Raw genomic sequence first — 487,587 nt, forward strand, 5'->3', positions numbered from 1 at the left:
TAAGTGCCAGTTCCATTTCATAATTTTCGTACCTTCTCCACCGGACCCTGCAGTTTTTCTGGGTCTGATTTGCTAACGTAAGAAGGAAATTGCTAGCTTCACTTAAGCGGGTTAAATAGGGCATTGAGGCTGCCCATCATGCCCATTACTTAGTTCAGTTTTCTTGGTCCTAAGCACATTTAAGGGCCATTTTAGCAATCTCAGCTACAATAACACCAGGATTGGCAGAGTGATGAGTGGATGACTAGAGTGCAAAATGAATACCGCTGCTGCTCGGAGCTAAAGGGATGATCCATTAAAAGCTAAGGGGGAACTTCCTTTGCTTCCAGTCCAAATGGACACACAAGCCAAAAAAAAAAAGCAATTACCTCTGAATTTTACTAAATGTTCATTAAATTATTTTTGCATCAAAGATGGCGCGTTAATAAGGCCATTGCATTAAATATGCACAAGTACTTCAGCTCGGCGAATGCAGTAGAGCACTGAACCGCAACCCAAAGCGAGATGGGGGAAGGGCCTGCTCTCCCAGTTGTGCAGACCCTCTCTGCATCCCTGACGCGTAAGCCTGCAGACTCAGCCTTTTACTTTCGTCTTTTTGCGTTAGCTCGGTGAGGTATTTAGAACTTTCAGATACCAGGCCATTTGAAGCTTGCCTGTGGTTAGGGTTAAAAGTGCTTCCCCCTTACATTATTTTCTTTCAAGGATGTAATTTGAGGAACCTCTCACCCGATAATGTAGCTGAGGTCTGGAATTCACCATGTGGGAAGTCGCAGTGGTGGATGTGTGTGCCCCACTGTTCCCTGGCGCAGTATATCAGCACCCATTGCAGCTGATGGAAGCACTTCAAAGCTAATATGAGGCACACAACAGGGGCTTTGCAACGAGAAAAAGTGAGCTGAACGCACAGAGCAACATTCTTATTCTGTACTTACAATACTTTAAAAATTGGAACTTTTTTTTTACCGCCTTGTCTATTAATCATTTGGGTGATTTATTTTCTTGTAATCAAGATGAGGACATAGGACACCAGCACTTCTTTAATTTGCTCGAGGGTCTATATTCCGAGTACCTGCTGCTGATAGGGATGGGTGGAAAATCGCAGGCAGTGCACTGCGGTTGCAGGAACATAGAAGAATCACAGGGCGCGAACTTGCCAGCCCCGGGGAGGCGGGTATGGAGGCTGGACTGCCGGGAAAATGGCAGAATTTGGGGGCGGGTACCCAATCCGCCCCCAACCCGCCTCCGTGCCATCTTGCCAGGAGGTGGGTAGCCGTCCCGCGCCAGGTCCCATCTCCTTGGAGGCGGGAAGGGACTAAAGCCTATTAACTGCCTGTTAACAAGGTCAATCAAGGGAAAATAGTGTGGGTTGGCCAGAAGTTGTTGGAGGCGGGACTGAAACCCAACAAGTGGGAGTCCCGCCTCCAAAAGCTCCCCATTGGTAAAATCACCTCCATAGAATCATAGAAATGTACAGCACAGAAGGAGGCCATTTGGCCCATCTTGTCCGTGCCGGCCGACAAAGAGCTATCCAGCCTAATCCCACTTTCCAGCACTCGGTCCGTAGCCTTGTAGGTTACGGCACTTCAAGTGCATATATAGAATCAATAGAAATTTACAACACAGGATATGAGCAGCCAGTGGACAAGGCTCTGTGCCAGGGTCGGAAAATCAGCCCTCATGGTCAGGATCAAAGATTCCCAGGTCAGGAGTGGCATAGCCAGCTACAAGGTGAAGCTCCCTCTGCATTACCCCACAATTGACTTTGAAAATAGATAGGACATTACATACTCCTTACCGCATGGGTAAGACAGCGGGCTAGTTACATGTATCTCTGTACCCTGGAAACTGATACATACTGCAGGGGAATGGGAATATGCAGCTGCAAACACTTCAGCCCACTCATAGGTAAAATGAGAGCTATTCCACTTTTAGTTAATAAAAAAGATTTAATTGATAGATTGTTAGTAGGAGAATTACAGTATTAGTGATGTTCTAACTAACATATCCTCCCTATGGTACCCCTCCTATAACACAATTCATTGTGTTATATTACGTCCAACATTTCAGGACACTGCGTCGTATCGTAATGAAAGTGATCTTGCTGGAGTTATCATTGATTCTGTCAATCACGTTCTTGAGAACTGGTGTTACTGAATCTAAACCTGAGTGTCTTTATTAGTAACTGATAGTTTCGCAATGCAAACTCGTAAATGTAAATGGTTTTGGGGCTCAACATTAAGGTTTATTTAATTGCAAGACTGTAGTGTTTAGAAGTGATAAATGATCATTGGTTGTATGATCACTAAGTATTGAGCTCAACCTCTAAACAACTTTTGCCACAAGAATGTATACTTCCCTTTGCCCGTCCTCTAATATCCTCCCCTCTTACATAAGAACATAAGAAACAGGAGCAGGAGTAGGCCATACGGCCCTTCGAACCTGCAATAAAATCATGGCTGATCTTCGACCTCAACTCCACTTTCCCGCCCGATCCCCATATCCCTTGGTTCCATCTCCTGTAGGCTTTAACTCATGCTGGACTGCAGGTCCACAGGCAACAAACAGCAGCCCTCTGGTACCTCCCCCAAGCAGCCAATCTTCACATCTGAACACAGACAGTCTGTATTGGCAAGCTATTTGACTATGGAGGGGATCACACCTGAGTTCAGTCCTGTCCTTGTCCAATACCAACCCTATGGAATTCTTTGAAGAAGTAACAAAAAGAGTAGACAAGGGTAATATATTTGGATCTTCAAAAGGCCTTTGACAGTAGGCTCATGACTGAGGCCAGAGGATGTGGAGTCAGGGGTCAAGTGACAGAACGGATAGCAAGTTGGCTACAGAACAGAAAACCGAGAGTAGAGGTTAAAGATTGTTACTCAGACTGGCAAAAGGTGGGAAGTGGTGTTCCACAGGGATCGGTGCTGGGACCACTGTTGTTCACAATTTACATTAATGATTTGGACTCGGGAATCAGAAGTACAATTTCAAAATTTGCAGACGACACCAAATTGGGAGGTATAGTAAAAACTGAGGAAGAATGCGACAAATTACAAGATGACATTAATAAACTTGCAGAATGGGCATGTAATTGGCAAATGGATTTCAATATAGAAAAGTGTGAGGTAATACGTTTTGGCAAGAAGAATAAGGAGGCCACATACTGCTTGGATAATAAGAGTCAAAATGGGGTAGAGGAGCAAAGGGATCTAGGGGTACAGATGCACAAATCAATAAAAGCACTATAATGTGGATAAATGTGAGGTTATCTACTTTGGTGGCAAAAACAGGAAGGCAGATTATTATTTGAATGGCAATAGATTGAGAGAAGGGGAAGTGCAAAGAGACCTGGGTGTTATTGTGCACCAGTCGCTGAAGGTAAGCATGCAGGTGCAGCAGGTGGTTAAGAAGGCAAATGGTATGTTGGCCTTCGTAGCAAGAGGGTTCGAGTACAGGAACAAGGATGTCATGCTGCAGTTGTACAGGGCCTTGGTGAGACCGCACCTTGAGTATTGTGTGCAGTTTTGGTCACCTTACCTGAGGAAGGACGTTCTTGCCATGGAGGGAGCGCAGCGAAGATTCACCAGGCTGATACCTGGGATGGCAGGAATGACGTATGAGGAGAGATTGTGTCGATTGGGCTTATACTCACTGGAATTTAGAAGATTGAGAGGGGATCTCATCAAAACCTATAAAATTCTGGCAGGTCTGGACAGACTAGATGCAGGAAGGATGTTTCTGATGGCCGGGGAGTCCAGAACCAGGGGTCATAGTCTAAGGATAAGGGGTAAGCCATTTAGGACTGAAATGAGGAGGAATTTCTTCACCCAGAGAGTGGTGAACCTGTGGAATTCTCTGCCACAGAGGGCGGTGGAGGCCAGTTCATTAAATATATTCAAGAAAGAGTTGGATATATTTCTTGAGGCTAAAGGGATCAAGGGATATGGGGAGAAGGCAGGGACAGGGTACTGAAATTGGATGATCAGCCATGATCTCATTGAATGGCGGAGCAGGCTCGAAGGGCCGAATGGCCTACGCCTGCTCCTATCTTCTATGAAAAAAAAGTAGCGACACAGGTTAACAAGGCCATAAAAAAAGCAAACAAAGCACTGGGGTTTATTTCTATAGGGATAGAATTGAAAAGCAGAGAAGTTATGTTAAACTTGTATCAAACCTTGGTTAGACTACACTTCAGTACTGTGCACAGTTCTGGTCTCCATATTATATAGAGGCACTGGAGAAAGTGCCAAAAAGATTCACAAGGATGATACCAGATCCGAGATGATATACTTATCAGGAAAGGCTGAACAGACTCTTTTCCCTAGAAAAGAGAAGGCTGAGGGGTGACTTAATAGAGGCCTTATGAAAGGGTAGACCTAGAGAAGATGTTTCCACTTGTGGGCGAGCCCAAAACTAGGGGCCGTAAATATAAAATAGTCACCAATAAATCCAGTAGGGAATTCAGGAGAAACTTCTTTACCCAGAGAGTGGTTAGAATGTGGAATTTGCTACCACAGGGAGTAGTTGAGGCGAACAGCATTGATGCATTTAAGGGGAAGCTAGATAAGCACATGAGGGAGAAAGGAATAGATGGATATGTTGATCGGGTTAGATAAAGAGGGGTGGAAGGAGGCTTGTGTGGAGCATAATGCCAGCATAGACCAGTTGGACTCAATGGCCTGTTTCTGTGCTGTAGCCTCTATGTAATACCCACACAATAGATTTTCCAGTAGGGCTCTCTGGATAGCGGTCACGAAAGGGAACCCTAGCTGACTTTCTTTCCTCCCACTGTAGGTTATCATAGTTCCCTGACTCCACTTCACCTGACGAAGGAGCAGCGCTCCGAAAGCTTGTGATTTCAAATAAAGCTGTTGGACTATAACCTGGTGTTGTGTGACTTCTTACAGCAATCAGATAACGCAACTCAGACCAGGCATCAAAGCTGGATTGTGTGGCTCCATTCCATAGGAACAGGAGTAGGCCAGTCAGCCCCTCGAGCCTGTTCCGCCATTCAATTAGATCATGGATGATCTGTATCTTAACCCCATTTACCCGCCTTAGTTCCGTAACCCTTAATACCCTCACCTAACAAAAATCTATCAATCTCAGTTTTGAAATTTCCAATTGACCCCCAGCCTCAACAGCTTTTTGAAGGAGAGAGTCCCAAATTTCCACTGCCCTCTGTGTGAAGAAATCCTTCTTGGCCTCACTCCTGAACGGCCTTGCTATAATTTTCAGGTTATGCTCCTTGTTCTGGACTCCCGGACCAAAGGAAATAGTTTCTCTCTCTACCCTATCAAATCCTTTAATCATCTTAAACAGCTTAATTAGATCACCCCTTAATTTTCTATATTCGAGGGAATACAAACCTAGTCTATGCAACCTGTCCTCATAATTTAACCCAGTTAGCCCTGGTATCATTCTGGTGAATCTGCGCTGCCCCCCCCCTCCAAGGCCAATATGTCCTTTCTGAGATGTGGGGCCAGAACTGAGCACAGTGACTCCAGATAGGGTCTAACCAGAGCTTTATTTATTTAACTGTAACATAACTTCTACCCCTTTGAATTCCAGCCCCTTTGAGATAAAGGTTAACATGCCATTAAATATTTGAATTATTTTTTTGTACCTGGCCACAAGCTCCTCCACGGTTCCTAACATCTCGCCATTTTGAAAATGCTCTGATCTATGTTTCTTAAGCCCAAAGTGGATGACCCCACATTGAACTCCAGCTGCCACAGTTTTGCCCACTCACTTAATCGATCAACGTCCCTTTGCTAACTTTCTGCTCCCATCTACACTATTCACTGCGCCCCCTAACTAGGTATCGTCTGTAGATATGCGGCTCTCTCTATTCCTTCATCTAATTCCTTCATAAATAGAGTGTAGAGCTGAGGCCTCAGCACAGATCCCTAGGAGACACCACTCGTCACATCCTGCCAATTGGAATACAATCCACAGTGGGCAGCAAACTTACTAACTGGGCCATTTAGGGGCTCAAAGAATGCAGTTTCCTCACATCTGAGGTGTTTTCTCAGCTGCAGCATGTCTGCAAAACACACTTGATAAACAAGGGCCCCCACAGCTGATGCTGATGCCTGATATATATTTTTTTTACAATATGTGTGCATTACGCTGGATTTATTTTGGCAAAATCTGTATTTTTTTTAAGAGTTTGCAGGGTCTCTGAAGGAACTTACAAATTATTTCCTGTGCTTTCAGTACAGCTCGATATGTCTTATTTTGCAAAAATAGCAGTTCCACATGGTTTCCTGATCTGTTACGGTAGACTGCATGCAGCTGTAGTGCTGCTGATAAACATGGACTATAATTTGCTCAGTTGCTTTCCTTTTGAATGTGAAAAAAGTAAATATCTGAGACTGGGATTTAATGAACATCCCAACATGGGCTAACTCGTCACCTTATTCTCCTAACGGTGGAACTGATATTTGTGAAGTAAGTGAGCCATAAATACCATGTTTGAATTTGATTTGAAACAGTTATGTGCTATTTATCCATACAGTCACACAATAGAAGTAAGGCATCTTTCTGCATACAAAAATCCAGCTTATGATCACGGCTTTTGGTATATATTATTCCATCTTGGGTCTCGCCTCTGAAAGATTTATACTTCTGCTGCTCTTTTTTTTTGCAAAGTAGATTTGTGTTGCCAGCTTATTTTGTTATGCAGCAATGTGTGAATGCAATTCCCATGTGTATGTAACTTTGGTCAATATACCACATTGAATACAATGAATAAAATAGAATTAGCAGAGAGAGATTTAAAAAGGAACCTATGCACATTGGAGTTTAGAAGACTGAGAGGTGATCTTATTGAAACATGTAAGATACTGAGGGGGCTCGACAAGGTAGATGCAGGGAGGATGTTTCCCCTCGTGGGGAAATCTAGAACGCGGGGGCATAGTTTCAGAATAAAGGGTCGCCCTTTTAGAACTGAGAAGAGGAGGAATTTCTTCTGAGGGTTGTAAATCTGTGGAATTCTCTGCCCCAGAGAGCCATGGAGGCGGGGTCATTAAATACATTTAAGGTGGAGATAGACAGACTTTTACAAGATAAGGGAGTGAAGGGTTATGGGGAGCGGGCTGGGAAGTGGCTTTGAGCCCAAGATCAGCCATGATCTTATTAAATGGCGGAGCAGGCTCCTATTTCTTATGCTTTCTTATGTTCTTATGTTCTTAAAGTAATAATGTGCGTTGAATGTGACAAAGTAAGTGACAAAGTTACCAGAATGTTGCATGTATAACTGGAACTGTACAGCACATGTCAAAAGAGATGTTGTTACGGCCTTAGGAAGCACGGTGCCATCTGGAATGTTGCATTCCGTTGTGGTCACTATTGCTGCAAAAAGGACAAACATGCATTGGAAGAATGATCCCAAGTGTAAAGGGGAGGAGCTGTGAGGAATCTCCAGTTCAGCGATCTAGAGAGGAGACATTGGATTTTACAGACTCACAGTGCTGGCGGGGAGTTTCACATGCTGAGACAGTACATCAAGAACTTGGACACAGAGCTCAGCGGGCTCCATTCCACCAGCCTGAATTTGTAAAATCTACTCCTAAGAAGGGGGCGGCCTCATTCAGATAAATAAAATAAATGATGCAGCCCCCTTCTACTTATATTGTCCACGCTGACCACGGGTAGCCACCTATATCAGGCAAATAGCGCTAACCATTTGCCATTACCATAGCAGTCAATTACAAAAGCACCGCTTATATCGTATTAAGCATGCTGGCTATTCCGGGCATACTTTGTCGTGGAATCCTTCTTTTAACAGATTTAATAACGACAGGTTTTCATGTTCCGGCAGCTGCTTTCAGAGTTTGTTTTTCTTCTCTTGCTTTCCGCTCTCGCTGTGCCACTTCGGTACTCTCTCGCTCGGTTGGATAAAATGTCAGTGCTACAGTCTCACAAAGTAGCATGGCTGACCCCTGCCACTTGTTACAACTTCCACCGCTTATAGCGGGCAAATCGCGTTAAGACCAGCATGCCCGTTATAAGCGGTTGGGGCTGTGGAGATGAATTCAGATGAGAATATCTCTTCAAAGTAAGTCAGCATAGTGGAGGATTTAAATTTAAATTAGTGAAAAGTAAATTCTTTACTTACAAATTGCTAAGTGTTTGGGATAATTTGCCAGGTAAGGCAATAGAGACAAAAGTATTAGGGAAGTTCAAAATGCCAGGCTGGAAGAGCTGGGATAGACTACGATGGGCTGAATGGCCTTTTCTTGCCCATGGCTGCTCTTGGGTTTTAATGTTCCCCCCTGACCTTAGACTTCAGCCACATAAGGTGTTAATTATGAGTAAATCATTTGTATGGATCTAAAAGCAATCACTGGGATTTGGTCCACGAAAGTAAAAGTAATGAACATTTTTTTTTAAAACCTCCAAGCTTTTAAATCTCTAGTACCAGAAGACTAGCCAGCATCCTGAAACTGGCCAGAGCAGAAGTGAGTATTTTTGCACAGTCCTGTGATTCACTGGTCAAAAAATCAACAATTAAAACTGCAAATGTTCGAGTTTGTGGCACTGTCTCCCGTGTACAGGGTCAAATCGGCTTCTCTTTATTTTGCTGCAGCTTCACATTATGGTTAATCTCACATCGTTTGCAGAAAACCGAATTGATGCCTCACAATTAATTATCAAAAGAACGTCACAGGATAAAGAAAAGGAGCCAAGAATCCAACCCGTGACCTCTTGGGAACCAACCCTTACACCAGAAAACCTTAGAAGGGAATATACTGTGAGCACACACACATATGCATCTCACTTGTGTGTGTGTGGGCACCTCCTTGAGTTTCATTTTGAGATATTTTTTTCATAACGCTCGGTCACTTCTCTCTCTGATGGCTATTGAGTTGTGTCAGCTGTGGCTCTGTGGGTAGCACCCTCGCCTCTGAGTCAGAAGATTGTGAGTTCAAGTTCCACTCCAGAAACTTGAGCACAAAAATCTAGGCTGACACTCCAGTGCACTGTCAGAGGTGCCGTCTTTTGGATGAGACGTTAAACCGAGGCCTCGTCTGCTCTCTCAGGTAGATGTAAAAGATCCCATGGCACTATTTCGAAGAAGAGCAGGGGAGTTATCCCCGGTATCCTGGCCAATATTCATCCCTCAATCAACATCACTAAAAAAAAAACATTATCTGGTCATTATCACATTGCTGTTTGTGGGATCTTGCTGTGCGCAAATTGGCTGCCGCATTCCCCACATTACAACAGTGACTACACTTCAAAAATACTTCATTGGCTGTCCGGTGGTCGTGAAAGGTGCTATATAAATGCAAATCTTTCTTTTAAGTTTTTCTACTGATGCATCTATTCTGGAACAGCTCCTGGTCCAGTGTGTTGACTGCCATTGTTGAATATAAAGAAACTCAAAAAGAGAAAATCATAGGGAGTAGAAAGTTGCAGGACATATCAGATTTGATATATGGGTTTTCTTTCCTTCCTGCTACATTTCTTAATAAAGTTCTTTTATGAGTTCCGCTGCCTGTGCTAATGGAGGGAAAGTTGAGTCTAAAATGGAACAACTGGCAGCTTTCCTCACTTTGAGGTTTGATTGAGAAATGTTAAAGGCATGTGTGAGCTGCTGTGACATAGGATGTGGTAATGACCTCTCCAAGGTCAGGAAGCTAGAAATATGCCGGCCATGATGAGTTGTATTTGAGGGTGTCTGTTACAGAGGAATTCCTATTGCTTGAATACTAAGTACTTATGTGGTAAAAATTGTGCTGTGATATTAGCATGAAAATTAGTTACTGGGTTTTTATAAAATCCTCCTGGTGATTAACAAAGGCTTTAATCCATTTAGATAAAAATATTTGTGTGCTAATATTTACCGGCACAATTTCACCACCTTGCTCCTCCTTTCCTTCTATACCTGCCCCACGCGGTGTGTTAAAGGCATATACCACTGGTGTGTGCTCCATGTTCGATATAAACGTAATGCAACCAAAAATTTCTAATCAACTTTCTGAGAATCAGAAATCGTGTTTGACGTAATAAAACTCACTACACACTTGGTTTGAGTATAAAGCAAGGCTTTAATCAACTTGTTTCAGAACATGGAGATCTAGTTGTACTTCACTAGTTCCTTGTCTTACAAAATGTCCCTGGAAAGCTGGGCTCACGCCCGAGTATTTATACTCCTTGGATGGCACCACCAGCTGGCCGTCCAGCATTATTTCATGAGTAGTTTCTTGATGATGAGATTTATAACAGTGTTCTCTTGACTGGATGGAGGCAGCATAAAAAAATTGGAAAATAAAACTAATACTACTGTTCCGGACTCCCTCTTTTCCTGAAGGTACTGACCCATTCTGGGGTACGGACCCATGGGCATTAGCCACCCTGCTCATGCGCCCATTTCTAAGTTGTTTGAGCTCGGTGATCATTGGCAGACAGTTTGAACATGGAGGGCGTCACAGCCAAGCCTGGTCCTGTCTGTCCGCACCTCGTGTACACACATGGCCACCTTCCAGCAGAGGTCACTGGTCAGCGATTATGAATTGCTGAGTTTTGCCCCTTTTAGCCCAGAGCCACTGCTCTTGATTGTGGAATCATTATCGCCACCCTAAAGCTAGGTCACTTAGCCCAGAGTGCGGATCAATGTGGGGCCATCTGAGCCTATAAAGCTCAGTTCAATACAGAACAGTCCAAACTGAGTAATCAAAGGAACTTGCAAGCAATCAAATAAATATTCAAATCATTTTTACATCTGTTCTTTTTTCACTTATTGAGTAGTTTACACTTTACCTCATAGTGTACTAATACATGCCATTTTTACGTATTAAAATACAAATTACACTGTGTGTAAACACATCAGCAATCATGTACCCATTTAAAATTATGAATATAATAAGATAACTAACCTTCTGAGGACTGTAAGAATGGAATACCAAAGAAATGCTATACAAACAGAAATTAGCATAAAATATTCATGATTGGGCCAGGAGCCCTTTTTTGGCCATGTTAGTTCTGACTGTGCTATCACAAGCTTTATGGCCACTAATGCTGGAATATTAGTAAAATTCAGTAGTCAGTTAAATATTTAAGAGGTTAAAAAAATTGTTTTAAAGAAATGATTGACGGCCTAAAAATTACTGTTTGCAATATTAGTCTTAATTCATGTGTAGGTCAACCCTCTGTCTGCCATTTTAACAGAGCTGTTAACTCATTTATTTTAAATTGGTTAATGCTTCCAATAACGAAAGAACTTTCATTTATATAGCGCCTTTCACAACCTCATGACACCCCGAAGCAATTTACAGTACTTTTGAAGTGTAGTCGCTGTTGTAATGTAGGAAAAGCGGCAGCCAATTTGAACACAGCATCAAAGTAACAGACAAAGGACTGTTATATGCAAACAAAAGTAAAGAGGTAACACTAATCCAAAATAGATCATTGGTTAGGCCTCAGTTAGAACATTTGTCCCGTTTGGGACACCTTATTTTATGAAGCATCTCAAGGCCATGGAGATGGTTCAAAAGATAGTCACCAAGATGGTTATAAGGAATTAGAGGCTTTAGTAATGAAGAGGGACTTGAGAAACTGAGACTCTTTTCATTCGAACGTGGAAGGTTAAAATAGCTCTGATAGAAGTGTTCAGAGTTTACAAAAGGTTTTGATGAGGTAAGTAGGGTAACATCTGTTTCCACTGGTCAGTAATTTGAGGGCATAAAATCATCACCAAAAGAATGAAGAGAGAGATTAGGAGAATTTTTTATGCAGAGGGCTGTTAGGACATGGAAAGCCCTGCCAGAAACAGAAGCGGAATCCATAATAGCTTTAAAAAGGAATTGAATAAATATTTCCGAAAGAAAAATAAAATGAAAAGATGTGGGGAAAGGTGGGTGCTGTCTGAACTGCAGTCTGCTCAAACCTGAATGTAGGGTCGGGCCAGTGAAAGGGTTAATTCAGACCAGTCGGCAATGTCTCTATTATACACTAGCTAGGGGGGCCCAGCGTTGCTAGGGCAGTTTAGAGGGCCGCGCGGTTGACGGCCGGCTGCTGCCGCTCCCCCGCTCTGTGTCTCGGGCCGCGCGGTTGACAGCCGGCCGCTGCCGCTCCCCCGCTCTGTGTCTCGGGCCGAGCGGTTGTCAGGCCCGGCCCGAGTGACCCCATCGGCCCGAGTGACCCCAACTCACCTCCCGCTCCGGCGGGCCGCCGCAGCTGGTAAAAGCAGGGGAAAAAATGGCCGCAACGTTTTGGGAGGTTGCAGGGTTAGGTCCCGCCTGTGACGCACCGATTGGTCAACCATCAGGTCACTGAACTGTAGGATTGGTCAACCATCACGTCACTCAACGCTAATGAGCGGTAGGATTGGTCAACCGCTAATGAGCGGATTTTTGAACGTTTTTTGTATACTGTCTGAACAATTTTTGTCTGACCAAAAAGTAAATACACCTATGACACGCCCCTGATCATCAGCTTTCTTTTGATATAACATATGTGTAGGTACGCTCTATAACTTTTGAGTGTATAGCGGACAGACAGACAGACATACAGACAGATGGACAGACAGACGGACAGACACCACTATCCTTTTATATATATAAGATAGATAGATAGAAGATAGAAGATAGATAGATGGCTGTGCGCCATGCAGTGTGGCGAACAAGCAGGGGTTCGACTCACCCATGGGTGTGTTCAGATTGCCATTTACAGTGAGCAGCCCACTGTGACCACGACCCACGATATCGTGTCAGGGTGTTACACTAAACTCACTAATTGATTACCCACTGGCTGTTCAGGAAGCCACCAGAAAGTTAAGTTGCTAAAAAAATACGCGCTGGCAAGTTTGCAATTACGCTTTAGGGGATTATTTACCACACAGGGAGAAACCAAAGTCTGCTGATTTGGATATGGTGTGTAATGACGATCGAATTTGGACCTCAGTAGAAGCATTGCAAATTTTTCTTTTAAATTTTGTCGTTCTATCCATTTGGCTCTTAATGGCCCTTTTCTTCCTGTCTCCCTTCTTTCCTTCCTTCCTTTATTGATTAAATGCTGTAAGTAGTTAAAGTCACTCAACATCATTAAAATATGGAAGCAGTGTAGTAACAAATTTTCAGTGATGTCCATATAGACAGTTTAGGTCTGTATCATACTGAATCAAATTAGATTATGCTAATATTAAATTATTAAATTATAAAATTGACATGAATAAATCCATTTGTAAGAAACAAAAGCAGCTTTAGAAAAGTGCCATCCCCACTTAAAATCTCAATCTTTTACAAATAAAAAGATCAACTACAATTAGAGCAGTTTCCCCTAAGTAAAATTAACTAGATAATCAGATCATTTCTGCACTAGGGTTTTTTTCTAGAGGGATAGAATTGCAAAGTAGGGAAGTTATGCTAAACCTGCATCGAACCTTGGTTAGACCACACTTGAAGTACTGCGTACAGTTCTGGTCGCCATATTATAAAAAGGATATAGAGGCACTGGAGAGGGTGCAGAGAAGATTTACAAGGATGATAGCAGAAATGTGAGGGTATACATATCAGGAAAGGGTGAACAGGCTGGGTCTCTTTTCTCTTGGAAAAGAGAAGGCTGAGGGGTGACCTAATAGAGGTCTCCAAAATTATGAAAGGTTTTGATAGAGTGGATACAGAGAGAATGTTTCCACTTGTGGGGAAGAGCATAACTAGAGGCCATCAATACAAGATAGTCACCAAGAAATCCAATAGGGAATTCAGAAGAAACTTCTTTACCCAAAGAGTGGTGAGAATGTGGAACTCGCTACCACAGGGAGCGGTTGAAGCGAATAGTATAGATACATTTAAGGGGAGGCTAGACAAGCATATGAGGGAGAAGGGAATAGAGGGTTATGCTGATAGATTTAGATGAGGAAAGACGGGAAGAGGCTCGAGTGGAGCATAAACACCGGCATGGACTGGTTGGGCCAAATGGCTTGTTTTTGTGCCGTATATCCTATGTAATCCTATATAATATATATTTTGCCTGAGAACTGGTAAAACTGGCCTAACTGAAAAGGGAATATGTTGGAGTGATGGGCAGCCCGAGCGTCTCAAACCCCCAATAACTTCAGCCCTACTCTGCCTAAAGCAGTTGTTTTCCATTTTTTCCCCTGTAAATATTAACAGATAGCTGTGGATCCCCTGCAAAAGATTTACATACACAACTAGGGCCCCATGCAAAGACTGACAGACTGTGAAAGATCCCCAGCAAATAGTGGCGTGCCCTGTGACCCCTTTCCTTGCTTGCAAAAGACCACTGTCAGCTACCCAAAGAAAAACATTGAAAGACTTGCATTTATATAGCACCTTTCATGGCCTCAGGATGACCGAAAGTGCTTTACAGCCAATGAAGTACTTTTGAAGTGTAGTCACTGTTGTAATGTAGGAAACGCGGCATCCATTTTGCACACAGCAAGCTCTCACAAATGGCAATGTGATAAAGACCAGATTATCTGTTTTAGTGATGTTGATTGAGGGATAAATATTGGCCAGGACACCGGGGATAACTCCCCTGCTCTTCTTCGAAATAGTGCCATGGGATCTTTTACATCCACCCGAGAGAGCAGACGGGGCCTCAGTTTAACATCTACATCCAAAAGACAGCACCTCTGACAGTGCAGCACTTCCTCAGCACTGCACTGGAGTGGAGTGTCAGCCTAGCTTTATGTGCTCAAGTCTCTGGAGTGGGACTGTGAACCCACAACCTTCTGACTCAGAGGCGAGAGGTGCTATCCATTCAGCCACAGCTATCATTGCAGAAATTGCTTTATATTAGTATATACACAGAAACGAAAAAAAAATAGTGAATTAACAAATACAAAAATCTGATAACAAATCGACAGAAATCTGACGTCGCGTATACCCTGGGGTCATCTTACAAACCCCTTTGTGCCCAGGAAGCCCAGTTTGAAAACTTATGGGGGGAAAAATTGAGTTGCGCCCCATTTGGGGCGCTACTTCTAGCTCCCTGAAAAAATTAGCGCCCCCCCCGCGGCCGAAATTCATCAGTAACGCCCCAAGAGGAAAGCGGGGTGCTACTGGAAGCGCCCCGCCTCCCTCTTGGGGCGCTGCGAGGGAATATCGCGGTGCTACGTGCCGCAGTGCCATGCACTGCGGCATGTCGCATCGCGGTACTGCAGGCGTTCCTCCCCTTCTTAAAGGGGAGGGGCATTGCGCAGCGCGACCCAGGGCCCAGCTGGGCCACCAGGGATCGGAGTGCTGGCAAAAGAGCCCGGCACTCAAGAGAACTGCTGGGCTCACGGAGCGCAGCCGGCACTCCGCGGGGGGGGGGGCTGCTCAGGAGGCCGGGGACGGCAACGGGGGCAGGTGCTGGCAGGCGGCCAGCAACAAAAGTGTCCGCCCGACACCTCGCCTTGAATTAGCGCTGCCCCGGCCACAGGTAGGCCCCCCTGGCCCCGTCAGACATAGCATCCAGCGGTAAATTAGGGGGCGCTACCGAAGATCACGGCCGGGGTACAAGCAGGGCGCTGCGCACGGTGATGACGTCATCGCCGGCGGCACAGCACCACGGGGCGCTAATGGTTACCTCCGCTGCTAACCTCCCGCTGAATTTCACGGGAGGCGTTAGCAGCGCCGCGCCCGGGCTCTAGTTGCTTTGCGCCCCATTAGCGCCCTCTTAAGGTGCTAACGGGAGGCGCAAAGCAACCGAATTTTTCCCCCATGGTCTAACAAAATTCAGAATATTCTCATTAACAGATTATTCTCATTGCTGTTTGTGGGATCTTGTTGTGTGAAGAATGGCTGCTGTGTTTGTCCACGTGACAACATTCACTGCACTTCAGGTTAATTTGTGGCGTGGGTGAAGCACTCGGAACCATTTCTGAGAAAAGACACAATGCAAATAGAAATCCTACTTTTCTTTGTATGAACACACGGAAATGATGGACAGGAAACCATCAGCCGGCCCATCGAGCCTGCCCCACACAGTCGTGGATGCCTTAAGCATTGTGATTCACATCACACCCCCGCCCAACCCACTAGCAGCCATATGATCTCCTCGGACAGGCAAAAAAAATTAAAACCCAAGGCCAATATAGGAGGAAAAAAGTCTGTAAAATACCTCTCTGATCGCCTCCAAAATGGCCCAGGAGACCACATTGACCATGACTTATATTACTTAGTATTCCACCTACCTATTGTATGCTGTGATCTCCAGCCAGGAACTGGTTCCGCTTTCTTTTGAAAGTATGCAGCGGCAACTTCTTCCATAGGTTGACTATCCTCTGGGGTAAACTCTGCCGCTGAAGTGTGTCTAGGGAACTGCATGGCAAAACAGGGCTTCAGTTACCTCCTTAATGGAGTGGGGCATGACAAAGCGTCTGACTCCTGAAATGCTCCTGCGAATGCTGAAAGCACCCTGTGGCATAAAGGTCGAGGCAATGGTAGCCTTCACTGTTACTGACAACATAGTGAAAAGTGGTTGACCGTCCCCGCAAGTCCTTGGGGGGCACTGTTGTCACCAAATTGTGAGCACATCTCTCTCGAAATTCCCTTTTTGGGTCTCTTCAATTTGGTTTCTGTCCTGCCTGGATCATCGAGACTATACTAGCCAAAGTCATTCATGACTGTGACTGTGATCATGGCGCATTATCTCTCCTCAACCTCTCCCCTCTGTGATCACTCAATCCTCTCCGACCGTCTCTCCTCAGTGATCCACCTCCAGAGGAACTGCTCCCAGTTCCGTTCCTACTTGTTCTAACAGGGCCAGCGTATCTCCAGAAATGGTTTCTCCTCATGACCCCGCATGGTCATCTCCAGAGTACCGCATAGTTCCTTCTTTGGCCCCTCCTTTTCCTTACTTACATGCTGTCCCCTTAGAGACATAATCTGTAGGCCTGGGATCAGCTTTTATGTACATGCTGGTGACTTCCAGCTTTGCCTCTCCACCACCACCACCTCTGTATTCTCAGACTGCCTATTTGACGTTAAGTTGTGGATGAGCCTGAACTCTTTTCAATTGAACATTGCTAAAACCAAATCTATATTGTTTCTCTCTCCAGAAAACTCTACACCCTTGCCCCTGTCTATGTCCCCCTTCCCAGCTGCTTGCTTAAATTGAACCAGATTGTGCAGATCTTCTGCGTCCTGTTCAACCACGAGCTGAGCTACAAACCCCATGTCATGAATCTTACCATTCATGTAGAAATGACTCATGAGCTAACACTGGGCGGCCAGCTGGTGGCGCCGTCCAAGGAAAGTATAAATACTCAGGCGTGGGCCCAGCTCGCTCTCCACCTTTTAAAAACCTCCTCAGAACCCAACTTTTTGACCAGGCTTTCGGTCGCCCCTTCTAATCTTTCGTAATTAGCGATTCTGTTATCTACATTTATCTGTGAAACACCTTAGGATGTTTTTTTACATTAAAGGTGCTCTATAAGTTCAAGTTATTGTTGTTCAAAAGAACTTGCATTTATTTAGAGCCTTTCAGGACAACCAAAACATTTTGCACTAATACAAAAGCAAAATACTGCAGATGCTGGAAATCTGAAATAAAATCAGAAAATGCTGGAAATACTCAGCGGGTCAGGCAGCATCTGTGGAGAGAGAAACAGAGTTAACGTTTCAGGTCGATGACCCTTCGTCAGAACTAGAAAAAGCTGGAGATGGAACAGGTTTTAAGCAAGTGTAGGGGCAGGGAAAGGGGGGAGGGAGGAAAGAACAAAAGGGAAGGTCTGTGATAGGATGGAAGGCAGGAGAGATAGATTGAGGGTAGCCCGAGGCCGTGGAGGGATCTATCCATCTTCTAGAGTCATCTTTTGTTTCTTAACTTGTCCCATTACCACCTCCTTTTGCCTCGCACCATCATCTCTTTTGTCTCTTAACCCCTTTGTTCTTTCCTGCCCTCCCCCATTTCCCTGCCCCTACACTTGCTTAAAAATCTGTTCGATCTCCAGCTTTTTCCAGTTCTGACGAAGGGTCATCGACCTGAAACGTTAACTCTGTTTCTCTCTCCACAGATGCTGCCTGGCCTGCTGAGTATTTCCAGCATTTTCTGTTTTTATTTCATATAAAACATTTTGCAGCCAATTTTGAAATGTTGTAATGCAATAAATGCGGCAGCCAATTTACACACAGCAAGCTCCCACAATCAAGGAGAGAATGGCCAGTTTTAGTGATGTTAGTTGAGGGATAAATATTGGCCAGGACACCGGGGAAAAATCTCCCCTGCTCTTCTTCGAAATAGTGCCTTGGGATCTTGTAGGTCCACCTGAGAGGGCAGACGGGACCTCGGTTTAACGTCTCATCCGAAAGACGGCACCTCCAACAAAGCAGCACTCCCTCAGCATTGCACTGAGGTGTCGGCCGAGATTTTGTGCACCAGCCTGAACACACAGCCTTCTGATTCAGAGACGAGAGAGCTACCACTGAGCCACAGCTACGCCTTGTTTAGCTTAATTGTTTCTAGGAGCATTACATCACTCATTACTCATATCTGTTTTACAAGCATTATGGAAGAGAGGAAAGTGCGGCCCTTTCCGATTGGCGATATTTTAAATGGATTATTGTCAGTACTAGAATAATGCTGACTGGGAAATCTCGACTAATAAAAGACATTCCCATATATAACCACAAGGTGGCATTTTAAACTGCCTGAAAATATTCAGCTACACAAATGATAAGCATGTTAAAAAATGACGGTAGATAGAAATTGGTCAATTACACATTCAAAAGGCATCAGTGCCAAAAATGTTAATTTCTCAATAATAAAATATATATCTTGGTGTTCTAGAAATTCAAATTGTATAATTGGAAATTGTAAGGATGAAAATATTGGCCCGGAATTTGCGGTCAGCGGCGAAGCAAAGGCATTTGCCGCTGGCCCCGAATAAAGCTGCACAAGTTTGAACCCGCGGCCTTCAGACTCGGAGGCGAGAGCTACCACTGAGCCACTGCTGACACCTAAAGCGAGACGTTTGCCCTTTTTCGACGCTCAAGTGATTTCAGCACTTTATAGTGGGGAATCACTAGCGCGATCTGCTGTGACGTCAACAAGCTGTCTAAGTAGCCAATCGCATTGCAGAATTCTCGCAGGCAGGGAACCAGGAAATGAGAACCTGCTTTTATCCCGACTTTTTAAAAGTGTTACAGCGAGCAAAACAAAGATTGGGGCTCTCATAACAAAGATTGGGGCTCTCATAACAAAGATTGGGGCTCTCATAACAAAGATTGGGGCTCTCATAACAAAGATTGGGGCTCTCATATGGGAATAATATCATGAGCAAACTTTTAAAAAAATATTACTTTTTTTTTAAGTTTCTTAAAATTGTCATTTTTACCATAATGGAGAACTTTGACACGCCACAAAATTAAAATTCGTTTCTCAGGGCCATAACGTTTGTTCAGCTGTCAACACGCTGTTAAAACCCCAGTTACACCTAATCCAACAAGGCCTAACTTTTAATGGGGTATTTAACAGCAATATTACCGCGGAAAAGCCCAAGTTTTAATTAGTTTTACTAATTACACTGATTGCCAGCTATGGGGTGGCGCCACAGCCCAACCAGTGTCGGAGCAATGAATGACTGACTGCAACTTTAGGATTTCCACGTTTAGATGCGCCTGCGCTACATCCTGAAGTTGTGGTCAGTTTCAAAGGGGTAATAACGGCGAACGCTGTTATTACCCACTGCAAATTCCAGCCCATGATATAGGTTTTAGTGAGTTAAAAATTGAAATCTGAAAACTAAAAGTGTAAAAGCAAATTGCCAACATTCTTGTTAACCCATGTTGTCCAATTTCTTCTGAGAGGCCAGACCTTGGCCTATGACATGGGCGCGGTTTCAAACCCACTTTTTGGTTTTGGAACCTCACGTGATCCACTATATTGGGGTAATTTTCTGACTTTGCGCTTCCTATGGGGAACTTTGTTCATTGGAGCACACATCGGAAATTTGGGCTCATACTGTTCACGATTATCTGACTACTCAATTTTAATGGTCAGAAAATCGTGTGCAGCACTCGCCTGAATTTCCGATTTGGGCTGACCACAGGCAAGGCTCACTGTCAGTAGCACGGAGTTGGGAAGCTACCCCGTGTATGAGTACATTTAGTTATTCGTGCTATTGAACCACTGAATTATTCCCCTCAGGAACTGGTTGGGATTTCCATGTGGATGATACACTTAATGGGATCTAAAGCAGTGCGTGTGTTTGTGTCTTTGAAATACAACACAAACATGGTCAACAGTAATACATGTGAAGACATTTTGCTCTTAAACTGTTTCCATTGGCCTGATACAAATCTCAAATGTTACACCTTCTGATGCCAAGAGTTGGGAGATTTTGTTCTGATGTGTCACTAGAAGAAAAAGATCCCCATACCATTTGGTTTAGATTTTCTAAAGCACATCAGCTTGAAATCTACAGCTAATTTGAGAAATTGTAACTATAGTAAAACAATGGTGCAGTTAATGTTAGTGGTTTTGGGTGCGTTACATTGCAAACATGGCCATATTACTCACAAGACAACCATGTATACAGAAACCCTGAGGTGTTAGATCCCCTCTTGGAGGCCATCCCGCCTGTTTCAGTTTGCAGGGAGTGCAGTATATGGAACTCTCGCGATCCCTGGCCCCGAGCTCCACTTGCGATCCACTAGTCACTAGATCACTAGTCCAGTGAAGAAGCGTAGTCTTGATAGCAGAGAGGTCCAAGACTTTGTCCTCGACATGGGTGTCCTCAACTCTATCCCGCAGCATGCTACCCGCCACCATCTCAGTACAACCCCAGCCTAGCATAAGGTTGAAAAGGCCATCCGACAACTGAAAAACAACAAGGCCTCAGGAGCAGATGGAATCCCTGCCGAGGCACTAAAGCATGGTGGAGAAGCACTACTGGCACGAATTCATGAACTCATTTCTCTTATCTGGAAGGAGGAGAGCATGCCAGGGGATCTCAGAGATGCCGTAATTGTGACCATCTTCAAGAAAGGTGACAAGTCCGATTGCGGTAATTACAGAGGAGTTTCCCTGCTGTCTGCCACAGGGAAAGTCATCACAAGAATCCTCCTCAATCGTCTTCTCCCAGTGGCCAAACAGCTCCTCCCAGAGTCGCAATACGGATTCCACCCACTAAGGGGCACAATGGACATGATCTTCACCGCACGTCAATTACAAGAGAAATGCAGGGAACAGCACCAACCGCTGTACATGGCCTTCTTTGATCTCACAAAGGCCTTTGATATTGTCAACCGTGAGGGATTATGGAGTGTCCTCCTCAAATTCGGCTGCCCTCAAAAGTTTGTCACCATCCTCCGCCTGCTTCACGACGACATGCAAGCCGTGATCCTGACCAACGGTTCCACCACAGACCCAATTCACGTACGGACCGGGGTCAAGCAAGGCTGTGTCATTGCACCAATGCTCTTCTCGATCTTCCTTGTTGCAATGCTCCATCTCGCCCTCACTAAGCTCCCCGCTGGAGTGGAGCTAATTTACAGAACAAACGGGAAACTGTTCAACCTCCGTCGCCTCCAGTCCCGATCCAAGGTCGTTCTATCCTCTGTCATCGAATTACAATATGCAGATGATGCTTGCGTCTGCGCTCACTCGGAGGTTGAACTCCAAACCATCGTCAACACCTTCACCGAAGCGTACGAGAGCATGGGCCTTACACTAAACATCAGTAAGACAAAGGTCCTCTACCAACCTGCCCCCGCCACACATTACTGCCCCCCGATTATCAAAATCCACAACAAGGCCTTGGACAACGTGGACCACTTTCCATACCTCGAGAGTCTACTGTCAACAAGGGCAGACGTCGACGACGAAGTCCAACATCGCCTTCAGTGTGCTAGTGTAGCCTTCGGTCACCTGAGGAAGAGAGTGTTTGAAGACCAGGACCTCAAACCCAGCACTAAGCTCATGGTCTACAGAGCAGCAGTGATACCCGCCCTGTTGTATGCCTCAGAGACATGGACCATGTACAGCAGGCACCTCAAAGCACTGGAGAGGTACCACCAACGCTGCCTCAACAAGATCCTGCAAATCCATTGGCAGGATAGGCGCACCAATGTCAGTGTTCTCGCTTAGGCCAACGTCCCCAGCATCGAAGCTTTGACCATGCTCAATCAGCTCCGATGGACGGGTCACATTGTCCGCATGCCCGATACGAGACTCCCAAAACAAGCGCTCTACTCGGAGCTCCAACACGCACGAGAGCCCCAGGTGGGCAGAAGGAACGCTTCCAGGACACCCTCAAAGCCTCCTTGAAAAAGTGCAACATCCCCACCGACACCTGGGAATCCCTGGCCCAAGACTGCACAAAGTGGAGGAGAAGCATCCAGGAAGGTGCCGAACACCTCGAGTCTCTTCGCCGGGAGCAAGCGGAAGCCAAGCGGAAGCAGCGCAAGGAGCGCACGTCAACCCAAGCACCCCACCCACCTGCCATCTGCCCCACCTGTGACAGAGACTGTAGGTCCCGCATTGGACTCATCAGTCACCTGAGAACTATTTTTTAATGTGGAAGCAAGTCATCCTCGGTTCTGAGGGATTACCTAAGAAGATATGGAAGTCTAGCCTAAGGGGTGTCTGTGAGAAAGGTTGTGTCACACTAAAGATACAGAAGCCAATTAAACAAAGTGGTTTGTTTGACCCCCAGCTCGACCCCTGCCGGTGCCCTATTCTCCAACACATTGTGCAGGCGAGATTCCGTTATACTCTAATGATCTGAGCAGGGGCCAGGGTGCAGTTAATGGGCCCCTGAGTGTTCGAAAATTCTGGAATGCCAAATAGTTTCAGGTTAGCTTTGTGTTAATACTGGAGAATCCTAGGAAAGGAGATTACGTCACCTTGTCTATTAACCAGAGCACTGGGAGATACATTTTGACATTGATGACTGACTGATGCCTCAAGTGTTGCTGGAAATTCTGAAACAAACTATTGGCATAAGTAACGAGGACTGTGTTTACCTCAAGTGCCACCAGCATTGCAGAACTCCAAGTTGCCTGACATTCCAAATCCTCCTTAAACTCCTCACAAAAACATGAAATCAATTGTTTGCTTCAATGAAATCCAGTGAAGTGATTGTATCACTTAATAAAGAAAACTTAATGTGAGCTTGATAAACTATGTCTAGAGATCCTTAAAATTGTTTTTACCGATTTCCACTGATAATTTCCTGGATTTTTCTGGTTTGATAGGTCAGTAAAAAGTAATTTGTGACCATTTTTCACCTCCAACAACCAGCAGTTTCCCTGCTCCTAGTGACAGCGTCACACGTGTTGTGTGATGGCCTTTGCACACAATGTCCATGATGACACCACTAGCATGATGTGTGCATCACTCGGGATCCAACTGTCAGCAGGAAATTATGGAAGGGAAACAATCTGAGCTAAGGTATTTGGAGATGTTGCTCGTAGACTGTGTAGCCAGAGGAAGAAAAATTAAAATAATGCTCTAAAGCCTGAATAAATATGAATGCTTAGGTTTATCTCTCCACCTCCTGTATGCTTAGTGACTGTTTAAGGATTCAATTAATTTAACTGTGCCTTGTTAGTCTCTTGCTTGCTTTCTTGAGGTTTAATACTGTCCAAAATTTAAAAAAAATTATTTTTACCGGGTTTCTCTGAGCGTAACCTGTTTTTTTATTAGCTCTAATTGTTTCCCCTTTATAATCTTTCTGGCTTCAATTGTTAAAAATAAAAGCTGAAAAACACCCAAAGAAAAATCCATTCTTTTAAAAATCGATAATAAAAATAGATGTTAACAGTCCCTAACTAGACCTAAGTAACGTGGTTTTTTGCCTCTACAGTCATCTGCGTTTGTTAGTGGGTCTAGGGCCATCTGTATTTTTAATGTTGGTCCCACTATGGGAGCCCCAGAAATATGATTTAATATTCAATATTTGAAAAGACCTTGTTGTACTTTCCAATTGGATATTAAGTTGTACATACAGTGCAATTAATAGCAATAGTCTTGTTGCACTTAATATGTGCATTGCAGCAAGATCACAAACAAATAGTAACAGCACATAAAAAATAAAATGGGGAACACTTGCTGGAGACTGGAGATATATTTTGCATTCTAACATGGTGGGGGCAAAAAAAACTTTTGTGACTTTGCACAGAATGTAAAATATGATTTCAACTGCCTGCTCCACTGTGGGACTGGACCCTGAGAAGGTACACATTGACCAGCCGAGCCAAACAGGGCTGTCCCGGGATTGTGATGCTCCACCTAGTGGTCCAACTGCAATATAAATTTATTGGCCCAGAATTTGCAGGAGTGGGGCACCTTGCAGTGAGCGGCGTGAGTTGGACTTTTTTCCTCATCCTTCAGCTCGAATTATCTTTACGCTGCAAATTGCTGGAATTCCAAGTTGATAATGACGGTGAGGTCAACGGGGCGTCTGGGACCTTGGTGAATGATGGTACCAATGTCTATCTCCTTAACCAATGAAATTTAAGGATAAAGAAAGAAACAGCAAATGACAGAGAAGGAAACAGGAGGAATTCGAGTCAAATTAGATACAGAAAGCGAAATAGAGAGGGAAAGAAAGATTGAATTAAGAGATAAAAGAGACAGAAAGGAAAAGTAAGGGGAAAAAAATGTAATTTTAAAAAGCTCCAGGAACAATTTACTACCTGCGGGAGTGAGACTTCACAGTTTCAATTGTTCCTTTCCTGAGCCTCAAGGTTGAGTGGCATGTCAGGACCATTAATCACCCCATTAACAGGGTCCTTACACCGTGAAATAACAGCCCTAACTTTCTGCAGCAAGTTTAATTTGTGTATACGGCGCATATCTGGCAATTTCTTCAAACTCACGGGGGGGGTTGACGACGAGATCCCCACATTCATCAGCACGCTGGCAAACTCCAAAAGTAGCTGGGAAACCATGCCTTTCGTATATAAGACTAGCTGGGTATTGCTGAGTAATACAACTCTTCATCTTCAGTAGAGACACAAAATGGCCCAGTAACAAATATTTGCCAATTATTGAGGGAAACCTTACAGTTGAATGCCAACCAAATTCGCCCTTGGATATTCTTCCTTGTTTTCAGTGTTTATTCGCTGACAGTCTGGAATAGCACAGTTGAAGGATTCAGTTGTCCTTCAAAACAAGCCCATGCCTTTTGTCAGCTCAATCTGTTGCCTTTAATTCTTTCCCAGGAATCCATTATTTTGACAATTAGATTTTTTTTAAACGGTTTCAACTTCTTAGTTGATGCCTGACCTTTACATCTGCTGTGAGAAAAAAGAGCACAATTTCTGAGTGAAATTAGTGGGTGCGTAATCATTTGTTTTGTAAATTTATTTTTACAACTTATTTCCTACCCTGTATGTGTGCTTAGTTTGTTAATCCCCATGGATTTCAAAGGCAGGATGGAACCACTCCAGTTTGAGAAGCACTAATTATTGCCACTCACAATGAAATGGTCTCAGAAAATTTTTCCAATGTTCCAGAAGACTTGAACCAGTGTAGCTGTGAACCATACAGGCCAGGTTCAGTCCCCAGTCTGTGTTGGGTTAGCTGGACTCAGCTGTGGCTGGGGTACGGGGCACTACCATTGGCCTGTTACTACTTACTTAGGCTGTCCCTCGGAACCGAGGATGACTTGCTTCCACATTAAAAATGAGTTCTCAGGTGACTGATGAGCCCAATGTGGGACCTACAGTCTCTGTCACAGGTGGGGCAGACGGTGGTTGAAGGGACGGGTGGGTGGGGTGCTCGGGTTGATGTGCGCTCCTTGCGCTGCTTGCGCTTGGCTTCCGCTTGCTCCCGGCGAAGAGACTCGGTGTTTGGCGCCTTCCCGGATGCTTCTCCTCCACTTTGTGCATTCTTGGGCTAGGGATTCCCAGGTGTCAGTGGGGATGTTGCACTTTTTCAAGGCGGCTTTGAGGATGTCCTTGAAGCATTTCCTCTGCCCACCTGGGGCTCTCTTGCCGTGCCGGAGCTCCGAGTAGAGTGCTTGTTTTGGGAGTCTCGTATCAGGCATGCGGACGATGTGACCCATCCATCGGAGCTGATAGAGCGTGGTCAAAGCTTCGATGCTGGGGATGTTGGTCTGAGCGAGAACACTGACGTTGGTGCGTCTATCCTGCCAATGGATTTGCAGGATCTTGTTGAGGCAGCGTTGGTGGTACCTCTCCAGTGCTTTGAGATGCCTGCTGTACATGGTCCATGTCTCAGACATACAGCAGGGCGGGTATCACTGCTGCTCTGTAGACCATGAGCTTAGTGCTGGGTTTGAGGTCCTGGTCTTCAAACACTCTCTTCCTCAGGCGACCAAAGGCTGCACTAGCACACTGAAGGTGGTGTTGGACTTCGCCATCGATGTCTGCCCTTGTTGACAGTAGGCTCCCAAGGTATGGAAAGTGGTCCACATTGTCCAAGGCCTTGTCGTGGATTTTGATAATCAGGGGCAGTACTGTGTGGTGGGGGCAGGTTAGTAGAGGACCTTTGTCTTACGGATGCTTAGTGTAAGGCCCATGCTCTCGTACGATTCGGTGAAGGATAGGGAATGATGAGTACTAGGATAGGGAAGAGCAAAATTGACCATATGCTTTGCTAACCACTCTCTCAATATGTCCTGCCACCTTCAGGGACCTGTGCACTTTAACTCCCAGGTCCCTCTGTCCCTGCGCATTCTTTAAAACAGTGCCATTAAGTGTTAATTGCCTCTCCCTGTTCCTTCTGCCAAAATGCATAACCTCACACTTTTCTGTATTAAATGCCACCTGCCACTTGTCTTCCCATTCTGCTAGCCTTTCTATGTCCTGTTGCAGTCGATTGGTATCATCCTCACTGTTTGCCACATCCCCAAGTTTGGTGTCATTGGCAAATTTAGAAATTCTACTTTGTATTCCAATATCCAGATCATTTATATAAGCAGTGGCCCCAGCACTGACCCTTGGGGAACACCAATGTCTACCATCCTCCAGTCTGAAAAATAGCCATTTACCACAACTCGCTGTTTTCTATCCTTAAGCCAATTCCTTATCCAAGCTGCCACTGACCCACTTATTCCATGAGCCTCAATTTTGTTAACCAACCTTCTATGTGGTATTTTGTCAAACGCCTTCCTAAAATCCATGTAGACAACATCCATTGCATTCCCTTCATCGATCCTCCCTGTTACTTCATCAAAAAATTCAGTTAGATTAGTCAAACATGATCTGCCTTTTACAAATCTGTGCTGGCTCTCCTTAATTATCCTAAACCTCTCCAAGTGCCCGTTAATTTTTTCCTTGATTATTGTTTCTAAAACTTTACCCACCACTGTTGTTAAACTGATCGGCCTGTAGTTACTAGGATTGTCCTTACACCTTTTTCTTGAACAACGGTGTCACATTTGCCACTTTCCAATCTTCAGGCACCTCACCCGCATCTAGGGAAGATTGGTAAATGATGGCAAGCCCTTCCGCTATCTCCACCCCCAATTCCCTTAGCAACCTGGGATGCAAGCCATCTGGACCAGGCGACTTATCCACTCTAAGCATATCCAGCCTTTCTAGTACATCCTGTCTGTCAATTTTCACCCCTTCCATTGCTTCTACCTTCTCCACTTCTACCGATATTTTGTCAGCATCCACCTCCTTAGTAAACACTGATACAAAGTACTCATTGAGTATTCTAGCCTTGCCCTGCGCCTCTAAGCATATAACACCTTCTCTGTCTCTAATAGACCCCACCCCGCCTCTTACTACCCACTTACTGTTTACATGCCGGTAGAAGATTTTTATGTTAACCGCCATTCTACTCTCATATTCTCTTTTTGCCAATCTTATTTTTATCTTCACTTCCCCTCTCAATTTATTGTATTTGGTCTGGTTCTCCCTTGAAGAATTCACCTGACATGCATCATACACCCTCTTTTTTTGTTTCATCATCTTCTCTATCTCCCTTGTCATCCAAGGAGCCCTTGCTTTGGTTCCCTTGCTTTGGTTCCCTTACCCTTCCCTTTTGTTGGAATGTACCTAACCTGTACTTGGAACATCTCCTCCTGAAAGATCACCCATTGTTCCATTACAGTTTTTCCTGTGAGTCTTTGGTTCCATTTTACCCTGTCTAGATCCTTTCGCTTCCCATTGAAGTTAGCCCTATTCCAGTTTAGAAGTTCCACTATAGATTGCTCCTTGCTCCTCTCTGTTGCTAATCTAAATCTTATGATACGATGATCACTCGTACCCAAGTGTTCTCCCACAGACACTTGGTCGACCTGGCCCACCTCATTCCCCAGCATCAGATCCAGCAATGCCTCCTTCCTAGTTGGGCCAAGAATATACTGGTCAAGGAAATTCTCCTGAACACATTTCAGAAATTCCTCCCCCTCCTTTTCCTTTACCCTAGCATTATCCCAATCGATATTTGAGTAATTAAAGTCCCCCAATGTCACCACTCTATAGCTCTTGCATATCTCTGCAATTTCCCTGCAGATTTGCTCTTCTACCTCCCTCTCACTATTTGGAGGTCTATAGAATACCCCCAATAGCGCGTTCATACCCCTTTTGCTCCTCAACTCTCACCAAATGGATTCTGTCCTTGTCCCCTCAAGAACATCCTCCCTTTCCAACACTACAATGTCTTCCTTAATCAGCACTGCCACCCCACCTCCCTTTATTCCTTCCCTATCTTTTCTGAACACCTGTACCCTTGAATATTAAGTGCCCAGTCCTCACCGTTTTTAAGCCACGTTTCCGTTATTGCCACATCATATTGCCACACAACTAATTGTGCTTGTAGCTCACCAACCTTATTCACCACACTTTGTGCATTTACGTACATGCATTCTAAACCCATTTTTGAAATTTCATAGTCTTTCTTAGTCTGCTCCTATCTAATATGCTACTACTTCCGCCTCTAGTACTACTTTCTTCTCTAGTACTATCCAACACACTCACTCTTTTATGCAGAGTAGACATGTTCCCCAGGTAATGTGACCAATATTTATCCCTCAACCAACAGTCATTCATCTCATTGCTGTCTGTGGGACACTACTGTATGCAAATTGGCTGCTGTGTTTGCCTACATTACAACAGTGACTATACTTGAAAGTAATCCACTGGTTGTGAAGTGCTTGGGATACCCTGAGGGTGTGAAAGGTGATATATAAATAAAGGTTTGTGGCGGAACCACCAGAGGATTACGGACAATTGTATATAATTCCTTTTACAGCAATATAGTACAGCTGGGGGCTGCACCTTTAATCTGTTAACTGTACTAGGGCTTCTTTCCTGTACTCCGCGTGATGACGTCATGCCGTCCGTCACGTGATCTCTCAACGGCGGGAAGAACGTGATGACGTCATGACGTCAGAGCTCGGAACCTTCTAGCAGTAGAGCTCGGAACCTTCTAGCAGTTGAGCTCGGAACCTGCTAGCAGTTGAGCTCGGAACCTGCTAGCAGTTGAGCTCGGAACCTTCTAGCAGTTTCCAGAGAGGCTTTCAAGCAGACCAGACCTACAGTTTCCTGTACAGCTTCATTTGTTCATTAAATTTTATTGTTTTTGATTTTCTGAGTCGATCTCAATTCTTCGGCTAGGAACCCCAGTTCCTACATTGGTGACCCTGATTTCTTCGAACAATTTTCGTTGAAGTTACATCATGGACACGAACGCCGTCACCCTCAAACTGCCGCAATTTTGGGAGCAACAACCGGCCGCGTGGTTTTTCCAGGCGGAAGCCCAATTTGCAATCCGGGGAGTAGCAGCGGATTCAACCCGTTATTATTATGTGGTCTCCGCCCTCGACAACGCCACGGCCTCGCGGGTCGTCAGCCTCCTCGAGAGTCCACCAAACGATGGCAAGTACGAAGCTTTAAAAGCACATTTACTGCAGATTTTTGGTCTGTCCAAGTCGGAGCGCACTCGCAGACTTATCTCCATGCCCGGCCTCAGGGACTCAAAACCCTCAGAGCTCATGAGCCAAATGCTCACGCTTTTGGGCTCGGAATCGCAATGTTTTCTGTTCCGCGAGCTGTTTCTCTGTCAACTACCAGAGCCAGTACAGACGGCCTTGGCCAATTCCGCGATCACGGATTGTGCTGAACTCGCCGCGGAAGCGGATAAAATATTCATCGTCTCACAACAATCTTGTGCAGCCACGAGGTGCCCATCCCCCACAAGAGCGAATCTGACTCCTCCTCCTGCAGGCTGGTGTGCATACCACGCTCGTTTCGGCGCGAAGGCCAGAAATTGCCGTCCGCCCTGCAGTTTCTCACCAAGAAAAAAACCTACCTCAAACCAGGGGTTTCTGAGAAGATCAATAAGGCCTAAGGGACGCGCCGGAGTTGCGATGGCCGTCGGGTCCGCAGGGAAACTCCTATACATTACAGACTCCCTGTCGGGGTGACGTTTTCTCTGTGATACTGGCTCCCAGTGCAGTATCCTACCAGTGTCGAAGCTAGATCTTCAATCCGGCAGTCTGATGCGCTATCAATTACTCATAAAAGACTGAGAGTTAGAAGAGTAACCAAAGGCTTTTATTAACAACAGAATGGAGGTCTGCCTCGCGTGGTCGACCGGTCCATGATACTAAGGGCTGGGGAGCAGTCACCTTTATACTAGGACCTGTGGGAGGAGTCAGCCGAGGCATGTCCAGGCATGTACACAGTGGAATACAAACAGGACAAACAGGAATACAAACAGTGGTTTACCACATTCACCCCTTGTTTAAAATTGAGTCCGGCGGGGTGAAGTGTATTAAAAGTTAGTGTATTGGAGTCTCTCCGGAGGTCTTGTCTGCCGCTGTGATCTGCGTGGCGACGGCAGGGGTAGTGAAGTTTCCGGCGTCGAGTCCAGCGTAGGCTGTGGCACAGGCGTGTCGTCCTCGTAGATGTCGAGCGGGTCGCGGGGCCCAGGCCTGCCGTCTGCTGGGGCTGTATATCGGATCGTGGGGGGCGGTGGTAGTGGGTAGTGGGTTACTGCGGCCCCCGAGGGTGCAAGGTCTCTTATGGAGACTGTGTCCTCACGCCCGTCCGGGTATGCGATGTAAGCATACTGGGGGTTGGCGTGGAGGAGGTCGACCCTCTCGACCAGGGGGTCCGTTTTATGGGTCCTCACGTGTCTTCTCAGTAGGACCGGCCCTGGGGACGTCAGCCATGGCGGTAGCGATGTCCCCGATGTGGACTTCCTTGGGAAGACAAACATTTTCTCATGAGGGGTGGCGTTAGTGGCAGTGCAGAGCAGTGACCGAATAGAGTGGAGCGCATCGGGGAGCACACCCTGCCAGCGGGAGGTTGGAAGGCCCCTAGACTTTAAGGCTAGCAGGACGGCCTTCCAAACTGTCGCATTTTCTCTTTCCACCTGTCCGTTCCCCCGGGGGTTGTAACTGGTGGTCCTGCTTGTGGCAATACCCCTAGTTAGCAGGTACTGATGGAGTTCGTCGCTCATAAACGATGAGCCCCGGTCGCTATGGATATAGCTGGGGAAGCCGAACAGGGTGAAGAGGTTGTTCAGACATTTAATGACCGTGTCACTGGTCATGTCCGGGCAGGGGAAGGCGAACGGGAAACGGGAGTACTCATCAATAATATTGAGGAAGTACACATTGCGGTCGGAGGAGGGGAGAGGCCCTTTAAAATCGACGCTCAGGCGCTCGAAGGGGCGAGTGGCTTTTATCAGGTGGGCCCTGTCTGGTCTATAAAAGTGCGGTTTGCACTCAGCGCAGACTTGGCAGTTCCTGGTCATGGTCCTGACCTCCTCAATAGAGTAAGGCAGGTTGCGGGCCTTGATGAAGTGGAAGAACCTGGTGACCCCCGGGTGGCAGAGGTCATTGTGGAGGGCCCGCAGTCTATCGATCTGCGCGCTGGCGCAGGTGCCACGCGATAGCGCATCCGGGGGTTCATTTAGCTTCCCAGGCCGGTACAAGATCTCGTAGTTGTAGGTGGAAAGTTCGATTCTCCACCTCAAGATCTTGTCATTTTTGATTTTGCCCCTCTGCTTGTTGTTAAACATAAAAGCAACTGAACGCTGGTCAGTGAGCAGGGTAAATCGTTTTCCGGCCAGGTAGTGCCTCCAATGACGCACAGCCTCCACAATCGCCTGGGCCTCCTTCTCAACAGCGGAGTGTCTGGTCTCCGGGCCTTGGAGGGTTCGTGAAAAGAAGGCCACGGGTCTCCCCGCCTGATTGAGGGTAGCGGCCAGGGCAAAGTCAGACGCGTCGCTTTCCACCTGGAAGGGGATGGATTCGTCCACTGCGTGCATGGTGGCTTTGGCAATGTCCTCCTTGATACGGTGGAAGGCTAAGCGGGCCTCTGCCGTCAAGGGAAAAGAGGTGGACTTGATCAGCGGACGGGCCTTGTCCGCATAGTAGGGGACCCACTGGGCGTAATAGGAGAAAAACCCTAGGCACCTCTTCAGGGCCTTGAGGCAGTGGGGCAGTGGAAGTTCCATAAGGGGACGCATCCGGTCGGGGTCAGGGCCGATGACTCCGTGTTCCACAACACAGCCAAGGATGGCGAGGCGGTTTGTGCGGAATATGCACTTCTCCTTGTTATATGTCAGGTTTAGGAGTTGGGCGGTGCGGAGGAATTTTTCGAGGTTTGCGTCATGGTCCTGCAAGTCACGGCCGCAGATGGTCACATTGTCCAGATATGGGAAAGTGGCCTGCAACGCATTTTGATCTACCATCCGGTCCATCTCCCTTTGGAAGACGGAGTTGGTGACGCCAAAGGGAACCCTAAGGAAGTGATAGAGGCGGCCGTTTGCCTCAAAGGCAGTGTACTGGCGGTCCTCAGGGCGGATGGGGAGCTGGTGGTACGCTGATTTCAGGTCAATGGTCGAGAAGACGCGGTACTGCGCGATCTGGTTGACCATATCAGCTATACGGGGGAGTGGGTAGGCGTCCAGCAGGGTGTGGCGATTTATTGTCTGGCTGTAGTCGATGACCAGGCGCTGCTTCTCGCCGGTCTTAACGACCACAACCTGGGCTCGCCAGGGGCTGGTGCTGCCCTCAATAATCCCTTCTTTCAGGAGCCGCTCCACTTCGGTTTTAATGAAAACCCTGTCCCCGGCACTGTATCGCCTGCTCTTTGTGGCGATGGGCTTACAGTCGGGGGTGAGGTTAGCAAACAGTTGGGGGGGGGTGACTCTGAGTGTGGAGAGGTTGCACCTGGTGCGCGGCGGGCAGTTTGGAAGCTGCTGGCTGCGGACTGTGAGTGGGGGTAGGGGTCCACCGTACGCCATCGTAACACTTTTAAGGTGGCACTGAAAATCTAACCCCAGCAGGACGGCAGCGCAGAGGTCAGGCAGGACCAGATGTTTAAAATGATCGTACACGGTCCCGTCTACTACGAGTGTCACCACGCAGTAGCCGCCGATGTCCGCCGACTGGGACTCGGAGGTCATAGAAATCCGCTGTTGCGCAGGCAGGACTGGGAGAGAGCAACGCCGCACCGTGTCGGGGTGGATGAAGCTCTCCGTGCTCCCAGAGTCAAAAAGGCAGATTGTATCGTGACCATTTACCTTAATGTCCATTGTGGAACTGGCCAGTTGGTGCGGTCTCGCTTGGTCCAGTGTAACGGATGCCAGCGTAGGGGTCGGTGTGTCGCTGCGGGTATCAGATGAGGCGGTGTCGGGGGCCTGCTGCGTCCTGGCTGTCGTCCAAGATGGCGGCGTCCATGATCCCCATGTGGCTGGAGGCGTCCAAAATGGCTGCTGTACCGGTGATTCACACATGGCCGGGGAGGTCCAAGATGGCGGCCCGCATGGCCCACACGCGGCGCTGCTGGGGTTCGGGGTGGCTTTGGCCCTGCAGACGCTAGCGTAGTGTCCCTTCTTCCCGCAGCCCGAGCAGATCGCGTTTTTCGCCGGGCAGCGCGCTCTGGGGTGTTTTGCCTGGCCACAGAAGTAGCATTTCTGGCCTTGGGGCACTGCTGTCTGGCCTTGGGACACTGCTGCGGTAGTTGGGCCATTGTTGGGGTGTGGCTGGGGTGGCACGGCGCTATGAGGCGGTCCTACCGTGTCCCAGGCTGTCATTCCCCGCGGCGTCCACGGTGCAGAGGAGTAGGCATCCATGCCCTGGTAGGCTGCATCCAACGATAGTGCGAGTTCAGAGGCCTTGTTGAGGTCGAGGTTACTCTGCTCCAACAGTCGCTGTCGGGTGTAATTGGATCTGTGGCCCGCTACAAAAGCGTCCCGGATAAGTTCCTCTGTGTACACGGCGGCCTTTACATCCTTACAACCACAGGCCCGGCCAAGCACAGACAGTGCCTGAAGGTATTCCACGGTCGATTCCCCAGGTTGTTGTTTACGACTCCCCAGGAGGTGCCTGGCGTACACTTCGTTCACTGGGCGCGTGTACTGGTCCTTGAGGAGCTTGATAGCGTCCGCGTACGAGGTCGCGTCTTGGATGACCGAGTACACTCGGTGGTTCACTTTGGAGGTCAGGACATCCAGTTTGTCCTCGTCCGATTTGATTGCTTCGGAGGCGGTCAGGAATTTTTCGAAACACTTAAGCCAGTGAGTAAACTTGGTGGATGAGTCCGCCTCCCGATGATCTAAGTCCAGGCATGCTGGTGTGAGGATCTTCTCCATTATAAAAATGTTGTTAATAAAATTGATGCGCTATCAATTACTCATAAAAGACTGAGAGTTAGAAGAGTAACCAAAGGCTTTTATTAACAACAGAATGGAGGTCTGCCTCGCGTGGTCGACCGGTCCATGATACTAAGGGCTGGGGAGCAGTCACCTTTATACTAGGACCTGTGGGAGGAGTCAGCCGAGGCATGTCCAGGCATGTACACAGTGGAATACAAACAGGACAAACAGGAATACAAACAGTGGTTTACCACACAGTCAAGGTCCCCCCCTCGAGGCAGCCAATGGTGCGGCCATTCGCACGTTCGGAAAGCGTAGGGTCCAGTTGAGTTTTGGCGGCCAACGTTTTGTTTGGGAGTTCATCACGGCGAAAGACTCACAGGCCACCCTGGGGGCAGATTTCTTCTTCACTTTTCACTCGGTCCCCTGCCACCGAAGCACCGCGATGTCTTGGTCAGTTGCCTGTGCAGTCCCATCTCCAAATGAGTTCTCTCGTCTTCTCAGTGAGTTCCCTGAGCTCACCGGGCCCACATTTTCTTCTTCAGTCGCGAGGCACGGTGTGGCGCACCACATTACCACGACAGGATCCCCCGTTTATGCGAGAGCTTGAAGGCTGGAACCCGGTAAACTCGCGGCCGCCAAGGTGGAGTTCCATACAATGGAACACCTGGGTATTATTCGACGTTTGAATAGTCCTTGGTCCTCGCCATTACACATTGTTCCTAAGCCGGGCGGCGGATGGCGACCATGCGGCGACTACAGATGCCTGAATGAGGCTACCACACCGGATCGGTACCCAATTCCTCACATTCAGGATTTTTCGGCCCATCTGGTAGGGAATTCCATCTTTTCCAAAGTAGACCTCGTCCGAGGCTATCATCAAGTGCCCGTGCATCCTCAGGACATCCCCAAAACTGCCATCATCACACCTTTCGGGCGCTTTGAGTTCCTTCGTATGCCGTTTGGGCTGAAGAATGCAGCACAAGCCTTCCAACGTCTCATGGATTCCGTGATGCGCGATCTGCCGTTCATCTTCGTCTACCTAGACGACATCCTTATTGCCAGTAACAGCATGAAAGAGCACATTACGCACTTGCGTACCCTTTTTTCTCATCTCAGCCAACACGGCCTTATCAACCCGGCCAAGTGCCAGTTTGGGTTGCACAGCATTGATTTCCTGGGACACAGAATCACCTCAGAAGGCGCCGTCCCGCTGGCCACGAAGGTGGAAGCAGTCACCTCGTTCCCTCTTCCTCAGACCGTCAGGGCCCTCCAGGAATTTCTGGGAATGGTCAATTTTTATCATCGGTTCGTCCCCAAGGCGGCATTGTTGATGCAACCTTTGTACGAGGCCCTCAGAGGTAAATTGGGCAAAGACCCGATCGATTGGACACCCCAGATGGACCAGACTTTCCTCGACACTAAGAACGCTTTGGCTGCTGCGACCATGTTGGCACATCCCCTTCCGGGCGCAACCATTGCCCTTACCACCGACGCATCTGATTATGCCATCGATGCAGTACAGGAGCAGTGAGTCGACGGCACATGGCAACCACTGGCTTTCTTCAGCCGACAATTGCGGAAGAACGAACGCAAGTATAGTACTTTTGATAGGGAGTTGTTGGCATTGTTTCTGGCCATCTGCCATTTTCGCTTCCTACTGGAAGGACGCCCATTCACGGCTTTTGTAGACCACAAGCCACTTACTTTTGCGATGGCCAAGACAGCGGAACCATGGTCGGCACGGCAACAACGTCATCTTATGTACATATCTGAATTTACAACCGACATACAACATGTCTCAGGCAAAGACAACCTGGTGGCGGATTGTCTCTCCCGCGCCCAGCTCCACGCAGTACACCTGGGAGTCGACTATGTTGGTTTGGCAAAAGAACAGAAGGCAGACCCTGAAGTGCAGGCATACCGGACCGCACCTTCCAGCTTACAAGTGGCTGATGTCAGTTTCCAGGCCGCAGGGACCACACTCCTGTGTGACATCTCGATGGGCATCCCACGTCCAATCGTTCCAGTCAAATGGCGCAGGAGAATTTTCGACACTATCCACGGGTTGTCACACCCTGGCATGAGAGCGTCACAACGACTCAGGGCAAAGAAATTTGTCTGGAAGGGCATGCATCTCGACGTCCGTGACTGGACCAATACCTGCGTGAGTTGCCAGAAGTCCAAGATACAACGCCATGTTAAGGCCCCAGTCGCCACTTTTCCAGTTCCGGAGCATCGATTCGACCATGTGCACATGGACCTGGTTGGTCCTCTCCCTTCCTCTCGCGGGTACACTCACCTCCTCACCGTGGTAGACCGCACCACCAGGTGGCCAGAGGCAATTCCTTTGGTTGCCACCACAGCGGCAGACGTCTCCAGAGCCTTCATCTCATCGTGGGTAGCTCGGTTCGGGGTACCGGCTGACATCTCCTCCGACCGGGGGCCTCAATTTACCTCTGAGCTTTGGAACGCCGTAGCTCAAGGTTTGGGCACCAAGCTTCATTGTACCACCGCCTATCATCCGCAGGCGAACGGTCTGTGTGAAAGATTCCACAGGTCCCTTAAAGCCGCACTGCATGCTAGTCTCCGTGGGCCTAGTTGGGTGGACAGGCTCCCTTGGGTGCTGCTAGGTCTTCGCGCGGCGCCTAAGGACGATCTGCATTCTTCTTCAGCAGAGCTGGTTTACGGCCAACCACTCAGAGTGCCTGGTGATTTTCTTCCTCCTCACACGGAACCCTGGTCCCCAGCTCAGCAGCTCATCAGCCACCAGGATGCAGCTAGGAATTTCATCCCAGTGCCTACGTCGCATCATGACCTGCAGCGCTCCCATGTCCCGGTGGATCTTAAGAGCACAGAATACGTGTTCATTCGGCAGGATGCTCGCAAAAACCCGCTCAAACCGCCTTACACAGGTCCGTTCCGTGTCCTCTCGTCAGGTGACAAGTCCTTCACAGTCGACGTCGGCGGTAAGCCTGACCACATCTCCATCGACCGGTTGAAATCGGCGCATCTGGATCTGAGCGAACCAGTCGTCACCGCTCAGCTGCCTCATCGTGGTCGTCCACCATCGACTGCCGGTCCAGTACAGCCACAGTCATCCGCCGAGTCGGCAGTGCCCGCCTCACCGGGTCGACCACAGCCGGCCTCTTCTTCTCCTCCGCCTGCGGCATCATCCCAACCACAGCCAACGGCCAGTTCATCTTCTAGCGCTCCGTTCCAGCTGCCGGGGTATCGCAGTCGGTCGGACAGACTCGTCAGACCCCCTTCTCACCTTACCTTCTCTGTTAAAAGCAATTCTGGGGGGGCACATGTGGCGGAACCACCAGAGGATTACGGACAATTGTATATAATTCCTTTTACAGCAATGTAGTACAGCTGGGGGCTGCACCTTTAATGTATCTGTTAACTGTACTAGGGCTTCTTTCCTGTACTCCGCGTGATGACATCATGACGTCCGTCACGTGATATCTCAACGGCGGGAAGAACGTGATGACGTCATGATGTCAGAGCTCGGAACCTTCTAGCAGTAGAGCTCGGAAACTTCTAGCAGTTGAGCTCGGAACCTGCTAGCAGTTGAGCTCGGAAGCTGCTAGCGGTTGAGCTCGGAACCTTCTAGCAGTTTCCAGAGAGGCTTTCAAGCAGACCAGACCTATTTGCATTGTATCCTAGTTTCCTGTACAGCTTCGTTTGTTCATTAAATTTTATTGTTTTTGATTTTCTGAGTCGATCTCAATTCTTCGGCTAGGAACCCCAGTTCCTACAGGTTTGTTCTTTCTTTCATTACTGCGAGTCATGTGGCAAAATGATAGAATCATAGATTCATGCAGCACAGAAGGAGGTCATTCGGCCCATCCTGCCTGTGCCAGCTCTTTGAAAAAGCTATTCAATTAGTCCCACTCTTTTGCTCTTTTCCTTGCAATTTTTTTTACCCTTCAAGTATTTATCCAATTCCCTTTTGAAAGTTACTATTGAATCTGCTTCCATCTCCCTATCAGGTAGTGCTTTCCAGATCACAACAACTCGCTGCGTAAAAAGAATTCTCCTCATCTCCCCTCTGGTTCTTTTTCCAATTACCTTAAACCTGTGTATTCTGCCAGTGGAAACATTTTCTCTTCTATCAAAACCCCGCAGAATTTTGAACTCCTCGATTAAACCTCTCCTTAACCTTCTATGCTCTAAGGAGAACAATCCCAGCTTCTCTAGTCTCACCATATAACTGAATTATGTAAGTGATAGGCAGAAATAACCAATATTGGAGTGAGGGAAATGAGGGTACAGCGCCATTGGTCAGGACATGTCATCCAAATGGATAATGTATTGGTGAGACCACACCTGGAATACTGCATACAGTTTTGGTGTCCATACTTAAGAAAAGACATACTTGCTCTCGAGTCAGTACAAAGAAGGTTCACTCGATTAATCCCGGGGATGAGGGGGTTGACATATGAGTAGAGGTTGAGTAGATTGGGACTCTACTCATTGGAGTTCAGAAGAATGAGAGGCGACCTTATTGAAACATATAAGATTGTGAAGGGGCTTGATCGGGTGGATGCGGTGAGGATGTTCCCAATGATGGGTGAAACTAGAACTAGGGGGCATAATCTTAGAATAAGGGACTGCTCTTTCAAAACTGAGATGAGGAGAAACTTCTTCACTCAGAGGGTGGTAGGTCTGTGGAATTTGCTGCCCCAGAGAGCTGTGGAAGCTACATCATTAAATAAATTTAAAACAGAAATAGACAGTTTCCTAGAAGTAAGGGGAATTAGGGGTTACAGGGAGCAGGTAGGATATCGGACATGAGGCTAGGTTCGGATCGGTCATGGCCTTGTGGGTGGCAGAGCGGGCCCAGGGGCCGTGTAGCCTGGTCCTGCTCCTACTTCTTGTGTTCTAATTCTGTGTTAGATTTCAGGAGATGGTTCTATTCACAGGGATTAGTGGAGACCTCGGGAACAGGCTGCCAGCTAGGAGTCCTTCAAGAGTAAATTGGGCCTGTTCCTGGCTGGGGTGGAGATCACCTCTTACAGAAGGTAAGTATTGCAGGAAATACAGGGACAGAGTGATCTCCTGGACGAGTTTCGATCGCCTAGATGGGTCGGAGAGGAATTTCCCAGTTTTTTTCTCCCAAATTGGCCATTGGGTTTTTTATCTGGTTTTTCGCCTCTCCCGGGAGATCACATGGGTTCGGGTGGGATGGAGAGTGAAAGTAGATTTGAGGTTAGGATCAGATCAGCCATGATCTTATTGAATGGCGGAGCAGGCTCGAGGGGCCGATTGGCCTACTCCTGCTTCTTAAGTTCTTACAATATAAGGTTACCAACATGCATTTTCTATAATGAATGACATACTGTTGGTGTGTACAACCACCGCCGTCAATAAAAACACTGCAAAGAATGACATGAAAGTCCGCTAAAGATCAAGAGGCAAACGTGAAGAAGTAAAAACAGATCACCCAAGATGACAACTTCGAGACCAGTGAGAGCACAACACGTAAGATCAAGTGGATGGAATGAAAATGGTGACTGCTGGACCAGGGGTAGACTATTGCTGCATAGCCAAATGCAGCAGCATAGATGAACAATTTTGGTGTGATTTTTCACACGTGCTGAAATTCCAAGTGTTCACTGCATGAAACAAGCTTGTAATTAGTGCTACTCATGTGAAGGTCCTTGCTTTCATCTAAGCCTTTGTCACCTTAATTTCTTGCATTTGAATGTCACTAATAATAGTGTAATCACCAACAAAAGGGACAGCAACAATCTCACAGAGAGAGTCAAGCAGGAATATTAAATCGGGCTTTTCAGGCATCTCAAGGATAGTGCAAGTGCGCACATTATATAAAACTGCAGATGTCTGAGTGTCTTCTGAAGCTGATCAGAAAACTTAATGAACCACGTCAGTTTCACACTCACAATTAATGGCATCATCTGAACCCCGTGATTGTGTTATATCCTTGGAAACACATTTTCAGGCATCTGTTGTTCTATATGTAACACAGACGTGGTGACTGAATGATATCATAAACCATAATTAGCATAATTGTAAACCAGAGAATGAGTTACAGCTTCACAGTACATTCTGAGGCATCTTATTTTTTTTTAATTCAAAGGTTTTAAGGTAAATATTGCAAACAAATAGGAAATGATAGCACAGGGAGAGGCCAGGACGTTCTGCATAATACTTCCAGATCCCTAAACCTAATCAAGGGAAATTCCAGAATATCGCCCATCCAAAATATCTTCTGATTCCATCTTGCCACCTGCCCTCCCATATGACTCTCCACTCCTTACCCCTTGGTCTCTGCAACATAGGAACCATTAAACCACCATGTCTTGTAGAGTATTTCATTTTCTCAATCTATGCATATTAATGTACAAAATACATAATGGGCAGCACATGAAGATATAAGTATGCATTAATCATATTGGAATTACAAATACTGTCTTGGCACCAAATCTCTCCTATATAATAACCCAGTTAGTAAGGGTTATATTGCAACTCAGGGTGGTTGAAATCTCTCTCCTCTCCCCACCTATTCCCTGCTAACAAAAGAATTCTAAAAAAAAAGGTAAATGGGGAGACTATATGGACAGCGAGTTAACAGTGGGGCCTGGATTGTAATTTAATCCAGGCTGGCAAGATGAAATTATTTTCTTTTTGTCAGATCCAAGGGTCCAAAATAAGCTTGGTCAGTCTCCAAGATCCTAGTGAATACAGGCCCACAGTACAGTATAGTGAGTACAAGCCCACAGTACAGTATAGTGAGTACAAGCCCACAGTACAGAGCCCATAAAGATGGCTGGTGTGGGAAAAGGGAAATTTTGCACTGGTACAGTAGAGGGCGCTCTTCTTAGGTCAAAGGCTAAAAGTGTATTGTTGGGGCAAAAAGAAGAGAAAGCTTGGGGTCGACTTTCAGTGTGCCGTGAGGCGGGCTTTTAGGCGTGCGTGGGGGCAAAAATCCCGAATTCGGGGGTCCCGACACCATCCCACCCAAAACCCGCCTCCACGTAAGTTTCAGAGGAGGCGGGTACCCGCCCCGCACTGGGGCCTGCCGACCCGAGGCGGGAAGGGATTAGTGCCAATTAACTGCCTATTAACAGGTAGTTAACAGGCAGTTTTTAGCCTAATCCCTATTTTGAGGGGTGTCGTGTGGGTTTCCCGACGGCTCCAAACCACACCAGGTTAGAGCAGGCGGGCCGTCGGATTGAAGGGCTTGGAGGGGTCGCGATGTCAGTGTTCAGGTGAGTGATGGGTGCATGAGTGCAAAGGTAAGTGTGTTTGGTGCGTCTAAAGTGTGTAAAGAAGTTTAAATTACTTGTACTTACCTTAACAGCCTTTCTTCCTCTAGGTTTCGGGAGTCCATCACACAGCCGGCACTGAAAGCTGAATGGCTGCGATCTGTCAAAAGTGACAGCCTTCAGCTTTCATTGCCGGTGAGATTTCTAACTGAGTCTGTGGAGAAGGACTCAGGTTAGAAGTCAGACTGTCAGTGTTTCACAGCTTCAAACAGCTGTGAAACACTGATGTTTCATCTGTCAAGACCTCTTGACAGATGAAATTTCAGTCTGTGACGTCACCTGTTGCCGGGTGGCCCTTAATTGGCCTGCTGAGCCCGCTGGGCGGGCTCAACAAGGTCAATCAAGGGAAAATCGCATGGGTTGGCCGGACGTCAATGTAGGCGGGACTAAAACCCGAAAGTTGTAGCCCCGCCTCCTTCCCGACTGCTGAATGAAAACCGACCCCTTTATTTCTGCTTGTAATATGTGTCCATGGGCATGAGTGACAGTGGCCTAGGCATATGTGACACCAACATTGGATGGGTGACAAAATTCCCTGATTGACAGAGGCGCTCAAGCGGCCCCATTCATTGCTTGAAGAACATTAAAGGATCGTTGTGGGAGGCTCTTTGCATTGTTCCGACGGAAGGTCACCGACCTGAAATGTTAACTCTGTCTCTCTCTCCACAGATGCTGCCCTGGCCTGCTGAGTGTTTCCAGCATTTTCTGTTTTTATTTCAGATTTCCAGCATCCAGTTTTTAGCTTTTGTACTTTGTAACATAGAAACATAGAAACATAGAAGATAGGAGCAGGAGTAGGCCATTCGGCCCTTCGAGCCTGCTCCGCCATTCAATGTGATCATGGCTGATCATCCAAATTCAGTACCCTGTCCCTGCTTTTCCCCATATCCCTTGATCCCTTTAGCCTCAAGAAATATATCCAACTCTTTCTTGAATATATTTAATGAACTGGCCTCCACTGCCCTCTGTGGCAGAGAATTCCACAGGTTCACCACTCTCTGGGTGAAGAAATTCCTCCTCATTTCAGTCCTAAATGGCTTACCCCTTATCCTTAGACTATGACCCCTGGTTCTGGACTCCCCGGCCATCAGAAACATCCTTCCTGCATCTAGTCTGTCCAGACCTGACAGAATTTTATAGGTTTCGATGAGATCCCCTCTCATTCTTCTAAATTCCAGTGAGTATAAGCCCAATCGACCCAATCTCTCCTCATACGTCATTCCTGCCATCCCAGGTATCAGCCTGGTGAATCTTCGCTGCGCTCCCTCCATGGCAAGAACGTCCTTCCTCAGGTAAGGTGACCAAAACTGCACACAATACTCAAGGTGCGGTCTCACCAAGGCCCTGTACAACTGTAGCAAGACATCCTTGTTCCTGTACTCGAACCCTCTTGCTACGAAGGCCAACATACCATTTGCCTTCTTAACCACCTGCTGCACCTGCATGCTTACCTTCAGCGACTGGTGCACAAGAACACCCAGGTCTCGTTGCACTTCCCCTTCTCCCAATCTATTGCCATTCAAATAATAATCTGCCTTCCTGTTTTTGCCACCAAAGTGGATAACCTCACATTTATCCACATTATAGTGCATTTGCCATGTTTCTGCCCAATCACCCAACCTGTCCAAATCGTACTGGACTTTCCCGACATCCTCCTCGCAGCTTACCCTCCCACCCAGCTTTGTGTCGTCTGCAAATTTGGAGATATTACATCCAATTCCCTCGTCCAGATCATTAATATATATTGTGAACAGCTGGGGCCCTAGGACTGATCCTTGTGGTACCCCACTAGTCACTGCCTGCCACTCGGAAAACGACCCGTTTATTCCAACTCTTTGCTTTCTGTCCACCAACCAGTTCTCTATCCAAGTCAATACCTTGCCCCCAATCCCATGTGCCTTAATTTTGCACGCTAATCTCTTATGTGGGACCTTATCGAAAGCCTTCTGAAAGTCCAAATACACCACATCCACTAGTTCTCCCTTATCTATTTTACCAGTTACATCCTCAAAAAATTCCAGTAGATTAGTCAAGCATGATTTACCTTTTGTAAATCCATGTTGACTTTGTCCTATCCTGTCACTGTTTTCCAAGTGCTCTGCTATTACATCTTTTATAATAGACTCTAGCATTTTCCCCACTACCGATGTCAGGCTTACCGGTCTATAATTCCCCGCTTTTTCTCTACCACCTTTTTTGAATATTGACTGTTGGTTCAATCTCTGGTTGACTGCAATTTCCTGAGCCTAGTTTTTTTGGATTGACTCCTAGTTTTTCATGAGATTGAATTCTAGTGAAGCATGGGTTTTAAAGGTGCAATTTCATCAGCAGTTCATTAATTAAGATAATATTTATTTCTCGCATTTGTTTTTAATAGAGGAGTGTTGGGAGGCCCAGAATGAGAATCTGTGACCACTCTTTGATTTCCATACATCTTCCTCTCGCCTCTGCTCAGCCGGCTTTAATTAATTGCGTGGCAGCAGATTACACGGCTTAGTTACTCATACTGCACATCAGGAAGTGCCGGGTCTGAGTGAAACAGTCTTCTGATGGTTTAACTATCAATATTTTACTAAATTTGAAAGTTAAACGAACAAAACCAGATTAATTTTTTCCCATCTGCCCACTCAAATCCTGGCTTCCTGTGTGCTTGATCGCCTTGCCGCCTTCATTATGTCTTCAGAGTAAATTTGATAGGCTCAGGAAGTTGCAGTAGACCGGAGATTGAACCAACAGTCAATAAAAAGAACTCCAAGCTCCGAGAAAGATGCATCACATCTTCCCACGGGATTAGTACCATATTTCCACGCGTCGGCTCAACGCCATTTCTAATCTTTGCCTCTTGAAAATGTAGCACGAATTTAATCCTAATTTTCACTGTATGCAAATTCCCAGCTGTCTCTTTCTAAAGGGTCCTGTTATCTGCTATTTCTGGAAAGAGTTCGTTTTTTTTTTAATGCAGATGGGTAAATGTGGAGTGCTGGTCCTTTAGTGTATTTGTGGTGCGTGAGTCAGAAAGCTTTTTGCTGATTGGATGAGAGGAAACCACCCCAGGGATTGTCAGTCAATTACAGCAATCTACACTTCATTCACAGATTTATTAGCATGTGCAGAGAGAGAGAAAAAACTCATTCATAAAAGTTCATTCATAAAAATTCCAACAGCTCCCCATATCCTCTCCCTCCACGCTGTGACTCGGGCTTGTAACTTCGAGCCGAGGGTTCACTCTTGTGTGTCGCTGGCTGCAATCTGGAGGAACACGGTGCGGTTAGGGAACGTTGTCTAGGACATTAAGCCATTCGCCCGCATAGAAGTGTCAGCCTTTTTATTCCCTCCCCAAGGGGGGGATTTTTTGTAGTGCCATTGAAGAGGAGCATTTGGAAGACAAGTTTGCGGAATCCTCCACCGCCTGGCGTCCTGGGAAACATCTTTGAGGAGCAAGAGTGGGGGCGAGGTGCAGAACGCGTTCACCGCGTTAGTTGAAACCATTTTTCTGGGGGGCAGTCTAACGGCGCTTGGCAGTGCAAGCCTCTTTAAACCTATCTGCCTGTTTCAAGGTTATTGCCTCGCTAGCTCCCGGCTGGATTTAGGGGGACAATGGAAGCAACACTCAATCAGATTTAAAGCTGCCTCCGTTGCAAGCAGCTTTCGAAGACCGACGCCAATCGTTTCCTCCGAGTGCCCTCACATCTAAAGCACTGTGATGCAAACTTGCATCATTTGCAATTTGGTCTTTCTGTGGGCACAGGGGAACAGCCGGCGATGCATAAAACCAGCGTCTTCATTTTTAATTTACTGTGCCAACATTAGAAACAGGATATTCTCGACACGCCGCTGAAACCATCTCGATTTTGGCCCCATCCAGTATATTGGGTACTTTTTTGAATTCGAAGGGCTTGGAGCAGGATCCGGTTACAGCAGTAGGCTATGAGAGAACGTATTCGTTGTAGTTTCACAGGACGCACATCATATGTAGGAGGACTTTTCACACAGCCGGGCATGCTTCATCGGGCAAAGTACAGTCGTTTCAGAAACGATTCTTTAACATCATTAGATGAAGCTACGGCCAGGGTCAAAAATTCATCCACCTCCTCGTCTCCTTGCTCTGCGCTGACGCCCGGCTCTGCAACCGATGAACTTGCACCTGAAGCCGAGGAGACACTGTCCGCCTTTATACCCAAAATGGCAAATCTGAAACTCTCCAACCCAGCTAACTTGCTTGGCCTCAAAAGCTTTTCGCTGGGCGTAAGAGAAATCCCCAGAATGAAACTGACCAACACCTTCAGTGCTCAGAGTCTCCCCCCTTCCTCGGCCCTTGACTTAACCAGCTGCCTTTCTGCATCCTCTCACCCCAAACAGGACCTCGGGAAAGTGACCACAAGCACAATGCAGTACGGAGGGGGGCATCCCGTGAGCCAGGAGTGGGCCCGTGACATTCATTCGGCAAACAGACCGGTCAAAGGGTCGCTGCATCCCCGGGACGATGTTCTGGGCTCTGGCACACTTTACACTGTGAGAGTAAGTAAGTCTTTTTTTTAAAAATGTTAAGTTTTAATACTAATTGTTATCATTTTATTAGGGGAGGCTTTACCCAGCGAGAACAATTGGCTATAAAAACTAGTAACTCAAATTGGATTCCTTGTAATGGCAAACAGATTTAAGCTATCTTAAAGGTGTATATATGAGACCTTTGCACTCCCAGATATCTGCTTGCTCATCTCTGCATATATTACTTTAACCTGTGATTAGCAACTAAAGTTGCCTGATTTTTATATATGAATATTTTAAAACGACCAGTTGGCTGCAATCAGTGCAGTCAAGCAGTATGCTGAACTTTGAGTTGATTTTGTAATCTCACTCCAAAAGGCTTAAAAAAAACTGAAAAGCAAATATAATGCACAAATCATGCAATGTATTGCATTTATTTTCTCTCTGGAAACAGATATCTTGAGAGAATATTCCAAGCCGCAATATTGATTTGTTTTAGACTTTAGAAGCTGCATGTTGTTCATCCATATGTTTCCTGACAACAGTAGATGCTGGTGAGTTTCAGTAGATTGCGTGTGTGTAATTTAAGTATGGGATGAAAGAAGAGGTTTTTTTTTGTTATTTCTATATTCACGGAGTTATTTTTTTCCTTCAATGTATTCGTGTTGGAGCAGTGATGATTAATTGATAATTAGTGCCAAGGAGAGACAGTACAGTCGATCTGGTTTATCAGAACAACTCCCAATTGTCGAACAAAAGCAACAAAAACAATTTTGTTAATTAGCTGGGCATGTGTTTGCATTTCCTGACAGCCCGATCACACTTTGTATGCCACACTTCTGTGTCACACTTGTAGGCACATTTCATGCAATTGATTAGCTCGTTGCCAATTTCTTGCAACAACTTTTAAAACTCATGCGGCAGTCAGAATATCTGCCATCTGACTTTAAAAACAAAAACAGAAATAGAAAGGCGGGTCCAGATGTTTCTTCATAGATTATGAGCATAAAAGACAATTAAACTCTGATTGCCCTCGCCCTGCACACTTTATTCACCAAACAATTAAACTCTGATTGACCCGAGGCTTTATTTTCTTCGCAACAATTGGACATGGTGGTCTTAAGCGACATGAAATCTACCGTAACATTGTGCATTACATGGTCTAACACACCTGTTCTTACAAATCAGCATATCATCTGACTTTACATGAGCAATGCCATGGGAGTTCACTAGTGTACAGTCTACTCCAGATAATTCAAAGTTGTTTAATTGATGAATTAAGCAACATAAATAATGAAGGAAAGTAGGAATTTAGAGCTAAAAATGTTAATTATCAGATCCTTTTGAATTAAGTAACTTTGAATTAAGAGGAGTAGAGTGTACAGGTTCTACATCTAGTGCACATTTTGTCCATCATACTTTCTGTGACACAGTCTGGCATCACACTGTGTAACTCATGCACATTTTGTGCCACCTTTTGCATTTGATTCAGTGTTATGAATACGAAATTTCAGTCAATCCCAACTGAACCGGTAAAGAACATGCCAATCATAAGAAAGCAACACATGTACATGAGCTTCCAATGAATGATGATAATATCCGAGAAAGCAATAAACAATTGGCAGTCAACAAAATCTACTGCTTTAAAAATAAAAAGACAAGCCAATGAAATTGCTCCGAAATATTTTTTGATCCTTTCGGCTACGATTTTGGATGATCTCTAAATTTAGAAACTAGTTTGTACCATTTTAAAAATCTGAAAAGAACACGTCAAGCAATGCTTTCTGTTGGAGGCCTCTGTGCTTCCGAGATGGCTGAGCCCTCAGTTCGTGGGTTTCCCAGAGCTATCCCTATTGGCTGAAGACAAGGTAGTAGGCTACAATTCCCAGCATGCATATACATCTGCAACTTGAATTTTTTATGTTCACAGTATGTGGTAGGACCTGCTGTTTATAATCCCTTTCCTGAACAACACAAAGCTTTGAAGGCAAATACGTATTTATTTTGTTTTGTATAAACCATCAAAGCATTGTCAAGCTTGAACTTTTTGAGGTAATTTTTTTTAGCTGTAAGAATCATGTAAACAATGTGTTTACGTGGGGTTATTAATTTTTGCCATTTATGTTAGCTAAACACGAGACAGGTTCCTCCCACTCCACCAGCCACTCTCCTCATCCTCCTGTTTGGTTTTTACTCCCAGTGTGCAGACTTTGGTTTCGATGTCTGGGCCCCTGTGTCCCCTTGCATTCTCTCTCAATCTAATCAACAATTGAACATGTGGCCATTTTGCCTCTGTCACCTATAACTCTTGTTTTGGACAATAGAATTAAGCAGCCGTATAGTACTGAACCACCATTTTCCCTCTGAGTGCCAGTTTTCTTCATGCTACATACAGCGTTATTTATGTATTTACATAGCTATGATCTGTGAGGACTGGAGTAAAGCAGCTGAATGAATGCCGGCCAAGGGTAGAGCAGAACGAGCTGGGGACAAGAGGTAACTGAGTATCTGAGGAGCAGAGGGTGCATGAAACCAGTGGGAGTAACTAAGGTAAGGTGGGCTGAAGCCAGGGAGAGATTTGAAAGTGAGGGCCAGAATGTTCAAGTCAATTTGCTGCAGCGCGAGGAGTCGGTGGAGCTTGGACAAGGACAGGGTGATGGGAGTGTGGAGATGGCTTTCAAACCAGACGCCTCACCCTGACACACTTCCGGCACGAACACTTGCAATGGCAGAGAATGTAGGCCAACATTTCTCTGCCACTAAATCTGCATATATCAAGATCTTTGACTGTGTATTAAAAGTACAGCTAACTGATCCTCATTTAGTAATTATGAACCCATTGTCGCCCATTAAATGATACCTTTCAGCATTCAGTACATATTTAATCTATAGTTCAGTAAACAGATGTTACATTCTGGTCTTATTCCAGTGTCTGCGTCTAATGTGGGTTTAGAAAGTAAAATTTACCCTTGTCATTTGGAAGTATGATTCATTCTGAAGCTGTATGTACACACAGATATTTCTGGCATTGTGCCCAACCTGTCAGAAAAATCTACAAAGACTCATAGGAAGTAGATTAGCTCCAGTGAGTCACTACTTCTGCCACTTCATCCATCATTCATGATGCTGAATATATATTTAGCACTTTAGCCGTCCTTTCATGCTGACATGCAGTAGTTTCTTTTTCATTAGCATATTAAGAATGAGCTACTACAAGACACCTGTTTATTTTGAACACTATGGGCCACATTTTTGTCTTGTGTGTGCAGGGACTTGTACACCTTGCACAACGCTTGGGTACTGATTATGTGCACATGTACTTGTGTATTGCAGCATGTACAAAATACAATGAAGGATTATGTATATAGCTGGTCACGATGGAGGTGCATCACCCATGTTAATGGTATAGTAGTTATGGTCTGGGATCAATTTACGACCCATTAAGTACATGTGCCAGTGCAGCCAAGTGAAAATGTTGACTTGGGAATAGTAGGGAGCCAACTGGCTATAACCATTGTTTTGGACAATAGAATTAAGCAGCCGTATAGTACTGAACCACCATTTTCCCTCTGAGTGCCAGTTTTCTTCATGCTACATACAGCGTTATTTATGTATTTACATAGCTATGATATGTGAGGACTGGAGAAAAGCAGTTGAATGAATGCCCGCCAAGGGTACAGTAGAATTATTTTAATAGTCAGTCCTAAAAAAAAAAAAAAAAAAATCTTTTGGATCACAGTGACCTCTTGGTCCTGCCCAATCTCCAATCAGATTAGAAACTAGAAGGCACGATGCAAACCTGCTGCAAATGTCACCTTCTGGATGGACCAGACCAATGACCGCTGAAAATAGTAGAGTAGCTGACTCATTCTAGTAGACATCAATGAAGTCCCTTGCCTCTTGACTTGGCAGTGCACAGCAGAACTCCTAAGCAGGCAATGAATCTAAAGTTTATATGGGCACCTGGTGGGATAGAGAGAGCTTGGAAGTGAGTAGCACTCAAGAATATTAAAATGAAGGCCATTAGCTTTTGGTTTTCACAGAAAAATGGATAGATTACAAGAAGGTAATCCACGAAACACTGGTAAAAATCCAATATTATGAAAGTGAAATTTGACTTAATTTAAGAACATAAGAAATAGGAGCAGGAGTAGGCCATTTGGCTCTTCAAGCTCCACTATTCAGTAAGATCCTGGCTGATCTTCTACCTCATCTGCACTATCCCCATAACCTTTGATTCCCTTAATATTCAAAGATCTATCGATCTATCTTGAATATAATGACTGAGCCTCCACAGCCCTCTGGGATAGAGTATTCCAAAGATTCACATCATGAGTGAAGAAATTTCTCCTCATCTCAGTCCTAAATGGCTGACCCCTGGTTCTAGACTCCCCAGCCAGGGGAAACATCCTCCCTGCATCTACCCTGTCAAGCCCTGTAAGAATTTTGTATGTTTCAATGAGATCTCCTCTCATTCTTCTAAACTCAAATATAGGTCTAGTCTACTCAATCTCTCCTCATAGGACAATCCCTCCCCCATTCCAGGAACCAGTCTGGTGAACCTTTGTTGCACACCCTCTATGGCATGTATATCCATCCTTATGTTAGGAGACTTCTTCAGTTACTGTAAACCAATGGCACTGATTATAATGGTTATAATGCTTTAGAAACATTTTGAAAATATGTTGTTAACATGGCAGAGAAATTAAATAAATACTTTGTGTCTGTCTTCACAGAAGAAGACGCAAAAAACTTCCCATGAATAGTGAAGTTCCAAGGGTCTAGCGAGAATGAGAAACTGAAAGAAATTAGTATTAGTTTAAAAAGTAGTACTGGAGAAATTAATGGGACTGAAAGCTGATAAATCCCCTGGACCTGATGGCCTACATCCTAGGCTTTTGAAAGAGGTGGCTATCGAGATGGTGGATGCATTGGTTGTCATTTTCCAAAATTACATAGATTCTAGAATGGTTCCCGTGGATTGGAAGGTAGCAAATGTAACCCCACTATTTAAGAAAGGAGGGAGAGAGAAAACGGGGAACTACAGACCAGTTAGCCTGACATCAGTAGTAGGGTGTGGTGGCGCATCATAGGGAAAATGCTAGAATCTATTATTAAGGACGTGGTAACAGGGCACTTGGAAAATAATAGGATTGGGCAGTCAACACGGATTTATGAAATAGAAATCATGTTTGACAAATCTGTTCGAATTTTTTGAGGTTCTAACTAGCAGAATAGATGAGGGGAACCAGTGGATGTGGTGTGTTTGGATTTTCAGAAGGCATTCGATAAGGTGCCACACAAGAGGTTATTAAACAAAATTATGACTCGTGGGATTGGGGGTAATATACTAGCATGGATTGAGGATTGGTTAACTGACAGAAAACAGAGAGTAGGAATAAACGGGTCATTTTCGGGTTGGCAGGCTGTAACTAGTGGGGTACCGCAAGGATCAGTGCTTGGACCTCAGCTATTCACAATCTACATCAATGATTTGGATGAGGGGAACCAAATGTAATATACCCAAGTTTGCTGATGATACAAAGCTGGGTGGGAATGTAAGTTGTGAGGAGGATGCAAGGAGGCTTCAAGGGGATATAGACAGGCTAAGTGAGTGGGCAAGTACATGCAAATGGAATATAATGTTGAGAAATGTGAAGTTATCGACTTTAGTAGGAAAAATAAAAAAGCAGAGTATTTTTTAAATTGAGAGATTGGGAAATGTTGGTGTTCAGAGGGACCTGGGTGTCCTTGTACACGAATCACTGAAAGTTAACATGCAGGTACAGCAAGCAATTCGAAAATCAAATGGTATGTTGGCCTTTATTACAAGAGGATTTGAGTATAAGAGTAAAGACATCTTACTGCAATTATACAGGGCCCTGGTGAGACCACACCTGGAGTATTGTGTACAGTTTTGACCTCCTTACCTAAGAAAGGATATACTTGCCATAGAGGGAGTGCAACGAAGGTTCACCAGACTGGTTCCTGGGATGGGGGGGATTGTCCTATGAGGAGAGATTGAGTAGACTAAGCCTATATTCTCTGGAGTTTAGAAGAATGAGAGGTGATCCCATTGAAACAGACAAAATTCTTACAGGGCTTGACAGGGTAGATGCAGAGAGGATGTTTCCCCTGGCTGGGGAGTCTGGAACCAGGGGTCACAGTCTCAAAATAAGGGGCCGGCCATTTAGGACTGAGATGGGGTGAAATTTCTTCACTCCGAGGGTGGTGAATCTTTGGAATTCTCTACCCCAGAGGGCTGTGGATGCTCAGTCGTTGAGTATATTCAAGACAGAGATCGATAGGTTTTTGAATATTAAGGGAATCAAGGGATATGGGGATAGTGGAGATGAGGTAGAAGATCAGCCTTGATCTTACTGAATGGCGGAGCAGGCTCGAAGGACCAAATGCCCTACTCCTGCTCCTATTTCTTATGTTCTTTAGTTCAGCTCTACTCCTTGTTTATAAGGACATAACAGTTTTGAACCATTTTAAATTGAGGTTCATCTGCACATGAATGCCACCACTGTTTTTAAGTAGAAGAACAAATTATAGTTCTATAAATATTACCATTTTCTGAGTCATGCAAAGCTGACTATGCCTAAAGCCATAGCAACATTTTTATTAATAAATGACATGATCTCCTAGGAAGGCTTTGATCCCTGGCAATGTCAAGAGATGGGTTGCATCTGTAATCTTACTGGAGATCAGCCTGTAGCGTGTCTCCATCTGATTCCTGATGCACCAGTTTTTGATGCTTCACCTTTACAAATGGCCAAATTTGATGGTCTCTAAAGGCCAAAATGTACTAAATTGTTCATCACTAGCAATAAACTCTCACCCTTCCTAATATCTGGTGTCCAAAGGAACAAGCTGGAGACCGCAGATGTGTATGGTTGTATTCTATCATTCTGCAGGCCTTGATCCAACTCCCTTGATTACTATGTTTGAAATCTGCCTGTTACACTCTGAAGGCAAAGCAACAGTGTGCCCAGCTGGTATACAGGAAACTTATTTTTATCCGGGACCGACGTGGTGCCGGTTCATCAAAAATTCAGGATAACCGAAAGCTATAGTAAAAGATACGGAGAGCTGACAGCTCCGTATAAAGCAACAAACCCTGTTGCTTAGCAACAAGTGCAGAACAATGGCCACAAGTTCCAAGCGTCTCTGTAGCTTAGCAACAGCTGCAGCCACACCCTTGCACAGCAACAGATGGAGGAAGGCAAGTACAATATGAAGTAAAACCTACTCCTGAATTTTGCCGGTTAACCGAGATTTCCAGTTATTTAGGTGCCGGTAAATCGAAGTTTCCTGTACTGAAGAGTTGGTGGACATCGGTCAATGGGAGCTGATCGATTGGGAGCATAAAGGGTTGTACACGTGCAGCTGATTCCTTTGCCTACTTGCATTTTAGTATTAAAGTTCTTGTCCAACTGGTTTAAGCAATTGTAGTTATCTCAGTCAGAACCTAGGCTACCCCCACCCCGTGAATTTGCTGAAACACTTGCCTAGTTTCCCAAGTGTAGAGACCTATATCATCTGTAACGTTTACAAAAAAATAGCTCAGTCTTGTAAAAAATTTCAGTTACGGAACTGTGGCTTTTTCAAATTGGGTTAAGATGGATTAATCAGCATAAATCCTAATCCACAGCAATTTCTTGTTGAGAACAGTTTTGAGGCCGATTGAAATAACAGTGGTTTGGATGCTTTCAAAATAAGAAAGGATGCATAGGTACCTCCTGAACCAATCTCGAAATTAAAAAACAGGACTGCACTTTGCCATCATAAATTTTCCCCAGTTACATAAGAACATAAGAAATAGGAGCAGGATTAGGCCACTTGGCCCCTCGAGCCTGCTCCACCAAATAATATCATGGCTAATCTTGGGCTCAAAGCCACTTCCCAGCCTGCTCCCCATAACCCTTCACTCCCTTATCTTGCAAAAATCTGTCTATCTCCACCTTAAATGTATTTAATGACCCAGCCTCCACGGCTCTCTGGGGCAGAGAATTCCACAGATTTACGACCCTCAGAAGAAATTCCTCCTCATCTCAGTTCTAAACGGGCGACCCTTTATTCTAAAACTGTGCCCCCGAGTTCTAGATTCCCCCACAAGGGGAAACATCCTCTCTGCATCTACCTTGTCAAGCCCCCTCAGTATCTTTTTATATTTCAATAAGATCCCCTCTCATTCTTCTAAATTCCAATGAGTATAGGCCCAGCCTGCTCAACCTTTCCTCATAAGTCAACCCCCTCATCTCTGGAATTAACCTAGTGAATCGTCTCTGAACTGCCTCCAATGCAAGTATATCCTTCCTTTAAATAAGGAGACCAAAACTGTACGCAGTACTCAAGGTGTGGTCTCACCAATACCCTGTACAGTTGTAGCAGGACTTCCCTGTCTTAATACTCCAACCCCCTTGAAATAAAGGCCAACATTCCATTTGCCTTTTTGATTACTTGCTGTACCTGCATGCTAACTTTTTGTGTTTCATGCACAAAGACCCCCAGGTCCCTCTGAACTGTAGCATTTTGTAATCTCTCTCCATTTAAAAAATAATTTGCTTTATTTTTCCTGCCAAAGTGTATAACCTCACGCTTTCCCACATTATACTCCATCTGCCAAATGTTTGCCCACTCACTTAGCCTGTCTATATCCCTTTGCAGATTCTTTTGAGTCCTCTGCACAACTTGCTTTCCCACCCATCTTTGTATCATCTGCAAACTTGGCTACATTATACTCTGTCCCTTCATCCAAGTTATTAATGTAGATTGCAAATTGTTGAGGCCCCAGCACCGATCCCTGTGGCACCCCATTAGTTACCATTTGCCAACCGGAAAATGACCCATTTACCCCGACTCTCTGCTTTCTTTTAGTTAGCCAATTCTCTATCCATGCTAATATATTGCCCCCAATTCCGTGAGCTCTTATCTTATGCAGTAACCTTTTATGTGGCACCTTATCGAATACCTTCTGGAAATCCAAATACACCACATCTACTGGTTCACCTTTGTCCTCTGGGCTGGAGAGAAACTTGGAGGGGGAGGATCCAGTTGTCGTGGTCCATGTTCGTACCAATGACCTAGATAGGACAAGGAAAGAGGTTCTGCTGAGGGAGTATGAGCAGCTAGGGGCCAAATTAAAAAGCAGAACCACAAGGGTAATAATCTCTGGATTACTACCTGAGCCACGAGCAAATTTGGCTAGGGTAAATAAAATCAGAGAGTTAAATGCGTGGCTCAAAGACTGGTGTGGGAGAAATGGGTTTTGCTTCTTGGGACACTGGCACCAGTACTGGGATGGGAGAGAGCTGTTCCGTTGGGACGGCCTTCACTTGGCCAGTGCTGGGACTAGAATCCTGGTGAATCGAATAACTAGGGCTGTAGAGAGGGCTTTAAACTAATTAGTGGGGGGGAGGTTTCAAGAGAGCGAAAAATAAAAATGTCAGCAGAGAAGGCAATAGAGCAAGGTAGCAGTGGGGGAATTACAAACCAGAGCGTGTCAGGAAGGGACAGAAGGTATAAAGATAAAGGTAGAGTAGTAAAGGGGGGGTAAAAGCAGGAATAAATTGTCACAAAACATATTTAAAAGTTCTTTATCTGAATGCACGCAGCATTCGTAACAAAATAGACGAGTTGACGGTACAAATAACAACACATGAGTATAATCTGGTGGTCATTACAGAAACATGGCTGCAAGGTGACCATGACTGGGAACTAAACATCCAGGGGTATTTGACAATTAGGAAGGACAGACAGGAAGGAAAGGGAGGTGGGGTGGCTATGTTAATAAAGGATGGAATCACTGCAATAGTGAGAAATGATATTGGGTCATAGGATCAGGATAGTGAAACAGTTTGGGCGGAGATAAGGAATAATAAGGGGAAAAAGTCACTAGTGGGCGTAGTCTATAAGCCTCCTAACAGTTGCAACTCTGTTGGTCAGAGTATAAATCAGGAAATAGTTGGGGCTTGTCATAAGGGAACAGCTATAATCATGGGGGATTTTAACTTTCATATTGACTGGACAAATCAAATTGGGCAGGGCAGCCTTGAGGAAGAGTTCATAGAGTGCATTAGGGATGGGTTCCTTGAGCAGTATGTGACTGAACCAACCAGGGGGCAGGCAATCTTAGATCTGGTCCTGTGTAATGAGACAGGATTAATAAAAAATGTCCTAGTAAAGGATCCCCTTGGAATGAGTGACCATAACATGGTTGAATTCCAAATTCAGTTGGAGGGTGAGAGAGTTGGATCTCAAACCAGCATACTGAGCTTAAATAAAGGAGACTATGAAGGTATGAGAGCAGAGTTGACTAAAGTGGACTGGGAAAATAGATTAAAGTGTAAGACAGTACATGAACAGTGGTGTACATTCAAGGAGATATTTCACAACTTTCAAGAAAAATATATTCCAGTGAGGAAAAAGGGGCGTAAAAGAAAAGACAGCCATCTGTGGCTAAGTAAAGTAATAAAGGATAGTATCCGACTGAAAACAAGGGCATGTAAAGTAGCCAAATCTAGTGGGAGGATAGAAGATTGGGAAGCATTTAAAAGCCAGCAAAGAATAACTAAAAGATTAATTAAGAAAGGGAAGATAGATTATGAAAGTAAACTAGCAAAAAATATTAAAACAGATAGCAAGAGTTTCTACAGTTGTAGAAAAAGGGTGGCTAAAGTGAATGTTGGTCCCTTAGAGGACGAGACCGGGAAATTAGTGGCGGGGAACATGGAGATAGCAGAAACGCTGAACAAATATTTTGTATCAGTCTTTACAGTAGAGGACACTAAAAATATCCCAACACTGGACAAACGGGGCTATGGGGGGGGGGGAGGAGCTAAACACGATTAAAATCACTAAGGAGGTGGTACTCGGTAAGATAATGGGACTAAAGGCGAATAAATCCCCTGGACCTGATGGCTTACATCCTAGGGTCTTGAGAGAAGTAGCGGTAGGGATTGTGGATGCATTGGTGGTAATTTTCCAAAACTCCCTGGATTCAGGAAACGTCCCAGCAGATTGGAAAACTGCTAATGTAACGCCCTTATTTAAAAAGGGAGGCAGACAAAAGGCTGGAAACTATAGACCAGGTAGCCTAACATCTGTGGTTGGTAAAATGTTGGAGTCCATTATTAAGGAAGCAGTAACAGGACATTTGGATAAGCATAATTTAATCGGACAGAGTCAGCATGGTTTTACGAAGGGGAAGTCATGTTTGACAAATTTGCTCAAATTCTTTGAGGACGTAACAAACAGGGTGGATAAAGGGGAACCAGTGGATGTGGTGTATTTGGACTTCCAAAAGGCATTTGACAAGGTGCCACACAAAAGATTACTGCACAAGATAAAAAATCACGGGATTGGGGACAATATACTGGCATGGGTGGAAGATTGGCTATCTAACAGAAAACAGAGTTGGGATAAATGGTTCATTCTCGGGTTGGCAATCAGTAACTAGTGGTGTTCCGCAGGGGTCAGTGCTGGGGCCCCAACTCTTTACAATCTATATTAACGATTTGGAGGAAGGGACCGAGTGCAACGTATCCAAGTTTGCCGACGATACAAAGATGGGAGGGAAAGCAGTGAGTGAGGAGGACATAAAAAAACCTGCAAAAGGACATAGACAGGCTAAGTGAGTGGGCAAAAATTTGGCAGATGGAATATAATGTTGGAAAGTGTGAGGTTATGCACTTTGGCAGAAAAAATCAAAGAGCAAGTTATTATCTAAAATGGAGAGAAACTGCAAAGTGTTACAGTACAAAGGGATCTGGGGGTCCTGGTGCATGAAACACAGAAGGTTAGTATGCAGGTACAGCAGGTGATCAGGAAGGCCAATGGAATCTTGGCTTTTATTGCAAGGGGGATGGAGTATAAAAGCAGGGAAGTCTTGCTGCAGTTATACAGGGTACTGCTGAGGCCACACCTGGAATACTGTGTACAGTTTTGGTTTCCATATTTAAGAAAAGATATACTTGCTCTCGAGGCAGTTCAGAGAAGGTTCACTCAGTTGATTCCGGAGATGAGGGGGTTGACTTATGAGGAAAGGTTGGGTAGGTTGGGCCTCTACTCATTGGAATTCAGAAGAATGAGAGGCGATCTTATCGAAACATATAAGATTGTGAGGGGGCTTGATCGGGTGGATGCGGTGAAGATGTTTTCACTGATGGGTGAGACTAGAACTAGGGGGCATAATCTTAGAATAAGGGGCTGCCCTTTCAAAACTGAGATGAGGAGAAACTTCTTCACTCAGAGGGTAGTAAATCTATGGAATTTGCTACCTCCAGAGTTGTGGAAGCTGCGACATTAAATAAATTTAAAACGGAGATAGATAGTTTCCTAGCTGATAAGAGAATTAAGGGTTATGGGGAGCAGGCAGGGAAGTGGACATGAGTCTAGATTCGGATCAGCCATGATCCTATTGAATGGCGGAGCAGGCCTGAGGGGCTGTATGGCCTACTCCTGCTTCTACTTCTTATGTTTGTCCACCCTACTCATTACATCCTCAAAGAACTCCAGCAAATTTGTTAAACATGATTTCCCTTTCATAAAACCATGCTGACTCTGCCTGACTGCATTATGATTTTCCAAATGCCCTGCTACTGCTTCCTTAATGAAAGACTCCAGCATTTTCCCAATGACAGATGTCAGGCTAACTGGTCTATAGTTTCCTGCTTTCTGTCTCCCTCTTTTTAAATAGGGGTGTTACATTTGCAGTTTTCCAATCCGCTGGGACCTCTCCAGAGTCCAGGGAATTTTGGTATATTGCAACCAATGCACCCACTATCTCTGCAGTCACTTCTTTTAGGCAGTGAAATGCTAAAAAAGCAGAGAGACTTTTTGCTCACTGCCAATTAGGATGGAGGTGGCGTCCTGCTTTACTCGAGGGTTTTGTCATTGGCCATTTCCTCTTCCCGCAATTTCCTCCTGTTTTTTGTTTTCTTGGCCTGCAGTGAGCAATGTAAGGCATCAATTGTTAGAATTGAATTGGCGTTTTCAAAGTCAGACCGGCCAGTTTTATTAACTGTACATGCACTTACCACTGCACCAGCCCAAAGTCATTTCCTGAGCCTTTGTTGGTTTTATCTAATTTGTTCTCTAACTGGGCCAATTTTAATCACATTTCAAAGCAAGAGGAGGATTTCAACATTTTTATTACACCAGCAACTTGCATTTATATAGCGCCTTTAATGTAGATAAACATCTCCAGACGCATGATCAAAAATAATCTGATGCTGAGTCAAAGGAGGAGATATTATTAGGAGGAAATACCAAAAGCTTGGCCTTAAAGGGGGAGAGGCAGCTGGATTTAGGCAGATTATTTCAAAGCGTGCAACTGAAGACACAGTCACCAGTTGTGGGGTAAAGTTGCTTGGGTGAATGCACAAAAGGCCAGAGTCTGAGGAACAGAGTTTTGGAAATGGGGTGGGGTGGTATTTAGAGATGGGGAGGAGCAAGGCATGAAGGGATTTAATTGGGGGGGCCAATGTAGGTTAGTGAGCAGCGGAGTAATATTTGAGTGGGACTTGATGCGGGATTGGATACAGACAATAGAACTCGAACGAGCTGATGTTTCTGGAGGTGGGAAGCTGGCCAAGAGAGCTGGTACAGTTGAGTCTGGAGGTGACGAAAGCAGGGAAGGGAATTTCAGCAGCACATAGACTGAGGTGTAGGTGGGAGATGTTCTGGCTGTGGAAATAGGTACACTTTGTGATGGAGAGGATATGGGGTCGGAAGCTCAGCTTGGGGTCGAATGGGATGCCGAGATTGCAAACAATCTGGTTCATCCTGAGACACTGGCAGGGGAGGGAGCTGGAATCGATGGCAAGGGTACGGATTTGTGACCGGGGATGAAGATGGTGGCTTCAGTCTTTCCAATGTTCAACTGGATGAAATTGCATCTCATCCGAGACTGGATGTCCGACAGGAAACCTGACCGCACTGACTGATTGGATGGACAGGAGAGGGGTGGAGATATAGAGCTGGGTGTTACCAGCATACAAGTGGATGCTGATCACACATCTGTGGATAACATTGCCATGGGGCAACATGTAGACCTGGAATAGGAGGAAGCCAAGGATTGATCCATGTGGGACTCTGAAGGCAACGGTGCTGGGGCAGGAAGAAAAGGCATTGCTGGACATGCCTGGGTACGATCGGAGAGGTAAGAATGGAAGCAAATGTGGGCAATGTCACTGAGCTGGACAATAAAGGTTTTGGAAAAGGATCCAGAGAGGTTGAGGAGTGTTAATGCACCACATTTGGTTACAGAGAACGTCATTTGTAATATTGATCAGGGCTGTTTTGGTGTTGTGGCAGGAATGGAAACCTGATTGGAGAAACTTAAACATGGAGTTATGGAAGAGATGTGCACAGATTTGGAAAGTAACAACATTTTCAAGGACTTTGAAGAAGAAAGGGATGTTTAGTTTGCAAGGACAGGGTGGGTTTTCTGAGGAGATGATGTCAGTGGTTTTGAAAGGAAGGGGACAGTACCTGACGAGAGGGAACCATTTACAATGTCGGCTAGCCTAGGGGCCAGAATGGGAAGTTGGCTGGCCAGCAATTTAGTGAGAATGGAGTCAAGGGGGCAGGAGGTGAGGTGAGTTGAGACCCTATGATGGGACGATGTTGACTTGTAGATGGCGTGGAGTCAGCTTGTAACATCCACAAAGCAGCGTCCAGGTTTGGAGACAGTTGTGGAGAGGGGATGGACCCAGGAGCCTTTTAAGGGGCAGAATACCAGAGGGAACACTGCTGGAAGTTGTCCACTGGAATCTGAGGACCGAGGAGGAGTGGAGAGTTGGCGGTGAGCCAGCAGAGGTTGATCCAGGGGTCCAGCGTTTTGTATGTAGTGGCCTCAGATGTTCAAAGCCCGTATCAGCAGTTCCGGTGTACCAGCAGAGGAGCGAGGAATATTCATTTAAATTGTGCTTGTGTTCTTGCAGCTAAATAAGTGTGTTTTAAAACATTGTTTAATTTGGAAATAATATCATTTGGTGCAATCTCTCCAATTTTGAGTGTTTATGCTTTTTTTTAATGCTGAATCACGCAGGTACAGTATAATGGTAATATACCACAGCAACACATGGCAGTGCAGACAGATTGCAAATGGAGACTAACGATTTACTCTTTATAATCATTGCCTATTAGCTACATAAAGTGTTAAATGTAGGATTTATTTTAAAAGAAGCGTATTTGATGATTTTTTAAAAAGGAAAAAAATTTCCGAGCTTTTCAATTAAAATTAACCTTTAATAAAGTTTCAATTTTTTTTTTACATTAAGATGGTTACACTAAAATGAATAAAAGTTAATTCTGTACATGTAATACGGGTAATCCTATGCACAAAGTCTGCCATCTTGGGCTCTCTTCCAATTCTGTTGGGACACTTGGTGGAGACAATTGTTTAGTGCACGGAATGTTGAAAGACTCTCAGTATATTTTCTTTCCACAAATTGGCAAATCTCTTCAAGACAGCCGTAGACTTCTCCAAGTATTGGTGATGAGGCGGACAGTATTCATCCTCCTCGTTCTCTTCCACTTCAGTGTCAGTGTTGTGAGCGATCACAGATTGGCGAGTCTTGGCCTCAGTCACAAGTCCCATGCGGGTCATTCCCGTGGGCAACTGCACATTAGCTGCCAGACCAGCACTTTCTTTGTTAGGTACAGGTATTTAGACTAGCTCTTGCAAACTCATTCATTATTGTAGACAGTCAACCATCGGTATGTCAGTTTTATCAAGGAGAGTAATCTGTTCGGCCAGTTATGATCCTTTGCACTTCCATTGTCAATGGCATGTCATCTTCAGTCCACCATTCTACTCCAATAAAGCTGTTTCAAGTTTTGAATTACCTTGATGCACTTTCTGTGTGTGCTTTTTGAAGGCAGAAAAAATTAGCTTGATATTTTGAGAGATAAGATTTGACTGTGCCGTGCAGTTTTTTGTCGATGACTGACTGACTGCAGTTTTCAACACCCGTGTCTGTACTGATCGCTGGCTGAGAAGCTTCATCAGAAATTGGAGCTGAAGTCATCTGGAGCCTTGCCCTTCCCAGGTGGACACCCCAGGAAGAGATGGAACTGGCCAGATAACATCAGAAGACCTCCAGTTCTCTCTTCATACATCCCCACACTAAGTATACCTCCAATAATGCAGGCACACATAGCGTGCCAGGATCCGATCCGGGCAGAAGTGGGGGCCACAAGTGTCTGAAACGCTGGTCACCAAATGGAAAGTTTGAATTTGTCTGTTTCGAGGCATCTTTGGCCAACATAGCCCCCTTAATGTTGCACCAAGTTCTTGCTCCAACATTCTGTCTTCCTCACTGAGGTAGGTGCCTCAGTTGCACCAAAAATTGCAGGTTCCCCCCAACTGTTATGGAAATCCCAGATCCAGGGATTTGGGACTGGATTAGAGATGCCCCAAACGGGTGGCTGGAATCCCCGCCACACTCCTTGTGGCAGAGCGGAGCGCCACAAATTTCAACCCCACTGTTTCCAACAATCTCATTGATTTTTTTTTTCCAATTCTGTGACCTGGCCCACCTTCTGCAGTGGGACCACATGCACATTTGGTCAGGCTGGCCTTCAGCAGGGTTCAAACTGCAAATTACAAAGCTGTGCGATGAAGATCTTGCTCCTTCTTCACAGGGAGTCCAGATCAGGTTGGTTAGACCCTGACATTTTTGATGTTTTGTAGGCCTTTCGTAAATTGACCTCTTAAAACGGCACTTGAATAACCTCTCTGTTCGCATCCGGCCGGTACCTGCTACTTCACGAGATTGTTCCTTTCGGCAGTGTCGGCATCACTGTTCTTGAAGAATTTCAGGCACTAATCTAAAAATAACTGCTCTTGGAAGGACTTAATTTTATGAATATTTCTCTTTGATTGTAGAGATGACTCTTTAAATATTGAACATATGAATGAGTCATACCAAAGTATATTCTAAGTTTAGAAAATCAGCAGCAAAGGCAAAGTATTGAGAGGCTCTTGCTAATTCTCTTCAAATATCATCACGGGGAAGAAATTTCGGGGGCAATTGTAACCTAATTCACCAGGCAGGAAACCCATGGGATCGGGTGGAATATTGGTTTTACACCTTGCTCGATTTTACTCCCCATTGAAATCAATGAGTGATATTGAGCGGGGTGTAAAACCGCTGTTCCACCTGATCCTGCGGGTTTTCCGCCCACAGAATTAGGTTAAAATTACCCCATTTGAGTTAAATAGCGATTTTTTTTTCCTGAAGTATTCTAGGTACCTCCTAAGTAATGAACACAGTGCATCCAAGGCATACAATTTTGGCTACAGTTCTACCATGCTACCAGTCTGATAGCAGTAACTGGAAAGCGGGAAATGCAGTCAGCAAGGCCGGAGTTGCACTGTGTCCTCCAGGGAATACCTCAACAGAGATTGGCTCTCCCAGAGGCTATTTCTTTTTAAAGTTAGGCGAGAAGCATTTTTTTATCATAACCTTCAGAAGGGTCAATACTACGTTTTTGAAATGCTCAGGAGGATCAATAGACTTTTTTTTAAAAAACATCTAGCTTCACATCAGACTTGAGATTCCTCGGACTCCAAACGGTGTCCAGTATTCACAGCGCTTGCATGCTGCTTGGTGTTTGTGCATTGTTGAGTTGGCTTGTGACCTACATCTGGTTATATTACCCAAAACCACTTTGCATCAACAGAGTGGCAGTATAACGGCAGCCTGTGAGAGTGAATTCGACAGAGAAGTTCATTTCAAGCAGATATTTTATTTTATAGAGACTTCTAAACAATAGTATACTGGAAAATATAACCGCAAAAAGGAGAGGGGTAAATGCACCATTCCACGATGTTGACCCAAAAGATTTCCAAGCTGTTTCTATGTGACTTCAGAGAGGCACGGGTGCTGCCATTTCCTAACGCTTGGATCTTGCACACTTGACCGCAATCCCAATGTCAACTCGCTAAGACCAGGGGCTGGGAAGACCTGTTTGTTTTTAAACAATTTGATAGAGGTGTTTTAAAATCGTGAAATGTTTAGGTAGAGTAAACAAACTGTTTCCAATGGATGAAGGGTCGATAACCAGAGGGCACAGATTGAAGGTGTTTGGCAAAACAACCAGAGGCGACATGAGGAAAACTTTTTTTTACGCAGGGAGTGGTAGGATTTGGAATGCACTGCCTGGTAGGGTGGTGGATAATTAAGTAGCTTTCAAAAGGGAATAGGATAAATACTTGAAGGAGAAAAAAATGCAGGGATATGGGGAAAGAGCGGGGGGAGTGGGACTAACGGGATTGCTCTGTGAAAGAGCTGGCACCGACTCGATGGGCTGAATGGCCTCCTTCTGTGCTGTACTATTCAATGAGCTGTTTTCCTGGTAGCCAGTCTTGGTAAATACGAGTTCAGTGGTACCAGGACTGCTGCTCAGTAGGTGCTGAGCATGTCCAGCCCCAGAAGAACTGGCCTCCCACTAAAATGCAAGGTCGGTATTTGAATATTTTTTGCCACATTATGCAGGACACATGGAGGTTGGGTCATGCACCAATAGTTGGTGATAGCATCTCGGTGTCATCTCATTATTGGCCCCAATGTGTATATTTGTCAAAATAAACCACTCATGAAAATGAGCCCTAGATTTGAAAGTTCACATTTCTTTATCAAATTCTTGACATGATTTTTGACCTGTGTGTTTCCTCCAGTATAAACAATATGCAGATTTCAGTCTTGCTGTCCAAACTTTTCGCATACCTTTACTTTAATAATAGACACACTTTTTTAACCAAGTAATTTGAGTAACCGCTCCTCAAATTGAGAATAGAGCAGCAAATGCAGTACTGGGAATCAAAATGAATGTTTGCTGTGAATAGTCTCTCTAAGGGAGTCATGCAACCATGATTCTCCTTTCACAGAAGATAACAGAGGAGACAAATTTTACATATGTGGATATTCAATTCTGGTCCTACAGGCCTTGACTCTTTAGCCCTGTTTGGTGCTAAGATTCCTAAGTAAATAATTCACTGAACTCCAGTGTCGTACTTGAAATCTACCTCTCTGACCAAGCTTCTGGTCATTTGCCCTAATATCTCCTTACGTGGCTCGGTGTCAGATTTTGTTTTAGAACACTCCTGTGTAGCACCTTGGGACATTTTACTACGTTAAAGGTGCTATATAAATACAAGTTGTTGTTGGTCTTTAAACAGACAAAATCTGCATTTGAATCTGACATTCAAATCCTTCCCGGCTTTGGAAAGCTTCTTTGTTTTAACTTAACTGGTTTTTCTTAACTGATTAACATGGGAAAAATATGGCTGCTGTTTTCCCCAGCTGCTCCTATCCTCCCCTGCTGGCTCACAGCTGCACTGCGCTCTCCCACCCCACCCCCTGTACCTTGGCCACTGTACAAGAGTTGTCTGAAGAAATGTGGTTGAATTTTGTTTTGCATGTGCACCTGCACAAGTAGTGCTTCGCACAAGAGCTGTATTTTCCTCCTCCTTTCAAAATCGGCAGCACTGCCGGCTGGCTGGGAGGAGAGGGAAATGAACTTTTACTGTGAGTCAGCACTAAGTGAGAAAGTTCTGGAATCGACATCAGGCTCTGCTGACTCATCGTACATTATCTCCGATCACTCCAAACGTCAGTGAAGCAAAATGGGGGAAAGGCTGTAATTGTCTTGATACGTACAGTGGGCAATAAAATACTCGTGTATAGAATGACTGGTACACTTGCATGCTGTATTGTATTATCTGTCAAACAAGACTCGCGCACAAATTTTGAGTCAAGCAGTAGTGTTAATGCAGATCCGATTGTTCATTTAACATAATTTTATACGGCTGTAATTTCACCTATGAAAAGAGACGTAAATCAGCATAGTCTAGATAATTTTTTTCCTTCAGGATATGGGCGATGATTTATTGCCCAGCCCTTGCTGCCTCCGAGTAGCCATTCTTTTTACAACCATGTAGCTTTCCACTTCGAAGGGCATTAAGAGTTGCCTACGCCCCGTGGGACTGGAGTCATGTGTAGGTCATACTGGGCGGGGGTGGTATTTTTATGCATTTCTAGGATTCCTCCGAGAATATTCTTCTTTGAGTAATAAACCATCAGCATTTCCTACACAATGTAATTGACTTTCTTAAACTACACACTTCCATAGCACTGCTGTGGAAAAGTCATAATTGACTCATTTCTCACCTCTCCTCTCCTAAGTCCTGTTGAAGATCACCTGTCAAATTCTTCCAAGACTACACCAATTGTGGGGGGTTTTTCGCAACAATCCTTAGTCATTTTTTCCTCTGATGTCAAACTGCAAAATGACCACATTTTTTGAGTTCAATTTCAGAATTTGATGTATTTGGAATTGAACACTCAACCTCTGAATTGCTGGACCAGTATCATAATTACACCACTGTACCCCGGAGAGTGAGCTAGACTGCTTGCTATGAGTGTGTAGACACCTCCTAATGTCAGAAAGGTGCTTGATGTAAATATCCTCCCATTATACCACTGTGACCAGTATTTTTTTTTAATTTTTATTCATTGATGGGATGTGGGCGTCACTGGCTGGCTAGGCCTGCATTTAGTGCCCATCCCTAATTGCCCTTGAGAAGATGGTGGTGAGCCGCCTTCTTGAACTGCTGCAGTCCATATGGTGTAGGTACACCCACAATGCTGTTAGGAAGGGAGTTCCAGGATTTTGGCCCAGCGACAGTGAAGGAACGGCGATACAGGTCCAAGTCAGGATGGTGTGTGGCTTGGAGGGGAACTTTTAGGTGGTGATGTTCCCATGCGTCTGCTGCCCTTGTCCTTCTAAGTGGTAGAGGTCGCGGGTTTGGAAGGTGCTGTTGAAGGAGCTTTGGCGAGTTGCTGCAGTGCATCTTGTAGATGGTACACACTGCAGCCACAGTGCGCCGGTGGTGGAGGGAGTGAATGTTGAAGGTGGTGGATGGAGTGCCAATCAAGCGGGCTGCTTTATCCTGAATGGTGTCAAGCTTCTTGAGTGTTGTTGGAGCTGCACTCATCCAGGCAAGTGGAGAGTATTCCATCACACTCCTGACTTGTGCCTTGTAGATGGTGGAAAGGCTTTGGGGAGTCGGGAGGTGAGACACTCGCCGCAGAATTCCCAGCCTCTGGCCTGCTCTTGTAGCCACAGTATTTATATGGCTGGTCCAGTTCAGTTTCTGATCAATGGTAACCCCCAGGATGTTGATAGTGGGGGATTCAGCGATGGTAATGCCATTGAATGTCAAGGGGAGATGGTTAGAGTCTCGCTTGTTGGAGATGGTCATTGCCTGGCACTTGTGTGGTGCGAATGTTACTTGCCACTTGTCAGCCCAAGTCTGAATGTTGTCCAGGTCTTGCTGCATATGGACATGGACTGCGTCAGTATCTGATGAGTCTCGAATGGTACTAAACAGTGTGCAATCATCAGCGAACATCCCCACTTCTGACCTTATGATGGAGGGAAGGTCATTGATGAAACAGCTGAAGATGGTTGGGCCTAGGACACTGCCCTGAGGAACTCCTGCAGTGATGTCATGTGATTGAGATGAATGACCTCCAACAACCACAGCCAACTTCCTTTGTGCTAGGTATGATTCCAACCAATGGAGAGTTTTCCCCTTGATTCCCATTGACTTCAGTTTTGCTAGGGCTCCTTGATGCCACACTCGCTCAAATGCCGCCTTGATGTCAAGGGCAGTCACTCTTACCTCACCTCTTGAGTTCAGCTCTTTTGTCCATGTTTGGACCAAGGCTGCAATGAGGTCAGGAGCTGAGTGGCCCTGGCGGAACCCAAACTGGGCGTCAGTTAGCAGGTTATTGCTGAGTAAGTGCCGCTTGATAGCACTATCGACGACACCTTCCATCACTTTGATGATTGAGAGTAGACTGATGGGACGGTAATTGGCCGGGTCGGATTTGTCCTGCTTTTTGTAGACAGGACATACTTGGGCAATTTTCCACATTGCCGGGTAGATGCCAGTGTTGTAGCTGTACTGGAACAGCTTGGCTAGGGGCGCAGCTAGTTCTGGAGCACAAGTCTTCAGTACTATTGCCGGAATGTTGTCAGGGCCCGTAGCCTTTGCAGTATCCAGTGTCTTCAGCCGTTTCTTGACATCACGTGGAGTGAATTGAATGGGCTGAAGACTGGCATCTGTGATGCTGGGGACCTCAGGAGGAGGCCGAGATGGATCATCCACTCGGCACTTCTGGCTGAAGATAGTTGCAAATGCTTCAGCCTTGTCTTTTGCACTCACGTGCTGGGCTCCACCATCATTGAGGATGGGGATATTTTTGGAGCCTCCTCCTCCTCCTCCTGTTAACTGTTTAATTGTCCACCACCACTCACGACTGGATGTGACAGGACTGCAGAGCTTTGATTTGATCCGATGGTTGTGAGATCGCTTAGCTCTGTCTATCGCATGTTGCTTCCGTTGTTTGGCATGCAAGTAGTCCTGTGTTGTAGCCTCACCAGGTTGACACCTCATTTTTCGGTATGCCTGGTGCTGTTCCCGGCATGCTCTCCTGCATTCTTCGTTAAACCAGGGTTGATCTCCCGGCTTGATGGTAATGGTAGAGTGAGGGATATGCCGGGCCATGAGGTTACAGATTGTGGTTGAATACAATTCTGCTGCTGCTGATGGCCCACAGTGCCTCATGGATGCCCAGTTTTGAGTTGCCAGATCTGTTCGAAACCTGTCCCATTTAGCACGGTGGAGGGTATCCTCAACATGAAGACGGGACTTCGTCTCCACAAGGACTGTGCGGTGGTCACTTCCACCAACGCTGTCATGGACAGATGCATCTGCAACAGGTAGATTGGTGAGGACGAGATCAAGTAGGTTTTTCCCTCTTGTTGGTTCCCTCACCACCTGTCGCAGACCCAGTCTGGCAGCTATGTCCTTTAGGACTCGGCCAGCTCGGTCAGTTGTGGTGCTACCGAGCCACTCTTGGTGATGGATATTGAAGTCCCCCACCCAGAGGACATTTTGTGCCCTTGCTACTCTCAGTGCTTCTTCCAATTGGTGTTTAACATGAAGGAGTACTGATTCATCAGCTGAGGGAGGGCAGTAGGTGGTAATTAGCAGGAGGTTTCCTTGCCCATGTTTGACTTGATGCCATGAGACCTCATGGGGTCCTGAGTCAATGTTGAGGACTCCCAGGGCTACTCCCTCCTGACTGTATACCATGGTGCCACCACCTCTGGTGGGTCTGTCCTGCCGGTGGGACAGGACATACCCAGGGATGGTGATGGTGGTGCCTGGGACATTGGTTGTAAGGTATGATTCGGTAATTATGACTATGTCAGGCTGTTGCTTGACTAGTCTGTGGGACAGCTCTCCCAATTTTGGCACAAGCCCCCAGATGTTGGTAAGGAGGACTTTGCAGGGTCGACAGGGCTGGGTTTGCCGTTGTCATTGTCATTTCCGGTGCCGAGGTCGATGCCGGGTGGTCCGTCCGGTTTTATTCTTATTGTTTTTCGTAGTGGTTGTTTACAACTGAGTGGCTTGCTAGGCCATTTCAGAGGGCATTAAGCGTCAACCACATTACTGTGGGTCTGGAGTCACATGTAGGCCAGACCAGGTAAGGACGGCAGATTTCCTTCCCTAAAGGACATTAGTGAACCAGATGGGTTTTTGCAACAATCGACAATGGTATCATGGTCGCCGTTACTAATGGCTAACATTTAATTCCAGAATTAAATTGAATTGAATTTAAATTCCACCAGCTGCCGTGGTGGGATTTGAACCCATATCCTCAGAGCATTTGACTGAGCCTCTGGCTTACTAGTCTACTGACATAACCACTACGCCACCGCCTCCCCTGGGTCATGAGTCAGATGAGATCAATGTTCTTTCAGGATAATTTATTATCAAAACAATATATTGATTTTTTTTTTTTTAAAGCTTTTCTTTGGGTTGCCTCCTAGAATTAAAGCTCAAGAAACAAGGGTGGACTTACTCATCCTATAACTTTGGAAGAATGAGTCACCTACTGAATGTTTTATTCCTGCAAGGATGGAAAAGTAATAGTAATCAGTTTGTAGGACAGACCATGTTCTTCTGAGCCACTTTCAAGAATAGTTTGTTAGTAATGACCTTTTTAAAAATCTCAAGTTCATTCTTTACATGCAGAAATATCTTTCTTTGGAGTGTAACAACATTCTGCCAGTTTTTGAATAAATTCCACATCCTTTTGTTTTTAGTCTGCCACTAGGAGACTGTATGGTAGGAGGAAACCAAATAATTGAATGATCTGGACTGTTACTGTTGTGTTCAGATCGCTCACCGCAACTCACTCTGGGTGAACATGGAGTCTGGAAATGGCTCATCTGAAAGCTCCTACCATTTGCTGGTGTGTTGGTTCCTACGACTGGCCTGTACTCCATGCAACCCAAGAGAATGGGCTATTTTTAACATTAATGCAGGAATATTGTGTTAAACTCCTGTTATGTTATCAGGAGAATTTGGTGGTTGGTCTTCAATGGAACATGAGAGGTGAGAAATGACTCTCTTTCACAGTGCAGCTATGGAAATGTCTAGTTTAAGAGTCAATTACATTGCGTGTGTAATGCTTACAGAGAATATTTTCTGAAGAATCCTAGCATTGCATAAAATAATTTTCAATGCAGTATCAGAGAAGCAAGGCATGATCATGAGGGACTTGTTCTTTGGTGCTTTTTCTCATCTTAACTGAGATGATATAATCGGAGGCAAGTACAGTATGTGCAGTGATCAAATTTCCACCCTAATTGGCCCATGTTGCCATTAGAGATTGACAAACTAATGAATTCCCAGTGGACAATTCCTGTGGATCTCTTTTGATCTGTAAGTGAAGTGAATCTATTGTTTTGTAGCAGGTGCAGTCTCCGACCATACAATTCTCATGCGGCTCAGACCTTCCTGCAATTCAATCCAAAAATCCAGATTCAGCAGAAAATAGATTCCACCTCGAGGGTATGCCTAAATTGACACATGCCATGTTGTGTGCTTTTACTAACCCTTCCCATAAGGCCGCCACCTTTCCTAGAGGAAATTATGAATCACAAGTGCAACTCTTCCAAAACATTGCACTCTTAGCCATATTTTAAACATAAATTTGTTATTTTTTGCCAGAAAACTGATTCCAGAATCAAAAGCACTTTAATCTTCAAACAGCAGAATTCTGACCAGACTGTGTTCCAATTTCTGGATTGATGGTGACCACCTTTTCAGCCACTGATACCATTCCTTCTGCTAAATGTCTTGGCACCATAATTCACCCAAGTGTCGTCTTCACCAGCAGGTGATTAGTTGGGCCTGGCTGTAGAGAAAATTACACATGGTGGAACAAACACAGTGGAGCATTTGGAAGTTTACACCTTGGCAACCTCCCGCCTGTTGGTCATTGACTGTGACGGGGACAATGTCGCTAGAGTCAAGACCCGGTTGATGATGATGATTACCTAGGAAACTCTGGGGTAGAAATTGGTTATAGCCCATTTTCAGGACCAACGTGTGCCCCAACCAGGAGGCCCAAGGCTGGCCTGAAATTGCGCACTAGTTTAATTTCAATAATTTAGTCTCGCCGCCAAAGGCAGCTCACCTGTTTGAAGCAGATGAATTTTGGATCACTTGCCTCGCCAACACCGGCCCTCGGGTAAGTCGCAGGAGTAGGAGACAACAACGAGAGGGGGGCCGATTGTGGGTTGGCAGCATCTCGCATGGAGTGCTGAGGAGCCGGGAGGAGCACTCCTGCTTCGCCCGGCTCCACATCAACCTTAAAAAAAAAAAAAAAAAAAAAAAAAAAAAAAAAAAAAAAACTTTAAAAATTAATAATTTGCCACCCTTTTCCGGTGGTGACCACTTACTAGGCCGCATCCACTCCCGGAAAACCTAAGCACAGCATGCCTGCTACCTGCTCCACTCAGTGGGGTCCAATTTCTACCCCCTCTTGTCTCCAATATTCCTTTTATTCTTCTCAAAAAGAGTGAATCTCCTACTTTTTATGAAGGAGGGTGATTTCTGGAATTTGTCTCCAGTCCACCTGGCCTGGACCTAACTGACTTCATAAGGAACACATCCTTCAGCCTTTCAGATTATTGCATCTTCTCAAACCTACACAGAAGCTTCACAATTATTAGTTCCTCTGCTGTTGTGTCTAGACTCGATTAGAAGGAGTCAGTGAACGTCACAAGTAGCTGAGCACCTTATTCCATGAGGAATACTACCCTACCTTTGGTAAAAAGAAGAAAGAACGAACTTGCATTTATTTAACGCTTTTCATGATCTCAGGAGTCCCAAAGCACTTTGAAGTGTAGTCACTACTTTACCCAAATGTGTGCAATCATAGAAATTTATGGCACAGAAGGAGGCCATTCGGCCCATTGTGTCTGTGCCAGCCGAAAAAGAGCTATCCAGCCTAATCCAACTTTCCAGCTCTTGGTCCATAGCCTTGTAGGTTATGACACTTCATGTGCATATCCAAGTACTTTTTAAATGTGTTGAGTGTTTCTGCCTCCACCACCCTTTTCAGGCAGTGAGTTCCAGACCCCCACCACCCTCTGGGTGGAAAAAAAGTTCTCCTCAACTCCCCTCTAATCCTTCTACCAATTACTTTAAATCTATGCCCCCTGGTTATTGACCTCCCTGCTAATGGAAATAAGTTCTTCATACCCACTCTATCTAGGCACCTCCATAATTTTATACACCTCAATCAAGTCTCCCCTCAGCCTCCTCTGTTCCAAAGAAAACAACCTCAACCTATCCAATCTTTCCTGCTTTACAGTATTTTCTTCCCCATTTTAGGTCCTCTAGTATGTACTCCTCTTCAACTAAGAGGATAAACACCAACCTGCTCCTAATTTCCACATATGCTGCTTTTAAACCATCTGTCAGGGAGTGCACATAAGTGAATAGTTTCTTCCTTTCACTTTGTCTTTCCTCCTTTTTAGGAGAAGCATATTGCCTCAACCTGTGCCCTTCCCTGAGAGCTCCAGGAACTCCCTGGTCAGAAGTCCTGAGTCACTCATTGGTACAGCATGTGAGCACACTAACTTGCTGTGGTGCCTACCTCTAATAAATATTTCAGTGAATAAAATATACCAATTTACTAATTTAGTTTGCATAGTTTCCCTTTATATTTTAAAAAAAATTGTGCGCTCGTTATTTTGAGTTAATAATGTTGTACTTTTTGTTTCCTTGCTGATGTTTTCCATCTTTCTTGTTTCAGTATATGGGCTGTGTGGAAGTATTGCAGTCCATGAGGTCACTTGATTTCAGTACAAGAACCCAAGTCACAAGGTAAGCGTCAATGGAAACCTGTAATGCTGGAGAAAAGAGATCTGCATTGTTAAAATGTGTAGCTCCACTCTGAATATTGTCGTCTTTTCTTCTTCATTTTTGCATGTGTCATTCGAGTTTCAAAAATGTTCCTGGCCTTTTTATTGGAAGGCATGTAAAGTTGGATTAGATACTGGAAAAATGCTTGTAGTTCTATGTGCAGATTTACTTATTAGGTTGGGACAGTGAGGCGGTCCAGCCTACAGATTTCTGTATGGGCGTTACCGTGCCATTAACAAGCTAATATTATACCAGAATTTGTGTGGCAAGTGATTGTTATTGCAACGATCGGCTCAGAAATGTTGCCCTTTCATTGACGCTGGTAATTTTTTTTTAATGCAAAATTGTAGTACTTGGGCAGCAGATCATGCTGCATGCAGTAAGCAATGTGTAGATACACCACGGCAAATCACTTGCCCTGCGTGTCATAGCACTCGAGCAGCTCACAAAGGGAACTTTTTACACTTTGCTTTCCCCCCCTTCCACAAATGTCTCTGGTGGCATCACTCAGTAGTTCTCTAATTGCTTAGTCAGTAAAAGATCTGCACAGGATGGTGCTGCTCCATATGGTTCAGGAAGATCCCACATTCAGCCCCTTGGCTGAGCTGCTGTCAGTTGGGCTGATGGTATGAGTGTTATAATTGGCCGCACTCGCACGCACGCACGCACTCACGCACTCACCTCGCTCGCCTCACTCTTCTGGTTCCCATGGAATCATAGCACAGCACAAGAGGGAAGGGGAGAAAATTGAGGGCGAACAGCAAGGCCTTCAGTAAAGCTGCTGTTTAAATATTTTTTTTTTAGATAGCTTGGCAATTTTTCAGATGGCAGAAAAATGCAAGCATTCCAGCAACTTCTTAGAATTATTAACTTCACAATATATATAGATCAACAGTAGATCATTCCCACTAGATAAACTCAGGCTTTTAAATACTTTCTCTCCCATTGATTTATAGGATCCTAACAGTTCAGTTTTCCTAACTTGTTCTACTATTCCTATGGTGAAGTTAAAAGCTACCCATCAAAAAAAACAAACAGCTGTATATGTGAAATCTCTCTTCATTCCTTTGATGTTTTATCAATATAATACGCTGTCCAATGATGTCAGAATACGATACAGTTGCCTAAAATGGACTTTCCCCAAACAAAATGTTTCCATGGCAACCAGTGAATTTGCAGACAAATCATAACCATGATGCATATTAAAATACCATGATATTTTTACATTTTGCAAAGATGCTCTTTGCACATAATGCAGTGATAGAAGAACAATATATTTTATGATGTTGAATTTTAGCATTCAGCAATGCATACAAGAGATATTGGTTTATGAATCTAATATTTTCCAACCTGGTCAGACTTTGTTTAAGTTCCACCCAAAGGCTTTGGTTGCATTGGATGTTTTAGCCCTCTCCTCGTTAGATTAGATTGGATTCCTCCCTAACAATCTGCTGCATTGACAGATATCTGTAATGTGCAGAAAAGAGTTTCTGCCCACTTAAAATATAATGGACAGCCCAGACCAGCAGAATTCCATGTTGTATCTAAACTTCCTTCCTGGCACAAAATGAGCGTGGATTTTACCAGCATGTGGCAGGTTTCCCTCCTCCCCCATAACTTAAAATGTGCTTCTCAGGAAAGGGAGTAATTGACTTTGTCTTCGGTGAAAAATCATGTTGCTGGGAGATGTAAAACAAATTAACTGGCTTCCTTAATGTGACAGTGGATCAAACACTAATGTACAGTCACAATAATTCAGTGGAAATTGCATTTGGCCAATTTCCTGCTTAAAATTTTATACAGATCTTGACAGGACCCTGGTCGCTCAGATTTAATTTGTTGCCGAAGGAAGTTGGCAGTTACTGTCTTTGACATTTTTTGCAGTCATGTCATGCCACATTTTTTGACAAAAATATATTTGCTTGTATGACTGTAAAATCACTGTTAAATGTTTCATTTACACTGAAGTAAACTGCTATTGTGCGCACAAGCACAAATGTTGAAACTAGGTCAATTATTATCGGAATCAAACTTTTTGACTGTCATAGAAATATTTCTGGGAGGAAATCTCTCTGGGCTTTGCGAATAGAAGCTGTAAGTTAAACATTGCCACTTAAATCTTTGCATCCGAGGTTTTGCATGAATCTTATGTACAGGATTTAGCGATTAGTGTCAGACCGGACAGAACATCTCTCTCAAAATGTTTCTACGTGGACCAGAAACACAAATCATTAAAAGTGGCAGGGCAAGTTGATATGATGGTTAAAAAAGCATATGGGTTACTTGGGCTTATAAATAGAGGCATAGAATAGAAAAGCAAAGAGATCATACTCAAACTTTATAAATCACTGGTTAGGTCTCAGCTGGAGTTTTGTGGACAATTCTGGGCCCCACACTTCAGGAAAGATGTTGAGGCCTTAGAAAGGGGACAGAGGAGGTTTACCAGGATGTCGCCAGGGAGGAGGGACTTCCGTTAGGAGGAGAGGTTGGAAAATTAGGACTGTTCTCCTTGGAACAGAGAAGGTTAATAGGTGACCTAATAGAGGTTTTCAAGATGATGAGAGGTTTTGATAGTGGATGGAGAAAAACTATTCCCTCTGGCGCATGAGTCAATAACCAGAGGTCATAGATTTAAAATCATTGGCAAAAGATCTAGCGGGGAGAAGAGGAGAAATGTTTTCACTCCGAGAGTTGTCGGGATCTGGAACGCTCTACCTGAAAAGTTAGCTGATTCCATCAATAATTTTAAAAGGGAGTTGGATAGGTACTTGAGGATGAGGAACTTGGGGTTACAGACAAAAAGCAGGGATGTGGGACTATCTAAGCTCTTTCAAAGAGTTAGCACAGGCATGACTGGCCGAATGGACTCCTGTGCTGTACGTTTCTATGAAATGGTCATTACTGTTAGAAATTTGACATGGAGTCTGGGATCGTAATTATTCCAGAGAACATCTGTTTTCAGCATCAAGCACGTGCAGGTCAGGAGTACCTTGAATCAGATGCAGAGTAAAACTCCCTCCTGTCTGCTCCAACCTTATGCCTTCAGTGCAATCTCAGAAGAGTGCTCCTAGTACACCAGCCATCCTCTAGCCTTTTCTGAGTGACATTTGCTATACAGGAAACTTTTTTTTTATCCGACACTGACGGGACTGATGTGGTGCCGGTTCATCAAAAATTCCGGATAACCGAGAGCTATAGTAAAAGATACAGAGAGCTGAGAGCTCCGTATAAAGCAACAAACCCTGTTGCTTAGCAACAGGTGCAGAACAATGGCCACAAGTTCCAAGCGTCTCTGTAGCTTAGCAACAGCTGCAGCCACACCCAATTGCACAGCAACAGATCGAGGAAGGCAAGTAATATGAAGTAAAACTTACCTGAACCTACTCCTGAATTTTGCCGGTTAACTGAGATTTCCGGTTATTTAGGTGCCGGTAAATCGAAAGTTTCCTGTAAATGCCAATTGTTTCAAATCATGGGCAGTTATGTTTGGTGAGCTTACACCAGCTGGAAGCTGAATTGAGACCGAGGCGCATAATTAATGTAATAACACCTTACGGCCTGTGGTAAGGTATCACTCTGGACTGGGTTTAAATCCGGCCCCAGAGGTGGAAAGACCTGGTGCTAACTAGACTAATTAATAATGTTCAAAAAACACCGGTTTTAACAAGCAGATGGCGAATTGTAGCATTTGGTCGATGAAGGGAAGATGTTTCCACTTGCAGGGAGTTCATAAATATACAAAAGTCACTAATATAACCAATAGGGCATTGAGGAGCAACCTCTTTACCCAGAAAGTGGAACTCGTTACCACAAGGAGTAGTTCAAGCGAATAGCATAGATACATTTAAGGGGAAGCTAGATAAGCACATGAAGGAGAAAGGTCACGCTGATGGGATGGGAGGAAGCTCATGTGGAGCATAAACACTGGCACGGACCAGTTGGGCCGAATGGTCTGTTTCTGTGCTGTACAGGCTAGGTCCTTTGGCAGTAATCACCAGAACTTAATTAAGTATTCACGGTGATCTTCCACACGACTGACTGTGCACGAAGAATTTTTAAAATGCCATTTTTTTTTAAAATTTAATTTTCTTTCTATGTCTTGAAGTTGTACAGATTTATTTTTTGAGATGAGGTGAAATCCTATGAATCTCTCTGTACACCGCCTTTATGCACACCTATTAAGGAACTGCAAAAGCCCAAATGATAATTCATAAAATTTGTATGTTTTGTAAAATAACAGGCTGGCAAGTCTGTCAGTTTTAGCGAAAAATCACCAAAACCTGAAAATGAACTTATTTACTAACTTGTTTATTTTTCTGTTTTTTTTAGTCTATATCCCTATTCCCAACGTTGCAAAAATAATCATTATAAATTTAAAGTGCCACTTTTGATCACCAGTCTGTGCTAAGTTAACTAATCTAAGCCAAGGTGGTGGTAGGGTCAGCTTAATCAAGCACAGTACTCCTGGACTAAGGTGGGGGAAAATCAGCCAGGATTCTGGGTCACTATCCATAGATCCTGTCAGGTGAGCATTCGTGGAAAGGCTCTACAATTGTTGTCTAGGACATTTGAATGAGGTATTGGTGGCTGATGGCTCCAGTGAAGCCATACCAGAGCATGAAAAAGTAAGACTTTACGGTCTGTTTAGATATCTTTGTGATTATGGGGAGTGATTTCCTCTTGCGCTAAGTATAGCAAAATTGCAAATGTGTCTTGATAAACATATTTCCAATTTCATTACTGCTAGCACACTAAGGAAATCTTCCTCCTATTCGGTAGAAGTCTAAAATGTTGATCTATTTTTGAAATTGCATTTTTATAATGTGCATTGGAGAATAATATATCTGGTATTCATAAAATAATCTTTCACAAAAGTTTTTTTTTGTTACTATTGAGACAGTGGCCACGATTTTCCCTACCTTGGCGGGTCTGGTGCGGCCGGGGTCGATGGCGGATCGCGACCTCGCTGCTGTCTCCAGCCCACTGTCCAAAGTGATTTTACGTTCATTGGGCTCATTAAGCCCGCCTAGCGTGTTTGCCGGCCAATTAAAGGAAGTGGGTCTGATGACATCACTTGACGCGTCATCAGCCGATTTCCTTAAAGGGACCATGCGCAAATTGATTTGGACAGTTGTGCTGTCAGTGTTCTACAGCATTGAGGTGCTGCAAACGCTGACAAGCACTGCACAGCACCCAGGCTCTCCCATGACTCCCTCCAAATGCTTATGGAGGGAGGTTCTCTTCCCTTCCAGTGGGCGGAAGAGACCTCCCCAGGAGACCAACGCAACCTGGTTGCACATTGCACAGGAGGACACAAGCAGGGAAGTTGTCGGAAGGACCAGGCTGCAGTGGCACAAACCTTTCAATGATCTCAGTAGATCACGAAATGTTACAGCAAAGCCACATACAACCTCATCCTGTCAAACATTGAAATCTTTATTTTCAACACTTTGCGTTCTTGGACAGATTTGTGTGCACCTTTGGAAGTGGCTTAGTGAGTTGCAGTGAGTGGTGAGACATAACGGTACCCCACGCAATGGTGATGTGTGAAAGGAATGACTTGGGCTTTATGGTGTTTGTGTGGGGTGGTGCCAACCTGGCGCATCATGTGGTAGCCAGGGTGTAAAGCGCCAAGTGAAGTAAATCTGGCTATGGTAAATCCCTGGCGTCCCGGGCAGCAATGTAGTCTGGTGCTGATGTCCTGTGCAGCATCAGTTGATTGCGAAGAAGGTTGGTGGTGTTGGGGCTGATTGTGCTGGGATTCTGAGGACCAAGGTGAGAGAGTTTCAAGGGCACCAATGCTGATGTAATAGATGACAGGTGAAGTTGAGATGACAGAAGCGATCTGCCAATGGTGAGAGAGGTTGTTTCAATGAGGGGACACTGGATAGTGAGTTTACTCCAAACACTTGCAACCTGCATAAAGCTTAATCTGTCTTCCAAATGCAGTAAGCAACAGCTTCTGAGCTTGGAAAGTGAGCAGCTGTGAGATGGAAGCTTTTATACCACATTTGCAGCTATCAAGTAATGCGATCATTTATTTCATGATGACGTAACTCCTGACCTCCTTACCTGATGGGCGACCTCGTAAAATGTTATGGTGAGCTCAAAATTCACTTTTTTTAACAGGCTGTTAACACGCTCTTAATCACCTAAATTGCCTCCCCCACCGCTTGATGTCAGGTCTGTTCAGCGCTGACAGACCCAACATCTGGGAAACTAGCGTGGCAGCGGGTTCTCTACCCGCTGTCAAAAAAAATTTTCCCCATCCGACCCGCCATCAAACTGACCCGCTGACAACGCACCCCCCCATGAAAAATTCCCCCCAGTGACTCTCAAAAGTGTTGAAGATGCCTTTTAACTTTTCTGCAGCTTGGTGTAAAGGACTGAAAGGATTAGTTTTACAGCCTTTCATAGCAGGCAAACAATCCAGCACTTCATTACTGTACAATGATTTCATTGGATTAGATATAAGGAAATTACTGGAAACCGTGTCCAGAAAAAAGGGGAAGTCGGCAAAGGGTTTGTTGTGGAGATATGATTTCACAACAGGATTTGACTATAGCCTGTGCAGGCAAACAAAAGGGAGATTGTCTGTCGAATCCAGTGCTGGGCTACACTTGGCTTCAGTTTGAGATTCACATGGGTTCAGCCAGATGTGCTGTCCAATGTGTACTGGACAGGCCTGGGATATTTCCATCGCTATGTACAGTTAGCTAACTGACTAAAGTATATTCCTAAAAATGAAATTCTAGTCACAATGGAGTATGTTGTACGTGCTTCATTTCACGTCATAAAGAAAGACTTGCACTTATATAGCGCCTTTCATGCCCACCGGAAGTCTCCAAGCGTTTTTCGAGTGTAGTCACTGTTGTAATGTGGGAAACGCGGCAGCCAATTTGCACACAGCAAGCTCCCACAAAGAGCAATGTGATAATGACCAGATAATCTATTTTAGTGATGTTGATTGAGAGATAAATATTGGACAGGACACCAGGGATAACTCCCCTGCTCTTCTTCGAAATCATGCCATGGGATCTTTTACGTCCACCTGAGAGGGCAGTTTAACGTCTCATCCGGAAGACGGCACCTCCGACAATGCAGTGCTCCCTCAGCACTGTACTGGAGTGTTATACACTCGAGTCCCTGGAGTGGGACTTGCCTCCGAGTCAGAAGGTTGTGGGTTCAAGTGTGCTGCCCACTTAGCCACAGCTGACACTTGGCAGTATATAGTATCGGCTCATTTGAAGGGAGGGGACATTAGAAAAGAATTATGGAATATGATTAGAGGATGACCTACCTTCAAACCTGTCGTGCATCTAACTGAAGGAAATTCAATTTATATTGATACATGAATACAATTACATCTCATTATAATTAATGGAATAAGTCATTCTTAACCTTTTGAGCTGTTGAAAGTGTAGTCAGAAGAAAAGTACTTGCTATTTAATCCCCACTCTGAATATATCAATAAATTGTATTGTTTTGGCCTGTGGTTTGTATTCAAATCTGCTCCCTCCCTTTCAGTTGAGCCCAATGTGTTCACTGTGACTTCTGGCTCCCTAATCCTCGTGTGTATTGTGAGTCACCGTTTAAGTGGTTGTCACACCTGAAAAGTGCCCATATGCCAAAAAAGCTCATGAATGGTGGAAATACCATTGTCTAAGTTAATGATACTGATTAGTTTGCACTTTGTTAATGGGGACATTTAAATTAGTTTGCATTTTGTTAATAGTTATTTAATAGCCGTTTCCATTCACTTCCAATCAACAATGAGCTAGCCTGGAACCAGCAACTATCACACAATGAACCAACTGAATCACTCAAATAATTTCTTCACCTTGTGTTTTCAAGTCATTTCCAAATAGTTGCCGAGATCAGCAAATATAGCTAAAGGTAATGGGCCTGAATTTCTGCGGGGGATTCTCCCAATCTCCTGCCATAACTTCAGCCAGAAATTGGCTAAACCCCCCTGAGGAATGGCATGAATGGCTATTTACCCCTTTTTCCAGGGGTTTCACCAATCTCCCTCTGACCTTACAGTGGGGTTTTTGGGACAAACCCCACAAAAATTCAGGGCCAACATTTTATAACATTGGAAACTTTTTTTTTTTAAATTGCATAATTCTGGGGGGAAAAAAACTAAAGTTACCCAAAAAATTAGTTATTTACTACTATAAATGTTCCCTGCACTGGATTAACCTATTTCTCTGGGGGATGTCGGGTTTGAGTCTGCAGAATTGGAAATATCACTGGGACCTTGGATGTTGTAGATTTCCAGCTTCCATTGGTAGATTCTAAGTGTATGAGAGAAAAGGACACCTTGCTCCTGTCGAACTACATTACCCAGGATGCCCCATGGCACCCAGGCAAGAACATTAACAAATAACAACTGTGTGGCACAAGACATATCAAAAATGAAGGGATTCAATTATTTCAGTTTATATTTGGTGGCCGTGCCTTCTGTTGCCTGGGCCCTAAGCTCTGGAATTCCCTGCCTAAACCTCTCTGCCTCACTACCTCTCTTTCCTCCTTTAAGACGCTCCTTAACCTACCCCTCTGACCAAGCTTTTGGTCACCTGCCCTAATTTATCCTTATGTGGATTGGTGTCAAATTTGTTGTCTTAAAATACCCCTGTGCAGCCCCTTGGGGCGTTTTACTACGTTAAAGGTGCTATATAAATACAAGTTGTTGTTATATAGTTTGCGTGGTCAAATAAAGATTCTAAACTAATGGTGTTTTGGTAGCAGTGCTTTGTGTTACTGAAGGGGGGAATTGATGTTTTGAGCAGGGGCTAGAAGGAAATGTTTGAGAGACTTTTTTGCTGAACTTTGACTGACTGCAGTTGGAATGTCTGTCGGGCACAGAGCATCGTAAAAAGATTCAACAGTAGGAAAAGCCTTCCTGGTGCAGGGCTACTAACCACAGCTGACTGAGGAGAAATATTACCTTTTTTTAAATAATCCTACAACTAACCAAGGAAAAGAAGGAAGACATTGGGAGTGGAGGTGGTGGGGGGAGTGGAGGTGGTGGTGGTGGGGGGGGCGGTGGGGGGAGGCGAGAGAAGGGAAGAGGGAAACCAGCTAATTGCATCTTAAGCAAATGATAAAAGCCCACCTTGAGAACTGGAGCAGAAAAAGGTTATACCTGTAATGAGAATATGAGGTACATGTGGGAATGTGTGCTGGCCTCTTGAGAGTTTCTGTGAAGTGGTAGGAAAACATTATATACATGAGTCCTGTATCTTTCAATATTAGTAAGGTGTGTAATATTAAATAAAAAACAGAAAATGCTGGAAATACTCAGCTGGTCAGGCAGCATCTGTGAAGAGAGAGAAACAGAGTTAACGTTTCAGGTCGATGACCTTTCGTCACAACTGTTCTGACAGCGGATCATCGACCTGAAATGTTAACTTTGTTTCTCTCTCTACGGATGCTGCCTGACCTGCTGAGTATATCCAGCATTTTCTGTTTTTATTTCAGATTTCCAGTATCTGCAATATTTTGCTTTTGTGTAAGGTGTGTAATATTGTTGCTTTGTGTCACTCGTGATGTACTGCATCTAATTCTGCCCACTTGAGGATCCCTGATTATAATCGCTCAACCATTGGCGGCTGTGCCTTCTGTTGCCTAGGCCCTAAGCTCTGGAATTCCCTCCCTAAACCTCTCCGCCTCACTACCTCTCTTTCCTCTTTTAAGACGCTGCTTAAAACCTACACCTGCCCTAATATATCCTTATGTGGCTTGGTGTCAAATTTTTTGTCTTAAAATACTCCTATGCAGCACCATGGGACGTTTTACTACGTTAAAGGCGCTATATTAATACAAGTTGTTGTTGCTTAATTGCATTTGCTGTATATCGACAATGGGCAAACCACTGTAGTACTTGAGCTACAGTAGAACCGAGGTTAACAGCAGAAACCATGCTCCGGGTGCAGAACCACCCTCCCCGAACAATGCCAAAAGGAGATTTAATGCTAATGTATAATGGTGTCTCTCCTGTGGCATTGCTTGCATAAGAATTTTTTTTAAACCAAGTACATCCATCCTAAATAGATAAACCAGGACCCCTCAAAGCCCCTACTTATTTAAATAAATAAGTCTGTGCCCCTCATCCACCCCAGTTACAAGCTAGAAAAAGATAAATGAGGAATGCCACTGGGTCCGTTATTACCCATCTGTCCTCCATCACAGCATCCAGTTGTTAATTGATTCCAAGTTTTTGTCTCAACTACCCAAGCCATAAAGTCAATCCCACATGTTGAACACTTTTTGCATGAAGAATTTTCTGATATCGGTCCTAAATTCACCTTTTGCATGTTTGAACTAATGCACATGAACCAATTAATGGTTTAAATTTAAGTAGCATTCATACTTTATCTTTTCTATACCGTTTACTGTCTTCTAACTCTGAGTTTCCTGCTCAGTCACATCACTTCAAGGCTGATGAGCCCAAGCTTCTCCAATTTTTCCTGTTAACTTGGTCTCATGACTCCTTGAATGTTTCCTTTGTGCCTCAGTGACTGGAACTGGACAAAGTACTCGAGATGTGGTCTGAATAGAATACTGCACAGTTTAAGCATGACTTCCTTTTAACTTTTACTCTGTTGTATGGTTTTTCTATGCTAGTGAGAGGATTTGAGTACAGGAACAAGGATGTCTTGCTGCAGTTGTACAGGGCCTTGGTGAGACCACACCTTGAGTATTGTGTGCAGTTTTGGTCGCCTTATCTGAGGAAGGGTGTTCTTGCCATGGAGGGAGTGCAGCGAAGATTCACCAGACTGATACCTGGGATGGCAGGAATGACGTACGAGGAGAGATTGGGTTGATTGGGCTTGTACTCGCTGGAGTTTAGAAGAATGAGAGGGGATCTCATTGAAACTTATAAAATTCTAACAGGACTAGACAGACTAGATGCAGGAAGGATGTTCCCGATGGCGGGGGAGTCCAGAACCAGGGGTCACAGTCTAAGGATAAGGGGTAAGCCATTTAGGACAGAGATGAGGAGGAATTTCTTCACCCAGAGAGTGGTGAACCTGTGGAATTCTCTACCACAGAAGGCAGTTGAGGCCAATTCATTAAATATATTCAAGAAGGAGTTGGATCTATTTCTTAAGGCTAAAGGGATCAAGGGATATGGGGAGAAGGCAGGGACAGGGTACTGAATTTGGATGATCAGCCATGGTCTCATTGAATGGCGGAGCAGGCTCGAGGGGCCGAATGTATTACTCCTGCTCCTATCTTCTATGTTTCTATGTAAGCATTCTGCATGTCTTATTGGTTGCTGTCCCATAGTAATTGGGCATAGCTACCAAGTTGATTAATACCCCATGATCTCTTTAACTTCACTCTTGGCTATTTTGATACATAAGAACATAAGACGTAGGAGCAGGAGTAGATCATTTGGCCCCTCGAGCCCGCTCCGCCATTCAATAAGATCATGGCTGATCTGATCTTGGCCTCAACTCCACTTCCCTGCCCGCTCCCCATAACCCTCGACTCCCTTACCTTTCAAAAATCTGTCTATCTCCACCTTAAATATATTCAATGACCCAGCCTCAAGTTCTCTGGGGAAGAGAATTCCAAAGATTCACAACCTTGAGAGAAGAAATTCCTCATTTCCGTTTTAAATGGGTGCCCACTTATTCTGAAATTATGCCCCCTAGTTCTAGATTCCCCCACGAGGGGAAACATCCTTTCTGCATCTACCCTGTCAAGCCCCTTCAGAATCTTGTATGTTTCAATAAGATCCCCTCTCATTCATTCTTCTAAACTCCAGTGAGTATAGGCCCAACCTGCTCAACCTTTCTTCATAAGACAACCCCTTCATCTCCGGAATCAACCTCCTGAACCTTCCCTGAACTGCCGCCAATGCAAGTATATCCTTCCTTAAATAAGGAGACCAAAACTGTACATGGTACTCCAGGTGTGGTCTCACCAATGCCCTGTACAGTTGTAACAGGACTTCCCTACTTTTATACTCCATTCCCTTTGCAATAAAGGCCAACGTTTTATTTGCCTTCCTATTACTTGCTGTACCTGCATGCTAACTTTGTGATTCATGTACAAGGACCCCCAGATCCCTCTGTACCTCAACATTTTGTAATCTCTCCCCATTTAAATAATTTGCTTTTTTATTTTTCCTACCAAAGTGGATAACCTCGCATTTTCCCACATTATACTCCATTTGCCAGATTTTTGCCCACTCACTTAGCCTATCTATATCCCTTTGGAGATTCTTTGCGTCCTCCACACAATTTGCTTTTCCCACCTAATAAGAAGCGGGAGTAGGCCAATCGGCCCCTCGAGCCTGCTCCACCATTCAATAAGATCATGGCTGATCTGATCTTGGCCCCAACACCACTTTCCCGCTCTCTCCCCATACCCCTTGACGTTGTCTGTCAGTCTCCACCTTGAATATATTCAATGACTCGCCTCCACAGCTCTCTGGGGTAGAGAATTCCAAAGATTCACGACCCTCTGAGAAGAAATTCCTCCTCATCTCCATCTTAAATGGGCGACCCCTTATTCTGAGACTATGCCCCCTAGTTCTAGATACCCCCACGAGGGGAAACATCCTCTCAGCATCCACCCTGTCAATCCCCCTTTGTATCATCAGCAAATTTGGCTACATTACGCTGGGTCCCTTCATCCAAGTTATTAATATAGATTGTAAATAGTTGAGGCCCCAGCACTGATCCCTGCGGCACCCCGCTAGTTACAGTTTGCCAACCTGAAAATGACTCATTTATCCCGACTCTCTGTTTTCTGTTAGTTAGCCAATCCTCTATCCATGCTAATAAATTACCCCCAACCCCATGAGCTCTTATCTTGTGCAGTAACCTTTTATGTGGTACCATTCATAATGTAGGCATGTCTTCCATTTTTCCTTCCTATGTTCAATAATTTACCCTCGTCTATTACATTTTATCTGCCATTGTTTCATTTGGGTGCATATTTTATCTAACTCATTTTGTAGGTCCAAATTTGCCCCCTCAAATTGAACTAGCTTCCCCTTAGCGCTGTATGTACTGCTTACAAGCAAAACTGAAATAAATAAATGAGTCATTTACCCTTAGCTCTGTGGTAGCACTGTTGGCTCGGAGTCAGAAGGTTATGGGTACAAGCCCCACGCCAGAGACTTGAGTATCTAATCAATGCTGACATTTCAGTGAAGTATTAAAGGAGCGATGCACTATTGCTGTCTTTCGGATGAGACATTAAACGCAGGCCCTATCTGTCATCTCGGTGGATGTAAAATATCTCGAGGCACTTTTTGAAGAAGAGCAAATTTTCCTGGTGTCCTGGCCAATATTAATCCCTCAACCGACATCACTAAACTGGTTGGCTGGTCCTTTTACCTCGTCGTTGTTTGAGGGACCTCGCTGTGTGCAAAATGGCTATTGCCTTTCCCTACATTACAACTGTGACTGCCTCTCAAAATACTTCATTAGTTGTGAAGTGCTTTGGGACATCGTGAAGTCATGAAAAGCATTACATAAATGTGGGTTCTTTCTTTGCCAACTCCTACCTCTTTAAATATAATTCAAAATTTTTAAAATGAGCATCAGATACATGCATGATAGTATAGAAATATATTAGAAATATATTATGTAATTATAATTGGGAATATATCTCATTGTATAATTTTAATACATATGAATGTAAATATGCCAAATTATATATTTGTATGCAATTACATTAAATTATAAATATTTTATTAAATGTGAATATATATATTAGCTTATCCAAATGATTTATAATGTATCCAAATGATTTATAATGTATCCAAATTATATATAATCCAATTACTTAATACAATTTTAAAAGTTGCCACTTTAAATTTATTTTTCCTTCATCACAATATAATTTGTACTATTTTTTACACGTTAAGGCGGAGAAATTCGGTATCGCCCCGTTTCGGGCGCAATTATCGGCCGGGCGCAAAATTATCGCCTCCGACTGCAAACTTGGCTTCTATCACCGCTGAAGGTGATTTGGGCGCTAAATCAGGCGCTACACCCCTCATTCAAGGCGCTAACACTGAGGAGCAAGGCACTATCTCGGAGCGCTGGTGAAGCTCATGTAATGTCAGTTAGCAATGGAACACAGACACACTGGCGCCATCCAGTTCTTAAAGGGGAGGGTCGATCTTGCTCTCTAGCCACACCCTGCTCATTGCAGCCTTGAATCTCGGCCTGGAGAGACCTGTACATCAATTCTGCTGGAAAGAACAATGGAGAGGCCCAGGGAAAGAGCTGAGTGCAGCCCCCATAGTCTCTTCTAAAGCGATGCAAGGAAGGTCAAATCAAAATGAACCGGCAAAGTGCTGTTCCGTACCCAAAACTCCTTCACTCGGCATTGAATCTCACCAGAAGTCTCTCTCTCTTAGGGCGCTAATCAGCCGAATTCCACCCCCCCCCCCCCCCCCCCCCCCCCCCCCCGAGTGTTTTTAAATTGTGCCTTTTCTGTCTTTCTAAAGACAGTTCTGCTCAATCATATTTCGCTGCTCAGCAATTATATGAATTCAGCATTTGTTTTTTTTGTAAAAGCAGCCCATTCTCTAGTGTATGGAGTGAGGTTTTACACAAGCGAACCTTTACATCCAGTCTTTTAAATAGAGCCTTTGATCCTCCTCGGTGTACTGACTTATGTTTTTAAATATAGTGATTGCTTTGTCTTTGTGGTGAATTTTTATATGTGATTTTTAAAAAAAAATAATAAAAATCCGAGCATGTCATTTATATTTTACACCATATTTTCCACATGGACATCCTAGGAGGCTGATTCCATTTTCAATACATTTCCAGGCTAACGGAACAAATGCATTACTGAATCCGATCACTGGAAGTGTGCCAATGCCTCTTGTTACATGATTTGCACAAATTAAAGCAGATATTTCCAATCGTTATCTAATTTTTCTCTGTGAGCAATGCCAATACTACAATGCCCAGACTGGGTCACCTCACTCTGCTGAGTAATGTAAGAAAAGCTCATGGACACAGAAACCTCATTGTGCCATCTCTTGTTATACAATCTCCACAAATAAGTAGCGAGAGGTTCTTAACAATATGTTTAAAAAAAAAACCACAAGCCAAATGATAAGCATAAGTACAATATGTAACAAATAGGTTAGTTCTTTAAAATAATTGACCCACCAGTTCTTCCAGTGACTTTGGGAGTTCTTGGTTGGACCTGGAGCCTGGGACCACTTAAGACCGGCTTCAGGGCTGGGAGCATGTTCATGTGACCTGGGAGCTCCCTACTGGCATGTCACTTACCAGTGCAGAGGGGAGTAGAAAGAGCTGGCACAATTCGGGTTCTGTATGCAATGGCTTTTCTTGTGTTGCTCACCCGAGTGAGGTGGCCCAGTCTGGGCAACGTAGTATTTCAGTAGAGTTACCCTGAGGTTGAGGGTATCACGGGGCATCAGGCTGTGCAACCAAAAGTGATGAGAGATTAAGTTTGTAATCTCTTTCATGGGTTTTTTTTTTACAAGAATATATTTAAAAAATGTGTTTTTATGACATTTCTATTTTTAGGGATATATAATGGAGGAACTATCATCTGTATCAGTCTCTTACTGCACTGTGATTTGGGGAGTTTCTTGATCGAACCTTTTATGAAGAGAATTCTTGCAAAGGAAAGCTTTTACGCAGTCTGATTGGTGAGATAATAGTAGAAATTAGCCAACTACAAAGCAGGGAAATGCAGAGATTATGCACACCTAACCATTCAGCAGGAGATAATTGTCAGATTTGCAATGCATACTACACTCACCATGTTCACTACCGGCACTGAGGTTTGTTCTATAGACATACGCTCTGTGCATTGCATCCTTGTAACCTGCTGCAAAAAAAAAAGGTTATGGTGCTGCTGTTCTACAGTTCAAACAATTTCAGCAGCTTTGCACATCATCTTGGTGCTGTGCTCTCAACCCTTCCCTTTTATTGGGGTATCACCACTACAAAAACTATTGGACGTAAACCATAAAATCGTGTTTTAGGAATATTTGTTCAATTTCAAAATGTTATTTCAACCACTAATCCCAAGATTTTTTTTTTCCAAGTCATCCATTCGTGTCCGCTACGATGTTCATACTTTGCTGTAATGGCAAGACAGGCCTAGGGGACTGGGCTGTCAGTTTTAAAGTAGGCTATAAAGGTGTTTCATTTTAGCAAACAGCCCACTCTTTGATAAACTGATGATAGCTGGACTTTTATGTTAGAGCTATCTTTTTAAAGTTTTCACATTACAGCGATATTACACTTCAGAGCTGTGAATGCTACAATATATGGAGGCCATTTGGAAAGTGACAGTTTTATCTCTCCCTCGGCCAAAGTGAACAGTCAATGATTGGAGTTCAGAGTAAATTAAACTTGCCACTGCAGAACTCGAGCAATAGGTATTCTTGATCAGAGCTGGGGCCCTGGCTGCAATAACCTTTCATTTTGGTTTTTCTTAACATACTTCAATTTCTTTTTTTAATTGAGGAATACAAAATGTGCGCACTTTCTCAGTTCGTGGTAGTATGCAAGCTACATTGCATTATTCATAGAATGGCACCTAGAAATATTTTCAAAGATCTTAAACAGATCTGCATTTGGATGGCAATACTTGCTCACCTGAACGAGGTTGGGCAGCAGGATCAGTCGGGAGACTTGTTGGCCATTTGGTTGGATGGCCATCCCTGTGAATGTTTAAGGAGGTACAGCTGTAGTAAGATTCATTGTGAACTAATGTTAATATTGCAAACGTTTATGATTTTCTGTTGAACTCTACTTGCAATCTCTCTCTCGCTCTCATGATTGTTTGTGAGTTGAAGTTGGCCATGACTGCAGCTTGAGCTTGCATAGCAGCAATGGGAACATTGATGGAAGATGCTGCTAACGTGCCTATGGCCTGTATAACTGATGTCACCACTGCAGGTGCCATTGGTGTTGCCACATGCTTAATGCCAGACTGCAGTGAAGACCATTGCTTCACATCACTCATGTTGGAGATAGCAGTACTTATCTGGGTACTGGACTCCTCACACTACCCAGACCACCTTTCAATGTATTGTGTAAGAAGGCAAGTGACTCCTAAATATAGTTCCGATCCTATACTAGCTTCCATTTGAAAAGTAGGGCTGGGATTTTCTGGGGTGGTGGCAGGCGCGATGGGTGGCGGGTCGGGTGGGAAAGTTGTTATTTTTGACAGCAGGTCAGGAACCTGCTGTTATCTCGCTCCCACACGCCTTTCCCCCAGGCGCGTCTGTCATCGCGGAGCCGACCCGACCGGCAGCGGCGGGCGTCCCAATTGAAATGATTATCGGGTAGTTTACAGGCACTCGAGAGCCTTTTTTCACTTCCTTTATAAATTTCCCTGCATGGCCACAGGATTCGCGCAGCTCGGGAACCACGTCTATCAACATGAGGCGGGAGTTCCGTGGCCATTGCTCCAACTGATTACTCGACAGCATCAAATGTTCAGTAAAAGCTCCCACCTGACAGATGATCACTTTCCTCAGGCAGAAACTGTTGCTCAGTCCATTTCCAGCACAGATTCTGCAGGCTGCAAGTCTTTCCAGCAAAGTCTCCATCCAGTCTCACCTCATTGGAAGAACTCTCTCACCATTGACGGAATGCTTCTGTCATCTCTACTTCACCTGCCATCTATTCCATTAACATGGTTGTTTATACTGTTTCACCTTGGTGCTCAGAATCGGATCACGATCACCCCCCCCCATACCAGCAGCACCAGGCACACCAGCAACACCAACCTTCTCCGCCATCACCTGATGCTGCACAGGACAGAGGGCATCAGCATCCAAGCACATTGCTGCCCGGGAGGCCAGATTTAGTTAACTTTACGCTGTACACCCATATGGCTGCCACATGATGCACCAACTTGGGACCACCCCACACCAACACCAAAAAGTGTTCCTACAATGCCCAAGCCATTCCTTTCACACTCATTAACATTGCAGGGGGTACCGTTATGTCTCACCATTCACTGCAACTCACTAAGCCACTTCCAAAGGTGCACACAAATCTGTCTCCAACTGGAAAGTGTTGAAAATAAAGATTTTTTATGTTTGACACCACATTAACAGAAGCTTTACATAAAAAACATTGGATAAAACGTCCAAGTGCTACCCTTGTGTGTTGTTAGTTGATATGGTTGCATTAGTGTGAGGGGTGGCTAGTGAGATGGGGATGTGTTAATGTAGATAGATAGAGAGAGAGAGAGATGGATGTCGGTGCAAGGTATGTTGGTGTGAGTAAGGGTGTGTGTGAGTAAGGGTGTGCAGGAGTAGGGTAGGGAAGGCAGCGTGATGGGGATGTGATGAGAGACACAGCAGGATGAAGTTGAATGTGGCTTTGTACTCTCATTTCCTGATCGAATGAGATCATTGAAACATTTGTGGCACTTCACCAAGGTCCTCCTGACCACATCCCTGCTTGTAACCTCCTCTACAATCTGCAACCAGGCTGTGTCTGTCTCCTGGGGAGGTCTCTTCCGCCCATTGGAAGGGAAAAGGACACCTCTGCGTGCTCTGACTCCCTCCATAAGCATATGGTGGGAGTCCTCTGAGAGCCTGGGTGCAGCCCTCTGCCTCTGTGCAGTCATTGTCAGTGTTTGCAGCACTCCAATGCTGTAGTGTACTGACGGCACTATGTTAGAATAAACTTCAAATCTAATGTGGCCATGGTCCCGGCTGTAAACGCGTCATGAATGACGTCACCAGACCCGCTCCATCTCATTGGGCCGGATAAAGCGCCGGGCGTGCTTAATAGGCCCCATTAAGGCAAGTTAATTTTTGACAGCGGGATGGATCCAGCAGCGGGGTTGCGACACCCTCCCCACGGACACTGCCCGCACCAGACCCGGCCAGGTAGGCAAATTCCAGCCATGATCACTAAAGCATATATATCTCCAACTCTGGTGGTGGTTGAATGTCCCTTCTTTATTAGTAGTTGGTGATGCACCCTGGGCTCCCTCAACAACATCTCCTGCAATGTGTGTATCTGTGATGGTGCCTGCTTCAAGTGGAGTAGTGCTGGCTGGCACCCTGATGAATGGTGGTGTTCTTCAGGTTTGGCTGGAGTGCAATTGAGTTCTGCTTAATCTGTGAAGAGAGCGTATGCTGCATTAAGAATAAATAAGCGCATTTAACCATTGGCCTACTGTATTGCCATTGCATGAACTATTATCTGCTTGCGCCAAATTGGTGTGTGTGTGAACTATTGGTCTAACATCTCGTGCAAATCATAGAATATCAATGACACGGTGTACCACAGGTTCTGCATACATTTCCAATCCCTGCAGCCGTCTTAGCTGTCCCTCCTGAGAACACCTAAAGCATCTCTTGTTCATAAGGAGTCAGCTGTTTCATGTGGAGCACTTGTCCACACGGCTATCTCCAAGAGTATGCAAGTTTGCTTTTAAGCATAAGAGAAGAGGGCAATTTTGGTGCATGGAAATTTCCTCCACCTGTATTCTACCTTTTGCCGTTAAGGCATGTATAATGTAATTGGTTTAATCCAGTGATTTTTCACTTCTACCTTACATTCACTTTGTTACCTCTAGACTTGACTATTCCAACACACTCCTGGCTGGCCTCCCACACTCCACCCTACGTAAACTTGAGGTCATCCAAACCCTGCTGCCCGTGTCCTAACTTGCACCAAGTCCCGTTCGCCCATCTACCCTGTGCTCGCTGACCTACACTGGCTCCCGGTTAAGCAACACCTCGATTTCAAAATTCTCATCCTTGTTTTCAAATCCCTCCATGGCCTCGCCCCTTCCTATCTCTGTAATCTCCTCCGGTCCCACAAACGCCCCCCCACACGAGATATCTGCACTCCTCTAATTCTGCTCTCTCGAGCATCCCTGATTATAACCACAAAACCTTTGGTGGCCGTGCCTTCTGTTGCCTAGGCCCTCAGCTCTGGAATACCCTGCCTAAACCTCTCCGCCTCTCTACCTCTTTCCTCCTTTAAGACGCTTCTTAAAACCTACCTCTTTGACCAAGCTGTTGGTCACCTGCCCTAATTTATCATGTGGATCGGTGTCAAATTTGCTATCATAAAATACCCCTGTGCAGCGCCTTGGGGCGTTTTACTATGTTAAAGGTGCTATATAAATACAAGTTGTTATATCCTCATTGACCTTTCTTGCTAATGCAGTAGTGGCTTTAGCATCTATCATTTCCCTTCACGTCCATGTGCCCTAATGGTGGTGTTTTTCAGTCATACCTTTGGCTTTGCACTCTTCAATAACAAGAAAAACAACTTGCATTTATATAGCACCTTTTTAATATATTAAATCTCCTAAAGCGCTAGACAGGACCATTACCAAACAAAATTTGACACCAAGCCACACAAAGCTATTAGGACAGGTGACCTAAAGCTTGGTCAAAGAGGTAAGTTTTAAGGAGTGACTTAAAGGAGAAGAAAGAGGTGGAAGGGTTTAAGGAGGGAATTCCAGAGCTTGGGGCCTTGGCAGCTGAAGGCAGCACCTTTGGTCAGTTGTGCCACATTATGCGGCCCCTTCTGCTGGGGGCCCCCAGATGCTAAAGAGCCACTTTTTGTGACTCCACCCTCCAACCCTGCAAGCTTTGGTGGGGTCACCTGGCAGCCGTGGGTGGGCGTATGCCAGTATGTATGCCTGGATGTGCCCACCCACCCAATGCATCACTGGCCTTGACCTGGCTCTCTCTTGGTGCTTGTGATTCTTACCTTGTGATTTTATTTGCGCCAATAGAATTTTTCTTTCCCAGAAATTCAGGCTGTCTCCAGCACAAATGGACAGTTTCTTTAGAACAATGATCTCGTGCATTAAAAAATCAATTCATCAATTTTATACTTTTAAGGTATTATGGACTGAAATGATGCATAAATATGGTTAAACTATTTGAAGGGACACTTGCAAACAAATTTAAAATATATTAGTCACCATATTAATGCCTTGCAATACAACATGTACAGAAATGTTTTTAATGCCTGTGAAATTAGTGCGTTAGTATTTTGTGAAGAAAAACAATTGATATCCGTATTACATATCTCCAGAAGAAGCAACTGATGGAACCGGAACAGAGCACAATAGGCACATAGAGAATTATTTCCGTTACACAATAGACGCTCAGGGTCACGACTTGGTGGCTATTAGTTATGGCAGAGTTTCAAGAAGATTGAGAGGAGGCGTGGGAGTGCTGCAATCTACTTTCATCAGCTTCCATTAATGAGCTGTTGCTGGATCGGTAGCTATGACCCAGAGTGGCTGATGTACGGAAGAGAACTGAAGTAGGGAGGAAATTTGTTATTGATTTTTTGTCTTTTTTTGCTTCCAATTTACATGAAGGTATGATGGCCATCATGTAACTTAGTCAATTGAAGCCTTTTTATGATCACAAAAAGGTACCAAGGTCACCCTTTTGGTAATTTTAATTTACAGCTCAATATTTGATTCCTTTTTAAGAATTATTAGCAGTTGATGGAAAATGAGGGATGTCTAATAATAAATTGCATACTTCAATTGAAAAGCCTTGATCATGGAAAATTCATACATAATCTCTCTCTCTATCCAGACAAAACTAGCATGGATACAGGTATGCAGTGTAGATTACATTGGAGATGAATGATATCAGCTAGTACTGCATCACTAAAGGGGCTTCAGTTTTAATATTGTAGACACTTCACTTTTATTAGTAAATGTTTGTTTCCTCACTGTTCGTACTGCTTGACTGTTTCTCTGCTGCTCACGTGTTTAGCCCGTGAGTATACGCAAAGAAAGAAATTGAATAATATTTTATTTGATGTCATTGAAACCAAGGATTAAAATAAGTGAATCATTATTTGGACAATGAAATCTGATTTATTGATGTGCGTTCTTTTAAAATTTATTGAGCGATTTTTTTCAGTCAGTGTTAATGGCGCCAACCTGTGCAGAGTGGCCTAACTCCCAATCTGAAGGACAATCCATGACCAAATTACTGCAGGTAGAGACACACACAACTCCATGGTGGATAGACAAGTAGGGGCTGAAATCCCTGATTGCCCATTCCACTGCCAGAAGTGCAGCAGGGCAGGACCCCTGGCCGCAAATCCTGGGGGTGGGGGGGGGGGGGGGGGGTCATTCTGGCTGAAGACGGTCCGAAATTAAAAATAAAATAAAATGGATTTCAAACATCTTTAGGAAACTGACATTATGAGTCTTAATTGTTCAAGTCCGCCTGCATGATGCCCCTGTATCCATGCCCAACCCCCTATTGGGAGGATGGAGCGAAGACCCGGTGGAACCTGGCCCTGCCATGGTAGTGCTCTCCCAGGCCCAGGGTCCTCAGCATGCTATCTTCACTGTGAGGTCTGTTAGTGACTCTGTCGAGAAAGATTGATTGCAATGTTGCCCACACACCTCTGCTCTTTTTAAAAGCCTCAAACCCTCTTAGATTGTGGGTACACTATAACCTTGGTGGTGCTGTGAAACCGTTTCTGCTTTGCAGCAACTTCTAAGTGACAGCATAACTCTGGAGTTGAGTCCTGACTTGATTCCAGAGGGAGGCATTGTGAGATTCACTAGAAAGGATCATCTCGTACTGTGCCACTCTAATGAAGTGTCAAGACTAATTTAAAAGATGCTCCAGGATTTTACAGGGTCCTTGGGGACTTTAGTACCAAAACCCAGGTTTACTCTTTTTTTTAAGAATGTGCAGTTCTATCCAGTATACAAAAGAATAATGGCTTAGGATCATGATTTCAATCAGTGTGCAGAGTTTTTTGAGTTACTAGTTTGAATGAAACTGCATGTCAATTAGCCCTTGTATATAAAACCGGAAGAATTCAATGGCACTAAAATTGTTACTGACCATTTCAACAGTGACTACACTCCAATTGGCTGTAAAGCGCTTTGAGATGTCCGGTGGTCGTGAAAGGTGCTATATAAATGCCCATGAACAGTAGAGTCATAGTGGGTTAGTAATTGCCACGTAATCGTGGAATGTTTGCCATTTCACTGACTCTTTTATATATTCTACTTTTATGCCACAAAAGTGTTCTAACACTGGAGTCATTTTTTCGGGTGGATACTTGCCTGGAATTGTAGTTGAAAACGCCAGATGATTGTGCACTCATGTGTCAATACTCGTGTGTCAATTCTAGTCCCCCATGTACCCAATGAGTCAGTGTTCAGTAAAATGTTATTCATTCATTTGCTGGGTCATCTTCAAGGCACGAGTATCACGTGTTGTAAAGCGTGTTTCTTTATATGTCCTGTATATAGAATTAATTATATCTGAAGGATTTAATGTGTTGTAGGACTTCTTGTATATGCAGAATATCTTTGCCAAACATCAATTACTGCCTTTCATAAAATATTTGGCATATATTTACAGTATATGAATGCAGATGTATGCACTGACATCGGGTCAATTCCAGTTACTGTTACTTGTAATAAAGAGAGAAAATTCTGGGAATACTCAGCAGGTCAGGCAGCCTCTGTGGAGAGAGAAACAGAGTTGACGTTTCAGGTCGATGAGCTTTCATCAGAACTACAAGTCCGAATGTCCTTCAAGCGCCTTTGGAAGTGGAAGCAATGAAATAGAAGTGCAGTGGTAAAGGCACAAACAAGCCTATGAATATCCTCCATGGTGAACATACCAAGAGCAAGAATTTCCCCCTCTTCCCCCACCGCCACCGTCCTGCTGAGGGAAAAACTGTCTGGCTGAGAACCGCACCCAATGCAACTGCTGCCAACAGCAGACATCTGGTAACGTTTGCTGTGCTATTTGACCTGAGCAAGTAGGCGATCTTATAATAGGGCACCATTTGGGAAATGGTAACCACAATATAATTTAGATTCAAGAACAGAATGGAAAAAGACAGAGGACAAGGCAACTTGACTGGGGGGGGGCGGGGTGGGGGGGAAGCAAATTTTAATTAAATTTTAAAAAACTGCACAGCCCAGCATAATTAGAAGGAAAAATTGGCAAATAGAATCACAGATCAGCAATGGAAAATATTTAAACAGGAGTTTGTAAAATCAAGTCCATTCCAGTAAGCCAAAGGAGTGCCTTGAAAAAATGGAAAGACAAAATCATATTGCAAACTGTTAACGAGGCACGTGGGATTCTTGGCTTTATTAATTGAGGCATAGAGTACAAAAGCAAGGAAGTTATGCTCAACCTTTACGAAGCACTGGTTAGGCCTCAGCTGGAGTATTGTGTTCAATTCTGGGCACCACACTTTAAGAAGGATATCAAGGCCTTGGAGAGGGTGTGGAAGAGATTTACTAGAATGGTGCCAGGGATGAGGGACTTCAGTTATGTGGAGAAGCTGGGGTTGTTCTCCTTAGAACAGAGATGGTTAAGGGGAGATTTGATAGATGTGTTCAAAATCATGAACAGTTTTGCTAGAGTAAATAAGGAGAATCTGTTTCCAGTGGCAGAAAGGGTCGATAACCAGAGGGCACAGACTTAAGGTGATTGGCAAAAGAACCAGAGGCGACATGAGGCAATGTTTTTTACACAGTGAGTTGTTGTGATCTGGAATACACGGCCTGAAAGGGCTGCGGAAGAAAATTCCAGTAATAACTTTCAAAAGAGAATTGGATAAATACTTGATGGGGGAAAAAATTGCAGGGCTATGGAGAAAAAGTGGGGGAGTGGGATTAGTTGGATAGCTCTATCAAAGAGCTGGCACAGACACGATGGGGAGAATGACCTCCGTCTGTGTTGTATCATTCTATGAATCTATGATTAAAGGATATAGGGAGTGAACAGGAGAGTGGCATTAGACTAGGTGAGTTGTGGAGGAAAAATGCCAGGACAGACTTCATGGGCCCAACGCCCTGTTTCTGTGCTGTAACACTCTTATGATCTATTTTTGGTTATGTGAATCGTTTGTTAGAGCAGATCCCATTAATAGGTTTACTATGGTACAGGAACTATTCTCCTATTGATTGAAGACTAAGGACAATAGTGGGATTAATTGAAACTTAAAACAAATACTCCTTTTAAGTGTTTATAGAGCACTTTGTATTCATTAGAACTTGGGTATAAACCTAGCCCACAAAAATTATATGAAGATTACTTCTCCTCTAGGGATGATTTATGGGTTACAGGTGAAGTGAGACCTAACCGTGTTGAAGATCCAAGGGTCATGTGTCCACAGCAACCAAATCTCTCCACATTCAACACGAAGGGGATAGTCTCGGTCCACGGTCCAATAGGTCATAGGGATGGAGCTTGGTTTGGAAAGAGAAGTCCTCCATCAAAATTGTTAGAGTTGTATTGTTTTTGCCATTGTAGGGAATTTGTTGCTGCCAGGAAGCTTAAACTCGAAAACTTGTTATACATCATCCTCATCCTCTCTCCTTGAAGGAGCCCAAATACACAAATTAAATTGTTATTTTTTGGTTGAGAAACTAATGAAGGAGCAAGAACTACTGTGCAGGGCATCACCAACATTGCAAGGAAAGATGTTAATCAAGAACCTTTGATTGGATGATGCCAAGCTGATTGTTCAGATGTTTGAAATTCAGGCTTGACATTATCCAGTCAAGGATTCTTGATTGACCTCATTAGTCACCAGTATATGAATTATATTCCAGCGGTGCCTTGAGTTTTCTGTTGGTGTCCTAAAGTAACCGCCGTTATTCCTGTGACTTTACAGCCCTGAAAATCACCAGTAATTTTATTCTTGGGTGTTTTTTTTTAAGCCACTTGTCAATAATTGTAATAATTTCCATTCCACAGAGAAGCAATAAGCAGAGTGTGTGAGGCTGTACCAGGTGCAAAAGGGGCTATGAGGAGAAGAAAGGTAAATACAGTTTTAGCATGAGATATATATATATCCAATAGATACTTTTTAATCATGTTCTTTATAGAAATCAATGTTAAGTGTGACACACACAATCGTGGGCCAGTTTGTATATAGCTCTGTTAATTGATTTGTAATTAAACAAGCAATACAATATTTCATATGAATTCTAATCTAGAAAATCAATTGAGAAACCTATATAATTTTTCTAGAATTCATAATTTACTCTCTCCAAAAAATGTTTTTTTCCCTTTTTTTTCCCCCCAATGACTGGGTCAATTGTCGTCATTCGCTGTCCTCTCTGTTGTTCCGGTATGCAATCTTCTCCATCTCCGTTAGTAATACTGCTCCCTTATCTGCCAACAACATGTGTTGTTCTCTCTGAGGTTCGCTGCTCCATGTCAGCTTATCAGCCCCCAGGTTACAACGTCCAGGCTTCACAGGACGACTCTTTGAACAGTTTGGTCAAAAACTGGCGCAATTCTCCGAGCCAAAGCTGGAGTGTCCAAGTATCCTTGAACTGAAGCTCGCTTCTTTCTGATTCGGGGATGAGCACCAGCGCCTCTGGGCTAACGCATACAGTCTCTCTTTTTTTAATATCTGTATCATGGTCCACATTAAAAGAGTCTTTGTTTAAAACAAATGAATAAACTATGTGAAGGGCCAAAGTGTAGACCAGGATATGGTCAAAGTTGAAAAGAGAAGAGAATACTTTGTAAATCAAGAATAGTTGTTCAGAGAAACCAAGCTTAAACTGTTAAAAACCAATCGATTGTGGGAGAGAGGGAAAGCTGCAGGAAGTAAGGAATTTCACATTTGGAACCTGTATCTCTTTTTAAGAATATTTTTGTGTGAAATTAATATTGTATTATTCTGGTGGGTTATTTAAATAGTGCAGGTTTATTGAATATTTTTCAGTTTTGCTTTCCTTGGGTACCATTCCAGCTTGAGAGGCTTGGTGACCTTCCAGACTTTTACCATTGCCATTTGGAAACCCATCACTAGGAGGGGGCTGGGGTAATGCTCCTTATTCTCCCTCCCACCCTCTGAGAAAATAGTTAGCTCCACTCAGCATCTCCCCATGGTTGTAATGATATCAGCAAATAGTGATGGTATTTGCCTGTTTGATTACTTATGCCTGACCAGCAGAGGGCATGTGAGAGACAAGCAGTTTAGTTTTAGTTTCGTTTTAGATGGATCTCTAACATGGTGTCTCCTGTAATGCTGTTAACAGAGTTGAACAAACTTTAGATTAAAAGACATTCTCTTTCATAAATGAGTCGTCATTGAACCCACATACAAATCGATACAATGGTGACCTAGCCAAGATCAGGAATAAAAGCCCACGGGTGTGAACACACATCTTGCCACACCATTCATTGTGACACCGCTTACTTTTCTGCCTTTTAAGTCAAAGTTAAGAAGACTAATTGCTGTGGCTATGTTTGTACTTGCAGCCTCCCAGTAAAGGGCTGTCTACTATCTTGGGGAAGAGTAACCTCCAGTTTGCAGGAATGCACATAATAATGAACATCTCTACTAGCAGCCTCAGCTTGATGATCCCAGACTCCAAGCAGGTAAGAATTTGTGTTGAACTGAGATTGCCCCAATATTTTATGGGGGTAATTTTTAATATTTGGCGACGATGTAAACTGTGATATATCGGTTGTGTGACTTCAGCGGGGCAGCCTGCCCTGTCCCAAATCCCAGGAGTCACTTGCATAAAAGTGGTGACTGCCCACGCCATTTACAACGTTACTGGGGTGACTGCCCTGCAGCGGCACCGGAATGTCCGAGCTACACCCTACCGCTCTGTCGGGGTGTGGGCCAAAGTGTCCCAAGAGAAGGATTTTTGTCCTGATCTGCTCTGTTGATGACATGCTGCCTTCCTGATGGCAGTTGGTTTGTCTGAAACGGGTCAGCCCCAAATTCCTCCTTCCCTGGTTCAGATTGTGCCAGTCCAACGCCCCAAAATAGCCAGAACTCCTCGCGTATTAAATTTTACTCTGTTGCACTGTAACTTAAAACTCCCTTCACAAGCTTTCCATTATTTCTGTCTTTCACTCATGTAGGTCTATTTAAAGATGGTCTGTATGTGCCAAGCTAATTGGCACCAATTGGAAATATTGTGTACGGTTCCACAATTTTGTATTGATCCACTCAAATAGCAAAGAAAAAGGATACAGAACAGATGCACAATCATGTCTCATGTTTGTTACAGCCACTTGGCAAGGGGGGAAAAAAAGTAAAATATATCCGACATTACGACTTAATTAGCTGGCAATTGGTTTGCCTCTATCACTGGCATGAGGTAATGTCCGATCTATTGTTTAGTTAGAAATGAAACCCACCTTTTCCAGCAACACTACAAAATAAACAGCTTTTTCTTTGTTACAAACCCTTTTCTTTCTCTGTCTTTAAAATCAAGACAGCGAGCTTTAGACTTGTTTCTAGGCCTGTCCCAGTGCTGCATTTGAGCCTTGAATGTGTGGAGAGTAGCCCGTGCTAACTGTGGCTCTGACTGAGTACACCCCAAAGTCGCAGAATGGGATAAACCGCTCCCTTATACCGCACTGTAAACTGGAGGCGAAGGATGCAAGCTACGTTAGAACCATAACTGTGACTAAGATATAATTTTTGAAGTACAGAGCAAACTCCTTATTCCCCCATCAAAGAATGTAAAGAACATGAAGCAAGCTTTGGTTTCCTTGGTTGATTATGATGTATGAGGTGACGGTTATGCAAGACAAAACAGATGAGTCACCCTTCACTTTGTAATGCATTACGTGTGCCAGCATTCACGCTGGTTGTACATGTCAGACCGAATGCAAAATGCCAATTTGATCCTCAAAGAAAATGCGAAAGAAAAGAGCTTTTGTATATTGGGAGATAAAATCACAGAATTAGGTACAAGATGTCGAAGTTGTGGAGGGGGGTGAGAACTGTTGACCTATGAAATCTGATGAACTGATCACAATCTGACACTTTTTTTAGGAAAACAAGAATTTATAAATCTGTGGAAATTAGATGTAATTCTGAATTATTATAAATCAAGTTCAAATCTTTTGTAAAAGCAAATTTGTAAATAATGTTGCCAATTTAAAAAAAAAAATTAAAAAAAAATCCATATAAATCTTACACTGTTACTACTACCACTTTTCAGATGACACCTTTAGTCTTTAACTCTACCTCGCACCATTTCGTCTGAGTCAGAAATGATATCGAGATCTCTATTATAGTCTTGTTGCTTACCAACTGTAAATTACTGTGTAACAATACTGATGACACCTTTAATGTGTACAGGCATAATCACCAGTCTCTTATTCAGCTAAGAGTATATATAATTATAAGAGATATTAAATATGGAATCAAAATCCATGGGCTACAGTATGAAATGTTAACTGATCTCATTTATTGTCAGTCAGTTGATGGACTCCCTATGCCTTTTAATAAAAGCAAGTCTTTACTCAAATAAAGGGTTGGGAAGGCTGCCCCATTTTTAGGTTGACGAGGCAGCCTATAGTTGTAATGTTGAGCACGATGGAATGCCAGGCATTCTCTTTCACTCCACAACGTCTCTATCTGGCAAAATCAAGCATCTTATTGGGTGCAAAGCAGTCCAGTGGCTGTGCACAGATGGAGATGGGGGATTGTGGGGGGGGGTTGCTGTAGTTACATTCTTTCTTTCCCCTTATTAGCACATTCTAAATTCTGATTAAGGGTTACAGGAGCAAGGATGTCTTGCTGCAGTTGTACAGGGCCTTAGTGAGACCACACCTTGAGTATTGTGTGCAGTTTTGGTCGTCATATCTGAGGAAGGATGTTCTTGCCGTGGAGAGAGTGCAGCAAAGATTCACCAGACTGATACCTGGGAATGGCAGGAATGACGTATGAGGAGAGATTGGGTCAATTAGGCTTATATTCGCTAGAGTTTAGAAGAATGAGAGGGGATCTCATTGAAACTTATAAAATTCCAACAGGACTAGACAGACTAGATGCAGGAAGGATGTTCCCGATGGCGGGGGAGTCCAGAACCAGGGGTCACTGTCTAAGGATAAGGGGTAAGCCATTTAGGACTGAGATGAGGAGGAATTTCTTCACCCAGAGAGTGGTGAACCTGTGGAATTCTCTACCACACAAGGCAGTTGAGGCCAATTCATTAAATATATTCAAGAAGGAGTTAGATATATTTCTTAAGGTTAAAGGGATATGGGGAGAAAGCAGGGACAGGGTATTGAATTTGGATGATCAGCCATGATCTCATTAAATGGCGGAACAGGCTCAAGGGGCCGAATGGCCTACTCCTCCTATCTTCTGTGTTTCTATCTATATCTCATTAGCATCTGGTTTCATTCACCACGAGGTTAGCCTTCAGCTTACCGAGTTACTGGTAGAGACCAGATTTATATTATGCAGATGTATGAAAGTTGAAGACCAAATTCTTGGATTAGTGCAACACAATGATTGTTGCGATAGTCTTGGAATAAGTAACATGCAGAATCCAGGGAAAAGAAGTGGATGAGCTTCCTAACTTTACCAACTTAAAACATAAGCAAGTATTTCAGTAGGGTTACCCAAAGAGCAGGGGAAGAAACGATCGCTAAGTTCAATCACAGAATGGGCTAAATGACCTACAAGCTGCCCGAATAGTTAGATGATATAAAATGTCATCTTCGTAAGGCAAGCAAAAGACATTAAAAGAATGCTAATAGATAAGATGATAGGACTAGGAAAAAGGCAGGGAAATTAGGAAATTTGGAAAAATAACCTGCAGATGCAGGAGGTCTGAAATGAAAAGAGAAAATGCTTGAAACACACAATCCTGAGAGGAGAACAAAGAAATACAGGACAACACCCCAGGCACGGACCCAATCCCCAGTCCCTGATGTGTTCTGCTGAAGGGTCTCCACCTGAAACATTAACCCACTTCCCCACTCCACTGGCTCATTCCATACCCCCCCCCCTCCCCACTGCTGTAAAGAAAATGAGGGATAAAGCTAAAGTCTGAAGTTACTAAAGTCAAAGCGCAGATCAGAGGGCTGCAGAGTGCCCACGAGAACGAGATGCTGTTACTGGGTTGCAAGTTTCCTTGATTGCTACCCAACTTTGTTCCTCCCATGAAAGGATTATTACTAGTCCTAGCCCCTTTAGGGCTACCCTGGATCAGGCGTATTCTCCAGACGTTCACTTTCAATTAAAGTTAGAGGTAGCCAAATCCTAAAGACGCTTAATTGGGTCTAAAGGTCCAGACTATCTCTCCCTAAAGGAAAGGAACAACCTGATGATGTTACTGTCCTCCAGATAGCACTTTTAGTAAGTTTAGCTAGACTGTAACCTTCCAGATATTATGAGGGTCTGGAAAACTCCAACAGAATACTGCAACTCCTCACCAAGAGTGTACAGAGATTGAGTTCGCGAGTTGTGTGAGACAATTCTAAAAATATATATATTTATTAAAGAACCAACATGTAATTACAGTAGGTGTTTCAATCATGACATTAACAGTTCCAAATAAAAAAAGCTTTTACAATCTTATCAGAGATCCTTATTCTCAAATCTTAACTTCGTTACATTTCTTAGTCTTATTCCAGGATATCCACACAAATCAAATACAGTACCTTTTTGATCCCCGAGACTCAGTTGTAGACTTACAGAGCTTGCCTCTGAAGCCGAGAATCGCTTTGCCCCTTTACAGCGAATCTGTCTTCCCATTTGTGGTAAACCACTGTTTGTATTCCTGTTTGTATTCCACTGTGTACATGCCTGGACATGCCTCGGCTGACTCCTCCCACAGGTCCTAGTATAAAGGTGACTGCTCCCCAGCCCTTTGTATCCTGGACCGGTCGACCACGTGAGGCAGACCTCCATTCTGTTGTTAATAAAAGCCTTTAGTTACTCTTCTAACTCTCAGTCTTTCATGAGTAATTGATAGCGCATCAATTTTATTAACAACATTTTTATAATGGAGAAGATCCTCACACCAGCATGCCTGGACTTAGATCATCGGGAGGCGGACTCATCCACCAAGTTTACTCACTGGCTTAAGTGTTTTGAAAAATTCCTGACCGCCTCCGAAGCAATCAAATCGGACGAGGACAAACTGGATGTCCTGACCTCCAAAGTGAACCACCGAGTGTACTCGGTCATCCAAGACGCGACCTCGTACGCGGACGCTATCAAGCTCCTCAAGGACCAGTACACGCGCCCAGTGAACGAAGTGTACGCCAGGCACCTCCTGGGGAGTCGACCGTGGAATACCTTCAGGCACTGTCTGTGCTTGGCCGGGCCTGTGGTTGTAAGGATGTAAAGGCCGCCGTGTACACAGAGGAACTTATCCGGGACGCTTTTGTAGCGGGCCACAGATCCAATTACACCCGACAGCGACTGTTGGAGCAGAGTAACCTCGACCTCAACAAGGCCTCTGAACTCGCACTATCGTTGGATGCAGCCTACCAGGGCATGGATGCCTACTCCTCTGCACCGTGGACGCCGCGGGGAATGACAGCCTGGGACACGGTAGGACCGCCTCATAGCGCCGTGCCACCCCAGCCACACCCCAACAACGGCCCAACTACCGCAGCAGTGTCCCAAGGCCAGACAGCAGTGCCCCAAGGCCAGAAATGCTACTTCTGTGGCCAGGCAAAACACCCCAGAGCGCGCTGCCCGGCGAAAAACGCGATCTGCTCGGGCTGCGGGAAGAAGGGACACTACGCTAGCGTCTGCAGGGCCAAAGCCACCCCGAACCCCAGCAGCGCCGCGTGTGGGCCATGCGGGCCGCCATCTTGGACCTCCCCGGCCATGTGCGAATCACCGGTACAGCAGCCATTTTGGACGCCTCCAGCCACATGGGGATCATGGACGCCGCCATCTTGGACGACAGCCAGGACGCAGCAGGCCCCCGACACCGCCTCATCTGATACCCGCAGTGACACACCGACCCCTACGCTGGCATCCGTTACACTGGACCAAGCGAGACCGCACCAACTGGCCAGTTCCACAATGGACATTAAGGTAAATGGTCACGATACAATCTGCCTTTTTGACTCTGGGAGCACGGAGAGCTTCATCCACCCCGACACGGTGCGGCGTTGCTCTCTCCCAGTCCTGCCTGCGCAACAGCGGATTTCTATGGCCTCCGAGTCCCAGTCGGCGGACATCGGCGGCTACTGCGTGGTGACACTCTTAGTAGACTGGACCGTGTACGATCATTTTAAACTTCTGGTCCTGCCTGACCTCTGCGCTGCCGTCCTGCTGGGGTTAGATTTTCAGTGCCACCTTAAAAGTGTTACGATGGCGTACGGTGGACCCCTACCCCCACTCACAGTCCGCAGCCAGCAGCTTCCAAATTGCCCGCCGCGCACCAGGTGCAACCTCTCCACACTCAGAGTCACCCCCCCACCACTGTTTGCTAACCTCACCCCCGACTGTAAGCCCATCGCCACAAAGAGCAGGCGATACAGTGCCGGGGACAGGGTTTTCATTAAAACCGAAGTGGAGCGGCTCCTGAAAGAAGGGATCATTGAGGGCAGCACCAGCCCCTGGCGAGCCCAGGTTGTGGTCGTTAAGACCGGCGAGAAGCAGCGCCTGGTCATCGACTACAGCCAGACAATAAATCGCTACACCCTGCTGGACGCCTACCCACTCCCCCGTATAGCTGATATGGTCAACCAGATCGCGCAGTACCGCGTCTTCTCGACCATTGACCTGAAATCAGCGTACCACCAGCTCCCCATCCGCCCTGAGGACCGCCAGTACACTGCCTTTGAGGCAAACGGCCGCCTCTATCACTTCCTTAGGGTTCCCTTTGGCGTCACCAACGGGGTCTCTGTCTTCCAAAGGGAGATGGACCGGATGGTAGATCAAAATGCGTTGCAGGCCACTTTCCCATATCTGGACAATGTGACCATCTGCGGCCGTGACTTGCAGGACCATGACGCAAACCTCGAAAAATTCCTCCCCACCGCCCAACTCCTAAACCTGACATATAACAAGGAGAAGTGCATATTCCGCACAAACCGCCTCGCCATCCTTGGCTGTGTTGTGGAACACGGAGTCATCGGCCCCGACCCCGACCGGATGCGTCCCCTTATGGAACTTCCACTGCCCCACTGCCTCAAGGCCCTGAAGAGGTGCCTAGGGTTTTTCTCCTATTACGCCCAGTGGGTCCCCTACTATGCGGACAAGGCCCGTCCGCTGATCAAGTCCACCTCTTTTCCCTTGACGGCAGAGGCCCGCTTAGCCTTCCACCGTATCAAGGAGGACATTGCCAAAGCCACCATGCACGCAGTGGACGAATCCATCCCCTTCCAGGTGGAAAGCGACGCGTCCGACTTTGCCCTGGCCGCTACCCTCAATCAGGCGGGGAGACCCGTGGCCTTCTTTTCACGAACCCTCCAAGGCCCGGAGACCAGACACTCCGCTGTTGAGAAGGAGGCCCAGGCGATTGTGGAGGCTGTGCGTCATTGGAGGCACTACCTGGCCGGAAAACGATTTACCCTGCTCACTGACCAGCGTTCAGTTGCTTTTATGTTTAACAACAAGCAGAGGGGCAAAATCAAAAATGACAAGATCTTGAGGTGGAGAATCGAACTTTCCACCTACAACTACGAGATCTTGTACCGGCCCGGGAAGCTAAATGAACCCCCGGATGCGCTATCGCGTGGCACCTGCGCCAGCGCGCAGCTCGATAGACTGCGGGCCCTCCACAATGACCTCTGCCACCCGGGGGTCACCAGGTTCTTCCACCTCATCAAGGCCCGCAACCTGCCTTACTCTATTGAGGCGGTCAGGACCATGACCAGGAACTGCCAAGTCTGCGCTGAGTGCGAACCGCACTTTTATAGACCAGACAGGGCCCACCTGATAAAAGCCACTCGCCCCTTCGAGCGCCTGAGCGTTGATTTTAAAGGGCCTCTCCCCTCCTCCGACCGCAATGTGTACTTCCTCAATATTATTGATGAGTACTCCCGTTTCCCGTTCGCCTTCCCCTGCCCGGACATGACCAGTGACACAGTCATTAAATGTCTGAACAACCTCTTCACCCTGTTCGGCTTCCCCAGCTATATCCATAGCGACCGGGGCTCATCGTTTATGAGCGACGAACTCCGTCAGTACCTGCTAACTAGGGGTATTGCCACAAGCAGGACCACCAGTTACAACCCCCGGGGGAACGGACAGGTGGAAAGAGAAAATGCGACAGTTTGGAAGGCCGTCCTGCTAGCCTTAAAGTCTAGGGGCCTTCCAACCTCCCGCTGGCAGGATGTGCTCCCCGATGCGCTCCACTCTATTCGGTCACTGCTCTGCACTGCCACTAACGCCACCCCTCATGAGAAAATGTTTGTCTTCCCAAGGAAGTCCACATCGGGGACATCGCTACCGCCATGGCTGATGTCCCCAGGGCCGGTCCTACTGAGAAGACACGTGAGGACCCATAAAACGGACCCCCTGGTCGAGAGGGTCGACCTCCTCCACGCCAACCCCCAGTATGCTTACATCGCATACCCGGACGGGCGGGAGGACACAGTCTCCATAAGAGACCTTGCACCCTCGGGGGCCGCAGTAACCCACTACCACCCCCCCCCCCCCCCCCCACGATCCGATATCCAGCCCCAGCAGACGGCAGGCCTGGGCCCCGCGACCCGCTCGACATCTACGAGGACGACACGCCTGTGCCACAGCCTACGCTGGACTCGACGCCGGAAGCTTCACTACCCCTGCCGTCGCCACGCCGATCACAGCGGCAGACAAGACCTCCGGAGAGACTCCAATACATTAACTTATAATACACTTCACCCCGCCGGACTCAATTTTAAACAAGGGGTGAATGTGGTAAACCACTGTTTGTATTCCTGTTTGTCCTGTTTGTATTCCACTGTGTACATGCCTGGACATGCCTCGGCTGACTCCTCCCACAGGTCCTAGTATAAAGGTGACTGCTCCCCAGCCCTTTGTATCCTGGACCGGTCGACCACGCGAGGCAGACCTCCATTCTGTTGTTAATAAAAGCCTTTAGTTACTCTTCTAACTCTGTCTTTCATGAGTAATTGATAGCGCATCACCATTTGAAAGTCCAATTTTTATACCCTTTCTCAGTGGTATTTCCTTTGAAGTTTTCTGCTGATGTAAGCTAATTATCTCTAATCATTTTTCTGTTGACCCCTGCTATTTTTTACAGTTAGATCAGCTTGTAGCATTAAGAATTATGTCTCCTGTGTAGGTGTCTCAAGCTTAACACAAAAACAATGTGATGGCTGGTGCATCTATTTGATGTCATTCTTACCAAAGTCTTCTGTTCATATCTTTTTACGTGTAAATTAAAAACACCTCAACCGGATGCACCATTGTCTTCTTAGTTACCTCAACTGTTTGTAACACAGACTCGTGTCTCCGTGTTTAATTTGATATTTTTATGAAGGCATATGTTTCTTTTAATTTATGTGGTTCTTAAGTGTTGGTTTAAGACACTTTAACTGGGTATACCATTGTGTTCTTTCCAAGGCTTCAGACTTTCTGGAACCTCTAACCTTCTGCTTCAATAAGGCTATTGATTCAGTGTCAACAACTTATCTTATCTCAATATCCTGTATGCTGTTTACAGCTTTTCCATTGTTGAGGCTTTTAGATTTTTCAAGCCCAGTATGTCATGTTTTAATAAAGTCTAAATTCTTTCATAGAATGGCGTATCTTTCTGAATAGGTATACCCTGTATTGCTTATTCCTTCACACCCAAAGCTTGGTAATGATAAAACGTCAAGTGCCCCATTTACTCTCTCCCTACGGTTTTCCCCACCATTTTTCTAATTTGCCATCATTGTTACTTATTGACGGTGAAACTCCGGAAGCTTTTCCTCTATGCTGAAAGAACCATGCTTGCTGATATACTGACAAAGTGCTAGCCGGAAAAAAAAAAAAATCAAAATTCTTATTTCTGTCTCTCATTCTAGCTTGAATGTGCATGTTCGATTTAGGGGTCATTTAAAACTAGGAAAAAAATACAATTTCAGAAATCCAATTCTAGATTAGTAAGTGCTTTTTGTTTTACAGATCATTGCCAACCACCACATGCAGTCAATCTCATTTGCCTCTGGAGGAGATCCAGTGAGTACATCATCTCCTATCCGATTATAATGTTAATCATTACATTTGCAGAAGGAGCTGTGTGTCTTGAACTGGGCATTTTTGGTAGTGGAATGTTGCGATTAAACCACCACAAATTAATTCAAATTGAACTTGCTCTCTTGCAAGTAATTAGGGAGGTAAATGGAATGTTGGCCTTTATTGCAAAGGGAATGGAGTATAAAAGTAGGGAAGTCCTGTTACAACTGTACAGGGTGTTGGTGAGACCACACCTGGAGTACTGCATACAGTTTTAGTCTCCTTATTTAAGGAAGGATATACTTGCATTGGAGGCAGTTGAGAGAAGGTTCACGAGGTTGATTCCGGAGATGAAGGGGTTGTTTTATGAAGAAAAGTTGAGCAGGTTGGGCCTATACTCATTGGAGTTTAGAAGAATGAGAGGGGATCTTATTGAAACATATAAGATTCTGAAGGGGCTTGACAGGGTGGATGCAGAGAGGATGTTTCCCCTCGTGGGGGAATCTAGAACTAGGGGGCATAATTTCAGAATAAGGGGGCACCCATTTAAAACGGAAATGAGGAGTAATTTCTTCTCTCAAGGTCGTGAATCTTTGGAATTCTCTTCCCCAGAGAGCTGTGGAGGCTGGGTCATTGAATATATTTAAGGTGGAGATAGACAGATTTTTGAACGGTAAGGGAGTCAAGGGTTATGGGGAGCGGGCAGGGAAGTGGAGTTGAGGCCAAGATCAGATCAACCATGATCTTATTGAATGGCAGAGCAGGCTCGAGGGGCCAAATGACCTACTCCTGCTCCTACGTCTTATGTTCTTATGTCCTACCCTGTCATTTGATGGGCTGAGCAGACTACAGTTGCCTGTTGCTACCCGTTTTTCCACCCCCTCCACCTGCCTGACTCCTCTCGCTTGGACTACAATTTTTTTTTTTTTAATTTATTTGTTCTTGGGACGTGGGCGACACTAGTAAGGCAGCATTTATTGCCCATCCCTGTGGTACAGTAACAGTCGTGAGAGGCTCACTGTGTCATATCTATCACTGCAACTGAACTGTGGGCCAGACACAATCCATCGGATTACAGAATCAACTTTCAAATGTTTATTTTAAGAGTATTTTTTACAACCATGTACCCTCGTGATTGGGTTACATTAAAATATTTTCAAAAATATATATTTTTTAAAAAGCACAGTTTAGTCAGTCGGTGAACACAAAGTTGGCAGTTATCGGGTACAGCTAATTTTGCAGAACAACAGAATTGTTTCTGATATTTGGAAATGAGCACAAGATGTACAGGAATCCAGATTATGGTGGTGGTTTGGAATTCTGCTATTCACTCCATAAAAGAGCTGCTAATAAACACCAGTAGAGTAAAATGGCAGAATCATTACTGAACGTGTCTTTTCACAAAAAACACAAACTCTGTTTCCTTGCAATCACTTCATCAAAATAGATTTGTTTATTTTGTACATCAGAATTGTACTGTGTGTAAAATATAAATGGGACATGGTTACTGTAGTAACCTGGGAGGTTGAGTAACCTGATCCACCAGGTGGTGCTGTGGCAATTGGTCTCCTGAGTTAAGTCTGGTCTGTACTGGTTGTACTCTGTTTTTGCTGCCTCATGGCAGAAGCTTTTATGTGCAAGTGTTGATTAAACCATGTTACGGAGTTAACCTGTGTCCGTCTCCATCTATGGCCACCTCAAGATACCACATATGGCGACGAGAATAAAGGATGGAAAAGTTTTGGTGGATCAGTCATAGTTATGGAGTATTCGGAAGAGGTGCTCGGGTTGGTTAGCAAACTAGTCGGAAAAGCACGAGGCTAGGCCGCGGGAGTCGAAACGGAGTTTGATTTTTTGGCTGACGCGACCGGACTCCAAGGATGGCAGGAACGGTAGGCTCCGTGGCACCTTTTGACAGCAAGTTGCAGTCTTGGGAGGAGTATTGTGAAATACTGAGCCATTTCTTTATGGCAAACGAGGTGCTGAAAAGAAAAGGGCCATTTTACTGAGTTGTGTGGGAGCGCAAACCTATACACGGATGAGGAATCTGCTGAGCCCGGAGCGGCCAGGAGAAAAATCTTTTGACGAGTTGGTGAGTCTACTAAAGAATCATTTCAATCCGAAACCTAGTGAAATAGTACAGAGATGGAAATTCAATTCAAGGATTAGGAGGCCGGAAGAAAGCGTTACTGAGTATGTGGAGGAGCTTCGGAAGCTCGCACAGGACTGTAATTTTGGAAATACGCTCAGTCATGTTAAGGGACAGACTAGTATGCGGAGTTAACGACGACAGTATACAGCAAAGGTTGCTGTCAGAAGAAGAATTAACGTTTGAGACGGCACTTAAAAAAGCACAAGCCATGGAGACGGCTAACCAGGACATTAAGGACTTAAACCGTATGAGCAAGGAGAAATGGAGTAAACCAGTGGGAGGAGCTGTTTTCAAGATGGAAGCTGGCGCGAAAAGTCCACCAGTCGGGGTTGGGGATTGCTACCGATGTGGCGGGACGAGCCATTATGCAAAGGACTGCAGGTTTGCAAAGGCAAAGTGCCAAAATTGTGGAAAAATAGGGCACTTAAAGAAAGTCTGTAAAAGGGCAGTGAGTGAGAGAAGCAGTGCTAAAGGGGCAAAGCATGCTAAAGGGGGGAGGGAGAAGTACATAAAGCGGGCAAATTACATACAAGAGGAGGAAGAGTCTAGTGAGGAGGTTTTCACTATATACAGTATAGACACCAAGGCCCAACGTTACCCCCTCTCACTCAGTATTTGATAGTGAACGGAGGTCAAGTAAAGTTTGAGATTGACACCGGATGTAGTGTAACCATAATGTCGCAGACTGAGTACGCCAAGCAATGGGGGGAAGCAAAAGTACCAGAGCTAGGTACATGCCCCATTAGTCTCAACCTAAACAGGACAGAAGGTGGACATTTTGGGGGCGGCCGAAGTACAAGTGGAACACAAAGGAGTCACCAAAGAGCTTACGGTGGTAGTGGTAGCAGGGTCAGGGCCAAACCTGTTAGGGCGAGGGTGGATCAGTGAGTTGAGTGTGGACTGGCGGGCAATGAATAAAATGGAGGACAGTACAGAGGCACTGCAAGAAGTGCTGATGAAGCATGAGTTCGTGTTCAAGGACGAACTGGGCACCTTAAGGGGAGCCACAGCCAAGATTCATGTAGCCAGTGATGCCACGCCTCGTTTCTTTAAACCAAGGTCGGTACCTTTTGCAATGAAAACCAAGGTTGAGGCGGAACTAGATCGCCTGCTAAAGGACAAAGTAATAGAACCAGTGAAATTTTCAGACTGGGCAGCACCAATAATCCCGGTATTGAAGCCCGACGGTAACGTAAGGGTGTGTGGTGACTATAAGTTAACAGTGAACAGAGTATCATCACTGGAACAGTACCCCATTCCAAGAATGGAGGACATGTTAACATCGCTCGCTGGGGGAGAAAGATTCAGCAAACTGGACATGAGTCATGCATATCAGCAGATATTGCTAGATGAAGAATCAAAAAAGTTTGTCACGGTGAACACGCACAAGGGGCTGTTCACATATGCCAGGTTACCATTTGGTGTCAGTTCTAGCCCAGCAATATTCCAACGGACTATGGAGGGCATTCTGCAGGGCATTCCAAAGGTGGCCGTGTACTTAGATGATATTCTGCTAACAGGAAGTGACGATCAGGATCACGTAAAAACACTGGACAAAGTGCTACAGCGGCTGGAAGAGGCGGGGCTACGCCTGAAATGGAGTAAGTGTAGTTTCATGGAGAAGGAAGTTACATTCCTGGGACATCGGGTGGATGCCACAGGCCTCCATCCATTACCAGAGAGAGTGCGGGCAGTGCAGGATGCACCTGCACCCACCTCAGTGACTGAACTGAAAGCCTATCTAGGGCTCCTGAATTATTATAACCAGTTTCTTCCAAACTTATCGATGCTGCTGGCACCCCTGCACAAACTGCTGAGAAAGGAGGAGCCATGGCGTTGGGGGCCAGAGCAAGCGAATGCGTTTCAGCAGTCAAAGGAGCTACTTCAGTCCAGCAGGGTGTTAGTGCATTACGATGAGAAGGAGCTGATAATGTCCTGCGACACATCACCCTATGGAGTGGGGGCAGTGTTGGCCCACCGCATGCCAGATGGAGCGGAAAGGCCCATCGGGTTTGTTTCACGCACGCTCACCGCTGCGGAAAAGAACTATTCACAGCTTGATAAAGAGGGGTTAGCCATTATATTTGGAGTAAAGAAATTCCATAAGTACATATATGGGAGGAGGTTTGTAATCAGTACTGACCACAAGCCTCTTATCAGCTTACTGAATGAGATGAAAGCAGTGCCTCAAATGGCCTATGAATATGTGATCACGTACAGAGCCGACAAGGAAAACTGGAACGCTGATGCTCTCAGCCGCCTGCCCCTCTCAAAATCTCCTCGCAGTACTTCCCCTGAGGAGCACGTCCTGATGCTGGATCAGGAGATCAGTCCCCTGATGACTTCAGCGCAAATCCAGGGCTGGACAGCCAAGGACCCCGTTCTGTCAAGGGTCCGTGAGTATGTGTTGAAAGGCTGGCCAGATCACCGCGAGGGACCGGAGTTCGCGCCGTACAGACAGAGACAGCACGAGCTCAGTGTCCAAGATGGATGTGTGCTATGGGGAGCACGCATCATAGTCCCAGAGCGGGGACGCTCTACTTTGATGGAACAGTTGCATCAATCGCACCCAGGAATGACTAGAATGAAAGGACTGGCTAGGAGCTACCTGTGGTGGCCTAACTTGGATGCTGAAATTGAGTCAAAGGTAAAGTCATGCACTATATGTCAGGAACAGAGGAAAGCACCTGCCGGGGCACCACTCCATCCCTGGGAGTGGCCCAGCAAACCCTGGAGGAGAATTCACATAGACTATGCGGGACCTTTTATGGGCAAAATGTTTTTGGTGCTGGTAGATGCTCACTCAAAGTGGATCGACGTTTATCCAGTGAGCTCTGCAACAACTGATGCCACACTGGATTGTCTCAGGAACAGCTTCAGCACGCATGGTATTTCAGAAATGATTGTATCCGACAATGCACAGTGTTTTGTTAGTGAAGGGAGCAAAGAATTCATGGTAAGGAATGGAATCACACATGTCACCTCGGCTCCATATCACCCAGCCTCAAATGGGTTAGCCGAGCGAGCCGTGCAGACTTTTAAGGAGCTCATGAGGAAAAGCTCGGGTGACACCCTAGAGACCAAGCTCAATAGAGCCTTTTTTAGTTATCGTATAACACCCCAAGCTACCACTGGGCTTTCTCCGGCTGAGTTGATGATGGGGAGAAAGTTGTGGTGCACGTTAGACCTGATACATCCAGATCTCAAAAGCAAGGTTGAGACAAAACAAACAAACCAAAAAGCGTACCATGACAAACATACTAAAGCTCGCCATTTCGCCATAGGGGACTCTGTGTACACCCGGAACTTCGGCTATGGACCTAAATGGATACCAGGACTAAGCCAGGACATTACAGGACCTGTGTCATACTCCGTGTTACTAGGGGATGGTCGAGGGGTTTGTCGGCATGTGGATCAGCTTTTCAGCCGGCAGCAGGGGGAACTGCCTCAGATAATAATAATAATCAACTTTATTGTCATTGTTAGTGCACAAGTGCAGTACAACGAAATGTAGGCTTGCGGCTCCCGAGAGTGTATATTTTGATTAAGACATTTAACATTCATTTGACTTGTAACATGAACATAAACATAATAAAGTGCATTGGCAGATGTGCAGGCTTTAGAGTTTATTTGCAGAGTTCAATAGGATGACAGCCCTGGGAAAGAAGCTGTTCCTAAATCTGGTCGTTTGGGTGCGAATGCATCTGTAGCGTCTCCCAGATGGCAGGGGGGCGAACAAACTGTGGCTGGGGTGGGTAGGGTCTTTGATGATGGTCAGTGACCTCCGTAAACAGCGTTTCTGATAGATGTTCTCAATGGTCGGTAGCCGGGTGCCGGTAATGCGTTGGGCAGTTTTGACTACCCGCTGCAGGGCTTTCCGGTCATAGGAGCTACAGCTGCCATACCATACTGTGATACAGTTTGTCAGGATGCTCTCTATTGTGCAGCGGTAAAAGTTAGAGAGGATCAGGGGTGACAGGTTACATCCCTTCAGCCTCCTTAGGAAATATAGGCGCTGCTGGGCCGCCTTCACCAAAGAGGAGGTATTGAGGGACCAGGAGAGGTCTTCTGTGATGTGGACTCCAAGGAACTTAAAGCTGTCCACCCTTTCCACCACAGCCCCATGGATGTGGATGGGGGTGTGTCTTCTGCCTTTAGACTTCCTGAAGTCCACAATGATTTCCTTGGTTTTCTTGATTTTCAGGGCCAGGTTGTTATCAGCGCACCACTTCACGAGGTGCTGGACCTCCTCCCTGTAGGCTGACTCATCGTTGTTGGTGATCTGGCCTACCACCGTGGTATCATCCGCAAACTTGATGGTGTTGGAACCATGAACAGCCACACAGTCGTGGGTGAAGAGGGAGTAGAGGAGGGGGCTCAGCACACAACCTTGTGGGGCCCCCGTGTTCAGGGTCCGGGGGGGGGAGGTGTGGTTACCTAATTTGACAGACTGGGGTCTGTTAGTTAGGAAGTCCAGGGTCCAGTTGCAAAGGGAAGTGTTCAGGCCAAGAGTGTGGAGTTTGGTGGCCAGCTTGTTGGGGACGATAGTGTTGAATGCTGAGCTGTAGTCTATGAACAGCATTCTGATGTAGGTCTCTTTACCGTCTGTGTTTCAATGCAGAATGTAAAGCAGTTGTGATTGCATCCTCCGTTGATCTGTTTGCACGATAGGCAAACTGGTGTTGGTCAAGAGAGGCGGGAACACTGGCTTTGATGTGAGCCAGGACCAGTCTCTCGAAACAAAGGGCAGTAGAGGAGGCTGTTCCAGGACCCAGCACAGCTTATAAGGTGCCAGTGGACACTGGTACTGCCAGGCCACAGCGGGACAGAGTAAAACCAACATCAGAGACTACTCCAATCTCAAGTGCGAGTGAATCTGAGAATCCACCACAAGTGGAATTAAGACGTTCACAAAGGATTCGCAAGCAACCAGAAAGACTTATACAAACCTGTTAAATTAGTCAGGGGTTAACCATGGTTAGAGCATAATGGTTAATTAAAACGTAGTACCTAGTAAGGGTTATTGTTTAAGAATTGCATACGGCAATCTTAAGGGGGGAGGAGTGTAGTAACCTGGGAGGTTATGAGTAACCTGATCCACCAGGTGGTGCTGTGGCAATTGGTCTCCTGAGTTAAGTCTGGTCTGTACTGGTTGTACTCTGTTTTTGTTGCCTCATGGCAGAAGCTTTTATGTGCAAGTGTTGATTAAACCATGTTATGGAGTTAACCTGTGTCCATCTATGGCCACCTCAAGATACCACAGTTACAAAAAAAATATTATCCCTTTGTTCTGTGTTTTGGGACCTTGGACTAAGCAGGGGAGGACTTTATTGTGCTCAACCCTAAATGGATGGCTAGGACTCCATCCTAAATAACTATACTTGTACAATGATTTCCTGAGTGAGATTTTGAAGAACCTCCTAGTTATGATCTAGCTAGCGTTCTGCAGTTAAATTACCCAAATTTGAATTTTTTTTTACAATATTCATCAAGAGAATTTGAATGGTCCTATTATCGAGGACTGAAATGATGTACCATTGCCGCTCCATTTAGAAGCTGGTGAGGAGGTTGTTTCAGCCTCTGGATTAGCCTGCTTTGAAAATTCTCTTCTAAAAACCATCGTACTGACTGAGAGTGCATTTACACTGTGACAGGCTTCTTACCCCAGCACAAACTTTTCCAGTGCAGTTTTTAAGCTGCCTTTGTTATATTAAAAATGTAAAATCTATAAAAGTAATCGTGAATTGCGCTCTGACAATATCATTCTGTCTTCAGTTGCACCATTGAGCATACCTCTGGTAACCAAACTGCTGATGTACCCTCTACCACCCCTGTCTACTGCAACAACAGCTTGCATTTATATAGCATCTTTAACATAGTAAAACATCCCAAGGTGCCTTGCAGGAGTGTTATTAGATAAAATTATTAAATGATTTACATAGCACGTGCAAAAACATTCACAGTCTATTGAAATGTGTATTGGTGAAATTTGATCATAGCCTTTTTGGGGATAAATTTATGTTAAGTATATACTGGGGCATGATGGGCTCTAGAATTCTATTGAAAACACGGCAAAAGTGAAGAGAAGTGTTGGGCTCTCCGCTCAGACACCTGAGCTCAATCTCCAATAACATCCTCATCTCTGTGTCCCCAAGGGGTATGTCTGCTAGGTCCCAGCTGGGTCTGAGTGCAGGACGAAAAGCTAGCTGTGGAGGTGAACACTTCCTAAATCTTTTTTTAAAAATGCAACAGGATAAGCGGCAATAATCACTGGATCCATGGAAATGTCTGATGGACAGATTATCCCACGCTCCCAATAATTTAGATATTAATATAAATTTTGGATAATCCCAGGGAAAGTGTATGAGATGGGAATGAATTTGATGAAATAGAAATAACACTAAAGTGAATTTCTATTTCCAAAACTACTGTAATGAGTATAGTAATCATTAGTTAGTCTAATACAGGTATTTTGATTGCCAAATTAAAGATTTTATTAATGCAGTTTGTTCGAGCAAGTCAAGCTCACTTTTTAAAGAACATTTGCTCCAATATTTTTACCTCAACCTATTGGATTAACGCAAAAAAAGAGAAAGGAAATGAGGAAAGAAACTACTTCTACTGATTAAAGAGCTGTAAACATCAAACATCATCAGAAAGTGCCAGAACCGCATCTCGGATTTACTGAGGCATCACTTTCACAGTTCGGAACAAGCACTCCTGTCCCTAAGTGCCACTTCTGTCATGATTCATTGCTGATTTGTCAGTGATTATCTTTGCTTGCACTGCAGGCATGGATATTTTTCCTGTCAATTGATTAATATTACTTTGCTTGTTAGTCATTGTTTTTAATTGCAAATGGTTGCAATTAATTTTAGAAGCTTTCAGGAGCTGTGGCTTTGTGATTATCTGAAGGAAGCTTTGGTGATTTGTATTTACTTGGCAGTGGAGTCTTGTTTATTTTTAATTTTATTTCCTGGTTTTATATCGGCAGGATCTGCAGCTGTAAAGATGAAGATATACAAATTGTGGTCATTTATCAGCGCACAAGAATCCTTGAATAATGATGTAGTTTAACTTGTTTTTTAACTAAAACGTTTGCAGTGATCATTCTGTTACTGGATTTGTGCTTTAAAAAAAAAAAAAAATGGAAAATGCTGGAAATGCACAGCAGGTTAGTCAGCGTCTGAAAGAGAATTATGTTAATGTTTTGGGTAAGATCCTTCATCGGAATTGGCATGCTCTGACAGGAGAGCCCTTTTATAGGCCAGAGACTGTCCTACCAGACCATGCCAAGTCTGTTGGAGGTTCCCATGTGAAATGTGAAGCTAGCTTTCTCTTCCAGGCATTGGCAGACCTGCCGTCTATTCCCAATACTTTTCTTGATTTTATTTCAGATTCCCAGCAGATGTAGTCTTTTTATCTGTATGGGGTTTGTGTTGCTCTGCATATAGAGCCACCTCTGTTCACCTCTATGTCCAAACACTCTGCACTTTCACACTAGTTTCTAATGGAGTAGTCGGCTTCTGTATTTTCACATTAAGTTTCAGATGTATTATTGCAATGATGCTGAACTCATTTTTGGCACAAGTTATGAGTGTTAACTCTAAAACTCTCTATTTTAGGACACAACCGATTATGTTGCTTATGTTGCCAAAGATCCAGTGAATCAAAGAGGTGTGTAACGACTCTTTGGATTGTCAGCAAATTCATTTACACATTGCATTCCAACAATAAATATAATTCTCATTAAGGCTATAGCACTCTATTCCTGCCCTTGGCTGTCTAGTTCTGCAATTTTCAAACATGCTACATTTGTTTTTTTCCCCAATGCTTGTGAAAAAATACATCACTAGAATAATTAGAAAGGCAGACTATAAATTGAGTGATGCAGGCATGAGTTACCTACAGCACTGATCGTTGGGAATATGTATAGTTCTAATTTATTAATTTCTATATGCTAAATTCATGAAATGTTCACCAATTATCTTTTTAATACGAAATACAGAAATATTGAGCTAAATATTAATATTTGTATTCAGTACTAGATCATTAGTGTTAATGCTGTTTAGCAATAATAAAACAATATGAAATACTACAATAATTTCACTGTGATTAGTGTATAGCTTATTTAAAATGGAAAGTGTCAGAATTTATGTTAACTTCTACAAAGTCTGTTCAATGTACAATCATTTTGCAAGCAACATAAAAGAAATTTCTAACCCGTCTTGCATTCTTATTTTAGCGTGCCATATTTTGGAGTGCTCTGATGATTTGGCCCAAGATGTTATACACACCATAGGACAAGCATTTGAACTTCGCTTTAAACAATACTTGAAGAACCCACCTGTAGTTCTCACACCTAACGAGAGGTCAGTGCGCTCAAGTCCCAGTTACAACTTCAACAAAAATCACAAGACTTGAATATTTTTGTTAGGAATTTCCAAACCATTAATGAGCATAACAAACTGATAATTTGCAAAAAACCTTTTACGTTGGCCACTGTCAATTTCAGAAATGAGATGATAAGTGGTTTACAAATACTGTTCTAATGTTTTTGTTGCTATTCTCGTGCTGCAGAAGACCAGGCTTTGCAATATGGAACGTGGAGAGTGAAGAAGATCAGAACCATGGGTATTATAATGAAATCCCAGGTAAACTGGCACCTCCCGGAGGCTTGCAAAATGCAAGAGTAAAAGACGACTCTGCGGCCTACAGTGATAATAGCCAACTGAAAAAGGAGGGAGACTTTTCACAGGTTAGCGTATTAAAAATGTTTTTTTGCTAGTATTTTCAATGCCAGAAATAGCTGGAGTCTGAGATTCTCTAAATAAACATTCTCATTTCAAAAGGGTGATTTATCATTTTACAGGTGCATATAAACTACTGGAAATCATTTGAAAGATTTTGCATCTTACATATATTTATTTATATATTGGGGAAACCCAGCTGAAGGGCCAAGGTCCATAGTGTAAGACATAATCAATGTTAAACAGAGTAGAAGATAAAACAAAGGCTAGATGAGGCAAGCTTGGGCTTTTGTAGGAGGAACAGAAAACTGAGTTTGGTAAAGAGCAACATCGCCAGCACGGTCATTTCATTGACCATTTATTGATCTTGTATTATTGTTTGAAGCCGGTACTGTTCATGTGCAAACTGCAGCGAGCAAGACTAGTTCTAGTCCCGGGTTCACCTTCCAGCAGATAGGACTTCCATCTGCCCCTCTGACACCACTGAAACCTTGATCCATTTCCCTGGGTTGGGATAATTCCATATGTTGGGAGGATCACTGCCACCAAGAGGGGCCCACCCTGCAGAAGCGGGAAATTCTGTCAGTGGTGCAGCAAAACCATCGCTGCAGCATTAAATGGACTCGAGCATCTTGGAGGTGGGAGTAGATGTCCCACTGAAGGCCTCAGCCGAGACGGGGGCCTTTAGCAGGCAAGTGCTGGGGACAGAGCTGAAGGAGGGGAGGCCTTCCCTTCAAAACTCTCTTTAAAAACCCATCTCCTCAACTCTGGTTTCAGTCCACCCTTTTCTCCTTGCATTGAGTCTTTGCTTCACTCCTCATGAGACCTACTTGTCTGTGAGGGGCACTATAAAAGTGATGGTGTTTCTTCTGCCTGACTGAGGTATGGTTATATACAAGGTCGTTTTATATATTACACTTGTGTTGAAACGGTTTGCTGTTTCCTTAATGTTGAATACATTGCTTTACAGACTGCTAGCCCACCATCCGTCACCATTTATGAAAATTATTCAGATCCACACAAACAAACCTTCATTATGGCAGGTATGTAACATACCTCACAGATTTCAGTTCCATTAAAATTATAACATTTGGTATATAATGATTTCAGAAAGTTCTCCATGCTTTTTTAATTCATTACAAATTTTGTAACACCACTTTTGTACCACAAAAATTGATTTTTTGAGACTTTCTATAGATTGTATGAAAAATAACTTCAATTTGTAAATAACATTTCAATACTAGGACTACTGTTTATTCAGTTAAGTGTGTGTGTTTACTTATCAATGGCTTGTGTTTCAGCTTCCTGATTGGTTCAGTGTAGGCTCAAATCTGGGCTTTCCAATTGGTTTCTTTACCATCAAAAAAAACCACACTAGCGCTTTCGGATTGGTTCAGTGTTGCTACTGTTTTTGAATCGGATATTAGGGAAGAACATCGAAGCACCATTTAGTGGTCATTAATGGATCCCCATTCCCTGACCCCAGCTCCAAAGTCAACTGCCATGTTGTTGCCTCCTCTGGCCTTCCAGCACTCGTTGTTCCTGAGCCTCGATTCTGCTCCTCCCTCTCTGCTGAGGCTCTGCTTTCCCTGCTGCCCAGGACCTCCCACTCTCTGACCCTTGGCTTACCTCACTGTCCCTCTCTCGCCTGGAGCTCAGCCTTGCTCCTGAGCTTCCCCCTCTGTCACACCTGTGTTTCCCTGTCACTAAGCCTCATATTCTGACATACATTTAGTCTTTGCCTGCCATGCTCTACCCACTCTGCCTTCCCTCCCCTGCATCCTTCTCCTTCGCAGCACTTCGTCTCGCTCCTTTACCACCTCCTCTATTGAGCCTCTGCATTCGCTACCAACAGGAGCCTCCCACTCTCTAATAGAGCTTTGCCCTTTTCTGCTGTCCACTGCCTGCTTGCCTTCACCTCAATCTGACCTCCCAGAGCTCAGTCTCATTCCTACACCCCACCCTCCTTTGAACATCTGCTTTCCCTGTTACCTACTCCCTGCTAGACATTGGCCCTTCCCTTCTGCTCACTCCTCACCCGACCCCCCTCTCTCTCCCAGAGCTTCAGACATTTCTCCCTCTGTCCAGCCTTCACCTTCCTTGCTGCCTAGGATTTCCAGCACTCGGTCATGCCACACGCTGACCAGCGCCTGCCTTCAGTCCATCCGTCCCCTCAAACTTGAAACCTAAAATATATTACAAAGTATTTATAAAAGTTTTTAAAAGTGCCATGATTTCAAAGTTTAATTTGTCACACACACATATAGGGCTAGAAATTGGGTACCTTAGCACCTCCGGGAGGGCGCAAACGACTTTTCGCCCGAGTGTGGCGCTGCTTTCGACTCCCGCTAAATTCAGCGGGAGTTTAGCGGCGACAGTAACCGGTAGCGCCCTGCTCCACTGCACAGGCGACGACAACATCATCACTGTGCGCAGCACCCTGCTTTCGTCCTGCCTGTAAAATTGGCCCGCGCTCCCTGAATCTGCGCCGGGCGATGACAGCGACTGATTCAGGGTGCGGGAACGGAGCGTCAGGAGGCTTGCAGAGCACGAAGTAAAGGGGAGGTGGCGGGCAGGGAAAAAAAATCGTCCAACTTGTCTTTGAACATAGGGTCCGTGCTGCGATCTTGTGCGCCGGGCTGCTGGCACGGCACCCCGCTCCCCGGTGGTCCAGGTAGTCTCTCGGTGCGAGTGAGTGAGTGAGTGAGTCTCTCGGTGCGAGTGAGGGGAAAGAGCCCTTCCATGCGGCAGCGCTACGTGGCCCAGTGCGTAGCACTGCAGAACGCACCACCCCGATATTTGAGGTTCGCGCTCTAAGAAAGTGGAGCGCTTGAATTAGCGCTCCACCTCCCTCTTTGGGTGCTAAAACTGAATTTTGCAGTCGCCTGCACTAATTAGCACCCAAAATGGTCGATACCAAATTTTTCCCCCATAGTATGCTTCATTTGAATTTGGTAATTTTTCATTGTTAACCCTTGAAAGTTACCTTGGATAAAGTTCCAAAGTTCATGCTTTTTATACAAAAAGCACAATTCGAGTTCCCTCCACTTCTAATAATGGCTTCCCTAGAGATTTAATCCTGACTCTTGAACATTTCCATCGATGGGAAGAAGGCAGCAAATCCCAGCATGCTTTATGAATGGACTGTGTTGCTGTCGACCATAGACAAAATCCTGAGGCTATTAGTTTGATACTTTGCTGAGTCTCTTCAGCTGACCATGATCACTCTGGGAAGCACCATTAACTTGTATGCTAAGCTTCTGAGAGGCACAGACCGCAATGGAGAATGTCATTCGAGACATTTTAAACACACAATGCTACAGAGCAGCTCAAGTTAATCATTCCTTTTTGTACTTCTTTTGCCTTTATTATCTCCTCTTCTCCTTGCTATTGATGGTGGCTTGCCTACTGCCCTTTTTTTAATTTAAAACTTTTGCAATTGGTAGTTTTCATTTCTGTTGGCTACTTAATCATGGGTATGATCCTATCTCCTAAGTTGTGATTTATTGCTGTTTCACAAACGTGACATTTGAGGCAATCTCTGTGTGATGTCTGAGGTGTGATGGAGATAGGTACACATAAGACACACAACTTTAAAAAAAAAAGATGTACTGGTAGATCTCCTCTGGCATTGCTCATGCTCAGAGGTTTTATAGGAACAGAGATGTTATACAAAGTAGATTTATCAGGGACACTCATTTATCAGCATATAAATAGCTGTCTTAAACTCAGAATTACTTTAACCTTCTTGTTTAGAACTCAAAAATAGATTATCCAAGTTTACATTTTTGTCTAAGCATAACTTTAAAGATCCTACATAATTAATATTTTAGGCAATTCATGGACTAGATTTCCACAAATTAATGGAAACATTCTGCCAATCAAAGCCACCAGCAGATCTGATCTTTTTGACGATCCATCTTACATGAACACACACAATGTGGAGAATCCCACCTCTTCTACCAGGAATGGAGCATCAGGACAGATCTCTGCCAACATGCATAGAGATGTATATAACGCAAGTAAGTTTATTCAACAACAACTTGTATTTATATAGCGCCTTTTAATGTAGTAAAACATTCCAAGGTGCTTCACTGGACTGTTATAAGACAAAAAATTTGACACCGAGCCACATGGGAAATTAAGGCAGATGACCAAAAGCTTGGTCAAAGAGGTAGGTTATAAGGAGCGTCTGAAAGGAGGAAAGAGAGGTTTAGGGAGGGAATTCCAGAGCTTGGGGGCCTAGGCAATGGAAGGCACGGCCACCGATGGTTGAGCGATTTTTATAATCGGGGATGCTCAAGAGGGCAGAATTAGAGGAGCGCAGATATCTCCGGTGGGTGGGGGTTGTGGGACTGAATGAGATTAGAGGTCGGGAGGGGCGAGACCACGGAGGGATTTGAAAACAAAGACCGAGATTCTACATCCAAAATTGAAGTTCACTGTTACACTGCCACCGATACAAAACTTCAGAAGCCTCTGTAATTTTGTTATATCTTAAGGACAGGCTGTTAATTAAAATAGTTTTAGAGCTTAATACAAGAAAGCATAAAACAAATAAAGGACATTCAGCCCATTGAGCTCCTTCCCTCTACAAACCTTGTACAATTTATCTTATGGATTCCATTGGCCTCACTCAATCGCAAACAACCACAGGTGCAGTATCTGAGAAGTTGAGCCTTTATATAAAAAAAATTAAAAATTCCTTCCCGTCTCTTCCAATTGAGAGACTCAAATATTAATACAACCTACACTATTCATCTGTAACCAAACACATTCCAGTATATCCAATCTGACTGTGTGCAGCTGTATATATCACTAGTAAACGTTCCACTTTTCTATTTACAGATACTGACTCATTTCTTGTGTACTTCCAGCATTTTCTGCACTCGGGCAAAACTTTCAACTTCAGCGAGAGGCGTAGAACAGGCGCTGGTGGATTGGCCGCCCGTTCTACACCCCTGCCTGATGGAAAGGAAAATCAAGGCGGGTTGTATAACGGGCGCCAATCCACTACTGCCTGTTTTACACCCCAGGCAATGTTGAAAGTTTTGCCCTATACTTCAGATCTCCAACATTTGCAGTGTTTTCTCTTTTTTGGTTATTTGTAAAGGCTCTACTCATTTGTTAGTTTTGTAGATTGAAACTTCCCTGAAAAGACCATCCAATATTTTAGAACTTCTCAAATGATACAGTGTAGCTGTGGGAAGTATAGTGATGCTGCATGGTCGCTAAGGCTGGCGGGGTGGAAGTTTGATCCCTCACTCTATTGAAGTCCCACTCTCGGCCACACTGCTGTGGAGAGGCACTGAACAGAAGGCAAGCACCACCCCACAAGGGGCAGAGTTTTCACCAGGCTATTCTTGTGACCCATAATAGCTGACCAGGAATAGTACTCCTATCACCCTGGGAGTCAGCCATGGGATGTGCGAGGCTCAGTAGAGATGAGCAAAGGGAGGAAAATAGACCAATTTAACTCCATTTATGAAGAAACGTACCCTCAAGAAAAAGCCTCTGGCTTTGACGGTGGTAACAGACTCGGGGTTTCAACAATTCTTGAATCATGGACAGATCCTGGTTAGAAACATTTTGGTAGGGACACTCCCGGGAGAATACTTTGTATGGGATCCCACTGCAGTGTCAATGGGATAGGCCTAATGCGGATATCGGCTGATTTTTCCTGGGTTAACCTCATTTAAATAATTTGGTCTGGGATTGCCGCCTCCATTGGCCCTGGGGGTGGGAACTTGAAAATTGCTAGCATAGGCTTAGGGTGTCAGTGGAGTAGGGCAGCAGCCTCTAGGGCAGCTCAAGACAAAATAATCTTTTTATAGTCAATATAGTGTTTATTATAGTGATTATAGTCAATCGTACTGCAATCGATTATAATCTCTTGAGGGTCATTTTAAATTTAAAATCCTATCCATCCTCCACAGTAACTCTGCAATCCAGGAATGCACTGGTGTTCCTAGCGTCTATCGTTGCTATGGGGTTAATGATGAGAAATGCAATGTTTGACATTTTCCTCTCATTGATGCGTTATTTGAATAAGCATGCCCATATTTGCTTGGACGTATTCAACGCCTGCTGTTGTTTCTGGCAGAAAATTCCAGAAAAGGTGGCAAGCCATGGGGAACCAGCAGAACATCTCCCAGCCCGACCTTCTGCCCCCCGCCCCTTCTGCTCTGGATATGCCTAAAATCTGGTGGATTAGGAGCACAAGATTGGTCCTTTTATCACAATGTTGTAATTCGGTAGATACCAGACAGTAGTTGTGTGAAAATCTAGTCATTGTATTGTCTATACAAACCTAGACCACCCAAAAAGTCAGAACTAAAAATCAGCTGTCTAGTTGGATAGTTTCAATTTAAAAGGGAGGTTCTCCACTGCCCAGTTAATCTATCACAATATGTAGACAAGAATTGACCGCTACAGTATTTTCAGATAGCTGCAAAGCTCAACCACCCAGGATAAAATCCTAACGCACAACAGAGAGACACGTGGAATTGCAACATAACACTTGGGTTACAAATGTTACACTTAAGATAGGATATGAACTTTAAAGGAAGAATGATGCATTGTCCAGCTTACATTTTCACTGTCCTTCGGAGTGTGATTCATGAGCAGGGCTCTGTCCCGCACGGAGGGAGAAATGTGGCAGAAATGTTTAATCAGTATTTTTGTCCCAGTTGTTAGAGGAAGGTGAAAGTATAACTGTAGGAGTACCTGGGGAGGATGGTAGCCATCTATGTATCTTGACATTTTTCTGTCCTCTCCCATCTGAGTTCCTACTGCTGTCTCTGTGTCTCCTGGAACTCCTCTGTGTTCTCCATCTCACATCCCCCTGAGCCTTCTATTGTTTGTAAGATTCGTAACCCCCTCTGTCTCAAAAACCTCCATCAATATAGTTAAAATGTCTTGTCCACCTTCATGCCCCCATCCTATCCCTATACACCTGACTTCTCCCCTGCCCTCTTGTCACTTTCCTGAGATCGCGCTAAGGCAGCAGGGCTATGGCAGAATTCTGAATGCCAGATAAAGTAGTCTATTTCTTTCACTAATGCTCAGAATACTACAATAGAACCACCCCCGCACATTCGGTGTCTGATTGCAAGTATAAGGCAGATAGGGAGCAGCAGCATGGGTACTGGAAGGAAAGGTATGGATTGGTCATAAGTGGGAGGTGGAGGAAGCAGATTGAGTGTGTGTGAGAGAATTCTTGATATCTATATAACCCATAGCAATAAGTTGTTCATCTATGACCATAATGACTTACTATTAATAACTGTATCATAGATGTTCAATTAAGTATACTCAATTCTAATTTTCTACCTGGTGCACAAGCATCAGAAGATCATGAATTGGTGTCACATTTGCTGACTTCTTCACAGTATTTGAAAATCTATTGAATTTTACAATAAAAGGACTGCATCACGGTCACCGACTGAATGAACATTTCTAATGAAGGCGAATACAATATTGAAAATGCAGCAGTTTTGTTGCATAGTGGCTCATCTGCGGTTTGCTCTTGTAATGTGATGTATGGCTATCCCCACAGGAAGTGGCTATCACATTTCTAAAACTGTATGTTAATAGAACTCTTGCTCTGCAGGGTCCAGATGGAAATTAAGACATTAAATTAGATCATCTGCTCAGTGCAGATGAAGCGAGGGTTTGCTGAAACCTCCCGACTGGAAAGCAGCCATTCCTGATTTTTAAGCCATTAGCACTGCAGGGTTTTTGTTTTAGTTGCAAGAAAAAACACAAAAAGAGTGAAACAACCATTAAGACATCCTGAACCAGTGCTGTGCTGCACTGTGCAAACAAGCTTTGTGATCGCTATTTTTCTGAAAGATGGGCTTACCGGTCCTATGATTTTATGTCTATTGGTGCTCTGTTAATTTGCCACAAATTAACCTGACATATGGTTCTAACGGATGATCATTTTAGATATCTGTTCCTCCGCTATCAGCCCACTAATTTGACTTTGTGGTGAAATGCAACTCGAGACATGTAGTCTGTGGTGATCTACAAGTAAAATCAAAGAATAAGGAACACTTCCATTTAAGAAGCAGCAAAAGGACATATTAATAGCACTCTCCGGTGTCGCTCAGTACGAGTGGTCCTTGAAATCACAAAGGAAAAAGTCCCAAACTTAAAATTACAGCAACTTATTTTCTTATAGGCTTACTTTATAGTTCCTCTTGAAGCTTCCGTTTCTGATTTAGTACAGGTGACTAGACAACTGCCTTTTGAAGGGGGGAAAAAAGGTAATCAAATGTAATTAATGCATTCCTTAAGGGCAAAACCATAAAGGGCAAGCTACTTACAGTGGCTCTGAATTACTAAAGTAATAAGTAACATAACCCTCCAGTGACAGCTAAATGTGGTTCTGAACTCTTGTGTGGCAATAATTATCTGAACAGTCTTGAGGAAGAGACATCTGGTAGCAGTTTTTAAACACATTGTGTTGTAGTCACATTAAACATAAAAATGGGCTTTCTTGTGTTGAACAATGTTTTATCATCAAATTAACATCTCAAGATTCAGATGCTTAAAAACGGTACAATTCCTACACTATTAATTTTTGATTAAAAAATCTTTTGAGTGCTCTCCTGATGGCTCAATGGGTAACTGCACCACGTAGTGTGGTACTTGGTCATAAAGTCCAGAAAGGTCCCAAATTGCTGGTCTGTCCTGAGTTAGCTTAACACAGACGAGGCATTAGTGGAGGCACTTTAGTTGGTGTCGACCTCCTCGGGTTGGGGGAGGGAAAAATCCGCCATAGTTCTCATTCCTGATCACTGTCCAGTTACTTTCTCGTGTGAACACAATCGGACTTGGCCGTGATGTCCTCCCTCCTCCACCATTGCTAAAGATCCTACCAAATGTCACTGCCCAGGCTTGTACCTGGAAAATGGCCATAATAGTAGGGTTCCAGCGAGTTGAACATATCTGGAGAATTATGCGCCACCATGAGTCATCACCTTTTAGAAAAGGAGAGAAAATTGGAAAAGGAACATCAAAAAGTGCTGCGATGAAGAAATGCAATGTAATTCCAGATACAGGTAGACGATCCTTTATCCGCACTTCCGAAAACCGAAAATCTCTAAAAACCGAAAGTTTTTTTGTGGAGCGTAAGTCGTGCACACGACATGACCTGAGTGGCGCCAAACATGACAGGAGTGGTCCGGGAGCTCTGCCTTTCCCTGTGAGCAGGGCAGAGGGTCACAGAGTTCCCTCCTGGGTAGGAGATTGCAGGCCGAGCCGGGCAGTGTGAAGGAGGTACCGGGAGAGTGAACCCAACAATACAGCGGCCCGTCCGATAGCTGCAGCGGCCCGTCCGATAGTCTTTTCTACCCCCCCCCCTCCCCGACCTGATTTGCGGGCCAGCTTAGTGTAGGAGTCAGCCGGTATCCAGCTTTCCCACAACTGGCGGCGGCAGTCGAGTCCCAGACCCCCGCTAAGTCAAGGAATTCAGATACGGAGCAGGGGGAGCCGGAAACCTCGATCTAACAGCAGAAATCAGCAGCCATTTTGTTCGGGTTCTTTTCTTCCCCCTAGCATTTTTTTTCTTCCCCTAGCATTTTTTTTAAACAGTCAGGCTGTGGAAAGAGTCTCTGTAGCTTAGCAACAGCTTCAGAGGCTTCCAAGGCAGGGCCCGAGTGTTTACAAGCTGTTGCTAAGCAACAGTGTTTGTTGTCAGATACGGAGATGAAAACCTTCTGAAATCCGAAAAATTCCGAAAATCGAAACACAGCTGGTCTCAAGGTTTTCAGATAAAGGATAGTCTACCCGTACAGCTACTTTCCAAGAATAAAGTTTGGTTTGATGCACTGTACGTGCTGCTTGTTACTTGTCCTCTGCTTGTGTTTATTTTATATATCCAATCTTTTTTGTCGTCCTCAGTTTTTGTCTTTTGTAGTAAATAAGTGTGACTGCACAGTATAATTTTCCAAACTCTGACTATGTGACTGTAGAACACGCTGACGTTGCTCAGAACAGTGCAACGGCCAACAACCCGACAGCTGTCCCACTGCCCACTACCCTGTCTTCCATGAGAGAGCAGCTGCTGAAGGAAGTCTGGTACCGTGGAAGGATGAGCAGACAGGAAGCCGAGAGGCTGCTGATAAAGGATGGTGACTTTTTGGTGCGGGAAAGCATGACCACACCAGGACAATATGTACTGACTGGGCTACAGGGAGGACAAGCTAAGCACTTGCTACTGGTGGACCCTGAAGGCATGGTAAGATTTAAGGGTGCAGAAGCAACTTTTATTTTTTTTTAAATTCAAGATAATTAAAATATCTAAATGTCATACAGATCCATTTCATTTTGGCAAACTAACTACTGCAGTGGTTTTATTAAGTAAACAAATATTTGTCAAACCCTATTTTTTTTTTTAAAACACACTTTTCTATATTGTACGAAATGTGAAATATTTTGAATTTTAATAAATCCAAGTTAGCTTCTCATTGTGACTAAGCAAGAAATTCAAAATTTATTACAAATTTTAGATTCCTTCCAGAAGCTTAGAATTATGTTAGTATTAGAAATACTTATCCAGCATTGTTGGTGAGAAATCCCATTAACCACTTGCATTACAGCATCAAACAGACCATGGAGCAGGTACTGATGTGTGTTTTCAATACTAGGTTAAGTCCTGTTCCTGGAACTATGACAATCTCAATCCAAACTTTCTTACCTTTGATTTTTTTTTAACTTTTAATCAAAGTTTGCTTTTCTTTTCTTGCTACAGTTTTAACTGTTCTATATAAGTTGCTGACTATCTCTCTGTGTCTTCTTTTCATTGGCCTCAAAGAATAAACACAGCTGAATATTAATGCTGTAAAACTTAATGGCAGGGAGAAAAGTTCAGTCCCTAATTTGCTGTAGTTTAACATATGAATTAGGAGCAGGAGTAGGCCACTTGGCCCCTTGAGCCTGCTCCACCATTCAATAAGATCGTGGCTGATCTGATTACTCCACATTCCCACCTACCCCGATAACCTTTCACCCCCTTGCTTATCAAGAATCTATCTACCTCTGCCTTAAAAATATTCAAAGAATATGAACTAAGGTTTGCTATCATGCTAAAACCCTAGGATTCATGTATACTTAAAGCAGCTACAGCCGACAAGCTTTTAAAACCCCATCAAATCACCTGATTGACCACTACTTCTTGCTTTATCTTGATGGTTGCTGCATCTTCTTGGGGATGTCCTGCAGTAGAAGCCTTGAGCTTCACCTAGGTATCTCTATGAAATAAAAGGATAACATATATAAGTTTTGCTGTTCCTTTTCTTTCTTATCCTCTTGTACATTTCCCTCCCCTTCCACCATTCCCTGTTTGAAATAGAGCAGTTGACTTTGGGTAAATCTAAGGTGTGAGAATTTTAGTAATAAGGTAGCCATAAGTTCATTCATGTGACTGTATAAGAACTTGCTTTTAAAAAAACACATTGATTTATTCTCCATATATGTCCATCCTCTCCATATTAAGATTAATGGACTTGCCAGGTCTGTAAGCTGCTGGCAAGACTAGAATCACAGTTACCTCCATAAGTTGAATTGGGTTGGATCGGATCAGCATTGCCAGTGGGAGTCAGATTGAGTAGGAGCTGTCAGTGGGAGTTTGGTTGTAACTATTTATTATTCCATGTTCATCCATTCCTGTATAGGGTTTCCTCTTTTTTTTTGTTCCTGGGATCTGGGCAAGGCCAGCATTTATTGCCCATCCCTAGTTGCCCTTGAGAAGGTGGTGGTGAGCCGCCGCCTTGAACCACTGCAGTCCATGTGGTGAAGGTACTCCCACAGTGCTGTTAGGGAGGGAGTTCCAGGATTTTGACCCAGCGGCGATGAAGGATCGGCGATATACTTCTAAGTCAGGATGGTGTGTGACTTGGAGGGGAACTTGGAGGTAGTGGTGTTCCCATGCGCCTGCTGCTCCTGTCCTTCTAGGTGGTAGAGGTCGCGGGTTTGGGAGGTGCTGCCGAAGAAGCCTTGGCGAGTTGCTGTGGTGCATCTTGTAGATGGTACACACTGCAGCCACAGTGCGCTGGTTCTCTTTGTCATGGCTTTGGTTATTGATATAAAAAAAAATGCGTACTGGATTATAAAATAATATTTCACTTTTTTGTGTTTATTATCTAACTTACTCCTTTATCTCCTTTCACTGTTGTAAAAAATGTCCGTTTTGATTTTCCCTTTTGCCCATAAACTCAGCTTCCCTGACGGCTTATTGTGTAACTGCATTGGCCAATCCGCACTAAGTTATACAGACCAGAAGGTCCTAGATTTGGTCCCATGCCTGTGCTGAGTTAGCTGATCTTGGTTGGGGCTGCCATTGGGGCACTGCAATTGACCTCGACAGCCTGGCTCAAGAAGGAAAAATGTATCCAAGGTTCCCGCTCTTGATCGTTATGTGGTGACCCCCAGTGGAAAGTCTGTATGTGCCAAGATTGGGCGAGAACAGGTTCAGGCTAAGCTGTGGTACCCTCCATTGCCAACTAGCCTGCTGACATTCACTGGCAATAGTCCGAGTTGGCCAATTGGACAAGGTGCAAGCTGCTCATGCCCCTGGGACTCTACCCTAACATTAATCATTGCTTCGAAGGGAGAAAGTTGTAGGACAAAAAAAAGCAGTTTTTTTTTATTTCTTTAGTTCAATTTTGAACTACTTTCTTTCTTTTTATTCTAATTATGCATTCTTATAAGCGCACGACAAAGCTCAAGGCAAAATATTTAAGGTGGCATGAATTGTATTCTGCACTTTAGAAATGATTAAAGGCATCAGTGACTAGGTCAGATGCAGTGAGAAAATTATTATAGAATGAGACAGAAATGATTGCCAAATGCAGACAGAGATCATAGGGGCTGGATAAATGATTGCAGGCAGCAAAGAAATATCTCCAAGCACAGAGAAATAATTTAAGGCAACAGGAACTGAGGCACTTACTAAGCTCTCTCGCACCCTCCTGTGTGCATGCAGCAGGTGTGCAATAATAAAGGTTTCCTTCACAGATACTTCGCAAAAAGTCAGCTTCCAATTGTATTTTGTCATTGTACTGCTTATTGTATTGAATATAGCTCACAGTGACAGCTGTCAATTAGTCAGCTAGTGTGACTAGTTATCGTATGCCCCAGTCCAATGTTTACCAGCATAACGATCTAAACATAGAACGCTGCATTTTGCATCCGTTGCACTGCAGAATGTTATTTTAACAAACACTAAAATGTATCCTCCATGTAAAATTCATTTAGTAGTTTATTTGAAAGTGTGTTTGCCTCTTTTTTTCCTCCTGTAAAGGTGAGAACAAAGGACCACATATTTGACAGTGTCAGTCATTTGATCCGCTACCATGTGGACAACCAGCTGCCAATCGTCTCATCGGGAAATGAACTTTATCTTAAAAAAACTGTCTAAGACAAACAGTCGGAGAAGGAACTCCAGCCGAAAAGTGTTTGCTTTCCAGATATAGCCATTTGCACCTGCCAGGATGTTTCCGAAAGCCATCTTCTCAGAAAACCATGGACTGACTGCATTGTTTCTTTCAAGAAATAAAAATGTAAAAACATTGTAGGCTGCAACGGTCACAAAAATCACTTTGCACTTCTGACTTAAAAGTGTGTTGCTATAAGAAAAATAATAACTTTAATGTAGTGTGTCAGTGTATATAATAAATGATATTTTAGGAACATAAATCAAGAAATAGCAACAAAAGTGTAACCACATATACTGTGTGAATGTTTGTTTTCTTTTTTTCTAAGCACAACTGGCATTCAGAACATATAAAAAGCCAATCCTAATGACTGCAGACCATAAAAATGTGCCTTGATTCTATGAGATATTACAGCATATATACATGCTTTTTATGGAAAAACCCTTTTTTTTCCCCAAATGGTTTAATTTGCTGTATACAGGTCCGGTGTTTGTTTGAAACCTGTTTCACTGCCTTTTACACCAGAATTCTAGGAAGCAAAAATCTTTAGAAAATGGAATGGAGTTTAAAAATGCTTTGCTCTGTGCCAATACAGTTTGCATTTTGTGTACCAATTTCCCTTATTGCTTTGAAAAGCACTTTACTAATGCAGGGCTTTACTGCTTTTCTTTATTTTAAGGTGTTAAAAAGATTTATCACAAATATATATTATACACGTACATGTGCGTGTGTGTGTATATATATATATGCATATAAAACAAATCGAAGTCAAATATTTCTATAGGAAAGTTGATTTTTCACATTCAAGTTCTGTCATTTGCTACTGTAGTGTACTGAAGCTGATGGGAAAATAAAGCAAACTGCTTCAGAAACTGTACACGATCAGACGCAGCCTTTTGTAAATGATAAATATATATAGTGGATAATTTTGGATATGGCTTGTTAATTCTAGAAGTGTATCTACTTGCTGTATATCGTGATGGGTAACCGAGAGAAATAGAATGCCAGAAGCGGAATAATTATTTTTAATGTTTTTTGGGCTAGGTTTCAACACTGGAGTACTATATAAATATGACTCTTATTTTCATCCTTGTATCAAAGCATGGCATGATTATGAGATTTCTATTATTGCTCTTCTCCCATCTCTGCCACAGTTTGACTTAATGCCAGACTTCAAAGAACGGACACAAGATATTTCCGTTGCATGATAACTCCATCTAATTGAAACTGTTTATTAAAGAAAATCAGATAATAAAGTATTTTTAAATGCTGAAAACATTTTAAATGGTGCATGACTTCTATTGCAGTGTCATTTGTAAATACTACTTTGGTGCAGCTCTGCTGTGCACTTTTGTGAAGAATAAAAGGTTATTTTATTCACTGCTACCTAATAATGCTTGTGTTTTCTTTTTACAATGAGAGATATGCTAAACAGTATACAGCCTTTTATTATTCAAACACTTGTGCCTATTATATATTTTTTACTTTATAAAGTGAACCAGTTAAAACTTAATGTTGAAAAAATTACTTAAAGCAATGAATATATTGAAATACAGTTAAGTGCCTCCATATTTGAATTTTTATGATAGATTTCATGGTGTAATAAATTTGATGTTAAAACACTGACCAGAAATGCAATACTGCATTAAATAATCCCAGATGATGTCCATGAAAACAATTAATATAAAGTACTGCTTTGAGCCATTAATGGTTGATGTGAGTCACCGTTTGAAACTACAGAAAGCTATCTCCACACAGAAAAAGCTACACTTTATGGCGATCTTACCCCCCCCCCCCCCTTCTCAATGCCTCCCTCTAGTGAAAAATACAAATCATTGCAGCCTTCACTGCAGTATGTGTTGTACAACTAAAAACATGCTTTGTGTTGTACAGTACATCAACTCTGGAAGGATATACAACACTGTTGAGATTAATCAATTTGTGGATATTAGCTTATCTCTGGTCTTTCAAATAATCAGGATTGACGGCAAACCAATATGGTGGGAATATTGTGTTTAATCAGAGTTTAAGACAGAATATAACACAGTTCTCCGGCTCACTGCCTTTCTTCCTCTCGTCTAGAACCTCAGAGTGTTAACTTAGGTCCACATGTGTCCACTCCCGGAAGAGTGTTAAACCAGCCCCACTCTTGTATAGCTCTCCCCTCCACTGTCTGTGCTAAGGACTTTTCAGGTCTTTCTCTTGTACTTTTTTTTAGGGGTGGGCCTGATGTAAAATATGGACAGGACCATTTAACCTGTAAGGGCTCTTCCTAAACCAAGGTGCCCAATGGCACGTCGAGTTCTTTGTCTCAATTTCGAGATGAAGATCCTCCCTCCAGGAGGGATCTTCACAATCATTACACATGCTCTATTGTTTATACGTTTTGAAGGCCTACCCATTGGAATTTCTCTTATCCCCTTTGTCCCTATCCTCCCTAGTTTGGAGTCAGACATGCCATTCTCAGCCATCAGATGTCCGTAACTGCTTGTTATCAATTATTTATGTTCATACAGCTTTAGCTATGCAAAACTAACTCTTTCCATGGTACAATAGTCTGATAATGAATGAATCATTAAATTCCAAAGATATCTTCTATTCTCATACACTGGTTAACTTACGCATTTTAAAGCAGTTTTGTTAAACAAAGTCAAAATCCTCACTTAGCATTATAATATGATTATTAGCAGTACCAAAGGCGTTGGGCCTTGGTTGGTCAAATTAAAGATACATAAAACAACCTTCCTAGCACACAAACAGCTAGCCTGAAAACAAGGTCATATGTGACCGTCACTCTGTAAATTGTTATAACATCCACAGGGAACCAAAACATAAGCAAATTCTAAGCATCTATCCAGTTATTCTAACACCAGTCTGAAGAGACTTTTTGTCTCGAGTTCTAATAGTCATGTAAACACAATCTTATTCATGTCACAATTTCATTTGCATAACCCCATATATTTTGGATACCCTAATTTCTAACAATTTCCTACATTCTGTGCAAATGAGGTTTCAATAGAGGTTGATAATCAAGAAATTAACATTTCACCTTGACACAATGCAAACCGGATTTAAATCAATGCAAACCCATGTTCCTATTGGTTGACTGGCACTCATTATTTTGTGGGCAGTGCTGTATGCTCCATTCTTAAGTTTACAACTTTTGATCAGAATGCAATGAAAAGTGACAATGTTTCATTCCCCCTCCCCCCCCCCCCCCCCCCCCCCCCCCGTATCGGCTGGAGCACATTCTATTGCCATGAAGGGTGGTCTTGATGCACGCAGCACATTTAATAAAAAGGAATAAGCAGTTCAAAGCCATAACACAGATTAAAAGGACCTCCGACTATGTAGTAATGCTGTGGGTAAAGAAGCAGACAAGACAATAGTGATATGGAGATATCACCAAGAAACTTTCTGGCCATAATCAATTATTTTGAACTACTTTTCATAAGCTGACTCTTCAGATCTATGTGCATAATTTTCATGGATCTTATCATTCAGCGTTTCCCTATCCTTTACTAAAGCAATACAGGTAAATCCTCCAGCTATTGATCGGTTGCTAATGTGCATCTTTACTGACAAGCACTCAACTACCAGAGCAAACAACAAAGGTCTGTAGGATCTTCAATTCCGAGAGTTGTACTTGTATTACTTCAGTACTCCTCCTGCATCTCTAAGCAATTTATAAATGGGGAGAGGTGGACACAGCAATAAAGGAAGGAATTTTTGCAAGTCAGGGAGACTGAAAGCACATTTGATGAGAGAGGCCGTCAGGAGATTTTTGAAGTGATTTTAGGAACTGATTTCAGAGGGCAGGGGGTAGCGCCTGAAAGATCATCCTGCAATAGTGGAGTAAAAGGTGCAGGTAGCAAGCAGTAAACCAGAGTTGGGATTGGAGTGAGAGGGCTGAGGCGTGTCAAATTATGATGAGGGAAACCTGGACTCCAGCTTTGAAAGGAAGCAGATGAAATAGAAGCTTACAAAGGTGTACAATTTGCAATTATATAGCACTCTTCGTGTGGAGGAAGTAATCTCTGAGAATTTTACAATGAGAAGGAAAGGGATACAGCGGGTGCCAAGCATAGGGAAAGAGAAATGGAATGGACAGAGCGAAGGGGAGTGTTTTGAATGAAAGGAGAGAGGTAGTAAAGCAAAGGGAACTGGGTAGAAAATGCTAGAGGGCCGGAGATTAATGGTAGAACTAGCAGTCATTGATGGTGAAGTGGAGGGAGCAAAGGGGGTAGAGAAGTTCAGTATTAGAGCAAAGAACATGTGTAGGATGTAACTCAGGAGGAGAGCCCCAAGGTAGGATGAGGTAATGCCGTGGAGAGATTTGAAGCAAGAATGAGAATTTTGAAACCGACATGCTGTGGTACGGTGAGCTGGCGGAGCTTGGACAGGAAGTGCTGGGAATGTGGAACTCCGTGCATGTTAGGACGTGGGCTGCATTGTTTTGGATGGGTTGAAGGTTGTGGATGGTTGATGCAGGAATCGTAGCTAGAAGGGTATTGAGAAGTCAAGCTTTGAGGTGATAAAAGCATAACTAGGGTTTCAGCAACAGAAGGGAAAGAGAAGGTAAGCTCAGGATTGCACAAGACACCAAGGTTCTGCACATTTGCTCAATCCTTTTCTTTTTAAGGTGAAGAAAAAATACAATATCCCTGTTCATTGTATATTCTAAAATACCAGAAGATGTGGAAAATTAAAATGACAAAAAGAAACAATTTGTGTGGGTATGCTTCCAGAGCCTTTAACTAAGAAAATAAATCTTGCATCTTCAAAAGCTGTTCCCATTTAGGCTATTATGCACTTTATTTTCCTCTCCAATATAAAAATACAGCTTAAATTAGAAGCCCATGTTCCAATGTACATTCAGTGTAATTACTTGTTTTAATGTGTAATAAGTTTGTATTTAGGTCAACTTTTTGGGTTCACATCATAAAACAGGGAACTAAGTGAACTTAGTTCTCTTAAATGTTTTGGTGTCCTGTTTACCATTTAGGAACTTTTAATCAGTGCACTCAAAAGCTAACAGCACTGTGTAGTGGCTGGGTGTGGTAGTGCAATGGTTATGTTTCGGGGACTGATAATCCCAAGAATGTGAGTTCGAAATCCTACCGTGGCAGAATTAAATAAAATAGTATCAGTAAAAATGACCATGAAGCTGTGGGACTGTTGTAAATACTCAAGTGAGTTCACTAATGTGAACTTCAGGGAAGGAAATCTTCGTGCCTCCAGTTCCACAACAATGTGATTGCCCTCTGTGGCTTTACAAGCAGCTAGGTTGGCCATAACTGCTGGCTGTGCTAGCAACACCCACATTACAAGGGTGTCTTTGAAAAAGACTTGCATTTTTATAGCACCTTTCATGACCTCAGGATGTCCCAAAGTGCATTATAGCCAAATAAGTAGTTTTGAAGTGTAGTCACTGTTGTAGTATAGAAAACAGAGCAGCCAATTTGCACACAGCAAGCTCCCACAAACAAGTGTGATAATGACCAGATAATCTGTTTTAGTGATGTTGATTGGGGGATAAATATTGGCCAGGACACCGGGGATAACACCCCTGCTCTTTGTCCATAATAGTGCCATGGGATCTTTTGCATCCCCTCCAAGTCACATAGCATCCTGACTTGGAAATATATCGCTGTTCCTTCATCGTCACTGGGTCAAAATCCTGGAACTCCCTCCCTAACAGGGAGTACCTTCACCACACAGACTGCAGCGGTTCAAGAAGGCAGCTCACCACCACCTTCTCAAGGGCAACTAGGGATGGGCAATAAATGCTGGCTTTGCCAGATACCCACATCCCAGGAACAAATAAAAAAAACAGGCGGGGCCTCAGTTTAACGTCTCATCTGAAAGACAGCACCTCCGACAGTGCAGCACTGCACTGGGGTGTCAGCCTAGATTTTTGTGCTCAAGTCTCTGGACTGGGACTTGAACCCACGACCTTCTGACTCAGAGTGCTACCCACTGAGCAAAGTTGCAGTAGGAGGTGCTTTTGAGGTGTATAAAATTATGAGGGGCCTAGATAGAGTGGCTAGGAAGGACCTATTTCCCTTAGCAGAGGGGTCAACAACCAGGGGGCATAGATTTAAAGTAATTGGTAGGCGGTTTAGAGGGGAATTTTCTTCACCCAGAGGGTGGTAGGGGGCTGGAACTCGCTGCCTGAAAGGGTAGCCGAGGCAGAAACACTCACCGCATTTAAAATGTGCTTGGATGTGTACTTGAAGTGCGGTAACCTGCAAGGCTATGGACCAAGAGCTGGAAAGTGGGATTAGGCTGGATAGCCGTCTTTCACTCTGCTAGCGCATTTCACACTTCATTTAGAGCCATTGTCTGTTTCTTTACCTATCCTATTACTATCTCGTCTCACCTTGAATATCTCTTAATGTCTCTTCTTTCATCCCATTTCCCAGCCCCCAAACTGCCTTTTGTTTCATTTCCTGCCTTTTCTGTCAGTCCTGACGAAGGGTTTCGACCCGAAAGGTTGACTCTGTTTCTCTCTCCACGGATGTTGCCTGGCCCTGCTGAGTTTTTTTCCAGCATTTTCTGTTGTTATTTAGGCTGAATAGCTCTTCCTCCGCTGACTGCGGACACGATGGGCCGAAACGGCCTCCTTCAGTGCTGTATGATTTTTAAAAGAAACAGAATAACATCTACAGCTTGCAAAGCCGATGGTGGTGAAAGCTGCACAACATACTATAGGAATTAAACTACCTGCTGTGCAGGATATCTACCCCGAGAGGTGCCGGGGGAAGGCCCTGAGAATCATCAAAGACACGAGCCACCCCAGCCACAACCTCTTCGCCCTGCTCCCGTCCGGTAAGAGATACCGAAGCATACGGTCTCGTACCAGCAGGTTTCGAAACAGCTTCTACCCCCAGGCCATATGTAACCCCTTCACGGTTCTCTAGATATATGTGAGATGTGGTCTCTGTTGTAGACAGTATTCTATAGTCCAGTAAGGAGATCACTACTGCAATGGCTTAATTCTAATTATCTTACTTTATAGTTTTAACGTCAGACAGTATAAGAAGATTACGGGTCAATGACCTAAATTAGACATTTGCATACATTAGAATGAATCTAGACATAATAAACATACATTCTCCATTTATATGGATTCAAAGGAGAATCTGTCCCTGTGTCCAAATTCGAGTGCACTCTTTCGTTGGCGCGCTTAAGTTGGAGCTCATGGTATGTATAATGTCTGCAAGACTTACGACTCCGAACCCCTTCGTTGAATTCTCTTCACGATCACTGAATCCCACTTTGAGTTCTGGATGCAGAGCTACTAATACGAAGGGCGGCGGCCGAGTTTGGAAGCCCGGGACGGGATGCGGCAGCCATTTGCCTCCTGAGCCCTCTTTTCAGAGCTCCTGCCCTCTTTTCTTCCAGTCGCTCGCGTTTCCCGCTCGAAAAACCCGACTCCACCCCTTCCTCCTGGGGTTTCTGCCTGGAGACTGCGCAGCCTCATTGTCTGCAACAGTTGATACTGGTGCAGAATTATGGAAAGTCTGCTCTTAGTCACATTGTGTCCTTAAAAGTTCTTGCCGTACCTTCACATGGGCAACTTTAACCCAGGGATTTATAACAATGATAATACAGTGTCTAAGTTAAAGATTGATAAGCATACTTAGCGTACATAACATTTCCAGTGGGTATTACACGCCCCCCCCTACCAAATATAGGCATGTCCCCATGACTAATGAACTTTACACATAAGTGGTTGCATGCTTCCCAACCATGTATAAAGGGAGGTAACATATCGAACCGTAGGGGCTATCATTACACTTGGCACTCCTAGTGTACTGTATGTCAATCTTTCAGGAACCTTCTTAACTCGCTGTGAGCTCCTTATTTTGGATACCCGGTCTTCAGTTCCTTCAACTACGTTGGAGGCGTTGGTTCCTTTGTTATCATGCCTTTCAGTCTCTTTTATCTCCTTCTCGGAAGCATCTGGTTCTTCCCAGACCATGTCCAAGTCTGAGCTAAATGGTTCAGACAATTCTTCCAGATTCTGTCTTATGCGTCTTTCTGGGAGGCCGTACCATAGATCCCATTCTTCATCTTCCGACTCATCAGGTTCCTCATGATCCACACACTGTGTCATGGGTTTTCTGTCTTCTGGAACAAAGTTTTCCTGGTTTCTCGTTTTTTTCCTTCTTCTTCTCTGCAGGGTTCTCCTACTAGGTGTCGGCTCATTATCCGCTGGCGGATCCAGACGCACTTGCTGTCCCAATGGCAGGATATGATTCCGGTGCAGTATTTTTATGGGTCCATTCCCACCTGCAGGTTTTAGCCGAAACACAGGTAGTTGTGACATTTGACTTTCAACAATGTAAGGTGTAGAAGCCCAGCAGTCTGCTAACTTATGTTTCCCTTGAAGTCCTAGGTTCTGTATGATAACTCGGTCACCAGGCATGAGTTGGGAAAAACGGATCTTCTGGTCATACCTCTGCTTATTTCCTTTATTCTGTTTGGCAGAAACAGACTCAGCAAGTTCATAAGCAGCTTGCAATTCCTTTCTCATGTCAGATACATACTTGAGGTAAGTTCTCTGTGATGTGCCATCACTGGATACTCCGAAACACAAATCCACCGGCATCCTCACTTCACGTCCAAACATGAGGTAGTACGGTGAAAAACCAGTAGCGTCATTTCGGGTACAATTATAAGAATGAACAAGATGTCCAATGTGCCGACTCCACTTGTTCTTTCGCTTTGAATCCAGCGTTCCAAGCATGTCTAACAAAGTACGGTTAAACCGCTCAGGTTGAGGATCTCCCTGAGGATGGTATGGAGTTGTTCTTGACTTCTCAATCCCGAGCATGGACAACAACTCATGTATAAGTCTACTTTCAAAGTCTCTACCTTGATCACTGTGTATTCGCTTTGGCAGTCCATAGTGGATGAAGTATTTCTCCCACAACACTTTGGCAACGGTGGATGCTTTCTGATCCTTTGTGGGAAAAGCTTGGGCATAGCGAGTATAATGATCTGTAATGACCAAGACATTTGCGGTATTGCTGGAATCGGGTTCGATGGACAGAAAATCCATACAGACAAGGTCTAGAGGTCCATCACTTTGCATGTGAAACAGAGGAGCAACTCTTTTAGGTAAAGTCTTTCTCTGGACACAACGTGCACAGGACTTGCAGAACTCCTCAACCGCAGACTTCATACGCGGCCAACAGAATCTGTCCTTGACCAACCCATAGGTCTTATCTACTCCCAGATGACCTGCGTCATCATGCAAAGACTTCATCACTATTTCCCTGTACTTTTCAGGCAGGACCAACTGTGAATGACATGGTTTAGTGGGTGGGTGAGTGATTCTACACAACACTCCCTCTTTAATTTCCAAGTGGTCCCATTCTCTTAGTAGCAGACGACAGTCAGGATGTTTTGATTTGTCGATCTGTGTAATATCACCCAGACGGAGAGCTGAAAACACCTCATGAATACAGGGATCCTCCTGTTGTGCTTTGGATACTTCAGATGAACACAACATGGGTAAGTTTTGTACATCCAAACTGGAAAGGTTGCAAAATGCCTGGGGAACAGCATGCATTGACGCTCCCAAGTGGTCAATCTCTCGGGCATGAAATGAATTCTTTGGTCCAGATACCACGGACATCTGACACATTACTTTCACATCTGCTGAAGCAACATCTTTCCACTCTGGTTTCTGGTAGTGTGGGCGACGAGACAGAGCATCTGCGTCAATGTTCTGGTTCCCAGGTCTGTACCTGAGACTAAAGTCGTAAGCACATATTGCAGCAAGCCAGCGGTGGCCGGTGGCATCAAGTTTTGCCGAAGTCAACACATAGGTTAATGGATTATTGTCTGTCCTCACTTCAAACTTCGCTCTATACAGATAATCCTGCAGCTTATCCACCACCCCCCACTTCAACGCCAAGAATTCTAGCTTATGAGCTGGGTAGTTACGCTCTGATGGCGTAAGACTGCGACTGATGAACGCTACAGGTCTCAGCCCTGCTCCTTGGTCCTGATACAACACACCACCCAACCCTTCTTGACTGGCATCCACGTGTAGCACATATGGCAGCTGTGGGTTTGCAAAAGCCAACACGGGGGCTTGAGTAAGACTTTGCTTTAAGGTGTGGAAGGCCTCTTCGCATTTCTCATCCCATCTAACACCAAAAGGCTCAGAGGGGTTGAAGTAGTCCTTGTTCTCGTTACCTTTAGCCTTTTTCTTCCTCTCGGCTGGTGGGAGGTAACCAGCCAGCAGCTGATTCAGAGGATGGGCCACTTTGGAGTAATCCTGCACAAAGCGCCTGTAATATCCGCAGAACCCAAGAAATGACCGCAAGGCAGTCACTGTGTTCGGTTTGGGCCATGTGGTAACAGCTTCGATCTTGGATGGATCTGTGGCTACTCCATCCTGTGATACAATATGCCCCACATAGGACACGGATGTTTGGCAAAACTGACACTTGTCCAATGATAGCTTGAGACCTTCATCCTCCAGGCGACCAAGCACTTTCAGCAACCGAGCTTCGTGTTCTTCAATGGTTGCCCCAAACACAATGATATCATCCAAGTACACCAATACTTCGAGCAAGTTCATGTCCCCAACTGTTTGTTCCATTATTCTTTGAAAAGTTGCTGGAGTGCCTGAAACTCCCTGTGGCATCCTTTCAAATTGGTAGAACCCAACTGGACATATAAAGGCTGTCTTTTCTTTGTCCGATTCACTCATCGGTATTTGGTAGTATCCACTTCTGAGATCCAACACACTGAACCACTTGCTTCCATTAAGACAAGCCAGTGCATCCTCAATTCTTGGAATGGTGTATTGGTCGGGAATAGTACGTCTGTTAAGCGTCCTAAAGTCCACACACATCCGAATCTTTCCGTTCTTTTTCCTCACCACCACTATAGGAGATGCATAAGGACTCCTGGACTCGGTAATGATCTCAGCTTCTTTTAACTGCGACAGGTGCTGTCTCACTGCTTCGATGTCAGCTGGTGCCAGCCGTCGAGACCTCTCCCGAAAGGGTTTATCCTCGGTAATTCTGATAGAATGGCGAGTACTCTTACTACAACCAACATCAAACTCATGAGTAGAGAAAACTCCTCTCCGCTCCATCATCTTCCTGACTGATCGGTCCTTCCATTCTTTAGGAACGAATGAATCTCCAAAGTTGAAGGAGGAGGGTGTCAGATCTCCGGTTGAGTTAACTTTGGACTCTTCCTTCACATGTGACGACAGTACATTTACAGGAAACAGATGCGCAATCAGCATTCCTTTCCTCAATGTGATTCCTTTGCCTGACATATTCCTCACGGTCACTGTAACTCTCCTTGACCAGATTTAGGAACAGCTTCTTTCCCAGGGCTGTCATCCTACTGAACTCCACAAATAAACACTAAAGCCTGCACATCTGCCGATGCACTTTATTATGGTCATATTTATGCTAATATATATGTACAAATGTATGTTGAAATGTTTAAGTGTCCTAATCCAAATTGTACACTCTCGGGAGCCGCAAGCCTACATTTCGTTGTACTGCACTTGTGCACTAACAATGACAATAAAAGTTGATTTGATTTGATTTGAGCTGTCGGGGTCTGCAACTCTGGTCTCACCAGAAGCTCGTTTGGAAACCGTGACTCTTCTGCAGGATCATCAGGTGACTCTATCAGAATGGCTTCAGTACCTGGCGTTCCAGGGAATTTTGGTATCCCAAGGATTCTAGCCACTCCTCCAGGACGCAGGGTGATAGGTTTGGCTCGAACGTACCACACAGTTCCTCTTTTGCTATCATCTACGTCGGAAGAAAGTTCAGGCAGTTTCTCAAAAGCCTTTTTGAAAACAGGGTGAATGTGTCTGGTGCTCAAGAAGTTTTCACCTCCCTGCTCTTTGCAGCTTGTCAGGAGTCGTCTCACTATGGGTGTATTACTGCCAACCAGTATGGAAACCTCACCTTTCACCATGGGGTCCGGGCAAACCAACACAAGTGCATCAATGGTCTCAGTGGTCCCTACATCAGCTTCCAAGAACTCCAACCTCAGCGACAAATAGCCATCATATGGGTAATCAGCAGGACTAAGGCCCCAGGTCTGCAGAAGACTGATTGGGGTTAACGGCAAATGCGTCAGGTATCGGTCATAGAAGGATCTGTACAGTATGGTAACCTGAGAACCCGTGTCGAGGATAGCTTTAGTATAAATGCCTTCAATCTGTATTGATACAGCAGAACTCGGCCCTACTAAACCTTCAGGTATGATGTCTTTCATATCCCCTTGTCTATTATTGCACTTAGCGGAATGTGTCTTAACTACAGGGACAGCAGGCCGTTCCGTTACTGTGCCCCTTTGTAGTTTCCCGACTTCTTGGTAAGTTTTATGAGACGGTCATTTACTTTTTTTAGATTTTCCTCACCTCTACATTCTCGCTTGAAATGTCCATCCTTTCCACAGTTATAACAAAAGACTCCAGGTCTATCTCCTTCATGGGGATATCCTTTAGAGGAATCATTCATTTTGCTGTTAGACTTCGCAGGGTGTTCAACCTTTTGCACCCGTGCGTCATCCCTTTCTGTGTTGGGCTTAGACCGAAAATATGCCATCTCGGCTCTCATGACATTTATTTCCTTCTTCAGCTGTTCCATCTCAGGGTTGACATCACCCTTAGGAGTAGGAACTGTAACAGGAGTCACAAGCTTGGACATCACAGCACTCTTTGCTACATTCCGGGCCTGAAGCATATCCTCCTCCTCTCTGACTTCCCTTAGCAGCTCAGTGAAGGTAGGTGGATCTCGCAACTTATGGGTCATGCGTATGCGAAGAGCAGTCACGTCTTCGAGCAATGCACCTCGCACAACCTGTTCAATGCGGAACCGATTCATTTCAGGCAACTCAATCCCTCTTTTCCGTAACATACAATGCAGCAGTTTGTCTATTCTCAGCAGATAACTGGACAGCTTCTCTCCCTCACACTGGAATGTGCTTCTGAATCTGACCATCAAATCTGAAATGGTTTCAGTAGTTCCAAAGGCAGTTTCTAGAGCCTGCATGTAGTCAAAGGAAGTAGCAGAGGTGTTCTACACCTTTAAGAATCTTACAATGTCAGCAGCAGGACCCTTAAGGCTTTCTACTATTCTCTGCCTCTTCACATTGTCACTGCACTGCCATTCCTCTAGCAGAGGCAGGGTCTGCTCAGCCCAGGCGTCGTACTCCTCTTCCCCACTGGGAGTTGGTCTCACTCCTGAGAACATACGGAGCTTACGGTATCCCTGAGCCTCAAAGGGCAGATTGGTGCATTTATCCACCGGAGAACTAATGGCACTGACCAACTGAGTGTTCATATCCAGGGCCGAAGGACCTATCAGACCTTTGACATCAGCAACAGTCTTTCCTTCTTGTCTCAAGAATGACAACAACTTGGTCTGAAACCCTTCTTCTTCCTTAGTAGTAATAGGGACAAACTGAACTGGCCAGGGACCAGCCTCTTCAGAAAGCCCAACTGCCTCAGGTAAACCATGACCTCTCAGGTTCTCTGATGTCTGGATCAACACAAACTGCTTCTTGGTAGCTGTATCCAAGCAGCGCTCAACTATCCTAACCTTTCCAAAGGCTTTGACACAATTCAGAGCCCTTAGCAAGACATCATCAGGGTCATCGTTAGCAACACCATTCAGCACAATGGCATGGGTAGTAGCTACCTGCTTCCGTTTGCACCAAGCTTCAACCTCAATAACATCCATCTTTTATGCTCAAACAGCCCAGTAGAAACCACAAACCACTCTCTTAGCAATGAGCATTCAATACTGTTAGTTTACTGACATAAATAGACCACAATCCCGGACGAGCCCCCAAAATGTAACCCCTTCACGGTTCTCTAGATATATGTGAGATGTGGTCTCTGTTGTAGACAGTATTCTATAGTCCAGTAAGGAGATCACTACTACAATGGCTTAATTCTAATTATCTTACTTTATAGTTTTAACGTCAGGCAGTATAAGAAGATTACGGGTCAATGACCTAAATTAGACATTTGCATACATTAGAATGAATCTAGACATAATAAACATACATTCTCCATTTATATGGATTCAAAGGAGAATCTGTCCCTGTGTCCAAATTCGAGTGCACTCTTTCGTTGGCGCGCTTAAGTTGGAGCTCATGGTATGTATAATGTCTGCAAGACTTACGACTCCGAACCCCTTCGTTGAATTCTCTTCACGATCACTGAATCCCACTTTGAGTTCTGGATGCAGAGCTACTAATACGAAGGGCGGCGGCCGAGTTTGGAAGCCCGGGACGGGATGCGGCAGCCATTTGCCTCCTGAGCCCTCTTTTCAGAGCTCCTGCCCTCTTTTCTTCCAGTCGCTCGCGTTTCCTGCTCGAAAAACCCGACTCCACCCCTTCCTCCTGGGGTTTCTGCCTGGAGACTGCGCAGCCTCACTGTCTGCAACAGTTGATACTGGTGCAGAATTATGGAAAGTCTGCTCTTAGTCACATTGTGTCCTTAAAAGTTCTTGCCGTACCTTCACATGGGCAACTTTAACCCAGGGATTTATAACAATGATAATAGTGTCTAAGTTAAAGATTGATAACCATACTTAGCGTACATAACATTTCCAGTGGGTATTACACATAAAACTCATGAACGAATAAATTATTATTATTTATTACTGTTGTTTTATTTATTATTACTGTATTTCTATTAGTATTTTTATCATTGCTATGCCATATTTATTCCAATGTTGGGAGGACTCATAAAAATCAACATTTCATTGTACAGTACACACGTTTGCTGCATATATATAGGACAAATAAATTGAATTGAAGCCTCAGCTCCGGCTATTTGCTGGTGCACTGCCGAGCCCTTTCAAGCAGCCGCCTCCTGTCAATCATCCGTAGCGCCGGCCGGCGGTTGGCCAGTGACAGCACGCGGCAGGAATCAGGTGACGCCACTTCAGCCAATGGGCGGCCGCAGCTCTTCCCGCTCGGCTTCGCGGCGCTCGAGCGCCAGGTTTGTAAAAAAAACCATTTCCCGGGCCCCTGCGGCGCAACCCAACCCGCCGCCGGAGGTCCCGCCTTCTGCGCTCTGACTGGAGGGTCTCGTCATTCAAAAAATCCCGGTCCTGCCGCCTCAATGGCTGCCTTGGATGTCAATCAGAAAACGTCGCCCCCCCAGTGACGCCCAGCAGGTTCGGTTGAGCCGGCGGCGGCGGTTGTTGTTACTATGGCGGTCGCTGCTGGAGGAGTAATGGGACCAAAGAATAAGCTGCTGTCAGCGGAGGCCATTATACTTGCTGATATATAATCTGGTCACCTGGACACCCATTTAAATACCAGTATGAAAAGGTCGCAAGTTCCGGTGTTGACTTTAACATTTGGTAAGTTTCAGTTATTTTGTGTTTTTTTTTGATGCTGTCGGAAACGAAGCCGACGGCTGAGACCAGCTTCTCCAAACGATCCAACATCATCACGGTCCCCTCCTTATATCAGCTAAAAAGAAGTGGTTATTATTTGAAGCCGTGCTCATCATCAATCTGGTTGCCATTTCATTGCATAGAGATTCATTCTGTTTCATCTACTGATATTTAAAAAAAACTACTAATACATCTGATCAGGTTCCGAGTTGTTTGTTCACTTGGGTTCAAATTTATAAATATTCTGGTAATCAACCGTCATTTGATAGAAACATAGAAACATAGAAGATAGGAGCAGGAGTATGCCATTCGGCCCCTCGAGTCTGCTCCGCCATTCAATGAGATCATGGCTGATCATCCAAACTTAGTACCCTGTCCCTGCTTTCTCCCCAAATCCCTTGATCCCTTTAGTCTTAAGAAATATATCTAACTCCTTCTTGAATATATTTAATGAATCGGCCTCCACTGCCTTCTGTGGTAGAGAATTCCAGAGGTTCACCACTCTCTGGGTGAAGAAATTCCTCCTCATCTCTGTCCTAAATGGCTTACCCCTTATCTTTAGACTGTGACCCCTGGTTCTGGACTCCCCGACCATCGGGAACATCCTTCCTGCATCTAGTCTGTCCAGTCCTGTCAGAATTTTATAAGTTTCAATGAGATCCCCTCTCATTCTTCTAAACTCCAGCGAGTACAAGCCCAATCGACCCAATCTCTCCTCATATGTCATTCCTGCCATCCCAGGTATCAGTCTGGTGAATCTTCACTGCACTCCCTCCATGGCAAGAGCATCCTTCCTCAGATAAGTAACTGCACACAATACTCAAGGTGTGGTCTCACCAAGGCCCTGTACAACTGCAGCAAGACATCTTTGCTCCTGTACTCGAACCCTCTTGCTACGAAGGCCAACATACCATTTGCTTTCTTAACCGCCTGCTGCACCTGCATGCTTACCTTCAGCGACTGGTGCACAAGGACACCCAGGTCTCGTTGCACTTCCCCTTCTCCCAATCTATTGCCGTTCAGATAATCTGCCTTCCTGTTTTTGCCACCAAAGTGGATAACCTTGCATTTATCCACATTATACTGCATCTGCCATGCTTCTGCCCAATCACCCAACCTGTCCAAATCATACTGGAGTTTCTCTGCATCCTCCTCACAGCAGACACGCCCACCCAGCTTTGTGTCGTCTGCAAACTTGGAGATATTACATCTAGTTCCCTCGTCTAGATCATTTATATATATATTGTGAATAGCTGGGGTCCTAGGACCGATCCCTGCGGTACCCCACGAGTCGCTGCCTGCCACTCGGGGGAAAAAGACCCGTTTATTCCAACTCTTTGCTTCCTGTCTGCCAACCTGTCTGTCTCAAAACGATCCAACATCATCACGGTCCCCTCCTTATATCAGCTAAAAATAAGTGGTTATTATTTGAAGCCGTGCTCATCATCAATCTGGTTGCCATTTCATTGCATAGAGATTCATTCTGTTTCATCTACTGATATTTATTAGTTTTTTTAAAAATCTGATCAGGTTCCGAGTTGTTTGTTCACTTGGGTTCAAATTTATAAATATTCTGGTAGTCGACCGCCATTTGATGCACTTGCAGAGGCTAATGGCATAGCTGTGGGCACAGACCCAAGGTGTCATTCATTTGCAGCAGCTGTCTGTCATTATGGTTTTAAAATGTAAGCTATTTAGATGTATGTCTCTCTCTACTGAATTTTCAAGGATGACCATTGCTGGTGCAAGAACGATTCTATTGTGATCAAATTGTGGCCAGTGAGTGGAGTAGCATTGTCTGGTGTTATTTTGCTGGAACACCGTGGTGTCCCCTCAGGCAGGTGCTGTTCTGGCAGCAATGCACTATGCAGGTTATAGTCAGCTGTATGATTATGGTTTGCCATGATTTGAGTAGTTTAAGTAGTAAATGTTCAGAAAATTAAAGGGAAGGATGTGGATTCATGGGCATTATAACTCGGAGTGTCTCTGGAACAAGAGATGCATCAGCCTGCAGACCAAGCTCAGCTGCTGTTCTGATGGCCCTGCTTTATGCCTATGAAACTTGGATAACATATTCGCACCACATTAAAACATTGAATCACTGTCACCTAAGCTGCCTGAGACCTCCCGGTCATTTTCGTGGTGGCAGGCTGTATGTAACTAGTGGGGTACCGCACGGATCAGTGCTTGGGCCTCAGCTACTTGCAATCTAAATCAATAACTTAGATGAGAGGACTGAGTGTAATGTATCCACGTTTGCTGATGATACAAAGTTAGGTGGGAAAGTAAGCTGCGAGGAGGACACAGAGGGCTGCAAAGGGATATAGACAGGTTAAGTGAGTGGGCAAGAACATGGCAGATTGGGTACAAGGTGGAGAAGTGTGAAGTTAGCCACTTTGGTAGGAAAAATAAAAAAGCAGAATATTTTTTAAATGGTGAGAGAGTGGGAAATATTAGTATTCAGAGGGACCTGGGTGCCCTTGTACACGAATCCCAGAAAGTTAACATGCAGGTACAGCATGCAAATAGGAAAGCAAATTGTATGTTAACCTTTATTACAAAGGGATTGGATTATAAGAGTAAAGAAGTCTTAATATAATTATATACAGCCTTGGTGAGACCACATCTAGAGTACTGTGTACAGTTTTGATCTCCTTACCTAAGGAAGGATATACTTGCCTTAGAAGGGAGTGCAACAAAGGTTCACTAGACTGGTTCCTGGGATGAGGGGATTGTCCTATGAGGAGAGATTGAGTAGACTAGGCCTATATTCTGTAGAGTTTAGAAGAATAAGAGGTGATCTCATTGAAACATAGAACATTCTTAAGTAGTTTAACAGGGTAGATGCTGGGAGGATGTTTCCCCTAGCTGGGGAGTCTAGAACTAGGGGGTCACAGTCTCAGAATAAGGGGTCAGCCATTTAGGACTGAGATGAGGGGAAATTTCTTCACTCAAAAGGGTTGTGAATTTTTGAAATTCTCTACCCCAGAGAGCTGTGGCTGCTCAGTCGTTGAGTAAATTCAAGACAAAGATTGATAGATTTTTTTGGATGCTAAGGGAATCGAGGTATATGGGGATCGGGCAGGAAAGTGGAGTTAAGGTAGAAAATCAGCCATGATCTTATTGAATGGCGGAGCAGGCTTGCGAGACCGAATGGCCTACTCCTGCTCCTATTTCTTATGTTCTTATCAAATGGCAAGACAAAATCCCTGACACTGAAGTCCCTAAAGCTGTCATGCCAAGCATCGATGCTCTGATCATGGAGGTATGGCTGCAATGGTCAGGTCATGTGGTGTGAATGTCTGATGAACAAATCCTGAAGAAGATCTTTTATGGCGCATTGACACCTGGGAAGCTATTTTGTGGTGGTCAGCAAAAGAGATATAAAGACTTCTTAAAAGCTACTCTGAAACAGTGAAAAGTAGACATAGGAACAGGAGTAGGCTATTCAGCCCCTCGAGCCTGCTCCACCATTCAATGAGATCATGGCTGATCTGTGACCTAACTCCATATACCTGCCTTTGGCCCATATCCCTTAATACCTTTGGTTAACAGAAAGCTATCAATCTCCGATTGAAAATTAACAATTGATCTAGCATCAATTGCGGTTTGTGGACGAGAGTTCCAAACTTCTACCACCCTTTGTGTGTCGAAGTGTTTCCTAATTTCACTCCTGAAAGGTCTAACTCTAATTTTTAGACTATGCCCCCTAATCCTAGAATCCCCAAACAGCGGAAATAGTTTCTCTCTATCTACCCTATCCATTCCCCTTAATATCTTGAAAACTTCGATCAGATCACTCCTTAACCTTCTAAATTCTAGGAAATACAACCCTAATTTGTGTAATCTCTCCTCGTAGTTTAACCCTTGGAGTCCGGGTATCATTCTGGTAAACCTACGCTGCACCCCCTCCAAGGCCAGTCTATCCTTCCTAAGGTGTGGTGCCCAGAACTGCTCCCAGTACTCCAGGTGTGGTCTAACCATGGATTTGTATAGCTGCAGCATAACTTCTACTCCATTGTATTTTAGTCCTCTAGATTTCAAGGCCAGCACCCCATTAGCCTTTTTGATTATTTTTTGTACCTGTTCATGACATTTTAATGATCTATGCACCTGGACCCCCAAGTCTCTTTGGACCGCCGCTATTTTTAGCCTTTCGCCATTTAGAAAGTACCTTGTTCTATCCTTTTTAGGTCCAAAGTGGATAACCTCGCATTTTCCTACATTGAAATCCATTTGCCGCAGTTTTGCCCATTCACTTAATCTGTCGCCCTTTGTAATTTTATGCTTCCATCTACACTGCTTCCAGTTTCACCTATCTTTGTGTCATCAGCAAATTTGGATATATGACTTTCTATGTCATCTAAGTCGTTAATAAATACTGTGCATAGTTGAGGCCCCAACATCGATCCTTGCAGGACACCACTAGTCACCTCCTGCCAATTTGAGTACCTGCCCATTATCCCTACTGCCTGTCTCCTGCCGCTCAGCAATTTCCTAACCAGGTCAATAATTTGCCCTCCATTCCGTGGGCTTCTACCTTCGTTTAAAGTCCCACATAAGAGACTCTCTCCAAATGCCTTCTGGAAGTCCATATAAATAACATCCATAGACATTCCCCTGACCACTACTTTAGTCACCTCTAGACATCCATTTTAAACTCCTCTTGCAGTTCTGATGGTAATTATAAAAATTGTCAGGTATGATTTTTGAGCTACTTGATGAAATCATTACTTTGGTAACAATTATTTCTTAGAAATTTATGAAGAAATAATTTCATCTATTCAGCTTGAAACAATCTGATACTGTATCCTTCTGGCAGGGCAATAATAATGAGCGTTGACTAAAAAAGGCCTGCATATATTTGGCTAGGCTACAGGTGATTGTTCTATATTTGGCTGCTGATCACCGTGTTTAGCATTTTGGCACAAACCAAAGCCTTTGTACCCTGTTCATCTAAATAACAATTAATTGTCATGTTTTAAATCAAAAACTGTATTTACTTCGGTGGTTAAAAGATTTAAGCTTGGAATGATAGTTATACCTCTGGTGACAGAATCTATGTATGCAGTTACACTATAACTAAGACTGTAACTACCACATCAGTGTGACGTTGTTTGATTTTGCGGCAGTTGCGCTATAAATGCAGCTTGATTTCTGTGTCAGCGTGCAATCTGACACCAGTGTGAAGTGAAGCGAGACTCAATAACAATTATTTGGATTTATATAGCTGAGTCAGAGTAACAGAATGTGTTGATAGCGGTTCCAATGTTGGGGAAGGTTATAGAGATAGGGCGGTGAGGCCATAGAGAGATTTAAACTCGAGGATGAGAATTTTAAATTTGAGGCGTTGGTGGACCTGGAGCTAATGTAGGACAGTGAGAACAGGGTTAGACAACGAGTGGGGCTAGGTGCAGGATAGGATATGGGCAACAGAGTTTTAGATGAGCTGAGGTTTACGGAGGGTGGAGCATAGGAGGCTGGCCAGGAGAGCATTAGAGTGATCGTGTCTGGAGGTGACCAAAGCATGGATGAGGGATTCAGTGGCACATGGGCTGAGATAGGGCTGCAGGTGGGCAATGATAGAGGTGGAAGTAGGTAGTCTTTGTGATGGAGAGGCTATTGGGGCAGAAGCCCATTTCAAGGTCGAACAGGAAGCTGAGCTTGTGAGCAGTCTGGGTCAGCTTGAGATGGTGGTTCGGAATGGAGTCGGTAATGAGGGTACAGAATTTGTGTTTGGGGGCCAAAGATGATGGCTTCAGTCTTCCCAATGCTTAGCTGAAAGAAATTGCAGCTTATCCAAGACTGAATTTCAGACAATGTCTAACAGCACAGCGGACAGAAGCAGCGGAAGGGCTGAAAGGGGTGGTGGAGATCTAGATGTTGTCATGCTGACCTCGTGTCTGCAGATTATGTCGCCATGGAGAAGTATCTAGATGAGGAAGATTGGGTGGATGGCAATGATGGATTCTTTGGGAGACTGCTTCAGTGATGGTGTGACTGTAGGAAAAGCTATTGTGAAGATGCTCTGGTTACGATTGGATAGGCAAGAGTGGAACCAAGCGAGGGCCTATGAACAAACTGGACAATGGAGGAGAGGCTCTGGAGGAGGATAATGTTAACCATGTCAACTTCGGCAGTTGTGAAAGGGTTGGAAACCTGATTCGAGAGATTCAAATGGAGTTTCACTCCACTTCATTTTGAAGTCCACTTGGGTCTTAACACCTGGTTTACACTACATAAATATCATGAAGCCAAAACCACTTTGCACTGACAAATTTATGTTGTTTGCACCCTTTCTGCAAAGGAGTTCAGGGACACAATTGAAGCCCAAATATCTATATTCTGTATCAATATGCAGCATTTTACAATGTTAAAGTAATAATCAAATCAAAATGTTAATATTATCATAGTTTTAAAACTTGAAATTGTTTCATGGAAGTCTGTAAGTCAGTGATTTAATTTAGTGGTTTGAATTTTAAACAAAGGAGTTGCAAGTTTCTTGCTTTTCTCGGTTAGGTTTGTTTCTCTAAATCTTCTGAAGATGTCCATGGACTTTGACAGCGCGGCTTTGCCAACCCAACATGAGGAGGAGGAGGAAGAGTACGACAGAGAAGATTATGAACGAGAACAAGAGGTAACACCAAACTACTTCCCTCTCTTCCACCTTTCCTATTTTTTCCAGATCCAACTTGCTTTCACTCAAATCCATTCTTATTTGTGCCGTACTTGTTTTAAATAGGAAAATAGAAAAATGTTAGACTTCAATATTATTTTGTAATAAAATACAACAAATTTGTATTTTAGTAAATCAAATTTCAAACTTTTACTATGGAAGTGTGCCCTTCTATACTAAATGGCAAAAAAACAATGGCCCAGTAATTCGGGTCCCAATGCGTGAGTACGGACGGGGTACTCACGCGTGGACCCGATGGAAGTGCCGGTTTTCAGCTAGCACAGCGCATGCGCGGAAAACCGGCATTTCCTTTCCTCTGAACCAAGGGGTTCAGAGGTCGAACGCGTGCGTGCAGGAGTCTGCGCGTGCGCGCTGAAATTCCTTCTTTTTTTAAGCTTTGTCCGTGCGTGAAGGCCTCCGGTTTTTACGCGTGAAAAAAGCAGACGTAAGGACTTCGTTTTAAAAGGTAAGTGGTCTATTAATTAAAGTTAGACATTTTTTTCCACAGGTTTATTATTTTTTAAGAATTTACAGTAAGGTAAGTGTATTTTTAGACCCGATTTGTTAAAAAAAAAAAAAAAAATTCTAAAATTTGAATAATTGTTTAAAATAGTTTTTTTTACAGTTATTAATAGTTCATTTCATTAGTGGGATTTTTAAAAACTTTTATTTGAAGTTTAAGTACTGTTTTGGGTGCCCGGAGTTTTCATGAGTTTGACAGTTCTTACTATCAAACTCATGAATGAACTTTTGCAACCTCCGATTGGTTGCCCAGTGCTCACGTGATCCCAGCCGGCTCATCGAACTAACTACGCCGCTGGATCACGCAAGCACAGCGCGCCGGGAGCTGAACCGGGCCACTGACAGGAAATCCACGCAGGGCCAGGCTTCAACTGTCGGCGCGCTAGGTAAGTGTAGGTCGAGGCCTTGCACCCGCGGGAAGCCCCCGACACCAATTTCTGGGCCAATGATAATGATTTGGCACATTGTAACCATCTCAGTAGCAGAATCCTTTATTAACCCAATGTATGCCTATGTTAAGAAGGCTCTTGATTGGGAATTGAAGTGATAACTATTATTACATTTGCCCTCTCCCAAGCTTGACTTGTCAATGGTGCTTTAGTGTACCTGAGTGCAGTGGAGTTTCTGTTTATCAGTTCCTGTGTACCTACCATGTGCTAATGTTAGTCAATAATTACCAATCCTTTAAAAAAGATGGTGTCTGATGCCAGCAAATCAGGCAGTACCACTTTATCATAAACTTTGACTTTATTTGCCTAAGGCCTGGGGTGGTACTCATATTTTGGTATGGCTAGTCAGATTAGGTGACAAAAGTTTGAAATCTGAAGTCCATTATTTCCTCCTGCATAAGTAATTTGAACTGAAGAACAGGGTGTCGTACTACAGCTGTTGTGGGTGTGAAGTAGGCTTCTTTGTGCTGTGGCAAAAGTCTCTGGTTTGTCATTAGTTGAGATTCTTGCTTTATACACTGAGAATAGAATTATGAAGTTAGTCTTAGCGCGCTTAAGTGCATCATGTAGCTCTAAGAACAGTAGTAGCGATTTGTTTGAATAATCTGTTTCTATAACTGTAGACCTAAGCAAATTCTGTATGTAGTCCAGCACTTGCATTACAAGAATGTTTTATTAGGAAGAAGGGCAGGAAATTTATTTTCACGGTTGCTTCAGAAATGGGACTAATATTGCGAATCTCATCTGTGAATGAATTATATTTCAAGGACACTTGGCAGAGTCAAAGTAACTTGGTGCAGATCCGTGTGTTTTTTTATTAACTGCTGATTTTGTTTTGCAAGCAGGTTTTTCTTGTTACATTTTAGAAGTAATGACTTGCCTTGCAGCTCTTTGCAGCATTTTTCATATTTAGTACAGTATAGTAATGGGTTAACTAGATGAAGTTTTTCCTCTTCTCAGTAGGGCAGGTGGTTTGAGTCTCTTACGCTAATCCTTTTTCTCTGTTTTACTGAGGGGAAAAAAAATCAGGATTTTTACTGTGCTGCAGGTTGAAAAAAAGACTGAAAGATCAATTTCAGTTAATAGTTGAAACTTGGTGATAAGGGAACATTAGACTTGTGGCCTTTTTCATTTTACCGCATTTCTGAGTAGCTGATGCAATGAGAAATACTGGTAAACAAATGCTGACTCGGAGCGCTTACCAAGTTTATAGAGACAGAACGAAAGAACTAGAAGATAATGCACAGTGTATACATCACTTATTATTCAAAGTAAGTACTGTTCTGTAACTAAGATATTTATAATGAAATGTTGCATTCAGGTGCTAAAATAACTACAGTGTTGCATAATTTAAAGAAACATTATTTAACTCTCCTGCTCAGATGCACTGGGGGTTATTTTGGCCAAAGGGTGAAAACGGGTTCTAAATGAGTGCTGTGCGAGGCACCTGTTTGAAAGTCTGGATTTAGCGCACAACTTTGGTCCTAATTGCTGATTACCATAATTTGAACTTGTCTGGAGGTGCTAAACTAGACATCTGCAGGTTTAGCACTCGTGTGATGATGAGACACAATTTTCGTGGAGCAGTATATGTGGGCTCCTCGCACCCACTTCCACTGAAGGTGTGGCGTGCGCTGGCTGGCGCACAGCAGCACGTTGCAGGATGGCTCAGGGACCGAGGGAGAGGGCGGACAGGTTCTCAGACGCGGCACTGGAGATCTTGGTGGAGGAGGTTGAGGATGTGGGATGCCCTGTACCCGTGGGGGGGGGAAGGACGCCACCTCGCCCTCCTGTCCCTCTCTCCTGCAGCAGCTAGTGCTGCTCTGCCTGGCCTCATGTCCTCCATTCCTCGTCCAGACCAAGGGGGACCCCTAGCAAGATGCCCTTGACCAAGCACGCCCTTTCTCCTGGTGACTCCTATAAGGTGGAGCCGCACAGCACTTACTCTTAGGTGAAGTCCTCAGGGAATTTAAATGTTGCTAGAGTGTTGAAGTCTTGACAAATGTTCCAGAAAGTGTCCCGATGTTTTCATGAAATGGTGAGTATCCCTTTAAATAGTGCTTGAAATCCATATCAATGTCGTGTTTACTCCCAAACAACTGGTTGCTGCTAGGAGAGGATGTTGGGACAAGCACTAGCCTCCTTAATCAGTGCTAGCAGGCATTTTGAGTGGCAATCTGCCCCTTAATGAGCCGTTCCTAGCGCAGGCTTCAATTCATTTACCAAGATGGCATCTTGCACTACATGCGGGCTAAGCCAGTGTTTCAGTTCAAGACTCCATCTTGGCCACCTCGGAGGATCTTTAGTGCCTGAATGCGCTGCCAAAAATCACCCCACTGTTTCTTGAAGTCGAAAATGAACGAGTTGAGAGACTAGATGGATTTCAGTTTTCACAGTACCTTGCTGGGCCCACTTGTTCAGCATTGTATTTCAGTGCTCATATCTTTTCAAAATTGCAAGCTTCAATTTCTTCCCTTCCTTCTGTAGGATGAAAAGATTTTTTATTTTAAAAATGATTATGATGGTGTTTACTATTTCTGAACACCTTACTGCTCTCTACAGCTTACCAATCTAGAATGTTAGAAGTTACAAAGGCACACTCAATGTAGAGTTAATTGTTTCTTGTATTGTACCATCATAGAAACATGGGGCTAGAAATTCATTATAGCCCAGGAATGGGCGGTATCTTCAGAAAAGTTTCAGAATTAGCACCAGGCACTAATGCTTTACACTGCACGCAAAATTCATTCTCGCTGCACAAAGAAATGATTGAAGCGCTAAATCAAGTCTTAAAGGACTAGCTCAGTGGCGCTACACTAGAAGGGTGGACCAATATCGGGTGCAGTCTAATCACAACTCATCATTGCCACAGGCTTTTCCCAGTACTTAAAGGGGAGGTTCATTGATGCTGCAGCACCTCAATCTCAGCATTGCTGGCTGTGCAGCTGCCACAACAAGAAGGAGCTGGAGGACTGAAGCAGGTGTGCTCATGGCAGATCCACCTCAGTCGGGTGGTCAGGGTGATTGAATGCTTCATCAAAATGCTACATACCATCTGTACCACAACCTTCACACACTGCCCAAAGCACCACACCCCAACACTCGCCCACCAACAATCTCTACCTACCAACACTCACATCTCACGCCTTGCACACAATCACAGATATTCAACTATGGCAGGCACAAGGGTCATTAGTTATTAAAATAAATGTGATATGTTTATGCATAAATTTATTTATGGCATTTGCAATATTTTGTGGCCTCTCTCATTTCACCTTTGCACCCAGGAGGATGCTGTAATACACAAGGATGGTATGATGGGCATGTGGTGAGCAAAGGGGATCTGGGGTTTAAGTCATCCTGGTGTGAGGCTGGAGGTCTGTTTGGAGGAGGTGGCAGAGTTCTGTGACCACCACTTTGGTGATGTGGCGCCATCTAATACACTGCTCCTCGCTTAATTGAAGGTAGGAGAAGTGCTGTTGGAATACCTCTGAGGGCAAGGCCTCCTGGTGAGAGCCCTGATGTCCTTCCTCTTCCCTCTGCACACATGTTCCCGTATTTCTCGCTGCCTACGCTCCCTCCGCCGTAGATCCTGGAGGGCGAGGTAACATGCCAGTACAGCCCCCATTAATGTTGCCAAGTATAGCAGTTTGAATCTTTGAGCAATAAGTGTAGCTACTTTGCACTTGCTAGAAGATTGCTGATACAAAAGAAACTTGAAATTACTCATACAAACTGTTCCACTGGGTGAAACTGATAAGAAACCACTGAAACTAACCTGCTCTGACAGCTGCAAGTGATTAATGCTGATGGCTTTAAATAACATCGTTGGAGCCGGCTTCCTGCAGCTGCACGCCAGCTCGCTCTGTCGATGTGCTAAGGTAAGTGGTGACGATGAATTTTCCAGGTTGGGTGCCCAGTGAGTGTTGCATGCTCACTGACATCACGATCTGCCTGCCGTTGAAGTCCCTGGTGGTACTTCGTACCGGTGGCACCATGGGGAGGCCGGATTTGCTGTGCGGCACTGGATTCGCCTCACCCCGGCACTGCTGCATCAGCGCCCCGTTTCTGCCATCTGCAGGTACTAACTGGAGGCGCTAGGCTACCAAATTTATCCCCCATGGAGTTTGATAGTAATAGTTGTAGCACATTTAAGGGGACATTGTCCAATTTGGTGTACCCGACACATAAGTGGAATACATATTGGAAATGATGTACCACCAGCCTGTGATTTTCTGTCCACCAGGAGCATCAAAGGGGAAAATCTTCCTTGTAATGCCTATTTCAGAGCTGCCTCATAGTTACCTGCTTGAGAGCCTATGGAGCAAGGAGAAAATGGTTTACAAAATGGGAGCAGGAGCATTTAATTTTTTTTTTTTTTTTTTTTTAAAAAGAGAAAATTCCTACTCTGTGCTAATTTATGCCAAATTATGTGTAAGTTTGGTGTGGACCTGTGATTTCCAGGAACTGGATTAAGACCACCGTGGATACCTTTTCATGTATGACCTTTACAGTCCAGGCTGGATTTGAACCTTGAAACCAGAGGTGAAGAGAGATTCTGTTACTCATCCTGTTTTGAAGAATTAGCAATCTCGCCCAACAAAACTGTAAGCACAGCTGATGTGGACAGTGCAGAAAATCCACATCAATGCTGTAGTGGGTTGCTTCTGAAGTCAAGGTTTGTTTGCACTTTGGAGGAAGCTTTACTTTACATATGGCTGTACTATAGTTGAGAATTTTATGCCGACAATGTAGAAAAATACTCCATTCTAAACACTGACATTGCTCACCTTTTTATTATAGGTTAAAGGAACAAGGTTGATAGTTTTTTGGGGGGAATTGATAGTGTGGCCTTTAGTGGCAAAGTAGAAACGGTATCTGTTTGAGGTACTAACTGATGCGCTATCAATTACTCATAAAAGACTGAGAGTTAGAAGAGTAACTAAAGGCTTTTATTAACAACAGAATGGAGGTCTGCCTCGCGTGGTCGACCGGTCCAGGATACAAAGGGCTGGGGAGCAGTCACCTTTATACTAGGACCTGTGGGAGGAGTCAGCCGAGGCATGTCCAGGCATGTACACAGTGGAATACAAACAGGAATACAAACAGTGGTTTACCACATTCACCCCTTGTTTAAAATTGAGTCCGGCGGGGTGAAGTGTATTAAAAGTTAGTGTATTGGAGTCTCTCCGGAGGTCTTGTCTGCCGCTGTGATCGGCGTGGCGACGGCAGGGGTAGTGAAGCTTCCGGCGTCGAGTCCAGCGTAGGCTGTGGCACAGGCATGTCGTCCTCGTAGATGTCGAGCGGGTCGCGGGGCCCAGGCCTGCCGTCTGCTGGGGCTGGGTATCGGATCGTGGGGGGGGGTGGTAGTGGGTAGTGGGTTACTGCGGCCCCCGAGGGTGCAAGGTCTCTTATGGAGACTGTGTCCTCCCGCCCGTCCGGGTATGCGATGTAAGCATACTGGGGGTTGGCGTGGAGGAGGTCGACCCTCTCGACCAGGGGGTCCGTTTTATGGGTCCTCACGTGTCTTCTCAGTAGGACCGGCCCTGGGGACGTCAGCCATGGCGGTAGCGATGTCCCCGATGTGGACTTCCTTGGGAAGACAAACATTTTCTCATGAGGGGTGGCGTTAGTGGCCGTGCAGAGCAGTGACCGAATAGAGTGGAGCGCATCGGGGAGCACATCCTGCCAGCGGGAGGTTGGAAGGCCCCTAGACTTTAAGGCTAGCAGGACGGCCTTCCAAACTGTCGCATTTTCTCTTTCCACCTGTCCGTTCCCCCGGGGGTTGTAACTGGTGGTCCTGCTTGTGGCAATACCCCTAGTTAGCAGGTACTGACTGAGTTCGTCGCTCATAAACGATGAGCCCCGGTCGCTATGGATATAGCTGGGGAAGCCGAACAGGGTGAAGAGGTTGTTCAGACATTTAATGACCGTGGCACTGGTCATGTCCGGGCAGGGGAAGGCGAACGGGAAACGGGAGTACTCATCAATAATATTGAGGAAGTACACATTGCGGTCGGAGGAGGGGAGAGGCCCTTTAAAATCGACGCTCAGGCGCTCGAAGGGGCGAGTGGCTTTTATCAGGTGGGCCCTGTCTGGTCTATAAAAGTGCGGTTTGCACTCAGCGCAGACTTGGCAGTTCCTGGTCATGGTCCTGACCTCCTCAATAGAGTAAGGCAGGTTGCGGGCCTTGATGAGGTGGAAGAACCTGGTGACCCCCGGGTGGCAGAGGTCATTGTGGAGGGCCCGCAGTCTATCGATCTGCGCGCTGGCGCAGGTGCCACGCGATAGCGCATCCGGGGGTTCATTTAGCTTCCCGGGCCGGTACAAGATCTCGTAGTTGTAGGTGGAAAGTTCGATTCTCCACCTCAAGATCTTGTCATTTTTGATTTTGCCCCTCTGCTTGTTGTTAAACATAAAAGCAACTGAACGCTGGTCAGTGAGCAGGGTAAATCGTTTTCCGGCCAGGTAGTGCCTCCAATGACGCACAGCCTCCACAATCGCCTGGGCCTCCTTCTCAACAGCGGAGTGTCTGGTCTCCGGGCCTTGGAGGGTTCGTGAAAAGAAGGCCACGGGTCTCCCCGCCTGATTGAGGGTAGCGGCCAGGGCAAAGTCGGACGCGTCGCTTTCCACCTGGAAGGGGATGGATTCGTCCACTGCGTGCATGGTGGCTTTGGCAATGTCCTCCTTGATACGGTGGAAGGCTAAGCGGGCCTCTGCCGTCAAGGGAAAAGAGGTGGACTTGATCAGCGGACGGGCCTTGTCCGCATAGTAGGGGACCCACTGGGCGTAATAGGAGAAAAACCCTAGGCACCTCTTCAGGGCCTTGAGGCAGTGGGGCAGTGGAAGTTCCATAAGGGGACGCATCCGGTCGGGGTCGGGGCCGATGACTCCGTGTTCCACAACACAGCCAAGGATGGCGAGGCGGTTTGTGCGGAATATGCACTTCTCCTTGTTATATGTCAGGTTTAGGAGTTGGGCGGTGCGGAGGAATTTTTCGAGGTTTGCGTCATGGTCCTGCAAGTCACGGCCGCAGATGGTCACATTGTCCAGATATGGGAAAGTGGCCTGCAACGCATTTTGATCTACCATCTGGTCCATCTCCCTTTGGAAGACGGAGACCCCGTTGGTGACGCCAAAGGGAACCCTAAGGAAGTGATAGAGGCGGCCGTTTGCCTCAAAGGCAGTGTACTGGCGGTCCTCAGGGCGGATGGGGAGCTGGTGGTACGCTGATTTCAGGTCAATGGTCGAGAAGACGTGGTACTGCGCGATCTGGTTGACCATATCAGCTATACGGGGGAGTGGGTAGGCGTCCAGCAGGGTGTAGCGATTTATTGTCTGGCTGTAGTCGATGACCAGGCGCTGCTTCTCGCCGGTCTTAACGACCACAACCTGGGCTCGCCAGGGGCTGGTGCTGCCCTCAATAATCCCTTCTTTCAGGAGCCGCTCCACTTCGGTTTTAATGAAAACCCTGTCCCCGGCACTGTATCGCCTGCTCTTTGTGGCGATGGGCTTACAGTCGGGGGTGAGGTTAGCAAACAGTGGTCGGGGGGTGACTCTGAGTGTGGAGAGGTTGCACCTGGTGCGCGGCGGGCAATTTGGAAGCTGCTGGCTGCGGACTGTGAGTGGGGGTAGGGGTCCACCGTACGCCATCGTAACACTTTTAAGGTGGCACTGAAAATCTAACCCCAGCAGGACGGCAGCGCAGAGGTCAGGCAGGACCAGAAGTTTAAAATGATCGTACACGGTCCCGTCTACTACGAGTGTCACCACGCAGTAGCCGCCGATGTCCGCCGACTGGGACTCGGAGGCCATAGAAATCCGCTGTTGCGCAGGCAGGACTGGGAGAGAGCAACGCCGCACCGTGTCGGGGTGGATGAAGCTCTCCGTGCTCCCAGAGTCAAAAAGGCAGATTGTATCGTGACCATTTACCTTAATGTCCATTGTGGAACTGGCCAGTTGGTGCGGTCTCGCTTGGTCCAGTGTAACGGATGCCAGCGTAGGGGTCGGTGTGTCGCTGCGGGTATCAGATGAGGCGGTGTCGGGGGCCTGCTGCGTCCCGGCTGTCGTCCAAGATGGCGGCGTCCAAAATGGCTGCTGTACTGGTGATTCGCACATGGCCGGGGAGGTCCAAGATGGCGGCCCGCATGGCCCACACGCGGCGCTGCTGGGGTTCGGGGTGGCTTTGGCCCTGCAGACGCTAGCGTAGTGTCCCTTCTTCCCGCATCCCGAGCAGATCGCGTTTTTCGCCGGGCAGCGCGCTCTGGGGTGTTTTGCCTGGCCACAGAAGTAGCATTTCTGGCCTTGGGGCACTGCTGTCTGGCCTTGGGACACTGCTGCGGTAGTTGGGCCGTTGCTGGGGTGGCACGGTGCTATGAGGCAGTCCTACCGTGTCCCAGGCTGTCATTCCCCGCGGCGTCCACAGTGCAGAGGAGTAGGCATCCATGCCCTGGTAGGCTGCATCCAACGATCGTGCGAGTTCAGAGGCCTTGTTGAGGTCGAGGTTACTCTGCTCCAACAGTCGCTGTCGGGTGTAATTGGATCTGTGGCCCGCTACAAAAGCGTCCCGGATAAGTTCCTCTGTGTACACGGCGGCCTTTACATCCTTACAACCACAGGCCCGGCCAAGCACAGACAGTGCCTGAAGGTATTCCACGGTCGATTCCCCAGGTTGTTGTTTACGACTCCCCAGGAGGTGCCTGGCGTACACTTCGTTCACTGGGCGCGTGTACTGGTCCTTGAGGAGCTTGATAGCGTCCGCGTACGAGGTCGCGTCTTGGATGACCGAGTACACTCGGTGGTTCACTTTGGAGGTCAGGACATCCAGTTTGTCCTCGTCCGATTTGATTGCTTCGGAGGCGGTCAGGAATTTTTCGAAACACTTAAGCCAGTGAGTAAACTTGGTGGATGAGTCCGCCTCCCGATGATCTAAGTCCAGGCATGCTGGTGTGAGGATCTTCTCCATTATAAAAATGTTGTTAATAAAATTGATGCGCATTCAATTACTCATGAAAGACTGAGAGTTAGAAGAGTAACTAAAGGCTTTTATTAACAACAGAATGGAGGTCTGCCTCGCGTGGTCGACCGGTCCAGGATACAAAGGGCTGGGGAGCAGCCACCTTTATACTAGGACCTGTGGGAGGAGTCAGCCGAGGCATGTCCAGGCATGTACACAGTGGAATACAAACAGGAATACAAACAGTGGTTTACCACACTAACATTTTATTATTTGGTGATGCTTTTATTCTCAGCTGCACCAGTTACTGATGACGGGTCTTCCAGATGACATGCTTGAGGACAGCAGAGATATTTCCTCTCCAGAACTGAATTACTCTGGCTGTACTGCCAATAACAGGTAAAAAAAAGCTCCGCTATAAAAATAAACAAACATATAATTGGGAGGGAAAAGAACTGGTAGATTCAGTTCAAACACTCCGTTTTTTTTTAGACTCCACATGCAATGTTAGTGTGAAGATGTAATTCCATGTACAGGAAACTTTCTGGTATCCGGCACTGACAGGACCGAGCTGGTGCCGTTAGATCAAAACTGCCGTATAAACCAGCGGCAATGTTAAAACATACAGAGCTTTTCAGCTCCGTGTGAATCAACAAACCCTGTAGCAACAGCTTCAAAACAGTCGGCTGCAGCTGCAAGCCTCTCTAGCTGAAGCTGTTGCTTAGCTACAGACCTTGCAGAGCCTGACTTGGGGGGGGGGGGGAAAAAAAAAGCAACGAGAAGTAAAAAAAACTTATAGAAAACGGCTCCTGAATTTTGCCGGTAGATAGAGCTTTCCGGACTTTTAACCTCCGGTTAAACAAAAGTTTCCTGTATTTGTTTGGGGGAAAAAGTGGTAAAATATTTCACAAAGGGTATAATTATGAAATGGAGTGGGGGGAAGAAGTGAAAATTGTCAGGGAACATAATAACCAAAGATGCAGCCTAATAAAATTCATTCTGACGTCCGTGTAAATTTTGATTGATCTATAAGCCTGAACATTTTCCGAAAAGGTGGGTGTGAGTGCTTGCTCCATCCATTAGACAGTGCAATGTCATACAATGGGGGGGTGTTAATTTCAGGAAAAAGACCCCTACCCCAGGCACCCCCTATGTGTTGCAATGTCCTCTTCACTCAAGAATTTGTCAAATCCCTTCAAACACTGCACTTCTAAAATTCACATCTTCATTGTTTTTATTACAGTATTATGTGATATGTACACCTGACCAGGACACAGGATAAAGACATATGTACCAATTGTAATTGGGTTGCTGCACTAGAGCAGTGAATTGTTGAATTTAATGATCATGTTACTGCATTGTGCAGTACATAGGGTGGGGAGAAAGTTTTAAACCAGATGGTACATAGTATATATTTTCCTGGACCGGAAAGTAAGGATCGGAATGGTTGGGAGAAGGAGCCAGAAGATGTAGTCGGGATAGAAGCTTATCCAAACTAAATCTAGCCAACATCTTATACAAAAGCAAAATACTGTGGATGCTGGAAATCTGAAATAAAAACAGAAAATGCTGGAAATACTCAGCAAGTCAGGCAGCATCTGTGGAGGGAGAAACAGAGTTAATGTTTCAAGTCGATGACGTTGCCAACATCTTCTCTAGTCTAGATTTCCAGGAGTTGGTTGAGGATTAGTCTCTGGAGGCTGTTTCTGAAGACCATATTCCCATGAATCATTAACTCATTTTGCCTTCAAAGCCTCCTCAAAATCTGCCTGTTGAATCATCTCTTCTAACTTCAGCAAGCTAAATTACAAACCGATAACTCACCTTTGCTGTCTTTTAACCCTTTTAATCCTACAATCAAATCGCTGCAGAGCATGGCCAAAACAACATCTCCATTACGCTCTCATATTTATACTGTCATTTACCACTGCGATCTGTTGGAGGCCTACTCAGAACTGAGATGTGAACAGATGTATGCATGATCATACTACTTTGACGTTGTGAAGCATACAGCAGGCCTGGGAATTGACACTAATCCAGTTCCTTATACCGTATGTTGCAATGTCCTCTTCACTCAGGAATTTGTCAAATCCCTTCAAACTCTGCAATTCCACTATTTGCATCATGACACAAGCACACTAATGCAGAAGCCATTTTATGGTTTTGGTCGTCTCAGACAGCAGTATTCAATAGATCAGTTAAATGCACATTTTTAGCTAGCAAAAATGATATGTGCTTCACTGCCGCATCAGTGTTTCACATTTTTATGTTTTTTCATAAAATACAGTGGAGAAATTTCCATGTATGTTTTTGTTTAAAGACTTGTACTGTCCTGGAAAGTAAATATCCCCTTTTAATACTGCTGCTCTTACAGTGTCACTTTTATACCACTGTATGATGCTGTTGTGCTGTATGACAAAATAATGGGGATGTAGATTTATTTAGATTACTGCAGGTGCAGCATTCCAATATCCAAGCTATTTGCAGCAGCATATTTGTCATCGCACTGCTTCGGAAAATGTTATTTCACCCAATTCCATCAGAAAACCATTATATATTGCAGGGAAAAAATAAACAATCCAATCAAACCGTGCCGAATTCGAAAGATTGATAATCTGTGGGTATTGGATGAAGTCGACTCCCACTGGGATTATCAACAATCGTCTCCCTTGCAGTCACATTTTAGGAAATTAGCAGCGTGTCTAAACTTGGAATTTTTAAAACAAGAAGAATAACAAATTACAATTTGCAGATTAGCACATTTAAGTAACAAAGCCACAGCTTGGAAAAGTTTCACTGCCACTTAGTGACTTGAAAAAAGTACGTAATGTTAGTAAATTTTGTAAGATTAGTGAATATGCCGCCTCTGTTTCAACAAACTAGAAACTGATTTGTGATTTTGTTATTTGCACAGTTCGAAGTAACCATTTAATGCTGCTGCAGTCTTAAAGTAAATATGAATTTTCAAAGAGCATTAAAGAGCAACCTAAATTGACTTAAATATTAGCTAAACTTGTTCTATTTAACTACTTATCATTTATCTTCTAGAGGTCAACAAACCTGGGAGCAGAAGGGAAATTGGAATGAACAGGAAGTAAGCAACACTCCAAGAGATAAAGATAATTATTCTACAGAATATCCAGTACACAATGGGCAGAATGAAGTAAGTTGTGTATTTTCAGTGGATTTGTAGGTATTTTAATGTACTGAATTTACAAAGTAATTACAAAGGGTACTGCCTTCTGTTTATTCTTCATAAATGCTCTGTTGGTGCTGCACAAATCTGTAACACGTGTAATGTATGGCAACCAAGGTTGTCACAAATTTCCCTCTTGTGCTAGAGAATGTAAATATTTTCCAAGTGTGACTTGCCCTGTCAAGGAGTAATGCAGAGATGGATTCTACAACCTAATTTGATAAATACTTGTTTGTGTTGGGTTTATTCCTATAACAAACAATTACATCGGAATCGAGGTTCTAGTAGTCAATTTGGTCACATCACCAAATGATTGTGAAATCAAAATCCAACCCGTGATCTCCTGGGAAACTCTCAGACATTGAGTAGAGCACTCGGCTGTTTGAAATGCTGGTGAGTAGTGCTAGGAAGAGCTGAGCTGAGCTGTGCTGGCTGACGATTTAAATTGATCAGAAAAATATGTAGAAGTCTCTCCACAGATGCTGCCTGACCTGCTGAGTATTTCCAGCATTTTCTGTTTTTATTTCAGATTTCCAGCATCCACAGTATTTTGCTTTTGTATGTAGAAGTTTTGTTGTGTAGTCTACAGACCACCTAATAGTGGAAGGGAAGTGGAGGAAGAAATGCAAACAAATTGGGGAAATGAGTAAAAAACATAGAAGAATAATAATCATGGGGGATTTCAACTACCCCGATATTAATGGGACAGAAGAGGTAGGTAATGGGGATAAGGGAATGGAGTTCCTACAATGTGTTCAGGACTCCTTTCTAACCCAATATGTAAGAAGCCCAACAAGGCAAGATTCGCTATTGGATCTAATAATTGGGAATGAGCTAGAGCAGATAAAAGAAGTAAAAGTAGGGAAACATCTAGGCAATAGTGACCACAATATAATACACTTTACGATAATAATTGAGAAGGACATAAGTATGACGAAGACCAGGGTAATATATTGGAGAAAGCCCCTCAAAAATCAGCCTGAGAATAGAACTTGGGGAAAATAAAATGGACAACAATATTGGTAAACAATGATGTAGAACAACAATGGGGAACATTTAAAATGGTGTTCAACAGAGTCCAGGAAAAATATATTCTGCTAAAAAATAAGAACAAGCTAAACACTAATGAGACACTATGGATGAATAAAGACATAAGGGAAACATTGAGGGTAAGGAAAGAGGTATACATTAGGTACATGGACAGCAGGGGACATCATGACAAGGGAGAATACGAAGAGATTAGGAGAGAAGTCAAAAAAACAATTAGGAAGGCAAAGAGGCGCTATGAAATTAAATTATCAAGGAACATAAAACAAAATAGTAAAATATTTTACAGGCACATAGATTAAAAAAAGGAAGATCGGGATGGGAATAGGGCCACTAAGGGATGGACAGTATAATACCAAAGCCAGCGATAGAGAGATGGCAGAAATATTAAATCATTACTTTGCTTCAGTGTTTACCAGGGAGACAGAACAGGTGGACATGACATTGGATGATGAGTGAGAACTACATTTAAAATAAAAAGAGGAGAAATATTAAATAAACTAATTAGACTCAAAGAGGATAAAAACCCCTGGTCCGGATGGATTACATCCGCGCATTTTATAAGAATCTAGGGAAGAGCTAGCAAAGGCATTGCTACACATATTTAACAATTTGTTAGAAAAAGGTGTAGTGCCAGAGAACTGGTGGATAGCTAACATAATACCTATATTTAAGAAGGGCGATAGAACATGTCCGGGGAACTATAGACCAGTCAGCTTAACATCGGTGGTATGAAAAATAATGGAATCCCTACTAAAGGAGAAAATAGAAGAACATCTAGAAACCAAAAATATAATAATGAATAGTCAGCAAGGATTTCAAAAGGGAAAGTATTGCTTGACCAACCTCATTGCATTTTTTTGAAGAGGTAATAGAGAGAGTAGACAACGGTAATGAAGTAGATGTAATTTATCTAGCTTTTCAAAAGGCCTTTGATAAGGTACCATATAAAAGACTAATGAATAAGGTCAGAATGCGGAGTCAGGGGACAAGTAGCAGAATGGATAGCTAGCTGGCTTCAAGACAGAAAACCAAGAGTAGGGGTAAAGGGTAGCTATTCACAGTGGCAGAAGGTGGGTAGTGGTGGCCCACAAGGATCAGTGCTGGGACCACTGAAGTTCACAATTTATATTAACGATTTAGACTTTGGGATCAAAAACACAATTTCTAAATTTGCGGATGACACCAAATTGGGGGTGGGGGGTGAGATAGTCAATACCGAGGAGGACTGCAACAAATGACAGGAAGACATTAATAAACTTGCAGAATGGGCATATAATTGGCAAATGAATTTCAACACTGATAAATGTGATGTATTACATTTTGGTTTAAACAAAAAGGGAAGTCACATATTACTTGGAAAATACGAATCTAAATGGGGTAGAAGAGCAAAGGGATATCGGAGTACAAATACACAACTCACAAAAAGTAGCAACACAGGTTAACCAGGCCATAAGTTTTGAAGAAGGGTTCGACCCGAAACATCAACTCAAATTTCTGTCCACAGATGTTGCCTGACCTGCTGAGTTTTTCCAGCATTTTCTGTTGTTATATAAAAAAAGCAACCCAGGCACTAGGGTTTATTTCTAGAGGGATAGAATTGAAAAGTAGTAAAGTTATGCTAAACCTGTATCGAACCTTTAGTACTGCGTGCAGTTCTGGTCGCCATATTATAAAAAGGATATAGAGGCACTGGAGAGGGTTCAAAAAAGATTTATAAGGATGATGCCAGAAATGCAAGGGTATACCTGGCAGGAGGGGATGAACAGGCTGGGTCTCTTTTTCTCATGAAAAGAGAAGCCTGAGGGGTGACCTAATAGAGGTCTTTAAAATTATGAAAGGTTTTGATAGAGTGGATACAGAGAGAATATTTCTACTTGTGGGGAAGAGCAAAACTAGAGGCCATCAATATAAGATAGTCACCAAGAAATCAAATCGGGAATTCAGAAGAAACTTTACCCAGAGAATGGTGAGAATGTGGATCTCGCTACCACAGGGAGTGGTTGAAGCGAATAGTATAGATGTATTTAAGGGGAGGCTAGACAAGCATATGAGGGAGAAGGGAATGGAGGGTTATGCTGATAGAGTTAGATGAGGAAAGAGAGGAGGAGGCTCGAGTGGAGCATAAACGCCGGCATGGACTGGTTAGGCCGAATGGCCTGTTTCTGTGCCGTATATCCTATGCTGATCAGCTATTATGACATTTAGATATAGTTCAAAGGCATAGTGCCAATAGCTGAGTAGCTATCTAACATCTGAGCAGTGCGTCAGAGTTTTTACACTAAGTTGCCAGTCAGTGCTGCTGAGATGTTCAACAATGCTGTTCACCAATTTTTGAAAACAGCTCAGCAGCACTCTGCTCAGAGTTTCTGTTTTGAGCTAAGGTTCGAGACTTCCCTTGTTTATACAGATCTTTCAGATGTGAATGGCACATCAGTTAATAGATCAGATATACAGAGCATGAGCAGGAACTGCAAGAGGGCAAAAGCGGGATTAAGTAGCGTATCAGCGCTGCTAATCACAAGATGAAATGTGAAAAGATTTCTGATGCTTAAACAGTAGAAGGAGCAGCGCTGGAAGGTTCTGTATAACCGACTTGTACAGTTCACGTGCTGGAAAAGTACTGAGTAGAGACTTTATGCCGTTTGGTTTTTGGAAATTGCATTGAGCACTTTATCTGAGTGATCACTAAAGCTATTATAATTGTTCCATCTACACAGAAAGTTAAAGTTCTGTGCAGAACAACTAAATATACTTCACTCATTTTTTGAAAGGAAAGGGTGATAAACTAGGCACAATGATTAACTGAGAGTTGAAGCTTGGATAAAATTTTTTGATAAAAGTGACTGTGTCTAAGAATTGTTCCACCTACAGGAAAAGTTCTGATATCCGGCACCGACGGGACCGAGCTGCTGCCGATCTATCAAAACTTCCAGATAGACCAGCGCTAATGTTGAAGGATAGGAGGTTTTCATCTCCGTATCTGACAACAAACACTGTTGCTTAGCAACAGCTTGTAAACACTCAGCCCGTACCTTGGAAGCGTCTCTGAAGCTGTTGCTAAGCTACAGAGACACTTTCCAGAGCCTGACTGTTTTTATAAAAATAAAAAAAAAAATGCTAGGAGAAGAAAAAAAACCTAACCAAAACGGCTGCTGATTTCTGCCGTTAGATCGAGGTTTCCGGGCATACAACCTCTGGATAAACCAAAGTTTCCTGTACTTTCCATACAAGATGCACTTGGTCCACCACCAAAGTATAGGTTACTGATATAAAAACAGAAAATGCTGGAGATACTCAGCAGGTCAGGCAGTGGATGCTGCCTGACCTGCTGAGTATCTCCAGCATTTTCTGTTTTTATTTCAGATTTCCAGCATCTGCAGTATTTTCTTTTTGTATAGGTTACTGATCCTTAGTTGTGAGATAAGATTAGTAAAGTAACTTTTTTTATGGATAGGAAATCCCTATGTTCAAACAATCAGAATATAAATCGTATTAACAACTGATAAACTTCTGGGGGGAGAAGCATACACACAAAGTGCATGCACAGATCAGTGCTGTATTTTCATTAAACAAATCCTTGTAGTTTGAGAAACTTTTTAAAAATGTAGTTCTGTCTTTCTAATCTAGTGTCCTCACTACATGTGAAAATGCTTTGTATGGTTTACAAGTGGTTTCATCTGTGTATGTTCAGGGTCCAACAGTTTGTGGTTCCCCTCATAATGATTGACATTTGTTGTAAATTGTAATAGAAATTCTCTATTTAAATGCAAGTACTAAATTCTCCTAAAATGTCTTTTACGGGTAGGGCTACAATGAAGATTATGAACATGATCAATACCAGAGGGACTATATGCACAAAGCTGAAGAAGAACAAGTGAAAGACCATGAACGTCCAGCTGAGAGTGAGTCACATCTCAATGGGTGGAATCAAAACCGCAAAGATGATGAACATCAGTACCTATATGAAAACAAGGGTTATAACTTCCCTTGTGTGGAGGTAAATGAGGGTACTGTTGATGATCACTACATTAATGGGAATAGATATGATTCAAACCATTATCAACTGCCTAATTCATACCCTCAGTCTGGAGGCTACCATGGCTACGTTAGTGGACTGGCTAATAGTAATGGACAAAATGAGGAGTTCCATGATCAACTGGGGAAAATGCCAGATTACCCACCAAGTCAAAGGGACCAACTGGAACACTTACAGGTAGCATTATCTTAATTGGTGGTTTTTAGATTAGTTCATGTTTGATATGTAATTAAGATCTAGTCCCATCTCATAATAAACTTGATGATTATAAACCCATTTGTTTTCCTAACTATTTCAAAGTTTCCAAATAAAGTGGAGCAGTGAGTAAGAGCATTGTCCTGACTCCTCCACGACGTGGATTAGATTCAAGCCCAGAATGATGGGCTGCAATAGTCATCCTCGGTATTCCCTCTGAAATTAGTTTGGGCATTCCAAGATCAAGTTCCTAGTGTGTACAAGACTGCAATAAGAAAAGCATTGCCCTTAACTCACTAGTAGCCAGTCTCATTTCAGGCCAAGAATAACTGATTTGGGAAATGGAAGTTGTTCCTCAAAGGTTGCAATTACATTAATTAAATTTGACCCTACATCTGATGTGGAAGTGTTTGGTGACACCGTGCTATTGGGTGGAATATATTCTAATCCAAGCATTGATGTGCCTTGCATTCAATGAGCATCAATATAACTTAAAAAATCTAAAGCACTGGAAGAAAGATTGTACAATTTAAATTGCAAAGGAGGATTTTGCTTCTTTGATGGAAAAAGTGTGTTACAAAGGCCATCATTTACAATTTGAATCTTCGTCCTGTTGTAATAAACTGCACATTGATGAAAGTTTTTCGCCCTCCAGGACATTCCTGTGTTTACCATTTCCTCGAAATACTGTTGTTTCAATATGTCTGCAATAATTAAAACTCTGTACACTTCCTTCCCCCATCTATTTACTGGCCTGAAGTGAAGATGTAAAGCTGGGATAGGAAATTAAATTTCAGCATTTGCTAATTTTGGGGCACTGTGAAATAGGTACATAAGATTTGACTTGTAATTTGGTGTATAAATTATAAGTAAGTCCCAGTGTTCATATACTTGATGCTTTCTGATTCAAAAGCTCCTTATCTCTTCAGTAGTGTTACCTAAAATTTTCAAATAAAAATCATATTCAAAGTTCTTAAAGCTGAACAAAACATTGAATGAAATGTTTTCCAGTACACCTTTAATCCCTGGTGAAAATGTATGCAGATGGTTATAGTGTAGAATCATAGAATGTTACAGTGCCGAAACGGGCAATTTGGCCCATCAAGCCTCCACGTGAAGTATCTAGCCTAAACACACTCTCCTCATCACTTCTTATCCCATTTCATATTCCTCTTTTTCAAGTAACTATTTAATTCCCCTTTCAAAGACTGTACTTCAGCAACAGTTTGCGGCAGAGACTTCTAACCTACCAAACTAAAGACATTTCTTTCTAGCCTTCCCTTTAATTCTTGTGATTATCTCATTCATGTTGGCAGTCTCGCCTACCAGCAATCTTAATTTTACCATAACCCATTATCATCTTTAAAACCTCTCAAGTCACTCCTTAACCTTCTCGGCTTTACATATTTATGGAAACTATACCGGAAGCATGTTGAATTATTGCACTGCAACTTCTGAAAGATTCCAGTCCAATGGGGAATCTGGCTGCATTATATGGATTGTGTCCTAATGTAATTAATCATCTCGGATGTTTGATAAATATCCATTTTGGTTTCAGCATAGAGCGCATTGAATCCAATTACTAAGATTATTTTTTTTTAAGGTAAATTGAGTTTCAGATGAGGAGGGGTAATGTATTGATCGATCCATTGTGGTTTTTTTTCTTCGTTTATGGGATGTGGGCGTCACTGGCAAGGCCAGCATTTATTGCCCATCCCTAATTGTCCTCGAGAAGGTGGTGGTGAGCCGCCTTCTTGAACTGCTGCAGTCCGTGTGGTGAAGGTGCTCCCACAGTGCTGTTAGGGAGGGAGTTCCAGGATTTTGACCCAGCGACGATGAAGGATCGGCGATATACTTCTAAGTCAGGATGGTGTGTGACTTGGAGGGGAACTTGGAGGTGGTGGTGTTCCCATGCACCTGCTGCCCTTGTCCTTCTGGGTGGAAGAGGTCACGGGTTTGGGAGGTGCTGCCGAAGAAGCCTTGGTGAGTTGCTGCAGTGCATCTTGTAGATGGTACACACTGCAGCCACGGTACGCCGGTGGTGGAGGGAGTGAATGTTTAAGGCAGTAGATGGGGTGCCAATCAAGCGGGCTGCTTTGTCCTGTATGGTGTCGAGCTTCTTGAGTGTTGCTCTTCACAGTTAATTAGCCTGCCAACATTCTCATTCCCTAGGCTCACACAGGTACTAGGTATAGAACTACTCCAGCATGAGTCAACTACTTAAGAAGAGGAATAGGCGAGAAACGTACAATGAAATATAAAAGATGTCCTAATCACAGAATCACAACAGTGCAGATAGAGGCCATTTTGGCCCATCGAGCCTGCACCGACACATATCCCACCCGATCCCCGTAACCCCTACACCAACACATATCCCACCCTATCCCCGTATTTAATCCCCCTAACACTAAGGGTCAATTTATCATAGCCAATCAACCTAACCCGCACATCTTTGGACTGTGGGAGGAAACCGGAGCACCCGGAGGAAACCCACGCAAACACGGGGAGAATGTGCAAACTCCACACAGACAGTCGCCCGAGGCGGGATTCGAACCCGGGTTCCTGGCGCTGTGAGGCAACAGTGCTAACCACTATGCCACCGTGCTCCCTAATATACCCATCTGAAAATTGTAAAGAAGCAAACGGTGTTAAAAATCCATACCAACGAGCTCCTGGTTTTTAATTTATATTGACAATTTTTTGGTGATCAATTGCAGATTATCTCTTGCTTTAGATTTGCAGTGATCACATCACAGTTGTATCAAGCATTAACAGTATTGAGTATCTCGGCCATGCTGCCAGCAAAGGAGTAAAAATTAAGTGAAGCTGCTCCTGACCCCTCTTGCTGCATATATTATGAAAAACAATGGTTGTGTGCGCCTATGAACTGGAATTTCACCTTGGGGTTCAGATGACCACTAAGCCTAAGATTTGGTTTTGTTGTTTAATATAATTTCAATTACTGCTTCTTTGTTTCACTTGTTGTTCGTTCTCTGATCCCAAACCACTTGAGCTGCAGTTCTTGTTCCTGGCATTCTCTAAGCACTTCCATTGAATTCAATTCTATTCAAAAAGGGGTATCTATTATTGATCAGCAATGTGGTCAAATTTGCAAACTGGTATTTGTATAATCAGTTTTTATATTTAAAAGCGTTGAGTACTTCACCATTCTTTTCCCTGTTTTCCTCCTGCAGCATTTTATTACAAATGAACATATTTCTAATGAAGTTAAGGAGCTATACAAAGTGAAGTACAACCCTTATCCTGCTGCGCATCCACCTAGAGGGGCTTTTAATCCAGATGAAACAAAAGGTGCAGACAACAGGTTTGAACAAATGCAGAGCAAGTTCCTGGATAGTGGAGAAGGTAAGATGTAGCTACTTCTAATTTCGTATGCTCTTTGCATTTTAAATAATGATTGTAGAGCTTAGCGCATTGGATCGCAGATGAAAGGGTATACCCAATGTTGTTGGCAGTTAAGTGCTCACAAATGAGTTCAGGAAAGGATGGAGGGACTGCTTGCCTCTTGAGACATGTAGAGATTTATTTATTTTATGTAGCCGGAAACTCTCGTTTAAATGGCATCTAAATATCCGGAATTCTCTATTAACCGGCAAAATTCATACTCCGAAAACACCTCCATAACCGGCAATGTTGCCGAGTCCGAGTCTCCCGCGGTGGCCGAGTTAGTCAGTGGGGGTAGTTCTCCAAACTGCCACTACTCGGCATCTTGGCGCTGTCGGAAGTCCGAACACCTCAATAACAGGAGTCTGACTCTGTTAAAAATAGCCTCGGTAGATAACCCTCTCCGTCATCCGGAATTTTTAATCAACCGGCACCATCCTGGTCCCGTCGGTGCCGGATACCAGAGAGTTTCCTGTATCTATGTTTGTTATATACCTGAAATAAGATAGGAGAAAAAGCCACTTGTTTCACTGCCTTTGTGGAGCTCTCTTACGAATGTATTTCCAGATCGTTTCAGTGAAGATGTGCACTTGCAATAGTATAACCTTCAATTCATCGGCAGGGAGAATTTAAAAAGTGGTGGTTAGGGTTTTTGTTGTGATGGCTTGAGTCATTCTACATAAACCAACTCGGACAAGGACCAATATAACTCTTCTCACCCATAGACATCTGGGATCAAGAAGGACATGGTTTGATGTAAATCTAATTACTTGGTATCGCATTACTATGTAGCCAAGGATGGGACATTTAACACAAATGAACAACAATTTGGTTTTGGAATTACCATAACCCAGCATCAACTGTGTTCCACTTCACATGACATAACTCCGTTCAGAATTGAAGTATCACAGCTTTAATTGAGTTCAACTTAATTCTAGCACATCAGTAATCAATTTTGAGGATTACAGTTCGTGCTTTTAGTTTATTCAGCAAATAACAAGCATGCTCTTTTTTTAAGCATATTTCTTGGGCATTAATATAAAATATACGACCTAATCAGGTAGCAATTTTACTGCTATATTGAAACAGTTCTGTCTTCCTCTGCAGAGTGCTGTTTTCGGCCTCTGGGCTTTGCCTTCAGTGAGTAGTCTTCATTCCTGGTTTGTTGCCAATCTTCTAACTTGGTTTGCACCTAACATATACTATAAGCAACATAAGAACTAGGAGCAGGAGTAGGCCACTTGGCCCTTCGAGCTGATCTTCTACCTCAACTCCACTTTCCCGCACTATCCCCATGTTCCTTGATTCCCTTAATAGCCAAAATTTAGTTCCTTAAACTGTGCTAGTAACTGTTAAATTCTTCTCGACTGTATTTGAACATAATCTAACATGTCTTTCTCCTTCAGATTTCTCCTGTCCAAAATGCTTAAATCTAAGCAAAAACCTTTCCTTTAAGTACCTTTTGTTTATTGAGATTAAAACATTAGTTTAGGCAACCTGACTGATCAATTACTCCTCACTATAAGTTTTCACTTATAGAATTATGCAAACAAACTTCCAAATTGATATTCTCAGCAGCTTTTCATTTTTGCATCAATTAAAGTGAATACTTAATATGTCAATAAATTTGCTTCAAGACATGGGAACCCCTGCTGCTAATGACAACTGAGCATACCAAAAGAGGTCCCTTATTTCATGGAACCTTTGCTTATCATTTCTTTTCATTTCACAATCACCAAAGAATCCCAATTCTTTACATATTCACTTCTATTCGTTCATGGGATGTCGGTGTCGCTGGCAAGGCCAGCATTTATTGCCCATCCCTAGCTGCCCTTGACAAGGCGGTGGTGAGCCGCCGCCTTGAACCGCCGCAGTCTGTGTGGTGAAGGTACTCCCACAGTGCTGTTAGGTAGAGAGTTCCAGGACTTTGACCCAGCGACGATGAAGGAACGGCCGATATATTTCCAAGTCAGGATGATGTGTGACTTGGAGGGGAACTTGGAGGTGGTGATGTTCCCATGCGCCTGCGGCCCTTGTCCTTCTAGGTGGTAGAGGTCGCGGGTTTGGGAGGTGCTGCCAAAGAAGCCTTGGCGAGTTGCTGCAATGCCTCTTGTAGATGATGCACACTGCAGCCGGTGATGAAGGGGGTGGATGGGGTGCCAATCAAGCGGGTTGCTTTGTCCTGGATGGTGTTGAGCTTCTTGAGTGTTGGAGCGGCACTCATACAGGCAAGTGGAGAGTATCCCATTACACTCCTGGCTTGTAGATGGTGGAAAGGCTTTGGGGAGTCAGGAGGTGAGACACTTGCCACAGAATACCCAGCCTCTGACCTGCTCTTGTTGCCACAGTATTTATGTGGCTGGTCTAGTTAATTTTCTGGTCAATGGTGACCCCCCCCCCCAGGATGTTGATGGTAGGGGGTTCGCTGATGGTAATGCCGTTGACTGTCAAGGGGCTGTGGTTAGACTCTTGTTTGTTGGAGATAGTCATTGCCTGACACTTGTGTGGCATGAATGTTACTTGCCACTTATCAGCCCAAGCCTGAATGTAGTCCAGGTCTTTCTGCATGAGGGCATGGACTGCTTCATTATCTGCGGAGCTGCGAATGAAACTGAACACTGTGCAATCATCAGCGAACATCCCCACTTCTGACCTTATGGTGGAAGGGAGGTCACTGATGAAGCAGCTGAAGATGGTTGGACCTAGGACACTGCCCTGAGGAACTCCTGCAGCGATGTCCTGGGGCTGAGATGATTTGACCTCCAACAACTACAACCATCTTCCTTTTTGTGCTAGGTATGACTCCTGCCAATGGAGAGTTCCCCCCTCCCCCCCTCCCCCCCCCCCCCCCCACCCCGATTCCCATTGACTTCAATTTTACTAGAGCTCCTTGATGCCACACTCTGTCAAATGCTGCGTTGATGTCAAGGGCAGTCACTCTCACCGCACCTCCTGAAATTCAGCACTTTTGTCCATATTTGGACCAAGGCTATAATGAGGTCTGGAGCCGAGTGGTCCTGGCAGAACCCAAACTGAGCATCAGTGAGCAGGTTATTGGTGAGTAAGTGCTGCTTGATAGCACTGTTGACGACACCTTCCATCACTTTGCTGATGATTTGAGAGTAGACTGATGGGCGGTAATTGGCCGGATTGGATTTGTTCTTTTTGTGGACAAGACATACCTGGGCAGTTTTCCACATTGTTGGGTAGATGCCAGTGTTGTAGCTGTACTGGAACAGCTTGGCTAGAGGTGCGGCTAGTCCAGGAGCACACATCTTCAGCACAACAGCCGGGATGTTGTCGGGGCCCATAGCCTTTGCTGTATCCAGTGCGCTCAGCCGTTTCTTGATATCACCTGTTAAAGTACTACTTTGTGAGCCAAAAACAGTGAAAATATATTTTGTGGTAAGTTCACCTCATTTCCTGAATTATCATAACACGAAATGTGGAAAAGTGTATTAATTGACTATATTAGAAAGGTCTCTAATTGGAAACCTTTCTTTATTGATGAATAATGTCCTTTTTTGTCATTCAACTTTCTTCCTGAAAAATTTAATTTAATTTTCAGTGCTGATGGTTTCAAGTTTGAATTCTTGTAATATTGATAGTACATGTCTTCGGAAGGGGAGGGTAAAGAAGCATTCAGTCAGATTTACAAATTTTATATGGGCAATTGAACTATATAACTAATGAAATCTGTTGTTTGTTTATACCCATAATTTTTTTGATTCTTGGGTTGTCCTTATTTCCATTCAAGTTCTATTCCTTGTGTTGTTTTTGGTGGTAATCTCAGCTAAGATTCGTCTTGCACAGCAACTTGAAATTTAGTATAAGTAAAATTTCTGCAAAAAATGATCAATACTTTGCAATATTGATTAAAATACAGTTTTTTGCAATTGTTTACAAATAAGCCTTATTGCAATATGTGAATTTGCAAAAAGCTAACCAATCCATTCAACTAACCTTTCTCATTCCTTTTTAATAGTTAGAATATTATCTGTGTTCTACAGGTTCTACAGAAGCCCATCAGTTTGCACAGTTACAGATACTTTACAATGCACGAGGAAGGCAGTTAGAAGAAATGCAACACAAACAGGAGGAGTGTGCCCGTGAGATCAGATATTTGAATCACCAGCTTGCCATGACCAAAGGTAATAGAACAACCTTAAATTTCAGCAGGTGTAAGTTATGAGTGTTACTTGGGTTTTTTTTTAAAGAAAAGAGAGTTTATAGAGTCATAGAGTAATACAGCACGGATAGAGGCCCTTCGGCCCATTGTGTCCGCGCCGGCCATCAAGCCCTGTCTAATCTAATCCCATATTCCAGCATTTGGCCCGTAGCCTTGTATGCTATGGCATTTCAAGTGCTCATCCAAATGCTTCTTAAATGTTGTGAGGGTTTCTGCCTCCACAACCCTTTCAGGCAGTGAGTTCCAGACTCCAACCACCCTCTGGGTGAAAAAGTTCTTTCTCAAATCCCCTCTAAACCTCCCGCCCTTTACCTTGAATCTATGCCCCCTAGTTATTGACCCCTCTACTAAGGGAAAAAGCTCCTCGGCATCCATCCTATCTATGCCCCTCATAATTTTGTACACCTCAATCATGTCCCCCCTCAGCCTCCTCTGCTCCAAGGAAAACAAACCCAATCTGCCCAGTCTCTCTCCATAGCTGAAGCGCTCCAGCCCTGGTAACATCCTGGTGAACCTCCTCTGCACCCTCTCTAACGCGATCACATCCTTCCTGTAGTGTGGCGACCAGAACTGCACACAGTATTCCAGCTGTGGCCTAACCAGTGTTTTATACAGCTCCATCATAACCTCCTTGCTCTTATATTCAATGCCTCGGCTAATGAAGGCAAGTATCCCATATGCCTTTTTTACCACCTTATCCACCTGTTCCGCCGCCTTCAGGGATCTGTGTACTTGCACACCCAGATCCCTCTGACCCTCCGTCTTGCCTAGGGTCTTTCCATTCATTGTGTATCTGACATTCTCAGTTATTGGTGATATTCTGTTGATGACATTCAAATCTAGTGGGAGTGCAGAATCTTAGCATGGTGTTTCTGAAATTAATTGGAATTTGATGTTGATGGCTGCTCATTGATTTTTGGTTACTATTAATATTTGTTACCATTACTGCGAGGAAAAGGGGGTGAGGAGAATGTTCCATGAACACTTTTTTTAAATATATTTTTGTGGGGAGACACGAGCAGAGCAGTACATTTGTGAAAATATTACAATTGTGCATGGCATCTTTTATCAAAATAGGTTTTTTGCATGATTCTATAAAGAAAATAAAGAACTTGTATTTATATAGTGCCTTTCACATCCTCCGGACGTCCAAATCTTTACAGTCAATTAATGACTAAGTGTTATCACTTGTTTTTGAAGTGTAAGCAAACCGCAGCAGCGTTTTCACACAGCAAGGTCTTGCAAGCAGCAATGAGATCAACGACAAAAGCTGTTGTGTTTTTTTGGTTGAGGGATAAATGTTGGCCAGGAGACTGGGAGAAATCCCCAGCTCTTTGAATAGTACCATGAGAGCTTTTTCACCCACCGGAGTAAGCAGAGCATCAGTTATTCCATTCATAAAACAGCACCTCCACGAATGCAGCACTTCCACAATTCTGCACTGAAGCATCAGCTTAGATTATACAAGTCCTGGAGTGGGGCTTAAGCCGACGATCTGACTCGGGGCTACCACTGAGCTAAGGTTGACACTTGTTCTCCCAAATGTTAATGTAAGTGGCTCGTACGTAAACCGTTTTTCACTAAGCTATATTGTTTTACAGGAGAAAAAGATGGTGTGGCTATTAGTTGTCAGGAGTTGCAGAAGTTGCTTCAAGATGCAAAAGAGCGCGAAGTTCAGCTGGAAGGCCAAATTAAAGCATTGGCGTCCAGAGTTCAAGACCTGAGTGCCAACGAAGAAGAGGCAAGCATAAAGAATATTGGGTTTCCAGATATCTGTACCTCTATACACATATCTATACAACTTTGGGCTTTCAAAATGAAACTAAGCACTTGCTGCAGGCATAAAATCAGTTTAACTGAATAACTATTGGCCATTCATATTTTGGCAATTTTACTTTTTAATGAATAAAAGCAGTTTTTTTTATATGTTCAGTGGATATATTCATTTCCTTAAGGAAATGGGACTTTGGTGTCAAACAATTCGGTGTAAAAACTTACCCCTTGTAGTTTAATCCTTATACCCAGAAATTAGTTTGAGATGGAGGAGATTTTTCTGGTACACTTGGATGCCTGGGCGCAGCGAATCTTGAAAAATCGAGCAGCTCAGCGCATACCTGTAAAGGAATCTGCCTGACTTTTCCTTCTATTAACTCCGATCATTCCCTTCCAGGTAGGCGCTCTGACCCATCTGACTGATATTTGCTGCACCCAGGTGATCTAGTATACCTGGACACAGAGCCAGGAAAATCTCCCCTGATGTTTAAAGGAGTACAATATTAATAATTTTAGATTGCAGTGCTGATATATGTAATAGTGGAATCATGCAATTTGTCAGAAGTTGCTTATTGTGTGTTGCGTGAGCGACCTGTACAGCTGAAAAGCGCAACATGGTGATTAAATTATCTAGTACAAGTGTCAGCTTGGCTCGGTTGGAAGCATTGTCATTTGTGGGTTCAAATCTCACTCCTGAACTTGAGCACATAATGAGGGAGTGCTACATTGTCTGAAATGTTGTCTTTCAGATGTGACATTAAACTGAGGCTCTGCCTTGTTCAGGTGGATGTTAAAGATCCCATGGCACCGTTCAAAGAGCAGGCAGTTCTCAGTATCCTAACACATTCCTCCCTCAACCAACTCTTTTTTTAATGAGACCTTGGTGTGGCAAAATGGTTGCTCCTTTCACCTACATAGCAACAATGACTGCACTTCAAACATAATTAATAGTATGTGAGACACAATGTAAATGTAAATGGTCTCTTTCTTTTATGTCTTTGTTCACAGATTTTTCAGAATCATCAAAGTAGTGTTCACCAGACTTTATTTTTCTTATTTTATTTCTGTCAAGGTGTGAGGGTTGTTAGTGCTGGGGAGTGGAATGTTTTCCATTGCAGGCACCCAATGTTCCATGTACCACTTCAGGTAAGTATAGCACTGCTAGATTCAGAGGAAAGCACCCCCACCCCCACCCACCATGTGCCACAGCTTGACCTGAACACCAGCCTCTACTGCACTAGTGAGACATTGCTTTCCATTTTCCATACCAACTGAGTTCATCAGTTTCTGACTGGCTACAGTTATAGTGAGGGCATCTTTGAATGGGGCTAGAGGAAGAGTTGGGACTCGTACTGCCCCACAGGAGCATACCTATGTTATTCATGAGTGGTGATGATCAGTCAAGTAACTGGAACTATGCTCAAAGTCTTCTGGCTGTATTTAGTTTGGTTTCTATGAATCTGAATAATGATTGTATTCTCAGTTTTAATTATGCATGTTAAGGGCATATTCCTTTGCTTTCTGTGCAGACGCTAAAGAACCAGAAGATTGCTGAGGCAGCCATGGACAGTATGCAACAGCAACTATCGGAGCTCTGTCGCTCAGAATCTCTGACTCGTGCCAGAGAGCAACATGAGAATGTCATTGGTGCACTTAAACAAAAACATGCGGAATCTCTCTTAGTAATGCAGCAGACACTTGATGCAACTAATATTGCTTTGGAAGAACAGGTTAGAATCTGGCATATTTGATTGTGAATAGTATTCATTTTTATACTGCACTGATGCTACAATTATTGCATAAGTCTGCCTGCTATAGCTGTCGACTACTCAAAAAATGTATTTTTACAAATAGTGTATACGTACAAATATATAGAAGCTAGGGTGGCAACCAGCACAATTGAAGGGAATATTTCCCAATGAAGGGCCTGGAGGGAAAAAAAAAAGGGCAGTAACAGCAAACCTGAATGATGTCGACTAAAACCTAGTGAAATGCTTGTACTGAACTTCTAAACATTGCATTATTTTGAGAAGTTAAAAGATCATTTTTAAATAGAGTAAATTTTGTGTTGTCTGCTGTGCTTGCAGCTGAGTGTATCGTGTAAGGCGCCTGTACAACTTAAAATACAAAATGGTGAATAAACTCGTTTTTCTTTTCCTTTTTCTTTTTCCTCGTCCTCTTCTGTCAGAAAGAGAATTCTAAGCGACTTGAGGAACAAGTTAAGCAGTTGCAAAGACAACAGGAAGAAGCCAAGTTGGAGAAAGCCGAAATAATTAATGGGCTGACGAAAAATTTAGAAGCAAGTCAGAAGCAGTGCAGGGATTTACTGCACACAGGTTAGGAACCCACCAATCAACTTACTTAAACAAATGCAGCATCAGAACTGCAGTCTTCTATTTTTTTGTGGAGGAGTTTATCTCCTTTTCTGTCAACTGCAATTTTTGATGATTCTTCTCATCTGTAACTAGACCACACTTCCCAGTCAGCATGTCCTACAGGGACAAACGTGATGGCCTTATTGTCACAACTGTTGCCATAACTGACCCAGAGATGGTATGGAGTTTGTTTGGGACAGCTAAGCCTCACGATGCTCACACATTTACTAGGTGCCACAACGATCTTATGGAACACAACCTCCAACCTGTGACACCGTTCTTAAACCAGTGACAGAGCAAATATTATTTTTTAATGTTAAATTCCAGCATCGTAAACTATTGTGTGTGTTTCAGGTTCAATGCAGGAGATCACTCAACTTCAGATCCAACTTCAGCAAGTTCAGTCTGCCAAGAACATCAATGACAACATGAACAAGGCTTTACAGGTCATCATGCTATCATTACTTCTACTTAATATAATAATGTCTTCTAGAACTCTGAATTAAGGTTTTTAATTACTGCATCTGGGTAAGCTTTTAAGGTGGATTTGATTTTCTGTATATTTGAGTGTTCCGCTGGAATGAAATTTCAGGTTATTGGTCGGGGGGGTGGGGTGACACAAACAAGCAAAAATGTAAAGAAAGGAATAATATAATGAAAATCGTATACGGCAATTGTACTTTGTTTCTTTGGACTTTGGCACTTAATTGAAGAGCCTAGTGGACTCTACTTTGACTGACTTGAAAGCATGGCAAGAGCACACTACTCTTGTTTGATGGACTGTTTGTGGAACTGTAATTTATTGAAACATGTCTTCTTGACATGAAATTTGTGCTTTTTTGTTTACTTTAGATTTTTCTTGTTCTTGGGCACTTTGATGTTCTAATGCTGAAACATGCCAAATTTAATTAACTATTTGCTTTCCTCTACTTTGGACCTACATCATTCCACTGTCCCTAAATTGGCCCTTTTAAAAGCAAACTGAGAGTGTTTTCTCTTGCCCCTCAAATTCTGTGTGAATTGAAGTCGCAATAACTTATTTATCCTTTTTAGGAAGAGCTGGCTGATTTGAAGGAACAGATTACACTTTATGAAACTGCTGCTAAGATTGATGTTTTTATTAAAGAAGAAGCAGGAGAATTAGAACTTCCATTATCAGATTCCTACATGGACCTCGGTATCAGGAATGGGAACTGGAAAATGCCCAAGTTCCAAAGGTAGAAACTGAAATGGACTTAAAGTGATAGTGCTTGTAATGTAAAATGCTAGTTGTAGTCTTCCATTGTACATCATGTTATCCAAATTTTTATCCTTTTCCACAAAGAATCTTGCAAAATCCTAATTTATATTTTTTTCTCTTTTAAAGATTCATCATTGTGCTATAGAGTGTCATTATGTTTATTGAACTTGGCTATTTACTATTTTTAAGATGGTGCATTCATCAATAATCTTATTTGAAGTTTTAGCTTATGTTTAAAAGTCAACATGTTGCTATCTTTACAGTGAACAAAGAATTCTGATTAAGACTTTTTTTTCTGACTTACAATAAATAGAGAATAGTGACTGTCTGGAAGTCTGCACTAGGCAGGAGTCTCAGTCATAATTTCTGTTAACTTAACGTGCAGGAACAAAAGTCAAAGGGGGAGAAATTGGGTGAGTAGCGCCACCTGTTAGCGCCTAAAGAGGCAGTCAGTGGCTGTAGCGCCACTGGCTGCGCCTCCCGCGATATTCAGCAGGGGCGCTAATCATGACGTTAGCCATTTGCGCTGCGCCGCCACCGATGACGTCATCGGTGTGCGCAGCGCCCCATTCGCGCCCTGTTCGCGATATTTGGTAGCGAACGCCGCAGTTGCGCCGTTCGCTACCCGCGCCCGGTTCACGGGGCCATACTGTGCCGGCAGCGGCGCAAGTTAAGGTGGAGGTGCGGGGCGGCCGCCTGCCAGCACCTCCGTCCCCGGCCTCCTGATTTCCCCCCCGCGGCATTGCCAGCTGTTTCCCGAGAGCCCGGCACTTCTCCCTGGTGCTGGGCTCGTTTGCCGGCACTCGTGATCGGGGATCGCGCTGTTGCAGGCCCCTCCCCCTTAAATGGGAGGAAGGCCTGCAGTACCGCAGCATGCCATGCCACAGCGTGTGGCGCTGCGGCACGTTGCGCTGCGATGTTCAGTTTCAGCGCCCTAAGAGGGACGCGGAGAGCCTCGCCCTGTCTCCCTCTAGGGGCAATGGAACTGAATATCTGATGATCACTAAAGCCTCGAACGCTGCGCTAAATCCTGCGCTCAGGCGACTTTGGCGCCCCAACCCAATTTCAAGGCCAAAATTTTAAAACGGAACTTCCACTCAAGTGGGTGACCAGTTGGGTTCCAGTAGTCATTGTGTAGGTAGATTTTGTTTTTGTAAAGGCTATGGTTAAAATAGTGCAAATGTACAAGTCTTTAGATTAGAAAACTTTAGCTATAAGGAGAGTTTTGCGGAGGGCTAAGGAAGGTACCTAGGTGGTGGTGATTTTTATTTACCTTTTTCTTCCCTGCTTTCTGTCCCCTCTCCAAGCACAATGCGGCGGGGAGGTTCGGATAAGACGTTGTCTAAGGATGAGATGATATTAGACCTGAAGGCTGAACTGGAACGATCACTAAGCAGCATCAGAACAAAACGTCATCAAGTGACTCAGCTTCAGAATGAAACTAAAGAAAGTCAAAGGCAAATAGCTGAGCTAAAGGAGCTATTACAAAATGCTGAAAAAATGGCAATAAGTCATGAGGTCAGTTGTGAGATTAATTCTATTTTAAATGTGTAATATTTGGTAAAGTACTGAAAATAAGAAATGCTTATGCACTTAGTTTAGTTGACCCACTTGTAACACAATTATTAAGAGGAAAATGTAATTGCTTTAATTCGCTGGCCATTTAACTGAGTGCAATAATGCTTTTGTAACCAAATTCATGTCTAATGAATAAAATGTGAGCATTTTTATGCCATTAATTAAGAAAGGAGTTTGGATGTCTCCAATTGACTGATTACGTTAATGACCACATTTAGAAGTAAATTTTCCCAGGAGTCTTTGTGCTTGCATTTCTACTTTAGCTGCCCCTTCCTCCCCAAGCTATTTTCATCTGTTGCTATATACAGGAAACTTTGTTATATCCGGCACCGACGGGACCGAGCTGTTGCCGATCTATCAATACTGCCGGACATACAAAGTTAATGTTGAAGCATACGGAGGTTTTCATCTCCGTCTCTGATTACAAGCTGTTGCTAAGCAACAGTGTTTGTTAACAGTCAGCCTGTACCTTGGAAGCGTCTCTGTAGCTTAGCAACAGCTTCAGAGAGACTTTCCAGAGCCCGACTGTTGAAAACAAAGCCACGAGAAGAAAAAAAACCTAACAAAACGGCTCCTGATTTCTGCCGGTAGATCGAGGTTTCCGGACATACAACCTCCGGATAAACCAAAGTTTCCTGTACTACTCTTTCTATTTGTCAGACTTCTACATTGGTTTATGTATTGTCTTAGCATTGCTGTTTTTTGCCTCTAAAGCCCTTATACATGCTTTCTTCACATCCAGACTCCTTGTTGGCCCCCTATCTTCTACCCTACATAAATTCCAACTTGTTCAAAACTCCTTTGCCCTTATCCTGTCGTCTCCTCATCCTACTCATTCTCACTGATCTGTGGCTCTCTGTTCCCCGGTGTATTAAATTTAAAACGCTTGTCCACAAATTCCTCCATCACCTCACCCCACCCTATCTGCAATTCCTTTGAGTCTTCTATCCAGCCCGAATACGCCTTTCTGCGCACTCCCTTCATGCCACCATTGGTGACAGCGCCTCAGCCACCTTGGCCCTACACTCTGGAACTCCCTTTTTAAATCCCTCTGCCTTCCACTCTCTGCATCTTTAGAAAAGCCTCCCTAGCCTGGCTTGGTATCCGTTTATCTTAGTTAAGTTTGTTTGAAGTGCCTTGGAACGTTCTTTACATTAAAGGAATGCTGCTGAGTTCTGTACACTTCGCTTAGTATGATAGTGGGACCATACATTGCAACTGTGAGTCAGATGACGTGGCTATATGTATTACACACTTAGAAAACTGATTCCTTGTGACTTTTTGAATTATTTTTTTGTCCTCATTTTGCTCTTCCCTTCAGTTCTGGAGTAGCAGTGTTTCTTTTCTATAAATTTCAATCCAGCTCTGTTCTCCGACTTTTTTGGCTGTTTTCAATAATCGGAAGCTCACTCCAGCCCTCTCCGTCTCATGCTTGCGTGCAGTCAGCTGGCTATTGATAGTGAAAGTTTGTTTGGAAACACGACTTGACTGAAATATTAATGAGTGTATTAAAAGTCAGATTTTTTTCACTTCTCATAATACTGTATTCACCAAATCAGTTATTGTTAGAAGATGACTCAAAGCTGCATGAGTGAATTTGATTGTGTGCATTCAGGTGAGGGCCTGCACATTAGAAAAGCAGCTGGAAGCGGTAGGACCCTGCTCATCTGCCTCTGAAAAGACTCTCCGAGAAGAAGTTGAGAGGCTGCAATGCGAGGCACAGGTTCTGCTCAAAGAAATTGAGGTGAAAATTGAAATCCAGCTCAAAATGTAATTCTTCATGTTCAATCAGATTAGTGTACATCTTGATTTAATCCCTATTTTAAAAGCAAAAACTTCTGCTATCTTATTTAGGATAAACAACAGCAGATTGAAAAACTAATTGGTAGTGAGAAGCAATTTAAAGAAGCAAACCAGGAATTGTACAATGAGATGCGTCAGATGATCCAGGACTTTGACCAGGATAAGCAAGAGGCAATTGACAGGTACAATGTAAAGCTATTAATTGAATGAAGTGGGCAATACCAAAGCGTTCTTGCGTGTTGATGGCATACAATTATTCAGCCTTTAATGGTTAGTGTACTTCCGTTCAGTTACAACGAGGGTAGTTAAGAGAACTTGCGCATCAGTCCAATGCATTAAAAGCTTTACTTTGATGTGAGTGGTACAAAAAAAGCAACTTGTTCTTGTGTGTTTTGTTTGTTTTTTATGTGACGCATTGCTGCAGATGTGAGCGAATTCATCAGCAACATCATGAGGACTCCAAATGTCGACTTCAGCAAGAGCTGCTGGAGCAGCATGAATTGGAGAAAGCTCAATTGACTCAATTTTATAAACAGCAGATCACACAAGTAAAGTGAGTTTGTGATTGAATTAACTCGGTAAAGTCTTTCTGTTTAATTAATTTGAATTAAGACTCGGTCAGAAGTCTGTTCAGTTTTATAAACCAGTGTTGACCAATAGAAATTGCTGACTAACCACAGGTGTGGCTATGGTGGCACCATTTAAGTCACTTGCATTAATTTTAGTGGGAAATGCTTTACATACACTCACACACAATACAGGTAAATGCACTTCTCATAGTATATATTTACTTAACAAGCATCTCTCGCCATTCAATAACCAAGGAAGCAAAGCACTCCAATCAAAAGACGCTCGCACACTCTGCTTTTTGTCTTGCCATTTTACAAACTCTCAAAGTTAGTACACATGCATACACTATCCAAATAGGAGTATTGAGATCACATAACAAGTGCCCCCTCTTTTTATTTACAAATCCGAAGTACAATTCATCACATATACAAAGTACAAAAATGGACGTAAACTACATGCATTCAAAATTGGCCAATATGAATGTGTATGCGCAATATAATAAACCCTGAACCAGGTGTGTACAGTTTTTGTGACCGATGAAATGCTACCTTCTCCTTTATCAAGAAATTAGTGTATGATGGAATTACATTTTTTTCTGCATATGATTTCACTGGACCGATTTTCTTTTTTTCCCCCTTCTAAATCCTTTTTTATGCATTAGTAGTCACCTGGAGCAACTGAATCACGAGATGTCTGGAGTACAGGAGTGCTACATTACCATCTGTAAAGAAAAGGACTCCTTGGAGAGCAGATTCAGAGAGGAAATGTCCCTCAAGTTAACAACGGAACAGGAAGTTAGTACTTAAAATGAAAGAAAAAAAATTTCTTCATGTTCAACGGATTTGTTGCATATCCCAATTTGGGGTGGGGAATCATAAGGTGCCTGTTCATTTTGAGACTTGAAACAACATTGCATGATTTTCCCCATCCTACACTATTAGATTGCACAAACCTCGTGGTAGTGCCACTAGTTCTCTCAGTCCAGGCCTCGGACCACTGGCTGAATGTTGCACATAAAATTATCCAGGCTCACTACGCTGTTGGGACGACACATTTTAGCAGGTCTTCTGGCTGATGGTTTTAATGAGTCCTGGCAGTTTTAATTTGACTTCCATACATTGCACAAGGCCCATGCTTTGGGAACCAGCGGCACTATTGTGGTCTTGTACAATGTAAAAGCAGTTTTCATGTGACTATCTTTAATCATTTTTCTCCTCACATTAGCACCAATTAGAATGTGCCTGGTCCATCAGAAAAGAAAGATATCCTAAGTTCTGCATGTTTTCAAATCCCTGTTACAACTTTGTCGATTGCTTCAGGTGCCTTCTCCTTGAATAAAGCACAAGTTAGATGCAGAGTAGAGTTCCAATAATGATCATAAGCCAAAAAAATCCAGTGGTATAAATAGAATTACCAGAGTGACTAGTTATTGTAGTCAGTTACAACACTGTCCTTTCACCTCTAAAATCTGACTTCAAATTCAGACCAGTTTGGGTTAAAAATGTTTCTGTATTCGGATCCTAAATTAAACCAATTTGGGGAGGTATCATTACTGCTTCTACTGGTTTCTTATCTACAGCATCAATTGTGAATCCTCAGATGGGCGATATAAAAGCAAAATACTGCGGATGCTGGAAATTTGAAATAAAAACAGAAAATGCTGAAAATACTCAGCAGGTCGGGCAGCATCTGTGGAGAGAGAAACAGAGCTCACATTTCAGGTCGAATTTTTGGCGAAAGGTCATCGACCTGAAACGTTAACTCTGTTTCTCTCTCCACAGATGCTGTCTGACTTGCTGAGCATTTCCAGCATTTTCTGTTTTTATCTCCTGGGTGATGTCTGCTGTGAGAAACAGAAATGCCCCGCTGGAGCAGTAGGCCCGTGTTTTTCAAACTTACCGTGTGGGGTACCCCTGTAAATATTGTCATGCACATGGGAATTCCCAAAAAACATTAGCACACTCCCAGGGACCCCCTGTCTTAACCTCAAAAATACAGCGTCGGCTATCCAAAAGACAACAGACCCTCATGGCAGTAAACATTTTAGTGTACAACAACAAATAATGTACTTACAGAAAAATAGAATTCTTGAGGTACAGCGCTCGTATCGTGCAGCACAGACAGAAAATGAATGAGCTTTTAGCCCATTGACGAAGGTTTTTTATTCAGTCTCTCATACACAACTGCTTAGAATAAAGGAATTTTTGCTCCTCACTAGAAATGTGCTTGCATTGTTGGTTCAATACTTGAAGTGTAAATTTTGATTTTTTCAGATGAAAAAGAAATTTTTAGAGGAAATGACAGAGCGTTTAAGTGAGCTGGAGGCTGAGCTGCAAGAAAAGCATACGGTTGCGACGGAAGCTGCAAAGGACCAATGGATGAGGGAAAAAGAAACTGTTGTCAAGCAGCAAGTTGAGAGGCGTGTTGAGCTAGCCAAAACACAGTGGCAAGAAGAACAGCAAAAGGTGATAATATATCTTGGCGATAAAATGAAAGTGGTAAAAATGTCATGCTCTGCTGAGCCTGCAGTGTCGTCACCATCTTGGTAATGAGCTTGTAGATTTATTCTCCGCTTCATAAAATAAATCTCCTGTGTGCTCCGATTTCTCTAGTGGCATTTCCAGAAGTAAAGGGTTACAAAGATTTTTTTTTTTTTTTTTACTTTGATTTATATTCTGGTAGTTGTACATTTTGCTTTGTGTTTGCAGTTTTGTTTTTCTAAACTCCTTGCTCTATCTCTCTTCACTGAAGGAAAATTATTTCCAAATACAGTAGTTTTTATTTTCTCAACCACAAGCATGTCAGTGCCATTAATGGTAAAGCTTCACTAGTGTTACATAATTACCATCTTCTATTTCCTCTGAATCACTAGAATTATGTAAAAAAATGCACCACCTTCCATTAGGTGTGAGGTTGGAAAGGTCTTGGTCCTAGGAAAGAAAGAACTTTCATTTATATAGCACCATTCACAACCTCAGGATGTCCCAAAGCACTTTGCAGCCAATGAAGTACTTTGAAGTGTAGTCGTTGTTGTAATGTGGGAAACGCGGCAGCCAATTTGCGCACAGCAAGGTGCCACAAACAGCAATGTGATAATGACCAGATAATCTGTTTTTGTATTTTTTACTGATGTTAGTTGAGTAATAAATATTGGCCGCGGCACTGGGAGAACCCTTCTGCTCTTCTTCCAATAGTGCCGCGGGATCTTTTACATCCACCTGAGAGGGCAAATGGTGCTTCACAAAATGAATTACTTTTGAAGTACTGTGACTGTTATGTAAGAAGTGGGTGCAGAAGTGTGATTTACATGCAACAAACAGAATTCCCAGTCCTGGAAATATAACTTGTAGGTTGATTTTTGCCTACCAAGCAACAAGCAGAAAGCTTAGAAACTCAATCGCTTACCCTCTCAGCCCGTGCAGCAGAACACTTTTGATGTGCAGCAGAACTCTGAGCCATAAGGGTTGAATCAATGAGTACTTGTAAAATGTACAGGAAACTCTCGATTTACCGGCACCTAAATAACCGGAAATCTCTGTTAAGCGGCAAAATTCAGGAGTATGTTCAGGTAAGTTTTACTTCATATTAGTGGCCGCTCCTGGATCTGTGGCCGTGTAACTGGGGTTCCTGCACCTGTTGCTATGCAACAGGGACGCTTGGTCTGTGGCCGGGGTCCCTGCACGTGTTGCTATGCAACAGGGACGCTTGGTCTGTGGCCGGGGTTCCTGCACCTGTTGCTATGCAACAGGGACGCCTGGATCTGTGGCCGTGTACAGGGCTCTCGTACCTTTCACTATACCTCTCTGTAATCCGGACTTTTTGATAAACTGGCACCACGCCGGTCCCGTCGGTGCCGGATAAAAAAAGAGTTTCCTGTAGCTTCTTTTAGGAAAAGTGCCCTTCTCTGATGATGGGGAAACCCTAGGTAACATCTGAGTGAAGATGGGAAACATTTGAGAGAAGCCTGACCACTTTTAGGTACTGTGACAACGTAGCTTCACATCTCCTGATTCTTTGTCCCAGCTTGAAAATAAAAGATTATTGGAGGACATCGTTTCTAGTCAACTGTACTTAGCCAATTCCCAAAAAGTTCATTTTAACATTAACTAAGTAGTGGGCTACATCATTGTTAAGTCTGTGTGTTATAATGAGAATTACTACACAGACCACAAGAGTAACTTTTAACAGGTCTTTACTAGTCGAAGGTCAGGGCGGAACTGCCCAATAAATCATTACACAGCACTTATATACCGGTGTGGTCACCACTGGTATTACAATATACAGCAGCCAAGATAAAGTAGTGCAACCCTTAAAATAGTTCTCTTAAAGGTGGAACGGTTACATGCACTACAATCCTCCCTTTTTAGGTTAACAGTATATATTCCCCATTAAACATAACATAACATATATACACAACTTCATGTAAAAACAGTTCACAGATTCAGTCTCTCTGGAGGCTTCCTGACTCGGTCCGGATAACGCCTCGGTGGTGTAGTAGTCTTCGGTGGTGTAGCAGGTTCTTCCAGCAAGGTCGATTCGGCTTGAATGCCAGTGTCGGGTTCATCTGGTTCCAGTATTACCGGATCGGAGGTAGATACTATGGGTATCTCTGCTTCATCATTAGGCGTATAGAGTTGTGGTGTAGGTTGTCCCTTTTCGGATGACGCTATGATCTGGTCAGCATGGCGCCTTATTATGCTTTCACCAATGTCCACGGTATACATCAGCGGTCCTAGTCGTGTGCAAATAGTTCCAGGCTGCCATTTCTCGGTACGGTAGTCCCGGGCCAAAACTTGTTGACCTATCTGGAAGGTTCTAGTTGGCCTTTCATTCATGCCTTGAAATTGCCGGTTCTCTACGTCCCTTCTGATGTTTGGCTTGATCAAATCAAGCCGGCATCTTAATCTTCTATTGAAAAACATCATGGCGGGAGTTTGGTTTGTGACCGCATGTGTTGCATTCCTGTACGCCAACAAGAAGTTATCTACCTTATGTTGTAGATTTATGTCTTCATTACCCATGGCCTTTATGGCCTTCTTGAAGGTCTGGACAAACCTTTCAGCTAATCCATTGGTGGCGGGATGGTATGGGGCGGACGTGTAGTGCTTAACCCCATTGTTTTTTAAGAACTTCCTGAATTCTTCGGACACAAATTGCAGTCCATTATCAGAACAGATCTGTTCCGGCAGCCCATTCCTGGCAAATATGGTCCTTAATACTGTGATGGTTTTTTCCGTGGTGGTGGAGGACATCTTTATTACCTCCGGCCACTTGGAGTGTGCATCCACCGCGATTAAGAACATTGAGTCCATAAATGGACCAGCAAAGTCGATATGTACCCTTTGCCATGGAGATGAGGGCCACTCCCATGGATGTAGAGGGGCTTGTGGTGGGGCGTTTTGGACCTTCTGGCATCCTAGACAGCTCTTGGTCATTTCTTCGATGTCTCCATCGATACCTGGCCACCACACAAACGCTCTGGCTAAGTTCTTCATTTTCACTCCACCCAGATGCCCCTCGTGAAGCTCCTTTAGCACTTTACTCTGGAGTTTGGGTGGAATCACCACTCTGGATCCACACATCAAGGTTCCTCAGCACACTGACAGCTGTTCTCTTCTTTGCGAGAATGCTGGCAACAGTGGTTCGCCATGTGCTGGCCATCCCTTCACCGTTAAATCGTAGACTCGTGAGAGAGTCGGGTCATTTCTCGTTTCCTTTTCAATGGCAGAATTTGTTACAGGTAGACATTCCACTATGGTTGAGTGGAACATCTCCACTGGGTCCACTGTAGGCGCCTCTTCTACCGTTGGCAACGGTAGGCGCGATAAACCGTCAGCATTCCCATGCTGTTTTGATCCTTTGTATTCTATGTCATATTGGTGTGCCCCTAGGAAAAGGGACCACCTCTGTAGCCTTTGCGCTGTCATAATGGAAACGCCCTTTTTAGGGTTGAATATGGATACCAACGGCTGGTGGTCTGTCAGCAGTGTAAACTTCTGGCCCTGCAGGTAATGGTTAAACTTCTTTACTCCCCACACCAGGCTGAGAGCCTCCCTATCTATCTGAGCATAGTTGCGCTCAGCGGAGGTCAATGATCTGGATGCAAATGCGACTGGCCTTTCCGAGCCATTTGGCAACTTGTGTGAGAGTACTGCTCCAATACCATAAGGAGAAGCATCACAAGCTAAACGAATAGGTAGCGTTGGGTTGAAGTGAGCCAACACTTCCTCTGAGGTGATCAATGCCTTGCTTTTGCGAAAGGCCTTCTTACAGTCCTCGCTCCACTTCCATGGTACTTCTTTCTGCAAAAGAGCATTCAGCGGGTGCAGCACCGTGGATAGATTTGGCAGAAACTTATGGTAATAGTTAATCAACCCTAGGAACGACCTCAACTGGGATACATTTTCCAGAGCGGGAGCCTTCACAACAACTTCGATCTTGTCAGGTGACTTGTGCAGCCCCTCCTGGTCAATGACATGACCACAGTACGAGATCCGTTTCTGAAAGAACTCACATTTCTGGTGATTAACTCGAAGGCCATATTCCTTCAACCTGGTGAGCACCAGCTTCAAATTTGCAAGGTGTTCCTCATCGTCATCTCCTGTAATCAGGATATCGTCCAAGTAACATTGAGTGCTTGGAATTCCCTGTAATACCTGCTCCATGGCCCTCTGCCAAATTGCTGGAGCCGAAGCCACTCCAAAAACCAGTCTATTATATCGATACAAGCCTCTGTGCGTGTTGATTGTGAGATACTGGCGCGACTCTTCCTCAACTTCCATCTGTAAGTACGCTTGCGCCAGGTCTATCTTGGTGAAGCGTTTCCCGCCAGACAATGAAGCAAAGATATCCTCAATCCGCGGGAGCGGATATTGCACCGTGTGAAACTGTGATCTTGAAGTCTCCACAGATGCGGACCTTCCCCGGTTCCCCTGGCTTGTTACTCGATGAACGCTTCATGACGGGAACAATGGGCGTGGCCCACTCACTCCAGTCCACCTTAGACAGTACGCCTGAACGTTCAAGCCGCTCCAGCTCAGCTTCCACAGCAGGTCGTATCGCATAAGGTACCGGTCTGGCTTTGAAAAATTTTGGGTTTGCATGTTCTGCAATCTTGATTTTTGCCTTAATTCCTCTCCGTGTTCCCAGTCCCTGTTGGAACACCTCTTTAGCTTCATCCAATATTCTGGACAATCGTTCAGGTTTGACATCTTTCTTTCCGGAATCTACCGTTATTGCATTTAGGGAGTGCCAGTCCATATTTATTTTCCTGATCCACTCCCGTCCCAGAAGTGGTGGACCTCCCTCAGGTAGTACATATATGTCCATTCCTTGGTGTTCTTTGCCCTTGTGTACCACCTTGACTTTTATCTTTCCGATGGGGTATACTTTTTGCCCCGTGTATGTCTGCAATACTATCTCCGTCTCCCGTAGGGGAATATGTGTGAATAACTTTTTGTAATCTTGCTTATTCATGACCGTCAACGCCGATCCGGTGTCCAATTCCATCTTCACTTGGCCTCCTGCTATCTGAAGTGTGACCCAGATAGTTTGTCGGTCAGCTTCCTTACTCACATTGTGAATTCTCAGACTACCCAGTTCCTTGCTGTTGGAGTCTGAATCCGAATTCTGTTCATCCGAACTCTTCTCAGCCACCTTATGTACCTTTCTGCACTTTTCCTGCGGTGACTTTTTGTTGCTGGTCTTCTTTCCTGACCAGCATACTTTAGCTATGTGACCAAGCTTGCCACATTTTCTACATTCCTGGTTTTTAAACCAGCATTGGTTCTGATCGTGTGTTGTCTTTCCACAACGATAACATTTCGTTGTACCCAAAGCCATTTGATCTACGCTGAGTACCGCTGCCTTCAGCTGCATTTCCGCAGTGCCTCTCGCTGCGGCTTCGTGCGATGCTGCAATAGTGACAGCCTTATCAAGTGTAAGATCATTCTCTTCAAGCAGCCGCTTTTGTGTTCCTTCTTTCGACAATCCACACACGAATTTGTCTCTCAGTGCCTCTGTCAGACTTTCCCCAAACTGACAGTATTTCGCTAGCTTACGCAGTTCAATTAAATACTCCGCGTTGCTTTCCTCTTTCAGTTGCGTTTTCGCATAAAATTTAAATCGTTCCGTTAACATCAGCGGTGTGGGGTTCAAATGATTTTTCAGAACAGCAACAATTTTAGCGAAGGTCTGATCCGCCGGTTTAGCTGGTGATAGAAGATGCTTCAATAGCCCGTATGTCTTCGCACCCATTGAGTTTAGTAAGGTTAGTGCTTTATCTTCATCTGATATTTTATTTGCCTTACAATATATCTCTATGCGTTCTACATACGTGGCCCAATCTTCAACATCGGGATCGAAATCGTTGATGTTACCACGCTTAGGCATCCTCGCAACCTTCTTGAGAAACAAAAAGAAATTTTTCTTTTTTTTTCCAAAATGGCGGTTTCCCGCGCTTGTCTTCTTCCCCCGCCTATGAAAATGGCGGCTTCCCGCGTTTGCTTTTCTCCCCCGCTGGCTGTACTGGCGATTGCCGTATTGCTGCGTTCGCCCTCCCCAGCGGTTTTCAAATCGTGCCTCCCAGCCCCTCTTGCAGTCCGGTCCTTTCCCCCGGCTGCGGCTGAGTTCTCCGCGGTTTTTTTTAAATTTATTTTCTCCCGCGCCTTACGCTGACCCGGTCGCTGCGCCTCGCGGCCTCGGTAGCTGCCCGGCCTTTTTCACCGATCGCGGTCGAGCTCTCTCACGACGCTGTTGCGTCTCCCAGCCCGCTTGCAGCCCGGTCTCTCACACCGGCTGCGTTTGCTTTCACCGCGGCTTCCGTGCCTTACGCTGCCCCAGTCTCAGCGCCTCTGGCCCCGACTTCTGTCCGGCTCTTTTCCCCGGCCGTGGTCGAGTTCTCCGCCCTTATATCCTCCGTTTTTCCCTCCCCTACTTCACGCCAACGTGGCTGACTTGCTGCTCGTCGCTGATCGGCTTACCCACCACCGTGATAGAAGGGATGATCACTGCCTGTTGCTGATGGAAGGCTTCGTGTCAGAATTCTTCCTTTGCTCTGCAGACCCGAGTCTTTTCTCAGCAGAATGATGAGGGCGGATGCCTCCTCTCGACGCCCGTTAAACTGCCTTGGATGTATCTCTGCCGCAGGGTAAGATCGTACTCGTCGCCACTGTTAAGTCTGTGTGTTATAATGAGAATTACTACACAGACCACAAGAGTAACTTTTAACAGGTCTTTACTAGTCGAAGGTCAGGGCGGAACTGCCCAATAAATCATTACACAGCACTTATATACCGGTGTGGTCACCACCGGTATTACAGTATACAGCAGCCAAGATAAAGTAGTGCAACCCTTAAAATAGTTCTCTTAAAGGTGGAACGGTTACATACACTACAATCATGATCCACATGCTTCTGCCAACATAGGTTATAGGGTTATTATTCCCAGGGCTAATGATTGCTGAAAATCTATTTGATGCATGAAGACTAGTCTAATTGGTAAATTTTCTTTACTACGAGAGTAAATAACCTATCTACCATTCGATGCAGGGTTGAGGCGTTTTAATTTGAAGCATTTTCATTGCTTGTTCCAATTTATTTTTTGTTAGGTTAAAGACCAAGCAATACATGCAATTAAGACAGAATGGCAGCTTCGTCTCCATAAGACTGTGGAAGCTATCGAGCAAAAGACTTCATCATCTAAGAGAGAGCAAATTTGTCAAACTGAGCAGTCCTCTGGCGGAGAAGTTTATACGTGCCAAGAATTAGAAAGTCGGCTTGCTTCTCTAAAAATGACACTGGAGCACCAAGCTAAGGAGCAAAAAATCATGGCAGTTGGAGAGGCTTTAAAACAACTTGAACTAGAACTGCAGAAAAAGCATGAAGATAGTGTGGCCAAACTGGTAAGATATGGAACAATGATACCAATAGAGAATGTGAAAAACAATGACTAGTAGTGCTTTGCAACGGTCAATATTTACATAATACAAGTTAGTGGAAGACTTGAAGCACTTGTTTTCATATAATGCCTCATCATCTCTGAGACATCCCAAAGTGTTTCACATCAAACTAATTACTTTGAAGTGAAGTAACTTCTTATACAGGCAAATATGGCAGCCAGTTTTGTTCAGCGCAACATCCCATAAACAGCAATTGGATGAGTGACGAGTTATTCTGTTTTTGGTAGTGTTAGATTGAGGGATGAATTTTGGCCAGGGCACTGAACACTCTGCCCTTTTTCCCGTAGTGGCATGGGATCTTTAACATCAGCCTGATATCTTTCTGACTCGGGCAAGATGCTACTTACTACGCCAAGCTGGTCCTCTTTTTAGTACTTTAATAGAATATTAATGAATGTTGCTTCTGAGCCACCATATTGCCCCACCGGAATAACGTGATGATTGCAAATGATAGTGTTGCTTTCTAGCAATCTCACAGTATTTACAAAACCATTTTCTAATAATCTCATTGGCTGGCTTATTATTCTATGTTTGACAAAGCTCTGGGCCATTGCCAGTAAAGGCAGGTGAAGATTTGGCAGTTTTAAGTTTATACCATAATGGTTCATTGGTCCTGGATAACTGGGCTAAATTTTAATTGGGGTGGAGGGGGGTGCTCCGAGGTGGGTGGGAAACCGGGGCCTGATTTGCATGCGAGACCTCTGTTTCCCACCCGCAGCCAGCCAGGTTGAGAGGCGCACAGAAGAGGGAGGGCAGGGATCAGGTGGGGGTCGGCCTCTGGAGGATCTGGGTTGTGGGGGTGGGAGGGAAGATCGGGGCTGGAGGTTTGGCGGGTGAGGGAGAGAAGATTGGGCCCGGCCTTGGGATTATCCGGGGAGGTGGGGGGTGGGGGGGGAAGGAAATGGGATCGGAGGCCTCGTGGGGGCTGGGTTAAGCGGTGACCCTGGATCCAGGAGGTAGGTGTAAAGCCACTTACCTCCTGGATGCTTCGCCTTGCTGTAACTGCCAGGTTTTACGAGGCATGTAAAACCCAACCCACTACAGTTAAACACAAAATGGAGGTTAAAGAAGAGGCTTCCAGCCTCATCATTATAATAATTAAATTGACACCCCACCTCCCGGCAGCTGGTTGGCTGCCTGCCCCCCCATTCTGCCTCCGGTAAAATCGGAAGTGGGCAGGTTGGAGGCGGGTTCAGGTTGGGATTCTGATTTTTAACACTTTAACTACCTGATGTGCCTCAATTATTCCGAGACTCGAAGTTAGCAGAACAAAAGTAAGGCTTTTATTAACTCAGAACATAACACGTAAAATAGAGAGATGTCTTCCTTCAGGAGGCTGATGCCCGACTGAACTTAGATTACAAAGGAGCCAGGTATGGGCGGAGCCCTGCACACAACCAGTTCCAGCACATTCCAATACATAATGCATGAGGACTGGGGGAAGGGAAAAGACACAGAAAGCAGGCAGTTACAAGACACAGAAAACAGGCAGTGATGAATGGAATATATTTCATCACACTACCCACATGACCCCAGCTCCTAACCCACCCATTTTGTTTTAGGTTAAAATTCCCCCCAATGTGACTGTTTTGTAATAACTGTTGCTCATCGATTTTGAAGGCTCTGATTGTTCCATTTCAACATTTTTAACTGAAAAATCTGTCACTGGTCCATGGTATCACTACTTATTAGTCCCTCGAGTAATGTCTTTTCTATAATGAGGAATGTCAGCACAATGGCAGTGATGACAGAATTTTGACTTTTCTTGGGCACAAAAGTTTCTTCAAAAATAAATAGAATATAAACTTGAGGATTCAGCATTTTCTCCCCATTTATTTTAAAATTAGTAGTGATGCATAGTACAGGTAGGTGTAGAATGGAATATCAGGATCTATCTGTCTACCTATTTAAAATAAGTCTTGCATCTAGCAAGTTGGCCACACCTGATGGTGTCACAGATGCAAAGTGTATGTCACAAATGCACCTGATTGGCTCAAATGTCATATTCCTAAACCAGCAACAAATCGCAAAAAATAAGTGTAAAACAAAGACTGTAATTCCCTGCAGGTTTCTGCTGACCTTGCGAGCAGCTGCCAATCCAGGGAAACTTCACTGAGCAGCAGCAGTTTACTTCTAATTGACATCAAGATGCTCAGATATCCCCCTTAGCCTCTGTACTGAGTGACTCCTCATCCTCATTGATTTCAATCCTCCTTGATTTCAATCTCCATCTCCGCTCCCCTCGCCTTCTCTTCTAAATTCACTGCCCTCCTATCCTCCCTAAAGATCTCCCTCCATATAAACACTCTCCTGCCCACATTCACGACCAGCCCTTCAACCTTGCCATCTCCCACGGCCTCTCTATTCCTACGGTCCCATTACCGACTAGGCCATCTGTGACCTCTTCCTTGTATCCCTCACCACCCACATCCTGCACCCCCTTCCAACCCCGTCCATCCTTAGAAAATTCCCTCCCCCAAGTCATTTACAACTACACTTTAAAACTCTCATCTGCCTAGCTTTGGCCTTCCATTCACCACAATACTATTGCAGCTGTCAATTTTCTCAACCACTCTATCGCTTCCACCTTTTTGATGCCCTTGTCCCCAGGAAAACTTTTTACATTCTTCCCATCCCAATTATTTCCCCCCAGCACGGCTCCAATCTTCACTCCCTCACGTCCAAGGGGTGCAGACTTGAGAGTATCTGGCACACAACATCACCGGATCTGGCTGGACCACATCAAGCTCTTTCGGGCCTCGCTCTCTTCTGCCAAAACCACCCAGTATTCTAGGATCGTCCTGAAGATCAAAGATAAACCCCAGCTTATTTTCTCCGCAACCAGCCATCTCCTTAAACCACGCCTCCAACAACAAATGCAAGGAGCTCATGGACTTCTTTATCACTAGGATTGAGATCATCCATTCAGCTGTCTCTGCTGCTTCTACCCTCTTCCTACCCAAGCCTGCCCTAGCCCCAAACCCACATATATCTCTCTCTATTTTTTCTCCTATTTCTGCTTATGCCCTCTCCAAGCTAATCTTACCCATGAGACCCATCTACTGCTCCCTTGGTCTTAAAGATATAGGTGGAGTAATAACTGCTTCACCTTAGGAATTGAACATCACAACTGTGCTCCACACCCCAGACTACCTCTGAGCAACACCACAGAAGATCAGCTAGTGCATATAAAAGTGTGATTTCTATTGTGATATAATTTGCTCTTGCTCCTTCATTTACATTGGTTAAAGGAAGCCGTCCTGTCTTCCTCTGGATTCATACCAGCACAGTGGTAAAGCACTTCAAGAAAGCAGGAGGGAATGCACTCCATGGTCCTTTTGTGGAGATGCTTCAGACATTGAAAGCAGGATTCTAGTGGAAAAGGCTTCTATGATGGGTCAGCCTTGCTTAATTATGAAGAACAATGATTCGAGTGTTGAGCAGTGACTCTTGTACCTTTTTCTAAATTTGCAACTATATTATTTTGTAGATACTTTAATTTGGTTTGAAGAAAAAATAAAGATTACCTTTTAGGTTGCTTTTAACAGTAATCTTTTAAGAAAAAGAATTGAACGTATTGTGATGAAGTAACTTGCCTTGGTCTTTCAGGTTGAAATAGCGTTAACAAAAGCACGTGGTCGTTGGTTGGAAGAATTGACTAGCCTGCCTGAATACAGAGCCAATTTACAAATTGAGGAAAAGAAATGGGAGAGAAAGCATAAACAAGATGTGGCAAAGCAGGTAAAATGTTGTTGGGGCAGCCATTTTGTGTAAAACATTCGACTGTCCGTGTCTAGTTATAACTGCATTGTTTTCAATTCTAGAGCACTAAAAATAATACTGAAACTAAGGTGCAGTTTTTAATCTTTTGAGTGCTTATTTTGTGCAGATGCGATGATTTTTCTTTTATGCAACATCTGCAAAAAGTGATTTTTCTTATCCTGGGTCGTATACATTTCCATTTAGAGAAGCATCTACAATAGTACCAACACATATTGAATCACGTTATTTAAAGGCTGTATACAACTGCCAGATGGTGTTTTTTATGGATCAAAGACAGCTACTTTGCTATGTAGTGCCTTCCATCTTCAGTAAGGGCAGGTGTTCAGTGCTTTTTTTGTCAGTAATGAATGCATTCTTCTAAAGCTAGTTCACTTTAGTAGACTATTTGTGAATTGCCATTACTTGGTACTGAGTGACCCCCTGACATGACATAAGAGCAGTCGTTCTGCGTCTGTCAGCTTGGCACAGTTGGTACACACTTGCCCCTGGCTCGGTAGATTGTAGTTTTGGATCTTTTATACTTTTGAGTTCATATGCTGACACTCCAGTGCAGTGCTGTGGGACTGTGCCAGAAGTGCCATCCTTTAGGTGAGGTTTTAACCCAAATTCCTTCTGCTTGTTCTGGTGGCTCAGTTGGCACTATTAAATGCAGAGAATTCCCTTGGTGTCCTGGCCAACATTCCTCCCTCACCAATACTGCCGAGAAGAGATTAATAAGTCATTCACCTTATTGTGAGATATTGTTGGCACACAAAATGGCTGCCTTGTTTGCCTGCGTAACAAGAGTGAATTTCAAAAGAAATTAATTGTATAAAATACTTTGAGATGTTTTGATGTAATGAGGTAGTAGTTAATTGCAAAATATTATGTAAACTACATTCAAATATATACCATTGTCATATGTTGATTTGCTTGTCTAGTCAACTATACTGTCATTTGGTGAGCAGATCTCTACCAAGATGAGAGAAGCTCAGGAGCAGAAAATATGGAATGTTGGAACTTCATTAAAACAACTTGAAATAGAAGTGGGGGAGAAACATATTTGACGATATTCAGCTTCTACTGTTAATCACCCAACGTAATTTTAAAGGCTGCAATGTGAAGTCCCAATCATTTGTATGGTTACTAAACCTTATGTCTAAATGTTTTTCCAAATCCAGAGCAATAGCTGCGGTAGTACTTGGGGAATTTGAAGAGACGTGCCAAACCTAGAGTGGCACATTCATCCCTTCAGTAATATGCATTCTACTAAATATGCCGTGTACACAGCAAATTTGTTAATTGGTGTTTATGAAGTCAGTAGAACCTTAATTAGTTCATTGATTTGTAGGGTCTGTGAAATAATGCCTTGGAACTTTAAAATGTATTTTCTAATGGAAAATGCTTTCCAGCAACAGTTTAGCCTTAGAATTATGTTTTTTAATGTGAGGGAGGGTGGTGGGGGAGAGCGAGCATCTTTGCTTTGAAACATCCCATTGCTGTATTAATTACTTTAATGGGATCAAATTGGTCCAAGAAAGTATTGATTTATCTTTAAAATGGATTTGTTAATTTGATCAGTACTTGCTATTTACAGATAGCACCAGTACTCAAAGCAAATGAGGAAAAATGGAAGAAATATGCTTTGAAAGAAACTGAGAAGGCTGGGTCCAGTGTCAAAACTGTAGAACTGCAGGAAAAAATACTTGCTCTTGAACGTGAATTAGAACTTCAGCAAGAAGAAGCAGCAGCAGTCGCTAAAGCTGAATTGGCAAAAGTTCGAGCTCAATGGAATAAAGAAAAACAAGAAGAGATCAATAGAATTCATGAACTAAATGAAAAGGATTATCGCGCCTTCTTAGATGAGCATAGAAATAAACTCAATGAAGTTCTTAAAGCGGCCAAAGAGGATTTTACACGGCAGAAAAATGAGCTGCTTGCACGAAAGGAGGCAGAATTAAACCTGCGTCTCCTGGAGAAGCAAAAAGAATGGTCAGCTCACCAAGAAGAACAGATTAATCGTGCAAGACAGCAGTATGAATCTGAGCTTGTTGCTGAGATTGAACATTTTCTGAGTGAAATCGCAAAACACTTTGTTGTAAAGTCTGAGACTGCATGTTTCAGAATAGAGGAATATTCTAACCCCGACAAACCCACACATGCACAGGTCAATAAAGTGAAGGACCGTCTCCAGAAGGTTTGTACGAAAATGGTTGAAGAGATCCTCGAGACCATCCAGAAAGAGGTAATGGAAAGTAACTTTATGGTGACAATTCAAAAAATGTTGTGGCACCTTACATGAGCATTGTTAAAGCATTACCAGTACTTGCATTATCTGTATCTTTGTGTCAGCCGTGGCTCAGTGGGCAGCACCCTCACCTCTTGAGTGAGTAGGTTGTGGGTTCAAGTCCCACTCCAGAGACTGGAGCACAACAATCTAGGCTGACACTCCAGTACAGTACTGAAGGAGTGCTGCACTGTCGAAGGTCTTTCGGATGCGATGTTCAATTGAGGCCCCGTCTGTTCTCTCGGGTGGACGTAAAAGATCCCATGGCACTATTGCAAAGAGGAGGAGGAGAGTTATCCCTGGTGTCCTGGCCAATATTTATCCCTCAATCAACATCACTTAAAAACAGATTATCTGGTCATTATCACATTGCTGTTTGTGGGAGCTTGCTGTGCGCAAATTGGCTGCTGCGTTTCCTACATTACAACAGCACTTCAAAAGTACTTCATTGGCTGTAAAGCGCTTTGGGACGTCTGGTGGTCATGAAAGGCGCTATATAAATGCAAGTCTTTTTCTTTCTCTCCAGTCTTTTTGCTGCAGTTGTACCCCCTGGTGCGGCTGGCTTTTTAATGAGAACTTGGATGTTATGGGTCTTGATTTAAGTTCCAGTGTCCATTCTTATTTAGAAAACCTTATTGACATGTCCTGTGTAGATAGCATTGTGGTCAGTAAATACCTGTACATATTTGGAGCAGAATCTGTCTTTAGTTTGTCATGTAGGTTGGTCTATTTATTGTATGTACTTCTTCAAAATCTCTTTTTTTTCTCTTTCTCTTAACTTTAATGTTAACTTGTTGGAATGTTCCAGGAAGAATCCCCGCAAATAGCCTTATTCTGGATTATTCATGTGGGAAATATGCCCTTCTTAGCTAATTTAGAATGCAAAAAATTAGAAGCTTAGGGTACCGTGCTGGGCTCCTGGTCATAGGTACCATGTTTGAGGCTAGGCACAGAGACGTACAATTTTGTTAATTAACTTCTGGTCCCAGCTCTCCTAGCTGTCCGTTTCTCTAACTGGAAACCAGCTGCAAAGCCTAGTTATTTAACTAGCAGCTTTAAATGTTCAACCAGCAAGCAATATTGCTTGGCAAGTTACCTTGGGTTATATTTTTCACAGTCATACTAAGCAGTTGACTAAATCAGTAGTTGGTATTGTACATTTTTTTTAAAATACACACACTTGCACTCGGCAGAGATACTAAGAATGCAGTACAGGAAACTTTGTGATATCCGGCACCGACGGGACCGGCGTGTTGCCGATCGATCAAAACTGCCGGACATACAAAGTTAATGTTGAAGCATACGGAGGTTTTCATCTCCGTATCTGACAACAAACACTGTTGCTTAGCAACAGCTTCTAAAGAGTCGGCTGCAGCTGCAAGCGTCTCTAGCTGAAGCTGTTGCTATAGCTACAGACCTTGCAGTGGCTGACTGGGGGGAAAAAAAAGAACGAGATCTTAAAAAAAACTTACAGAAAACGGCTCCTGATTTTTGCCGTTAGATCGAGTATTCCGGACATACAACCTCCGGATAAACCAAAGTTTCCTGTAATACTATAAAGTATCTGTTAGAGCAGTAGCTGCTTAAAACAACTAGGGGTTATGTTATATTACTGGCTTTGCTTCACACTCTGACCAGGAAAACTAGAGCTCTGTCCCTGCATGACTGCTCACTGCCATCAGAATGCCCATTGAGCTTTAATATTAACGAAGACCCAATCGCCCAGTCGGCTCTTTGCTCACGTTAAAAAGAATAACCGTTAAGTTTAAAAGTTTTTGAACTTCTGGGTGGCTCAGTGTTAAAGGCAATGTTTAACTAGGTTGTGCAGGTTAGAAAATCCTCAATTATCAATCCTCTATTAGCTGAATTCAGCCATCATATCTTGAGCACTGCAATAGTCTTTAGCACCCTGGAACTAGTGGAGGGAGATAAAATCATCCAGGATTCCTAATCCTGATCAATACCCAATGACTGTTCTTGAAAAAGTGCATGTGTGCGCACTAGCTAAGGATGGAATTCAGCCCAGTTGTGATACCTAACACACAACTGCATAGGTTCTCAGATAAAGAATAGCCACCGGAATCAGGAACTGGAGGGCGGCTGTGGCAGTGTAGCCCAACGTGAATCTGTGCCTCCGAGGTAACTGGGGTGGCAACAAAAGTAACCGAAAAGAAATTCCAGCTGGCTCACTTTTTAAGCTTTACTTCCCAGTTTGCTGTGGCCTGTGTGAAGCTGAAGTGCTGAGAGATCATCTGCTCGTAGTGGTCTCTTGGCATTGCCTGAACTTCAATCTGGCAGCTTCACATCGATAGAAGCTGCGTAGTGTAATGGAAAACACATATTCATAATTAGGGGATTAGTCATTTTCGTTTGAAGTGGCATTTATGCTCTTGTATACCAAGTGGATTTTGGATGACTTTTATTTTAATGTCCTGCTCTGATTTCTCTATCAGCACGTTCTAATAACAAAGAGGATTCTGTGTGTGTTGCTCATCGTTCTAATTTGAAGTTTGATAAATTATTTTGAGTGACTTGCCTTGTACATTGAGTGCCTAGTTTCTTTTTTTCTTTCAGGAGAATAAATTAGATCTGCAGAATGCATTAAGAGAATCAGAAAGGCGACATGAGGAATATAAATCTGAAAAGGTCGCACAGCTTAGGAAACTTGAATTGTCTGAACTTCAGCTCAAACAAGAACTGGAACATTTACAGCGTAAGCTGAGCAATTTTACACAGCAAAGGGAAACCAAATATGGTATTTTAGTTCTTTCAAAATAAATTCATAAATCAAACTGTTCATAGTGGCAAAATAGAACCTGTCTCTACTTTTCACCAGACAATCTGACTCTGTAACTGTTGCCAGCAGTGATAAGTTCAGGTTGTTAACTTTTCATGAAACTTTTGTCTGACTATTTCCTCATCGTTTTGATGTTCTGCTCAACTTCTTGAGTTTCATTTAAGAAAATTGCACATGGCGATGAATTTTCTTATCTTGATATCGGCTGGCATACAATTCATTCTAACAGTTAATTATAGAGGAATAGCCAGCGACAGGGTTAGAAATTGAGCTTTTTCTGTTCTACCAAGGTTATATCAACTAGCAGTTATTTCAATTTGTTAAATGCTTTATTTGTAAACCATCAAAAATCCATCTCGAATGTTGTCAATTTAATTGGGGAAAAAAATCTATATTTGTACCTCATTATATGTAAATTATCTTGTTTATATTTGCGCCTTTTCAACTTAAATTGTTTGAAATTGAATTTTCTCATTTCATTGAATAAACCCTTTAACAAAGCTGGCCCTTTAAATGTTTTAATTTTTCCTTTTGTTTAGTTGTCTTACACGATGCAACTGCATTAGCTGAAGAGAAAAAAACATTGGTTTATAAAAGAAACAGTACATCTGTTTTTACCAGATTCTTTTTATCCATACAAAGTCATTAATTACACATTTTATTGAATTTACAAGTTAAATTTAACTCTTCAATACGGTTTACACCTCCTGCCATATCCACAGCAGGTGCAAGAAAATAACAGGGCAATGATGGGAATGGGGTTTTATCAGAACCAAACTGATGCCAAACTTTTCAGCCAGCATCCAACTTAAGTAACCCATAAATATTTAAAGTTACAGCTACTTCCCTGGCTAATTGGCTACTATTGCTTTTTAAGAACTGGGGAAAAACACAATTCTGAGATGACCCTCTTTTCACCCAACCACCCACCTGAAAATTTGGCTGGAATTAACAGTAAAATGCAATATTGTTTAATTCTCCAATTGTTCAAAGATACAGCCACATGATATCCGCATCTTTCCCACTGCTCTCCAAGCAAGAGACAATTTGATTTGCATCACATGAGGCAAAGATTTCCCACATCTTATTGCAAATTAAAAGGTCTTATAATCCCCATAATCTTGAGAGTGCCTGAAGAGCAAGAGAAGTTCTCCCATTTCTAATATAAATCTATTACTCCCTTGCCTTGAAAATAAATATTTAGGGCATACGTAAAGAAGCTAAATTACATGAAAATAGCAATTTTAATGCTGTTGCCGTACTTTATTCCTTGTTATGACTTCCAAGTATATACTGGTATAGGAAAAGGATACAAAGTCTTGCAAAGAAAAATATAGAAAAGTACTGTAATTGCAATCCTATAATGTTATAACATTGAAAACTCTCTCTAATATCTCTTTTGAAAATATGTTTTGCAGAACTGGCTTCTGGAAATGAAAACGTAAATCCCAAATACCAACCATGTGAGGAACAATGCAGCCAGGAAGTACAGAAGCTTCAACAGGAAGGTCAGCAGCTGAAGAAAAAGCTAGAGAAAACATCTAGGCAGCTTCAGCTCACTGCTCATGAACACAAAACCAAAGTACAGCATCTTAAAGGTCAGCGGTAGGACAATAATTTAAGTGGGACCAAGGTTGCTGATACTGATCTGATGGAAAGGTGGGAGAAACATGCACCATTGAGCTATCAACTTCTCTTCACCCTGTTTCTACTGCCCTTATTGAGAACCACGTCCTTAATTATTCGTGGCAAGACTGCTGATTATCTACACCAGGAGTTGCTGTTTCACAATTCATTAGTATTTTTCACTGTAATTCTGTGTAATTGTGTTTCCTGTATGCCAGGGGTAGTCGGAGTAAGCTTTTGAAAGTTCAGTTTTTGCATCTAGTCATTTCCCTAAACCTGTTCATTTATTATTGCTGTACCTGAACGTTGGTACATGAAGATCTGCTTTGCTTGGTTCTGATTCCGTTAATACATCTTCAGCCTCCAATCAATGTCAGCTGCTGGTTTCAAAATTGTTTCATGAATGCCAGTGACCAAAGCACACAACTCCTGTTTATACTAATGTATCGTTTACCCTACACTCTGGAATTCTCCAACCCCACCCCCCCCCCCCCCCCCCCAAAAAGAAAACCTCACCACCTCTACCACTCTCCTCCTTTAAGCCACTCCTTAAAACCTACCTCTGACCACTTGTCCTAATATTTCCTTATGTGGCTCGGTGTCAAATTTTGTTTGCTAACGCTCCTGTGAAGCGCCTTGTGACATTTTACTATGTTAAAGGCGCTATATAAATGCAAGTTGTTTTGCCTCAAAATGTGGATTCTTCACAATACCCTGATTGGAAAAAAACAATAGGTGTGCTTATAATTCTTCCCCTCCCCATTAACCAACTTCTTGATGCCCAGGGTGGATCAGTCCATCAAAATTCCATATTAGCAGGACCGCCTGTTCCAACTGACAGGATAGCTGTTGAACAGCCCTTTCTAGAGAACCATTATTTCCATCAATTTAGAGTGGCCACACTGCTAGCATATTGGACAAGTTCATACAAAATCATGACTTCCAAAATCCTGTTGGAATCTATATCCCAGCTATTTTATTGTAACTGCAAATACTACTTGGAGCTATCTGTTGCTGGTATCTCTGCCTATCCTGCCTTTGGAATGGACACCATTTGGAAAATATCCAGGTCCAAGGGAAAGCACTTGGAAAATAAGTTCCCACTTGAGATTTGAATCTTGTGAGCAACTTGATCCGTTGAGCCTATGGATCTGTGTGATCTTGTATTTGTTACTCCACTCGCTCTTATTTTAGTACAACGTTTTACTTGAACTGAAGGCATTCATGATCAATCCACTGTACACTTTTTGGCTTGTTGCTATGGGGACATCTTTAGTTTGTAGGTGTTTTATTGCTGCTACAGTATTCAAGGCCTCTTTGCTGCCTCCTCGTTAAAGAACTAAAGGTGCAGTTGAGAACGAGCCCCTATGTGCAGTGAAGTTGGGGGTGGGTCACCTGGATAAAATGGCCATATACCCGTGCTATCAGTGGTATTTATCCTTGTGGAATGGCAGAAATTCAGAAATGAGGAGTTATATGCCTAATGGTTGGGAATAACATGTTCATGACATCTGGTGCCTTCAGGAAGTTGATCATCGGATCTATCACCTAGGTTTCGGATTTATTTTTCACATCAACAAATTCTCCACTCTTGCATTGTGTAATTCAAAAAATGTCTGAAAGGATGAATTCTGGTCTCTATACTACTCAGCAGAAAATCTGTCGCTACAGAGTAGCTTTATGCAAACAGGGTCTTGTGTAATGTGATTTTTCTGAAGTAAGCTAAATTTTATATGTCCTTATTAAGAAATCTAGTGGACCTTCCACTTTACGAGTTATTAATTTTAATTTATATTATAGAGCCCTTCAGTTCAGAAAAACAAGAAATACTGTGATTTTTCCACCTTGTCTATTAATCAGAAATGATTTTTGAAATTCTTGTATTACAATATTTCACAGAAGAACATGAAAGAGCAGTAAATATTATGCAAAATGAAAAGGGTGATCTTGTAAGAAGACTGAAAGCAGGTGAAGCAACCAGCAGTAAAACAAATTCTTGGTATGTTATCTCTGAATTACAGTGATACACTGCAAAAAGTACTTCATTGGCTGTAAAGTACTTTGGAATGTCTGGTGGTCGTGAAAGGTGCTATATAAATGCAAGTCTTAATTTGAAAACATTGCAGTGTTAATGCTGTGCATGTGATTTAATACTTCACAGGTTTGTTTTATAACAATTCTTCTTCGGCAGTCCCTCAGAACCGAGGATGACTTGCTTCCACACTAAAAATGAGTTCTCAGATGATTGAGTCCAATGCGGGACCTACAGTCTCTGTCACAGGTGGGGCAGATGGTGGTTGAAGGGGTGGGTGGGGTGCTTGGGTTGACGTGCACTCCTTGCGCTGTTTGCGCTTGGCTTCCGCTTGCTCCCGGCGAAGAGACTCGAGGTGTTCGGCGCCTTCCTGGATGCTTATCCTCCACTTTGTGCGGTCTTGGGCCAGGGATTCCCAAGTGTCAGTGGGGATGTTGCACTTTTTCAAGGAAGCTTTTGAGGGTGTACTTGAAGCATTTCCTCTGCCCACCTGGGGCTCTCTTGCCGTGTTAGAGCTCCGACACGGCATGGTCTACAGAGCAGTAGTGATACCCGCCCTCCTGTATGCTTCAGAGACATGGACCATGTACAGCAGGCACCTCAAAGCACTGGAGAGGTACCACCAACACTGCCGCCACAAGATCCTGCAAATCCATTGGCAGGATAGGTGCACCAACGTCGGTGTTCTCGCTCAGGCCAGCATCGAAGCTTTGACCACGCTCGATCAGCTCCGATGGACGAGCCACATCGTCCGCATGCCTGATACGAGACTCCCAAAACAAGCGCTCTATAACTGTTAAGTGCCATTAAAGCTCATTTATCTGTCCACATATACTTAAATTAAGTTTGCGATCCAGTGGATGAATTTCCTGGACACCGTTTCTTTAATGGTTTTCATCGCAAGAGCCACATGTTACATAAGACAGGTCCTGAATCCCCCTTCGGGTGTTTTTCTCTCAGGGAAAAAAATATAAATCCTTATTTATGTATTTTGTGGCTTTTGCTTTTCAGTTTCTTTAACATTTCCTTGTGTTTTTGCCTCCTTGTTCAGGGTGACTTGGCATTGATTTGTTCCAGAACAGAATATTTTGGATTTTTTTTTCTGCAAGTGTTTGGGCTAGATCAGAGTTTTCAGAAATAGAACTACAACATTGTAGCCCTGATTTTCCCCTACATGCTTTCTTTGAGCTCAACTCCCTACTCTAACTGTGGGACTGCAGAATTATACCTAGTATCTACGCTGCCTTCCTAAGAAATGTGTGTGATATTTTTGTGGTTGAGTGTACATCTGTATGTTAGTGAGTGAGTAGGGAACAAGGCATGATATCTGATGGTACTAACACTCCACTATTCCTTCGATGCTCTTGTGCACATTGATGTCTATAGAGTGGCCTTCTCAAGGGGTGTCGAGGGGTTGTAGTTCCTGGACCTTTCCCCAGTTTGGTTCTGTTCCCTTTTTATTATGTGCCATCTTGTCTGGCAAACAGAAAATGAGTCTTGAAATTTTGCAAGTTTAAGGCATACGTACAGTGATGAACATCCTCCCTGTTTACCTCCTGGCAGGGCTGCACAGGATAAAGTTGTATGAATATTTTGGATAGGGCCCCAATACGTGAATGATGGGATATCAAGTAAAACTTTACGGCGTGCATTCTTGGAGCTGCTATTTAGCAGAGAACGCTGTTCTGTAGCCTTAACTTGGTAGTTTTTTCAGGTTTGACATCTTGCAGATTTGGGTACAGGCCCTTTGTGTTATGCAGACAGCATTAAGTCTATCTCCTTTCTTGCACTTCCTGGATCTCTGCATTGTAACATCATGGAAATAAGCAGCATGCCATTTTGTGGTGCAAACCCCTTCCCATCTCCCAGATGAGAATGCAGCTGTTTCAATGGCTGCTCTAACCAGCCTAATATGTGGATGGAAGCTCATGTGGATGGAAGCTCATATATGCATGGAATCTAAATTGTGCATATCGGAGTTTAACAGTCACGTGAGATTACTCTCTGGCAAAATTGCAGTACAATGTTAACCCCCCACCCCTCAATTTGCATACTTACAGTAATCTCCAGGCATATTTCATTCTAGCCAGTTTTTATTTTCTTTTTGATGGTAGTTTGGGTAATCCTATTCCAAGCAATATATTGTGCAATAGGCAGTATTGGATGCAGGCCCTTTGTCTAAATGAGTTTTTTTGTATTCATAACACAATGTCAGGTGTCTGCCTAGACTGTACCTGTGTGGTCAAATCACAGAATTGCTCACTTCCAGCAGAATATGAAAGATGAGTGAATGAGAATCTTTATGTTCAATAGCCTAATTTTAGGCAAGTAAATCTTGCGTATCAGGTTTAGTTAGTTCTAGCAGATGCAATCATCAAGTACAATAAAATAGATCTTCACTTATGGAGAACTTACTAATTATGAACATGATTATAGTTTTAGTGCTTTGCTATTTGATTTAATATCAGTTGTGCATAGAGTTGTCTTTTCAATTTTTTTCCCCTCGATTTCAGTTTACAGGAAAATTGGAGCCCTGAAAATTCATGCAAGTTGATTTCTACAAAAGGATTAGAAGAAATTCGGCATCAGTATTTGAGGGCTGTGGACAAAATTAGAGGTAATTACCGCTAATCTAAATTTGTGTGTGCACATCTTGAATAGAACATAGGAACTACTAGATAAAAGATCATTGTCCATTTAGTTTGCCTTCTACCATCCTGGTAGTCGCATGATACAATGATAATGGAGTTGTTGACTAATCATGGTAATCAAATGGATTGAAATTGATATTACATTTGTCTTGTGTATGATCTTAAATAGCTACTGTGAGTGAGACTTATTGATTCACATTTCCCATAGCTAGTTCAGAGAAACTATTCACTTGAGCATACTCTTCTGTATTGGGCGCAATAGACTGTTCTTTAATTTTGTGTGTATTCTCCTGATGGGTTTGTAATACATTATGACGGTGTAAGTGGGTACCATGCAACAAATTCCAAATGATACCCGTTTAGTCAAGCAACTGTTTCAAAATGCATTTAATTGGAATTCGGAGAAGAGTATGGTCAGATATGTTCACATATATACAATGGTATCAAGTTTGAGTGAGCAGTGAATAGTCAATCAAAATGCTTGCATGTTAAATAAAATTTACCTCCCAATTTTTAGTTTGCTTATCCTTTCCAGCCATTTGTTTGTGGGGGGTTGTAACTATGAAGTTATTTAAAGGACAGCACTTTCTGAAGTGCATTAACAAGTAAATTAGAACTAAATTTTTTCAAAATTCCCTAACCAGATTTGTATGTCAGTTTACCTCCAGGGACTTGAGCACATAAAGCTAGGCTGACACTCCAGTGCAGTGCTGAGGGAGTGCAGCACTGTCGGAGGTGCCGTCTTTCAGATGAGACGTTAAACCGAGGTCCTGACTGCTCCCTCAGATGGACGTAAAAGATCCCATGGCACTATTTCGAAGAAGAGCAGGGGAGTTATCCCCAGCGTCCTGGCCAATATTTATCCCTTAACCAGCATAACAAAAACAGATTAGCTGGTCATTATCACCTTGCTGTGTGCAAATTGGCTGCGGCGTTTCCCACATTACAACAGTGACTCCACTTCAATAAAAGTACTTCATTGGCTGTAAAGCGGTTTGAGACGTCCGGTGGTTGTGAAAGGAGCTATATAAATGCAAGTCTTTCTTTCTTTCTTTCTTTCACTCTCTTATTGAGGTCAGAAAGTTGAGTTCAAGCCCCATATCCAAGCTTGAACTCGTTATCTAGGCTGACATCCAGTGCATCGTTGGAGGTGCTATCCTTTGGATGATTTGTTAGGGTGAGGTCTAGTGGCTCAAATGGATGTTCAAGATCCCAGAGTACTATTCAAAGAGCAGACAGAGACTTCTGCTGTCCTGACCAATATTCCTCCTTCAACCAGTACCACCAAAAACGGTGATTATTTATCTAATGCTATTTGTGGGACGTTGTTGTAGAATGACTGACTGCCACATTTACTTACATAACACATCACAGTACTTTAAAAGTAATTCTTTGTGAAGTAATGTAGTACAGGAAACTTTCTGATATCCGGCACTGACGGGACCGAGCTGGTGCCGTACCATCAAAAGTGCCGGACATACCAGCGTTAATGTTGAAACATACGGAACTGAAAAGCTCCGTGTGAATCAACAAACCCTGTTGCTTAGCAACAGCTTCAAAACAGTCGGCTGCAAGCGTCTCTAGCTGAAGCTGTTGCTATAGCTACAGACCTTGCAGTGCCTGATTGGGGGGAAAAAAAGCAACGAGAACTAAAAAAAACTTATAGAAAACGGCTCCAGATTTTTGCCGTTAGATCGAGTATTCCGGACATATAACCTCCGGATAAACCAAAGTTTCCTGTAAAGTGCTTTAGAAAAGCAAGTGTTAGATTTTATCTAAAGTGATGAAGTTGGTTTACCAATATATTAAAGTGGTAGTACTCTAATCTCTGAGAGGGTTGTGGGTTCAAGCCCCATTCCAGAGACTTGAGCACATAACCTAGGCTGACACTTCAGTGCAGTACTGATTATATACTGCACTGTTAGAGGTGCTGTTTTTTCAATGAGACGTTAAACCGAGGCCCTGACTGCCTTCTCAGTTGGACGTAAAAGATTCCATGGCACCGTTCAAAGAAGAGCAGGAGAGTACTCCAGGTGTCATGGCCCACATTTATCTCTCAACCAACACCACCAAAAAACAGATCATCTCATTGCTTTTGTGGATCTTGCTGTGTGCAAATTGGCTGCCATGGTTCCCTACAGTACAGCTTCAAAAATACATCATTGGATGTGAAGCACTTTGGGATGTCTTGTGGTCATAAAAGGCGCTACATAAATGCAAATACTTTCTATCTGTGAGGTAGACTTCTTTACCTCCTACCAGAGAGAAAAAAGTTTAATGCTGCATTTTTAGACTCTGACGTGATTTAGCTCTGTGTCTTGCTTTGTGCAGGAGACATGCTGTGTTATATCCAAGAGAGCAAGGAGCGAGCAGCTGAAATGATTCGTACAGAAGTATTGAGAGAACGTCAACAAACTGCACGAAAAATGCGAAAATATTACTTGACCTGCCTCCATCAACTCCTAGCAGACAGTGGGAAGAAAGAAGGGTAAAAATCTTTATGTTCCAGTTTCTATTAGAACATTATTTATTGCGGTTACCAATGTTTTAAAGATTACAGCATTTATTTGTAGAACTTTAGGAGATTTGAGACAATACAAGTAAAGCCTTCTTAAAGGAACAATGTCCCTTTGATGATAAAACTGCCTGTCTGAAATCGAACATTCAATAGTGTCCTAGTCCAGAAGGTCACAGCTTTGAGTCCAGGACTCGATCCCTTTTAACTCTGCCATCCTCCGCTCTTTTGGGGAACATGAAATGGGCGCTTTGTAATAGAGTAGAGCTTCTGTCTTCAGGGAGGGGGACCAACTGATACTGGCTTCCTACTGATTAACTATGGAGCAGTATAGGTCGGAGAAGTGCACAATGTGAATGACTGCTGTGTTGATTGAAGGTAGCTATATGTAGATGTTTGCCTGTGGAGGGCAAAGAAATAGAAGTACAGTACTAGCAATCCTGTACATAGGCAAATTGACTGTATACTTGTCATTGCAAGAATGGGAGCATTTCTTAGCACAGAATTAGTGGTTTGGGATTTTTATGAATGTAAAACATTACTTTGTTACTGACCTGTACATTCCTCAGCAATAATCAGCTACTTCTGAAAAGCCCAGGTACTGAAACAGGAGTTTGTGATCATTTAGAATTTATGGGCGCAAGAGTCCAGTTAATTATACTGGCAGGATGGATTGATATTAAAATGTATTTGTAATTCTTTACAGTGCTGAAAAGAGGATTATGAATGCTGCTAGCAAGTTGGCTGCAATGGCCAAAGCTTTAGAAACTCCTCTTGCGAATCGAAAGCGTGATAAAACGGAAACCCTGACTGGTATGAATGGAGTTTTGTAACATTGAATTTTCATATTTTGATTTTTAAATACGCATAGTTTTATTTTATATGGTTGCTTTTGACTTTTTTTATTTCAAAGTATAATATGGTGTTAGTGAATCACCTCTACTGGAGAGAATAAATACATTTTTGCTAAACTTCAGTAGTATAGCATGTTGCTCCTGCCATACAGTGTGCCAGGAAGTAGTAGGGTATCTATATTTTCCCCAAGAGAGATACAAAATGGAGTCATCTCAAGCCCTGCTAATGGCCAACTTGAGCAGCATTTACAGAGACTAAGGTGAAAAATGATTGCTTGCCCCCATACCTAGAGAATAGTATATGTTATAGGTGGGCCTAAAAGTAGTAAAAAAAGGGCATTTTTAATAAACATGGATGCCTGTTTTATGCTGTAAATTGTAATGTCTGGTACCAGCACTGATCGATATACAATGGACTCATGGCTCACTGCCATCATTATGGAAGTTTCATCCCTTTAACTTTAGAGGCTGGAATGTGTTTTTGCTAGCAGAGCCCACAGGTCAGTGCATTTTTAATGAATTTTTATATCGGCTACTATGTGAATAGATAATGTTAAATGGAATGACATAGATTATGATTATATGTAAGTGTCTGCATCGAGAATGTGGGAAGATTAAACCTTAGAGCCAGCTGTGATGTAACCCTAGTTTTTTTATAGCTTGAATGTGTCTGGCGTGTACCAGAAGTAAAGGATATAGTGGCAACAGTAATTCAATGGCTGTGAAGTACTTTGGGACGTCCTGAGGTCATGAAATGCGCTATGTAAATGCATGTTCATTTTTTCTTTGAACATTGGTTAATTGATTTCACCATTACTGTGATCTATACGATAAAGAACTGTCATTGCAAAAGAGTTACTATTTAACGGTTACAGTTCAGGCATGTTGCAGATAATTTTCTGTGCAAACTTTATATTGCATCTGGCTTCTACTTGTGCATGATCAAATTACTCTCTCTATTCAGTGCCAGCATTAATACTTAATTCCTTTACAACCTACATTTTTCACATGGATGAGTTTTTATGTATGTGTTTTTTTTATTACTTGTTCCCTTCTACCTAAAGCACATCCAAACAAGAAAAGTTCAGAACAAACTCCAGTCACTTCCGAGAATAATCGAGACCCCACTGGATCGGGGCACGTGCAGGCAATCCACATTGAGAAACCATCTTCTAGTGAAGTCAGAGTCCGAAAATTCAAAAAACACAGAACGGGCCATGAAATTCATAAAGTATGTGTGCCACACAGTTTGAACAAAGTGTTATATGCTGCAACTGTGGAGAATGGCACTTCAGATGAAGAATTGTTTACAAATAGTAAACAAGTTAGCATTCATAAAATTGAAGGAAAGTCTGGCATTTTACAAAAGGATACTACTACCATTGTGCATGAGACTACGGACGGGCATCAACTGAATGGTGCTGTGCTAAAATCAAAGCTTCACAAAGCTGCTAGTGTTGCACATTTTCAGAATTCAGCCAAGTACCTTTCCCAAATGTGTCTCAGCAAAGCGCATGTTTTCAGCTCTGTTGATAGTCTTTCAGACAGAGCACCATTGCAAATGGCACACAATCAGGATGGTGTCCCACCTTCAAAAGGTTTTATACATTATTCAGAAGAATATGTCTGCTCCAAAACCCTGACCGGGGCATCAATTGACGTCCAAGAAACCCCAGAAAGAGATGAAGGTGATTGTGTTACCAACCTTGAAGGTATTCGGTCCTGTAAAATGGACACTTTCAATTTTAGGCAGACTGGAGGAAAAACATGCCATCTAGATGATTGTAGCACGCCTATTATATACACAGGGTCAAGTGGCATTTCTATCCCACTCTCCAATACAAACTTGCCACAGAAAACCGTTTCCATGGCCAATGGTACTGCACAAGTGTCATCCTCCATTTCCTCTATAGTCTCTGAAATTAGTTCTCTTTCTGATGATGAAAATGCTTGCTTTTCGAGCAAAACAATCCCAGTTGCGTCAAGGATACACACTGAACAAAAAAAAGTTGCAGAAAGCGGCCTTTCAGCTTTTAACAGGGACCGGTCGAGCACAAGGACAAAGCCTCATACATATATTAACCACACTGAAACTGAACTGGCATTGAATGATGGTACGGCAAAGACAAGTAAACCATACCGTGCGAAAGAATATACCCAAAAGAAGTATCCATCACACATCCCCTATATGGGCATTGTTCAGCAGGACAGTGGATTTGACAGTCCATTCCTTAATTTTCATTAGTTAAGAAGTGTTATCTTCCAGAACAAATCCTTAAGTCTTTAAGATATCTTTTTTGTGCCACTGAACTAATAGTACAGGATTTTTTGAGTAACTGATCACTGTTCTCAGTGATTTTGCTAAATTATGCTTGCTGTAAAAGTTTTGTAATTTAAGTAATTGATATGTTGTAATATATTTGCACATATTTATATGTTTCTAAAATCTATTTTTATACCACAAACTATGATTTATGTTTTGCTGTTTGGTTTGTATGTTCATATGTTTTTTGGGACAAAATGTTTTTTAAGATACGATGCTAATAAAGTGTTCTTGGGTTATTAAAAATAAATAAGACTTGGTCTGAAAAGTAATTTAAAAACTTGAAACAGTCACTTGGTGTTTCTCTAATTCAGTAGCAACTGCTTTCCTGTCTTTAATTCTCTTTTGAAGAGGTCCGTTTGTTTTTCATCTGATTTTTGTTTGATGTCCTGTAGCGTTCTTCTTCAACAACACAAATACCTGAATTGGGGTTTTCCATACCCTTTTAGTTGTAACTTTAGTTGGAGACTAACCATGTAAGGTGTAAGCTCTTCATCATTAGTGATGCATAGAGTAAACCTAAAGCAGTTGAAACATGCTTCCTCTTATTTTTAGGTGGAGAAATCATTGAACACAAAAAACCTCCCAGAAATACGAGAAAACCAAGGGTGTGACGAGAATGAGGAACTTAAATTATTATTAGTAAAAAAAAAACAGTACTAGCAAAATTAATGGGACTAAAAGTCGATAAATCCCAAGGACTGGATGACCTACATCCTAGGGTTTTGAAAGAGGTGGCCATTGGAATAGTGGACGCTTTGATTGTCATCTTCCAAAATTCTATAGGTTCTGGAACGGTTCCTGCAGATTGGAGGATAACAAATGTAACCCCGCTATTTAAGAAAGGAGGGAGAGAAAACGGGGAACTACAGACCTGTTAGCCTCACATCAGTAGTTGGAAAAATGCTGGAATCTATTATGAAGGATGCAATAACTGGGCACTTAGAAACTAATAAGATTGGGCAGAGTCAACATGGATTTATGAAAGGGAAATCCTGTTTGACAAACCTATTGGAGTTCTTTTGAGGATGTAACTAGTGGAGTAGACAAAGGGGAACCGGTAGATGTGGTGTATCTGGATTTTCAGAAGGCCTTCGATAAGGTCCCACACAAGAGGTTGTTGAACAAAATTAGGGAACATGGAATTGGGGGTAATATACTAGCATGGATTGAGAATTGGTTAACAGACAGAAAACAAAGAGTAGGGATAAACGGGTCTTTTTCAGGATGGCAGGCTGTGACTAGTGGGGTACTGCAAGGATCAGTGCTTGGGCCCCAGCTATTCACAATCTATATCAATGATTTGGATGAGGGGACTAAATGTAACATTTCCAAATTTGCTGATGATACAAAGCTGGGTGGCAGTGTCAGTTGCGAAGAGGATGTGAAGAGGCTTCAAGGGGATCTCGACAGGCTCATTGAGTGGGCGAGAACATGGCAGATGGAATATAATGTGAATAAATGTGAAGTTATCCACTTTAGTAGAAAAAGCAGAAAGGCAGAGTATTTTCTAAATGGTGAAAGATTGGGGAATGCAGATGCTCAAAGGGACCTGGGTGTCCTTGTACATGAATCACTGAAAGTGAATGCAGATGCAGCAAGCCATTAGGAAGGCAAATGGTACTGTACTGGTCTCGCTAGACGTGCTCCTATCTAGTTATCCAGCCAGCTAAACACTCATTCAAATAATTCCTCGAGAAGCAGGTTGCTGTTTTGAAGCTTTACTTGAATTTATTTTGTGAAACTGTAAACAAAGACAAAATATGTTTTGTACATAGAGCTGAGTACTATACATTAGATGTTACGTAAGATATAAACATGTTTATGACAACAGAATAGACTAATTCTATAACTAAATAGCACTGAAGCTAAACTTCGGTAACTAACAGCTAATAACTTCTTATAGACAAAGTATTGTCAAAATATTACACTGACAAGGTTGTTATGTTACTAAACAAGGATACTCACAGACATTGCGTCTTGCCTAGCGTATAAGAAGGATGCAACAGGATTGAGAATCCCTCGTGGCTTTCTTCATAACTCAGCAGGTTCTTCCTGGAATACTACTTCCGGGTCAAACAGGAAGAAGGTCAAATAACACCCTGCTATACAATAACACTGCTATACACTAACTACCACTAGAGGGTGCTATCTGCATGTAATAAGTCCAGGATACTCCCCGTCTGGGGTCGTTAACGACTCCACATAATCCTAACTCTACTTGTCACTGGAGTCCTCTGGCGACAAAAGAAGGACCAACTCAGAAGTCCGTCGGTGTCGACGATAGGATGCAGCTTCCGTAGACTGCTGTGAGGGGGTAGGTTGTATTCTGCTGCTATGCACTTCAACTCTTCTGAGTAACACTCATGTTGGACGCTCTTCATCACAAGGATTTTGGCTCTCTTGAGCTCCTCTTCAGAGGGACTCTTACGTCAGATGTGCCACCCATGGCAGCTACTCTCTTGTGTAGACTGGGAGAAGGTATGAGTTATGTGGGTTAGGCGTGCTACTGTCTTTGAGAGTGTTCCATTTGGAGAAACGCTCGAAGCGTTTGGTGCTCATCAGGTCCTATTGCTGAAGACATGGACACGCATTCTGTAGTCCACAATGTCTCTGCTGGGGTCGTTGTTGCGATACCACAGGAAGCGGAGGAAGTCTCTGTGGTCTTCTCTCACCACAAAGCAGTGAAACGTGCTAGATATTGGCAGTGATGGCGACGGGCTCTTTCCTGAATCTCATGAGTACCCCTAAGAGGCTGTTGTTGAGATCAGGCCCTGTGAGGAGTACATCGTTGAGAGAGACTCCCTGATATGGTGCACTGGAGTCAAACGCCACGCGGATTTGTTCCGGCTTTTTGGGGTGATAGACTCCGAAGGAGGGGAGGTACCAACATTCTTGGCCTTCCTGGAGTGGAGGAGCTAGCTCTGCATGATCGTTGACGAGCATTTTCTTGACAAACTCTAGGAAGTGTGCTTTCATCTTTGGCTTCTTCTCTAGTGTGCGAGGGAGTGAGTTAAGACAATTATAGGCATACTCCCTGTTGTTCGGCAGCCGTCGTCTGGGGTTCTGGAAGGGTAAGGGTGCAACCCAGCTGTTAGAGCTGTCACGAGAGACCTCATTGTCCATAATCTGGAGGAATCTCATGTCGCCGATCGATGGAGCAAGTTTGTGGTCATTGGCGGTGCGACAGAAGACTGACTGACCCGGGTTCTCCAGTGAGCATCATCTGTGTGCTGTTTGTGGAGATCTGCGCCGGGGGGTTCTGAGGCTGGGCCGTATGACTGAACTTCTCTGTCACTTGGATCTGACTACTGCATGGGGTAAGGTAGCTTGGACGACCATTCTCCAAGATGGAAGTCTTGAGTGTGCTCACCTGAGATGGCTTGTGAGCACCCCTGAGGCACATGTCTCCAACAACGACCCAGCCGAGGTCTAGCCTTTGGGCGAAAGGGGCGTTATGTGGACCGTTGATTTGTTTCCTTATCTTATGTACCCTCAGGATGTCCCTTCCCAACAACAGGAGTATGTATGCGTCTGGATCAAGAGGTGGGATCTCGTCTGCAATGCGTCTCGGATGACGGTGATGATGAGCTGCATTCGGAGTGGGAATCTCAGAATGGTTGTCGGGGACTTGATTACATTCGATCAGTGTAGGAAGGGGGAGACTAATCTTCCCGTCGGCTGACTCAACAACATAACCGCAGGCCCTCCTGCCGGCTGTCTCTGAAAGTCCAGCACACGTCGTCAGCGTGTAAGGCGACGGACTTCCTTTGACATTGAAGATGTCGAAGAACTCGGATCTTGCTAGAGAACGATTGCTTTGTTCGTCTAGTATGGCATACATCTTTTCAGATTCCTGGCGACGTCCTACAGGGTACACATTAACGAGGCATATCTTGGAGCATGCTCTTGCGCTCACTCCTTCTCCACACACCTCGGTGCACTTGGATGTAATCTCCGGATAGGCAGCTCCCTCTCCCCGCCGTGCTCTGAGGCGGGAGGAGACGACTCTGACTTCCAAGGAGCTGGGCCTGGGTGGAGTGCTGAAATGTGCCGATCACTTTCACATCCTGTGCATTTTGCATCTACCTTGCAGTTCTTGGCGAGAGGTTTCGTGGAAGAGCAGCACTTGAAACATATAGAGTTCTCTGAGATACTGTTTTCGGTCTTCCAGGGACTTCTCTCTGAACATAAGAAATAGGAGCAGGAGTAGGCCAACCGGCCCCTCGAGCCTGCTCCGCCATTCAATAAGATCATGGCTGATCTGATCCTAACCGCCAATCCACTATCACAAAACCATCTCCCGAATCTAACAGAATTAGACACACGAAATAGGAGCAGGATCAGGCTACACGTCCCCTGGGCCCGCTCCGCTACCCACAGGGCCATGACCGATCCGAACCTAGACTCATGTCCAAATTCCTGCCCGCTCCCCGTAACCCTTAATTCCCTTTACTTCTAGGAAATTGTCTATTTCTGTTTTAAATTTATGTAATGATGTAGCTTCTACAGCTTTTTGGGGCAGCATATTCCATGGACCTACCACCCTCTGAGTGAGTGAAGTAGTTCCTCCTCATCTCAGTTTTGAAAGAGCAGCCCCTTATTCTAAGACTATGCCCCCTAGTTCTAGTTTCACCCATCATCGGGAACATCTTCCCCGCATCCACCCGATCCGACCCCTTCACAATCTTATATGTTTCAATAAGATCGCCTCTCATTCTTCTGAACTCCAATGAGTAGAGTCCCAATCTGCTCAACCTCTCCTCATATGTCCATCCCCTCATCCCCGGGATTAACCGAGTGAACCTTCTTTGTACTGACTCGAGAGCAAGTATGTCCTTTCTTATGTATGGACACCAAAACTGTACGCAGTATTCCAGGTGCGGCCTCACCAATACCTTGTACAACTGAAGCAATACCTCCCTATTTTTATATTCTATCCCCCTAGCAATGAAAGCCAACATTCCATTGGCCTTCTTAATCACTTGCTGCACCTGCATACTAACCTTTTGAGTTTCGTGCACCAGGACCCCCAGATCCCTTTGTACTACAGTACTTTCCAGTTTCTTGCCATTAAGATAATAACTTGCTCTGCAATTTTTCCTGCCAAAGTGCATAACCTCACACTTTCCAGTATTGTATTCCATCTGCCAAATCTCTGCCCATTTACTTAGCCTGTCTATGTCCCCTTGCAGGTTTTTTATGTCCTCACTCACTACTTTCCCTCCCATCTTAGTATCATCTGCAAACTTTGATATGTTACACTCGGTCCCCTCCTCCAAATCGTTAATGTAGATTGTAAAGAGTTGGGGACCCAGCACTGACCCCTACGGAACACCACTAGTTACTGATTGCCAGTCTGAGAATGAACCATTTATCCCAACTCTCTGCCTTCTGTTAGATAGCCAATCCTCTATCCATGCCAGAATATTACCCCCAATCCTGTGATTTTTTATCTTAAGCAATAATCTTTTGGGTGGCACCTTGTCAAATGCCTTTTGGAAGTCTAAATACACTACGTCCACTGGTTCCCCTTTATCCACCCTATATGTTACTTCCTCAAAGAACTCCAGCCAATTTGTCAAACATGACTTCCCCTTCATAAAACCATGCTGACTTTGTCCTATTAAATTATGATTATCCAAATGTCCTGTTACTGTCTCCTTAATAATGGACTCCAAAATTTTACCTACCACAGATGTTAGGCTAACCGGTCTATAGTTTCCAGCCTTCTGTCTACTGCCCTGAAGCCTCTGCACTTCTTTAATGGATGGGGCTTGTTGTGGATGGGGCATTGTTTGCTCATATCCTCAGATTTCTTCTGATCCCTTGTGCTCTCGGTTGAAGACACTTGCGTTTTGTGGATAGATATTGGTGTCTTTCCATGTCTGTCAAACTCGTCTCTTCTGGCAAGTGCTGTGTGCGAGGAGAAGAGGTTGAAGCTGGGGTCGGTCCTGGCTTTGGCTTCTCTATGAATGAAGTTGGCAAACACAGAATGGAGGGAAGGTAATGTTGTGCTTTAGCTTGAACTCTGACCTGAATGATATCCACTTCTGCAGATTGAATGGAAGCTTCTCAATGATGGGACTTACCCCTCTGGAAGTGTCTAAGTACGATAGGCCGGGTAGGTAGCCGTCCTGCTTTGCGGCTTCGAGTTCCGAAAGCAGATCTCCAAGGTCGCGGAGCTTCTGGGGTTCCTTATTCGTCAACTTCGGAAAGTTCTCCAACCTGGCAAAGAGAGCCCTTTCAATGGCTTCAGGTGAGCCGTAGCTTTCTTCCAGCCTCGCCCAAGCCATCGTCAGCCCAGCTGGCGGATGTCTCACATTGACTGCTTTTATCCTGCGTGCCTGTCCGGCGGACTCTGGGCCGAGCCATTTGATAAGGAGGTCGAGCTCTTCTCCTGCCGACAGGTCTAGGCCCGATATGGCATCGTGGAAGGAGGACTTCCAGGCCCAATAATTCTCTGGTCTATCATCAAACGTGGTTAACCCTGTAGTCACCAGCTGGCTGCATGCCAGTTATTTGGCAAGGTCGTAGGTGGTGGGGCCTGTGCCATGGTTGCCTTGAGTAGGAGCTCTGTTGGGGGTCTCAAGGAAACGGGAGGGGGTTTGCTGCTGACTTTCTCTCTTCAGCGCTCCATTCCTCCACTCCGTGTCCTCTGTTTTGCAGGGGAGGATCCTGTGACTTGGGGCACGCAGTCCATTTTGACCTTGGTTGGTGACATGGGGCATGTTATATGAAGTGCTTGAGTCTGTAAAGATGTGCGGATCTTCATCTCTTTCTCGTAAACTGTGTGTCGGCTTGGTCGCTCACGTAATCTGTGGTGCGCTGTAGTCGACTCTGGCGGGGAACGGGAATTAAAAGTTTGTTAGCTGTCTCAGGATCAGCTTCCACCAAAACTGCCTCCAATATTTGTGCCTCAGCTAATGCAGCATCTATCTCTTTTTCTTCCTGCAAAGCGTCTAATGTGGCTTGGAGACGGGCCTGGTCAGCTTGGAGACGGGCCTGTTCAACTTTGATTTCTATTTCTTTGTTGGCATAAGCAGCTCTGGCTTGGGCTGCTTCTAGCCTAGCCTGTGCTTTGGTGATGGCCATGCTTACCCTAGAACCACCTGATGACCGCGAACCGGCTGATTACCTAGAACCGGCTGACGATCTAGAACCAGCTGGCGATCTGTAGTAACGAGAGCTTATAGACAGATTGTCACATTCTTCAGTTTCATCTAACTGTTTAAGGTCTTCTACTCGCTGAGTAGCGTTTTCGGTATTACCTTCTGCCATGATGATGTGAGGTAAGTGTGGTGTACAAGGTGAAGACTTAAGCTGGCTGTGTCGTGATGGCTTACTCTGCGCCTAGATGACAGCCATTTAACTCTGAGTCCTTGCTCCACGTGGAGGATCTCCTCTCTTCACAGCTAGCCGTAATGCTGTCTTTTCACTTTACTGGTCTCGCTAGACGTGCTCCTATCTAGTTATCCAGCCAGCTAAACACTCATTCAAATAATTTCTCGAGAAGCAGGTTGCTGTTTTGAAGCTTTACTTGAATTTATTTTGTGAAACTGTAAACAAAGACAAAATATGTTTTGTACATAGAGCTGAGTACTATACATTAGATGTTACATAAGATATAAACATGTTTATGACAACAGAATAGACTAATTGTATAACTAAATAGCACTGAAGCTAAACTTCGGTAACTAACAGCTAGTAACTTCTTATAGACAAAGTATTGTCAAAATACTACACTGACAAGGTTGTTATCATGTTACTAAACAAGGATACACACAGACATTGCATCTTGCCTAGCGTATAAGAAGGATGCAACAGGATTGAGAATCCCTCATGTGGCTTTCTTCATAACTCAGCAGGTTCTTCCTGGAATACTACTTCCGGGTCAAACAGGAAGAAGGTCAAATAACACCCTGCTATACAATAACACTGCTATACACTAACTACCACTAGAGGGTGCTATCTGCATGTAATAAGTCCAGAACAGGTACGCTGGCCTTCATTACAAGAGGATTTGAGTACAGGAGTAAAGAAGTCTTACTCCAATTATATAGGGCCTTGGTGAGACCACACCTGGAGTACTGTGTACAATTTTGGTCTCCTTACCTAAGGAAGGATATACTTGCCATAGAGGGAGTGCAACGAAGGTTCATGAGATTGATTCCTGGGATGGCGGGACTGTCGTATGAGAAGAGATTTGAGTGAACTAGGCCTGTATTCTCTTGAATTTAGAAGAATGAGAGGGGATCTCATTGACGCATACAAAATTATTATAGGGCTTGATGGGATGGATGCTGAGAGAATGTTTCCTCTTGGCTAGGGAGTCTAGAACCAGGGGCCACAGCCTCAAGATAAAGGGTCGGCCATTCAGGACTGATGAGAAGAAATGTCTTCACGCAGAGGGTGGTGAATCTTTGGAATTCTCTACCCCAGAGGGCTGTGGAGGCTCAATCATTGGGTATATTCAAAACAGAAGTCGATAGATTTCTGATTAGTAAGGGCGTCAAGGGATATGGCGATAGGGCCTGTGAATGGAGTTGAGGCAGAAGATCAGCCATGATCTCATTGAATGGCGGAGCAGGCTCGAAGGGCCGAATGGCCTACTCCTGCTCCTATTTCTTATATTCTTAACACTGTTTCTGGAAGACTTTTTACTTTCCTATAATATCCATCTAAATCTACCCCATACTACACGACATACAAGGCCTCATTCTCAATTCACAACTTGTTCTTTATCTTCTTTTGTCAATAACCCTCCATTTTTGGCTGCTTTTCTATAAGTAATAACGCTAATTAGATTAGCAACTTTGTTTTTTTTTTATACAGAGTGTCTAGTGAGTTCCACTGTGCCAGCCAATGAGTTGGAAGTGGGGCAGGACTTGCAGCAAACAATGTATTTTACAACAAAGTCTATTTAGAGTCTATTTTAAAATAGCCTCTGCGAACTGCAGCAACTTCTCTCCCTATAAAAGCACAGTAATTTCTCCAGCAAATTGCAGTGAGTGGAGGATAGTTGCATACAAATTACGTGCATGAAATCAATCCCAGTCATTTACTGCGGAGCAGTCTCCAAGCATGATTGACAAGGGAATTATCCAATCATCTCCATTCTCGCTGGGAATAGTGGCATCATTATATGCAGCCCTTTTTAAAACTAGTTTTTATAGGCCACCTTAGCAGTGTTTGGTATTCTATCAGAGTGCGGTATTTTAAATTTTCCACTTTATATGTTGGTCAATACATGATTGTGTTGTTGCCTTGACTCAAGTTCTGGAACTGTTACCTTGGCATCTGTTGGTGGCAGTAGCTGGAATTGTAAAATTCCACATCCTGCCCGCACCAGGTGCCCACTAATGGCATTTGCACTGTTTTCACATATCACAAGCCTCTTGCAGTGTGCCAAGTTTTTAACAAAGGCTCATCAGCATTGGAGTATGAGGCTGGGAAAAAAGCTGCGGGGCTGATTGTGTTGTCCCATTTCAGTAGTGGTAGATTGCTGCTCCTCGGACGAATTCACAAGTCAGGGCATTTTAATTATTGGAACACACTCCCTCTGCATGTTGTCCCAGGTGCGGAGAAAAACAACCCTTTGAAGCCTGCTGGAAAATTTAACAGGCTGTGACCACTTACCACATCATCTATGTTTGAGCAGTGCTAGTTGTGAATGAGCCACAGCCATAACAGTTGAAGGACAGTGGTGACCAGGCCGACCACTGTCAGTGGAATTCCTATGTTCCAATTTAGCTGCAAGTATCCTTGCTGTAGATTGCCAAACTCTGCAACTGGTTTCATGCTGGGACAGTTATCCCTGGTCATTGGTGTGTAGGTGTGCCAAGGTCTGCAGATATGGTCTGGTGCCTGTTGATCTTTACATCTGGATCCACCTCAACCATGAAATACAGTATTTGAGGCATATTAAAAATGCAGGAAGGATGTTCCCGATGGCCGGGGAGTCCAGAACCAGAGGTCACAGTCTAAGGATAAGGGATAAGCCATTTAGGACTGAGATGAGGAGGAATTTCTTCACCCAGAGAGTGGTGAACCTGTGGAATTCTCTACCACAGAAGGCAGTGGAGGCCAATTCATTAAATATATTCAAGAAGGAGTTGGATATATTTCTTAAGGCCAAAGGGATCAAGGGATATGGGGAGAAGGCAGGGACAGGGTACTGAATTTGGATGATCAGCCATAATCTCATTGAATGGCGGAACAGGCTCGAGGAGCCGAATGGCCTACTCCTGCTCCTATCTTCTATGTTTCTAACTTGAGATTTTAAAAAAAGGCTCTCCAAAAATGTTACAAAACCCAAAAAAAGCAGCCATATGGAAGAATTTAATAAAAACTACTAAAAATATACTGTAGACAGTGGGGGGATTGCCCTACTTCGTGGTCGAGATGAGGGTGGCCTTCGGGGGTGTCGCCCAGCTGGACGAGGAGGTGACCGCCGTCCTCGGCGTTTTCGTGGCCTCCAACAGCGCCGTCAACCCGTTCGTGTACCTCTTCTTCAGCTCGAAGAGCAGGCACCTGAAGAGAATGGAGCAGGCGCTCTGTTCCTGCTGCACCCAGGAGCAGAGAGGCAACAGAGAGTTCCTCCAGGTGTCCCAACCCCCTCGGCGGAGCAAAGCAGAAGATAGAGACAGCTGCTGTGAAGAAGAGCGAACTCTCGACATAAATACCAACTTTACACAGAGTGAACACTAGTTAGATTTACTAGTCGTTAACTATGATGGGAATGAGATCATTCCCTGTAATAGAATCGTCCTGTCCGTTTAGAGTGTTATAAAATGTAAATATTTTTGCTATGTGAAGTTCATTGATGCAATGCACTTGGTTAACTGTTCTGTTTAAAAAGGTGTTTATAAATGTTTTTACATTGATGTACAAATTAAATTTATTTTTGTGTGATGTTTATTTCTGCTGTTGTGGGACATATCTGAATCCGCACCAATTATCTAGCACTGTTCCTATGCATTCCTCTTAGCGATCAGCATATTGGAACTTTACTTGCAGAATCGGTAGCACTTTTTTGTTGAATTTCTTTAGTCATTTTGCTGTTTTATGATTCCCCCTACTCGCACAGAGGACGTGTTTCCCCTTCATTCCACAAGCCTCCCAGCCCATCTCGGTGACCTAAAATTTCCACCAAACCAAACCTTTTCAATCGGCTGTCAGGTTGTGAGATTGACATCAGTAAACTGTCCAGAGATTTACCTTCCTTTCACATTTTTATTGTATGCGGTATTTGGACAGCAGATTTTTTTTCCATTGCCATTTTCGTAACTTATGTATGCAAACGAGTTGTGTAAACGGTGATGGACAAAATCTGCTCTCCAAACACAACACACAATTTAAAAAAAAACAGATGTGAAATAAGGTAAATCTCATTGCGATTGACTGATGTCAGTTTCATACCTGGACACCATTTGAACAGTGTGCAAGTGTGTAGGTGAAATAAGCAAATCACTTCAGTGATGAAGGTGTTCCCATTAGGAAACATTACAAAAACAATTGGTGTTTTGTCCTTTCTGATAAAACAGCATAGCTTTATGTGGGCTAGTTTTTTTTTTAAACCAGCAATGGATGTAATGGAAGAAAGAACTTGCATTTATGTAGCACCTCATCACCTTCTCAGGACTTTCAGAAGCACTTTTGAAGTGTACTGTTGTTATGTAGGAAGATGTGATTGCCACTTTGTGCACAAGGTCCTCAAACAGCAAACACAAAGAGTTTATCTGCTTTGATGGTGTTGGATGAGGGAAGAATGTTGGCCAGGACGCTGGGAGAAGTCTCTGCTCTTCGAATAGTGCCATGGGATAGGTTATGTCCACCTGAGCAGGCAGATGGGGCCTCGGTTTAACAACTCGTCCAAAAGACAGCACCTCTGGCAATGCAATACTCCTCCCTCACTACTGTATGGAAATGTTAGTCTAAATTATGCACTCAAGTCCGTAATGGGGCTTGAATCCACAGACAAAGGCAAGAGAATTATCAACGGAGCCATTTTTCTCATGGCTGTTACCATATTTTTGTACAGGACCATGTATCAGCTGTTGCAAGTGTAATAAATGTAAGTTTCAACTAAAATATTATTATGGTTTTTTTTGTTTACTAGGTGGCATAACAACTGGGTGCAATTAGATAGGACTTCAACAACACAATACATTTCAGGAAATTGATCCCATGGTTGGAAGAACAGAAATTCTTAAATTGTGCTAGGGCTTCAACAGGCAAGTCTGGCCTTCCTTGGCCTAATCCGTGTTCCAGCAACTCAATTTAGGAAGTGGTGATTAATTCTGCATTTGAACTTTTGGTTACAAAAGACCTACCAGTTCTAGGCGACACAAAGTTTTACGGGTGTTCTTTTATTTCTTCCAGAGTTTTGAAATTCGTTATTTTAAGATGATTTGTGCAATCATCCCTTGACATATCCCACCTTTTTATAGTAACATACAAGGAATGTAGTACTGGGCTGCCATTATGCAACCATTCTGTACCAATGTGAAGCAGTTTTCAATGTATGTGGATGAAAAAGTGGTAATATAAAAAAAATTGGCAATCTAACTCGAGCTCACTAAAGCAAGAGTTGTGATCGAATAGATAATCCCACTTGCTCTGTCATTATATTAAAAAATTAGCTGTCTGTGGAGAAGATCTTAGTACATGCATGCATGCACAGAACTCAGTTGTCACTGAATTGAATGAGGGATGCAGCTGGCAGTATAACTCAGGTCAGCAGGCTATACATCACACCAACCAGTTTGAATCCAGTATTTGTGATCTAACATGGAATACACAAATGCGGAATATTGGTTTTAACATTTTGTCACATGCCATTCCTGTTTAGCCAGTATTACTTGAGGTGGATAGTCAGGTCAGGTGTGCTCAAGTCTGAGGCTATGAAGGTGGGTACCTCCTCTCTATTTTTTCCTTGCCTTTCTGACCAATTGGCTTGATGTCACCTGTAAATAAGGATCAACACAATGCTGTAATATCTTTCATTCTGTTATGGAAGTAAGAATAATTGAGGAAAAAAATATTCTTTTGGCAATCAACTATAATCTATAGATATCTATATGATATCTATAAGCACTATGATCCTCATGCCACTGCACTGGTAAGTCACAAAGCAAAGTTCTAGCCTACACAAAATAAATGATTAACATTTTCCTGTTTAAAATGAATTTAGCTCAAGGCAATATTAACATTTTAACGTGGATTACAATTTGTGTATATAATTGAGAAACCATTGTAGCTGGTTACAGGAATGATTCTGAGATTAATAGCTCACAGGTGTACACTGCTGCTTTTTGTCCAAAGGGGTTGTTTCTGTGGAAAGCTAATACATTGTAGAGATGATGAGGAATATAAGCTCTCAGGGTTCATATATCCTTGGACTAAATAAAATATCATAAGGGAAAAGCAAGTTTTATTATTACATGCTATTTGACATCAGTAGGCTACCATTAGGTGAGCTTTAACAGAGTATTGGCTATTACTGCCAAAGCACAGTAGAACCTTTGTGCATAAAATGTTATAGTATAATAAAACTAATACAGGTACTGGCCAACATCTTTGTGTCTTTAAGGTACTTTGACCACCAGAGTATTCTTGCATCTAATATTCTCAGATTTCCAGAGGAAAATTGTAATACTGGCTTTAAATTATTTTTTTTGGTAATCCATTTTAATGTTTTCTCATCACTCACACTACAACATAGCCTGACTGAGAAGTTGGGTAGATAGCCTTCTTTGCCTTTGCCAATGCCTCTCGGGGACCAACTGCAAGAAGTTGTGCAGGATTGGCCCAGATTAAGTTAGTCAGGAAATGCCTGGCCTCTGTTTGGTTACCTCCCCTTGATGGGCTGGCTGAGATCAGAAGCCCATTATACAGAACACATGAACATGTTGCTTTCTGATCATATTTGGTTCAAAATGTTATTACTGGACTCAATATCTGGTTTCCCTGCCCTTCCCCCTGTTTCTGACCTCATCCTCTAATGGACCATTTGTGTTGATCTCTGATATATCCAATAATTTAATTCTCTTCTCCCTGCCTTTTGCTCCATTTTCCAACCAGATCTACAACCATCCACACTGTGCATTTAGAATCCAGCAGACTTGCAATGATGTGCACAGGTTTTATTGTGGGTTGGGGGGAAGAAAATATGTTTCTTTGTTGTCATATCATCTCTATGAGTAAACATTTCCTCTGCGCTATGAAGCAAAATTAGTCCTGACATAAGAAAACTACTAGGCACTTGGTCTAAGCATTAAACAAAGCTTTAATCAACTGTTTTACAACATGAAGGTCTAGTTGTGTCCTTCACTAGTTCCTGTTAAGAATGTCCTGCGCAAGCTGGGCCCGTGCCCGAGTATTTATACTCTCCCTGGACAGCGCCACCCGCAGGCCGCTCAGTATTATTTCATAAGTCTTTCTTTCATGAATGACTGATTCATGTCAAGTCCTCTATCATTTTTCAGCAGTTAAATATTAATGTTTCCATGCTTATTAGCCTCTGAAACATGTAGAATGTGGAACAGGCAGATCACTAATTTAGTATTCAACAGCACTATTAAAGCATCTTTCACTGAAGACCTTCTCCACCATTACAGGTCTGATTTGCTCAGCAGATGCTTTGGTTGTCTTAAAAGCTTGTTGTAATTGTCTCTGTTTCTCAATGCTGTGCACAGTCACACTGTACTACTTCTATCAGCAGGTATCGGCACAAGAACCTACCGAGGGAGTCAAAGACCATTCAATTCACATGTAACATAGAGGCACAGAAGGAGGCCATTTGGCCCATCGAGTCCGTGCCGGCTCTCTGTAGAGCAATACATCTAACAATGTTATTACTGGAAATCTGATTTATCTTAATTTTTTGTGTTGTTGCCCTGAAAACGCATTACCTGATACATGAGGTCTTTATTGATCCCACGTTCAATAGTTGCATTTGGAAATATAAAATGTGCACAAGTAATTAATGTTCTGCAAATGACAGTTGATGCTAGGTCAATTGTTAATTTTAAATCTGAGATTGATAGAAGCTTGTTAACCACAGGTATTAAGGGATATGGGGCAGCGGCAGATATATGGAGTTAGGTCACAGATCAGCCATGATCTCAGTAAATGGTGGAACAGGCTCGAGGGGCTGGATGTCCTACTCATGTTCCTATGTTTGAAGTACAATACAAGTGAAATAGAACATTTAATTTCACGCTGTTTCATACAGCACATACCTGAAGGACAAAATGTTGCAGTGGAAAGGGTGGGGGAGAGGGACCAGCTGAAGTGTTCTTGCAGAGAGCCGGCAGGGGCTCAACGGGCCGAATGGTCTCCTTCTGTGCTGTAACCATTCTATGATTCTATGACATACCTTTTTGGCTGTCAAAATTTCAAAAAACATTTTTAGGTTACTTTGAGAAGTGCCATGCAGATCCTTCTTGCTTATTACTTGACCTCTTTAATGTTGTTGGTGCTCTTTATTGAACATTTTTATTGCTTTTGAATGGCAAAAATGAAATGTCCTTTTATTTGTTGTGAGGGATATTCATGATATTCTTCAAATAGGGAGTCAGGTATTTTAAAGAAACTCGCAATCCATACACTAATTATTCAATAATCTTAAACGTTTTTATAGATCGAACATACATTGACAAATGACAGACCCTGTCGATGATCAACATTTCATCCAAGAATTTGCTACTTTGAGGGCCGAGTACCCGATAGTTGGTCATCACTCCATAGTGGCTAGTGGGATGAGATCAAAAAGCAACAAAGAAATATAACCAGCCACACAACACCCAAGCGGCTTTTATTGGGTAAAGTTTGAAACATAGAAACATAGAAGATAGGAGCAGGAGTAGGCCATTCGGCCCCTCGAGCCTGCTCCGCTATTCAATGAGATCATGGCTGATCATCCAAATTCAGTACCCTGTCCCTGCCTTCTTCCCATATCCCTTTAGCCTTAAGAAATATATCCAACTCTTTCTTGAATATACTTAATGGATTGGCCTCCACTGCCTTCCGTGGTAGAGAATTCCACAGGTTCACCACTCTCTGGGTGAAGAAATTCCTCCTCATCTCTGTCCTAAATAGCTTACCCCTTATCCTTAGACTGTGACCCCTGGTTCTGGACTCCCTGGCCATCGGGAACATCCTTCCTGCGTCCAGTCTGTCCAGTCCTGTTAGAATTTTCTAAGTTTCAATGAGATCCCCTCTCATTCTTCTAAACTCCAGCGAGTATAAGCCCAATCGACCCAATCTCTCCTCATACGTCACTCCTGCCATCCCAGGTATCAGTCTGGTGAATCTTCGCTGCACTCCCTCCATGGCAAGAACATCCTTCTTCAGATAAGGCGACCAAAACTGCATGCAATACTCAAAGTGTGGTCTCACCAAGGCCCTGTACAACTGCAGCAAGACATCCTTGTTCTTGTACTCGAACCCTCTTGCTACGAAGGCCAACATACCATTTGCCTTCTTAACCGCCTGCTGCACCTGCATGCTTACCTTCAGCAACTGGTGCACAAGGACACCCAGGTCTTGTTGGACTTCCCCTTCTCCCAATCTATTGCTGTTCAGATAATAATCTGCCTTCCTGTTTTTACCACCAAAGTGGATAACCTTGCATTTATCCACATTATACTGCATCTGCTATGCTTCTGCCCTATCACCCAACCTGTCCAATTCATACTGGAGTTTCTCGGCACTCTCCTCACAGCACACAAGCTCAATTGAGATGAAACACAGGGCAATGCATTTCAAACATTTCAAAGCACACATAAATATCTGAAAGTAGAGAGAGTGGTCAACTGAGATGAGTACCTTGGCAAAATGAAAATGTGGAAAATTGAAAGCCTACCTTCGAGCAAGGGTGTCTAAACTGCAGTTTGAGGCCACACGTATCCCCCAGCCCTGGCCAGCGACCCCTTTAACCCCAGTCCTATGTACACTTTTTAGTTTACCTACTGGTTTGGTATATTTGAATTTTGTCAGCCTGGAGGTTTGGAAAGGGCCGATTTTGGGGTAGTTGCCTCATTGATGGATAAATTTGAACACCGAGGTCTGTTAGTATCAACAACCTGAGATATATGCAAATTAATGGGAACTCGAACTTAAACACTTTTTAATATGGCGATAGAGGGTCCATGGTATACACCTATGTGGCACACAAAGGCAAAAAACTTGGATCCATGCCTTAGAATATCAATTTTGATGTCTGTAACCTGGAGAATATGTATCGACATTGGGAAGATTTATACAGCACTGTTTTATTTTTACCTAAGGTTTCTCAATTACTGATGTGTTCTTTTCCATCTGGAGTTAGAGGTACCTTTATAGCAGGTGGCATTTCAACAGACTGAAATGGACAACCTACTCCACTGTGTAATGAATAGGAAACTCAACTTCTATCTCATCCTATTGTCTGGCATGTGCCCAGAGAGATCAAAATTCCTGACACATTTTTTTCTCTTTCCCGAAAACTGAAATTACCAGCTTACCTAAGAACAATCTTTACCCTTTGCAGGCTTCATATTATTACAAACATTAACCACTGGTTTTGCTCCAGATCCTAGAATTCAATTCAGTGTTTACATGTCAGTAGGACACATTTGTTGTTGCAATTCCACTGCATGTTATTTCTAACTCACTCTTTAGCACATTCACACAAACTCCTCTGTGTACACTTGTTTCAGTGGGTTAACAACTTTGTTAAAATAGTACAGAAGAATTTCACACACACACTTTAACCAAAGGGTTACAAAAACCGCACAGCAGAATTTCACCCCATTAACTGTAAAACGTCACTTTCCTTGTTATATCCCCATTGATGATCTCATGCCACCTCATAACCATTGTGAACATTCCAGTCCACCCTGCACTATTAAGGTACTTGTGTAGACACAATCTAAGCAAGCTTATTTAAAGGCATTATTCAATTATAAAGAAAGAACTTGCATTTATATAGCGCCTTTCATGATCTCAGGATATCCCAAAGCGCTTTACAGCCAAGGAAGTACTTTTGAAGTGTTGTCACTGTTGTAATGTAGGAAACACAGCAGCCAATTTTTGCTTAGCAAGGTCCCACAAACCGTAATAAGATAATGACCAGACAATCTGGGGTTTTTTTTAGTAATGTTGGTTGAGGGATAAATATTGGCCAGGACTCTCCTGCTCTTCAAATAGTGTTATGGGATCATTTACGTCCACCTGAGAGGGCTGACAGGCCCTAGGTTTAATGTTTTATCTGAAAGACAGCATCTCTGACAGTACTACACTCCCTCAGTACTGCACTAAAGTGTCAGCCTAGATTATGTGCTTTGAAATGGGATTTGAACTCAAAACCTTCTGACTTAGAGCCAAGGCTGACGCCTTTAATAATTTAAAAATAATAATTTGAACAGTGATAGACCGATGGAAGGGCTCCAGATTTCCAGTTAAGCAAGATGTATTTCTTAACTGCAATATCCATAACCTTTAGGTGCATCCCATACCACTGAGTACAGGAAAAGAACCACAAGACTAAATCTGAGCAAGTGACATCTTGAAGGTTATATTTGATGCTCTCCCATAACCTGCTTAGGAATTTACTGTTTATTATGATGGTATGCTCCCAAATGTTTATGAAAAAATGCTTTATAGAACCTATAGTATAAATATTACACAGAACTGAAATGTACAGGCAAAGCACTGGGTTAGTGAACAGTCCTTTCACTTCAGGGTTCTGGGGTGAAATCCAATTTAGAGCACTGAGATAAAAAACCTTTTCTCCGCACCAGCTGTAAGTCCTATTTGTAAGAACTTTGGGCAGTTTACACCTTTCTTTTATTACATCCGTGTACATAGTACAAAACTGCCCACAAGTTGTAAGGATGGCTGGGGTGAAAAGCAGAAACAATCACCCTGGTGTAGTAGCTGTTGGAGGCCTGATGTGGCGGCCGAGTAGTGTAAGCGTCCAAGGAGGCTTCATATTGGTTGTGTGCTGACTTTATTCATATGGAATAAATAATGTAAATACGATCACTTTAGTAACAGTACAGAGGAATAAGCAAAACTGTATTACCCGCTCCTCTGGATCGAGCCGTAACTCCTGTCTATTTTTGGCGTTCTTCCTTCTACCACTCTCTTTCTGCCAGTTTATATCTTGTCTCTTTCCGGCCATGCCAAGTGCCCACCCACTGTGACCAAATGGACAGTAGCCTGTACATTGTGATTAAATAGATTTTAACTTGGCAATTCTAGCTTACTGTTGCAATACCTGAAATGTATTAACCCCATGTTTTGTCTAAGCTAGTACTTTCTAAAATGTAGTTCTACCATCAGAAGGTTGTGGCTTCAAGTCCCACTCCAGAGACTTAAGCACAGAATTCTAGGCTGACACCCCAGTAGTGTGCTGAAGTGAGACATTAAACCGAGGCCCTGTCTGCCATCTCAGGTGGCCATAAAAGATACTATGGCACTAATTCAAGGACGATTAGGGGAGATATCTCTGGTGTCCTGGCCAATATTTATCCCTCAATCAACATCACTAAAAAACAGATTATCTGGTCATTATCACATTGCTGTTTGTGGGAGCTTGCTGTGCGCAAATTGGCTGCTGCGTTTCCTACATTACAACAGTGACTCCGCTTCAAAAAAGTACTTCATTGGCTGTAAAGTGCTTCGGGACATCCGGTGGACGTGAAAGGCGCTAGATAAAGGCAAATCTTTCTTTTTTTCTACCATCTACCCTTCTTCCTTACAGTAGAAGGAACTTTATTGTGCATCTGCCAGGACTGTACCTGATCTGGGAATAACCCTATCACTGGATGTCCAGAATGGATAAATATTCCATTCCCTGAGCATTGACGTCTCTCACCTTTTTCACAAGACAAAATATCGCCCTGCAACCACAGCAGTGAGGATGTTCTCTCACAACATTATGGTTTTGGACACCACTGATAGCTACACTTGTACATTTCAACTGATAGGAACATGTGCAGTCGTTGGGGAACAGAGCGACCTAGTAAGCATTGCCTTGTAATACCAGTGCTTTCTGTTAATGATCATGCACCTCCTGGAAAAAGGTTTGGAGAGATTTGAGGCTGGTTGAATGTTCTTTCCATTGGAAAAAAAAACAAGTGTTCACGCACAAAGTCCTCGTACAAGTGGAAAGGGTGGGCAGAAGCGAAAGGAAAACAAACAAAGCTGATCATTAATAGAGCAGATCCAAAGTAGATCAATGCAGCTAACATTCTTTTATCATATTGTATGACTAATTTCAGTCCGCAAGCAAAACAAACCACTTGTACGGTGCTCAAATATAAAAGGCTAATCTTTCTTTTTAAACTACGAGGTGCTTTCAAACTTAAACAAAAACTGAATCAAATTTCATTTGAGACCCTTTACAATGAGTTTATAATATGGCCTATTGAACTATACTTACAGTAGATGCATGCATTGTGCTTCACCTCAGATTGGTGGAGTGTGTTAGTCACATATATAGGAATATAGGAACAGGAGGAGGCCATTTAGCCCCTCGAGCCTGTTCTGCCATTCAATGAGATCCTGGCTGATCTGCTACCTAACTCCATATGTGGCAACTGTCAGTGTTTCATGCTTGACGGTCAGTGTTTTGGGGTCCCAGTTGTAATTTGCTGGCAACACTTGCGCAGCTGGGTCCCACTTTTCCCCCACCCCTCTTGCGTGATCACTCCTCTGATTTCAACTAGCGGAGCTGTGGGTTGCTACAGTTGGCATCAGCGCTCCTGGGATCAGAAGAGTAAAATAGGTCAGGGCTCTCATTCCTGATCATTATCCAGTGGCTCCAGCTGGCAGCTACACATGTGTGAAGGTCTTGCCACAGCTGAATAACCTGCCAACACTTGAGGAAGTTATGCAAGGGCTGGGGCACACTGAACGGACCCCGAGAGCAGGTATACATAACGGGGTAGCGTTTCTGCTTTGGGCGCAGTCGGGAAACGGTGCAAATTACGCTTGAAATTGTGCTGTTTTTCCGAATTGAAGTTATGGTACCACAGAAGGCAGTGGAGGCCAATTCATTAAATATATTCAAGAAGGAGTTAGATATATTTCTTAAGGCTAAAGGGATCAAGGGGTATGGGGAGAAAGCAGGGACAGGGTACTGAATTTGGATGATCAGCCATGATCTCATGAAATGGCGGAGCAGGCTCAAGGGGCCGAATGGCCTACTCCTGCTCCTACCTTCTATGTTTCTATAATCATTGACGAGTGATTTACCTGGTGATGGTGTTTTGCTCCTAAAAGAAAGAACTAAAACCTAATCAAGAGAGTCTCAAATTGTACACGTCAAGTGGTTAATTTTCAGTGGAGATGATTGGAAAGCTAATCAGGAATAACTTCAAAATCTAGGAATTTATTAGTAAAGCAGAGCACAAAGAACTTTATTTATCAGCTGTGACCTATTATACTTGGACCCTTCCTCTATGTGTCCTCGTGTTAGCTTTATCAAGCAACTACTTTAGATCCTTCTAATTTCTTAGCTTGCACTAATTAGCAACAATTGAAAATTTTCTTGAATAATCTATTGCAAAATCCTAGCAATGCCATTATCTGTCCTACAAAATAATAATTCAACTTTATTGTCATTGCACAAGTACCTGAACAACGAAATGTGATCTTGCAAGCTCCCATGACTGGGAGAAGCAAAGCCGCTGCGTCGGTAGCGCGCCGCCATTCCATTTCCACCATTCCTCCTGTCTGACAATCTTCAGCCCAACACCCAGGCCTGCTCAACCAGCCGCTCCTGCTGGGGCTCCTTCCGTGACCTTCTCACCAACCGCCCCTCCTTGGGGCTCCTTCTGTGACCTGGTCTTCCCTGATGGTCACCCCTCCAGGTACTAACCAGGCCTAGCTCCACAAGCCTTGCCAGTGACCCTGTCCCTAGTCCCTAATCCCAGTCCAATTATGTTTTCTTGTGATTTCCCTTGACTTTTTACTAACTTGATTTCTTTATATTCTTATATTAGATGTAAAAATGCCAATTTATTTTCAAACCTGAATATAGGCAGCAGATACCTTTCAATGTTTTACAGGCCTTTTTACCTCCTGTCCCACTTACGCTGCTGAAAGCGTTCTACAGTGCATGCACTATAGGTTGCTCTTGAGGGCAATCTTCCACCACCACAGAAAACATCAGTAGTTATTGAATAACATTTTTCTGCCTGTGGATTTTATAATATACCATAATTGCTGGAAGAAAGTACAAATACAAGCTTGATCTAGCGCTGGGTGGAGTCTTTGATATTCCTTTGTCTCCAAGCAACAAAATATGTTTTTGTGATTTTATAACTGTTGAAAGCCTCAAAATGCACCAGAATTATCTCGGGTACCAATGTAAATGCAGAATAAAATAAATGTTGTCTGTGTACAGATGTTAGATCTGTCCAATGTGCTTGCTTATTATGGATAAATATTCTGAACTAGTTATAGCACACTAGAGCAGGGTGCATGCAATATTGGAACTCCATACTTTGCAAAAGTATCAATGGGAATAATAGGGGGAAAGATCAAAAGGTTTGCGAGATCTGCAGATATAGAAAGCTTCTAACGTAGGATCTGAAAAACAAGATGCTGCTCGAAATGAAAGACAGCGAAACCATGAAACATTTCTCGCTTTAAAATGTTAACTTCCATGAATAATATCACACACAACTAAAACATTTGGAATTCAAATAATATTAATGTAAGCAGTTAACTTAGATTCTTATCTATAACATGTATCACGCCCTAAATACCCTTGTTACACGCAAGCAGCAAGTCATGGATTGCTTTAATTTCGCCCATGCACCCTATCTCACTGTCTCTACTCCCCTTCCTTCACTGCTGGCTGCATTCCCCCTCCCAACCCCCTCCCTCGCTGTTCCAACTCACCCACTGACTGCCAATCCTTCTTTACCTCCACCCACTGGATGCAGTTTCCCTCAGTTTCCCCCCCCCTACCCTGCTTAATTTCCCCATTTGCAGTAAACCACACCCCCTCTTTAAAAAAAAAAAAAAAAAAAAAAAAAAAAAAAAAAAAATGCCTTCCCCATCCACTGCAACCCCTTGCCCATTTGGCTGCATTTCTCCCCTGGTGACTGGCTGTCACATGACTCAATCCCCTCATCGCCACTGATCTGAATTCCCCTTTCTCAGCACTCCCTTCCTCTTCCCCTGTCCTCTCCCTTTCCACTGTTTTATCCTTCCTCTCCTGCCTCCCACCTCCCCTTCTCCCTCTCTGATTTGTCTCTGCCTCCTCCTCCCTCCCTCTAACCCTCCCCCCACCATTCCTCCACATTATCCCACACTCTTTAGCCCTATTTGACCTGAAAATTTCAAATTAGTCTTGACTGTGTGCAACATCATGGGTGATTGACTAGTATATAATTATGCCTCAGATTATCAAAATCCATGACTTGGACAACGTGGACCACTTTCCATACCTCGGGAGCCTACTGTCAACAAGGGCAGATGTTGGTGACCTACAGTCTCTGTCACAGGCGGGGCAGACGGTGGTTGAAGGGGCGGGTGGGTGGGGTGCTTGGGTTGACGTGCGCTCCTTGCGCTGCCTGCACTTGGCTTCTGCTTGCTCCCGGCGAAGAGACTCGAGGTATTCGGCGCTTTCCCGGATGCTTCTCCTCCACTTTGTGCGGTCTTGGGCCAGGGATTCCCAGGTGTCAGTGGGGATGTTGCACTTTTTCAAGGAGGCTTTGAGGGTGTCCTTGAAGCATTTCCTCTGCCCACCTGGGGCTCTCTTGCTGTGTCGGAGCTCCGAGTAGAGCGCTTGTTTAGGGAGTCTCTTATCGGGCATGCGGACAATGTGACCTGTCCAACGGAGCTGATCGAGCGTGGTCAAAGCTTCGATGCTGGGAATGTTGGCCTGAGCGAGAACACTGACGTTGGTGCGCCTAACCTGCCAATGGATTTGCAGGATCTTGCGGAGGCAGCGTTGGTGGTACCTCTCCAGTGCTTTGAGGTGCCTGCTGTACATAGTCCATGTCTCTGAGGCATACAGCAGGGCGGGTATCACTGCTGCTCTGTAGACCATGAGCTTAGTGCTGGGTTTGAAGTCCTGGTCTTCAAACACTCTCTTCCTCAGGCGACCGAAGGCTGTACTGGCACACTGAAGGCAGTGTTGGACTTCGTCATCGACGTCTGTCTTTGTTGACAGTAGGCTCCCAAGGTATGAAAAGTGGCCCACGTTGTCCAAGGCCTTGTCATGGATTTTGATAATCGGGGGGCAGTACTGTGTGGCGGGGGCAGGTTGGTAGAGGACCTTTGTCTTACGGATGTTTAGTGTAAGGCCCATGCTCTCGTACGCTTCGGTGAAGGTGTTGACGATGGTTTGGAGTTTGACTTCCAAGTGAGCGCAGACGCCAGCATCGTTTGCATACTGTAATTCGATGACAGTGTTACCAGGGATTTGTACTGTTGCTGATGAAAAACTCCCAAGGATTCAATAAGATGATGTTCTCAGTATCAGCGTGCGAGAGAGAATTCAACTTTCTCCTATTCTGGCCATTTCAGCTATTGAACTGTTTCTACTTAATACTCTATTAACCAAAAGTAACGTTAAGATCTAAATCTCCTCCACAGGTAATGAAGTACACAGAGCAGCGTTACAGCCACGTAAGTATTTCCACCGGTGCTATTTCCTGGTAGCATCTTCAGTTTGAATTGTACGGCTTAATCAAATGTCTGCTGCAATTTAATCTCAGCTAAATAATTTATCGGCACAGTCATTGGCACAGCTTTGCTGTCACTGTTTCTAATATACTGTAAATCCTTCATGTAATGGCTTTTGCTGTGATGGGTTTTACTGCTCCGCTATTAGTGTATTCCATTGATGTGCATTAACCTAAAGTATATCGCGCGCTGTGATAATTGGGTTATTAATTTGCTATCACCCGTTCAAACGTCACAGCCGAATGCCTCAATAAACTTACAAAGATTTACAAACAAAACAAGTCTGTACAATTTGAAATGAACATTAGCTGCATTTGTTTTTTAAATACAATAAATGATGTAAACACAAAATAGACTTGGATTCTTAAATTGAGAACTGAATGTTCCAAGTCTCTGTTGACTCCTTTTTTTTTCTATTCAGGGTACTTTGGGTTTATGACTTTGGGGGGGAGAAATTCGGTAACGCCCCGTTTGGGGCGCAATTATCGGCCGGGCGCAAAGTTTAGCGCCTGGTGCTAATTATCACCTCCAACTACAAACTTGGCTTTCATCGCCCCTGGAGGTGATTGGAGCACTAAATCAGGCGCTGCACACCTGTCTTAAGGCGCAAAGACCGAGGAGCGAGGCGTTAACTCAGAGCGCGGGCGCAGCGCAGGTGATGTCAGTTAGCGATGGAACACAGACACACTGACGCCGGCCAGTTCTTAAAGGGGAGGGTCGATCTTGCTCTCCAGCCACACCCTGCTCATTGCAGCCTTGAATCTCGGCCTGGAGAGACCTGTGATTACATTTTCCAGCCAAGGACTATGGAGAGGGTGAGAGAACGAGCTCAGCGCTTCAGCGAGCGGACCTTGGAGGCTCTGGTTGGCTCAGTGGAGCACAGAAGATCTATACTCTACCCTGAGAGTGGCAGGAGGCCTTTGCCGCGCGACTACAGAAGAGTTTGGCTCAGCACATCTCCTGCAGGAGCACGGTGCCCAGGACCCATACTCAATGTCGCAAAAAGTTCAACGACCTCACTCTGGTCGTCAGGATGAGTGGCTTTTTTTCAATACCTCTCCATCCCTCCATTTCAACCTCACTCTATGGCCAGCGGATCTTAAAACCCAAATGCACATTCCACACCTTGCATTCCTGCTGCCACCACTGTCACTTCCCCATTGCACTTGCCACCACCTGTAGGCCAGACTGCTGCTGCCTATGCAGAGTTGGTGCAATCTGCAGCCGGGCCTTCCAGGCCGAGAACTGGTCGAGGCCGTCCTTCAAGGGTATCTGTAGTCTCAGGTTCTGACAATCAGCAGCCTTCCACCAGCCTTGCTGCAGCCACTGGGGCCCCATTACGGAGGAGCAGTAGGGTGGGAAGGGGAGAAGTGCGCGAAGGGGAGAAGTGCGCAAGGGAAGGAGTTCACCCTCGAAGGGCAAACAGTAGGAGGTGTGACGAAATGTTGGTAAATTTTTTATTAAAGGCCGCGGTTCATGTTCAAACTTTTGTTTAGTGATTTGGACATTATCTCCAGGTTGTGAGAACCAGTAATGTTAATGAATGATTTTTTGTGTTTGTTTCTATTAGTTTGTCATGAAGAAATGACACACAAGAGTTTGTAAAATAAAAAAGTTTTTGTATTCAAAATGTATAGGTTTGGCCTTTGGAATCATTGCTGCCTTGGCTGGCTTTGGGGTTGCAGGTTGCTTTCATTCATGTTGTTCTCCATACCAGAAGCCATTTCCTCTGTAGGGGCCCAGAAGGGGCTTGTTATCAGCCGTTGACGGACGACCCTTACAGTTTCAACATTGTGGGCCTCCCTCCCGCCTTGGTGCTGCTGCTGATCATCCTCCTCCTCTTCCTCCTCCTCCGGTGGTGCTCCAAGGCCTGGTGGCATTGGCTGGGTCCTGAGGATTGCCAGGTTATGAAGCATGCAGCACACAACTATGAAGTGGGAGACTCGCTCAGGCGAGTACTGCAGGGCTCCTCCTGAGTGGTCCAGACTCCATTGCTTGTGCACGCCGATCGTCTGCTCAACGATGTTCCTGGTGGCGAGATGGCTCTCAATTTACCGCAGCTCAGCAGGGGTGTTGGGGTTACGGAGCGGTGTCATCAGCCAGGTGCACGGTGGATAACCCTTGTCCCCGAGGAGCCAACCACTTGGCTGATGCGGTGTCTGGACAAGGTCTGGCACACCAGTCTGGCGCAGGATGAAAGCATCGTGGCTGCTGCCAGGATAACGGGCATTGACAGCAAGTATCAGCTGTCTGTGGCCACAGACCAACTGGACATTTAAGGAGTGGAATCCCTTGCGGTTTTGGAAAAACTCTGCATTCTCATGCGGTGCCCGCAATGCCACATGCGTGCAGTCAATGGCGCCCTGCACCATGGGGAAACCTACTATCTTCGCAAAGCCCAATGCACGTTCATGCTGTTTGGCCCGGGTCACCGGGAAAGAGATGTACTGGCGTCTCCTTTTATAAAGGGCATTTGTGCAATGGACCGCGAACTGAGAGATATTGGCGATGTCCCCAGTAGCTGCTTGAAAGGAGCCCGTGGCATAAAAGGTCAGAGCCACTGTGGCCTTCACAGCCACCAACAGAGATGTCCTGGTCCTCGGTAGAGGCTGCAGATCTGGCTGCAGCAGGTGGCAGCGCTCAGTGACCACCTCCTTGCTGAAGTGCAGCCTGCGTAAACACTGCTCCTCAGACAAATTAATGTAGAAGAATTGTTCCCGGAATACCCTGGGAGGGTAAGGTCTCCTGTGCAGATGCCTGTTGGCCCTCCTCCGTCTGGCCATGATTGCCACTCTCTCTCTGCGTCTCTGTTGCCTCCGATTCTGCAGGCGCAGGATGACGCCCCGAATCAGTGCAGCCCCCATGGTCTCTTGGCAATCAAAGTAATGAAGGTCAAATCCAAAAGTGCCTGCAAAGTGATGCTCAGTAGCCAAAACTACTTCACACAGCGTTGACTCTATGCAGAAGTCTCTCTATCTCAGAATCTCTCTCTCTCTCTGTCAGAATGAGTGGTGCAAAAATGTCTACCACAGAAAAAGCCAAGAAGAGGCCGCCTTTAAATAGCACCCCCCGCCCCCCCCCCCCACCAGCCCCTCACCGACTGGGAAACGTTCCAGTCTCCCTGTCGTTGCTTGCGCCAAGTGGAAAGGAGGGGGGGCGCCACTCAATATCCAGTCCGGGGCGCCACCAGGGCGTTGCACGCTCGACTGACGTCATGATCTGCAGGCACGGGAGATCGGGGCGGTAAACTTTTGCGCCGCCGCAAAAACTCATCAATTTCGTAAGTGGCGCAAACATCGCCGCACCCGGGTGCTCGTTGCTTTGCGCCCCATTAGCACCCTCTTAGGGTGCACACGGGAGGTGCAAGCCAACCGAATTTTTCCCCCTGGGTCTCTTATGCAATCTCTCACTGCCCTATGCCCTATACTCAGATCTTCCAGCTCCTTGGTTTTCTTACTAACCTATCTTTTCTTTCTCCTCAATGGGACTAAACACAACTGCTCTTTCAAAGAGCTAGCACAGGCACGACGGGCTGAATGGCCTCCTTCTGTGCTGTAAGTTTCTATGAATCTATCGGTTTTATTGTTGACCATCCTGCATGTTGAACCAGTGGCCAAGACATACTGTGGTAGCCTAGCCTCTGACCCCCTTGAGTGCACATAATACCACAACTCTAAGAACTATGCTAAATCTTTGCAAATAACTTTCAAATGTGCAGTGTTGCTTCCTCTTTCAAATTTCTTATTACTGTGGGGCCTTCAAACTGGTAGGTTCTTTCAAAGAATCTCAAGGTTGACTCCAACTTAAACACACTTTTTTTTTAAAAAATATCCTAGAAGAGAGTTAACGGGACTTGGATTTTGAATACCTGACCATTCAAATTTAAAAAGAGACTGTCAGTCATACACAAACCCAAACCAATCACAAAGCGTTGTTAAGTTTGAATTATTCCAGTATCCAGCCTGTAACTGATGAAACTTTAAACCTTTTATTGATAGAGGCTTGGTACAAGAATCTGAACTGTAGTCAGTTTGTAAACTGGATTTAAAGGAACAGCTCACAAACTAAAATGAGACAAAAATACTTAATTTTTCTTAGTGTTATTAGCAGATGAATTTTTACAGTGTTCATGACATTCCTCTGCCCGTTATTGTAATGCAGGTGTTAACCCCTTTAAAATAAACAAGTTAATGCCTTTGCTGAAATAATGGACAGTCATTTTGTCTGCTAATATTGTCAAATGTAATTTCTAGGTTATAGAAACACAGAAGATAGGAGCAGGAGTCGGCCATTCGGCTCCTCAAGCCTGCTCCGCAATTCAATGAGATCATGGTTATAAAAACATGAATAAGAAATTATGTACATCAGATTTTATGGCATTTAGCAAATACAGAAACAAGTTAGCACTGAGGCGTGACTCTTCAATTAATGCAAGCAAATGCCTAGCTAATTAGCTAGAGATTTAAAATCCATTTCCGTGTTGGCCCAATGGCAACGAGCAATCAGTGGCTGTCATACTGATCAGAAGGTTGTGAATTTGATTGCCATGGTTGCTTTTTTCATGTTGTTTGTTTCAAATGGGGTTGCTAGTAAAAAAAAACGATATGCCGCTTTGTATAAGTGGGAGAAGCCGGACATTATTCAGACTGCCAGCTAGTCCTTGCTGTTGCTGTCTGATAATGGAGAAGTAAATAATGGCAATCGTGAATGGAGAAATCCCATAGACCAATCTATCTTCGCTTGGTGGAGATTGTAATTTTTTTTAAAAAGGACAAACTTTGGATTCTATTGTGAACAATTCTTGCTAAATTATTAACATGTTTAGTGAACACGACTTTAAAAAGCATGATTTGGTCCTGAGTGTTTGTATTTGTGTGTAAAACGTTGTTTACTTTGCACTATAGCCATCTGCTGTGTACCAGCTCCATTTCAACAGAGACCATAGTAGCCTCCTCTCTCATTTCATTTGATATTCATTAAAGTGGAGAATAGCTACTTTGGTTCAGTTTAACGACCTTCAGTTGTGGTTAGTCTATCTACTGTGAGAAACCATTAATCAAAGCGTTCAGTTCTTGTGTTCATTTTTTTCTGTTTGTGGGACCTTGCTGTGTGCGATTTGGCTGCTGCATTTCGCTACATCACAACAGTGACTGTACCTCTGGCCTGTAAAGGGCAGTAAAGAGCTTCCATGTAGAGATGTATTTATTTAGTCAGACATGTATCGGATGCGAGGTACATATTTAGTTGTGTAAGGAAATTTTAATTTATTTTCCAGGAACCACTCAAAAAAAAAAATAGTGGGGGTCTCTTACAAGTTTCTTTCCCCAATCTTTTGGTGGCGGTGTACATTCCAACATCCTCCCTTCCTCTCCTCCTCTTGCAACAGTGCCTGGGACTCACGTGCAGTGTAACAGGTTATCCATCCTGCTTTAAAGTGTCACACTACTTACAGTTACAAAACAATCGCTTAAAAGAAAAAAGCCAGTAATTTTCTCCTGGTTTTTCTGACCTTGAGGAGAAACTAATTTACCTCAGGAAGTGCCTGTGTAGAGTAAATGGCCTAGAAATTGACTATAGCCCCGTTTGGGGCGCCAGCCTCGCCAGGGCGCTAAAAGTAGCGCCCCGGCAGCATTCGCGGCCGCCCGCCGGAAATTCAGTGGTAGCGCCCCAAAGGGAAGCGCAGCGCTACTGGAGGCGCCCCGCATCCCTCTTGGGGCGCTGCGACTGAATATCGTAGCGCAACGTGCCGCAGCGTGTGGCGCTGCGGTATTGCAGGCCTTCCTCCCCTTAAAGGGGAAGGGCCTTGTTCAGCGCGATCTGGGGCCCAGCTGGGCTCCCGAGGATCGCGAGTGCCGGCAAAAGAGCCCGGCACCGCGGAGAAGTGCTGGGCTCTTGGAACGCAGCCGGCACTCCGCGGGCGGGGGGGGGGGGGTCAGGAGGCCGGGGACGGGAGCGCAGAGAGGTGCTGGCCGCCCCGCACCTCTCCTTTAATTTGCGCCTCTACCGCCGCAGGTAGGCCCCCCCTGAACCAGTCGGACATAGCGTCCGGCGGTAACCCTGAACCGGTCGCACATAGCGTCCGGCGGTAAATCAGGGGGCGCTTCCAAATATCGCGGCCGGGGCGCTGCGCACACCGATGACGTCATCGGTAGCGGCGCAGCGCTAGCGGCTAGCGCCACCACTAGCGTCCCGCTGAATTTAGCGGGAGGCGTGGGCAGTGGCTTGCGACCCACTTAGCGCCCTCTTAAGGTGCTAACGGGTGGCGCAGCCAACTGAATTTCTAGGCCAATAGACCTTATGGCTTTAAGCAAGATAATACTTTATGCAATATACAGTATGCTGCTTGCCTTTGTAAAACAGTGCATCCTCCAACTTACTCATTTCCCTACATTACAACAGTGACTGCATTTCAAAAGTATTTCATTGGCTTTTAGATATCCTGTTGTTGTGAAAAGCACTATTTAAATGCAAGTTCTTTCTATCCTTCGATCAACACCATTGGAGATCTGCAGATCCTAAGTGAAATACCGGCTTTTGTTTGATTTTGTGTTAATTTAAGGTAAGATTAAAAGGACCTGATCTCCAAATGGCTCATCTGCTTAACACAAAAAACAGCTGAACCTGCAGATCAGGAAGAACCTGTCTATGCTGAATTAGCTGAACTCAGATGGGTTATCGGGGAGGGGGAGGGGGGACTGTAACTGATATCAGCACCTGAGTTGGGAAGGGAAAAATCAGAGCCAGTTCTTACTCCTGATCACTAGCCAGGAATCCGAGCATTGATATTTGAATAAGGATCAGACTTGACAGTGATGCTCCCATGGTCCTATAGCCTGGTGAGGTTCACAGAAGAATTCCCATCTAGACCAGAGGGCACCAGTGGAACTGCAGCCAACAACATGTCAACACCTTCAGGAAAGGTAGGGCCAGTAAACCAGCAAAGAAATGACAAGAATCACCTCACTAAAGTATTACATTCATACGATCAGTGATTCTGGGACTTAATGGTAGGAACCTATTTTAATGGTAGGGGACAGACGGTCTATCACTTGTGTAGACCCTTTTATATCTTCCTGAAAATATGTTGTGGATGTAAACAATAAATGTCGAAGAGACAAAAAGAGTTGAATTTTATTTGAATCAATTTTCACTAATTACAGCACATATGCGTTAACATTTTAAAGTAAGCCAAAAGCATATTCCTGGCAGTATTATGAATACAAAAGGGGATACATTTGTAAAGCTACAACCCAGAGTAACAGCTAAAACATCTTCATCTAGCTTTGTGCAGACGCTAAGGAACATTTAAAATGATAAAGCAATTTGATAGGGTGGGTGTGGAGAAACTGTTTCTACTTGTGGGTGAGTCCAGGACAAGGGGGTATAAATATAGGATCGCCACTAACAGATGAAAGAATTTAGGATGAATTTCTTTACACAGAGTAGTGAGAATGTGGAACTTGCTGCCTCATGGAGAAGTTGAACGAGACAGCATTGGTATATCTAAGGGCAGGCTTGGTGCAAAGATGAGGGAGAAGGGAATAGAGGGATATGAGGCAGGGTGGGAAGAGGTCATTAGAGTGGGAGGAGGCTGGTGTAGAGTATAAATATCGGCACAGATCAGTTGGGCCAAATGGCCTGTTTCTGTGCTGTAGATTCTACGTAATTCTATATCTTTAGTTAAGTCTCATAAAAGTGCAAAAAGTGTTTCAAATGCAATAAACTTTTTAAAAATCTTAACCACTGCATGTCAAAACTGCTTCTTTAGCAAAATACTAAATTCTAAAAAGAGTCTCTGATTTTTAGAAACAGGAATTTGGAAGTTGATAATTAATTGGCAGACAATTCAGTAAAGCTCCAGGAAGCTAAAACTTCCATTAATAATCACTAATTCATAGCAACAACACTTCATCTAAGAACAAACGTAACAATGGAGTAGGTAGAACAAAAGTGTGTTACTTAAAATTATTGTTTAAAAAGTTTACTGAAACTATAGGGGCGATTTTAACCCCACGAGCCTGGCAGAAAACGAGTGGGCGGGCAGTTAAAATCGGGCGGGAGACATACCCGCTGGCGTTCTGCACCATTTCTTCTAAGCAGGAGGCAAGGATGCCTCCCTGAAGTCAACAGGCTCTTCCTTTACATATACATGTCATCGGGCCCAGACTGTAATTGTAACGATAGCAAAATACTGCAGATGCTGGAAATCCAAAATAACAACAGAAAATGCTGGAAAAACTCAGCAGGCCAGGCAACATCCGTGGAGAGAAAATAGAGTCAACGTTTCGGGTGAAAACCCTTTGTCAAGTAATTGTAACTGGTGGCCTGAGCGGGGAAGCTGTTGTGGAGTTCCTGCCCGGTGAAACGTGTGGGAAGAGGATCTGAGCTGGAAGAGGCCCAATTATGTATTGTTACTTTTTTTCAAAAAGGAGTGCTCCACCAGGCCCCATAAGGAAAGTTTAGGCCTGCTCTGTCCCGGGCTCCCCCCTCCTCCCAAAACCCTCTCCCTGCAACTTATCTTGTTGCTGGCGACCCTTTATTTGGTGTTGGCTGGTGGCTTCCTGCCGCCCGACATTGCACTCCCGCCCACCGGGTACCTGGCCAGTGGTGTGCAGGTGAGGCCTGGGAATTAAAGTCACGCACCTCATGCTGCCGAAGTTTGGCACTCGCCTCACCACCCACCCAATTCCGCTCGCAGTTAAAGTTGCGCCTTATGTGTCAATCACCCTTGTGTAATAATGACAAAGATTGTCTCTGCTAATGGGAATTTTGGAATGATTAACAGACTTGGCTATCACATATTGTTTTAATCAGCTGTTATTACCGCGTATGCATAATTAGGCTCAGTATAAACACATATAAATAGAAAATGCACTATAAATGAGAATTTCAAAAACTTACATTAACATTGCCTGGAACTGGTGAAATACCAATCAGCCCGTTCGTGGAGACCCTCCTCACCACAAACTACACCCTCGGTGCAGCAACCCACTCAGTAGACATGGGAGGTGGGGGAGCTCGCCATGATCTGGAAAAACATGACTGCCAGTACTCACCTCCCCACTGTCTCCAAGCCTAACTAACTCCCAGAACCCTAGGGCAAACAAGCTGCCTTAGCCTCAAGTTCTGTATTACTCCCAGTGCAAGCACACTCACGCCAAGAAGCCCGGATGTGTTGATGCATTCCTCCTGTAGGCACCGCTGGCAGGATGTGCAGTGACTTTGTAAACTACATATAGGAACGTATACTCTCAAAATACGTGTGTGAATGTACATCCAAAACATAGAATTAACTAATAAAATATACATGTAGCCCTAATTGTTCAATAGCTTTATAAAATATGTTTAATAGCATACAATAAAATAAGGTTTACTTTCTTCAGAATCCAATTATAAAGAAATGTTTTAAAAAGCTGCAATCAATCATATGAATTGAGAACTGCGGGCGGTTTTAATCAGAATGAGTGTGTTCTCACCTTCCCTGTGGAACGACCTCCCCTTCCCTGTGGAACGTTCTCACCTTCCCTGTGGAACGACCTCCCCTCCATTCACTGCCTCCTTTTGCAGCAAGGCCAAGATCAGGAACTCCGAGCTGGGGAATTGCAGGAACAACTCCTAATCGCAGCAATCCACAATGCACCACAATAAAGTAGCAGGTTGCTATGCTGCTGCTTTTAATATTTGAATCCTTTTTTTAATAAGGGTCACTGCAAGCACAGAGAGCACTTAAAATGACCACAGACTGGTGCTCATATTTTGCAAACTACTTTCCTGGGGGCTACTGACAGGGTAAATTGTTTTACAAGTTTGTCTCAGTTTAAACATGGTAATACTGCAGTAATAAAGTGTATAGTGCTGCTGTAACAAAGTGTATAATGCTGCAGTAATAAAGTGTATAATGCTGCAGTAATAAAGTGTATAATACTGCAGTAATAAAGTGTGTAATGCTGATGTAATAAAGTGTATAGTGCTGCTGTAATAAAGTGTATAATGCTGCAGTAATAAAGTGTATAGTGCTGCTGTAACAGTGTATAATGCTGCAGTAATAAAGTGTATAATGCTGCAGTAATAAAGTGTATAGTGCTGCTGTAATAAAGTGTATAATGCTGCAGTAATAAAGTGTATAGTGCTGCTGTAATAAAGTGTATAATGCTGCAGTAATAAAGTGTATAGTGCTGCTGTAATAAAGTGTATAATGCTGCAGTAATGAAGTGTATAGTGCTGCTGTAACAGTGCATAATACTGCAGTAATAAAGTGTATAATACTGCAGTAATAAAGTGTATAATACTGCAGTAATAAAGTGTATAATACTGCAATAATAAAATATATAGTGCTGCAGTAACAAAGTGTATAATGCTGCAGTAATAAAGTGTATAATGCTGCAGTAATAAAGTGTATAATACTGCAGTAATAAAGTGTGTAATACTGATGTAATAAAGTGTATAGTGCTGCTGTAATAAAGTGTATAATGCTGCAGTAATAAAGTGTATAGTGCTGCTGTAACAGTGTATAATGCTGCAGTAATAAAGTGTATAATGCTGCAGTAATAAAGTGTATAGTGCTGCTGTAATAAAGTGTATAATGCTGCAGTAATAAAGTGTATAGTGCTGCTGTAATAAAGTGTATAATGCTGCAGTAATAAAGTGTATAGTGCTGCTGTAATAAAGTGTATAATGCTGCAGTAATGAAGTGTATAGTGCTGCTGTAACAGTGCATAATACTGCAGTAATAAAGTGTATAATACTGCAGTAATAAAGTGTATAATACTGCAGTAATAAAGTGTATAATACTGCAGTAATAAAGTGTATAATACTGCAATAATAAAATATATAGTGCTGCAGTAACAAAGTGTATAATGCTGCAGTAATAAAGTGTGTAATACTGTAATAAAGTGTATAGTGCTGCAGTAATAAAGTGTATAGTGCCGCTGTAAAGCACCCAAGCCTGTCCAATTTACAGTAACAGGTGGGAGAGCGGGTAGAAACTGCTCTGGTCACAATGTTATCATGGAAGGCGATGTTATGCCAATACCCACCAGACTTCCAGACAGTGTGTTGGTAAATGTTGCTAACCTTGATTAAACTTCTTATTTACAGTACAATTTTCACAGAATTCATCTTCAGGACTGGTAAACTGGTTCTGGAACTATGTGACAAATATTGTAAACCCAGATTATGGACATATAGAAGAAAGGATTGAATAGCTCTGTTCACAGTGCGATCGTGTTACACTGCTTTAATTTTAAAAACTCAAATCAGATATACATCCCATTAAAGCATCTTCTGTACCAGGAAATTCACACACAAGTTACTTTATTGGGAATAAAGGCTTAACGCTGAGTTTGATGTACAGTACTCAAACCAGTACAATTTGCTGATTTCCTTGGTTAAACTTACGCTCATGGATACAGGTGTTTAAATGGTTTTACTGAGACCCCTCCTTGCTAAACAAAGGCTATATGAAGTAGCTTCAAGCATCTACCGATATAAAGGTGAATGTAGTTTTAGATTATGATTATTGGGCAGTGTCTAAAGAAGGTTGTGCACCACGGACCGTGATTCTGTTATTCACTAGGGTCCGGAGGAATGGAATCCATCATTTGCTTCACCTGAAGAATCTGTTTCTCCAATTGGTCTTTATCCAGCTTCATTTTTGCTTCAAGTATTTGTCTTAAGGATCCAATGCTTTCATAAACAGCTGTAAAGCCTTGACAAAACACAAAAATCAGAAGTGTAAAGCATTGCATTAAGTGTAGTGGGTATAAACAAAAATCAGAAAAAAATCTAAAATATACATTAGCTTTAATATAACGGATTTTAATAAACCGTATGAACAGTAATCTGATCTAATGACTATGATGGGAATAAATATTCCCAATCACAAATACGAGGTAGCTAAGTTTCCAATTTGAACAACTCCATCCAATGCCCCGAGGGATGCCCTATACCAGCGACGCACACAGACCAACAGATCCCAAGTCGGATCCCCTAGCCTGGGCTGAATTGGTTGCTCTCAGCAGGATTGCAATCGATGCACTATAATTGACCTTGGCATCCCTGGCTAGGGAGTGAAAATAATCACCCAGCTTTCTCACTCTGAGCTGCTGTTCCGAGCCCTCTCTGCTGGAAAGCACCTGCGTGTGGATATTAGGTGAAGGCAGGAACTGGGCTCGGCTGTGATGCCACACATGGTCGAGCAGCTTTTCTACACACTTTGTCTGGGTTCACACAATGAAGAATTCGAGCAAAGTACTGGAGGGCTGCTGATGCCCGGGGAAATGTCACCTGACAATTCAATAGTATATTTTGGAATACTGTGTGCAGTTCTGGTCACCACATTATAGGAAGGATGTGATTGCATTGGAGAGGGTGGAGAGGAGATTCACCAGGATGCTACCTGGGCTGGAGTGCTTCAGCAATGAAGAGAGACTGGACAGGCTGGGGTTGTTTTCCTTAGAGCAGAGAAGGCTGAGGGGGGACCTGATTGAGGTGTACAAAATTATGAGGGGCATAGATAGGGTAGATAGAAAGGAACTTTTCCCCTTAGTAGAAGGGTCAATAACCAGGGGGCATAGTTTCAAGATAAGGGGCAGGAGGTTTAGAGGGGATTTGAGGAAAACCTTTTTCACCCAGAGGGTGGTCGGAATCTGAAACTCACTGCCTGAAAGGGTGGTAGAGGCAGGAACCCTCACAACATTCAAGAAGCATTTAGAGGAGCACTTGAAATGCCATAGCATACAAGGCTATGGACCAAGTGCTGGAAAATGGGATTAGAATAGACAGGGCTTGATGGCTGGCGCAGACACAATGGGCCGAAGGGCCTTTTTCTGTGCTGTATAACTCTATAGGAGTGAAACAAATCCTTGTCTTTAATACCAAGCTGGGTCATAAGGCAATGTCCTTAAGGATGTGTAAATTATGGAACCATGCAAACACTGATATGTTCTCACCAACATTAGTTTCAGCTTTGATGTCCTCTATTTCTTTCCATATTTTCTTTTCTATGCTAATGATGATCACATTTAGTTTCTTCTCGACATGTTTAATGCTGCAAAGCTCCGCATTCATTTTCTGTGTTGCTTCTATTTTGTCAAGTTTCATGGACAGCTGGTTAAACTGCTCTTCCATTCTTTTTTCATTGCTTTCCTAACACAAACAGAAAGACGCATATCCATTACAGCTAGCAAACTGACAGTCAGTCGAGAGAATACTTCCACTATTTGAAGATCTCAATACTGTACAATTGTAGCAATACCTAGCACTGGCCTACGCACGTTAACCTTTAGGCTGCTGGGCAGATTTCCTCAGTGTGCTAGATAATAAGAACATAAGAAATAGGAGCAGGAGTCGGCCATTTGGCCCTTCAATCAATAAGATCATGGCTGATCTTCTACCTCATCTCCACTTTCCTGCCCAATCCCCATATCCCTAGATTCCTTTAATATTCAAAAATCTATCGATCTTTATCTTGAATATACTCAACGAGTGAGCCTCCACAGCCCTCTGGGGCAGAGAATTTCAAAGATTCACCTGCGGTAAAATGGTAGACATGTTCTTTATAAAAGCACTTATGACACCTAATTGTGGGGGAATCCAAAGCTTTTGTGTCATAAATATAAGATAGTCACTAATAAATCCAATAAGGACTACAGGAGAAACGTCTTTACCCAGAGAGTGGATAGAATGTGGAACTCGCTACCACAGGGAGTAGTTGAGGCGGATAGCAGAGATGCATTTAAGGGGAAGCTAGATAAACACGTGGGAGAAAGGAATAGAAGGATATGCTGATAAGGTGAGATGAAGTAGGGTGAGAGGAGGCTTGTGTGGAGCATAAACACCGTCATAGACCAGTTGGGCTGAATGGCCTGTTTCTGTGCTGTTGCCTCTATGTAATTCTATCTAATGCACAGAGAGAGCCCCCTGATGTTTTTCAACTGTTTGGCCTCTGGGCCACTTTAAAATAATATCATAACTTTGCTAAATTGTATACAATCTAAAAATTATTCACTGTAACATTATTATTGTTTACTTAAAAGTACTTGCAAGCTTCTGGTGTTATCGTTTATAATGGACTAGCCACAAAATGAACACACTCAGAGACGGTGACTAATTACTGTAGAGCTTGTATAAAATCTATTATCAAATTTGATAGATCACTCTCAGATACAGTAGTCCAGGGGAAATGTTGTGTTTACTAACATGACATCCAAAGCATGACATCCACCGGGTCAAACTTCCTCTAAGGTTCCCCCCTGCCCTAGCCCTGAACTCACATCTTTCTCCAGTTTCTCTCTGATCTCCCCTCATGACCTCTCCACGCTCTTCTTATCCATGAGACCCACTTCCTGCTCCCTCAATCCTATTCAAAGATGTGCGGGTTAGGTTGATTGGCCATGATAAAAAATTGGCCCTTAGTGTTAGGGGGGATTAAATATGCGGGGTTACGGGGATAGGGCTTGTGTGGGATGGCTGTCGGTGTAGGGACCGGGTGCTAGGGTTTGGATGATCAGCCATGATCTCGTTGAATGGCGGAGCAGGCTCGAAGGGCCGAATGGCCTACTCCTGCTCCTATCTTCTATGTTTCTATGTTTCTATTCCCACCAAACTGCTGACTGATGTGCCATCAATTACTCAAAAGACTGAGGTTGAGCGAGTAACAATCAGCCTTTTATTAACTAAAGAATGAAGGTCTTGTCTCGAGTGGTTGACCCGTCCAGAATACTAAGGGACTGGGAGGTAGTCACTTACATACCTGGAATAGTGGGAGGAGTCAGCCGAGGCATGTCCAGACCTGTACCTAGTGGAATACACATACAGACACAGACAGGTATAACAGTGGTTTATCACATTCACCCCTTGTTTAAAAATGAGTCCGGCGGGGTGAAGTGTATTTAAAAGTTCGTGTATTGGAGTCTCTCCGGAGGTCTTGTCTGCCGCTGTGATCGACGTGGCGACGGCAGGGGTGGTGGAGCTTCCGGCGTCGCGTCCCGTGTAGGCTGGGGCCCTGGAGTGTAGTCCGGGGCCCTGGAGTGTAGTCCTCGTGGGTGACGGTCCAAGGCGAGCCAGCTGCTGGGGTTGGATATCGGGTCGTTGGGGGGGGGGGGGGTGGTAATGGGTAGTGGGTTACAGCGGTCCCCGAGGGTGCGAGGTCTCGTATGGAGACTGTGTCGTAGTGGGTTACAGCGGTCCCCGAGGGTGCGAGGTCTCGTATGGAGACTGTGTCCTCCCGCCCGTCCGGGTACGCAATGTAAGCGTACTGGGGGTTGGCGTGGAGGAGGTCGACCCTCTCGACCAGGGGGTCCGTTTTATTGGCCCTCACTTGTCTTCTCAGTAGTACCGGCCCTGGGGACGTCAGCCATGGCGGTAACGATGTCCCCGATGTGGACTTCCTTGGGAAGACAAACATTTTCTCGTGAGGGGTGGCATTGGTGGCAGTGCAGAGCAGTGACCGAATCGAGTGGAGCGCATCGGGGAGCACCTCCTGCCAGCGGGAGGTCGGAAGGCCCCTAGACTTTAAGGCTAGTAGGGCGGCCTTCCAAACTGTTGCATTCTCTCTTTCCACCTGTCCGTTCCCCCGGGGGTTGTAACTGGTGGTCCTGTTTGTGGCTATACCCCTAGCGAGCAGGTACTGGCGGAGTTCGTCGCTCATAAACGATGAGCCCCGGTCGCTATGGATATAGCTGGGGAAACCGAACAGGGTGAAGAGGCTGTTCAGAGATTTAATGACCGTGGCACTGGTCATGTCCGGGCAGGGGATAGCGAACGGGAACCGGGAGTACTCGTCAATGATGTTGAGGAAGTACACATTGCGGTCGGAGGAGGGGAGAGGCCCTTTGAAATCGACGCTAAGGCGTTTGAAAGGGCGAGTGGCTTTTATCAGGTGGGCTCTGTCTGGTCTATAAAAGTGCGGTTTGCACTCAGCGCAGACTTGGCAGTTCTTGGTCATGGTCCTGACCTCCTCGATGGAGTAAGGCAGGTTGCGGGCCTTGATGAAGTGCAAGAACCTGGTGACCCCCGGGTGGCAGAGGTCATTGTGGAGGGCCCTCAGCCTATCGATCTGCGCGCTGGCGCAGGTGCCACGCGATAGGGCATCTGGGGGTTCATTGAGCTTCCCAGGCCGGTACAAGATCTCGTAATTGTAGGTGGAAAGTTCAATTCTCCACCTCAAGATCTTGTCATTTTTGCTTTTGCCCCTCTGCTTGTTGTTGAACATAAAAGCAACTGAACGCTGGTCAGTGAGCAGGGTAAATCGTTTTCCGGCCAGGTAGTGCCTCCAATGACGCACAGCCTCCACGATAGCCTGGGCCTCCTTCTCGACCGCGGAGTGTCTGGTCTCCGGGCCCTGGAGGGTTCGTGAGAAGAATGCCACAGGTCTCCCCGCCTGATTAAGGGTGGCGGCCAGAGCGAAGTCGGACGCATCGCTTTCCACCTGGAAGGGGATGGATTCGTCCACTGCGTGCATGGTGGCTTTGGCAATGTCTTCCTTGATACGGTGGAAGGCTAAGCGGGCCTCTGCCGTCACGGGAAAAGAGGTGGGCTTGATCAGCGGACGGGCTTTGTCTGCATAGTAGGGGACCCACTGAGCGTAGTAGGAAAAAAACCCTAGGCACCTCTTCAGAGCTTTTAGGCAGTGGGGTAGTGGGAGTTCCATAAGGGGACACATCCGGTCCGGGTCGGGACCGATGACCCCGTGTTCCACAACACAGCCAAGGATGGCGAGGCGGTCTGTGCGGAATATGCACTTCTCCTTGTTATATGTCAGGTTCAGGAGTTGGGCAGTGCGGAGGAATTTCTCGAGGTTTGCGTCATGGTCCTGCAAGTCATGGCCGCAGATGGTCACATTATCTAGCGTAAGGGAAAGTGGCCTGCAGCTCGTTTTGATCGACCATCCGGTCCATCTCCCTTTGGAAGACGGAGACCCCGTTGGTAACGCCGAAGGGAACCCTAAGGAAGTGATAGAGGCGGCCGTTTGCCTCAAAAGCAGTATACTGGCGGTCTTCGGGGCGGATGGGGAGCTGGTGGTACGCTGATTTCAGGTCAATGGTCGAAAAGACGCGGTACTGCGCGATCTGGTTGACCATGTCAGCTATGCGGGGGAGTGGGTAGGCGTCCAGCAGGGTGTAGCGGTTTATTGTTTGGCTGTAGTCGATGACCAGGCGTTGTTTCTCGCCGTTCTTAACAACCACAACCTGGGCTCGCCAGGGGCTGGAGCTGCCCTCAATAATCCCCTCCTTCAGGAGCCGTTCCACTTCGGTTTTGATGAAAACCCTGTCCCCGGCACTGTATCGCCTGCTCTTTGTGGCGATGGGCTTACAGTCGGGGGTGAGGTTAGCAAACAGTGGGGGGGGTGGGATTCTGAGTGTGGAGAGGTTGCATCTGGTGCGCGGCGGGCAATTTGGAGGCTGCTGGCTGCGGACTGTGAGTGGGGGGAGGGGGCCACCGTACGCCATCGTAACGCTTTTGAGGTGGCACTGGAAATCCAACCCCAGTAGAACGGCAGCGCAGAGGTCGGGCAGGACCAGGAGTTTAAAATTATTGAACACAGTCCCGTCTACTACTAGTGTCACCACGCAGTAGCCGTCAATGTCCGCTGACTGGGACTCGGAGGCCATAGAAATCTGCTGGTGCGCAGGCAGGGCTGGGAGAGAGCAACGCCGCACCGTGTCGGGGTGGATGAAGCTCTCTGTGCTCCCGGAGTCAAAAAGGCAGTTTATTGCATGGCCGTTTACCTTAACGTCCATTTTGGACCGAGCTAGCTGGTGCGGTCTCGTTTGGTCCAGCGTCACAGAGGCCAGCGTAGGGGTCGGTGTGTCGCTGCGAGTATCAGATGGGGGGGGGTTGGCGGTCTGCTGCGTCCCGGCTGGTGTCCAAGATGGCGGCGTCCATGATTCCCATGTGGCTGGAGTCGTCCAAGATGGCTGCTGCTGCGGTGGTTCGCACATGGCTGGGGAGGCCCAAGATGGCGGCCCGCACGGCCCACACGCGGCGCTGTTGGGGGCCCAAGATGGCGGCTCGCACGGCCCACACGCGGCGCTGCTGGCGTTCGGGGTGGCTTTGGCCTTGCAGACGCTGGCGTAGTGTCCCTTTTTCCCGCAGCCCGAGCAGGTCGCATTCTTCGCCGGGCAGCGCGCTCTGGGGTGTTCGGCCTGGCCACAGAAGTAGCATTTCTGGCCTTGGGATAATGCTGTCTGGCTTTGGGACACTGCTGCGGTAGTTGGGCCGTTGTTGGGCTGTGGCTGGGGTGGCACGGTGCTATGGGGCTGTCCTACCGTGTCCCAGGTTGTCGTTCCCCGCGGCGTCCACGGTGCAGAGGAGTAGGCATCCATGCCCCGGAAGGCTGCGTCCAGCGTTAGTGCGATGTCGGAGGCTTTGTCGAGGGTGAGGTCACTCTGCTCCAGCAGTCGCTGTCGGGTGTAGTTGGACCTGTGGCCCGCTACGAAGGCATCCCGGATCAGTTCCTCCGTGTACTTAGTGGGCGTTACTGCCTTACACCCACAGGCCCGGCCAAGCACGGACAGTGCTTGGAGGTATTCCTCAGTCGATTCCCCAGGTTGTTGCTTGCGACTCCCCAGAAGGTGCCTAGCGTATACTTCGTTCACAGGGCGCGTGTACTGGGTCTTGAGGAGCTGGAGGGCGGCTGTGTACGAGGTCGCGTCCCGGATGACTGAGTACACTCGGTGGTTCACCTTGGAGAACAGGACAGACAGTTTGTCCGCATCCGTTTCGACCGCAGTGGAGGCAGTCAGGGATGTCTCGAAGCACGTGAGCCAGTGAGCAAACTTGGTGGAAGCGTCCGCTTCCCGACTGTCCAGGTCCAGGCATGCTGGTGTGAGGATCTTCTCCATTATAAAAAATTTAGTTAATAAAATTGATGCGCCATCAATTACTCAAAAGACTGAGGTTGAGCGAGTAACAATCAGGCTTTTATTAACTAAAGAATGAAGGTCTTGTCTCGAGTGGTCGACCCGTCCAGAACACTAAGGGACTGGGAGGTAGTCACTTACATACCTGGAATAGTGGGAGGAGTCAGCCGAGGCATGTCCAGACCTGTACCTAGTGGAATACACATACAGACACAGACAGGTATAACAGTGGTTTACCACACTGACCACCCAACTTCCTTTTCTCGCTCCCATGTTAGCTGATATTGTTAACGGTTCTCTCTCCTCAGGTACTGTCCCCCTCTCCCTCAAATCTGCCGTCATCATCCCTCTCCTCAAAAAAACAACCCTTGAACCTTCCGTCCTTGCAAACTACCGCCGAGCCTCCAACCTCCCTTTCCTCTCCAAAGTCCTTGAATGTGTTGTCGCCTCCCAAATCTGTGCCCATCTTTCCCGCAACTCCATGTTTGAATCCCTCCAATCAGGTTTCTGCCCCTGCCACAGTACTGAAATGGCTCTCAAAGTCACAAATGACACCCTTGTGACTGTGACAAAGGTAAACTATCCCTCCTCGTCCTTCTTGACTTGTCTGCAGCCTTTGACACGGTTGACCACTCCATCCTTCTCCAACAGCTCTCCACTGTCGTCCAGCTGGGTGGGACGGCACTCGCCTGGTTCCATTCTTATCTATCTAATCGTAGCCAGAAAATCACCTGCAATGGCTTCTCTTCCCGCTCCCGCATCGTTACCTCTGGTGTCCCCCAAGGATCTATCCTTCACCCCCTCCTATTTCTCATCTACATGTTGCCCCTTGGCGACATCATCTGAAAACACAGCGTCAGTTTCCACATGTACGCTGACAACACCCAGCTCTACCTCACTACCTCTTCTCTCGACCCCTCCACAGTGTCTAAATTGTCAGACTGCTTGTCCGACATCCAGTCCTAAATGAGCAGAAATTTTCTCCAATTAAATATTGGGAAGACCGAAGCCATTGTTTTCAGTCCCCGCCACAAACTCCGTTCCCTAGCCACTGACTCCATCCCTCTCCCTAACATCTGTCTGAGGCTGAACCACACTGTTCGCAACCTTGGTGTCATATTTGACCATGAAATGAGCTTCCGACCACATATCCACGGCATAACTAAGACCGCCTATTTCCACCTCCGTAACATCGTCCGTCTCCGCCCTTGCCTCAGCTCATCCGCTGCTGAAACCCTCATCCATGCCTTTGTTACCTCTAGACTTGACTATTCCAACGCACTCCTGGCTGGCCTCCCACATTCCACCCTACATAAACTTGAGGTCATCGAAAACTCGGCTGCTGGAGTCCTAACTCACACCAAGTCCTGTTCACCCATCACCCCTGTGCTCGCTGACCTACACTGGTTACCTGTTAAGCAACCCCTCGATTTCAAAATTCTCATCCTTGTTTTCAAATCCCTCCATGGCCTCGCCCCTCCCTATCTTGAATCTCCTTCAGCCCCACAACCACCACCACCCCCCCCCGCCTCCCCGCGATATCTGTGCTGCTCTAATTCTGCCCTCGAGCATCCCTGATTATAATCGCTCAACCTTTGGTGGCCGTGCCTTCTGTTGCCTTGGCCCTAAGCTCTGGGATTCCCTGCCTAAACCTCTCCGCCTCGCTACCTCTCTTTCCTCCTTTAAGATGCTCCTTGAAACCTACCTCTTTCACCAAGCTTTTGGTCACCTGCCCTAATTTATCCTTATGTGGCTTGGCATCAAATTTTGTCTTTTAATACTCCTGTGCAGCACCTTGGGACGATTTACTACGTTAAAGGCGCTATATAAATACAAGTTGTTGTTGTTGTATGACAACCTTTTTATTTCTCCCCACAATATTTCCCATTTTCACTCCTTGTCAGCTCCTTCCCAACTTTCTCTAGACGGGCGTGTACAACGTTCTCCGTTATTGCTCTCAATAACACACCGTCTCTGGCTAACAGGAAATATTTATTGTGATCCAGGCACCTGGGGACAACTTTGCATTGTAACTTATATATTTTAAAGCTCCTGTCTTTGAAACAGCTTGATGCTGAATACCTTTTTTTTTTGTTCTTTAATGTAATACTTACAGTTTTATCTTTAATGACTAAGGAGAGCAGTTCTATTTGATGTAACAATTCCTGCTCCTTCCTAGCTAGTTCCTGTTCCAACCGGGAACAACAGGACAAAGCCTGCCCCTTGATGTCTTCGGTTATGCTCTTCATCCTTTAAAAGTAAATTTGCAACATTTTGTGGTCATTTAGGACAGAAGAGGAAACAAAAGAAAAATCACAGATCACAGTGGGTTTTATAGAAACATAGAAGATAGGAGCAGGAGTAGGCCCTTCGGCCCCTCGAGCCTGTTCCACCATTCAATGAGATCATGGCTGATCATCCAAATTCAGTACCCTGTCCCTGCTTTCTCCCCATATCCCTTGATCCCTTTAGCCTTAAGAAATATATCTAACTCCCTCTTGAATATATTTAATGAATTGGCCTCAACTGCCTTCTGTGGTAGAGAATTCCACAGGTTCAGCACTCTCTGGGTGAAGAAATTCCTCCTCATCTCTGTCCTAAATGGCTTACCCCTTATCTGTCAAGGCTTTAGTTATGATAGCCATTCTCACAGATCTACTAAAAAGGGGACATCTTGCTTGGGAAGTACGGTGGTTATGTTACTGGACTAATAATCCAGAGAACATGAGTCCAAATCCTGCCACGGCATTTCGAGAATTTGAATTCAGATTATAAAATGTGGAAATAAAAAGCTGGCATCAGTAAAATTGACCGGAAAGCTGTCGGGTTGTTGTAAAAACCCAACTGGTTCCCTTATGCCAGCACAGGCCTCCTTCTGTGCTGTATGATTCTATGATAAAGCAGCTTATTTTGTTCTAAACTCTGAACATTTTTTACTTTCATGAAACCTCTCCCAATCTCACTCACACACAAGCAGTGCCAGCGGGCTGTGAGGCGAGATCCACAGACGCAAGAACTGCATCTCTGACCTCAGGGGAGGCGAGCAGGGGCTGACTGGCTCCCCGGAAAAGGCGCAGGATTCATGGGGATTCTCAGGGGAAAAGGGGTGGCGCCGCTAATAGGGCACTTGGGAAACCTCCCAGTTTCCCATAGGACCAAGTGCCCGTAAATCGTCCCCGAGCTTTAATACAAGTACTGGGTTAGAGTGTGAATTGTGCACTCACCTAACATCCAGCAGGTGGGGCTGTTCGCTGTTCTGTCCCCTAGTAAGCTTGATCTTTCTTTCTTGCTCTCGAATAGACTCCTCAATTCTCCTTAAAAGTTGTGAAATCTGTTGGAAGATTGGTGTAGTGCAAAATAAACATAATGGGGTAGGAATGGGTCCGCGCCCATTTTCAGGCATCGAATATACACTGCACCCAAGCCTGAACACATGGGCGCTGTTAAGTAGGGAAATTCTGCCTCAATTCTGCCCTCTTGAACATCCCTGATTATAATCGCTCAACCTTTGGTGGCCGTGCCTTCTGTTGTCGAGGCTCTAAGCTCTGGAATTCCCTGCCTAAACCTCTCCGCCTCGCTACCTCTCTCCTCCTTTAAGACGCTCCTTAAAACCTACCTCTTTGACCAAGCTTTTGGTCACCTGCCCTAATTTATCCTCATGTGTCAATTTTTTTTTTGTCTTACAATACTCCAGTGAAGCGCCTTGGAACGTTTTACTACGTTAAAGGTGCTATATAAATACAAGTTGTTGTTGAAATTGGTCCCCGTGCCTCATTATCATTGATCAGATGGGCTGCCCCACGCTGATCACTGGCAGCTCGCCTAATCGGGGCCCTGAAGGTGGCGTGTCCGTGACGCTATTGAAAGGCAGCCTGCACCTCTTAAAGGGGAGGCGCACTTTGGCTGCTGAACACTGGAATCTACCATGGGCACCTCAGACATGCCTGAAGTAGCTGCTGAGAGAGCCCCCGGGTGCACAGGCGCTGCACTGGGGGTCCGATCCACCGGAGGAGTGAGATGCTGTTGCCGCCGGGGTTACCAAAGAGGTTCCAGATGAGTGGCCAGGCAGCAGTGGCAAGAGCTGGCAGAGGAGGTCAATGCCAGAAGTAGTGCACCCAGGACAAGAAGTTCAATGACCTCCTAACTCAAAGCTTGCATTTACTCTCTCCTTACCTCAGCACCACCTGTAGCCCCACTACGCAACAGCCTTTCCTCCCCGTCTGCCTTCACTCTCCTGCAATCGCTGCACTACACCACCTTCTGCGGCTACTCATGTACTCTGCGCCTCCTACTTTATTGCAACCCTCACAGTTCTGCCATGACATGCACATCTTCAAAACATCTCATTAGGCTACCACCAACACACTCCCTTCCATCATGCAGGGCAAGCTGGCGCACAATACAAGGAAGCAGGTGGGCACGGGAGGAGGGCGAGCCTACATCCATATCCTGTGCCCACTCGAGGAGGAGGAGGTGCTGGAAATCGAGGGCAGGGGAAGAGTCAGGACCATGACCACTGGTGAGGCTGGAGGACGAGGACCACTGGTGAGGCTGGAGGACGAGGACCACTGGTGAGGCTGGAGGACGAGGACCACTGGTGAGGCTGGAGGACCATGACCACTGGTGAGGCTGGAGGACGAGGACCACTGGTGAGGCTGGAGGACGAGGACCACTGGTGAGGCTGGAGGACGAGGACCACTGGTGAGGCTGGAGGACCATGACCACTGGTGAGGCTGGAGGACGAGGACCACTGGTGAGGCTGGAGGACCATGACCACTGGTGAGGCTGGAGGACGAGGACCACTGGTGAGGCTGGAGGACGAGGACCGCTGGTGAGGCTGGAGGACGAGGACCACTGGTGAGGCTGGAGGACCATGACCACTGGTGAGGCTGGAGGACGAGGACCACTGGTGAGGCTGGAGGACGAGGACCACTGGTGAGGCTGGAGGACGAGGACCACTGGTGAGGCTGGAGGACGAGGACCACTGGTGAGGCTAGAGGACGAGGACCACTGGTGAGGCTGGAGGACGAGGACCACTGGTGAGGCTGGAGGACGAGTCCCACAGGTTTTTTGTGCATCTTACCCTCTTTTCCCTTCCCACTCCAATATCGCCCTGCACATTCTTCATGACCAAACGCAGCAGCCTTTCATCTCTCTCTCTCTCTCTACTTACCCTTGACACTGTCTCCTCTCTTCCAATTTAGGATCAGAAGCTGTACAGGGCCCTGGACAAGCAGAGGAAGAGGGCAGCACTATGAAAGAAGTGTCATTTGACCTTACCCGTACCAGCACAGATACTGGTGCACCCCGCATATCCAGAGGGTAGGATTAGATGGGTCGGCACAGAGATAAACCCAGCACTCGTGCAAGGACATGCAGATCGAACGGTGCCGGAAGCAGCTCGTCCGAAGGAGAGCTCGCAACTGAGCCTTGCTACAGTTCAACCAACGGCCCAGACTATAGAAGAATGATGGCGGTATGAGCTTCTGATTGTCATCCAGCAATGCTGGAAATGTTCATGTGAGGACAGACAGCATTGGGTTTTGGTGGCGATTAAATTCATTATTGAATAGCTTGTGCTGACACTCACTGTTGAGATTCACACATGAATAATAGCCCTTAGGCAAGATACCAGAGAACAGCCTGTGGCACAATACCGCAGCAAGGATTCAAAGTAATCAAGAGAGGGAGGAAAATGGTGAGGAAAAAAATCAGCAGTGAGCTAATCCCTCTTTATAACATTGAACGATTAAAGGGTAATTCAATATAATAAGCCTGCTTTTTAATGCAAATCTTTTAAGGAATTGTCAATATATTGTAATATAAACCGATTTGAAATCTTTCCTTTCCCTGGTCATTGCTATCTAGCACCGACATGGCACCATGCAGATACTGGGATAGAATTTCCGCAGGGGGATTCCGCTGTTTCTCTGGGATTTCTGCCGATTCCACGTGTGTCAGCTGTGGCTCAGTGGGTAGCACTCTCGCCTCGGAGTCAAAGGTGGCAGGTTCAGGCCCCACTCCAGAGAATTGAGCACATAATCCAGGCTGACGCTCCAGTGCAGTGCCGAGGGAGTGCTGCACTGTCGGAGGTGCCGTCTTTCAGATGAGATGTTAAAACGAGGCCCCGTCTCCCCTCTCGGGTGGATGTAAACGATCCCACGACACTACTTCAAAGAAGAGCAGTGGCGTTCTCCCCAGCATCCCTCAACCAACATCACTACAAACAAATTATCTAGTCATTATCACAATGCTGTTTGTGGGAGCTTGCTGTGCGCAAATTGGCTGCCGCGTTTCCCACATTACAACAGTTCAAAAGTACTTCATTGGCTGTAAAGCACTTTGGGACGTCCTGAGGTCGTGAAAGGCGCTATAGAAATGCAAGTCTTTCTTTCTCCTGCTGAAATTACGGCAGAAGATCGGGAGAACCCTGCGGGAATCACTGGCGACGGTGTCAACTCCTGATCCTTATTCCTCACCACCATCAGTGGTGGGGCAATGCCACTATTCAAGCAATACTTTTTTTTTGCAGCACCACACAGATTTCTGCAATTTGCACAAACTTGTGTTTTGGAATAAGGACCCAATCTGAAGACTTCCTCTGTGCTCATTTAAAAAAATAGTAATAACAATCTATGTCCCGATATTAGAAACTTTCATGAACAGTAATGTAATAATTTCCTTGTGTTAAATATATAAACAGAGTGGTTGAACAATGCACCATTCACAGAAATGGTAAATCTATATGAACGTATTCAAAACAGCACTCTCTATATAGAGTTAAATGGTGCTAAAATTCTCAAAGGGTTCGTTAGCAACACTGCAACCTATGGCACCGAGTACAAGAGACTAGGGAGACTTCAGCACGTAAAAGTGAAACAGAAAGACAGTTTCAGGTGAAGCCACGAGTTTGACTGAGGATAGTCTCGCAGACGGTTAACTTTTAAAGTCATTTAAGAAAAAAGTATCGTTCTCAATGCGAGATAGGTTTATGTGGTGACGATGTCTTGGTTCTGTTTAAACATTTTGTGAACAAATATGTATTTATGTTTCATAGTACATTTTCAGAACCGTTAGATTTATATTGATGGCTGGTGGAAGGGTCGTAACTGTGTTCTTTAGGGAAGGTGGGTTAAAACACTGATTTTAAAGGTAATTATTTTATGGACGCATCACATAGAAACATAGAAGATAGGAGCAGGAGTAGGCCATTCGGCCCTTCGAGCCTGCTCCGCCATTCAATGAGATCATGGCTGATCATTCAAATTCAGTACCCTGTCCCTGCCTTCTCCCCATATCCCTCGATCCCTTTAGCCTTAAGAAATATATCCAACTCTTTCTTGAATATATTTAATGAACTGGCCTCCACCGCCCTCTGTGGCAGAGAATTCCACAGGTTCACCACTCTCTGGGTGAAGAAATTCCTCCTCATTTCAGTCGTAAATGTCCTACCCCTTATCCTTAGACTATGACCCCTGGTTCTGGACTCCACGACCATCGGGAACATCCTTCCAGCATCTAGTCTGTCCAGGCCTGACAGAATTTTATAGGTTTCGATGAGATCCCCTCTCAATCTTCTAAACTCCAGTGAGTATAAGCCCAATCAACACAATCTCTCCTCATACGTCATTCCTGCCATCCCAGGTATCAGCCTGGTGAATCTTCGTTGCACTCCTTCCATGGCAAGAACGTCCTTCCTCAGATAAGGCGACCAAAACTGCACACAATACTCAAGGTGCGGTCTCACCAAGGCCCTGTACAACTGTAGCAAGCCATCCTTGTTCCTGTACTCGAACCCTCTTGCTACCAAGGCCAACATACCATTTGCCTTCTTAACCGCCTGCTGCACCTGCATGCTTGCCTTCAGTGGCTGGTGCACAAGAACACCCAGGTCTCTTTGCACTTCCCCTTCTCCCAATCTATTGCCATTCAAATAATAATCTGCCTTCCTGTTTTTGCCACCAAAGTGGATAACCTCACATTTATCCACATTATAGTGCATTTGCCATGTTTCTGCCCAATCACCTAACCTGTCCAAATCGTACTGGAGTTTCATGACATCCTCCTCGCAGCATACCCTCCCACCCAGCTTTGTGTCGTCTGCAAATCTGGAGATATTACATCCAATTCCCTCGTCCAGATCATTAATATATATTGTGAACAGCTGGGGTCCTAGGACCGATCCTTGCGGTACCCCACTAGTCACTGCCTGCCACTCGGAAAACGACCCGTTTATTCCAACTCTTTGCTTTCTGTCCGCCAACCAGTTCTCTATCCAATTCAATACCTTGTCCCCCGTGCCTTAGTTTTGCACGCTAATCTCTTATGCGGGACCTTATCGAAAGCCTTCTGAAAGTCCAAATACACCACATCCACTGGTTCTCCCTTATCTATTTTACCAGTTACATCCTCAAAAAATTCCAGTAGTCAAGCATGATTTACCTTTTGTAAATCCATGTTGACTTTGTCCGATCCTGTCACTGCTTTCCAAGTGCTCTGCTATTACATCTTTTATAATGGACTCTAGCATTTTCCCCACTACCGATGTCAGGCTTACCGGTCTATAATTCCCCGCTTTTTCTCTGCCACCTTTTTTGAATAGTGGGGTAACATTAGCTACCCTCCAATCCATGGGTACTGTTCCAGAGTCTATCGAGTTCTGGAAGATGACCAGCAATGCATCTACTATTTCTAGGGCCACTTCCTTAAGTACCCTGGGATGTAGATTATCAGGCCCTGGGGATTTATCGGCCTTCAGTCCCATCAATTTTCCTAACACCATTTCCCTACAAATACTGATTTCTTTCAGTTCCACCCTTTCATCAGACCCTATGTTCCCCGGTATTTCTGGAAGGTTATTTGTGTCCTCCTTTGTGAAGACAGAACCAAAATATGTATTTAGTTGGTCTGCCATTTCTTTGTTCCCCATTATAAATTCCCCCGATTCTGACTGCAAGGGACCTACGCTTGACTTCACCAATCTTTTTCTCTTCACATATCTATAAAAGCTTTTACAGTCAGTTTTTATGTTCTCTGCAAGCTTACTCTCATATTCTATTTTCCCTTTCTTAATTAATCCCTTTGTCCTCCTTTGTTGAATCCTGAACTGCTCCCAATCCTCAGGATTATTGCCTTTTCTGGCCAATTTGTATGTCCTCTCCTTGGATCTTATGCTATCCCTAATTTCCCTTGTTACCCACAGTCGAGTCACCTTTTTTGTTTTATTTTTATGCCAAACTGGGATGAACAACTTCTGTAGTTCATCCATTCGGTCTTTGAATGTTTGCCATTGCCTATCCACCGTCACCCCTTTGAGTGCCATTCCGCAATCAATCCTACCCAACTCGCTCCTCAGACCATCGTAGTTTCCTTTATTTAAATTGAGGACCCTTGTTTCTGAGTCAACGACTTCATTCTCCATCTTAATGAAGAATTCGATCATATTATGATTGCTCCGACCCAATGGGCCTCATACAACAAGATTGCTAATTTATCCTTTCTCGTTACATAATACCCAGTCTAAGATGGCCTGATCTAAGAGGGCCACAACCCCCCATTCCATCAAATTTACACCTATGTTTAAGAACTACTCAAAGCTATAATCTAAATGTTGTTTTGGAAGCCATCTGGTTAAAACATAAATGGGACAGATTTACCTCTCATTGCGCTTGGCATAAAGCATCATCTGTGGGCAGTTCATAGAGGAAAACCGGGTTGGAAAGAAAGAACTTGCATTTATATAGCACACTTCTCATCCTCAGAAGGGCTTCGCAACCGGTTAATTATTTTGAAGCGCAGTCACTGTCATAAGGTCAGCAAATGCAGTCAATTTGCGCACAACAAAGTTCCACAAACAGCAATGAGATAAATAACCAGTTAATCTGTTTTGGTGGTGCTGGATGAGGAATAAATGTTGGCCAGGACTTCAGGGAGAACTCCCCTGCTCTTCTTCACATATTGTCATGGGATCTTTTATCTCAACAACAACGAGGCACTTCACAAGGTGGTTATAAAACAAAATTTGACGCCGAGCCACATAAGGAGAAATTAGGGCAGGTGACCAAAAGCTTAGTCAAAGAGGAATGTTTTAAGGAGCGTCTTAAAAGGAGGAAAGAGAGGCGGAGAGGTTTAGGCAGGGAATTCGAGAGCTTAGGGCCGAGGCAACAGATGGCACGGCCACCAATGGTTGAGCGATTATAATCAGGGATGCTCAAGAGGGCAGAATTAGAGGAGCGCAGATATCTCGGGGGGGTTGTGGGGCTGAAGGAGATTACAGAGATAGGAAGGGGCATGGCCATGGAGGGATTTGAAAACAAGGATGAGAATTTTGAAATCGAGGCGTTGCTTAACCGGGAGCCAATGTAGGTCAGCGAGCACAGGGCTGATGGGCGAACGGGACTTGGTCCACCTAAAAAAGGTAGACAGCGCCTCAGTTTGATGTCTCCTCGAAAGATGGCAACTCCAATTCCCAAGTGACAGCCCACATGCACAAGTTCCTGAAGTGGGACCTGAACGCGAAACCTTCTGACTCTTTCATGTGTTCCACCCAGGCGATCCTTTACACACAATGGGGCTAATTTTGACTTTGCCCAATAGTGTAAAGCGGGCAATATCGAATCTGGAAAGATGTATAAAGGGCGGCCGATCTAATCAGCCACTTTACACTTTCGCCCAAAGTTAAAATTACCCTCAATATGAGGAAAGTTCCCCATAGAGTTTCATATTGAAAGTTATGCCTAATAATGGGACATTAACTGATTTTTTCTAACATGAAATAAATCTGAATTATCACAGCAATGCATAACTAGGACATGAGGATTAGTTACATAGTCAGCATTACCTGTAAAGGACAAAGAACCGGTTAGTCCCGTGCGGTACCATTAATGACAAATAGCTTTAGTGGCATGAAACAGCCATTTATCAAATGAATGAAATATTGTTTTAATAACAGAAACCGAGATCCTATTTGGAAAATCAATTGAAAATTGAATCTTTATGGCTATCAGCTACCAAATATTCACAGTGCAAGGGAACCTAGCTTTTAATTAGCAATATAGTGGCACTTCCATTGAGATTGCTATTGAGGTGCAAAAAGGAAGTCAAAGAAACATTAGTCCTCAAGTTCCTGAAGGGTGGTTTTGTGGCAGCGGTGAGATGGAAGCCTGTCAAGCCCTGTAAGAATTTTTTATGTTTCAATGAGATCACCGCTCATTCTTCTAAACGCTAGAGAATATGGGGGAAAAATTTGGTATCGCCCCATTTGGGCCGTGCGCAAAGTTTAGCGCCTGGCAGCAAACTTGGCTTTTATCGCCCCTGGAGGTGATTGGAGCGCTAAATCAGGCGCTTCACACCTGTCTTAAGGCGCAAACGCCAAGGAGCGAGGCGCTACCTCAGAGTGCTGGCGAAGCAAGGAAGGGCAAATCAAAATAAACCTGCAAAGTGCTGCTCAGTACTCAAAACTCCTTCACACATCTCTCCAGAAGTCTCTCTCTCTCTCTCTCTCTCTGACTGCGTGGTGCAAAAATGTCACCGACAAAAAAAGGCAGGAAGCTGTCACTTTTAAATAGCGCTCCCCTAGTCGCTTTCTGACAGCACAACGCTCCCCTCCAACGCACCCTCTTAAGGCACTAACGGGAGGCGCAAGCAACTGAATTTTTCCCCCTATAGGCCTAGTCGACTCAATCTCTCCTCATAGGACAATCCCCCCATCCCAGGAATCAGTCTGTTGGATTGTTGCACTCCCTCTATGGCAAGTATATCCTTCCTTAGGTAAGGAGACCAAAACTGTACACAATACTCCAGGTGTTTATTTATTAAATAGCCAAGTCTCAAAACTACAGTACAAATTTATTTTGTACTGTAGTTTTGAGACTTGGCTATGTAAAGTCGATGGCTGATTGTGTGTGCGCGCTACGCAAGCATTTCATTTTATTATCTGTACTGAATGAGTCAAACACCAGCTGGTCTGGTTTTTGCTGATTGCATTATTGTGAATATCCACAGAGTTGCATGAATTCCACAGGAGCAATTGTCCTGTCATCGCCAAGAAAGGCAGTGTAAAGGCAGTAGGCTGAGGTTTTAACTGGTGCCAATAATAAATAGTTCAAAGGGTGTGTCTGCAGGTTGAGTGAAGTTTGTCTCCTTGGATGTATGAACTGTCAACATGAGTATTCGGAGTGACATTTTAAAATCAGTAAGAGATGGTATTGATAGCAAATCCAATTAAATACATGGAGATATGTTTGCTTATAAGGCTGGTTTTACATTGCAACTGGTATGAAGCAGTTTCACTTTCCACTGATGTTAAGTAGTTGTAGTTAAGTAGTTGTAGTATAAGTCCTAAGTCGGGGCCCAATTCAAATCTGGAGCAAAGCAGAGTGAGACTCTCAGGAAGAGGGAATCTCAGTCCACTTCACTCCAGGGTCCGCTCAGGCCCCGGCTCCAGATTTAGTGATACAAAATTTGTCGGTGCCCAGTTTTAGGCCTCGGGCCTCATTACTATAAATTGGACAAGCTACCGGTGTCTGTTGCGTCTCCACAGGCTGTTCGCCCCAATGTATACGGCCTTGCTGCGCCCGTTTTATGCCGGTCCACAACGAGGTCTAATCTCTACCCCGTACACGACAGCTTCTTAGCATCGGTGCAGAGTGAAAGTGCTTTATAACCAACGCTGGAGTTCTGGTGGAAGTGCAGCCTATGAGTAACATGCATCAAAATAAGTCACTTTTTTTTTAGACCAGAACGAGTGATTGTCACTCTGATGAAAGGTGCTTGGCAGGTCAGGTGCTATCTACTTAAGAACATAAGAAATAGGAGCAGGAGTAGGCCATTCAGCCCTTCGAGCCTGCTCCGCCATTCAATGAGATCATGGCTGATCTTCTGCCTCAACTCCATTCACTGGCCCTATCGCCATATCCCTTGATGCCTTTACTAGTCAGAAATCTATCGACTTCTGTTTTGAATATACCCAATGACTGAGCCTCCACAGCCCTCTGGGGTAGAGAATTCCAAAGATTCACCACCCTCTGCATGAAGAAATTTCTTCTCATCCCAGTCCTGAATGGCCGACCCTTTATCCTGAGGCTGTGGCCCCTGGTTCTAGACTCCCCAGCCAAGGGGACATTCTCCCAGCATCCATCCCATCAAGCCCTGTAATAATTTTGTATGCTTCAATGAGATCCCCTCTCTCATTCTTCTGAATTCAGGAGAATACAGGCCTAGTTTACTCAATTTACTTCAGGTCAGCATTTTTTGGAAACAAGGTTGCAGCCAACAGATTTCACACAGAGTGTGCTTGTCCAGCTCATTAAATCCTTAGGACATCCATTGAAAGATCCAACAGGATCTTCTACCATTTGTAAAAGTTTTTAGAAAAAGGTCTCATAAAACCCAACGCAACTGCACAAGAAATGTAAGGAAATATTCCTGCAAGAGAAAATTAAGTTAACAGAAAAGATCTGGATTATTAAATATATAGATAGTCCATTTTCAACTGCTTTTCCAAATAGGGTCTGGCCTTCTATTATTTCATACATTTAGGTAAATACATGATTATTGAGAAACCTGGGACCTAATGGTGCTTTCTTTTTATTTAGTGTATGTTGTACGTTAAATGCTATGCACTATATTTTGTTTAACCTGCCCTTCAACATCCTTTATTTTTGCTTCCAAGGTCACTTTGGCTCTTTGTTGCTCTTTGCTGACGTTCTGAATTCCTTCGTATATTGTTGTCAGGTCCGCTGACAGTTTGGCAATGCTTGCATCACACCTATGGGAGGAAGCTGGGATAGAATCACGAGACATCCCTCATCATCTGTTAGACATTTAAAACAAGTATCCACAGGGAAATGGCTAATACACTGTTGGGATAATTTTTCCAAGTATGGGAGGGTAGCAGTAGGGAGCCCCACCCGTCTCCGAGGTCCTGTGATTTTCCACAACATGCTGGCAGCAGGTGCAGGTCCTTGCTTCCAGCGCGTACTCGGGAAATTTAGGCTTAGGTCTCACGCTGTGCTTTAACTGCGGAGATCTGGCCAGAAAGGCAAGGTGAAAGTTTCCCCTCTCTCATAGCTATTAGGGCTCATAGTAATTCGAACAAGTTTGAACTCAGTCAATACAGTTTTCAGTCAACAAGAAAACCACAACATCAATATGTGTGTCTCATCATTAATGTCACAACAATTATTTAATTCTGATACAACACTGAAATAATAAACCCAACTTCTTGTTGTTAGTATTTTTTATATTTTAATCTTTCCAAAGCATATTAAGTCAGTAATTAAACATGATAGGGGAGAAATTGAGTATCGCCCCATTTGGGGCGCAATTATCGGCCGGGCGCAAAGGTTAGCGCCTGGCGCTAATTATCGCCTCCGACTGCAAACTTGGCTTTTATCACCCCTGAAGGTGATTGGAGCGCTAAATCAGGCGCTACACACCTGTCTTAAGGCGCTAACGCTGAGGAGCGAGACGCTACCTCAGAGCGCTGGCGAAGCTCATGTGATGTCAGTCAGCAATGGAACACAGACACACTGGCGCCGGCCAGTTCTTAAAGGGGAGGGTCGATCTTGCTCTCCCTCCACACCCTGCTCATTGCAGCCTTGAATCTCGGCCTGGAGAGACCTGCACATCAAATCTGTTGGAAAGAACAATGGAGAGGCCCAGGGAAAGAGCTCAGAGTGCAGCCCCCATATTCTCTTCTAAATCGATGCAAGGAAGATCAAATCAGAAAGAACCTGCAAAGTGTTGCTCAGTACCCAAAACTCCTCAACACAGCGTTGAATATCTCCTTCAGTCTCTCTCTCTCACTCAGAATGCGTGGTGCAAAAATTTCGCCGACAAAAAAAGGCAGGAAGCGATTGCCTTTAAATAGCGCTCCTCCAGTCCCTTCCCAACTGCAAAACGCTCCCCTCAACCTGTCGTTGCTAGCGGCAGGCGGTAAGGCAGGGGGCGCCACTCAATATCCGGTCCGGGGCGCTACCGGGGCATTGCACACTCGACTGACGTCACGATCAGCTGGTGCAGGAGATCGTGGCGGTAGTGTTTAGCGCTGCCGCAAAATGTCTAGTTAATTTTGTGAGCGGTGCAAACACCGCCGCGCACGGGCGCTAGTTGCTTTGCGCCCCATTAGCGCCCTCTTAAGGCGCTAACGGGAGGCGCAAACCAACCGAATCTTTCCCCTGATATCTTGGTAAAATAATGGTGTACTAGGTTGGTGCTCCATTGTGGCACATGCGTTTATGACTAGTTTCTTATATTATGAGTTCCTGATCTCGGCTGTACCAGCAATAGAGTCTCTAAGCTGATGTCAGACATCTTTGTTTGAGGGAAGAGTCAAAGGCCCAAGGAGCCTGACCACTCCCCTGCACGTATTGGCAGCTGGCTTTACCAGCATGTGTCACCAGCCAGGGAGCAGGTTACCTGCTTATCCTTTCACTCCCACGTGGAGTCATTGACACTGGGTTGGAAGGGGAAATCCCCTACTCACCTCAGAGGGTTGGATCAGTCAGGGAGTGGCTCACTGACCCAGAGTTGGTGAAGGGTCCGGGAGTGGGTTAACCACCCACCCTCCCAGCTGCAAGGGGGAAATGAAGAGGGATTAAAAAATGAGAGAGAAATACTCAAAACTGCCCTGTTGCTCTGTGTATGTCGCAGACTCTCTCTTCAGAATGTTTTGAAAAATTAGCTTTCAGCAGCGAAAAGATTTTTAAACTAAAAATAATTTCCAGTCAAAATGAGTTGAGTTCTGAGCATCAATTATAAATAGTTTGTGATATTTGAAAGAATTTTCTTGTATATAGAGAATGTAAAACATTACACAGATACACCCAGAAAATTCCTCTTCACAAAAGAGAGCACCTTGAGCAGATTCAGTGCACAATGCAACAGCGCGCAGACTGCTTAAACCAGTCAGACGCTGTAAGTCGGGGAACCTGTTTTTCTAGTCTTACCTCGCCACCCTGCCCCGAAGATCCCCAATGCCATTCAGATGACGCATTTCCAGACTTTTCACCACAGAATTGGTTCCATGCCTTGCATTATCTCGTGTGCGAATTTGTTCCTGCAGCACCTAATGGAGATCCAAAATAATTGTTTTGGTCTGGTTATGACAAAGAATGAGAGTTTACAAATTAATGTACATGTGGGTATATCCGAAGAAATACTGCCTCAACCATGTATGTTTTGTGAATTTCAAAGTTGTCCAGATTCCCAAGTGTCAGTTTGATTCAGTGGCATCTGCCATCTATTCCATCAGCATGGGTGCCCTTTATACTGTCTCACCTTGGTCCTCAGGATCCCACCACGATCAGCCCCAACACCAGCAGCACCAGACACACCAGCAGCACCAACAACAACACCAACCTTCTCCACAGTCACCTGATGCTGCACAGGACACAGGGCATCATCACCCGAGCACATTGCTGCCCAGGAGGCCATGCAAATTGCACACAACGGAGTTCCATGAAAAGCAACAAGGTGAATTACCAGTGAGTCTGTTTATGTAATGTAGGTTGCGAGATGAATGTTGACCAGGACAACTCCGGTTCTCTTCTTCAAACGTGGAGATTAAATTGTTTTTGGCGGTAACGCGAAACGGGCGACAGCGAATCGGAATCCTGTTTTACAATGGTCATGAGTGTGAAAGGAATGGCTTGGGCATTGTAGGGATGCTTTATGGTGTTGGTGTGGGATAGTGCCAACCTGGTGCATCATGTGGCAGCCAGGGTGTACAGCATCAAGTGAACTAAATCTGGTACCATTATGTCTCACCAGTCACTGCGACTCACTAAGCCACTTCCAAAGGTGCACATAAATCCATCCAAGAACGCAAAGTGTTGAAAATAAAGGTTTCAATGTTTGACACCACATTAACAGAAACTTTACATGAACATTGCATAAAACACCCAAGTGCCTACCCTTGTGAGTTGTTAGTTGGTATGATTGCATTAGGATGAGGGTGAGTGTGAGGGGTGGCTAGTGAGATGGGGAAGTGATAATGTAGATAGAGAGGGATGGGTGGAGGTGCAAGGTAAGTTGGTGTAAGGATCTGCAGGAGTTGGCTAGGGAAGGCAGAGTGATGGGATTGTGATGAAAGGCACTGCAGGATGAGGTTGGGTGTGGCTTAGTACTAACGTTTTGTGATCTACTGAGATCATTGAAATGTTTGCAGCACTGCACCCAGGTCCTCCTGACCACATCCCTGCTTGTGTCCTCCTCTGCAATGTGCAAGCAGGTTGTGTTGATCTCCTGGGGAGGTCTCTTCCGCCCATGGGAAGGGAAGAGGACCTCCCTGCGTGCTGTGACTCCCTCCATAAGCATATGGAGGGAGTCATGGGAGAGCCTGGGTGCAGCCCTGTGCCTTTATGCAGTGCTTATCAGTGTTTGCAGCACCTCAATGCTGTAGAACACTGATAGCACAACTGTCAAAATAAAGTTGGCGTGGTCCCTTTAAGGAAACCGGCACGTGTCATGAAATGACGTCATCAGACCCGCTTCCTCTGATTGGGCCGGGAAACGCGCTGGGTGGGCTTAACAAGCCCAATCAACGGAAAGTCATTTCAGACAGCGGGATGGAGCCGGCAGCGGGGTCGGGACCCGCCACCGATGTTGCCCGTCACGGACTCGCCGAGGTTCGGAAAATCACGGCCAACGTTTCAGGTCGATGACCTTTCGTCAGAACTTCTATTTCTCTCGGCCACAGCTGCTGTCTGACCTGCTGAGTATTTCCAGCAGTTTCTGTTTCTATAGAAATGAAGGTACTTTATTTCCATCAATGGTCTTTTTTTAAATTTTATTTTGAGGGACCATAGACTGGGTTTCCTACTTGTATGAGTGCGAGCTGACCATAGTGAACCAGAAGTAGAGGGATGGAGATCGTGCGCAGAAACCTCTATCTGTAATGCACATCGTGCACCTTTCGGGTCAAGCAGCTCTCACTGAAAGCAAGGTAGCTTCATTATAATATCACAACGGACTGGTGAATGGCATCACATGGGGGCCTAAATCATTTCCCAGATTGGACTCAGGGAATGCACTCAGTATTAATTTTTCAGTGTTGCTAGTTTCCGTGTTGGAAGCGATTAAAGGGACACACTGCAGATAGTTGTAATGTTTTTTAGCCTGTATTTCAAGTGAATCTGTGGAGGCTTTTTATGGGCATTGTTTTGGCCTCTCAGTAACGTAGAAGTTTTTGTGCCAAGTATTTTTGGCAGTGCAATTTTTAATTATTGTATAATATTTTCGACCATAAGGTTCTCTATGGGAATCCCTCTAGTTTTGGAGGAAGAAAAGGAGGAGCAATAAAAACAGGTGAGGTTTCACTGGAGGAGGAGGACTTTGCACACCCATTACCCTCTGACCCACCAATCCCGTACAGGCAAGGGATCTTCACTTGGAAGGATCTGTGTCAAGGCTAAGATTCACCAGGGAGACAGTGTTAAGAGTTATGTCACATGCTAGAATCTGACCTCGAGCCAAACTCCACCACAATCGTAGCACTGACCGTGGCTCTCAAGGTCACTTTTGCAAGGGCTATCAATGTGCCGCTCATCTGTGGCCATCTGCACAGGATCATGCAGGTAAACGCTCGCTTCCCAAGCAGCAGTCACGATACCTTTATTGTAAAGCAATGCACCATGACCCTATTATCTGTCCCACAAAGAAATCTGCAATTGTGGCTCCTTGGAGACTGCATCATCTCTTTTCAGCCCTGGCTATCAGTAACTCTATGACTGTTGCCTAAAACTGCTGCGCGCAAGTGCAGTGATGGTCATGCAGCCTACTCAAGTCATTATAAAACGTGCCACAGGCATGTTAAAGCAAAGCTTCCGTTGTCAAGTTACGGGGCATCCTACAATACAGCCCAGACAAAGTGTCCAGGATCACCATAGTCTGCTGCATTCTCCACAACTTCACCATCCAATGGGGCACAACTATGGAGTACCTGGAGAAGGCAGATAACAAGCTGCAGCAAAGAGATGACCAAGATGAGCAGGAACAAGCATTAGATGTTGCTGCTGAAGAAGGCATAGAGCTGTTGTAAGCAAAGGGTGATGCTACCCACCATGATGCCATCCACCATGATGCCATCCACCATGATGCCATCCACCATGTCCATAGGTCTGCCACACCTACCTGGCAACGACCACAAGAAACTAGCCGCACAGGCTCCGAGTCAACAGGGAGTCGTTAGCAGAGCTGTGCCTTTTGCTCCAAGAATACCTGCAGCCAACCTGCACCATTGGCTCAGCACTGCGCGTGGCAGTCAAGGTCACCAGAGCCCTCAACTTCTCCTCCTCCATCTCCTTTCAGACGTGCTGTGCTGCACGCTTCCAGGAAACAAGGCCGCAAAGGGCAAACTGGGCAATCCTCCCTGCAGCAGCAACTCTACTTTACCAGCCATCAAACAGGGCTACAAATGCTATGCTGCTGCATTGCTTGTCCACAAGCTGTTTCCTGCCTCCCACATTAATTGCGGCAGCCACTGCATTTTGCCTTTTTTTGCATTTAGAAAGGTTTAAAATCATCGTTTTGAATATTTACAGACTTTTTAAAGGCTAACAAAATTTTTTGCCCGTATGCTACCACTTACCTTTAACTGGTTACATCCCTTTAAATATTCTCAGCGACCCTGGTCAGCAGTCCTTTTAAGAGCATGTGATTTCCACAGGCTCTACTGATGAGCTCCAAACACCAGGCCCAATATGGGCTGGGATCTTGCTCTAACTATCCAGATGAGGCTGCCCCCACTAGTTATGGCAGGGTCTGCCCGCCCCTGCATGGGCGTGCACCAAGCTCACTGCGCCCGGCTTCTGTTTGGTCCTCACACCGACCACAAAATCTACAAATGTGCAAATTCTTTTCTTACCGAATCTAACTCAATCTATCGATTCTGACGCTTTTCTAACTTTATAATTAGTTTTAGGGTTTGGTGATGGCAATGCCTAGTGTGGGACTAAACCATACAGAGAAGAAACTCCCACGTTTAATTCCCAGAATGTGCTGGTGCAGTAACTGGAGTGCTATATTTGGCCTCAAACGCCTAGGCTAGGGAGGAAAAAGATTCAGCAATGGTTGTTGTTCCTGATTGTTATCCAGTGGCCGTTGTTGGAAAGATAGTTTGGATGTCATGTGAGGACAGTATCAGGCTCAGTTATGATGCCCAACACCCAAAAAGTGTGTACAAGCTGTGATAAGCTGAGATTGGCTCCAGTGAATGAACTACATATGCAAGGAGGAGATGATGTGATTATAGGAGAGGGATCACCTTTGTAAGGTCATAGTGAAAAAGGGTGTTGCCTCTCCTGCGCTTGCACGGGAAGGTACTGTGGGAAGAGGAGCCAGTGTTGGGTGATCGAAGAGTGGATCAGGGTGTTGCGGAGGGAATGGTCCCTTCGGAATGCTGAAAGGGGCGGGGAGGGGAAGATGTGTTTGGTGGTGGCATCACGCTGGAGGTGGTGGAAATGGCAGAGGATGATCCGTTGAATGTGGAAGCTGGTAGGGTAGAAGGAGAGGACAAGGGGGACCCTATCGTGGTTCTGGGAGGGTGAGGATAGAAGTACGGAAAATGGGACAGGCACGGTTGAAGGACCTGTCAACCACAGTGGAGGGGAACTCCGGTTGAAGAAAAAGGAAGACATATCGGCAGCACTGGTGTGGAAGGTGGCATCATCAGAACAGATGCGACAGAGATGGAGAAACTGGGAGAATGGAATAGAGTCCTTACAGGATGCGGGGTGGGAGGACGTGTAAACAAGGTAGCTGTGAGAGTCGGTGGGCTTATAGTGGATATTGGTTGACAGCATATCCCCAGAAATGGAGTTAGCGAAGTCAAGGAAGGGAAGAGAAGAGTCGGAGATGGGCCATGTGAAGGTGAGCGAGGGGTAGAAATTGGAAGCAAAGTTTCTCCAAACTGTTGTCAGAGATTACCTCAATTGTTTCCTTAGAAGACGCCCTGGTGTAACTCATCAATCACTTGGCTGTGCACGTGGTTTTTCAACTCCAGCTTGCCAGATTGATGTCATATGCTGATGCAGCTTTGGACTGTGGGCTTTCAGAAATGAATTATTGTTCCCACTCAATGCACCTGCCACTGTAACACTTACTAGTGAGAGTTCTGCTTTCGCTCTTCGTGTACGAGCTGGATCTGAGCCAAGGTCTCTCAACAACATGCTTATTGTACTAAAACACAGTGTTACAGTTCTTTTTCTGGTGAGTAATAGTACTCTATTACTCAATACGAAAAACGGGAATTTATCTATAATTCTCAAAAGGAAGTGAATTTCTCAAGTTAAACCTGTGATTTGTAATCTGTTCTCCTTTTAAATATTTTTTTAAAAGATCAGATTAATCCTGGTCAAATTTAGTTTCAAGCCCCCCTACAATTATTGTAATTTTTTTTGTGGTTGGAATGGACTCCGTTAGATGACAATGTTCTGCTTTTGTTCCCAGACAAATTTGAAAGTGCTACTGGAATTGGTTAAGCCAACAGTTTCAATATTATTTAAGTGGAGTAAGCACAAAAATAGCAGCAAGCATGACTTCAGAAGCAATAGTTTGTAATTTAATATAAGAACCAATAAAACCCCAAACACTCCTGAAATATGGAAGAGCGCGTCAGTCATTTTAACAGTAAGGCAAGTGAATAAATGGTGTACTCTACATGTCATTTCCTGAATATCACAAACCAGACGATGCTGATAGGTGATCTATTTGGTCTCGACTTTGATTACTCAATAGTCCCTGAGTGGCACATACGCCAGAACACCATTGGACCATGGCTTGGCTATGGGTTCACTACACGCCACCCCCCACGCGGTGAGCTCTTGGTCTGAACTGTGCCAGTGTGGTAAGACATAGTACGGAGGCCAGGTGCTTCTGAACATAGGGGCAGGCACAATCTAAGAGGGAGTCATCCAGGCCACTCTGGCACACCTCCCAGTCAATGGCTATAGATTGCCACTGCTGTAGGTCTGGCCTCTGTCCGAATACTGTGTGACACAAGAGACTAATAAGGAGAAAAATAACAAAGCACAGTAAATGTTACACTTGTAGCAATAAGTTATGAACCTAATTAATTTGTACTTGCTCATAGTTTGTTTGTGTACCAATATCTTTAGCAATTTCTTATTCATTCTTGGGATGTGGGCATCGATGACAAGGTCAGCATTTATTGCCCATCTCTAGTTGCCCTGAGCCTTCTGTCTTTGTTGCGGTTTGATACAACGGAGTGGCTTTCTCGGCCACTTCAGACGGTAGTTAAGAGTCAACCGTGTTGGCGAGTCACATATTGGCCAGACTTAAAGGACATTAGTGAACAAGTTGGGATTTTACGACAATCCGATAGCTTCATGCTCACTTTTACTGATACCAGCTTTTTTTAAATTTACATTTTTTTTTAAAAACTGAATTTAAATTCTCGAACTGTTATAGTGAGATTTGAATTGATGTTCTCTGGATTATTAGTCCAGGCCTCTGGACAGAACCACTACTCTACCATACCCGCTCACTTCTGAACTTTGCACGTCAGATGTCTGAAAACAGTGTGTTCAGTTCAATCCGTGAGTAATGGTGGCTGGCCAGAAACATCAGAGAACTGCATGTATTTCCTTGGATGTTACCAGAAGCTGAATAGGACCAACCATATCAACATAGTGGCTACATGCACAGGGCAGAGGCGGTGTACTCTATGATGAGTAGCTCACCTCCTGAACCCTTAAAACCTCTCTACTATCTAAAAGGCTCAAGTCAGGAGTGTGATGGAATACTTACCACAGGAAACTTTTTTATCCAGCACCGACAGGACTGGCGTGGTGCCAGTTCATCAAAAAGTCCGGATTACAGAAAGGTATACTTACCAAGGTACGAGAGCCCCGTACACGGCCACAGGTGCAGGAGCCCCGGTTACACGGCACTTGTGCAGGAGTCCCGGTTACACGGCCACAGATCCAGGAGTCCCTGTTGCACGGCCACCGATCCAGGAACCGCGGTTACACGGCCACTAATATATAGTAAAACTTACCTGAACCTACTCCTGAATTTTGCCGGTTAAGAGAGATTTCCGGATATTTAGGTGCCGGTTAAAAGAGAGTTTCCTGCACTTACCTGAATGGGTTCAGTCGCAACAATGCTCAAGAAGCTCAACATCATTCGGGACAGAGCAGTTTACGAGATCGGTGCCCCTGCCACTGGAGTCAATATCCACTCTCTCAACCACCGGCACTCTGTGACTGCAGTATGTACAATCTACAGGATGCACTAAAGCAACTCACCAAGGTTACTTTGACAGCACCTCTATCCTCTGTGACCTCTACCATCGAGAAGAACAAGAGCAGCAATGTCATGGGAACAACATCACTTCCAAGTTCCCCTCCAAGTCACATACCATCCTGACTTGGACCTATATCACTGTCCCTTCATCACCATTGGGTCAATATTCTGGAATTCACTACCCAACACCATCACCACAAGGACTGTAGTGGTTTAAAGAGAAGGCCCACCATTTTCCAGAGAACAAATTAAAAAAAACATAAGGGATATATCATATATTTTATACACATAACTTGCCCTGGAGTATGTTCATTTAAAAGACTGAAGAAGTTTGTTCCTGAATGAATTAAATTCCTTTTTAATATCATTATGGTATTTCTTACACAAGGAAGCAGTTTAACTGTTCAGGATTGCATTTTTGCTGATATATGATTGACAGAGTTTCATCTGCAACATAACCTTTCATCACAGGAGGCTGCTGCTAGGTAGAGAAGAGCCGGACCAAAATAAAGTGGAAAAGAGAGAAGGAAATCTAAACTAGGAGAGAGGAAGTGACAAATAAAGAACTGTAAAAATGTTATAGCACAGAGTAGAAAGGATTAAACTCCAGTTTCACCGCTATTTGATATGCTTTTGTGAGGTGAATTGCAGGGTTATTTGCACTAGGGTGCCTACCTGATTACCTATAGCTAGTGGAGTTGCTTTTTAACTTTGAATCATGACATTAAACAGACTATTATAACCTGAATCTAGGAGCTCCTATAAGAATCCAAACCAGTTTGTAGTTCTCCGCTAATTAAAGGATATCAAACTGCATGTCTATAAACCAACTGCAGTTTACCTAAAATTATTTCTCAGTTTCTAACGTCTGGTATCGGTTAATCTGTCATTCTATCTTTATGGATTTTACAAAATCAATGAAATGGAATAAAGCTGAATACTATACTACAGCTAACAAGGAGATGTAGAATTTGTACGAAGAAATAACCAATTAGTAGAAAAGTTGAAATGCAAATATTAGCTCATTTAATCTGAAGAAGAATTAGTGCGCACCAGGTTCCCGACTAAAGTGAAGAAGCTTTCAGTTCATTGTTCATGGCTTCCTAGCACAGCTACATTTATATAAGACTGAGGCCCTGTTTATTTGACAGGGTTGCCAGCAACATCAAGACTGGAAAGTAATGCAAGTAACGGGCATCAGAACTCAATGCAGACCAAGGATAAAACCCGTGGCTTGCCTGGTCTGTAGGGCTCAGTACCACACCGGGCAGTGCATGATGAGTGAGCCATCAGGGTAGCCCAGGCTGCCAACATTTGAAATGGTTTATATTTAAACCTGTAGTAACATAGGTTAAATCTTACCTCTATGTCCTTGTTTAATTGCTGCACAATGATTGTGATGTATTTTATATGTTCCTCCAAGAGTTCCCGAGCACCATACTCTCCTTCACCTCGGCCTTTCAGTGTCCGTGAATGTGAATCAATGTCATCCTTGATGTACCAGGTCTGATCCATGGTTTTGGCAGGATGATGATATGATCTTCTAATGGGCCCAGCCACCTAGTAGGTGTACTGGGATGACCTGGCAGTCTTTGAGTCCATCAGGAACAGGAATGAGAAGAAAATATTATTAGCAAACAGAAACTTGTGAATCTGAACAAGTGTGGCTAATGTAGTAACAATCTGGAATGCGCTCGGACACCTTACTGTGTAATTGGTATTTGCAATAGTTGACATTTTTCTGCGGAATTAACTATCTGAGTAGTGAGCTCTGTGGTTGAATGTGCTATAACGTCAGAAGAAATATTAATGAAATATGGGCATAACAACTTAATAACATCGCTGCAGGAGTTCCTCAGGGCAGTGTCCTAGGCCCAACCATCTTCAGCTGCTTCATTAATGACCTTCCCTCCAGCATAAGGTCAGAAATGGGGCTGTTCGCTGATGACCGCAGTGTTCAGCGCCATTCACAACTCCACAGATAATGAAGCAGTCCATACCCGCATGCAACAAGACCGGGACGACGTTCAGGCTTGGGCTGATAAGTGGCAGGTAACATTCGCGCCACAGAAGTGCCAGGCAATGACTATCTCCAACAAGCGAGAGTCTAACCACCTCCCCTTGACATTCAATGGCATTACCATCGCCGAATCCCCCACTATCAACATCCTGGGGGTCACCATTGAACCAGAAACTTAACAGGACCAGCCACATAAATACTGTGGCAACAAGAACAGGTCAGAGGCTTGGTATTCTGCGGCGAGTGTCTCACCTCTTGATTTCCCAAAGCCTTTCCACCATCTACAAGGCACAAGTAAGGAGTGTGATGGAATACTCTCCACTTGCCTGGATGAGTGCAGCTCCAACAACACTCAAGAAGCTCGACACCATCCAGGAGAAAGCAGCCCGCTTGATTGGCACCCCAGCCACCACCTTAAACATTCACTCCCACCACCAGCGGCGTACCGTGGCTGCAGTGTGTACCATCTACAAGATGCATTGCAGCAACTCACCAAGGCTTCTTCGGCAGCACCTCCCAAACCCGCGACCTCTTCCACCTAGAAGGACAAGGGCAGCAGGCGCATGGGAACACCACCACCTCCAAGTTCCCCTCCAAGTCACACACCACCCTGACTTAGAAGTATATTACCGATCCTTCATCGTCGCTGGGTCAAAATCCTGGAACTCCCTCCCTAACAGCACTGTGGGAGAACCTTCACCACACGGACTGCAGCGGTTCAAGAAGGCGGCTCACCACCACCTTCGCAAGGGCAACTAGGGATGGGCAATAAATGCTGGCCTTGCCAGCGACGCCTTGATCCCATAAACAAATAAAATAAATTTTAAAAATATTTTCTTCTTTCAAATTATGATGAGCTTCACTTATAAATCCCTGTTAGTACCTTGCTGGCTTGCCTTGTTTGATGGGGAGTGCTGTTTGACAGAGGAAGAGGCAAGAAGGATGAGAAAAAATAACGTACAAAATGAGAGGGAGGGAAGGATAAAAGGAACAGTATCAGAAGTGTTATTTGTCTGGTCATTTTTTTTCCATTAACAGTAATTTTCTTGGGAAAATATTGGCAAAATCAATTTTTAAAAGAACCAAAGGGCAAATCCAAGCCAGAAGCAAATTAATCGATTCTGATGACGGTCTGTGAATGTGCTTCTCAGCTGGAGGCAAGTCTGAGAATGACACAGTAGAATATAACAACCAAAGAAGCAGGAAATTATATTACACATTTCACGGAGGAAGACACAAAAAACCTCCCAGAAATACGAGAAAACCAAGCGTGTGGCGAGAATGAGGAACTTAAAGAAATTATTATTAGTAAAAAAAAGTACTAGCAAAATTAATGGGACTAAAAGTCGATAAATCCCAAGGACCGGATGACCTACATCCTAGGGTTTTGAAAGAGGTGGCCACTGGGATATTGGACGCATGAGTCGTCATCTTCCAAAATTCCATAGATTCTGGAACGGTTCCTGCAGATTGGAGGATAGCAAATGTAACCCCGCTATTTAAGAAAGGAGGGAGAGAGAAAACGGGGATCTACAGACCAGTTAGCCTCACATCAGTAGCTGGGAAAATGCTGGAATCTATTATAAAGGATGCAATAACTGGGCACTTAGAAACTAATGAAAGGGAAATCCTGTTTGACAAACCTATTGGAGTTCTTTGAGCATGTAACCAGTGGAGTAGACAAAGGGGAACCGGTAGATGTGGTGTATTTGGATTTTCAGAAGGCCTTCGATAAGGTCCCACACAAGAGGTTGGTGAACAAAATTAGGGCACATGGAATTGGGGGTAATATACTATCACGGATTGAGAATTGGTTAACAGACAGAAAACAAAGAGTAGGGATAAACGGGTCTTTTTTCAGGATGGCAGGCTGTCACTAGTGGAGTACCGCAAGGATCAGTGCTTGGGCCCCAGCTATTCACAATTTATATCAATGATTTGGATGAGGGGACTAAATGTAACATTTCCAAATTTGCTGATGATATAAAGCTAGGTGGCGATGTCAGTTGTGAGGAGGATGTGAAGAGGCTTCAAGGGGATCTCGACAGGCTCAGTGAGTAGGCGAGAACATGGCAGATGGAATATAATGTGGATAAATGTGAAGTTATCCACTTTGGTAGAAAAAACAGAAAGGCAGAGTATTTCCTAAATGGTGAAAGATTGGGGGATGTAGATGCTCAAAGGGACCTGGGTGTCCTTGTACATGAGTTACTGAAAGTGAATGTGCAGGTGCAGCAAGCCATTAGGAAGGCAAATGGTATGCTGGCCTTCATTACAAGAGGATTTGAGTACAGGAATAAAGAAGTCTTACTCCAATTATATAGGGCCTTGGTGAGACCACACCTGGAGTACTGTGTACAATTTTGGTCTCCTTACCTAAGGAAGGGTATACTTGCCATAGAGGGAGTGCAACGAAGGTTCACGAGATTGATTCCTGGGATGGCGGGACTGTCGTACAAGAGGAGATTGTAAACTAGGCCTGTATTCTCTTGAATTCAGAAGAATGAGAGGGGATCTCATTGAAGCAGGGTGGATGCTGGGAGAATGTTTCCCTTGGCTGGGGAGTCTAGAACCAGGGGCCACAGCCTCAGGATAAAGGGTAGGCCATTCAGGACTGAGATGAGAAGAAATTTCTTCACACAGAGGGTGGTAAATCTTTGGAATTCTCTACCCCAGAGGGCTGTGGAGGCTCAGTCATTGGGTATATTCAAAACAGAAGTCGATAGAATTCTGACTAGTAAAGGCATCAAGGGATATGGCGATAAGATCGGTGAATGGAGTTGAGGCAGAAGATCAGCCATGATCTCATTGAATGGCGGAGCAGGCTCGAAGAGCCGAATGGCCTACTCCTGCTCCTATTTCTTATGTTCTTATGTGCTAGACACGTCTGCGTATAACTCAAAGGGGGAACCAACGAGGGGAGAAAACTGAGAGAAAGCAAACAGCCAATGCTTTGTAGCATGATATTAAACCTGAAAATTCTGACTTGAATGAAAGTTCCTATAAGTTGACTTGGACCAAGTTACTGAAACCATACTCTTGATATATCCACAGTTCACTAGCTACTGTTTTGGGTGTGGGGGAGTGGGGGGGGGGGGGGGCGCGGGGGTGGTGTTGGAAGGTTAAAAAGCTTGTCTGTCTGTCAATCTAATAATAATTTTCTGGTATCAAATCAAATCAAATCAACTTTTATTGTCATTGTTAGTGCACAAGTGCAGTACAACGAAATGTAGGCTTGCGGCTCCCGAGAGTGTACATTTAGATCCTCCTGTCTGCAGTGTCAGTTTTATGTGTCCAAAGTACATTCTCATTGGCTGTCTGATTTCACAATCCAACCAAGGTAAATTTTACTACCTGTCAAAAATTAACCAACCAAAAACTACTTAAGCAGACAGATTTCAGAAAACCAATCAAGTGCATATATTTCAAGGGTGAGGGCTTCAGTTAACAACAAGAACAACAACTTGCATTATAGAAACATAGAAACTAGGAGCAGGAGTAGGCCATTCAGCCCTTCGAGCCTGCTCCGCCATTCAACGAGATCATGGCTGATCATCCAAACCCTTAGCACCCGGTCCCTACACCGACAGCCATCCCACCCAAGCCCTATCCCCGTAACCCCACGTATTTAATCCCCCCTAACACTAAGGGCCAATTTTTATCATGGCCAATCAACCTAACCCACACATCTTTGGACTGTGGGAGGAAACCGGAGCACCCGGAGGAAACCCACGCAAACACGGGGAGAATGTGCAAACTCCACACAGACAGTCACCCGAGGCCGGATTTGAACCCGGGTCCCTGGCGCTGTGAGGCAACAGTGCTAACCACTATGCCACCGTGCTGCCCGTGCCACTATGCCACCGTGCCTTTAATAAGTAAATCATCCCAAGGCATCTCACAGAGGCATAGTTTGATTAAAATGGACACTTATCCGAAGGAGACATTAGTAGGGATAAGAGGTGGGTTTCAAGGAGGACCTTAAAGGAGGAGAGGGAGGTGGAGAGGCAGAGGGGTTTGGGGAGGGAAATGGGATTTGATGGCCATCAATGGTGGGGCAAAGGTAGGAGAGGGGGATACACAGGAGGCCAGAGTTGGAGGAATGGAAAATTCAGAGAGGGGTGTAGGCCTAGAGGAAATTAGAGTTAGGGAGGGGCAAGACCACGAAGGGATCTAAACACAGGAATGAGAATTTTAAATTGAAGGTGTTGGGGGACTGGGAGCCAATGTAGATCACTAAGAACAGGAGTGATTAGTGAGCGGGACTTGATAAGGGATAGAGTACGAGCAGAAGAGTTTTGGATGAGCTGAAGTTTACAGGGCATGGAGAACGAAGGCCAATCAGATGAGCATTGGTATAGTCAAGGCATGGATGAGAGTTTCAGCAGAAGATGGGCTGAGGCAAGAGCGGAGGTGAGTGATGTTACGAAGGTGGAAGCAGGCGCTCTTTAGGTCGGAGAGGCTTTAGGGTTGGAAGCTCAGCTCTGCGTCAACTAGGATGCAGAGGTTGTGAACAGTTTGGTTCAGCCAGAGACTGGCTGGAGAGGAGGATGGAATCTGTGGCAAGAGTTAGTAGCGGGGGCTGAAGGCAATTGCTTCAGTCTTCCCAATGTCCAATTGGAGGAAATTGCTTGTCCGACAACTAAGACTATATGTTGGACAAGCAATCTGACAGCACAGAGGCAGGGGAGGGGTAGAGAGGTAGAGCTGGGTGTTACCAGCGTACATGTGGAACCTAACCCGATGTTTTAGAATGATGTCTCCAAGTGGTAGCATGTAGATGAGGAAGAGAAGGAGGACAAGGATAGTTCCTTGAGGTAATAGTGCAGGAACAGGAAGAGAAGATATTGCTGGAAATTTTCTGGCGATGATTGGATCGGTAAGAGTGGAATCAAGCAAGGACAGCCCCATTGAGCTGGATAATGAAGACGAAGAATTGGAGGAGTATGGGGAGGTCGGCTGTGTCAAAGGCTGCAGGGAGATTGAGGAGTGGGATTTCGCTTGGTGGGAGGTTTGGATTGATGGGCAAGGGGAAAGCTAGGAAGCAGCAGAGGCAGCTGAATGGATGGTCTCAATCTTTGTGACGAAGAAATCCATGAGCTCCTCGGACTTGTTGTTGAAGTTAGGGTGGAGAGGACAGAGGAGAGGGATTTAAGGGGACAGTTGGTAGTGGAGGAAAGAAGCTGGGGGCTATCTTTGCTCTTTGATCCTAGAGTAGTGGGTGGTTTTGGCAAAGGATAGCGAGGCCCAATAGCACTTGATGTGGTCTAGCCAGATGTACGGCTAATCCAGCTGTACGCCAGAGCCACACAAGTCTGCACCCCTTGGACTTGAGGGAATGACTATGGGGGCCATAACAGGGAGAACGAACAGGATGGGAGTGAGTATAGGTTTTGCTGGGGACAACGGCATTAAAAGTGGAGGTGCAGGAGTAGTTGAGCAGATCGGCAGCTGCAGAAGTATTGTGACAAATGACAGGCCAAAAGCTGGGCAATTGGCAGATTGAAAGTGCAGTTGTAAATGAGTTGGGAAAGCGTACTTTGCAGGGCAGTTGCAGAAGGAAGACGGTTTAATTTCACCCAGAACAATGTAGTACAGTAGTTCTATAAGCAGAATGATATATATAAAAAAATAAAGGAATCAAATGATAATTAATACAGTAGGAAAATAAATGTAAATTCTAAAGCTCAACTACAGTGGAATAGGTGGAAAGAAATGGCTGAGGAAAGTCTGGGGAAAAAGAAAATCCAAAACTTTTCAGTTGATGTTGTACCCATAGATATCAAGTGCCAAACCCGAAGTGAGAGTCTGTATCAAACCGCTCCACCCAGATTACTTTGGCTACAGTTTCTGCAAAGATGAAATGTTGTGAAAACATGATTCACACTGGGTAATGAATGGAAATGATTTGCTCCATCAAGTCTATGCTGGTGTTTTTCTCCACATGAGCCACCCAGTCTAATCCCGCTCTCCTGTTCACTCCCCAGACCCTTTAATATCATCCTTTTCATGCAACTATTTAATTCCCTTTTAGAAGAATTTATGGGTTCTGCTTCAACAAATGGTTAATGGCAGATAATTCCAAACTCTAACCACCCCGTTTAAAAGAATTTGTTCTAACCTCCCCTTTTAACTTTTTTTGCAAATAGCTTCAATTTGTGCTCTCTCGCTACTATCTAGCTAACAAGTGGCGACTGTTTATCTATCCTATCTTTAATAGGATAGGAAAAGCATCTGGGAAGGTGCCGAACAACTCAAGTCTCTTCGCCGGGAGCAAGCGGAAGCCAAGCGCAGGCAGCGCAAGGAGCGCACGTCAACCCAAGCACCCCACCCACCCGCCCCTTCAACCACCGTCTGCCCCACCTATGACAGAGACTGTAGGTCCCGCTTTGGACTCATCAGTCACCTGCAAACTCATTTTTAATGTGGAAGCAAGTCATCCTCAGTTCCGAGGGACTGCTGAAGAAGAAGACCCTATCTTAACCTCGAAAGCTACATCAGGTCACCTCTTAAGCTTCTTAGCTCCAGTGGAAAAAATGCATTAACTTCCCTAATCACTCTTCAGAACTATAACCCTCATCCCCCGGTGACATCCTTGTCAACCTAGGCTGAACTTTTTTTACATTTAGCCTTTCTGTAATGGGCTAAATACTAATGGGAGGTGTGCAGAGTAGATAGACTCATGATGTGGTTCCCTACCACTCTGCAAAATAAAACCCTGACCCTCCCCCTCCAGTTCCTTTAGTAACTCTCCTCACAGCACACAAGAGTTCAGAAACTCAGTGGAGTGAGGAAATCAAACCCGTGTCCCACCAAGATGCAGTGCGCTCCAAAATGAAGAGACATTGCGCCCTCCTGACTATACTTTATTTTATTGGCAGTCGCATGTAAATATCTTGTATAATTATAATCTGGGTTTAAATTAATGTCTATACTTTTCTCTGTATATTTAACACAACAAGTGTTGGGAAAGCCACTAATGATAGTAACCATGGAAACAATATGCAAAAGCAAAATTGGAAGGACTGCAAACAACATGAATATGCAATAAGCAACACGAATTAAATGTCAGCTAAGAATATCTGACAAAGCCACAGTACCTACTCTTAAAGCTCATACTGTTATTTTTTAAATGATTGAAAACTATTTCACCAATCTAATTTGTAAAATCATTCTTGATTACTACTGAATGACCTTGACAGCAAAATTCCAAATACTATACTGTATACTGGCCTCACAAAATATACTTAGGTACAACAACTACCTAAAATACATGTGAATGTAACTTTGCTTCTCTGTTCGCTTTATAAAATAAAAAGTAAATAAAGAGCCATCAGTCAAAGGCACGAGTGCACCCCCCAATATCATTACACCAAAACACACCATTACACACTTCTTGGCCAAAAATAATGCCTACGGGTTTTTGTGTCACCGCATCCTGCGATTCCAGAAGCCAGACCATTGGGTATCAGGAGTGACTTTCTTTTACTTTAGACACCATCATTTTCTGAAAAGAGCCTCGTCTTTGGAGCCACTAAATAATTTGCATATTTTAAAAAATTACATTGTTAGGATGTGGCCGTCGCTGGCAAGGCCAGCATTTATTCCCCGTCCCTAGTTGTCCTGGGAAGGTAGCTCTGACATTTCGAATACAACGGAGTAGCTTTCTAGGCCACTTCGAAGGGCAGTTAAGAGTCATGGGGGGAGAAATTGGGTGAGTAGCGCCACCTGTTAGCGCCTAAAGAGGCAGTCAGTGGCTGTAGCGCCACTGGCTGCGTCTCCGGCGATATTCAGTAGGGGCACTAATGGTGGCGTTAGGCATTTGCGCTGCGCCGCCACCGATGACGTCATCGGTGTGCGCAGCGCCCCATTCGTGCCCCGTTCGCGATATTTGGTAGCGAACGCCGCAGTTGCGCCGCTCGCTACCCGCGCCCGGTTCACGGGGCCTTACTCTGCCGGCAGCGGCGCAAGTTAAGGTGGAGGTGCGGGGCAGCCGCCTTTTCGGCGGCCTCCTGCCAGCACCTCCGTCCCCGACCTCCTAACCACCCCCCCGCGGCATTGCCGGCTGTTTCCCGAGAGCCCGGCACTTCTCCTTGGTGTCGGGCTCATTTGCCGGCACTCGCGAGCGGGGATCGCGCTGTTGCAGGCACCTCCCCCTTAACAGTGGGAGGAAGGCTTGCAATACCGCAGCGTGCCGTGCCGCAGCGTGTGGCGCTGCGGCACGTTGCGCTGCGATATTCAGTTTCAGCGCCCTAAGAGGGACGCGGAGCGCCTCGAGCCTCGCCCCGTGTCCCTCGAGGAGCAATGAAACTGAATATCTGACGATCGCTAAAGCTTCGAACGCTGCGCTAAATCCTGCGCTCAGGCGACTTTTGCGCCACTTTGGCGCCCCAACCCAATTTCTAGGCCATGGATCCTAAGGAATATGGGGATTGGGCGGGAAGGTGGAGTTGAGGTAGAAGATCAGCCATGATCTTATTGAATGGCGGAGCAGGCTCGAAGGGCCGAATGGTCTACTCCTGCTCCTATTTCTTATGCTCTTAACCACGTTGGTGTTGGACTGGAGTCAGATATGGGCCAGACCGGGTGAGGACGGCAGGTTTCCTTCTCTAAAGGACATGAGTGAACCAGTTGGGTTTTTACAACAATCCAACAGCTTCATGGCCGCTTTTACTGACACAAGCTTTTAACTTCCAGATTTTTTTTTTTTTAAACTGAATTCAAATTCTCAAACTGCCATGGTGACATCTGAACCCATGTTCTCGGGATTATTGGTCCAGGCCCCTGGATTACTAGTATCATAATCAATACACTCTCCTATCAGAATCAAGTTTTATTTATGTACTGACAAATAGGCACTGCTTTACTGTCAATCCTATAAACCTCCAGCATATAATAACTGTGTAACATTTTAATTTGATCAATAAATCACAAATGTCACTGAATCTCTTACATTCAAGAGTCGGGGCAGGAGGGAGATCGTGAGGGGCTTTGGATTGAGGGTCGGGGCGGGGGGGCGATCGTGGGGCGGGAAGCAGGTTTGCTCGAGGGGCCAGGGAAGGGGCGAAGCACTGCTGCTCCTTCCAGCCCACACGCAGTGCTGTAAAGGCACTTACCTGCTGGAAGCGGTCTTTCTTGCTTCCTTTCAGCTGCTAGCTTTCCTGAGCCCTGGGAGACCCAGCCCGCAGCAGTTAAATCTAAAAGTCTGTGAAAATATGAGCTTCATTAGCATAGTTAAATGACTGACCTGCCTCTCGAGAGCAAGTTAGTCGCCCGCTCCCCACCCCCTCCAACCCGCCTCTGTTAAAACTGTGTTCGAGGGGAGTTGGGGTTGGGTTTCAGATTTTTGAAATTTTGACACCCCACCCAACCCTCTCCCGTCTGTCGTGGGGGGATTAAAATTTCCCCGTGTTCACAGACAAAGCCTGGCAAAGTCATCAAATAAAAGATAGTACAGGTAGACTATCCTTTATCCGCACTTCTGAAAACCGAAAACCTCTGAAAACCGAAAGTTTTTTTGTGCAGCGTAAGTCGTGCGCACGACATAACCCGAGTGGCGCCAAACATGACCGATGCTTTTCTGACCTGATTTGCGGGCCAGCTTAGCGTAGGAGTCAGCCGATATCCGGCTTTCCCACAACTGGCGGCGGCAGTCGAGCCCAGACCCCCGCTAAGTCAAGGAATTCGGATACGGAGCAGGGGGAGCTGTAAACAGACTGGGAGCGGCAGCACAGAGAAGGGAATGAGACACGGAACAGTCGCAAGAGGTAGCCTGAACTTTTAAAATTTATATTAAATACAAATACTAATTACCAAATTAATTTAATGTTCAGAGTTTCCCAATCTGAAATAATACCTTCTGAAATCTGAAAATTTCCGAAAACCGAAACACAGCTGGTCCCAAGGTTTTCGGATAAGGGATAGTCAACCTGTATACCCTAATCTTTAGATCACCTCACATCAATGTTTTAGTTGCACCCGCTGAATTCTGTAGCGTTCTACAGCTTAAAGGTGCCTTACATTAAAGGAGTGGAGCTTACAGAAGATGTCAGATCTCCTGCTGTCGGCTGCATTTGCAAACATAAGCAACCTGACTTGCACAGAACTGCATCGTAGACCTACAAAAATGTGGGTCTATGATTCTGCTGTCAGATTAAGTATCTCCTATTGCAGAAAACTAAAGGCCAGAAACTCATCCCATGCACCTGTGTGCTTGCTTCATAAAGCAACATGGTGCGATGGTACAGAATGCAAATGCATTTTGTCGATTCCCGGATCCTGCTAAATCAGATAGTGTTCAAATTGTTTACACACACCAGTGAGTATAGTTTAATTATAATTATCATTTTCTCAACTGGTAAGTTTAGGGTTCCTAATCCTGGATGAGCTGCTGTGAGAATCAGACATGTGCAAAAAAAAACCACAGGCCTTGATTTGGAACAACAGCATATAATAAGGTAAACAGGGGAGAGAGCGGCACACACGGGTTGCAGGTCTCCATTTAAGCATTGCACAGGAGCCTAACCTATAATGTAAAAGTGCCTTAAGTCTGGTAGTGTTGATAAACTACCAGAGTAGATCTTGTTCTTCTTAGGCAGTGCCTCGGAACCGAGGATGACTTGCTTCCACACTAAAAATAAGTTCTCAGGTGACTGATGAGTCCAATGCGGGACCTACAGTCTCTGTCACAGGTGGGGCAGACGGTGGTTGAAGGGGCGGGTGGGTGGGGTGCTTGGGTTGATGTGCGCTCCTTCCGCTGTTTGCGCTTGGCTCCCGGCAAAAGACTCGAATAGATAAAATGCATTCAACAATGGGAAACTGAACCATATGGACCAGGAAGCTCACACGTTTGATCCCTGGTCTGTATTATGTTAGCTGATCCCAGCCAAGTCAGCACATGGTGAGCCACAATCGACCCCAATGTTGATAGACGAGGTAGAGAGAAAAAAATTCACCAGGGCTACAAGTCCTGATCACTATCCATCCAGTGATCGCTGCTGGAAAGAGCACGTGGTGGCATCAGGTAATCATAGGATCAGACTCAAGTGTGATGCTCTCTATGGTGGAAAATCCTGTCATAGAAACATAGAAGATAGGAGCAGGAGTAGGCCATTCGGCTCCTCGAGCCTCCTCCGCCATTTAATGAGATCATGGCTGATCATCCAAATTCAGTACCCTGTCCCTGCTTTCTCCCCATATCCCTTGATCCCTTTAGCCTTAAGAAATATATCTAACTCCTTCTTGAATACATTTAATGAATTGGCCTCAACTACCTTCTGTGGTAGAGAATTCCACAGGTTCACCACTCTCTGGGTGAAGAAATTCCTCCTCATCTCTGTCCTAAATGGCTTACCCCTTATCTTTAGACTGTGACCCCTGGTTCGGGACTCCCCTGCCATCGGGAACATCCTTCCTGCATCTAATCTGCCTAGTCCTGTTAGAATTTTATAAGTTTCAATGAGATCCCCTCTCATTCTTCTAAACTCCAGCGAATATAAGCCCAATCGACCCAATCTCTCCTCATACGTCATTCCTGCCATCCCAGGTATCAGTCTGGTGAATCTTCGCTGCACTCCCTCCATGGCAAGAACATCCTTCCTCAGATAAGGCGACACTGTCAACACTCAGTGACCAATATCACACTATCAAAGAATGGGCACCTGAGTAAGAGACTGGAGGACTGTCAGCACCCATGGGAGCATAGCCAGCAAGAGTCAGCTCTTTCAGGAGAGAAGCAAAGGAAATAGTTTGACAGGACCTCCACACACCAAACCACAAATATAGAAAAATAGATCACATGAAACTATTCCGACTCAAGTCACATCAAATAAATACAATTTATTTATCAAAGAAAGAACAAAGATGCAGTCCACAATATGCAGAAGAGACAGGAAAAAGATTTTGTCCTGGCTGTCTGTAAAGTTAGTGGAAGGAAATACAAATTGAAACCCACTGTATCTTAATGTGTAACAGGGTGAAAGAGAGCGAGTTAAAAATAGTTCACAGATGTTATACCCCTCACGTATTTCAGAATGTGGATCTCAACCATCCTGCCACATGTTGCGGAACTGGGCTACAATACTTCACACCAAAGGATCAGGGGAGCTTGCTTGTGTTAAAAATCCTGGGTTCGCAATATATTTCCAGGTCAAGGGGAAGCTGCATCACAGGACTACATGCAGGCTAAAGAGCAGAAGCAGCATGTTATAGACAGGGCTAAGCAATCCCACAATCAACGGATCAGATCAAAGCTCTGCAGTCCTGCCACATCCAGTCGTGAATGGTGGTGGACCATTAAACAACTAACAGGAAGGAGGAGGCGCCATGAATATCCCCATCATCAATGATGATGGAGCCCAGCACGTGGGTGCAAAAGACAAGGCTGAAGCGTTGGCAACCATCTTCAGCCAGAAGTGCCGAGTGGATGATCCATATCGGCCTCCTCCTGTAGTCCCCACCATCACAGAAGCCAGTCTTCAGCCAATTTGATTCACTCCACGTGATATCAAGAAACGGCTGAGTGCACTGGATACAGCAAAGTCTATGGGCCCCGACAACATCCCGGCTATCGTGCTGAAGACTTGTGCTCCAGAACTAGCCGCGCCTCCAACCAAGCTGTTCCAGTACAGCTACAACACTGGCATCTATCCGACAATGTGGAAAGCTGCCCAGGTAAGTCCTGTCCACAAAAAGCAGGACAAATCCAATCCGGCCAATTACTGCCCCATCAGTCTACTCTCAATCATCAGCAAAGTGATGGAAGGTGACATCGATAGTGCTATCAAGCGGCACTTACTCACCAATAACCTGCTCACCGATGCCCAATTTGGGTTCCGCCAAGACCACTCGGCTCCCGACCTCAGTACATCCTTGGTCCAAACATAAACAATGGAGCTGAATTCCAGAGGTGAGGTGAGAGTGACTGCCCTTGACATCAAGGCAGCATTTGACCGAATGTGGCATCAAGGAACCCTCGTAAAACTGAAGTCAATGGGAATTGGAGGGAAAATGCTCCACTGGCTGGAGTCATACCTAGCACAAAGGAAAATGGTTGTAGTGATTGAAGGTCAATCATCACAGCCCCAGGACATCGCTGCAGGAGTTCCTCAGGGCAGTGACCTAGGCCCAACCATCTTCAGCTGCTTCATCAATTACCTTCCCTCTAACATAAGAACATAAGGTCAGAAATGGGGATGTTCGCTGATGACTGCACAGTGTTCAGTGCCATTCACAACTCCTCAGATGTTGAAGCAGTCCATGCCCGCATGCAACAAGACCTGGACGACCTTCAGGCTTGGGCTCATAAGTGGCAGGTAAGATTCGCGCCACAGAAGTGCCAGGTAATGACTATCTCCAACAAGCACGAGTCTAACCACCGCCCCATGACATTCAACGGCATTACCATCGCCAAATCCCCCATCATCAACATCCTGTGGGGTCACCATTGACCAGAAACTTAACTGGACCAGCCATAAATACTGTGACAACAAGAGCAGGTCAGAGGCTAGGTATTCTGCGGCGATTGAGTCACCTCTTGACTCCCCAAAGCCTTTCCACCATCTACAAGGCACAAGTAAAGAGTGTGATGGCATACTCTCCACTTGCCTGGATGAGTGCAGCTCCAACAACACTCAAGAAGCTTGACACCATCCAGGACAAAGCAACCCGCTTGATTGGCACCACATCCACCACCTTAAACATTCACTCCCTCCACCACCGGCGTACCGTGGCTGCAGTGTGTACCATCTACAAGATGCACTGCAGCAACTCGCCAAGCTTCTTCGGCAGCACCTCCCAAACCCGTGACCTCTACCACCTAGAAGGACAAGGGCAGCAGGCGCATGGGAACACCACCACCTCTAAGTTCCCCTCCAAGTCACACACCATCCTGACTTAGAAGTATATCGCCGATCCTTCATTGTCGCTGGGTCAAAATCCTGGAACTCCCTCCCTAACAGCACTGTGGGAGTACCTTCACCACACGGACTGCAGCGGTTCAAGGCGGCTCACCACCACCTTCTCGAGGGCAATTAGGAATGGGCAATAAATGCTGACCTTGCCAGCAACGCCCACATCCCATAAAACAAATTTAAAAAAAATCCTGACTTGAAACAGATGGAGGCTCAAAAGAGAAGAGGTGTCCTAGACAAACAGCAGGAGCTGAACGTGCTAACAAGACATCTTCTTTGAAATATGTCAGAACATGCTGCAACTGCTGTTAACATTGTGGCTGATTCCTGATCTCGAGTAGGAATATGCGGGTATGCTTTTCTCTTAGTGAGTGTGCGTTAAGTAAGAGTTAACATTTTCTCCCCTTTTTAGTGTCTTTACAGGAAGGCTCAAGTTTATTGAGTGCACTTTCATGGCATTGGCTGTGTAACAACTATATTGCAAGGGGGTTGGAGTACAAGGGTAAAGAAGTCTTGCTACAATTGTACTGTACAGGGCTTTGGTGAGACCACACCTGGAGTACTGTGCACAATTTTGGTCTCCTTATCTATGGAAGGATATACTTCCCTTAGAGGTGGTGCAATGAAGATTCACTAGATTGATTCCTGGGATAAGAAGGTTGTCCTATGAGGAGAGATTGAGTAGATTGGGCCTATACTCTCTGGTGTTTAGAAGAATGAGAGGTGACCGCATTGAAACATAAGATTCTGATGGGGATTGACAGGATAGACGCTGAGAGATTGTTTCTCCTGGCTGAAGAGCCTAGAACTAGGGGGCATAGTCTCAGGATAAGGGTCGGCCTTTTAAGACTGTAATGAGGAGGAATTTCTTCACTCAGAGGGTTGTGAATCTTTGGAATTCTCTACCCCAAAGGGCTGTGGATGCTGAATCGTTGAGTTTATTCAAGGCTGAGATCGATAGATTTTTGGACTCTAGAGGAATCAAGGGATATGGGGATCGGGCGGGAGAGTGGAGTTGAGGTTGAAGATCAGCCATGATCTTATTGAATGGCACAGCAGGCTCAAGGGGCCGTATGGCCGACTCCTGCTCCTATTTCTTATGTACAACTGAGTAGCTAATTAGAGCAAACCTGCGATAATGCCATTCACTATCATAATGGGCACACTAACTGTGAGTAACGCTCAGTGTGAGAATCCAGCTGAAATAAAAACATATCTTACTCGTAAGCCCTGATTTTAACTCGGGGCGGGATTCGGACAGCAAACCTTGGCGGGAGATTTTAACTCCCAGGCCTCATCTCTATCGCCTCAGTCAGTGACCTGTCCGAAATCGCCAGCAAGCAGGCGGAAGCGCAATGCCGGGCGGCAGGAAGCCTCGGCTGGGACCGAAGGAATGGTCCCCAGGTCTCAGGCACGTCGCAGAGAGGGGTTCAGGAGGGCCTCGTAATCGGGAGGGGATGCCTGGGGCAGGATATCGTCTGTTTCTAAAGCGGTCTTTAAATGAAATAGTAACCCAGGGTGTTGAAGTTTATAGTCTTTGAATCTTTGGAGAGATATCATAATCCTGCTAACCATATGCGTGTTTCCTCTTTATACAAAGGGGGGGGGGTATTATTCCCAACTGGGGAAATACATATTTCTAGGATCAGTTATATCAGCCTTAAGCCATTCAGTTCTCCTACTGACCAACTTAAAAGATGGAAAATGAGTATGAAATCTAAAAAAATCAACACAACACATTGGTAAATTTCAGTGGTGGTATTTACTGCACAGTTAGATTAGATATGATTATAAGTTTGTTATTCAGAATTAACTTATTCACTACATCTAATTCATACCTTTCAGTAACTGTGAGTTTCGGCAGTGTGGTACTTCGATGCAACATCTATTTATTTGCTTGCTGGAATAGATACAAATTTCAAAAACACCGTTAATTCGTCTGTCTGAAGTACATCATTAAACTGTGCCAATGTGTCCTTTGAAAGAACACCATGTCTTCTCACTGACATAGAATAGGTTGTTATTGATTTTTATGTCAAGAGGCTATAATTTAAATCATCAATGGTAGATATATAACAGCTAAATAAAAACTAGCATACAAAGGATAGCACAAACAAGACTGTATTTTATATACTAATACATTAGTACACCTCACCTCAATTTTGCATACTCTTGATGTTGCTGTTTAGAGTACTGTAGATAATTGACAGAAATTATCTCAATCTAACTAAGTCATAATAAATCATTGCAGAATTATATCTTGGGAGCAGTGGCACGGAGGGCTAAATGCACTCTTTGTTCCTTCCAAAAGGCTTCATCTTATGTTGCCTGAGAAAGCAATACTGTATGTGTGTGTAACTACATTTGGGAATTGAGATTAATGTTTTTCAATGCCAGGACAATTTAAATATATATTAAATAGAAGAACATTGAAAAGTATGATATATATTTCTTCTTTTTCATTGATTCCCCCCCCCCCACTATTTGTTATGTTTATATTAAATAATGTTCTGTCGTTTAGAGCCTCTTTGCATATTTGCACAACCATCTCTTGATGGGAAATTACATAAATAATTTTTTTAATGTCTAAGACTGATTTGTATATTTTTGGTTCCTATCCAACTCATCTAAATTAAAATTGCACTTTAATTTGGCATGAACTTGCCAGAAACAGCGAACTCATCGCAATAATTATGTATTACTCATACTCTTCAAACCTACCAGCTGTTACTGCTTATCTGCATTTTCAAGTTAGCAGTGATTACAGTAAGGGTCTCAGCAGGTAAGTAAAAGCTTATACATTCAACCAGCTCCCTTGAAAAATATCTGTTGCTGGCAGGTTTAGATAACTGTTCAGCTGCTCAGTGTAATGCCTTAATACGTGTAATGCAAGCTTATGCAAGATTCAAAAGGTGCAACTTGCAATATAGAAAGCAACTCTTTTCCAGTGTTATTTTTTTTATTGTGCCCTTTTCCAGCTACAAATTAGCAGTTGGACTAGGGCACGTTTTGCTGTTTCAAAGAATTAAAGGCGGCAAATAACAGTTGGCTGGGGAAGCAATTATTTGCAATCAGTTTGGAAATCTTTGGGCACTGTGTAACATCCACAATTGTACAAAGTTGTATTGTGCAGATTTTAATGTAAGCATTTGGTTTATAATTTTGCAATGTCTGAGGAGAAGAATTTAGAGTTTCAGTTCAGACCCATCAAAACAAACCCCATTTCACAGGAATTTATAAAGGACCTTGAGGCCCTTCAGTAAAGGGCTGTCTAGTCCCTCACTGCCAAGCTAAGTTTCTTTTATAGAAGTTATATGGCCATGAATTTATTTTTATACCACCACCATTGTGAGAGTAGTGTGACTGCACTGCATGGAGTTATACTGCCTGGCCTCACCAATCTCTAATCACATAAAGTTGAGATCCAATTACCAGTGAAATATTTCAACCCGCGACCTCTTCCACCTAGAAGGCAGCAGACGCATGGGAACACCACTACCTCCAAGTTCCCCTCCAAGTCACACACCATCCTGACTTAGAGGTATATCGCTGATCCTTCATCGTCGCTGGGTCAAAATCCTGGAACTCGCTCCCTAACAGCACTGTGGGAGTACCTTCACCACATGGACTGCAGCGGTTCAAGGCAGCGGCTCATCACCACCTTCTCAAGGGCAATTAGGGATGGGCAATAAATGCTGGCCTTGCCAGTGACGCCCACATCCCATAAATTATTGGAAAAAAATGATAAAAGATAAATATGAAAATAATAGAATGTGAAACTCACTACCACAAGGAGTAGTTGAGGTGAATAGCATAGATGCATTTAAGCGGAAGCTAAACACATGAGAGAGAAGGGAATAGAGGTTATGTCGAGGTTAGATTAAGTAGGGTGGGAGAAGGCTCCTGTGAAGCATGGACTAGTTGGGCCGAATGGCCTGTTTCTGCGCTGTACATTCTATGTAATCATGTCAGCTATTTTCTAACACTGTAAATGTTATCATTAGACTTTAAGGTGGTTCTGAAATGTTTCAAAATTTAGCTTCGTACTGTTTTCAGTCATACTGCAGTTGGTGTGAAGCCAAAGCAGCGTGAGAGAGACTACCTTTTCTAGGTGGTCTTACACCAGCACAGAAACGAGCTCACAGCTTGTTGGTGGGAAACTGCGCTTGAACTGATGGGAGTTCAAAAACCGAGTCACACCAGTGCAGCTTAACTACCCCACCAGCACATAGTTTTATTTTGCTACTGATAAACTTCTCGTCCTGCGGCATGTTAGTATACAACGCTCATTGCGTTTGTGTGAAAATTTCTTATTCAGCTATTTTGAATGGAAAATAAACGGGTTAATTCCCCCGTTAAAGTAGGGCGGGAGGAATTCCATACAAGCACATAAAAGCAGTCCCAGAATGCTACCTCACAATGTAATTTCAAGCCCTCTTACTGCAGATTTATTGAAATTGTGCTGTATCTCATGTCGATTTAATCAAGTTTCATCCATTATGAGGGATAATCACTCATTTTATATTGGGCCTAACCTGCTCTGTCTTTGGGATCACAATTCCTATCATTTGCGTGATATTTCCTCCCTGAAAACAGTTTTCCTTCATTCAGTTTTGAAAACGTGGGTGATTTAATTTAACCGATGCTTTTTATTAGATCAGTGCTTTTCTCCCTGACAAGATCCACATCTATGTCACACGCAAAGGTCTGCCTGATTGGCAACAAAAAAAATGTTAATGTTGATCATTTAAACACAAAAGTGCACGGTTTGAGGGGGCAAGGTGTAGCACCGAGTGCACAGTACCCATGGACCATGTACAGCAGGCACCTCAAAGCACTGGAGAGGTACCACCAACACTGCCTCCGCAAGATCCTGCAAATCCATTGGCAGGATAGGCACACCAACGTCGGTGTTCTTGCTCAGGCCAACATCCCCAGCATCGAAGCTTTGACCATGCTCAAATCAGCTCTGATGGACGGTTCACATTGTCCGCATGCCCGATACAAGGCTCCCAAAACAAGCGCTCTACTCGGAGCTCCGGCACGGCAAGAGAGCCCCAGGTGGGCAGAGGAAACGCTTCAAGGACACCCTCAAAGCCTCCTTGAAAAAGTGTAACATCCCCACCGACACCTGGGAATCCCTGGCCCAAGACTGCACAAAGTGGAGGAGAAGCATCAGGGAAGGCGCCGAACACCTCGAGTCTCATCGTCGGGAGCAAGCGGAAGCCAAGCACAGGCAGCGCAAGTCAACCCAAGCACCCCACCCACCCGCCCCTTCAACCACCGTCTGCCCCACCTGTGACAGAGACTGTAGGTCCCGGCATTGGACTCATCAGCCACCTGCGAACTCATTTTTAATGAGGAAGCAAGTCATCCTCGGTTCCGAGGGACTGCCTAAGAAGACCCATATTTTAAGTTGCTGAAATGCAGGAGGACCACTTAAAAATCGACTCTCCTCACCGTTAGGCCGGGGTAAACATTGACAGGGGGAGGGGGGGGGGAGACAAGCTCCTTCCTGCAGCAGACACCAGGCCCCTGGGTATTGGCCCTTCACATGTCCAGGCGGCTCCAGTCCCACCCGCTTCTTAGTTGTGTTGTTGGGGGGGAGGTTTTGTTGCTCTTCACCGAAGATGTCCTGTGGCCGCTGCCAGAGGCGCTGCCGCCGGTTCGCTGGGGCTGTTGCCGGGCGCTTTGTGTGTCGGCTGCAAGTGTCTGCGCCGACGCTGTTACCATAGCAGCCGGGGGATTGTGCGCTGTTTTAATCGGCCTTGTCTGTGTTGGAGAAGCGGCTTTAGGCTTTAGCCTTTCCACCCATCGGGAACGAGCCGTACGACCTGTGGTGGTTGGTAGTAACCGGGAACCTGGAGCTTCCCCCCGCCCCAAATAAAATCTCCAACATCTTTATACAAACCAACAATCAATCGCGCGATCAATAGAATATTAAGAACTGCTATTACCTTGAGGGGAACTTCTGGGCTCTGGCAAAACACACACTCAAAGGCGATTTATAATAAAAACAGCAACCGCACTGCGTGTGGTTTGAGGAGTTAAAGGACTTAAAATGTTTGGACCGAACTCAGAAATGAAGTGGATCCTTGGTACATGAACCATGCACTTCCAGAGTTGGGTTAACGGTATCTCTAGAAGATTTTTTTTTAAATCCCATCTTGTTCCAGAGTTAAAAAGAAAGACATGCATTTATATAGCGCCTTTCACAACCTCAGGACGTCCCAAAACGCTTTACAGCCAATTAAGCACTTTTTTTTGAAGTGTAGTCGCTGCTGTAATGTAGGAAATGCTGCAGCCAATTTGCGCACAGCAAGCTCCCATAAACAGCAATGTGATAATTAATGACCAGGTAACCTGTTCTTTTAGTGAAATAACAACAGGAAACGCTGGAAAAACTCAGCAGGCCAGGGCAGCATCCGTGGAGAGAGAAACAGAGTTAACGTTTCAGGTCGAAGACCTTTTGTCAGAACTGTTCTTTTAGTGATGTTGATTAAGGGAGAATATATTGACTGGAACTCTCTTGCTCTTCTTCGAAATAGTGCCATAGGATCTTTTACGTCCACCCGAGAAAGCAGACTCGGTTTAACGTCTCATCCAAAAGACGGCACCTCCAACAGTGCAACACTCCCTCAGCACTGCACTGGGAGTGTCAGCCTAGATTTTGCTGCTCAAGTCTCTGGAGTGGGACTTGAACACACAACCTTCCGACTGAGTAAAATGTTCAGTAAAATGTAACCACATTATTTATATTATAACCCCCTTCACACAGGGTCATCAGTTTGCAGTTCTGTTGTCAATTAGCAAGTAATAAAACTATTAGAAAAACAAGAATGCTGGGCAGCATCTGGAAAGTGGGAAGACAGGTTACAATTCCAGGGTAAACCCATCCCAGAGTTTCCAGTTCTACACACCAAAGATTAACCCTGTTGATGGTGAGGGAATGAGTCAAATTCTGTTTTTTTTATTACAAGGAACTACCAGGGATTGCATTCCTCAATTCTGTTTATAGTTAAACCCACTGTCCTACCGTGAATGACTAAATCAACTTCTATTTATTATTTCCTGGGATCACAGAACGTTGGCGGGGGGGGGGTTAGAGGTATTTTTGAGGATTGTGTTCTGATTCCATCTATTTTTATTTCCTGAAAATGACAGATACTACCTCACCTGCTGAGTATTTCCAGCATTTTGTGTTTTTTAAACGAGTAGCCTTGCCCATTCCAGATACTGATAGACCTGCTGTGGCACTCCCAGCATTTTCTGTTTTTTAATAAATTCTAACAGTTCTTTATATATATATGTAAAATAAATCTGCTGGTGCCTGTACTTGGGTTGCCTAATCGAGGTGACGCTGGTGTCACTCACAGAAAGGCAACCTGCACAAGTGCCCCCTCTAACTGAAGATGCACTTATAATATAATTAAACATTATAAACTAAAATAAACTCACACTTTAACGCACAAGGTTATTATCGGTGCGGATAAGTCGCTCTATGCCTTACGATGCCCATGGTTGGCAAGTTCCCCTCCAAGTCACACACCATCCTGACTTGGAAGTATGTCGCCGTTCCTTCATCGTCGCTGGGTCAAAATCCTGGCACTCCCTCCCTAATAGCACTGTGGGAAAATTCCTGGAACTCCCTCCCTAACAGCACTGTGGGAGCACCTTCACCACGCGGACTGCAGCGGTTCAAGAAGGCAGCTCACCACCACCTTCTCGAGGGCAACTAGGGATGGGCAATAAATGCTGGTCTTGTCAGCGACACCCACATCCCATGAACGAATTTAAAACAAAATGGTGTTGCACTGTGCAAGTTACAGTGGTATTGTTGTTGGGGTGGGGGGTGGTTGTTTTGAATGGTATCTGATCAGAAGCAGGGCTGACTGCATTGCTGTGTGTGCCGGCTCTGGCTGGCTCCACCTCGATTCCCTCTTCCCTGTCCGCATTCCCAATGGTGTGACGAGCTGCACTGACAACCCGATTGGCTGCAGTGCTGAGCCACATTTCTCCATTTATGGGCTGATTGGCAGAATCCCCGCATTCACTAGACAACCATTCAAAACCCCTCTCTGACTGCGAAGCGCTCCGAGACACCCGGAGCTCCAGCACTGATTCACCAGAAACTTGACATTGAAGACTTTTTTCCTCTCTCTCTTCCCCCCCCACCCCCTCCCCACTCTCTGAAACATGGATCCATCCCGAGTCTGTTGATGCATCCAGCTTCGATTGCAGATGGAGTTCCGCTCTTTCTCAGAGGCAGGGGATCGCCGGTGAGAAGCACAGAGTAGCAAACACCGCCTGCACTAGGGTAACCCTCCCCGGACGCGGCGTAAACCCAAGAAAAGAAAATGGTAAGTTTAAAAAAAAAACATTTCTAACATTTAGTCTATAGGAAAGTGCTTAAGGATTTCCCCCTCCTATTGAGATAGTTGCTCTGAACTCAAATAGCGGCACCAGTCCAGGTCCTAGTCTCTAGGACATGTTTTCCTTTAGAACAAAAAGACTGCTCCAAAAAAAAAAGCTGATTTTAAAATCCGCCGCAGTCCAGCGCTCCGGCTCCACACTTTCTGCGAATTTGTTTGGAAGTGGCCGCTTTGTGACCGGCAAGAGCGCCCTCTGGATAGTCGCTGAACAAAAAAAAAAGGGACATCCACAGGTTGGAAATGATTCGGTCTCGAGTTTAATCAACAGAACCGGTCTGAAACAAGCACGCTGGTTTTTTTTTTCTTCCAATAGCTCCTTCTACTCCTTTTTAAAAATTGGAACAATCAGGAGTCGCCCCAGTGTAATCAACCCAAATGCAAACAATCTTAAAGTGCTCCCTTTTTAAAGGGGCACAACTAATAAAAAAACGAAATCATTTAAAAAAAAAGAAAACTTATCAAGTTAAATCATAATGTTGTCTCCACTATACCCTGCAGTGCCCATCGATCGCGGAAAATAGCTCATTCTATGTATTGCCTGATGAGGTTTCCAGTGTGAGGGTGCAGACCCTACAGATTAATCCAGTATTTGGTTTGATTTAGTGAACTCTGTTTATAGTTATTTCCATTTATAGCAAAAAAAAACCTACCAGGCCAAAGGGATGCTGGAATTATTTGTAGTACAACCCATGCATTTTTTCTCCAAAAAAACAACTTTTAAAGATTCCTGATCGTTTTTCCAAATGCGTTGTATTTGTAAATGGCGTTATTGAAATTACTGTCTGGCAATAAAGTTTCCATTTGTATTACGTTGGTTAGACTAAGCGTGAGTGGATCGACTGTCGGTGCAAAATATAAAGGTGAAACTCTAAGCCATAAGTGACAGTAAATGATGAGCGAGTGTGAGTCATTTCCGAAGAGGAATGTGTTTGGTTGAAAGCGTCGAACTAAGCTGTCACTCAACAGATAATCTAAATCTACCCAGTATAAAAGAAAGAGGAGGCAAATTATGCAACGTCATCAAAGTATATACCAAAATTGACCAAACCCTAGATTACACTTTTTCCAGTCTGACCTTCCTGCTTTGTTTCCAGTTCTGACGAAAGGTCATCGACCTGAAACGTTGACTCTGTTTCTCTCTCCACGGATGCTGCCCTGGCCTGCTGAGTTTTCCCAGCGTTTTCTGTTGTTATTGCCTAGATTACACATGTCCGATTGCCCCAGGAATTTTGTTGAGTATTTATCTTAGTCCTACTATGTGCGATCGTGTGTAAAACAATACAGTAGTGGTGTGCAGCAGGTATGTTTGGTAAGACAGCCCCCTCCCCTCCCCGCGCGCCATTGTTTCTGTCCATCAATGCCTGTTGACTTTGATTGTCACGTGTGGAAGCAGTAATTGAATCTACTCACAATGATTGTCTCAGAGTGTAATCTGAGAACTGTTTCAGCAGTTTTATTCAATTCCCCTAGTTCTTATATCTGATCAAAGTGGACAAACATCATCATAGTTGCATTTGTATAACGTGTGCAATCGGGAAATAAATTCAGTATTCTTTTAGTTAAAATGGCACATAGTTTCTCTGATTAATATAATGGCTTTGCATTTTTCTAAGCTGGTCGTTAGTTTTAACAGAGCATAGTTTTTATGTTCCCCATCCAGCATCTTTAACTTTCTCATCTTTTAATGTTGCAACAATTTTAATAGGAATTGTAAACAAAATGCTCTTATTTAGAGCCAATTAGACCATCTTCTAGTACTGTGCCTGTGTCCCAAATTTCAGTCTGTTCGGGCAATGCTTGGATGCATTTAAGGGGAGGCTAGATAGGTACATGAGGGAGAAAGAAATAGGATATGCTGATAAGGTTAGATGAGGAGGCTCATGTGGCGCAGAAACACAGGCATAAACCAGTTGGGCCGAATGGCCTGTTTCTATGTTGTAAATTCTATGTAATTCCTGTGTACATAAGAAATAGGAGCAGGAGTAGGCCATTCGGCCCTTCGAGTCTGCTCCATCATTGAATAAGATCATGGCTTATCTTGTACCTCAACTCCACCTTCCTGCACTATCCCCATATCCCTTGATTCCCCTAGAGTCCAAAAATCTATCGATCTCTGTCTTGAGGTAGAGAATTCCAAAGATTCACAACCCTTTGAGTGAAGAAATTTCTCCTCATCTCAGTCCTAAATGACCAATCCCTTATTCTGAGACTGTGACCTCTGGTTCTAGAATCTGCAGCCTCCCAGAATCTACCCTGTCAAGCCCCTTAAGAATTTTCTGTTTCAATGAGATCACCTCATTCTTCTAAACTCTAGGGAATATAGGCCTAGTCTGCTCAATCCCTCCTCATAGGACAATTCCCCCATCCCAGGAATCTGTCTAGTGAACCTTTGTTGCACTCCCTCTAAGGCAAGTATATCCTTCCTTTAGGTAAGGAGACCAAAACTGACTGTAAACAGTACTACAGGTGTGGTCTCACCAAGACCCTATATAATTGCAGTAAGACTACTTTACTCTTAGCCTTTATTACAAAAGGATTGAAGTATAATGTACCATTTGCTTTCCTAATTGCTTGCTGTACCTGCATGTTAACTTTCTGTGATTTGTGTACAAGGACATCCACGTCCCATTAAATAACATTTCCCAATCTCTTGCCATTTAAAAAATATTCTGCTTTTCTATATTTCCTAATTTCACATTTCTCAACATTTATATCCCATCTGCCATGTTTTTGCCCAATCATTTAACCTGTCTATATCCCTTTGCATCCTCTGTGTCCTCCTCACAACTTATTTTCCCACCTAGCTTTGTATCGTCAGCAAACTTGGACACACTGCACTCGGTCCCCTCATCTAAGTCATTGATATAGATTGTAAATAGCTGAGGCCCAAGCACTGATCCTTGCGGTACCCCACTAGCTACAGCCTGCCAACCCGAAAATGATCCGTTTATTCCTACTCTGTTTTCTGTCCTTTTAACCAGTCCTCAATCCATGCTAATATATTACCCCCAATCCTATGAGTCCTAATTTTGTGCAATAACCTCTTGTGTGGCACCTTGTCGAATGCGTAGAACTAAAACAACTCCCATTGTATTTAAACAACACCTTTCAGATTTGGTTTTCAGAGATGCTTTTTCATTTTCTCTCTACTGAATTGTCCTACCTATCTATAAAGGCAAGTGGTTACAATTACATTTAAAGACAGAGAGAGAGTCTGTCAGAACTGCATTATCTGTGATTCGAGTCCATGCATTAAGACTCCTAAAGGTAATTGTTTTAGACCCATTCAACAAGACATAGAAAGTAGCCCAGCGACAGTTAAGTGTAAAACAAAACCCTTGAGTGCATGTTAATTTAATTTAAAATGGTGCTCTGTACACTTGCTTTTTCTGTAAAGAGTGCCAATGTATGTGGCGTCATGGTTAGCTAAAGTAACAAATCATCCAAACCGTTTTAGGTAGAAGTCAAATGACTGGTGATGCAGTGCTTTAGTGCTCCATCGTGCTCTACCACAAAGCAGCTGGACATGAGTGTGCAACTGTGTTTCCAGACACTGTTGATTCCTGATTATCAGCAATGTAGTCAAATAGACCGTACTTGCTAAGCACTTTTTCTTACAGGGAGGGAGAGAAAATGTGCTATGGAGGGGCTGGTCAAAAGATTCAGACCATCCAGATAGACAGAAGCAACATCTGAGAACTGGAAATAGTCACCTGCCCATCTTCATTTCCAAGGAATAGTACAAGGTGTAGAGAAACCTATGCATAGTAACTTAAAAATAGAGACAAAATTGCTCCCTCATTGGCTCAGCATATTTAGCCAGTGAGTTGCTGAGCAAGATCCCGGTTGCCATGCCCAGTCTGTGCGGACTTGATCTTGGTTGTCGTGCTGGAAGCAGTGCTGTTGGGTGGTTCCTGCTCCTGATTGGTATAGAGTGACCTGTGCTGGAAGTGCAGATGTATGGACATTGGGTGAGGATAGGATCGGGTTTGGCTGTGACCGGCAGCAGATGCCAGGTACGTTCCTATAGTTGAACCCTTGCCTTCAGATTTTTGAAAGGTAAGGGAGTCGAGGGTTATGGGGAACGGGCAGGGAAGTGGAGTTGAGACCAAGATCAGATCAGCCATGATCTTATTGAATGGCGGAGCAGGCTCGAGGGGCCGAATGACCTACTCCTGCTGCTACGTCTTATGTTCTTATGAAGAGCTTGCCAGTGCTCACTGTCGAGACTCTCATTTGAATACTACTTCTTGGGTGAGGTTCTGGAGGGCCCCCGGTGGCTGTGGAATTACCCCCCAGCAAAAACTGGATGCCTTCAATAGAAATGGGGAGAAATTATTTAACAAAGAACAAAATGCTCTGAAATGCTTCTATTTTTTTTAAATGTAAAGTAATGTGAACTCTTGGAGGTCTTGACCTGAAATTCCACATGTTTACTGCAGCTTGGCCATAGAGTTTCTTTAAATTTGATGGTACTGAAAAATAAATCTGATCTGTTCAAGTTTAAAATCAGTTTAGTGTAGAAGTGGAAATTTACTAGCTGTGATAATGATCTGAAGGACAACAAATTGCAGGGCTACGGGGCAAGGGCAGGGGAGTGGGACTAGCTGAGAGTCGGCACAGGCTCGACGGGCCGAATGGCCGCCTTCCGTGCTGTAACCATTCTATGATTCTATAATTTATGAGTGAAGACTGTTTAAGGGACAACATCTGACTTCTAGGGAACTTTTTCCTCTCCACCTTATTTCTGTTTATTTTATACTATGGAAAGTAATGACTTTCTCGAAAGATTTAAAATGATAGAATAAACAGATGACCTCCTAAATAGATGGTGTTTATTGAATTTTTAAATGCCTTTAAGGGGGATTAAAAAATGTCTTAGTTATTTAGTGCAGCACTGAACAGGGCTCAGGTAGGAAAAAAGATGAATGATTTCCAGTGGTTAAGGGCTTTCTGCTCATTAATTTCAAAGATAGATTCACTTGTCATTCATCACATTCAACTTTGCTGTGCACAAAAAAGCTGCTGCGTTCACCTACATAAAGAAAAAACTTGTATTTATCCAGAGCTTTGTGCGGGCTCAGGACGTCCCAAAGCACTTTACAGCCAGTGAAGCCCACTGACTTCCACAGCGACCTGGACTACACTTCCTCCCACCTCGCTTCCTGTAAGGTCTCTATTCCATTCTCCCAGTTTCTCCATCTCTGTCGCATCTGTTCTGACGATGCCACCTTCCATACCAGTGCTTCCGATATGTCTTCCTTTTTCCTCAACCGAGGATTCCCCTCTACCATGGCTGGCATGGCCCACGACTGTGTCCGTTCCATTTCCCGCACTTCTGCCCTCACCCCTGCCCCTCCCTCCCGGAATCACGATAGGGTTCCCCTTGTCCTCGCCTTTCACCCCACCAGCCTCCACATTCAACGGATCATCCTCTGCCATTTCCGCCACCATCAACGTGATCCCACCACCAAACGCATCTTCCCCTCCCCTCCTCCCCTTTCAGCATTCCAAAGGGACCGCTCCTTCCGCAACACCCTGGTCCACTCCTCAATCACCCCCAACAGCCTCGCCCCTCCCCATGGCACCTTCCCGTGCAAGCGCAAGAGATGCTACACCTGCCCTTTTACCTCCTCCCTTCCCACTGTCCAGGGCCCCAAACACCCCTTTCAGGTGAAACAGCGATTTACTTGTACTTGCAATTTAGTATACTGTATTCGCTGCTCACGATGCAGTCTCCTCTACATTGGGGAGACCAAACGCAGATTGGGTGACCGCTTTGCGGAACACCTCCGTTCAATCCATAAGGGTGACCCTGAGCTTCCGGTCGCCTGTCACTTTAATTCTCCGCTTCACTCCCACTCTGACCTCTCTGTCCTTGGCCTCTTACACTGTTCCAATGAAGCTCAACGTAAGCTTGAGGAACAGCACCTCACCTTTCGATTAGGCACTTTACAGCCTTCTGAACTCTACATTGAGTTCAACAATTTCAGACTATAACCCCTGCCCCCTTTTTTCCAGGCGGCAGCTGTTGATGATTCTGCCATCCCCATTTGCAACATTTAATCTCTCCTGCCTTCCACCCTATCACAGATCGTCCCCTTTATTCCTTCCTTCCTGCCTCTGCATCTGCTTAAAACCTGTTACATCCCTAACTTTTTACAGTTCTGACGAAGGGTCACAGACCTGAAATGTTAACTCTGTTCCTCTCTTCATGGATGCTGCCTGGCCTGCTGAGTGTTTCCAGCATTTTCTGTTGTTATTTCAGATTTCCAGCATCCGCAGTATTTTGCTATTGTTTTTACTTTTGAAGTGTAGTCACTGTGGTAATGTAGGGAGATATTACAATAGTGTCATTGCATAACAATGACTGTACTTCAAGCTAAGTAATTAATTGTATGTGACACACTTTGGGACACTTCTTCTAAGGTGTATATAGTAAGGTGCTATATAAATGCAAGCTCACTTTTATTTTTCCTTTACGTTTTTTGCTTGCTTTCATCAGTCTTGTATATTAAGGAAAAATAATATTTGCATTTATATATCGCCTTTCATATCAAAATATCACCATGCATTATGCCTTATTGAAGTGCACTGACCGTTTTGTATGCAGATGAAACAGCCATTCTTCACTAGCAAGATCCCAAAAGTGGCCCCGAAATGAATGATCTGTCGAGATGTTTTTTTAGTAGTGTTGGATGAAGGAGCAAATTGGGCTTCCTGCTCATTAATTTCAAAGATAGATTAACTTGTCATTCATCACACTCAACTTTGCTGTGCACAAAAAAGCTGCTGCGTTCACCTACATAAAGAAAAAACTTGTATTTATCCAGAGCCTTGTGCGGGCTCAGGACGTCCCAAAGCACTTTACAGCCAGTGAAACCCACTGACTCCCACAGCGACCTGGACTATACTTCCTCCCACCCCGCTTCCTGTAAGGACTCTATTCCATTCTCCCAGTTTCTCCATCTCTGTCGCATCTGTTCTGACGATGCCACCTTCCATACCAGTGCTTCTGATATATCTTCCTTTTTCCTCAAGAGAGCTCCATGTAGTTCTTCAAATAGTGGTGACGTAAGAAAACTACTAGGCACTTGGTCTAAGCGTTAAACAAAGCTTTAATCAACTGTTTTACAACATGGAGGTCTAATTGTGTCCTTCACTAGTTCCTGTTAAGAATGTCCTGCGCAAGCTGGGCCCGTGCCCGAGTATTTATACTCTCCCTGGACAGCGCCACCCGCAGGCCGCTCAGTATTATTTCACAAGTCTTTCATGAATGACTGATTCATGTCAAGTGGCATGGGATTTTTAAAGCCCACCTGCATTAACTTCTCGTACAAAGGACCGAACCTTTGACAATGTAACACTGTCCCAGTACTGCACTGGAGGGCCAGCGCAGATTATTAGCTCAAGCCTTGATGTGCAACAGAAACTCGCAACCTTCTGACCCGGAGGGAAGAGAACTACCAGCTGAGCTAAACTGACACAAATTAACTTCAATTTAAATTAAAACCTGTGTTTTTCTTTTTTTTTTGTATTCCACATCAGGCATCAACACTGAAAATTTAGCTAAATTGGTGCCCTTTTCTGCTGTCTGGAACAACAGACAATGGCATTAGTCATAGACCAGATGCAAAGTACTGTAGTAGGTCAGTATGATGGCATCTGTTTCACATTAGGAACAGGCCTTTCCAAGGTGCATGTTGCAGTAGTCTCGCAGTAAAAGAGTCTGCTCTTCATTTGCAGTCAGTGCTATAGGCTGAACCCGATGAGGATGAAAGTAACAGTCGAAGTAGCAGACTGTACAGTCTCATCACTAAGACAGAAGAGTAGCAACAGTGGCTCCCTCTGAATTACCTCAGATGCAGTTATCACCATTTTTATTTGCTGCTGTAATCATTTTGGCTGCTTATACAGCGGTCAGGACAGCATTCAGCCTGTGAACAAAAATAACTTACCTGCTGTTTAGCACATTATGGCCTCACTTTATTGGCAGTGTTCACTTGAACGATTGAACAGGCTGCACTCACCATTTTTATTATTTGTTTAACTAAATGTTAGATCAGAGTCTTGCTGAATGACTGCGTCACATTGCCATTACTGTTAACTCTACGATGCATTAATAAAATGAGACCTACACAATACAATTACCATTTTATGACTTCCTATTAAATTTCCACCATTACAGAAAGCCTTTTCTTGTTGGTAATTGCCAATAATTAAATTAAAGTTATTAAAAAGGTCTATTAAAAAAAATATGAGCCAAGGTGCCAGTCAGAGACTTGAGCACATATTCTCGGCTGATATGGCAGGTAAGTCTTTTTAACTTTTTTATTTAGACTTTCCTTCTGGGGGGCAGGAGGAACAGGAGAGGTCCTCTAGGCGTCACGAGGAAAGCTTGGGCACCCTGTGCTGTGGCACCTCCCCTCTGAATCCCCTCTCCGGGAATTACCCGAGTACCGGGGACCATTCCTTTGGTCCCTGGCAGCGGCCTCCTGCTGCTTGACATTGCGCATCCAATTCCCGCCGGTCTCTGGCGGGAGACTGACTGAGGCTGTGCAGGTGAGGCCTGGCCGTTAAAATCGCCCGGGCCTCGTGCTGCCAAGGACTGCCTGCCCCAAGATTCCCGCCCTGAGCTAAAATAGGCTCTACAGTTCCTTAAATGACAGCGCTTTGCATATTTTTTACTGAACTGTAATAACCCATAATTCAGGAAACATTCTTTCTCCTCGTGGCTTTATTTAGAAATGTTTTAATGCTGTTTATAAGCACTATCTGAGTTTAATTGTAAAATATGCTGTCAACGTGTGCTAACATTTTAAAATTTGGGGCTAACCCAGTACATTTGAGCGATAGCTCACTTTGAATTATATGTGGAAACCAAATGTTAATCTTGAAAGGATGAGTTTTGCAGGCATCAATGTGAAGTGTATTTTATTAATCTGTCTCGGCATCATACATTATTTGGTCATTCAGAGCATAGCTTGCTGCAAAGTGAAACGTTTTCTAGAAGGGTAGAGTCTCGCTCAGCAGACACAGTTGTTTGCACAGCATTACCAGAGCGAACACTGTGGATTTATCCTATATAAAGAGTCAGCATTTTTCATACAACAGCAACTTATTTATAGAGAGCCTTTCATGTAGGGAATGCCCCAGTGTGCTTCCTCTGGGAAAAGAAGGCATGAAGCAATAGATACAGACTTGGGGGTGGGGGTGGGGTGACTAAAGGCTTGGTCAAAGAGATAGATTTTGAGTAGGCTTGTAAAGGCAGGGATAGAGGTAGCAAAGCAGAGGGTTGGGGAAGAGAGTTTCATAGTAGGGTTAAGATTGTTGAAGACTCTACCATTGGTGGTGGAGTGGAGAAAGGGAGATGCCAGGTGGCCGACATGGGCTGGGATATGGGGCTGGAAGTAAAGTGGGGCAATGCCATGGAGGGATTTGTAAACAAAGGCACAGATTTCAGTGGGTTGGGGAGCCAGTGGAGGCCAGCAAGGATGGGTGAGTGGGACATGGTGGGGGCAGAGGAATTTTGAACACCTTGTAGTTTAATTAGGGTGGATTAGATATTAATGAGCTGGAAGTTCTTGCTACTGCTACTAGATGCCTAAAATGGAAAGTGCTCCTTTCGCTAGCCCAAATATCCCTCACTGGGACAATTATTAAAATTCACCAAATCCTTTTTAAAATAAAAAGCTTTGAAACTACAGTGATCTATAAATTATGAAAATAATTCAGTGATATTAAAGTACTTACTGATGGAACATTACAATATAATATTGTTCTTTTCTTTTCATTATGGGTGTTTTAAAGAGATCTTTGATGTGAAAACCTACTTTGTGTGTTTATTTCACGAGTGCTATGCAAGTTATAAACCAAGGGACCTAATCCTGCTCACTCTTGTGGCACTTACTGAATCCACCTCGCATCACTAACTGGCAAATCTCTTGTTAATATGTAACGTGTGTGGTTATAAATACTGTATAGTCCAACACCGTTTATGATCTTACTTTCTTATCTTTATTTTGCCTGCAAAATTACAAATGGCAATAGCTGGGCTGGGGCCATGGCAGGCTTGGTGAATGAAAGCACTGCCTGCTGTTATATTGAGCCAACAGGTGGGTCTCAGCTTTGACCGCTGGTCTGGGCTACGATAGCGATGGAGTGCTAGAGGTGTCCCTCAGTGCTTACAAGTAGGAGGTGGGAGAAATCAGCTGTACAGTGGCCAGAAAGCGTAACTGTGTGGATGTTGGGTGAAGAGCAGGTTGGGCTCAACTGATGCCCTGCTGACCCTCGCTGTACAGACAAAATCACTCTTTTGTACACCAAAATAGTGCTGGCACATAATACCGTACCTAGCATTGAATGACTGACTTCTAGACAGGAGGAAAGAAAACTGGGCGAGGGGATGAGCAATAGTAAAAAGCTTAAGTATATTGTAAGAATAATGACATACAGGAAAGCCTCTTTTTTAACCGGCACCTAAAAAATATATCCGGAAATCTCTCTTAACCGGCAAAATTCAGGAATAGGTTCAGGTAAGTTTTACTATATATTAGTGGCCGTGTAACCGGGGTTCCTGGATCTGTGGCCGTGTAACCGGGACTCCTGCACAAGTGCCGTGTAACCGGGGTTCTTGCACCTGTGGCCGTGTACGGGGCTCTCGTACCTTGGTAAGTATACCTCTCTATAATCCGGACTTTTTGATCAACCGGCACCACGCCGGTCCCGTCGGTGCCGGATAAAAGAGTTTCCTGTACATGGCTAAGGCAGTGAATTCACTATTGCCTCTATTTCAAATAGATTTTTGTACAAAACTCGAGAAATAGTAAAACGCGTAAATATATTGTAAGAATAATGACATACTAAGGCAGTGAATTCACTGTTGCCTCTATTTCGAATAGATTTTTGTACGAAGCTCTCCAAACTATCAGGTGGTGATTTATTGCAACCTGCTTTAGTGGTATAACAGGATCACTAATTGGTATCCTGATCTTATTCTGAAGGTAACAATGATGCGGGAGATCGTTTAATACTGTTCCTTTAACTGAAAGAAGGTCTTGGAGCTTTTACAGAAAACCCACCAGAAACATCTGGATACGTGCAACAACATTACAAACCAATGGTAGTTAGCAGTAAAAATGCTAGTAAAATATGTATTTATTGAAGTCTTGTGCCTAGTGCATGTTCATCACTCTTCAGATGTCATGCTCCTAAAATGTTAAAAATAAAGATTTCAGACAAGCAGTCATTTCCTGCTTGTTTTTCTATCCTCGCCTCTCCCCAAGAACAGGACCCAGAGAGATGCAAGCAGCTGACACTCTACAGAAGGTTCCCTCCACAATTAGCCTGTAATGGAGATCTGAATATGTCCATTTAAACCACTGCTCCACAGGCAGTACCTGAGGAGAGGCCCTAAAGGAACAGGATGTGTCGTGGTACATTCATATCACCAATACTCAACTCGCACCAAGTCCTGTTCACCCCTGTGCTCGCTGACCTACATTGGCTCCCGGTTAAGCAATGCCTCGATTTGAAAATTCTAATCCTTGTTTTCAAATCCCTCCATGGCCTCGCCCCTCCCTATCTCTGTAATCTCCTTCAGCCCCACAACCCCCCGAGATATTTGCGCTCCTCTAATTCTGCCCTGTTGAGCATCCCTGATTATAATCGCTCAACCATTGGTGGCCGTGCCTTCTGTTGCCTAGGCCCGAAGCTCTGGAATTCCCTGCCTAAACCTCTCCGCCTCTCTTTCCTCCCTTTAAGACGCTCCTTAAAACCTACCTCTTTGACCAAACTTTTGGTCACCTAATTTCTCCTTGTGTGGCTTGGTGTCAAATTTTTTGTCTTGTGAAGTGTCTTGGGACGTTTTACTACGTTAAAGGTGCTATCTATGTACAAGTTGTTGTCGTTGATTGGGTGTCAAGTCCTGAACTGACTCTGAAGCGAGGAAGAGCAAGACTTTCTCCTCCTAGATGTTCTCACTTCCTCTTCAGCCTGAAGCCAGGTCAGGCGCTGAATCTAGTTTCAACCTGCATTCACCTGACATATGAGGAGAGATTGGGTCGATTGGGCTTGTACTCACTGGAGTTTAGAAGAATGAGAGGGGATCTCATCGAAACTTATAAAATTCTAACAGAACTAGACAGACTAGATGCTGGCAGGATGTTCCCAATGGTCGGGGAGTCCAGAACCAGGGGTCACAGTCTAAGGATAAGGGGTAAGCCATTTAGGACAGAGATGAGGAGGAATTACTTCACCCAGAGTGGTGAACCTGTGGAATTCTCTACCAAAGAAGGCAGTAGAGGCCAATTCATTAAATATATTGAAGAAGGAGTTGGATATATTTCTTAAGCTAAAGGGATCAAGGGATATGGAGAGAAGGCAGGGACAGGGTACTGAATTTGGATGATCAGCCATGATCTCATTGAATGGCGGAGCAGGCTCGAGGGGCCGAATGGCCTACTCCTGCTCCTATCTTCTATGTTTACACAGCAACTGCAGTGTGGGTGCAAAGTGACACCACTTCACACCGATACAATACTCTATAGTGTGGCTGTACCCCCGCACAGAGCTTGGTCTTGGCAACTAAACATCACCACCATCCCCCAAAAACCAGGCAATCCATGAGCAATGCCACGGGAGATCAGCTAGCATTGTTGCTTACATTTATGATTTTTAAAATGTAACTGTAAAGGCACATTTAATATAATGATGCATTTGCTTAGCTCATTATCTTTGCACAAGGCCATTACTACTGCATTGCTGTCCAAACATTAATATCTGCTTAGCAGAGACACGGGGAGGGGAATTTCAACTAACCGGCAATGGGCAAACCAGCAACTTCGCAAAGTTGATAACCACCTCACACATACTGTCTCGTTTTCAGCAGTATAAGTAATTCATGGGGGTAATGTATAGATGTATGCAGGTATTCTCACATGGGTGGCAGCTCTTGTACTCTGTGTGACTGAAGCATGTTGTCTTGTATGATTTTGATCACTAATTCATCAGTGAAACCTTAATACTGTTTTATTATTATTGTTGTGCCGGCCTTGGTTCAGTGGGTAGCACTCGTGCATCTGAGCCAGAAGGTTGTGGGTTCAAGTCCCACTCCATAGACTTGAGCACAAAATCTAGGCTGACACTCCAGTGCGGTACTGAGGGAGTGCTGCACTGTCGGAGGAGCTGTCTTTTGAATGAGACGTTAAACCAAGGCCTCAGGTGGACCTAAAAGATCCCGTGGCACTATTTCGAAGAAGAGTAGCGGAGTTCTCCCCAGTGTCCTGGCCAATATTTATCCCTCAACTAACATCACTAAAACAGATTATCTGGTCATTAACGCATTGCTGTTTGTGGGAGCTTGCTGTGCGCAAATTGGCTGCCACATTTCCTACATTGCAACAGTGACTACACTTGGAAAAAGTCATTCATTGACTGTAAAGTGCTCTAGGATGTCCTGAGGTTCTGAAAGGCGCTATATAAATGCAAGTCTTTCTTTCTTAAACTATTTGATTATGTTTTAAGAATATTATATATACAGACTTTGAATTCTTATTGCCATTAATCTGCCAGTTATAATTTGTGAGTTTTAGAAATGCATATATTCCAGATTCTGGATAAACTTGATGCAGTATATATGACTGAGAACTTTTGATCTTAATATTATGTCTCGGCGAATGGAACATTTTTCTACTTCTTGGACCTAGTGTCTGCACAGATGTTTTCAGGTACACTGTGTGTTAGATGCAAAGTAATGAGGGTGCTTTACTTCATCAATATGACACATTTTTTTATTGTGCACACCAAGCATCGTTCATAGGTGCCAGCTGCGGCTCAGTGGGCAGCACTCTCGCCTCTCGCGTCAGATAGTTGTGGGTTCAAGAGCTGCTCCAGAGACTTGAGCACATAATCTAGGATGACCCTTCAGTGTCGTCTTTCGGATCAGACGATAAACCCAGTCTTCCCTCTCGGGTGGATGTTAAAAAAACCACTCCCATGGCACTCTTTGAAGCATAGCAGGAGCGTGCTCTCCAGTATCCTGGCCAATATTGATCCCTCCATCAGCATCACTAATACAGATTATCTGGCCATTATCACATTGCTGTTTGTGGGAGTTTGCTGTGCGCCAATCGGCTGCTGCATTTCCCACATCACAACAGTGACTACACTTACTATTCCATTGGCTGTAAAGCACTTTGAGATTGTGAATGGTGCTATATAAATGCAAGTTCTTTCTTTTTTGAACTCTGTGTGAGAATCTCAATTAGTGTCAAATGCCAGGTGATTTTGGGCACCCACTAGGATCAGACTGGCAAAATTCCTCTGTACTAGAGAGACTTGGAACTATTCTAGGCGGCAGACAGGGATGGTTTTTATCCTTTCTGTTGGTCTGTATTCTAGCCCAGGTCCCTGAGGTGAGAGTATAGTGTTTTATCGATAGCACTTCACAGTAGCATGCAAATTAGATTTTAATCATTACTTTTATGAGACTTGCAAGCTTTAATGAATCCCACAACATATTGCAAAGTGCATATTTATGTCTGACTGCTTAATCCCCACCATGTTGCACCAGACTGTGTTTTTGGGGGGAAGGGTTAAGATTGCTGTTTGTGCTGCAGTAATCAGCCACTCCCTGTAAATCATAATTGAAATGTCTCTTCGTGGCTATTATCTGCTTGATTTAGTAACTATGTTTTACAGAGATTATTGGAAATGTAAAGCAAATGTATTTTTTGTGGCTGTGTAGACGATTACAATCACCAGCCGACATACTGGAGAGGGCATCCTTGAGAACTGCTGGCGTTTACTTGTCTGGAGCCTAGAGGAAACCGTTCTATAAATAGAAAGCTAAGATTGATAGAAGAAATGTGAAGGAAGATGAAAAGGTTCTAAGTAAAAGATATTGACATTTCAGTGCTGTACTGAGGGAGTGCTACATTGTCAGAGGGTGAGATGTTAAACCAAGGCCCTGTCTGCCTGTTGAAAGATACTTCTGTATATAGATGTCAAACCGAGGCCCCGTCTGCCCTCTCAGGTGGCCGTGAAAGATCCCACGGCACTATTTCGAAGAAGAGCAGGACAGTTATCCCTGGTGTCGTGGCCAATATTTATCCCTCAATCAACATCACAAAAACAGATTATCTGGTCATTATCACATTGCTGTTTGTGGGCGCTTGCTGTGTGCAAATTTGCTGCCGTGTTTCCTACATTACAACAGTGACCACACTTCAAAAAAGTACTTAATTGGCTGAAAAGCGTTTTGGGGCGTCCTGAGGTCGTGAAAGGCGCTATATAAATGCAAGTCTTTCTTTATCTTTTTATAACTGAAAATTCTTCCCTCCTTTCTTTCCTAGGTAGAGCTGTAAGAAAGATGAATGTATAAACACCTGGCTGTGGTTATCTTGAATGACTGACTGTGTAGGATGTTGTATGAAAGAAAGAAAGCATTCACAACCTCATAACATCCCAAAGTGCTTCACAGCCAATTATTTACATTTGAAGAGTAGTCACTGTTGTTATACAGGCAAATGCAGCAGCCAATTTGTGTACAGCAAAGTCCACCAAATAGTGATGAGATAAAAGACCAGTTAATATGTCTTGATGGTGTTTGGTTGTAGGATAAATGTTGGCATGGAGCACTGGGAGATCTCCCCAGCTGTACTTTGAACACTGTTATGGGATTCTTTTACATTCAGCTGAGTAGGCTTAATGTTTCATCTGACTGAAACCATAGAGATGAAGCCGGCCACTGGTTCAGTTCCCGGTCAGTGCTGAGTTAGATGATCTCAATCAGGGTAGTGGTATGCATGCTAGAATTTGCATTAATGACCCGGGGTTAAGGAGGGAAAATTCAGCCAGGGTTGCTGCTCCTTATGGTTATCCAGTGACCCTCTCCACTGTAAAATGTGCGTGTGGGGGGTATTGAATGAAGACCGGATCAGACCTGACCGTGGCTCCTCTTTAACGCGAGCAAGAGCTGGACCTGTTTCTGGCTGGGGAGGAGATCACCTCTTACAGAAGATAGGTACTGCAGGGAATTGAGGGCCCGAGTGATCTCCTGGACTAGTTTCGATCGCCTAGATGGGTCAGAGAGGAATTTCCCAGATCCCCCCCCCCCCCCCCCCCCCAAATTGGCCTGGGATTTTAATCTCTTTTTTTGCCTCTCCCAGGAGTTCCCATGGTTTCAGAGGGGGTGGCGTGTATATATTGTGGTACACAAGGCATCGCAATTGTGTGGGACAGGCTCAATGGACCAGAGGGTCTTTACCTGTCCGTCATTGTTCGTATTAATCCTGCCCCTCCCCCCTCCATGGTCAAATAGGCTGCCGATACCCAACACCAAACCTCACTCGAATAATGGCCACTTGAGCAAGGTACAAGAGGGCTGATGGTAGTCATGGATTAATACCCCTGCAAGGAGTCAACACATTCAGGAGACAAAGGAAGGGTGACAATAAATAGATATTTAAGGAAGAAAACTGTAAACTTTAAGGTATTCCCGAAAGCAGCGAATTCATAAGTCACCACGCAACCCCTTCAGCTACATTGTTAACAGAAAATAGTGAGAATTGTTTCTAACTGTTTTCATTTGTAAAATATCACTTTGTGTCAAGCTAAACATTTTGGCTTTGGTTGCCTTATTATTTTAATAAAACATGTGAATGAGATCATTGAGTTCTGGCTATTGGTGACTACGCAGTATGAGTAACTGTCTCTGGGAAATGCTGCCATTGCTGCCTTTTTTTTTAATAGTTGGAAGGAGGGATTTGGGATAAATTTACACCATCAGCAATCCTGAGGGGTTTGCTGCACTTTATCCTTCATCTAACCCTGGCAGTTCTGACATGTCTGCATTGCTTACTGTAGTGTATTTTTCATAAATCCATTTCTAAGTGGTTATTAATGCTGCCTTTGGGTCTAACTGAATGCATATCGAGCTAACTTGAATGACAAATATTGTAGATTTAACACTTTAACATTTTCCAGAGGATCACTGGACAGTGATCAAGAGCAGGAGCTTTTGGCTTATTATTCCGCACCATAGCTACAAGGACAGGTTGGAGAAGCTGGATTTGTTTTCATTAGAGCAAGAGGTTGACTGGTGATTTGATAGAGGTGTACAAGATTATGATGGGTTTGGATAGGCTAGACGAGGAAAAGCTGTTCCCACTAGTTGATGGTACAAGGATTGGGGGACACAGATTTAAGATTTTGGGCAAGAGATACAGGGGGGATGTGAGGAAAACTTTATTACACAGCGAGTCGTGACGACCTGGAACTCGCTGCCGACAAAAGTGGTGGAAGCGGAGACGCTCGATGTTTTCAAGGGGAGGCTCGATAGGCACTTGAGGGAAATAAAGTTGCAGGGCTCCGGGGATAGAGCGGGGGAATGGGGCTGACTGGATTGCTCTACAGAGAGCCGGCACGGACTCGATGGGCCAAATGGCCTCCTTCTGTGCCGTTATGACTCCGACTCTATGGGCTGGAATTTCCCAGGGCCGTGGAGGCGGGAATGGAAGCGTGTGGGGTGTTAAAATCGCGAAATCGGGGGGCACAAACCCATCCCCGCCCCCAACTCGCCTCCATGCCCGTTTCCCAGGAGGCGGATACCCGACCTGTGCTGGGAGCCGCCTCCCCGAGGTGGGAAGGGGATTAGTGCCAATTAACTGCCTGTTAACAAGTAGTTAACAGGCAGTTTTTAACCTAATCCCTATTTTTATCCCTGAAGTGTGGGCTGCCTGACGGCTCCAAACCACGCCAAGTTAACGAGGCGGACTGTCGGGCTGAAGGACTTGGAGGGGTCGAGATGTCCAGTGTTCAGGTGAGTGATGGGTGCATGAGTGCAGAGGTAAGTGTGTTTGGTGTGTGTAAAGTGTTTAAATAAGTTTTACTTACCTTTACTTACTAATGCAGGCTTCCTTCCTTCAGGCCTCGGGAGTCCCTCATCTCACCGGCACAGAAAGCAGAATGGCCGCCAGCTGTCAAAATCTGCAGCATTCAGCTTTCTGTTCTGGAGAGATCTCTAAATCAGCCTGAGAGGAAGGAATTAACAGTGTACAAATTGTCAGTGTTTGACAGCTTCAAAGAGCTGTCAAACGCTGATATTTCATCTGTCAAAAGCTCTTGACAGATGAAATGTCAATCTGTGACATCACTTGTTGCCGGGTGGCCCTTAATTGGCCTGCTGAGCCCGCTGGGCGGGCTCAACAATGTCAATCCAGGGTAAATCGAGTGGGTTGGCCACAACTTGATGGAGACGGGACTACAACCCCAAAAGTGGGAGTCCCGCCTCCTACTCGCCTCCATTGATAAAATCCAGCCCTATGACTCTATAGCTCATAGCACTGGGGACAATTGCTTCACCCAGTTATACCCAACACGGACTAGAAATTGAACGTGGCCTCTTCTGGTCTGTATCGCTCAATACTACACCATGTGGTATCTTTACCCACTCCATCATTCGGGGAGCTGACCATACAACTTTTAAGAAGTGTTATGCTGTCTCAAGACTTAAAAAAAAAAAAAAGATTCATAAGACTTGAACCTGACTTTGAGTTTCTTTCCCTCCATTTGGATTTGACCAGTGTTTGAAAATCTTATTCCCAACATTTCTAGTCATTTCCTTGGATATCTTATTAAATGCTTTTATGTCTCATTGGTACAAAAAAACTCTAGTATAATTAGAGTGAAAAAGAAAGACTTGCATTTATACAACGCCTTTCTCGACCACCGGATGTCCCAAAGCGCTTTGCAGCCAATGAGGTACTTTTTGGAGTGTAGTCACTGTTGTAATGTAGAAAACAAGGCAACCAATTTGCAGACAGCAAGCTCCTACAAACAGCACTGCGATAATGTGCCATTGTATTTGGACATTGAGGCATGGAGCTCTGTGCGTGTAAGTACACAAGCAAGTGGAGCACTGCAGGTAAATCCACCGGCACAGAGCCCCACTTGTTTAATTAGAGAGCAATTTGAAGCTAGCAGCATGACTCAAGTCTGCCAGCTCTGCATCATTGCAAGCGGGAAGCAGTACCTGCAGTATAACAGCACCAAGGAACAGTGATTGATACTGACAGTTCTGCTGGTGGAAGGAGAATGGTGCTGCTGGGTGGAATTTCAAAAGACCCTCCTGTATTATGCAGTGGCCAATATGCTGCTGAATGCAGCAGGCCTGGAGGACTAGCTTCTGGATTCAAAGGTGAACTAAAGGCCTTTGATGTGGGCTACTGTTAAATAGTGCCTCCTGAATAGGGTGAGGAGATGGTCTGGCTCCAGGTATAATGGGAAATGCGCAAGGTTAACCTGGAAATGAGGTCTGTTGAACCCAAAAACGTTGCCGGGGAAAGCTTTGAATATGGAGATTTGTACAGCCCTTGTAAAAGAACAATTTGCATATGCAGCCACATTAGGAAATGTCCCAATTTCATGCTTGCTGGTATCCAGAGAATCGCTAAAACTTTGAGCCTATCATTAAAAATAGTGAGCAAACCTATTTAGATATGCAAACTCTTGCTGCATTTGTGTCCTTTCACTTCACAGTCTCATTTGCTCCATTCTTCCTTGCTGACTGCAGGAGGTTTTGACTACAGAAACGGAAGAATAGCTGTGATAAACTTGCCATGTATTCCGGAAGATGAAATGGAGTCTTATTCGGTTTGCTTCGTGGCTTTGCCCTGTGGCAGTCGTATTAACCTCTAGCCTGCTGGAAATGTGCGCGCCTTTTTGCTGCACGTGCAGTCTCAATCCCTATGCAGTAGGAGAAGGGTTAAGAGAGCGATGAAGGAAGCTTGTACCTCAGCTCCACAACTGATTATATTTTTCCTTGGGTTCTGAGTGTTTAAAACAGCATGAATTTCGGCTTCCTGCATGGAGCAGTAGACTGCAGTAACCATCCAAATAAGGAACTGATTACATTGCTTGAAGTGAAAAAGTGCACTGAGGAGCTAGTCATATTCCTGCGAGGTGAAACAAGCCTGTCTTTCATTACAGGGCTGTATGTCCAGCGTTGCAAGCACTCTTGTGGCTGTACATCTGCTTCGCAAGACCTTACAAGGAAGCACTTGTTAATTTTTATCGGTGAGCAGAGAGTTTTCAAAGAGCGAGGACAGGACCGCAATGTTTTGTCTAAGTTGCAAGAATAGAATCTCTTTATTTCCAGCCGTTAGGTACATCTAACCCCCACGTGGGACTGTTTATTCATAGGGCAGCTTGCAAATAAATTTTACGAAATGTAATAACTCTTGTATGGGTCACTGCAAAAAGAAAGAGAACCCATTCGTTTTTTAAAAAAAAAGTTCTTTTCAAGTATTGAACATTTTCTTGTGTCTGTGCCCGAGGATGTTGCATCACCTGGGTGGGTACAGGGGATCGCACTCACTGTAAGCCAGACCAATTTCGCCCCCTCCCCTCTATTCACTGCCAAGCTAATCCAATATGCCTAGGTACAGGCATACTACAAATTTTCCTGTTTTTTACTTCCACTTCACTTTTATTGGATCTCTTACTTTGACTATTTCTCTCGTCACCGCCACTAACTCCTCTCCCCCATTCCAGCTCCGTGTGCATTCTCTCCACATTTTATGGGCGATTTTGCAAATATTGTTGGATCTAACTCTGCTTCAAAGTATGTGTGTGTGGACATTAGGTGGGAACAGGACTGGGTTCAACCCTGATGCCCCCCTCTCCGCCCCCCCACCCCCCCCCACCTTCCCACAGTCAAACCGCCTCCAACACTCTCACCATCTAAACTCACGTGAGAACAAAGTACTGGAAGGCCGCCAATCGCGATGAAATTATACCCCAGCGTGAGCCACCACCTTCAGGAAAGGAGAAAATTGGGAAGGGAGGATATTATCCTTTTCCACGGAAGCAACATAAAGAGGATGTGCCTAATGGGCAACTAATGAATTCCATTTGTTATGAAAAGTATTAAATGTCTGATTGTCTAAACTGCCTTTCCCTTGAGCTGTGCTTGTGGCTGTATAGTTGTAAGAACATAAGGACTAGGAGCAGGAGTAGGCCCTATGGCCCCTCGAGCCTGCTCCGCCATTTAATAAGATCATGGCTGATCTTTGACTCAACTCCACTTTCCTGCCATATCTCTTGATTCCCTTAGTGTCCAGAAAGTAGAGTGCATCTAGTTAACCTTCTGGAGTTGGGTGGAGTTAGGTACAGACTTTGAGTTATTTCCAGTAATCCAGTGAAATTTGTGTTGCTTTGCATTACTATGGTGTGAAACAGACTTAATGGGCAGGATTTTCATTGGGCCGTGGAGGTGGGATTGGAAGCGTGTGGGGGGGTTAAAATCGCGAAATCGGGGGGCACGAACCCATCCCGCCCCCAACCCGCCTCCATGCCAGTTTCAAAGGAGGCGGGTACCCGACCCGCACTGGGACCCGCCTCCCCGAGGCGGGAAGGGGATTAGTGCCAATTAACTGCCTGTTAACAGGCAGTTTTTAGCCTAATCCCTATTTTTATTCCTGAAGTGTGGGATTCCCGACGGCTCCAAACCACGGCAAGTTAGCGAGGCGGGCCATTGGGCTGAAGGGCTTGCAGGGGTCGAGATGTCCGGTGTTCAGATGAGTAGTGGGTGCATGAGTGCAGAGGTAAGTGTGTTTGGTGTGTGTAAAGTGTTTAAAGAAGTTTTACTTCCCTTTACTTCCCTTTACAGCCTTCCTTCCTTCAGGTCTCGGGAGTCCCTCATCTCACCGGCACAGAAAGCAGAATGGCCGCGAGCTGTCAAAATCTGCAGCATTCAGCTTTCTATTCTGGAGAGATCTCTAAATCAGCCTGAGAGGAAGGAATTAACTAGTGTACAGATTGTCAGTATTTGACAGCTTCAAAGAGTTGTCAAACACTGATATTTCATCTGTCAAAAGCTCTTGACAGACGAAATGTCAATCTGTGACGTCACCTGTTGCCGGGTGGCCCTTAATTGGCCTGCTGAGCGGGCTCAACAAGGTCAATCAAGTGAAAATCGGGTGGGTTGGCCACAATTCGATGGAGGCGGGACTACAACCCCAAAAGTTGTAGTCCCACCTCCTACACTCCTCCAGTATCCAAATCCAGCCCAATAACTCCAAAAAAACTTTTTCTGGCTGGTTGTTCTTCTCTGGCATCTCACCATGAATATCAGTCTCCCCCCAATTCATAACAAATGTAGTGCATGTGCCATGAAAAATTCCAAACCTTCAGTGGGTGGGTTTCCTTCTGCTGGTTGTTCTTGCAGCAGCTACCTGAGAAACACTTTCGTAGAAGCAAAGTTGCTATCGGCAGAATGAGTTGGAGCTTCAAGGGTCAGGAATGAAGAGCGAGCAATATTTGAAACCTCTTGCTAAATCTGCAGCAGCAAACCCCTGAGCTGAGCCAGCTCTGGAACAAAGTCAGAAATGAGGCTTTTGTTTACAGGGTTTATTGACTAAAGTACCAGACTGTACAATAAAAGATCGTGTTACAGGTCTTTTGGCAAAAGTTGTGAAAAGCAATGAATCTGGTGTTCGAAGAAACCTGCAGAGACACTGGCCAATGCTGACTGCAGACGAGCTGCTGATTTAGGCAGACCACATGTCCCGTGGTGTGGCAGATGCATTGGTAATGCAATTACGGTAAAGTAAACGTAGGCAGCTTTGGAAAAGTGAATCTGCCTCTAGGCAAGAAGTGAAATTATTCCTGCTGATAATTGTACAGTACTATGTTGGTACAGAACAGGATTTTACATTTTGTACTTCTGTCAAGTTTCCAGATTAAACTTCTCAGTAGGAGAAGGTTCACCGATTTGAGTGTTCATATTTTTGGTCCATTCATAGCCCACCTTGGGGCTGAGTCGCATCCGACACACCAGCTCTCTGCTCCAAGTGGTAAACAGGTACATTTAGGGAGGGTTTCTCAAAGGAAAACAGTCAAGAGAGTTGAGAGGGCAAATGCAGTTGTTGTTTATAACACACAGGAGTACTGTCATGTACTTTGTTTTAGTAAGTGATTCTCGTCTTGTCGTAGAACATGACTCATTTTTTGTTTTCCAATCGATCTGGGCTTGTGGTAATCCTGTAAATGTAATTGTTTCTATGGCAGCAGTGGTGAAATAATTGGTAATGGTAACAAGAGGGGTAAAAGTCCAAAAGTAAAGCTTGAATAGAGAAGTTTGGGAATTGATCTTCAAAAACTCAAGTCTGTGTTTATTTTCCAGCAAATTACTATCCAGTGACCTCAACCCAGTAGTTTGAAGGGTGAGTGACCTATCCAGGTCTTGCTCACTGACTGACTGACTGTTTATTCTTTAAACCACACAGATCCACTATTAACCATTTATTTATTGATTTTTTTCTTTAACCAGTATGTTTAGTTTTTTTAAATTTTAAAACCAGATAATTGCTTTATCCTGTTGGGATTTGCCACAGCTCCTGTTGGGATTTTTGTTACGCAGTTGCTATACTGAGATGCAGCCACCTGGTTGATAAACTCATCATGGAAGAGCCAAGTTGGAGCAGTGGGAAATAATGGGCAAAGATTTTATTGCCACTTTTTTTAAAATTCCATTTATATTCTAATATGACCATGTGGATCATATTCATTTGTTCTGGCTGCTGACGGTGGTTATGCAAAGATGTGTAATGTATTTACCCGACTGGAGAATTTTCTGACAATTTAATTTCTGCTTTTTTTTCCCCCCCTTCACTGAAATAGTGCCCCTTAATTTGAGTTACAGTGATGCTATCTTAAATAATACAATATCCATAGCCCGTACAAGGGAGGACAAAAAGTGCTGGCTATTATTGCATATTGTTTATTTCATGAAATGCTGTGTGATTTGGGGTAAGATTCCTACACTCTGGAAATAATGCATCTTCACTCTGCCTCAAACTCCATCACCAATTATTTCATTACTGCTATCATTGAAGCTTTAAGTTTACAGGATTGACACCAGATCAGATTTATTGGCGGTTTCTAAACATGGCTAAGTTCCAGCCAGCAGTACCTTCATGGGGTTTGAATGACCATGTAAGCCATTATAACATCCTCCAAGCCCTTACAGCCTTGTAACACAATTCCAGCCATTTCTTAGTCTCTCTTTATACATACACTATGTTCTAGTCATGCTGTTGCTTAGCTGCTCCTGTCACATGATCCAGTCACAAGATGGCTTTGCTTTTCTGTTCCTGTCACATGACACCGAGGATACAAACAGCAAAATGTCCCACTGATGCAACAGAAAGAAAATAAAACTGAGCTTTTATATACCAAGGGTAAATTCAGTGATCTCTTTCCAGTGGGAAGGTATCCTCAAAAAGAGCACAGATCAAAGAATCGACTCGCCAGTGTTGTAACCCTATCTTCAACTGCACTGCCTATGAATGGCACTCCTCATTGGGAGTGTGGGTTCAGTGAATTCACCCTATAATCCCAGGATTTGTGATTGTAGTTGTATACACTGTCCTGTGAAGTTCTCAGTTGTGAGCTGGAGTATAATGTACTGAAACTAGCAATTGTTCTTGTTAGCCCAAAAGCATTTTTAAAAAACTCTACATAATTTAAACACATGCATCTCGGAGTCAGGTCGCGCTACCAGTAAAACCTGGATCCTGAATGTTGTTTCATTATACATTTTATACTTCCATTTTAAGAAGAAAAATTAATTCGGGGCTCCTTGATACTTTAGTAGGTAATGGCAGCATTCAACAGAACCAGAAGTTCCCTGGCTCAGCTCCTGGCCTGTGTTGAGTTAGCTGACCTTGGGGTATTGGAGGGACCACAAAAGGCTTCAGTGCAATGGGAACGTCTGACACGGTTCTTGCTTATGATCGCGATTAGGTAATCGTCCCCCTTTCCTGTTGAAAAATATGCATGTGTGGTCACGAGGCGAGGACTGGTTCGGGCTCAATCGTGATGCCCCCTATGTTCAAATAACTTGCCAACAATTGCTATTTGGACTCTCTCACGAAGGATGGCTGCTTGAGCTAGATGATGGATGCCCAGCATCCATGGATTTGTACCCCAGGAGGAGTCAGTTCTTCAGATGAACGAAGAGGGGAATTAAACTTCTACTTTATTTTTTGGGAACAACCTCCTCCAACTCCTATGCAGTCAGCACAAGTTGGTGGTGTTGTGTCCGCCAGTAGTAAGACACAAGACTGCAGGAGAACGGTACAACAGGTGTTTACTCAACGTGGCTCACTCTGGAACGGAACTGTACAGATTACTACTCCGTGCTATATACAGGTGTGGTCACTGCCGGTACTACAGTATACATGAGCTGTAAAAAGTAGTTCCCCCCTTAAAGGTATATACATTACAATTCCTCCCCTTTTAGCTTAACAGTACCATAACACTCATTTTAACAATTAAATATCAAACTAATTACAATTAACACTTTTAACATACAACGTTAGCTGAAAATAGTCCATTTATATATTCAGTCTTTGGGGAGGCTTCCTGATCCTTTCTGGATAGCGCCTTTCCCGAGTGTCTCGCTCTTGGTGCGGAGGCGATTCTGGCACCCTGTTGTCGGTTGGGTCATCAGCTTCCAATGCTACTGTTTCTGGGGTAGATGCGACCTGTACGTCGGGTTCCTCACCAGGTACGTATGGGCGAGGCATGGGGTTGACTTGTTCCTGTGACTCTAGGATCTGGTCAGCATGGCGTCTCACGATGTTCTCCCCAGCGTCCACTGTGTACATTAGTGGGCCCTGCCGTGTGCATATCGTTCCTGGCTGCCATTTTTCTGTTCGGTAGTCGCGGGCCAAGACTGGTTGCCCTACATTGAAGCTCCTTGTTGGCTTCTCATGGATGTGCTGGAATTGTTTACTCTCAACATCTCTTCGTACGTTTGGTCTGAGCAAATCCAGGCGAGATCTTAACCTTTGGTTAAAGAACATCATGGCCGGGGCCTGGTTGGTGACTGCATGTGTCGCATTCCGGTAGGCGAACAGGAAATTGTCCACCTTATGCTGCAGCGGAATGTTGTCATTGTACATAGCCTTTATTGCCTTCTTAAAGGTTTGTACGAACCTCTCAGCCAATCCATTTGTGGCTGGATGATACGGGGCGGATGTGTAATGCCTTACCCCATTCTTCTTCATAAACCTCCGGAACTCTTCGGACACAAACTGTGGTCCGTTATCGGAGCAAATCTGTTCTGGCAAGCCGTTCCTGGCAAAAATGGTCCGTAGGACTGCAATAGTTTTCTCCGTGGTGGTGGAGGACATTTTGATGACCTCAGGCCATTTCGAGTGCGCATCTGTGGTAAACCACTGTCGTTCACTTGTTGTTGTTGTCGTTCACTCTTGTTTCACTGTTATGCCTGACTATGCCTCAGCTGACTCCGCCCTTGGCTACCTGGTATAAGGACGGCCGCATGGCAGCTCTCTGGCATTCGGTCGTCCACTAGAGGCATAGTCCTGATCTGTTTGAAGTGCAATTCAGTAGTTAATAAAAGCCTGTCGTTCTGAACTCTGCTCAGCCTTTTATTAGAATTGATAGCTCATCAGCATCCACGGCTATTAAAAACATTGAGTCCATGAATGGACCAGCAAAATCAATATGCACCCGTTGCCATTGAGATGAGGGCCACTCCCATGGGTGTAGAGGGGCATGTGGTGGTGCATTTTGGACTTTCTGGCATCCTGAGCAGCTCTTGGTCAGGTCCTCGATTTGTTTATCGATTCCCGGCCACCACACATAAGCCCTGGCAAGGCTTTTCATTTTTACCCCTCCCAGATGACCCTCATGAAGCTCATTGAGCACTCTATCCCTTAACTTGGGTGGAATTACCACTCGGGATCCACACATCAAGGTCCCCGGCACACTGACAGCTGTTCTCTTCTTGTCGAGAATGCTGGCAACAGTGAGTCGCCATGTGCTGGCCATCCCTTCACCGTCAAATCATATACCCGAGACAGTGTCGGGTCATTTCGGGTCTCCTTTTCTATACGAGCGTTAGTTACCGGTAAGTATTCAACTATAGTCGAATGAAATATTTCGACAGGATCCACTGCTGGTGCTTCCTCCGCAGTAGGCAGTGGCAGGTGTGATAGCCCATCAGCATTTCCATGCTGTTTCGTGCCGTTATATTCAATCTCATAGTGGTGCGCCCCTAGAAAGAGTGACCATCTTTGTAGTCGTTGCGCAGTCATCACTGGAACGCCCTTCTTCGGATTAAAAATGGAGACAAGAGGCTGGTGATCAGTCAGCAAGGTGAATTTCTGCCCGTGCAGATAGTGATTGAACTTTTTCACTCCCCACACTAGGCTGAGGGCCTCCCTGTCAATCTGGGCGTAGTTACGCTCGGCTGAGGTTAGTGATCGTGACGCAAAGGCTATTGGCCTCTCTGAGCCGTCCGAGAATTTGTGCGACAGCACCACTCCAATGCCGTAGGGTGACTCATCACATGCCAACTGAATTGGTAGTGCTGGGTTGAAATGGGCAAATACCTCTTTCGATGTGATTAGTGTTTTGCTCTTCTGGAAAGCTCGTTTACATTCGTCACTCCACTTCCATGGCACTCCAGTTTGCAGTAGGGTGTTCAGTGGGTGTAGTATTGTAGACAAATTTGGCAAGAACTTATGGTAGTAGTTTACCAGCCCGAGGAACGACCTCAGTTGTGACACATTTTCCGGTGCTGGAGCCTTGACTACTGCCTCAATCTTTGCTGGGGACTTATGTAACCCCTCTTTATCGATAACGTGGCCACAATACGAGATCTGTTTTTTTTAAAAACTCGTATTTGGGGCGGTTAGTTCGGAGCCCATATTCCTTCAATCTAGTGAGCACCTGCTCCAGGTTGGCGAGGTGATCACTGTCATTTTCGCCCGTGACCAGGATGTCGTCCAAATAACACTGGGTCCCTGGGATCCCTTGCAGGACTTGTTCCATTGCCCTTTGCCAAATAGCCGGAGCTGATGCTACCCCGAATACCAGCCGGTTGTATTGGTAGAGACCTTTATGGGTGTTGATTGCGAGGTACTTTTTTGATGATGCTTCTACCTCCATTTGCAGATACGCCTGGGCCAGATCAATCTTAGTGAAGCGTTTCCCTCCAGATAGCGAGGCGAAAATATCTTCAATCCGCGGAAGTGGATATTGCACGGTGTGAAGGAACGGGTTCACTGTTACCTTAAAGTCCCCACAGATGCGAACCTTCCTTGGTTCCCCAGGCGTGCTGCTCAACGACTTTTTCATCACGGGGACGATGGGTGTAGCCCACTCGCTCCAGTCTACCTTGGACAGTACTCCTGAACGTTCTAAACTCTCCAGCTCTGCTTCGACGGCTGGGCGGATTGCATAAGGTACCGGTCTGGCCTTAAAAAATTTTGGGCTTGCGTTTTCTTCAATTTTAATTGTTGCTGTCATGCCTTTTAGTGTTCCGAGTCCTTGCTGGAACACTTCTTGCGCGTCCGTTAGGATCTTTGACAGTCGCCCAGGTGTGACGTCGTCATCCTTTTTGGCAGCCAGCCAGTGCTTGTATGGAATGCCAATCCAGCTGTATTTTCCGGATCCATTCACGTCCCAGTAATGGTGGTCCTCCATCTTTCAATACATACAGGTCTAGTTTTGGTGTTTCCTTACCGTTATATATAACGGTCACCCTTATTTTTCCTTTGGGGTAGACTTTTTGCCCTGTGTACGTCTTCAAAATAATTTTTGTGTTTCAAGGGTATGTGTGAGAATAGCTGCTCGTAATCCCGTCGGTTTATGACTGTTAGGGCTGATCCTGTGTCCAATTCCATTTTTACCTGGACTCCTGCTATCTTGAGAGTGACCCAAATGGTTCGGTGATCCTCCATTTTGATCACATTATGTAGTTTCAGACAACTCAGCTCCTTGCTTTCGGAGTCGGTATCACTCTTTTGTTCGTCTGAACTATTCTCCGTCACCTTATGTACCTTCTTGTACTTTTCTTTGGTAGGTTTCTTATTGCTGGTTTTCTTTCCCGACCTGCAGACTCGTGCTATGTGTCCTACTTTTCCACACTGTCTGCACACTTTGTCTTTGAACCAGCAATCATTCTGGTCGTGTGTTGTTCTACCGCAGCGATAGCACTTCTCTGTTCTGTATGACATTTCGTTTGTGCCATATTCTTGCGGTCTCTGTTGTATCTCTGCAGCGCCCCGTGCTGCTGCTTCATATGATACCGCAATGCTGAAAGCCTTGTCCAGTGTAAGGTCCTTTTCAGATAAAAGCCGTTTCTGGGTTCCTTCACTTTGAAGCCCACACACAAACTTGTCCCTTAAGGCATCTGCCAGTCCCGTTCCAAACTGGCAGTGTTTCGATAGCTTGCGCAGTTCTGTTAAATATTCAGCATTGCTTTCATCCTTATGCTGGTTCCGTTTGTGAAACTTGAATCTTTCTGCTATCAGCAGTGGTGTGGGGTTTAAGTGTTCCTGTAGTATCGTCACTATGTCTCCAAAACTCTCTTCCACTGGCTTCGCTGGGGTTACTAGATTTCGTAATAAACCATACGTCTTTGCATCCATTAAATTTAACAATACCGGCGCTTTCTTGTCATCTGACACCTCATTTGCCTTGCAGTATACCTCTATTCGTTCGACATATGTAGTCCAATCTTCGACTTCATTGTCATGATACCGCCACTCTTCGGCATTTTGGGTGTGGTTTAAAATGGCGTCTCCCGCGCTTTCCTTCCTCCCCCGCTGCTGCCAACGCCGCTCTCGGCGGTCCTCGTGGCAATGGCGGCGCCCTGTAGGTTTCGCGCGCTTCTCCTGCGCTGCTGCCAACGCCGCTCTCGGCGGTCCTCGTGGCAATGGCGGCGCTCGCGGGTTTCTGCGCGTCTCTCTCCCTCTCCTCGACGCTGCTCGGCCCCTGAACACCGGCTGCTCCCTGTGCGCTCTGCCCTCTCTCTCTCTCTCTCTCTCTCTCTCTCTCTCTCTCTCTCTCTCTCTCTCTCTCTCTCTCTCTCTCTCTCTCTCTCTCTCCCGTCGACGCTGCTCAGCCCTTTGCTGTGCCGCTCGGTCGGGCTCTAGCCCGCCGCTTTCCGGGAAGGGTCTGCGCACTACCTGTTGCCAGCCCGTTTCGCTGGACCACCGCGACTGGAAAGCCAAGCCTGGCTCTCAACAGCCTCCCCCGCAATTCTCGAGTCTCTGCTGGATGACTGGGCGGTTGCCCGTGGTCGACGCCCGTGTCTCTGGCCTTGACCTCCAATCTACTGGTCTCTAGGAACGAATCCCTGGGAGGTGATGCAGAGTTGCAGGTAGGATCGAATTTGCCTCGTCGCCAATGTTGTGTCTGTCAGTAGTAAGACACAAGACTGCAGGAGAACGGTACAACAGGTGTTTACTCAACGTGGCTCGCTCTGGAACTGAACTTTACAGATTACTACTCAGTGCTATATACAGGTGTGGTCACTGCCGCTACTACAGTATACATGAGCTGTAAAAAGTAGTTCCCCCCCTTAAAGGTATATACATTACAGGTGGTGGCTGTAATCTACCGAGATATTGCCTTGCAGTGAGAATTTTCCAAGTATGAAAGTTGACAGGTATTTTGTCAGCTGTGGCTCAGTTGGTAGCACACTCTCCTCCGTCAGAAGGTTGTGGGTTCAAGCCCCACTCCAGAGAGTTGAGCACATGGCTCTGGATCACACTTCATGCAGTACTGAGGGAGCGCTGCACTGTCCGAGGTGCCGTCTTTCAGTGGATGCAAAAGATCCCGGGGCACTATTTTGAAGAAGAGCAGGGGAGTTAACCCTGGTGCCCTGACCAATATTTACCCCTCAGTCAACATCACTAAAACATTATCTGGTCGTTATCACATTGCTGTTTGTGGGAGCTTGCTGTGTGCAAATTGGCTGCCATGTTGCCTACATTACAACAGTGACTACACTTCAAAAGTACTTCATTGGCTGTAAAGTGCTTGTGAGATGTCCTGAGGTTGTGAAAGGCGCTATATAAATGCAAGTTCTTCTTTCCTTGACACGGCTTCTATCTTCCATTAGTGTGTGTTAACTGAAACTAGTAATGTACACATATATACCTCTGTGAAATTGATAAGCCTGGTGCTGTGCATGTTTACTGTATGCCTGGTTCTGTTTTTGATACGTTTGGGGATGCCAGCAACATTCTGTTTCAGGACTGTGTACACATTACACTGGATTCAGTGACTGCAGTAGCTGCACCCCCAGAATGAGCAGTATACCATTTTCTAGTGTGTCGTTGTTGAGCTTAAAATAGAAGATGATGTTGGCAATCCTTTATTTAGTAATTGCCAGGGTGGAGTTGGGGTGACACCCAGCTGTTGCACACTAGCTCTTCAGTTTAACCTCTCTGGGTAAAGACTGAAGCAAACAAGCCACTATTTGACTAGTAGATGAGCTGAAACATCAGCGTTTATATATAAAAAAAAAAAAAATTCTACCTAAATACTCGTCTGAAAACAGTGCAGTAACTGTTTAGAGTATCCACTCCTTCACTGTAACGTCCTGGTTTAGTATTCCCTAACATTTCAACCGTTGCCCAAATTCGTGTAGTGGATATTTTTTTTTTGCTCGGTGGGAATCATTTCAAGTATCCACCTTCCACTAGTTTCCTCCTGCACTGTCTGGAAGGTGCTGACTCGTGTTGAAATGCAGATGACGGCAAGTAGCCATTTTTTGACACGTGCGCCTAGACGTTGAGACGGTGATTTCCCGCTTCTGCAGAATCCTGGCGCATCTGCGACGGAACTGGACATCTACCCGTCAAAAGGATGCAGTTACAAAAAAGAAAATACTGCAGATGCTGGAAATCTGAAATAAAAACAGAAAATGCTGGAGATACTCAGCAGGTCAGGCAGCATCTGTGGAGAGGGAAACAGAGTTAACGTCTCAGGTCGATGACCCTTCGTCAGAACTGGAAAAAAGCAGGAAATGGAACAGATCTTTAAGCAAGTGAAGAGGCTGGGAAAAGGGGGAGGGGATGAAAGAACAATAGGGAAGGTCTGTGATAGGAAGGAAGGCGGGAGAAATTAAGAGACATTAAGAGATATTCAAGGCAAGAGGAGACGGTAATGGGACAGGTTAAGAAACAAAGGATGGCTCTAGATGAGTGTAAATTGCGCTGGCAGAATGAAAGACAGCTGCCATGTGGGAGAGAAGAAAAGACACAAACAAAAGGTGTGAATAAAAAATATATATGATGATAGGGTCCGAGGTTATGATCTGAAATTGTTGAACTCTACGTTGAGTCCAGAAGGCTGTAATATATATAATTTATTTATTATATAAAAAGATGCAGTTGTTGCCCCAGCCAATTTTCTGATGCGTTTGAGGGGAAAGCTAGATAAGTACCCGAGGGAGAAAGGAATAGAAGGATATGTCGATTTTAGGGTTGGTTGAAGTCGGGTGGGAGGAGGCTCGTGTGGAGCATAGACCAGTTGGGCCCAGTGGCCTGTGTCTGTGCTGCAAGGCTATTCCGCAGAATTGAGTTGGGCTGGAGAAAGGCTGTGGCTGATCTCTGAGGCCTGCGATGGTGTAGGTGGCTGGTGCCCTCAGGCAACTGAAGAGGCGGCCAATATTTTTAAATTTTCAAATTGCTGGGTTGGGCCGTTGTGTTGAATGTCATGCAATTGATTCAACTCCCTTCAGGGTATTTAAAATTGAAATAGTATTTTAATGGCATATTAACGCATCATAAAGTCGGCAGGGTATGCTACCGACTGACCATTATATACAATTTTCCCCTGGTGCTTTTGCTTCTAAATCAAAGTGGGAGTCCCATTAAGCAAGTGTCAACATTACGGGGGGAATTTTAACATGGATGAGTGGGTGGGGTTGGGTGCAGGTGGGGGCAAAAATTCCGAATGCGCCGGGAAGCCGGCTCCAACCCGCTCTCTTCCGGGTTTTACTGAGGCGGGACAGGGGGCGGCAGCCAACCCACTCCCAAGAGGCGGGTTGGAATTTTAAATAAGGCTGGAATCCTCCGATTTAACCTGCTTTGCAGGCATTACTATCGCCGGCCGGGCCTCGGACAAACCCGGCAGCTGCAGCGAGGCGAGCACAGCCTCTGGGCAGAAGGCAAGTGCCCTCACAGCACTCCTTGAGGGCCAGGAGCAGAAGGAGTGCCTCCTGCCGGCCCTCCAAGCTCCCCCCCCCCCCCCCCCCCACCATCGGATTCCCTTCCGGGTTTCCCGTCCGAAACTCCGCCATGCTGCCTACGCAGCCCACCACAGTAAATATCCAGCCCTATGATGCTGAGGTGTCAGAATACCAGATTCCTGCAAGTGCACCTTAACTGCTGGTTCATTAGTAAACAGGCTGGCAGTGACCATGTGCCAGTTGCTACCCTTCCCTACTGCTGGCTTACTGGTGTACACAGGACAGTCAAAAGGGGTCTTCCTGGCTGCCAGTTTTAGCAAATCTGGTGTGTTTGCTTTAGTGTTGGCAATTGGAGACCCATGCTTCAGGAGGCAGATGTGCTCGACTAGCACAGTACTAGACCAAATACAGGAAACTCTTTGGTATCCGGCACCGACGGGACCGGTGTGGTGCCGGTTTATCAAAAAGTCCGGATTACAGAGAGGTATAGTTAAAAGGTACGAGAGCGCCGTACACAGCAACAAGTCCAGGCTTCCCTGTTGCTTAGCAACATGTGCAGGAACTCCGGCCACAGACCAAGCATCCCTGTTGCTTAGCAACAAGTGTAGGAGCCCCAGTTACACAGCCACAGATCCAGGAACTGCCACTAATATGAAGTAAAACTTACCTGAACCTGCTCCTGAAATTTGCCGGTTAACAGAGATTTCCGGTTATTTAGGTGCCGGTAAATCGAGAGTTTCCTGTAGAAGCAGGTCTTCTCCACCAGATCCCAGCAATAGCTTCTAGTACCGGCCTGGATGAGGAGTGGAAGCTTCTTCTTCGAATGTTCTTTTGTGCCAATCCCATTCATTGATCAAAATCAGACCACTTGTGCTGTTTTTTTAAATCCAGCATTCTACTTACACTTTCTGGTTTAAAGGCAATGAGTGAAAGTTGATGTATCACCTTCAGGACATTATGCAAGTTTTTTTAGTTCTTGGTAGTTACTGATGGTTAGATGAAGTTTGTAATAATGTTAGTAATTTTACATTTATATAGCAACTTTCACATCCTCAAAGTCCCAAAGCCAATGAATTCCTTTTGAAGTGTTCTTCCTATTGTATGTAGTCAAAATGTGGCAGCCAGTCTGTGCACAGCAAGTCCCGTGAACTGCTATGAGATGAATAACCCATCTGTTCCAGTAACATTGGCTGAGGGATGTGAGTATTGGCCAGCACCCCAGGCGAACTTTGTTTTTCTTTGAATAAGTGCCATGGAATCTTTTGAGTCCACTTAAACCGAGACACCGTCTGCCTTTTCAACATCTCCACCAAAGGACATAATCTCTGACAATGCAGCACTCCCTCAGTACCGCAAAGATCATCAGAGTCTGAGGCAAGTGCTGCCACTGAGCCAAGGTGACTCTGTATAGTTAGTAGTGAGCTTTGTGGCATTAATTGAGCAGACTAGTTGCTTACTCTAGTGACTGGTGAAGATTTTGTGAAGACTGTTTCTTTTTTGGAAGAAGTACAGTTTGGGAATGAGTTGTGTAACTACAACGGCTGCAGTTTCCTTCATGGGCAATGAGTAAGAGCACAATTTCACTCCTTATGCAGGAAACTTTGTGCTATCCGGCACCAACGGGACCGAGCTGTTGCCGTCCCATCAAAACTGCCGGACAAACCAGTGCTAATGTTGAAACATACGGAGATTTTGAGCTCCGTATCTGGCAACAAACCCTGTTGCTTAGCAACAGCTTCTAAACAGTCGGCCGTACCTTGCAAGCGTCTCTGTAGCTTAGCAACAGCTTCAGCGAGACCTTGCAGAGCCTGACTGGTGGGAAAAAAAAGCAAAAACCTAACGAAACGGCTCCTGATTTTTGCCGGTGGCTCGAGCATTCTGGACAGTTAACCTCCGGATAAACCAAAGTTTCCTGTAATTGGATGAGGAGTGGCTCGTGGTTTTTGACGTTAGGAAGTCCTTTTTGTTTCCCTTACTGTCTAGCTGCCTGCCTCTTGTGGCATAAGGGCAGTGACATGTTTCTTTCCCTCGATCAAACGAGCCAGCCACCAAAGAGGCGTGGGACCAAGATTTGATGATGAATGTGAATCATGGGAAAGCACAAGGCCTCGTCCGCACAGCTGAAATCGAGAACTTGTATCTCTCCATCTTGTTAGTGTGCACTCGAATGCTAGACCAGTCTGATCATCATTCGTGCTCCAGTGTTTAGTAAAACAGTAGTAGTTTTTAAATTGGCTGACTTGGAAAGAGTTTTGTGAAGACATCGGCTAGACGGACAATGTATGTCTGTGAAGCATCTCTAGCCTACACTGGGACTTCGCAACGAGTATTCGCATTCTTCATCATTTTTTATTGCCACTCTTTGTTTACATTGTTGCAGCTGAGGTAATATATTCCTATCTACACGTCCTCCTTAAGATCGCTTTGTTTGAGAGTGCAGTTACTGTTCTGGCTGTGTTGTGCAAGACTGCGGTTGCTTCATGAATGATACAATCCTAATATTATCTCATCAAAAGACTGTCGTATGCAAAAACTGACCGTTTTGAAGCCTCTCTAATATCAACTGTAATTTTATTAGTTTTCTTTCAGCAGTTTTCTCCCCCCTCCTCTCCTGAAGGTCTTGACTCCTTCGTGAGGTATAGTTGCAAGTGCATAGGGTGTCCTATGCCACCCCGTCCAAGTGCCCTTTATTCTATTCAACTGTGAGCCTTGATGCGGAGTGGCGGCAGGCTATTGGACGATGGGAGCTTGAACCAATCCTCCCCCAACGTCGACACGTGCACCTCCAGTGTGGATCACTGGATGGTGATCAGTGGTAGGAACCCAGGGCATCAATGCTGATTGTGGTGCCTATAATGCTGCCCTGGGTGAGATCAGCTACCCAAGAGACCAGGGATAAAACTTGGAACAGTCCTGGTCTGTATAGCTCAGCCACTCACTGGATAAACTCAATGAACAATTGTAATTGGAAATTCTGCAACTTTGGATCCCAATATTCTAGTTAGGCCTCAGCTAGAGTACTGCGTGCAGTTCTGGTCACCACATTACAGGAAAGATGTGATTGCATTAGAGAGGGTACAGAGGAGATTTACAATGATGTTGCCGGGAGTCGAGAATCTTAGCTATGAGGAAAGACTGGATAGGCTGGGTCTGTTTTCCTTGGAACAGAGGAGGCTGAGAGGAGACCTTATTGAGGTGTATAAAATCATGAGGGGCCGAGATAAAGTGGATAGAAAGGACCTATTTCCCTTAGCAGAGGGGTCAAAAACCAGGGGGCACAGATTTAAAGTAATTGGGGATTTGAGGGGAAATTTCTTCACCCAGAGGGTTGTGGGGGTCTGGAATTCCCTGCCTGAAAGGGTGGTAGAGGCAGACACCCTCACCACATTTAAAAAGTACTTGGATGTGCACTTGGGATGCTGTAACCTGCAGGGCTACGGACCAAGAGCTGGGAAGTGGGATTAGGCTGGATAGCTCATTGTTGGCCGGCGCGGACACGATGGGTCGAAATGGCCTCCTTCCGTGCTGTAACTTTCTATGATTCTATATCAAACTGCTACACCAACCTTAACTGCTGCAGTTTTCAGAATTCTATCACGGTTTTGGTAGAATCGATTGCATTCTGTTGCCTTGGGTTCTCTTGCTCTGTGTTTGAGTTTCTGCACTGTAGGTGAGCCATATTCTCACACTTTGTGTGCACACATGCACTTCCAGCGGGAAAGGCGGCAATTAATGTATGAATCTTTAGTTTGATCTTTTCTTTTATTCCAATCTGGTAAACGTGTCCTGTACCAAAACCAAAGTAAATGGCAGTAGCTTCATTGCATTCCTCAACTGGGCTCACCCACATCCTTTCCTGATCTCATCAGCAGTTCACGGCCCTTTTGTAATGTTGTTATCTTTTCTGTTGACTTCAGGCTTTTAGCATCGGTTGCTTGTGGGCATGGTGGTGCATGCTGCGTAATGCATTACTGCTAGTTCAGTCGCGGTGTGAAAGTGTTGGTGCTTATCCAAATTTCCACTTTCTCAATCATCTTTATACGGTTGACTACAAAATTCTGCTCCCAACGCCTCTCCACGGTCATCCAGCTGGATGGGACTGCACTCGCCTGATTTCATTCCTATCTTTCCAACCGTAACTATAGAATCACCTGCAATGCCTTCTCTTCCCGATCCTGCACTGTCACCTCCGGTGTCCCCCAAGCACCTATTCTTGGCCCCCTCCTTATTTCTCATCTACGTGCTACCCCTCGGTGACATCATCCAGCGACACAACGGGAGTTTTCACATGTACGCTGATGATCCCCAGCTCTACCTCTCTCGAACCCTCCGCTGTCTCTATACTATCAGACTGCTTGTCCGACATCCAGCACTGGATGAGTAGAAATTTCCTCCAATTAAATATCGGGAAGACCGAAGCCATTGTCTTCGATTCACGCCACAAACTCCGTTCCCTTTCCACTGATTCGATCTCTCTCCCCGGCAACTGTCTTAAGGCTGACCAAGTCCGTTCACAACCTTGGTGTCCTATTTGATTATGAATTGAGCTTCCTACCTCATCCATCCGTTCTGTCACTAAGACTATCTCCGCCCTTACCTCAACTAGCCTGCTGCATAAAACCCTCATCCACGCCTTTTTCACCTGTAGACCTGACTATTCCAACGCACTCCTGGCTGGCCTCCCTAGTTCTACCCTCCATAAACTTGAGGTCATCCAAATTACTGCCGCCTGTGTGCTAACTCGCACCAAGTCCCACTCGCCCATCTCCCCTGTGCTTGCTGGCCTACATTGGCTCCCAATTAAGAAATGCCTCAATTTTAAAATTCTCATCCTTGTTTTCAAATCCCTTCATGGCCTCGCCCCTCCTTATCTCTGTAATCTCCTCCAGCCCTACAATCCCTCTGCGCTCTGCCTATTCTGGCCTTTTGAACACCCCCCCGATTTTAGATGCTCCACCATTGGCGGTCGTGCATTCAGCTGCCTAGGTCCTAAGCTCTGGATTCCCTCCCTAAACCTCTCCGCCTCTCCATTTCTCTTAAGATGCTCCTTTTAAAACCTACCTCTTCGCCCAAACTATTGGTCGTCTGCCCATACATCTTGTATGGCTCAGTGTCAAATGTTGTTGTTTTTTTCATAACACTCCTGTGAAGCGGCTTCGGATGTTTTATTACATTAAAGGCGCTATAAATATATTTGTTTTTGTTGCGAATCTTCTGGTTTCCTGGTGGACACTGTAGAATTATGCTGTGACTTTAGCTGGCTATAGAGTTACATATTTTACTCTTTCCTCCATTTACCATTCATCTGCACACTAGTTTGGCTGTATTGGGGATGATTGCATGTTTCCCTCTTGGGTGACATAAGCTATTAAGCAACCCAGTATTATCATAGCAAAAGATTGTCAGACATGTCGAACTTGCAGTACCATTTGGGCCTGATACTGAAGGGCCGTACCCAGGGAAGCTGTATCCAAGCAGTAGCCCATGCCTTCACGAGAGGAGAGGCAGAAAATTGGGAAGGTGGGGGTGAAATTAAAAAAAATAATTGTGTTGTGGTTCCTCTTGCCACTCCCTGCCATTCTGTGCTTTTTCAACTGGGGGTTGGGATAGTCCTGGGTCACTGACCCCTCTCTCTGACCTGAGAGTACGTTGACCAATAGTGGAGTATTTGGTAGAGCAAGATAGGTCTCCTTTGCAATTTGATTTGAATTATGGACAATAAAAGTCAGATGTCTGGTAAGTAAAACTTCATGGCTATTTGCTGATGGTGAGTTAGCAGTGCTCCTTGGTATTTGTGAAAAATGTACACCAGTGAGTTTGAAGGCTTTCTCGTGAATGAAAGAACTGCTAGGCTCCCTTTTCAGCAGGAAGATAATATTCTGGTCATTGTTTGGGTTTCAGTTATAGAAAGCGAGGCCTTGGAATTCAAGGTTGGTTCAAATTCAGTCTAGAGCCATGAACTTGACTTTGGGGAAGGGTATTGTTGTCTTAAGAGTTCTGCTTATTCTTGGATGCTTCAGTTAGATTCCATCTGTTTGTTTATCCTAGTGTGTTCTTCCTGTACGCAGTCCTAATGATTTGCATTGCCTCAGCACTCGTCAGTCTGTTCTAACATTGCACGTAACCAATGACTTCTAACCTTGTATCATAATTGTATAACCCCACAGGTAGCTCCTGCTTCCCTCGCCCTTCCCTCAGTCTGCAGGAGTATATTGGTGGCATGTACTTTATTGGAACAAAATACTCTGGGACATTTTGCACCACGTGCCTTGCCTTGATGCCTTGGGTGCAGAGACTCTGGGTGACGACCAGCCTCTCGGATAATAACCCTTGGAGCTGACCAAGGGACAGCCCAGATATAACTCTCCCTTCTGATTTCCACCCCCCCCCCCCCCCCCCCACACAAGTTGTAGCTTCCACACTCAACAAGGCTCAGACATACTAAGCAGAGTAGGCATTGAGAACCAATGTGCATACCTCACTCTATGGCTTTGAGTTAGTGCTTTAATGTTGACCACCATCTTGCCATCCCAAGAAAAAGAACTTGCATTTATATAGCGCTTTCATGATCTCTGGTTTCATGATCCCTGGATGTCCCAAAGTGGCTTACAGCCAGTGAAGTATTATTGAAGTGCAGTCAGTAATGTAGGGAAACACAGCAGCCAATCTGCACATCCCACGAACAGCAATGAGATAAATGACCAGCTAATCTGTTTTTTAGTGGTATTGGTTGAGTGATAAATGTTGGCCAGGACACTAGGAGAAGTCCCTTGCTCTTCAAATAGTGCCATGGGATCTTTTGCATCCATCTAAGGGCAGACGGGGGCCTCTGTTTGTGTCTCATCCAAAAGACAGCACTTTCGACAGTGCAGTGCTCCAGTGTCAATGTAGCTCTTGTCTCAAATGGGCTGGAATCCGCGACCTGCTGATGCAGAGGTGAGAATGCTACCACTGAGCCAAGGCTCCCACCACGAATAATAGGCTGACGCACACAAATTAAAGGAGGTGTCATTGTATAAACATCGCAGGGTAGATATTCCACTCCGCAGAAATGGTTCCCGCAGCAATAACTGGCCAACCGCACACTGACTTTGACTGACCCCTGCTCCTAACACACACTGTGTGGAATTGCACATTGGATTCTGCTGTCATTATTGGCTCTTGGACAAAATGGACAAGCCTTCATTACATATTAAAACTGCCTGTAAATAAGGATATTATGAAGCAGCCCTCAATTTCTCACGTTCCGTGCAATGGGCCTGCTCGATATTAATCCCAATCCCACTCATTTCAAGCGGTTGCTAAAGGCCAGCAAGGTTATCGCTTGTCTTAAAGGTGCACTGTCATTCATTAACTGTCCCTTTAGTCTGCAAACTGAGGATTGTTTTCATATCGTCAGTAGAGGACTGCAGTTGGGCTCGGGGATCGTATCCAGTGAAGAAAGCTCCTTGTGTGTGGATGTTGGAGGACAGGAACAGGCTCGGCTATCATGGTCACTTGGTCAGAGCTACTCGCCGTCCTTACCTGGTCTGGCCTATACATGACTCCAGACCCACAGCAATGTGGCTGACTCTTAACTGCCCTCTGAAATGGCCGAACAACCCACTCAGTTATACCAAACCGCTACAAAGAAGTATCGTGGCCTGCAGCGGTTCAAGAAGGTACCTTCTCAAGGGCAATTAGGGATGGGCAATAAATGCTGGCCTTGCCAGCGACGCACACATCCCGTGAACAAATAAACAAAAAAAGAGTGGCCACTTGAGCAAAGAGATTCCAGCACCTGTGGCGCCATGCCCCCAACCATGACCAGGAGAGGGGAATAACAGAGAAAATTGGCGTGGGGGGATGGGGGCGGTGAACGAAGCGAAAATAGCTTTGCCAGTGGGATAAAATGGCAAACTTGTTCTGAGCTGGACTGTTCTACAGATCAGGGCTTTTAAGTGAAAGGGGTGTTTCTCTTTCAAAGCTACTCTGCCTTCTGATGGGTTCTTCTTAGGTTCCGCTCCTTTGCAGGAAACTCCCCCATGGCGGCGGCTGAGTTGTTGCATTAAACTCCACATCTGCTGCAGCCTGAACGTCTCGAAGCTTTTTCATTTATTTTAATAGTTGTCAAAGTCTGTTTTGGTGGGGGGGCGGGTAAAGATTGGTGACCAACCAGTTTAATTTAACATGTATGTAATCGCAAGATGCCCCATCTACAATACAGTGCCCTGTTACATTGGATACGTGTTATTTTATTCCCTTTTCTCTCCTGTGTGAACACTCCCCTCCCTATAAAGAGCGATGCCTTTGCCCCCCCCGCCCACCCCCAACCTTATGGCGATTTATTGTCGTTTGACATTAATTATATTGTACGGGAGGGACCTAAAGGGCACTTTTTAAAAAAAAAAGCAAACCCTAGTGAGATTTGCCTGTGTGTTTGGACAAAGGCGCTTGATTTTAATTAAGTTTCATTCTAGGGAGTTTTATAACTGCCTTCCTCTGTTAATTTATTAAGGGGGGGGTGAAAGGTCAGTGGTTTACAGACTGCATTTTCATTAGCACTTTTTGTAGGAGCGTTACTCATAATCTGCTGAGAGTTTTCGCAGTACTCAGTGGAGGAAATGCTTTGGAAACGGACCGCCTTTCGCATCGGTTACACCAGAAATTGCAGGCTCGGTGATTAAATCTAAAACATGACTATTTCCTTTGCCACGGCATTGGCTCTCTGTTCTCCTTATATGGGAAAGGAATTTTCAAAAGCAGCTGACCGGCTGTGCTGGAAATTCCTTGGATATTGCAAACTTAAGGATTGGGGAAAGGAGGTCCCAGAGAATAGCAGTTGTCTGTATGTAAACTGAATGGAAAGTGGCTTATTTTGCAAAACAAGGGAGATTTTGATTAAATACTGTCGCAGTGCTTGCATTCAGTTGTGCTCTTGGTGACCCTGATTAACTATCACTGTATTTAATTATCATCAAACTTAACACGGTGTAACTCATCAGAATAAAAACACTCTATGGTTGTCGACCCACATTCTTTCAGACCAGGACTTTTCCTGAAGAGCTTAGCTACCCTCCTTGCTAAGCTGCGTGTTGCTGCTCCTGTTAATGATGGTCCATTGGCTGCAGAGGTGAAGCCAGATTCCATCATCTTATTTAAAAAAAAGACTTGTAAAGTTTCTGGTCTCCTGAAGCTGTTGATGTTGTCCTCATCTAGTTGAGCAAGTAAGATGCAGGGCTCCTACAGTCTGCTGTTGAATGGCATGATTTCCTACAAAGGGGACTGTGGGGAATCCAGCCACTGGCATTAAACTGCTGTCCTGCTGCCTGAGGAGAAACCATTACAGTTGCTCCATTGAGTAGAGATAGATATATAAATAAATAATATTTGCATTTATACAGCACCTTTTTCGGGTTGAAACATCTCAAAGTGCATTGAATTATTTTCAAAGTGCAGTGACTATTGTTGTGTAGGCACATCACTGGACCCATCCACCAGTTTAGGACTATAGTTGAATGGATAGAAGAGAAGGGGCTCCTCTCCAACCTCCAGAGGAAGGCAGATACAGCAGGCAACACAGAAGATTGTTGATGTATAAGAAAACTAGACTGGGGGGGAAGGAGAGTCCCATTTACTGAGTGCATTTGTGCAGCTTCGCAGAAATTGTCCTCAAAAACTGAGGACTATTGTGGATTCCACTACGAAATAACCAGGTGGATAAATATTGAGATTTAGGGGTCGATTTTGTGGAACCTGCTGGGACGAAGGCAGGACTTCCCTTTTCGGGTTTTTGACCCGCCTACTTCGACGTCCGGCCAATCTGCGCGATTTTCCCTTGATTGACCTTGTTAAGCCCGCCCAGCGGGCTCAGCAGGCCAATTAGTGGCCACCCGGCAACCGGTGACGTCACAGACTGAAATTTCATCTGTCAAGATTTCCTGACCGATGAAATATCAGTATTTCACAGCTGTTTGAAGCTGTCAAACACTGACAGTCTGATTTCTAAGCTGAGTCATTCTACGCAGACTCAGTTAGAACTCTCTCCGACACTCCAAGCTGAAGGCTGTCACTTTTCACAGATCGCAGCCGTTCAGCTTCAAGTTCCGGCTGAGTGATGGGCTCCTGACGCCTAGAGGAAGAAAGGCTGTTAAGGTAAGTACAGGTAAGTAAAAGTTCTTTACACACTTTAGACACACCAAACACACTTACCTTTGCACTCATGCACCCATCACTCACCTGAGCGCCGACATCGCGACCCCTCCAACTCCTTCAACCCGACGGCCCGCCTGCTCTACCTGGCGTGGTTTGGAGCCGTCAGGAAACCCACACGAAACCCCTCAAAATAGGGATTAGGCTAAAAACTGCCTGTTAACTACCTGTTAACAGGCAGTTAATTGGCACTAACCCCTTCCCGCCTGGGATTGGCGGGTCCCAGTGCTGGGCGGGTACCCGCCGCCCCTGAAACTTACGTGGGGCGGGGTTTTGGGCGGGATGGTGGCGGGACCCCCCAAATTCAGGATTCCCCCCCCTCCCCCCCCCCCCCTCCCCCCTCCCCACACACGCCTGAAACCCCGCCTGACGGCTCCCCGAAAATCTAGCCCTTAAGTTTGGAAAGGGAACAGCATGAATGTCAATAGGAATATGTGGGTGATTCCTTTGCTAGTTTTGACCAATTATGAAAGAACTGAAGAAAGAATGAACTTGAATTTATATTGTGCCTTTCATGATCTTGATGTCCCAAATCGCTTTACAGTCAATGAAGTGTAGTCAATGTTATATAGGTAATGCGGCAGCCAATTTACACACAGCAAGGTCCCACAAAAAGCAATGTGATAATGACCAGATAATGTTTTAGTTTATATATTTTTTATCCGCACTTTTGGTTTGTGCCTTTTCCTTTTTCTCTCTCCCACATGGCAGCTGTCTCTCACTCTGCCAGCGCATTTCACACTTCATCTAGAGCCATCCTTTGTCTCTTTACCTGTCCTATTACCATCTCGTCTCGTCTTGAATATCTCTTCATGTCTCTTCCCCTCCCAGACCTTCCCTTTTGTTCTTTCATCCCCTTCCCCATTTCACAGCCCTCAAACTTGCTTTTTAATCTGTTTCATTTCCTGCTTTTTTTCTCAGTTCTGAAGAAGGGTTTTGACCTGAAACGTTAACTCTGTTCCTCTCTCCACGGATGTTGCCTGGCCTGCTGAGTTTTTCCAGCGTTTTCTGTTGTTATTTCGGATTTCTGGCATCCGCAATATTTGCTATCGTATTGATGTTTTAGTTATGTTGGTCGAGGGATAAGTATTGGTTAGGAGTAGGACACTGGGAGAACTCCCCTGTTCTTCTTCAAAATAATTTTTACATCCGCCTGAGGGCAGATTGTGCCTCTGTTTAACATCTCATCTGAAAGACGGCAGCTTTGACAGTACAACACTCCCTCAGTACTGCATTTGAGTGTCAGTCTAGATTTTATGCTCCAGCCTCTGCAGTGGGACTTGAACCCACAATCTTCTACATAAGAACATAAGAAATAGGAGCAGGAATAGGCCATTTGGCCCCTCGAGCCTGCTCTGTGGTTTAATGAGATCATGGCTGATCTGATCTTGGGCTCAGCTCCATTTCCCTGCCCGCTCCCCATAACCCATCACTTCCTTATTGTTCAAAAATCTGTCTATCTCCACCTTAAATATATTCAATGACCCAGCCTCCACGGCTCTCTGGGGCAGAGAATTCCACAGATTTACGATCCTCTAAGAGAAGCAATTCCTCCTCATCTCAGTTTTAAATGGGCGACCCCTTAATCTGAAACTATGCCCCCGAGTTCTAGATTTCCCCATGAGGGGAAACATCTTCTCTACATCTACCTTGTATCTTGTATGTTTCAATAAGATCACCTCTCATTCTTCTAAACTCCAATGAGTATAGGCCCAACCTGCTCAACCTTCATAAGTCAACCCCTTCATCTCAGGAATCAACTTTGTGAACCTTCTCTGAACTGCCTCCAATGCAAGTATATCCCTTCTTAAATAAGGAGACCAAAACTGTGTGCAGTGCTCCAGGTGTGGCCTCGCCAATACCCTGTACAGTTGTAGCAGGACTTTCCTGCTTTTATACTCCAACCCCCTTGAAATAAAGGCCAACATTCCATTTGCCTTCCTGATTACTTGCTATACCTGCATGCTAATTTGTTGTGCTTCATGCACAAGGCCCCCCCCCAGGTCCCTCTGTACTGCAGCATTTTGTAATCTCTCGCCATTTAAATAATTTTGCTTTTTTATTTTTCTTACCAAAGTGGACAACCTCACACTTTCCCACATTTTACTCCATCTGCCAAATGTTTGCCCACTCACTTAGCCTGTCTATATCCCTTTGTAGACTCTTTGGGCTAGATTTTCCTGGAGCCGTCAGGCAGGGTTTCAGGCGTGTGGGGGGGGGAGGGAAATCCCGAATTTGGGAGTCCCGACACCATCCCACCCAAAACCCCGCCCCACGTAAGTTTCAGGGGCGGCGGGTACCTGCCCCGCACTGGGACCCGCCGAAACCAGGCGGGAAGGGATTAGTGCCAATTAACTGCCTGTTAACAGGTAGTTAACAGGCAGTTTTTAGCCTAATCCCTATTTTGAGGGGTGTCGTGTGGGTTTCCCGACTGCTCCAAACCACGCCAGGTTAGAGCAGGCGGGCCGTCGGGTTGGAGGGGTCGCAATGTCGGCGCTCAGGTGAGTGATGGGTGCATGAGTGCAAAGGTAAGTGTGTTTGGTGTGTCTAAAGTGTGTAAAGAACTTTTACTTACCTGTACTTACCTTCACAGCCTTTCTTCCTCTAGGCGTCGGGAGCCCATCACTCAGCTGGTACTTAAAGCTGACCGGCTGCGATCTGTGAAAAGTGACAGCCTTCAGCTTTGAGTGCCGGTAAGAGTTCTAACTGAGTCTGTGCAGAATGACTCATGGTAGAACTCAGACTGTCAGTGTTTGACAGCTTCAAACGGCTGTGAAACACTGATATTTCATCTGTCAAAAACTCTTGACAGACGAAATTGCAGTCTGTGACGTCACCTGTTGCCGGGTGGCCCTTAATTGGCCTAAGGTCAATCAAGGGAAAATCACGCGGATTGGCCGGATGTCGATGTAGGCGGGTCAAAAACTCGAAAGTTGAAGTCCCGCCTTCTTCCCGACAGGTTCGGGAAAATCTACCCCTTTGTGTCCTCTTCACTCTGACTGAGACAAACAAGTTACCACAGAGCCAGGGCTGACACCTGCCTTTCAAGAGGCCAATTCTATTCATGCTTCCATAACACAGCAGCAGTTAGGCCAACAACAACTTTCATTTATACAGCGCCTTTAATGTAGTAAAACATCCCAAGGTGCTTCACAGGAGCGCTATCAAATAAAATTTGACACCGAGCCATATTAGGGCAGATGACCAAAAGCTTGATCAGAGGTAGGTTTTAAGGAGTCTCTCAAAAGGAGGGAAAGAGAGGTAGCGAGGCCGAAAGGTTTGGGGAGGGAATTCCAGAGCTTGGGGCCCTGGCAGCTGAAGGCACGACCGCCAATGGTGGAGCGATTTAAAATCGGGGATGCCCAAGAGGCCAGAATTGGAGGAGCGCAGAGATCTTGGAGGCTTGTAGGGCTGGAGGGGGGTTACAGAGATAGGGAGGGGTGAGTCATGGAGGGATTTGGAAACAAGTAATCAGAATGTTAAGGAATATATATGGATATATTTTCCAACTGGCATTATTCCCATATGAGCATTTAATGTGATCTTTGCATGAAATGTCACATAATCTTCTAGGTAAATGAGAAATATGCATCTGGACAGTAGGTGACCTTTCTTGGCTGCTGTTATTCCTACAGGAAACTAAAGTTTGGAAATTACTGCTCTGAAGTTTCTGACTTTTATATTGTCTGTGAGAAAAGGTACAATTTAAGATAAATAATTTTGAATAAAGTTGGCACATTTATAGTATTTTGGCGTTCCTTAATTGCTGTATAAGCTGCTTCCTGCACAGAATTTTTAATCTGTCCATGGGCAAATGGGAGGTAACTAGTTTGTTGTACGAGGCATAGTTTACATTTTTTTTTTTAAAACCGTTTGTACATTTCCACAAAGTTGGTAGCATGAACATGTGAGATGTAATGCCTGTCTCCATACAATAAACAAGTCCAGAACCATGAACGTCCAAAACAAATAGGGAATTCGGAGGAAATTTCTTTGCCCAGAGTGTGGTGAGAATGTGGAACTCGCTACCACAGGGAGTGGTTCAGGCAAATAGTATAGATGCCTTGAAGGGGAGGCTAGATAAGCATATGAGGGAGAAGGGAATAGAGGGTTAAGCTGAAAGTTAGATGAGGAAGGACGGGAGGAGGCTCGAGTAGAGCATAAACGCCAGCATGGGCTGGTTGGACCAAATGGCCTGTTTCTGTGCCGTATATTCTATAAAAAACCAATTCCTCAATTGGTCTCTGTTGAGTAGTGGTAAGGATACTACAATTGGTCTCGAGTGTCCCTGGTCCAGAGAGTGGTGGAGGGGGAAGAATTAGCCAGGGTTCTCGCTCCTGATCGCTGTGCAATAGAAATGTGAAGAGTGTGTGTTGGCAGGTTAGTTAATTAGCTGGGGCTAACAAAGGCGGTGGGTGGGGGTTGGGATGCGGGCGGTGGACTCGCCTGTAAATCCATAAATGGTGTCTTTCAGCAGGAGTCACTGAGTAGCATTGAAGGCCTGAAAGCCTACTTGATTTTTCCCCTCCCTAACAGGAACATTGAAGCCAATTCTCTCAACCTCCCCAATGCCCCAGCTGAGTTTGGCTAACTTAGCACAGAGCAGGGATCAACCCAGAGATCTTCCTGGGCCATCTGGGTCCGTTCCACGCTAGCTGACAGACCATATAGTGCAGGCTAAATACTATCCTAAAGTAAAATCGTACAAAAGCAAATATAAAATCAAAAGATTAAGAAAGGATGGAACAGTCCTTAATTCTCACTGTTACATTAAAACAGTTTTTCTTGTGCCAAAATAAGTAAGATCTTCTGAGGTGCTGTTATGTAACTGCGTGCCATTGGACTCGCCGAATCCTACCTCTGCGATACCTGCACATGTGCTGGAACCAGATGAATTGAACCAAAGAACTAGGGAAAGCTTTCCACATTTATCCCCAGATTCTGGCTTCAGATCTTTAGGCCTTAGTAAGATTCTGTGGTTCCTTTCAAAGAGCTGGCACAGGCACAGTGGGCCGAATGGCCTCCTCCTGCGTTGAGATTCTGAGAGAACTGTCACTCAAGAATGAGAACGAAGACACAATACAAGGAACTGGATTGCATATCATGTTCATTGGCAGGAATGGCCTGCATCTGCTTTAACCAGGCGGTTAATTCTGACCGCGTGCATCTGGCTAGCTTTTGAAAGATGAAGCATATTTTTGATAGATTAACCATTAGGGATAATAGCGCAGTGACGATCTCCATATGTTAATGTATCACAAGCCTAAGGCATTTGGCAACCAACCAGTCTGGACCTGGGGCTATTTATCGACTAAGACATAAACCAAATGCAAACCGGCCCCTCTCCCTGCACTTCAGTGTCCAATTCAGATTGCATAGTCTATCCTTTACAAAGACAACAGGAACCACTCCCAATAAACCTGCCACAGAAGCCATGTTTACATTGTCATAATGCTAGGCATGACTACAAACTCCGATTAAAATATAGAGATTCTTCTGATCTGAAACCAGATTGATCTTCTGTTCCATCACAGCCCCCAAGGAGTATTGTAGGCTGTACTTACCAACAGTGTATTTAATTTGATCTGATAGATGAAAATTCCCCTCCTTTTGCTATCGGAGTTCCACATGAAGTTTCAGCATCCTCGGTCCAATTTCTAGTGGTATAATAAAAGCCAGCACAAACAAGTATTTATACTCCAGGGCGCTCTGTTTGGAGTCCAACTCTTTTCCCCCCCCCCCCACCCCCGTATTATAGATGATGAGTGATCTTCTTAACTCCAAAACAGCAATACCTTTACAAAGCTGACGTGTGTATGTCCGCACTTATTGTTGCACTAGTTCAGTCTCCTGCACTGAATGTGGAACTGCGGCAATCTTCAACCACTTACGAGTGACTCCAATGTAACTCGCGATATAATTGAGGAACATTTAACTGTAACATGGACATGAGCATTTTTCACTGAAACATATTCATGATTTACGAAGGATGCTTTTAAAATGCGCTCGTTGGTATATATGTATTTTTGCGTCTAAAGATTTTATAATTATCAGATTAATTATAAGAACATTACTTCCAATTAAAGTCAGGAATGTAGGACTAGAGGCCATGGCCTAGAAATTGAGTGGGGTTAGCGCCCAATTAGAGGTGCTAGAGGGCCTTGCGCCGGAATTATAGCCGCTTCGGAAATTGATTTGGGCCCTACCATCGGCGTTAGCCGGTAGCGCTGCGCCGGCGCCGATGACGTCATCGGTGTGCGCAGCGTCCCGGTTGCCGTGGTAACGCGGCCGGACACCGAAATTCAGTTGCGGCCGCCTCGCCCGTGGCAGCCGCAACCGACGATTTTTCAAAAGTTTCTTGCTGGACTTAGCGCCGGCGCATTAAGGTGGCGCGGCGGCCGGCCGCTTTCCCGGCGGCCGCCTGCCCGCACCTCCCTCCCCGGACTCCTCCACCACCCCCGCGCGGCACAGATGTGTGTGGGCCTCGAGCCCGGCACTTCTCCGAGGTGCCGGGCTCATTTTTCGTGCGATGCCAGCGGTCGGCTGCAGGCAGCTCCTCCTTAACAGAAGGAGGAGGCCTGCAGCACCCCAGCCTGCCGCACCGCATCGGGTGCCGCAGCAGGGGATTAGCGCCGCAATCCTGCATTCGGCGCCCATTGCGAGGCGCTGACACCCTCCATTAGCGCCCGCAGCCGTCTGGGCGTGGCGCAGCTGAATTTTTGGCGGGCGCAGCGGCAATTAATGCTGGCGCTAAATTTCGGGCGCTACAGCCCTGGCGGAGGCAAACTCAATTTCTCGGCCCATATGTTTAAGCTAGTGAGAAATGGCTTTAGGATGGATTTTAGGAAGAACTTTATTTACTCTGGTAAATGTTCAGAACAATTTGCAAGGGACGGATTAGCAACAAAAACATTTCTGATGTTCAAAATGAGGTTTTATAAGCGGAGACCGAGTACTGGAGGGATGAGCTTTAATGGACCAAACGATTTGTTTCTCATCCTTGACTATTCTGGTGTTCTTGCAGAATGTTCCAAGTTCCCATAACAACAGTTACAGTGGGAACACCATGTGCATCATTACTGCTGGAAAGTTAAAGCAAATGAGTTGAGAATTGCACTTTAAATTCTCTGCTGTTCCTAAATTTCTTTCCATCCTTTACTTTTTGTAGGGGAGCAAAGGTCACTACAGGTACCACTGGCAGAGCCACAATGTCAAGCATAGTGGAGTGGATGACATGGTGCTGCTTTCGAAAATCACAGAAGATGGCGTTGTCGATAATCTGAAGAAGCGATACATGGATGATTATATTTTTGTATCCTTTCAAAGCATGACATAAAATCCAGACAGAGTGTGAACTTGGGAAGGGCAGTATTGGGAAGTTATTGACCTTCTTGCATTCTAGAACGAACTAAAAATGACTCCAGGCATCTCCAAGTCCTGAAGAAGGGTTTTGACCTGAAACGTGAACTCTGTTTCTCTCTCCACGGATGTTGCCTGGCCTGCTGAGTTTTTCCAGCGTTTTCTGTTATTATTTCGGATCTCCAAGTCCTGGCTGCCCACCAATGACCTTTGATAACACTGATCATGTAGCACTCCCTTCCTGCTTGTGACAGGCCTCCGAAAGAAACGCTAAACGGAGAAGACTCGATTTCTTTCGCAACACAAAAAATAACTGCACTGTGTAAACTGACATGACCCAAGATTCCAGTTCTTGCATTAATATCTGTCCTTAAATCTGTGCCTACTCCAAATGTTCTCTTATCCAAATAAAACCATGTAAGCAAAGGGTTTGGAGGGTGTGAGGGCGGTTCTGCGACTTGCAATTCACAAAATCCTCGGAGTGATTGCCTGTGTTTCTCCATTGATCAAGTTCAGTATCGAGCTTGCATCATAATAAAGTGCCACTTGAGCTTTGACCAGAGCACCAACAGTACAAAAGTCTTGACTAGAACGCAATGTCATTTTTAAAAGTTAACTCTTGACTTATTTTTTGACTCATTCAGAGAGTAGCTTTTGATACAAAATTGCTGGCTAGTTCATGCATTTCATGTTTAAATTTTTTTTTAAAATGTTTATTATAGTCTTTCAGACCAGCATTTGAAATATATCCGGGTTTCCCTCGAGAACAAGTTCCACTTGGCAGCATTTTTTGCTCTGTGTATGAACTTTTTCACCCATTCACTTTACTGCAGCTCAAATCCCGACGAGAGGAAATTATTTCCACTGTACGTATTGTAATGGGAAGAAAGCTGCGATTATCTGGCTCATGTGCCTAACTGCTGACTCTAAGTTGAGCCAGTGAGTAGCAGAGCTCTACAGAACATAAGGAGCAGGAGTCGGCCATTCGGCCCCTCGAGCCTGCTCCGCCATTCAATAAGATCATGGCTGATCTGATCTTGGCCTCAACTCCACTTCCCTGCCCGCTCCCCAGAACCCTTGATTCCCCTGTTTTTCAAAAATCTGTCTATCCCAGGCTTGATCCTTATTCCGAACTGCGTTCAACTTGCTCAGCTGGGATGGCAGTAGGGATCTTCCAATTGGCTTCAACGCCCCTGGATTAGGAGGAGGAAAAAACAGCCAGGATTCCCTGCTTCTTCCCATTATCCATCAACTTGTGCTGGAAGTACACCTGTGGGAACAGGATGGGGCTTGACTGTGATGTCCTCTGTGGACAAATAGCTTGGTAACCCTCACTGTCAAGACTCCACACACTTGGGCGAGACACCAGAAAGCACTCGGTGGCTGGGGAACAATACCCAAGTGTGGAGTCACACATTTAGGAGAGGAGGGGGGTGGGGGGGAAGAAAATCTGTGAGAAAGGAAAAAATATGGTCAGTAGCAGCTCCTTATTCTGCAATCCATCAATCAGTTCCTGATAGAGTCATAGAGTTTTACAGCACAGAAAGAGGCCCTTCGGCCCATCGTGTCTGCGCCGTCCATCAATCCCTGTCCAGTCTAATCCCATTTTCCAGCATTTGGTCCATAGCCTTGTATGCAATGGCATTTCAAGTGCTCATCCAAATGCTTCTTGAATGTTGTGAGGGTTCCTGCCTCTACCACCCTTTCAGGCAGTGAGTTCCAGATTCCAACCACCCTCTGGGTGAAAAAGTTCCTCCTCAAATCCCCTCTAAATCTCCTGCCCCTTACACTGAATCTATGCCCCCTTGTTATTGACCCCCCTACTAAGGGGAAAAGTTCCTCTTTATCTACCCTATCTATGCCCCTCATCATTTTGTACACCTCAATCAGGTCCCCCCTCAGCCTTCTTTGCTCCAAGGAAAACAACCCCAGCCTGTTTAGCCTTTCTTCATAGCTGAGGTGCTCCATCCCAGGTAACATCCTGGTGAATCTTCTCTGCACCCTCTCCAAAGCAATCACATCCTTCCTATAGTGAGGCGACCAGAACTGCACACAGTACTCCAGCTGTGGCCTCACCAGCGTTTTGTACAGCTCCATCATAACCTCCCTGCTCTTATATTCTATGCCTCGGCTAATGAAGGCAAGTATCCCATATGCCTTTTTAACCACCTTATCTACCTGTTCCGCTGCCTTCAGGGATCTATGTACATGTACACCAAGGTCCCTCTGTACTTCCTAGGGTCCTACCACTCATTGTGTATTCCCTTGCCTTATTTGTCCGTCCAAAATGCATCACCTCGCACTTTTCAGGGTTAAATTCCATCTGACCAACCCGTTTATATCGTCCTGTAGCCTGAGGCTTTCCTCCTTGCAATTTACCACCCCACCAATTTTCGTGTCATCTGCGAACTTACTGATCATACCTTTTACATTCTCATCCAAATCATTTATGTATATCACAAACAGCAAGGGACCCAGCACCGATCCCTGAGGTACCCCACTGGACACAGGCTTCCAGTCACAGAAACAACCTTCGACCATCACCCTCTGCCTCCTGCCACTCAGCCAGTTTAGGATCCAACGCTCCAAGGCACCCTGGATCCCATGGGCGCTTACCTTCTTGACCAGTCTCCTATGCGGGACTTTGTCAAAAGCTTTACTGAAGTCCATGTAAACCACATCCACAGCATTTCCCTCATCCACACACCTAGTCACCCCCTCGAAAAATTCAATCAGATTGGTCAGACATGATTTACCCTTGACAAAGCCATGCTGACTATCCCCGATTAATCCTTGCCTCTCCAGGTGGAGACTAATTTTGTCCCTCAGAATTTTTTCCAATAATTTCCCTACCACAGATGTTAGGCTCACTGGCCTGTAATTCCCTGGTTTATCCCTGCTACCCTTCTTGAATAATGGTACTACGTTAGCTGTTCTCCAGTCCTCTGGTACATCCCCTGTGGCCAGAGAGGTTCTGAAAATTTGTGTCAGAGCCCCTGCAATCTCCTCCTTTGCCTCACACAACAGCCTGGGATACATCTCGTCCAGGCCTGGGGATTTATCCACTTTTTGGCCTGCTAAAACCGCTAGTACCTCCTCCCTCTTGATGCTAATATGTTCAAGTATATCACAGTCCCCTTGCCCAATTTCTATACCTACATCGTCTTTCTCCATAGTGAACACAGATGCAAAAAATTCATTTAAGACCCCGCCTACATCATCTGGCTCTACACACAGATTGCCACTTTGGTCCCTAATGGGCCCTACCCTTTCCCTGGTTATCCTCTTGCCCTTAATATACTTATAAAACATCTTAGGATTTTCCTTTATTTTGCTCACCAGTGTTATTTCATGGCCCCTCCTCGCTCTCCTAATTTCTTTTTTAAGTATGCCCCTGCACTTTTTATACTCCTCTAGGGCTTCCTCCATCCTTAGTCTTTTGTAACTGCCAAAAGCCCCCCTTTTTTTCCTAATGCATTTTTGTATATCCCTTGTCATCCACGGTTCCCTTTGCTTGTTGGTCCCGCCCTTGACCTTTACAGGAACATGTTGGCGTTGTACTCTCTCTATTTCCCTTCTGAAAGTCTCCCACTGTTTTGATGTGGATTTTCCTATAAGTAGCTGCTCCCAGTCCACTTTGGCCAGATCCTGCCTTATCATATTAAAATCGGCCTTCCCCCAATTTAGAACCCTTATTTCCGGGCCGTCTTTGTCTTTTCCCATGACCACCTTAAATCTCACCGAATTATGGTCACTGTCGCCAAAATGCTCTACTGACACTTCCACCACTTGCCCGGCTACATTCCCTAGAATTAGGTCCAGTACCGCCCCCTCTCTTGTAGGACTTTCTACATGTTGGCTCAAAAAGCTCTCCTGGATGCACTTTAAGAATTCTGCACCCTCTAAGCCTTTCACACTCTGACTATCCCAATTTATATTGGGGAAGTTGAAATCCCCCACTATTATTACCCTATTATTTTCGCACTTCTCTGAGATTTGCCTACATATCTGTTCCTCTATCTCCCCCTGACTGTTTGGGGGCCTATAGTACACTCCCAGCAAAGTGCTTGCCCCCTTTTTGTTTTTAAGTTCTACCCATATGGCCTCATTAGAGGAACCCGCTAATATATCGTCCCTCCTTACAGCAGTAATTGACTCCTTAATTAATATTGCAACACCCCCTCCCCTTTTACACCCCCCTCTGTCTCGCCTGAAGATTCTATACCCCGGAATATTGAGCTGCCAGTCCTGACCCTCCCTCAACCATGTCTCCGTGATAGCAACAATATCGTACTCCCATGTGTTCAACAACAACTTCAGTTCATCCACCTTATTTGCAAGACTCCTTGCATTAAAATAAATGCCTTCCAGCCCTGCCATATTCCCTTTTGCCTTCACATATTTGCTCTGCCTTCCCAGCTGACTTGTTTTTTCCTCCGTATTTGGCTGTAAGTCACCCCCTACTATAGCTCCACTCTGTATCCCATCCCCCTGCCAAGTTAGTTTAAACCCCCCCCAGCAGTGCTAGCAAACCTCCCCGCAAGGATATTGGTTCCCCTCTGGTTCAGGTGTAAACCGTCCGACTTGTACAAGTCCCACCTTTCCCAGAAGCAGACCCAGTGATCCAGGAAGCTAAAGCCCTCCCTCCTGCACCATCCCTTTAGCCACGCATTCATCTGTTCTATCTTCCTATTTCTATACTCACTAGCACGTGGCACCGGGAGTAATCCAGAGATTACAACCTTTGAGGTCCTGCTCTTTAATCTTCTACCCAGCTCCCTAAATTCTTGCTGCAGGACCTCATCCCTCTTTTTACCTATGTCGTTGGTACCAATGTGGACCACGACCTCTGGCTGTTCACCCTCCCCCTCCAGAATGCCCTGCAGCCGCTCAGTGACATCCTTGACCCTGGCACCAGGGAGGCAACAAACCATCCTGGATTCATGTCTACGGCCACAGAAACGCCTATCTGTTCCCCTTACTATAGAATCCCCTACCACTATTGCTCTCCCACTCTTTTTCCTCCCTTCCTGGGCAGCAGGAGCACCCCCAGTGCCAGGAAGTTGGCTGCTGCTGCCTTCCCCTGGTGAGTCATCCCCCTCAACAGTATCCAAATCGGTATACCTGTTTGAGAGGGGAATGGTCACAGGGGTCTCCTGCACTACCTGCCTGCTTCTATTGCTCCGCCTGGTGGTCACCCATTTCCTTTCTTCCTGTGCAGCCCTTGCCTGCGGTGTGACCAACTCACTAAACGTGCTATCCACAACCCTCTCAGCACCGTGAATGCTCAACAACCCATCCACCCGCAGCTCCAGCGCCTCAATGCGGTCTGCTAGTAGCTGCAGCTGGATGCATTTCCGGCACACGTGGTCATCAGGGGCACCGGGGTCCCTGAATTCCCACATAGAGCAAGAGGAGCATATCACGGGGCTGGGCTCACCTGGCATGACTTACCCTTTAATTAATTTAAATTAATTTACTATCACCAATTAAAGATATCTCTAAGGCGCTTGTATAGTCTACCAACAGTCCCTGCTACACCAGAAACGACCCTAGTAACTATAAACTACAGAGTTAAAGTTTAAAAAAAAAAGAAATACTCACCAACCAATCACTTACCTGCTCCCTGGTGACATCACACACTGATTACTTTTTACCTCTCTCCTCGCTGCTGAGTTGGTGTGCCTCGCTGCTCCCTCTGGTCGGGCCTCGTTGGTGGAGCCGGTTTTTATACCTGGCTCCGCCTCACCTCGCCTCGCTGCTCCCTCTGGTCGGGCCTCGTTGGTGGAGCCGGTTTTTATACCGGGCTCCACCTCACCTCGCCTCGCTGCTCCCTCTGGTCGGGCCTCGTTGGTGGAGCCGGTTTTTATACCGGGCTCCGCCTCACCTCGCCTCGCTGCTCCCTCTGGTCGGGCCTCGTTGGTGGAGCCGGTTTTTATACCGGGCTCCGCCTCACCTCTCATCGCTGCTCCCTCTGGATCATCAAGATAAGTGTGGATGATGAAGACCATTTGGTCTGTCTTAATTTATCCATTCAGAATACCAACAGTCCCCTCCTCATGATGTCCAACTGAGTCTTAAATGGTTCCATGTTGTCTCGCTGTAAACTGGAATGGACCCTACAGGTACAAAATGGGCATTTACACTTCATTGGCTGTAAAGCTCTTTGGGATGTCCTGAGGTTGTGAAAGGTGCTACATAAATGCAAGTCTTTCTTTTACTTGCTGATATAGGATGGTATGTGGATTATGGCGTTCTCCACTCAGACACAGCTCACTGGACTATGGACTGTGATGATGCGCCCTGCCGTTTTGAACTTGGTTTTTCGCTCCTTGTTTTTGGTCCCCACACCACATACCAATCCCTGGTTTAAAAGTGCAGGCTGCTGATCTACCCCAGGCCTCTATCAATAGTACAATAGCAAAACACTCTATTGATCGTGTTCCTGAACTGGTTGCTAAGGGATGGCGGGAGGTGCACACTGTAGGACTACAAAACCTGCTGTTTTCACACTGTGCCTGTGGAAATCGGCTCCGCACAATGGCTGCAGGAAGATGTGTGCAATGTGCACAATTAAATGCAAATTTATTTCGATGTCTTGGCAGTGGGAGGGGAAAATCAATCCAAGGCATTTAGAGGGTACTCCAAAACACTGCCATTTTGTTTTTTTAACTCTAATTCAGTGGCTAGGAAATGGCACATATGGTAATACCTGCAAGGCTGATGTCTGCCTGAGTTCGAGAGGGTAAGCTAAGAATGGAGCAACAGTCAGAGTGGGGGGTGCAAGGTCACAGTATTGGAGCAATGGTCAGGGTAAGAGTGTAAGGTCACAGTATTGAGGTATGGTCAGGGTAGGAGTGTAAGGTCACAGTATTGAGGTATAGCCAGGGTTAGGGGTGTCAAGTCACAGTATTGAGATATGGTACAGATTTTCTGGTCTCTGTACAAGGTTGAATTTGCTAACTAAACTTCAGCTTCTGTTTTTATTTTTCTCATTTTCAGCAGCCGTCGTCGTACGTGTCTTCACACTGTTCCCTTTGGGGAACTGTATGAAGTGGTGGAAGGATTTTGGGCCGCGATTAACGCTCCTTCTGTGACTGTAACCATCTTCGTACCAGCCATTAGGGTGGTTAGTCCTATGGCGGGAGGGTTTTACGGGCTCCCACAACCCATACGGGGGGGGGGGGGGCCCCCACCCACACCCATGGATGCAAGTATCCCGCTGGATGTCAACCCAGAATTTAGAGCCGGAGCTCCGACTCCACTTGCCAGGACTGTCTGGAGCGGGGTTCGAAACCCTACGCCTTCTGGCCCAGCGGCGGGGATGCTACCGCTACGCCAAAGGCCCACTCCATTTTCAGCAGTATTAGTGTAAGTTAGAGATATGTACAGGGATTCCTGTCTGAAGGCCAGCAGTGTCTTCTTTCAGTTAAAAGTGACTGTGGTCATGAAAGGGGAGAGCACGCAGTCTGTGAATGGAACTGGACGACGCAAGCTTGTGGGGGGGATGTCAATTTTAAATCATTTTACCTCTCGTGAAAGTTCAGTTATTTGCTTAAAATGCTTCCATTCAGCAAGTGTTGTCCTAATTGGCCTAAAGATTTTAATTCTTTCAAAGACCCAGAGATTAAGAAGCATTCCTCTTTTGCTGAGTTGAGTTAACCGAGCAAGTCCATGGTCCACTTGTTTGCTGACTGTCTGTTAAATAGCCCCATGTTGGCTACTATTTGATTGGTTTATTTATTTTATGTAAGCATTGATAAGCTTGCGCGCTGAATGGGCTGGCAGACTGAGAATAAAGGCAGGGGCACGTGAAATGTCGACCGGCTGTGTCACTGCTGCCAGGGATTACAGCAGATGCCGCTGACAGTGAGCATTGTTTGTGAGCTGGCTGAGTTTTCACCGCACAAACCAAACACAGTCGTTTCTGAAAGGGGCCCGGAATAGTCTTTAATGTTTGTATCTAAACAGATTTTAAGTAAACAATCTGGGAATTTCATTGACCCACCCACCAATGTTCCCTTTAAGCCGTGGGGCCGCGCAGCGCTCCAGGTGTCCCGCGCAGCTGGTGAGCCAGCTTTTAAATTGAAAGAGAACCCCGAATGCGCAAACTTTTAAAGGGGCCGCTCGATCCAAAAAAAATTACAGGGAACATTGCCGGCCATGTGATGCCATTCATTGCATTACATCACTTCCTGTTCTTTGGAAGACATTTCACAGCATTAATATTTGTGTTGTTCCCCCTCGTTTCCTCTCCTTCTGAAGGTGCTGGCTACAGCTGCACAGGTGGCAGCAGCATTGCTATTACATAGAAACAGAAGATCGGAGCAGGAGTAGGCCATTCGGCCCCTCGAGCCTGTTCTGCCATTTAATGAGATCATGTCTGATCATCCAAATTCAGTACCCTGTCCCTGCTTTCTCCCCATATCCCTTGATCCCTTTAGCCTTAAGAAATATATCTAACTCCTTCTTGAATACATTTAATGAATTGGCCTCAACTGCCTTCTGTGGTAGAGAATTCCATAGGTTCACCACTCTCTGGGTGAAGAAATTCCTCCTCATCTCTGTCCTAAATGGCTTACTCCTTATCCTTAGACTGACCCCTGGTTCCGGACTCGCCTGCCATCGGGAACATCCTTCCTGCATCTAGTCTGTCTAGTCCTGTTAAAATTTTATAAGTTTCAATGAGATCCCCTCTCATTCTTCTAAACTCTAGCGAATACAAGCCCAATCAACCCAATCTCTCTTCATACATCATTCCTGCCATCCCAGGTATCAGTCTGGTGAATCTTCGCTGCACTCCTTCCATGGCAAGAACATCCTTCCTCAGATAAGGCGACCAAAACTGCACACAATACCAAGGTGTGGTCTCACCAAGGCCCTGTACAACTGCAGCAAGACATCCTTGCTCCTGTACTCGAATCCTCTTGCTATGAAGGCCAACATAACATTTGCCTTCTTAACCGCCTGCTGCACCTGCATGCTTACCTTCAGCAACTGGTGCACAAGGACACCCAGGTCTCGTTGCACTTCCCTATTCTTCATGTATGAGTCTAGACAGTGATTGTTGCTCGACTATTCACCCATGGAGGTCATCGCCTCCGTGCGGAGTCTGTTCTTGCCCAACGTCCAGTCGTAGGAACTTTGGATATAGAAGAGGAACGGGAACCTCCCACTCTCTCCCCCCACCCCCCACTCCCCCAGTTCCCTCATCCAGGAGATCCAAGACTTGCCTGTCGTCCCAGCCCAAGATCAACTAACTCCGCAGTGAGCGGGGATCAAACCTGGGAACGTCTGGTCTATTTGCCTTAGTACCACAGTCTACAGTGCATTTACACACTGAGCCATTCGAGGGGTCCTTATAATTTTTTTTAGACCTTTTGCTGGAAGGCATTGGTGTCCGTACCACCGTGTGGTACAGTGCAGCATTAGACCCGTGACTGCCCTCCCAACTCTCTCCCAAACCTGAAGTCAGTGGGTGAATCAAACTGGGTCGCCCCTGTGCACCGCACCTGATGGCCAGTACAGAATGGCGTGGGCAAGCATCACCTGGCCACCCTATTAGTTGGGGAATGGTTCATTTATCCCTCAAGCTACATCACTTTATAAAAAAATAAATAAAGATAATAAAGATCTGGTCATTGCTGTTTGCGGGAGCTTGCTGTGCGCAAAATAGCTGCCATGTTTCCTACATTACAACAGTGACTACATTTCGAAGTACTTCATTGGCTGTAAAGCGCTTTGGGACATCTTGAGGACGTGAAAAGCTCTATAATAAATGCAAGTCTTTTTTGTCTGGAGAACTCTGTGGGGAAAAAGACATCAAAAAGCAGCGATGCCACGGTCTTCTACACGTAAGGGGTCATTTTGCGAGGCAAGGCTGTTTGGTGTGAGCACAGGTCGGAGATGGCCCGACAACACTGCAGGCCAACTCTGGAATAGCTCCAAAAGCAGAGCCTCGCGAAAGGACCCCTACATTCCGGCCTCCACCTAGATTAACATTTAATTGGGAGCCTCGTGCTAATATTAGCAAACTGACTCTCTTGACAGGTTCATGGAACAAGGCTGTAATCATTTACAGAGGTACTGGACTTGGAAAACATAGGAGCTTTTTTCATGAAACCGTTTTGTACTGAATTATTCTGCAGACCAGTTTTGAGACTATTTATAAAGGGGGAAAAAAAAAAGCTGTTTCCTCTAAATTGCAATGGTGTAATTTCAGAGGTAGAGTTCCTGGCTGGCAGAATAGTTACATTGGAATAGAATCAGTCTCAAACTGTGTTATTAGACTATTTTAGAAAAAGAGTCCTTCTTCTTGAATATGCTTTTTAATATCACTGTGACTTTGTATTTTGCTCTAAATGCCTTTTCCCTAATTACTAAGGGCTCAGTAAACTGATGACAACTTTGAAGCTACTTTGGAAATGACACTGAAATAGTGTTTATACCATGCACTCTTAATAAGCTTTGGGTTTGCATTCCTGAGCAGACTGGCACATATAGCGTTTGGTGCGGTATTGTAACCATTGTTAACTCTGAGATCCAGTTAGAATACTGTGTGCAGTATTTGGCTCCACACTATAGCTCGGATATGGAGGCCTTCGAGAGGGGACAGCAAAAATTCACTAGGATGCTGCCCGGTATGATGATGTACAAATACGAAGAAACACGTGGGAAAAATTGGGCCTTTTCTCGTTCAAACAATGGGACGATATGCTAGAAGTGTTTAAAATGATGAAAGGACGGGATTGGGATGGGATAGAAGCAGGCCATTTCCAGTAGTTGAGGGGTGACGTTTGAAGGGCCTCAGATGCAGGATGGGCCTCAGATTCAGGATTAAAGAGATTTAGAACAGAGGGCAGGAGAAGCTGTGAGTTCTGAGGCGGTTGCATTCACTAATTAGTGGGTTAACGGTTGAAGCAGAAACAATGTCAATATTAAAGATTGGATTGATTAGGTGGATGAAGGAATAGTTTTTTTCGTTTATGGGATGTGGGCGTCGCTGGCAAGGCCAGCATTTATTGCCCATCCCTAGTTGCCCTTGAGAAGGTGGTGGTGAGCCTTCTTGAACCGCTGCAGTCCGCGTGGTGAAGGAATATGGAAATAAGGCAGGTAAATGTGGGTATATTCAAGACTGAGAGCGATAGATTGTTGGCCACTAAGGGAATCCAGGGATATGAGGATAGGGCGGGAAAGTGGAGTTGAGGTAGAAGATCACCCGTGATCTTAGTGAATGATGGAGCAAACTCGAGGGGCCACATGGCCTACTCCTGCTCCTATATCTTATGTTCTTATTAGTGTGGAGGTTAAATGCCGACACGGTCTGTTGGGCTTGATGGCCTGTTTCTGTGTAACCTCTATATATTTCTGCCAGAGTTGGCAGTTATTTGGGAATGCTTTGTTAACCCTCACTGGGGGTGAGGGGTGAGGGGGGTGGGGGGGTTGGTTGTGTTTTCTAGTTAAAAATAATGATTTGCTTCAATTAAAGCTCTTAAGTCTGGAGGAAATGTTACTGTTCTCGTTGAATAGAGTAAGTTGTACTGGTATTAAGATAACATTCCGAATATAAATAGTTTATAGAAATCCTGCTAATCCTAAAATTAGATTACAGCCATTAACTCTTTCCCTGTGTATATACTGTGTATTTAGTTTAATTGTTGATGGTAATATTCGGAAAGTGTTATAAGTTTTCTTTAGGTGGGGGTTTTGTGACCATTTATTATAATTGCTGTTTGAATTGTGCCCCTGACCAACTAATAATAATAATAATAATTCAATTTTATTTGTCATATATGCAGCAGACGTGTGTACTGCACAATGAAATGTTGATTTTTACGAGTCCTCCCAACATTGGAATAAATATGGCATAGCAATGATAAAAATACTAATAGAAATACAGTAATAATAAATAAAACAACAGTAATAAATAATAATAAATTATTCATTCATGAGTCTTATGGCCTGGGGATAGAAGCTGTTTCAAAACCTGTTGGTACGAGACCGTATGCTTCGGTATCTCTTGACTAGTAGCCTCCGACAGCTCCTTGCTCTGATCTTGTACCTCATCTGCTGCCAACCAGCTTCATATTGAATTGTTGCCAAATGAGCTCCCAGTGTGGATGACCAGATTCCTCTTAACGAGGCCACAACCACCATATAAAATAACTCATCAGCCTTCATCGAAAGGAAGAAAACACTTTTTTTAATCTAGGGGACAAAGTCAACTCCAGTTTCTAAGGTTACTCTGTTGGAATTTCCCCTCTCTAATGTAAATACCGGACTCCTCCCTCTGTTCAGCTAATTCAGTGTCTGAGTACATCCCATCTTGAGCAGGTCATAGTCATAGAGTTATACAGCACAGAAAGGGGCCCTTCGGCCCATCGTGTCCGCGCCGGCCATCAAGCCCTGTCTATTCTAATCCCATTTTCCAGCACTTGGTCCGTAGCCTTGTATGCTATGGCGTTTCAAGTGCTCATCTAAATGCTTCTTGAATGTTGTGAGGGTTCCTGCCTCTACCACCCTTTCAGGCAGTGAGTTCCAGATTCCAACCATCCTCTGGCTGAAAAAGTTTTTCCTCAAATCCTCTCTAAACCTCCTGCCCCTTACCTTGAAACTATGCCCCCTGGTTATTGACCCCTCTACTAAGGGGAAAAGTTCCTTTCTATCTACCCTATCTATGCCCCTCATAATTTTGTATACCTCAATCAGGCCCCCCCTCAGCCTTCTCTGCTCTAAGGAAAACAACCCCAGCCTGTCCAGTCTCTCTTCTTAGCTGAAGTGCTCCAGCCCAGGTAACATCCTGGTGAATCTCCTCTGCACCCTCCAATACAATCACATCCTTCCTATAGTGTGGTGACCAGAACTGCACACAGTATTCCAGTTGTGGCCTAACTAGTGTTTTGTACAGCTCCATCATAACCTCCCTGCTCTTATACTCTATGTCTCAGCTAATGAAGGCAAGTATCCCATATGCCTTTTTAACCACCTTATCTACAATAACCACAGCTGACAGTGGATGTGGAACAGACCTCTGGCAACATCATTTCATGCAGAGATGCTTTAAATCCTTGAAAAAGAAATTGGATAAGTATTTGGTTAGGAATGGAATTCAGATTGTAGAGAAGCATGAAATTCCCAGCTGGATTTACTGCTCCATCCAATTCAGCACCTTAAATTTACAGAAGGTCGTTTTGGTGTCTCCTCAATCAGCCTGTGGCTCAGTGGGTAGCACCCTCGCCTCTGAAGGTTGTGGGTTCAAGTCCCACTCCAGGGACTTGAGCACAAAATCCTTGGCTGACGCTCCCAGTGCAGTACTGAAGGAGTGCTGCACTGTCGGAGGTGCCATCTTTTGGATGAGACGTTAAACCATTGCCCTGTCTGCCCCCTCGGGTGGACGTAAAAGATCGCGTGGCACTATATCGAAGAGGAGCAGGGGAATTCTCCCCAGTGTCCTGGCCAATATTTATCCTTCAATCAACATCACTAAAAACAGATTATCTGGTCACATTGCTGTTTGTGGGAGCTTGCTGTGCGCAAATTGGCTGCTGCGTTTCCTACATTGCAATATCGTGATTACACTTCAAAAGTGCTTCATTGGCTGTAAAGCGCTTTGGGACATCCTGAGGTTGTGAAAGACGCTATATAAATGCAAGTCTTTTTTCTTTCATTAATAAATATTGAACTAAGAAACTGTCATAAACTTCAGGTTATCCAAGCTGATGCCTTTCGTTCCCAGGCTTGGAAAAGATCTTTGTTCCCCCTTCTGTCTTGCTGACATGTGCCTGGCATTATGCATGGAGGCTATTTCCAGATTGATTTTAATATCTTGTTTGACACTAATACGTGGGACCTTAACCAGGACTGTGCAGACATATATTGGGCCTGTGCTTATCTCTGTGAACCCGTTCAAACAAATGCCATACTTTGGAGAGAAGGAAATCGAAATGTATCAGGGAGCAGTGAGTATACTACACTTGGTGATGCTGTGAAAATGTGAGATTTCTAAAAAAATTAAAAATAACATGGGCAGACCTCACCCGACCGCTCAGTTGATAGATGTACCACCCGTTGTGGTAGTGACCCACACTGGCCAGCAAGATCCCAGGATCAGAGCCTAATTGGGGCTGTACTAAATACGCCACAATTTGCTGTGGCTCTCCTGCGGCTGGGAGGGGGCGGTGTGGAAGGGGGGAAATCAGCCACCGTTCCTGCTCCTGATCACTCTCCAATGACCTGTGTTGGAAAGTGGATGCACGTGGACATGGGGTGGGGAGATTTCTGCTGTTCGTGGTGAAATTGTTAGCACATTCTTTATGCGTGGTTATGCTTTTATCATAAATAGCGGAACTCTTCCACCCAGTAGTGAGGATGGGATCGGCCTCAACTGTATGCCCCACGTGGTTGAATAGCCACCGACATTCTCTGTTTAGCCTCACCCATGAAGAATAATTACTTGAGTGAGATAAGAGCGAGGGCTGTCCATACCAATCAAGCCATACTCCAGCAGAAGGAGAGGAAAAGAGGATGAGGGGAAATAAATAAATAAAAGTAGAATGCATTTATAAAAAATAAAAAAAAAATTCCAATCCTGTCTGGGAAGAGGGTAAAAATAGTTCCACCCAAAATATAAGAGAAAAATGTCTATACACAAGACTAACTTTCTAGTTCTTCACATGTTACTTCAATTACCAAAGTTAAAAAATTACTGGTCTCTTTCTTTTTTGACCTTAATGCCATATATGTTGGGATGAGTTTGATAATGAAAGAACATCTCGGGATAAATACTTAAAGGAGAAAATTGCAGACCGATGGGGAAAGAGCAGGGGAGTGGGACTAATTGGATCGCTCTTTCAAAGAGCCGGCACAGGCACGATGGGCTGAATGGCCTCCTTGGCTATATCATCTTATGACTCTGACTACATTTTAAAGTTTTTTTGTGACTCTTTAAAGTAAATAAGGAGTGTTGCATTCTAGTACATTATATACGTGGTATAATAAGCTGTTGTTTCTTTTAGAGGCAGACAATTAAATGGGCATTCAGGTCTTGGATATTAATGTGCTAATGTTTAACAGATCCATATGAAATTCCTCTCGCTGTTTTAGTGGAGGCATTAAAATGAATGGGTTAACGTCTTTTTAAATTAATGGCAAGGCTGCATTAAGAGACTGTGCCTTGTCTTTCCACAGTGCAATTCCAAGGCACTGGTGTTCCTGTCCTAGTAGATGTTTTAAGTACAAATCTACTTGTTTCTGGATCTCACTTTTCCACAACCCTGATGGTTAAAAAAAAAACCCTCATGGTATTCAACCCTTCCCACCACCTCCCCAAATTCAATTGTTGGTCACCTGATTCCATTTGGTTTAGTAACTCCGTTATCTCCATTCTTCCACTAACATTGCCTTGTTTCTTCACAATCCAGGCTCCATATGAAAACCCACCTCACATCTATGCTCTAGCAGATAACATGTTTCGGAACATGATTATCGATGGGGAAAATCAATGTGTCATCATCAGGTAATCAAACTTGTAGATGGTTTTTTTTGAAGCTGAGTGAAACACAATGGGGGGGAAATTCCTCCCATTCCCTTTGTTTTGTCTCCTACTGATTGGATCAGAAAAAATTATCGACAGGAGGATTCTAAAAATCTTTTACGGCCTTCCCCTTTAAATGACTCTGATGCTGCCATAACCCAGTCCTTAGAAGTTGCAACTGTTGCCTCAAAAAGCTTGGTTTCTTCACAGTCGAGTTTATTGCAGCAACATAATTGCTGTATTTTATGAGCTGCAGAGAATGAGTTTGCACTTTGCATTACATAGGAAATCAATAGTAATGAATAATCAATTAAAATGCCTTCCTGGTTACTTGGTTCCCATCACTAACACAAGAGAGCTATTTCAGTCCTTTTTGTATTTTCCTTTCCGTGGGTTTTGATTCATTATTCAAAGCATTAATTGCTGTGGTACCCCAGTGAGTTCAATAGTTTGCATTTGAATAGAACATCTCCCAAGTCTTCATTCTGGTTGAATCAAGTTGCTTTTAATACTAGAGCTGTACTGATTCCTGGAGATATGTGTCTGCCAGTGTTTACACTGCTACATCTGGCTCCTTTTTATACCGGCAGCAAAATTGCAGCCCCCATTGTGTTGAGTGTGCATGTCTTCCCTCACATTCTCTCAAACTCTGCAGGATGCAGTCAGTGATGGGAGGCAAGTTCCATTCTAATCCAGGACTGTTTTTACCCTGTTTACTGTCAATAATGAATGACACGCTTGGGCCTGCTTCCATACATCTGCGCAAAATGGCCCTGTGTGACACCGGAGAAATTGTGTGCTTGCTAATTATAATGACAATGTGTGCATTGTTCTGAGGTTTCAGGGAAGCTCATCCGTTGTAAGTTCACTTGAAATTGGAGCCCCCAACATTTTGAACGAGTCCCCAGTGGGACTTTCTCTCTTGAAACACTAAATTTCACGCATGGCCGTCGGAAATCGGTTTCAGTGTTTCGTATCTGTTGCCTGTGTTCGCGTGGATGTGTGCCAAACAATGAGTGTTAACTGAATGAGCTGTAAAATTCCACACTGTTGACTGGAGATGGAGGGGAAGTTGTGTGAGACACAATCACTGAACAACTGTGTGATCATTAATGATGTGGGGGCCGTAGGTATAAACTCTTGGAATTTAACCCTTAGCAAATCAGACTTTTTTTAATGCTCCCTTTGTCCTTGCTTTCACACTTAGATATTCAATAATATGAAAGAATACATTAGCATTAAATACTTTGAGGTTTAAAGGCATCACATCAGCTCTTAAACAACAACAATACACACTTGTATAGCACTGTTAGTGGAGAAAAATACCCCAAGGGACTTCACAGAGGGGTAATCTGACCATAATGGACACCTAACCAAAGAAGGAGATATTAGATGGGGTGATTAGACAGGATATACGGCACAGAAACAGGCCATTCAGCCCAACCAGTCCATGCCAGTGTTTATGCTCCACACGAGCCTCCTCCCGTCTTTCCTCATCTAAATCTATCAGCATAACCCTCTATTCGCTTCTCCCTCGTCTGCTTGTCCAGCCTCCCCTTAAATGCATCTATACTATTCGCTTCAACCACTCCCTGTGGTAGCGAGTTCCACATTCTCACCACTCTCTGGGTAAAGAAGTTTCTTCTGAATTTCCTATTTGATTTCTTGGTGACTATCTTATATTGATGGCCTCTAGTTATGCTCTTCCCCAGAAGTGGAAACATTCTAAAGGGAGGGGGACAGAACCTGATGAGCGGGAACCATTTACAGTGTCCGCTAACATGAGGGTCAGGAAGGGAAGTTGGGTGATCAGCAGCAACACAGACATGCATCAAGTTAGGAGAGCGTTTTATAAAAAAAAAGGACTATATTGTTAAAATGAAAGCCTGACAGAGTTCACATTGCTACCATTGCTGTGAGTATTGGGTTTCATATACACTTCAATCAGGTGCTACTTATTGTCAAATGACCCAAATAAATAGTGGTCACTGCTATCATTCCACCTGGGTCTTCCCTCCAACCTCCAAGATAATAGCATAAGAACATAAGAAATAGGAGCAGGAGTCGGCCATTCGGTCCTTCGAGCCTGCTCCGCCATTCAATGAGATCATGGCTGATCTTCTGCCTCAACTCCATTCACCGGCCCTATCGCCATATCCCTTGATGCCTTTACTAGTCAGAAATCTATTGACCTGTCTTGAATATACCCAATGACTGAGCCTCCACAGCCCTCTGCGGTAGAGAATTCCAAAGATTCACCACCCTCTGTGAAGAAATGTCTTCTCATCTCAGTCCTGAATGGCCTACCTTTTATCCTGAGGCTGTGGCCCCTGGTTCTAGATTCCCCAGCCAAGGGAAACATTCTCCCAGCATCCACCCTATCAAGCCCTGTAATAATTTCGTATGCTTCAATGAGATCCCCTCTCATTCTTCTGAATTCAAGCGAATACAGGCCTGGTTTACTCAATCTCTTCTCATACGACAGTCCTGCCATCCCAGGAATCAATCTCGTGAACCTTCATTGCACTCCCTCTATGGCAAGTATATAATTCCAGCACTTCCCATTTACACTAATCTTTCCATACATTTGTGCTTTGTTTTAACACGTAAATTCGTGATGCACAATTAATTTTCTGTCATGCTTGTTTTTCGGTTATGTAAACCCCCCTGCCTGCCTGCTCTACCCCAAAGCCAGCGAGTTTGTGCTTTTTTACATAGCATCTCTTAACTCATTCTGCAGATACCGTCGGTGCTGTGATCATGTTTTTTTCTTGTAGATGCAATAACGGACTGGTTGAAATGGAAACCGTTTGTCAGGGTTCTGATTACTGCACTAGGAAAGTTCTTTGGGTGTATTGGCGGAGGAGGGGGGGTGAGAACAGGAAGTCGGGTTCTGAAGCTCAGGATGTGATTAGTGGTGTTCAACCATCTCATTCAGGAACTCCTCTTATGCATGAGTTCGGAGCGGTGGAAGAATTTTTTAATTGTTTTATTTTTTATAAGAAACTGTTAAGTAAAACATGAAAAGGAAATCGCACCCAGCATTGTGAAGAATTGGCCATACATTTAGCAGCCTGTTTCTAAGTGTTGTCCTTCAGGCCATTAACAGAAGAATTGTTTGTGCAACAAATTCCAAACTTGCCGACATCCGCAGGAATAAAAACCGTCTAATCACAGCTCTGTTGTTTCATCAGATTATTAAGCAACCAAGAAGCAAAGAGCTTGCATTTATATCCGGCTTTAATCACGTCATTATACAACAAGTTATTATTTTTGAAGTATACCCACTACTATTATTTGGCAAACGCAGTTTTTCTTTATTGTTGTGTTGGCCAGAAACTTGAACACACCATAGCAAGGACCATTTCAAGGACACTAAAATCGCCCATTATCACAGCACCTATGGTATCTGTAGAATGAAGTAAGAAATGCCATTTAAAAAGACACTGAAATGGGCCTTTTCTTTGGTTTTGTTCCTAGAATTCTTTTGTGCTAGTAAGGAGGGTGACAGTTTTCAGCTCTGAAGCACCACCTCCCTCCCCAATCCACACGTCGCGATTAGTATTAAGCCACCTATGATCGGCTGATACATGGACTTACACTAGAGTGAGCTGTGACGTAAGAAAACTACTAGGCACTTGGTCTAAGCGTTAAACAAAGCTTTAATCAACTGTTTTACAACATGGAGGTCTAGTTGTGTCCTTCACTAGTTCCTGTTAAGAATGTCATGCGCAAGCTGGGCCCGTGCTCGAGTATTTATACTCTCCCTGGACAGTGCCACCCGTAGGCCACTCAGTATTATTTCATAAGTCTTTCTTTCATGAATGACTGATTCATGTCAAGCTGTCTATGATAACTTAACCTCTCCATCGAAACAAATGCCCAGCTTTACACAGTGTATTGTGTTGGCATCTATTTCCCCTCCCTCTCCTAATGTTGGCAATTCAAATATCATACAGCCATGGTACACAAACTCTTCATTTCTGTTTTGGAGTGTTGGAGTCTGCCTACACTATCTCTATCTTACAACAGATGTCAAGGGCTCCACAAGAGTACGTCATCAAGCTTAATCAGTGATGAGTTTTACTGCAGAAGTTCCTCGGAGTCCACATCACGGAAGACCTCTCCTGGTCCCTCAACACCACCTCTCTGGTGAAGAAGGCCCAGCAGCGCCTATATTTCCTAAGGAGGCTGAAGGGATGTAACCTGTCACCCCTGATCCTCTCTAACTTTTACCGCTGCACTATAGAGAGCATCCTGACAAACTGTATCACAGTATGGTATGGCAGCTGTAGCTACTATGACCGGAAAGCCCTGCAGCGGGTAGTCAAAACTGCCCAACGCATTACCGGCACCCGGCCACCGACCATAGAGCACATATACCAGAAACGCTGTCTACGGAGGTCACGGTCCATCATCAAAGACCCTACCCACCCCAGCCACAGTCTGTTCGCCCTCCTGCCATCTGGGAGACGCTATAGATGCATTCGCACCCGTACGACCAGATTTAGGAACAGCTTCTTTCCCAGGGCTGTCATCCTACTGAACTCCACAAATAAACTCTAAAGCCTGCACATCTGCCAATGCACTTTATTATGGTTATGTTTATGTTAATATACTACAAGCCAAATGTATGTTGAATGTTTAAATGTCTTAATCCAAATGTACACTCTTGGGAGCTGCAAGCCTACATTTCGTTGTACTGCACTTGTGCACTAACAATGACAATAAAAGTTGATTTGATTTGATTTGAGAAGCAATGATGGATTCTGTTGCCCAGTACAGACAGACCAACACACGAGTATGTTATCGTGTGTTACAGATTTCCATTTATTGTTTTTTTTTCTCTTCCAGTGGTGAAAGTGGGGCTGGAAAGACGGTGGCTGCAAAATACATCATGGGTTATGTTTCCCGAGTCTCTGGAGGTGGTCCCAAAGTACAGGTAAAGTCGCATGGTGTCGGAGCGAAACCTGCATTATTTAAAGGTTTTGTGCATGTGGAGAAAATACAAGCTTGTCCAATATGCGGCTGTGCTGTAGTGTGCAGTTCACCCAGAAGTTGATCTGGTTGGTGTTGATCAACAGAGCTTTGGTGGGAGGCCAGATAATGGTAACTTGTTTAGAAGTTCTTGGTGTTTGAACCCATCAAAGACTTTGGCGATGTCCAAGGTAACAACCAATAATTCCAAAATGTTGAAGAACAAGAGTCCCAGGGGTGCCCAGCTGCACCTGGCTTGACCGTGCTGGGGTTAGTTCCTTCACCTACTGTGGTATCATGACATAACAACAGAAAATGCTGGAAATACTCAGCAGGCCAGGCAGCATCCGTGGAGAGAGAAACAGAGTTAACGTTTCAGGTCTGGGACCCTTCATCAGAACTGGAAAAAGCTGGAGATGTAACAGATATTAAGCAGGTGCAGAGACAGGGGGTGGGGTGGGGGGGGGGGGGTTAGGAGGAGAGGAAGAAATAGAAAGAACATCCTGTACTTTTGTAAGAGGCAGGAAAGATAAAATGTTGCAAATGGGAATGGCAAAAATCATACTGCATGAAAAATGGGGGCAGGGATAATTATCTGAAATTGTTGAACTCAATGAGTCCAGCAGGCTGCAAAGTGCCCAATCGAAAGATGAGGTGCTGTTCCTCGAGCTTACGTTGAGCTTCATTGGAACAATGCAATAGCCCGAGGACAGAGAGATCAGAGTGGGAGTGAAGCGGTGAATTAAAGTGACAGGCGACCGGAAGCTCAGGGTCACCCGTACGGACTGAACGGAGGTGTTCCGCAAAGCGGTCGCCCAATCTGCGTTTGGTCTCCCCAATGACAGTTGTTCAAGGTGATGTTTATGCCCAGATAATGAGGAAGAACTTCAGACAGATTTTATGTCTGGAGAGAGAAGTACTTTGTTATTGAGCAATGCAGCAGACTCTCACTTTAGTGTAGTGTAGTAATTTGTCATTTCTTTAAGGAGAGTTTTTTTTTCCTCTCGCAGCATATAAAGGACATCATTCTTCAATCAAATCCACTCCTAGAAGCATTTGGAAATGCTAAGACAGTGAGAAACAATAACTCCAGCAGATTTGTGAGTTCTAGAGGCTATGTCCTGTTTTGACTAATATCCTGTGGGTTTGGCTGGGGGAATTCTTACGGAAAGTCTTCATCACGAGTAATGGTTCGGTGGTGGTTATTTTTGGTTTGAAGTTCTTTTTACTTCAAGTACTAAATTTCCTTTTGTAGTTTGCAGCAAGTGAGCATGATTCTTGTTTTGCCTCATCTTCAAATATTACTCGCTGTAAATTCTAGGCCAAACCAGCTTTCTGTGTACAGGAAACTTTTTTTTTTATCCGGCACCGACGGGACTGACGTGGTGCTGGTTCATCAAAAATTCCGGATAACCGAAAGCTATAGTAGCAACAAACCCTGTTGCTTAGCAACAGGTTCAGAACAATGGCCTTAAGTTGCAAGCGTCTCTGTAGCTTAGCAACAGCTGCAGCCACACCCTTGCACAGCAACAGATCGAGGAAGGCAAGTAATAAAACTTACCTGAACCTACTCCTGAATTTTGCCGGTTAACCGAGATTTCCGGTTATTTAGGTGCCGGTAAATCGAAAGTTTCCTGTACATCTTCTGCATTGCAGCCTGACTGTGTGTCCTATACCCTTTGACCAGCAGCACTTTTATTCTATGATGTATTTGACCATGCTTCCAGAAAACACATGAAGGTAGAAATGACTGTCAGTGTTGTACAATAACATTCTGATCGTAATTTCTCCCACAAAATCGCTTTTCCGAAATCCTACTGTATTTTGTTACAAATCTATTATATGATTCCTACATTTTCCCCTGAATATAAAAATCAACATTGTTCATGTTTGGGATGTCTCTCACTAATGGGTCTGTCTCTTAGTTTCTGATCCTCTCAGTGAACAAATACGATGCTTTGAAAATTAACTAGGTCTTGTTTAAATATTTAAGCCGTGGTCAGTAAAAAAGGCTGAGAGACTATATAACTGCTTTCGACCATTACCACTGAACCTTTATCAATTCTAGTTACGTTTGTATTTGGCTACACAGTTATGTTTCTTGCAAGTGTTGCCATTGCAGTGCTTGGGGAGTAACTGCGCAGCAATGAAAAGCAAAGCAACCTTAGTATAGGTGAAATAAAATGGAAACAATACTTTTCCAACACTGTCAGGAGCTGTACTTTGTTTATATTTCAATACCAAATAATTATCCGGGTCCAACATGATTGCGGAGTCTTGCTCAAATAAAAGGCCCCAGCTGGTTGCCAAATGCACCAGATGTGTCATCTGAGCAGATCTTTTTATGGCTGGGAGACTTTTTTAAATATATTCTCCCCTCCCATGGTGAAGGCACTGTATAAATGTTGGCTGGTTGTGCAACCATGGGGGGCATCTCTGCTGCACCTGAAGCTGATGAGCAGCAGAAGTCACCTGGATCATGCTCAGGGGCAGGAACTGGCTGCTTTCCCACCGCCCACCACCCCCCCCCCACCTCTTCCCAGCCCAGGTGCTTTGAGCCACCCCGACTGTTTCATCGGCTAATATTAGTTGACGACACAGACCGAAAGCTGAACCTGGGGCCTTTCAGATCTGTATGGCCGATGGTTTATCCACTTACACGAGGCAAGCAGAAGAGCTTAAACAAACACTTCCTCCAATTACACTCCAGCTTTTTTTTCTTCTTCCTCTTTTGCTCTTAGTCATAGTCGTACGGCACAGATGGAGGCCATTCGGCCCATCCAGTCAGTCCCATTCCCCCGCTCTATCCCAGTAGCCCTGCAAGTTTATTTCCCTCAAGTGCCTATCCAGTCTCCCCATGAAAATATTGAGGGCTGGATTTTCCTTTAAGCTGTCGGGAAGGAGGCGGGACTACAACTTTTGGGTTTTAGTCCCGCCTCCATCGACGTCCGGCCAATCGACGCGATTTTCCCTTGATTGACCTTGTTGAGTCCACCCAGTGGGCTCAGCAGGCCAATTAAGGGCCACCCGGCAACAGGTGACGTCACAGACTGAAATTTCATCTGTCGAGAGTTCTTGACAGATGAAATATCAGTGTTTCACAGCTGTTTGAAGCTGTCAAACACTGACACTCTGAGTTCTAACCCGAGTCCTTCTACGCAAACTCAGTTAGAACTGTCACTGGCACTGAAAGCTGAAGGCTGTCACTTTTGACAGATCGCAGCCGTTCAGCTTTCAGTGCCGGCTGAGTGATGCGCTCCCGCAGCCTAGAGGAAGAAAGGCTGTTAAGGTAAGTACAGGTAAGTAAAACTTCTTTACACACTTTAGACACACCAAACACACTTACCTTTGCACTCATGCACCCATCACTCACCTGAACACCGACATCGCGACCCCTCCAACTCCTTCAACCCGACGGCCCGCCTGCTCTAACCTGGCGTGGTTTGGAGCCGTCGGGAATCCCACACGACACCCCTCAAAATAGGGATTAGGCTAAAAACTGCCTGTTAACTACCTGTTAACAGGCAGTTAATTGGCACTAATCCCTTCCCGCCTCGGGTCAGCAGGTCCTAGTGCGGGGCGGGTACCCGCCTCCCTTGAAACTTACGTGGAGGCAGGTTTTGGGCGGGATGGTGTCGGGACCCCCGAATTCGGGATTTTTGCCCCCCCCCCCCGCACGCCTAAAAGCCCGCCTCACAGCACACTGAAAATCTGGCCCTGAGTGTCTCCGCTTCCACCACTTCCGTCGGCAGTGAGTTCCACGTCATCACCACTCTCTCTGCGTAAAAAAGTTTTTCCTCACATCCTCCCCTGTATCTCTTGCCCAAAACCTTAAATCTGTGTCCCCTACTCCTAGTACCATTGGAACACATGAAATTATTGGTCTCTTTCAGCATCACCTCCTGAACCCTCACTCCCTTACTGGTACTACAGTGTGAATGTTTTCTTTTACCTGTCTTTAGTTGCCTTTTTTTTTTAAGTGTGTGTCAGTAGCCTTTTGGTGGAAGGAACAAACTGCATCGTCAGTCTCTCTCCACCTTGTACTGTCTTCCATGGACTGGAATCTGATCTAGGTCCGAGCAGGTATGGGTTGTTGGGACCTCCCCTGAAGGACATTAGTGAACCAGTTGGGTTTTTGCAAATCCGGTAGCATTTAAAAAAAATTCGCTTGTGGGATGTGGGCGTCGCTGGCAAGGCCGGCATTTATTGCCCATCCCTAATTGCCCTCGAGAAGGTGGTGGTGAGCCGCCGCCTTGAACACTGCAGTCCGTGTGGTGAAGGTACTCCCACAGTGCTGTTAGGGTGGGAGTTCCAGGATTTTGACCCAGCGACGATGAAGGATCGGCGATATACTTCCAAGTCAGGATGGTGTGTGACTTGGAGGGGAACTTGGAGGTGGTGGTGTTCCCATGCGCCTGCTGTCCTTGTCGTGGTAGTTTTTCTCTTGCTAGCCCACAAATGACCCAATCTATTGAATTCAATTTTCACAACTTGCAGCAGTGGTTATGAAGCTGGACCAGCAACCCAGAGCTGAATACGAGACTCCAGTGCCACACTTTGTGGTTGACTCTTCAATGCCCTCAGGGCAACAGGGATGGGCAATAAATGCTGCCTTACCAGTGTCGCCCAGCTCCCAAGAACCAATATAAAAAAAATTAAACAAAGGATACACGACAGAAAGCCCAGCGTTTGTGACTGAGCCACAGGGAATGAGGCCATGCCAGGAGTGAAATGGAAAGGCCTGAAGCAGAGGGACTCTTGCATACAAGGGTCTCCCGAGCTGTAACCTGCTTCTTGTTAAATGCCGGTTTCAGCTGGCTCGCCGACACCACGTTCAAATAAAGTGTCTGTTATACAATGGATCCAGAAATGACAGCAGTTACTGAATCTTTCAGAAAAGGGAATACAGTTCAAATGTCGTTTTTTGGGCAGACCTCTCTGTGTGTTTGCTGCTCTCTGCGTTCGTGCAGTCAAAGGTCGAGCATGCACTGAGCATGTCTTGTGTAACGCGAGCACCTGCACAATGAATTGGGACATGGCAGCTCAGGCTGGTACTATTGGAGACCTCACACTGCCTCTTAAATATCAGAAACTGAAGTTAGAAAGTCAAAAATAGTAAATTTCAGCCTGTGGGTGACTGGTGATTACATTGCTAGGAATTGTGTAATATTACTGCACTGTACTAGTTTAATTAATGGAAGCATAAGTAAAAGGAAGGATATAGCAACCAAAAATACAGGATAGAAAGAAGAATGAAGAAGAGGAATTAAAAAGGGTTCTTTTAAAAGAAGTAGCAAGATTGAATAAACCACAGGCTCGACGGGCCGAACGGCCTCCTTCTGTGCTGTAACCATTCTAAAGGGTTGGCAGATTTGCGCAAGTGTGCAATTGGAGAGCTAGCAAAATTAAACATAAAAGTAGCCAACTCGACATGTTTATTTATAAAAAGGATAAAAGTAATTCTGCTCGCAAAAGGAATGGCTGTAATAAAACCTCCTTTGCAGTTTATATTTTCATTTTTATAAGCTCATGATGTTGAGATTGCTCCAAATTGAGCCATTTTGAGCTTCAGATTATCAAAAGGTTCCCCAGGATGGTCATTGCATGCTTTTATTAGTAGCTATACAATAAATTTAACATTGCGAGAAGAAGTTAGAGACACACAAGAGAGTCTCTCACCAGACGCACCACACCCGTAACCCACTTTGTAACTCCTGAGAAAATTGTACTAAGAAACGAGATACTGAATGTAGAACCCAGCTTCATTCCCAACATGCTCCACATCCTATATTCATATATCCACATCCATAGCTTCAGGGCTCCACTAGCGCAGATCTAGGAGGAGATTATCCACGTTCTTGGTCCGGGCTGGTGCTGGTAGGACAGAAAATGCAGCTAGTTGTTTTTCAAACTCGTGAGACTCCCTTCTGGAGGGTAGTTTGTGTCCAACCTGAAGAGTTGGTGGGATTACAAATGAGAACTGGACCGTCAAGCCTGTTCTTTCCACAGTTATTTTTGATCACTCAAGCATGGACTCCCCCGCCCCACCACCAAGATCTTTGTATTCTCAGTCCCCGTGTGAATCAAACCAATCTATTAATAACTCTATAGCCCCCTGCCTTTTCTTGAAATATATTGAAATAGGCCCTTTTTAAAGATATCAACCAACTCAAGTTTCTAACTGGCAAATTGGCTGCCGCGTTTCCCACATTACAACAGTGACTCCACTTCAAAAGTACTTCGTTGGCTGTAAAGCGCTTTGAGACGTCCGGTGGTCGTGAAAGGTGCTATATAAATGCAAGTCGTCGTCTTCTTCTTCATCTGATCCCGCATCCTACGGAAAAGTAAAAATCTTCTCCTCTCTAATTTAGCCCAAGTGAGTCATGTTCCCAACTTCTGTGCTCACTGTCCAAAATAAATAGTCTGCTTACCTCAACCTTATTTTCATAATTCTAAAAATCAGTAACATTCCTCCTCTCGATCTTCTTTTCTCTAGTGAAAAGAAGTTTCCTCACGCCTGTACCTACTACAGCCTGTTGCCCAGTGGGTGCTGGGTGACACGGACTCTGTGTGGACCAGTCTAAGACCAGACTTGCCTCAATATCTGGACTCTTGCTTGGCCACAAAGCTATCCGCTATCACTGGAAAACTCCCGGTCGTATCAAATGCGGCTGTGGATAGGAAACACACACTTTATTAGCAGCCTTGGGGCAAATTGCCAGGAAGGAAAGGAAAGCTCTATTAAAATTAAAAATGATCATGAAGGTACAAAATCTGCTCCAGTTTAGCTTTGCCCAAGTGTAGAAGGAAAAGACTCTTCTGATTTGGGCTTCTCCCGATACTTTTTCTCGTGCCCAACGCAAGAGTCAGTTTTATAGACAAGCCGAACTGAAGCTAAACCTTGTGCGCAACCCTGTGATCTGGGCTAGCGTTCCCTGGTTAACGGATTGACTTATTGGGGGGAATTTTAACTGGACAGTTAAATGGAGTGGAGACTTGCCCACACCTTTCCCGCCCCTCTGGTCGACTGCACTTTTAACTTGCAGGCGACCAGGATACCTGCGCCAAGGCGGCAGACTCTTTAAATAAACAAATCAGGTTTCGATTACTTCATTGGGGCCTAATCTGCTATTTTTACCTGAGTCTTGAGCAGTTGGCTGCTTCCCTGCCAGAAAAAATCTGGCCGGAACAACAACCAGGGCCTCAAGAGGCAAGAGAAGTTTTTACATTAAAAAAATAAAATAATTCTTTACATGTTTCCTTGTGGGCCAGGAGGAGCTGGATTCCTTGTCCAGGCCCCACAAGGAAACCTTGGGTCTACCCATTCCCAGGCTCCCCCACCTCGACGGAATTGACCTTTACCAGAGTCCTCCTCACCACTTGCCGTTTGCCAGGAACTGTTTATCCGCGGAGGCATAGCCGAACCCCGTGATTTTAACGGGCGGGCAGCCACTTCCCGCCAACTTCCCGGCCCTTTTGGTCAGGAAGTTGGGAAGCAGCGTTGTAATGAGGCCTGGCCGTTAACATTGCTACCGTTGCCGGGCGGTCACGCAACTCACCCACCCGGGAGTAAAAATCAATCCCATTGTCTCTGGATTACATTTTGTATTTCCAACACATACCCATGCTACTTCAGAAGCCAATGTCAGTCACATTAGACACTTTCATAGCAGACTAGCTACTAAACAGATTTATTCACACCATCATTTACAGCAGGAAGCAATAAGTTGTTGAAACTAGTCAAAATAACATCATAACTTTGAACCAGGATTCAATAGACAAGCCTGTCTGTTAAGTCCCTGTGAATTGTTTTCTTTGCAGACGTACACACACTTCTTGGAGTAGCTACCCGACCCTTACTAGTTACACACTTCCTCAGAATTCTGTGGGCATCTTGCTCATGGAGCTGCATCTTGTCTCCACATCTGTTGTGGCTCGGTCAAAATTATAACTAGCTGGTGTATCAAAGATGTCTTTAAATGGGAAGGAAAATCAGGTGGGGTGTATAACAGGCAGCCGATTTGCAACTGCTCGTAATTACCCCCTCATGTCCCTTTCCCCTTATCCCTCTGGGATGGTGCCCCACTGACCCAATTATTGTCAGAAGGTATTTGGGTCATTCAGTTGTGTTTTGGTGCCATGTGTTAATGATATAAATGCATTACCCATCATTCACCATGGATGAGTTGACTCAACACGCTTTCTGTGAGACAACAGTGAATTTGCTCGCTCATTGACCGCCTCGCTGTTTTTGAAATAGCCGAGTGATGCGCTATCAATTACTCATAAAAGACTGAGAGTTAGAAGAGTAACTAAAGGCTTTTATTAACAACAGAATGGAGGTCTGCCTCGCGTGGTCGACCGGTCCAGGATACAAAGGGCTGGGGAGCAGTCACCTTTATACTAGGACCTGTGGGAGGAGTCAGCCGAGGCATGTCCAGGCATGTACACAGTGGAATACAAACAGGAATACAAACAGTGGTTTACCACATTCACCCCTTGTTTAAAATTGAGTCCGGCGGGGTGAAGTGTATTAAAGGTTAGTGTATTGGAGTCTCTCCGGAGGTCTTGTCTGCCGCTGTGATCGGCGTGGCGACGGCAGGGGTAGTGAAGCTTCCGGCGTCGAGTCCAGCGTAGGCTGTGGCACAGGCGTGTCGTCCTAGTAGATGTCGAGCGGGTCGCGGGGCCCAGGCCTGCCATCTGCTGGGGCTGGATATCGGATCGTGGGGGGGGGGGTGGTAGTGGGTTACTGCGGCCCCCGAGGGTGCAAGGTCTCTTATGGAGACTGTGTCCTCCCGCCCGTCCGGGTATGCGATGTAAGCATACTGGGGGGTTGGCGTGGAGGAGGTCGACCCTCTCGACCAGGGGGTCCGTTTTATGGGTCCTCATGTGTCTTCTCAGTAGGACCGGCCCTGGGGACGTCAGCCATGGCGGTAGCGATGTCCCCGATGTGGACTTCCTTGGGAAGACAAACATTTTCTCATGAGGGGTGGCGTTAGTGGCAGTGCAGAGCAGTGACCGAATAGAGTGGAGCGCATCGGGGAGCACATCCTGCCAGCGGGAGGTTGGAAGGCCCCTAGACTTTAAGGCTAGCAGGACGGCCTTCCAAACTGTCGCATTTTCTCTTTCCACCTGTCCGTTCCCCCGGGGGTTGTAACTGGTGGTCCTGCTTGTGGCAATACCCCTAGTTAGCAGGTACTGACGGAGTTCGTCGCTCATAAACGATGAGCCCCGGTCGCTATGGATATAGCTGGGGAAGCCGAACAGGGTGAAGAGGTTGTTCAGACATTTAATGACCGTGGCACTGGTCATGTCCGGGCAGGGGAAGGCGAACGGGAAACGGGAGTACTCATCAATAATATTGAGGAAGTACACATTGCGGTCGGAGGAGGGGAGAGGCTCTTTAAAATCAACGCTCAGGCGCTCGAAGGGGCGAGTGGCTTTTATCAGGTGGGCCCTGTCTGGTCTATAAAAGTGCGGTTTGCACTCAGCGCAGACTTGGCAGTTCCTGGTCATGGTCCTGACCTCCTCAATAGAGTAAGGCAGGTTGCGGGCCTTGATGAGGTGGAAGAACCTGGTGACCCCCGGGTGGCAGAGGTCATTGTGGAGGGCCCGCAGTCTATCGATCTGCGCGCTGGCGCAGGTGCCACGCGATAGCGCATCCGGGGGTTCATTTAGCTTCCTGGGCCGGTACAAGATCTCGTAGTTGTAGGTGGAAAGTTCGATTCTCCACCTCAAGATCTTGTCATTTTTGATTTTGCCCCTCTGCTTGTTGTTAAACATAAAAGCAACTGAACGCTGGTCAGTGAGCAGGGTAAATCGTTTTCCGGCCAGGTAGTGCCTCCAATGACGCACAGCCTCCACAATCGCCTGGGCCTCCTTCTCAACAGCGGAGTGTCTGGTCTCCGGGCCTTGGAGGGTTCGTGAAAAGAAGGCCACGGGTCTCCCCGCCTGATTGAGGGTAGCGGCCAGGGCAAAGTCGGACGTGTCGCTTTCCACCTGGAAGGGGATGGATTCGTCCACTGCGTGCATGGTGGCTTTGGCAATGTCCTCCTTGATACGGTGGAAGGCTAAGCGGGCCTCTGCCGTCAAGGGAAAAGAGGTGGACTTGATCAGCGGACGGGCCTTGTCCGCATAGTAGGGGACCCACTGGGCGTAATAGGAGAAAAACCCTAGGCACCTCTTCAGGGCCTTGAGGCAGTGGGGCAGTGGAAGTTCCATAAGGGGACGCATCCGGTCGGGGTCGGGGCCGATGACTCCGTGTTCCACAACACAGCCAAGGATGGCGAGGCGGTTTGTGCGGAATATGCACTTCTCCTTGTTATATGTCAGGTTTAGGAGTTGGGCGGTGCGGAGGAATTTTTCGAGGTTTGCGTCATGGTTCTGCAAGTCACGGCCGCAGATGGTCACATTGTCCAGGTATGGGAAAGTGGCCTGCAACGCATTTTGATCTACCATCCGGTCCATCTCCCTTTGGAAGACGGAGACCCCGTTGGTGACGCCAAAGGGAACCCTAAGGAAGTGATAGAGGCGGCCGTTTGCCTCAAAGGCAGTGTACTGGCGGTCCTCAGGGCGGATGGGGAGCTGGTGGTACGCTGATTTCAGGTCAATGGTCGAGAAGACGCGGTACTGCGCGATCTGGTTGACCATATCAGCTATACGGGGGAGTGGGTAGGCGTCCAGCAGGGTGTAGCGATTTATTGTCTGGCTGTAGTCGATGACCAGGCGCTGCTTCTCGCCGGTCTTAACGACCACAACCTGGGCTCGCCAGGGGCTGGTGCTGCCCTCAATAATCCCTTCTTTCAGGAGCCGCTCCACTTCGGTTTTAATGAAAACCCTGTCCCCGGCACTGTATCGCCTGCTCTTTGTGGCGATGGGCTTACAGTCGGGGGTGAGGTTAGCAAACAGTGGTGGGGGGGTGACTCTGAGTGTGGAGAGGTTGCACCTGGTGCGCGGCGGGCAATTTGGAAGCTGCTGGCTGCGGACTGTGAGTGGGGGTAGGGGTCCACCGTACGCCATCGTAACACTTTTAAGGTGGCACTGAAAATCTAACCCCAGCAGGACGGCAGCGCAGAGGTCAGGCAGGACCAGAAGTTTAAAATGATCGTACACGGTCCCGTCTACTACGAGTGTCACCACGCAGTAGCCGCCGATGTCCGCCGACTGGGACTCGGAGGCCATAGAAATCCGCTGTTGCGCAGGCAGGACTGGGAGAGAGCAACGCCGCACCGTGTCGGGGTGGATGAAGCTCTCCGTGCTCCCAGAGTCAAAAAGGCAGATTGTATCGTGACCATTTACCTTAATGTCCATTGTGGAACTGGCCAGTTGGTGCGGTCTCGCTTGGTCCAGTGTAACGGATGCCAGCGTAGGGGTCGGTGTGTCGCTGCGGGTATCAGATGAGGCGGTGTCGGGGGCCTGCTGCGTCCCGGCTGTCGTCCAAGATGGCGGCGTCCATGATCCCCATGTGGCTGGAGGCATCCAAAATGGCTGCTGTACCGGTGATTCGCACATGGCCGGGGAGGTCCAAGATGGCGGCCCGCATGGCCCACACGCGGCGCTGCTGGGGTTCGGGGTGGCTTTGGCCCTGCAGATGCTAGCGTAGTGTCCCTTCTTCCCGCAGCCCGAGCAGATCGCGTTTTTCGCCGGGCAGCGCGCTCTGGGGTGTTTTGCCTGGCCACAGAAGTAGCATTTCTGGCCTTGGGACACTGCTGCGGTAGTTGGGCCGTTGTTGGGGTGTGGCTGGGGTGGCACGGCGCTATGAGGCTGTCCTACCGTGTCCCAGGCTGTCATTCCCCGCGGCGTCCACGGTGCAGAGGAGTAGGCATCCATGCCCTGGTAGGCTGCATCCAACGATAGTGCGAGTTCAGAGGCCTTGTTGAGGTCGAGGTTACTCTGCTCCAACAGTCGCTGTCAGGTGTAATTGGATCTGTGGCCCGCTACAAAAGCGTCCCGGATAAGTTCCTCTGTGTACACGGCGGCCTTTACATCCTTACAACCACAGGCCCGGCCAAGCACAGACAGTGCCTGAAGGTATTCCACGGTCGATTCCCCAGGTTGTTGTTTACGACTCCCCAGGAGGTGCCTGGCGTACACTTCGTTCACTGGGCGCGTGTACTGGTCCTTGAGGAGCTTGATAGCATCCGCGTACGAGGTCGCGTCTTGGATGACCGAGTACACTCGGTGGTTCACTTTGGAGGTCAGGACATCCAGTTTGTCCTCGTCCGATTTGATTGCTTCGGAGGCGGTCAGGAATTTTTCGAAACACTTAAGCCAGTGAGTAAACTTGGTGGATGAGTCCGCCTCCCGATGATCTAAGTCCAGGCATGCTGGTGTGAGGATCTTCTCCATTATAAAAATGTTGTTAATAAAATTGATGCGCTATCAATTACTCATAAAAGACTGAGAGTTAGAAGAGTAACTAAAGGCTTTTATTAACAACAGAATGGAGGTCTGCCTCGCGTGGTCGACCGGTCCAGGATACAAAGGGCTGGGGAGCAGTCACCTTTATACTAGGACCTGTGGGAGGAGTCAGCCGAGGCATGTCCAGGCATGTACACAATGGAATACAAACAGGACAAACAGGAATACAAACAGTGGTTTACCACACCGAGGTTGACTTTTGCTTGCACCTGTGGCATAACCCTATCAATCTTAAAGCTGGGCGGGCTTAACGAGGTCAATCAAGGGAAAATCGCGTGGGTTGGCCAGAAGTCGAATGAGGCGGGACTAAAACCCGACAAGTGGGAGTCCCGCCTCCAACGCGCCCCCATTGACAAAATCGCCCCCTTAGTGTTTGTTTTCAGTGTCCCTGCATGTTACCTAAAGATGTACGCAACTAAGCGTTCTGGGGAGATGATTAGTTCTGCGGCCTTTATGGCGAACTAAGGATTAAAGGGCTGATTCCACGATCAGGTGCTCTCGGCAGGGACCATCGCTCGCAGGGAGCTCTGGGCGGGTTATCGCCAGCCCGCAGACATTGATTTTTTCCATCCTTTTAAAAGAATAGATGGAAAATCGAGAACTGCGAGCCGGGATTTCCCAAGCTGTGCTCCGTGTGTGCCCGATCGAGGAATCGGCCTATAAATCTGTAGCACTCCTCAATGCCATTCCGTTCCTTTAAATGGTTAAACCATTGTAATGCTGAAACATTTGACTGCACTGTAAATTATAAACTCAAATGCAAGATCCAATTTTAGTTGCAGTATAAGTGCTAATTTTTTATAAGGCGAGTTGGGAGGCATCCCAGGAAAATTGACGCTGATTAAATTTGGTGATGTACAGTACATTACTCCCTCCTCAGACATACAGACATTATTCTATACCCTGTAGCTAGGGAGGGTGCCTCAAGTGAGCTATTTAAATTTGACTTTCTATATTAAGCGGGTCCAATAAAAGGTTCAAAATATATGTGGTGATTGTCGGTAAAACACAACAGTGTAACCATGTAGTTCTATAAAAGGACTGCATAGAGTTCCGTAGCCCTGATACTTCAATTAAATTCTTTGTGTAATTCATGGCTGCTGCTTGTTCTGTGCCTGTGGTTTTCCCTGTTATTAAAAGTATGACTGATCTGTGCAGGGGAAATACTTTGAAATCCAGTTTAGCCCAGGTGGGGAGCCAGATGGCGGAAAAATCTCCAATTTCCTACTGGAAAAATCCAGGGTTGTCGCACGGAATCCTGGAGAACGAAGCTTCCACATTTTCTATCAGGTTAGTCGTAAAGTTTTAGTCTCCTTTCGCGATTAAGAAAGCATCTGACTGAAACTGCGGGTGGTCTGGGGAAAGACGGGAGCTGGCTTCTCCTTCCCATCTGCAGTGCTAATGGTGGAAAGTGTGGGCGTAAAGCCATTCTCCTCTCTGCAAGATGTAACAGAAGGTGCTTAATGACACTATACTATATAAAACCTCACAACTAGTGAATGAGGTGACTCAAATTTGCTCAATTGTATTTCATACAATTGCAACTGAAACATTAAAAAAAAATAATAATTGACATTTTAGTTGCTGATTAAGTATATCTTTCCTGCATTGCAGAAATTCCTAAAGGCTGGGCTTTCTGTTCAGTTTGTCATATGGACGCTGGCAATCTGAAGCAATGGGCTGAAATAACAGTTTATTTCATGGACTTTGTTAGCATTTCCTCCTCCTCCTTTACCAAAGGTGCTAACTCCTCCTGCGATAAAGATCCCCTTTACTCCCTTGGCCAAGAGGCCAGACTGGGTCTGGTAGGCTATTTGACTTTGTGAGGCAGCTAATCCCAATATCTGCATACTTCGCAACACGGGTTACTGGATTGTGATCAGGAGTGGGCAATTTGGCTGATTTCTTTCCCTTCTTAATTCAGAGGTGCCCAGGCTAATTGTAGCACCCTTACTTCTGTACCGACTGAAAGTCCGTGCTTTTTAACTCCAAGACCAGTGTTCTTGCATTTTACTTGTCCGGTTTATGCAGTGGCATTCACTATAAAAACTTGACTTTGAATAGCCATTTTGCATCATTTTCATTGCGTGACTGTGTTTCAATATGATTTATATACCAATATTCCATTTGTACGCAAGCATGACCAGATTTATCAACCACTTTTTCATCATGAAATTAAGTGAGCAGATCTCAAGTGTAGAGTAAAGCAATTGACAAGAGCCTGTCTAAATTGGTGCGACACTAGTTGACAGACATGGCCCCTCAGTGCTTTGACGTGTTTACATAGATTGTGGATAATGCAGAGGACTCCACACTGACCATATGCAGTGAAGCCGGTGCGTTGGAATGGACTGTTATCAGAATATCTGTGTGTGATCTCGTCACTGCTTACAAACAAATGGATTAGTAGAAGCATCAAGCTCTCCAAAACTTGACGTGTTTAAGTGATGATGCACTCTCTCCCAAATCAGTCAGTCACATCTTTCCTGATTTGTATTTACTTTTAACTTGTTTACTAGAAACTGTTGGACTGTTTTTATAACCCTGGAACTAGCAACCTAATAGAATTAAAAATGCTGGAATTACACAGCAGGTTCATCAGTTGATGACACTTTAACATATTGGATGTGAAAGCTTTGTCAGACACCATTGTTTCCCCTTTTCAGGAGCTGAGTGACCTGCTGTGCATTTCCAGCATTTTCTATCTTTTTATTTCAGATTTTCAGCATTTATGGTTTTTTTCTTATCTATCTGTTGGAATTGTCATCTTATCTAACATTACATTATCAATTCTCCTTGATTGAACTCTGACAGGGAGTCTGGCCGAGTCGGATTATATTCCATTTATAGTACACCTGCTCCTGGGAGCAGTAGTTTATTTGTGGTCATCTTATCTAACAGTTTATTTGTGGTATTATTTTCCACCCAGAAATTGTTGTGTAAGAACATAAGAAATAGGAGCAGGAGTAGGCCAATCAGCCCCTCGAGCCTGCTCCACCATTCAATAAGATCATGGCTGATCTGATCCTAACCTCAAATCTTCTATCACTCTCCATCCCACCCGAACCCATGTGATCTCCCGGGAGAGGCGAAAAACCAGATAAAAAAACCCAATGGCCAATTTGGGAGAAAAAATCTGGGAAATTCCTCTCCGACCCATCTAGGCGATCGAAACTCTTCCAGGAGATCACTCTGTCCCTATATTTTCTACAGTACTTACCTTCTGTAAAGGCGATCTCCACCCCAGCCAGGAACAGGAATAAAACCATCTCCTGAAATCTAACACAGAATTAGAACACAAGAAGTAGGAGCAGAACCAGGCTACACGGCCCCTGGGCCCGCTCCACTACCCACAGGGCCATGACCATTCCGAACCTAGACTCATGTCCAATTGCCTGCCCGCTCCCCGTAACCCTTAATTCCCTTTACTTCTAGGAAACTATCTATTTCTGTTTTAAATGTATTTAATGATGTAGCTTCCACAGCTTTCTGGGGCAGCAAATTCCACAAACCTACCACCCTCTGAGTGAAGAAGTTTCTCCTCATCTCAGTTTTGAAAGAGCAGCCCCTTATTCTAAGATTATGCCCCCTAGTTCTAGTTTCACCCATCATTGGGAACATCCTCACCGCATCCACCTGATCAAGCCCCTTCACAATCTTATGTTTCAATAAGATCGCCTTCATCATCTGAGACTGGTCTTTTAAGAGCATAAGAAATAGGAGCAGGAGTCGGCCATACGGCCCCTCGAGCCTGCTCCACCATTCAGTATGATCATGGCTGATCTTTGACCTCAGCTCCACTTTCCCACCCGATCCCCATATCCCTTGATTCCTCTAGAGTCCAAAAATCTATCGGTCTCGGCCTTGATTATACTCAACGACTGAGCCTCCACAGCCCTCTGGGGTAGAGAATTCCAACCCTCTGAGTGAAGAAATTTCTCCTCGGCTCAATCCTAAATGGCCGACCCCCTATCCTGAGACTTCTTCAATCTTTTCTTCGTGTGTGCTACTTTTCTTGGTATAATGCGGCAATTACCAGAAAATGAATTCAATATTGGCAGCCAGGTTACTCCATTTCCCTTTGAACCTCTGAACTGCATGTCTTCCCCCTCCCTATCTATAGATGCAACCACTGAATTTTTTGATAAGGGTTATGTCCCCATACTCCAAATCTCAGAATTGTTCCTCCTGTCCCCTACGATTCTTTGCTTTGCTTCTGTTCCTATCCCGGGGTACTGAGGCCAATTGTTAATACCTCAGCTGTTCTGAGATGGAGTTTTGCACTTTCAGTTATAAATGGGGGACTGGATACTAAAGAGGAAAACTCTTCTTTATACCAAGTATCTGATTTAAACCGTTTGACTTGCGCTGTTCCAAATGCAAATTGTTTTGTCAGTATAAAAATTGCAGCATAATTATGTAACTACAGTTGACGCGCACATCGACTTTTGTTAAAATGTGGCCTCTTCTGTTCATTTGGTGACCTGTTGGCCTGATTTTTGTGTCTCTTCAAGCTTATTGAAGGTGCATCTGCAGACCAGAAGTCCAACCTAGGAATCACCAGTCTGGAATACTATTTTTACCTCAACCAATCTGGTTCCTATAAAGTGGACGACATTAATGACCGGAAGGATTTTCAAGAAACTCTGGTGAGATTTTATTTTTAATTCTGTACTTCGCGAAACCAGTCATCTCGCTTTGTACTGACTTGATGCATCCCTCTGGTTAGATCTGTGCAAGCCACGGGCTCAGTGGGTAAATGCCCCACATGGTGCGTCACTAAGCCCTGCCGCCTGGGCGTGTGCCAGGTTCCATCAGAGTTGATTTCTTTATAATACGGCCCCCATAATTTCGGAGGTGCCTCTTTCGGATGAGGCATCAAACCGAGGCCCTGTCTGCTCTCTCGGGTGGACGTAAAAGATCCCACGGCAATATTTTGATGAAGAGCAGGGGAGTTCTCCCCGGTGTCCTGGCCAATATTTATCACTCAATCAACATCAGCAAAACAGATTATCTGGTCATTATCACATTGTGGGAGCTTGTTGTGCGCAAATTGGCTGCTGCGGTTCCTACATTACAACAGTGACTCCACTTCAGAAAGTATTTCATTGGCTGTAAAGCACTTTGGGACGTTGCGGTGGTTGTGAATGGTGCTATATAAATGCAAGTCCCTTCCTCATCCCCCTTTTCCCCCTCCCCCCTCTCTCTCTCTCTCTCGCTCCTTTTTTTACCCCCCTCCTACCCCCCTCCCTCCTTACCGCCAGTCAAACAAAGCATGCAATATATTCCCAGGCTTTACAAAGCCAACTGCTGGATCTCTGGATTCTTCTACAACATCCTGAGATATTTATACTGTTCACTCGCCTTTTCTGAAAGGAATGAATGTTTGGAATTCTTCACCCGAGTGTGTTTCTGTAAATACATGTATTTTAACAGATCAAAAACTCCATAAATTATAAACCAGCAGTGAGCCCAAGGATTCTCTGCATCACTCACCTCAACAGTTATTAATAAGCTACATTAGCAACTTAAGGAGCCAATCCGTCTGTTCCGCATGTATGAACATCACTTAATTTGAAATGATTATTTATTTACAGCACGCTATGAATGTGATTGGGATCTTTGCTGATGAGCAGGCTATGGTCCTACAGATTGTGGCTGGTGTGCTTCACATGGGTAACCTCACTTTTAAAGAGGTTGGCAACTATGCTGCTGTAGAAAGTGAAGAATGTAAGTACTCCATTTCTGAATTGTACTGGAGTCTACACTGTGTTACAAATCGAGATGTAATGGTGAATCTGTACAAGACCACAGTTGGAGGGCCGGGTGCAGTTTTGGGCTCCACCCTATAGGAAGGGTGTTGAGGCAATAGAGAAGGTACAGTTCAGATTCACTAGGGTGCTGCCTGGTATGGAGAAAGGCCAGAAAATCTGGGGCCATTTTTGTTAGAACAAAGGAGGTTACTGGAGGATTTGATTGGATGCTTTTCCTTATAAAATAACTGGACGGATGGGACAAGATTGATAGAAACAGACTGTTTCCGGTGGTTGAGGGATTCAGGATAAAAAGGACATAGATTGAGGACAGAGCAGGAGAAACCCTTTTTGTACAGGCATTGTGCGGAATGTACCATCGGAGTTGGCGATTGAAGCAGAAACCATGCCAACATTTAAGAATAGTTTAGATAGGTTGTTCAAGGAAAGGGGATACAAGATATGGGAACAGGGTGGGCACATGAGATTAGGATTACTGCTTGTGTGGCGGATAACCACCAACACGGAATTGATTGGGCCAACCAGCCCGCTTGTGTTAGCAAAATCAGCATAGACGTCAAGATTTAAGTACAGTTAAGGAAGGGGAATAGTGCAACACATTGTAGCTGCGTTCTTGGAAGCATCATACGTACTTTCCCTGCTGTGTTCATTCCTACTTTCTATGGTAGTGGTGTTCGGAATCTGGAACCCACCTCCCTCGCCTGTGACCTGGGATGTTTTAATATGTTAAAGGCGCCATATAAATACAAGTTGTTGTTGTTGATGGTCATCCATCCACACCCTAGCGACTTTGTGATGTTGGAGCTGTCGTAGACTTTGACTTTGTGCGATAAAGTAAACGGGTGATCGTGAATCAGCAGCCCGTTTTACATGTTTATATTTCCATCGCCCTCCACCGGGAGAGATGTAAAAGGGGCTGCCGATTCGCTATCACCCGTTTTTTACACTATCTCTCAAAGTCAAGATCGACCCCATAGATTGAGAGACGGGTATTGGGATTGTGGCCCTCAATAATACATCTAGTGAGTAACTCTTCAATCAAAAAAGGGGCAGGTTTGTGGCACTTAGTTGGGTTTTTTCTGTTGCTAAATTGTTCTTTTCTCAGTGCTAGAGGTGATTGAAACCATTCTGCCCACTGAAGGTTGTTAACCTTTGGTTAAATGTGCTTTTGAAACTGTGAGGTAAATTTTCCCCTCGATGAGATAAGAATCGGGTGGGTTCTACAACGGGTGACGTGCTCCCAAGTGCTGTAGGTTAAAATCTACCCCAGTTTCTCTAAGCTGGAATCGGAGTCTCTCCTGGAGATGCAGAGAGGCTGATGTTTGATTTTACTGTTTGATTTACTGTGCTATACAGTACTAAAAATAAATGGAGCCCCTGCAACAGTAAACAGGAGTTCAGATGGCTACTGTTGGATTTCTGCACTGAACACTCTTTCTTTCCTAAGGAAGTGTTCCTTTCTCTCATGCGCAGTTTCCCCTTGTTTCCGCACCTAGCCGTATTCTGCTCCATTTGGACAGTTTTGCAGCATTCCCTAATTGCGGAGCTTTTTATTTTCCCGGGAGTTTAGCGTCTGCATCCTGTTCTGCAACATCTGTGCCTGCCACAGCTGCCAAAACCCCACCAACTTCGCTTTAATTTAAAACAGGGCCCCTTCAGTTCACTGCAACCATCTTGTGACCGTTTTGTGACACGTTCAAAACCTATGGAAAATTTCCATCTGGATTCCCAGAGTTCCCGACAGATTCCCAGAAACCCGGTGCCTCTGGTTGGTCTGTAATTGTAGTTTCAGGATTAAAGTAGGTTTTTGAATGCTCTCCAAGGGTACAAGAAGGATATGAGGACATGATTCCCCAAGGGGTTGTCTTCCCCCCCAAGTTTACATTCTCCTCTCTTGAAGGCGCTGACTCTGAGCTATAGGGGTAGATTTTCCTGGAGCCGTCAGGCAGGGTTTCAGGCGTGCGGGGGGGGAAATCCCGAATTCGGGGGTCCCGACACCATCCCGCCCAAAACCCGCCTCCACGCAAGTTTCAGGGGAGGCGGGGACCCGCCGACCCGAGGCGGGAAGGGATTAGTACCAATTAACTGCCTGTTAACAGGTAGTTAACAGGCAGTTTTTAGCCGAATCCCTATTTTGAGGGGTTTCGTGTGGGATTCCCGACAGCTCCAAACCACGCCAGGTTAGAGCAGTCAGGCCGTTGGGTTGAAGGGCTTGGAGGGGTCGCGATGTCGGTGTTCAGGTGAGTGATGGGTGCATGAGTGTAAAGGTAAGTGTGTTTGGTGTGTCTAAAGTGTGTAAAGAAGTTTAAATTACCTGTACTTACCTTAACAGCCTTTCCTCCTCTAGGTTTCGGGAGTCCAACACTCAGCCGGCACTGAAAGCAAAATGGCTGCGAGCTGTCAAAAGTGACAGCCTTCAGCTTTCATTGCCGGTGAGAGTTCTAACTGAGTCTGTGTAGAAGGACTCAGGTTAGAAGTCAGACTGTCAGTGTTTGACAGCTTCAAACAGCTGTGAAACACTGATGTTTCATCTGTCAAGAACTCTTGACAGATGAAATTTCAGTCTGTGACGTCACCTGTTGCCGGGTGGCCCTTAATTGGCCTGCTGAGCCCGCTGGGCGGGCTCAACAAGGCCAATCAAGGGAAAATCGCGCGGATTGGCCGGACGTCGATGTAGGCGGGACTAAAACCCAAAAGTTGTAGTCCCGCCTCCTTCCCGACAGCTTAGGGAAAATCTACCCCATAGTCTCAACAAATGTCAACAGGCCTCCATGGGATGTTTTGTTTCCTCAGAACTTCCCGGAGTTCCCCCCCCCCCCCCAGAAGGCAAGGACTTTCTCAGGCAACCAATGCCATTCTTGCGTGACTCTTCTGTCTCTTTATATATTGCCGGAGGGGAAGTTCCCCTCACTGTAGGGAAGAGCCCATTGTCCACTCGGCCCCTCTCCTGGTGTCCTGGCCAACATTGGGAGCACATCACGTGGGAGAGTGGGAGCACAAATCTGTCTCCTACCCAGACGACAGTGTAGCCGATCTGATTGCCAGCCCACTGTCGAACCCGCCCAGCTTACATCCCTTTGGCTTCAATGGAATGAAGATCTGGCAGGTTGTACAAGTGGCCTGATCTGCCAGACTACCGCCCAGGTGGTGAAGGTAAAAATTACTCCCATTGTGTGGAACATCAGCATATATTGTCACCAAATCTTTTCAGTGTGTTTATTGTGGCTCAGTTGGTATCACTCTCGCCTCTGAGTTGGAATGTTGTGGGTTCAAGTCCCACTCCAGAGACTTGAGCACAAAATCTAGGCTTACACTGCAGTACTTAAGGACAGTACAGGGGAGTTCTCCCCGGTGTCCTGGCCAATATTTATCCCTCAACCAACATCATTAAAACAGATAATCAGGTCATTATTACATTGCTATTTATGGGACCTTGCTGTGCACAAATTGGATGCCGCATTTCCTACATTACAGCAGCGACTACACTTCGAAAATACTTCATTGGCTTCAAAGCGCTTTGGGATGTCCGAAGCTCGTGAAAGGCGCTATATAAATGCAAGTTCTTTCTTTTACTGTCCATTAAAATGTTTACTTTGACACAGAACATCCATATAAACCTCCCCGCACACCTATATATTCACTCCAATACAACTGCATTTCATTCTTAAATGGCTTCAATCCAAATCCAAATTGAGCTCCTGCAATTCATTTAATGAGCAGCATGTGAACTGTTCCTTTTTATAGCAAGTGTGGTGGGTCCAGGGCAATGAGCATGGTGCTCTGGCAGTGTGATTTCTAATCACTCTCCCGTAATTAAGTTCATCTGTGCCTGAAAGTCGAAAACGCTGAAGAATTGTCATTCCCACTCTAATCCTTGTGAGGAAGAATTGCCAGAACTCTCGTCCTTTGGGATAGCCAAATTACAATAACTGCCAGTAATTGTAGTTCTGGCATGTTGGGGGGGTGGTCAATGAGCTTGTGAATGTTGAGCTTGGGTAAGAAGGCATGTGATTTCCTCCAACTTTCTGCTTGCTTCTCTGGATGGCACTGGCTCATGCGGGCACCAGTTGCTCTTCAGTACCTTGCCCAAGCTGCATTCTTCATGTATGAGCCTATCCTGTGAGTGACAGTCTGCTATTTGGTCACTGGATGCATCGCAGCTAAGCCCAATTCCATCCTCCCCCAAAGCCCACACAGAGCCGCTGTCTAGACTCGAGCTGCTGTCTAGACTGGTGCCATTGGCTAGATCGCTCCAGAGTAAAGGGGCACGGAGGCCTGATGATCACCTCTACCGCAGCCTCCGCTAGGTTCATCTGGCTCACTCCGATCAAGAATTAAATGTGGGCCCATGTACTCTATTGTTCGCTTCCACATAGAACACTGCATATACCTGCTGGGCCATCATGGAGCAACTCTCTCATAGTATACAATACATTTTAGGGCTGATTCTTTATAATTCACTGGTTAGGCACCAGCTGGAGTACTGTGCCCAATTCTGGGCACCACATTTTAGGAAGGATGTCAAGGCCTTCGAGAGGGTGCACAGTAGATTTGCTAGAATGGTGCCAGGGATGATGGACTTTAATTAATGTGGAGAGACTGGAAAAGCTGGGATTGTTCTCCTTCGAGCAGAGAAGGTTAAGGGAAAATTTAATAGAGGTGTTATGATCTGGATGCAGTGCCTGAAATGCTAGTGGAAGCAGATTCCGTAGTAATTTTCAAAAGGGAATTGGATGTAAACTTGAAAAGGAAAAAAATTGCAGTGTTATAGGGAACGAGCAGGGAAGTGGGACCAATTGGAAAGCTCTTTCAAAGAGCCAGGACAGGCACGATGGGCAGAATGGCCTCCTTCTGTGCTGTATGATTCTATGCATTCCTGAGATATCTGATAATGTTACTGCTTGATAATTTTTTTAAAAATTCACTGGGATATATACAGTAGTGGGAAAAATTCAGTTGGTTAGCGCCCTAAAAGGGCGGCGGGAGGTTAGCGGCGGTGGTAACCGTTAGCGCCCCGCAGCGCTGCACTGCCGGCGATGACAGCATCGCCATGTGCAGCGCCCCGCTTGCGCCCCCCCCCCGACTTACCGCCGGATGCTGTGTCCGACATGGTCAGGGGGGCCTACCTGTGGCCAGGATGGCACAAATTAAAGGGAAGGAGCCAGGCGGCCATTTTTGTTGTTGGCCGCCTGCCAGCACCTGACCCCTCTGCCGTCCCCAGCCTTCCGTGCAGCCCCCCCGCCCCCCCCCCACACCGCGGAGTGCCGGCTACGCTCCGTGAGCCCGGCACTTCTCGAGTGCCGGGCTCTTTTGCCGGCACTCCGATCCCTGGTGGCCCAGCTGGGCCCTGGGCTGCACTGCGCTGGGCCCCTCCCCGAAGGCCTGCATTACCGTGACTCACTGCGGCACGTAGCGCCGCGATATTCACTCGCAGCGCCCCAAGAGGGAGGCGGGGCGCTACTGCCTCCCTCTTGGGGTGCTACAGGTGAATTTTGGGCGCGGGGCGCTAACTTTTTCGGTGCGCTAAAAGTAGCACCCCGGCGAAGTTAACACCCCAAAGGAGGCGCGACCCAATTTTCCGCCCCATTATTTTTAGGAAAAGTCTGGCAATTTACCTGAACTTACCATTTGGCCTGCAAAATTACTCTGAGGGATAATAACTTCCAAGTGCTTAAAGCGTTCATAGAAAGTCCTCTCACTGTTCCGGTCGAAGTCTTAACCTATCATTTTGAACAAGTTAATGCCTCCACTAAAGTAGAGCAGGGAGGAATTTCAGACAATACATTAAGCATTCAGTGTCATTTTAGGACCTATATTTATCTTATCTATAGCCCAGAGCTTCTCAAGAAAACTTGCTAAATTGTATCACTGTAAATCAAGTGATTGTAGAGTGTGGAGAAGGTTGTCAGTCTTGCAGTATTCTTCATAATTTATGGTCACTGAATAAACCAGCATGAAAATTCTGCAGCAACTTGTAAAATGTATTTTTGCATTTATTTTATCGATGCTGAATTTTAGTGCATCGGTCTATTAAAACGCAAGTTTGCCAAGGAGCCAAGACTCCTATATACATCGGGAGAACCAAACTCCTTTAATTGAGCGAATAAATAACTCTTGTATTTATTCCACAGTCCTGGCGTTCCCAGCTTTCCTACTTGGCATTAATCAGGAGCGACTGAAGGAAAAATTGACCAGCAGGAAAATGGACAGCAAGTGGGGAGGAAAGTCTGAAACTATTAACGTGACGCTAAATGTGGAGCAGGCTTGTTATACAAGAGATGCACTCTCCAAGGCTCTTCACTCGCGCATCTTTGACTATTTGGTAGACGTAAGTACATCTGGGCACTTTGTCCTGCGCGGCTTCTAATGCTCGCAAAATGAGGTCGTCCTGTTAAATATTTAAAGGGACAGTGCTCAGCCGGTAGTGCATGGTCATGGATCTAAATCACTTCTCTCGTGGGTCTATGGAATGAATAGAGCTGCTTCAGGACATCTTTGCCAGTCACATCAGCAGATAGAACATCAGAATACTGCGGATGCTGGAAATCTGAAATAAAAAACAGAAAATGCTGGAAATACTCAGCAGGTCAGACAGCATCTGTAGAGAGAGAAACAGTTAATGGCCTAGAAATTCGGTGGGCTGTGCCACCAGTTAGCGCCTAAAGAGGGCACTCAGTGGCTTTAGCGCCACTGGCCACGCCTCCCGCGATATTTAGCTGGGACGCTAATGGCGACGTTAACTTGTTGCACTGTGCCGCAGCCGATGACGTCATCGGTGTGCGCAGCGCCCCGCTACCGCCCCGATCGTGATATTTGGTAGCACCCGCCTCTGTAGCGCCGTTCGCAAATTGCGCCCGGTTCACGGGGCCTACCTGTGGTGGGAGTGGCACAAATTGAGGTGGAGGTGCGGGGCGGCCGTTTTTTTTTCGGCGGCCGCCTGCCAGCACCTCCGTCCCCGGCCTCCTGGTCTCCCCCCTGTGGCAGTGCCGGCTGTTTTCCGAGAGCCCAGCACTTCTCCTCGGTGCCGGGCTCTTTTGCCGGCACTCGCGATCTCTGATCGCGCTGGTGCAGGCCCCTCCCCTTTAAGAATGGGAGGAAGGCCTGCAGTACCGCAGCGCGCCGTGGCGCTGCGGCACGTTGCGTTGTGATATTCAGTTTCAGCACCCTAAGAGGGACGCGGAGCGCCTCGAGCAGCGCCCCGTGTCCCTCTTGGGGCGCACAAGCTGAATTTCCGGCGGTCGCAACTGCTCCGATCACAGCGTTGATTCTGGCGCCCAGGCGAGCTGGGCGCCCCATTTGCGGCTCCACCGAATTTCTCCCCCAATGTTTCAGGTCGATGACCCTTCGTCAGAACTGAAAGTTGGAGATGTAACAGATTTTTAAGCAAGTGGGTGGGGGGGGGTTGCAGGGAGAGGGGGGAATGGAGGAAAGAGCAAAAGGGAAGGTCTGTGATAGAATGGAAGGCAGGAGAGATTAAGAGACGAAAGGGATGATGGTGCAAGGTGAAAGGAGATGGTAATGGGACAGGTTAAGAAACAAAAGATGACTCTAGATGAAGTGTAAATGGCACTGGCAGACTGATCGACAGCTGCCATGTGAGAGAGACAAAAAAAAACATGGGGGCTGAGGTTATAGCCTGAAATTGTTGAACTCAACGTTGAGTCCAGAAGGCTGTAAAGTGCCTAATCGAAAGGTGAGGTGCTGTTCCTCGAGCTTACGTTGAGCTTCATTGGAACAGTGCAAGAGGCCGAGGTCAGAGTGGGAGTGGAGCAGAGAATTCAAGTGACAGGCGACCGGAAGCTCGGGGTCACCCTTACGGACTGAACGAAGGTGTTCCACAAAGCGGTCACCCAATCTGCGTTTGGTCTCCCCAGTGTAGAGGAGACCGCATCGTGAGCAGCGAATACAGTATACTAAATTGCAAGAAATATAAGTAAATCACTGTTTCACCTGGAAGGAGTGTTTGGGGCCCTGGACAGTGGGAAGGGAGGAGGTAAAAGGGCAGATGTAGCATCAGCAGATAGGCTGTGAAGGGAAGGGTGCTTGAAGTGGTGGATCAACATTGAGCAGGAAACATGACCGTACACTTTCATTTTAAAGGTTACTAATGCATTTCTAAGTATATTTGTTTCACATAGACTTCGAGGAAATGCTTTGAACAAAGTGCACTCCCCCAGACTGTCCTTCCTCTAATTGAATCGCATAGACTAATTGAAGTGCTTTTTACCGCACTGCATTATGTTGTTTCATTTTATTCCCCTCCCCCCACCCCCCCCCCCAAAAAAAAAATTGCAGATGTTTTTTGCCACATGTTCTCTGTTGTTGCTGTCACAAAAGTGACCTTGTTCGACAGTGGTATGAAGAGAACAATACTCCCTTCATTAAATTATCCCATGTACCAAGTGCCTCATTGATACGGCATTTAAAAAAAAAAAAGCTTTTTGGAAGCAGCCGAAATAACACACTGCTACCAAACTTTGAACTATCAGGGTAGCTGCAATTAAACATTTTATATTTGATTCCAAATCAAGTATTTTTGGGAATATCAGATCAGTTATCCAGTAGTTTTGGAGCTTTACTGTTGTTGGTAAAAACAGATAAAATACAGAGTATTTCTTGAAAATGAGCAAAGACTTCATGTAAATAAAGAGCTAACCATTTGATTGAGGACAAACCACCATCCAAATCCTATTTAAAAAAAAAATTTTTGTGTGAGGTTTTCTACTCCCCAAGATGAGGGATGTGAGCTCTTAAGAAATGGAACACCTTTGCATTTTAGCCACTCTCTCTTGTCCGTAACAAGGTGGACTAGTTGGATGTAGAGTACTGCACTTTTCTCATCAATGTTCTCGCCTTCGCTCCTGAAAGTGTGGACTCTTGCTGGGTTATACAGGCACTGGTATCTCGTCCAAGTGGCCACTCTTCATGTGTGAGCCGAGACCACAAGCGTCAGCGGGCTGCTTGGCCATGGAAGGTATCGCAGCCAACCCCGATTCTGTCCGTACCCGATGTCCAAGATGCTTGCTTTCCAGCAGGCATAGCTGGAACCATCAGGAGTGGGGTCCAATCTGATCGTTTCCCCTCTCTCTAGCTCGGGGGCACTGAAGTTGACTGCAGCATTCGTATCTCCACCCCTGGTGAGATCAGCTAACTCCGGACAGACCGGACACCTCCCAGTTTGTACGGCCTTGAGTGTCGCACCAGATGATGCCTTTGCTCCATTAGGCGATCGGGGGAGATTCCTAACGATGCTGCTGAATGATTTCTTGGAAGATATTTGACAAGATTTTCTTCGTGGAGGAAGAGGTTGGAGGGTGTAAGCTGTCAATCTTATTGCCCAACCTTCCCATTTTATACCTCTCTTGTGATCATGTGAGATTTGTGTGCCGCGAAGGAGTCGAATGAAGGCAGAAATTGTGTTTGCTGATGGGATGTTCGTGTCTCCAGTACTTAAAGCACTTTGATCTAATCGCACTGAAGATGATACATTGCAGTGAAGAGTGACTCTGTACCCTTCATACCCCTTTTTGAAAGCAGTGATCGCTCAGTGGGTAAATGCCCTGCCGAGTGTGGAAAGGTTTCAGGTTTGATTCCAGGCCTTTGTGAGGTGGCTGATCTCCACTAGGTTGACCGTGGGAACTCAGCATTCCTGCCTAGGAAGAGGAAAACAAACAAAAAATCAGTCAGTGAGCCTGCTCCTGACTGCTGTACAATGTGAATTTCAGGAGCGGACAAGATTGTGATCAGCTGTGATAAGAATATAAGAAATAGGAGCAGGAGTAGGCCATACGGCCCCTCGAGCCTGCTCCACCATTCAATAAGATCATGGCTGATCATCGACCACAACTCCACTTTCCCGCCCGATCTCCATATCCCTTGATTCCCCTAGAGTCCAAAAATCTATCGATCTCAGCCTTGAATATTTTCAAAGACTCCGCATTTACAGCCCTCTGGGGCAGAGAATTCCAAAGATTCACAACCCTCTGAGTGAAGAAATTCCTCCTCATCTCAGTCTTAAATGGCCGACCTATTATCCTGAGACTGTGACCCCTAGTTCTCAACACTCCAGCCAGGGGAAACGGCCTCTCCGCATCTACCCTGTCAATGCCCCATACAGTTCAATAGCCTACCGAAGCTCTCTGCATAGGCTGAGATTCACGCATGAACGTAGGCACGTGGATTAGGTACTTTAAGGCCTCTGGAACTGGACTGAGGGGAGAAAATATGGGGGGGGGGGGGAAGGAAACAGAATTACTTGTACTGATTGCTTAGTAATATTCTTTATCTAATACCTTTTGCTGGTATTAATGGATCTGCTGATGTTAACTCCATTCCCTGTCGCTGTGGGTTCAGGAACTCCTCTGAACAAGATTCCATTATGATGGCATCAACATCTACTGTTTGAAATAAAAATATTCAAATCAGTAGAAGATTGACTAAAGGATGTCAGCTGTTTATTTAAATTTTTAACGGTTCTTGGTGATTAGATTGGTTATAAGTTTTGTATTTTATGATGTATAAAAGGGTTGAAATTGAACCGTGTGATATCTGTACATCGCCATGAAATTCCTTTCTCTGCTGTATTATTGAAGGTGATATTTTTATTAACACTGGACAAAGGAATTTCCTACCAAAGTGGTAACTAGGATCGCACAACTCCATTCCAACTCCAGAATATTTTTGCACAACATGTGCAGTCACAGTTGTTTTGTATTTTTTTCCAGTCTATTAACAAGGCCATGGAGAAAGACTACGAGGAATACAACATCGGCGTTCTAGACATCTACGGCTTTGAGATTTTCCAAGTATGACTTTAAGTTACCGGCTGCAAATTGCTTCAGTGTTGCCTTTTCACATTTCTGTTCATGTACATTTCAACGTCAAACACAGTGTTTAGAATAAAATCGCCCCAAATTATTTTTAATTCTTCTTGGGAGTGTTTTAATACACCTTGGTGCCAGATGTGTTCAGTAAAGTACCTGTTTCCAGCTAGTGGTTGTGAATGTCAGTAAATGTTGGCATTAAGAACATAACATAAGAAATAGGAGCAGGAGTAGGCCAATCGGCCCCTCGAGCCTGCTCCACCATTCAATAAGATCATGGCTGATCTGATCCTAACCTCAAATCTACTATCACTCTACATCCCTCCCGAACCCATGTGATCTCCTGGGAGAGGCGAAAAACCAGATAAAAAACCCAATGGCCAATTTGGGAGAAAAAAAATCTGGGAAATTCCTCTCCGACCCATCTAGGCGATCGAAACTCATCCAGGAGATCACTGTCCCTATATTTTCTACAGTACTTACCTTCTGTAAAAGGTGATCTTCACCCCAGCCAGGAACAGGAATAGAACCATCTCCTGAAATCTAACACATAATTAGAACACAAGAAGTAGGAGCAGAACCAGGCTACACGGCCCCTGGGCCCGCTCCGTTACCCACAGGGCCACGACCGTTCCAAACATAGACTCCTGTCCAATTTCCTGCCCGCTCCCCGTAACCCCGAATTCCCTTTACTTCTAAGAAACTGTCTATTTCTGTTTTAAATGTATTTAATGATGTAGCTTCTCTTTAAGACTGGTAACTGTTAATGATATCAGTGGGTGAACACTTAATGTATTTGCATGATATCCCTTTATCCGCTTTTTTAACTTGGGTGTTAACTGGTTTATTTTAAATGGGTTTGCTCCGCTAAAATAGCTGAGAAATGTTACCCGATTGTGCTGTTTGTCCTGCCAATATCACTCAAACTCATTTCTAGACTTTATTGAAAGCTCTTGTTATGTGCAGCCACTTTTAAGATGTTCTACCTGTGTATTTGTAGAAAAACGGCTTTGAGCAGTTCTGTATCAACTTTGTGAATGAAAAACTCCAGCAGATATTTATTGAGCTCACCCTGAAAGCTGAGCAGGTATGTCCGACTGTTCTAATTTATTTATAATGTTTAAGTAGGCTGTCCACTTGGCTGGAACCTTTCATTTTAAAATTAAGTCATGACCACGTCAAGCTGTGTTTCCATATAACTTATTCATGCTTCCCGTAAATCTCCAGAAATGTAGCCAAGATATTTGCATTTTATAATGAAAAGTACAATATTGAGATAAGCCCTTAAATGATGGGGTATTATTACAGGCTCGAGGAGCTAAATGGCCTCCTCCTGTTCCTATGTTCCTATTATTTAACCTGTAATCCTATTTCTTGTAAGAGTCTTGCCATTGAAACATATTTTTGTTTTGCTTGGGAGTATTGTTGAAGTGTGATTGATATCTGAAACTGGGAGTGTGAAGTTTGATTTATTTATAAACATTACCTGAACCAGTAGATTATATTACAGCCCTTGACTAGTTGGCAGGGGCCTCTTCATTCCACAAATCGGGCAGCTCTAATTGTCTGCATGTCCAACTTTAAAGAAAATCTAGATTTTTCTCCAACTGTTTCAATTTAATTCCTGTCCCTGTTCAAATGTAATTCTTGTCCATTTTCTATGCAAGGAAGATCAACATGAATTTTTATCTCCGCCTCCTCTCCCTCTTCCACCCCCCCCCCCACCCCCCCCCCCAACACACACACACACTTTTAAATCTGATTGACCTTGAGCAGGAGAACAAAGAACCGCCAAAAACAAACCTTAATTCTAACAAAAAATATATAGTCTGGCAACGACTGTGGGAATACCAAAAGACAAATGCTCAATATGTTCACATGGTGTCCACTATTTTAATAGTGGTGTTAACCCATTTATTTAAATGTCGTCTGTGCTGTCATTCAAATGTTTTAAACATTCATCCACTATTCTTTCCAACGGTAATTTCTAGTCTGATAAATACAGTCAAGAAATTGCCCTTGGAGTTTATAATGTAACCACAAGGTCTTGGGTTACAACAGGACTAGACAGACTAGATGCAGGAAGGATGTTTCCGATAGCGGGGGAGTCCAGAACCAGGGGTCACAGTCTAAAGATAAGGGGTAAGCCATTTAGGACAGAGATGAGGAGGAATTTCTTCACCCAGAGAGTGGTGAACCTGTGGAATTCTCTACCACAGAAGGCAGTTGAGGCCAATTCATTAAATATATTCAAGAAGGAGTTAGATATATTTCTTAAGGCTAAAGGGATCAAGGGATATGGGGAGAAAGCAGGGACAGGGTACTGAGTTTGGATGATCAGCCATGATCTCATTAAATGGCGGAGCAGGCTCGAGGGGCCGAATGGCCTACTCCTGCTCCTATCTTCTATGTTTCTAACCCTGCAATGCACTCTTCAAAACTTCATCAATGCCGCATTCATGCTCTCATTAAAGCAAACTGCAGCAAGTCCTTTTTTGTAACTAGTGTTGAATATAAAAACCTCAATCGGATCACACCTCAACTTCCTCAGCTCCAGGGAATATAACCCAAATATACCCAGTCTGTCGTCATAACTCTCACTCCTGTCACCCCAGCTCAATTAAGATATAGACCACTTTTTATCATTTTAAGTAGCTAAGGAGTGAACAGTAACCTCCTGGCTGCCCAATGTTCTGTCTGCCTTTGACACCTAATATAGCATTAACCTGATCGTGCATCCATTATAGATGATGAATTTACTCCTGTGTCAATTAGCATTTACAAAGAGCAAGACCGAGACATCATGTAATCATCTGACCCAATTAACTTTTGAATATAGGCACCAATATCAGACAAAGGACTTCCATAGAAACTGTTAAGTCTGTGTGTTATAGTGAGAATTACTACACAGACCACAAGAGTAAATTCAACAGGTTTTTACTGGTTGGAGGTCGGACTATACTGAATACAATATTATTACACTGTGCTTATATACCGGTGTGGTCACCACCGGTATTACGTATACAGCAGCCAAAGAAAGTAGTACCTTTCTTAAGGTGGACCAGGCTTAAGTTCTCTTAAGGTGGAACAGGTTACATACACCACAATCCTCCCTTTTTAGCTTAACAGTCATATCCCCAAATAAACATAACATATATACATATATAACTTCAGGTACAACAGTTCAAAGGTTCAGTCTCTCAGGAGGCTTTCTGATTCGGCTTGGATAACGCCTTTCAGTGGTCTCTGATTCTTGTTGTTGAGGTGCCTCCTCTAGTTGGTTGCCAATGTATTGGGTGTCATCATCATCAAATACATTCTCGGCCGAGGTAGATGCTTCAGGTTCATGAACGTCTTCCACAGCTGTCTCTGTCACAACCATGGGTTCGACCCTTGCTCTCGACTCTACCAGTTGATCCGCATGACGCCTTATCACATTATGACCAATATCTACGGTGTACATCAGAGGTCCTTGTCTGGCCCGGATTGTTCCGGACTGCCATTTTTCGTTTCCATAGCCCCTTGCCATCACTGGTTGTCCTACGTCGAAAGTTCGAGTGGTCTTGCTGTTAATATGCCGAAACTGTTTGTTTTCCACTTCCCTCCGCACATTTGGTTTTAACAAGTCCAACTTGGACCGCAACCTCCTGTTATAAAACATCATAGCAGGACTTTGGTTAGTCACGGCATGATCGGCGTTTCTATATAACATCAGGAACTTATCGACCTTGTGTTGCAGCGGAATCTGATCATCATTCATGGCCTTAATAGCCTTTTTGAATGGACAAATCTTTCAGCCAACCCGTTTGTCGCCGGATGATATGGGGCAGAGGTATAATGTTTAACTCCATTCTTCTTTAAGAATTGTTGGAATTCTTCCGACACAAACTGTGGTCCGTTGTCCGAACAGATCTGTTCTGGCAATCCGTTCCTTGCGAATATTGTTCTTAACACCGCAATTGTCTTTTCTGAAGTAGTGGTATTCATCTTGATGACTTCTGGCCATTTGGAATGTGCGTCCACCGCGATTAGGAACATGGAGTCCATGAATGGACCAGCAAAGTCAATGTGTACGCGTTGCCATGGGGCTGAAGGCCATTCCCATGGGTGTAGCGGTGCTATCGGAGGTGCATTTTGCACTTTTTGACACCCAGCGCAGCTTTTCGTTAACTCCTCAATCTGTTGGTCAATACCCGGCCACCATACGTAAGCCCTAGCAAGACTTTTCATTTTAACTCCCCCCAGATGACCTTCATGTAGTTCTTTTAAAACTCTTTCCCTTAACTTGGGAGGAATAATCACTTTTTTGTCCCGTACATCAAAGTACCATGGCAGACGGACAGCTGGTCTCGCCTTGCCGAGAATGCCGGTAACAGAGGATCACCCCGTGTTGGCCATCCTTTCACTGTCACCTCGTAGACTCTGGACAGTGTCGGGTCATTCCTGGTTTCTCTTTCAATACTTGCGTTGGTGACAGGTAAACACTCGATAATGGTCGAATGAAATAACTCAACAGGGTCAACTTTCGTCGTGTCTTCATCTTCAGGTAGTGGCAGGCGCGACAGGCCATCAGCATTGCCATGCTGTTTCGTACCTTTGAATTCTATCTGATATTGATGTGCCCCTAAGAAAAGAGACCATCTCTGGAGACGCTGTGCTGTCATCACCGAAACACCCTTCTTAGGGTTAAAAATGGACACCAACGGCTGATGGTCCGTCAGAAGTGTGAATTTTTGGCCCTGTAGGTAATGATTAAACTTCTTCACTCCCCAGACAAGGCTAAGGGCCTCCCTATCGATCTGCGCATAGTTGCGCTCAGCGGAGGTCAATGATCTGGATGCAAACGCGACTGGCCTTTCCGTGCCATTTGGCAATTTATGTGAGAGTACTGCCCCAATACCATATGGAGAAGCATCACAAGCCAACCGAATAGGCAGTGTCGGGTTGAAGTGAGCCAACACTTCCTCTGAGGTGATCAATTCTTTGCTTTTGCGAAATGCCTTCTTACAGTTTTCGCCCCAGTCCCATGGTACCCCTTTCTGTAAAAGAGCGTTCAACGGATGCAGCACCGTGGATAGATTTGGCAGAAATTTATGGTAGTAGTTAATTAATCCTAGAAACGACCTCAACTGAGAGACATTCTCCGGAGCGGGAGCCTTTACAACTGCCGCTATCTTGTCAGGAGACTTATGAAGCCCCTCCCGGATGACATGACCACAGTACGAGATCCGCTTCTGGAAGAACTCACATTTCTGCCGATTTACCCTAAGTCCATACTCTTTCAGTCTGTTGAGCACTAGTTCCAAGTTAGCGAGATGCTGTTCATCACCATCACCTGTGATCAGAATGTCGTCCAGGTAACATTGTGTGCCTGGAATTCCCTGTAATACCTGCTCCATGGCCCTCTGCCAAATTGCTGGAGCCGATGCCACACCAAAAACCAGCCTATTGTACCGGTACAACCCTCGATGCGTGTTGATCGTGAGGTATTGGCGTGACTCTTCTTCAACCTCCATCTGCAAGTACGCCTGCGCCAGGTCTATCTTGGTGAAGTGTTTCCCGCCAGACAGTGAAGCGAAAATATCCTCAATCCGTGGAAGCGGATACTGTACCGTGTGAAGCACCGGATTAACGGTGATCTTGAAATCTCCACAGATGCGAACCTTCCCTGGATCTCCTGGCTTATTGTTCGCAGGACGTTTCATAACGGGAACAATGGGCGTAGCCCACTCACTCCAATCTACTTTAGACAGTACCCCTGAACGTTCTAGTGCTTCCAGCTCCGCTTCAACCGCAGGTCGTATTGCATAGGGTACCGGTCTGGCTTTAAAAATTTTGGTTGTGCATGTTCATCAATCTTGATGTTTGCCGTAATTCCTCTCAGTGTTCCCAGTCCCGGCTGGAACACCTCTTTAGCCTCATCCAATATTCTGGACAATCGTTTAGGTTTGACAGCTGTTTCCCCGGAATCTACCGTTAGTGCTTTCAAGGAGTGCCAGTCCATATTCATTTTCCTAATCCACTCCCGTCCTAGTAGTGGTGGACCTCCTTCAGGTAGCACATATAAGTCCATTACTTGGCTTCCTTCGCCCTTGTGGACCACTTCTACCTCTATTTTTCCGATGGGGTACACTCTTTGCCCCGTGTACGTTTTCAATATAATCTCCGTATCCTGTAAGGGAATATGTTGGAATAACCTTCTGTAATCTTTCTTATTCATGACCGTCAATGCCGATCCAGTGTCCAATTCCATTTTTACTTGGACTCCTGCTATCTTAAGAGTGACCCAAATTGTCTGGAGGTCTGTATCCTTACCAACGTTGTGTATTCTTAAGCTATCCAGTTCATTACTGCTAGCGTCTGAATCTGACTTCTGTTCAGTCAAACTGTTCTTTGTCACCTTGTGTACCTTTGCATATTTTCCTTGCGGTGACTTTTTATTGCTGGTCTTCTTTCCTGACCGGCATACTTTAGCTATGTGGCCAAACCTGCCACACGTTCTGCATTCTTGGTTTTTAAACCAACACTGGTTCTGATCGTGCGTTGTCTTTCCACAACGATAACATTTGACAGAACTCAAACCCAATTTGTTTGTACCTAGTTCCGGTGGCCGTAGCTGCATTACTGCCGTGCCTCTCGCTGCGGCCTCGTGTGCTGCTGCCATAGTGACCGCCTTCTCGAGAGACGGCTCATTCTCCTCGAGCAGTCGCCTTTGTGTATCCTGTTTAAATAAACCACACACAAATCTATCTCGAAGTGCCTCTGTCAGTCCCGTTCCAAACTGACAATATTTTGCTAGCTTACGTAATTCCATCAAATATTCAGCATTGCTTTCATTTTGCAGCTGTCTTCTATCGTAAAATTTAAATCGTTCCGCTAGCATCAGCGGCGTGGGGCTAAGATGATTTTTTAGGACAGTAACAATCTGTTCGAACGTCTTATCCGCCGGTTCATCTGGTGATAACAGGTGTTTCAATTGCCCGTATGTCTTCGCACCCATTAAGTTTAGTAATGTTAGTGCTTTATCTGTCTCAGGAATTTTATTTGCCTTACAATAGTTTTGTATGCGTTCTACATACATAGCCCAGTCTTCTATATCACTGTCGAAGGCATTAATGTTCCCATGTTTAGGCATCGTAGCAATTTATCGTATTTTTAATGTTATCTAAGATGGCGGCTTCCCGCTCTTGCCGTCGTCCTCCGCCCACAAAATGGCGGTTTTCCCGCGCTTGGCGGTCTTCACCCGTCCCCCGACGCTGTCTCTGCTTCACCGCGGCTCTCGCGCCTTCAGTTTCCCCAGACGCTGCGCCTTTAGCCCGAATGCGGCCCTTATCTCCGGTCGCGATCGATGTCCCACGCTGCGCCTCTCGCTCGAAAGCGGCCCGGCCCTTATCTCTGGTCGCGATCGACCTCACCGCCCTTATTCCTCCGTCTTCCCAGCCCCGTCTGTACAGCCAACGCGGTTGACTTTCTGTCGCGTCGCTGCCCGGCTTACCCACCACGAGGTAGTAGAAGAAGCTGACAGTCGCTGATGGAGGCTTCGAGGTCAGGATGTCTTCTGCACTCCGGTTGCTCGATGCCTGCCGCTCGACGTGTCTTCCCGTAGGTGATGAGGGTGGAAACCTCTCTTCGACGTCCTGTCTGTGGACGAAGTCGCCGTGGAAATTACTGCAGCAGGGTAAGAATCGGACTCGTCGCCACTGTTAAGTCTGTGTGTTATAGTGAGAATTACTACACAGACCACAAGAGTAAATTCAACAGGTCTTTACTGGTTGGAGGTCGGACTATACTGAATACAATATTATTACACTGTGCTTATATACCGGTGTGGTCACCACCGGTATTACGTATACAGCAGCCAAAGAAAGTAGTACCTTTCTTAAGGTGGACCAGGCTTAAGTTCTCTTAAGGTGGAACAGGTTACATACACCACAGAAACTGTCGATGTTCTGTGTATTCGCAAGTCAGAAGAGTTCTCTTAAATATATAATTAACTAAAGCCAATTTTTAATTCACATTACTTTACCAAAAAGATGCAATACACAAATTTCGCCTATTTGACCCAAGTAGCTTTGTTTTTGTACTCTTAGCATTAGCATGCTTCACCTTGATGAGCAGAAAATTTACAAATATACCCTTGAGACTGGACACTTAGCAGAGGCTGTTGGACAGCAACTGTGGGTTACAGGCCTGCAACATCGGGCACAGTGCTGTAGTGAATACTGTTGCGATTCAGTGTCTTTTATTTCAGCTCTACTGCAACCAAAGGGCTTTTTAGGTCTGAATGAGCTCATCAAATATTGTGTATTTCTCATCCCCTAGGAAGAATATGTGCAAGAGGGAATTAAATGGACTGCAATTGACTATTTCAATAATAAAATAGTCTGCGATCTTATAGAGAACAAAGTTGTAAGTATCAGAACTGATTCTTGTATGTACTTGGAATGATGTCCAAATATATGTAACAGTAGCCTCCTTAATGCTTCATTGTTCATCAGCAAAGACCATAGTGCCATTTATAAAAGAAATAAAATCAAGTCTAATGCTTTTTCCTTCATTTACTTGTTGACTTTTCTTAAGAATTTCCGTAAAATACTTTCCTAGTACTTTGATATAGTTGCACAGTTACTCCTGTGTAAGATGCCAAAATTCAAGAAAAGTTCTGTAATCTATTTTATAATAAAAAATGTGTATCTCTTTTAAGCAATCTCTTTGCCAATTCTAATCATGGAACCGTTCCAATTGTTAGTGTCATTTTCGAGGAATTTCATTGGTTAATACCCTGTAGTGGTTTATTAGTCGCTGGAAACCATATGACCATTTTGGTGGTAACCCCGGCTCTTTAGTTTTGAGTGCTGTGATTGGTCCGTAGGAACAATGTGACTGGAAAACAAATCTACCATTGGTCTGTACGAACCACCTGACTAACATTCTTCTTAGGTTACAATGATAAAAGTGACATGGCAGAACATTTCCAACTGATTTTTCTTGGGTTACAGAACAAATCTGTCAAAAATGTGTTACAGGATTATAAATAGAACATAAATTCAGAGGGGAGGTTTCAATACTTATTGAATATTTATAGAGCTATATGTAATAGGCAGGTGAGCAATGGAAGTGTTTGCGATTTTGATGAGTCACCTGGAAGGACAGGGACTGATTAGGGAGAGCCAGCACTCTAAGATGTTCATGAAGTTGGAGAGATTGGATCTAAGAAAGTTCTTCAGTTGGGCCCATGATTCGAAGACTAGCGCGCACGGCTTAAAGCGAAGGTGTCAAAAGAAAATAGCAAAGTTAGATAACTTTTTTTTTTAGCAAAAGGTGATAGAATTGTGAAACACATTACTAAAAGAATTTAAAAACTGTGGCAGATTTTTTTAAAAGGACTGAATGAATTCCTATTGGGAAAGGTGATACATTTCCAGAACTGATGAATCTATGATCTTCTCCTGCCCCAAAACATTACTACGTCACTGAGATATAGATAGAACATAAGAACATAAGAAATAGGAGCAGGAGTAGGCCAATCGGCCCCTCGAGCCTGCTCCGCCATTCAATAAGATCATGGCTGATCTGATCCTAACCGCCAATCCACTATCACAGAACCATCTCCTGAATCTAACAGAATTAGACACACGAAATAGGAGCAGGATCAGGCTACACGGCCCCTGGGCCCGCTCCGCTACCCACAGGGCCATGACCGATCCGAACCTAGACTCATGTCCAAATTCCTGCCCGCTCCCCGTAACCCTTAATTCCCTTTACTTCTAGGAAACTGTCTATTTCTGTTTTAAATTTATGTAATGATGTAGCTTCTACAGCTTTTTGGGGCAGCATATTCCATGGACCTACCACCCTCTGAGTGAAGTAGTTCCTCCTCATCTCAGTTTTGAAAGAGCAGCCCCTTATTCTAAGACTATGCCCCCTAGTTCTAGTTTCACCCATCATCGGGAACATCTTCCCCGCATCCACCCGATCCAACCCCTTCACAATCTTATATGTTTCAATAAGATCGCCTCTCATTCTTCTGAACTCCAATGAGTAGAGTCCCAATCTACTCAACCTCTCCTCATATGTCCATCCCCTCATCCCCGGGATTAACCGAGTGAACCTTCTTTGTACTGACTCGAGAGCAAGTATGTCCTTTCTTAAGTATGGACACCAAAACTGTACGCAGTATTCCAGGTGCAATATGTGTCGCGTTTATAAATAATGCAAGGAATCCACTGACCACTACATCATACCATTATCCTGTTATGTATACCCTATGGTCTGTAACAATATCTATTGATTCACAGAATCCGCCAGGCATTTTGAGTATTTTGGATGATGTTTGTGCGACAATGCATGCAACGGGAGAAGGGGCAGATCAGACATTGTTGCAGAAATTGCAGATGCAAATCGGAACCCATGAGCACTTCAACAGCTGGAACCAGGGTTTCATCATTCATCACTATGCAGGCAAGGTAACCAAACATGATGGAAATGCAATTACTGTCCGAGGTTTACGTCAAGTCTTTAGAAAGGGGCTACCTGAGAGTTTTTGTGTTGCTATGACCCGAATTAGTAACACTGCGCTGGTATTGTGTCAAGATATTGAGAAGCCTGGATGAAGGCCGAAGCCCATATGTCAGAACACCATCAAGTCGGGGGGGGGGGCCGAAAAGTAGAAGAGAAGATGATGTTAAACAAGAAGTAGTGGTTAGGTGACAGCAAGTTTGGGTTTTCAAACCAGTAGGAACTCTCAATTAGTGCCAAGTGATGTGTCTTTTTTGCAATGGACTTGCTCCCAATCAGAACTAGATCGAGACTGTCCAAACTCTGCTCTAAGATCAATGAGGGATAGTATACAGGTCTACACATTCATTCTCGTCATTGGTTATTTTATATACAAATATAGCATCTATGTGTGCAAGTGTTTTCCCTCTCATTCCCCATGCTTTCATGTGAAAATGGCATCTTCTGAAGGTGAGCAGACCGACCAATGAAGTGGTTAACAGTAGTAAAGTACATTGGCAAAGCCTTGCATGATCTACCATTTACAGACTACATAGAATCGGCATTTATGAGCTGCGTGAGTGGCTAAGCCTTGCATGCATATGAAAGCCTAAACTGATGAAGGTTCCCATTTTCTTAATAACCTACTGTTCCCAGGACCTCAACACAGTGGGACTCCTTACCCTCCTCGCTCATCTTCTCCTCCCACTTACAGGCTTTTAAAACCCAAGTTTGCTGTTAGCTAATCATTACTTCCTTCCTTACTTTGTCTTTACTCCAACTGTTTTCAACCTCACTGGTGCTCCGCACCAGGCGTTGGCACTTCACCTGGGTTTGTAAGTTATAAAACAAAATACATCTGAACTTGTACCTCCCGACCATCCCTTCTGTTGTATTGTACTTCATAGAAGGTTTCCTTTTAACCACTCATAGTAAATGGCTGTTGTTGTTATCAGGGTGAGCAGATGGTACAGTCATTGGCTAATGAATTTATTGGCTTATATAAACTGCAATCAATATATACCAGGAAAAGTTTTAGAAATAGTTGGAGAACCACAAGGTTTACAAATGCTGCGAGACTTGGTGGCAGAATTCCAGAGCCATTGTGCGTCCAGTCTTACAGCAGACGGACTGATGCCAAGACTGCTTATTAATGCAGCTCAATCCTGATAGCCATGTAACTTAGTTTGTGAAGAAATTTTCTGCTTGGATCAGGAGGGCTAGAAACCGCAGATAAAAGCAGCCAATCTGTAAACCTCTGTACCAGAGGCCATTCCTGAATTATTCAGCAACTCCCGTCTAAACAAAAACAGGAAACACTGCTTCTAGGTGAAGCTCAACAGTTGAGTATTTAGTGTGCAGCTCAGTGGGAGAGCATTTCAAGTAGGCAAAGATAATAAGCCTTTACTGTCTACAGAAATAATTCGGGGCCTCCGCCCTAGCTCTTAATTTACCCCTTCACTCTTCCTTTCTCCACCCCACCATCAGTGCTATTCTGATGTTTGACATGAGTAATGAAAAAAACAGCATGATTTGTGGCCCAGTAGTGAAATCTGGAAATACTGGTTCAAGATATAAGTGGAGCCCCGCTCCTCCTGTTGCTGGACTTAGACATGCCTGGAAAGTTAAAGTGCAGCTGTCTACAGGGACAGGATGGTCTTGAGAAGAACTTGAAGCTCCTTCTCCGGCCATATCAGAAATCTAAAATAGGTGGCAATGACCTCTTGAGTCACCCTGATATGCATAAAATGTGCATCCTGAGTCACTAATCAAACTGCATACCCAAAAGTTTCCTTTATACTGGCTCGGTAATTCTATACAGTAGGAGTAAATAGTGGGTGTATAAGAAGCGGTTTGGTACATTGCAATTCTATAGAATAGGAGTGTTTACATTGGAATTCCATTGAGTAGGAGTGAGAGAGATTCAGTTTGATGCATTGTAATTCTATACCGATGGCGGGAATGTGAAGTGATTTACTATCGTATACAGTAGTAGTGAGAGGAGGTTACTTGCTCTGTAAGTTTCATTATTCTAGAGAGTAGGTATGAGTAACGAGAGGTTGGGTTCATTTTGTACTTTACATTTGGATCAGTACATGTTCATCTGGCATTAACTGTATTGAGACCTTCAACTGAGTACTTTCAACAAAAAAAATGCTGTTGCAAAACCTGCGGGCTGGAAAGTAGAATTCAAATCTTTCAAATTTCCCTTCCTGTCCAGGTGTCCTACAATGTGGAGGGGTTCTGCGAGCGGAATCGAGACGTTCTTTTCACCGATCTGATCGAACTCATGCAGAGCAGTGAGCTGTAAGTGGGAGAGAAGCGACTTGTGAAATGCGCATGGATTGTCTTGAGCTGGTTTGTGTAAAACATTCGCTTTGCTCGCATATTAATTTTGTTTGTTGCTGCTTCACAGCCCTTTCATTCGTGCACTTTTCCCCGAAAGTTTGCAAGCAGAAAAGAAAGGCCGGCCCACAACTGCAGGCAGCAAAATTAAGGTACTTTCAGTAACCAGCGTTCCTCACTAACCTTTCGTTGAGGGCCACAATCCCAGCCGTTGTCTATCTGTAGCAACACTTGTACCACAGAGTGATGGGACATTGTTCTGCACCTGCAATTCAATCATACCATTGTTGGCAAGTGGAGGCCAAACGCTTCCTACAGGAAGGGAAAAAAACCCCAGAGGAACAGTCCTTCTACTTTAATAGGGCACTTGCTCTGTGGAAGCTGGGATAGCTCCCAATTACATTCCCTTGTTGCCTTTGCGGGGGATCAGGAAAAGGAGAGTGTCCCAGCTTGGTTGCCATCCTACAGTTGGGTAGGCAAATTGAGCAGCAAGTCAACCGAGGGTTGCCCATGGAAGGGAGACTGACTGCATTAGCCGACCGTAACAAAAACCACCACAACAACAACAACAAAAAACCGGTGCCTAGTACAGATGGAATACTTAAGAGTTCCTGACTTGTCAACTGAACTCTGGATGCAGTTAGAACCACACAAGCTTTGGAAAATGTTGCTTGTTTGCACTTTCATTCCACCTGGGTTCACGGCAATGTCATCAGTTTCATTAATATTTTTGGAATAGTCACTCACTTGGCAACAATGTGCGAGTTGCCATATTGTACACCACAAAGCAATGCACCCATTGATATGTTTTTTGACAATAATGGCTGATCTCCTGTGGCATTGTTCGTGGGCAAGCTGGCGCACAGTTACGATGTTTACGTACTCGGAGAGAGCCGTGTTCAACCTGGTATGCCTCTCCAAGGTCATTGTTCAACTCCTCCCTTAAGGAAATGTTCTAAAATAAGCAGATCCTGAGCTAATTGTTGAGGGAAGTTTCTATAGATTGGCGGTTGATTGTAAATCCTTGGCTCTCGCCCTTGGGCAGAAGTCAGATATTTGACAGGAAAGAGGCCGGGAATGATGAGAGCTTCCTTTCTTATGCACTTCTGACACTTTGAAGCGTGGCATCTGATGTGCGATTAGCATGTGTTAGCTGCAAGACTTTTATATTTCTAGATAAATCACCGGAACATGTCACCGCATTGGCCAGTACCCAGCCCATGCATCAGTGGTGCTGACACGTTCCTCACAGACACCTTGACAGACCTCTTCATTCTCAGATACGTCATTGAACTGTTGCAGCATTTTCTGATCATTTTTTTGTTGTTGCCTTTTTCAGAAACAAGCCAATGACCTTGTGGGCACGCTGATGAAGTGTACGCCACACTATATCCGCTGCATTAAACCCAACGAAACCAAGAAGCCCAGGGACTGGGAGGAGAGCAGGTAACATTGTAAAAAACATTGATCTAAAGGGAGACCAAATGGCTGAAAGGTCATCCCATCAAGTCTCCCAATCAGAATTCCCTTCAGTCTACTCAGATTTTTCTTTTCTTCTATTTTCCTCACCTTTGCTCTCCTGAAGACTCTGAACTGCGCTCGGGTACGAGACCACAACTGCTGGCTCTCTCATTCCAATGGCCGCACTTGATGTTTGAGTGTCGGCAGATGACTTGACCATGGGGGCTTCACAGCTGATCCTGGTCCTCACCCGACACCTGCACCTACGCACGCTCCAGCACGCGTCACAGGATAGTGATCAGGAGCAGAAACCCTGGCTGAGTTGACCATTGGCATCTCGAGGCCAATTGTAACCAGCCTGCCACCATCTCAGCAGACTTGAGCCCAGATTGAGTTCTTCCTGGTATATTGAGTGTTAGTGGTGCAAATACTACTGCTCACTGCTGTCAGGTCAGCATGAGTGGCAGCTGTGACTGAGCAAAGATGTATGAAATGTCCACTGTCAGCCATAGATGTTGCTGTGATATGGCAGGAGTATAATTCCCAAAGTGGAACTGCTCAGTTTGGATACAGCCTTAAAAAGCCTAGACTTTTCTGCACGGCCTGCCCTCAGTAATTGTGGGTAGCTTTATATCTAAATGACTAGCCAACCCCTGTGCTCCTCCGGAGTCTGGTACCGGGGGGTACATGGGGCTGATCTATTGCACATGTACATGTCCAGCATGTGACCAGGCAGAATTGGATCAACCTAGAAGGCAAGGCGGAAGGTGGTGGGTGGAAGGCTGACCGGATGTGGCTGTAGCTGCTTACATTGACTCAATTCAGAGAATGCAGTACAAATACTACTGCTCACCAGAGATGGTGGGCCTGACCCAGAAATGCCCCACTGTTCTACAAGGCAATGGCCTGGAATTTGCAGTGGGTAATAATTTAGATAGGAGGAGCATGTGCTATGCGCTAAACCTTAACATGGCAATCCTGAAGTTGCGGTCAGTCATTCACTGCTCCCACACTGGCTGTGCTGTGCCTTCCCCTCAAACCCCCCCCCCCCAACCAGGCCGGCATCGGTGTATGAATAGCTGACGCGTCCCTACGGGGAGTAAGCATTCCATTGTAATGTAATTGTACTTGTACTGGTTACATATGGCAAATAAAATTGAATTGTAATCAGGGAAATCGGTGAAACTGATGAAAACTTCAGCTCTTCTGCGGTAATATCGCTGTTAAATACCCCATTAAATGTTAGACCCTTTTGGATTAGGTGTAACTGGGGTTTTAACAGCATATTGACTGCTAAACAAAGGTTATGGCCCTGAAAAACCAATTTTCGTTCTGTGGGGTGTAAAAATTGAAATTTTTAGGAAAAGAAAATTTTAAAGTTTGTTGACATTTATTTCAGGTTTACTTTTTCACCATGCACGAGCCCCAATCTTTTTTTGCTCTCTTAACAACATTTAAAAAAAGTCAGAATAAAAGCAGCTTCTTCACTTCCTGGTTCGCTGTCTGTGAGAATTCTGCACTGTGATTGGCTGCTTAGACAGCTTGTTGAAGTCGCAGCAGATCGCGCTGTGGAATTCCCACTGAACTACACTGATCACAACTGAACGTCGAGAAAGCCGAACTTCTTGCCACAGAGATGGTGAGATCTTTGTGGGCAGCTTTCTGCTGGGCCGGCAGTAAACACCTTTGCTTCGCTGCTGGCCGCAAATTATGGGCCATTGTTTAAAATTCCTTACCCAAGAAAGGATATACTTGCCATAGAGGGAGTGCAGCAAAGGTTCACCAGACTGATTCCTGGGATAGCAGGACTGTCGTATGAGGTGAGATTGGGTCGACTAGGCCTGTATTCACTGGAGTTTAGAAGAATGAGAGGGAATCTCATTGAAACGTAAAAAATTCTGACAGGGCTGGACTGACTGGATGCAGGGAGGATGTTTCCCCTAGCTGGGGGGTCTGGAACGAGGAGTCACAGTCTCAGGATAAGGGGTAGAACATTTAGGACTGAGATGAGGAGAAATTTCTTCACTCAGAGGGTGGTGAACCTGTGGAATTCTCTACCACAGGAGGCTGTGGAGGCCAAGTCACTGAATATATTTAAGAAGGAGATAAATAGATATCTAGACACAAAAGGCATCAAGGGGTATGGGGAGAGAGCAGAAATATGGTCTTGAGATAGAGGATCAGCCATGATATTGAATGGCAGAGCAGGTTCAAAGGGCCGAATGGCCGACTCCTGCTCGTATTTTTCTATGTTTCTAAAAGGGAGATGATTCTAAAAATTTTGATTTATTATTACAATTTATTTTTTCACGTCGTTGAATGCAATGGTGTTGTATAGATACCAGGAAACTTTCTGGTATCCGGCACTGACGGGACCGAGCTGGTGCCGTACCATCAAAACTGCCGTAGAAACCAGCGCTAATGTTAAAACATACGGAGCTTTTGAGCTCCGTGTGAATCAACAAACCCTGTTGCTTAGCAACAGCTTCAAAACAGTCAGCCGCAGCTTAAAAGCGTCTCTGTAGCTAAGCAACAGCTTCAGCTAGACCTTGCAGAGCCTGACTGGAAAAAAAAGCAACGAGAAGTAAAAAAAAACTTATAGGAAACGGCTCCTGAATTTTGCCGGTAGATAGAGCTTTCCGGACATTTAACCTCCGGTTAAACGAAAGTTTCCTGTAGATAGATAGATAGGCTCCTTTTAACGAATGCTACACGCACTCAAATGGATTATAATTGTCACCAGAAATGAGGCAGAAATGCACAGCAAAATCCAGGTCCAATCGCTAGCCACTGAATCTCTTGTCATTTGGGCCTTGAAACGAACATATTTGAAATTTCTCTCTCTCTGCTATTATTTTAAACAGGTTAGCACTCTCTTAATAGCAGAGAGAACAATTTCAAATAAACTTGACGAGCCTTTGCACATAAAGGAAGAACTTGTATTTATATAGCACCTGTCACATCCTCGGGGCATCTCGAAGCATTTCACACCCCTTGAAGTATATCAGGGTCCCACGAAAAGCAGAGATAGATAACCAGATAGCCTTTTTTTTAGTGGTGTTGGTTGAAGGATAAATATTGGCCAGGACAACTCCCCTACTCTTCAAGTAGCATTATTTGATTTCTTGGGTCCATCTGAGTCAGCAGACAGGACCTTAATTAATGTCACATTTGAAAGGCAGCACCTCCAACTGTGCAGCTTTCCCGCATATATATCTTGTGCTCAAGTCAATGGAGTAGGCCTTAAACCCACAACCCTCTGACTCAGAAACAAGATTGCGACCACTGAGTCAAGGCACCACCTAAGTGTTCCATGGTGTAATTTCAAAGCTCTGGCGTTTGTTCAGGAGGGTGAGTAATAAGCATGGATTTATGATCATGAAAGGGGTACATTTAAAACCAGGCAACGAAGATTGTTGGCCACATTTTATGTATGTTATTTTACCAAAACACTCAATCTTCTTTCTAGGCCCTAGTATACAGTTAATGTTTTACGTTTCTTTTCTTAGAGTTAAGCACCAAGTGGAGTACCTGGGTTTAAAAGAAAACATCAGAGTGCGACGAGCAGGCTACGCTTACAGACGAGTTTTTAAGAAATTCTTACAAAGGTGAGGCTTAATGGACGTCTTAGTTTCACTTGCTGTTTCCCACCTGCTAGCTTTGTTTTAGAAAATCTTCTCCCTTTTTTCCCCTCTCTTGAAAACACCAGCTCTTGTTGGGGAATGGTCCTGCGGGCTTGCTCGCCTTGCAGTACCTCTCGCAACTGGCCCCTCTTCATTACCGAGCCTAAACAGTGAGTCCACTATGGAGAAGCATCAGAGCTGAGCCCAATTCTGTCCTCACCTGATATCCACACAAGTGTACTTTCCAATGATCAGGAAAGAAAGAACTTGCTTTTATATAACACCTGTCACATCCTCGGGATGTGCTTGAAAACCAATGGATTACCTTTTGAAGTGCAGTCACTGTTGTTATGTCGACAAACGTGGCAGACATTTTGCACACAGCAAGATCCAAAAACAGCAGATAATAAATAAATAAATAAATAAATAACAGATAATCTGTCTTTGGTGGTGTTGGTTGAGGGAGGAATGTTGACCAGGAGAACATTCAAATAGCCATTTCCTATTCTTCTTCAAATAGCGCTCTTTACATCCACCTGCCAGCAGAATTGGCCTCATTTAACTGTCTGATATGAAAGATAGCACCTCTGACAATGCAGCACTCCATCAATACTGCACTGAAGTCCTAGATTATGTAGTGGGGATTTGAACCCACAACCTTCTGACCCAGAGGTGAAAGTCCAACCAACTAAGCTAAGTTAACAAGAAGCAGGAGGCTCTGTGACTTACTTTTCGCTCCCTCGCCCAAGGGTGCTGAGGCCAACTGTAATAGTGTCCGTCGTGACATCAGCTAACTAAGCCCAGATCATTGAACCTGGGAATCTCTTGGTCTGTGTGACTCAGTTTCAACTGAGCAGCCAGAAGAGCCACCTTGGGTCCATTGTCTAAGGAACGATACTTGCCTACATTAAAGTTGTATACCCCAGCCCACAGACAGGAGCTGTTTCCAATAAATCAAATCATTTTTACCAGGGTTTATTTATACTGGTGAATGCAGTGCAATATAAAGAGGTTTTAACACCATCCTTGCCAGCTTGTCCACACAGCTCACCTTGTGTCTGCTGTATTTTGTACACATTCAGCCATCCTGACGAAAGTCTGAGATGGACCCAAAGTATACACTATATACTTGTTATTTATACACTATATATTTGTTATTTATTAGTGGCTGTTCTTCAGGTATTCCACATTAGGGTTATTTTGCCTTGAATAAACCTGTTTAAAAAGTAAGTGAAAATCTGAGTTTAGATCTGATTGTCTTGTGCTGCAAACAGTGGGGTAAATTCCCGGAGCCTGTGCTGCTGGTGAGTCGCCTCGATTTCAATCAGTGCAAAATGGCCGTGTGCTTGCGGTTTTCTGATGTGTGCTAATGGCGGGCAAGGCACTTTGCCATTAGCCCAGACTCGGATAAATTACATTGTACTGTACTGTAATGTCATTTATGTGGAAATTTGAACTTTGCATTAGTAATTAGCTGCAGGACTAGGAAAGAAAGAGAGAGCCTCAAAGCCGCTTTTGCGTTTCAATGGCCTCCTGACAGGGTGGTAGAGAACGGTACTAAAGTCTAAAGTACTAAGGTGGTTGGATCCCTTTCTTAACGTCCCTCTTTCCTCCAAGCCACCGGCTTTGTGTTGTGTAAAAACAGCGTTTTTAATACGTTTTAATTTATTGCACTTGGGACAATGACACAGCACGCTGGTAGGATTTGGATACTAATCATGAAAGTCCACTCCCACTGATATCACTCTGCCGTGTGTGGGTGTGTTGAAGAGAGAGATCATATATTGTGAAATTTGTGCTCTATTATGTTTAGTACAAAACAAACTCACTATCATTTTTCCCAATAAGGTTTAGAAAGATGACTGTTTTATCGACTTCAAAGGAGATTAAGTTGCTTTTGGTTTTATGAATTGGATTAATTATGCTAAAGTGCTAAGCATAAATACTAGGTCCTGTATTTTGCAAGTGTAATAGGGTAACTGTCTGTAAATTGGTGCCAGCCATTGGATCCAGAGCAGGAACTGTTACTAATTTCAGCATTGTGTAATGTCACAATGAAATTCTGGTTTTGCTCTGGTTGCTTGTTAAAACTGACTAACAGGGATCCACAAAAAATGTCTGTCGACCATCCTGAAGCTATAGATTTATTGCATTGTGCTTTTGTTTATAGTATCTTTTTAAAATGTGACTGTTTTGCTTCTTTAAATAAGTTAAGCAAAAACTGTTTGTTCTTTAGTTCCTGCTGGTTTATGAAGGCTGTTCAGCATAAAGGGTTCCACAGGCTTGTGGTTCTTGTATTTCTTGTGATATGACTCAACATAGCATTCTGTTATCAAAAGAGCAAGGGAAGACTGGCCTGTTGCCATTCACTTTGCCTGTAGTTTTTTTTGATGAACAGCTAATGATGGTGAGAAAATAAGCTCAATACTTTGTTTAATTCTAAGAATACTCTTTTAACTCAAGGGGGGGAAGTTTTCCCAGACCTGGGGGGCCGGGACTGCCGGGAAAATGGCGCAAACTGGGAGCGGGTACCGAACCCGCTCCCAACACGCCTCCGTGCCACCTACCTGGGAGGCGGGTCCCCGAGTCGCGCAGACATAGTTTTGAGGCTTTTCCCCATTTTGCGCCTGCAAGTGTGGGCTTCCCGACAGCTGCGAACCTCGCCAGGGTCAGCGAGGCGAGCAGTGGGTCTGTGGGGTGAGAAGGGTCAGAATGTCAGCTGTAGAGGTGAGTGATGGGTGCAAGTGTGGACAGGTAAGTATGAGCGGTGAGTGTAAAGTGGTGCAAAAAGTTTCCTTATCTTTGCTTCTTTCTGCAGGCTTCACCCCTTGGGGATCCGGAGGAGCCTCATCTCAATGGCAGAGATGACAGAATGGCTGCTGCATTCTCCGATTCAGCAGCCATCTGCTTTCTGCTGAGGGGAGAGGTTTTGGTGAGCCTTTCTGTGCAAGGGTTCACCTTAGAACAGAGATTGTCCGTGTTTGACAGCTTCTCAAAGCTGTCAAACGCTGACAATTCATCTGTCAAAAATTTTTCGACAGATGAAGCGTCATACGCTGACATCATCTGTCACCAGCTTTCCCTTGATTGACCTTGTTCCTTCCGGCCAATCAATGGAAAATAGTGTGGGTTGGTCAGACGTCGCTGGGGGCGGGACTGAAACCTGAAAACCAGCAGTCCCGCCCCCAACGTGCCTTCATTGACAAAATCCAGCCCTAAGAAACTGTTTTGAACTGCAGAAGGTCAGAACATTATATATTGTAAATTCTTGTTCCCCAGTTTAAGTCTCATTCATTGTAGTTTTGAGCCATTTGATTTTTCAAATAAATTTGATTAGTAGTTTTAGCCTGTCGAATATTAGGTCTGTGTATAGTGGATTCGTTCTTTAGCCTGCTGAATCTTTGACTTGGGTTTCCTATGTGTCCAAGTTGAGTGTAGGAGTGTTGTAACACCAGAATTGGGATCAGTGTTCATTCCTGCGCTCATGGATTCTGAAGGGGGCAGAATACAAAAAGATGCAGATTTCAGAAAATGTTGTTGAACAAGACAATGATGTCAAAGAACTTGAATCCGCAACAGATACAAAATATACAGTGACCACACAATCGAGCATAGTAGTTCCTAGTAAATCAACCAGATCACATTATGAATGGAATATTTGATTTTTCATTGGATATGCTGTTTAATTGACAGTTTTGCTTAATTCAATTTTTGAGACTAACTATGTATGGTTTTTCAGTCTTTTTGCTTTACTTACATGAAGGGTGGTAATGATGAATCCTAAATGTACAGCTCTATCTGGGTATGAGTAGGACCAGCCTTGCATATGGCTAGAAATTCCTCAATGTGGTACATTTATCACATGGCCAAAGTGATGATGGCCTTGACCGTGGGATAAATGTAAAGCATGGAGCAATATCTAGCCAATTACATTCTGAGAAGCCATGGGAAGTTGAGTAACCAGGGTGATGGATGAAGTGTCGAGCTTCTGGGGGGGGGAGAGAAAAGCCAGTTCTTGGTATGAGAGCAGAGTGTGGCGAGGAACCAGACTTTGGAATGAGGGGAATGTATGGGGAAGGTGGCTTTTGGCATGACAGGGGGGGATGAAGAGAACCTTGGCCTTGGCTTAAAAGGTTGGAGGGGGAAGAACCCTGGTCTAACTGAGGAGGAATGTAGGACAACTGGACATTGCTTTGAGAGAAGGGGGGAAAGAAAGGAAAAGGTAATAAATGTGTTTGTGGAGCTGTGGGTACAGAGGTCTGTGTGAGTAATTCAGACTATTGGAATCTTGATTGGGATATTATTAGAGTGAGGTATTCCTTGGCTCCAGGGCTCATGTATGAGTTATTTAAACTGCACAAAATCACTGCTATCATTTTATTTAGAACATGGTTATTTAGTGCTAAAAATGACCTATGAATGACTTGAAAACCACAGTGAAAATTGGCCAACTAAAGTTATTGTTAATGATGCCATGTGTGTGGGCCCCAGATTTTTCCTAGAGGGTTAATGGACTGTTTTGCTATTTATTCCCAGTATATATGAGCTAAGTATAATGAAGTTTTCTGTATGTAAAAATTTCCAACATTGACCATGAAAGTAAAGTTCAGCAAGACTGCTGAATTTTCATACTAATTATCCATATATCGTACATGGTATAAAACATCTGTTACTGTTTATTTTGTCTTGAATAAAAACTGTTTTATTCCAGTGTCGAGCAACATGAAATTAAGGTGGGAGATTGTATAAAACCCCTGATTGGCATGAATTTAGAAAAACATTCTCCGAGGAACCTCTTCACTAACCCACCTTTTTGAACTCTAGAGGAATCAAGGGATAGGGGGATAGGACACGAAAGTGGAGTTGAGGTCAAAGATCAGCCATGATCTTATTGAATGGCGGAGCAGGCTCGAGGGGCCGTATGGCCTACCCCTGCTCCTATTTCTTATGTTCTTATGTTCTTTTTCATTACAGGTTTGCCATTCTGACTAAAGAAACGTGGCCTTCCTGGAGAGGAGATGAGAAACAAGGAGTTGTTCATCTCCTCAGATCTGTCAACATTGACCCGGATCAGCACCAGCTGGGGAAAACCAAAGTCTTCATCAAAGCTCCCGAGTCTGTACGTGAGTTTGTTGTACTCTACCTGATCTGTATCCACTGTCTATGGTTAGTGATATGGTTGCTGTGCAGAAGGAATTGATTTGAAAGGCCAGCTCCACCCATGTTACGATTCTGATTTAGCTGCACGTCACTACACCTTTCAAACTGGTTTCTGCTTTGTTCCAGCTAAAACAAGTATGCTGTTGTCTGAATTGTACCGTCTCACTTGGGCTTGTGTCTCTATGGTGGTGTTCCGTCACTGGGCTTGCCTTTCTCCTTCAGTGTGGCAGCCGGCAAATTGGATTATTCTTTCCTTATTTTCTATTTGTTTGTCTTTTTAAACGGAATAAGTTGTTGTGACAGAACTCTTGCCCAGAATGAGAATGGGATTTTGTGGGAACCATTGGAAAAAGAAGCACCAAATTGGTGCAGGTATATTCGCAGAAACTCCTACAAAGCTGCCTTCAGTTTCCTCCATTGGGGAAAGACAGAACTCCGCTCGGATGGTGGCTGACCTTTTTAGTTTGTCCGGAATGTGGGTGGACTTTGTCCTCCGGAATAACTGAGGTGGGCAAACTGGAGCTCTGCAGCTGCAACTTTGGCTTGGAGTTAAGTTTTTTTTTCTTGGCTCCAGATTTAAAAAGGATTGTCGAATTTGCCAAAAGGCAGTAAAAGCTACAGCCAAGCTCCTGCAGTTCCCCAATGGTCTACTGCTGATCTCGCTGGCACCGCGCTTTCTCAGGATCCAGAAAAAGAGTGTCATGGGAGCCATCCTATAGTGTAAGTGATCCTATGAGCCCGACACTCTGAACATTCAATGTCCCGAAAGGTCAATTTGTACGGTTGGCTGTTGAGGTGACCTCCGTTAGTTGCTCGTCAGCAGGGCCTGAGTATACCCACTGTGTGGATTATTTTTTAACAAGTAGTTCAATGATTTTTGGAGGGATTTCTTGCATTTTTGTGCTACCTCATAAACATGTGTGCTTTAAAACCTTCTAATAGTAATACACCCTATCAAGAACTCTACTGGAGTTAATTTCCTCCTGAGGGGACTAAATAAATACTCCTTGATCCCCAAAGGTAAACTCGCAAAACTCCAGAACATTTATCCATCCCCACATCTCTATTATTCAGCCCTGTCCTACTGTATGCCAGATAAAATATTTGTGCCGCCTTCTTGCCTCCTGGCCCCAGCAGTACAGGAGCCATTGTACCCCGAGAAGTATTTGACCATCCCACACTGACCACCACTAATCCCATTCGCAAGCAGATATCAATGACTTGTTCACACGCTGGCGACAGAGCCTGGATTGCTCCTGTGTTTGCTTCAGATTTGAAGGGTCGATCATACTCTCACCTCCTGTAAAGCCGATCTTTGTTCAGTAGGATTTACTTGTGTGACCGCATCATCGCACATGCTCACAAAACGGGTTCATGTTGGGGGAGTTATTCCCCCATCACTAGGAGTGTCCAACAATTGAATTCAACTTTGCCCTTTGGGACCTGATCCTCCGAGGACTGAGTTCACACTGCCGTCTGCGGTTCAAGTCTCAAACCACCTGGTGCTGGGAGTTCAACCGTTGGGTCTTCAGATCAGTTCGATCTGACCTCGGCCCTCTTTTCACACCATTGTTAGTGTCTAGATCTCTGTGATGTGAAAGATAGCGTGCGACTACTCTGCTCCCATTTTAAAAAGGAGCTAGTTGTGTCCGTCTCGACCGCTTTCGCTGGGTTTGGATGCCCCAGTTCTACTAGCAAGCGAACTTTCTCCGGATCTAGTATTGCTCAAGACTTGTCAACTTTCAGCCTGCTGGCCTGTGGTTCCAGAATAGCTGAGTCTTATTGACGATTGTCTCGATGTTGCATATTTCATTCAGCAATTAGTCACAACGGACGTTTTGTGATTTTTTTTTTTTTTTTCAAAAGTGCTAAAAATCGGACAGGATGTTTAGTCTTTGTGAAACAACAAGTGAAACTGGTCACAAGTTGACACAGGAAATTACAGGATGCTGAGAAATGCCAGCAGGGTCTGTTCATACATCAGTACTGAAAGCTCAAGGCAAACTTTGTGGCTAAGTCAGCCTGGGCAGTGGACCAGAACTGTCTGGGCTGGCTGCTGGAAAATGGTTTTCTTGGGGCGTCATCCATTACTGAAATGCACTTTTGTCGACTCTCTGGAGTTTCTAGCCTATATCATGCAGTTTTTTTTATAACATTTTAAGTCTTGTTTAAGGCTTTCAATACACCTATATGCATCAAAAGAGAAAATCCGAACATTCTCTCTTAGTTTCTTGATTTTGAGTTTTCAAGGCAGCACCCACTCCTCCGATGGCTCTGTGGGTTACAGCCCTGCCCGGTGTGGTACTGAGCCAGACACACTTGGAAGATCCCAGGATTGATTGCGAGTCTGTGCTGATCTGAGCCAGGGTGACCGAAGGTGGCAACAAGCCTCGGCTCCCCAGGTCCAGAGAGGGGAAATACCAACCTGAAGCACCCCCTGGGTGAGGAAGAGATTGGGGTCGGATGTGATGCAGCGCTCTCCCATGGTCGAATAACCCGCTGGCACTTGCTGTCTAGGTTTACACCTAGAAAATGATCGCTTGGACAAGGTAGCAGAGGGTAATCAGTATCTGTGGATCTGTACAATAGCAAAATACCGCGGATGCTGGAAAGCTGAAATAACAACAGAAAATGCTGGAAACACTCAGCAGGCCAGGCAGCATCCGTGGAGGGAGAAACAGTCAACGTTTCAGGTCTGGGACCCTAGCCCAAGTCAGTGACGTCAAAGAGCGAAGGGAAGAAAATTGGGAGAAATATCTGAATCAAGATGCCCACCTACTTAATGCCACCTTTCTTAATGAAGTCAGACTACTTCAACACCCATTGATAGCAGTAGACAGATTTAAAAGTTGCATATCTTGATGCCAGTCCCTTCTACCAACAGACACCCAGACACACATTGTATGACTTCTTGTAGCGCACACTCCCTTCCAAACTTTCCCAAGGGAGCTCGTTGTGAATGCTTGAAACACTGGAGCATCGTCTCGGAAGAAAGAAATGGTATCACTCCGTCCTGGGCTCGGTACCTGTCGGACGTCCAAGCCCAGGTCGTATTCGAAGCCCGAGAGACATGGTGACGGCAGGTCAGACCGAGAATGTGCTGGAGAGACTGTGTCTGAGGCATTGCACAATCTCCTCCAATCGTCACAAAAGTCTACTTTCCTCTCCCATTGTTGGCACAGCCTCACCTATTGCAAGCCATGGGTGGGTAATGTGAAGAATTAAATTTGCGTGTATCTAGTAAGCTTTTTACTCTTTATTTTCCACAGCTGTTTTTGCTCGAGGAGATGAGGGAAAGAAAATATGATGCGTATGCTCGGGCGATTCAGAAGGCGTGGAGGAAGTATGCCGCAAGGAAGAAATACGTAAAAATGAGAGAGGAAGGTAGAGCAACTCAATCTTGTATACCTGGACCAGTCTCGGTAACTGTTCTGTTCTGCCCTAATAGCTCAGTGGGTTTAAGCAGTGAGTAGCTTGAGCCATGCAGACCAGAATGGTCCCAGGCTCCATTCCTGCTGTGTTACATCGTATTTACAGCACAGAAACAGGCCATTCAGTCCAACAAGTCCATGTCCATGCTCCACACAAGCCTCCTCCCACCCTTCTTCATCTAACCCCATCAACCTATCCTTCTATTCCTTTCTCCCTTTATGTGCTTATCTAGCTTCTCCTTAAATACATCTATGCTAGTTGCCTCAACTCCTTGTGGTAGCGAGTTCCACATTCTAACCATTCTCTGGGTAAAAAAGTTTCTCCTGAGTTCCCTGTTGGATTTATTAGTGACCATCTTCTATTTCTGGTCTCGCCCACAAGTAGAAACATCTCTACGTCTACCCTATCAAAGCCTTTCATAATCTTAAAGACCTCTATCAGGTTGTTGGGTGATCTCAACCAGGGTAGCAGTAGGATTGCTACACCTCGCCTCAATGGTAGGGGGGTGGAAATTGGCCAGGGTTCCCGTTACCGATAGCGATACAGCAATCCCAGCTAAAAATGTAGATGCATGAACATCAGGTGTGGACTAAATCGGGCCTGTCTGTTGAATAGCCTGTTGGCACTCCCCGTCGAGGTTGTTTGGGATACTAACATCTTCGTGAGAAGAAAAAAAAGTCGATACAGAAAACTGGCCAGAAAATAAATAAATCTCTGTACCTGCTTCAGTTATTGTCGTGTCATTACTCAAGAGCAAAGAGTTTTAAAAAAGTGATTGGTACGTTTCAGAACACTTTTTAAAAGGACGAATCCGATGTTCTAACCTGAAATTGTTTTCTGTTCAGCATCTGACCTGCTGCTCAATAAAAAGGAGAGACGGAGAAACAGCATCAACAGGAACTTTGTCGGCGATTACATTGGAATGGAAGATCTACCTGAGCTGCGGCAGTTCATAGGAAAAAGAGAGAAGGTTGAATTTGCAGACACCGTTACTAAGTACGACCGAAGGTTTAAGGTATGTCTGATTTCAACCAGCCCTGTGCAGCCTACATCAGTTTACTAAATCAGCAGTTGATTTATAAATTGACTTATAAATTATAAGTCGGGTTTGGTCGTTTATCAATACTGGCATACGCTCCGGGAGGCCATGATTCTCGATTATCCCCCCCCCCCCCCCCCCCAATCTTTATTTTCCACCACTGAAGAGTTGATCTTCATTTATGCTGAATAATCGAGGTTCAACTCAAATATTTAGAGTAGAGGCCTCCAGTGAGCTGCTCGTGAATAAGAATCAACAGGTGGGGAAGTTTAAAATCGGTCTATTACCACAATGAAGATTCACTCCAAAAAAAAACAGCACCGTACTGCTACTGAATGAGTGAGTGACCTTTGCTGAAGCACCTCCTGCTGTCCAGTCCAGGCACTGCAGTATATAGAGGCAGTGTTGCAGTGTGTGAACCAGAGGGGCATTGGTGTGACGCTGTAGCTTCGGAAATGTTTTGGCACAAGAAGCAGACCAGTAATTTATTAAACGTTCGTAATAACTGAAATCTTACTCCAAAGAATGTACATGAAAGCTTTGACCACACAATATTAGATATTGAAATCTCATTCACCCCCCCCACCCCCCCCCCCCCCCCGGGCTGCCTGTTTTCTCTCCTCCACTGGCTCCTTGCTTGGGTACAGTTCCACCGGCACCAGGCATCATCTGGTACCTTGCTCAAGTTCGTTATTATTCACGTGCAAGGTATAAAAGTGAGTGTCTTCAGGCCGTTCCGCCAAGCGAGCATCATAGTTGAACTTTAATCCCGTCCTTGCCTGCCATCCGCAAGTGCACTTCCAGCAGGGGGTCGCTGGGCATCGATCAGGGGCACGAACCCTGGGTAACATTCCCCTTCTTAGCCCAGGAGTACTGCGGCCAATCGTAGCACAGACTGGGCATTGAACCAGTGATCACCATGGGTCATTGGATAGAATCAGTCCTGCAGCAGCAGAACTGTATGTCTCCAATTTAAAAAAGAAAAAATACCTAATTTGTAGATTGCTTTTTTTGTCATCTATGGTCATTCAAGAATCAGTAGGAAACTGACCAGTCTTTAACGGTGATTGATTTGCTGTGCTATCATTGCAAAATAAACCCTTCAAGATTCAGTCATCATTAAGTAAGAATTGGATTCCCCCCGCCACCCTCCAGTGAATGGAATTGACTTTATCCCCAGCCTCTGCTGCATTTGCTGAAAGTAGCTGGGATGGCTGTAGGGGCACGACAGTTGGCCTCAGCACCTGTGGGTTAATGGTTGGGGGAGGAAACCAGTCAGGGCCCCCCCCTTCCTGATCGCCACCTCGTGACTGCTGCTGGAAAGAGCACGGGGATGAATTCCTTCTGCTTTGTACCTGGGGAAAACTCTTCTATCCCAAGTACTAAGCAAGGGAAAGGGTTGGATGCCGGAGATGCTGAGTCTCCGCCACCTTTGCATTTCACCTGCACTGCCAGGAGTTTTCCCTGGGGAGGGGAGTGGAGCCAATCTTCCCTTTTTTTTTGGTGTGCGTGGCCCATTCAAAATACCGCGCGTGCGACTTTTTTCCTATTTAAAAGCCGGCTGCACGGGAGCTGCAGAGTGCTGCGTGACTGCGCGGCTCAGAGCGAACATTGGGCGAAGACCCCCCCCCACCCCCCCCCCCCCTTCTAGAAAGGGCGAATGGAATTGGAATGAAGAGGGAGTGACAGCAACACACCGTCTGCTTCAACGTCCCGGGTCCCCACCTGAACTACATTCGGGCGAGGTGAAGAGTATAGCCCCCGTGTGTATAGATGTCGGATGAGGGGAAATATTTGGCTTGGTTGCAGTGCCCCTCCTGGCCGAATAGCCTGCCAGCATTCACTATCCAGACACTACGGGCTGGATTTTCTCTGTCCCAAGGAGGCGGGTATGGAGGTGGGACTGCCGGGAAAGTTGTAGAATTTGGAGGCGGCTGGCAAACCTGCCCCCAACCCACCTCCGTGCCCTCTTGCCAGGAGGTGGGAAGCCGTCCTGCCCTGGGTCCTGTCTCCTTGGAGGCGGGAAGGGATTAAAGCCTATTAACTGCCTGGGTGTAGGAGGTCTGCGGGGGCCGGAGGGGTCTGAAAGTGTGATGTAGAGGTGAGTGATGGGTGCAAGTGTGGAGTGGTAAGTATGTGAGGTGAGTGTAAAGTGCTAGAAAATGTTAACTTACCTTTGTTTCTACCTGCAGCCTTCAGCCGCTGTGGAGCCGGAGTCCCTGACATCTCCATTGTAGAGATCACAGACTGGCTGTTGCATCCTCCGATACAACAGCCAGCTGATTTCTGCAAAGTAGAAAGGTTTGATGAGTCCTGAACACAAGGACTCATCAAACTACACAGAGCTGTCAAATGATGACATTTCTTCTTTCAAAAGTTCTTGACAGATGACACGTCAGACGTTGACGTGCTCTGTCACTGACTTCCCCCTAATTGGCCTGCTGAGCCCGCCAGGCGAGCTTAACAAGGTCAATCAGGGGAAAATCCCATTGGTTGGCCAGAAGCTGATGGAGGCGGGACTGAAACCTGACAAGTGGGAGTCCCGCCTCCAAAAGCTTCCCATTCAGAAAATCCAGCCCAAAGAGTGACCTTCTGGATGAGATATGAAGGACCATTAGCACCTGTGCAACTGTAGCCCAGGAAGGGTCAAGGAGAGCAGTAAAGAAAACTCCAGAATCCAACAAACCAGTTTGAGGTGGTTAGAACATAATGGGGGCATTTATGTTCAAAGAAATTTTTGCTTCCACTCCTAACCTGATAACATTTCTCAAACTCAGCAAGACTCACACAACAAGTACTTCCTTCTAGTCTGTTGTTTCATTTACCTGGTGCTCCATGACACAATCCTAAAATGAGGCGTTCTGTTTTCAGAATGTGAAGCGTGACCTTGTCCTCACCCCTAAGTTTGTGTACCTCATTGGACGAGAAAAAGTAAAGGATGGTTCTATGAAAGGCCAGGTGAAAGAAGTGCTGAAGAGAAGGATTGAGTTGGAGCGGATCCTAACCGTTTCACTGAGGTAAGCCAGTGTCACTGAGCAAGCAGCAGCAATCACTGGATATACATTGTCGTTTTTCAGATTTCACCATTATACCAACTTTCACACAGTGTTGCCTCTCCGTTCTGTATCGACTCTGCAGTCCAGACTATTGACTTCTCTGTTACCATCACGGACACAAGACTTCAACTTGTGTTAAATTCTGTGGTTGGAGCTTGGCTCAGTTGGTAGCACTCTTGCCTCTTGAAGGTTGTGCATTCATGTCCCACTTGAGGACATCATCTAGCCTGGCACTCCACTGCAGCTCTGAGGTGAGTGCTGCATTGTCAGCGGAGCCGTCCACTGGATGAAAGACTAAACGTGGATCCCATTGGCTTGTTTAGGTCCAATGGCACTGTTCGAAGAGAAGTTCTTCTGTCATTGGCAACTTCCTTCCCTTCAACCAACGTTACTGAGAACGGGACCAAACTGGTGATATTTAGCATCGGGTGTTTCATTTCGCCAATAACAACACAGCTTCTTTTCATTGTGCAGCACAATGCAAGATGACTTCTTCATCCTACACGAGCAGGAGTATGACAGTCTGCTGGAGTCTGTCTTTAAAACTGAATTCATCAGCCTCTTATCTAAGCGCTATGAGGAGAGAATGCAGAAGAAGCTACCTCTGAGGTTCAGCAACACGTGAGTACCTCTGCAGTCTGATGTATTGCTCTACACGCGCACGACTCTAAACTCATTGAATTACATAACTGGCCGGTGCAGTCAACAGAAACTGTTCTTCATTCTAAAAGTCTGATTTCTTTGTGCATTTCTCTATTTTGTTAATCATTGTGGTCGTTTGAGTGTCAGCCATGGCTCAGTGGGTAGCACACACTCCTCTGAGTCAGGAGGTTGTGGGTTCAAGTCCCACTCCAGAGACTTGAGCACAAAAATCTAGGCTGACACTCCAGTGCAGTACTGAGGGAGTACTGCACTGTCCGAGGTGCCATCTTTAAGATGAGACGTTAAACCAAGGCCCCGTCTGTTCTCTCGGGTGGACGTAAAAGATCCCAGGGCATTATTTCGAAGAAGAACAGGGGAGTTCTCCCCGGTGTTCTAGCCAACGTTTATCCCTCAATCAACACCTAAAAGCAGATGATGTTGTTGTTGTTTGTGGGAGCTTGCTGTGCACAGATTGTCTGCCACGTTTCCTACATTACAACAGTGACCACGCTTCAAAAAGCACTTAATTGGCTGTGGGACATCCGGTGGTCGGGAAAGGTGCTGTGGAAATGCAAGCTTGTTCTTTTAAATTTAACATTTTTATTTACTGTTACTTAGACTTGAAATGAAGGTAAGGAAGGATAACTGGGGTCCGTGGAGCGCTGGAAGCTCTCGACAAGTTCAGTTCATCCAAGGCAGTGGCCAGGTTGCAGTGCTCAAACCCAGCAGCAAAACCTTGCAAGTCATCATTGGCCCAGGGTTACCGAAGAACTCACGTAAGTGACTCCTCCACTTCGCAGCTCTGTGTAAGGACCCAGTCATTGTATTCATGAGTACCTACAGGGCACAAGAACTTTACACATCAATGCTAATATTATCAATCTCATTTTGGTGGGGCACAGTAGAAGTATAATTTTCATACTCCCTGAATATAATAATTGTGAAGTACCCCAAGAACAATATATTAAGAATTATTGTTGTTAAGATCCCCCTACCCCCAGCCCCCCCCCCCCCCCCCCCAAATGGGTTAGTTTGTGTCACAGAATAGAATCCTTTATTTCAATCCCTGATCTGTGGTGTGTTCGCCAGGTATAACTGTGAATGAAAGGGATGGAAAGACATCCTGCTCACGTCTCGTTAAAGAATTGTTAGTTTTCTAAAACCATCCAAGTTTACTACCTGATGGTATTCAGTCTCCACACCGAGTGTACTGCCACACTGCCGCAGTTTAATGCAGTAACCAAAGCATTGTCTGCAGCTGGACTGAGAGGGGACCAGTTACTTTTTGCTCATCAGAATAGGCCAAAAATTGTATTATGAATAAAACAATAAAGGATCGATGCACAGTGTAAAGATAGCTCTATGTTGTATTAATGCAAAGAAGTTACTCGATGTCTGATTAATACCAAAGTACATGAAAACAATAAAGCACTGCCTCACTGTGCCAGTAGAGGTGCTAAAGTGTGTGTGTGTGAATCTATCTATCTGTACGTTTGTGTGTGTGTGAATCTATCTGTATGTTGGTGTGTATGTGTGTGAATCTGTGTGTGTGTGTGTGTGTGTGTGTGTGTGTGTGTGTGTGTGTGTGTGTGTGTGTGTGTGTGTGAGAATCTATCTATGTTGGGTGTGTGTGTGACTCTATCTGTATGTTGGGGTGTGTGTGTGAATCTATGTTGGTGTGTATGTGTGAATCTATCTATGTTGGGGTGTGTGTGTGAATCTATCTGTATGTTGGTGTGTGTGTGTATCTATCTGTGCTTGTATGTGTGTGAACGTTTGTGTCAACTAATTTTGTGCAGGCCAGGGACCAGTCACAGGGCTCAGTACCACTGGGGAATACACCTACCAGTTGCACTATTGGAGGAAGTGGGTTGCTTATTTTTATGCTACATGTGATTATGTATTTTCTGCTAAATATACATGGGATTAAAATCAATTTTAGCAACCCCACCCTGTTCCAACAAATTTTTACGTCCGCATTTATGACCTGATTAACCTTCATTTGGACCCTTTCTCCATATGTTGGCTCTCTGGCGATGCTTGTTAATATTTGCTAAATAAATTTCTATTACTTTGTACCTTTTTTTTTACTCTAGGGCCTACAAGGAGGGACTTGACACAAGTGAGACACCAAATTGCCAGGCCACAAACTACAGCTTACCCAACTCGAGCCGCCCCTCCTCCTCCAGCAGGTAAACCTCGAGGCTTAAGATTACTTTTCCCACTTGTGAACGTCCGATTGAGGAAAGCTAAGAAAACAAATGGAGGGAGAAAGGGCGGGTCGTCAACCCTCCAGGATTGGCCTGGAGTCTCCAGGAATTGAAGCTTAATCTCCAGGACACTGCCAGCAAAATCCCAGGAGAAAAATCATGGGGGCGTTTTTAAAAAAAAAAGGAAAGATTGTGTTTATTTTTTTTTGGTGAACACTTTTGCGTATTAGTTATAAAAATATTGGTGACGGGAGGAAAAAAGGCGGCTTAAGCAAGTCACGAATCATCCAATCAGCTAACAGAGTTTGTTCGTTTACCAATTGGCGTAAGAAGGCGGGTCCTGGTGAGGATTGATGTGTGAGGCGGCCAGTCGTGGAGGCGGGGCGGTTGGAGGTGGGAAGGTCATGTGATGAAACCTCCCAGGGTTACGTCCAACCAGAGTTGGCGACCCCAAGAAAGGAGCCCATTCGCCTGTTCCTTCCAATGGGCCGGTGCACAGACTCTCTGATCTGGTCATTATCCAGCAAACCCTGCTGGAAGTGAGCAGGTTTTCACACGAGGGCAGGATTGGGCCTCCCTGTAGGGGAATAGCCGGGCGACATTTGCTGTCTGGGTTCACGCATAAAGACTGGCCCCTTGGATGTTGTAGTCAAGTGCAGTTGGAGGCAATGGATCTGTTCACTAAAATAATTTAATGCCTTCAGGAGGGAAATGGGAGAAATTAGTGGGGGGAAAAGAGAAACCAATTCCAGGTGATTTATAAAGTGTGGCTGTGTTTATTTTTATTAATCTGAGCTTTTTTTTTACAATTATTAAAAGTTTAGTACCATTTTAAAAATGAAGTCTCAAGGTTTCTACACAATAAATGAATGGAGGTACTCTCACAGAGTAACATGTTACCCAAAGAGTAGAGTCCAATACTTATCAATAGTGCAAAAGTCCTAGAAAATGTTGAAAATGTCACTGGGTTCAAACCAGAACTGTCGACGGTGGGACGTGAGATTTGATTTTGTTCGCGCAGTTTCCTCCCTTCGCTCGTCGCCTGACGAAAGGTTCGACCCGAAACATTGACTCTCTTTCTCGCTCTACAGATGCTGCCTGACCTGCTGAGTGTTTCCAGCACTTTCTGTTATTTCAGATTTCCAGCATCCGCAGTATTTTGCTATCGTATTAGTTAATCTGCTCCTTTTTTCACTCTGTATTAAAAAATGTTAAAACCAAAGGAAACACGGTGGATGCTGGAAATCTGAAATAAAAATAGAAAATGCTGGAAATACTCCGTAGGTCTCTCTCTCTCTCTCTCTCTCTCTCTCTTTGGAGAGAGAAACAGTGTTAACGTTTCAGGTCGATGAACTTTCATCAGAACTGGAAGATGTTAGAGATGATTGACTTATAAGCAAGTGCAGAGCCAGGGAAAATGGGGCAGTGATGGGGTGAAGAGCAGGAGTGCTTAAATGACAAAAGTGATACTAAAAATGTTTTGTGGAATATATGACCAGTGTGGTTGCAGCAGTTCTGACAAGTTTTTCTCACATGAGGACAAAATATTATTCCAATGATTATTACAATGGTATGTTGGCCTTCGTAGCGAGAGGATTCGAGTACAGGAGCAAGGATGTCTTGCTGCAGTTGTACAGGGCCTCGGTGAGACCACACCTTGAGTGTTAAACAGTTAACAGGAGGAGGAGGCTCCAAAAATATCCCCATCCTCAATGATGGTGGAGCCCAGCACGTGAGTGCAAAAGACAAGGCTGAAGCATTTGCAACTATCTTCAGCCAGAAGTGCCGAGTGGATGATCTATCTCGGCCTCCTCCTGAGGTCCCCAGCATCACAGATGCCAGTCTTCAGCCCATTCAATTCACTCCACGTGATGTCAAGAAACGGCTGAAGACACTGGATACTGCAAAGGCTACGGGCCCTGACAACATTCCGGCAATAGTACTGAAGACTTGTGCTCCAGAACTAGCTGCGCCCCTAGCCAAGCTGTTCCAGTACAGCTACAACACTGGCATCTACCCGGCAATGTGGAAAATTGGCCAAGTATGTCCTGTCTACAAAAAGCAGGACAAATCCGACCCGGCCAATTACCATCCCATCAGTCTACTCTCAATCATCAGCAAAGTGATGGAAGGTGTCGTCGACAGTGCTATCAAGCGGCACTTACTCAGCAATAACCTGCTAACTGACGCCCAGTTTGGGTTCAGCCAGGGCCACTCAGCTCCTGACCTCATTACAGCCTTGGTCCAAACATGGACAAAAGAGCTGAACTCAAGAGGTGAGGTGAGAGTGACTGCCCTTGACATCAAGGCAGCATTTGATCGAGTGTGGCATCAAGGAGCCCTAGCAAAACTGAAGTCAATGGGAATCAAGGGGAAAACTCTCCATTGGTTGGAATCATACCTAGCACAAAGGAAGTTGGCTGTGGTTGTTGGAGGTCATTCATCTCAATCACATGACATCACTGCAGGAGTTCCTCAGGGCAGTGTCCTAGGCCCAACCATCTTCAGCTGTTTCATCAATGACCTTCCCTCCATCATAAGGTCAGAAGTGGGGATGTTCGCTGATGATTGCACACTGTTCAGCACAATTCGAGACTCGTCAGATACTGACGCAGTCCGTGTCCATATGCAGCAAGACCTGGACAACATTCAGACTTGGGCTGACAAGTGGCAAGTAACATTCGCACCACACAAGTGCCAGGCAATGACCATCTCCAACAAGCAAGACTCTAACCATCTCCCCTTGACGTTCAATGGCATTACCATCGCTGAATCCCCCACTATCAACATCCTGGGGGTTACCATTGATCAGAAACTGAACTGGACCAGCCATATAAATACTGTGGCTACAAGAGCAGGCCAGAGGCTGGAAATTCTGCGGCGAGTGTCTCACCTCCTGACTCCCCAAAGCCTTTCCACCATCTACAAGGCACAAGTCAGGAGTGTGATGGAATACTCTCCACTTGCCTGGATGCGTGCAGCTCCAACAACACTCAAGAAGCTCGACACCATTCAGGATAAAGCAGCCCGCTTGATTGGCACTCCATCCACCACCTTCAACATTCACTCCCTCCACCACCAGCGCAATGTGGCTGCAGTGTGTACCATCTACAAGATGCACTGCAGCAACTCGCCAAAGCTCCTTCAACAGCACCTTCCAAACCCACGACCTCTACCACTTAGAAGGACAAGGGCAGCAGACGCAAGGGAACATCACCACCTACAAGTTCCCCTGCAAGCCACACACCATCCTGACTTGGACCTGTATCGCCGTTCCTTCACTGTCGCTGGGCCAAAATCCTGGAACTCCCTTCCTAACAGCATTGTGGGTGTACCTACACCATATGGACTGCAGCGGTTCAAGAAGGCGGCTCACCACCATCTTCTCAAGGGCAATTAGGGATGGGCACTAAATGCAGGCCTAGCCAGCGACGCCCACATCCCATCAATGAATTTTTTAAAAATTGTGCGCAGTTTTGCTCGCCTTATCTGAGGAAGGATGTTCTTGCCATGGAGGGAGTGCAGCGAAGATTCACCAGACTGATACCTGGGATGGCAGGAATGACGTATGAGGAGAGATTGGGTCGATTAGGCTTCTATTCGCTAGAGTTTAGAAGAATGAGAGGGGATCTCATTGAAACTTATAAAATGCTACCAGGACTAGACAGACTAGATGCAGGAAGGATGTTCCCGATGGCGGGGGAGTCCAGAACCAGGGGTCACAGTCTAAGGATAAGGGGTAAGCCATTTAGGACAGAAATTAGGAGGAATTTCTTCACCCAAAGAGTGGTGAACCTGTGGAATTCTCTACCACAGAAGGCAGTTGAGGCCAATTCATTAAATATATTCAAGAGGAGTTAGATATATTTCTTAAGGCTAAAGGGATCAAGGGATATGGGAAGAAGGCAGGGACAGGGTACTGAATTTGGATGATCAGCCATGATTTCATTAAATGGCGGAGCAGGCTCGAGGGGCCGAATGGCCTACTCCTGCTCCTATCTTCCATGTTTCTATGTTTACACTCAATGTACTTTTTCTTTTAAAGAATAACTAAAATTGATTCCTCTCTCAATTTGTTGTTCAAAGGTTCCCACCAGAATGGAGTCATAAAGGGTTTCCATAATGCTTCTCAGTGGCCACCTTTAAACTCCCGAGCCAATCCGAGAATACCTTACCAGGGCACCTCTTCCCACCGCCCGTCACTGCCAAGGCCAGGCAACAACTTCACCGACAAGAATTCCCGCGTTCAACATAATCTGGATTTCTTGAAGGTGCCAGAGCAAGGTGCTGCAGGGTAAGAGGCGCTCCAGGGGGTGTCTGGCTGTTCTTGGCTTCTGTTGCATTGTCACATCTCTGAGGATAACCAGTCGCCTCCGATTGATTGAGGAACTCCGCTCCTCGGAAGTGTGCTGGAATCCCACTCGGAGAGGAAAGACTTGTCGGCTGAATTGGAAGCCTACAAATGCCAAATGTTGAGTAAATCTCAGATGCTCGTGCTTTGCTCATCTATGAGGGGTAATAGATTATCTAACAACTGTGACTGGCTATGTTGATAATGCTTTTTTGCCAGGGGCAGTATATTAGTGAACTTATGTGTACCTTGCCTGGAAATCTCGACCTGGAGGCACAGACAGTCTTGTTACACTTCATTGAGATGTGCGGGTGCACTTGAACTGGTATCTCACCTCTGAGATGAGAGCCTGTTCAATGCGGAAATATGAAATGGTACGATAAAAACTGATCAAAAGTGGATAACTGCTGCTCTTCCCCCACGCGCAGATCCTAAAATTCTCCTGTGAAGGGAATGACCCGTACATCAGTGAGCTATTTCACCATGGGGGCCATCACGACCAGGCCTACTCTAGTCTTCACATGATGGCTACGCATGTACGTTCAAGCAAAAGTCACTAGATAGGTATCAGGAGTGGAAACCCAATAGTTTTGCTTCCCTTCCCTATTCTGTGGACTCTTAAGCTCAGTTTTACCAATGTCCCCACAGCAGAGATCAGCTACTTCAGTACAGGTCAGGGATCTAAAGACTGGAATTTGCAAATATATTTGCCGGTGTACCGCGCTGGAGCTGAAGCAGTTGAGCACTTGAACAATCAAACTGTTGTGAGTTTGTGTGGCAGGGAATCTGTTACTCGGAACAGCTTCCCTCAGTAGTGTAACTTCTGTCAGAGTTTAGCCGGTCTCCTGACTGAGTAGCGCATTGTGGGGAAGCTCGGTAGCCAACACACAAATGAAAGAACAGAAAATGCTGGAAAAACTCAGCAGGCCAGGCAACATCCGTGGAGAGAAAATAGAGTCGACGTTTCGGGTCTAACCCTTTTTCAAAACTGGAAAGGAAATGAAATAAATCGAAAGGCAGGGCTGGGAGAGAACAAAAGAAGTGAAGAGACATTAAGAGGTATTCAAAACCAGACGAGATGGTGGTAGGACTAGTGGAGACAAAAGACGGCTCGAGATTAGGTGTGAAATGTCACCATCTCGTCTCGTTTTGAATACCTCTTAATGTCTCTTCACTTCTTTTGTTCTCTCACAGCCCTGCCTTTCGATCTATTTCATTTCCTTTCCAGTTTTGAAAAAGGGTTAGACCCGAAACGTCGACTCTATTTTCTCTCCACGGATGTTGCCTGGCCTGCTGAGTTTTTCCAGCATTTTCTGTTGTTATTTCGGATTTCCAGCATCTGCAGTATTTTGCTATTGCACAAATGAAAGAAATGTGCCCTCTGCTGGCCAGTCATAGAACTGCATTGAGAAGCCAAAAGTGGATGAAAGCATACTCCCGACATAATGGCATTGTAGAAACCTCTGCATTAAATTAATCCAACCAGTAATTGTGGCGAGGGATTCTTTAACCAAAAGAAATGTTGCCTCACCTGTTTTGCTGTATTAACTTACAGTATTTATAGTAGGTGTGTATAAATTATTTTTAAAAATCTCTTCCTTTTTATAGTAACCATACTGGAATGACCCGACCAAATGGAGGAAAGTGAGTTAAGAATGGTGTTATTGGGTGGTGGTTTGGATGCTGTTGCTTCTGGATTTAGTACAGCTGGTTTAGTTTACATTAGTATTTAGAAGCATGTAGGTTTGATGGCTTATCACTGGTCTCGATTCTAATGGTGATATAGGAGGTCATCGCGCTAACCTTGGTTGTCTCTTTAGTCAGCCATGGCTGTGGTGGTGGGAGAATGATATTTCTGACTGGTAATGAGACTTCATTGTGTACTAATGTCACTAAAAACAATCATCATCAATAACATCACTTCAAGCAGTTATAATGGAGGTGGTGTGTGTGTTGAAAGATTTAGCTGGTGCACAGATCTGACTGTTAAATCGTACTGCACCTTTTTCCATTCTATGTTGCTGTTGTATAGTCTTTAAAAAAAAAAAAATACATATAAAATTTTAAATATTAAAAATGTACAGGCTGGGTGCACCCAGTGTATATACATCAGTATGCACAACGCCAGTCCAATGCATTTCTAAGTCGAAACCCCAAGTCTGAAAACTGGCCTTAATACTGAGGGGAATAAAAACAGAAAATGCTGGAAATACTCAGCAGGTCAGGTAGCATCTGTGGAGAGAGAAACAGAGTTAACGTTAATTCTGTTTCCAGCATTTTCTGTTTTTATTTCAGATTTCCAGCATCCGCAGTATTTTGCTTTAATACTGAGGGGCTTTGATAGAGTAGATAGGGAGAAACTGTTTCCACTGGCAGGAGGGTCGATAACCAGCGGACACAGATTTAAGATAACTGGCAAAAATGCTGGGGTGGGGGAGGAGGAGGAGGAGATGAGAACTTTTTAACACAGCAAATTGTTGTGATCTGGAATGCACTGTCTGGGAGGAGGGTGGAAGCAGATTCAATAATAACTTTCAAACGGGAATTGAATATAAACTTGAAAAGGAGAAATTTTCAGGGCTATGGGAACATAACAGGGGAGTGGGACTAATTGGGGAGCTCTTTCAAAGAGCCGGCACAGGCACGATGGGCTGAATGGCCTCCTTCTGTGCTGTATGATTCTATAAAAACTCTATTCATATTCAGGCTTGTTTGGGGGGATAGGATGGGGAGGAAGAGTTTACATATCTTCACCGGGTTATTGGAGGGAGGGAACTATTTCTCCTGGAAGACATTTTGCATCGCGTGTGTCTGAAAATGTCGGCTGTGAGAGCTTACTTCAAGTCCAGGAAATGGGTGTGGATGGATGAGAGTGAGTGAGATAACAGAAGTACAGAAACTGATAGCAATTTGCAGAAAAGATCTGGGCAGTGGAATATCCAGACTAGTCAGTAGAATCACTATATCTTGATTTACTTTCTTTCTTGGTGAATAGAAAAGAAGCTTCCAAGATTATGATGGGGACTAACAAAGACTGATCTAGACCAATCAGTGGTGAAGGGCACAAGTTAATAATTAGGATGTTAGGAGCAAGAAAACGGAAGTCATTGGAGGAAGTTTTAAAATAAAGCTGTATTAGACTGGGAGAGCACGTCGTGAGGGAAGGGCTGGAAGTGAAGAGCATAAATAAGTTTAAGATGTGTTTCTGGAGAAAAGATTTGGGATATAGAGAGTTGACGAGAAGCTGGGTTGAGCTCAATAAAAGATCTGGGCATATCTGACCTAAAGGCCATTCCCTGTTCCTAAAATTTCTTCTGTTTTAATGTTTCAAAGCTTGCAGCTTTGTTGTTACTTTGGAGACTTGCTCTGTGTGCATTGATGTTGATTGTCTACAGCAGGGGTGTCCAAACTACTTCCCGTGACCATATGTAACCCATGACCCCTGGCAATTCAACCCCCCCAAACGCAGACAACTCGGCTCTTTGTGGTTTGATACCTCGCTCACTGGTTCATCCTGATTGAGTCTCCTGTATCCTGGCGGTCTCGAACAAGGCTGCCCTTCGCTCTGCCTCATCACCAAGGTCTGTTGGTATCAGCAGCTCGAGGTTTGCAAATTAATGGGCACGCTGATTTCAACTTCCGACGTGGCCCGCAACGCTCCATGGCACGAACCTGGGTGGTTCTCAAAGACAAAGAGCTTGGACACTCCTGATCTACAACTTTTCATTCTCTGGTCTTTCCCTGTGCAGAAATGCTAGAAGTAAGACGCGCGAGTGCACTGTAAACAAGGTCCAGGGCAGCGAGTTCCATTCATTCTTTCTTTTGCTTTAGTGCGCGCAGGCAGATGACGAGTCGGCCGCCCCCAGCAGGAGGTCGACCGAAGCCACAACCCAAACCCAAACCTCAGGTACCACAGTGCAAAGCGCTGTATGCGTATGATGCTCAGGACACAGATGAACTTAGCTTTAATGCTGATGACGTTATAGAAATAGTTAAGGAAGGTAAGTAGTGGCTTTAATTAAACACAATCAATGCTCCCATTCTCTTTGCATGTTCCATGGGATTTAAGTATAAGCGCAAAGTTGAAAACGCACTCCATTTCCCCAGTTAAATGACTTGTGTTATCTTCAGACTTCACCTTGGTGCCAGTGCAGTGCTGTGCTTTCACTGTCCCAGGGCCAAAGATCCGTAACACTGCTAGTTCCTCCCTGATTTTGATGATGATGGTGGCAATCAGCTTCAAGCTGTGGTTTCATGTTGTAGGTGCTGCAATATAATTGGGATTGGTGTTGATTTTTGAATACACTACATTAAATGTGTTGGCGTAATGACATGGGCTGCAGTGGATTGCATGGAACTCCAAGCGCGCCATAACTGCCACCATTCCCTACATGTACACCCAAGCACTGTCAGCTTTCCCCCCCCTGCCTCCCCATCACTTTTCTTCATTGCAAGCATTTTTATCTCTCTTTTTTTCCCCCTCTCTCCCTTTCATTGACACCACCGGGAGCATTGCTCCTCTGCACCTTCCTTTCCTGTTCCTCCTAAGCTCCAGATGTGCCATCCAACTTCTTCATTCTTCTCTCTCTATCCTCACTGCGTTGAGATGAAAATGTATTGCCCTGTCTGCTATTCCAATTTGTTCTTTTACAAGACCTCAAAACTGTGCAACTTTTTACCCATCCTCCATCTGCAGGCTTTTCAAATCCAAGCTTGACGTTGCCTAATCTTTGCTTTTTGGATGACCTTGTTCTCCCTTACACTTTTCAATCTCACTGGTGTCTTGCACTATTGGCCCTTCACTTGGATTTCTCAATTAAAAAAAAAAACAAGTACGCACTCTTTACTTTCTATAAAAGTTTAAAGGTGGTATAACTGGAAACATTTTGGCCTAGAAATTGACTATAGCCCCGTTTGGGGCGCCAGCCTCGCCAGGGCGCTAAAAGTAGCGCCCCGGAAGCATTCGTGGCCGCCCGCCGTAAATTCAGTTGGAGCGCCCCAAAGGGAAGCGCGGCGCTACTGGAGGCGCCCCGCATCCCTCTTGGGGCGCTGCGACTGAATATCGCTGCGCAACCGCGGCATGTCGCGCTGCGGTACTGCAGGCCTTCCTCCCCTTCTTAAAGGGCAGGGGCCTTGTTCTGCGCGATCTGGGGCCCAGCTGGGCCCCCCGAGGATCGCGAGTGCCGGCCAAAGAGCCCAGCACCGAGGAGAAATGCCGGGCTCTTGGAACGCAGCCAGCACTCCGCAGTGGGCGGTGGTCAGGAGGCCGGGGACGGGAGCGCAGAGAGGTGCTGGCAGGCGGCCAACAACAAAAATGGCCGCCCTGCACCTCCTTTAATTAGCGCCTCTACCGCTGCAGGTAGGCCCCCCTGAACCGGTCGTACATAGCGTCTGGCGGTAAATCAGGGGGCGCTTCCTAATATCGCGGCCGGGGCGTTAGCGGGGCGCTGCGCACACCGATGACGTCATCAGTAGCGGCGCAGCGCTAACGGCTAACGCCACCATTGGCATCCCGCAGAATTTAGCGGGAGGCGTGGCCAGTGGCTTGTGACCCACTTAGCGCCCTCTTAAGGCGCTAACGGGTGGCGCAGCCACCTGAATTCCTAGGCCTTTAAGTTCTGAGATCCCTTAACTACCAAAAGTTTAAAAATCCCAGATGCCTATGTAGAGGATACATTTTTACAGAATACTTAACGAACGGCCAGATCTTATTGAATAATGCATGTGACATTGGATAAATCAAATCCAGTCTGTTCCTGCCATGGTTTTTGCCGGTCCCATGCATATATTACTGGATTAACAGGCTGCTCATGGGAGCACAGCCAAAGTCCTAACGCCTGTGATTGGCGTACCAGTTCTATAATGGTCATTATTTGAATTTCCAATAAAGAAATACATAAAGCCACAGTCACTGAAACCAATTTACTTGGCATATTGTTTCTCTGGATCTTGCATCAATACTATTGTTGTCCAGGCTTGCTCCTTATTGGATTCAATGATAAACCTTCCTAACCACGCCTTGAGGCTATCCCCATTTCTATATGTCTCAATTTTAACTAGAAGTGTCTTGAGTGGAACCTTATCAAATGCCTTCTAAAAACCTACAAATAACCATTGATCCTCCTCCACTACCTCAGTGACTGTCAAAGAAATCTATCACATTAGTTAGGTGTGACCTGCTGAAACGATTGCAGCAATATTGGTGTGGTCTGTTACAAAGGGAAACATAGTACAGCAACACAAAGGAAGATCTTACACTTGTATAGCACCTTTCTCCACCTCAATGCCCCAAAGCACTTTACAGCCAATTAAGTACTTTTGAAATGTAATTACTGTTGTAATGTAGGAAAAAGCAGCCACCAAATTGCACACAAGATCCCACAAACAGTGGATATAAATGATCAGACAATCTATTTTAACAATGTTGGTTGAGGGATAAAGGTTGGCCAGGACACAGGGAGATCGCCCCCGATCTTCGAATACTGCTGTGGGATCTTTTATGTCCATCTGAGGGCAGAAGAGACCAAGGTTTGACGTTTTATCCAACATTAAGGTTCATGAATCACTCCACTTGCCATTTGAGGGGGTGAAAATGCATTTGCTGAGGATCATAACTTGCTTCTGTTCCCCATTTTCACTTCTCTCAGTGGTAGAACTTACACCTGTGATCCGAAGATTGTGGGTACATAACCTGTACATAATCTTCAGTGCAGCCCTGAGGGAGTACTGTATTGTCGGAGATGCTGTCTTTCAAATGAGACGTTAAACTGTCCTCTCGGGTTAACGTAAAACATCCCATGGCACTATTCAAAGAAGAACAGGAAATGCCCTTGGTGTCTGCCCGGCCAACATTTTCCCTCAAGTAACAATAGAAAAAACAGGTTAACTGGTTATTCAACTGATTGCCATTTGTGGGACCTTGCTGTGCACAAATTGGCTGTTGCAGTTGGTCACAAAGGTAATTAATTGGCTGTAAAGTGCTATGGAACATTCTGAGCATGTGAAAAACGCTCTAGAGAAGCAGATTCTTGCTTTCTTTCTATCTGCTGCACCTGATATCCTGGTAATATAAACTAAAGGGTACAATTCTAAAGGGGGTGCATGGACAGAGAGACCTGGGGGTTAGTGTGCACAAATCGTTGACGGTGGCAGGGCAGGTTGAGAAAGCAGTTTAATGAGTTTAAATCAGAAGAATGAGGGGCGATCTTATTGAAACATATAAGATTGTGAAGGGGTTGGATCGGGTGGATGCGGGGAGGATGTTCCCGATGATGGGTGAAACTAGAACTAGGGGGCATAGTCTTAGAATAAGGGGCTGCTCTTTCAAAACTGAGATGAGGAGGAACTACTTCACTCAGAGGGTGGTAGGTCCATGGAATATGCTGCCCCAAAAAGCTGTAGAAGCTACATCATTACATAAATTTAAAACAGAAATAGACAGTTTCCTAGAAGTAAAGGGAATTAAGGGTTACGGGGAGCGGGCAGGAATTTGGACATGAGTCTAGGTTCGGATCAGTCATGGCCCTGTGGGTAGCGGAGCGGGCCCAGGGGCCGTGTAGCCTGATCCTGCTCCTATTTCGTGTGTCTAATTCTGTTAGATTCAGGAGATGGTTCTGTGATAGTAGATTGGCAGTTAGGATCAGATCAGCCATGATCTTATTGAATGGCGGAGCAGGCTCGAGGGGCCGATTGGCCTACTCCTGCTCCTATTTCTTATGTTCTTAAAAAAGCATATTGGATCCTGGGCTTCACAAATAGAGGCATAGAGTACAAAAGCAAGGAAGTTATGATGAACCTTTATAAAATACTGGTTCGGCCTCAACTGCAGTACTGTGTTCAATTCTGGGCACTGCACTTTAGGAAGGATGTGAAGGCCTTAGAGAGGGTGCAGAAAAGATTTACAAGAATGATTCCAGGGATGAGGGACTTCAGTTATGAGGATAGACTGGAGAAGCTGGGGTTGTTCTCCTTAGAGCAGAGAAGGAGTTGGATATGTTTCTTAAGGCTAAAGGGATCAAGGGATATGGGGAGAAGGCAGGGACAGGGTACTGAATTTGGATGATCAGCCATGATCTCATTGAATGGCGGAGCAGGCTCGAGGGGCCGAATGGCCCACTCCTGCTTCTATCTTCTATAAGGTTGAGAGCAGATTTGATAGAGGTGCTCAAAATCATGAGGGGTCTAGACAGAGTAGATAGAGAGAAACTGTTCCCATTGGCGGAAGGGTTGAGAACCAGAGGACACAGATTTAAGGTGACTGGCAGAAGAACCAAAGGCGACATGAGGAAAAACGTTTTTACGCAGCGAGTGGTTAGGATCTGGAATGCACTGCCTGAAAGGGTGGTGGAGGCAGACTCGATTGTGGCTTTCAAAAGGGAATTGGACAAGTACCTGAAGGAAAAAAATTTGCAGGGCTACGGGGAAAGGGCGGGGGAATGGGAGTAGCTGAGGTGCTCTTGCAGAGAGCCGGCATGGGATCGACGGGCCGAATGGCGGCCTCCTGTGCTGTAACCATTCTATGATTCTATCACCAAGTGCAATATGGCACAGAGTGCGGACTTCAAGCAACTAGCCTTTATTTAAGTATACTCGCCACTCTGGACACAGATAGACGATAGTAGTGGCAGCGTTTGGCACCACTCCGAGTGCAACTTCTTGCAACAAAGGGTTAATGAATTTTCCCATGTCCGAGTCAGGTGAGTCTCCACAGGAGCCCCAGAAAACTTCAAAAAGTGATAAATGCTGAGCTTCTCTAATACACACAATCTTGCCGTACAATCTTGGTAGAAAGTTTGATGGTTCAAATTATTTTAAAAACACAACACACCATTTCCTTTGGGTGTTTCGTACAGCAAACATTCTTCATATGTGACTCATCAAAAAAACCTGCTTCTCTAGAGTGCTTTTCACATGCTCAGAATGTTCCACAGCACTTTACAGCCAATGAATTTCTTTTGTCATCACTTTTGTGGCCAACTGCAGCAGCCAATTTGTGCACAGCAAGGTCCCACAAACAGCGATGAGTTGCATAACCAGTTAATCGTGTTTTGTGGTGTTACTTGAGGGAAAATCGTGGCTACAATATTTTCATTGGTTGTGTATATTTAAATTTTAATTGATGTGCGCAAGCTTTTAATTAAGGTGTCAATCTATCAGTGAATGTTGTATCAAAAAGTTCCTGACGATCTGTCTTAACGCTCTCTTTCTTTCCATTGTAGATCCCTCAGGATGGTGGATAGGTAGACTGCGAGGGAAACAAGGATTGTTCCCCAACAACTATGTTGCCAAGATATAAAGCTCTGTTACTATCAAAATATATGGACAAACCAAATGGAAGTATAGCGAGCTGCCAGTGGTCCTACCTTTGATGTGACAGTGAGTGGAGGACATGTTTGTAAATGTATAAATCTACAAATACCTGTAGTCTGGGAGCTACACTACAGTTGTGCTAGTACTGAAGGAACTGTAATTTATTGTATTTATACTTGTTTTCCCACAAATAAAGGTGTATAACTGGTAGTTTAGAAAGAATGTTGCATTTAACTTGGACCATAAAATACCTGTGTATGGGTTTATCATTATTTTTGCTTTAAGTGCCTTTTGTCAATTAAAGCTTATTAGTCTTTTTTTATATAATATTTCTTGGTCATCTGCGATTTCTTCAGGATTAATAGTGATGAAAGGTAAAACTTCCCTTTTGAAGTCCATTCCGAATCGTGGAAAACACTGAACTTTGCTGCTGAGTCCCGTATGAAGAATGTTTGCTGCCCGCGACACCCAAAGGACATGGTGTGTTCTGTTTTTAAAATAATTTAAACTATCAAACTTTCTACCAAGCACCATAGGGGTATTGTGGACTTCATTGGGGAGCAGTATGAAGGTTTAACGAGAAAGCATTCTGCTCAGTACTGTAAAAATGTAACATTTGCATTTTAAAGTGCCTTTTAATTAAATGCGTTAATGTGGCTGGTCCATATTTTAAGTGCTGTATCTGATGTAAAGTTGAGGTAATAGAGAAAATGTGTTTTGGTCTTTTTCCTTTACTGTACATTATGAAACTCTGAATAATTCTACAACTAATGCCTAACAACTGTATATTGATGTACTCTACTGCACTTACTCTGCAAGTTTTGGGTTATTCCGTTAGATTGTAGAAGCAGTCAAATCCTCACTCCTCCGCATTGTTTCTTTTGCCAATGTGTTGAATTTTATAAATTTTATATATGAACAAACTTTGAGATGTATTAGGAGGATTACTGGATTGACGTAATAAACTTATTCGATATATCTGGAACAATTGTGCCTAATTCATTGATCTACCCTACATTGTAGATTAAAAATGGAATGACTCAAACATATAAATATCTATTTAAAAATTACTCAAGTTCTGAAAGTTATCTCTTTTTAGTGTTTATTTGCCCTTTTTCAATGTGGTTTTTGAGTAATATTTTTTAATTATTCATTCACGGGATGTGGGCGTCGCTGACAAGGTCAGCATTTGTTGCCCGTCCCTAATTGCGCTTGAGATGGTGGTGGTGAGCCACATTCTTGAACCGCTGCAGTCCGTGTGGTGAAGGTACTCCCACAGTGCTGTTAGGTAAGGAGTTCCAGGACGATGGAGTTCCCACGGACGATATATTCCCACGGTGGTATATTTCCAAGTCAGAATGGTGTGTAACTTGGAGGTGGTGGTGTTCCCGTGTGCCTGCTGCCCTTGTCCTTCTAGGTGGTAGAGGTCGCGGGGTTGGGAGGTTCTGCTGAAGAAGCTTTGGCGAGTTGCTGCAGTGCATCTTGTAGATGGTACACACTGCAGCCACGGTACGCCAGTGGTGGAGGGAGTGAATGTTTAAGGTGGTGGATGGCATGCCAATCAAGCGGGCTGCTTTGTCCTGGATGGTGTTTGAGTGTTGTTGGAGCTGCACTCATCCAGGCAAGTGGAGAGTATTCTAATCACACTCTTGATTTGTGCCTTGTAGATGGTGGAAAGGCTTTGGGGAGTCAGAAGATGAGTCACTCATTGCAGAATACCTAGCCTCTGACCACCTCTTGTTGCCACAGTATTTATGTGGCTGGTCCAATTAAGTTTCTGGTCTATGGTGACCCCCCCAGGCTGTTGATGGTGTGGGATTTGATGATGCAAATGACATTGAATGTCAAGGAGAGGTGGTTAGATGTTCTCTTGTTGGAGATGGCCATTGCCTGGCACTTGTGTGGTGCAAATGTTACTTGCCAAGCCTGAATGTTGTCCAAGTCTTGCTGCATGCGGGCATGGACTGAATCATTATCTGAGGAGTTGCGAATGCAACTAAACACTGCAATCATCAGCGAACATCCCCATGTCTGACCTTATGATGGAGGTAAGGGCATTGATGAAGCAGCTGAAGATGGTTGGGCCTAGACATTGCCCTGAGGAACTCCTGTAGCGATGTCCTGGGGTTGAGATGATTGGCCTCCAACAACCACAATCATCTTTGCGCTGTGTATAACTCTAGCCAGTGGAGAGTTTCTCTTTCCTCCCCGCCCCCCCCCCCCACCTCCCATTGACTTCAATTTTACCAGGGCTCTTTGATGGGTCAGATGCTGCCTTGATGTCAAGGGCAGTCACTCTCACCTCACCTCTGGAATTCAGCTCTTTTGTCCATGTTTGGACAAAGGCTGTAATGGGGTCTGGCAGAACCCAAACTGAGCATTGGTGAGTAAGTGCTGCTTGATAGCACTGTTGACGAGACCATCCATCACTGCTGATGATTGAGAGTAGACTGATGAGCAGTAATTGGGCGGATTGGATTTGTCCTGCTTTTTGTGGACAGGACGTACCTGGGCATGATCAGATAGATGCCAGTGTTGTAGCTGTACTGGAACAGAATTAGAGTGGGTTATAAATTCATCTTGGGCAATAGCCAAGGTGGGCAAACGGATCAACAGCCCATGTTGCACTCCACCTGATTTTTGTTTCCATAATGGAAAAGAAAAAAAGAGTGGAGTGCAAAGCTGATTCGCATTTGTCCCTTCTGCACTATTGTCCACGTCTCATTTATGCCCCAGTGACTAAATGAAGACTTTGGTTATGCCATTATGACCGAGGCTGAAAGGGCCTGACTACTAAACTCAACTGCTGCTCGCTGAAATCAGTTGTGCAGTAAATGTATCGGTCTGAAAATTTGCTTCCACGATGAATAATACAATATAAAATGTCTGTTGGTTTACAACCAGTAGAAATTTTACTTTTCAACCTCCTTCAAGAATTGACTCTTGTTTCTCTAGATAGAAACTGGTGATGGGGCAGATTGAGCCAGGTCAACTCACACTACAAGGTAGAGGTTCTTCAAAACATGCGCAAAGGAACGTCAACACTGCAAGTACTCAGTGAAGAGCTTGACCTGATTAAAGAAGTAGTTACACAATTTATTTATTCAAATTTAAGTTTTTGCTTTAAGCAACTATGATCCAACAACAAAATACAGGAACATAAGTGGATGATGATTTCTGATATACAAAGCAACTAATGCATATAACGAAGTGACACTAACACGCCAAACTATAGGTAAATTTATAATGGAACAGCTGGGCAACCATCAACTCAATACAAAGTATTTCATGAATAATTGTGCTTTAATATATTTAACATGAGTTAATGGATTGAATAATGGTGGTGATCAAATGGAGGTCTCTATGAACTAGCACTTGACCGTATCTGCTTTTCTATCGCTTTATTATACTAATAACTGGAAGAGCCTCTACAACCAAGGACATGCATCAATTCTTGGCCATGAAGGAAAATGACAAGTTATGTCTTTAGGCAGAAGTGTACTGGTCATGTGAAAGTGCTCACAGGACAATAGTTACCATAAAAATAAATTATATATATCCTGAAGGAGACAAACAAGGTCTGGGTCTATAGGAGGAAGCTTCTTTAAAAGAATACAGATGAAACTAAGTAATTCAATTTCAAAGATCCTCCTTTGCAACAATTGGAGGGACTACAATTGGCCTCATTACCCTATCACAACAACAACTTGTATTTATATAGCACCTTTAACGTAGTAAAACATCCCAAGGTGCTGCACAGGAGCATTTGAAGACAAAGTTTGACACCAAACCACAAGGATAAATTAGGGCAGGTGACCAAAAGCTTGATCAGAGAGGTTGGTTTTAAGGAGCGTCTTAAAGGAGGAAAGAGGTAGCGAGGTGGAGAGGTTTAGGCAGGGAATTCCAGAGCTTAGGGTCTAGGCAACAGAAGGCATAGCCACCAACGGTTGAGCAATTATAATCAGGGATGCTCAAGAGGAGTGCAGATATCTGATGGGGGGTGGGGCTGACAAAGATTACAGAGATAGGGAGGGGCGAGGTTATGGAGGGATTTGAAAATGAGGCGCTGCTTAACCGGGAGCCAATGTAGGTCAGCAAGCACAGGGGAGATGGTGCGAACGGGACTTGGTGCGAGTTAGGATACAGGCAGCCGAGTTTTGGAGGACAAGTTTACGCAGGAAATATCTAATGTTCCTATGCCAGATCAATGTGCTGTGCCTACTACTGTCTATGCTTGCAGTTGGATGGTCTACCGCCATTCATTATCTAGGACCACAAAGAAAGACTTACATTTATATAGTGCCAGTTTATAGCCAATGAAGTACTCTTGAAGTGCAGTCACTGTTGTAATACAGGAAACGTGGCAGCCAATTTGCGCCTCGGTCAGTGCAGCACTCCCTCAGCACTGCACTGGAGTGTTAGCCTAGCTTTATGTGCTCAAGTATGTGGAGTGGGGCTTGAACCCACAACCTTCTGACTGAGGTGAGAGTGCTACCAACTGCACCACAGCTGACACTCGAGGATTATTTGAACCGCTGTGGTAGATCAGAGTTAAATCATCCTCCCTTCAGGTTGTGGCATTTATTGATCTTGGCCAGAGTAGACATTAAGGGGGAAGTGCAGCAATGCCACTCTCCTGCCTTGTTTGCTTGCAGCTGTAAATTTTAACCACTTTGCATTGAGTTTCTGAATCCAGGTCATTTAGGCAAATTAGAAAACACACTAGTGGTTCTAGCAGTAAGCAGAGATACCCTACTCAGTTCTTTTCCTCTACTCCATTTTTGCACTCATTTTTTGCCAGGTTTCATCCTGAATGCCCACAGCTTTGATTTGAATAGCTTTGCATGTAGAACTTTGTCAAAGGCCTTCTGAAGTCCAGCTTCACACTTGCCATAATTGGTTTAGGATGTAATTCCTCAACGATATTGAGGATGGTGGTCAAGCATGATCAGCCCCTTCTACATCAATATTTTTTCATGGACTTTTTAAATAAATATAGGCACCAACTGAGCCCCATCTTAGTTTCCAATCTTCAGGCACCACCAATAGTCATTGACAATCATAAGGAAGTCAATGGCTTACAAACCGCCACACCCCATTCATAAGTCATTGATTTTAAGTAGAGTATTTGTTTGGCAAAGGGGGTGGTGAATAGTTTCAGCTTGTATCCTCTGCCATGGCATGGGTATTTGCATCTTTATGGTTTTTCCCACCTGTAGTACTGGATCCATTTTTACTGTTATGCTTAGATATATTATAAAAATGGAAGCATCCAAGGCCAAGGTTAGGTGCTCCCTCATTTCACCCTTTTTAAAAACTATGCACCTTGCTCTTCCATTTCTATCTTCCAAATTATATTAAACATCATGTGCTACAATTTCCATGTTATGTACACATCACAGTAATTTTATTCATTTAAAGCTTCATTTATCTGTGGTATCAAGTTTGGCAAGAAGCAAACAATGGAATACAAACAGGATTGAAATTAGTACTGTTAAAATTGTCTAGTTATGGATAACAGTGCATGCAACAAATCTTTAAAAAAAAAAAACAGATCAAATCATAATACCACACAGCATGCAAGTTGTAACCATCACAAAACTCCATTAGCAGCACATGGGAGTCACACCTAAACAGGAGCTCTGGTCACTGATTACCAAAAGTACTGCTGCCCCAACAGCCAAGAGGACCCAAAAGGCAAAATTGAATTGTTACTAGGTGGATTTATTATATAAACACCACACTTGACCAAAAAAACCTTGTGACTTAAGATGTTACCTCCCTAAAGCTAAGTCAGTGGAATACAGATGAATAAATCCATTGCAATTAATTAGTTATCAGAAAAAGGTATTTGTGCATGGCTGATTTTATTCTTAAATGAATAATTAATGTGCAAAATGTTTAAAGTGGGCTTGACTGATGAGTGCTTTCTTCCCCCCCAAATCCTGTTTGGTCAACATATTTCAGAGTGCATGGCAGCTGTAATCAAGAATTCAGATTATAACCTGAGACATGCAAGATTAACTTCCATTCTTACACTAGTTTTAAGGAATTAATTTTGCCTACACTTATTCTGAATTCAGGAAGATTTGATGCACGAAGCTAAATACTTGCATTGCATGTGCAGGAGACCCTGCTCCCAACTTCAGAAGCCTTGACCAATTCACCTCAAACCACACATGTGTCATCCCAACAAGGTGCCTGCAAAAACAAAACCCAGCATCTTCCTGATCCCTGTGGCTCAGTTACTTGCTGTCTAAACATTGTGGAAGCCCAAGTAAATGAGATTTAAAAAGTCAAATAACTGATTATAGGGTGTAAGAAAGCTACTGATAAATGGAACAGAAGCTGTCTCTGGGGGGGGGGGGGGGGGGGTGGGTGTAGGGAAGAGATATTCCAGGGACAAAGGTGAACAAGTGCAGAATTCCTCAAGTATTGTAAACTGGATAAGTGATCCCATGTTAGAAAGTCACTCCAAGAGCAAAATCAGTGGATTTTTTTTAATGTTAAGAAAGGAAAACATTGCATTGTAATAAAATGGCACAGATCAGATATCCAAAACTAAGATTTACATGAAAATCTAAAAGCATTAGACTATGGCCAGCCATTAGTGATTGGTCTCCACAAGTGCCCATAACCCATGGGTCAACCTCAGACCAGACCAGCCAGCACAATACTTTCTCCCAAGCAGAGAAAGACTTCAGTTACAAGAGCTGAAATTGCAGATCTGAATCCTGCTGGAGCGACTCAGTAAATCGCCACACTGGGGACAGCATATAAAGTTCAGTCGGGTTTTAAATATGGGTATGCCCCCATCTGGTGCAGCTCCCATGGGACTTGAGCCTTTGAAAAGTCACGTGTAATATAGCAGCAATATTCCTATTTAAAAATCTGCAAAGTGCAAAAATGTCAGTTACTTTTTGGAATGTTACAGTAGGGAAGCAGCCAGCTCTTGGATAATTGTTGACTTTAGTTGAGGAGTGGCACTTATTCGCAGTAGTTTAGCACTTGCATATTTGTTCTTTATAGCCTATGAAAGAAAGAAACTTCATTAAACTGATGCAACAAGATGCATTTAAGCCTAAACAAATCTCAAACTGGACATTTACTTACAACATGCTTTGTGAGGCCTTCATTCATTTTCACCACATTCTTTGCTATGTGTTTCATAGTTGGCTGCAAGGCTTCCTCCGTGTAGCCAGTATAGTATTGTTGAACTGGTGTCTAAAAAAAGACAAAGGCAAGATTTGCAGGGCAAGGCAGAAGTTTCCACATTCTATTCCCCTTTCCAATGACATTTTGCTAGGGGTAGATCATCAACATAGAAGATAGGAGTAGGCCATTCAGCCCCTCGAGCCTGCTCCGCCACTCAATGCGATCACGGCTGATCATCCAAATTCAGTAACCTGTCCCGGCCTTCTCTCCATATCCCTTTAGCCTTAAGAAATAAATATATTTAATGAATTGGCCTCTACTGCCTTCTGTGGTAGAGAATTCCACAGGTTCAACCATCTCTGGGTGAAGAAATTCTTCATCAGTCCTAAATGGCCTACCCCTTATCCTTAGACTGCAACCCCTGGTTCTGGACTCCCCAGCCATCGGGAACATCCTTTCTGCATCTAGTTTGTCTAGTCCTGGTAGAATTTTGTAAGTTGCAATGAGATCCCCTCATTCTTTTAAACTCCAGCGAGTATAAGCCCAATCGACCCAATCTCTCCTCATTCGTCATGCCTGCCATCCCAGGCATCAGTCTGGTGAATCTTTGCTGCACTCCCTCCATGGCAAGAACATCCTTCCTCAGATAAGGTGACCAAAACAGCACACAATACTCAAGGTGTGGTCTCACCAAGGCCCTGTACAACTGCAGCAAGACATCCTCGTTACTGTATGCAAACCCTCTTGCTACAAAGGCCAACATACCATTTGCCTTAACCACCTGCATGCTTACCTTCAGCGACTGGTGCACAAGGACACCCAGGTGCAAAAGGGAACTTGCAGCACCATTTTAACTAACTCTGCAGTGAACAGAGATCAAATGTTATTTGTATGGCTTAGGGATGCATTGAATAAGCCATGGGACTTTAAAAAAAAGAGATGTATTAAAAAAAGTGTACATCATACTTTAACACCTCCCACTGGATTCTAATAAGTGCCAATGTCATGGCAGGACTGGTGGGTAAGTTACTAATTCACCCAACAGTTGAGTTGAACTAAAATGTATAAAAACCAATCAGTATATCCTGTAAGTACTGAGAGATACCAAATCTAAAGGTGACTACTTACCCATTTGCTTTGATCCAAGACTCTAAGAGACAGGCAAAGTGCAGCTGCTGCAACTTCAGAAGGGTGGATGTGTACCATGTTATAGTCTATAACCGTTAGCTCCATCAGATATTTTGCCAGCGTGTATTTCTCAGCATCAACCTGAAGAACAAAAAAAAAGTTAGCATTTGACATTTTTGCACTAATCAGATTTGGAAGTATGAAGAGATATGAATTTAAAATGGCAGACCCAGGTCAGGTGTGCTTCAGTCAGTGTAAAACTGGACAGCCGTCTTGAATTGCCCTGGAGAAGTGATTTTAAGTCTGAGATTCCATACTTACATTACCAGCCTTTGAAGCCCGTCTCAGGAAGTGCAGTGGAAGGGGACGACCCAATTTAAAGTCAAGCTCTTTAAGAATAAGGATTTCCATTTGCCGGATCTGGGTCTTGGTATAAGCATTGTCTGTGATGTAAACAAAGTCTCCTATAGCAGGTGGATACATTTCTTCATACTTGGAAGCTAGCAGCATGGCAGTCACGGCAACTAGTTGGAGCTTCTTACGAGAAACTGGCTGGCTCTGAAAAGAGAATTTAGCTCCTTGAATGATGAGGCAAATCTACATGTGGTCTTAGAAGAGCAGCAGTGATCTCATTTTAAGCAATAGTTACAGGTTGAATTTTTCTTTAATGAGGCCAACACATGGGACAGATTCCTCTACCATAGGATCTTTATTCTAGGACACGTAGCAGTTATAGCAACTTGTCCTAACTAGATCTTCCTTCAGCAATATGGGAGAAGGGATCAAGGCCACTTAGGCCTAGAAATTCAATATAGCCACGTTTGGGGCGCTACAGCATGGCGTTTGCTAACCTTAGCGCCACCTTCGCCGATATTCAGTTGCATCACCCCAAGAGGTTGCTGCTGCGCTAAAGCAGGCGATGCACGACTATCATTAGGCGCTAAGCCGGCGATCCGGGGGCGCAAACACCGAAGGCGGACGCAGCGCAGGTGTGGCGAGGTGCTTAGAGGGCAGTCAGGTGCCGGTCAGCACTTAAAGGGGGAGGGTGAAATTGCTTGGCTGCCACGCCCTGCAGCCCTAAGGCAAGGCCTGAACACTGCTTCTGGAACAGCTCCACGCCCAGGAGAATGGAGAAGGCCAGGGAGAGAGCGCAGCGCTTCGGCGAGGGTGACCTGAGGCTGCTGGTTGGCGCAGTGGACCGCAGGCACCATATCCTCTTCCGAGGGTGGCAGGAGGCCGCTGCCCGAATATCGGAAAGCATGGAGGGATGTGGCAAACAGGGTCACGTCCAACAGCGTGGTTGGCAGGACACCAACCCAGTGCCGGAAAAAATTCAACGACCTCACTCGGGTGGTCAGGGAGAGTACCCTTTCCAGTATCCTCATCCCTGCATGTGCACCTCACTTTATGGCCAAACAGGTCTGAAAGCCCCAATGGCCAGCCCTCATCCAGCAGCTATGGGACTGTCATGAAAAGCACTTGCGCAATCAGGACTTTAGACACGGTCAGGGCTATTCGACCATGGGAGGCAGTGCGGGCAAGGTCAGGGCTTGACACTGTACTTAGAGGCAGTCCTTTCTCTTGCAGGCCAAGCTGGCGCATAACAAGACAGCAGCGACAGACCGGGGGAGGCCGTCCTGACCTGAAACAGCTGAGCGACCGAGCAGCGAGTGGAGCGGATCATGGCAGGCCGGCTGAGTGGCCCCGTCGCCACTGGAGATGCTGACCCTGTTCTGGGCAATGGTAAGGTCATCACCTTTTGGACCTCTCCCTTTCCACTTGCACCTCACACCAGCATCCTTTGCCACTATCGAACCAATGCAGTGCACAGCAGCACTCATGCCTCCCTCGCTGCTGCCTTGTCCTCACTCTAAAGCAACTCTTGTGCCTCCCTGCTTTCAGATGGTGACTCGCCAGGCGAGGAGGCGGCCCCTCAAACTGGCACTGTCAGTCAGACAGAGGAGGAGGAAGAAGAGGAAGCCAGCCCATCAGGGACACCCTCAGCCGAGGCAGCCCATGGTGACACGTCTTCCCTGGAGGGGAGCAGGAGAGGGGGGGGGGGGGGGGGGGGAAGGGCGGTGTGTGTCTCTCCATTAGTCTGTCATGTGGGAAGGGCACAAAGGTATCACAGTAAAAAATTCTTAAATCGCACTGTCCATGCTCTTTTGGAAGTCCTGGTCGCCCTGCTCGGCTGAGGGCTTGTGGAGCGGCTACATTCATCTTCTGCCATTGGCACAAGCCATTCCGAGAGGGGGCCTAGAACCGACTTGCAATAAGCCGCCGACGGGCGGCCCTTGCACTTTCTGCCTCCCTCCTGTGCTGATCCTCCTCCTCTGGTGGTCCTCCAATGTCTGCTGGCAGTGGCGGAGTCCTGCGGATAGCCAGGTTGTGCAGCATGCAGCACACGACAACGAAATGGGAGACTCACTCAGGCGAGTACTGTAGGGCTCCCCCGGAACGATCCAGACAGCGGAACCGTTGCTTCAGCACGCCGATTGTTTGCTCAATGATGTTCCTGGTTGCTTGATGGCTGTCATTGTATCCCTCTTCAGCAGGGGTGCTGGGCGCACGGAGCGGGGTCATCAGCCAGGTGCACAAAGGATAGCCTTTGTCCCAGAGAAGCCATCCTCGTGGGTGAGGCTGGGCCTTGAACATGTCTGCCACAGAAGTCTAGCGCAGGATGAAGGCATCGCGGCTGCTGCCTGGAAAGCAGGCATTGACAGTTAGGATGAGCTGCCTGTGGGCACACACCAACTGCACGTTGAGCGAATGGTAGCCCTTCCGGTTGCGGTAATCCTCGGCATTCTCTAGAGGTGCCCGCAAAGCCACATGCGTGCAGTCAATGGCGCCCTGCACCATGGGGAAGCCCGCTAATGCTGCAAAGCCCATTGCACGCTCTTGCTGCTTGTCAACGGTCATGGGGAAGGAGATGAACTGACGTCTCCTTCTGAAAAAGGGCATTGGTCACCTGGCAGATGCAGCAATGTACCGCAAACTGGGAGATGTTGGAAATGTCCCCAGTAGCGGATTGGAAGGAGCCGGTGGCAGAGAAGTTGAGAGCCACCGTCACCTTCATTGCCACCGACAGACGTCCTGCTCCTCAGCTGTGGCTGCAGATCTCCGAAGCAGGTGGCAGATCTCAGTGACCACCGCCCTTCTGAATCGCAGCCTCCGAACACACTGCTCCTCAGACATGTTCAGATACGAGAACTGCTGGCGGCATAGCCTGGGTGGGTAAGGCCTCCTTTGCCAACACCTGTTGCCCCTTCTCCGTCTGGCCATGACTGGCACTGACGGCGTCTGAGCCCTTTGAATACAATGCAGTAAGCCAACGTTTCCACATTGCAGCCCCCATTATATGTTTCCAATCAATGCTATGACACTGAAGTTAAAGACAAGTGCAAAGCTGTGGCCTGAAGCCACAAGTACCTGTGCGAGTGTTGAGCCAAACCAGAAAGCTCTCGACCTTTGTCTCTCTCCAAAGATCCGTCTCTCACAAAGAAGGAGTGGTGCAAAATGGCTGCCATTTATACTGCAGGAGGAGTCCCTTTAATTAGCGCCCCCCCACACCTGGGAACTGTTCCCCTCTACCAGTCGCTCGGGGCGCCAGGCGCACAATAGGCCGGCGCCACTGAATTTCCGGTTCGGGGCTCACAAAGGGCGTTGCACCATGAAATGACGTCAGGATCTGCGCGCGCAAAGGTTTTGCGCCGTCGCTAAATCTTAACTGAAGTTTGAGAGAGGCGCAGATGGCGCTGCGCCCGGGCGCTAGCCACTTAGCACCCCACTTCTCCTAAGGCGCTAGCGGCTGGCGCAAACAACTGAATTTCTAAGCTTTATCCCTTTATGCCTTTTTCCTCCTAAAGGCAGCATTGGACTCCCCACTGGGGTACAGTTCCACTGGTGCCCTCCAGTATCTCATCTGTGAGGATCATGCATGTCTGGACCTCAAATTTCAGTAGGCCATTTCAACTTTTAGGGGGCCAGAACAAAGTCCAATCCCATCTTCATCCAAGGCCATGTGCACATAAGGCAGCAGGACTAGATAGTCAAGTGCCAACACTGGCCTACGTGCCCTCTAACTTACTAGTTAATCAAACTGCAGCACCATCTTGCCACAAGCATGGTGTTTTAAATATATAAATGCCATATTAAAGATAAAGATCCCAAATCTACAAGTTCAAGCCAGACACACTAAAGTCTCAAACTCTGCTTAAAATTAAAGACTATGATGGTGCTTTTAATTTGGAGTTGGACAACCTACTAGAAAGGGCTGGTGCTTGCATTGGAGACATACAATTGATACAATTAATGCAACTTCTGTTTGTGTATCAAGTGACTAACCATCTCATTGTTCCAGTTGGCCAACTGTGGAATAACAGCAGGTTACAATTCAAACTAAACTCACCCAGTGTTAACTCAAGTCTACCTTCAGAGGTTGAGCGAGTACTCATGATATGGAAAGCTGATGCATACATGAGCTTCATGCTACTCCTAGGTCCTGCTACTGCACAACAAATGCAAGTAGGACATGGAAGCAAGACATTGGTGTCAACTTCCATACAAAGCAAGCATTTAAGGAGTGACTGACACCACTGTACCCAAGATACCTACAATAGCTCCAGATTTGTAGGAAGGAAAGTGCATTAAAAAAGAGACCTAATTCAATGCAGTAAGCACACTCAATCCTAGCTTCTTCGGTCTTCGGGAAATGCTTTATGGCCTATACCATTTTCCTAGTTTGTGATAAGAAAGGTAACTACTGAAACTTTAATTGGAAATGCAACAAATCCCCCTGTCTGTGAAATTTGGTGCAGATCATATGTACAAATGCAGTTTAAACTACAGATCCCAAAGACATTCTACTGTACCCTGCAACCAGAAAAAAGACTCACTTGCAGAAAACGATCCATTATAGCCAAGGTCATGTAGAGCGTTTCTTGGAGCATGTGGAATCTGGAATGAACTTGAATTAGCCAGTCAACTAGGAGTGCACGCATGCGCTCATTGATTTCTTGCCCCTCAAGGTAATGCGGCCGGATTGTTTGCTGCATCTGCAGTGGAGTAAAATGATTAAACATTATGTTTGGCTTAAATGTTTGAATAGTGAAGAGGGCAAATTTCAGTCAGATTTTGGAATGTTTCATGCAATACATGAAACAATCTCACCCTCCTTGACCAGAGATGAGAAACAATGCTTTGCAGTTCATGCTGAAAATATGAAGGAACATTTCTTGCCATACACTGAGCACAAGGGACAGTAAATCAAATAGCACTGAATTAGAGTTCCCTTATCCATGCTGCTTCGCAAAATAAACTGCAGCAACTTTATTCTGCTGAATCAACTTCTCAAAGCTGACCCTTTCCCACCAAGCTACAGCAATGATCTGAGCAATGATCAAAAACTCCACGAGAAAAAAGTTCTCAAAAAAAGTCTTGATCTTTAGTTTAATAACTTCAATGCATGTTGGAATGAAAGATTTGCTCTAGTTTGCCGTTGCAACCACCATTGCCATTTAATAAAAGCAAACTCTTGATTAAACAATGCCATTTCTAGAGTTGCAGGTTGAATGATAGTAGCAAATTTACAGCATGCACTTTAGAACCCAAAATTTCAAATTTAGGATTGCTCTATTCTTTATAGAAGTCTATTCAGGTCAGAGAGAGAGAGAGAGAGAGAGAGAGAGAGAGAGAGAGACTGATTCACATGGGAATTTCTAAACTCTGAAGAAATAAAATTCTGAACCAACTTATCATTTAGCAACACAAACAGGCTTCAACTAGGAACAGGAGTAGGCCATTTAGCCCCTCGAGCCTGTTCTGCCATTCAACAAGATCATGGCTGATCTGTGACCTAACTCCATATCGCTTAATACCTTTGGTTAAAAGAAAGTCAATCTCAGATTTAAAATGAACAATTGATAATTGCGGCAGAGTTCCAAACTTTTTCCACCCTGCATGTAGAAGCGTTTCCTAATTGCCCCCAAGTCCTTGGCTCACTAGCCAGCAGAAATCTATCTATTCCCCAAAATATCTTGAAAACCCAGGATCAAATCACCCCTTAACCTACTACAGGCCTGATCAATCTACACACCTCCAGTTGCCGCAAGTATTTGTAGATGTCTTTTATGTATTGACTGCACAGCTGAGGATTATCACCATCTTGAGCATCAATATCTTCCACCTCCAGCAAGGTACCAGAAAAAGCTTGGCATAGGTCTTCCTCTTTCATCGACACATCTTGTGTCATCGACACATCCATAGGCGTTGGAGACAGGGGGGCCTTAAAAGGTGGGGCAAGGAAGAAAGGCAGAGTGAAGTTTTTCATTAAAAAAACCCAGGGAAAATAAAAACCTCTTGAATTTATAATGCATACCTTGGGCTCCTGAAGTTCTGGTTTTACCTCCTGAACCACTGGCCTCAACTCTTGAACCGCTGGTCTCAACACCTTTTTCGGCAAAACTTTTCCTTTTGGTTTGGATGCCACTGGTTTAGAAACTTGCACTTTAGCCATGTCTTTTTTCTGCAGATAAATAGCAGCGTGTTAGTCATTTTGACAAGTTGCGGTCAACGAGATGTTCAATTCAAGGACCGCCACCATTACCTGCTCTGCTCCTCGAGTCACAACTCTATTCGCCAGGTCTCCTAAAGCAGGCCGTCGAGTGGCTGCCGTCGCCTTGGCTGATGGCTTGATTGGTTCCATATTGTCCAAGTTCCGAAGAGCCTAACAAGGGAAGTTTAAAAAAAGTTACGTACGTTGGCAAGGCTTCTGAACACAAGTATGATCTAGTAAAGTACAGATATGGATTCTCAATTTATGATATTTATCCTTCAGCCAGAATAAAAGGAATTGCCTCAGGGAAATCTCAAATATAGGCCATGTCAGTTTCTCTCCCCACCCCATTACAACCCATCATTCAGATCAATATGGCCATGAAATTAGGGTATTGGTACAATATTGAAGTATTAATTGGCTAACTTGATATGGCCAATAAGTGACCTAGTTCAGTTCAATGAGGTTTCCAATTAAGGGCCACTATGACATTCAGTGATCTGAGAATGCAATCACCCAGCTCAACGCAAAGCTCAACCATGTTGATCGATACCAGATAGAACTTGATAATTAAGGGTCCAAATTCTGGGGATAAAATTTAAAATTCACTACTAGACTAGGCCTGCATTTAAACAGCCTATTGGTTAGAAGACAACATTAAAAAAAGTAACAAATGCACAGAGTGTAATAGCTTTTACACCACTTGATACAAGGACCCTCTTAGTAGGAGTGTCTCTTCTAATCACAGCCATGCCTATTAAACAGGATTCCCTGTCCACATTTTTACTGCTGCTCTGAATCCAAGGCCATTACTTCTTGCTGTTCACCCGCCCCATCCTGTCAATTATGCCACCTTTATTTCTTCCCCTCTTGGGTACATTGCTGCCCCCAACCCATCACTACATCTGCTTTCCAGGGTCCCAGACTTAAGGGGGAAGCTAGGCAACTACAAGATGGAAAAAGGAATTGAACAGGTTGATTGGGAGAGATGAAGCAAACTGGGAGGTGGCTTGTGTGGCACAAACATTGGCCTGTTTGTGCTGTAAAAGTCTATGTAATACCCCCTGAAAAGGCAACAGCTACCCTCTGCCACTTGGCATGCTCAAGCCCCCACTATGGTTGCCCCTTTACAAGCAGCACCCCCAATTCTTCTCACTGATCTTTCCACCCAGCAGACTTGCTGGAGGCTAACTTAAACATCCTCCTTCCCATCCTGGTCACTACCCACTAATACCCCCTTATAATAAGGCTCTTGCAATCCACAAGCTTAAGAGGATTACATGCACATCATGTCGGACAGGAACTTGGCTCAGTGAGCAACACCTTGTGTTTACTAGCGCCTCCCTTGCCCAACTATTCTTCCCACCACTACAAAAGCAAAATACTGCAGATGCTGGAAATCAAATAACAGAAAATGCTGGAAATACTCAGGTCAGACAGCATCCGTGGAGAGAGAAAGAGTTAACGTTTCAGGTCGATGACCCTTAGTCAGAACTAGAAAAAGTTGGAGATGTAAGGTTTTTAAGCAAGTGCAGGGGTAGGGAGACAATAACCTCTGCCCCTATTTCCCCCCCCCCCAAAACATGGCAGCTGTTGATGATTCTACCATCGCCATTTACACTTCATCAAGACTCTTGTTTCTTAACTTGTCCCATTACCATCTCCTTTTGCCTTGCACCATCCCTTTGGTCTCAATCTCTCCTGCCTTCCATCCTATCATAGACTTTCCCTTTTGTTCTTTCCTCTGCTCCTCCCTCTCCCTACACTTAAAAGCCTTTTACATCTCCAACTTTTCCCAGTTTGGATGAAGGGTCATCGACCTGAAACATTACAACAGCAACTCCACTTCAAAAATACTTCATTGGCTGTAAAGTGCTTTGACGCATCTGGTGGTTGTGGAAGGTGCTATATAAATGCATGTTTTTTTTTTATAACCATTAGCTGTTTCTGTCTACAGATGCTGCCTGACTGCTGCATATTTCCAGCATTCTCTTTCTTCCCACCACCTTGCCCTACCCAACTGCTGCAGTGTGGCCTTTATCACCAAGTCACATCTTGGTCCCCTGTGGCACTGCGTTCCAATCCTCTGTACCACCTGCCAAGACCCATCCAAGTTACTGAGAAACTCTTCTTTCCTCACTCCACCAAAAAATCTCATCTTAAGTAATCAATCTCCCCTCCTATCCTCCCTAAATTTCTGGTCCATACTGACAGCCATCCCCCACAGCCTTATTCCCCTGGTCTCACTGACAATACCATCTCTAACCACTACTGTTCTTCACCCACAGCCAAGAGATTATTAATGACAACAGCAAAATACTGCAGATGCTAGAAATCCAAAATAACAGAAAATGCTGGAAAAACTCAGCAGGCCAGGCAACATCCGTGGAGAGAAATTAGAGTCGATGTTTCAGGTGAACCCTTTCAAAACTGGAAAGGAAATGAAATAGATCGAAGGCAGGGCTGCGATAGAACAAAAGTAGTAAAGAAACATGAAGAGGTATTCAATACCAGACGAGATGGTAATAGGACTAGTGGAGACAAAAGACAGCTCAGATTAGGTGTGAAGTGTACTGGCAGAATGAGACAGCTGCCATGTGAAAGAAAAAGGGGGGGGGGGGGGTGGAAAAAAAAAAGTAAAAATGTAATAGGGGCCAAGGTTAATGATATGAAATTGTTGAACTAGAGGACAAGGCATCAGTCAGTGCTGAGGCAGGTAAGGAAAGAGAATATGCAGTGAAACTCAATGGCAGGACAAGGCAAGATGCTTGAAGGTACTAGAGGAGGAGGAGGGAGAAAAAAGTCAAAATGGGATAGGATAAAGACCAGTTTGGCCAGGGTAGATAAGGCTTCAGTAAGGGGCAAGGTGTCAGTGAGCCCAGTTTCAGTCAAAGCCAGGACGACAATATAACCGTTCCCAAAGCCGTGGACAGCAAGGTCCTTAACTCGCCTTTCGGCTCAGCATCCATTTTTGATTCGCCATCTGAAACACTTGGACATTTTTCTACATTAAGGGTACTATTCGCGTGATGTTCTCTTCCAATTCAATAGATCTAGTATTGAAAGGGCAATGCTAACAACGTTATCAAATCACCAGGGCAAAAACACAACTCGATCGGAAAGTTCCTGGACTTGGGAGAGATTGCCAGGAACCTCGAGCAACACGTGACCTCGATCTATAGCAATAAAAGCTACATTTAAACAAGGAGTTGTAGCTATTGACGCGTTTCATACTCGTGACAAATCATTTCAGGTGGTTTATAAAAATCATGTTAAGTGTTTAGATACTAAAGCTCCGAAATTAGCATTCAGCTGGAGCAAGAAAAGGTCTTAATTCACCCAAGTCAAGGATTACAGCTTTGTGATGTTACAAATATTTCCACTGCAAGGTGGTTTTCTACACACGGGAAAGTTCATTGACACAATTTAGAGTTCTGAAGCTGGAGAAACTGACTCGGCAATGCTATATGTCGGTTTCTCACACCGCCATATCTGGAAACAGGAACTCGTTGCAACTTACAATAGCACGGCGGGTGAGAGCCATGGCGAGCACTGGCGATTCGGCCCAGCCAGTGGCGGGGCGGGAGGGGAACCACACGTCTAGACTCCCGACACCGGGCGGCGGATGGAGTCAGTCTCCGGCTCCGCTGTTGAGGTCGAGCCGCGTCTCTGGTCGATATCCCGCTGTAGGTAGAAGGCTTGAAGGGGCTGGTGTTCCTGCTCCCTGGGACCCTCCGCTGGACTAGTGTTCCTGGTCTCTCCTGGCCTGGGCTGGGCTGGTCTTTCCTGGCCTGGTCTCTCCTGGCCTGGGCTGGTGTCCCTGCTCCCTCAGACCCTCCGCTGGACTAGTGTCGCTGGTCTTTCCTAGGCTAGGCTGGTGTCCCGAGTCTCTCTCGGATGCTGGGCTGGTGTCCCCGTTCTCTCTTTCGGACCCTGGGCTGGTGTCCCTAGTCTCTCTCGGACCCTGGGCTGGGCTGGTGTCCCTAGTCTTTCTCAGACCCTGGGCTGGTGTCCCTAGTCTCTATCAGACTCTGGGCTGGTCTCTCTCGGATGCTGGGCTGATGTCCCTACTCTTTCGGACCCTCCGCTGGGCTGGTGTCCCTAGTCTCTATCGGACCCTCCGCTGGGCTGGTGTCCCTAGTCTCTCTCGGACTCTGGGCTGGTGTCCCTAGTCTCTATCAAACGCTGAGCTGGTCTCTCTCGGATCCTCTGCTTCAATCCCCGCGAATCTTTCAAATAACACTTCTCTCCTTCTCATTCGCCAGAGCTTTGTACGATGCACTCTCCTTATTGGCTGACCGCCGGCGCGCTGGAATGCGTTGCTATGGAGATGCCTCGTTCCGAATCAGAACCTTTAATACAATCTCCGTAAAACTCACCGGGTAACAACCCAATGTCACAAGATGCGGAGTGTGGCGGGATTTGTGGCAGTATCTGGCTAAATGTCCAAATGAACATAAGGGGTTTGCAACATTAACAGACATCTGCAGCACATGTGTAGTTAGCAACATTGGTGACTGACATGAATCTTATCATTCATGTGAAAATGACTTATGTAATAATACTGGGCGGCTTGCTGGTGGCGCTGTCCAGGGAGAGTATAACTACTCGGGCATGGGACCAGCTTGTGCAGGACATTCTTTAACAGGAACTAGTGAAGGACGCAACTAGATCTCCATGTTGAAAAACAGTTGATTAAAGCCTTGTTTAATATTCAGACCAAGTGCCTTGTAGTTTTCTTACGTCAGTAACATTGCTAAGGATGGCCCAGCAATTTAAGAACATAAGAAATAGGAGCAGGAGTAGGCCAATCGGCCCCTCGAGCCTGCTCCGCCATTCAATAAGATCATGGCTGATCTGATCCTAACCACCAATCCACTGTCACAGAACCATCTCCTGAATCTAACAGAATTAGACACACGAAATAGGAGCAGGATCAGGCTACACGGCCCCTGGGCCCGCTCCGCTACCCACAGGGCCATGACCGATCCGGACCTAGACTCATGTCCAAATTCCTGCCCGCTCCCCGTAACCCTTAATTCCCTTTACTTCTAGGAAACTGTCTATTTCTGTTTTAAATTTATGTAATGTAGCTTCTACAGCTTTTTGGGGCAGCATATTCCATGGACCTACCACCCTCTGAGTGAAGTAGTTCCTCCTCATCTCAGTTTTGAAAGAGCAGCCCCTTATTCTAAGACTATGCCCCCTAGTTCTAGTTTCACCCATCATCAGGAACATCCTCCCCGCATCCACCCGATCCAACCCCTTCACAATCTTATATGTTTCAATAAGATCGCCTCTCATTCTTCTGAACTCCAATGAGTAGAGTCCCAATCTACTCAACCTCTCCTCATATGTCCATCCCCTCATCCCCGGGATTAACCGAGTGAACCTTCTTTGTACTGACTCGAGAGCAAGTATGTCCTTTCTTAAGTATGGACACCAAAACTGTACGCAGTATTCCAGGTGCGGTCTCACCAATACCTTGTACAACTGAAGCAATACCTCCCTATTTTTATATTCTATCCCCCTAGCAATGAAAGCCAACATTCCATTGGCCTTCTTAATCACTTGCTGCACCTGCATACTAACCTTTTGAGTTTCGTGCACCAGGACCCCCAGATCCCTTTGTACTTCAGTACTTTCCAGTTTCTTGCCATTAAGATAATAACTTGCTCTACGATTTTTCCTGCCAAAGTGCATAACCTCACACTTTCCAGTATTGTATTCCATCTGCCAAATCTCTGCCCACTTACTTAGCCTGTCTATGTCCCCTTGCAGGTTTTTTATGTCCTCCTCACTCACTACTTTCCCTCCCATCTTAGTATCATCTGCAAACTTTGATATGTTACACTCGGTCCCCTCCTCCAAATCGTTAATATAGATTGTAAAGAGTTGGGGACCCAGCATTGACCCCTGCGGAACACCACTAGTTACTGATTGCCAGTCTGAGAACGAACCATTTATCCCAACTCTCTGCCTTCTGTTAGATAGCCAATCCTCTATCCATGCCAGAATATTACCCCCAATCCCATGATTTTTTATCTTAAGCAATAATCTTTTGTGTGGCACCTTGTCAAATGCCTTTTGGAAGTCTAAATACACTACGTCCACTGGTTCCCCTTTATCCACCCTATATGTTACTTCCTCAAAGAACTCCAGCAAATTTGCCAAACATGACTTCCCCTTCATAAAACCATGCTGACTTTGTCCTATTAAATTATGATTATCCAAATGTCCTGTTACTGTCTCCTTAATAATGGACTCCAAAATTTTACCTACCACAGATGTTAGGCTAGCCGGTCTATAGTTTCCAGCCTTCTGTCTACTGCCCTTTTTAAATAAGGGTGTTACATTAGCAGTTTTCCAGTCTGCCGGGACCATTGCCGAGTCTAGGGAGTTTTGGAAAATTATTACCAATGCATCCACAATCCCTACCACCACTTCCCTCAAGACCCTAGGATGTAAGCCATCAGGTCCAGGTGATTTATCCGCCTTGAGTCCCATTATTTTACCGAGTACCACTTCCTTAGTGATTTTGATCATGTTTAGCTCCTCCCCCCCTATAGCCCCCTGTTTGTCCAGTGTTGGGATATTCTTAGTGTCTTCTACTGTAAAGACTGATATAAAATATTCATTCAGTGTTTTTGCCATCTCCATATTTCCCACCATTAATTTCCCGGTCTCATCCTCTAAGGGACCAACATTTACTTTAGCCACCCTTTTTCTTTTTATATAACTATAAAAACTCTTACTATCTGTTTTTATATTTTTTGCTAATTTACTTTCATAATCTATCTTCCCTTTCTTAATCAATCTTTTTGTTATTTTTTGCTGTCTTTTAAAGTTTTCCCAATCCTCTATCCTCCCACTAGATTTGGCTACCTTATATGCCCTTGTTTTTAGTCGAATACTATCCTTGATTTCTTCACTTAGCCACGGATGGCTGTCTTTTCTTTTACACCCTTTTCTTCTCAGTGGAATATATATTTTTTGGAAGTTGTAAAATAACTCCTTAAATGTACACCACTGATCATATATCGTCTTACCCTTTAATCTATTTTCCCAATCCACTCTACTCAATTCCGCTCTCATACCTTCATCGTCTCCTTTATTCAAGCTTAGCACACTTGTTTGAGATCCAACCTTCTCACCCTCTAATTGAATATGGAATTCAACCATGTTATGGTCACTCATTCCAAGGGGATCCTTTACTAGGACATTTTTAATTAATCCTGTCTCATTACACATGACCAGATCTAAGGTTGCTTGCCCCCTGGTCGGTTCAGTTACATACTGCTCAAGAAACCCATCCCTAATACACTCAATGAACTCATCCTCAAGGCAGCCCTGCCCAATTTGATTTGTCCAATTAATATGATAGTTAAAATCCCCCATAATTATAGATGTTCCCTTATTACAAGCCTCAACTATTTCCTGATTGATACTCCGTCCAACAGAGTTGCCACTATTCGGAGGCCTATAGACTACGCCCACTAGTGTTTTTTTCCCCTTATTATTCCTTACCTCCACCCAAACTGTTTCATTATCCTGATCTTTTGACCCAATATCATTTCTCTGTATTAAAGTGATTCCTTCCTTTATTAACATAGCCACCCCACCTCCCCTTCCTTCCTGCCTGTCCTTCCTGATCGTTAAATAACCTGGTATGTTTAATTCCCAGGCATTGTCACCCTGCAGCCATGTTTCTGTAATGGCCACAAGATCATACCCATATGTAGTTATTTGTGCCATTAACTCGTCTATTTTGTTACGAATGCTACGTGCATTCAGATAGAGAACTTTCAAAGATGTTTTGTGACACTTAGTTCCTGCTTTTGCCCTTTTTATTACTTTACCTTTTACTCCATACCTTCTGCCCCTTCCTGACACGGTCTGGTTTTTAATTTCCCCACTGCTACCTAAGTCTATGACCCTCTCTGTTGTCATTTTTATTATTTGCTCTCTAGGAACCTCCCCCCCACTAGTTAGTTTAAAGCCCTCTCTACAGCCCTAGTTATATGATCCGCCAGGACTCTAGTCCCAGCACTTTATTGACACTTTCACATTCTTCCTGTGTTGCATATTCTAAAATATGAAGCATTCAATTAATTCTGACTGGAGTGTCACTCAGTTGACCCCCACCATACCATAATGTTCCCACAGTCTGCCACCTACTGCAAGCCCACAGACGGTGCAGTGTTGCAAATGTACCAGGGTGGGTACTCTCTTTATTCCTCCATCAGCAGTAACGATGAAGAGTTAGTCCTTGTCTTGTCTAGGTACCTTTGCGAGAGTCTCAGTCTTTTGCTGTTTGGAGCCCACAGATGTTGTGCAGATAAAGTATGGTGTCATATGCTCCCTTTATTGCTCAATTTTGCACAGTCCCAGAGCTGCCACCCTGGATTCAACTGCCCCATCGAGTTTGCTTTCATCTGGGACTTTGAACACTTTGCATTAAGCTTTTAAATTCATGTCATTAAATGGAGGGCTTGTCTGCCTGTTTCAATGGATGCACTATTCAAAGAGCAACAACAACAACAACTAGCAACTTTTTCTTGATATATATTAATGACTTGGACGTGGGAGTACAGGGCAAAATTTCAAAATTTGCAGATGACACAAAACTTGGAAGCATAGCGAACAGTGAAGAGGATAGTGATAGACTTCAAGATGATATAGACAGGCTGATGGAATGGGCAGACACGTGGCAGATGAAATTTAATGCAGGAAAGTGCGAAGTTATACATTTTGGTAGGAAGAACGAGGAGAGGCAAAATATAACAACAACGTGTATTTATATAGTGCCTTTAACGTAGTAAAACGTCCCAAGACACTGCACAGGAGTATTTTAAGACAACAAATTTGACACCAATCCAAATAAGGATAAATTAGGGCAGGTGGCCAAAAGCTTGGTCAAACAGATAGGTTTTAAGGAGCGTCTTAAAGGAGGAAAGAGAGGTAGAGAGGTGGAAAGGTTTAGGGAGGGAATTCCAGAGCTTAGGGCCTAGGCAACAGAAGGCACAGCCGCCAATGGTTGAGCGACTATACTCAGGAATGCTCAAGAGGGCAGAATTGGAGGAGCGCAGATATCTCGGGGGGGTTGTGGGGCTGAAGGAGATTACAGAGATAGGGAGGGGCAAGGCTATGGAGGGATTTGAAAACAAGGATGAGAATTTTGAAATCGAGGCGCTGCTTAACTGGGTGCCAATGTAGGTCAGCGAGCACAGGGGTGATGGGCGAATGGGACTTGGGACTAAAGGTACAATTCTAAAGGTGTTGCATGAACAGAGAGACCTGGCGTAAATGTGCACAAATCACAGGACAGGTTGAGAAAGCGGTTAAAAAAGCATACAGGATCCTGGGCTTCATAAATAGAGGCATAGAGTACAAAAGCAAGGAAGTTATGATGAACCTTTATAAAACACTGGTTCGGCCTCAACTGGAGTATTATGTCCAGTTCTGGGCACCGCACTTTAGGAAGGATGTGAAGGCCTTAGAGAGGGTGCAGAAAAGATTTACAAGAATGGTTCCAGGGATGAGGGACATCAGTTACGTGGATAGACTGGAGAAGCTGGGGTTGTTCTCCTTAAAGCAGAGAAGGTTGAGAGGAGATTTGATAGAGGTGTTCAAAATCATGAGGGGTCTAGACAGAGTAGATAGAGAGAAACTGTTCCCATTGGCAGAAGGGTTGAGAACCAGAGGACACAGATTTAAGGTGATTGTCAGTAGAACCAAAGGCGACATGAGAAAAAACTTTTTTACGCAGCGAGTGGTTAGGATCTGGAATGCACTGCCTGAGATGGTGGTGGAGGCAGATTCAATCGTGGCATTCAAAATGGAGTTGGATAAGTACCTGAAGGAATTTTTTTTGCAGGGCTACGGTGAAAGGGCAGGGGAGTGGGACTAGCTGAAGTGCTCTTGCAGAGAGCTGGCACGGGCTCGACGGGCCGAATGGCTGTAACCATTCTATGATTCTAACCTAGTAAAACGTCCTAAAACACTTCACAGGACTATTATCAAATAAAATTTGACACCGAGCCACATAAGGAGATATTAGGACAGATGACTAAAAGCTTGGTCAAAGAGGTAGGTTTTAAGGAGCATCTTAAAGGAGGAAAGGGAGGTAGAGAGGCGCAGAGGTTTAGGGAGGGAATTCCAGAGCTTGGGGCCTAGGCAACAGAAGGCACAGCCACCAATGGTGGAGCGATTAAAATCGGGCATGCTCAAGAGGGCAGAATTGGAGGAGCGCAGATATCTCACAGGGTTGTAGGGCTGGAGAAGATAGGGAGGGGAGAGGCCATGGAGAAATTTGAAAACAAGGATGAGAATTTTAAAATTGAGGCATTGCTTAACCGGGAGCCAATGTAGGTCAGCGAGCACAGGGGTGATGGGTAAATGGGACTTGGTGCGAGTTAGGACACGGGCAGCAGAAATTTGGATGACGGAGGGTAGAATGTGGGAGGCCGGCCAGGAGTGTGTTGGAATAGTCAAGTCTAGAGGTAACAAAGGCATGGATGAGGGTTTCAGTGACAGATGAGCTAAGGCAGGGGCGGAGTCAGATGAAGTTACGGAGGTGGAAAAAGGCGGTCTTAGTGATGGTGCAGATATGTGGTCGAAAGTTCATCTCGGGGTCGAATATGACACCAAGGTTGCGAACAGTCTGGTTCAGTCTCAGACAGTTACCCGGGAGAGGGATGGAGTCGGTGGCTCGGGAACAGAGTTTGTGGTGGGGACCAAAGACAATGGCTTCGGTCTTCCCAATAATTAGTTGGAGGAAATTTCTGCTCATCCAGTACTAGATGTCGGACAAGCAGTGTGACAAATTGGAGACAGTGGAGGGTGGAGGGGTCGAGAGAGGTGGTGGTGAGGTAGAACGGGGTGTCGTCAGAGTACATGTGGAAACTGACATTCTGTTTTCAGATGATGTCGCTGAGGGGCAGCATGAAGATAATGGTACGGGGGCAGGAAGAGAAGCCATTGCAGGTGTTTCTCTGGCTGCGATTAGGTAGATAAGAATGGAACCAGGCGAGTGCAGTCCCACCCAGCTGGACGACAGTGGAGAGGCGTTGGAGAAGGATGGAGTGGTCAACCTTGTCAAAGGCTGCAGACAGGTCAAGAAGGACGAGGAGGGATAGTTTACCTTTGTCACAGTCACAAAGGATATCACTTGTACCTTTGATGAGAGCCGTTACGGTACTGTGGCGGGGGCAGATACCTGATTGGCGGGATTCAAACATGGAGTTCCGGAAAAGATGGGCATGGATT

The 487,587-nt window shown here is 44.8% G+C and overlaps 5 protein-coding genes across 10 annotated transcripts; 3 read left to right on the forward strand and 2 right to left on the reverse strand.

Annotated features, from left to right (window-relative positions):
* Positions 1-44,561: 44,561 nt before the first annotated feature.
* LOC147100065 (SHC-transforming protein 1-like) lies at positions 44,562-136,219 on the forward strand. 3 transcript variants are annotated; one of them, XM_085968690.1, is made up of 12 exons: positions 44,563-46,310; positions 73,484-73,554; positions 99,332-99,395; positions 100,853-100,972; positions 110,439-110,492; positions 120,267-120,318; positions 120,887-121,013; positions 121,222-121,399; positions 122,362-122,434; positions 125,279-125,413; positions 131,372-131,637; positions 134,701-136,219. In XM_085968690.1, exons 1-12 carry the CDS (start codon positions 45,720-45,722, stop codon positions 134,815-134,817), a joined length of 1,848 nt encoding a protein of 615 aa, XP_085824816.1. In that variant the 5' UTR covers positions 44,563-45,719; the 3' UTR covers positions 134,818-136,219. The 3 variants fall into 3 exon arrangements, with proteins under 3 accessions (XP_085824817.1, XP_085824816.1, XP_085824815.1); XM_085968689.1 differs by having other exon boundaries at positions 44,564-46,310; positions 125,225-125,413; XM_085968691.1 differs by lacking the exon at positions 125,279-125,413 and having other exon boundaries at positions 44,562-46,310.
* Positions 136,220-149,914: 13,695 nt separating this feature from the next.
* On the forward strand, positions 149,915-223,357 carry cep152 (centrosomal protein 152). Its single transcript, XM_085968692.1, has 28 exons — positions 149,915-150,216; positions 156,772-156,889; positions 167,151-167,254; positions 169,904-170,018; positions 174,907-175,314; positions 178,527-178,698; positions 182,748-182,888; positions 184,528-184,667; positions 186,229-186,429; positions 186,888-187,035; positions 187,429-187,520; positions 188,128-188,291; positions 189,622-189,832; positions 191,508-191,636; positions 191,747-191,877; positions 192,120-192,248; positions 192,927-193,059; positions 194,539-194,730; positions 201,873-202,166; positions 205,833-205,964; positions 207,583-208,230; positions 210,847-211,027; positions 212,488-212,667; positions 214,595-214,694; positions 217,241-217,344; positions 219,710-219,866; positions 220,600-220,706; positions 221,812-223,357. The coding sequence occupies exons 2-28, from the start codon at positions 156,797-156,799 to the stop codon at positions 222,990-222,992; spliced, it is 5,787 nt and encodes a 1,928-aa protein (XP_085824818.1). The 5' UTR covers positions 149,915-150,216; positions 156,772-156,796; the 3' UTR covers positions 222,993-223,357.
* Positions 223,358-254,872: 31,515 nt separating this feature from the next.
* LOC147100067 (protein FAM81A-like) lies at positions 254,873-307,727 on the reverse strand. 2 transcript variants are annotated; one of them, XM_085968695.1, is made up of 9 exons: positions 307,666-307,727; positions 301,034-301,122; positions 291,260-291,487; positions 282,580-282,698; positions 280,268-280,397; positions 269,854-269,960; positions 268,744-268,879; positions 260,717-260,912; positions 254,873-259,473 (listed from the first exon to the last, which is right to left on the reverse strand). In XM_085968695.1, exons 3-9 carry the CDS (start codon positions 291,410-291,412, stop codon positions 259,331-259,333), a joined length of 984 nt encoding a protein of 327 aa, XP_085824821.1. In that variant the 5' UTR covers positions 291,413-291,487; positions 301,034-301,122; positions 307,666-307,727; the 3' UTR covers positions 254,873-259,330. The 2 variants fall into 2 exon arrangements, with proteins under 2 accessions (XP_085824821.1, XP_085824822.1); XM_085968696.1 differs by lacking the exon at positions 301,034-301,122.
* Positions 307,728-313,864: 6,137 nt separating this feature from the next.
* On the forward strand, positions 313,865-462,471 carry myo1ea (myosin IEa). 2 transcript variants are annotated; one of them, XM_085968693.1, is made up of 29 exons: positions 313,865-314,187; positions 364,641-364,784; positions 378,700-378,789; positions 380,251-380,345; positions 385,218-385,305; positions 386,351-386,440; positions 398,919-399,050; positions 402,275-402,409; positions 403,358-403,490; positions 409,666-409,862; positions 414,259-414,339; positions 415,358-415,444; positions 422,680-422,766; positions 424,656-424,823; positions 427,076-427,161; positions 427,271-427,352; positions 428,540-428,646; positions 432,171-432,269; positions 437,259-437,403; positions 440,714-440,828; positions 441,722-441,891; positions 444,787-444,932; positions 445,446-445,592; positions 446,232-446,389; positions 447,710-447,805; positions 451,910-452,117; positions 453,783-453,818; positions 456,006-456,175; positions 461,393-462,471. In XM_085968693.1, the coding sequence occupies exons 1-29, from the start codon at positions 314,185-314,187 to the stop codon at positions 461,467-461,469; spliced, it is 3,372 nt and encodes a 1,123-aa protein (XP_085824819.1). In that variant the 5' UTR covers positions 313,865-314,184; the 3' UTR covers positions 461,470-462,471. The 2 variants fall into 2 exon arrangements, with proteins under 2 accessions (XP_085824819.1, XP_085824820.1); XM_085968694.1 differs by lacking the exon at positions 453,783-453,818.
* Positions 462,472-466,544: 4,073 nt separating this feature from the next.
* On the reverse strand, positions 466,545-480,576 carry ccnb2 (cyclin B2). Of its 2 annotated transcripts, XM_085968699.1 has the most exons (9): positions 479,840-480,574; positions 476,371-476,490; positions 476,143-476,289; positions 475,861-476,049; positions 474,662-474,820; positions 470,088-470,324; positions 469,767-469,907; positions 468,597-468,707; positions 466,545-468,513 (listed from the first exon to the last, which is right to left on the reverse strand). In XM_085968699.1, exons 1-9 carry the CDS (start codon positions 479,861-479,863, stop codon positions 468,412-468,414), a joined length of 1,230 nt encoding a protein of 409 aa, XP_085824825.1. In that variant the 5' UTR covers positions 479,864-480,574; the 3' UTR covers positions 466,545-468,411. The 2 variants fall into 2 exon arrangements, with proteins under 2 accessions (XP_085824825.1, XP_085824824.1); XM_085968698.1 differs by having other exon boundaries at positions 475,861-476,289; positions 479,840-480,576.
* Between the last annotated feature and the right edge of the window lie 7,011 nt (positions 480,577-487,587).

Source organism: Somniosus microcephalus, chromosome 27 (assembly GCF_052327205.1).
Source record: "Somniosus microcephalus isolate GS21.2 chromosome 27, FLI_Smic_1.0, whole genome shotgun sequence".
NCBI lineage: Eukaryota > Metazoa > Chordata > Chondrichthyes > Squaliformes > Somniosidae > Somniosus > Somniosus microcephalus.

Coding starts and splice junctions, on each gene's coding strand:
- LOC147100067 (XM_085968696.1), bottom strand. CDS start 291,412: ATGGATCAGACCTGGTACATCAAGGATGACATTGATTCACATTCACGG. Junction 282,699..291,259: donor AATTAAACAAGGACATAGAG/GTAAGATTTAAC, acceptor GATCTCCATTAG/GTGCTGCAGGAACAAATTCG. Junction 280,398..282,579: donor CTTCGGGGCAGGGTGGCGAG/GTAAGACTAGAA, acceptor TTCCTCCCATAG/GTGTGATGCAAGCATTGCCA.
- ccnb2 (XM_085968698.1), bottom strand. CDS start 479,863: ATGGCTCTCACCCGCCGTGCTATT. Junction 476,491..479,839: donor CTCTCACCCGCCGTGCTATT/GTAAGTTGCAAC, acceptor TTCCCTTGTTAG/GCTCTTCGGAACTTGGACAA. Junction 469,908..470,087: donor GGGCTTCAAAGGCTGGTAAT/GTAAGTATGGAA, acceptor TTTGTTCTTCAG/GTTGATGCTGAGAAATACAC.
- LOC147100065 (XM_085968689.1), top strand. CDS start 45,720: ATGAGAGAACGTATTCGTTGTAGTTTCACAGGACGCACATCATATGTA. Junction 110,493..120,266: donor TTGCCTCTGGAGGAGATCCA/GTGAGTACATCA, acceptor TCTCTATTTTAG/GACACAACCGATTATGTTGC. Junction 125,414..131,371: donor TAGAGATGTATATAACGCAA/GTAAGTTTATTC, acceptor ATGTGACTGTAG/AACACGCTGACGTTGCTCAG.
- cep152 (XM_085968692.1), top strand. CDS start 156,797: ATGTCCATGGACTTTGACAGCGCGGCTTTGCCAACCCAACATGAGGAG. Junction 208,231..210,846: donor TCGAGACCATCCAGAAAGAG/GTAATGGAAAGT, acceptor TTTTTCTTTCAG/GAGAATAAATTAGATCTGCA. Junction 220,707..221,811: donor TAAAACGGAAACCCTGACTG/GTATGAATGGAG, acceptor TTCTACCTAAAG/CACATCCAAACAAGAAAAGT.
- myo1ea (XM_085968693.1), top strand. Junction 385,306..386,350: donor GAGGTGGTCCCAAAGTACAG/GTAAAGTCGCAT, acceptor TTCCTCTCGCAG/CATATAAAGGACATCATTCT. Junction 445,593..446,231: donor CCTCTGAGGTTCAGCAACAC/GTGAGTACCTCT, acceptor ACTGTTACTTAG/ACTTGAAATGAAGGTAAGGA.